The 495,890-nt window shown below is 40.9% G+C and overlaps 2 protein-coding genes and 1 long non-coding RNA gene across 11 annotated transcripts; 2 read left to right on the top strand and 1 right to left on the bottom strand.

Annotated features, from left to right (window-relative positions):
- The first annotated feature begins 12,032 nt into the window (after positions 1 to 12,032).
- Positions 12,033 to 52,504, top strand: TMEM229B (transmembrane protein 229B). 5 transcript variants are annotated; one of them, XM_074824411.1, is made up of 5 exons: positions 12,033 to 12,324; positions 20,471 to 20,581; positions 23,231 to 23,401; positions 24,991 to 25,239; positions 48,779 to 52,504. In XM_074824411.1, exon 5 carries the CDS (start codon positions 48,806 to 48,808, stop codon positions 49,307 to 49,309), a length of 504 nt encoding a protein of 167 aa, XP_074680512.1. In that variant the 5' UTR covers positions 12,033 to 12,324; positions 20,471 to 20,581; positions 23,231 to 23,401; positions 24,991 to 25,239; positions 48,779 to 48,805; the 3' UTR covers positions 49,310 to 52,504. The 5 variants fall into 5 exon arrangements, with proteins under 5 accessions (XP_074680512.1, XP_074680511.1, XP_074680509.1 ...); XM_074824410.1 differs by lacking the exon at positions 24,991 to 25,239 and having other exon boundaries at positions 23,235 to 23,401; XM_074824408.1 differs by lacking the exon at positions 24,991 to 25,239.
- A 16,577-nt stretch (positions 52,505 to 69,081) lies between these two features.
- On the top strand, positions 69,082 to 477,358 carry RAD51B (RAD51 paralog B). Of its 5 annotated transcripts, XR_012623272.1 has the most exons (12): positions 69,095 to 69,177; positions 70,879 to 70,972; positions 71,816 to 71,929; positions 73,989 to 74,105; positions 80,723 to 80,859; positions 85,728 to 85,847; positions 86,810 to 86,993; positions 255,649 to 255,745; positions 321,557 to 321,675; positions 322,078 to 322,188; positions 348,024 to 348,102; positions 369,774 to 369,795. XR_012623272.1 is itself a non-coding variant. In XM_074824407.1 (11 exons), exons 2-11 carry the CDS (start codon positions 70,889 to 70,891, stop codon positions 477,130 to 477,132), a joined length of 1,203 nt encoding a protein of 400 aa, XP_074680508.1. In that variant the 5' UTR covers positions 69,082 to 69,177; positions 70,879 to 70,888; the 3' UTR covers positions 477,133 to 477,358. The 5 variants fall into 5 exon arrangements, 4 of the variants coding, with proteins under 4 accessions (XP_074680508.1, XP_074680505.1, XP_074680507.1 ...); XM_074824407.1 differs by lacking the exons at positions 322,078 to 322,188; positions 369,774 to 369,795 and adding an exon at positions 476,981 to 477,358 and having other exon boundaries at positions 69,082 to 69,177; XM_074824404.1 differs by lacking the exons at positions 322,078 to 322,188; positions 369,774 to 369,795 and adding an exon at positions 358,184 to 358,296.
- On the bottom strand, positions 199,423 to 203,180 carry LOC141923368 (uncharacterized). The gene is made up of 2 exons (XR_012623273.1): positions 201,571 to 203,180; positions 199,423 to 200,162 (listed from the first exon to the last, which is right to left on the bottom strand). It is a non-coding gene; the product is annotated as an uncharacterized LOC141923368 (long non-coding RNA).
- Positions 477,359 to 495,890: the final 18,532 nt, after the last annotated feature.

The following is a 495,890-nucleotide window of genomic DNA, read 5'->3' as shown; positions in this document are numbered from 1 at the left end:
ACCTGCATCTTTTCACTTGTTTCATCAGTTATTTCTGTGAACACAGCTTCTCGGGACATCCAGAAGACATTGTTCTGCTATGCCAGAAATGCCCTAAAAAAAGATTAGCACAAGTCTAGTAAAGTTTCTCTGCCATAAAGTGTTAACTTGACTGCTGAGCTGCCCACTTGATAATGAACTTTGGTCATTTTTCCTTATCCTGGTATGGGGCAAGGGCAGTGAGAATACAGGGACCATAAAAATTGGGAGAGAGACAATAGTAATGGACCTGTTATAGTGTAAGGGAGAAGTGAGGGGCAGCATAATCTGACCATGGAAGCAGGGCTTGTGAATTCCTAGTTTATCTGAATTTTATTTGTGCTGCAGTGATGTTTGCAGGTACGTAACAGCTAAATGTTCACAGAATTATGAGCACATAAATGTTTTGTAGTCAGTGCAATATAGTTAGTAGTGGTGGTTCATGTCTGGGATCATGCTAGAGAAATAGCTTAATTTGAGAAGATGTACTGTTTCTTTGTCCTCTGGTCTTATTAGGGGGTTGAGAAGAACATCAAGTGATGGTTAAGTCTGTACCTCCGAGACTGGCTAATAAAGAACCCTTAATTGCTTGTATTAGTATAGATATCCCTTAAGAAAAAAGCCTACTGAAAATGTAGCTGACTCCAAAAGGATTTTATAAGCTGATATCATCTTTGGCTGTGTTAAACTATGATAGAATATTTCTCTCTAATAGCATGCCCAATGTTACAACAAAATTTTAAATGGCTTTGAATCAAAAAGCAACTATGGCATTTTTTCTGACAAAGCAAAACTCAGTACTGGTGCTTTTACTCTCAAATTCCCCTTCTATTAACTCGCATTTTTCCTTTGGAAGGACATAAAAGAGGGATTTTAGTTCCCATTTACAAAGACAACTAAGAAAAAACTTCTGAAAGCATTTGTGTGTGTGCATAGGTGTGATAGAGGTCAAATTATGAAAGAAGTGAGATTTACTTACGCATCAGCACCTAATTTGGGCTTCTTTCTGACTCTCATTTGACCAGTTTAGGATCTGTCTCATGTAGTTAGGGTGTTATGAAACAGAAAGTACCTAGTTTGACCAACAGTCTGGGATTATTTTGCCTGACTTCAGCTACCCAAAAGTCAAGAAACAGGCCTGAACTACTCATCTGGCTCCACCTATCATCAGTGGAGGCAGAGGAACTTCCTCCATCTCCTTAGGATGGAGTGCATCAACATCCAGAAGTGTCCACCTCTCATGACTGACTAAATAGAGAATTAAAGCAGATGGAAAGCAAAGGATCACAATATTCTTGTAGGCAAAGAACAGCTAATATAGAATGAAGTTACTGGGATGTAGATGTAAATATATCACATTAAGAAATAGGGACAACTCTCCGCGTTTGGAGAACTGTTAAGTACCGGATCAGTCCACAGATGAAGTCACAACTAATGGTGCAGGTGACTCACAGCTGGGGAGCTGAAAAGTGCATCAGGACCTTTGCTCAAGTTCCAGCTCACTTCATCTTTTTTTGTGCTTATATATTTGAGGCTGATTTCTCATTACCAGCATCAGTTGTACTAGTTGTAACTGGAAGTTTTGCAGGATGACTGGGAATATTTGGTATCTGGAGCATCTTTTCTGGTCTCTTCTAGAATAGAAAATTACGGTTTCAAAGTTCACTGGGCTGGATATTGTTAATCTTGCATTTGTAGTCAGTGTAAAATATCTGATACTTAGATATTTTATATTATATGACAGAAAGTCTCATTTCTTTTGGACATGTCATGAACTAAGCATTCTTCAGGGCTATGTACTTACTTAATCCCATGAAACTCCTCACAAAAAAGTTCTCCTTAAAAACTTCACAAAACAAAAACTTACTCTTTAGACAATATCATGGCCATCCCTATGCAGTCTATGCTGGTGTAATACCTATTGATGGGGAGCTTTGCTGTATAAGATATAGATGAATATTTGATGAAGTAGTTATTTATTTAGTGCATCTGTAGAGACAGACAGCCTTTTTCATGTGACTCTTCTTAGTCATCAAAAAGGTTTGGGACCATTTGGCTTCTACCCCACCTGACCCATTGACGTTTGTTGGGATCATGTGTTTGTTGTGGGACTGCTACCAGGACAGTGACAAGATCTGAAAGGAAATGAAGGAAAGGAAAAAGCTACATTTTTAAAAAGTGCAGTAATCTCCTTGTGTATCACTTTGATGTGTTCTTCATCATATGCATAGATACAGCAGCTGAAATAGATGATGAGGTTAGGTGACTGCTCGTCCAGGCTCCAGTCCTGTGTGATGAACTTCAAACAAACTTCTCTGTGCCTGAGGCTTTCGGCTTGAATGGGAAAAATATTCATATGTAATGCATTCTGAAAGTGACATAACAAAAATAAGGTAATGATGAAATATCAGCAAAGATATTCAATGAACAGTGTAAAAGGACCCTATTTCTAGTGGAACTGTTGTGTAACTCAGCCTTATGGACAAACTGAACCAATGTCACAAAGATCAAAGAAAGGAAGAATTCTTCAGCTGCTGCTAAGAGTGGGGGTAGCAGCACAAAATCAGAGATATTCTTTGTTAAGAAGAAAATTACTTTAACCAGCATTCTGAAACCTGCTACAATTATTTATGCAGTAAAATATCTTGTTTTAATTTGCCTCCAATGAAAGAGTGAGTAAAGGAGGAGTATGGGAAGGAGACAGCGTAAGGAGGATATGCACTCTCTTAAGGACAACCATTGAGTATTCTGGAATTACTAGTAACTCAGATCCACAGGTGCTTTAATGCATAATGGCTCACTGTACTAAATAATAACAAAGCATAAGATACCATTGGGAAAGAAGAGTGTCTCAGAGACCACTGAATCAGATTAGAGAACAGGACAAAACACAGCAAAGCTGAGGAAGAGAAGCTCAGACAGAAAAATATGGAAGATAACTGGAAGCTGTTTAAGAGTCACTGGATTAAAAACAGCCTCAATTTCGTAAGTGTAATAGAGAACAATGTTGTTTAAAATGCCATCCTGGGTCAATGTATGAAGTGAAGGCAGAGTTAGAAAATAAAAAGCATACATAGAAAATGGATAAAATGGGAAATATATAGCAATCAATATAAATCAGAAGTTATATAATGTAAAAATAGACCAAAAAAAAGACAACAGCGGAAAATCATTGGCTGGCAGGCTTTAAGACAATAAAATGAGTTAAGACTATATTAAGAACAACAGAAGTCTTAACAAGGGTACATGCTGCTGCTTGATGCAGATGATGAAATGATAATGTTGCAGAAAAGACAAATATTCAATAAATATTTCTGTTCTGCATTTGGAAAGAAGAAAGATGATGCATTTATATCACATGAGCTGATGAAAAATTTTCCACTCCATTAGCGACCAGAAGGAATGTAAAGTATGTAGTGGGGGTAAATATTTTAAAATCAGCAGGTCTGGATAGGTTACAAGGGAATACTAATAGAGCTTATTTAACTGATTTCTAGCCTGCTGATATTGATATTTCATAAATCCTGTAATAGTGAGGAAATATCAGAATACTAGAGTAGTGTCTGTTCTATGCCAATATTAAAAAATGGCAAAGTCAATAATCCCAATAGATGTGCACCAGCAAGGCTAACAGCAGTTCAGGGAAAAAAATATTAACTGATAGAACTGATAGAGAATCCTCTGACAAAGAATAAGAAAATCTAGGGATGTATTTTCCAGCATCAAAACATTCTTGACCAAAAAACCAGTCAATAATAATTTAAGCATCCCTGACATGAGCTAGAAGATGACTAGAGATGCTCTTAAAGTACTTTCTAGCCCTACCTTCTGTGGTTCCATGAAGAGATGACATGTTACCAACAGAGAGTCCTCACTGGACAGAAGTGAATATATGTACAGGATGTGAATTCTGCTTGACTTAATTTCTTAAATTGTTTTCTCACTGAATTCTTCTTTGTGTATAGCATTCAGATGAGGGGCAGTGCTAGACCTTTGTACCTGGATGAATCCCATTCACTGAGAAAAACATAGGACACAGGATGGTTGAAGCATAGGGAAAACAGTCCAGATGACTTTGTCTGCTCAACATAAAGCAGAACAGAATAAAGCCATGTCATCTGTGCTCTGCAAAAGCCATGGAAATAGTGTTAGGATAAATTTTAAATTCAGTGCTAGTCAACATTTTCATCATTGCCCTAGAAGTAAATATAAACTCACTGCTTCCTAATACCTGCATAAAATATGCAGGTATTAGGAATCCTGGTGGAATGGCAATGATGAGGGGAAAGTATTTATATAGAGCAGGCTGGATCATCTAGCAGATCAGACACGTTCAAGTAAAAAGCTTTTTACTACAGCCAAATGCAAAGTTATGCATGTGGGAACCAGATAGGAGATTAGGAGATGTGTAATCAGAAACTCTATCCTGGAAAACAGCGCTCTGAAAAGGATCAGGGTCTTCAGAGTATGGAGCCGTTTCACTCCAGTGAGATACTGTGGCAAAAAGGGTGAAATCAATCCTTGAATGCGTAAACATGGGAATAGTGAGTAGAAGTACCAGGTTGCTTTTCTTCCCTTTGTGGTACCTATGAGACTAATCATATGCAGGATATTTATTTTCAAAGGTTGTTGAAAAGCTGGGGAAGGTGCAAAAGCAGATTAGTAATTATTCAAGATCTAAAGAAAATGTAGAAGACTTACAGTGCTCAACCTGTTTGACTTACTGAAAAGGAGATGACTTGATTTATGGCTTGATTATTGAATTGGTACTGTTGGAGGCATAAAACACTAGCAGGAAAGGGCTCTGAGCAGACTAAGTCATACTGAGGACTGAGTGCAGGAATTATAAAGTCAGACAAAGTGAAGAATGTGAGACAGAAAATGATTAACCACTAGAACAAGCTAATGTGGTGAATTCTTCATCTCCTTAGGTCTTCATATCAAGACTAGATGTTTTTCTTATCAGGCTACAGCCAACTACAAATTGTCAAGCATGAGTTATAGCATTTAATACTGGAATATATCCACGAAAATTAATGGTCTATGATATCAAAGAGGTCATTCTAGGTGACAGTGATCTGAGATCCATTATACTGTTGGAGAGAGATATATTTATTAATTATTATGATTATGTCAATAAGCAATAGCTAAACATGCAACTTTCCCTCTGTTCTGCCCTTTAAGTGCTGCCATTTAATGATAACAAGATGAATTAAGGTTGTCAAGATAACTAATGAAAGAAACTGGAGGACTGTAGAAGTCCACAATTGATTTTCTCTGTTTAGATATTTCAGTAGATGGTCACTTTAACAGCTGGACTGTCAGAATACATGGGAAATACAAGTTGCTGGGTGACTTCCTTTCCCCTTCTTTGTTCCTCTGTCTAGAAACTTCTTTCTTTGTCTGTGACATGCACCTATGGTATGTAAGTAACCTGGCCTCATGCGCACATCGTTATTAACAAAAACAGCCGAAGTATTTTTGGAAGACATGAAGCGGAGATGCCAAAAATAGGTTCTTACCCAGAAAAGTAAAAAAAAAAAACCACAAAACTGCCATAGGAGGCAATGTTTTTAATATTATTTTGATGCTTGAATATGAGAACCTCCTTTGCCAGAGTGATATCTGATGTTTGGATCACCAAAACAAATAGGTATGAATTGCTGCTAGTTTGATCTCGAGAATCCCTGTAGTAGTGACCTGCATATCTAGATGCCTAAATGCTTTTAAGAACTGGGCCTGTGAGACCTTTCATCCTATATAATCCCAAAGCACTTTGGAGGCCTCCATGGCTCTAGGGCAAAGCATGGGTGCTACTGATAGCGCACAGCCTTTCAAAATAACAGTTTAAGAAAGAAACTGAAGAATCTCATCACTAATGCAACTTCAGGGGAAATTCAGGGAATGAAGAAGGGCAGGGTAGATAACTTGTATTTATAGTAGAAAGCTTATCTGACAGATTTAGCCACCTCTCTTGCTGCTTCAGCACTGTTTGTGAACAGCTTTTGTTCATCTCAGATGGTTTTGTTATTCAAAAAGCTCTTGGCCTGTGGAATGTTCTCGAGCAGGTCATTGTGAATATTTGATCCATCAAAATAGAGAGTCAAACCATGATTTTTAGCTCTGAATCACTTTTATGTATTGCTTTGACTCATCCACTTTCCACATCATTTCAAATCTCAGAGGAACACTTTTTCAATTTCATTCATACTATTTAATTGCTCCCAACCTTCTTCATTTATCTTTTCTTATATTGTAACCCTTGTCTTTCCATCATTTCCCCTCATCCATTCCCCTCCTCTCTTTGATTTATTATCACTTCTTGACTGATGTTTGAGAATTGTATTATAAGTGACTTGGAGCAGACACTTGTCATTTTGCTGTTGTGCAAGCATTTTGCATACATGTTGTGTTGTATAAATAAAAACTACAGCTCCAGAAATATTTAGTCTCTCAACTATATTTTGCAGTATAATATGTACCAAAGACACTATATGAAATAGAATTATTTATTATAATTATCCCACCTCTGGTACTGACATTCAAAAGCATTTTAGGTAAATCATGTGCCTTCTCTCTTCTCTGTCTGTTTCTTAGATAGCTCAGGGTTACAAGATGTGTCAGTGAAGTGCTAGAGTTGCGTTGTTTTTCATTCTAGAAGCCCTTCAAATGTAACACCTCTTTGCTTATCCTGCTTTCTACTGCCATGTCTCAAAGTCTTCTAGCAAAGGAAATGTGTTCCCTCTTTTACAGCTGGAGAAACAGAAAACCAGAGGTGGATTTGAGGGCATTGAGAAGGCCTGAAGCATGTCTGTGGACACAGCCCAAGGCTCCAGGGCTTCAGTCTCCTGGCATTTTTAACGGGCAACGCTTCTGCACAAAACAGATTATTGGATCGAGTTGGACTGCACGTGTCCAGGTTTTTATAGTGGATACTCCCCAAAACAATTTTGTTAAACCTGGCAAAATAACCAAAACCAGAACTGCCTCCAAACCCTTCAGGATCTGTAATTTCCACATAAATGGTATTTGCTTTTCTTCTGCCCCTGAATCCAGAATAGAAACCATGAGGGATTCTTTTATTTATTTTTATTAAAAATTCAAGCAAATACAGGCTTACTTAGTCAGACATCAGTCACGCCTCTGGTAAATCTTGCCGCTGCTTGTTCTAGAAGAGGTCTCAAGCTGCTCAGTTCTGAAGGATCCATCTGGCATCTAATCCACATGAAGGCAAAGGTGACAGGAGGTAGTGGAGGACACCAGCGCTCTGCAGAGTAATTTATCTGTTAGTCCAAAGAGGTGATCCCTGAACAACATCCAAGAGGATACTCAAAAGCTTTGACAGTCTCTGTGAAAATGTCTTGCTAACATTCACTCCCATGGATACCTTGAATGGGAACTCCCCTGGACAGGGCTTTCCTAAACAGGCTACCCTGACAGTAAGAGATGCTTTACTGCATGGCACTTTGGTAGCATCTCTTGGGAGTAAAATTTCCTATCTGCTATGTTTAGTTTCAGAGTCAAGCTCTCACCAAGCCATAAGGTATGGCAGGTATCTATTACAGGAAAAAGTCTTGATTTCAGCGATCCAAGAGAGAAGGGCCAGAGTTTTCCAAAATAACTCAGGGTACCTTGTGGATCGCTGCCCAGCTTTTAATGTTTTGAGGCTGATCCCACGGACAGCACCTTACTGGCAGAGACCGGCACGTGCATGGTTAAACGAACAAATGTTTAGGGGCTTCAATTTTGGGCAGAGATACATTAAGAACCTGCACAGACCTAACTCTTGCCTCAACTCCTTTGTGAATCAAGCACTTTTGAGGAATGATTCATATGGCATTAGTGTCTGAAGCCATAAAAAGAACCTAAGTGTAGTTTGATAGAGCCTACTGGGTGAAAAAAAGTGCCCCTGCTACAAGCAAGAGAAAGAAAAGAGGAACCCATCAGACCAGGGAGTCTCCTCTAGCTTGAAGGAATCACATTTGAAAATGTCCTTCATGTTTTCTTCAGTAAACTCATCAAATGAGTGAAGGCAGTGAAAATCCATGGCTTGTATTTTCCTACCCTCACCAAAAAGAAAAAAAGACAAAGGAAGCAATGTCCATGTTATTGCATGAAGACCTATGCAAGCTGATCTGAGACAGCATGTGATTTGTGGTATTCTTCAAAATGCATTTCCTAATTCAGGGATTTAAAGATCATTTGTCACCACAGTGACTGGGGGCCCCCTCAGAAAAAAAAAAAAAAAAATTCTTTGCAAGCTTCAAGATTGCTCTTTGTTCCTCAGTTTCCTGTCAGAGAAGCCTGTGTTTTGGATGTACATCTGTGAGGCGTTTATTAAATAAACACAGAGCATCAGTCCTCTCTATTCTGTGCACCTAGGGAGATGAAATTCCCAATTCCCAGTTGCAGGACCTCCTCAGGCAAACAGGAGAAAAAAAACCAAACTTCCCCAAGGAAGGGAAAACCCTGATTTCAGCTTGGGAGATTTTAAACAATCGTGATGAAGTATTCCATGATAGGTGTCTTCAATGCACTGGCTGGCTGGAGTCAGACTGAACCAGGGCTGGGTAGAGAATGGTAAGTGTTAAAAGGTGAGATTCCCATTTCATTTGTTGCAGAACCCATTAGCATGTAGAGAGTGAGGCAGGAAGTTAAGGTAAAGGTGATTTAACAAGCCAGGTGGTTAAAGCCTGCTCTGGAAAGCTGGATCCCATTCCTCATTAGTTCTTAAGCAAGGTCAGACAATTCACTTGGACTAAACTGGTAAGACTAATGGAGGTTCCTGATTTTCCAGGTGTTCCTTTTTCTACACTGGGGCTGGATTTACAGAACTGATGAGCATTCCCAACTGGAATGTAAATATAAGGAACCATATAAAACTTAATTCTCTGGGGAAAAAGAGATGTTACAAATCTCAAATGTATGATTCCTTTTAACTGTAACATGTCTGAGCTTCAAACCCCAGCCTGCAAAGTGAGATCTTACCTCACTAGGAATGACTACACTGGTAGCAATATTTGTGACGCACTCAGATACCAGCCTAATGACCACATTAAAGAGTTCCTGAAGAAATATTTTTTTTCAGTGTAACATTTGTGCCAAAAATAAAACACAAATTACAGTAAGGGAATAAGCTCTGCCATGGATAAGTTATTGCTGCACTGCACTCCTTAATGTGCCCAGGTACAAGAGTATAGTAGTGAGCAGATATGATTATGCCACTTTCCAAGATGCTTCCATACAGGCAGGTGTGATGCTGCACCCAGATGAGTAAATCCTTCTACACCAGACAGGATGCTGCAGAGACATCTGAGCTGGCTTTGGGCACACATATAGAGGAACTAGATCAGGTGTTATATATGATCTGTGTTATTCCAGATAAAGGCAACACATGCATGATGGGATTATGAGATTATTAGTAAGATCAGCTGCATCTCCTGTGCCTATTTACAAGTGGCTGCACAGGGGCTAGAGCATACTTAGGTTACTGCAAACTCTTTTCATCTTGGAGCCAGATTCCTGCATACAAGTCTGGATGTTCTGTAGAGAATGGTGCTCCCTCCTGACACCAGGCCTTGGAGAGCTCAAACCTCCTGGTAAATGCCTGACAGAAGGGCAGTTCTAGAAATCCTCTCTTCATTGTCCCCGAGGTTTATACAACTCCTGCTTTCACTGTATTATCATCTCAACTCCATTCCTTTTTTTTTCCTTCCATTACTAGCTCAGGCTGAGAAAAAAAACAAGGCTGGACAGGAAAATAACAGCTTTTCTGGACCAGCTAATGCAGCTGGGGAGAGCTGAACAAGCTCTCAGGTGTACAGCACCACCACCAGGTGCTTGCTCTGACATTTCTCCCTCCTGCCTGTCCCCTCAGCACAGTACAGTGTTTGTCTTCATTCCCCTCACCCCTGCCTCACTGCCTCCTCCTTCCTCCCTTCTCATTCTGGGAGTCCTCTCCTTTCTCCTCACCTCCTCCTTCCTCTCTCTGCTTGCTGTGAGTAGACAGGAGAATACAGGTTTATGTACTCCCTACATGTGCTTCTCATTTTTTCCGGTCCATCTCTGGCTGTTGATTTCTCCTTCTCGTAGGTGAGTATCTCTTAGCTCTCCTCTTCCTTTCTCTTTGACCTTTCCTCTGCTCCTTGTAAGGCATTCTCTCCTCTCATGCTGTGAAATGCTCATGCTGTCTCATACTGTGAAATGATCTCTCTCACGCTCTCTCTCGACTATGTCTCTAGCAGTCCTCAGTACTTTCTAAAGGATGCTATTTCACAATAAATACATAAGCATTGCATCAGGCTGCTGTCCTCTGTAGCTGCCTAATCGGATATGGTATTTTAAAGGTGCTTCTTAGAACATCAAAGATGCCTCAGCTATCTTAGCATTTTCCTTCTCAGCTCTGTGGAAATATGTATCAAACAACTGGGTTTTTTTCATCCGGCTTGAGGTCACCAGCACATGCAGCGCCATCCTAGCTTACACAGCTCGGTTGCTGAGGTAGGGCTAGCTGTGCGTTATTCCCCATTTCCCCTTTAAAATGCTCCATCTTTCTGATACTCCAGCTCTCGCAGTGAGATTGTGCAATCAGGTGACTCGGTGACAGGCTGGTTTGCTGCATTGTGGCATCCTCGGAGCAGCCAGAGCGGTTTGTACACAGAGCTCCCCGGTGAGCGCTGACGGGGACGCCAGCCAGTAACCCGGGCACTCCTGGGTTACGCAGAGCTATGCAAAGCCACCGCGTGTTTTGAGTGTGCAGCATCTGCTGGCCCTGCAGTTTTGGGCCTGAAGGAGCCATGTCTGGAGAGATACCTGCCTTTCAGAGAGTCACTGCGGCCAGACATTTTAAGAGTCCGTTGCTATAATTGCCTCAGGGCCTGCACAGATCTGATGTTGCCTCATCATTGGGACCATTTATTATTGATATCAGAAATGCTGAGTCATTAAACAGAGGTCATAAAACCATCCTTATTCTGCTAAAGACATTAGCTCATCATTTCTGGTGCTACAGAAGGCAGGAGAGACCAGGAAACCTGGTGCCTGTGAGAAAGAAAATGCAGAGTGCATCAGAGGCTGGGAAGAGCAGAGAAGAGCCCAGAGTCGGTAGCTAATTAGGAAAGGCAGGGTGCTGCTTAAACACGGGTCTCAGGATCAATTGTGACTTCTGAGTTTGTGTCACTTGAGGTTACCATTTTACCCCACAATACTTTGATTTCTCTCCTCTGTAAAGGAACAAAACTAAAAATCTCCCTCACTCTGCCTGAAGACTGTAAGGCACTTCAGAGGTACTAACTGGCTAATCCTCACTGCAGAGAGCTGCTGTTACTTCCATCTTCAGAGGGAAGCCAGAGGTACAGAGGGATCATTTGTTTGCTTGTGAGCTCTGGTTCAGGATTGCAATCCCCTGATTTCTAATCTTAGAGAAAAGCATTTTTGTGCTGTGCTTTCATGCTGCTGAAGAGTTAATGTAGAAAGAGAAACGGTTTTAATTTATTTTACTACCGATACTTTATTTTCTTACTCCTCTTCCTCGGGCAATTTTCTGAATCTAAAGAGGTCCTTCTGGGTGGAAAAACACTTCTCGTAGAGATTATGTTTCACTATTTTAACAATGAAGCTGCAAATATTTCCTTTGATAGTTGTGCTTGATTTCCTGCACTGCAGGGATGTCCTGTCAGCATCCAGATTCAACATCAGGCGCATGGGGGTTACATCCCTTTAGCTGCTCGGGGGGTTTATTTGTTTTTGTTACGGATTTCTTTAGAAGAGTAAATACGAGGAACCCGTAGCGCGGGCTCACCAGCCAAGACGCGCTGCCACATCGTGTGCCCAGCCAGAGCAAACACCGCGGGGTTTGGGGGAGCTGCCTGCGCAGGGTGCTCCCGCCACACACCTGAGCACAGGGCCCGCTGTTCCGGGGGGGCACGTCCCGCCCCGGGGGCTGCCCCCGCCGGGTTTAGGTTCTGTTCCCCGCCCCCCGCCGGTCCCGCCAGGCCTCGGGGGGAACCACCAGCCCAGGTGCTTCCCCACCCCCCCCCCCCCCGGCTGCGGACCGACCAAACCGGCGGCACCTCCGCGGGAGGGCGCGGGGCCGGCGGCCCGGGGGGAGGCTGGCGGGGGCCGGGCCGCCGCCGCTCCGCCGGCGGGGAGGCAGTGCGGGGCAGTAGGGAAAGAGTTAAGGGAAGGTGGCGGGGCAGGCCGGCTGGCTGTCGGAAGCGAGCATGTGCAGATTGCAACCGCATCCATACTACGGGCGAGTGTCACGGGCACACTTCACCTCCCGCCGCCGGGCACCCATGGACACCGGTGAGGCGAAGAGCCACGGCGCGGCCGGGAGGGCGGGGGGGGGCCCGAGCCGTGGCACCGGCACCTGCCCGCGGCCCGCCGCCGCCCCCACGCCCGCCCCGCCGGTAGGTCCGCGGCGGCCTCCCCGCAGCCGAGCGGCGGCGGCGGGGGATGCGTCGCCCGGGGCGGAAGGCGGCGGCCGGCGCCGTTGGTTTCGCTTTCTGGCGGCAGGAGGGGCCGTGCAGCCTCCGCCGGGCTGCGGCCGCGCTTCCCGCCGGGTGGGCGTCGCGCGGGGAAGCCGGCCGGGCGCCGGCCTCGGCGAGACAAAGGGCGGGCGGCGGTTCCCCGGGCGGCGGAGCGCCAGCCTCCCTCCCTCCCTCCTTCCTTCCTTCCCTTCCCTCCCTCCCCGCCCGCCGGCCCCGCGGGGGGCCCCGGGATGGCGCGGCGGGGCCCGGTCACCGGGTGTCGCCCCCTCCCGGGGAGCGGGGTCGCGCGGCGCGGCCTGAGGGAGCGGGCGTCTGCCGGGGCGCCGCCCCCCGCCGCCCCCCTCGGCTGGGCCCCGCCGCCCCTCGGGGCGAGCGCCGGGGCGGGGGGTGTCGAGGAGGTTTTTGCTGGGGAGCTCCCGGCCCAGCGGGGAGGGGCTGGGGGCTGTGGGGGAGCAGGGTGGGAGAGTTGTTGAAATTGGAGCTGCTTTTCACTGAAAAGTGCCCCCTTTTTTGACAAAACCAAAGTGTTTTGAAACATCTTTTTGTATTGATTTCAGCAAAACTTTATTCCGGGAAAGGAGGGATAGATCTGCCGATCCCAGTGTCGGCAGGGCAGAACTGGGAGGTAGGGGCTGGCTGTGATCCTTTCAGTGACTTCTCTATAACCTTGTGAATTGCTCATGTGTGTAAAGCCCAGAGGTCAGGGACCCGGATATTACAATCATCTGAAAATGAGAGGTTTTCCCGTTTAAAAAAAATCTAAATTAGTCTCAAGATGTTTGCTCTTGTTCCATTTTTGGAATGGAAAAATATGCAAAACAGTTGAATTTTGGCAAAATGGAAAAACCTGATTCCTTCTGTCCCCCATTCTTTGCGTTAGGGTTTTGAAAATTCTCTAGGATGCTCAGGAGCAGGGATGCTGGGAGGCTGGCCCGGCCCTCTCATCTTGAGTTGGAGCGTTACACCGGGAGGGACTTCCTAGAGAGCGTTTGGCATTGCTGGCCCAAAACTACTGGGGAAGTACAAACTTGTTAAGACTCCTAATTACATACCAGAAGCAGTAAAACTCTGTCACATTAAATATTTCGTATTGTTCTCTGACATCATTTATTTGACAGGTTTGTCCTGTTTCCCTCTTAATTCTGAGGAAAAAGCAGTCCCTGCAGGAGCTGAATTTTTTCGCAGGCGAGGTGGTAACAGCTCCGTGACTGCCGGAGCTGTGTGCGTTGGGGATTTGTAAAAAGAACAGATTGCCCAAAGAGCTCTGCTCTGTGGTTTCCAGGAACGCAAATGCATTAATGTATGTACGGCATCAGTTAGAGATGGGGCTAGTTACTGTTTGGTGGTAAATAAGAAGTCCTGAAAAGAAAAAATTACCATAAAATTATTAGGAAACAGGAAAGGAAGACTTACTGACATGGAATCGTTAATGCCTGTAGCCCCTTTTGGCCAGCACTGAGGAAGAACACTGTGGGAAGTCTGTAAGACACTCTGATGCCCACAGCACATCCTGAAGGTCCTTCCTGAATCCTGGCACCCAGTCCCAGTGAGAAGGTATGACCTCTTCCATGCAGGGATGTCAGTTTTTCTGTGTGTGGTGACATCAACTCACTACTGTGGATAAATTAAGATTGTTCACTTAATTTGAAAGCAGATGTTTTCTCCCTGAGTAGCTTTGTGCATATGTCTGCAAATTTCATAGTCTGTGTTGAGGCTCCTACTGAAGAACATGGGCGTACCCCTGTTTGTAGAAGGGGAACCTGAGGTACAGAAGGGTGGTTATTTCAGAGACAGATGTCAAATTGAAACAAGAGTTAACTCCCAAATCATTTGGTTTAACAAGTAGCTATAGCAGCTTCCTAAACAAAGGTCAGCAGAAGTGTTACAAGCAATTTACTCAGTGTGAAACGTTTTAAGATCCTCTGACACAGACTTACTGAAAAAGGAAGTAGTATAGTCTGGTGGAAGGGAAATGGAGGGGCAAACAGGTGCTGTTTCTGACTGGATAACATCTCCTTGCCGAGGCTCTGGCAAGCACGGTCAGTATTGCTGTTCTCTACTGCGGGGTGATGGCGGAGGCAGAAAACGAGCTGCTTTGTTGGGAGGGTTCGAACCATGGCATCCTTGTGGCAAGATCCCATGGCAGTTTACAGAAATGGTCAAGAGGGAACTAAAACAAGAGTTGTGGATAGCTTATTGACATGTGGGTTGAGAGTAACCCAGATCTCAGCATACATATGGAAATGATACCTGATAGTGGGGACTCTGTGGTTTTGCTGACAATGTCATAACGTGATGCGGTGCCGAGCAGTGAAAGGCAAATTTAACCTTGAAGGGAGATGCAGGTTCCTGACTTTGAGTGTAAGACAGGAAGAGGTTTTTGGGTAAGGTGGCGGACTTGACAGTGTTTGGAGTCTTTAAATGGAGGTATCTTTTTACAATCTGTACTTTAATTCAGCATCTTGGAGAAGTCCGAAGGAATGAATATGTAGGGATCCCTTTGGCCTTGTAATTTGTGGATCTACTTATTCACACACATCAAGAACTCTGGAGAGGAGTTTGTTATTTTGCAGTGTCCTAAATGTGATTGTAATACCTGTCCATTTGGTTAAGACAATGACTGTACTCAGCTCAAGTGCTTCAGGGCTGCCGGCAGTCACTGTATTGTGTCCAGGAAGGGTATTTCCTCTCATGGCGTAATGAGCCAGATGAATTTAGTTTTCACTTTCCTCTGAAGCATTAGAAATGAGCCACAGTCGAGGACTGAGCATGCCAGGAAGGAGGAGGTCTGGGGGGAGTGGGGGAGAGGGAAAGGAGACTGTGCACTCTTCCCAGGGGAAAAAACCTCATCTTTTTGTTGTCATCACACGTTTTGATGGGAAGTCTTGTTTGTATCCTCAGAATCATACTTACCACAGAGACTGGAGCCAGACTTTGTAGGTTTGCTCTTTCCTCTGCAGCATGGGTTTGGTCACTGAGGATCATCTGTGTGAGACTTGTTTGAAGAGTCCTTTGCCAGTTCTGGAGTTGCCATGCTGGCTGTGGTGTGATTTCTTGTGCTCTTTGTTCGTGGTATGCAAATCTAATCTCCTTACACTAAAGGACTTCTGTCCTTATCCAAGCTACTGAGCACTGTTGCAAGAAACGGCATGAAATGTTAATAAACTGTGATATGCAGGAGGTTTGATTAGATTTTAGGCACAGAGTCCTCTCTGACAGCAGAAAGAAGTTTTTCCTCATGGAAGATGAAGGGAAAGTATCCTGAAAAAGCTCCTGAGAAAGAGAAGCCTAATATATTGAGGAGACTTAAAGGGTAGTGGCGTGAAGGAGACCTGCTTGTTCTGATGATGAAATCATGGAGGTAATGGGAAATTTTATTGTTGCCAATTCTACCTTAGGATTGTTTGTTTCTGGATTGCCTTTAATAAATGCCATGTTTAAGAAAATGAAATTAAGTTGTTGTGTTGCTTTGTTTTGTTTCTTTTTACAGTCTCAGGCAGCCTGCTATTACATGGTAGACAAGAGAGGTAACAACATGGCTAATTAAAGGGCAGCAGTGCTTCATTCCCTAGGGCTAATTATTCTGTGGAAAATGGGTCAATTACTTAGAGAAATTGTTTGCCAGCAGGAGGCAGGAAAAGCCTCTGTTCCCACTCCTCACCTTCCTTTTGTGGGAAGCGCTGCCCACCTCCATAGGCAGTTGCAGGACCTTGGTAAGCTTTCAGATGCCAGAGCCACGTCCTGCAGATGGGGAAACAGCCCCTGAGCAAACCTCTGTGTCGTCCCGTCTGTCCTGTGTGTTCCTGTATGGCTGCAAATGAAGCAGTGTCCACCCTGTTCCTGGGTTGCATCTGGAGTGAAAGACATGAAGTTGAACAATACAAGTGTGAGTTCTCTTTCAAAATAAAATCTGCTTGTTGTGAAAGGTGAAGTATGGTATTTTTCCCTACTTCTTCTGGAAGAAGATTGATCATCTAGGTAGCTAATGTTTTGCAACATGAAAGGTATTATCAGCTTGTGGCTTGCTTGGTATGGGTTTGTAAATGATCCCCTTTTACTTCTCAGGTCTGCTTCCTGTATGTGTTTTAGTATTCTCTGGTGACTTCATCACCTGACCCTGTTGCTTGCTTTTAGCTCTGCAGGCTCAGTACAGACCGGGTGGGGGAACAGAGGGCTGGTTTGCCTTGTCTGTTAGAAATAAACTGGTCTGCTTTTCACTTTTCTGTGACGGTACATGAGGCAGGAGTATCCAGATGGTGTCTGAGCTCCTAGGTGAGGTGGTTGTGCAGGCAACCAGAAAGAGTCCTGAAAGAAAGCCAGACTGGGCAAAGGCTTTGGCTCTGCAGGAACAGATTACCAACATCTGTGCCAATTGGGAGCAATGCGCTCTTTCTGGTTAGTCAGAGCGCTACATTCCTGGTTGTAAATGATACACCCAATAATGTCTAGTGTGAGCCAGAGAGTATGCACCTCGCAGTCCAGCTAAAACAAGTGTAAAAGACATGTATTTGCAGGTGTGCTCTGCTCTTAAATAAAAGCTAGGCTGCTTTAGAGATTTGTTTGTAGGCATATCTGAATGAGAATATCAGTTACTAGTTCAGAAGTGTCTAATCACTGCATAAAAGAGAGAAGTGTTTTATGTTACCCTTTCTTCTGGATTTTTATTGGTGTCAGTGCACAAGAGTTCACCACAACCTTATTTCAGAACTCCCCCACCCTCACAGGCTTCTGTCAAAGCTGGATTAAATGACTGAGGGCATCTTCCCTACCACAAATGCTGTGCTGTCTTGCTTTCATTGCATAAGATCCAAGCATTAGTAGTCATTAGATAAGTGTTGATAGCATAGAGTGGTGAAGCTGCTGTTTGACTCCTTCCTTGCTGGATCTTTGCTCTCGGGTGCACCATGTATTGAAGGTAGCCTATATGAAGGACTTCTGTGGAGCACCTTTCTGTCCTGTTCTCCTTGACTCTGCTGGGAGCATGAAGGAGACGATGAAGTATTTCTGAAGGGGGAAGCTTTGTCTTTAGCGTGGGTAGCTGTGGCATAGTGCTGTGTGTACTGCTAAGTGCCTTCTGGGGATGGGGAGTCTGTTTTGTTTTGAGTTTTTTCACCCAGAATACATGCACAGAAGATGGTCAAACTCATTTGGCTCCACCAGTCTAATCTGGCTTGAGAAATCTTGGCTGTGGCTGTGTCTATGCAGAGCTCTAGGTAGAGTGGTTCCTTGCTGCTTTTGACAGAGAGTGCCTGATAATAGTGGTGTATTTGGCTGTTTCCTCTCCTGCAACCTAGCAAAGCCAGGCTTGCTTAACCCATGGGACACTGGTCCTTTATGTCAGCAGAGGTTTATGGTAAGGATGCTTGTGGTAAGTTCTAGAGGAAGAGTTACTTCTTTTTGTGATTTCTGGTGTTTTCAAGATGTGTATATAGTTTCCCCTAGTGGCATGATAGATGCCATGTGATCTGGTTTATTTTGATCCAGCAGTTCTTTCCAAGGCAGATCTCACAATTAAGCTTTTAATTGGAAGTGGACTTGCACAACAGCTGCAGGATGTAGGGCACAGTTTATAAAAATGCTTCCATGTCTACTAGGAAGAGAAGAGCTGCTGTGAAGGTAATGTAATGATTCCTTAGCAATATAGAGCTTGACTGTTGTTGCTTTTGGTTTGCTTTTGCTGCTTAATACTTTACCATGGAGATGAGATACTGAGTTTCCAAAACATCAGCTTCAGTCACTTGAGCTGACAGAGGCTAGCATGGTATCTGCAGCGCCCTGGGCAGCTAAGCCATTCCCATTTTGTGCAATGGTAGACTCAGGTGTATATATAAAGTATGCAGTTTACTATGTTATACTGTATTGGCATATAACTTGTAGATGTGCAAAAAGTCAATTTCTAGAATCCAAGACTTCCTGTTAGATAATTATATCCTTTTGGAAACAATGCCTCAGTTTGGTGTTTATATTATGAGGTATTATTGCTCATCATAAAGGCAACTAAATGCTTAATTCTTTCATAGATTAGCTAGAGTGTAATTAGTTTTTCAAAGATCAGATCAATAAGTAGAGCATGTTGATTTCTAAAAATGTCATGTATACACATGTTCTGATTCACCTCTGATTTTCATGGCACAATCTCCAAGAGCTGTGATAACGCTTAGTACTCCAGCTTCAAGTTGGGGTCTGCTACCTTGTGTGTGGGGCGGTGGGAGTAGCTTTTTTGTTTTCTTTTATCTTTTCCCAGCTATGTATCAGACATAGATGACAGGAAGGTGTCACATTTTGATGGCAGAAATGTAGTTTTCTTGGTTTGAGATCCTTGTTTGAGAAACAAGGACTGGACAATGTCATGACAATGATTAAAATTTGCTATGCTTTGGACCAGGGCTTAGCAACGTTCGGAGTACTAAAAAGCTGTAAGTGCTAACACCAGCACTTCAACGTCTGAGAATCTCTCTATTCTTAATGAATTTTCAGTGTGTCTCTGTGAGGCTGGTATTATTAGTGTCATTTTGCAGACAAGTAGATAAAATAAAATGCTTGTATAAGCACATTCAGCAAGCCAGAAAAAGGCAGGAATAAAATTCAGGAATACTAATGTTTCAACCTGTTTATGACCCACTATCTTATACTTTCTCTTTTGCTAGAAAAGAGACTACAGGCATTAATTTGGGTAGCTCCCTCCCCCCCCCCCTTTTTTTTTTTTCAGTTGGGTTAGGCAGCATAAAAGTGAGACATTATTATGCAACATATCTAAGTGTGCATGTGATACTTGAAAAAATGGTAATCAGATAAGTTGCTAAGCAACAGTACCCTGCCTTCAATTACCAAAAAGCCAGTGAATTTGCTTTCATGATGTAACATGTGTTCTGTACTTCTTCATAAAGCAAGTGTAGGTGGAGTTTTGTAAGAGTTGCTCCTTTTTAACTCACCTCCTGATTAACTTGCCATATTGCGAGGTCAAATTTGATCCCAGTTTTAGAGAGAAGTATTCACAGAACCTGAAATCAACAGAAAAAAACGTTAGATGAGCTCTTAAAGATAGTCAGGCGCATGTAAGTATATATGAGTAAATAACCATTCCCTCTCATGGATCTGTCGGTTTTTGATGCTTCAACAGCTTACATAAAGTAGTCTGTAGCTCATCCTTCGGAACATGAAAAATAAGCAAATGGGGAAGAGATTTATGTTAAAAGGTAGATGGCAGGGATACATGGCAAGCTGTGAGAAGTCTTAAAACACTCAGTGACCCATTGGCCCAAAAATGTTGAGAGCTGCAGTAAAGCATGAAAACCTGAATGTAAACCCATCTGGTTAATTTTCATTGCCTTAGCAGGAACAGAATAGAAGGAACATAAGCAGGGATGGGTGTACACAGAGAAAAAAGTAAGCGAGAGTCTAATAATGTAAGACAGATCTAGCAGCACAAGGACATTTGATTGTGTGTTTGTTTGAAACCTAAGTTTCTTTTTTTTTTTTTTTTAAACAGATTGCAGGATAACAGCAACAAGACTCTTGGCAGTTACTCTAAATGCATTTCTGCTTTTGGTGATAAATAGCCACAGAAGCATTTGTGGATACTGTAGTTGTGTGGGGGTAGCCTCTTCAGCTATTGGGTGGTGGCGTGGCTTTTGAAAGAAATCTGAAAGTCTGGAGGTCTAATGTGCTTCTCAAGGCTTTGCCAGAAGTTTTCAGTAGATAGGACCCACCTGGAGGTATCTGGGAAAGGATGCACCTAACCTTGGGATATCAAGTGTTTTCCTCGGGTAACTGCAAGTTGTTGCTTTACAGAGTTGTTTTTCCAATTACTTTGTTGTTGTTGTTCCAGAGGAGAGACGTTTCCTTTTCCGGAGCTGGGGAGTCTGTAGCAATGCATGCCCTGGGTATCTCTCTGAGATAATTTGGTCCTTTTGGGAAGGAAATTCAGCCAAACCTACCATGTTTTGTGCTCTGTCTACCAGTCTAGGTTCAGAGATGTTCAGATTCCAGCTGATCTATGTGCAGGTTCAAAAGTCCTCATCAAAAGGCGTGTTGGGACTTCAGTTGAAAGTGAAATCCGCATCACCCTCAGGGTAAGTCTTGCCAGAGCAGGGTGAGTTTCTGAGAAGACAGATACTCGCTTTCTGTTTCCAAATTTAGCACTTTCTTCCCAGGACAATCCCAGATAAGACATGGAGGAGTGTTGTGACTTGGTTTCTCTGTTGGACAGTTTATCACTAAGTTGTTGGATGGACCTGAGCTTTCTTTTTTGGAGCACTTGGCAAATGATGAAGTGTAAACACTAAAATAGACAGTTGAAGGAACACACAAGTAACCACTTCCCAATCAGGAATTGGCTTTCCTTTTTGTTTGCTTGTTCTTTGTATTTACATTTGATGAGCACTACTGCTAAATTATGCTAATATGAGGTCCCAACCTGCTGATGCCAGGTGTCTGTGTCAGAGGAACAGTCAGAGCATGGGCAAGGGCTGTTTTGGGAGGCCTGAATCTGGCCTAGTATTGGATTTTAGATTTTAACTATTTCTGTATATGCAATTGAATGGTCACACCACTGTTTGTTTTTTCCCTACTACAGACCTTATGCATTTTTAATCATTAGTATTTCAACACAGAAAGTTCATTTATATACAAAAGAAAAAACAAATCCCCTTTTCTGTACAGCTTAAGCATTGTACTAATCATGTGAGCTTTAAGGTCGAACCTTTATCTTCAGCTCCACCTCTTTGCTCATGTCTGTTATGACTTAGTCTTTGCTAATGAAAGAAAATAATAATTGAAGAAACTCTTCAAGTGTAGATACATATGTAATAAAGGTATGGTTTCTCCAGCACTTTGAGTTCATAGAAATGAAGTTTTTGTGAAAAAGGAACTTCTGCTGGGCAGTGGCCTGTGAGCCAGATCTGAGAGGTGATAGAGCTGAGAGCTAACAGGCTTTAGGGTAGCATGGGGGTAGCATTCAAAGGGCTGATGAGTTCCTTGGTCTGGCTCCTGGTGAAACCCCATGGGTAGTCTGAGTGCCGGTGCCAGGGAAGGGGCTGAATTGAGTGGGACTGTGTTGTCCTAAAGTTAGATTGGCTTGAAGCCTTGTGTAATGTTCATATTTCTGCACTGAAGGAGTTGGGAGTGTGTTGCAGTTGCTTATTTTGTATGATTTTGTTCTTTATTATTGTACAAATCAAATTACAGACAAATAGATCTGACTACGTAAAAAGCATTCTCAGTGTTCTTGCGATTCTAGGGAAATGCTTTTTAAAATTTTGTTTGCATGTGTCTGATAAATAGTTCAGTAGAAACTTATCTCCAACTGTGACAAAATATGTATAATAAAAATAGAAGACGTGCAAATAATTTTTAGGAACATCAACTTTAGAACAATTTATACCAGATTTAGCTAACAACCAAGTTCTTCCCCAGTTTGATGTACAAATACCTAGCTGTTAAAATAGCAACTATATCTCATGATAAGAGAGACTCCAAAGTAGATGTAAGCCTCAGTGCATAGACAGAAGGTGCTAAATGTGTTTCTATAATACCCATGTTACATTGATTTAATTAGTGGTTTTATGCTATTCATTGCTCCGATAATCTTGATGGGAAGGTTTTGTTGGGGGAGGATTAGTTATTTAATCTGCATTTTTAATTGGAGTGTTTTTGTAGTTCAGTGTTATCTAAATAAAAACAGTGTAGGTTTTTTGTTCATTTTTTAAGAAAAATGTTTCTCTTGAATTCCTGTTGGATTTTGATGCTCAAAAACTCGGATATTTGTTAGGAAAATGTGAAGATCCCATTTGTTACACAGTCTGATACATAAATGTCCTTGCTCTAACTTCTTCACATGCAATTAATCCAGAAAAATGCTATGTATAGACAAGCCCTTGGAGTGTAAGATCTGTGAGGGTGACGCGAATATGATGTTAGATACTTGTGTGTTGGAGCTGGCACCTCGAGGCATGACTTCTGTGAAAATCGTGAGTGTGGCATCCTAAATGTCAGCGCTCGAAGAGAAGGAGAAGTACAGCCCCAGCTCATGGGCTCCGCTTGCTCGGGTCATGCAGCTGTGCTGCCTGAGCCCAACACAGAGGTGAAAGGCAGTTGGGTCACTGGAGCGGGGGGGAATAGGCAGCGCTGGTGCCCCCAGGAACAGGCTGGAGTAGGAGGTGGGTGGCAGTAACAAGGGCCTGCTTACATGAAGTCCGTGCTCTATCCCAGAGTGGGGAAGGGAGAAGAAGAAAAGTGTGATGATTGGAGAAGTGAGGAGGAGGGGAAGATAGGGAGGCAACGTTAGGAGAGGGAGGATGGGGATGAAAAGGAGTCAGCAGTGAGGCTTACTTCAAAAATTGGGGGATTGGCTGGGAAAATAGAGATAAAGCACTTTGTGGTAGACACTTCAAGGGTTAACCGGGGCCTTGGCTGAGATGGTAGCAGTGAGGAACCTTTGGTTACTAGTACCAGTGAAGTTGCTCTGTGTGTTTGCTGTGGCTGGGATCCAGAAGGACAGGGGAGAGTCGAAAGGCTCAGCGTCACCAGAGGAGAGGCAGCTGCCAGGGAGCCACCCTGGGCAAGGGGCAGGTACAGGTGCCCTGCCTGGGGCTCTGAAGAAGTCAGGTCTTCCAAGGCCCAATGTACCAGAGCTAAGCTATCCATACACATAGCCCTTTCAGTGTTTAAATCCTCTCTTGCACTGTGTTTCATTAAGACTAAACTGTACCTCTTTGGTTTAGGAAGGCTGACTGTTTGGTGTATTAGCTGTCAGTCACACACACCTGGTCCAAAAACGGCTGGCATCTGAAACAGCTCAAGACTTGCTGGAGGCAACCTGGTCGACCCACGGATGCTGTGAACCAGGAGCTGACCAAAAAGTGGGAAAGCTCCAGGATTCCTCCCCGGAAAAGGTAAGGGCTGGAGGGTAAAACCGGTGGGAGTGCACTCGTAGACCAGAAAACCAGAGCAGTTCTCCTAGTACAGAGCTGACTGTGTTGTAGATGGGACCTTTGAAATTTAAATATGTAGAGTGCATAAAGGATGGTAAAAATGTGAAGTTATTTCAGTTGGTTCAAACTGCAAGTTGCTTTCTGGAAGTGTAAGATTGCCATTTGCATACGTCACCCTTGATTTTTGTCTGCTTTGAGTCACATCTTCTGATTGCTTGTAATTTATATTGCCAAACTTATTTCAGTGTTATTGTCTCTTTAAAATCTCACACTCGGATAGCCTTAGGCAGTTAAAACAATCAGGACAGTGGAGCAGCATCTCTGAGCTAAACCAGAGCAGTAGGTAAAGAGCAGAGGGTTGTTCTCTCTGGTGGTAAAAGCACAGGTGTGAGTCGGATGATGAGGAATCTATTCCTGGCCCTAACAAGCAGTGCAGTCTCTGCACCTGATTCACCAGTGTGTTACTCTACTAATCCTTTTAGGCTCATCTCGCCACTCGCCTGTATCTGTGGCAGTCTGTTGCACAGAGTGGATGTAAACTGCTATCAAATTTGGAAGGGTGATTTATATCCTGGAGCGAAATGTTATATTGATCCTGGTAGATGGGCTGGACATTGTGGAACCAGAATGACAATCTCCAGACCCTGCAGCATTTTCAGAGTGCTCTGTGTGTCTGCAGTCTGCCGCGTGGTGCCCTAACAGGAGGTTAAGCACAGGTGCTCTGATACAACTTGCAGCAGTTCAGGCTACAGTATTGTTTTCCCTATTGTGGATAAGGTTTCATGGATAGGTCATGCACAGTGCTTTATCTCTAACTGGGAACTCACTTTGAATATGTAGGTGCTACATACATAAAATTCAGATTCATGTAGCACCACCCTCCCTCAGCCTATCTTGTCTTGGGTGTCTCATTACCCTCTCTTAGTGGTAGTGCCCAAGAGATTCTGTGCTAGAGTATTCTGTTGTCCCACCCTTGTAGGTGTTCTTGCTCTGATAGACCACTGTCCCTCTCTGAGACGGGAGCAGACCCTGTCAGATGCTGAAGGGAAGCAGTAGACTTAATGCTAACAGTGTGGATAAGCAGGGTCAGCTGCTGCCTCGAGCTCCGACTGTGATCTTGCTGCCCATTGTGTAGCTGAATACAGGGCTTCAGTTGGTCGAAAAGTGTCATCTACTGAGCAGTAAAGTCCAGACCCGTGCTGCAAGGGTATGACAAAGCAAGTGTTAGCAGCTTCCTGGGAAGGCTGCTGGTGATGGACCGAGCTTTGGAATGAGTCCAGCTGTTTTGTCAGTGATGCAGCCATGAGTACTTCTGAAGAAAGCTGTGTCTGGCAAGCGCTCTGGTGTATGGTACTATTGCTGTGAGTAGAGCAAAAGCTGCTTATCGCCTGCCCTCAAGAACCATCAAAGGAAGCGCAGACTTCTCCTATTACTGTTAAAACAAAAACTGAGTGCCGTACGGGCACAAGAAAACATAGATCCATTGGCAGCAGAACAAGACTATGAATTATTAATTCCTTCATTGCCTCCTGTATGTTCCATCCACTCAGGCTGTTCAGGATGCTGTCTGCTGGAGATGCAGACAGATCTGCTTCCAAAGCCATGGGGACACGACCCTGCTGACTCTGATCACCACTCCGCTCAGCTTGTCCTCCGTGAAACTGGCTTGTGCATTGTTGTGAGATCCTTGAGGACACAGAAGTTACCTTTGATCATCCTGTGGGCTGTTGGTAGGAACTCTTGTAACACCAACGAAACTGGGACGCATCTGGTAATGCCAGCCTGGAATTGGCTGTGAGGTGAGGGCAGTGAGTTAGAACCGAGATGGAAGCACTGACTGCTCTGGCCCATTTTGCAAAAGGGAGGTGGGGGGCTGCATCTTTTGTGTAGTGTTGCTTTGGTTTTTGTAAGAGAATTTATACTATGACAGTTTATTCCTAGCTCTATCTTGCTGAGAAGCTGAAGAGTCATCTGCTAAAAGTTCCCTGAGCTGAGCACAGGCAGGATTTTTCTCTCCATGCAGAATGCTTTAATGGAGAGGAGTGTATTTAAATGGCTGTTTGGGAACATTTGTGACATAGCTAGTTTTTCTCAACTTGTTTACTAGTGGGCATTTGTCTGTGTAATGGTTGTCAGTTGGCAGCTGAAGTTGAGAGGGACTGAGGACTTATGGAGCTGCAGAGACTAAATTCCCCTCCTATGGGGAACCTCTCTGAGCTCAGATAAGAGGTGCCCGGTGTGAGAGAAGGCGTTGCTGAAGGTTTGTTTGGAAGCTGTTCCTCAGCATAAAATGCACGTAGTTAGATGTGGAGGGGTTTTTACTCTTTTTTTGCTTTTTCCCTCCTGCTGGTTGGTATTAAGATTCCTTCAGCCATTTCACATACCCAGGCTGCACCATGCCATACTGAGCATTTTCCCCATTTTCCTTCTGCATCTTCCAGAATTGCTCTTGGCTATTAGGCTTTTGCTGAGAGATCCTCAGACTTTTAGTGTGGGAAAAGCTATCTGTAACTAGCAACTACTGTAGAAATTATGGACTTCTGAAAGCAAAAGTTTAACCCTTGCATTTACAGCTGTCTTGTAATGTGCCCTACCCCATTTTGAGACCACTTCAAATGTTCTTAAAGAGCTTTGAGGAAAGTAAGTAAATGATACTTCAGTCAAAACAAGACACTATTAAGTGTCCAGAACAGTTTTCAGCTTCTTATTATGCCAGCTAGATGTATTTGCCCTAGAGTGAGTCACCTCTGGAGTTGTTGGAAGCTGTGGAGGCTAAGATAGAATCCCAGACTGCATTTGAAGAGTCCTCACTGAAGTGATGGAAGCATCCTGGGAGGAAGATTGCTCAAATGGGTTTGGGAGGTGGGTTAGGTTTCACAAAAAGGGCTCTCAAGGAAGGAGTGGTTGGTCCTGAAGCAGGTAAAATGTGTTTGTCCTCCTGTGGTCTTGACAGAAGTGAGAAGATGATGAACTGGAAGAATACTTTACTTTTTTTTTTTAATCAGCGAAAGAAGTAGACTAACAGAACAGGCGGTGAATTTGTGGTTTCCATAGTGATGTAGCTGGGGAAGCTTCTGTACGGCTGAGCTTCGCCCTCACTGCAATCACACTTGAAGAGTATGAGTATTCAGCTTTCCTGCCAGGGAAATGTAAATATGCATCAAACACGGAAATGGCTGAAAATGCAACTGCATGTTCATGATTTGTTATGTTTGCTGTTACCTGAATATGTGGATGTTGGGAAGCTCAGCTCCATCATGTCTTACTTCTCCTTTATCTGTTGTCTTGCACTGAAACAGTGCATCAAACTGTTGTCATACCACAGTTCTTGCTGCACCAGGCAGTGATATTTAACCTGTATCCTTTGCTTTCTCTCAGCCATACATACACACACATCCCACAACACTGATGTTTGTGACACTCTGCTCACCCACACTGATTTCAAACATGTAGTGATCAAGAAACATACACCTAACTCTTTCAGGGCATGTTAACTGCTCAGAGCACCACCCTGTGAAACTTGGAGAGGTGTGCTTCATGCTGTTCATAGCCATCACCTCACTTGTTCCTGTGGGCCGTAGAAATGGGCTGCATGTGAGATTAAATCATGGTTTATTTTAATGGGCATTTTGAGAGTGTTTTAATAGTCAAAACATATGACCTTTGGGGAATTTTTGCATATGGAGAGAGCTGTTTGTGACTGAATAGTTGAATTTGACAGCCTTTAAATCTGGCTTTCAAAATAAGTTGAGTATCATAAGTTTTCAGCATCTCAGCTGTTACTTTTTCAGTGGCTCATAGAGGTAGAGGAAGGAAAATTCTCAGTGTGATTCCTGGATGTACACATCAGACCGTTAGGCACGTACCAGTCCTGCACACCCACTTGCATAGTCCAGTCTTTGTGAGTCATGGGCATTTGTGCCCATCTTCTTCCTTTTCACTGGTACTGCTGCTGGATGCTTCTCTTGCTTGTCTCCCTGAACAAATCTCCCGTACCTTCAGCATTTGTTTTGCTTGTCTGATGGATGTAATGGGTCATCTGTTCCCATTATAGAAAGGAATGTTAATTATTTTCAGAAGGCTAATTAGGTTGCTAATGAGAAGCTCTACTGCACTAATATTTCCTTTAATTACTCACTCTTAAGTGCTGTACAGAGAAGCTTATTGAATATGCTGTTAAATACAAATGCTTGTGTCTGGCTTAGAGATGCACCTTCAGGCTCCCTGAAAGAAATGCTTTGGTAAACTTGGGAATCCGTGTGACACAGATGACTAGGCAAATGAGACCAGTGCTGAGAGCCGCCTACTTGTGCAGCCTTTTTGACTCTGTGTGAATTCAGTGCTTCTGCAAGTGACTGGCCACAGTTGCTCTCTGTATTCCAGTTTTGCTTGACGGCTTTTGGCAGTATCGGTAACCAATTGTGCTACCTGCTAAACTAATCTATAGTTAGATGCAGCTCTCACACCAGATAGTTTAGTCTAATTAGTCAGATGGCAGCCAGAGGCACAGAGAGGTGGAGTGACTCATCCAAGGTCATGTCGCAGATCATGGCAAACCTGGTAGTAAAGCACATGTTTTGTCAGTTCTGTGTTAGTGCGCTGCACTGTTTGGCCCCTTGTGCCTTTCTTAGGGCCAGCACAGCTCACCACAAGACTTGCATCAGTTTGCATATTGCTTTGTGAGGCCACACAGCTGCTCAACAACCTCATCCATGTTATCCACCTTGGCACTGACTTAGGAAGGTCCTTTTGCTTCTCCATCCCAGTCCTGGCTGCTACTTTCACCTTTTGTTGTAGAAATCTCAGTGCCTTTTAGAATTGCTCTGAGAGAGCTGCTGTATTCTAGATGATATTTTAATTTCAGTACTCACAGGAATGAGAGGTGTTGGGGTGGATCTCCAGCATCCCCTGCTTCTTGAGTGCTGAGCCTTCGTGCAGCTCTGCAAAAGAGCTTCACTTTTTGGCAGCATCCTCTGATGTCCAGTCCAATTCCTGAGTCTGCTCTTAGCCAGACTCTTGGAATTCTTTACATACCGTAGCTCTACCTGGGAAGATGGTGAGGGAAGGCTGCTGAATGGGGACCACTTCCAGGCGTCAGAAGATGCTCCCTATATGGGAAGATGCTTATATACTGATCATCATAGACCAGTTGAAGAAGGGAGGAAGATCTGTCAGTGTTGTGGATGCAGTGCAAAACTTCTTATGTTGTATTGTGCTGTCAAAGTATCTAAGTGCAGGTGACTGAAGAGTGAGTTAGGCATAAGAAATACCCAAGAGAGGCATGTCTGAGAGACAATGAAGGTATAGTGAAGCAAGTTGGTTAGCTGCATATGTTCTAAGTGAGTACGAGCCTGTGCACAAAGAGCACGCTTGAAAACTGTCAAGGGATCTATTTTGAACACCTTGGTGTTGCTAGGAACTGTTGTGCAAAGTGGTGAAAATCGTGCTGTTTAGCATAGGTGTGCCAGGTTTGTTGTTGCATGTATCAAGACTAATTATATAATGGAAGCATATTTAGGTTGTTTCATTCATGGTGGGAGATAAAAACTTAAATTCTTACTCAACCTACCAACAGTGTATTGCTTACTACCAAGTGATTGTCATAAAAGTCCTTACATGCTGCAGGTTTGTTTAACTCTAGAAAGGAATGGACAAGCTGACCAGAATGTGTGCCTCCAGCACTGTCAATAGTAGATGCATGTTTCAGGCATGAAAATGACAGCTCTTAAGCATTTTATGTAAGCAGGGACAAGATAACATATGGTGCCTCTCTGGATCCATTTGCTATGGGTCACCTGGTGCTCTGTTTGTTGAGCAGATTTTAAAGATGGTTTAAAAAGAATTTAGGGTTTGGGGTTTTTGGAGAGGATTTTTTTTTGGTGGCCAGTGTGAGCAGTATGAAACCGTTTTACTTAAAACTGAGGAATTCTTTTCTAGTCTTATCACGAGACAGTTCCCAACACACAGATGAGAACTGGCATCTTTGTTCAGCTGCCTCCTTGCCCAGAGGTGTGAGGTACCTGTTGTTACCCGGAAGAGGAACAAGATAAAGAAAAAATCTCATTTGATAACACCTGAAATTAGCCTATGTAACCTCTTATTTCACTGAGGTGGATAAATCAGTGCTGTATATGCTTTAAGCATCTGTAAATAGGTACTGGAAAGATGCAGGAATGATAGCATCAGGAATGCTCAAAGTCCACTTTTGTCTCCAGGATGTGCCCATCTCTAGCTGCCTTCACAGGCTCTAGTAACTACAAATGGGAGCCTGCGGAGACAAAGCTTGTAATGAAGGTACCTTTGTTAAGTGCCTGAAATTCATGAATGAATTTGGGTCTCTGTGTGTGTGTGGTGGAAATGTTTATATGAAATTCAGAAGCTGGTAAAACTGTGTCATGCAAATAATTAATTTGTTTGAATGGTATCATGTTGCAGTAATGGTGTAAGGCAGATTACTGAAGGCTGAATCTCGAAGAACAAGTGGCTGCCAGAGGTGTGTTTCAGTCAATAAGAGCTCAGTGCCTGCACAAAGGAGGGATCAGCTCCTCAGTGCTTAACTAACAACTGTGCCTCCTAACATAACAAGCAGTTGTTTACAGTGTATCTTTAACCTTTTATCTTCAAGAGATGGCAAAATAAAAGCTGAAAACGTAGTCAGGAGTTAAGGGCACCACAAATGAAGAGCTGGGCAGAAAGTGCCTGGCAGAAAATAGTGTGACCCTGGGAAAGCCCTGCCCTGTTTGGGAGCTCTGTGGCCAGTCGTTAATGGGGCAGGACACTCTCCTCACCCCTGGCCAAGGCCATTTGTCTAAATACAGAAGAACAATTACATGGTAGCTGGGTAAAGCCTTAGGTTACAGTTCAGTGGAAAGAAGCCAGTTGAATTGTTATTCCATTAATGATCCTCTACTGCTGCATGAGTCTCCAGGATGGCAGGCTTGCCTTTGTGCTGCAAAGGATGGCACAGCTGTGGTTGTTTTGTTTCCTAGTTGTGCTTGCCAGGCCCCATGGGTAAACTGGGTTCTTCCAGCCAGATGCAGAGCGCAGTAAGCTTCCTCTGACAAGTTGACAGAAATTGGTGGAGTCTTGGTGCTTAACAGAAAGAAAAACTAATTATGGGAGGTGTTGAGAACGAGCTGAACTTAATGGATGGGAAGTCGTGGTCTTACCACTTCCTCTTACACGTTCCTGTCTGGTGTAAATGGCTCTGTAGCACATAGCCTGGTAGATAGCATCTCTTTCAGTGTTTCAGCTGAGAGCGTTCTGTTCTGCGTTTCATAGGATTTGGCCGCTAGGCTGCCATGAGACTTCAAAAATAAGCCTCTTCTGGGAACCAGGTGAAGTATGTTCAGCTCAGTATTCCCTTCTCTTCAAAGATCAAGAGCAATATGTTTTTTTAAGAAGAGGTAGTATGTTTTACTGGGTGAACTAATATTGCAAGGGGGTGGAGGGGGCAATAAGTTGCAGATATTCGGGCTGTCTTTGGGCTTGAAGCTGTTTGAAAATGAGTATCAGGTTTCTGTCTCTGATCTGACCAAAGTAGTAAGATTGAAGTTACTAAAACCACAGTCTGGGTCTGCAGTAGCTAATTCTCCCTGGCATGAGTATTTTGCTTGTGGAGCCCAGCAGTAGGGAAAGATTGTGCACATCACAACCCCAGCTGGACAGAGCCACTGACTCGTCCTCTTCAGCACTTGTGTCCCCACATGTTCCTGAGGCCCTTGTATGACCATCATGAACACTTTTGTAAGGGGAATTAAGAGTTGGTGAAGGGTATTGTCTGGACTGTCCAGAGGGACATCTGTCTTTTTGTAAATGAAAGAGAAGCTCTGGCAGTGAGAACATGAGCTTTCTGTGTTGTGCATCAACATGAGTTATCTGTTCTGGAAAGAGCAGCTTCCAGAGGCAAGTAAAAGAATCCAGAGTCACTTGGTGTCTCTTCTAAGATGGGCAAGGATCTGGGCCAACTAGTGCTTGTGTTTGGATTATGAGGATATTTTGTCAATTATTGGGAATTAAGCAAATATATATGAGAAAAAAGCAAGGGCTATGTGTGTTTTGGAACATTTCTTCTTGAAGCCTGAAAACCAGAATAAATAGGATTCTGGTTTCTAGATCTGCAGCAACAGCGAATAAGAAAGATGACAGGGTATGACACGTTGTTTGAGGAACAGGCTGTCTTTTCATGTGTGTTTGTACAGACCTTGATTTACTGACACCTGGCTGCTCCTTCTGGTAGTAATATTAAGGGAATATATGTCTTACTGTGAAGTATTCTGACACAACCGAAGATGCAAGTTCAGTTGTCTTAAACTTCTACTTTAGGAAGGTAGGATGTTCGGTTTCATCTATAGTGTTACCATCTGGTACAGGCAGATGCCTTCAGCCAGTGATGTGTGCTCCTGGCCCAGGGCTGAGACTGCTGGAGATCATATGCAAGAGCCCCTTCCTGCTGCTGATCATTCTCTCAGAGTGCTAGTCAAATGGTAGCCATGCCCCACTGCAGTGCCAGGCTAGTGGAGACAGGTTTTGAAATAGTTACCATCCCTTTTTTGTAAGGGCAGAACGGGTCAGTGCACGTAGTCTGGCTATATTGAGTCGTTCTCTTTCTGCATGCAGCAGCTGCTTGGCTTCAGACAGAAGGGAGTGCTGAACTAGAGAAGCACAGTGAACTCCTGCCTGCAGAGCAGAGTAGAATTTACTTCTACTAAAACTAAAATTGTGTCTTACATCAAGAGAAGTTGTTACTAATATAGCCTTCTAAGCAGAGTCATCTGAGACAAGAGACTGGTAGAGAAGCAGTCCTGACTTACTTTGTCAAGAATTGTTGGGGTTTTGTCAGCTGTTTGACAGAACATGCAGTCAAAAGTCATAATCTTAACTTTTCTTCCAGTGTTGTCAAGATTAGTTTTCGTCCCGGAGCAGCCTTCGGGTTCATATCCCGCCATGTTCCTCTTCCTCTCATCCATTCTTCTGTATTCCAGCAACTCAGCTTCCAAGCAAGACTCACAAAGAGCACATCTCTCCTACGCCAAGCATGGATCTGTACTGCCAGTTTAACTTTGCCACTGAGAAAAACTCCAATTCTTTGTTCCAGATGCACTGATTCTACAAGCACTGGTGCAGGAAGATGATGTGGCTAAAGTGCTCTGATGTAACATCTCTTCTGACTTCAGATGTCTTGTCTGTACCTGAGTGCTGCCTCTTCTCAGCCATTGCTCAGCAGCTCGACAACAGCAGGAAAATAGCCTCACTTTTCCAGGCCATTTTCCAGCCCCATTAAGGTTCCCAGCCAGACTAGTTTGAAGGATTCTGTTAACTTGGGGTTGGTAGCCAGAAGAATGGAACATGTATCCAAATTTTATCTTGTCACTGTAGTAGCTTTGGAAATCCATGGATCTTCATTATCTGCTTAGGTGAAGTTAACGATTAGGAAACAGTGATGAGTTTACTTCCCTGACATCTGCCCCCTACAAGGCTTCAGCTAATAAATACACTTACAATTTCACTTGTGCGTTCTTCCTTGTTTCCCTCTATTCTACAAAGACTCCAGGGTCTTTTCATCCTACTTCTTTTAGATCCATCTTCTGTTTTCAATGCAAGGTTCTTGCAAGGCTTTCCCCAGATTAATTCTTACCAGCTTCTCCTCTCTTTCTGTGCTTTGGCTCACTGGGTCCTAGAGAAGGCAATGCAAATATGGTAGTAACTTTAAAAACAAGCAAGAAAATTGCTCTGCTTTCTGCTACGGCAGCTGTGTGTGTGGACTCAAATTCAAGTCTCCTTTTATCATTGTGCTTTGACCTTTTGCAACTGTGACAACTTTCTGCAGCTGAGAGTGGAAAATGTCTTCTGTGCAGATTGACAGCTGATAGGAGTGAAGACATGAGTAGTATTTTTACCTCATTGCTGAGTTTAGGATTACAGTTATCAGTTCTTAAGGATTTTATTTTCTAAGGTGGAAGCTTAATTCTTTTTCAGGTGTTTCGCAAGTGGGTGGTATTAACATGATGCAGTTAAATTCCACGAGTCCTGAAGCAGATGCATGTTAGCTGCTATTCACAAGAGATGGTTTAGAATTTTTCAGAAGACTGAATGTGTAGATAAGATCTGGGAAAAGGGATGATTGTGAGTAGGGTCTCAGCATGTACCACAGCCATAAACCGCTAGACCTTCAAAGCAGTCTGAAGCTATGGTATTGCTTTATTTCATGATCTGGGCTACCTGGTGCTAAGAAGGATGAATTCCTGGACCCAGGTATTCGGAAGCATCTGAAATATCCCTGTGCACATACAATACAGACTTTTCTGTCTTAAGAAACCTAAAGTCTTACACTTATGTCGACTAATAAACATAGGCAAGTTTTGAAAATGCATTCCTGTATTGGAGCAATGGATATGTTGGTTTTATTGGGGAGACTGTTCAATAGAGCATGGTCATTTGGACATGCTGCAGTCACAAAAGGAAATGTGGAAAAGGGTATAAACATAGTATTAAATTGATCTACTTTCAGAGGGGCTGTGTAAAGGCTGAAACTGAGCATGCCCTGTGGAGCCGTGATAAATGATGAGCAGGCTGCAGGTAGGAATCCTGAATCCAATAGTAGTGTTTGTAAAAGGTCACCTCAGCATAAAAATGAACACAGTTGGAAAAAGCAATTATAGGAAAAAAAAAAATCTGTCTCCTTCAAGTAGAGGGGAGAAGAAGGCAAATAAGCAAATCAATAAGGACAACATATAAATGTGTCTGTGTATCTTCATATACCTATACATCTGAAGATAGAATTAAAAATTATGTAGGCATAGTGAGTTGATTTGCCTTTGTTGAAGATATCTGTGGTCCAGTCCACATTAGAGTGTGAGAGAACAGTCCAGCTCTGTGATTGGAAGAGAGGCAGTAAGAAGCTCAGAAAGACTTGGAAAAGAACCAAGGTGACATCAGCTGTAGTCAGAGGAGATGTGGGGCATCCTTATGACCCAGCTCCCTGGCTCATGAGCTGGAGTGTGTGAAGCTGCAGCTGGGAGCACATGTTTAGGTTGGAAGAACAGCGCTGGGAAACACCCCTGGGACTGTACCTTCATAAGCTGACTGATTGGAAAAGGAGAGAGCTGTAGGATGCAGCAGTAAAAGCTTACGGACAAATGCTGAGTTAAGAAATTGATGGCTGAAGAGGTACTATGCTTCCTTGAATGGCACGCAGAAGTAGCCTGGCAATACCAGTTCTGCGTGGGGCACAAATGTTGAGATATTGCTTTATTTAAAAGAGCTTTTGAGTGTTCAGCTTACCACCTTTCAGAAGGCTGAGAGTTTCAGTCGTAGTCGGCTGTGGGAAAGCTCTGGTGCTGCCTTCTTGGGACACACAGCACATCATCAGATGAGTAAACACACCAGCGGTCGCTCGCCGGGGGGACCAGCTCCAGTGTAGGTAAGCCCGCACCGGCAGGAGGGAATCGCGGCAAAAGGGACCGGCAAGGAGCTCTTTTCGGGGGCTTTTGAATTTTTTTGGAGCCAAGAAGGCGGCTGGCGGCTCTAAGGGGGCTGGCAAGCCGCTGGGCGGGCAGCTGAGGCGGCGGGCGGAGCCAAGTGCCGGCGGCGCCTGTTCTGAACGAGCTGTAACCGCGCCACCGGGCTTACCGCCCCCCCGCCCCCCCCACCTCGGAAACGAGCTGGGTGGGCTCTGCCGGGATAGCGGGGCGGAACCAGCACCACCCACCGTGGTCAGGTGATAAGAACCCTGTGGGAGGGCAGCGACTAATGCCGACAGAGCTCAGGGTGACCCAACAGTACCTGACTCTGAGTGCCCCGGGGCAGCTTGTAGGGCAGGGCTGAGGCTCTGCCACGGCACAAGGTACGGTCGGTCGCTGTAAGCGATTGTCCAGTGCCGGAGAGAGGGGAGGGAAAGAACAGCACTTCAGGGACGTGAGAGCACAGCGTGTGGGAAACAGCACCTAGGGGTTGGTTCCCTCCCGGCCAGAGAGAAGACCATGGTCACAACACGGCCAAGAGGCAGAGTGATGAGGAATGTGGGGACCCAGACAGAGGTCCTGCACAAGCAGGCGGCTGTGCAGGTCTCTGCCTGGCGAGAGTGCCTGAGCCCGGCACTTGAACCGGAGGGAGTCAGAGACACTGTTTGTGTGTGGTGTGATCAAGTTAAGTGATCTGCTCAGGCAGGTGGTTGAACTGAGGGAGGAGGTAGAAAGTTTGAGAACGATCGAAGAGTGTGAAAGCGATATTGGCTGGTGGAGCCGTGCTCTGAGGCAAAGGCAGCAGGTAGAGGCTCTACAAGAAATGCAGGACCCCCTCCCTTTCTGTCACCAGGCAGAAGGAGGGCATGTGGAGAACAGGGGGGAATGGAGAGAGGTCCTTGGAAAGGCAAGCAAAAACCTTCTCGGCCCCCCTCACCTTCCCAGTTGTCATTGTACAACAGGTATGAGGCTTTGGAACTAGACAGCTAGCCAAATGAAGATGGAAATGAGGATTCATCTGGTCAGTCACCCACAGCTTGCCCCCACACCCTCAGCCCCGTGACTTGCAACTTCTTCAAGTAAGAAGGAAAGGAGGGTAATTGTAGTGGGTGCCTCTATTCTGAGGGGTATGGAGGGGCCCATATGTCCACCAGACCCATATCATAGGGAGGTCTGCTGCCTCCCTGGGGCTCGGGTTACAGATATTAAAAGGAAGGTCACTGCTCTGGTGCAGCCCTCTGATTACTACCTTTTGTTGGTTATCCAGGCAGGTAATGATGAGGTGGTAGAGAGAAGTCTAAAGTCACTCAAAAAGGACTTCAAGGCACTGGGGTGGCTAGTTGAAGGCTTGGGAGCTCAGGTGGTGTTTTCATCAATCCCTCAAATGGAAGGGAAGAACACTGACAGAGGGTGGAAAACACATCTGATTAACACGTGGCTCAGAGACTGGTGCCACCATCGGAATTTTGGGTACTTTGATCCTGGCGAGGTTTATAAGGCACCTGGTCTGCTGGTGACAAATGGGACAGGTGGGATGCAACTGTCCTAGAGGGGGAAAAGGATTCTGGGGCAGGAGTTAGCAGGGCTTATTGACAGGACTTTAAACTAGATATGAGGGTGGAGGGGGAGATAACTGGGCCTGTTAGGAATAAGCTCAAGGGAAGCATGCCAAGGCTTGAAGGATGGTGGACTAATGAGGACTCTCCCTCTGCCATTTCATTTGAGAGAAGGGATAGATGTTTAGAAATCATGGAAGCACCTGAGAAGGGTCTGGTAGGAAATGGGGCCCACACTCACAAAGAGGTGTTGGATTCATGAGCTCATGTCAAGTGCATCTATACCAATGCACGCAGTATGAGCAACAAACAAGGGGAGCTTGAAGTCATGATGCAACACGAGACCTGTGACATAGTAGCTATCACAGAAATGTGGTGGGATGCCTCACATGACTGGAATGCCACAATCGATGGCTACAAGCTCTTCAGGAGGGATAGACAGGGAAGGAGAGGCAGAGGAGTGGCCCTGTATGTTAGAGAATGCTATGAGAGCTCAGAAATCAAGTATAGTGATGTCGGGGTTGAGAGTGTTTGGATTAGGTTAAGGGCCAATAAAGGAGATCTTGCTGTGGGAGTCTGCTATAGACCTCCCAACCAAAGCAGTGAGGTGGATGAAGCTTTCTACAAACAGTTGGGAGAAATCTCGCGGTCACTTGCTGTTGTTCTTGTGGGGGACTTTAACCTCCCAGGTATCTGCTGGGATCACAACACAGCAGAGAGGGAACAATCCAGGAGGTTCCTGGAATGTGTGGAGGATAACTTCCTCACACAGCTGGTGAGTGAGCCGACCAGGGAAGGTGCCCTCCTGGACCTGCTTCTTGTGAACAGGGAAGAGCTTGTGGGGGAAGTAAAGGTTGGAGGCCGTCTAGGGTGCAGTGACCATGAGATGACTGAGTTTTCGATCCTTGGAAAAACAAAGAGAGGGGTTAGTAAAACTGCCACCTTAGACTTCCAGAGGGCAAACTTTGACCTGTTCAAAAGACTGATTGACAAAATCCCTTGGAAGGCTGCCCTGAAGGATATGGGAGTCCAGGAAGGCTGGACATACTTCAAGAGAGGAGTCTTAAAGGCACAGGAGCAGGCTGTTCCCGTGTGCCGAAAAACAAGCAGTGGGGAAAGAGACCGGCCTGGCTAAACAGGGACCTTTGGCTGGATCTCAAGAACAAGAGGAGAATCTATGACCTTTGGAAGAGGGGGCAGGTCTCTCATGAAGACTGTAAAGATGTAGTGAAGCTATGCAGGGAGAACATTAGGAGAGCCAAAGTGCAACCAGAACTCAACCTGGCTACAGCTGTTAAAGATAATAAAAAATGTTTCTGTAAATTCATTAGCAACGAAAGGAGGATTAGGGAAAATCTCCCTCCTTTATTGGATGCAGAGGGAAACATAGTAACAAAGGATGAGGAAAAGGCTGAGGTGCTCAACACCTACTTTGCCTCAGTCTTTAGCAGTGGAACTGGCTGTTCCCTGGACACCCAGCCTCATGAGCTGGGAGATTGGGAGGGGAAGCAGAATGAGGTCGTCACAATTAAAGAGGAAGTGGTCAGAGACCTGCTACACCACTTGGATGCACACAAGTCTGTAGGACCAGATGGGTTACACCCAAGGGTGCGGAAAGAGTTGGCAGATGTGCTCGCCAAGCCCCTTTCCATGATTTACCTGAAGTCATGGCTAACTGGGGAGGTCCCATTGGACTGGAGGGTGGCAAATGTGACACCCATCTACAAGAGAGGCAGAAGGGAGGATCCAGGAAACTATAGACCTGTCAGTGTGACCTTGGTCCCAGGGAAGGTCATGGAGCAGATCATCTTGAGTGCCATTAAAAGTCATATAATGGACAGCCAGGGGATCAGGCCTAGTCAGCATGGGTTTATGAAAGGCAGGTCCTGCCTGACAAACCTGTTCTCCTTCTATGACAAGATGACTCGACTATTGGATGAGGGAAAGGCTGTGGATATTGTCTGCCTGGATTTTCGAAAAGCATTTGACACAGTTCCCCATAGAATTTTCATAGAAAAACTGGCTGCTCATGGTCTGGATGAGCATATGGTCTGCTGGGTCAAGCACTGGCTGGCTGGACGGTCCCAGAGAGCGGTGGTCAAAGGAGTTAAATCCAGCTGGCAGCCGGTCACAAGTGGTGTTCCTCATGGCTCGGTGTTGGGACCATTTCTGTTCAACATCTTTACTGATGATCTTGATAAGGACGTAGAGGGTATCATCAGTAAGTTTGCAGATGACACCAAGTTAAGCGGGAGTGTCGATCTGCATGAAGATAGGGAGGCTCTACAGAGAGACTTGGATAGATTGGATCGGTGGGCCAACGTCAACAGGATGAGCTTCAACGAGGCCAAGTGCCAGGTCCTGCACTTGGGCCACAACAACCCCATGCATTGCTTGGGGAGGTGTGGCTGGAGAGCTGTGTGGAAGGGAAGGATCTGGGGGTTCTAATTGACAAACAGCTGAACATGAGCCAACAGTGTGCCCAGGTGGCCAAGAAAGCCAACGGCATCCTGACTTGTATTAGAAATAGTGTGACCAGTAGAAGCAGGAAGGTGATAGTCCCCCTGTACTCTGCACTGGTGAGGCCACACCTGGAGTATTTTGTCCAGTCTTGGGCACCTCAATACGAGAGAGATATCGAGGTGCTGGAGTGAGTGCAGAGGAGGGCAACGTAGCTGGTGAAGGGCCTGGAGAATAAATCCTCTGAGGAGCGATTGAAGGAGCTGGGACTGTTTAGTTTGACGAGAAGGCTACTCTCTACAGCTACTTGAAAGGACATTGTAGAGAGGTTGGTGCTGGTCTCTTCTCACGGGTAATTAGTGACAGAACAAGGGGGAACAGCTTTAAACTGCAACAGGGGAGGTTTAGACTGGACATTAGGAAAAAATTTTTCACAGAAAGAGTGGTCAGACAGTGGAATAGGCTGCCCAGGGAGGTGGTGGAGTCACCATCCCTGGATGTGTTTAAGGGTCGCTTAGATGTGATGTTGGGGGATATGGTATAGGGGAGAACTTTGTAGAGTAGGGCTGATGGTTGGACTCGATGATCTCAAGGGTCTTTTCCAACCTGAATGATTCTGTGATTCTCTGAATGAGTCTGACCTGAAGGGGAGTCATGAACTGCTAAACATTAGAGGTTTTTGGTGGATCTGGTGCTTCATGTTAACAAAAGAGAAGAATGGCAGGTGTGCATAAAACATGAAGATGGTGTGTTTGTAGTTGTAACCCAAATGCTAAGTTTCCTGATTCCTTGAGGAAATAGCAGCACTAAAAATGTAAGCCTTCTTTTGCAAAGATGCAAATAGCAACAAAGTACCCAACACAGTGGAGGGGTATGTCTGCTGTGCAGGAACTAGGCCCTAAAACCTAAGTTTTTGTTGACTTGTAATTTAGGTCAGAAATTTGACTGATGTACAAAGACAGATTTACCTGAGTGATGTGCTTACAGGCTGCTGCTTGTTTTTTCTGACTTGAAATAAACCTGAACAATAGAGTATGAAACTCACCACTAATTTATTTGCCCGTACAATATGTTTCCACTGCTGATGACATACTTTGCAAGCCAGTGATGGCATGATTAATCCCCATGGTACACTAATTGGTGGGCAGTAATGGGAGAAACTCTGGGGAAACTGGTCAGAGGAGCTGCCTTTCCCAACTGTAGTCATGGTTGCCTACTTGAGGATCTTGTCAGACATGGTGAGGTAGTCAGTAGGATTCTGAGAGTTATCCTCTTCTGCCCTTCCTTTCCAGTATGTTTCTACCTCTGAGGACCTGTGTGAACTTGAAATTAAGATGATGAGGTAGCCACCATCTTGGAGTCTCCGCAAGGATTCCTTCGGTTAAAAAGAGTAATTTAGCAATCTGAGATGGCTCAAGTTTTCTCCACCAGGGATGTTAGGAGGCAACTTGAGCAATCACAGCCTGGCAAATAGCAGATAGCGCTTGGAAGACCTGGTTCTTTCACATCTCAGCAGTAGTTTAATATTAGGAAGGAAAAAATATATGTTGAGGAGGAAAAACTATTTTCTGTAGAATTGCCATCAAGAGACTTCCAAAAGTGGAAAGAGAGAAGAAAACAGCCCAAGACTGTCATAAAATGTGTTTCTGAATGTGCTTAGAAGTGTGTTCCCTCCTGTCTCATCTGTCTTTATGCAGTGCCTTCTGCTTGCGAGGTTTAAACCTAACTCAGTTTAGACCAAGATGATAGGTTTCTGTGTGGTCTGCAGCAGTTCTGTTCCTCCTAAATGAAGAGTGGCTGTAGCTGCTAGCTGCAGGTGTTCTTACTATCCAGTTACCTACTATCAGTTGAATGCTGGGAGCTTATAAGGGCTTGTGCACTGGTGAAGAGTAATACAAGGAGAGGGAAATAGGTCTTTTCAGTTGTGTATATGCAGCAACAATTTCCAGTAAAAGAAACAGCTAACTTTCTGAAATGCTGCTTTGAGCTTTACCTGCAGCAAACTAGGAGAGACTGCCTTGGATCTGTCAACAGCTCTAATTTTTCTGTTGTCTTTTACACACATTGCTGTTCTTCACAGATATAAGTGACGTGGATTGTGTCAGGGTATATTAGCAGGCTAGGATTTTAGATACTCTTACTTCACTGCCTTGATCATAATGTTTTTCTCTGCCAAGCTTAATTTTCAATGTGAAATGTGTTTAGATATTTTTTTTTGTAATTTTTTTTGCCAAACCTGGCTTTCCTCCATTTCACGCTGATTCTGGCTGGTTTCTGCAGATTGTTCAGAAGAGCTGGGCTAAGCATATTTATTTGTTACTGATACTGACCTCTGTGAGTTGTCCAAGTCAATTTATTATTGTAGTGTAGTAGTGGACTGGTGTATTTGCTTTTCATTTTGCTTTGGAAAGAAGATGGGGGAATTTGCTAGGAAGAGAAAAAAATTTCAGAAAAGAACTGTCTGAATTTCCAAACAGCTTTAATAAATCATGTAAGATGGGTGACACATAATGTCTTGAACTTAATGTTGTCTCTTTACATCTGTTGCCTCTCTAGTGACAGTGAAGAGGATATTTGCTATAGCAAAATCTTGTAAACTCTCAGTATGTTATCAGGATAAATTCTCTCTCTCCATTCATCACTCCATTTTGGATTGCTTTTTCATGGTGAGCCACGATGTGCATTATGGTCTTTGAATGTCACATTTGCCTCAGTCAGCTAATACAGCATGTTAAGCTCAAGCTTTCAAAAACAGCCATGAATTTTGATTGCCACTCTACTCAAATGCAGGGTTTGACATGAAGGGGCTCAGCTCCCAGGAGCTTACAAGTCAGGCAGTTGCCCATCAGGGAACTATGAGTGCTCAGACTCAGGCCTGAAGTAATGGGCTATAAACTTGTGGCAGCTTTTGCAAAAATGGGTTCTAGGAGCTCAATTCTGCTCTCACTGCAGAGAATTAAGTCAACTGCATAGAATTAAGTCAACCTTGACTTACTGTCCAGGTTAAGATAATGGTAAACCCAGCAATTGAGCACCCAAAACTGAAGGATGACTGATACGTATTCTCAGGGGAGGTTGTGCCCCCCTGGACATGCCCTCTTGGGGGCAGGCCTTCCATAGTGCTGGCCCCCTCCTTGGCAGTGTTAGTGGGAAGCTCTGCCCGCTCCTACAGCAGGGTCCTGGCTTCAAAGTCTCTGCTTTGTGCTGGGGCCACTTCAGGGCCACTTGAGTCCTTGCTGGACACTTGCCTGTTTGAGAGCTGTAGTATCAGCAAATGCTGGGGATGCAGGGCAGCTTTTCCAAACAGGGGAGGGCAGCAGGTAAGGCACAGGAGTCTTCTAGCAACAAGCTTGGAGAAGGACGTGACCTTACCTGAAAGAGATGCTGGGAGATTCAGGGATAATACTTCTAGATGCTGAGTTTGGACTCAGTCATTTTTCACAGATTTGTCTTGCAAGTCTGCTGCTTGCTTGAGTCTCGAGGGGTCTTCTGTCAGGAACATAGGAAACATCCCTCTTGGTCACTGTAAGTAAAGAGCTGCTGCCTTAATTTGTACTCTGTTTGGAGTGGTCACTGTGGGCTAAGGTGTGTTTGAGTAACATGATGCTGTGTGTGAGGCAGGGCACGGGAAATCTCAGCTTTCTGCCTTCTGCTACCATTCATGAGATCCATTAGTCAGAAAACTATTCTTTAAACTAACAATGTCTTCATGTTTTTTCTCTTCGTTCTCTGAAAAAGCCCTCCTGCTACACTCCCTCCCAAGAAAACCCTACCTTTCTCTTTCCCATTGTGAAATGGTGCCTTCTGGGCAGCCCACACACAGGCATTACCAGTAAGAACTACACTTCCCCATCCCTTTGGCTTGGTCTGGTAATTGGATTCATTTAATCTCCTTTTGTCGTCATTCTTTTTTACTGCATCCCAGTTCTCTTTGGAACAGATTTGAAAGATAGGCAGGGATCAGAGGCTGTCAGCAGGTACAGAGTGAACTGGGCAAGGGAACGAGTGGCAGAGAAATGATGTGCCTTCTAAGGGAAAGGAGCTAGAGACAAAAATGAGGGGGAAATGCCCATTGGGAATGGGCTGTGCTTTCTTATTTGCAGTACATGGCAGTGTGGGTAGAACTCTGAGGAGGGGAGGCAACATGCATCCTGATGGAGGTGGAGTCCAGAGAGAGATGCAGCAAAACCAGATGATTAATACATTCAGAACTGACCGGAATCCCAAGGCTCCAGATCCATCCTGAAAGTGCTAAGAGTAAGGAATGGACATCAAGTCTGAGGAGACATCAGTCTGTGGCATGCTTTTAGCTTCTTTGCAGGGCTTGATTAATCAATCTGCTGGAACTATTCCACAGTTCAATACCGAAATTCTATTTTCTGAGCCACAGTTAATTGAGGCTCTTGGTTACCTGAAGGATGAATATCTCCTTGGAGTTATGACTTCAGCACATAAGTACCGCTAAGACTTTACTGCATAAATCTTTAAACACTGATGAACTAATGTCTTGGGGCCAAATCCAGCACCAGTGTTCTGTAAATCGTTACTCCTAATGGTTTGTGTGAGATTTATATGAAGATGTTGAAGCCAAATTTGCAGCACATTAATTGAATGTTGTCCTTGGATGCAAAGGCATGCTCATTTGATGTTTACTCACAGGGAAAATGCAAAATAAGAGATGAAGAATTACCTTAAAAAAATCATGTCAATTTTCATCAACACATCCTTGTATCTACTCTTTGTTAAAGCAGAAAAGCAGATACACGTCTGATTCACCCAGTCTTAAGGAAGAACGCAGTAGCTACAGTGATGTGCCAATGAAAGTAATTAAAAAAGTAATCATAAACAATTACTTTAGTGTGAGTACTCTTTGGGTAAGAAGGAGAATATCATAAGCAGTAGAGCTTATGGTCAGGGAGTGGCAGGTGCCCTCTGCTCCAGAGTTGTCTGCTGCTCACAGTCCTGTTGTTTGGAGGGAGTGAAATATCCTACTATGTACGTGCCGCCTCTGCAAGTACTCTTTCAAATTAAAAAGTAATTATGACACATAACATAGGGTTATAGATGTACCTAAGGCCTTTCTTAGAAAAATGAGCATGCATGTTATAAAATTAAATATTAGTAAATACTTCAAATATGAATTTGTAAAATAACACTATGTCCTCATTTTTTAACTGGCAGAAACAACTGGGCACTAAGAGTAAGGAACTTACTGCAGTAGTTCAAGTTCACCTGCGGTGAATCAAGTAGCTGACAGAATTTGTAGCCTCAGGCCATGGCTAAGCAGGGAAATTGTCTCATGGAGGTTTTTTGATTGTGATTTTCTTTTATTAGCGCTTCAGAGTTAATTCAGAGTATCTTGACGAGGTCTCGTTATACCCATCCAGAGGCTGTGAGTCTCAATAATTCTGCTGTAGTAGAGGGAATAGAGACAATCTGTGAGAGATTTTTTTGAAGGAGTTTGGCTTAGTAGCAGGGAAACAGGCAGAAAGCCACTGCAAAGGAGAGCTTTAAAAAAATGAACTAGGCAGTGCTCAAGAACTTAATCAGGCATGAATATGACATGCACTTCATGTCTCCCCTGCAGTGTCTGTGTGACAAATGTGCCATTATTTCTTGGTCTACCATCAACCCATTTTCTGATCGCTTGCCTCTTGCCTACCCGGGCTGTGTGACCTGCAAAACTGAATGCAAGTATGGAAGTGCTCCTCTTGCGCAGAAGGGTCTTGCACATGAAGCATGGGAGTCTGGGATTTATGGCCTTTCTCCTTACTTGGCCTCGTGCATCAGGTTTATCTGTATCTTACCACAACCTAGGGGATGATTAATAGCCATTTCAGAGTTGATATTCTAAAATATAAAAGTATAATCTTTGTGTTGTTAAAATATTATTTTCTTGCAGCCCTAAGTCAGAGTCACGCCCCAATCTTCTGAACCAGATTTGTGTAGAGAAACAGTCCTTCATATACTATCCCCTGTTAGGCCTGTACTTGTTTGCTGTAGGTGCGGGGCTCTTGGCCTCTTCATTGCCAGCAGCATTATCCGCACAGGCCGGGCAGCCAGGAAGAGGACTGTGCATTCCTCCGAGGCCCATGTGTGGTTTCCATAGACTTGCCTTTTTTCTTATATTAGCAAGCTGGAAAAGAAGGTCCTACTGGAGAAAGAGGGAAAATTTCTGTGCTTGTTTAGCTCAGGCTTCCTAATAGCATTGTATTGGAGGAACTATTTCTACTTTAGCTGCTTAAAATATAATTTGCTGATGACGGAAAACATTTTCATAGCTTTGAATTTAGAAGTTCCTTGTTTTCCACAACACAACACAGTGTGAGCAGCCTCAGTACAACCATGGCTGTCCATGCGCAGTCTCCATGATTTGTTTGCTCTCTGCCGAGACAACTGCGTAGGTGGCAGCTGTGTTTCTGGTTTTCAGGAAGTCGCTGCCCATCCCACTGTAACTACCTCAGTGATGAATGTCATTTGTTTTCCTCAGGAGACTGAAGCTATCATACGTTCAGAGCTTTTTGGTCTGTGTTACTGTCACTCCATTAAAAGTCTTGCCATCATCAAGTTCAATTATCTACTTGAGGCTTTTCACAGATCTGCATCTCTTACTGAATCCAGGCGTGGCCTTCTGTTTGGATTCTTCTCCCACTAATGTCCTGTAACTACTTTTCAGCTTGATCCTTTTATCATGAATTGTTGCTCAATAAAACACTGCTTTTCTCCTTCATTTCCCTCTTGAGACCTTCTTGTGCTGTATTGCCTACCAGGCACCAGCCAATTTGCAATTTTAATTGTTTTGTAAATGCTCAAGTGACTTGTAACCATTACACTGTACAGTCCTCAACTTGTGCAATGATGTGCTGTAGCCTGTTGTAGTCTCCCTAGGTATCCTCCATTCCCTTCTATGTCTTACTGTGTGCTTTTTGTTTATTTTGAATGAAATATTTTAAAGAAGGAGCTGTGATTTATGGATTTGCATAGTGCCTAGCACAGTGGTACCAGTTTATGTTTGGGCTACCACAGTTTGGCATCTGCCTTGTCTTGGGATGCTCTTTATCAGCAGGCAGCCTGTGAGGACTCTTTCAAGCATATTGTAAGAAGGAAGTTCCCATCAAGGTTGGGCTGACTGGGCACGTGACAGTAGAAGGCAAATATTGAGAGAGTGTGTTGAGACTGCTTGTCTCCTTGTAGTTGAGGATTCAAAAAAAGTCAGTAGTGGTCTTTGCAGGGGGTTAACTTGTATTGTATTGTAGATGTTGTCCCAGACCTGGTCTAGATTTGGTTATTAGACTTCTAGTGGAATGACTAGGTATTTTGCAAAGTGTAAAAAGGAAATAGAGAATAAATAGATAATTATTAAGTACATGGTATAGAACCAGAAGAAAGAAGTCTTCATTGAACAGAGAAAATAGTGTGGGGTAGAACAGGATGTGGCTTGTTGCCTATGTTTCTGTGAGTCTTTGGCTTTGGTGGGCAGGAGGGAGTGAGAGGGAAGGACCTTCTGCGCATTTCATTTATGTGATCATTTGTGAAGAGATTTTCAAAATTAGAAGGAAAATCTTAAGATAGTACTGCATGCTGTGGATGCTCCCAGCTAACAGTTCAAATACATTTCATGTAAAGCTGTAGAGAGAAGTGCAAGGAGTAAGGACCACAAGTGGAAAAGCTTAGGAAGGCATATTGAAAAGAGAGGAAAACCATACAATCCCTTGGCATCTTAGTAAAAACTTTACAATCATTTTCTGCCCTGGAGAATGACATTCCGTATTTCCTCAGTGCCTTACCTAGCAACAGGTATGACTTTTAAGACCTCTGCATCTTTTGATGTCTGTCTCCTCAGATATAATAAACTTCTCCCTTCCTGCTGCAGTCATATATCCCCATTCTGACAAGAGATATCTACAGTCCATTTCCTTCTCACTGCTTTCCCTTACTCCCGTACCTCTGACTATGGATTTGTTCTTGAAATTATGTGAGAATGGAGGAATGATTTGAGGATTCAAACTCCTAAGCTTATCAGCTGTGCTGGCAAACTAACCAAGTAACATTGCATTGACTAACTCTCATTCGCCTCAGAGAGAAAGTTCGTGGTACCCTTGCCACATCAGCTTCCTGTGGACTGTGTGCAGATACACCCCCCGCATATTTCTCATGTGTCACCTCCACTGCTGTCTTGCAGGATCTCTTGGGACTGAACCGTTAGGAGACATGAGGGGATTCCTAGTGACTCTTCAGTCTTTCATCCACAAGCTCAGAATGTGCTGTTGACCCAGATCTGTAGCACCTGATGATAGTTCAGTGTCCCGTGTAAAATAGATTGTGCCGTTAGGAAAAGGGTCTTTGTTCAAGCACTGACATCATATGAACTGCCAAAACTTTGGTTGTTTGGGTGTCAAGAGAAGAGTGAACAGGTCACGGATACAGCTCTTTCAATATTCCCTTGGGAATATTCTGTGTATTGTCTTTATGTTCATTATTATAGTTCATTTTTCCTTGTAAAGGTTTCTCTTCTCTCGTCTCCTATCAGAATTTCCGTCATACTGCATGTTAATAGTTTGTTCAGAGAGGCACTGTGTTTACAGGGCAGGTCAGGAACAGTCTCTTTCTAGATGGCATTGGAATGGCTGCACGTAAGGTTAGTGTGGTTCTTTCCTAGCACCTTGTACCACAGAACTGACAAGTCCAGAGCAAGCAAGTTAAATAGTGCCTGATGAAGAGTCAAGAGAAACCCAACTTGAAAGAGTAAGTTCCTCAGAATGAAGGAGGTCAAATTCACCCTGTAGTGTAAATCTGTAAGGCTTCAGTAAAGTTATGCTTAAAATCAGCTGGGCTGGCGACTGTAGTGTGGCAGAGCAATGCTTAGGACCTTGTACATCTCTGCAAAAAGTGTAAAAAAAATAATTTTGCTGAAACAGTTCGGTGCTAAGCAAATTGCGCCCTTTCAAAACCTTCACCAAGTTTCTTCCTGTAAAGACAATTAGAGTTTGTTCTCGTTTCCTATTTATCATGACTAACCACCTCTTTCTGTGCTCAGCTGTTCCTTTTTATTCTCCTCCTTTGTGTTTTGCTGTCCTGAAGCCAAATCTGAATGGATTTCAATGGCTCTGTTGTGCTTTTTGACTTGGTATCAGGCAGTCTTACACCATAAGAAAATTATGTTTCAAATCCTAGCCATACAGTGCATGAGTTCTTTAACAGAAGAAATGACAGTTCAGCTGAATAATGGGTGTAAGGTGTGGTGTCTGCAAGTGTAAAACCTCAGAAATTTTCTTCTCCGGCTCCCTTTCTGTAGCTCCAACCAAAGCTCAGTTTTTCACTACAGTAAACATTTTGGGTATAGAGACTGTAGGTGACAGCTGGAAGGGCCCAGGCTTTCAGTGCTGTGTTCATCTAATCTCTTCCATATTAGATTCAGAAAAGTAGGGGATAGTGCTGTTTCTTGAAAAGAGCAAAACAGTGATGTGCGGTCCTTGTGAGATGACTACTTTTCTACTGACTAGCAACCAGTAAGTTCTTTGGAAGCCTCACCCCTGGCAAAGCCTTTGTACCTGTCAGCTCCCTCCTTATGACCAGTGAATACCAGCTGCATCCCGCTTCTCAGGCAGAGCAGTATATGTTGCCTGGGCCCATTCTGAGACTTGGAGCCCAGTAACGTGCCACCTTTCCACAGGACTTAAAATTTGCTGTGGTAAAAATGAGACAATTTAAATTTCACTTCTTTCTCAGATTTGCCCTCCGTGGATGTTACGAGTTTGTGTGTGTTGCCATCTGGGGGATAAGGACTTGTGATATCCTTGTTGACTCCTCTCTCTCTCTTTCTCTCTCTCTGTGTCTCTCTCTCCCTCCCTCCATTTCAGAGTGCCTGCTGGGGTGTGCGCAGAAGGATGGCTGCGGCAGAACCTCTGACCGCTTTCTCCCGATGGTACCTCTACGCCATTCACGGCTATTTCTGTGAGGTGATGTTCACAGCTGCCTGGGAGTTCGTGGTCAACTTTAACTGGAAGTTCCCAGGTGTAACCAGTGTGTGGGCACTCTTCATCTATGGCACCTCCATCCTCATTGTGGAGAAGATGTATCTATATCTCAAAGACAAGTGTAACATTTTAGTGCGCTGCTTCATTTACACACTTTGGACATACCTCTGGGAGTTCACCACCGGCCTCATCCTACGCCAGTTCAATGCCTGCCCATGGGACTATTCCCAGTTTGATTTTGACTTCATGGGCCTGATCACCCTGGAGTATGCCATCCCTTGGTTTTGTGCTTCTTTCATCATGGAGCAGCTGGTGATCAGAAACACCCTGCGCTTGCGATTTGATGAGACTGCTGAGCCGGGGGCCCCCACCATCCCCGTTGCCTTGGCTAATGGCCATGTGAAGACTGATTGAGCAGTGACTCAGAACCACACTTAGCAATCTGAGAGAGCCCAGACCTCTCCCGTGGACTGTCAGCTCTGGCTCTGAGGTACTGCTCCTTGCTGTATGATAAGATTCATAAACCCCATTTTTCTAATGGGGATGTGCATGGGATATACCAGAAAAAAAAATGGAACCAATAGATTTTCTATGGATTTTACTCTTTGGGCTCCAAGGACCAATATCAGTTACTTGTTAGTTAGGTCATTTCTGATTTTAACTTATTACAGATGAAAGCAGTCCTTTTGCTTATACTTTTATGTGGAGAAAGAAGAAAAAGAAATGCTACAGCAGAAATGCATTCAAAAAGGAAAAAAATCCTAATTAGCGGATGGGCATGGAAACGCCAGCTAAGTTAGTGATTGGCTTATTCCATTAGGCAATATTCAGGTGCTTGCTTGCAACCAATACCTCCCGTGGGACCTGAGATGCTGCAGGAACAAGGAAAAATCCATCTGCTGTTGAGAAGAACCTAAGACTGGCAGTCTGCTGGGGAGGTAGATGGTGTTCCCCTCATGAGGTCCCACTGGCCTCTCCCCAGGTTCTTTGTTGCACCACGAAATAATCCGGTGCTGGACATCTTGCTGAATTTATACAGATCTTGTACTTTTTGAAATCTCAGTCCTGATACTCACTAGAAATTTTTCCTTTGTTTTCTTTTTTCTTCTTTTTTTTGTTAATAAAGGCCTTTTTTGCCGAGTGAATTTTACCCTAATCTGTGCAATCTAAATCTTGGCAAAAGGCGCAAGAAATAGTATAAGTCTTCCCACCTCCTCTGTCCCCCCAAAGCAGACCTCGCCTGAGGGTCTGCTGCAGATTGCAGCTCCCATCTCAGCCATGCAACCTTGTAGAGACTGTACGGGCCACAAGAGTTTTCTGCCTTCCTTCCCAGGGATTCCTCTGTTTCTGGTGATGTTGATGACTTACTCTGGCTGCAACCCATTGTATTTGAAGGTCAAAACCTTCATGTGTCTGATGTGGTATCCAGGATTTGGTCCTCTGGCGCTGACTCTCGCCTTCTTTCAGCACTGGCAGGTCCTGGCTCAGTTCTGCCTGGTGTTCCCCTCAGTGCATCACGAGGATTTGCTTTTTCTGCCCAAATTCTGCTTTAAATAACCACAACCATATTGTCATGACAATAATTGGAGGCAGCAAGAGATATGCCATGCTGCCTGATACGTTATTAAAAAACCCAAATTACTAAAGCAAAAAAGCCCTCTCTGAAGAGCACTTCTGAGTGAGGCTTTGAGTTAAGGTGCGAGAGCAGCAGTAGAAGGGTGGAGTGGGACAGAGTGCTGTGGCTCAGTTGTAGAACTAGCTGCACTGTGGACAGTTTGAAATTTAACCTACTGGGGACGTTTGAGGAATACGGGGAAAGTTGCAATGCAGGGAAAGTGCTTGACAGTGGCAGCCACAGGTTCATAATTCGCTCTGGCAAGTCTTGGCTTTTGAAATTAGCAACAAATATGAGGCTTCCAGCTGTCAGATGTATCTCACTCCTAACTGGTTTATGGGGAAGGTTTGCTGTAGTTGCCCTGTAGGGCCAGATCAATTTTAGGTGTTCTTCCAACATAGTCAACAGAGCTGCACCAGGGATCAGTTTGGCTTGAAATGCAAATGTGTTGTAGGATTCCACTCTTGCGTTGGAAATGGCTAGGCTATTTCTGTGTGGGTTCCCTGTCTCTGGTAGGGACTGCTCAGCTGTGAACCTGCTCCTTGCCCTGGGGCATCCATTCCTGAGGGGAAAAGCACTCCTGGCCCTGTGAGGGGAATTGTTTGTTGGTTCTGCACTTATTAAGGCAGTGTTAATCCTTTTTTGTATCACACAGAGTGCTATTATTTTACTCCTCCTCTCGCCCTTCTCAGGTGGCATCCATTGCTGGCAATGGACACACGAAAACACTGGTGGCAAGGAGCTAATCAAATGTGCCCTGGGGTATGCAGTGTCTCCTGAAGCACCCAGAATACTTTAGTGGGAATTTAGAGTTGCCTGTTTTATTGTTCATTAAATTAAAAGAGAACAAACACTGAACAGCTTTTTTTTTCTTTCATGCTGTGATGACAGTATTATGAAATCAGAGGAACAGTATGTAGTTTATCAGCCTTGATGGTCTCAGGTGAAATAGTCACCTCACACTGTACCTGGGAAAAAAAAAAAGGATGAGATTTGTACACAGGATAATGTAGATGAGCTCTGCTGGACCAGAACAAGGACTGCAAGGTGCAGGTAAGAGTTGGGATCTCCTCATTTTGGCCCTGGTTCTGTCACGGTCACTAAACACAGTGTGTAAAGCTGGGTTGTCCTCTCACAGCATAGATTAAGTGCGGTGTTGTGCTGCCTCCTACACCACCCCTGCATCATCTGAAACCCTTGGCTTCATAGAAACATCCTTAGGATCCATGTGTTTTCCTTAGCTGTTATAAAACTCTTTAAAAAAGGAGTTAGTAACGTGGTTTGGTGACTCCCAGCTGCAGCTGGGACTGGGGGAGGAGGAGGAGTGGCTGTCCACAGAGCTAACCTGGTGCACAGTAACAGTCACGTGTCTGGACTTTAGAAGGTCCCCACGAAATGACACTGATTTTGCTCAGTGATGTAATATTTAGATGCTCAAACTACGGAGGGGTTTCCCAGCAGCATCTAGTATCTTATTTCATTATCCTTATTGCCTGTGCCATTGTAACAGCTATTGTAGTCTGCTTTCCACTGGTGTACCACCCAGCTATTGCATCCTTGTAGAGTGTAATTTATACCCAGAAGTGCACTTTACTTGCAGCTTGCACACCAGAAACAGAAAGGGACCCGGCAAATTCTTAAATCAATTCAAATAATTATACATAATACTCTGTACCTAACGCAGCAGGATTAGCCAGACTTTGCCTTTCTGAGCAACATGGCTGCAGTCAGAGCTTCGTCTTTTCTGCAAAATCTCCCTTTTTAATACATGTGATGCTTCTTATAACATCTTACAGAAGTGCCCAGAGCACATTATCGGGATCTCAGTGGCAGCTCAGCGAGAGCTCAGGAGCTGGACTGAAGTTGTAGAGACATTTACATTGAGAAGAAGAAAAACGCACAAGGCCTAACATTTGTTTGTACGTGTATGTTCCTCGGTAGATTAAAGTTGCCTGTTTTGAGTTCACCAGCAATAAAAAAAACCTTGTGATTTATCTACCTTGTCCTAACTGCAGCAAGGAGAGAGTGGCCCGTCATTGCTTTTCTTTTCTGGTGGGTGGTGGGATATGGACTCCGATTACCCTAGGGTTCCAATTTTGCCTCCCTTCTCTTGCTTACCTCTTGCGTGGTCCACCCTAAAGGATCTCAAAGTACATGGTGAAATACAGAGTCTGGTGTCCTGCGCACAAGAGGCAGTTCAGGCATTACTGAGATAACTGTTCATACTCCAAAGATCTTGCCAGAGGGAAATGGTTGATTTGCGACAGAACCAGGCTGCATTTTGGTCTTTGGTGTTACAGTTGAGACAGATGTGTATATATGTACCAGGTACTCTGTTGCACCTTTGGTCTGAGTGCATTTTGTAATTAAAGCAGAATAATCCAGTCAAGGTTTTGCTTGACTAGTCCTGTGACTATAAAAGGTAAAAAAAGACTGCAGGGCTTTAACTGCTTTGAGAATTAGGAAGTAGGTGACTGAAGTCCTCCTGAATTCAACAGCATTGCTCTGCTGCTGACTGGGTTTCTGAAACCTGCACAGAAAGAAAGGGGATTTCTTCGTTCATGGGAACTTCTGCCCTTTCTGTACTATGAATAAAACATGAGCCACCACTATGATGTGAACTGAAACCAAATTTTTTTCTATTTTGGTTTATCCTGGGCCCTGAATGCATGCAATATGCCCTGTAGTCAAGGGGGAGGCTTGCAGACCTGAGTTCTTTGCTTCAGTTCTTCTGCCTGCAAACTGCAGCTGAACCATCTGAGAAGGAGACTACCCTCTTCCCCTGCCTTCCTGCACATCAGCAGCTACCAAATACTGCGATCCATCCCTTGTTGTAGAAGGAAATCTCTGGTGCAGGCCCGCCTAAACCAGAAGCTGTTGCCACTGTGCCTCCCCTTGCCCAGCTGCTTTGGCACCTAGTGACCGGGTATGGTCACAGAGCTGGGGAGACCTCAGGAGGGTTGTCCCTGTTTGGCAAATGGTCTCTACTCGCACGTGTCTTCCCTGCTCCCCTCTGAGTGTCCTGAGCCAGACCCTGGGGAAGGGACCTTCCCTTCCGTCCACCTCTTGCCCCAGGGAATGGAGCAAGCTCTGCTGCTGCCCGGGAGCCTCGGCACCATGCAAGGTTTTAAGCTAAGAGAGGTTGGTCTCCACTTGGGCAGGGGAACCTTGATTTTAAGAGCTGTAAGGCCCTGAGCTTCAGGCTCGTTACTAGGAAGTCATCCACAGGCATGACAGTGAATTTGTATCATTGTGGAATGGCTTATTTCTTCTAGGATGGCAAGGGTTTGCTCCATCAAGGGTTTGCCCACTCGGTTCACAGCATTGTGAACAAGAGGGAAGTTATGGAAGCAGGTGGTGCCCCCAGTATCTGCTCTACTTTTGGCCCCTGGGCAGCTAGCACAGATGCCAAAGGAAAAAGTGCTGTCTTGACAGAAGTCCTAGGGAGCGGCTGGGGATGCACTGGTTAGTTTGTGTCCAAAGGCACCGCTTCTTCAAATACAAAGCTGCGCTCCCCTGCTGAGGGCTTTACTACCTGCAGCAATGCAGAAGTTGTGTGCTTGCTCCAAAGTATGATTGCCTGAACTTCCTCTGAAGTAGAAGGGATGTTTAAAATCTCTAGTCCTCTTTTTCCCTAGGAGATTCCTGACTTAATCTCGAAAAATACATCACCTAGAGATATGCAAGCTAGTGCTCATTAAGCCAGTATAGGTACTGAAAACCATACAGTGCTGTGCTCCATACTGCTAAGTTAATGGTGTTGAAAAGCAGAATACCTTGGCCCACAGAGCATGCTGCCATGTGGCTATACCACTTCATCACCTGAATTAGTACAAACGCCTACTCAGGAATGCATTTTGCCTTACAAAATGTACTCTTAATTCCATGGGTGCCAGTGGAAATGTTTGTCATGCTTTAAGAGGGAGAAAGACTGAGATCCTATATAAGCTTCATCACTGCTTAAGATCTTATTTGAAAACATCTTATTTAAAGTTTCAGCTATTTAACCGACACCTTAGAGACCAAATGTGTCACAGCCTTGGAGAAGTTCACTAGCATCGCACAACTGCAGATGCGTTGCACGTGGTGTGCTGTGCAGCTCCAGTGCGCAGCCAGGCCGAGCTTCCACCGTACAAGGACTGTGAGGAGTGGAGGGGGTGATATGACCGCTGCTGGTAACGGTGGCAGAGCGAGGACTGGTGGTGACATCTGCATTCCCAAATCTTCAAGGGCTGGACAGGTTGGAAGCAGCTCTTCCATGTTCTCTGTATTTGGGACTTCTCGCAGGTCTAAGGCAAACTGGCAGGTTTTTTATTCTAAGAGAAGCAGACTCCTTACTCTGGAGTCTGGTGGCTCACTCCTCCTTTTGTAGCCACTGGATTTTCTGATGTGAATGGCCTTCATCAGTGTCTCAGAAAACAGCGATTTTTAAATGGTAATCCCAAATGCTTGACGTCAGTTTGTATTTATGCTTTAGTCAATTTAGGAGCTAAAGACCCTTAAGTATCTGGTGCTGCTGTTTTTTCTATGCTGTTGTGTGGCATGCTGTCCTGCTTTGATGCTATAATGAAGAAGAAAGAGAAGCAAATACAAGCAATTTGCTCTTTAATAAAAATCAATAAACATATGCAGTTGAGACAATATTTATTAAATATGTGAGCTGAGATACTCATAGTGCTTGTAGATCTCTGCCCTTTCAAATATGGGACAGTTTCCAATGCAGAATTTCTCTCCTCTCTGGTTAATCCACTTTGCAACATATCTATATTGCTACTTCAGTATGGTTCTTTACCTAGTATTTTGGGGATGAGAATAACAGTATTTGCCTTTCTTTTTCAGTCTTCACCGAAGGATCTCTTAAGTGCTTTTCACAAACTAGTGAAATAATTCTCCCTTCAGGCCTTGAAGTAGGTCAGGATTAACCCCAAATAGCACAGATCAGGAGCTGATGAAGATGTCCTGACAGCTCCCAGGTCATTTCAGACCCGGGAAAGGGAGTTTAACATTTTACCAGTTCACCAAGTCTCCAGATTTGAGGAGTGAGTTAATAAAGTTCCAAGAAAGTTGGGGAACCAGGAAAGTGCTACCCAGTTTCCACCATCTGAAGCTGTCCCAGAAATGGTTTGTACATCACATTGCTCCAGCTGCCCAAGTCAAAGCTGGGACATGAAGGGACTGTCAAAGCTCATAGGCAGCACGGTTCTGTCTTGTACAAAATAGGACTGATTTCCCTCTGTTCGCTACATAATCCCATCTCCATCAGTAGTGTACTTTTGGGTAAATATTCTAGGGGCAACAAGTCATGTCAGAGGCTAAACTGAGGTGACCATCTGCTCTGTCAGCTCGTGTTGTTGCAGTTACTGAAGAGTTTACCTGTGTTGCTGTTTCTGTTGTCAGACCACTCATCTGGTACCACAGCTCTTCCTATTGCTCCTGTTTCTCTATCAGCTCCTTTGGTAACTTGTCCCTTTCCATGTCTTACTTCCACTGCAAGTCCATGCTGCAGTCACAGGTACCCTAAGCCTCCTGTCTGAACCCCACCTTTGGCAATTTAAGACAAATGGGCTGATTGCTGACGAGCTGTAGCTTCCATTAAAGCCCACAACTGCTGCAGTTATCAGTGCTTTGGAAGGCAGAAAACATTTTACACACTTGCTGTCAGGTACAAGTATAGCAGCAAGTTTGCAATTATTGTTCAGTGCTTTCGCTATAACATCCACACAATGGTGCCTATTAGGCTTTCAGGGCTGAATTCAGCAAAAAGCTTCTCTGGTCAATCTCTTCGAGTTTCAGTGTATGTGGAATAATTCATAATTTCAACTGATCCTTCATATAAATTCATATACACATAGTGAGCATGTGTGTTTAGATGCATAAAAATAGCTGATGGCCTCCACGCTGCACCACTGACTGCATCCTAAGTTCTACTGGCAAAGAAAAGCCATCACCTGCTTAGCTGCCAACAGCAGCCTGGGCCCACTCACTGCCACCTTCCTGAGCATATGAGATCCAGAGAAGATCCAGAATGAATCTCTGCATACACATGAAGCAGGTTAAGATCTGAGTTGACGGCTTTTGACCTTACAAGCTGCATGTCTGTGTGCTATGGTCAATGGGAAGGCCTCAGTTTGATCTGGCAGAGGGTTAAAGCCTCTTACTGATGAGCACCCAGCTCAGAGAGGTGGGTTAGGCCCATGTTTTTCAAACGTGTTTTACATAAGGCTTTTAAATCAGATTAATGTCTATGGCAAACATGCCATACTATCCTGCTCCATCTTTAAAGGGGAGTTATCACCTTGGGAACCTTCTGACGTCTTTGCTATGGTTTGTCTTACCTTCTGTGCACTCTTATTGCTAACGAGAGCGCTGTGTACTCCGCCTGAGTCAGACCCATCCACTCTTCCTCAGCGAAGGCATCGACTGAAAGTACTCCCACCCAGGCTGCTGTGCTGATCCTCAGCATCCTTCTGTTCTGCTGCTGCTCCACTGGTGCCTACCTGCCATCTCCAATCTCAGTCACGTTGCAATTTCTCCAGGCCAGGACTTATCCTTTTGTTGTAACATTGATGCGAGCCTGTCCCCAACAGGATATGTAAATGCTGTGTATCATAGTAAGCATTAAAAAAGTCTCTTTAAGGATAAGAGTAAACATCCCAGGTCTGTTCCACTAATAAAACAGCTTGGCCAAAATGTCCACGAGGTACCTCTGTTGCCCCTTTCCATCCAGCCTTATCTCCCTGCGTCACATAGGAAGGCAAATCCCTGCTGATGACTCGAGCGTGGCAGTGGTGCCAGCGGAGGGGAGCACGGCTGGTGGTACCCTAGGAGCCTCCTCCCTGGGACTCCTCTGCAGGTGACACACGGGTGTCCACATTAGACGGATGCTGGCATGCTCTAGCAAAACAGATTTTTAATGTTATTGGACAGTCATCTGGCTCTTCAGCAGAGGCTGATTGGAGTTAGCGTGGTAATTATATTTTTGTTGACAAACGTGATGACAAAGCACAGCTGCCCTTTGATCTCACAGTAAAGGCAGCGTGGCCCCCGGCAGCGTGCTTATGGAGGGGCTTTGTGCTATGTGACTGCTGAAAGCAGCACAGACATCTCCAAATGCCAGCATAGACTACTGTTGTCCTGGCCACTGGTCTCTGGGCAAGAGCCAGCCACACACCCAGCATGATGCTGGTGGTGAAAGTGGTGTTGTCACTACACCGTGTCCCAGCAAGGCTGCCTGTGACCTTACGGCTGCCTGCAAAGCCAGCGGGAAGCCTGGCCTTGCCTGCTGCCATGTATGGTCCATTAAACCCTATTTCTCTGCTTTATCTTCCATCGCCTCAGTCCTGTCCTTCCTCTCCGCCTCACCAACTGCCTCCTGGCAAGGTCTTACCTCATGTTAGGCCTTTGGTGTTCGTCTCAACTTCCTGGTTTGGATCTGCTGACTTAATCCTTGCCACTTGACAACTTTTCCTTGGCCTGGGCTCCAGAGCACTATCATCTCCAGTTCTTCATTGTCACCTTCTCATAGCCTCTCTGTTGTCTCTCCTCCTCGGGGATCCCTGCTCAGCTTAGCTGTGTCCCCCACCTGGGTGCCCCCATCTAGTTACACAGCTTTTACTGCCATCTCCTCCTCACGTCTCAGACCTCTGCCTCCCTCCTAGCTTGCCACCACCTCTCTACACCTGCATTTTTATCAGCTCCTCTAGCACCTCTCTCCAAATGAGCTACCAGCAACTCAAACAGCCTGTAGCCAGAGCAGACTTCTGCACCTCTTTTGCTTCTCACGTTCCCCGGTCTTGTCCTTTCTCCCTGGCAGACACATAACAAACAGGGGAAGCAGAGACATCTTCGACCTTCTCTTCTGCTCTTTCTTATTTGCCTGGCCTTTATGTCTTACCATCTCATCCCCATCCCCTGAGGTCTCCCTGCTGGGCTGGTGTTCTGTATGCCTGTTTCCCATTACTCATCCCGTACACAAGATGTTTTCTTCAGATCACCTGCTAGAACATACCCTTCTCCCTGTGCCAATCTGTCTCGCTAGCCCTACAAAACCCAGCAAATTAAATCATCTGCATATCTATTTCACATATTTCTGAGTGAGATACTAATCCCTGCATAGTGAAAGGGTCATATGTACAAAAGGGGAAATGGGGACACTAGCATTAAAGGGAGAAGTAAGGCGAGGGGAGACTGAGAGCAAGGGCAGGGCGCATGTCAAGGAGGCAAGTTTACAGTGTTGCAAAAAAAATGCAGAAAACCGAAACAACATCAGATCAGAGCATAACTGACAAGCCACATCTATGCTCTTTCCTTGACAGTTCTGCATTTAAGCTCTCACTTTTTCCTGCTCCTTGCACCTGTGTCTTCAGAGCAGACCAAGTCCTCCAACTGGCTCAGAAAAATGTATAAAGAAATAAAAACACAGCAGACGTCCCTTTTCTCTGTGGTTTCTGTGATAACAGACACCTCCCCTTCCCTTTCACCCCAGTGGTAAAGCTGATGTGTCGGCCAGCCCCGCTTGCGAAGGCAGCCCTGCCAGGCCTCCTCACTGAATGCTCCATCTGAGCTTCTGCCCCTGGGTGAGCAGGAAAGCTCGCTCCGGCTTCCCCAGCACAGCTCATGTACCAGGCAGGTCCCAGCGGGCGAAGGATTTGCGTGTGACGCCATTACAGTGACCTCCCGAAACTCGGCTCCATTTCCCATCTGCTGTGTGCTACTACTTTCCCAGGACACAAAAGCAGGTGAAATGTCTGTGGGATGCCACAGAAACCTCTTGGGCTGCAGCCGTGGTAAAATAACCCTCCTTAAAGCAATAGAGAGAGATCCTTTTGTGTGCAAGAGCTCCTTTCAGATTGGGTTGGGGTTTTTTATTGCCCTGCAAAGGATTCTGCTATGAGTGAGCTGGAGATTAGACAGTTGCATCCCAGTCATATTTTAACACAACGCAGACAGCAGATGCTTCAAGAAGATTATATTTCTTCATGTACATTGGGTCTCCAGGGAGATTACACATTCAGGGTCAAGGGCTTTAGGGGGCTGGCTCTATGGCCCTGCAGGAGGATTTTTATGTTTCCAGCAAAAAATATGTGTAAAGCACAGGGTGTTCTGCCAAGCCTGCTATATGGAGTCAGCAGGAAATGCTGCTCCCGAGAGAGATTTTACCTACAGCTCTGTCAGGGATAGCTTTTATTATAATAATAGCAGTTGATCAAATAGCCCCCTGTGCTGCAACACCTTGCAGCCTGAGTATCGGGGCTGAGCCTGAGCAGAGAAGCAGCGCTTACTCATTGGACTGTAAAAAGGTTATTTATGTGGGGGAAAAGTGTCTGCCTCTGTGAAGGCAGGCAGAAGTGGGCACTTTGTAACAGTATGGTGTTTTTGAAATGCAGGTATCTTGGCCAACGCAATCGTCAGCTGGCCAGCACAGAAGACCTTGCAAGGGAGAGAATTATGTCCAAAGATGCAACAAAAGCCCTCACGGGATCCCCATGGTGATGATCTAAATTTTAAAGAGGTTTTACAAAGAAGGTGCTTCCTCCTACTCCCAATCCTGCACAACTGTTAATTTATATGTTTTGTACATTGAAGGATTAAGACTCAGCAAGCCCTGCTAGAATCTGAATTTCCAGTTCCACAAGAATCCAAACCTTGACACCAGCCCCTCTAAAATCCAGGTTTGAGAATATCAGTAACTATCGGTAAAATTAAAGTACAGATATAGGCACTCCAGGGCACCAGCTCAGAGCCGTGGTGCTCAGAAGCCATTGGAGCCCCCATCCAGCACCACCCTGGCCCAGTGCAGGCAGCTGGTGAAACTGGACTGTCCCAACAGGGAGTGCCTGTGCAGCCCAGCCGCTTGCAAGGCAAAACCATACACCAGCACAGACCTGGGTCTTCCCATGCCAGTTTCTGAAAAAAGGAAAAGGTAGAGTCCTTGGTCCAGACTAATTTCTCTGTGGTTCTGTGTCTCATGCAGTCACTCACAGCTCAAAGGCTCAGTGTAAAATGCTACTAAATCACAAAGGGTATGTTGTATGCTCACTGGATGCTGAAATAAATAACAGCACTGGATGAGAACCAAGCGGAACATGGACCTCACTTACTACTAAATTCCACCTCAGACAAAGCTGCTTTGAATTTTCATGAGTGTTTTCCTAAGGAAGGAGCATCCATTAACCAAGGAAGCCAGGATTTACCTGAAGTGCTGAAACCTGCAGGGCAGAAAGTAGCTGGTTTTAGCAGGTGCCCTCCAAAGCCTGAAGAGCCATATGGGGCTTCCATTTGGCTGTGCATTGTGACTGGCCTTCAAACGTGAACTGTCCCACCATGTTCCCCTCACCCTCATGCACAGAGTTTAATGGTGCCAGACATGGTAAATGTCAGGAAGCATTTGTGCGGTGGAATGTAGAAACTATGGTTAGATAAAACAGTGGTCACAAGAGAGGCTGCGTATATATTAAAGCGCCCTTAAATAGATGTCACAAATAGCCCTGATTTCTCTCTTTGCAAACAGCTGCCATGTGCTATAGTCCCCTTGTAGGGGAGTAAATCTAGCAATGAAAAAGGGATGGTTCAGGATGCCTGTCAGAATGTGCTTTCCTGGCACCTAGCCCATCCCCTTACTAGGGATCAGCCTTGGGGGACCAGGGGGTCAGGACATCCCTGCGACATCTCCTAAAGGAACAGGGGGTCTGTGGTAGTTCTCTGAGCTCCCCCAGTCAGCAAACCAGAGGGAAACTGCACGTTTGGCTATGACCTTTGGATCTAGATCTCACCTTTTTCAGGCTTGGGAGTAAACAAGTTTCTGAGGGGTAAGCCTGGAGCACAGTTATTCAGAAGCAATGCGATAATAAATTTAATTTACTCAAGTCATCAGTCCTCCTGCCTTGGTGTATATAAACAATGTCTTGCTCTTCTTGGAGTCCTTCAATATCCACAGTTTTGTGGCTAAAGTGGTGGCAGCAATTTCCTTCTTCCTCCATGTTTTAAACAGGCAGAGGGAGGAATGGAGGCACTGGTAAGCAGGGGAGGTTAGCAGTGGGGGAGAGACTGAGGGAATTCATGCCCATCCCAACCTATTTTTTCCATGTCTTTTAAAATATGTAGTTTTGATGTTATGTATTGACTTCGGTTGTTGACAGACTGCATGAAAAGAGCCAATGTGCTACTCCAGGCATTTTTGGCACATGCGAAGGAAAGCTATCCAGTTAAGATCAGCAGCTAACCCACAACAAAGCTTAATCTCCAGCCAAAAGCTTAATCCAACAGAAACCAAACATCTGCCCTTCTTGGGCACTCTGGGATGGAGACAGAGGTCTTGGTTTCTGGGGTGGCTCCAGAATTGTTCATCTCTGCCTCCTCCCAGATGGCAAAGCAGTGCATGTGCACTCGCTGTGTGGTTTAGGTAAGAGACTGCGGTGTGGGGTGGCAGATGCCAGGCTCTCAGAATTACAGCTACGAAACCTCAGACTCAACCATACGTAGTTCTAGTACAAATAACAGTATCCCTCCCTTGCTCTGTAAAACCTTCTGCTATTTCTGGCCTTTCTCTCCCAGTGTCTCTTTTCATACACAGCAGATTGAGACCATTATCCCTGGAATAAAGAGTGTGCACAGTGCTTTTTTTTTCACTGTATCTCATTCCTGACCTCTGCTGCTTTTTTACTATTCTAGTCCTGGTTTATAATAGGAAATTGAAAGCCCAAAGATTTTCTTCACATCTGACATTCATTCATCTTCTGAGCTTCTTTTTTTTCCCTGTCAGTTTAAAGGCAGAGAGAAGGAAACAGCCAAAACTGTGTGTTTAGGGTCCATATTTTTAATACCCAAACCCCTGATTCTGTTCTTAGTCTTGCTTTGTGTAACTTTATTTATTTCACTGACCTTATTCTGGATCCTCACCAATGTAAAAAGGAAGTCAGATGATATATTTAAAGAGTATTTGTTTTAAACATAACATTGAGAATTAAGACAAACAAGCCTCATGCTCATCTGCCCACTTCCCAGCCCTGATGACTTGTCTACATTCCTGATCTTATCATTCAAGCCCAGATATTCGAAAAGTAACCACAGATTTAGAGTGACTCAAGTTTTACCAGTCTGGGACATCTTTATCCTGATTTTCTTCAGATGGCTCCAGTTAAAAGTATGACATCTCTGCACCCCTGGGGCTGAAAGTATTTCAAGCTGGAAGCCCTAAAATCAAGCCAGCTCAAATCAGAGGCTTTTAAAAATCATTTGGCCTTTGTATGCAAATTGGTGAGTGCCTGCTGAGAGGTGATGGAAACATGCAGCTCCCAGTGGAAGCTGAATGACAGCCAGTTGAATTAAACCTTTGGTACCATAAGGCTGTTGAGTCACACAGCCCAGGATGCACCGGTCCCTGCTAATGCCATGACAGCACAGCTATGATGAAAGTCAGTGACGAATGCGGGATGGCTCCATCTTCTGTCAGCTCAGTGGCACCTTCCCTTATGGTGCACTTTATTTTGCGAGTCTGGGAGTGTTCTCGTTTCATGCCTTTTCCCTCTTGAGTGTGAAAACTCCTGAGGTTTGGGGAAACATGCCTTCAATGACTGGATTGGATTGGACTGTGATGCTTCTTGCAGATTTATAAGCCTATATCCTAAAGACCACTGAAACAAAAGTTTAGTTATCGGACAATTAATAGGACCCCAGTTCAACAAAACAGCTAATCAAGCATTCAGCTTCTTGCTGTACAAATGTCCTATTTCACTTCAATTAAGTACAGGCTTAATTTGCTGCATAGTTCATTTAATATAATTTTCTGTAGTGATTTAGAAAATAGCTATGACTCTGTAAAATCAATTTGTCATGGGTAGTCAATGTAGGGTGAGGATAATGTGATCATAGCTATGGCATCATGCCCAAGCAGCGAATGGCAAACATACTTGCCTGGATACTCTCTATAGTAATTGAGTTTGTGGTAGTGGAGTCCTGGGGTGATATCTGAATATATTACTGCTGTGCACTCATCCCAGTAAAATGGATAAGAAGCACCATGCTTCAAGGTAAAAAATATTCACCTCAAATTAATTTGATGTCTTCTTTCCTTTGTAGGTAAGTTCTTCTATAATTATCCACTGAGAGATCTCTCACATCTGTTAGCCAACACTGCTAAGACACAGGACACTGGGTCTCTGGTTTGATCTTGTTTGAGACTGCCGAGTTGCTCGTAGGTGGTGTGTGGGAGTGAGTAACATTCAGTTGCAGGGCATGAAGCTGTCTCATTCTTTCAGGGCCAGGCAGAAAACTGTGAGGCACAAGCACTGTGGGAGTGGAGACCTTCCTCTGCTTTCTCTGCCCAGGTTTGGTGGTTTCTCTTCCCTGCCACTCAGCCACCTCTGGAAACAGTTCAGCAACATCTTCTGGGAGGATGGTGAGGACATCTGGAGCAGTTTCGTTTGTAGTCCCAGCCATAGGGATCTCATTCATCACTTCAAAAAGAAGTAGAATGAAAAGCATGCAAGAGCCAAAGGCCCCAGACTGAAACAATTCATGGAATGAAATGTTCCAGCTTTGTTTGCTTGCTGGTTTGTGTGTTTGTTGTTTGAAATAAGAGCCATTGGGCTCAGTTCAGCTGCTGGGTTATCAGAGTGATTAATCTGTAACATCACAACGTGAAGACTTCTTTTCCAAAAAACAAAGCACTTTCACTGCCATTACTGATTTGGAACATGATCCTTGGGTGGTGAGCTGAACAAAAATAGTCACATCAGGGGTTTTTTTGACATTATACATGAATAAGCCTGCCTTTTTTTCAGGGGCACCCCCATTCCTGGCAACCGCACAGAGATGAGTGTCTGGGATCTACCCTTCTCTGCTGGTGTTGTCCAAGCAAAAAAGCCCATCTCTCAATAAAGTCCACCAGCTCCCGTCGTCTCTTTTCTCCACTGAAGAACTCCGCAGATGGAGCGAGGGCTGTACCTGAAAGCAACAGATGCCCTACTGTAACTGCTAAAACCAGGCACCAGCAGCACTAATTTCGTGGAGTCTGTCTCTGTGTGTGATGACAAGGGGTACACAGTGCACTTTCTCTGCTGGTCGCTGCAAGGTGCTTGGATTTTTCTAGTCTAATTGTGACTTCTCCATAGAGGCTGGCTGCTGTGAAGGATCACAGGGTGACATGCTGGATGCGCACGTCCCTAGAGAACCAGGCTGATCAAAGGGGAGCCACTGAACTGCTGAGTTTGCTTTCATAGTTAGTCACAGTGAAACAGATCAGCTTCATAGGACAAAAGTCTAAATATAGCTCAAGTTTCTCTGAGTAATAGGATATGTTACAGCTTTTACATGCTTTAGCAACAAAAAGCTGCAGTGGGGACCTAAGGGTTACCTTAGATATTATCTGCTTTGCGCAACGCTCCTAAAAGCCTACTGCTGTGATATTTGCCATTTCTTGATCTATCTCAGCATCCCAGGGAAAGCTGCAGAAAATTTTGTGGTGAGAGTGGCAAGGCCTGGTGATTGCAGACATCACTACTGGGACAACCCCAGCACCTCAGTAAACAGAAATTCAAGACAAGGCAGTAAAAAAGGCGTGCTGGTAGGGCACAGGCGAAAGGCAGGAGGAGGCCAGATTTGGTTTATGTAGGGTAAATTGAGTTTAGCATGTACAGGTAAAGATCTGCTCTGGTAACAACAACGCCACACTGATTATTATGCTCCTGCTCTACCAGTTCATGCCGTTCTCATCTAACAGAAACTTAACAGGTAAATGTGAAAAGCCCAAAGACTTGAATGACTCCTGCTGTCCCTTTAAACAGAAAAAGCTAAATGAAGTATGAAGCTGATCTTGGAGGGCAATCTGCTTAGATGAGTACGGGCTAAAAGTGGAATAATCCCTGAGGTCTCTCATTTTGTTTGCTGTAGTTTGGGCAGAAAGCAAATGCAGCTGAATTTTTCAAAGCTGTAATGTGCAGGTGGGTCTGTCCTTCTGCTTGCAATAGCAGCGAAGGTGGCTAGTCTGCTGTTCTGTAGAAAGGGTAGGAGGTACAGATGCTCTCTTTCAAAAACTCTGCATTGCTGCTGAATATTTCTGAAATGGTTTTGGGGGTGATGGATAATTCTGAATCCATAGTGGCACATGTGAAGAGGTGGAAAACAGGCCTTCTGCCTATCCTGAGAAAAAAGCTTCTTTTTCCTGGGTGTAAATGTGTGTGGTCAGACAGGTCCTCACTAATACCTGAGGAGGACTCTTTATAATTGGGTTTAATCCCTCCTGAGCAGAAGGAAAAAGGTTAATTGCCTGGGGAGAAGCCTTTATCTGGTCCATACACTGTTCAGAGGACTAGGAGAGGGGGAGAATCAGTCAGAATGAGAAGATGGGCTTTTCACAGGTCTGTTGTTCTTGATCTGTTTATTATAGCCAATGATAACAGCGAGGTTGTGCTGAGCAGCTTGTAGAAACAACAGAAGGATGGTTTCCTTTCTCTCTACCCCATCCCTGGAGCAGATGCAGCTGGGAAAGTCTCAAGTGAAGTAGCTTTGCTAAAGCTGTGCTGGTATGGATGGCATGAAAAATAAAGCATTTTTAACCAGGGTACAGGCCTCCTTGTGAGATCCTTTAAATTCCCTTTTTTGAGATGGGGGATCCTCAAAGGGTTGGAAGTAAATCTCCATCTCCTTTGGGGAGACAGCAAGGGAGAGAATACTTCATTGGAGGTTCCTTTGTGTATTGTTATTGAGCAACCTCTTGGGACCTTAACCCCAGGAAAGCATGGGCTGGTCTATAATCGCTTTCCAGTCTCATGAGCACATGGGTGGCTTTTCTTTAAAGAATGTGGTAGGCATCAAGGAATAAGAATATATTAGACTAATTAGACACTAGTCAGCAAGCATAAGGTGGGGAAATGCTCTGAGTATCTGGATTACCCTTGTGAGTTAGAATTGTTGCTGTGTTCTTATAGAGTCAACTCTTTTGGGGAGACACTTTCCTTTCACAGGGTAGGGGAACACTGCTAATTTTAAGACAAGAATTGATAGTTGGAAAATAGTAATAAAGCTGAGGACTGTAGTCAGTATCAGTGAGCTGATGCTGTGTTAGTAATTAAGTGAATGATCTGAAATGTTCCAGAATGCAAAACTATTATCTGAAGATGCACACAAAAGGCTGTCTTGGGTTTGAGGAAGAAACTTTTCTGTGGTTTCTGTTCCAGAATGGAAAAATTTTGCCATTATCTTTTCAATTCTGGAGCCTTGCAGAATTACTTAACTGCTGAGTATTTGGTTAAGAACTGATAAGCATTTAATTCAGTGCCCTTCAAATCAGACTCTGTCCCTTTTGGTTTGCCCATTAGCAAGCTAATAACCATTCCCTTTTTCATTGTAATTGATGTGTTTGATCTCAGAACACTCAGCTTCTATGAGACTTGGTTTGTTGTTGCTGTTATACTTTGCCTTTCTGTAAGTCTTCCTCCAGTGTTGCCAGTTTAAAGGATCTTCTTAAATTAATGTGGTGAAGCTCAGTTCTTGTAATTATCTCTTTATTAATCCATTCTGAGTTCCAGGGGCAGCTAAAGGCTTAGACTAGAGCAGCTCTCTGCTGTATCATGCCCGACACATAAGTCTATTGAGCTGGCACTACTTACTCTGTTTACAGTCTAAATAGGTAAAACCAAACCAGAAGGAAAACAGATACCCTATCATTAAGGGCCTTGACCGAGGTCACAGAGCAGAGCTGTTTGCAGAGTGCCCTGATTCCCTAGTGACTACTCTTCTAGTCAAACATATGGAAGCTGTGGAGCTGCCTGCTGTGTTGCTGCTCGAGAATGTTGATGGTGACAAGGCATATGGGAACACTTCTCTGATTATCCTCTGGATATATAATATTAACTTTCACGAGTTACACTGAGAAGATGATGGATGATTATTTGCCACTAGGTTGAAGGGTGTATCTGCCTATCTGAGAAGTAGAGAGTGGAACAGTCATGACTCTACTGAGAAATGAGATGCAAAGAACTTGCAGGAGAGGCACTAGGGTATATTGGTTTTGCTCACAAATCTTCTAACCTACCTGGCTGGTAAGATTTGCTTGCCTCGCTCAACATCCCAAAACAGTTCTCTGGTTTAATACAGGCATTCTGTTTTTTTAGAAGATGGGGAGGAGGCGTGTTGACCTGGAAGTGAAGGGGAAGGAAGCCCTGCTGCATTTGTGGGAGGGAAAAAAGTCATCAAGGCAATGTTACTTTTTCCTGCACCTCTGGTGGGAAAGTAGGGCTCCTGCTACCCCCTGTACCAAGCAGGAAATAGCAGTCCATGACAGTTACACTATGGTCATGCCCTCCTGTTTCCACTGAAACTAAACTGCAGCAACAGACAGCCTTTCCCTTCCTTTAGACAGCTTTTGTGAATCGTGACTTAGGTTTTTCAAGTCAACTTTCAAAGGCCAACTACACTAGGAGGAGCTCTTCCTCCATTTCAACTATTCCCTCCCTGTTCAGCTACCTCTTCACTAAAGCTCTGAGTTGCTTTTGTGTGGGCAGCTTACTCCCTGTCCAGCTTCTTAAATCCTCTGGACTTCTTTGGGCACATAAGGTCCCTTCAGAGTATGAATGAAACACTAATTCCACTGACCCTTTTTGATACTACGGTTGTTGGGCACATCATGATAGTCAGCTTCCTGGTTTCTCCTGTTTGCTAGTTTGGAAAAGTGGCTGAAGTGTTCTGTATTTCACAGCTTCACTGTAGCATTTCTTTTTCAGTGCAGACAAAACCCCAGTCATGCAGTTCTCAATGCACGGCTTCAGTCCCAGGTAATATTGGCCTGTTTTTTTCCCAGTTAGGTTAATTTCTAGAACTGCAAAGATTATGCAAACAACATATATACAATACTAACTTCAGTACTTTCTAGTATAAGCTAGAATGAGTTGGAAAACTCATTCTACAGACATTAGTAAAGTCATGTCAGTTACATTTGAGGACTGATTCTCCCTGTTGCACTCATATTACAGGGCAGTAGCTTCTTCAGTCAGAAGGCATTTCTCCCAGAGCTGGCAGCAGACCAGACATTTGTAAGCCTTCAATTTGAAGACAAGAATCAGCATTCCACTATTCTTTACTAACAAATGAATGTATGCATAGCCCTCTTCATGCTGAAGCTTTCAAGTTTTGTAGATGCTTTATGTGCAGAGGACAGTACGCATTTCCAGGGAAAAGCATAGGCGCACTGTGAGAGGCAACCCCCACGGGTGCCCGCATGGTTTCCGTGCCTGGAGCACACTTACTACTCCACCTCAACAGCCTGGCCCGGCGGCTCCCGCCTCTGGGGAGGCGCTCACGTTCACGAGTGGGGATAAACCCCCAACACCCCCTCAGCCCCTCCTTCCCCCCAGAGCTGCGTCCCTTCCGCGGGAGCGGGTGCAGGAGGGGCGCTACCCCGGCCGGTGGCGGCGGCGGCCGCAGAGCCCTCACCGGGCCGCAGCCCAAGGGCCGAGTACAGCTGCTGCCGCGGCCATCCCAAGCCACAGGGCGGCGCGCGCTCCCGCCTTCCCGCCCGCGGGAAGCACCGCTCCCGGCATGCCCTGCGCGCCCCCGGCTCTCACGGGCGCGGGGGGATTGGTGAGAGCGCGGCCAATCGCGCGCGCGGGCCTTGCCCGGCGGCCCCGCCTCCTCGCGCCCGCCGCGGGGAGCCTTTGAAAAAAGTTCTCAGGTGCGCGGGGGCTCTCTTCTCCCCGGGTGGGCGGGGCGGGCTGGGCCCGGCGGGAGACCCCGGAGCCGCGGGGACGAGGCTGGTTTGCGGCGGGAGCGAGGTTTCGGGTGCCTGCGACGCTGCTGCCGGCGGCGAAGCGGGGCCGGGGCCAGGCCAGGGTTCCGGCGGCGGGCGCAGCCGCGGGTTCCCCGACCGATGGGGTCGGGCGGGCGCCTGAGTCGCCTGGGTTGGGCGGCGGGAGGGTGAGCCCGGTGCGGCCGCAGCGCAGCCGCTCCTCGCCTTCAGGCGATGGCGTCGTAGGTTCATTTTCTCGTCGCAGATGAAGTGATAATGTCAGGCTCTCCGGCAGCACCCGTGTCACCCGGTGTGAGTCCGTGCCGATAGATGTGTTTTTCCCCCTCACGGGTGTGTAGTCTGTGTGATAGATGGATACTAATGCAGCTGGTAACTCGGAGAGCACTCCCGAAACTTCGAACGTTCGGGTTTCCTCCTGTCTAAGGAGAATTGTCGAGGGGGCAATAAGGCTTCCATCTTGTGAAGTTCTGGAGGCCTGTGCATCTGCAAAAGTTCAGCTATTTCTCATTATTTAAAAGCCTTTTTATTTTGCCTAAACTTCTGACTAAATAAATAACACAAATACTGCCTAAATAATATGTGTGGAAACAGCGATGTGCTCAAGCAGACATACAGGTTAGGAAAACATCTGTGCTTTAGGTTGTACTGAGCTGAATACCATCCTGTGGAGCTTTGTTCAGTAGAATGGAATAACAAAAAAAGGGGCAAATGCAAATAGCTGAGGGCTAAGAATGGGAGAAGGGTTTGTAGTGGCAGTGTAATGTTACCTGCTGTGTAAAATAGTCTTAAGGCTTATCTGAAATAGTCAGTCTTTATGCAGGAATCTCAATAAATACAATTTGCTCGAGTGACTGAATATACCACAGTTGCTGCCTTGGTATTTCTGTTCACAAAAATGGTATTTTCGTTCACTTCTAGAATAAATTAATATTTACATTGTAGTTCCCATCCTCATCTGCTTAGCTTTGGCCTCTGGTTTCTGTCACACAGTGGCTAAATTAAAGAACTCTTTATTGTTTGTTCCATAAATTGTTACCCAGAACGTTCTGAGATGGGTTTGACTAGCTGGACCATCTTGAGTCTCACATGCTAAAGTATGTTTCCAGCCCTGCAGTCTTTCTGTTGTGTCCTTTCCGGGTCCTTCCTGTTCTTTCAACATCTGTCACGAATCCTGGGTCACCAGAACTGAGCATTGTGTTCTAGCAGTATAGTGTTTGGGGCTAAATACTTACTGTGATTACTATTTGTGTTTAGGCATCCAGAGATAACCTTATTTCATTCCAGTGCAGTATAGCATGAGGAGTTCTTGTTTGGTTCACCACTGAGTAATTTCCAGCTTTCTTATGTCCCAGAAATATCTGTCCTATAAACATGGCTGACTGTTCTTAACTGACATGATCTCATACATGTAAAATATGAAATATAATTTAACATAACTGCTTTCAGAGTGGTAATATAATTTAATGTTGCATAGACTTATATGGGAAGTCTACAACATTAAATTTTATATATATGTGCATGCGCATGTGTGCACATTTTCCTGTTCTTTAGCAAGGAGTGAGTATAATTGTCTGCATAGTCATATTCCAAGCATCTTTCAAAATTTTCTTTTTGTTTGCGCTGTAGCTTGGAGAGCATGGCTGCTAAGAAACTAAGAAGAGCGAGGTTGTCTGAAGAGCTGTGTGAAAGGCTGAGTCGGTATCAGATAACTACGTGTCAGGTGAAAGGGTTATTTTATGTTTGTGGGGGGTAGTTTTTTGGGGTTGGTGTGTTGTGGGGTTTTTTTTGCGTGTGTGGGTGTTGTGTTTTAATGCATGTGCTGTTTGCTTTTTTGTGGTTTAATTTACAGAGAGCTTTCTATGAAGTAGGGGGCATTTCAGACTCTCTGGCCTGCTACATTGTTAAAATGTAGCTTTAAAACAATAGATGCCTAACTAAAACATTTAAACTTGTATGTTTGTACTAACTTCACTTCTGAAGAACCTGAATATGCTTTGTTTTAGCCGGGGTGTGTAGCTACTACTTGTATGGAGTAAGACATCCATTTGTGAACACTTCAGAGAAACACATGTATACTACATAATCTAGCATGTGAATGTGCTGTGATGTTACACTGTCAGTTATGGGTTGATTCAGCAGTACGTTCTGAAGTTGTTCTTGCGAATGCTCACCTAAAGAGAGTCAAGAGGCCCTATATGTTTCAGTAGTATGCATCATAAATGTAGGATCTAGCATTAGGACTGCACTCTAGAAGACATGATATATTTTTAATGTTTTTCAGGTAGATGTGAGACTTTTGTGGGCAAAAAGGTGTTTGTTGCAGTTCCATTGCACAGTTCTTGAATGTTTGGTCCTTTGAGCTCACATATCCTTTAAAATATAAGTACAATTTCTTTTAATATACTGGTCTTGGAGAAAGGTAGGAGAAGTATAGCATAATAGTACATAACATGGCACAGTTGGTAAACCTGTGGAATGTATACTAGTTTTGTATAAATTGCATCAGTTTAGTCCCATCTTGATTTCTAGGTTGCGCGCTCTGAACTGTTCTATCATCTTTCAGGACTTTTTATGTCTTTCGCTCTTGGAGCTAATGAAAGTGACAGGACAGAGCTACTATGATGTGCAGAAGCTTCTTTGTAAAGTCAGCCGAGCTTGTGCTCCCAAAATGCAGACAGTAAGTATGCTTGTCTTGATTCTGGTTTTGATACAGTGTCTGGGAAAATGCTTAACAGTGTCACTCATCTTTTTACCTGGGAGGTTTGTGACGTCTCAGTTTGATTGCACAGTGAAATAATACTTTTATTTTTAAATTTAGATCTCTGAGGCACTTCAGTTTGACGCAGTGACTTTTATTAAGCATTATAGCCTCAAGAGATTGTTCAGGCTTGCAGAATCTGTTCTGACTGCAGTAGGAAAATATGGGACTCTCTCTTGCAATCCAGCATATAAAAGTTGCTTCCAGTTTGGACCCTGCAACTAAAAAAAAAAAAAGCATTGTTTAATACAAGCAAAGAATAAGAATTTCAGTATAAATTGATTTTAGACATAAAATTGGTGCCAAGAAGTGAAGTGATCCTGAGAATAACTTCTTGAGGATTTTTTCCATCCATGACAATGAACTGTAGTGTGGTTTAGACTACAGGTAGCCTAACTGGGGAGAGTGCAAGAAGAAAACAGATGTTAGTTGCAATGCAGTGGCTGGATTTTGTTTTCTTTTTTGAATTCAGGTGAAAAAGTGTCAAAAATTATGTCTTTTTCAAACAGAGAGGATGTGGACAGTTCTGACCTGTGTCAATGCAGCCTGCTTTTTTTCCTGAAAGAAAAAAAAAAAGCCATGTCAAAGTTTATTATGTGTAGTTGGCGTAGTAATTGCAGCAGTAACTCTATGAAACTTTAAATTCACAAGTATAATGCATTAAAGTTAGTGATATGCACAATTAGTATGACTTCTACTGAATGGATTAAAAGCTAGCTAATTACTAGTTTTCCATCAGTAACTGTTAATAATAAATTGAAGACAGGTGGAAGTTTTACATAGAGTTCTAGCATTTTCTTTTGCCTGTCATCCCCACATCACTATTCAATCAAATTTCTTTGCTGAGAAGCTTGATAGATATTGAGGTTTGTCAGACAGTGGTTGTCAAGGACTGTTCTACAGAGCCAGCTGATAGATGACCAGCTATGTAAGTGCATATAATACAGAGCTGTACTTCCAGAAACAGAGAATGTTATTTTTAAATGATGTGGATTGAATCTTTGCAAACACGGGATTTCAGATGGACTTCAGCTCAGAGTGACTGATGTAGCATCATGACTGAAAGCAAGAAGGTTTGACAATATCTTTGAGTAAATAAATAAATGAATTAGATAATAGGAGTTATAAATAAGGGGAAAATACTGTCCAGATAAAACATTGGAAGCACTGGCAACAAAACTTGAGAGTATGCCAAGATATAGAGTAAAATGGAAAACTTGCCTCGCAGTATGAAGTACAGAGTGAAGCCTACTGAACTCATCAGAGAGGAAGTTAGTTAAGGGGTGACTTGATCACATTATATGCTGAGTAGAAAAAGTTAATTATATTAGAAGTCTCTAGACTCTAGCTGAACAAAAAGCTGAACAAGATCCAGTGGCTGGAAGACAAATTAAAAAATACGTCCCTGAAATGGGAAGTTAAAAGCAAATATTTAGAAACTAACATGAGTTACATTGGAAAAAGTTGGGTAAGGATGTGGTAATTTTTCATTCACCTGGACTCCTGATTTAACAACTGAATTATTATACAGTCTGGTTCAACCCTAATTTTGTGGGTTAAATACAGAAATCACTGGGTTCTTGGTTTCATGTGAGGGTTCTGCACTGGTCACTAATCATACACTAGTGTTTACTTACTTAAAAGTTGGAGTTTCACAAGTTGAAAGCAAGCCTTGTTGAATAGGAGCAGAGAAAACCTTTGACACATTGTTATTAAAGGCTTATTATTTTATGTTGTGGTGAGGGAGATACAACAAACTTAAATTTACTCTATGAGCTATAAATAGTATATAAATGCAAGGAAGCACCCTAAGAGAGGACTATAGCTGAAGATAGGAATAGTTTGCTCATTACCAAGTGTTAAGTCATTCCAGGTTGATGAAAGCAAATGCAAGAAGTTTGCTATTTCATTAAACGAAAAAAAAAAGCATTTTCTGATTTTTGTGTTTTCTTTTGCTTTTTTTTCCTTCCTATTGTAGGCTTATGAAATGAAACTGAGGAAGTCTGTCAATCCCTCTTCAGCCTTCTTATCTACCACACTGCATAGTTTGGATAAAGTCTTGCATGGTGGAGTGCCTTGTGGATCCCTCACAGAGGTAACTTGTTTAATGTATTTTTCTGCAGTTGCATATCACACCTAGAAGTCAAAACTCACAGGCAGGTTGGACTGTCTTGTGTCAGGTGTTTTAAACGTAAAATACAGAAAAATTTTGCATGAGAAGTGATTTTTTTTTTTTTAAAATTGGTAGAGGCTGCACTTTTTTTTGTATGTTGTTTTTTTTTTTTTCCTCCAACATGTCAGGTAAGTAAGAAAATGAAGGAATTAAAAAAATTGGTGACCCTATATTCCTTTAAAAAAGTGAAAATTTTCCCAGGAAATCTGGGAGAATTGTTGGATGGATTTTACAGTGGGAAAGTTGCAGTGTAGTTTTGTGGTTAGAGCACAAGGTGGGAAATCAGGAGTCTGTCCTTTTAATACTGACTCACTCTAAGTCATTAGTTTTTTCCTAATTGCTTATTGTACCTTCATAAAAAGTGTGAAACATATAAGCATGAGAATGTCTTTATAGAGCTTTTATATATAACTAATTTATGCAATAAATATGTAATGCATTATTTTTAAAAAGGTTGTAATTAAGGCCTGTATTATATGCGCATGCATTGCAACACTACGAATTGCATATCTGTCTATATCACTTTCTGGACTTTGGATGCAGTGCTACTTTGTTGCTTAGAATTTTCTTTCAAGAACAAGGAAGCACTTCATCTTCTAGTACCTGGATTTCTCTATTGCCTTGCAGAAGGTGAATAATACCTTCCATAGTTTCAATACTCTGGAAAGAGGATTTGTGTAGATGCTTATGGGATTCATTGAGTATTATAAAAATACAAAGATGCAATCTCTGGCTTAGGAATTTGCTGAGGTACAGTTGGAGATGGAAAAACATATATGTTGGAGGGTGTATCAATATATGTGTGCCCTGTTCTTATGTTATTCCCCTAGCCATCTGTTGTAGGCCCTTGGTAGAGATAGAATCCAGAGCTAGAGGGACATTGGCTTTATGCATTGTGGCCATACTGGCCTTCTTAAAGTTCTGAACTTGGCTGTGTGCTTGAAATTAAGTGGAAAAATATATATTGTGTGCCTCATGCTCTGAATTTAGACAGGTTGAAACCATTTTTTTTCCTTGAACACTTTAACAGTCCTTACTAAGTGCTTTTCTTTGTTTACTTTGGCAAATTGCCACAGTGGACAAGTAGAAGAGAGAAGTTATGAAAATCTTACTATGAGGAAAATACATTTTTTCCACACCCTACAATCCAACTAGATTGATTTTTGATCTCAGAAATAACTTATGAAATCCAGTAGTGACTTAAAACATATTAGTGTTTAAGCAACACTGAGTTTAGACGATAACAGTTCTGCTCTAGTAGACTCTCACGTAATGAGGGGATATTACTTTTTAAAGCTTCGGAGTATTTCTTTCTGTACATGATATATAGGAATATACACCATTCAGGCCTTCATAAAAATGTTTAAGAACGCATCCACAAACTTAGTGTAATCTGTCAGAATTAATATTTTTTTTCGTTATTTAGGCCTAGCTTTGTTACCAATTTACGATAAGAAAATCTGGTCGGAAGAACTTAATCTTAAGATGAATACTGCAAGTCTTTAAATTCTGGGAGAAAAGACTTGCTCAATTCTTTTTCATTGAAGAAGAAAGAGCTGTTCTTATAAGTAGCGGTGGGACATTCAGGGTCCTGAGATTGTAACTGTGCTGCTGTTGAGGATAGTGCCTTCAGCAGGAGATGAGTTTTTGGTTCCTAAAAATATTTTTCAGAAAAGCAGTGGCCACACTAGGTGTAGTTTTGACTCCTTTTCTTTTGGATTATTGTTCATGCAGTCAGCTGATGGAATAGCACAGCCTGTGTTTGAAAAGAAATGATGCTCACTTGTGGCTAGGATCTGTCTTTCCGGGATTTCTGTCTGGTCCGCTACCTTTTCCTCAGTGGAGGCAGAGAATGGCTGTTCACATGCTTATGCTGCTTAAACTTCTGAATTGTGCTTCTTTAGCTGAAATGTAGAGCCACTGCTGTACAGGTAGGAGAAGGGAGTAGAATAGAGATGTATCTTTCCTGTGATATGCCGACTTGTCCTTGAGCCTGTGGCTGGCTCGTGAGTGGTGCCCAAATCAAGGATGTCATCCTTCTATAGGTCAACCCAGATAACCCTGTCTGTTTTGCCTGCCTTCCTGTGGCTTGGCAGTTTTGAGTAAAAGATGGCCATGTAAAAGTTTGCATTAAAGGATCCTGGAATATTTTTTTCCTAATTAAAAAAATAAGTGGATATGATCCTTTTGGGTTGGAAGAGCCACACAATTAATTTACAAGGCTGCTGATAAAAAGATCATGAATATTTGTCTTTTTTCTTAATCCTAATTGTAGCTATCATTCATCTATCAGTGCAGTCTATCTGATATGTTCTTGCCTAAAGGCCCAGTAGAATGGCTCTGGAGCTTGCTGAGTGCCATGTTCTTGACATTGCTCCAGAGGGAGATCCGGGAAAAGCAGTGGTTGATATGTTGGGAGTTCTACTGGAGTTTAGCTAACCTTTGACTTCTAAAGTTTTTTTTCTTTGTTGTGTTTTTTTTTTTTTTAATTTGAAAGTAAGTTCTGCAAGCCGTTGATCTCAAAACATGGATGTCAAATATCTTTTTCAGAGATGGTATAAAATAATGCTCTTCAGGAAGTAAATACAAATGCTTAATTTTCCAGAGCTATGTATTTTGTAATACTTCTGAGCTTAGTTGATTGTCACAATACTAAATTCTTAATTTTGTTTTCCAGTGTTTCCTTAAAACATTTATTTCTTCAGATACGAGAAAATCTCTGAAACTGTTGCTAAACTCTATTTTAAGAATGGTCATACTCTGTGTCTATCAATATATGTAAAGGTAGTTGGGGGAAATGAAGATATTCAGAGATAGGCTGAACTTTCATCTGATTGTAAATGAAAAGCACTGTGCGAGGAAGGGTGTTGCACTTTAAGTTTTCTTCTGAAAAAAACTTTTGAATGTTAAGTTTTTTGTATTCTAACATATTTTGGTTAAAAATTAGAGAAACCTGCCTAATGCAGTTATCTTCAGTAGGTGATCTCGCTGAGTGACTTGAGATGTTGAAGTCTGTACAAGACATCTAGTGGATGAGACCAGAGCTGCGAGCACTACGTCCTTCCACGGGTAGCTTGGTCTTGTCCCTCTGGCATGAGGGTGCAACCAATACTGCTGCATAATAACTATTTAATCAGAAATATTATAGAGAGAACTAGGTGGACTCCAGAAATTAGATGACTAATTTAAGAGATCAGAGTTGTTTGGAAAAAAAAAAAAGTGTTTTGGTTTTTATTTGCCTTTTAGGTACTAAATATGGAGAGCAATTTAGGGCACGTATTGGGGGTTTCTCAGCAAACATAAAGGCAGAGAACAATTAACTATGCAGAAACAGCTTCTCATTCAAAGCCTGGTTCTGGAGATTTTTAAAAGCGTTTTTGCAGGAGTCATGAGATCTGAAGTAGTTTCAAAGGTTGGCAGCACTGCAAGTGTTCTTCAGCATGATTGTTAGATGAAATTTTAGTAGCAACCTATCAAGTGTCTGCTGCTGCTGCTTTGGTGCTTTATTGCAGCTTGTGTACATTTTCAGGTGATGTTCTTTTTGAATTCAAGTGATTCTGAAACTTAATAATTTTAATTTGCTCTTTTGCAACTTAGTGGGGCATAGCTGACCAGCAGATTGCCCTTTGGTGTTTTTGTTATTAGGCAGATATTCAAAGTCTGAGAGAAGTACTCTTCAAAAGTATGTTGTGTGCAGCATTAACTTCCTGACTGGTGTGGCTAAATCGTTGTCTTCCTGTTACTTTACCCAGCAGTGAGGGTGGTTGGAAACTTGGAATTTGAGTACATGAACCACAGGGTTAAGACTTGTGGTGGTATCTTCTACAGCTGCTTGATTTTTGAGTGCCAGAGGGATTTGATTTGTGTTGCGCTGTCTCAGACCATTTTTTCCCAAACCACTATTAGGTTTTAAGTTGGAAATTAAATCACAGCTGAAATTCTGTGGTCAGATGTCAGAGCTTTTGGCCAACTCCTCTGAGGAAAAATGAAAGTAATGACTTTGTGAATATTGAAGAGTTTAATCCCCTGGTAGCTGAGGAAGAATTAGCTCCTTGTGACTTCATCCAAACCCTACAGATGTGCCAGAGAAGACAATATATAGCTTATTGAAAAATAAAAGTATATTTTATTAGGCAGAGATAAATTAAAAACTGTTGTAGTCTTCACATTTCTATCTGGGTGGACTTGACTTTTTTTTTTTTGAGCAAATTTAGAGTAAAACAAACTAAGCAAACTTTTTGCAGACATTTGATTTAAATTATATTAGTGGAATTTTAGGTTGTTTTTTTTAACTATGATTGTATTGTTCAAAACACTTGCTGAACCAGTGGTAGCTACAATAAAATGTAGTTCTTTAAAATTGTTCACGGTGGATTATTTAAAATCCCATTTTAACGCCCTCTAGAGGAATGCTGATAAAAGATGAAGTAGTGTTGTCTTTGGGAATAGGAATTCTGTCCTGCTCCACTGGATTGCTTCCTTGTACTAGCTTGTACTGCAAGATTCACTGTCTTTCTCTGATACGATGCTCATATCTTCAGACATTTTTACAGCATCTCTGCTGAATTAGCTCCTGCATCAGCCACTGAAATAAATGTTGATTCCAGTGCACCTCCCAGGCAAGGCTGAAACTACAAACGTTTTTATGAGGTCTCCTCACAGTTGTCCAAACATTTTAATTTAACAACTGGATTGATGCCCTTCCCTCACTCATTTCAAGTCAGCTTTTTAACTAGAAACAGCTGGTGAGGTTCCTTGGCTATCACAGTCTAAGAAATATGTATTGCCTCTGAAATTTTTTATATATGCTTTGGGTTCATATCGAAATGTGGCAGCTATTGTTGATACGACATTTTGTAATTTAAGTACGCTGGATGCAGGACAGATAACTGCATAAATATGACTGATTCCTGATCTGTAATTCATAAAATGCAGTGTGTGCTTCTAAACAAAAATCATCTAATGCTTCTTGTGCATTAAAGCTTCAAGTAGATTGACTGATATGGCTTGGTTTTCAGGCCTTGTTTATAGACAGAAGTGATTCAAGGGATTTTAACCAACTGTGTAACTGTAGCTAATGCAGTCCCTCAGTGTTTCCCCGTGAATTTTCTGTACTTCAAGTCATGCTGCCGCTGCTTAAAACAAAACCATAGCAATACTGTAGTATCTTGTGGTGAAAGAGTGTTTGTACTTAGTGTTGTGCATTCAGGCTCAAAAATCAGTTTGATTTTGAGTGTGTCTATTCGTAAGGTTTCATTTTTAATTTAAAACATCAGCTCTGTATTTAAGCCTTTCTTTTGGCAGTACTAGGTGTTTTGAGGAGATATGCTTCATTTTGCAGTTTGACTTCCCTGGAGAGGCTTACTTTTATCTTACATTATTATTTAGTCCCTACTAACATCAGAATGAACTCATCACTCTCTGTTTTTAGTGTCTAAAGTCACTTCAACTTTGTATTTGCTGTTTTTCAGCACTCTTAGTATTTAAGATGGCATCATCTCCCTTCCCAGAAGCAGTGATAATGTGATGTTGTATTTAAAGACCTAGTGTAGTAGTAATGAACAATTATCTGAACACAGAGCTCAGCATTCATTTACAATCTCTGCAAGATCTGCAGCGGATAAAGAACAGCATACTGCTATCCCTAGTAGAAGAATCTTGTGCTTAGAAACTGGGGATCTCATCAATGTATTCTTTTGATCCTTGTGGTTTTTCTCTTGGATTGAAATCATACCAGAACCATTTCACACAAGTCAAGTGTGCTCCTTTTGAATAATGCTGAACTGTAGTAGGCTTTCAGTAAGGGCAGGTGAAAGCTTAAAATTGGCAAACTGGTCTGGATCCTGAAATGGTGCTCATGTTGAAATATGGTAATAGGGAGTTACCAGCAATGACAAAACACATGCTGCATAGTAGTCGCCAGGGCAGACAAAATCTGTCTTATGTATTTATGTGGTTCATATTGAATGTTCAGTTCAGTCTTTATAGGGTATAAGTGATTCTCCTTGTGATTTCCCAGGGAGACCTGGTTGTAACCAAGGTAATGATGATTCCTAAGCAGTCATTTACCTCTGTGAACTCATTAGCTCTGGACTTTGTTTTCAGCAATAAAGGCCATTGATGTCATGTGAATGTCAACGGTGAATCTTCTAATTCTGCTCTACTTTAGAAGGTAGCACAGAGAAGGAGAGAGAAGAGACCTAGGTGTAGCTCTAGGGAAGATCTTGTAAGAGGAGGGGGAGAGTAGGGGACCTCAAATATGAGAGGTAATAAAGGATGTCAGATAAAGTACCAGCATAATGCTGTGTCTGAAGAAGTGTGTATTCTTCAGTGGATGAGTTTGACTGCAAGGCACAGATCCAAGAGTAACTGCAAGTTGCTCTTTGTGGGCTGCATTCTATCTTTTTGTGGCTGTCTCCTCCTTTGGTAACTGGAAGAGCAGAATTTGAGTTCTGGCTGATAGGTCTTAGTTAAAAGTAGAATTAGGGTGAAATGAATGTGACAACCCTTGTTTATGTTACTAATCTTTTTTCTTCCAGATAACTAGCCCACCAGGTTGTGGCAAAACTCAATTTTGTATTATGGTGAGTGTTCTGGCTACGCTGCCTGTAAGCATGGGAGGACTAGATGGGGCTGTTATATACATTGACACAGAGTCTGCGTTCAGTGCTGAAAGGTAAGATTCAAAATTCTAAAATACACACTTGCAACTTCTTTAGTGCCTTTTATCTTGGAGCCTTCAATTATTTTCTGAGCAAAGTATTTACAAAGTAAATACCTATGGTAGTTTTTAAGCATTTCTGTGATATATGTAGTTATTTCATAGATGACGAAATTAATTTAATAGAATGGTTTGCTCACCTTCCTAATTTGTATGATTTTGCAAATTCCGACTGTGGTATGACGAGGTAGATGGCACGCTCTCTAATTTATAAATGGTCTTAACAGTCCTGTACCTGAAATCTTTCTTTGCAGTTTAGTTTGTGTAGTTAGCAGGAAGGTTTTGAGGATGTAAAGGCCGAGTGTTTTGAGTACAAAGGAAATGGAGGTTCTTCTGTGAACAGTAGGACACAGAAGTAGTTTTCCTTCAGATTTCTGTCCTATTTCTGCTGAGTGGGGCCCCCTGCCCTTCTTCGGCACTTCTGATTTCCATGTGCAGTAACCTCTCATCTCTCCTATGTCCTTAGTGGCCATGCAGTACTACATTCCCTTACCTCTATAACATCTCTGCTTCTTCTAATATCTCCTGCTTCACCCATGTGACTGAAACTGCTCCACTGTTCACTTATGGTACCTTCTAACTGCTGAATGGACAGGAGACCCAGAGAGTTACAGGTGTATGCACTTGTTGGTTACCACTCTTTCCATGTTAACTGACCGATTAACTGTTGAAATAATTCTGCAGTATTTAATTAAAGGTAGCTCTAATTTACTTTACTTAGCTAAACCATGAGGATTTTATGTTTTTGAGATGTCTGTTTCTTTGTCACTGTTGTTTGGAATTAGTGAGTTCAAAAGTTATTAAGAGTCTGGGGAAGGACAAGAAGTACAGTAGTCTCATCCTTGTCTGTGTAGAAAAGTGGGCAGAAAAAGGTTCATTGAAATAATTTATATATTTCAGATGACTTAGTAGTTATATCCATTGCCTGAATTGGGAGTATCCAAAGCAAATGTATTTGTATTGTTTGATCATTTGAAGTTATCATGGATAAGAAAGTGGGATTTCTGACACTGTTTTTGTCAAGTTAATTTCACAGAAGTTTGAATAACTTTAAACTGGAAGTGTAATATGTCAAAGAAAAGAGCTTCAAGTAATGGCTCTGCAAAGTATGGTGCTTGCTTCTTATATACCACTTAATTTTTATTTCAGGTCCCTGAAATGCAGATAGCAAAAAAAAGGGTAGGATTTAATGGGTGAATTAAGACTTGTTGCTTAGAAGCAAATGCTAGAGAAAAGGAAAACAGGTGAATGTGAAAATGAAACTGCTGAAAATAGAGTAGGATGTAGAAAGGAAATGTGGTAAAAATAACATTATTACTAAGGGTGAGAATATTTATGTATTAAATCATATTTAGTATTGCTCAGTTGGAAATGATAGCTAAACACAGTTTCAGCAAACAAGATATATTTTATATTTTCTGTGTTGCGTCCTCTAAGGAGCAGCACCAGCAGAGTGAGGGAGGTGCTTTTCCCTTTCTACTTGTTACCTGTTAGACTACATCTGGATCCTGTGTCCAGTTTTGGGTTCTTGGTATGAGAAAGACGTGACAAACTGCAGGGAGTTCAGCAGGGGACTACCAAGATGGTCGGGAACTCCCTTTGTGGGGAGACTGAGGGCTTGCTCAGTCTAGAGGAGGGAAGGCTTTGGGGGGGAACTAACAGCAGTCTTCCCCTACCAGTGGGAAGGCCATCAGAAAGATGGCACAGGGGTGCATGACAAGGAGACAGCAAGCATATGTTGAAATCTGTTTCTGTGCTGATATATGGAGAAGTTCTTTCACCATAAGGACAGTCAGGAATTGGAAAAAGCTTACCAGAGGGATTATGCTGCCTCTGTTCTTGGAGGCTTCCAAAGTATGACTAGATAAAGCCTAAAGTAACTTGTTCTGACTTCATAGCTGGCACTAACTACTTTGAACAGGATGTTGGCCTGGAGATCTGAGTTCTCCTAACCTGAATTTTCTTAGGATTACAGAATCATGCATTATTAATAGATGGGAAGTAGAAGAGATTTTGGTTTTGTTGTTCTAAACACTTAAGAGGGCAAATACCCATTTGGTAGCAACTTATTTTAAAAGGGTTAATGGAGACATTGAGCTGGCACTATTTTTATGTAAAACTTGGAAAGTCTCTACAGGAAGCCTGAGAAGAGTGTTTGTATCCCTGCTGCTTTTTAGGGCTGAGAGTTGTGAAGTTGTAGTTGTCATACTGCTGTGCTGCTTCTAGAAAGATACTGCATAAAGCTGGCTAATTTTATTTCTTTTCTGAAAAGGCACTTCTTTTTTGTCATTCTACATGGCAGGTCTCCGGGGTGGGGAGGTTTTTGCTTTCACAAATTTTCGTAGTCTTATTCTTGAACATGACAGTTTAATTCAACCTAACAGCAAAGCTGAGAAGAGTGATCAGAATTGAAGCTGGTCTTTTAAGATATGCCACTGGTTTCTGTAATTTATATATTTTCTGTTGTGTAAGAGAAAACTGTAACAGTGCAGATGGTGTCTGTCATTCAGCTTTGTCGGAACACAGACTCTAGGACAGGTAAATGGCATTCCCATGGTAAGTCCAGAAATTAAAATTATTGTAATCAGTTTTGTAGCAATTCAATTGACCTCTAGCCAGCTATTAACTGAAAACATACCAGATTTATTTAGAAAGTCTGATAATAATTTGTTTGGTTTGCTTTTCTCTTTAGCCATACTTAGTGCTTGTGAAAAACATTAGATACAAATTTCTGTGAACCCAAGCTGAGAACAAGTGGATTTTCCACCCCATGACTGCAGAGAACATGTTCTGTGCAGTTTTTGGTCTCATTGTGACAAACACGATGTAGATCTTAAAGAACTTTGAACCTGCATGGAGCTCTGTGAATAGTACTGCAATCTCGGCAAGATTTTGGTGTGTCATTTTAAGTCAGTCTGTGTAATGATCATTGTGTTATGCATGTTCATTAGGAAGTGTACTGAAATCTCATTTCATGAACAGCATTGAATGACAGATCACTGTTGCCCAAATGGTCTGCATGATTAATTATGCAAATGGAAAGACAAGATTCTGTACCTGGAAGTTCTGCAGGATAAGTTTAGATGTAATAAGTAATGTATCTAATGAATGAGATTCAGGCTATTGAGTGAAATTGCTTGCTCAGGATAGGTATACTAACATTCAAGCTTAGTGTTTCTATTTTTAAACCAAATAAAACTGATTTAAAAGAATTTTCTAAAATAGCTTTAACGTTTTGTTTCTTGATGAAAGGGGCCTAAATAAAAAGCATCAAGATAACCAGTAAGTTGTGCCCACAGGTATCATCCACTAGATGCCACTCTTCTCAAGCTGTAGGTGGTGGGATATGTCTGCTTAAAATACAAACAATTAAGTATTTTCTGTTATTAAAAAATAAAATCTTCATCGTGGAAAAAAATTATGAGTTTCTAAGTTATTTTATTTGATCATTTATTTAAGGACCTAGATAAAATTGCCTTGTATTCAGAGGGGTGGAACTTATTTCCACTGATTTCTGAGGAGTTTGCAGGCAGTCAGCATTTCTAAAACGTATACCATTTAGTGTCCTCAATGATTTTATGTATAAAATCTCATTTAACTGAAAATGTTGGCTTCTCATCAGTACATTGTTTAGTTTTACATCTGTGCAAGAGGTTTTTTTCAAAGCATGGTTTCTGAATCTAAAAGTATTTTGACAACAAATAATAAAGATCCAACTTCCTCTGACTTCTTTTAGTGTTATCACCAGTTATCTGATACACTTAGTCTACTCCGATAATAAACAGTGGTATGCTTAACAATTGTAATTCGAGGTTTTGAAGGGTCATGAATTTGCTAATAAGGTAATGGAGACCATTTAATCATGGAATCCCTCATTCAGTTCTATCAGTGAAGCAGACACTTAAACTGTTCAGTCATTTCATTATATCAAGTCCTGCCCATTGTATCTGTGCTATCTGAATGGATGGATGTTCAGTTGTAGCTGCCTGGCAGCTGGAGCCTTGGTCACTTTGTGACACAATGCTGATAGTATTTTTTTTTTTTTGCTATGTTCTAAAAAGTATGTTTTCTTAAGATTTTATAAGCCCTTTGTAAAAATAGGTAAATGTCACAATGGAAATGGTTTCAGTAAAAAAATCTCCCAGCCAGATGACCTTGTTCTTGTTTTTAAGGAGAGATTATCTGTGAAAAGATTTTCCCTTTGGCTGGCATACTTGCTATACACGTGCTGCTTGTATAAGTACGCGCAGGTGAACTGGGCTCTGTTCTTTGCAGTCCTGCTTCCACGTTAGCTGTACATTGTAAGGGATTTTGTTTGTTATCAGCTTGTTAAATTTCTGTGGTGACACAAGGTCTGCTTTATGATTTCATTGCAAGATAAAGGTGGAGGGGAAGGTGGTTTGAGTTGGAGAGTAACTTTGTTTAAATGAAAATAGTATTTAGATGTAATAATTAAAATAGGAGAGTGCTTGGCCATTGAGTGGAACCTCTTGTACAAAACTCAAAGAACTTTGCATTCAGTAACTATAAACTTTGCAGCTTCCTTTTACAGGAGATAGGCTGTTCCTTTGCGTACAGACACATTATGTCTTTCCCTAGTGCACCGCTGACTTCAGCATCACTGGGAAGAGAACCTAACTGTTCTGACTTCCAGTATTTCAGTCTGACTGCAAAAGTATGCTGCTCCTTTGAAGAAGATTTCCAGTATTACTTGGTATCTGCTTATCATTCAGAGGCTTGCTTTGTTTTCTTTGTGAATACTCAATGCTTTATTACCCCACGTTATTCCTTTTGCAGTGTTATGCTTTCTGTTTTTTTGATAGGTTGGTTGAGGTAGCAGGAAGCAGATTCCCTACTTATTTTGACTCAGATGAAAAGCTGTTCTGCATGACCCGTAGCATTCACCTGTATCGAGAGCTGACTTGTGGCACTGTACTGAAGAGGTACTCTTTTCCAGAGTTTAAAAAGAACAAAGACCATTTTGACTGGATTGTCTATAGCAATATTTGTTTTGTATCAAAGTTTTATGAAGAGTAATTCACTTACTTGAGGCCTTTTCATGTTGATAACAGCATGGTCTCCCACAAAGTAAAACTAGTACAGAAAGACTGACATTGTTCTTCTCGTTTCATAGCATGTGACTAATCCAGTTGATGTTATCTAATTTCTGATAGACAATTTCTATATTACCTGATCCCTGTAAGCCTTTAAAGGGAAGCGTTCATGTGACAGGTCTTGTCTTGTCTTGGATTGTGGAGTGACCATACTGTAAGAGTTACGTTTTCCATGAAATAGGAGTTTGCTCCTCCAAAGCACAGTTTACTTCCAGGAAGACTGGGACCACTCCAGCAGTGGGAGAGAGGAATCTTCTAACAGTCCTTAACCTGAATGCTGTTGTTGGCAGTGTTGTATTGTCATGTTGTTACCTTATGTTAATTTGTGAACACATTTTGCAATGCAAATGAATTAAGTTGTATTTTCGCATCATATTGTGTATTTTATATCAGTGGAAGAATTCTAAGACTAGTTTCTTCTTCTAGTGCAGCTTTATGAGAGAACAGCTAGTAGCGTATTATGAACAGATTAGGTTTGGCATACTGTCTTTGGCGATATATGGAAACGAATTTGACCTGCATATATAGACATAAAGGACTCTGGTGTTGGACCTCTTTTGGAGAGGTCTTGCCTTGGGTTATGTGGCCCACTGGAGCCTCAGATGCCTTTCCAAATCTCTTCAGTACATGCAGATGTTAGTGGAGGTGGTGTGTGAGGGGGGAAAAAGACGGACTGACTTTCAGCTTATTAAAGTAAGCCTTTTATTTAAATAATTTCAGGGTTATAAAATGGTTCTATTGTGTAAATGATGTTATCAGTGACTGGGTTGTTTTTGTTTTTTCTTTTTTAGGATTATGTCTTTGGAAGAAGAAATTATTTCAAAGAAAGTTAAACTCATAATAATTGACTCTGTTGCTTCAGTTGTCAGAAAGGAGTTTGACACAAAACTCCAAGGCAACCTGGCAGAGAGAAGTAACTTTTTGGCAAGGGGAGCGTCGGTGTTGAAGTATTTGGCAGAGGAGTTCTCAATACCAGTAAGTTCTTCCTCCTTTCTTAAGTTTTTGCCTTACAGTATCAAGTAATAAAATCTGAGAAGAATGAAAATGGCAGGCAGATGAAAACCAGAAAAAGCTTCTAGCAGGAATCTTCAGGCAGGTACCCGTTGGGGAACAGGGGAACAGTAACTGTTCTGCTTGGTGGTTTTTGCTAGTTTTTCTAATTTTATTTTTTTTATTTAGGACTTCAAATAAGGATTTACAGGATTCTCTAACTGTATTTCAGTGCTTTGTTTTCTATTTTTTTTTCTTGAATCTTTTATTTTGCTGCCATTAAATATTGCTTACTCTGGTGGTTCCGTTCTAATGCAGTGCTTATTTAACTAGTGCATACTCTGATTAGGTGAAGATCTTTTTCTGCCTCTGTCCCTTCTACTTAAGTTTATAGAATCTCAAAAGGCCTTATGCTCTGGAGCAGTACAAATTCCTTTTGTGACTGATAATGTATGCTAATTAATGCAGAAAGGAAGATAACAGCTCAGCAAATCACTGTCTGTGGACTTGCCCCTAAAATACAAAGGAAGACACAGACACTCAGTGCATGGACTGGGTGGAACTGATCGAAAAGTGTTTCAGAAGATTTAAGCTTCATAAATGTGTGTGTGTGTGTGTTCCTTCATTATATGATCAGTGGAGGATCATAACTCAAAAGATGTCATTGAGACTCAACACTTGGAAGTATTTCCTAGTATGGGTAACTTACGCATCACTCCAGTATAAGAGAGAAACTGTGTCAAGAACTTAAGTAAGACCAGTGAGGCCTTTTCTCTCTGACACTCCTGAGGTCACAGCAACTATCATACCAGAAATATGCATGTCAGAGGTGTGGAACTGGTTGACTTAAGAGAAATGGATTTCATTCTCCCGTGTAACTTCTAAAGATAGAGAAAATGAAACCCTGTATAAGTGCCTTCAAAGTTCAGCTACAAAAGATAGCATCCTAGTTAGTGTGCCCAATGTTTATAGTGCTTTAAAAAGCCAGGAAAGAATTGTGTGGAAGTATGTATGCTCTCATATTTTGGGAAAATGTCATGCAGCCCTTTGAGAAAGGGAAGAAGTTTTATGGGAAGATACTGTTCTTCTCTATTTTCTTCTCCTTTAGACACACCCCCTGCTCCCCCCTTCACCTTCATTAAAATGGTGAAGCTGAGCTGAATTGGAGCCTCTGACAGTTCAGACTGCTGCCCTGCTTGTAGTCAGAGGGACAGTGTCGATATTCACAGAAGTCTTAGAGTTGCACAATATGAAGTAACCTAAGATCATGATCCTAATTCATCCTACGTAGGAAGAAAATAAAGCTCGAACGTTTAAAGGTTTTCATTACGTTAAAGCTAACCTGTTTGCTTTGAGGCATCTGCGATACCTGGTGTGCTGGTCTGTCCTTCTTTCTCACTGAACACTTTGGTAAGGAGTTCTGGGATTTTGGGCAGGAACTTGTGCTGTGGTCACAGCTCTGTCTTTTTCAGTTGGTCCATGAGATATCTTACCTTTTAAATAAAATCTTTAAAGATCTCTGTAATTACATGTAAACACACAGATTGAAAGCTTGTATATTTTTAAAGCACCTATTGATTAGGTTTATCAATTTATTCAATGGAAATACAACTGCATTTTCATTTATTGACATCTTTAAGCACATTGCTTCTCTGTTCATTCTGGAGTATTTTTAAAGATTTGTTAAATTTTATGTTACAAAATAAACTGTTGGGGGGCGTTGGCTAGAGATTTGGCTTCTTGTAAACATGGATTCCTAGGCAAGGCTGCATATGAGTAACATGCAAAATCCAGCATCAGTGTGTTATGCATCTGCACATGTTGGTGCATACTAGAGATAAGGCTGCTGTAGCTTACATTGCATTAACCCCTCGTACTTGAGGTTACAGAGTACCTAGGGTTCTCATTGTAAATCACTGTGTTGGAATTATTTCAGATGTTTTACTTACCTAAATAATCATAAATATAAATTTGGGACTAAAAGAACATTAGTAAGGTTGCAAAGATCACTAATAAATTTGACACATGAAACAATATGTAACACTTAGTTGTACTGATTCTGCCATGAAATAAGTACTGAGTTGTGCAACAAGTAGGGGTACTCAGTCTGAGACTGAAAAAGATTTGGAGTTGATGACTGATAGGTGTTGAACTTGAAGTCAATCCTTTTGGCTGTAGCTAAAAGGTCTGGTGAGAAACTTCGAGTAGTTGAGCAAGGGAATTGGAAATAAGGAGGTTGTGACCTATATATTTAGCTATAACTGTTACTGGAGCAGTACATCTGGTGTTAATAGTCCGGGGAGGATAGTGGAAAATCAACTTCCAGAGAATAGCCTTGAAAATGACTGGGAGAAGGGGGAGCAGTCTTAGTAATTAAGATGTAAGGTGCTTGCTGTGTTTAGCTTAGCTAAGGAAATGTTAAAGGTTTCTTCATGAGTCAATATGTACCTACCTGAGGAAGAGGTGTTTGATAAAAGCAACCTTCTCTTCAGCTGACAAAGGTACACCACAGTTCTGTGGTTGGAAACTGAATTAAGCAAGTTCAGACTTCAAATAAGGGGTGTGTTCTTACTGGACTAATTAATCATTGGAATGCATCACTAAACATAAATAGCTTCTTGTCACTGCGTATTTTTAAATGGGCTTTTTCCCCCATTTCCTATAAAGGAAATGGGTTCAAATAGGATTAAATCTGGGGAAACCCTGTACTACCATGTTATGCTGCAGTTCAAATGAGTTTAGCACAGTTCCTCTGTTGGCGTTATAAACTCTCTAGCTGTTTATAATTGTGTGTTCAGGGTGTCAGGATATCGAGTTTGATGTACAAAAGTGATTAGCGTTCAAAGCTTTTCCCGAACTCAAGGGGAACTGTTTCAAACCCAAGTAACTCTATGTGGTATGAAGTATTCAGGGAAAAAAGCTGACCTTACCTGCCTTGAAACTGATGGTCATTGTTCAGTAACCTCTCTGCACCTCTATTTTCAGTTTGTAAAATGGGAATGACAGAGCTGTTAGTTGTGAGGCTAGGGTCATTATTGTTAAGAAAGCACTCGTCCTGTGTCTGTGAACAACGTGTAGATGCTCATTGGAAAGTAACACTTGCCATCCTCACTGTAAAATTTAAATAATGTGTAGTAAATGAAACCTTAATCCATCTTTTGAGATGAGAAAAAAATATTAAACATATTCATTAAATGGCACCATCTTAGCCACTGAATGAAGTGAAGGTTGTGTGATTGTAAATTTTTGCTTGACTTAATTGTTTTTGATTTTTTTTTTTGTTTGTAAAGTACAGAGAAACAGGAAGCTTTTTTTTTTCTTATGTGTAGACATTAGTAAAACATACGTTGTTTCTCAAAAAGTGAAACATGATACGTGATTTTCCGTTTGATCCCTTCTTCCACCGAACTTAGTAGTAAGCCCGGTTCCATCCTAGGCTCTTTAAATTATGCCAGGGCAAGAGGCAGCACAGGGTTTGGATTGCTTCTGGTCTATTGACAGGCCACCTGGTAGCCATACTGATGGCTCAACAGTCACTGAAGCTTTTTCCTCCATGGACTACTATGTAGCAGTGTCCCTTTTTCCCCCTCCCTGCACACAGCGTGACCAAAACCTACTTTTTTCTGCTAGATTTGATTGAAACTACCGAGTCAGATCAAAAGCAATTGCTAGAAACTGTTTGACTATAAATAAAACAAAAAACCCTTTATTCTGGAAATCCAGTGAATATGTAAAGTTACTTGAAAAGTTTACATTACATTTATATGTTTTAGAGCATGTTGTACCTGAGAGCATTTGGATCTGAGTTTTCTGTTATGTGTGTTGATGCTGTCTACCAGATTACATACATATTTATGCATCAGTAATCACTCCTATATGGTTCCTGTCTAGTTTCCTCTCTTAGCCTTCTTAAAAAGAATAGAAACCAAAATACACTTTAGATTTTCTTTCTTCTCTTCTTCCATATTCATAGGAATCTATTTATTGTTAGTGAGTGGTATTCAGTAAAAGTAGTTCAGTGTTCATGCTGGTTGAGAGAGAAATGATGTCTCCATTTCAGTGAAGATGTTACCGTAAAAGAGCTGAAACTAAAACCCAATATGACTAGAATTGTTCTTGAGATTTACGTGTTTAGCTTATAAAAATTGTTATTTATAGAACCTGGTCTTCTAGTTGTTAATACTTGAGAAAATGTGTGAAGCTGGCTAGACATCTCCATGGAAAAGCACTCTAAAAGTGGCAGTTGCAAAACGAGCTTTAAGTGTTCTTTTAAATGTCAAATTGAGACTGAAGATGAAATTTGCTTTGTAAATCCCCAAGGCTAATCAAATTACAACTCTGTCTGTCCTTTATACTTTTGTCTAGGTTGTGTTCTTAGATCTGTGAAGTGAACCTTTGTTATTTATGATAAGCATGCTGGTTATCGTTACTACCAGCAAATGTATAATAGTAGCGTTCATTCTTTTTTTTTTATTGTTCTTTCTGAGAATATGAGGAGAGATATTAGGAGGAGAGACTTTCATCTCTCACTTGTGATTTATAGTGCAAATGAAAGACAAACCTTATGTAACTAATCTCTAATGTTTTTATTTGCTATGCTAAATAAATTAACAGTAGTCAAGAAGCCTGTAATTTCCACAGGTAATATTTTTTCCCCTTTAGATGCCACATGCTCTATTTAAAAAGTAAAAATTTGCTTTATCGGTATTGATACTATGACAGCAATTAAAGCTGTCATAGTCAATTTTCTTTTTACACTCCGCTCTCACATTTTTTCAGTGCTTCATACTCACTTATGCATTCTGCTCTGTAAACTTTATACTCAAGATTTTAATTTTCTTTGGAAAGCCAAATGTTTGGCTAAATATATATTTGTTTTTATGTTGTGTAAGTTTTTTTTCTTCTTGAAATCAATTTATATGCACAGATTACTTGACATCTGCAGTGCATTTTCTGCTGTCTTTGGTTAAGTGTGTTTAATTGTATCATCTCAGCTTCCTGCAGTAAAGTGTCTCAAGATTGAAGTGCTTCTTGGCAAAGAGAGAATATTCAAACTGTTAATTTTCTCTTTCTTTATAAGCAAGTATTTCCATTTGGCCTCATGCTTGCTTCTGTTTTATTCTGTTTCCACATAGATGGTTGCTTGTCAGCTCCTCTGCACCTTTCCTGTTGCTATTCTCATATTTGAAAATACTAGTTTATGGAGAGCTAAACAAATTCCAAAATGGAAGATTTCTGAGGAAAAGTTGTTTAAATGCTAGTTCCCTTTGAATTGGTAATAAATACATAGAAAGTTTGGAAAAAATGGATAGTTGATTTGTTGTTACAGTATATAACAACACGGTATGCTGGCTTTTTCAGAACTATGGAGATACATTAGACTTCCAGGTGAATTTGTCTGTATCTGGACTGTAAGATGCTGAAATGCAGACTTTGTTTTAATACTTTGGTATTAAAAAGTATTTTTAATAGTAGTGTTACAGAAACAGTAATTGAATCATCTTTAGTAGTTGTTTAAACCTAGAATAAAAAAAACTTCCAAAACTTAGAGAACTGGTTCCATTTTGAAGTTTTCTAGAAAGAGAAATATCTTATATGTTATGCCACATCAAAACTTGTGTTTCTTTAATGAGGAGCTAACCTTATCAGAAGAAAACATTTTGGAACTGAGTTATCAGCATTTTACTAGCCATATTTAGGCCAGATGTGGTTCAAACAGTTTCTAATGATGAGAATTCAGTGGAAAGTATGGGTCCTCTTCTGTTGAGCTGCGGATATTTACGTAAAGTATCTTGTCGCTAAAGTTTCAAGCATATTTTGTGTTTGTGTATGTATGTCAACTTGAATACCCTTCCCAACTGTTAATAGAAGGATCTTTATATTTCTATGTAATCACACTGAACTCCTGGCCATCTGCTTGCAGCGAAACTTTGAGGTTTACCTAATAATGTAATTCTCCTTTCAGTGTGGGGCTGCTACTTGCTTTGTGTTTCTCCCTCTCTGCCTCTCTTCCCCTCCTTCCCCTGCTCCCTTCTGTAGGAGTAGCTTTGGTGCTTTTGGCATTAAGTCTGTGTATTTCTATAGGGAGCAGCGTGAAAGTTAAAACAATTGGTGACTCTTTGCTTAGAAGACACAGAATAGTGCTTCTGAACCTGCACAATTTTATTAAGATAATTCACCAACTTCTTGGAGAAACTGAGTTGTCCTTCTATGAACTCAATAGGATGAAACGATACTAGTGTCTGATGCTAATCATATTGTGAACGTTATCCACAGAAGCATAAATACTTAGAATAACAAAGGAATTGTAGAATTTGCTGACTTTTATTATTCTGTATGAATTAAAGAAACATTGAGTAGTCCTCACTTTGTTTTGAACCATGGAAAACAGTAATTTGTTTCCTTTTCCTAAATCAGGAAAATTACTTCCAAAACAAACTTTCTTCTAGTAAAGAACAATTCTTGTTCTCTTAAAGATGTTTCACTCCCCCTGCACCAAAATTCAAGTTGGTGTTCATGTCCTCATTAAATGAACTGAGCAGCATTAGAAAATTATGTTTGTGCTAGCTATATCAGAACTTTTGGTTTCAAACATAGTTTCTTCTGGTGTAAAGAGGAATACCTAACCTTGTTCAGTTTAGGTAATAAATAGTTTGTGAAACAAAACATTTTATGTTAAGATTTCTTCCCATGTTATACTTACAAGTATTTTCATGCCCAGAACTGAGTCTATAGCTTTGGTTTTTTTTTTAATTAAATATTCTAGTGTTACCCTTTGTTTTCTTACAAAAACCTGCTTAAAAAACAAGTGTCAGAATTTCACGTACATATGATCAATGCTGTTTGTAAAGTGTAGTTTGGAATTAATTTTAATTTATGTTATTGTTTAATTAGGGAAATAGTTAAAGGGGACTTACCAGAGTTCATTCTTTGCCCTTGCTAAAACTTCATAAACCCAGTTTTTGTTGGCAGATTGTTTGTTTCAATTATCCCTCTGCTCCACAGTACTAAGCAAAAATTAGTTCTGATAAAAGGGAGTTAATTCAACTGCTAAGTGTTGTGACAGTGGCAAGGTTAGATGGTTTTGTCTTCTTGTGTGACTTAAAAATTATTCTCAGAAGGCACAACTTTGTTTTAGTTCAAAATGTCTGGTTAAAATGTAATTATAACTATCTTCAGTACTGCTGCCATCTGTGTACTTTTTTTATATGTGTCTGGAGAATATACATTTCTGCAGTTTATGGCCCAACACAGTGTTCCTTTTGGACTGTCTGTGCTCATAAAATGTTTAATACTGCTGAGGAAAAGGAATGAGAACTGGTAGAGCAGTGTTTCCTATTTTCATGTGGTGGTGAAGTATAGAAAAGGAGGTAGTTTAAAGCTATATGATACTGGAATTCAGTTTTCTTTTAAAGTATTCCCTCCATGGCTTTTTCCATTTTATAGTGCAAGTGTCTTTGCCAAAAGCTATCATTCTGCACAATTGCACATATGAAATTATGTAGAAGGAAGGCACCAGTATTAATGTATAGGAGAGAGAGTTGAGAGGAATGAGATTTTATTACCAGATTTGGTTTTGATCTGCTATGCTATCATGGACAATGCTTTCTATAAAGGAGGACAGATACTTTCCCTGATATCTGCCTTGACTTGAATTTCTGAAAGACTTTGTCCAAAATAAATCAGGAGTTTCTAGCCTAACCCTCATTCTTGTTACACTTCTCTGAGTTCCCTTCAGCTGATTTACATCATCTTGAAAGTGAGGTGTCCAAAACTGAGACAGTATTCCAGATGAATCTCTACCAATGTTTAGGTATGGAGAAGGATTTCTTCTCATGCCTTGTGGGACATCCTCTTGTTTATGCATCATAATACACTGTTTGCTTTCTTTGCAACAGCCTGATGTCATTTACTTACCATTCATTAAAACCCTGCATCTGCTGACTGTTACTTAGCTGGTTGCTTCTCCTTCTCATGTGTTATTTTTCCTGACTTGTCAAGATGGTTTTGAATTCTGATCTTATATTCTAGTGTGCTTGCAGTCTCTTCCCTGCTTTCCTGTTTTTGCAAGGAAAATGATCATTCCTTCTATTACAGATTCTTTGTGTAACTTGGATAGAACCAGACTTCAAGCAGACTATACCATTTTGTTCAATGGGAGACCTTTAAACACTGGTAACTGCTACATGTCATTTTCCAATAAACTTTGCATCTACCCTGCAATAGGTTCATCTAGGTTATATTTCTCGAAGTAAAATACCTATATAAGATGTTGTACTGCTGAAATAAAAATACAGGTGGCTTGGGGTTTTTTTCTGCCTTGTCATGTTGTTAATTTGTATGTGCTGTAGAAAACAACAGTAATTGTACTGAAGAGCTTTTATGCCTTTTATTGGGCGTTGAGCATTTGGCAAGATGCACTGTTTTGACTGTGTGAAAAATTGCCTGAACCTTTAGGCCAATAATCTATTTGTGACTCTGCAGAGAAGTACTTATGTTTTGAATATTTCGTTCTTTTCGCATATTCCCTTGTGCCTCCTTCCTGTCCTTTGATTTTATTTAAACTGTAGGTTCTCTAGGAATATTTCTGCTTTTGCATAATGTGTAACTGAAAGTGATTCTAGTCTCTAGACAGGATAGCAATACAAAGAGTAGCTGACCAGATTACAAGTTGTTGGACAAATCTTACCTGTATGAGCTCAGTATAGACTAATTAGTGGTTTGATTTCCAGATTCTCTAGCGTTTGTTTGCTTTATGGTTATTCAGCCCCAGGGCTTCTGGGAATAAAGAGGACCTGCTGTGCAATTGTTACTCCTAAATAATATTGTACCAGCCCCCTGAGGCGTAAAGGGATGGGGATAAGAGGAAATTAAGATTGGGTAATGCATATGTCTGTTACAATACAAATGTGCCCAGAGATCAAAAGTAAAATCTTACTTGCTTGGAAGCTGGTAGTAGTAGAGATGATTGTATCGCTTCCCTCTTTGTGTCTACAGGACTGCTTTGTGAGAATATTGCAATTGTGTGGAACCAGGTGCACTGCTGGGGCTGCTTGTTCATGAAGTATGACCTGGAAGCTTCATGACACAGTGTACTTGCTGCTGTTAACTGGAGAACCTGCCTTTTTAGTCTTTTAGTCTGCAAACTTTCTTCTTCCACACGTGGTTGAATGGTAATAACAGACAACCAGACCAAACTATTGCAGCTAGGTGGTTGATGATCCTGTGCTGCCTTGAAAATAGAAGTATCTAGGTTTGCAGGACAGGCTTTTTCAGTGTGCGCTTTTTCTTCTACTGTTGACCCTCTTGTGCATTAGAAGAGCTGTGGGTTTTGCTCTGCTTTCCCTCCTCTGTTTTGCTTGGAATTGGAATCTAAGAGCTGTAACATAGGGTCTCCTGAGCAACTTCATTCTGATTTTTCTATAAGAAGACTTCATCTTCTTTACTGAGAACATGTATGTTTTGTATCTTTGTTCATTGAAGTTGCAGCTATTTGTGTTGATTTATTCACTCAAATTTTCTATTTAAAGAAGGAAACCCATCATTTTAACAACAAGCATTTTAATTCATTTGGCAGAAGTTCAGTATAATCAAACTGAGGGAGACTCATTCCAAATATGGATTTCAATGAGAATCTATGTGATTTTGGTAACCTCATCAAAACTGTCGTGTTGCCTCTTGCTAAACTGCATAGCTATAACTTGTTTGAGAATATAGTACATTTGTTGTAATATTCTAGGTAAACAAAATTAGATTTAGAGGTTTTTATAAAAATAAGACTGAGCAGTCATCCGCAGAATTTTGATTGTACAGGAATGAATGAGATGCTGTTTTTTGTTGGTGAGACTACGTCTGAATTTCAGTAAGACATTCTCCCCCCCCAATACTCTGTTAACATTTTTGATACTCTGTTTTGGATGAGCTCCATTGCCCACCCCAGAATACAAATAAGTTCTGTTGTCTTTAGATTCCAGTATTTTCCATACTTTACTTTTGTATTTATTGTATCTCATACTTTTGACCTGGGGCAGAGAGTGCTTTGTTCTTCGATGATATTTGAGGTCTTGACTGGATTCTTGGCAGATTCTTGCAGTATTATATTTTTCATGATGTACTGATTAGCAAAATCACCTCTAATACATGAACTAAACACTACTTTTTCATGGAACTGAAACCCTTAGTTCTTGTAAAGGAAAATTGCTTTAAAAGTGCTTACTGCTTAGATGCTTTTTGTAACTTCATAAAGGTCCTCCCTGGGGAAAAGGGGGGCTTGCTTAAGGCTGCAGGCACATACTGGTGCTCCAGGTACATTATTTCTCAAGAACATTAGTTTAAGCAAACTGGCTTCCCATGTTGGCAGTCTTTGAAATACCAAGCTGAAGCTATTTGTCTGTAAAGCCTATGAACAATACTAGCAAGCTACAACTGGATAACTGGAAGTTTGATGTAGGGCTCTGTGTCTGTTTCTCTATCAGTCTTAAATTTTTGCATCACCAAATGTATGTTGAGTGTTTTTTTTTTCTTCCAGAGAAGAAGCAGTGAAAGGTAAGCTAGGTATGAAATACTAAGATGACTTTTTGAATTCAGACACTTGTCTTATGTTATCTTCTGTGATTTCCTTAAACAATGATTTCCTTAAACAATTCTATCAAACCTCAGGTCTGCCCTGAGAGGTTTGGAATAACATCTAAGAACTGGTCCCTTCTGTCTTTAGCAAATTCTCTCAGTTCTTCAGGAACAGTCCAGGAGCCTGCTTCTCACCTTTTTAGTGGTGTGTCCTTTTCTGTGTCATTTTCTAGCTAGATAATAAAGAGCTTCTTTGGAAGAGGAATTGACTGATAAAACATACAAGGCTTGCTTGTGTCAAAAATTGTTTTGGGGGAAAATTCTTAACCCAAAAAATCTTCTGAATATGTGCTGTCATAGGATTTCCTGGGTGGGTATATACATCCAGCTGCCTAAGGCTGGCATGTGTTGGGCTTGTACAATTTTCTCTGGTTGCACGGAAAAGCTCCATGTCACGGCCCTTCCTGGCATTGTAATGGAAACAGTTGCACCTGGGCTGTGAGTACAAAGTTTCTGAGGAGGCCTGGGTATAGAGCATATGCACGGAACTACTATACTGCGTATTAGGATAGATACACTCTGCTTCTGCGATGCTCCTAAAACGGAGCTACTAGAAGCAGACAGATGCTACTGAAACAATTTGTGAAGCCTGCTCCTGCTTGTCATTTTTTTGAGGAGCATATTTGCAACACTAAAGGAGATTGTTGCTGGCTTGAGATACTGTTTTGGGCTTGGCAGCAATGCTTACTGCTGTGCCTCCTCTTTCAGTTGGCTTACAGGAGCCACAAAAGAGGGAAAGAACTACCAAAGTGGTGAAGCTGCTGCCTGGAAATCCACTGCCCTGCAGCCCATTCTGAAGTTGTCCCTAGGAAAGAAGGCCACCACATACAAGCTGCAAGCAGAATAAATCGTCTGTGCAAATCACAAGTGGCATGTGGGTAGCAGGTTAACTGAGCCTGCATTACAGAAAGTTTGAGTAGTCCAAAATCAAGAGGTGGTCAACCAATGTCAGAGATTAAACAGCAACAAGAGGACAATACATGTTTTTTCCTTCCTACCTGCATTGTAATTCATTTCAGTATAGAGCTTGCAACTGGTTCATACTTGCTGATGAGCCCAAACAAGGATGTAAACCAGCTGAAAAGCAACCCAGGAAAAAAAATGTAGTGGGCAATTGTGCAGCTGAACAGGCACTAATGTAGACAGAAAGGAGGGGCAGGAATGTGTGGTTTCTGGCAGCAGCACAGATTTTGAATGTAAAACTGCATCTTCAGTAAAAAGGGTATGAGTAAAAATACTAACCAGGTTATTACTCAGAACAAGCAAAAAAAGAGTGTTAGGTGCTTGGAACATCCTTTAAACTTTTAACAGCTCTAGGAAGGATTCTGTTGCATACCATTATTATGATGCTTTGTACTTTGACTAAAGGTGAGGAAATGACTGGCTGCCTTACATTGCTTAGGGCTTTTGCGCATTATTAGGTCAGTGTCCTGGTTTTAGTCTGCATCATAATATGCTGTATTTGGAGTTGTAATATACCCATGCATAATGAATTATAGTTGAGGTCAGAAGCTATGCTGAATAGTAGATTTTCAAACCACAGTATTTCTTCCTATGCTAAAATTCAGAATGAAATGTATAACAATCCATAAAATAGCTGGTACAGTTCATAACATGCTTGCATTCTTTCATTATTAATAGTTTCATATCCATCTGTCAGCATGCTGTGGCTAAACCATTAGCCAAGTTTTTGCAGCTGCTGCTTTACAAGTTTGTAGAATGTAGTTATCTCCAGCTCCTGTTTTTTGTCTACTAGTAAGAGGAAATTTTACAGAGAACTTACTAAATTGTCCAAGATTAGAAGTTCAGTTCTAGGTGAAAGTCTGTGATCTTGATTTAACTTACTTGGCCCGTGGTGCTTTTCCTGTTCTCTCCTTCTTTGAACTACATTGGTTGCAGCAGTTGTTTCAAGTAATAGTGGTTTGTTTAATCTCATTAGAAGTTCTGCACATAGTTGTAGTCCAGTATTTTTATAGCTCTATTTTTAAGAACATTTTGTGCAAATTATAGTTGCTGATTTGATCTGAAGATAGAGCCCCTAGAGAGGTCTGTTTTGAGATGAATGGGTCTGTGGGTAGTATGTGTGGGGTTTTTTGTTTTGACTCCCTCCATTAAAACGTGGATGAAGATAAATACTGTTTGGAGCTAAGATAGCTATTGATGTAGAAAAAGTAGTATGTATGTAGACTGCCAAACTACTTTCTGCGTGATACTGAACAGTTCCTGGAGAATAACAGTTAAGATTATTGCTAAATCAAAATAGTTTTGTACTAGTTACTTGGAGATACAAAGTTTCTGGAAATATTTGTGTGGTCCAGTATCTCTCTGTATGTGTGTGTGCATTTTAAAATTCCAATACCATCAAATTCCAAAGGCCACAATTTGTAAATCATGATAGATACCTGCTTTTCTCCCATTTTTGATGCCAGATAAAATCTAATGTAAGTATGACATTTCTAAATGATAAAGTAATAATTGTGTATATTTACAAGGTTCTGATAGAATAACATTATTTATGCTGACAGGATGTAATGAAATATTTGCCATCTTATAAAACCCAGTGCTAGGAATAAATTGAATTTTGCATACTTGACTGTCACACCTGCATTCAGTCCAGTCATTCACCTTTGACTGGACCACTAATATGTCAAACCTCTCACCAGTTTAATACGGTGGCTGTTGAAATACATACCAAGTTATGTTTCCATTCATTTCCAAAGCCTTAAACTTGTTATTTTCGTGCCAAGAGCCAACTATTACCAGACATTATTATAGAGTGGTAGTAGATCCGGCTGTTACTAGACTTGTATTTCAGTTGCCTTAATGTCTCGTTTGCTTGTTTTTTCTGATGTTGGAGTGTTCCTCAATGGGGTTAGTTTGAAAGAATATCTGTCTTCTATTTGGTTATTTTAATACTCATTTTTATTTCAAGTGCTCTACTTGCCCTTAAACACTGCTGGTTTTAATATTGTTTGAAACTGGCTTTGCAGTTCCTTCTGAAGGAAGTCAATAAGTGCAGAAGCCTGCACTGTTTCTTCTTGGTCACTACAGTTGAGTCCTCTGGATGCTAGAGGTAAGGTTTGCATCTGGTGAATGTGTCATGAGTTGTTGGTACAATGACCTGCTGCTTTTCTTTTCATAGAGCCTCCCAAATGTGAGGAGGTACTAAACAGAGATCTGTGAATAGCCAGGAAATGAGAGCTTGTATAGCAATACCGTTTACTCAACTTGATTTGCTCTTTGGAACTAATGATGCAGCCTGAATGCTAGGTGCTGCTTAAAATCGTGAACCTGGCCCTAATATATCTGTAGAGCCTTCTGGAGTTCTGAGCAGAAAACACAAGAATTTGTAGCCAGGTCTGAAGCATATGCACGTCATGCCGACACTGTAACTTATCCTATTAAATATAGCTTTAGTATTTATTTAAGTTTGGGGTTTTGTAACTGTAATGTTCCTCAGATACTGAGAATGTAGAAATGCTGGTAATTAAGAACAATCAGTCACCCCAGTTCATGTGAAGATGAGAGATAATGTTGACTCTTTTGGCATAGCAAACTGCCTTCTTGCTATTATTTGAATGCCTGACACTTAAGATTCTGTTGTTTAAGAAATCATATAAGTAATTGGCATTTTTTAGGCAAAACGTGATTTAGATTTGGTCCATAAATTTTGCTATATGTGAAGAGAAAAACGCAAGAACGCCTTGTTCATGATACTGTGGTAGAAGTGATAAAAGTCATATAGGTTGTATTCCTGAGCTCTAAAAATACACACGATTACTGTCATGTGCTTCTGTCAGAAACTATAGATAGAATTACAATGTTATTTTTTTTATCAATGCCATGTACAGACCTCAGAATATTTTAATTACTACAGTGTTCTTCTCACCTTCAGTAAATCTGCTTCCTAGTTCAGAGCTGTAACTGATGAGGTAAGGGTAGAGTGCAGAAAGATTGATAGGGAGTGGTGTGAAAGTTGTGGTTTTTTTTTTTTTTTTTTTTTTTTAATTAGCTCTATTGATACAGTCAGGGGAAGGGAGAGTTTTCACTAGCAATCTGAAGAGGGGCTTGGGAAAACCTGCCTGTCAGTTAGTCTAGTAAAGGAGAATATTTCTGCCTGTAAACTTTCCCTCATCTAGTTTAGACTCTGTAGAGTTACTGATGAGTAGAGACATTAAGCTTTCCTAGCTTTTCTGTCTCACTTAACCTGAAAATTTCTTTTATATTTAAATTGCAGTTTTGTAATGTACTGTAAGACACCAAATGCTTGTGCATCCCTTTGTATGTGAGTCATGTAGTACAGTAAGTAGTACTGTTATGCTTAATCATTTCGCATTAATGAATTTTTTGGAGGGATCCGCTCTCTGGTGTAGGCATGTGGAAGTTCTGACAGAAGAATAAAGACAACAGAATTTTCTGTTAAATAAAAATACTTGTAAGACATTTTGTAGAGCAGGCAGCTTATAGTTTTTGATGGTACTGAAATGGAAGCAGAAAGCTGACACTCCTCCCCCTTCCTGCACCAAAATTTAAAGCAGTTGGAAGTGAAAATTGACACTGTTCAAACCTCTCATGAGTTTTTGCCATCATCACTATGGTTGATATGTATCCTTGGTGTTTTATCTATTGTATGTAGCAGCTGAGAACATCTGTCTTACTCCTAAAGGTTTTCTTTTTCATTTGCTTCAGTATATACTTCAGAAAGGTATCTCCAAATGGAGTCCTGATTGGAGGTGATTAGCTTTCACAGGTTTGTTTCTTTCTCTATCCCCTCTAAACAGGTGATAAGAATCCAGTTTAAAGACACCTTAAAATCTACCATCTTGTTATACCAGTCACGATATAAAATCTAATTTCAATATCAGGAGTGAGTTTTCCTTGGAAATGGTGAAGAAAGTGACAGCATAAATTAAAGTTGCACCTCTTTGTGTTAATTTCTCACTAGTCATCTTTTTTTTCCAATCCCCTCTTGTATATTCTTCATTTTATCTGTTCAAGGCTGAAGAGATGTTACCCACATTCTTTACAACAGCAGTCAATTTACAGTGCCTATTTAGTCACTGTTGAATTTGTTGTATTTTATGTTTTCTGAAACAAACAGAACCATGTCTCGGTCAGGTAGGATGAAAATGTGTGTGGCTGACAAATTCAGAGTGTACTCATCAGACTTACACTCAGTAATATTTTTATATTTGTGATTGAAGGTGAAATTTCACTGGTAACTTTTGACAATGCTGTGGGCTTACATATATATATATATTTATACACACATAGATATACACCTTACGTTACCTTTCTTGTTCTTACAGAAGCATTTGTGCAGCCATATAGGGAATTGGAGTGGGGAACTGATCCAGCTGAAAAGTGGTCTTTCAGGTTTTTTTCCTGAACAACTCTTCACCTGAATGCAGTATTGCTGCATCTTGTTCACTTGTATTCCACTATAGTCCTTGCATCCTTTTGTAAAAACCCTGTGTTGCTAACTGGTCTTTATTTTTAAACTTGGTTATCCTTGTAGCAGCTTGTGCTTTGTGCTTTCTTGAATTGCATCTCCTCCTGCCCCTGCCTTTTTAAAAATTTATTTTTGCAGGTATTTGTCCAGTCTTTTGAGACCTTGAAGGCTAATCCTGTCCTGTCATAGTTGGTTCCTTCCATTTATGTTGCTGATGCACAAACATTTTGCTGGAGTGGTGCAGGGGACTTCAGTGCTGGTACTCAACATTGTGCTGTGGTTTATCTGTTCCTGTCACTAGAATGTACTAATTGGATAACAGATGTGTTTTTCAGCTGTATGGGTTAAGACTAAACTTAAATTCTTCTCAGGCTTATTTTCTGTATTAATATAATGAAACATAGGGATGGCAGGTGATTTGCAAGAAAGTAATTTCATCCAGGGTCTCTAATTATACTGAAACTATAGACACTGACTTTTGAGTCATCAGAACTTGAAGACAGAATTAATTCCCAGTGCTATAAGTCATTGCAATCCATTTTTTCTTAATAATTTTAGACATTGAAATATTACCATTTAGATAAAAATGCTAACTACAGAAACATTTTCAGGAACTGCAAGCAGATTTTATATTCTTGTGGGTTTTTTGGTTGCTCATTCTGTGTAAATTGCATAAATGATCTGGCAATGTTGGTGGAATATAGAGACAATATATAAAGGAGTTGACTAGCTTTTAAAAGAGGAATCGCAGGCATATTCTGCTTTTCATACTTTCCAAATACCTAATATATAGAAATTCTAAAGTGTATTCTCTTACTCATTTTGAATTTCATCAGCCCATTGTCATTAATTTTCTGTTCCATTAATTGCTTTCAGAACGTGTTTATGGTCTTTTGATAGGAAGATATGTTTTCTAGTAGCTAATATTGAACTAGGAGTTGTTTGGATTATGTTTTAAGCAGCGTTGTTGGGTATCTCCCCTGGCCCAAGTTTGACACGCAAAGGAAAAAGAAGTTTTAATGTAAAGGCCTGTGGATGAAGGGTATTTGTGGCAAATATTGTTTGCTCAGCAACTGAAGTAAGTACAGTGTTCTTATTCTAACTTCCAACATACTGTCCTGTACCAATTTTGTATGTTTTATTTCAGACAAAGGTAGTGGCTGTGTATTTTGCACAGTGCCTGATTAAATTTGCTTTTGACTGTGACTGCTATGTGACTATTGCTTATGGAAGAATGATATTATTTTTAAATGCAAATCAGTTATGTTAATTTAGATCCTTGCAATAAGTGTCTAATCAGTGCTTGCTGGAGAAATAATAAATATAGCTGGGTTAGTGGAGAAGCTTATTGTTGCATGTTACAAGGTAAGTTCCTCCCCTTGTTAAGATTTTGCATAGTTGATTTACCTTATGAACTTCAGTATTCGCTTTGAGATTAAATATAACGAAGCCTTAATTACCCATTTTAGTTAGGCAGAATGCTTTGTTAGCTGAAATATGCTCTTCTATTTGTTATTTAGTGGTAATTTTTTCATTATACAGGCCTTTGATGCTCCCGTGGACAGAGCTGGGAGTTGGCTGTACTGGTGCAGCCTTTCTCCTGCAGTAGCATCCACCAGGTGGTGCCTTTTCATCACCCGAGAGGGAGCGGAGCTTGGCGTTACAACGTGCGGGCTGGCTTTCAGCCTGTTGCTTGGCAGAAATGGGAAGCTCACATACTGAGGTGAGAGTATAAAGTGAACACTATCGTTCTCCGTTCTTTCCAGCCTTCGTGGTTGGAAACTGACTGCGATGCTCCGAAGTTCAGAACTAGAAGAGAAAGGTAGTGGCTCGGAAATCAAAATTGAGCCATCTTGGCAGAATCATGGAAGGCTTGGCCCTGGAATACTGAAGTTGTGCAGACCAGGGAGGATATATACTGCCAGAGCATCTTGTGAAATCAAACCTAGAATTGCAACAACTTTTTTATGTCAGGCTCAGGCCATCTTGGTGGAACTATGCAGGAGCCTGAAAGTGGAAGAATGAGAAGCATGTTAGGCAAGTGCTGTGCAGCTTGGGGGGTGGGTGAAAGGGAACTGGCATAGCATTGGCAGCACTCTTTTAGTTACATCATAGTTTATCTTTGAAAGGTGAATTCCGTTGAAGATGAGGCAGTTGGAAAACATTCTGATATATTACTCTCTATTGCAGAATAAGACCTGAGAACAGAAATACTATAAAGAAAGAGTTTTTCACATGACCTATATGTAATTCCCAGCTGTGAACCCTCTGGCAACGAGCATGAAATCCAAAACACAGCTGATAGGGGAAAGGGCTGTTGTCAGCCCAGACTGAACACTTGAGTATTCATAGCATGATGCTTTTAAAAACAGACAGTGGAGTACATCAGAATAATTTGGTTTTGAGATCTGTGTAGGAACCTCCTCCTAGCTGTGTGTGCTTTCGGATACAGTGGCAATCAGTGCTGAAGGAGAACCAGGTGTGTACCATATTGTACCAGTTCTCCTCCAGAATAGCAAGCCTTGGCCCCCTCCCCCCCTTACACCTCTCTGCCAAATTTCCTGCTGTAAATTGGTCTTATGTTTGCCTTTACGTACCTTGTGACCCCTTCAGAATATTTGTGGTATTTTAAACCCTGCATTGTGTGCATGACACAGTGTTTAGTTTGGAAACAAAGTTTAATTTAATCACACATGCTGATTGTGGTGTTTATTTTGGAACCAGTAAGTAGGAGGCAACCTTTTATATTTTATTAGTCTGGATGAATTCTCTCTGTTACTTGATAGCCATGTATAAGATTGAACTAAAAAACCTGAATTTCAGAGGAATGCTGAAACACGGATGGCACTTGAATATGGCCTCTCATCTACTCTGGGCTTGGATTGTGTTGGACACCTAAACTCTTTGGGTGTTTGTGGTTCACCGTGGTGATAGTGATAGAGTGGCTGCTTTGTTTTTAAAGGATTGTGTATCATTCCTCTTTATGTGCCAGTGGAGCTGGAGAGGGACCTGTTTTGGAAAGATCAACATTCCCATTAGAGGAGAGGCTTTTTCTGTTGGTTTCTTCCACCTATTACAAATGAAGTGAGCTGTGTTTGCAGAGGGAGGTTATAGCTCTGTGGCCCTGGCCTTGTTTCGTTTGCTTCCCACACGTCTGCATTTACAGCAGAATAAGCAAGTGTTAGAAGCTGATTTGCTCCTCACAAAATGCCCTCTACCCCTACGATCCCAGCAAAACTGCTCCCATGGTCTGCAGTTAATGCATGTGGTGGTAATTCTAGCCCCAAATCTTATCTTTCTCTGAGTGCTGAGGGGCTTGGGGAGAAAAAGGGGGTGAGTTTCCATGAGCCCGGGTGATGGAAAAGGATGTAACAGAAAGCTGAAAGCACTCCACCAGCAAACTAATGCAGCATTGCAAGGACACCTGTGTTCAGTACTTTGACTGCTGAAGTGAAGCAATTTTGATGCAAAGTTCTGTATGTCATGAAATACCAGATATTGTATAAGATAGCTAAAGCTGTGTGTTGTAAGAAGTAACTCCAAGCTGTATTTTTCCTGTAATAATCTACTTGTGGTGTTCTTCTATAAGAAGCTTTCCTTCAAGAGAAGCGTTGGAACTCTCCCCTAATAAAGCAATGCACTTAAAAGGCAAGATTTGATAATCCAGGGATTTTTGAGATCCATGTGTTTTCTATTACAGACCCCTGTGCAGCAAATGCAGTGTTATTTCTATTACAGTTATCTGGTGGCTCTTGGTAAATGCTGTTTTTCTGGTGTTTGCTGTAAGGTTTTTTCCATATCTGATTTCCTTGATCTTCTGAAAGAAAACAGGATGTTATGATAACAGCATAATCAAGATGAGAGGAAAAACAGGCCAATTCTTTGTTGTGGTTGGTTTTTTTGTTGTTTTGTTTTTAAATGAAATTGAAAAATCTGAAGATCTGCTTTAGACCATTATATTGGATTCCATACCTCAAAGGTGACTGTCTAGTCTTCTGAGCGTAGCACGTGTGTTAATCTGCATGGAGGACAATACTTGATGGTATGGTATCAAATTTGGCATAAAATTGATGAGTTATTTCTGTATGATGTTTTTGTCACTGTCTTCCATTTGTTGTCTGTAGAAATACTGCACTTGAGTGTAGACACAGTAGATGGCACTTGAGTCATTAATTTTATGGTGTAGGAAAGAAAGCCAAACTTGGTTATGGAGTTAGCTGATTGTAGCAATAGGCACAATTTATTGAAAGAGCAGCTTCAAAGCTTTTGCTTTCAGTTCAGTAGTCCTAGAAGAAAGTAAAACATGCACAAATTCTTTTTCCGTTTAAGCAGGCCCTCTCCAAGTCCTTGAATTTGTAAAAGAGACAAATGAGCAGGACATGATCAGCCTGAATCATAAATACATAGTGCCAGATTCCCTTTAAACACGTTGCCAGTGTTTGGTTTTGTAATCTGTTGTTTACAGCATATTCTCTAATGTAGTTTCTTATTTTTTTCTAGTCTTGCTTACTCCATCAGACCATTTGTGATGTGACCTCTGATAGCAGGTGAAGGATAAAAATCTGCTAACAAAGTGGATTTCTAACTGTAGTCTTGTTATCAGAACAGTTTGAGAGAAGTTATCAGAACAGCTAAGTCTTGACAACCAAAGCTAAGAGTATGCCGGCAGTTTTGCTAGTCAAACTGTAAACATATGATTTAGGGTATTTCAAAATGGTTACCTTATGCTATGTTCGGCGCTGTGCCCTTGGACAGTACTGTGTGGTCATTTGTTTATTCTCAACATTTTCAATACCAGCATTAGGTAGTAGATTGACAGTCCTGAAAGCTGAAGTAGCAGTACAGACCTCCCCAATAATATCCTATCACTATGATTCAGCACTGATGTTTATTGCTGAGTTAAGGAGGTGTAGTCAGTTCATGATTCATTCTTTGGCCTTTCTGCTGATGCTCTTACAATACTTATTTTAATGAGGATGCTATCAGACTTGAACCCAGGAGCTAGCTTCATTTATGTTGTTCTTCCCAGGTTGTTTTATCACTCTGCCAATTCCAGATTTTAGAGTTGTTAAAAAAATTTGAAGGACAAAACAGGATGTTTATTTACTAGAGGACAGAGTTCTAACTGTATCTTTCATTTTGTTTAACCGATGTTTGTAAAATAGGTAGAGATATTTATGTATGCTTTATTGATATTGTGATTGTTACTACATTTGGAAAAAAATCCTGCACGTTGGACAGGTGTTACCTGACACTGAGTTTGACCAGTGTGACCAGGGAGCTTACCCTTTTGTTTGTTTTGCTTTGAGTGTCATCTCTCAGTACAGCCCTTTCTGACTGGTTATCTGGATGGACAGAAACTAAGAAAAAAATGTAGGGAACTTTGTTTGAGGGTGTAAACGATTATAGCTGCCTACTAGCATGATTAGGACAAGTCCTCTGGTGTAGCTGCATCTGTCCCTAATTCAGGATACTCCATTCAGGTTAGAGAGTAATTAAATCCTTTTAGCAGCTAGTCAGTTTTGTGAATGTTTTTTCCTTCCAAAAAGCCAGCTTTTTCCTCTTTGATTGAGACTCCCCAGCAGGAGGTACCTTTTTGCTTTGCCAGTTGGAGAAAGCCCACATCCACTTACAAAGACTATACTGGAACTCCCAGGCATTTCATTTTAATTCTAGGCAGCCATCCCTTTGCTGCTGCCTTTGGAACAGCTCAGCTGTGGAAGAAGTGAGCTAATCTGGAAATTTGAAAGTAAAGTACTTAGTGAAGCCCTGGGGTTTACGGTTGGAGTAATTAAGGAGAGGAATTGCACACCCTGTACTTGATTTTTGTTTTAATTAGTCTTCCTTTGATCTAGTCTCTCAATTTAAATTTTAAGATTTGAATCAACAACCTGCCACAGCACATTGCTTAACTCTTCTCTTTCCCAGTCTGTAGAGGAGATGTAGAATATTGTTTATCCTTTCTGTTTTGTATTTTGTTGGGGAAGGTTTTGGCTGTCACTCCTGCTTCCTATTTTCTACTGGGATTCTTTCCGTCTCTCTCACCCTCTCTTTTCCTCCATTCTCCCCTCTCCCTTCCCAATCTACTTTCTTTATTCCCAAACATCTTCACCAAGTTTCCATTCACTTTAGGATGTAGTTGAGAATTGTTGTAATGAAATCTGCCTCAGGCATCTTTGTAGATCATTCCTTCACTGTGAATCAGTCCCACTCCATGTGACTTCTCCTTTATTGGAAGAGCTGTCTTTGTCACTGTTGCCAATTGGAAGAGGCTTCCTGCACTTCTCTGCCTTGCTGGATGAACCAGCTAATTTTAGTTCTTATTTGAAAAATCCTTTTTTATTTCTACCTTGGCATCTGAATTCTGCTTTCCTATGTTAATATATTCTGTCTCAGTTTATCACCATGTTGCTTTTGTGATATAGCACAAGGGTATTTTCACATACACTGTATCTGCAACTTGGATGTTGAAGCATGCTCAAGTCTACTGTGATCATATTAATGATGAATATTCTTTGTTTTTCTAGCAGGTTTTGATAAGTATAGTGTATGGTTGTTGTGCAGGGCCCTCTTTGATGGAAAGAAACTACCAGCTTTAGAAAGAGAATGGCAATTTAAGTCAGAGGCATCAGGCCAACCGTGATTTTTTTGAAGTAATGAAAACATTAGTATCAACATAAAACAAATAAGACTTTAGTTTTTGAAGTCTTATCCAAAAACTTTTCCTGCCAAAAAGCTGCTGGGCAAATATGGTAAATGGCATAAGAACCTGGTCTATCTGCTTTCAAAAAATAAAACTTTATATTGACATTACCAAGATTTGAACTTTGCTTCTAGGAGTTGGATATTTTAATCTAAGCTATGTTACTATTAAACTTGTGTTATCTCTGAGTGGATATGTGCCCTTTTATATTTTATAAATAAGCAAAATATTTGGAGCTTCTGATACAGTTCAGTGCACAAAAATGCTTATGGATACACGTTGTAGTTCTGATTTCTTTTTGGCAACCAGTCAGTCTTTTTTTTTTTTCCCCAAGTGAAGGAGACCATGCTACTGATTTTTCCATGATAATTTGCCTGATTGATGATACAACTACCTATATTTTTCTTCCTACTCTAATGTATGTATTCCTGCTAGATTTTAAATGTTCCCTCCTTCGTGTTTCCTGTTTTGTTACGGTCCCTGGGAATCAACAGTGCAGCTGCCCTGTGGCCAGCACAGTTGCTGGTAGGTGGATGGAAGGAGACCTTGTCTAGTGCTTTGCCTTATTTGTGAATTTTAGCTAGTTGCTATTTATGTTAATAGGAGCGTTACAAGGTTAAAATTAGTTTTGTGGGTTTCTTTAAAGTAATTTGGTTATCTAGTTGCATCTGTTGCATTTTGAGTTAAAAAATAGGAAGGGCTTTTGTAGAAATTCTTCTGCAATGTAGTGGAATCTGACTTTCATAATTGGTTCTTACTCTCTGATATTATGCATCTCAGCTTTGATAATTACAATGAAAAGCCTAATCAGTTCTAGGCTTATGTGACTTCATGGTATAGCAGGATGTTAAGTTGAAATATGCTGGGTATATTTTTCTCCTCCAAACGATGAAACTTCAAGTTTTTATAGCCCTTAAGCATGCAAACAAAACATAATGAAGATGTACCTGAGCAGCACATGGGGAGAGCCAAGTATCCACTATTTTAAAAATACAAGTATGTACCTTAAATAGTATAACCTTTTTATGCTCCTTGTCTTTGATTAAGGTTGGGGTTTTTTTGAGAGATTTTTCTTTTCTTCTTGTAGTTAGGACAGAGTTTCCAGTGGTAAAAGTGATCTTTCTTGAGATTTTGAACAGCAGCAATGAAATAGGTGATAATTACCAAGAATACTAGCTTGGCATTTTTAGGTTTCATACCCTGTGGTATTTTTCACAAATGCTAGGCCACATCAGATTTTCCATAAAACTGTTGTTTGTGATGTCTACCAAACAGAATAAATGCATTTATTTCAACAGTTCTGGTGATTACTCTTAACTGCTTAAGCTGGGATTTGTCATTCACATGGAAACTACTCTTATGGTAGTGGCTCACAACAGTTGACATGGAGGTAAAATTTTAGAATGTGGTTCCAAATCAAATAAAATCATATTTGAAAAGCTCTAAGATAAGCGTAAAATTGCATCTTTCCACATCTTGCATATGGAAATGACTGTTGGTTTATGACAGAATTGAGGAATCTGTAGGTAGTGACACTTTGCTGCTGCTATTGAAGAATTTCAGTCCTGCAGGAAAACTTAGAGGGAAGTAACTAAATCTTTCTGGGCTGAGGCTTTCCCATTATCTCTGGTAATCTGAAATACAGATGATAGCGTGAATAGTGAGTAGCTGATCATATGTGATAGTGTCAGAGAACTGAGTGGGGTAAGGCTTAAGACAGGAGGAAGATAAGAGTGGGAGTCCTCCCAGTTTTTCATGGTGCAAGAAATTTCTACTCTTGTCTTGCCTTATACCTTATCGTTTGAATAAAAGCTGATTAGATGAAATATAGTTGTGGCAACCTTTCTCAAGAAAACTGCATAGAAACACATCCCCTTAGGCCAGAGATATTTGAACACAGCACTGAAGAAGAGGATAAGATATGCCCAGATTGCATTGGCTCTATTTTAACTTGAAATTAAGAAGTAAAGATAATAGTCAGATGAGCAAGTTCAGCCCCGACACAGGAATAAGTATTTTGTACTGTTGTCCATTCTATCACAGTAGGTAATTAAAAAATAAGAAAAGCCTCCATCTGAAAGGTGGTTTTCCAGTTGCTCACTAATCCATTGATTCTGCTTTTGATTATTACAGTTACCCATCTGTGTAGTGATGTGAGTTTGTTAGACATATTACTATAAAGCTTTGTAGTCTATAAGAATTCTATTCATAGTTTCTCTTTTGATCTTGCAGTCTGCCATAGGTTTGACCTCAAGTACTCGAAGGACCTACGGTTTCTTTGAGTATGGTTTTGACTGTCTTACAAGCTTTCTAGAAGGAAGCAATGAGATAAGAGGCTTGCAAGCAGAATGTGGGGACTTGAAAAGGAGTTTCACCAAAGACTTTCAGTTCTGCGAGAAATAAGAACGGTTAAACAATTATTTTCACAAAGATGCAAATACAAAATACATTTTGACTGCTTGGCTTTTGTAATTACATGCACAGTTCCATATTCTAAGCATGAAAAGCAAAACAAAAACCCCATGAACCTGTAAATAAAATTAATTATTCCAGCATATTGGTAATGGCAAAAGCAAGAAAAAATTGCTGCTGTTTTACATCTGAGAAAGTTGATGATGTACTGCATTGTGAATTGCACATCGTTATCTTGATTACTTGAGATTTGGGGGTTTTTTAAGACATGCAGGGTAGTATTTTTCTGGCAATAACCTTTAAATTAAAGTTCATAGTATTGCAACACTGAGTGAGTCAACTTCATTCTAGGTTTTGAAAAAGCAAGGATAAGGAGTGGTTACCTTGTTATTTTGGTTTGCCTTGAAGAGAAATCCCTTTAATATAACACAGAAGTCTGAACTGAATTCTGAGTGGTTATGGAGATTCACCAAAATACCAGAAATGGAGATTTTTCCAAAATACAGGGAAATTTCAAGTTGTTTGGGTAAAGTGATCAATCTCTCATACATGGCATGTATAAATTTCTGTGTTCTTTGTTGGATCCATTATGGAATAAATGAGAAGGAAATAAGAAAATGTAAACTACTTATTTAAGGAATAAGCTGTTTCCCCAGTAATCTGTCTGTCTAATCTTGGAGACCTATTACTTTGTTTCATGAATATGCTGCAGTATAGGATTCTATGGACAAGTACAGCTTAAAAAAAAGACATGGGAGTTTTTTAATAACATGACATGGAATTTTGAAGATTGTATTAACAAATCATTTTTTTTTTTCTAAATCATTTGAAGACAGCCTCCCTTTTCTGGCTGCTGAGAACAATACCCATATGTTACTTTTCATATGAGATCAATAGTTTTTAGAGCACTCTGTTTTAGAACCAATGACTGACAGTTTAGCTTTCATAGCTTTTCTTAACTCTGCAATAAGTGCCAAGCTTGTTTAATTCATGGAGGACACAGCAGTGGATTTGGAGGGGATGAGGGGAGGAGATGATTCAGAATTGAGACAAGCAAAACCTTAAACAGACCTTTAAACCCATATAAGATGAATAATTTTAAGATTGAGGGGATGGGAAAAAGCCTCTTCAGCAGAAATTTTGGGTGAGTTGATGTGAGGAAGCAGGACTTGCTCAGTGGTTCCCTTCTCATGGCAGCAAAGCCATGGTGTGTTGTGGGTGATTTGGTTTTGGTCTTTTTCTTGTGCTCTTTCCCAGTCCTGGTTCTGTCCCATGCTATTAGCACACCTTTCTATACTTTGCTTTTGCTGGGTCTGGCCACTCTGGAATGAATCCTGTGCTATTCAACAAAATTTATTAGCTTAGGTTTTGCAATACACTTTCCCTTTGTAAGGTGGTATGTATTACTAGTGAAGTTGTTTTGGTGGGGAACTAGTTGTCTATGTGAATTTCTAGAAACTTAATATTTATGGAAAGGGAGTCCTGTTTGTTCTGTTTAATAAGTGCATAGTGTCTTTGAATGGATTTATGTTGTGCTACAGCAGTAGAAATACTGGCTGTGTCAAATAGATCGCACTTATTTCTGTCATGCTGGCTTTATCAAGCCTAGTGTGGGTACCTCAGTAAGTGTCATTAAAGGAGGAACTTTTCTACTAATGAAAGATGCTGTTAAGTTAGGTGCTTGTCTTCACTAGGTTATGAATGTTATTAACTTGTTGAAGTTAATTGGCAAAAATAATTGGATTTTTTTCCACCCATTTGATTTTAGCTACAAATATATGGATTAGCTTATACGCATACTGTACAGTTACATTAGTGCAATCATATCTCTAAGATGAGACAGCAGTGAAATAACGTGCACAGAAACATGACCAATGATTTGGCCACATCTGTTGGTTTCATTAGAAATGCCATGGTATTGTTGTCCAGTCAGTTGAGGAAACTTAAGTTTTTAAAGCCTCATCTGAAAGATCTTCAGATGATAAACTCTACTTGCTTTTATCTGCATCCTGCTGCAGATTGAAGCAGGTTCCAGAGAGTCTAAGTATTTGAAACCTGAGGCAGAGAGATGCAGGTCATTCTCTGTAGCGTTTAATGGAATGACAACATTTTGCTTGTAAATCTAGTTAGATATCAGCTAGTTAATGGAGGAGGAATGAAAGACAATGGAAATGCTGTTTTCATTTTGAAGTATCATATACTCTTCTTGTTTTGAAATGCAAATACTGAAGGGAGATTTAAGAACAATAACAGAAAGGCACTATATTTCCCCCCTCCCCCTGCCACCTTTTCCGTTACAAAGCAGACCTTTTAGTATTTTGTCAAGTTCCCTGAGCCTTTCATATTCAAGCCATAAAGACTGGCTGACTGGAAGGTTTGGGGAGGATAGGTAAAGGGGTGGGAAACAAAAGGGGTGTGTGTATTTACTTGTCAAAGATGTGGAATTTACAGATATTAAAGCAGAATTGGCCAAGGATTAAAACCTAAAGGAATGAAAAAAAAGTTGTGCTGCTTTGGGTAGATGCTATTTTCCCTGTAGGCATTTGAATATGAGCGAGCTTGTTTTTATATAGCTAAAGATGATTTATCATTTCAACATGCCCAGTGGGCTAAACCCTGAAAATGTTTCATAACAAAGATAACGAGAATCCATGGTATATGGATTCTGTATTCGTTTGAAGGTGAACCTCAAAGTACACATCACTGGTTTCCCGAATGTTTGAGTGGTACTTTGCTATGTTTTTACTAATGGGTTTTATGAGTTTGAGAATTTGAAATAGCAGGATGGATTTCATAGAGGCTAACACTGAGTGAAAAAGTGGTATGTGCAGCGAGATTTCTTTTAATGTAACTTTATCTCAGCCATGTAAGTTACAAAAAGGTTGTAAGTGCTCAACATGCAAGAAAATCAAATCTCTTTAATATTTAAAATGTGTATTTGGATGGTTCACATCAGTGTTTAATTTCTTAAAAATACTGTTCTGTTTGAGAGATAGCCCACATAGGTGGTGGTTGTTTCTTTTTTAAAATACACACTGATTTTAAGACTGTAAGAATGGGGAAAAAAAAATACGTACAAGACAAATGTGTGGCCTTTAGCTTATATAAAGGTAGGGTATTCAGAAATAAAATTACTGTTGAATGGAGTTTGGAATGGGGGAGAGGGCTTAAGTATTGGGACCTGGCCTGAAGTTACAGGGAAAGTAGTTTCTCTTCAGCTCTGAGTACAGCTTGCACCTTTTAGCAGCAAAGCAAAAGAGCAAGAATATTAAGGTTTTAGTGTAGATGGTACCAGAGCTGTTAACTTCTTTGATTGTTGAAAATGATTTATCTTGTTTGCTAAAATAGCATCACCTGATAACTTGACCCTGAAGCTTAGGTTGTAGTGATTGTGCTTTACATTGAAATGCTTGCTTGATCGTAATCTGTTTGATCTCTTTTATTTATTGCAACGAGTGTATATTCAACTGCCATTGGTATATTTTAATGAGTGCTGAAGTAAAGGAAGGCTATTTTTAAACTCATAAATCTAATGTGGGTAGTCTGGTTACAAGGTACACATCAGTTTTGAGATTATGAAGATAACAAATGTCTTGTTGACCCCTCAGCACCTTAGATTCAAGTCCTGACAGTATTGCAAATAAGCTCCAAATGTTACTTACTACTGATGCATCTGTGAAAGTATTGTAATTATGCTGGTGAATCTTTTTTCAAAATGTTTCTCTTCCCTTTTTTTTTTTTTTTTTTTAAAAAAGGCTGTCAGCCAGAACAACAGTATCATAGAGAACCCTTCTGTTATGATAGGGTTTTGGTTGACCTGAGTTTTGCTGAGTGCTGAGTTTTGCCAGTTCAGATACCATTCCTTGCTTTAAACTCCACTGAAGCGTGGTTATGATGAGTGGCTCTTTCCTTTCATCCTTCTGTGACTGTATGCACTGCATATAGTTTATGAAAGAGATTGGGATAGTTCTTTTGTATCAGGGACTCATTGGGACTACTGAAATTTCGAATTAGAATAAGGTGCCTGGTGGAGAATTAGAAACATGAATTCCTTTAAGGTTATTTATGCTGAAATCTGAAAGCAGCCCAGGCAACCGAAGAAGTAGGATGGGAGGACTAGAAGGGTGGTGTGAGTAGTTTACCGCATGCTTAGTTTGCTAGAATTTGCTCTTAGTGAATGGCTCTTAAAGCAAGCTTTGCATGCCCTTGCACACACACTTCTTCTACAACGCAGAACTTACTAGCTAGCTGCACAGAACCTGCTGGGCTTGTTTAGGAATCAAAGCAACAAAATGATTATGTGGTGCTGTGCAGCACTGTTAACCCTTGGGCATTTTTTGTGTATGCTGTGCTGTGTGGGGTGTGATATGCTGTATGTACCAATAGTTGTATGTATGCATTGAAGGAAAGGCGTTTCCTTGCTTCCAAAGTCTGTCTGATTGGAGATACCATTGGCTGGGTGTGCTGTCTGTCAGTGAAACAGGTATATTGGTGTTAATAGGAACTGTACCTTAGTCATCTCTAGCTGGGAATAAACAGATGTGTACAATATGGTCTGCCTCACTGTGGTGCTAAGGTTTTTCTTATGACTCTTCCATGCAAAATACTGTAAATATGCAAACCGTTTACTGCAATTTTCATCCCAGAATAATCTGAACTATCTTTACAAACCATGAAATTGGCTCCTAATTCCTACCTCAGCAAACTGTTATCATCCCATTTCATACAGAAGAAAACCACATACAATGTTAAATATATTTCAGAGGATTTGTAGAGATGTTGGTTGACCAGGAACTCCCTCTGATTTTGATTTATCTGTGCTCAGTACACATAGACACGAAGACTAAAGTAGGTGGTGAATGCCTTGGATTAAATTAGCAGGATGAAAATGAATGATGTGCAGTAAATGCATCCATAAACATTTTTAAGTAGATGAGGCTAGTAGCAGCAGGGATCCCAGTTATAACTGAGAAGTTGAGCAGCAACAGGTCTCTAGTTTGCAGTCTGTTTGCAGTCTGTAGAGGAATGAACATAAGTGGAAAGCTATTTAATTGCCAAATAGTGCTAGAGTAACACGAACAGGTAGCATCAGGCCCATCTGGCAGTTGAAAGTCTCTGACTTCTGTTTCTTACAAGTATACTGTCCTTTATTCAGTAATATGAAGTTAGGAGCTACTACAAGATTTGTACTTGTTTACTGCAAGTACAAGGTCACCCTGACCGCCTGGTTTCGCTCACCATTGTTAAATTTTGTTTTTCAAGTTTTATTCTTACATAAAACTTCTCAGTTTTGCCTCAATGCTTTTCAGCATCGTTTGTTTGCATCTAGCTTTGCTTTTCTTGGATTTGTTTTCACAGAAAGAAAATTAAAGTTCAGGTAACAAATGTTTTGATGGTGCAAGGGGGACCTGAGAGGCTGATTTTCTTTCACTCTGCACTGTCAGAAATCTTCTAGTGTTTCTCTTTTCTCTCTCTTCCCCCCACCCCCTGGCCCCAACTATTTCTTTACCACTCTATAACATGTTAATACCTAGAAATGGATGCAAGATAACCTTCTTTTAGTTTCTGGATTAATCAGTTTGTGGCCCATTTAAACCAACAGGTTGTCTTATCTATTTCAGAATAGATAATGCAGATGAATGCAGTGCCATGGAAAGCTGGTAGTAGTTTATAATGCTGTTCAGCATTAGTTACATTGCTGTTCTGGCATCTGCATGCTAAATACAGGGTATGTAAATAAAAGTGTGATCTGCATAAACACGATCAAGACAGGGTTTGGAGTTTGCTATTAATATCTTAATAACTAACCAGCTTAATATTCTGTCTTTCCACGTATGTCTAAAAATAAGCATGTTGTATTTTTACTGATGGTTCTAATGAGAGCATTGCCCATTTCTGCATGTTTTGGAATGTGATGGTGGTGCTTGTTTTTCTATCTTGTTTTTTTGTTTGTTCTAAGCTTTATTCCATGGCATGAGTGTTGAGCAAACAATAAAGCACCACAAGCAGTATCTTTCTGGACAGTTATCCTTTGTCTGCAAGACTTGGCATTACATTCTCACTGAACGGGGTGAGGGGAAATATGTGTGGTGTGGATGGAGCTGAAACGGGCCTGATGCTATTGGCAACCAGTTGTGAAATATATATATATATATACACAAATATATAACAAAAGTGTGTTTGCACTTCTAAAGCATAACTCCTAAACTTTAAAGAAACTTCTCATAAGAAATCAGTTAATAACCAGCTTAATGGGAAAAGAATGCTTGCTTTTCTTGAGTATTATACTGAAAAAAGAGCTGCATCTTGACTTGCTGCTGCACTGTGATTTAGTCTGTTCTGATTGTGGTATAAATGCATTTGTTTGGGTGCGTATTTTTTCCGTAGTTATCAGCCTCATGTCCAACAAGAGGGAGATATTTTTACCACTGTTTTGGCAGAGAAGTTGCCTACCTTAATTTTGGTTTTCTGGAAAACTTGCCGTGTTTTGTTGTTTTGGTAGATCACAGGCGTGTTGAATGCTTTGTTTTTATTAAACAAGTATGTGTAACTGGGTATCTATAACAAAGCAGGTTTCCAGCTTCTTTGGTAAGAAATGTAATAAAATATATTTCTATTTTGTCTTGTCTGGTTCAGGAACTTAAATACATTTGTTTTTTGGCCTCGCTGACCCTAAGTACATCAAATTAATGTTTCAGAAGTTACTATTGTCCTTTTCATTGCTATAAAACTCCATACAGGCTAGAACTGCATCTTTTTGCAGTTACTCAACCGGATATATAGGTAAGTAGATGATAGTGACCTGGTAAAAGGAAAATGTTATAGACCAGTAAATATCTTTGTTAAAAAGCCTTCAGGTAAATGAAGTATATGTAATATTAATCTCTTACAGATGTGTGTTTTTTCCATGATCACAAATGAGGATGAACTTAGTCCCCGGAGGAAATCTGGGAGCTGTATTTAGTTGTCTCAGTGAGGAGTAATGCCATATGAAATGATTTATTCCAGAAATGTTCCCTCCAGCAAGTTCACGGGACTGGCTCTAAGCCTGTAGCTTAGAAAGCAGAAAGTGTCAGAGGGTCCCAAAGCGTAAAGGTGGTAAATAATGAGCAGTTCATGTGGTGTGATCCCTTCAGTGCTGCAGAGTTATGCTTGTAGCCAGTTCAGCAAAAGCAGAAGGATATGGAAGATACGTCTATATTTTAGATAGGTGAGGAGTTTAGCAGGCCTCATATCTTTGCATGGTTCAACATCTTAGTATGTGTAACTGAAAAACTGTTTTAATTAACTGTCACTTTGGAAATGAACACAGGGAAATACATTCCAATTTAGGGTTCTCATAGCTCACAATTTTGACTAACTTTTAAAAGTTATGTAACTTTATTATTGAACTGCATATGATACAATGCAGGTTTTTTTCTGGAAAACGTTTGTATATACACACACACAGGTATATATGGCCAGGTTATGATTTCTGCTCTATTAATAACTTGACGTTTTTTGGATTTTGATGTGGACTTTAGTAACTTTCCTTAGTTATTGAGTAGTAGTGCTTTTGAATATTCTCTATTAAAAGTGGTTACGTTATTGGTGAATGTAAGGCTCCTTTCAGTTGTTTAGAGATTCTGCTAGAAGACCTGTATATAAAAAAATCACTAATTTCATGGTATATTCTTAGATAGTTCATCTGTTAACTTCTGAGAAAAATAAGGACAGCTGTCAAAATCTTTACTGAAGAGCAAAGGCTCCAAGGAAGGAAAAATAAAAGATGCCTTGTGCTTGTGCCTGTATTATTTGGTGTACTTAAAACCTGAACTTTTGAATGGATAAATGTCCGGCTTCTGTGGCCCATACATGCCTTGGGTGTCACTTTCCAAAGAGTATGCTATCATTATATTAAATAAGAATTTAAAATATATTCTGTTGCTCTTTCCATCAGGAGCTGTTTTTCTGAGATGGATGCATTTTGGTCATCTGGTCACCCCTTGTTAAGGGGATGCAGTCAAGATAAAGATCATGGTTGTTGATCTCTACCCTGGCTGAGTTGTGGAATAGCTTAGGCAGGCACACCTCACCTTACTGGTGAGGCACTGGTTATATACAATATGATTTAGAATTTGTATCCGTTGCAAAAAGAGGATAAGATCCCAGAACATGGCAGCAGACAATTATTTATATGAGATGCAATTTTCAGTAATGACTTTTCTTCATATTTGGTTTCCTTCTAAACTTGGAGGACAACTAATGAGTCAGTGCAAATATCTTATACTAATTCACAATCCATATTAGTTTTTTTAATTAAAACCATAAGACTATAGGTACCAAAAAAGAATCATTCACTTTCCATTGAAATGGAAACTAGGAGGCAGAAAAATTTGAAAATAATGAGACAGGAGTTTAAAATGTATGTCAATTTTTAATTGACCCATACATCTATGTCAGACCAGCTCAGCATCATCTGATCATGTTTTGAAGATATGGTGCTATTTGTTACATTTAAGTGTGCTGGGAATTTACTTGAGATTTATGTTGGTTTGAAAATTCTTTTGGTGATGCTCTGCCAGCAGATGTACTAATCTAAGTGCAATGCCAACTTAGTAACAGAAACCACAATCTTTTTATCAAAAGGCATTCAAACTTTTCAGACTTCCTAGTTAGTAGAAATGTTGATAAATGTGTTAGGTTTTGGAGCTGGGATAGCTCTGCTTGTCATATCTTCTTATAATATCAGGAATCTCAGAAATGAGAGATTCTTTTCAAAATTTGTTTTGTTCTTGGCTGCTATGTTATATTTAAATATAAATCAGAAAGGTTATCAAAAAGATGCAGAATTTGACATCTGCCTACTTGTTCAGAAAAATGCTTGGTATTTAAAATGCAGAGTTGAGACAGAAGATTCCTGTTCTGTTTACTAAAAAGAAAAGACATCTGTCAGATAGTAATGTGCTTTGTTTAGAGGATACAGAAGCAGCTCTGAAAGAATTTGACTTTTTACAGGTGAAATTTTTCTTCTAATGAGGGAAAATAATGAGTAACTTTAACAAACAGCTTAATAAAAAGCTCCTTTTTGTAGATGTTCCTTTACCCAACCACTATCTCAAGCAAGGTATGGTTATTTTCATGAGTCTGAAGTTAAACACTCTACTGGTTTCATTTATTTAGACCTAAATAAAAAAACAGTGGTTAAATATGTTAAATATATTTGTTGGACTTTCTCGGGAACAATAGTTTGATTATTTGGCAAAAATGCCGTGGCAGCATGGTAGAGCTGTAAGAAAGCAAAATTTGATACTTCTAGTGCTTTGGGTTCTCAGGCAGCTAGGAAATGTTTTTGATGCATTTATCTTTTAGGTAACTTAGGAGCATTTGTTACCTTGGACTTGGTGCCATGTTGTGATCAGCTTGCATTGTGGTTAGAACAAGGCTGGTGTCTGTTAAAGGCACAGCCTTGTCATCTGCCTGCAAAAGGTTATACAGACATATGTTGTTTCAGTCCAATACAGTTTGCTTATTCTCTTTCTTGCTAGCAGCCTGCCTGAAAGGTATTCTTTGTCCTAAAATAGTGTTTCAAGTTCAATGGGATTCGAGTATTACCTCACAAGTGCTAAGGCTGTTTCAGGAAATGATGAGACTCTTGGATCCCCTACTGTGTTGGATAACTTAACATCCGAGGAAGATGTTTGCAAGTCCTTAATCCGTGAAATGTGTAAAGAACCCTGCTTAATGCATCTCCTAATTTCCCAGAAGAAGAAGGTGAGCTCATTCTCAGATGTTTAGCGCCAACAAAATCATGGAATAAAATGCTGTTCACAGTAAAAGCTAGGAGACAGTTTAGGGGAAAGGCTCCCCTTTAACAACATCCTCTGCAATGTCTACTTTGTTTTGCCCCTGTGATCTTTATGGCTTGGAGGAATTAATCCAATTAAAATATATTTATACTAGCATAAGATGGGATATCTGCCTGGGGTCTTACTGCCTTGTTAGCATGGTTAGCTTCTTGAGTTGGTGTCCCTGTGTGTTGCCTTCTGCAATCATCAGGGAGTATGGCCTTCTTCACTATTGTCACCTCAGGTAAGGGGGGGTGGGAAAGATGCCAGTTCTGATAGCAGACCTCCCTTAGGCATTTTCCGCCTTGAGAAAATAACCTTAATGATAAACTCCAGGTGTCTTAAATACAAAAATGGAATTTGAGAAACAAATTTTCTCATCTTAACCAAAACTTTAATTCACCTGAGGTTTCATGTGCCCTTGCTGAAGGCATGTTCTGTTCTTTTTCTTGTAAGTGGCTGAATCACTATCTTGGCTTGTCACAGGTACAGTGAGTGGAGTGAAGGCTCTTGTAATCTCTCACCAAAGGCTTTCTGAACCAGTCTGTGGTGGCATGAGTGTGAATTAAGACATAGTCGTGTTTTACTACAATGTTGCATGTATCTGTTCCTTTTAAGGTGCTTCCCCCTCTACCCCCCTCTCCTGCCCACACACAAAGTTCAAACGCTGGCAATATCCTGAACATCTGTAACACGGCTGTCTGGAACTCCTTGCATCCTCCCAAGGTGACATTATGCAATTTCTGGGGCCTCCAGAAAATGCTTTCAGTTTGTTCTTTTGAGACCTTTTATGTCTTAATTCCAAATGAAGTGGTGACTACCTCGGAGCTTCTCACAGAGGCATGTGTGACACAGACAATAACTTGGAGGAGATGGCGGCATGTGTCTCAGTTGCTGGGGTTCTTTTGAGTTGTGGTGCCGTGTATCCAGTCCTGAGTGTAATCTCTCTGTTTTCTGCCTAGCTGTGTATAGAGGGTGGTAGCTGAGCAGAAACCTATCTCCTCTCTCTCGTCATAAAGACAAAGAAGGCATATGCACATCATTTGCCTACCTCAGTCCAAAAACAAATCCCAGCACTCCCATGCACTCCCAGCACTCCAAATTACATGTTTGTGAATGAGGTTGGTCTTGTTGAACTTTACGAGGTTTGCATGGGCCCACCTCTCCAGCCTGTCCAGGTCTCTCTGGATGGAACATCCCTTCCCTGCAGCATGTTGACCGCACCACACAGCTTGGTGTCATCAGCAAACCTGCTGAGGGTGCACTCAATCCCACTGTCTGTGTCACCAACAAAGATGTTAAACAGCGCTGGTCCCAACACCAACTCCTGAGGAACGCCACTCATCATTGTTCTCCACTTGGACATCAAGCCATTGACTACAACCCTTGGAGTGTGACCATCCAGCCAATTCCTTATCCACCGAGTGCTCCATCTGTCAAACCCATGTCTTTCCAACTTAGAGACAAGGATGTTGTGCAGGAGAGTGTCAAATGCTTTGCACAAGTTGAGGCAGATGACGTCAGTTGCTCTTCCCTTATCCACCAGTGCTCTAAACCTGTCGTTGAAGGCCACCAAATCTGTCAAGCACGATTTGCTCTTACTGAAGCCATATTGGGTGTGTTTCCCTCTGTCTTTTTGGTCACTTTTTATTTTTTGTGGATTGTGTAGAGTTGTGTGCTTTAATGTTCTTATGTGTGGGGTTTTTTTGTTGTTGTTTTTCAATGGATGTAAACCATGTTGGAAAAGGAATCACTGACATCTAATTCCTGTGACTGGAAAGAAAAATTAAGTTATTCTAAAAATAGTAGTTTGTGGTGAAGCTGCTTCTTTAGGACTCCGGATTTCCCAGACAGTTGTCATTTTATTTCATAGACTTAATATCAATTAAATGTAGCTTGTTTGATATTTTAGTTGTATTTTTAATAAAGAGGGGAAAAAATGTATAAGAGGTCTTTAAAATACTAACTTGTATTCAGGAAATGAAGTGTTTTGGCTTCTTAATTAAATATGATGTTTGGCCATTTATGTAACAAAAAATAGTGGTTGCTTTTTGCCAGATAGTCAGAAAGAACTCTGAAGGAAAATACTCGGTCCCCAAGAAACTGGTTAATCTGTGTATATCTCATGTCTTGGATGTTGGCCCATTGTAATGGATCTGAAACTTGTTGGGGGCACTGTCTTAGAAGGCCGGATCTTGGTCTGTCACATTGTGCTGTGGTTCCTATTTCTGAATTACACCCACATCTTCTCCCTTGGGATCCTGCCTTCTGTCTGTATCCCCAAGTGTTCCATAAGAAAACCACATGAAGTGGGGAGAAGATGGCTAGGATCAGTAATTTCTAAAATTGAAGAAATCCTGGAGTGACTCTTAATAGATAGAAGTAAATGATAGAGGGAAAGGAGATTGTTAGCAAAATACTAGTGGTGACCTGGGAATGTTGGAAAGTTAACTCTCAGTGCAGAACAAAAGTCTTAATAAGTACTAGAAAAAAAAGAAAGGGCCTTTAGTCTGCAAAAGTGTGGGGAAAGGAGTGATGGATGGACTTGGTGCATCTCTTAAGACAGAGGGGAGAATTTGAGTTTGTTTCCTAGGTTTACCTACTTCAGTCTGGATCGAAACAGTATCTTGATTAATTTGTCTTTAGGTTTTGTGGACTACAGAAAAATCTCAATTCTGATACACAAAGAGCAAGGTGTTATAGGCTTATTTTTTTATTTCAAAACTGTCTGCTTTATTAACAATAACACTTGTAAAATGTGATGTTTTGCAAACAGTATCCAGAATAACTAAACATTTAGCATTAACAAGACTGTAGAAATTATGTAGAAAATAAAAATTACGATGGTGTGGGTTTTTTTGGTGGCTGTTCATAGTTCCGTTGAAATCTCTGCAGATGTTCAGGGGTGATATTTTTTGACAACAGACTGTATCTTCAGATTCTTTAACTGGCCTTCTTTAACCCAGTAATTTTAGTACTTTTCCAGGGGGATTACTCTTGATTTCCTGTTCTCTGTTAAGCCTTGCTCCTTGTGTGTTGTTTTAAATACTGATCCATTTAAGTGTTTTTTATCAGATTGTTTGCATTCTTACTAGACTAATGATCTATAAGGCTTATATTTCTATTAATTTGAGAAGCAATTTCTAGGTCTCAGATAGGTAGCACTGTCAGACCTTGTCTGAGAGTAGATTAAATCCTTGTAAAACAGGGAGTTTGAGTAAGTGTGCAAATCTAGTTTAAATTTACAGACAAAAAATATATTTTTTTTTTAGCCAAATCCATGGATTCTTGCAGATTGATACACACATGAGGAGAAACTGAGACACATGTATTTTTTTTTTGATGTTCACCTGCTTATTTGAGTGGTGTACCAAGTTTTTCTTGTCTCGGTGCCAGAAGAATCAGACAGACAGTTTCTTTGACGGACAGTAGCTCCAAAATATGAGCAATCCTTCACCCAAAAATTCTTTCTCTAGCAGTTTCAAACTTTCTCTGGAACTTCCTTTTCTATTTATTTCTATCTGCTGTTTTCCTCCACATGAGTACATACCATATGAATACATATGGTATATGTATATATCCATATGAGTACCTACCTGTTCAAAAGAACTATCAGCAAGTCATTTGAATTCTTTCCTGGATTCTCATAAACCTTTAGTTTTGAGCAGCATTTATCAGCCTTTGATTGGTTTTAAACTTCCTGTGCATAAAACCTAAAACCTGCATCTTTATAATGGCTTGAACACAGAATATATGCCAAACATGAGTGCCATTTGATTAATTGATTACAATGAAACTAGTATTTCACAAGGTTTTTTGGTGATTGTTGGGCAGATGTGTCCACCTAAGAAGCTGAAGGATTTTTTTTTTTTCTTCGTCAAAGTAGTGCTGTAGCTGTAGACTCTGAACAGACACCTAGATTTCATTTCCTCTCACCTAGCAGGTAACAGTCTGCCTTCAAAAAGCAGATCAAGGGAGTCACATATTTATGTGCAAACTAGAATAGTGTCCATGCCACTTTCCCAAACCTGACTAACTGCAACTGCAGTGTTTAAAAGAACACATTTGTAACAGGATGATTTGCAGGCAAAAATAACACATCTTCATAGTTATTCTGAAAAGGTGTGGAACAGGATTTTTCTTACCTTAAACAGTTACAAAAATTAATAGTTTTTAAACTGCTATATCAGGAAAAATTTGCACTTGAAATAGCTCTATTAACAAGGTCCATTTTGACATTTGTGTTGTTCAGAATTCACATTCTGCTTTCGTAGTTCTCTGGGAAAGCAGGAAAAGTGTTGTAAAAAATTTACTTAGAAAATGTAATCAGGTTAGGCTCTGCATAAAACCAATACTTTTTTGGTTTTTTGATGTGAATATGCAGTGCAAACCAAAATTTCTCTCTGCATATGGACTTCTGTTCTGTGAACTTTGGGTTCTAGAGGACCTGGTGTATAACCTGTCAATATTTAGCTGAACCAGCTTTGAGTCAGTCTTGGAAGCAATGCAGTGAGGATAGTTATCTGTATGTGAATAATTATTCAGGGTCTTCATAATCAGCAAGAAGACTTGTTTCTTAGCCTTGTAAGGTCACTAGAAGGCAAAATGTGGTGTTTCTCAGACACTGATGTACTAATAAAATGTCTTTTGTGCCTTTTCCTGATGCCATTCTGTGGTGTGTTGACCCAGCCCAGCAGCTAAGCACCCACTGGCTGTTTGCTTCCTTCGCCTCAGTGGATGGGGGAAGAGAACTAGAAGAGCAAAACTGGGAAAAACGCATGGGTCAAGATGAAGACAGTTTAAGTGAAGGGTGGAGGAAAAAAAAAAAAAAGAAAAAAGTGATGCAAAGGCAGTCACTCACCACCTCTCATCAGCAGATCACTGCGCAGCCAGCATCCAAGCAACAGCCAGACCCAGTATACACACTGAAAATCTGAATGACCTTACTGGAGTGTTAGGAAGGATACCTTGCTTCTCTGGTAGTAGTGTGTACAAATAATTAGAGCTAAGATCAGTCAGACTGAGATGTAGTGTTTGAGGCAGTTTGATGTTTTAATAATATTACTGTACTGTCAAGCTTTAATTTTTATCTGTGTGGGACTTTGGAGGAAGAGTTATCAGCACAGGACTCTACAGCCAAAGTTGAAAGGGTGAAATGGAGAGGAATTGACTTGTAGGCTGTTAATTTAAAAGCAGATGTGATAGGTAGAAATTAATGTGTTTTGCTATTTGAGTGTTGGGTCATTACAATATTTTGGGTAAGTTTCAGATTAATTTCTTTGTGGTTAGCATTCACACCACAGAAGTTTTTCAGCTTACATTAAGAAGGAAACTTGTTGATTAACTGAAGCAAAGTTGAGTTCCTCTGGGCATTTTAAGTTTCATCTGAGGTATGTTAGTGGGACACCTATCTTGAAGTCTGTGTTTTGCTTTTGCAAAATATTATTTGGAGGTGTTGGTCTTGAGTTTGTAAGCACTTTAAGACTGGCATTTTCAAATCTAAATATTTAAGGTCAGTTACTGAATTAAGAGGCTGAGTTAGTGCATGACTTGAAGTTTGTGTTCTCTGCTCAGAAAATCAAGATGCTGACATTTACGTATCCACTCCTTGTTTTTTTGGTAACCTGACTTTTAACATATGAAAATACTAGCCAGTTTTCACAGAAACTTCAAGGCAGTAGGGTACTGTATTTTTATTAAACTGTTGTTTTGTTCCATAAAATATTTTGCAAAGTAAGCTAACACCCTAACAGTAATTCCTGTTTTGCTAAACTATTTTACCTTGGGATCTCAAAATGTTTTACAAATGCTGATGAATAAAACCTCCTTTCACTTCTGTGAAGCACATGGTGGTATTCCCATTTAATGTATGGAATGGAACCCAGATGTATTAACTTAGTCCTGTGCCATAAGCAGCAAATCATCTCCTCCCCTCTGTTTTTACATGAATCGTCTCTGCTTTCCAACTCTTCACTTTATGAGACTTTTAAGTGCACAGTGCAGTGATTTACTGTTGATCACTTTTCTAACATTTTTTTCTAAATGAAACAGCCCTGCAGGTTATGAGTTGCTGAATGACGGAAAACAGAAGCTCCCCCAAGTTCAAGCTGTTTTAAAGTCTAAAGATTTACAATAAAGAAAATAATTAAGTGAATGGTGTCAGAGAGGCCTGGGTTTTACTGTTAAGCTGTCACCGACTCAGCTGTTAACATCTTCGTATTGGCAAGTTTGCGGTTGCTCACTTTTAAAAAAAATCCCACTGTACTCCATCAGTGTTAACTTGCAACTAATGTGAAGGCCTGTCCTTTTTGGTTTTGTTTAATCTCTCTTTTTCCCTGTCGCAATGCCTAGTGGTATGGCCGTTTTCTGTCTGATAGTTGTGGCATTGTTTCAGAACTGCTGACTCCATAGGTTTGAATAAACTCAACACATCTGTGATGTCCTTTAAAGCTGTAAGTAGGAGACAAATAGCTGTTGCTGCAGTTGTTGTTCTTGCTGTGTGCTAAAGACACTTTAAAAAAACCCCAATGCATCAGAGATTGAGGTAACTGTACTCCATCAAAGGTTCTTGTAGAAAGCTCTTCTACTGGTGACACTGAGCTGAGTGCCTGCTTGTCTCGAGTTTGGAGAGGTGCAGGCGTTTTGGGAGATTCATCCTTGATCTACAGAAACAACAGATGTACATGGATATAATTTGATCAGTTGATCTCTGTATAGTGCCTCACTTCTCTAAGGAAATTGTGTAGCATATACAGTTTTGCATAATTTTAAAACAGTAGTTTGAAAGTCCTTAGCACTAGAGTATTGAAAGAAGTTGTAGGTGCATCATCAAGCCCAAATCGCATTACATCCTGGTGTACTCTTGAAGTACCTCAGCTATCTTAAACTGATGCCAAAAGGAGACTAAGAGCTCTCTTTCTCAGGTATGTAGACTTGTTTCTTCTTCCAAGGAATGGATTTTAAAATTAATCTTTTTGTTAAATGAACATATGCAAGGCTGGAGTGGAGAATTACTTCTGCAAAGCATTTGTTAAATGTAATACTGTTACAAAAAGGCCTTCCCTCCTCCCCAACACTAGGAAGCAACTGTACTTTTTCCAGAATAAAGAGTCAGGAAGACTGAGGAAAGAACACACTTTTTTTTTGCTTTTTAAATCTCCGTGTAAATGAATGACTGCAAGTGCTGGACAGTGGGGTTTTGTGCAGAAAGAATGAGAAAGGAAAAGTCAAAAGGTAAGTCGGGGCTGAAAAGAAAAACTTTTCTGTAAAGACAACACTTGAAAAGAAAGAGGGCGCTTATTTGTGTATTTGCTCTGGAAATCAGTCTTTGAACAACCATCTCTCTATAGCTGAGATTATCTTCAGAGTTTTCAAACTTGGTTGCTTCTAGAACAACAGGTCCATGGTACTAAAATTAATGTGTTGTCAGGATTTTTGTACACCAGGAAGTCTCACCAGTCTGAGTAGAAGCCGTGAAGATTAGGATGCTTACCCGAATGCTTATATCAGAGTTACGAGCTTCACATTTTCATGGTGGTATTAATACGACTGATGTCAAACGTTGCTATGTGCGTGCCAGTGTAACAGGATAATTTTGAAAGAAGGGGGAGGGAGTGAGCATTTGGCTAGTAACTTGTATTTTTTATCAAAAAAGCTTCTAATTTTTAATTCTTGAGAAAAGTTGGAAGAAGAGAAACAATATAGCAGGGAAATTGGGATTTTTCTGATGAAAACTAATTTTTTATCTACACAAGTTCAGTTGATAGATCATTCTCTCTTAAGTTCCCTGACAGTTCTTTAAGACACGTTTAAAGATAAACTATGACACCAAAGTTGCATAAGCAATTTAAATTGATTCCTCTAGATTTTTCTGAAAAGAATGTGTAAAAGTGACTTGGTGATGAAAATACTCTAAACATTGTCTGTATTTAAAGGAAGACCTTATGCGTTTTAAGTAGGCTTTGTAACTACTACTTCCATTCCTGGCACATTGATAATACAGTGTGGTGATGACAGCACTGAGGCTCTTTTGTAAATTAAATTATAAATTATGTAGCTGGTCATGTATATGGATTGTCTGACTCTGAGTAAACCTGTCCATCAACAGTTTAAGCTTGAAGACTTTTCGCACCTAGACAGTGTTCATGTTCCTTATCTCTTTTGATTTGCATGGGTGACCTAAGGGCAGCCAATTCTTCACACTCCCCAGCTCATCTTAACTTCCTGAATTCAAGATTCAAATTTTAATTCAAGAGTTTCCGCAGTCTGCTCTAATTTGTTTGGTTAACAACAACTAACAATCTAAAACCTGTTGTTCTTTTTCCTTCTTGGTTTTTAAACTCTCCAGTTGTTTCTTATTCAAATGTACTTATCTTCTTGAGGGTTAGTTTTTGTTGTGTCATAGGAAGACTTGAGATTTCCTTGACTTAGGCTACATGACTGTTCAAGCCATCTGAGGCTTCGTTTTCACTGCACTTTGGTCAGGCCTTTGGCACTTGATATCAAGGTTTGTCCCTTCTGTTAAGAGCTATGCCAATCAAAGATGGGCAAAACATATGAAACGACTACTCCTGGGGATCTTAAGTTGCTGGGATATGTTGTGCTTGGAAATTGCTGAGTTTCTGATGAGGAAAAGCTAGTGGTTTTGCTAATTGTAGAGGCAAACCCATGTTTTCACTGATTTTCACTTTTTTATCCTAGTAGGCACAAGACATACTACAGAATCTGAACTAGAGAATGTTAGATTGTTACAACTCTGATGGTAACAGCCTAGCTCTGACTGCAGGTTTGGACTTAGCTCCAAGGAAGATATATATGTGTCCTCACAGAAACAGAAAGTTACAGAATTGTGAGTAAGCTCAAATAAGATAAAGCATGGCTGAGGAACAGGTATGGCCAGTGTGCAAAATCATTAGCGGTAGGACATTTGAAATCTGAATATGTTTGATGAACAACTCACTTTTGCTTTAAAATAAACACAGTGGACAGTAGATTTAACTGTTGTGGTCAACAGCAGTTGCTCAGGGTATGCAAGTAATGTGAGAATGTAAAATACAGTAATATACAAATATGCTAATTATATGCTACAAAATTACCTCATTTTACAAGAGGGAGGAGAGAAATTTGTGAGGTACAATACTCAAAAATACTAACTGTTCCTAAAGAATTTTTTTTTTTTTAATTTAAGGAGAAGGACAGGTGATATGTTGGGAAAAAAGCTGTATTGATGGACTGTCACATTTGAGTTGTGTACATGCAAGAGCATTGTGTGTATAGAAGGGGAAAATACTAACAGGAATGAAAATGACCAAGGTGGTCTTAAACTCTAGCAGGTCCAGAGCTGAACTATCCAGTTTGAATGTACAATTTCATGGGCCACCCATTCTGAGGAAAACTGCCCATTATAATGATGAACACACCAAAGCACAGTAATTGTGATAGAAGGTATCTTAGTTCCTGGTCACAGAAGTGTCAAGATGAATGATCCATGAGTGAGTAGTTACATAGCACTTGCTTCCTATTTATGATAGATGACTTTGTAAATAAGGCTGCCTTCTTTTTCAGAATTGTTTTCTCCTTTGCACTTGCATATTTAAATCCCCAAATACTTCTAGGTCTCCCTTACTTTTAATGTGCTTTTTCACTTTATTTCCCCCCTCATGGAAGCAGGATCTAGCCATTCAGTTCTATGCCTGCTTGCAGAAAATTAGTGGTTATGTATAATGGGCTTTGTACCCGCTGAATCTGATGATCTGAAGTAAAAATTCAGGTGATTGGAGTTAGAGGAAATGCGTTTGAAGTAATGGTTGTTTTGCAGTTTGTCTGTAGACAAGCCAACCTATGTTCTGGCCACGTTTTCAGAGTCATGTTTATCCTTATAGCTTATTCAAAATAAATAGAAGGGAAAATTACTATTTTTATGTTAAATCAAGAATTAGCTTAGAAAGATGAGATACTGATAACATTTGTATCATAGCCAGGGTGATTCTAGATTCAGGGTTTGGATGTGTGTCATAACTATTTTAACCTATAGAAGACCTCAGAAGACTGCTCCAGACTTCCCCTTTAAGTTGTACCAGATGTTTATTATTTTACTCAACATGGTTACCTTGTTCCAGTGTCAGTGATGGATGTCTCCTTTGGTGCTTTGGAATGTTGCATAAATTCTGTCACTAAATACTTTTGACACTATCTCCAGCTTTGGAGCAGAAAACAGTGACAGGGTTGCATCCTTCTCATCACCTTAGTCAGACTGGCTCTGTAAACTGGCCTGTCACATATGATGGGAAGAACTCATCAGAAATCTCATTGGAATGTGTACTTTTTCTTCTGATGTATATAAACATGGACTGATGTGACACTGAAGAGCTAGTGTGACTTGTAAGAAAAAGGCAACGTGGCAATTTCAAAGGCAGAATGTCCTTGCAGCTGTCTAGCAGCAGCAGTATTGCACATCTGTTTTTCAACAAATTTGAAATTTTTAAGGGTTCACAAAACAGAAAGTAAAAAAGAGAGATCTTTGTTTTAAAGATCCCAGCCGTATGGTTTTTTAAACTGTGTATTCTTCAGAGAGAGTCTTTAGGTCATGTGGCTCTTAATGACCATTATGATTAACCATCACTCACATTTCAAGGAACTTGCACCCTGCTAAGATGTTGCAGTTGTTCTCTCTGTTGTCATTCAATATATTTGCTTAATTTCTGAGTGCATCACAAACATGTTCTGAAAGAAAGATTTGTCTCTTGGTGAAATAGCACAAAGGAAGGGTGCTTCTTAGACGGGAGCACCTTCCGCAAGGAATGGACAAGTGGCTTCAGGAAAACTGGGAAGAATGTAAAATAGGGAGAATATAAAGTCTATAAATGCTTACTAGGGATTGGGAAAGCTCAGTCTGAGGTGTGATGGGGAACTTTGTGCATATGCTTTAGGGAGGAGTGGGGGAAGGAAGCTAAAGACAGTATCAGAAAAGCAGGTTTGAAAGGATGTACCACTGAAGACAGTCAAACAGTAAAAATGGTCTACAAGAATGTACTGCAGGACTCTCAGTACTTCATATCCCTCTAATCTACCTTTATAGGGAAAACTGTAAATAAACACCTTCAGAACTTTGTAAAAGTTACTTTCCTTGTCCAGCCAGTAGTACTTATTTAATTGCTAATAATCAATCATTGGGAATGCACATTAAATGAATCAGGCTGTTGGCTGGGAGTTGGACTACATTTGTAGTTCTGCCACTGGTCTGGTGTGACCTCAGAGGTCATAGCAGATGACCTGATAATGCAGATGTGTCATTCCACCTCTTGCGCTGGCCCAATCCCTTACCTTTTCTGTATGTTTAATTTCAGTATTGGGGTTACTAAGAGGGTTACTGTTTTTACTTCGCTAGGCACTGATTAAGAATCCAGTAGGCCCAAGGTTTTCTTCTGCTTCTATGTAGTACTGAAATGCACATTGTTAGTTGTTTGGGGTTTTTTTAAAGTAGAATAGTTAATATATTTTTTTTCCCATAAAGATGAAGCTTCTTGTTGCTAAGAATATCTTGTGTTTACAACCTTTGGGTATTCCTCAGTGACTGATGGTGTCACAGATGAGGTCAGTTTTCAACAATATAGTTAGTGACAGCAGAGAGCTCGGTGATGCCACCATCAGTCAGAAACCTTTTAAGGTCCCTGTTAAAAATGTTGAAATTCTTGCCAATCAGAGGATGCCTTTTCATATGTATTTCTTCAGGGATTTGAAGGAAAAAGCCTTGAAAGCATTTTTCTCTACAGATCATATAAAATTCCATTTTTAATCCCAGATCCTGGTAAATTCCAGGTGTTTCAATATTTTTGCACCAGCTTGTTTGTAATTCTAGTTGATGTGAAATAATGAATGCAATGTAGAAAGCAAACAGTAACACAGAGTACACTCCTATGCACCCACCTTGTATGTAGTCTGAAACAACCAAGTGAAACTAACTGGACAAATGATGCAGGCCTCAAGCAAAAGTCATAAAATGTTAAGAAATTTTCACAGGCAAGTTTGTTCCTCTCCCTTTTTTTGAAAGACGGGGTGGAGGTTGCAGGCAATGAGAAATGCAAATAACAGAAAGTGAAACCTCTGAAATAATCCTAAGCGACTTGCTGAAATAACATCCTTTATAAAGATGTTTTGTGTACTATGACTATGCAGTGTATTCTGGTAAGGTTACAGTAATTACCTCAAGTTTTGCTGAAAGTATTTTAAACGTGTTCCACCCACCTGAGCCCAATTAGTTGGCCCTAAATGAGGGGAAGTGTATTTCTCCTGAGATCAGGAAGCCTGAACTGCAGCTGTTGTCCATGCTGTGTATGTGAGCAAAGCTGAGCAACCTCCTCTGCCCTTGTGCTTACACAGTCTTAAAGTCAGAGGAAAGCAGTTTTCCCGTAACCTACACTTGATTGTACTTCTTTTGATGGTTAACTTCATTATTTATGCTTTTTCTGTACCAAGTCCAATTAAAACAATTGGACTCTGAACCAGCTTCTGTCTTGATTAAGAAATGTATTTATATGGGGTAGCATATGGAAGCACAACCTGTTAACAGCTGCAAATTTTGTTGATTAAACTAGGTGCAGACAAATTTACAAGAGAAACTGTTCCGTGAAAAATTCCAGTTCACTGACATACAAAGGTATCCTGACTGTTTTTTTACCACTTTCCACAGTTTCTTGCCAAGTATAATACAAGGTTTCTTGCTAAGTGTTGACACTGGAGTTTTTAAATGCTAAATGTTTTATCAGTCATTTTGAGTTGTCTTGAATCTCTGTAAACAAACATACGTATCTATGCAGACACCTGGAAATACTCTTAGCCCTTGAAGACCACATTCTTTTCAAGCAAGTTTTCAGATCCTTGTGTGGCCATAGCAAAGTTTGTTTGCATCATCTGTTGAGATGCACCACAAGGTAATGGAAGTTACAGGACAGTGTGGCTTATTTTTTGTTCCTTACAGAGTTTAGTGAAATTTAGGCATAATAATACTTGCAACTCATTTGGACAGGAAGACCATATGAGCTTGACCTTGTCAAGCAAGGCTTTAAACATTCTGAAAGCTTAAGATATTTTATCTTAGTCTCAATGCATATTGCAAATAAATGTTCCTCTAAAACTCTGTTTGATATAAAGTAAATTAATCTATGGATAGTTAGCTAAAGCATGGAGAGTATGAATGACTACTTCAAAGGTTACTACGTCAGCGACAGACCCATCATTGATGAAATGGTTGGGAATGTCAGATTTAATTCTCAGGTTAACAGTGAGACCAAATGCAATATGAAGTGATAGTGTCAAATACGTAATGTTTAAAATGAGACCAACTTTTTCACTTGTGCATAAATGTCTGTACTCATCTGTCATTATTTGTTTTTTGGCTTGAAGACAAATACATAAAACTTTCCTGAATTGCTGCTAGGAGCTTCATAATCGGCTTTGATGGCCTGAAGTGTGTTTGCAGTGCTCATAAGTGAATAAAGTCAAGTGCTGCATCTGCAGCTTTGGACTCATAAATCAGCCTTCAGGAAGAATCTCTGTTGAAGTACAGTGGTATGAATGGAAACAAAAATTTTTATGGATTGAAGTTTTTAATTCTCAAGGTGTGATTATATATGTAGAAGCTTAAAAACATTCCATACTGTCAAGAATCTATTGAAGTATTTGATACTAATTAAAGTAATTATGTCTATACATATAAAGAACAAGGCTATACTGGAGCTGAGGTAATAAAATTTTGAGTGAAATGTCAAACAAATGTAATTCTTACGTAAATGTTCTTTTTTGTGAATTACAGATGGAATTTCTGTTATATGGTGTGTCAGAAAGCAATACGCTCCAGTATTACAGAAGAAACAAGGGTGCTTTACAAGGACATTATTTCCTTTTCTGCTTGACTTTTTGTCTAATATCTTGCAGCAGATGTGTATACATCTTTTTTTCCAAGACAGTAACTTTAGATAGCAAGAAGGCACCTTTTTTTTTTTTTTTTAAAAGCAGAGAATAATATAACTGATACACACCATATTTGCTGATTGACAGATTTTTAAAGGAGAATATATTTAAATATAGAGAGCACCATAGATACACTATGAAAAGAGCTCCCAGACTAAAGTGGTCTTCTGGTTGCTGATTAAGGAATATTGAGCTTTCCACCTGAAAGTCAGCTATTCATACTTAGACCATGAGCTCAAATGAATCAGAATAATGGATAATCTTTAATAATTTTGCTAGAACCCATGTGAAAACAAATAAAAAACTGGTTTAAAAATATCAAAACATTATTGAGGATAGTATGATGGAGAGTCAAGAATTAGAGAATTGGATATTAATTTTTTGTATACAGCCTTAATTCTTCTCTTTTGGTATTATGAGATAATCTAATCTTACTGTTGTGTATTTTACATGATATCTCTGCCTCAGTCTGTTCAGCGAATGGGTCTGCAGTGAAGGAGACTGTAAGATCATTGCCTTACTGGTTGCGAAAGTTGATTTTCTGAACTGAGTAAGACCTAATCAAGACAGCTGAATTCTTTCTGGAGAATCAGATATGCCTTTGGTTATATAAACGTATATAAGTATACTTAAGGATGACTAAATCGTTATAAACAGATTTTTCACAGCTGATCATTAGTAGTACATCTCATTTTCTGGATGCTTCATTTGTGAGATTAGAAGTGAAGTGTTTACTTCTACAACTACATTCAGTAGAGGCTGTTCTTTTAAGAAACAAAATGTTACAGCATGCCATATTAAACTGAACAATCAAGTCCTGAGTGGCTCAAAGCAGGCACCCAAAACTCTTCACATTAATCTGTCTGTGGCTTCATTCCCTATCTGTAAATGGGATTAATCTGCTTCTCAGGACAGAGGTATTCTGAAGGCAAAGCAGCTGTGAAGCACTTCACATAGGTTTCAGTCACCAAAGAAGAGTAATTTGATGTTCAGACAGAACTTTAGCAGTGTGCAGTAAGTGAGGACTTGGATTACAAGATTCAGAATGAAAAGAAAGAAAAATTAGTAATTTCTTGCCGAGAGCCATCCTACACACATGTAATTGGCTTTTTAAAGTCTGTTTTAAGTCTGATCCTGGAAAACTGAAACAAAATAGGTCAAGTTCAATAATGTTCTATGAGACTGAAAACGAATTATAGTGGGAAGTGCTAGATAGTAAAGGGGGCTGACAGCCCCATCTGCAACAATTTACAGATATAGTATCCTAATACATATTGTCCCTGAGACAGCATTTTCCTAAGTGGAAGCCTTGTGGCATAAAGCAGTCTTGTAATTCTGGCATCTTGCTTGACTGACAGAAAAAGGAATTAAAGTAAGCTTCTTCCTTTCTGAAAATTTTATGCATATAATGCATTTTGTGACAGAAGGTGGTTAGAACTGTTTATTTAGCAGCCTCCCATTGCATCAAGTGTAACCTAGTGGTATTTTCTAGTAGTTGTTATTGTTGGATGAGGTTTGTAGGAAGAGTTAGCAACTTCCATTAAACTAGGACAGACAAAACACTGTAATGTTGGGGGCAGGAGAACTTGTTTTAGATGGAAATGCTGGTGAAATGCAGCTCAAATGACTGTGTCTCTGCCTTCTGCAGCACATAGGGTAAACTGTTTTTAGGACTGCAAAAGAAATTAATATGCTACTTAACATCTTTTCTGAGTAGTCTAGTATTTTTTCAGTTCTGCTCTGTGCTGCTTGTGAAGCCTGGTGTTGAGACCATTTTGATTCTCTTGTGCTTGAATCCTTAAAAGATTTAAAAATTGCTGTTTGAGTTTTTTATTCAGGAGGTGAGGGAGACATCATAAGGTGAATGGAAATGGAGACTAGAAACTATGCAATTTGTGACTTTGCCTTGGGAACAAGAGAGAGGTGGAACAGAGTTGTTCTTGCCTCTAGAAATAGCACTGCCCCCCATGGAACTTCGCATGTCCCTTGGCAAGAATATCTTAAGCTTTTGTAGATTATGTCACAGGTGATTCATTACCTCAAAGTGCAGATTAAAAAATAAAAATAAAAACATCCCACAATAGCTTTATTTTTAATTATTCATTGTTAACCCTCAGTTGAGGAAAAGCATGGGAGAGCTTCTTAAAACAGATTTCTGTTTGGGTTTGGGTTTTGTCACTTTGTTCTGTTGTGGAACGCAGAAGCTTTTAATTTTGCTAATATTTGTGCAATATGAAATAAATATCCTTTCTGAGCGCATTACACCAGTCCTATAATGTAACTTAAAGCTGAGGCTTGCAGTGCACTTAAAGCAAGAATTTTGCTTCCTTATATATGAGAATTGGAGTGCATGTCTTCTAAGACAAAATATTTTTACAATACAAGTTGGTGTATTGAAAGCTTTTACAAATTAGTTATTTTCCCCAGATGATAGTGATATTAAAATAATGTAGGCCCTTCTCATTAAAGTTCTTTGAAATAACATGAGGCTGTTGTAAACTATGCTGCTGTCGACCTAAATTTATTACTGATTTTGTCTACATCTTATGAGTTATCCTAAACTCATCCTGATGTATTCTTCTCTGCCCATATTGATACCTGCATTAACGAAGGCCAAATGCTGTGGCAGTCTGACTCCTATGCTTACTTCAGGCCTGACAAGAGTATTTTGGGGAGAACTGAAATTTTTAGGTCTGAATTGTTCTATGAATTGTTTTGCAGTGTAATGGGGGGAAAACATTCCAGACAATTCTGAGCCTTACATAGAACTTCACCAATCTGCCAAGTTTATAAATAAAAATATTTTTGAGTGAGGTGTGTGCTCACTTTTGGCTGTGCTTGCTCTTCTGGTTAGAATAGTAAATCATACGGACTATAGCATACACACTTAGTAAACCACGGAACAATGACTCTTCTTTCTGAAATAGTTCTTTTGGAAAGTTGAGGATCCAGGATAGGAGATGTGATATTTTGTAGTGGCATGCATACTGTATGTATACATTTTAGTGTAGTGGAAGTAGATTCAAGTTTCAGTAGTAATTGTATTTCTGTAGGGATAGATCTGACAGATCTCATATACTGGATGGTGGGACCACATCATGCAGATACTGGATGACTGGAAATTTCCTGTGTTTGGAGATGTCATCTATCATGGAGCTGCCCAAACAGCTTGCTGTGATTTTTGTGAGTTTTTTTTGGTTTTTTTTCATGTCAGGCTGGTACAAGTAAGACAAGGGCTGTACAAAAACAGCCTTCTAGGGCCATCTGGAATCTGGCTACTCCCAGCTGCTGCAGGTCAGAGACTGACTGGTCTTGTGCTGGCAGGTTAAATGTAACATGGTCCTGTGTTGGCAGGTTAAATGTAACATGGTGGTCTAAGAGGAAATCATTCCTTTTGTTTGATCTTCCTGTACTTGTTTCACAAGCTTTCATATATCACTCGCTAATCAAGAATGAAGTTAAGTGCTAAGAGAAAGGAAGTAGTCCAGCTGCTATTTCAGTAATCAAAGTATACTAAGAATTCATAATCAGCTGTATAAATAGACTTCACAATAAAACCAATCAGGGTAGTGTTACATGAAGTGGAATTGTATACCATCTGTATTCTTGTTCTTCCCTCTGAGCACACAGGGTAGTGTTGTTAAATCTATTTGAGCATCTTAGCACCACAGAAGTGTGAGCTATGTGGAGGGAAGTCCACCTGAGATTGCAGGTTCTGGTATCTGATGCCTTCTGTCCATCGGTCTTAAGTACCTGCTGGAACAGTTAATTTTGATCCTGTTGATCCAACTCAGTAGGTTTTGCAGAATACTCGTCAATTCATCTACTCTTTTTCTTTCTTCTTCCCTGTTCTGCTTTAACACATCAGGAGGTCACTTGTACTCAAAGGCTTTTTGTGTGTTCTCTAACAAGTTGTACTCCTTGTCCCCCTCCCTGTCTTGGTGTTTCAGAGAAGAAATGTCAAGCAATGGAAGATCATATTTTGCTCTAAAGGAAGAAAAACTTGATGTTCTATTATCACAGCAGAGGGAAAAGTTGCATATTTTTTCGCCTTGTACACCTATGTTCTGCCTCGATGTTGTCTGTCTTAACTGATTCTGGAGTTACCAGGCCACCAAATGGAGCTCTAATTACTTTGGTTATTGCATTATAATTACTATGTTTACTATCTATTAAGATCCTCAGGGTAATAGGGTTGGGTGGTTAGGACATAATCTGTGGATCTTTTGTTTTGGTGATCTTATTGTTGTTTTAGGCAGCCAGGGCATTGAAAGATTTCAACTTGCCTAACTCCAAACTGGAAGAGGTTGAAACTTGTGTTGGTTGGCCCTCTGACAGGAAACCTTTTTACTTGTGACTGACTTGCTAACAAATTTAAGGTGTGAAGTTCTGCTAGCTAGGAAAACATTAACTTGGTGACAATACTTAAACTTTTATTTTATGTCAGCCTGGATTTTTTTCTTTTCTTCTTTTTTTTCTTCTAGCTGCTTTTTTCTGTTCTTAGGCATTTTCTCAAATACCTTTTTGAGATGCAACAGCTAATTGCTAAATCATGTCTCCTTTCTATAATCTATATGAATGAAGTGCCATTTCTTACAATTATGTGCAATTTGCTCTGCAATGTACTCTTTAACAAAGTTCACAGCTTTTAGTTTTTTTTCTTTTTTTAACTAAGCTATGGTTTTAAGGCCAGTTAATAATTTCAAATTCCATTAATGAGTTCTTTTCCACTATTGCTTGTCATCTTGATCTTAATCCTGCTGGTGGTCATGGAGCTGCTATAAGTTGAAATAACATTATTTTATCTATTATTATCTTCTGAACTGCTACTCTTTCCAACCCAACCAATATCTTTGTAGGGAATGTGAGTCATACAGTTATACTCTGTGTCATCAACAAACTATGGTTTTAACTTCACTAGGTATACTTCTTGATAGAGCTACTTTTTTCCTTGGTGACAGTGTTGTAGGCTGTGTTCTGGACATTGTTGATGGTGCTTATGATCTGTTTATGCTTTGAAGTTACACTCATAGAGAAAATTAAGAAAAAATACTAGTGTATTTAGAACCTCATTTACACTATTATTTTTTAATTTGTGTGTATGCTTTTTCATGCAGTCTAAGAGCTCTTCTAGGAAACGTTTCAGATTGCAACTCAGTCTCATAACTTCGTATCTGAACAGCTTTCAGTGCTTCATTTGAAACCTGTATAGAAAACCTAGCCTGCTTTGTTGGGTAAATGTTAATACTCTTGATGTCAGTAAAGGCTTCAGATCTTTCAACTTTTTTCTTTTGTCCTTCATACTCTTCGTTCTTCAGAGGTCTTGCTCTGTGGTGGGGTGTTTCACTTGCAGAATTGCCTCTCAAGTTATAGAAAGACTCCCTAGAGAAAGACAAGCAGAGATTTTATACTACTTCAGAGCCTCTGTGTGTTATTGGGTTTGCTCAATTCTTACAAATGGTCTAGCCTAATTTAGGTAGGCTTTGTAGGGAATGTGTTCTTTTGCAGCCAACTTGTCTCTGTCCTCAAGAAGCAACTCTTTCATAATCATATCTGAAAAAAAGTGATGAATCAATTGGTACCCAGTTGTGTCTCCCTGGTTGTGACAAGGATTCTCGTTTATGTAAATTGAAGGCTACAGCTATTACTTTCCTTATAGCAAAAGCTTTTCTTTGTTGGATGGCTGTATAGCTCAGTGTCAAAATCAATTATCTGGAGGTTATTGATCTCATCCTTGTCCTTCCATGCTCTGTATTTTCCTTCTACTTTACTTTCTTTTGGTGTTCTTTTTCACTCAGATATATGCTCATTTTGTATTTGCATGTAGACTGTTCATAAATAACTTAATACTCAGTGAATTAATGACTTCAGGTTAGCATTTTTCAATGCTTGCATGAAAAGGGTTTCTCCTTTGTAAATGAAATATGTATATCTGCATTCATAATGTATTATTCTGCTTTTTGTAATATAAATATGAAATACTTGGGTCTTTATGGTGCCCTGTATCTTTGCTTGAGTTCTGGATTCTTTTATATTTATGTTAGTGCCACATCATGGGGTATGGGTCTTGGTGGGTTTTTTATGTCTCTGGTTTTTAAACTTTATCTCTTTATTCCCTCCATGTTTATCTCCTCCATGTTTATTTTTACTTAACTATGCTGTTTTTCAAAGTTTGTTGTCTTTTCTAAGGCTTTTGTTTGTGTTTGCATTATGCCCTGCTGGTTGGCATATGAATGCCTCTGTAATCTTGTGGTGTGCATTGCTGAGTATTTGTTCACATGTATTTTTGTTAGTGTTCAAGTTAATAATATGTTTAGATTTACTGGAATCTGATTCCATATCTAGAATATACTTCTCCTAGGAATGTAACAATAACCAAGTTTTTCTTTGTTAATTCAAAGATCTCATTCTCTTCTCCTCAGCAACATGGAATGCATGGCGCTTGCAGCGGCCTTATGCACCACCTATCACCAGCTGCAGGACAGATTTTCTGTTTACCCTGTTTTTACTTGTCCCCATGCAAACTACTTAAAGTTGAAATTGGTGCTTGAACTTTTTCCAGATTGAACTGGCAGATACATTTGTTGCAATTGGAAAAGCCTCACAATGTGCATGTTCCTTTTACTTTTTACCCTGTTTGTAGACAGATAGTGCTTTGATCAAGTATTTGCAATCTAGTAGTTGCTCTCCTGGGTTTACATGTAGTCTGTGGCTTGCCTTCTGATGCTGTCTATGTTTCAGTGATTACTTAAGCTGTCCTAAAACTTGTGCGAGTAATGGTGCAAAATTCCACAAATACAATGCTGACTTCTATAATCTAATCATACCAGGCTGTGGTCTTTTTTTTTCATTCTCTGCAGCAGGTTCTTGCCACTCTGAGTGAAAGTCAGAAGAGAGAGTATAAATCTGCCTTTAAAGTTGGATCTCTTAATGTTAAAAGCTGCTTCATAGCATCTGGGTCTCTCTCAAGTTTATACCACACAGTTCTGTCAAAGTAGCCTGTTACAGTCATCAATAGTTGGCACCTTCAGTGATAGCTTCTGGAGTTCAGAAAATAAGTAAAAATATATTTCACTATATAATCTGAACACTTTTTTGTTTCTTTTACCCTGTAAAGGTGGTTCTCTTAGGCAATGTGGAGACAGTGAGGGCAAGATTAAGTAGCTTTAATTAAAATTGCCTGTTGTTTGAGATCCTTTGTACGTACAAATTCACCTCCAGGAATGTCAGGCAACTGAATTGTCTCTTGCTAAAAAAAAAAAGTTCAACTGAAAACCTTGTGTGAACTTTTGATGTAATCCTAGCACTGGATCTGACATATAAAGGTGGTAAAAGTGTAGTGTAACAACTACAAAAATACCTGAGGAAGGCATGGGAGTAATGTAAAGCACATCTTCCTTGGGTCACATTTTAAAATTTTTAATCAAATTTAGTATTTTTTTTCATAAATGATGTGAACCACAGCTGTAAAAAAAGGAGGAGAGCAGATGTAGTTTCCATCTTTTGAAATAGGCATTTGTTCCTGACAGAATATGAAGTAAGTTTTGGAAGTTCTAGCTCGTTGTAACACCATGATCACATCAGTCACCACTAACACACCATCAGAGAACGTGTCCGTAATAGGTTTATAGTGCAAAATTATGTTACTTCAATAGAGCGGTGCTCGGAAAGAGTGAGAACTTGAAGTGTGCTGCTTGCTGCTGGTGCTCAGACCTGCAGAAAGCTAACGGGAGCGAGCAATAGGCTGAAATCAGAGGGGAGTTATTTTGGTTTATGCTCCTGTTTACCTGCTTGGGCACTATCACCCTGACATAGAATTAGAGTGGGAATTTGCTTGTAGTTAAACATATGAACATCTTTTATCTTTTTGTTCTCTGTACACTTTCATATGGAAAGGAAGATCTTAAGATATCCATAGGTAGATATTTTTGTTACATCTGTTTGAACGTTTTTCATGAAAACAAGACATATGTTGGTTTTTATTACATCAGTTCTCATTTTTTCCAGAAAACAGCAGTCTATTTGGATGATGCAGTTTTATATAGCTGGTTGTCATAGAAATATGATTATCGACTGTGTTTCTGAAGTTTTTGTTATGTCTATTTCAAAGAGCATCCTGGATTTTAAATACAAAGAATCACCTCTGATTTTAGGTGTTTCAGTTTCAAGTTGCTGCTTCTGTGATGCTTAAGCAAACAAGAATAGATTATATTGACTATCTTCAAATATTTTTGCCCGTAAGGTTATCTCCATGATTGTGTTTACTGCCTCATCTTGTTGTCCCTCCTTTTCTGTTTTTTCTTTTCTTTCCTCTCTGCTGCCTTTTTACATTTAAACAGTAGATTTTTTTTTTTTACACAGTAGGTATGGTGTCTCTAGTGTGGCTAAGAAAATTGTGTTTTAGTGGGGTAAAACTCGCATTTTTAGGAATACAACCATCTGCGTGCCTGCCTTTGTTTCATCTTGCTTTTAATTTGGCTTGAGTAATGAAAATAAACTGACCTGTTTCAATTTTCCCTATAGTCAAATTCCTTTAACTTTGCTTGTTATGTGCCTCTCTGCTGTTGTACATAAGGTCACAAAATTAAAACCAAGCATTTAAGTTAAAAATAATAAAGGCATCCTTCTATTCATAATTTTCACAGGAGCAATTGTGACCATCTTGCACACTCTTATTAACTAGAATAAACTTGAACTTTGAAGTCCTTCCATCTTGCTCCTATTGCAAATGTATTTTAAATGGTTTCCTGCGAATCTAATATTATCAAACTGTGGTGTTTTATTTAGTCTCGTTTATTCATGCTTTTATATGTTAAAAACCTCATCAATTTAAGTAATCCTTTAGGCAATGTTTTGCCTTGCTTGTTTGTTGTTTTTTAGTTTTGGTTATCCCTGAAAATTTGTAACTAGAAACAAATATTTTCCAGAAATACTGTGGAGCATTTGGAAAAGTACTTTATCATAAATTTCTGTTGGGAATATTTTCTGATATAAATTACCATTTTCATACAAAATTGTCTGCCAGTATAATGTAGATTGGCATAACTGCGTTAATACTTAAGATAAAAAGTTGTTATATACTTATGTAATTTTTAGGGTTTTTTTTAATCTAAAGATGCTGAATAAGAAGGAAATTTGTAGTCCTGGGAGAGTAAGTCTGGTTGTTAGGGTGAATTTGGGGCATCTTGAGGAGATGGCTAAAGTAGAGTTTGACTGGTTTGATGCTACACTTCCACTTGTCTAAGGACATAACTCAGATTGTGTGAGTTTATAAATTATATAATAACTTATATTTATGATCTCAGCTATAATGACTGACAGATATCTAAGTTCCAGGATGATGTGCAGAATGGGTTTTCTCATTTTGTAAATGAGAAAACACACACAGCTGTGCAAATTCGGTTTGTTAAAAGATTATTTTCCAGACATTGGAGAAGGGACTAGATTGTCCGTAATCCTTTAACTAACATTACCTTGTTTCATGGAAACAATTTTACATTTTGAAGTGCTGTGAATGTGTCATATACCTTTCAAAAGCACATAATCTGTATGTTTTGTTTTTCAAATAGAACAGCTGAAAGCTAGGCTGACACAATCAACCATCTTGACACCTCCTGTGAAAAACAGCTTAGTTTGCAGAACTTGCATTAATCTGTGGTTGATTGTTTCTTTTTTCAAAATAATTAGTAGTCAGTAGTATGTAAGCATTGGACTTTTCTCTCCCACACCTTTTATATTACTATCTTTTATTCCTGCAGCTGAAGCAATCTATTGTGCTGAGTATAAAAAAGTAAATTGGGTGTGGTAAGGTAAAAGATGCTGGAGAACTCATGCATACTCTAATATTCTAAAAACTGATAAATATATTAATGTATATTTATGCAAAATCCATGATATGTAATGTTCTAAGCTACCTGGACACATGTTTTGTTCACTGTCATATGAACCCATGAGTCATGAATTATACAGTAGGATGAAAATAACAGCAAGTTAAATTTTACACAGTTGGCTTCTTTATGTTAACACAATCTTTTTCATCAGTGTGCATAAGCAGGTGATATTCTTTAGAGGTCAGTGTTCCATAAAACGTAAAGACATTTTAGTCTAGTCTGTTTTTAAAGAATGAGAGTCATTCAAATTCCAGTTTAATTTCTTTTATCGTCTATGGTTGTATACATGTGCTGTGGAGATTTTGCTCTTGCTCTGACATCTGTTTTCATGAGAGCGTTGCTCTACTTTATGAATTGAGTAAACATTTTAATAAGCATGACTTTGTTCTTCTCTTGGGGAAACTCAGACTTATCAGCATGGGTCTATTGAGAAAGGTAAGCAAAGGTCCTCTGGGTGTGCCAAGTCAGCAGTCTGTGCATGCCGGGGCCAAGAAATGCTTTAAAGAGACTGCAAGTTTAACAAGTCAGTTTTCACTATTTCCATATTTATCAAACATGTCAAGGAATGTGATCACAAGGCCTTCCAGGGATTAACTGCTCTAGTCTTTTGATTGTTTTGATTTTTTTTTAACTGTGACAAAAGCCAAGTTCTCAATGTGCAGCAGTGCTTTTATATCTATGAATTGAAGAATGACTGGCTGATCTTGGAGATCTGCTCTGAAGGGCAGGCAGCGTTCTCTAAATGTTTCACACCCTGCAACTGATGGGGACTTATGCTTTGGGAGATGACTAGTATTTTGGCATGTTTCCCATGACCAAAAGCCTGGAATGAATTTTTTTGTAGTGTCTGTAAATATACTTCTGTAGATCTACCAGTAAATAATACTTTGAAACACACATGTGATCTGAGCAGTGAATTTAATCTCTTTAGGCTTGCAAGTATTAGGAAAGCATTTTGAATACACCGCCTTAGCAGTGAGCGCAAGATTTTGAAAATTGGAATGGACAGGTTCTCTTTCTACCAATACTGAGAACTAACCAGAAAAGGAGAACAAGAAATGACGGAACCCAACCACATTAGACACACCTGTAGATAGAGGTCTGTTTGCCAAATGGGTTTGATTTCATGACTAGCTTGCTGAAACCTAACTGTAGGGATTATTTAATAGATTGATCTGCCCCACTTACTGGTTCTGTGTACTTTTGTTGTGTCAAAATTATGAACAGGATGATGGTAAATTAAGTGAAAGTTGTATATCAATTATGTAAAGATGAAAAATACAGATAAGCATTGGAATGGGTGGAAGGGTTTTCACTATTTTTAATACCTTTTTGTTTTCCAAGAGTTATGTTCCCTAAACTTCAACTTCATAGTTTGAACTCATGTTCCTGTAGTCAAAGACACAGGATCACATGCATGCGTGTGTATGTGCTTGTGAATATACGTGTAAAATTGCCTTTGAACTTCTGGCCATTTTCATCCAGATTTGACAGAAGCTTAAAAAAAAAAAAAGTTCTTATAAATGTGGTGAAAGTAGATGACCAGCTTAAGAAGGTAAAGAAAAACTGTAGGTGCCCCTAACCTTGAGAGAAGATTCAGCAGGTCCTCAAAGTTCTTAACCTATTGCGAACAAACAAGCAAAATACTCCAAGTGTGGTATAGCCTGTTTTGGCTTTAAAACCTATGGAAGAAGAATGATGACTTCTGTTTTAAGAATTGATTTTATGCTTCAGGAAAAAACCTCTGAAATAACTGGAGCCTTTGCAATTAATGTAGGAATATTGATCAAATATAGAAAGAGACCATAAAAGAGTCCTTTTGATGTTAGTGAGTCTAGAAAATTGTTGCATCTTGTTTTCATTCACAGTGGTTAAAAAATCAGTTATGTTTTTTGCCATAGGTTTATTGTAATGAAATAGAGATTTGATGCAAGCTGTTATTTGTTTTGCTACGGTGCCTTACTTTTTTTTTTTTCCTTGTCATCTTTTCCTTGTTATTTTGTCATTTTGAGGAGTGGGGATTTTTCTTCAAATACTTGTATTTATGTATTTATGTGTTCCAGCTGGTAGTTCACGGGCTAGATCCATGGAACACTTTGTGTACTGCTGTCTTTTCCTTGACGAAGAATGGACCACATATGAAGGCAGAACTTGCAACCCATGCTGATTCCTGCCTGTGGACAGCAGTGTAGCCCAAGTCACTCGCGTGTCAGTGTATAAGAATAAGGTGGAGGTGAACCTCCTGGTCATGCATTTGTCTTTGCTCTTTCAGCTGCTTGCTTCTGGTGCAAGGTTGGGTAGAGAAGAAGGTATTTTCTGCATAAGTCATTGTCTAGAAAGCTGTGTAACAGTATGTGTGAACAGTGAGTGTGAAGATACTGTTTGGATGCTTCTTGGTAAAGATTAGGGTTTTCTGCAGCAGTTTTGAAAAAGAGCAGATTTGGTCAATGTTGGTCAGAACTCTATTAATGAAATCATCAAATATGATGTAATATTTATTAATGTCCAGAAAGTGCTAATGTAGCTTTCCAGGTTAAGGTAGGAAAGAGAACTTAAGCATGCTCTAGGTTAGCTTGTCTGTTGATAGGATTGATTTAAAAAAATAAGAGTTCATATACAGTGAAGTCTGTCTGCACTGGGTAAGTACTTTAGCATCTCCTGATCCCAACCTGTAGCTATATATGGTTTTTGCTGAGACAGATCTCTAGTATATACCAGACATGAGGGTGAAAGAAATATTTAATATTAAAATGTGTTAGAGAAATGAAAATAGCAATAATGCTGTTGCGCTCTTATGTAGCACCTTTCATCTAAAGATTTCAAAGCACTTTAATACCATTTAATTAAGCTTTAAAATGTCCCTCTGTTATAGATTGATTATATTCCTTGTTTACAGATGGGAGAAATATAGCTAAGTCCAGTACAAAACATTGCAAAGGGAGCTCTGAATAAGAGTCAGGAATAAAACCCCAGGAATCTTAAATCCCAGTTTTCTGCTTTAGGCTTAGATCCAGCAAACACTTCTGCAGGTGTTTTAATTCGTGCACTGCTCGCATGCTTAAAGTTAAATACCTGAATAATTACTTGTAGGAATGGGGATGTAGCAATTAGGAGTTTTGCCTTTTTCGATCGGAGAAATGTAAAATGCCAAACATATTTCAAGCTGGTCTTGGGCTTTGTGTGCTAAAATATATATTAATAAATAATTCTGTGGGAAATTATGCTAGGTAGGTGATTGTTTTCTGTTTTAAAAATAATCAGCTTCTTACCTCCTGCAAACTAAATTGCAGAAATTTTAAATATATCCTAAAAATGCAGTTCTATACAATTTGGGTTTGGAGTGGCTTTGGAGTGGCTTAGTTTGAAAGTAGTTTGGAGTAGCTTGGAGTAGTTTGAAAGTTCCTCCTTTTGTATTGTCAGATATCCATACAGAGGAGGAGTGAAGCATGCGAAAGGATTTGAATCCCTCCAAGATTGGCAAGAGAATATGTTATTGAACAGCATCATTAGTAGTGTAAGGTCATGCACTTATGTCCTAATAACGGAAGCTTATTTTGCGAAGTGGTGGTATGTCATCATTTGGAAACAGGAAAATAGTGTTGTGTAGGCTAGTCTCTTGGAGAGGAATGAGACATCCACGGGTAAAATGAGAAAGTGATTTTAGAAGAGGTACACCTTACACATAAGGAGTGATCTGAATGTCATCTTATAAGGCACTCTTGAGATCTTGTGTAGAATTTGGTGGGAAATCAAGTGTTTAGAATATAAGAAGAATTTAGTTTAAAGAAGAGCTACAACTGTTGTCAGGAACACCAAGCCTCTCATTTGGGAGGAGTCTTAAATACCTTTGCTTGTTTACTGTACAAAGTTAGAGATACAAAGAGATCAGAACATAGGAGTTTTCCCTGTGCAGGAGAGGTGAAGTGTAAGCTGAACTCTGACAGTACAAAAACCCCACTAAGTTGAAAAGTAACTTATGCTTATTGTGGAAATTGGAATTGGTTATGTCATCAGTTAGCAGTGTAGCTGTAAATCTGCCCACAGTAGTGACTTTCAAATGGGCTTTGGTCAGCTTGAGGAAAGTACTATATTTTGTTGCAGCTCTGATAGCAGGAGACTAGACTTGATGTCCTGAGAAACCTCCTTCTTGTGCATTAATTTTATAAATATAATATAAATGTTCCATAAAGTCTGAAGAAATTTTGGGAATAATGTAATACCATAGGGCTAAGTTCTGATACATCGTCGCCGCTTTTTCAGATACTGCTTCTTCAGTCTAAATTTCTGCCGTGTGTTCACCTTGCCCCAGTAGCCTTAACATATGTTTTCAGACAGCTGAGAAGCATTAGCAGCGTGCTTTACTGGGATTGTGCAAAAGTGTGTTTTAGCCCTTCCTATGCTTCCTGGGTTCTCACTGAGCTGCTGCCTGGTGTGATTCAGAGCCACAGGAGGACTGTTGGAAAAAGCTGCCATTTGCTCTGTGGGGTTATTTTAGCAGCTGGCTTTGCCATTCTGTGTTGCAGTGAAGAAATGTGATGGTGAAGGAGCAGGCAAGGGGCCTACAGGATCCCCCTGATAGGAGGAAATTTTTCAGTGGCGGTAATACCGACAGACAGGGCAGGTTGACATCATGGTGGAGGTACTAAGCTGTTGCGGAATAATTTAAAAAAAGAGAAAAAGTGATCAGCTGTCTTTCACCCAGTCCACTTGTCACAACAATGCTAGCTGATTTGAACACAGTGAACTCTGTTTTAACTGCACCTAATGTTAAATTAGTGAAATAATAACTAAAAATATGTCAGCAAAGTGTTTTGCAGGTGATGCACCTTTTAATTGTCTGAATATTAATGTCAAAACAGACAATGATATTTTTACATTTCTTCAGTTGCAGAGAAGTTGTATGCTTTTTAAAATAGTTACACTGTGGTGTGAGAAAGGGAGGAAAAACTTGTTTAAAAACTTTTGTTAAGTTTATGAAAAAGCAAAAATTTATTGTGTAATTATTTAACCATTGTCTATTTGGTGATCCTACTACAAGTAGTTTATTCCCAGTTGAGCTGATAGTTAAAAATGCAGTAGTGAAGAATGACAGGCTCCCTGCCCAGGCAAAAGGGGTGCTGTAGTCATGAGAGAAATAATGCAGAACCATTTACAACACATTCGTGTTTAAGTAATTTTTCTGCTTTTGTTACTGCATATAGGCATTCAGACACAGCAGTGCATATGATGCCGCTTGTAAGCTAAAAGCATAGAAGTCTGTCTTCCTCTTATTTTGTGAGATGTCAGGTAAAAAAATATATTTGACAAAACATTAGTTTTCCTCTGCTACTGGTGACCACTTACAGTGAAATATTGTTTAAATATTTAAAACAATTTTATCTGCATACTACTTTCTTGAGCTCTTCTCAGTTTGGTCAATGGAAACGTGTTTTAGCAACTTTTAATAGGTTTTACTTGCAGACTAGTACACAGAAACAAACATCTGTGATGTTTGGATTGCTTATAGTGCAGGGTTAAACTTTACTCATACGTCATACACATCACACAGAAGCACCATATTCTACTTCTGCCCTTTGGCTAGGATCTCAAGTGCCTGATAAGATGGCAAAGGCAGTTTTTCCTTGAAAATGCTCTTTGATGGTAGGTGTTAAGGTACCAGATACGAAAGCATCCAGATTTTTTTTGTACATCTGTGTTTGTAACCTTCAGGCATACTTTACAGCATGAAAGAGGAAGAAGAAATTAAAGGTGCACCCACTCCAGGTAGGGTTGTGTGGCAGTAAGGAACATGGAATGGTATGATGGCCTTATTATTTCCCTGACTGAGGATCACGTTAGTGTGACAGTAGTGCTAGTAGTACCTACCTGTGCTAGTGAGATGTAAGCACGAGTTATGTACTGTGTTTCTGGGTCTTGCAGTTTGGAGGCACCAAATGTTTTGAAGACTCTCCTCCTTTTGTCACTTCTGCCCAATGAGTTACACACCATTTATTTACGTGCATAACTTTAAATACACAGGTGTGGTCACTATTCAATGTCAGATGTATTTTCAACTCCTTATTTCTCCTTTTCTGTTGTCAGTTTAAAAATGAGGGGCTATTGAATTTGCATCACTTCAGTAAATTTGGGGATGTGCCTCTGATGTTTGGAGGTTGTGACGAATTGGGGACAGAAGCTGAATCTTGTGGTATGATGGGACAGAAAGAGAATGTAGCTGATGGAATAGGGTGCAGGCATACCAAGCAGGGCCCCAGAGGTGCACCAAACTTTTTTTGAAATTCACTTCAACACCCTTGTCCCCACAATGTGTCCCTTCTGTACAGAAAATTTCATGCAGATTCCCACATTTAATTTTAGTTTTCTTTGGCTGTAACTGGTTCATGCCACATCTTCTGAGAAATTCAGAGAATAAAGTACTGTCTCCCTAATACCTGTGTTTGAAAGAAATACTGATTACTCACCACTGATGAGAAATAGAACACACAGAGTTACACTGTAGTGGGCAGGTGTGCATGCAGTGTTTTTTATAAAAGCTGTTCTTAGGTTTTTTGTTTTGTTAAAAAAGAATGAACAATGAGGACAATTATTCATCTTGCCAAACTTGTGTTCTGAGCCAAAATTGACTTTATTAAGCTATAATAGGGCCAACAATTTGAATAGCAGCAGCATTCTCCCCACCATGTGACTTGGTGAGAAAACATGGATGTAGTTGGAATGAGGGAATGAGAGACCATGGCGTTAAGCAGGGGAGGGAAAAAATTATGTGTTTTCCACTTGGGTTGTATCCAACAGAAAAAATTCTATTCTCTTCTCTGGGGTAACATGATGGGAAGCATAAGCTACAGAAAGATGGACAAGTATAGAGAAGAAAGGTACAAAGATGGTTAGCTGTTTTGACCATGTCTGTAGTCATTTGTGCAATCAAGTCAGTCACAGGTTCCCCTGCCTCACCCCTTCCTTTGTCCTGATCTTCACTTGCTGATGGAGACAGATTTCTTTGCTCCTTTGAGAGTTGTGTTTGCAGAAGCAGCAGCAGCCACCTCCCTGTTCAACACCAGCACCTCCCTGATTCTGTGGGAGATCTTCCAGGAAGCTGACAGCAGATCTGTTTACCAGCAGCAACTGGGGACAGAGTAAATTGAAGCAAGATTTTTTTTTTTTTTTTTTCCCTTTTGTCTGAATGAGTGAATGAAGTGTTGAGATGGGACCTCATCCAGAGGAAATTGTAAACCATATGACTTTGTCTTGGTTGTGCTGTATTGAAAGTTGCGTTGTTTTCTTTTTTAAAATGGTGTGTTTTGTGTTATTTAAAATGATGTGTGTGTTCGAAAATAATTTGTCTTCAAAAAAATAAGTCATGCCAAGTAGGCTGACTATACTTAATTTTATATTTAAATTTCTTTACACCAGGAGTATGTAGGATGGTAGAATGTGACTGAGGCTGGGAACCCATTAGGCTAATGTGTGTACAGTACACATGCACAAGATGAGGTGATTTGGGCCACAAAATACTTACAGTCAAAATGAGCATTGAAATTTGGCCTTGTTTTGAAATCCTAGCTCAATCAGAGAAGGAAAAAATACTTGGTTAAAAATAGTCAGTATTAGAATGTAGAAAACCTTAACAGATGGGTATATGTGTTTCAGGACACGTGCTCTTAACTTTCATTTCTTTAACAAGAGATTCGCATGCTGAATTGATTATTCCGTAGCTGTTTCCTGCATAATTTCCTACCTTCTTTTGCTGAAGCATCCTGTACAAGCTGTTGTAGAGACAGTACACTACACTTGGTCAGAGAGAGTAGCTGGGTTTAGTAAGGTTCTCTTCTCCTGTTTGTGGTCTGTTGGAATCCCTCCTTTGGGCTGGCTCTGACTTACAACATGAGAGGTGTAACCCTCATAGCGCTTCAGACTGCCTACCGTCAGTCTCCATTTTACTTCAGCCCATTTTTCCCTGTCCCTGTACCAAGGTCAAGCTTTCTGTCTGGGGTAAGGGTCCTATTAATGTTTTGCAAATATTCAGAAAGTGAATGTAGAGCTTCTACATGAAATAGTAAGACATAATTGCTAAAGCTTTCTAGAATATTTTAGTCAAGATTAGATTTAGTTTCTTAGGCCAATTTTTTTTTTCAGACAAACTTAAAGCAGTGCTGGAAATGCTTATATGGTGATAGAGATGGGAGACAGTTTAAAAAAAAAATCTCGTAAGTTTCCATTTGAGTGGAAATCAACTGGGAAAAAAGTTTCATTACCTGCTGAGTGATTGCAAAAAGGCCTTTAGAATATTGACCTTATCTATAGATGTTTCACATACCACTTCATTAACATTTCATCTTGATGAGTCTTTCTATTTGTGACTTCCAGAGCTGGAATTTCTAGGGATGAGACAGCAGCTATCAAAAATACAATTAGATCTAATTGTTGTGAAATAAGTATTTTATTGGCACAGATGACAAGAGTTGAGAAATACACACTATCTTTCATCTGTGCATTTCAAATCACTTTCCAGATGGAGCTAATTAGGCCTTCTAGATAATTAGATGTAACTTAAAAATAAATAATGGGAAGTGACTTGCCTAGTATCACATAGCAAATCAAAAGCTGCCTAAAACGAAACCTGGGAGACCTGGCTCCAAATTTCCTGCCGTCAGCACACAGTCAGTCTGTAGTTCCTGTTGTTGCATCTAAGTAAGACGTATTTGCACAAGACCATGAAAAGTTGAGGGCTTGAATTTTCAGATCTCTGCTGCAGCTCGTACTTCATTGTACAGTATTTCACAGGGTTGTTGTGGAGGAAGAGCAGAGCTCCTTCTGTGCTGAATGAAGTAATGCTTATTTAAAAGGGCAGGCTATGGTGAATGTGTGGGGAATGCCAGTATATTCCTGTAACAAGGTGGAAGCTTTGACTTTGTTAAATTGAATCCTGCTTTGGTAACAGTTTCTAGGTTAGATAAACAGTAGTTTGATGTTCCCCTAACACAAAGGATTGCTTTATTTGAGACACTGCATGTGCTTGAATTTTTTTTGTTGCTTTTTGTTGTTTATTTGTTGTTTTTTTGTTGTTTTTAAAACCAAAGATCATATTGATCCTGAAATTTTAGTGTTCGTTTTTTCTGCCAGTGTGGTAACATAATCTCTTTATATTGGTGAAAGAATGAACTGGTATTTTGTCAGTAGACTAACCCCTTTTGGTTGCTCCTCTTGAGAACTCAAGTCTAAACTATTATTCTCGGAATATTGATGATATCGATAACTTTCTGTTTATGCTGTCTCTAGTGAAGAATGATGTATCCCTTTGGATCTGTATGCATTAAACCTGTGAACTAAGGAGGGCTCAAGTACTTCATGTGTAACAAATTAGGGTGCCTGTAGCTCTTGTCTCAGAGCGTCTAGTGTGAAAAGCATGCTACTGACCATACAAAATTCACTGGTGTACTGGAGTGTGTAGTGACACTCAAAAGCAGTAGGTATTAACTGTATCTTTGCTTATATTTGAAATGAACCTTTTCAAGACCTAAACCAAAAGTTCTTTGCCTAGCTCCTTAGTTGTTTGCTTTGGTGCATGTGCTTTTGGGACTCTCTGGAAGTACCCACATACAGTGAGCAGGGTAACATGCTGTATCGAGCCCCCCTGCAAACAAGAGGTGTTTGGAGTCCAGAAAAAGACTTCCAACTTGCAAAATTTTATCCAGTTTGTAAAGATCTGGGGAGAAGGTTCAGGAAATTGCGTACACTTCTGTTCAGAATCAGGGAGTCTAGGTCCTTACAGAAGGACAGAATTCATGTTTTGATGTTACAGAGCTCTCAGAAAAAAATTAAGATGGCATTTTTCATGTAACTAAACCGAGAACTTCATAACCGTGGAAACATAGACTGGTTTGGATTGGAATGGAACTTAAAGACCATCTAGTTCCAACCCCCTTGCCATGGACTGAGACACCTTCCACTAGCCCAGGTTGCTCAAAGCCCCGTCCAACCTGGCCTTGAATGCTTCCAGGGAGGGGGCAGCCACAGCTTGTCTGGGCAGCCTGTTCCAGTGCCTCACCACCCTCACAGTGAATCTTCTTAATATCTGATTTAAATCTACTCTCCTTCAGTTTAAAGCCATTACCCCTTGTCCTATCACTACACTCCCTGATCAAGAGCCCCTCCCCATCTTTTCTGTAGCCCCCTTTAAGTACTGGAAGGCTGCTATAAGGTCTCCCCAGAGTCTTCTCTTCTCCAGGCTGAACAACCCCAACTCTCTCAGCCTGTCCTCACAGGGGAGGTGCTCCAGGCCCCTGATCTTCTTCGTGGCCTCCTCTGGCCCTGCTCAAGCAGGTTGATGTCCTCCTTATGTTGCGGGCCCCAGAGCTGGACACAGCATTGCAGGTGGGGTCTCACAAGAGCAGAATAGAGGAGGAGAATCCCCTCCCTTGACCTGCTGGCCACACTTCTCTTGATGCAGCCCAGGACACAGTTGGCTTTCTGGGCTGTGGTTGCACATTGCTGGCTCATAGTCAGTTTTCCATCCACTGATACCCCCAAGTCCTTCTCCGCAGGGCTGTTCCCAATCCACCCATCACCCAGCCTGTATCTGTGCTTGGGATTGCCCCAACCTATGTGCAGGACCTTACACTTGGCCTTGTTGAACTTCATGAGGTTTGCACAGTCCCACCTCTCCAGCCTGTCCAGGTCCCTCCCTTCCCTCCAGTGTGTCAACCACACCACACAGCTTGGTGTCATGAGCAAATTTGCTGAGGGTGCACTCGATCCCACTGTCTGTGTCTCCAACAAAGATGTTAAACAGCGCTGGTCCCAACACTGACCCTTGAGGAACACCACTCATCACAGCTCTCCACTTGGACATTGAGCCGTTGACTACAACTCTTGGAGTGCCACCATCCAGCCAATTCCTCATCCCCTGAGTGGTCCATCTGTCAAATCCATGGCTCTCCAATGTAGAGACAAGGATGTCATGCAGGACAGTTGATATTTGTGAGGATAATATTTTTGGCATAGCCTGATCTTGTTATGCAAGGAATAACCATACAAGTTCTCTCTTTGAATAACAATACACCTTTTTGGTATATTTTTTTTCCTTTCCCTCGAATTAAATAATAGCATGAGAGACTTTCAAATCATACTGCAGCATTGATAACTTTTTTTAATTAATAGGAGTTATGTGTTTTTGCATACATAAGCATAAACGTTACTTGGCAAGAATTACTTCTTACCACATTGTTCTTAAGGTACAAGTAGAAAGGCAAATCAATTTCTCATGGGAAAAGTGATCTTGACGAAAGTATGCAGCAAATCAGGGTATTAATTTAAATCATGTGCTGTTAACCAAACTGAGTGACGAGGCAACATGAACCATGATGAACAATGATAAATTAGTTTATCCTGAAGACAAATACATTATAATTAAGTTACAGACACTGTAAGAGAAATGGTGCTCAAAATAGCTGCAGATTACCAAGCAACTCTGCCTTGCATGCATTCTCTATATGAAGACGCTTTGATTCTATGATTCTGTGACTTACATAGAGAAGATTAGATAGCAGTCTTATTAGAGAGAGGTTACTGTTGAATCCACATTTTATAGTGAGACCAGGTTCTACTACCTTTCCATAAAAAGATACCATGTTCTGAAAACAGTTCTATCAGCTTCACTGGTGCTACTGAAAAAAATTGCTGCTTAACATGAGTAAGGATTGCAGATAACAAATATACGGCATTCTTCTTACATTGACAGAACCCATACAGTTGCAAGAATCTCTAGCTGCTAGTGTTCTGATACAGGATGGAATCCTTTTGGGTAACAAAGTACATTAATAGCTTAATAACTCATTATGAAAGTTACATTTTCTGTGATGTTCATGAGAGATAAAAGATCAGATCTGAAGAGACAGCCAAGCCAAATTAGCATTGTGTTGCTTCTGGGAGTAGTCCTGCTTCTTTTTCCTCCCTCGCTTGTTCTAATGTTCATCTGATCCCTTGGTAAGTTGATTGAGGTTACCAACTTGCAGAATGCTCGTTCTGGATAGATTAGCTTTCTGCCAGTGAATTGACTCACTGAAGGATCACATGAATATCAGAGCTGATACAAGGAAAGCATCAGGAATGTGGGACTGGAAAAGGGAATGATAAGAGGAGGAGGGAGTACGGGACCTGGTTTTGGCAGCAGTTGATCTGGTACATCAACTCAGCAGAGTTCCTCTTATTGCACCTTAGCATCTGACTGATTTAAGTTGGTCTAGTTTTCAAAATGCCAGTCTGTAAATTAACCGGTATATTCAGAGAGGTGAGGCTACCTGAGAAAAGTAGTGACTAGAAAATAATTCAGTCCTACCAACAATGAATTACTCTGTCAGCTGGGAGTAATGGACTTTCTGCTGGTGTGGTGAATGACTTGGACTTTTTGAAAGAAGTCTTGTTGGTAAACAGGAGAAACTATTACTTTCAAAGCTTGTATTTCTCATTTGCTAGTATTCCACCATTCTGTAAAACTAATTCAGTTGTTTCAGTCAGTGATATTGTGGATATTGTGTTGCAGCACAAAACCGATGTGTGTGCTGGGGTGCTGGCCCTTGCAGAGTCATTCACGCTGCAGTCCTTCCTGGACTGGGATAAATAGCAAAGTGCTGCTACATGTGCTCTAACTGTACCAAAGAAATATGCAATGTCTGTCTCCTTAGGTGATCTAGAATTCTTTGATCATCTGCAGGCACAGGCTTTTTATGCTTTCAGAAGAAAATATATATGCTTAGGATCATTTAAAATATGCTGTTGGGTACCTTGTGTTTATCCTAAAGCTCTTGAGCTGGAACTAAAAAGTGCAGAAAGCCTCAGAGGCTTGCTGTTCTTTAGTGCATCTGAATAACAGGTGTTCTCAGTGCTGCTGATTCCTTTTGCAGTGTGCCAGAGGAGTACTTCAGTTCCTGCTGCCAGGCTTAGCTTTTTCTTTTTATTCCAAGGCAGGACACAAAAGGATCAAGAGAGTCTGCGTTTTACTGACCTTCTAATTGTCTGTGGACAGGCAAGAAATTGCATATTTTCTTTTTAAGGTTGCAAAAATGGCCTTGTATACTGTCTTAAGACAGTATTGTAACATATTCCTCTGCCTTTATAGTTCAGGCGCCATGCCTGCATAATACTGGATTGTAGCCTTGCTGCTGTGACCCTGCCTTTTCGTTACCACGTTACTGGATTTTTGTATGTCCCAAGTACAGAGGACTTCCGTACTCCAGTTATGTGCTTCTCAATAAGCATTTGCACAAATGAGAAGGCATGATAAATAGTCTTTTGAGGTGAGTATTTCAATTTAACAGGTTTATGTATGTGATTATAAACATAAGCATATGAAATTAGCCTTTGTGTATGACTTCTATCAAAAGCTTCCTTCAAAAAGCCCAAACAAGTCACAGGTTTGTTAAAGTACCACAGAACTGGATCAATAATGAGTACTATAGTGGTAATCATGTATGTCAGCAGTGCAATGTTATCTCTTCCTGCGGTGGCTATCCTGTTGATACCCAGTTAGAGAAACTGTGGATCATAGTTTGCTAAAGCTTTTCTATAAGACTGTTCGTATTTCCTGCCTACACGTCCTACAAACAAACACCCTGTGAAGTCTCTCTTAGTTCCTTGAATCTTTGATTAGAGGTAAATTCAGGTATCATTGCAGAACAGCAATTTTGGGGAGATTCCACAGGTAATACCTGTATTTACAGTGAGTAGAGGAAGCCCTGTGGTGACAGTCTAAGTAGAAATCACAAGGTCTGAAATCTGTTCCTGCTTTTGTCTTAGACTTAGTTCTTTATATAGACAAGTTACAGCATGTCTCTGCTGTGAAACAGTGATTATACCTACCTACTTATCAACAATGCAAGTTTGCTGCCCTCTCTAAAGAAAGAAGGTTGTCAAAGAGCAGCAAAGTGCCATTTCAACTCTGTTTGCATTTAATTTGAACTCTGGATTTCCAGGATGAAGGAAAATGAGTATTTGTTTTATTGTCTAAGACCCCTTTGGATCCAAAGTACTGCAGCTGGGAAAAGACTTTTTTGTTTCTCACCCAAAGCTTCCAATTTTTTTTCTTCCTACTCATGTGTTTTGAAAGTGTTCTCATGTTGCTTCATCTGCCTCTGTCAGTTATGCCAATAAACTGTTTGCATGCTGGCACTTCTGAATTTTTGTCTAATATAAAAATTTTTCAGTTTCTGATATGATTTAATTTCTTTAGAGTTGAGCCTTTAGCTGCTTTGCACATGCAGCCATAGAAGCCATGGGGGCATCTAAAACCATGAACCATTTGACTAATGGCAACTGGCTTTTTGTTGTTCCTAATTAAAATATGGAAATGTGAGAGATATCCATGTTAGTGTCACTTTTCTCTTTGTATTTCTGCTCAGTGGTGACCTTTGACTCTACAGGTTGAAATGTTTTGTTGCTTTATACTGTTTTTGCTATTGGTATAGAGACTTTGAAGCCAGCAGATTGTTTTTTTTAAATAGAAATAATCCTTGGTTTGGCTTTTACAAACTTTCCCACCCAACCTCTGTTTTATTCAGTGCTTCAGTGCTGCTTTGCTTTGCTCTTTGTATGGGTTAGGAAGTGAAGACAACAAGTAAGATAGTGTTCAAAACATGGAAGTGTTGGTTGTACCTATGTTTGTCTGTTGGAAACGTGTAACCTCTGTATTTATAATGGCCTGGATTGAAGGCTAGCACCTTCCTGTGGGTACCACTGCCTATTTTTACCGGGCATTCTTCCTTGCATTGAAGACTTAAAACTTCATACTTTGAGATTAACAGATAAATCAGTTAACAAGGCTTCAAACAGCCTCTTAATGGAACAAACCTGTTCAGACACCTTTACATAGTGTTAGTAAATTGCTGGAAGTTTGCTTCTCTGCTTTATTTTTTCTACTTTCTTTGGACTATCTTGACAAGTTACCTGTTTCTGGAGTAACAGACAGATTAACAAATTACATAAATACAAAAAATAGCACGTTGCTCCTTTTTTTGTAGCTTGGGGTGCCTGGTAGGAGTTTAAAATAACAAACATCCATCAATGTTGTTTTCCTGGTTCGAATGGCAACTGTTTGAAACATCTGCTGTCTAGTAGTGTGTGGATAATATACTTTATTAGAAATCACATGTCTGGAGAGTTGTATTTGAGCCAGTGTGTTTACATTTTTTTTTTTCTTTACAACAAGCTATGCTGCTAATCTTTGCTCAAAAACTAGGCTTTTGGCTGATGTTCCTCAACCTCAAAGCATGTAATTTGGCTAAGGGAGGTATTTTATTCTTCAACATTTGTGAAGCCTATAGGTATGTGAAGAGCAATGAACTCTGGCATAAGCAGCCTGTCATATTACTCAGTCATTTTTGAGCTATTACTCAGTCATTTTTGAGCTAAGCTTATTGTTATTGATCTTACAAAGCACTCCTAGATCTTGGCTCTATGGCTGCCTTTAGAAACAGAGGTCAGCATGAGTTAAATACATATTTTGATCTGGTTTCTAACAGGTTTGTTTATGCTTATTTGTTTCTACCTCCTCTGTTGGTATAGTAGTATAAATTGCTATTACTTGCTTGAAGAAAATGGACTAATGCTGAGTAACAGCTGCTAAGGTTTCGGACCTTATTTTTTTTCTAATGTGTCTGCTTTAGACACCAAAAGACCTCATTGTATGAGAGAGAGAGAATGTTTAAGCATCTAGTTTAGCATTTTAAAGGAAGGGAATAACAACATTCAGAAACAGACTTTTTTCTTACTTCTTCTGAGCCAACCTCAACAGTAGATCCAATGTTTAAAAGTTTGATGTAGCAAATGGTGAGCTGTATACTGTCAAGATTTCAGTTTACGTAGTTGCACTAATTGAACTGTTAAGGAGTGAAAAGTCTGTCTAATAAATTTTCACAAAGGTTTTAGTTGTGAAGAGACAAATATAAATATTTGTGGTTGTGAGTGACTTTGTACACATCAGTGGCGTAAAATGGAATAATACAGTCTTTTGTTTGTCGCTTTCAGTGGTTTTGAAGAACCACAGAAATGTAAGTATTCACCATAATTTAACAAAAGGCAATATCTTAGTTTTCTACCTAAGTCCAGATCCTACAGTCAGAATGAGTTGTATTCAGAGGAGGAGAAGGATTAATGGGGAGGATGGTTTTCAGCTGCCGTTATGTTGCCTAGGGCTGTTTTTGTTTGTTTTCTCAGTGTGTGATATTGCAGCAATCTTTAGCCTCTACCCAAGAGGTGATTGTGATGCTCAGAGATCATCTTTCCACTTCACTGACAATACACTTCATCTCCCTTCAGCTTCCCCTTGAGCATCAGAAGGCAGTAACACCCTGATGGTGAAGTGTCTCACAGACAGATTGCCACTAGTTTTCTGTACAGCAGAACCTTTCCAGGTGATTGCTGCTTTGGTGAGTTTGCCAATATAATTCACCCTTGCCCCTTAAGCCTGTGCCTTCTGTTTCTTGTCAGCTACTTCTGTGGCTGCGAAGGAAGAGTGATGAGCTGAAATTAATTCAACATTCAGCCCTTGTCTTGATGTCTGTGGAGGCACTGGCATTATATATACCTATAGATTAAAGAATAATCTACAGGATTGTTAATGCACGTTCATTTTCATGGGGTGTCACCTCTCCATTTTGTCTGCAACATATAACAGCTACCTCAGCACTTGGAGTGTTTGCCTCTCAGTTGGCCACTGAGCTCTCTAGCTTGTAGGATGACAGACTCTGTTACATTGAGAGGCTTGTGACAGCATTGCTGTCAACTGTCTTTGGAGAAATACTTCGGTTTACATTGAGAGCTAAGTTCGTGAGACTAACAGGTGTAGTAGGCATGGCAAGCACTTTTTTTCACAAAAAAGTTTTCCCACAGAGCCCTGAGAATCCTTCTCCTGGGTTGTTAAGAGGCTCCAGTTTGTAGTGATTCCTCCTTTGGCAGAAACTTCAATTTTGGGCTAACCAGGGGAATTGGTAGAAAGAGAAGTGCTCACTCCACTGCAACTCTATCAAGTTAGGCTTTACAATGTTGCTAGCAGAAGCCGTATATTGGACATCTCTAGAACAGCATTGCCTTTAGATTATACTGCTTTCGTGTTTTGAATGCGTATCGATAACGTAATCCTGTGCATAACTCAGAAGTGATATTTTTGAGATAATGTCATTTGTACTTGCTGTGTGTTAAAGATGTTCAATGACAGAATAATATTTTGCCCAGTGAAAGACAGCTGATTAATTTTGCTACATCAGGACTCTTCTATCCTCCCCAGTATTATGTGTAGACTTCAGAGCTGAAGTGTGCTTCAGCTTTCCTTCTTTTTCAGGATAGGTCACGTTAGTGCCATTTACCAAATCATTTTAGGCAGCACTATTTCCTTCTGCCATTTTGTGCAGAGTATAAAGCTACAAAGCCGTAACCTGTGCTACCAGTGCTGTATGTCATCTATCACCTTCTGTGCTCAGTGTTCTAGGTTTCCCTCCCATTAAGGTTGTTCCCCCATTACTGACTCTGTACCTTAATGACAAGCCTAGAGGAGGACTCTGTGGTCAGACTGTCCAGTGGGAGGCTGGGAAGGAATTGGGATTGAAGCTCCTTGCAGAGCAGGTGTATAGACCCAGCTGTGTGTTAGGATTGTGCATGGCGCTGTCCTGGTTGAAGGTGGGACTTGTAGAGCCACAGTTCTGCTTTATTACTTATAAAGGTACTTGTCCACCAGGATATCCAAGATATTAGTAATAGCCTTTGTGTACAGTTTTCAGGAGAGAAAGTACCTTTGAAGGCTAATTGTATGCTTCTTCCACTAGTGTGGTGGATTGACCCCAGCTAGCAGCTTCCTCACTCCTTCTGCAGAGTGATGGGCGAGAGAATTAAAAGGGCAAAAGCAAGAAAAAAAATGTGGGTCAAGATAGAGACCATTTAAGTGAAAGGGGGGGACACCACAACAAAAACACCCCCACACCCTCCCCCCCAACAAGTGATGCAAGGGCAGTCAGCACCAGCAGACAGATGCCCAGCCAGTATCCGAGCAACAGCTACTTTGGAAAAACTCACACCCCTGCCCTCCTCACCAGACCCCCACCCTGTTTTATGGCTGAGCATAATCTTAGGAGGTATGGAATAGCTCTTTTATTGATTCAAGTCAGCTGCCCCAGCTGTGTCCCCTCCCAACCTAACAAAGGTGGCAGAGTGAGAAACAGAGGTCTTGATGCTATGTAAGCAGTGTTCAGCAGTGGCTAAAACACTGGCGTGTCAGCAACAGTGTTTTGGTCACCAGTCTAAAACACAGCACCATATGGGCTGCTATGAAGAAAACAAAGTCCATCCTGGCCAGACCTAGTACAACTCTGTAATGCTACTGACTGTGAAGCTGTTTTAGTGTAGAACTTCCCCTGTATCAGATGCATGACTACATATTGCTGGTCAATAAAGGTTCAAGCACTGCTCAGACATTGTAGTGTATTCTGTTCAGTAGCTGAAATCAGACCAAATTCTTGGATTAAACTGCAGTTGGCTTCTGGCATAGTCTGTGCAGTAGCAAGGATCTGAAAACTAGGATTCTTAAGTTCAATGTTTTGCTTGTAGCTTAGTCATTATTCAAACCTGACCGAAAGATACATACTTTTAGTTTCAGTATCCTCGACTATGAAATTATCATCTTGATAACACTGACTGAATTCTTAAGTGTGTGGTAGTAGAAAGGTAGTAATGCTAAAGGTAGAAGTGTTTTTAAGGATCCTTTATTTCTTAGGAATACCAATACCAAAACAAACAAAAAAAGCACTGTGTTGTTATTATTCTTGCTGCTTTTTTTTTTTTCTGAATAAGAAAATATTCTTGGGAGATCTCCATGAATTCCTAAGTTTGTCTTCCTCTTGAGACATTTGACAGCAATGCCAAATAACACTGGACCTATTGTTAGAAGGGAACCTGATACTGTTATTGTTCCACTTAAATGAAGTTGTGTGAGGAAATGCCAGCTCTCCTATTGAGGGAACTCAATCAAGTGGAAGAGTTTTTGGTTTCTTGTGTTACTAGCTGCCAAATGAGTGAGAACTGATTTAATCCAAGTATGGCAGCTTACTCAACAAGCATTGGAAGGAGCAAAATGTAAATGAATTGTCCTTTGCAGGAGAGATTTCTGGAATGTAAATCACAAGTGGGAAACATCAGTTTTGAGCTGGTAGATTTTGTATACATAGACAAAAGCCTATACCTTTTGAAAGATGATTAAATTAATGTAGAGTGAGGCAATACATCTCACTTAAAGTATTAAGAAAGAGGAAGAGCTGTCAATATAGATAAACTGTGTTTTGTGGATTTCAAAAGGAATTTTATTCTATTACAGAAACTTTTCACTGTTCCTTTAACCACATCTTTTACTCACACATATGCTGGGTAGATAGTATATGGCTTAATTCACTCACAAAATCAGAGCAATTAGAAACTTCGATTGACTTGAGTGACAAAATATATTGACACCGAACTGCTTTTTAAAATTTGTGTTTCTTAGAACTGTTAGCTTGACTTGTATCATTCAGTTACTTTAATTGAATTTAATTTTTGAGCCAGGGACTTAAAGCAAAACAAAAAAAGGGAAAGAAAATGGTGTGTTGTGGTTTAACCCCAGCTGGCAACTAAGCACCACACAGCTGCTTGCTTACTCCCCCCGGTGGGATGGAGGACAGGATTGGAAGAGTAAAAGTTAGCAAACTTATAGGTTGAGATAAAGACAGTTTCATAGGTAAAGCAAAAGCTGCACACACAAGCAAAGCAAAACAAGGAATTAATTCACCACTTCCCATTGGCAGGCAGGTGCTCAGCCATCTCCAGGAAAGCAGGGCTCCATCACATGTAACAGTTACTTGGGAAGACAAACGCCATCACTCCAAAGATCCTCCCCTTCCTCCTTCTTCCCCCAGCTGTATATGCTGAGCATGAAGCCATACGCTGTGGTATATCCCTTGGATCAGTTGGGGTCAGCTGTCCCAGCTGTGTCCCCTCCCAAACTCTTGTGCACCCCCAGCCTACTCGCTGGTGGGGTGGGGTGAGAAGCAGAAAAGGCCTTGACTCTGCGTAAGCACTGCTCAACGGTAACTAAAACATCCCTGTGTTATCAACAGTGTTTTCAGCACAAATCCAAAACATAGCCCCACACTAGCTACTATGAAGAAAATTAACTCTACCCCAGCCAAAACCAGCACATGATATTAATGAAAACTGAGAGGGAGTCACTACTTAAATTTAGATGGTAGAAATTCACATAGACAGATCTGTCTGTAGGTTTTGAAGATTCACTAGAGTTGGGTAACATTAACTACCTCCTGTTTAAGTCATACTAGCACAATTTTTAGACATGTTTCTGTTTAATTCTATGGCAGATATCAGATATTTACAACTTAAAAGTAAATAAAGAACCCAGGAATACTTTTGTAAAATCAGCAGTGTTTAAGATCTTGGTACTTTGTACAGGTTTTAGCTCTTCACATTCCCTCTTCAGCTTAGTTAGGTGTAATATGAAGCTCTATATCCTAAAGTACAGTATAGAGCTTCTTGTAAACAAATAGCTTTGGGATGCATTGGTATGACAAATATTATGGACTTAAAGGTAGCATTGTAAACCAGTGCTTGGCTGATGTTGAATACAGCTGACAGTAAGTTTCACTACATTTCGTGTATGCTAACTAGACATAGTGTAGCAACAAAACAAATATAAATTTTATAATATAAATTGATTGTTAATTTTGTAACAGCAGTCACTTGACTGTAGCAAATTTCCTGAGGATTAAGAACCAGCTGGGGTTGATTGGCTCCTCCCAGTCAGTCACTAATGTTCAGGGAGTTGGTTTCAGTGCTTATGCTTAATTTCATAGGTTTCAGTGAATTTGTATTCTGCATAGAGGGAGGAAGGAAGAACACGGTTTTGGCAAGATTTCAGTAATATCAGTGATTATCTCCAAATCTCTGTGCTCCAACATCAGCAACTAATTAAACGAACTCTGCTGTGTACCTTTCTCCCATAGTAGACATGAATTGCATGTTGTGGTATGACTGTGTTTCTCTGCAAATGGAGTGTCTCACATAGGGAAAGTGGTTTCTGCTTGTGGCTATTATAATTTATCATGTATTTCCAGAAATGTGAACTGCAGATTCCACTGTGTGCCCCTTTCTGCTGCCAGCACTACAGAATAGATTCCTCACCCAACCTGTCTTAAAACAGAATGAGCTGGGCAAGGCTTCCAGACTACCTGGTACATCACATGCTCATTGGACAACCAATTCATTAAAACTGGGGCAAGTGTTCCATTGGAACTGAGACAAGTCCCAGAAACACAAGCCAATGACGTCAGCTGAATGAGTCCATGCAATTTTTAGTTGGTATTTTTAAGGTCAAGAAGTGTAGAAGTTCCAGTATTTCTTGCCAGGAACCATTTAAAGGGCAATTTCTATTTCTGTATGAATGGAAGTTCTGGTCGATCAGCAGTCTTCAGTAGTAGACAGTGAGAGCTTTGGGCCAATTGTATTTCTTTGATAAACTGGTTGAAAGGAGGGAATTTCACCCATGGAAAACTTGGGTTTATAGTTTCTTTGTAATCCTAACTGTGGTCATCTTTAAAACAGATAATTATATAGTTGTGGCACTGAAAATGTGCTAAGTGTTTTGAAGTCCTTACTATGAAAAATAACTCAGATATGTGAAAGGTAGAGGAAATATAAATATGTAGTGAGTATGATGATAGTAAGAAAAATTAAAAAAAAAAACCAAACTTGATAAGTAGGTAACTGCATGAGGTGAAGCAGGTTTTATTGTTTTCTTGGGTTTGGGTTTTTGATTGGTTTTTTGTATATGAGAATGGCCAGACTGGGGAGAAACTTCAGGAATATCGACAAAAGAAATAGGAGTTTTAAATGAGGCTAGGAGTGATAAAGATGAAGAAGGGAGTTCAAGGGAAGAGGACTCTGTGAATGGCTGATTCTGTAAGGAGGACTGGCAGAGGAAATGTGCTTGGCTGGTTTGTGATCACTTCCCCTCTGTTTTCCTCTTCCTTTTCTAGTCAGCAGTGATTTTCCTTCAGTCTTGTTGATACCTCACAGTGCCTGAAAAGATGCCAGTAAACAGGCAGAAAGCTGCCTACTTTTTGCCTGGCAGTTGTCTTTAGCACTGAGTTTTTCTGGGCTCCCAATAAGGATGCTGTTGTTGTCCAAGTAAGAACCAGGGCTTGGCAGGCTCCAGAGCTGTCATGGAAGATTCCTAGCAGGAGGGGAGTGCAGGGAGGGTGTGAATCTCTTCAGGATTTCTGGCCCCAGAAGCTACTTGTTTGATGGAAGTAATTCTTCTAAAGCTTTTCATCTTTTCTTTATGGGCAGAATTTGCAAGTGACTTAACATATTTTGAAATATTTCATTTTTCAGACAAAACAGGAACTGTTTTATCTCTAGATAATATCACTGTTGACATCAGAGACAAGCTTCATTGCTGGTACAAGCAGGTGCAACTGTATTGACTTGAGAGAAGTTGCACACATATTTGCCAGAGGTGAACGTCTCCTGTTTCCACCCACATAACAGTTGGGTAAATAACGATGCACACAGTTCTCATAAGGGGATTATAGCAAAGCCACAATGGGGTTTATTCAGTTTTGATAGAATCAAGTGACTTCACTTTGTAGGCTGATAATATGATTTACTACCATACCAAGGATTCAGGTCTGAACCAGATACAACTCGTTTCACTTGTGCATACAAAGCATTTAAGTGAGTTTGAGATACACGTTTTCTGTCAGCTCATTTATGAGTTATTTGATGCAAGCATGTTTAGCATCAACTATCCAAGGTCCTCCTATGTCTAAAAGGGGCTAAATTAAGAGCTTGTGATGCAGCAGTTTTTACTGGCATGGAATATATACAGGGGTGAAAATAAAATAAACTTTCCTGCAAGCATGTCTTAAGTCATATTGGTGTGTTTATTTGGGACTCTGTATGAGGGGGTAAGCAGGGGGGCTTGTCTTTCCCAGGCTCTGTACACACTTCATTAGGGTTACTTTATTTATATTACAAGGTCAAATGTGATCTTGGTGCACAGGCCTCCGACTTAAACAGAAATTCCCTTGATTGTTAGTGAGGGTTTTTTTTTTTCCTCCCAAGTCACTTTCTGACGTCTGGCCTGATTGAAAACAGGCAGAAACTGGCACGGAACAATATTATGTCATCCTTTGCTTATATTTCCTACCCACTCATTCTTTATTTTAATGTTATATGAGGTCTTCAGCAGAGTGTGACATATTGTTATAATTACATCATTTGGAAATGTGTTTATCCCCAAGAGCTGTAATTTGATTTAGGAACTGTTTTCCCTGCTTTCAGTCTGTTATTCATAGCATGGCATGACCATCAGGCTTCTGCAGCAGGACTTGACACACCACTTTAAATATTTGCAAACCAAAACACAAGAGTCCATTGATGCATGTGGGGAGGAAAGAAGGAAGGGGACATGATTTAAGATTCGATAAAATTCTTGCAGGTTGAATAAACTCTAATAATATTGTGGTAGTTTCTGTGTAGAGTATTAATTCATTCATATCTCTTTGCCACATAAACAAATGCATTTTTATGAGTGTTTTTATATGTTTCTGTAGGGTGCTTGTAATGGAACTGCACGTCTGGCCCATGGCCTTGTGCATTGGGAAGCAATAGGTCTTGAGCATGTTTGTTAAGAAAATTGCTGTGACTTTTAGCCATGGTTTTTGATGCCTGCAGAAAAACATACTTAATTAAAACACAGAAGGTAAGGAAACATTTCAAGATCTGCCCTATGAATTGAACAGCTGTGTGTAAATGTGGGAAACTGCCGTTTTTATGATGACAAGAAGCAGAGTCCCATGATGTTCATCGGGTGTGGAAGAGCTGCCACCAGAGGTATCAAGACCCCCCAGAGATGTGAAGTTCAGACTCAGTCCATGTTTTTGAGGGTTGCTGTTACACAAAACATATATATCATGAGAATACATCTAAAGACCAGAAAAAAAGTATGAGGTGTGCCTTTAGGAAGAGTGAACTAGAGCTGTTCCCACAGCATTATTTTGCCGTCTCTGGTGATCGTTAAAGATCAAAAACTCTGCTTTTAAACTTCCTGCCTAATAAATTGTTGTTTTTTATATTTATATATATTAAAAAATGAGAGCGAGAACATTAAAAAAGTTAATTAAGGCCTAGTAATCTCATCTTTTGTAACTAGTTTGAGATTACTCATGATAGGAACTTTGTAGGGCCATACCCAGGACTGTGTTTTGTTTTGTACCAGATTATTAGAGAATTATATATATATTTCATTTACGTTCTCCTTCAAGGAAGAAACATTTACCGCATTTCAATGAAAACTTAGAGTTCATACATGGAAGAAAAGAGTATGGCTTAACTTTTCCTGCACTCGATTCTGAACTGTACTGGAATACATTCATCTCAGTACTGAGCCTGAGCAGATTGCAGGTGGCAGCTCCTGACTTCCTGTTTCTTAAAGACACCTGGCCTGATGTAAAGAATAGTCATCTAGGAACTCTGCAGAGTCTTCTTAAACACATACATCTCTCATGGAGAGTTTTGGCTGTTCTGCTGGCCTGACTGCTATGAGCCTGCGCAACTGTCACTGAGAGTCCGTCTCTGTTCACAAAAAAGTATTCCTTAAGTCTAAGAGTAAGAGTTGTTGCTTTACACAAAAAGCAATGTTATGACTGATTGCTGCCCTTGTCCCATTATCCTCAAGGAACAGTAGTGTTTATTGGGGTCTAAAGAATGGGCCCCTCGGAGAGAGATAAAGGTCACATTCGTGCTTTAGATCTGGATTTCCTCCTTGTGAGTGCTAATTTTAGTCATGGACTTGGGGTGTTGAAGGGAATGCAGCTGGTTTGGTGTACTTGCACCACCCTTTCTAGCTCCCCAGCTGCCCTGTGTTCAGAGTCAGGGAGGGAGGGAGACTAGTTTCAGCAGACCTTGCTGTTGCAATCTAAACTGCTGAATCCCATGAGCATAAAAGCATACACGTTGGATAACTTTAGGTCAATAATCTTAGTTTCTGATACTTTTCAGTTTTTTAACCTATTAACAAATTGTATAAATGTATTTTTTTTATATTCTGCTTAGCAGTCACTTTGAATTTGTTTGATCGTCTTCTGAATTGCTGGATTCTTCATCAACTCAAGCACACATTAAACAACTTCTTACACTATGTCAAACTCCTTTTAATAGGGTATGCTTTTGCAGCTTGAATTGTTTTGTGCCTAACAGAGGAAGCAAATTCAGGGACTTTTGTTATCTCATTTGTTTTTCAGTGTAGTCTTGCTCACACTGCTTTTGCAGTGAATTTCAGAATTTTGCTGGAGATACTCATTCGCAAGATTTCCAAGTCATAAACCAATTCACCGAAGAACTTCGTCCCATATCTGCATAGAGAAACCCCACACAGAATCCTGTTTTTCTTCTGTCAGAGCCTTGCAGTCCAGATGCATGTTTATGAATGGGCTTTGCTTTTGTGATTCTTGGAAAATGTACAAAAGGTGTTAGGGTAATAATTTTGGTTTTATTGTACCGATTGCTTCTAGATACTTTCTGCATTCTGGAAAAAATTCCTCTTGCCCTGTAGTCTTAGGTTTCTTCTCTGGCCTTTGTGTGATTCTGTGATTCTTCACTGTCAGTTCAAACCGGTGCTGTAAATTACCTCTCTCTCTCAAACTAGCATTTTGCTTTTTTATTTTTCACTTGGGAGATCGGTGTGAAAAAGGCAACCAGTTTCAGACTGAAGCTTGACATGCTTGTATTAAATCTTGACTATATCTCTAAAGCCAGAGAGAATTAGTTATTCACAGTCATTCTCACAGGGAGAACTTGAAATGATTTTGAGAGTTATGTAACAATGAAGTGCAGCACAGCTGCTGGAAAAGAGCTGGCTGGAGGCTGGCATTAATAATACGGATGTTATGCTGGGTGGGAACAAGTGCGATGCTTAATCAAGAAGTCTGTTTTGACACTGTGGAATAACATCAGTGGATATGAATGTTAAAGAGAAGTTGTCAAAATTAAGTGTAGGTATCTTGAAATAAGTTGTTTTACAATGGCAAATAATTAAATTGAAAATTAGTATCAGTGTCATTGAAACTAACAGAATCCTAATATATTTGAGTTTCTTATGTGAAAAAGGAACCTTTTTGTAAACAACCCCCTGCTCCTCCCAAACTCTTGAATAGGTTTTCTTCTCTGGCTTTCTAACCACACCTATTTTAAAGGGATAAATATTCAGGATTAATGTAGTGATCTTTTAAGTATTCTGATGTTTAAAAGAGATATCTCAGTGTTGTTTGATTAATGACTGACTGCCACATGAAAGTTATAGTAGCTCAGATCCTTGAGCTTAAACTCTCCCTCAAAAGTTTTGTTTACAGGCTAAGGGGCCATGAGCAAATGGTTTATTTGAGGGTCCTTTTTGTCTTGGGTATAATGGGACTGGCATCCTCTTAAAAAAACCCTGCACTATTAAATAGCTATTAGCTAAATGTACTCTGTAATGCGATAGTACATTTGCTATGAGGCCATCAAACTTTTCTTGCTCCTTTGCATATCAATGTGAAGTTCATTCTGCTCAGATCTTAAATCTGCCAAAAATGTGTTTCATCTCAAAATATTTTTTCTAAATTATTTTCTTCTATGAAGTGGTGGTTTGTATTAACATATGTAGAATTTGTCATTGTCACCTCATTTCTGCTGTGCTTACTTGTGATAGAATATTTTAAAATTACTTGCTGGGGATGTTTAATGAATTTCATGGTCAGACTGGGTCAGTGCAGTGTGGGGCTTTTTTATTTTTTTTTTCTTGTCTCTGATTTCTGGAGTTAGAGTCATGTTTATAGGTTGTAAAGTTGTAGCAAGTAATGATAGATAATATATGGTTATGGGAAAAGATTAAGAAGAATGTGAAGAAATGTTCAAGTCACAGAATGAGTTACAGATCTCACTTCTTCCTTTTGACATAGATGCAGATACTCTTTTGCTATAGTCAGCTTGTATGTATTGACCAAATTAATCTCTTGTGAAACAGTTCAGTAAAATAAGTTGGGGTTATGAAACTTAATTTGATCTCCTGAGTCTAGTTAATAACTGCATACCTCTGAGCAGAAAGGTTGCATAAAATCAATAAACCTTTCTTTTAAAAAAAAGTATCTTAAAGTGAACCTTTATCTCTTCATCTCAACATATTTTCCATGTTTTGCATTAAGGCAGTGTATTTATTAGGTAGCAAAAGGGGGGATGTTAGCTGCTTTCTGTTCATGAGTTACTTAAGAAACCTGTAGTTTTAAAAAATGAAACAACTAGCCACTAGAAACTGAATTTCAATACTTTTCAAAATTAAGCCTAAGGCTTCCTTCAGCTTCAGATTATCTCTTTTCATGTACATACCTACTTCACATTGAAGTGTTCTGGTATTTGCAAAGGTTTTTTTGAGAACGATATTTCAAAAGCTCTGAGGAAGAGCAAAGCATTCATGTTGTCCTGAGATGTTTACCTCATGGAAGAATGCACTGAAGTGGAATATGTCCAAGCCCCCAAGCTTTTCAGCCTTGTGTTTATTGTCTTCCTCAGGCTCTTGGCTAATTTCTAATTGTGTGTAATGTCTCAAATCCAGGGCTCTAATTCAGAGGTAATTATCATATGATCAAGCTGTAGTTGTTATTTTAGTGCAGATTTGGGAAATAAAAGCTGACAGCTGTGTTCCAGCTGCATTTCAGCTGCACTCCATTAAAAAAATAGACTGGAGAAGCAGCAGCAGCTTTGCAATTTTTTCCATCATTGCTGAGCTTGATGAAGTTGCCTTATCTGGTTGCCCTGTGAAATATTTGCCATGTGTCTCTGGAGCCTAAATAAATAAAACATGAAAAGACGGTTCAGTAAATAGATGGAAGGATTGTAAGTAGTAGACTGAACATGCAAACACATGTATGTGCATTTGGCTCTGCTGAATATGTAAGAGATCAGCTATTAATTCCTGCCAGACTTTTGTGCAGGGTGGATCAGAGGTTATTAGAGAGGTCAGTTCCTTAAATAAACTAAGTTCAGGGTACATTCAGTGACTTCCCTGTCGTGCCTTCTTAAAAACTATCATATATCTGGTATATAGAAAACAGTTTTAAAACTTTTGCTGGGCTGTGATTTTTCTAAAAGGACAGTATCAGTTAGGTCATTAATTGCTAAAGCCAGAAACCCTATTCCTTAAGCATGAATGAAGTTCTCTACTGGTTGCCACACATATGTGCATATTTATATGCCCTTAATACAGAGTCCTCAGAGAAACAGATTGTGTAAAAAACAGTAAAAACAAAGCTGAAAGTTGGAGCTGTAACTGATTGCTCTGTAAAAGCACAGAATGTACAAGCTCTGCAGATGAAAGCTGAGATACACTGACGATTTGGGCTTCCATTCTAAAATCCAAATTTTTCTTCCATTTAGAAGTATTTGATCATCTTAAGGGTAATATTTTTGAAAAGTTGCCGACTGATTCAGGAGCTACTGGTGTTAAGGCAGTGTCCCGTAGGCTGTAATTATTTTGATGCAAAATTTTCTAGTGTTCTCTTGTTTGGTTTGCTGAACTTTTATTGAGGATGCTTAAAGGTCTCTCAGCATATATTTGTGTTTTAATTGAAAAAAAACCCAACCACCAGTGGTCATGCCCTCTCAATCCACCACTCGAATCTGAATTCATGCTAATGGTGCAGTTGAAATCTCTGTTCCTTTGATAACTGGATGAAGAGTTTATGGTTTGGGTATTTGAGGGGAAAGTATCAGATGTTTGTTTCTAGAGTTATGAGTTGAAGTACTTGTGAGCTGATACTAGAGACCTGCTGTTTCTCAATTTTCTCTCTGATCTCTCCAGTGCAAAAAAATCTGTTCTAGAGGAAATAAAGATGACACTCCTTTGGGCTGCTCTCACATGAGAGCAAGCAGTCCAGAAGAAGGAGCACAGTGGCTCAGCTTTGGAAAGATGTCTGATGAATGATTGTGCATCTCACGTTTCTTATTGGTATCCTGTAAATTATCATCAAAACTGTAGAATACTGAGGCTTGAATCAATGAAAGATATAATAATTCTTCTAGTCATCCTCTAGTGCCATCTTTAACTGATGTACTTCTGCATTATGTGAGCACAGGACTTTAAAAGAAATGCTGCTTATTGAAATCCAGGAACAGTGACGTTCCCTAACCTGATGGCACTTGCTCTCAAGTGAACCGTGTTGATAGTATGTGGTTGACACTTGAGCAACTTTGAACTTTGAGTGAGCTTGATGAATAATGTCTACAAGTAACATGTCCATTAATAGTGTGACTGGGGTTCCTGGCAGCTGAATGGCTGCCTCTGCATCGTTCTTTGCTGAAGATTGCAAGATGCATCTGCAGTGGTGCTAATGGGTGAAAAAAAGTGGTATATCTTAAGTTAGCCCTTTCATTTCCTTGTTAAGCACTCCTAACTTGTGCCTGTTAACACAGAAAAATGTGGCACCTTTGAAACTTGCCTGGTTTAAAAACAAAAGTAATTTATTAAAACAAAGACACTTTTCACAGAATTTAAACTGACTGGTTCCACAGTACATGAAGCTCCCTTTTTTGAGAATTGTTGCATCTTTTTCAGGAAATTGTTGCATTTTTTTCATAATTTGTAGCTTGAATTGCTACAATGAATCTTAAGGGACTCACAATTAGCTTTTTTTTCTATGTAAATCCTAGAGTTCTTCTGTAATGTGTTTCATAGTTAACAAATGGTAACTATATTTTTCTGATGAACATGTTTAGTCTCAAGCAAGAGAAGCATTGGGGTGATCCCATCTTCTGAGTTAGATTTGTGATTGACCTATTTGTCTTTCTCATGCTCATTATTTCCTGCTTAAAAGACTATTTAACTTCTGATAGACAACGTCATACTGAAGTCTAGTTTATTTATTTCAACAAAAACTGAGATTTAGCTCTGTGTTGACGAATATTTTACTGGGGGATTATTTATTTATATATATTTTTAGCAACGGCCATTTTACTGCGGGAGAATAGCATTGGTTTGTGTCGGGGAGCAATGCCATGCCTGTTCTTCTTTATAAACTGTCTTTTGAATGCCACCCAGAGGACAGAGTTAGTGATTAGAAAATTGACAGAGGGGATTGTGCCCATCAAACTGAAGAATTAAAGAGCATACACATGGCTTTCTGTACAGAACTGTACATGCACCAGCATGATAAAGTTTGTGCTTCCATAAAAACATGTGAAAACATAGACTTTAGAGGTGGAAAAAGGCTTAATTCAGTTCTACTTTTCTCCTTTCCAATCTCAGTCAGTCCAAGACTACTCCCAAAATTGTGCTGCAAACCAAAATATCAATCAGACGTTTATACAGATTGTAATGGAATCCTAGCTAACTTTGTAGCCATTTTGGAAAACTTTCAAGAAAAGATAGATTTCAGAAGTGAGACAAAATGGTTGTAGTTGAAAGGTTAGAGCCAGCTAGACTCAGTGCATTTGGGTGGAGGCAAAATGCATACTTGGATGGGAGACTCCCTACATGCTGTGGAAAAATACCAAAAAGGATAGCTGCAGATTTCTTAAAGTAATTGGATGCTCTGTTTTTTGACAGCCTGGCCTAGATATCAAAAGTGATTCAGTTCAGAAACTTCAAATCTTTTAAGTCAGTGAGATGTTGCAAATTAAATACCTCAGCCACTTTTTAAGAGAGTTGAATTCTTCAGCCATTTATGGCCTTGTGTTGCTGAGTAGAGCAATGTCTGTAACCTCGAGAAAGTCTGTACTGAAAAGCCTGGCAACTTAGGCTGAGTCTATCAAGTATAGAATCCAGTCTTGCACAGTCCATTAGTGGCAAGCCAATATTGGAGTTCCTGTGCAGCCCTCAAACTCCACACTGAAGTTCATAGTTGATGGATGCTATGTTTCTTTGAACCTTTTGTCATCTACAGCGGTTTCTCCTTTTGAAGACTTAAGCATATTTCATGGTAGGTTAGCTGAAAAGCGGGAGCAGCCTGTCTGACCTGAAAGAACACATCTTGTTGTGTTGGGATTTTAATGAATATGTTGCAGAACGTACTCCAGCTGTTGCCCTTGAGAGGAAAATTATCAGGGTCTGTTAAGAAGGCAGAATTATTTTCTAAACCACCAAACTATGTGTTCTGATACCAAGCAGATAAGTAAAGCAGATAAGTAAAGAGCTTATGTGTGAATCTTAACAGAAAAAATTGCAATATGACAGATTTGCAATCAGAAGGTGGAAAATTCCTTAAATTTGTTTAGATCTGATGTGACAGGACAGCTCTTGTGGAGTAGAAAGATAGAGTTTCTTATGACTTTCTTGACATTTATCATGATTTCACTACAGCTTTGGGGAATGTATGTGATGATCAAGTCAGTCAGTACAAGTGTTGGCAATATTTTCGTCTGCTCATTGGATACTGCAGCACTTCTGTGGGTAAAATCCTTGATGCACAATCTAAGGACTTATCCATGTAGCCTTGTCAACATACTTCATCCTACTTTTCCATCTTGCTCCATGTTGTCTGTTATGCTTATTTATTGTGTTTCATTTCTAATTAGACTGTAAACTCATTGTAGATGACTCCTCATTTATATAGATGTTTAGATAACAACATAAATCAGTCTTGTTCCTTGTCAAGTCCCTTTACTCATGTGTAATGTAGATACTGCATTCTGCTTTTCAGATCACCTAAGTTCCAATATAGTTTTCAATTTTATGGACAGGGGCCTCCAAAACTGTTCTTTGATATCAGCATCTGTAACAAATGGAGTGTAAGAATCTACCTTCAAGAACCACAAGGTCAGTCAGGAAGCCAGCTCTTAGAAGATTGTTTCTTCTTACCATGTGACAAGGTGCTGCTGCTGTTTGTTTTATGAAAGTGCATAGAAGCCTGAAGATTGGGATATTTTTGTGCTTGGAATGAATGAGCACTCACCTCAAAAGAAAATACAGTTTAAGTAGTCAAGATAGGCAACGTGGAAGAATGGCAGAGCTACATGTACTATGTAACAACCTAATATAACTAAAGCAGCTGATTTTGCTCATAAAAGGCCTTGTCACTTTGCAGTTTTTACCAGGATATAGCTGATGTTGCTGCTATTGTTGGAGAGTTAAGATGAGGTCTAAGCAGTCTGTTTGCGTAGCTTAATTATTTGGTTCAGTGCTGATTCAGTTTAAAAGATAATTAAAATATTTATGTGTGGGTGAGTGGACATTGATAGCTAATGGAGATTATTTGGTGTTGCCAATGTTAGGCAATCTTTAAAGTCAATACAGCCTAAATTCCAAAGTCAAATTGTCAAAGAGATTGGTGGTGGGCTGGAATGATTTTGACACAGTGATGTGAGGACTGAGACTAGAATTAAGGAATATTTAGACTTTCTGTGCAGAATCAGCATGTCAGGATACTGTTCTATAGAAAATATGTATGTCAGCATAGGGCTGATCCATGACTTGATTTAAAAGCAGAGCTGGGCTTAGCGAATGTTTGAAGACAGAATACGAAGGAGCAAGCATCACTAGAGTATTTTTTTGGGCATTAATTTAGGAAAAGGGATTTTTGAGTCTAGTTTGACAGAGCTAGGCAGTAGAAAGGTTCAGAATAGAGAAATAGATACAGATATTTCTGTCTACTATAGTCTTTTTCATACCTTATATATTTCATCTCTCCACTGCTGTTTAAAAACATCAGAGAAACCCCTAGATAATTACTTGTGAAGGGCTTTTTCCTTCTAATATTTGCAAGCTAGGTGACATGGTATCTTAGAGAGAGCAGTGCTTTTTCTTTAGGTGCAGATGAATCATAGTAATTAAAAGGAAAGATTATTTTCAAAAAACCTGCTTTAAGCTGCAGTATGTCAAATAACTAGTGAAGAATTAGAAAGATTTCAGTCAAGGTAATGTTTTCCATTTCACTGGCTTTCTTAACATCTTTTTAAAATGTGAGAGACTCCATTAGCACAGGAGTTGAAAATAAAACTGTCAATGCTTTGGATAGCAGATGAGATAAAATGAGTTGCTTTGTAAATTTTCTTGAAAAATTATGAGAGCAGTGGATATATGACTAAGGAAGAGTGGTTTAAGCTTTCTGTGAGTGTTGCTTAGCTAAATTTGCAGTAATACTGCATTTGTGGGAGAGGAACCTGATACACATCACCACCCCCTAGGTGGGGAAAAAGGTGGTTGTATCACGTAGCATTCAGGTTTGCTCAGGTTGCAAACATTGCACAGTGTCAACACAACTTTTTGTCCTACTGAAAAGGACCGAGGAGGGAAACTGGAGTGGTTTCACTAGAAATCTTTGGTCATCTCTTTACTTTAAAGCTCTCAGGACATTGTACAACTATGGATAATAAAGTATAACGAACTGAATACCAAAAACACTTCATAGAAGCAGACTGGATTTCTACAAGGTGGGGGAAGTGGTCCAGTAACGCTTTTTTGAGATGGTTCAAAGCAGCAGAGTTCCCTGGCTGCTTTTACATAGTCCATGAATAGCTCTCCACTTGCCTGCTTTTCTGAGGAGTTGAATTGGAAGGGACTCTGGCTCTCCTGTTTTTATGCTTTTTGAAAGTATTATGTCAAAGGTTTGGGTGTAAGCTGCTGTTTACCCAGATCTCATCCTGTGAAGCATTGTAGCTTTCCTTAGTCACTGTGTTTCCCTTATCTTCTGTTTGTTTCTGTGAGATCTTGATGGCATGAGCAGATTGTTGCTGCATATTTAGCTGGAACAGTGCAAGAAATTACCCCCATATTGCTTGTTATTATCACCCAGTTGGCAAACAGATTGCATAAATACCCTTTGGACCATTCATCAGAAAGTAATCTGGGTTGGCTTAAATGGCTAATACATGAGAGTTTGCACTGAAGCAGATGCAGAGAACTTGCATCACCTGATCTGTTAAATCAGCTGTAGAGGTGTAACAGACACTGACAGAGGTTAAGCTGCTTCCCTTTTTCCAAAAGATGGGATTTGTCTTTGTGCTAATCTGACACTGACTTGTGCTTCCTCAGCTATCCCTGACTTGTGAATGGAGTGTAGAGTAGCACAGTGGAAACTAACTTTGCTGTCATTCACTTCTCTGTACCCTGTTGGAGTGTGCCCATCTTATAAAGGGGAAGATTTGTTGGACAACTCTTATATAATAAAATAGCATAGAAATAATTCCCAGATTGGAGTTTATCCTGAGTATTGAGAGCCATGTTATATTTTTAATTACAGACAGTGTTTTTATGGATCAATAGTATTTAAAAGGCACAGTTTGTTTGTCAGTACATGGAAGAAATATTATTGCTTATGCAGCTGAAGTTAAACTATGATCTGCTCTGGGGAGAATTTGAGTACAAACCAAAGATTTCCTGGGATTTTGTAAGAAGAGACAGGGATGACCTCAGCCTGTTGCTCAGGATAAGTTTTACTGTGCCAGGTAATGTTAGTGATTGCTGTTCACAGAGCTGCTGCTGTGTGTGTTTGGAGTATTTACACAATGTCATCCATCCCATTTAACAGACGGGTTTGACAACGTGTAGGGAAATAAAAGGATTATTTCTTTTATTGCCACTTGCTTTGTTCTTTGATACGTTGTATGGTGCAGTTTGTTTTCTTAAATTAATGATGAGGCTGTATGCTCCTGTAGAGTTTGGTAACAAGCTTTTTTCTTTTGACTATTTGTTCTGAAGTGCACAATTAAAATAAAATTGCATTTAAAGAATTCAAGTTATTTTTCATACTCATGTGCCTAGCAGTGGCTCAGCGATAGTTAACAGCTTATTACTGCTTTTCCCCTTTGCATCTTTTTTCTTGCCAGCTATCCTTTCTCATGCTGAAAGAATAGTGAACTGGTGATGATTAGCTTTCAAAATTTGTTTCATTTGGAAGAAAGGATGCAATGGAAAGGACAGTGGTCATTTCTTAGCTGGTAAAAGAAAAATTCTGTTAGAGCTTATGATATGAGGAAATTACAATTTGAAGAATTTTCAGCACTCAGTCTTAACTTTGTGTTAACTTACAAATATGCTTCCTTCAATATATTGAAAAGACACTTGGATTGAATGTTAATGTTATGGGCCTCACAGACCATCCACATGAGACCTGCTGCAGAACTCTTCCAAGAACTTTTCTCCATCCTCCCTCTTTAGTACTTGTTAAAAATGTTCTCCTCTCACATTTAGATTGCTATGTGTTGTAGCAATGAGCCTGGAAGGGTCTCATTCTGTATTTTTTTATTTTTTCCTTGGGCTGTTATCTTTGGTTCTATCTTCTTGTATTATGTATTCATGTCCTTCAAGGCTCTACCCTTGCCACTGTCCATTTTGTGTTCCTGTGATATCTTCCCATTTGAATTTAACTGGTGTCTCCAGGCTGACAGCTTTTATGTCTGTCATGTGGTATTTTATCTTGAATCTGAAACTGTTCCTGGACCTTGTACCACAACTCAGACTCAGTTCAGTGTTGAAATCCTTGAGAATCTTGACCTGTCTCCTTTGCAGCATTACAGCTGTGCCAACGTGACATCTCCAAGAGACCTGAATGAATCTGGGAAACCAAATAGCTACAAAATAGTTAACCTTTGTCATTTTTTTTGATCTGAAGTCTAGGGCTGTAGAGCTGCTCTGGAGCACCCCCCCTGCTCTTGAATGTGATGTTGCTCTTGGTTGCCTTTAGCCACTTCTTTCCATATGAGATTCAACATAATTTTCATTCCTAGAGGGGCTTACTCCCAACTATAAGCATATTTTTCTGAAAGACATGCTAAAATAAAATATAGTTTTACTATACTTACATATATTTTACTATACCTATACTTACATACTTACAGTTATGTGTTGCTTCTGAAAAGGCCCATGTTGTTGTCCAGTTTGACTGCAACAGCGCAATGATTTGTGTTTCAGAAAGTGATTTGCAAGCATTTTGTCTGTCAGAGAACCTTCAAAAAGTGTTTTCTTTGTTTCTTTCTTTTCAAGAGTCAGGGAAAAATTGACATAATAAATAATTACCTGCTGGTCATTTCTCAGCTTCATGTACTCTTTTCCAGAAGCCTTCCCTTGGGAGTATCATATTATAGTTTTGGCTTTTAATAGCAGAACATTATAACAGTTTTTCCCTGTCAACTGATATGGTTGTTTATACTACGGAATACATGTACATGACAGGTTTTGGTGAAATTTTTAGGCCCTTATTGTGGCTGAGTGTGTGATCTTAGCTCTCAGTAATTTAATATCTGGGATTCAGTTACTATTTTGTACGTTCCTCTCCTACTTCCATGCATGTCCACTTTAAAAGTTATACTTTCAAGTAGACATTTTATGTGCAGACATCAGTAATTCATGTTTTGCTAGGACTGTTTTAAATCTACTTTTTTTTTCTCCCATTATTTTGCTTCGTTCTGCTTTACTTATTGTTGTGACCCGTTTCTGCTTTGTTTAGTATCATTCTAAACCACTGCAAAGTTTGTATTGCTCCGACCCTGAGGTTTCTGAATTCTGTCAGGATTTAAGAATGAGATTTTCCTAAGGTCTTGGTAAGGGAGTGCAGAAATGTATGGGGAAAAACAGCCAGAGTCTGAACCTTGTATTATCCTAACTATAGGAGGGAGTAAGAAGAAGTTGCACGCAGCTGTATTCTTTTCACTTTTTACCCAGACTGTTGTGTGCTGTTACTCTGAGCTGCAGAAGAGCTTCTGTGTTCAACCCCAGAGGTGTGTGTTTTCACATCACTAGACATGAAAGGCATGGCAGAAACAAAAGTTTATATTCTTAATTTCACCATCTGTATAATTAATTTTTCTTCAGGGAAGTAGAGCAAGATAAGAATATGGTTTGACCTCAACAGAATTGAGGCACAGGAACATATGTCCCACTGGTCAGCAATACTCCAAACACAAATATTTGAAGGTGGAGGGAGAAGAGCAATAGCAAATGAACTGTGTGCCATTCTGTCATCCTCTGCTTGAGAGCAAACCGTGTGTTTATTGAAGGAAATGGTTCTGCTGAACTAGTCCTGATGCTGTTCCAAGCCAATTGGTGATTACCTTTTCCATGGGGATTGAAATGAATGTGTTATATTTTAAAATAAGCTTTTAAACTGCTGCTGCTATTCAGAATTTCTGTCTGTTAGTTGTTTGTTCAGCTGGACTTGACAGCTTCTGTCTTAACTGTGCAGAGAGGCACTAGCTCAGCTTTAGTTTGGCTTAGGTGTCCCTCCTCTTTTTCCTCTCACATTAGTGTGCTTATTTTCTTTCTGATCTTCAGAACTGTAATGTACAATGAAGGATGTCTATAAATACTAAACTGAAGTATAAAATGAATCGACATTTCTTCTGCATGGCTGTAAAAGAAACAATGCACTGATTTATTGTGATCTGGGAAGTTTTTCTGAATTTCTGATTATTTAGCCCAATCATCAAAAAAGTTGCTGGGCTACAGCCAGCTAGTGTGTAATCTGGAGAGGAGAGGAAGGGAGGAAAAAGGAGGAGAAGATCAAAAAGGTGAAGTCACACTTCTTGAATGTTACTTCATCTACAAGGTCGAAATCGCCCAAGTTGGATCTGGAATCTGATCAAAATCTGAGTTTCCTCAAACTATGAGGGAAATGGTGATCTAAGATTCCCTTTCAAGCAAACAGGCTTGGACACCTGAAGGAGACTTGTAAGGTCTGAAATGAGAAATTGAAATCTGATTTCAAATCTGAAATCAGAAATACACCTTAAATATTAGGAAAGTTAACTTCTACATTTTAGTTGGTGTGTATCTCGTATTATCAAATAGTGCAACAGATTAATAATAATAAATGCGAACATCCACTCTGTGTTCCAGATTGTTTGAGCTGTGCTGAAGTGGGCTGTGAATACAGGTAATTTTGTCAAAGAACTGCATGTATAAGTATGTGGCATATTTTGTTCATGCTCCATGGAGGAAAAATTGCTGTCTATAGTGATGAGTAAACTGCTGTCAGTTGTTTATTGAAGTGGTCTCTCTATACAAGATTATTTTCTTTGTTTTCCTGACTGGTTAATTATCCTTATTTGTAAGGGAATGGACAACCTTTGTGGAAAATTTTGATTAGGTAATAATCTTTTCTTTTATCCAATGTCATCAATTCATTCTGCTGTGTCTTTGTTGAAGCTTAGACATAAATGTTGTTTTCATTTCCATAATCTAGGCAACACAGCAGACTTCTGGCCGGGCATATGCAACGTTTAAAAGGTACTGCAGTGGTTAATTTTTTTTTTAGGTAAGTATTTTTGGTTTGAGTGGTAGCTGAGGCATCAAAACTCATAATGAATAATGCTGTAGGTAGGGATTTAGGTATTCAGCCAGTATGTTTCTTCTAGCTTTCTGTTACTCTCCTCTGGTTTCAAAGGATAGGATTCTTTAGTGACTGTGTACGGTGAATAAATCGTCTGGTGGAAGAATGGTAAAGCTCTGAAGTATACGCAAACTAGTTCTAGTTCCAGTTTAAAATAAAGTTGTATCTCTCTAAATACCCAGTGTAAACAAAATAAAGGAGATACAATGTGAATTGTTGCTTTCTGAACATACAGCAGAGAACATGACAAGATAATAAAAATTCTGATTAAAGAAATGTTACAATATAAGTGTCTCATTATCATATGGTCTTGGGTACTGCATTGGGGATATGTTTCTGAAGGAAATAATGAATGAGCATCTCATTGCTGCTAGACTCTCAGCAGATGATCGTGGTCATGTTTGTTTTCCAGACCTAAAGATTTGTGTTTCTGGTAAATGTACATCTTTTCTCAAACTACATAAATTGGTAGTATTAGGAACAACAGAAGAGTAGGAATTCCTTCATTTTATAATGTATGCAGTAGATTCCTTAGAGGATGGCTTTCTCAGGTAGGGTTGCATTTTGGTGGTGAATCAGAGTTCATGAAGGTTATGTATCAAGGTGTGAAAAAATAGAAGGAATGACTCTAATTACATTTTATGGATCATATGGTAGTTTCTTGTTTGTGTACTGTGGTAGGGCCTAAGAGTCCTGAGCACTAAGATATGAATATTGGTAAGTTGTCACACCCCAGAATCTTTCCATTTGTTTAAAAGTTAACACAGCATATCTTAGACACAATGTTAAAAATTATGATAAAGTTCATAAATAACAATAGAAATAATGACAGCATTGTTTGTGCAAACTCAACTTGGCTTCTCTAATCCTTGTAGTAAATATACACACGTCTTCATGTTAGACACAAGACTAGTTCGATGTCCTGTTGTTTTTCAGTGTTAGAGCTTTATTCTTCACTGTGATCGTGAACTGATTTATGAAGAGACTGAATGCCTGTGAAAATTGAATTGCATATAAATTACAGTATGTGAAAAAAAATGCTAGTAACACAACAGGGCTTTTAATGGCACTCAGTAACAAAAAATGTACATCCATTTAATGTAATAAAACAATATAAAAAAGCATTAAAGGTATCAAATATAATATTGACCTTGAATATTACATCTCACATAAATAATTTGATAATGATTAGTCTTTGTAAATGTCTTAGTAGGCTTGTATTCTGTAAAGGGGACCTTCTCATCACAGCAAATGTATCAGTCAGTTGCTGGAGGCGGTAAAGCTGAGCTACACTAGATAAGCCTGTGGGATGTCTATCCCCTGTACAGTTAAAGCTTCACAAGATTTTGAGATAAGCTGTGGTCAAATATCCCTGGAATTTAACACAAACAGTGACAACACTTATGTTCCTGACAGAAGTTCATGGAAGTCTTTGCGCACAGTGATACACTTCTTTCATTTGTTTCCCACACACTGACTTGCAAAAGGTGTATATTTAATCACTAGTACTATTTCCTTCATCATCAGAAATCTGAATTTACAGCAGATTCATGGCCGCAGATAGCTTTCATCATCCCTGATCGCTGCAGTATGAAGCTCTGTGCTTAGTGGTGTGGGAACCTGGAGCATACCTTTGTGAAGAGTGGTTCATGATCTTTAGGTCACATAGGGCCCCTGCCCTGCAGAGGTCAGTTAAATTTAGTTTGAGCAGCACAAAGGAGTGCAATGGTAGCACTGGCCAGAACGTAATGGGTTGCTGACACCTCTAAGCTCTCTGTTTTATGCAGGTAAAGCAGGTCTTACCCTTAGTAGTTAAAGTAATTAAGGTGAAGAAAACCAAGTCTGGCTCCCTAATATTTGTAACAAATGTCTTTCTGAACTGCTAGAGTACACCCTGCTTTCTATTAACACAAGTCTGGAAGGCCTTAAGCACATAATGCAAATTGATATCTCTTAAACGTAATTGTTGTTCTCTCTGATGTGCTAACTGGCAAAATTGGAACCGTTTACAGTTTCCACATTCATAGTATTTTGGTTGGAGTGAGCATACTTCCTTTAGGAAATAAGTGCTGCTCCACCTAAGGTTCTGGGGACACAACTGTATGCAAGAGTATAAAATGAAGATGATAGCAATTTTTAGACTGGATTTCTTAAAAAAAGAAAAAAAAAAAAAGGCAAAAAAATCTCTACCTGATTTCATACGGTAAGTTCTATTAAGAACATATGATATGGAGCTAAAGCAGTACTCTTCAGTGTATTTCACTCTTCATGAACTTTAAAACCTTTTTTTAATAGAGAGTATAAAAAAAACCCAAAACAATTCAGTCTCAATCATGTGACATGCACAAAGATTGCAAGAGTAATGATGGTAGTATTTAGAAGATATATTGCAACATATGTGCCTCAGTATTTAAGGGTGATCTTCCCCGAATATTTGGACTACATAACTGCAATTCACGTGGAGAGAGGAATTCGTCAAGCCTGCTCCGAAGACATTGATTTGGTAGTTTGCACATTTTTGGCATTTTCATTTTGTAAAAAGTTGGCTGATGGATGCATATATTGTTTCTCTGTCTCCTCCATATTATCATGCAGCAAGGCCCCTGGGTTGGAAGCAGAGACTGTGGCTGGGATTTGTCAGTAAGTTCCTAGCTATTCTGGAGCACAAAATGGAGTCTGCACTTTCTTGGCATCCTGCTTCCTTCCTCTGCACTACTGCAGAGGTCTGCATTCCTTCCAGTTCTGCTGGAGATATTTGCAGGTTCATGTCTTTGAGTCAGGATTTATCCCACACTTACTACATTCCTCTAAACTTCTGAGAGATGAGGTTACAGCCCTGTCTGAGCTCTTGCTTACTGACAATTATCTGGCTGTAATAATATCACTTGCTGCGTCTTAGAAGAGCTTAAAGGTTGTCACTATATTCTGTCCTTTCAGATAGATGCTACAGTTGTAGGACCTGTGGCTTAGCTGCTCTTTTGGCCGTGTTGGGAAAAACTAGTGCAGAGTTATGGTACCTAAGGGATGAGGGAGGATAACATTGTGAAGGTAGAGACACCTAGCATTAAAAAGAAGACAGTCCAAAAGAAAACAGGAAGTCAAATCAAAAGGGAAGTTGATGACCCTCTAAAACCCTGCAAATTGAAGGACACTGAGAAAGACTGAGTGGACTTTTGGAAGTGGTGAGGAAATTAGTGATTTGTACACAAATATTTCCTGGTTTTCCATGCAACAGCTCTCAGTGCCTGTGTTCTCAGTACTGATGGCCAAGTACTCCCCTTTTTTCTTGCCTTCCAGAAAGTGTAATTTTGCAGAACTACCATGTCCTGATCACACAGGTAGAGATTGCATAAACTCAACTGTTTGATAATTATTACAAAAATATTATTACTCTGTCCTTCACCCATTTTAATAGTTAAGGAAACAAAGATGGAGAGAACAATCTTTGTTTAGAGCATGTGCTGACTGAAAACCAAAATCAGAGAAACATAACAACAGGTGAAAGTGTTGCTAGTGAGAGAATTGGTTTTGACTGGAGAATAATGATTTACATAAGTATGTAGCAGTTGTTGGCACAATTCTTCAACCTAAGAATGTCTGTTATAAATAATTTTGTCAATAAGGCACTTTTTCCCCCCCAAATTAACCTCCTTCTCTATAGTGAAGGTCTTTGAGATTTTCTTTGTGTTTTGCATATTACTAGTTGTAGTAGGCTTCTATCAGCAAAGAAGAGAACTCAGTAAAGGAAGCTGTTTTAAATTTTTGGCCTAACAATCCTCTCTGTATGGATGTTCTGATGTGAATAGAGCTGAGTTGATTGATTTCAAATTCTTTTCCCATTGATGACAAAATAATAATCTCTATTGAGTTATCTTGTAAGAAAGTTTTCTGCTTTGTGGCGCTTCTGAATAAGAACTTGGAAGTAGTCCTATGTAGTGTCAGGAACTGGTGCGTGTTTAGTGCAAACATTCCCACACTTTTCATCGAATACTAGCTTTTTTCTTTGCACTAGGAATTATCTGCACTAGTAGTGTGATAACATGCTATTCAGGAAAATGTGATATCCAGCATTAATAAAGAAAAAGGAAAGTTGTTTTCCTTCTGTGTGTTGTCTGAGCCCTTCTTTTTTGTAGCCTTCAGTCTGGTATCAATTATGATGTTTTTGGATTTTGGACCTCATGTTCAAATAAACCCACGTGGATAGCTGCTCGTTGTATAACAGGGTTGTCTGGGTGTGTTGGGTTTGCGTGGCAAGGTTTTGGTAGCTGGGGTGGGCTGCAGGGGTAGCCTCTCCAAGTAGAGACCAGGGGCTGCCCATGTGTCAGACAGATAATTAATATGATCTGTAGCGTACACAGAACTTGAAAGAGAGTCCAAAAGTCTTCTACTACTTTGCTGGTAGATACACTTTGCTAAATGGTTCCATGGGTGTCATTTACATGCTTTAATGCTGTCCACGTAGAGGATAACATCTACCACTGCTATAGCATTCTGGTTTTTCCTCAGTGTTCAGGGTGTAGCTCCATACTTGTATTTCCTACAAACAGTGTGACGTCTACTCTGAAGGTTGGTTGTGTCTTCATGGGATTTTACTCAAGACTGTAGGATCTGTATGTTTCATAAACAGTTGTCTTTTCATGGTACTCAACTGGAATGGAATATTTTTGTCACTGTTTTAGAAAAAGAAACCGATGAGAGACATGTAAGGCAGGTAAGATACTAATTTTGGAAAATTTGTGCACCTTGTTTTGAAATACCTTTGACCTGTTTGATTTGACTTTCTGTGGAGTGTGTTATGCTTCTGACAAACTAAAACATGGGGTCTGAAGTCAAGCAGTTAGTTGAATGAGGAGCAACAATTAGCAGATACTCAAAGTTTGGTCCAAACAACTTTCAACAACAGATTTGAGGAACAAAAATAATAATTTCTCATTTACTAGGAACTAAGTCAGAAATTCCAGTTGAATTCTTCTGTTTTTTCATTTTACTCAGCTGGTCTGCAGGTGTAGAGGATTTTTGGCCAAGGTTTCAGTACTTGGAGACTACAGTCATTACTAAAACTCCTGGGCACACATTTCTGTTGAAATGCAGCTGATGTCATGGAAAAACAGGACCTTCGTGGTAACCCCTAACAACCAGAAGTATAGTAAACAGTAAATGTTACCTCCACCAAGATAACTTGATTTTAAAGAGACTTGTTAGGATGGTGCCTGTGTGCCAAGAAATATAAACTTTTACTGATTTAACTACAGTTTTCCTAAAAGCACCAGCCTGCTGCTGGGGTTTAGCCATGATTTTGATATGCCTAATAAAACCAGAAACAGTTCTGTTTAAATCTTCAAATACCCAGAATTTACTGTTCTTTCCACCACCTAACATTTTTATGATCTTTCACATCAGAAATCAGTGATGGTATGTTAGTTACAAGGGAAATAGCACTGTAATTTTCATGATTTGCAAAACACAGTTTCTTTCCAAGGTATATTTTCCTTCTAATTAAATGAGTGAACTGATTTTTTTTTTCTCTTGTAGAGTTGTGCAGAAATGTAGAACTGTACAATTCCGGTTTTTGATTGGGGTTTTTTTGTTTAGTTTTTGAGAAGTCCATTCTCAGCTTCAAGCTGTGCATACTGTTTTGCTTTCATAGGGTTAGTAACGACTTCCAAGACAATTTAGAGATTTGTCATCCAGGGGCATTCATTCCCTTACATGACTTGTATGGTTTCTTTTTTTTTTCCTCTGATGATAGAAATACAGATACCACACCTGTGAAAGGCCCGCCACTTCAACCTTGCAATATAAAGCTTTACTTTCCTTTGTAAGCAGGCAGTAATAGGGCAGAAGGTTGAACAGTCTAACATACAGCCCCACACTGTCTTTTTGAGAGCACTAGTATAGCTCCTAGCACACTTTTTATGACCAAGTTGACCATTAGATACTGTATACGTTTGGTATTCTTTGGCTTAAATTTTGAGGTGGTTGTCAGTTGCTTTGTGCTTCTGAAGGACAAATGTACCTATCTATAATACTGCTGTCATTAAAAGATACTTTTGGAAGGATAGAACTAGTGCTTTTTTGCTGGCATCTCTTTAAGCCATGCTTTCCTTGGGCTTAGAATGAGGACCTAAGCCAACTTCCTGTATAGTGACAGTGGTATAGGACAAGCTTTGTTACTGCATACTTCAAAAACTTAATTTGCCATAGACTTGACATCCCTTAGGATAACTGTGAATTGGACTGTAGAAGTATGAACAGTAGGTTTTAAAAAAAAAAAAAAAAAAAAAGTAGGTGAAACGTTTGGAAAATATATGGCTATTGTACCTAGGACTTGAATGTGTCTGTGGAATATTAGAAGAATTGAGGGGTTTCTTCTGTGGTTCCCTGTGAGTTTCTTCATTTCCACTCAAGTGTCCAGCTTTTTGCCTTTTTTTCTTTTTTCTTTTTTTTTTTTTTTTGAGAGGTAGCATAAATTGAGGTGTTATTGTGCATCCACCGATATCTTAAGCTGACTCAGAAAACTGACATTATGTTTACCAACATTTATCCAGCAAAATCATGGGAGTTGATCAGTGGTCTATGATGAAGACAAAATAATACTGATTTAGTGATCTGATACCTTGAGTCTACCCATCATCTTGGAAGAAAATGTTCTACATTCCACTGCAGAGCTGTGGGCCTCCTCTTTTTTTAGATTTAAAATATCTGTTTCCACTTGTGACTAATTAAAATGTCTGTTGCTAGTTGTTGTGACTTACCAGAACATGAAGAAATCCATTCTGTAACTTCTGCGGGTTTTTGTCACTACTGGGTGTTCTCATACCTTATAGGAACATCATTTCCCCTGCTTTCCCTGTTGGAATTTAAAGCACAACGATTTTTGAAATTAAGAAAATACTTATAATCTTTATAGTATTTATGGGCAGGGAAAGGAGGATGGGGGGGAACCATTTTTGGTAAATTTGACTTCTTTTACATAGTAGCTGTTCAGGTTGTTTAGAAGTTAGAAATATTAGAAACAGGCCTAATAGTATTGAGCAGACTACAAGCAGGACAGTGAAATTCTATACATAAATGCAAAACCACATGAGTTTCAAATAGCAATGTTTCTTTGCATAATTAAAATATCAAAATGAATTGCTGTTTTATTCTTTAATGTTGTAAACTCCACACCATGTTAACCTTTCCTCTCCCACTTGCATGGGCCTGAGGTGTACCGTCATGTTCAGTTTTGGATCAGAGACAAATGTTATGATCTCGAAGAGAGAGAGAAACATGGTTTAAATCTTCTGGTTATCTTAAAAACATTCTTCTGTTAAACAACTGGGGTGAAGGAGAGCAGGGAGTCCAGGGGAAAGCCTAAGAGTCAGCTTGACTTTCGAAAGGGTTTCTCTGTATCTTAACTGTGGCAGATGTGAAATTGCAGGTCCTTAAAATTTTTTTTCTGAAGTTCAGACACTTTATGGGCAGCCTTTGGGACTTTCTGGGTAATATATCCTTACCATTTTTGCTTGCTTACATACCTGTAAAGGACTATGTGTTCATCTGTATAATAATTGGTTACCAGTGGCTATAAAACTTACAAAAGCCCCTAAACCTCTTGATTTAGAGACGTGGGAGTTGTACTGAAGGCACTTCTCTTAACTATGAAAGGTTTGAAAATACCTGCAAGTGGACAGCAGTTACAACAAAAAAAAAAAGAAAATAGAAAAAAATGAAAATAGAGCAAACTAGCTTCAGCTCTCCTGACCAGGTCTTGCCAAAGCCTCTACAAAAAAATTGTTTCATTCAGTAAAATTCATTCAGTAAAATTTGAAGTGTGGAAGGGGCATGTCGTGTGGATGTTCCAGAGTTATGTTCTGCTGGAGCACTGTTTCGCTGAAGTGGTCTTTTCTGACCAGGGAATGACTCCTCTGTGGCATCTTGCCAGCCTGTGCTCCTATTGGAAAGCACACACGTTTTAAAGGTTACTGAAAAGAGATACATAGACAGATCTACAAGGATCATCAACTCCAGTACAATTCCCTCATCACCTTCCCAAAAAATCATTGCTGACAAAATGTCTGTTTTCCCTGTTAAGAGCATGGATATCCTTCCCCTCTTCCCCCCACCCCTCCCCTGCTCCAAGTTCAGAGGAAGCTGAGCTGGTTCTAAAATACAATTTTAAATACTTAAATTTGTTTGCTGTGCAAAATCAAAGTATGGCAGAAGCCTTGTGAGAATATTTCACGTATGTTTTTCTCATTTCCTCATTCTACCAAATTTATAAAATTTGCTTTTGTCTTTTTGTAAGGAGCTGAGGGACTGCTGCTGACAAAGAATGGGAGTTTTTTCAGACATACAGTATCCAGAGGCAAAATAAACTGGAGTGGGTCAGAAGTTTGAGCAGTTTATGTTTTTCTTGATTTTCGTCTCGCTCAATAAAGTGTACGCCTTAAAAATAACAAATTGCTATGGGTGTTGGAAACTGATCTGTCCTCAATAGTGAGAATAACTACCAGTTATATTAAAAATGAGGTCAGTTGGTTCCAGTAGATCTTACGTTTTCTCAAAATTGGGAGCTGGTTATCACTATGCTCTGATGTACCCAGTGCTTTATGGAAAATAAACTGTTCTACCCCGATATAGCTTTAAACAAAGCCTGTTGTTTACACATTAGTGAAAATTTCTCTTATTTAAGCAATTTACAGAGGTTCTGACAAGGAAATTCCCAAAATAAGATATTTAAAAGCTCTACTAAATCGGTCTTTGGAAGGATGGTGCAGCAGTGTCTGTGGTTGCCAGTTGCTTTCTCCAGTATTAAATAAGCGATGTAAGAGACTTAATGGTTGTGGACTAATGGTTGTGAGATTTCTCTTAGCACTACATTTACATTGCCCTTCACTGTAAATCATCTCTTAGGTCTTTGCTATACTTCTAAGTAGCACAAGATTGCAAGTCTTAAGCATTCAGAAGCTGAGGCAGGAACCTTAAAAAGTAATAATTGCTTAAAAGCGATTTTAAAACTGTTGGCTTATTCTCAGATTTTTTATATTGCCATCTTTTTGTGGGTTTTTAGGTATTCATGTTTTCTGTCTTTTACTTGTGCGTTTGAGGTAAAAAATGCTGAAAATTACAGTCCTTATGTTATTAGTGTTATGATTCAAGCAGGATTCAATTATCAAGAAAAGTACCAAGCATCAAAGGCTCAAGATTAAATGAGAAGAACTGACAGGATGATTTATAAGCTGAATAATTTCTTTCCTTAATGACAGCATGTTCCAGTTGCTTACAGGTGTTTATATATGACCATACTTTGTTAATATTTTCTAATAAACATTTAGCATTTCTATTCTCTCTAGTTCCAGCATCATTTTTCACCACTCCTTTCAGAAATCTTTGACTTTCTTTTTCCCCACTTAGTGTTTGACATACTCACTAAACAAAAAATTTCTGTTTTTATTCTGCTGGTTGTTGGTTTTTGCTCTGTGATCTTGCTGCCTAGATGCTAACAAGTTGTACTGGCCTTATCTTCTCCAGACACAGTTTTAAAAAAGGAATTAATAGATTATATAAATCATGGGAGAGCAGCAATTAAAATATACAGTTCTTCAATTTGAGATTTTCAGTTACTTCCCAGCCAGCCAATGTACTTAGAACTAGGACTGACAGCATTTATCCTGAATTTTCCTCCTACTCCCCTTTATGCAGAAGAATTGCTCTCTGCTTTCTAAATATTATTAGAAATGAACATTGTTTTAGAAAATTATAGGGCCAGAAAATAAGGTCATGTGCATTTTCTTATGGTGGATTTTGAATAAAATGCAGGTATTTAGTCAAAATACTTGTTTATTAGTACCTGGTGCAAAAAAAAAAAACCAACCCCAAACCTCACCAATGAAGTGATAGCCTCACATCTCCTTCAAAATCAGAACAGCTCTTAAAATTGGAGTTCAGCTAAAAGCTGTTATGGAGAAGTGGGAGGTAGAAGAGAAGTCAGTTTTTTCTCTCATGATTGTGTGTTCTTCAGTCTAAATATTTTAACAATTCTGATTATGAAGATAACAGGGAACGTGACTAAATGAAGAAGGTGCTGTTCTCACTGTCATTTTTCAGCTTGTAACTACATACAGTTACATGCCATACAGTTTTCTCTTATACTACTTGCTAAATGCAAGTAAAATGTAAAAAGAATAAATGTTAGTTTACTCTCTGTAAATATTTCTTACTTGAGCTGTATCTCAAGAAACAGTGCTATTCTCCTGGATTTCTTTTAGTTTGTTTTCTTTGTTCAAACAGCAGTGTCATTGTTTTTTTTGCTGATAACCCAAAGTGAAGTAGTTCTGCTCTGTGCTGTCCCTCTAGTTCATGCTACCTGTAATCGGGATAAATCATATGAATTATTTTAATATAATGGGAGCTTCAAATGAAATTATGCCTTTAAATTGTAGTCTGTACAAGATCGAAGTATATAGGTGACTACATAACGCAACAGAAAAATTTTAAACAAATACTGGTTGATTAATGTATTGGTATCCAAGTGAAGACCAGTCAAAATATTCTGTTGAAAGTAATTAAGATAAACTTAGATGTTCTACTAAGGTCTGTGTTTTCAAATATATTCAAATACGGTCGAATTGTTGCATGTTTGCTAGTGTTTTTCAGGTTTGTTTCAGCTAATGACTTCCCTAATGAAGTTGGATCCAAGAGATAGGCAGTTTAGAGTTCAAGGTGGCTTTGATGTGTCTGAACTAGAGGAAGATGTTTTCACAGTCTTCTCTGGTCTCCTGGTCTCTTTTGGCTGAAGTTATCCATGAAGGAATTCACACTTCTGCAGAATTTGAGCTTAGATTTCTGGCAGTGGTTATGTAATCGGTAGTTTTCCTATTGCTGCCTGAAGTGTTTCTTTTCTGATTCCAGTGTAGGTCCCTTCCATATTTGCGCTGTTTTAACCTGTAATTGTAGTTGCCAGAATCTCAGTACTTCATGTTCATTTTCCGAAATGTTAGTTGCTTTCGACTGAAATGATTGAGCGCCTTTTGAAATCTTGTCCTTTCTGGACTTTTGTATTTCTAGCCTCTTGTAGTTGTCCTTTTACCTCTTTATCTTTTTTCTTTTAGCATGTCACTTGGAGTATTTTTCTCCTTACTCTCTCTAGCATTTTGTGAGAAGTCCTGATAGCTTGATCCTTGATTCCTTTTCCTTCTCTGGATAATATTTCTTCAATTTCTGTTCCTATACAGGCAATGGCAAGATCTTCCACTTTTCCTAAGACTTATTCTCTTTGTCCAGAGTAAAGTTACAGCCTTTCTTGATGATATTTTGCAAGCTAATTTCTGGGTTAAAAAGTTCAAAAGATTCCCTATCTTCTCAGTCTTCAGTCATCCATCCATCTTTAGCTGCTATGGACAAAACCATTTTCTTGTTGTTTGGACCTAGTTGCACCTTTGTTAGAGATTTTTTCACAAATCCTCATTATTTCGGACGCATGTGAGTCTCACAGTTATTTGTTCTGCACAATTAATCATAAACGCTGCCAAGAAAAACCCCTCTTGCCTAAAGAGCTCCTTTACCATGACACCTGCTAATTGCATAGTACAGTCCAGCTGTAGACAGATTATATTTTGACCATGTCTACTGCTTGCTTTGTGTTCATCTGTCTTTTACTTAAGAATTGAAGCACTTTTGGGGTAACTCTGGCTTTGCTGTATATTTGTGCAGCACTTAACACAGTGATATCCTGTGCCATGAACAGGAGTTCTTGTTATTGAGGTGATAAAAATAATAGATAACAGTAAGTAAATGTATTGCACAGAAGACTAGAGTTGGGGTGGGATACAAGGAGCCTCCAGTATAGTCCACATGCATGGTCTAAAGAGGCAAAAAGAAAAGCGGGGGGGATGTTCCTGTAGCATTTTCCTTACAGATTGGTGGATTGCCCATTAAAAGTATGAGTAACTTCACAAACAGTAGATGAATAATGAATAAATGATGCCTAAATGGAGGACGCAACTGATAAGAGTTCTTGCAGTGGTGATACTGACTTGATGAAGAGTGAATGATCTGAGCACTCTTCTCACACTATATGCTTTTAGCACACAAAATTGGACCATGCGCCATCTCTTAGTCAGTATAAAATGAAAGCTAAGATCAAGTAATGAGATTCTGAATGAGATCCAAATTTTAAACATCCCAAGAGTCAGTGAGCTTATGGTCCTATCATTTTAGGCTGAATGCACCTTTGGATGTACGTTTCACAATCCAGATTGCGTCCTGAGGACAATGTGAAGGTGACAGTAGTGGCTGGAGACAGGTTTGCAGTAGTATTTGTAAGAACAGGTTTCTGATGTGATAGTTAAATTGTTTGCAGATCTGTTAAGTACCTTCCAGCCAGTCTAATTTTGTTACTGGTAAACACTGACCAAAGCTCCCATGTTCATTTGTCAGAATTATGGCTGCTTCCATGTTACCAATAAATAAAACATAGCACTCCTTTAGATTTCCTTGCCCAGGGCCAGATACAATATTTCAGACACTTAATGTATTTGTCTTGGGTAAATCAGAAGAAGTAAACAAAACTGGCAGATCAACTTCATACATTCCATGGTTAAGTTTAGATTACATTGCAAAAACTGAATGAATTATATCTCATGTTAAACAATTTGTATAAGGTAAACATTTTATTTGTTGGTTTAGGATGCTTCTTAAGCTCTTCCAGCAGTTTGGGTAGCAGCTTTCTTTCTGGTCAATTTTTGGAGCAAAACTATTATTTGAAAAGTAACACCAGCATTTAGGCAGAGAGTGTGTGTATGTGAGCTGGCAGATTTTAAAATGCAGGTGATGCATCTTGGTCTTTAGCATTTCTGCTCTGGTTAGCGTTATAGGGACCACCTCAGGGTGAAAAGTTGTGAGGCTGCCATTGCAGTCATCAGCTTTTGCCATAACCGAGTGTACGTACTCGAGAGAGATATCGAGGTGCTAGAGTGAGTGCAGAGGAGGGCAACGAAGCTGGTGAAGGGCCTGGAGAATAAATCCTATGAGGAGCGATTGAAGGAGCTGGGACTGTTCAGTTTGAGGAAGAGAAGGCTGAGGGGAGACCTCATCACTCTCTACAACTACCTGAAATGACATTGTAGGGAGGTTGGTGCTGGTCTCTTCTCACAGGTGATTAGTGACAGAACAAGGGAGAACGGCTTTAAACTGCAACAGGGGAGGTTTAGACTGGACATTAGGAAAAAATTTTTCACAGAAGGAGTGGTCAGAAGTGGAATAGGCTGCCCAGGGAGGTGGTGGAGTCACCATCCCTGGATGTGTTTAAGGGTTGCTTAGATGAGGTGTTGGGGGATATGGTGTAGGGGAGAACTTTGTAGAGTAGGGCTGATGGTTGGACTTGGTGATCCCAAGGGTCTTTTCCAAGATAATTACAGATTCTGTGATTCTGTAATTATCAAGCAGATCTCCTGTAATCTGAAGTGTGTAGGAAGCTGACGCTCTAATTGGCTGTGCTGCCCATATTCTGCCCCAGCATCCCTGAGAGTGAGCATGTGTGTGTGCGTGTGTGTTGTTAGGGGGCTGCTGTAAAGCATACTGCAAATAAAGATAATAGCCCACCCTGTTCTATCTGAGTTTTCCTGACTCATGCAGGTGCCTTCCACATACTCCTCCTTCCTGTAAAGTCTTTGATGTTTATCACTAGAATGTTTCTCTTAAATTTCTGTTAGGTCAGACAAAGGTCAAAGTGCCCTGCCTGAAAACCTGTTGTACACACCTCTGGCAGTTTAATAAAAGACTTGTGTTGTTACATGACGTTTTGCTCTTGCAGAGTTATGTGACAGGCCAGGTAAGACTGAAATGCATACTTGTTTTGTCACTTGAATTAACTTCTGTGCACAATAGTTGAGTAGATGTGTTGTTCTTCCCCATTCCGGGGGCTATTTATATGTTTTGCTTACTAGCAGTCAGGATATTATTAATGACAGTTGTGAACATGACTACAGGCAGAACCGCTGCTTCAGTGCCTCATAAAACTGAGTAACTGGTATGAGATTGCTTTAGACTTCCAACACCACAAGTACTACAAGTAATGTTTTCTGAGTTCACAATGAATGAATGAGTGTTCTCAGATATGACTTAAATATCTGGTGAGATTTTATCTGAATATTACTGGGTAATTCTAGGAACATATATAGAACTATTTCTAAATCTGTATCATGGTGATTGAAGCGAATTATAACTCAAATCTCAAGTGGAGAGAAGGCCAGTGCTTAAGATGTGTACCAGTATCTTCTGAAAGATTATTACCAAAACTGTGTAAGATTTTGTAACTAAGGAATTAATGAAGGCAACTGTGGCTCAAAATGTCTGATCTACACTGACTACCTATAGCAGACTGGTTTAAATTAAAATATTATGTTGTGTGTGTTGGGGAGCAGATGGGCTAATTCTTCATTTGGCTGCTATGGGTCCTAAAAAAGGAACGAAGGTAACTGTGAAAACTCTCATCACCCAGCAGGTTGCAAAGTACTAGCATAGGACTGTCAAACTCAATGTCTGTGCATACAACACTGCATAAGAGGTCGTAGGTTACAGCGAACTTTCTGTCCTTCTAGTGAAGGTTCGGGTATTGGTAATCGCTAGAAGCAAGACCACAGATTAGGTGGTCAGTGGCCTTGGTTATCCTGTTTCCATGGTGATGAGGGTCATGAAGAAATATTAATCAGCCAAGGAAGCCAAAAGTTGTCACTGCTTTACAGGTCAAATTTTGGTATGCATCTGTTTTTATTTGACTTCCTGAGCATCTGTGCTGTCTTCAATATGCAGTTTGGAAGCTGGAATTTAGATGATGCAAGGCAGCAGGTTTTAATTTCTCATGGTTTTTGCTTCTTTTTAAAACCCAGAACAATTGTATTTCAAGTTTAGATCCCCTTTCCTGCATTGTTTGCTGGGGACTGAATAGAATGTTGCTACATACCAGCAGAGGAATTCACATCAAACAACATTCATTTTCAAACTCTTCACACAGAATTGTGTGGGCTGGAAAGGACTACTTGAGATCATCTAGTCCAACCCTAGACTTTTACTGCATCATCCAAACATTAAGCTATGAATAGACTGATGTGGGCCAAATCTATCAGCAGTCAGTGCTGTATGCTTTTTCTTTACACCAGGCTTTTCAACAGACACACAGTAAAAGAAGCTATAATTGTAATAATCACAAGAGTTTTTAGAAATTATTTTTTGAGGTGAATCACATCTACTTGAGCAGGGTTTTATTTGATGTACTTTCCCAAATATACTTAGATTGATTTAAGAAAAAAACAAGACAGGTGGCAAGCAGCTAGTACAAAGCATTTTGTACAGTGAATTTGATGTTCACAAGGCCATTTTTTCCTGCTAAATTGTGACAGCATATTAGATTTTTTACATGTGCAAAACCCTCATATTTCAGTCCTGGGTTCTTTGCTGGTGAGCCTCAGTCTATTTCTGCTTTGTTAAATACCTTTCTCTTACAATACTGGTCCAAAACATGCTTTAGGAGATCAATGACATAAATTGGATGTAAGTTTTATTTTAATATTGAAGTTTCCAGCACCTCTTTATCCATGCTGACTCCTTTCTTGTGGATTTGAAATTCTCGGTAGCAATCTTGGGAAACTTCAGTCTGCCCAGTTGAGTATATGCATCATGAATGCTTTTCCTGCAGCGTGGTGATGTATTAGATGCATCACTTCTGGCTTGTGTGCAGGGTTAGGTTACGGTCTTTGGTCATCAGGTTAAGTAGAGAGCTTACAGATTTTTGGAATTGAAGCCTTTTACTGGAGAGGATTTTTCAGTCCACCATTTGCTGTAAATCTCTTTGTAGTAGTGTTATTTGTCATCCATGTCACTGGTTGGCTACCTGACAGCTGACACGAAGGAGGACCTGGTAATGTAAATAGCAGGGGAAGTAAGTGGCTGCTCCTTTTGACCAATTTAGAAACTACACCCAAACACAAACACTTGCAGTCAAGCAAAAAGCTGCTTCTATGGAAGTAAAGGCAAAAGTAAATGGATGTGACTTAAGCAGTAGTGCTCTCTGCCACTCCCTGACTAGATAATTTGTTGCTGGTGAAAGATACGGGCTTTGCACTACAGGCTTCTTCCACCAGTACCTTTCGGTAGGTAGATGGAGTTTATACAGTGTGCAGTACTTTCACCCTTGCATTTAGTCTAACTGGAATTATCTGCTGGAGATTTGCTGCTTTATTGCAGACAGTGCTTATGATTGCAGACATGATTCCTGGTCCGTTGGGAGAGAATAAGAGAATACTTGGTTTACACATAAGGAGTGATCATTCACCAGCTGTACTGACGAATCCAGCTGCAATGTTGTTAGTGATCAGTATAGGCAATACAATTGCAAGAAAGCATGTAAAGAAGTCTGTGTTATAATCAGGCAGCTTTTAAGATAGCATTACAACTAATGTTCAAAGATTAACCACAGACTTTGTGTTCCAGCAGTTGATCACTTCCTGTGATAGTTTATGTTTTAATGTGTGTTAAACAATACCAATAGCAGTGGTTTCCACCACAAGAACACTGTGAACTCTTAGACTTTCTTACAGGCCATCCAAAAGAAGCAAACTTAGCATTTTCTTTTAATGGTGGTTCCTGGCACTGGTTGCCAAATGCTGCTAATTTCCAGACCATAGTTTAGCAATCAACACCACAGAAAGTAGAAAAATGTTACAAAGATAGTGAGTCTAAGTCTGTCATATGGAAAGAAGAAAACAAATACAGTCCTTGGGGTGTTTGACCTAGAGAGGGATTCTGTGTGGTTGAAGATCATAGGTGTGTTACTAGATGGCCAGATGCATCAGCCCCCAGCTGCTCTGCTGATCTGGGTGCTGCCCTGGTCTTGCAAATTTGACAGCTGTAAGACTATACTGTGTAATTAGCAGCTTCCCTATATGCGAATGAGCTGATCTGTTTCTCCAAGCCCAAGGAGGGCTCTGAAATACCCATTGCATTTGTTCTGTTTTGGAGTGAAGTGGAATCCTTTGGCAGAAACCCAGTGGAAGTGTCAGAGATGGTCACCACCTGCATTGCCACCGGTGTATGCTCCTGGGGCTTTTTTCCTGCAGGTTGTGATTTCAGAATCTGATACAAGAAGCTTTTTCTTCCCTCCTGCACTGCCTGATTCTCTCATGGAGTCTTCTAGGAAATGCCTGGTGCTTTGCAGGATGGGTTGGCTTTACACCTCAAACCTTCCTATTCCTAGTTACATGCTCTCAAAAAGGTGGATGAGAAGGGGAGAGGGTGAGCAAAATTACATGTGTGTTCATACCTACCCTTTTGTAGAGCTGGGCTCAGGCTAAGATGAAGGGCTTGGGACGTTTGAGACCTCATGGATGCTTCCTGGATTCTTTTCCCACTGTGCCATTTCCTTTCAGTGATGTCTGGTCCTTCAAGGCACCTGGGTGTGTTCATAGGTAGCCAGACCTGCATTGTGAAAGAGAAATTAGACACTTAACCTTGGCAATAATTAACTCCCATAGCCTTGTTTGCTACCTCTTTGTCATGTGTTTATTGTTCTTTGTTTGCTCACTTCTAAGGAAATTCTTTTTGGCATTTTATCAGGTTTTTATGAATCTGATCAAGTGAAGAATTAAACTGTGAGGCTCAGGTGCAGAGGAAGGGTTGGTTTCATTCTTTCTTTCCTTGGCAATTCACCTGTATAAACATGTATCAGAGATGGGTGGAACTCAGCGGCAATGATAGTGGCGTGGAAACATAATAAACAGGTTTTGCACAGTGTTTCTTGCTAAGACCCTGCTTGAGAAACCCCTAGTTGTGTCTTCCAGACCGATAACCTTGTTCTCAGCAGGGTGAGAAGGACTGGGTGAATTGCTCTGTTCTTTGTGTAGTGTGTGCTGAGCCCTGCAAAAATGTAACTGGAATTATTCCCTTGCCAATACTGACATGTCAGGGCAAATAACCACAACAAAGACAAGCCTGGCTATTTAACTGTTGTGTTCCCTAACAGAAAATGGTGGGAAGCCATCATCTTGAATGCTCGTCATTAAAAAGAGTGTCTTTTCCAAGGCAACTTTTTAACTTGGGCCTCTTGCTTTTTATGTTGAAAGAGCTCAAACAAATGAATTCATGACAGTCCTTGATTAGGACTAAACTGTGATACATGAAAGCTTTGCTTGTGTTTTGCTTCATTTATAATTTTGTTCCCCAAGACTCCCTGTTTCCCTAGGCCTCTGTCTGTCTAGGTAAGATTAAGATGCTCGTTAGGCTTCCTATGTAAATCACTGATAACAGAGACTCAAGACCTTCAGTGGACACTTGGACAGTTCCTGGAATGTGCAAACTAAGATAGGAGGGACTCAAACGAATACAGAGACCCTGTAATGAGGAGGATGATTTGTGCTGATTTAGGAAGAAGACACCTGGACTTTACTTCACAGCACATGCTCTGGAAAGAAGGTCAACTAGCGAACACTGTGAGGAAGACTACTTACTTCTTCCCTAGACCACCAAAGACCCCCAACAGAACTTAGGACACATCCTCAAAGGGGTGTCAACTTACGTAAATTGATTCCAAGAACTCATTATCATAAGACATCCCTTCCCAGGAAATCTAATGAATATGTATGATTTCTATGTATGTAAACTGATGTCCCTTACTAACTCGGGGGAGCCCTTATGGTGGAGAATCCCCAGGGCGACCCCAGCCTGCTAATAAAGAATACCTGCTTAACAGTAAAAAACTTTACTGTTGAGTCAATTTCTTTGTTTCAGTGTCTTTTCTGTGTACACACAGTGCTTTGCAAAACATTGGTGCCTGCTTAGCAAAGCATTGCTTGCCAGCTAATAAAAAGGAGCAAGTCACAGCTGTTGAGGGATACTTACTTAACTCTATGAGAGTGAGGCTTGATCTTTGTGATTTTAAAAAAAAAAAAAAAAAAAGTGGAATGTCATCTATGTCTAGCTCTTTTGTGTACACAATAATACTTTTTTTGTCTATTTTGCCTTGGGGACTTGGGTCTGTGTTGAAGTCCAAATTGACTTTCCTCTACAGTCAAGTTCTCCTTATCTAATGCTGCATGTGCACCAGTGCATTGCTTCTATGTAGTTTTCCATAAAAACGTTTCAGGAGATCTCAGATGTACTTAGGCTGTGGTTTCAAGGAGCAAAGTGAGCTGAAGTATTAGTCCTTTCACCTAGCACTTTGCTGCTGTGACATATGTTGCTCTAGTTTCTGTGTTCACTGTGGCCAGCAAAAAAAAAAAAATAAAATCCCTGGGCAGTTTTCTCATGTTCTTCATTTGCACTTGCTTTGGGGCTTATCTGGTCCTCTGCTGAGCTATTGCACATACTAACACAGAAGAAAGTACATGCAACAAAACAAATGGTTGACTTTCTGCAGGGTTAGCATGCTGAAAGGGCTCAGTGCAGGGATCAGTGAACAGAGAAGTTAATACGAGCAAGTGGAAACACTTGAGTAGGAATCATGGGAGGAAGACATCCCACATTTAGAGCACCTGCAAAATTGAAATTGGTGTGCCTGTTGATGCTGCTATCAAAGATGCTATTTTGAGATTTCATTTTGCTGTGTGAACTTAGTGGACTTACTGAAACTGCAGTCTAGCAGTTGTATCCTGTTTTGCAATGCATATTACTCCAGATGGTATCTTATTGATGTCTTGCATAATAGTATTTTAATTTCATTCTTGCTGACTTTTTCAGACACTGTCAGAGAATTTGAATGACTTGCAGTGGTAACCTTCAAGATTAATAAATCCACCCAACTTATTGTACTGGAGAAAAGATAATACTGACTTGCTTTTAATCCAACTAGTTACCTTTTTTTGTTTCTGCACTTGTCTTATACTTGTGTCTCCTTTCACATTAGTGTATACTGTTTAGGTTTATGTTATGTTCCCCAGCAAATGGGGTATTTTGCTTCTGAAATTTCCTGAAATGAATCCTGAATGAAAAGACTCACATTCTTGTCGTTGATTTGAGATGGTAGCAGGTGATCTGACTGGAACGTATGTCAGCACAGTACATACTGTAGGATTCTTACCATAATGATCAGTGGACTAATTGAATCATTCCATGTTTTCTGTGATGTTTTCTCCCTATTGACATTATCACAGGAGAAGTGATTTTGGAGCTTTCAAATGCTTTTCTTATTATAGAAGTGAGATTAATTTTTTTCAAAATTTTGTTTTCTACCTTTATTCTCATCCTGTACCTGTAAAGAGAGAATGTTGTTCTTAATATAAATTTGAGCTAACTGAAGAAGGGCTTGCTAGAAAGGTTTTTTGGATTTGTACTAACTACACTAGTTGGTGTAGCAAAACCAGAATTGCTGTTTTCTACAAACTCTTCTTGCTTAAAGTATTGGTGAAAGGTGAACATTTTCTTTTATTCATGCATTTGACTTAACATGTTGAGAGGTGAATATGGCTTTTGAGTCTGGGTTTAAAAATAAAAAACAAACTACCTCCAAACTGAACTTTGAAATTGGAATTAGATCTATGGACTTTAATGTATCTATTTAAGCTTCTTGCTAAACTGCAGTCATGAGATGTATCTACAGGTCGTTCTGGTATTTGTTGTGGTGCCAATTAAAAAGGTGGATATTAGCTCCCTTCCCTGTGCTGTGCTTCACAGCCCCTTCAATGCCAGCCTAAGGGTTTATGGTGTCATGCAGTGAAATAGTTCACTGAAATAATCCATGCTAAAAATAACCTACTGAAAAAATGTGGCATGAGACGATAATGAGTAGCTGAAGGTAAGCAAGGTTGGCAATTTTCCAAGCCTGCTTTGCTGCTGAAGCAGAAGTACCATGTAACTGCCCCCGCACTGATCATTCCCATCCATGAGCAGTGCAGAAATGGCTGTGGCAGTCTTTGTGATGTCTTCAGCCAGTGCTTACTGGTGTCCTCTAAAAGGTCACTTCTCTGATGCACTTCTCCCCTTCTGTGACCAGTTAGATTGGTACAACTCTTTCGGAGGCCACCCGTGAACTCGGTCAAGAAACATAAATGAATTTTAAACAACTGTATAAAAAGGAAAAAAAGGTGGGGTTAGTTTAAATTTTGACCAGTTCTCTAGCTTCATATGCAGTGCTGCAGAAATAGTGCTGATGTGAGCTGCTCAGGTTGTCAGTGCTGCCCAGGGAAACATCTGTGGAAGCACTGCCTGAGCCAGTGGGGTGTTTGATAAATGAGAAGGTCCTAAATTGCTGGAAGTGTAAGTTAAAACTTTCAAATATTAAAAGCATACATGTTAGAAATGGCAAATTTGATTGTATTTCTGCCATCTATTGCATATAATGTATAAAGGAAGATTTTCTGGCAGCCAAAATGCTGTACACCCAGTTTTACTTAGGAGTCTAGTATAAGCTCTCTGTTTAAGAATGTTTAAGTATGATGATGTGGACACACAGAGTAACTGTAAAGTGTCCAGCAAATCACATCTTAATCTGTAATGCGCAGCTCAGGCTCTAATGTTTTATATCTCCATTCAATATGGACGTTCACTTAACTTCAGACTTTGTGCATACTGGACACAGGAAGAATGAGTAGTGAACTTCGTAGATCAGAAACAAAAAAGCCAACACATGTGTGGTAAAGAAATTGAAGTCTTTCAATTGTTAGGGTGGAAAAACAGATTTTCACTTAAAACTCTCCACATCTGAAAAGTAATTATTTCTAATTGATTTTTTTAGTAAAAAACATGTTTCCTTAAGTGCTGTAATTACTCTGTGTGCAAATTCTGCACTGGGCAAAAGTTTCATATCCCATGAGAATGGGTGTTAATTGTCTTACATGCGTGTCTTTGTACGCATTGCCTGCTGCATTTGCTCGGAGTTTCGTGTGTTTGCAGCATCCTGCCCGAAACTGTGCTTTGGTGTTTATGACTGTAAATATGCAGTGCATTGGCTTCAGCTTTGTTACATGACCATTTCTATGAATTTATGTTTGTTTAAAATAATAAAGATTGACTCAACATATTACTCTGAAAGTTATTAATGGTTTGTCTGTAGGCCATTACATCATGAAGAAACCAAAGCATGCTTTGAGAACATTTACTTTTTTCTCTCAGGATTGCTGAAATACAAAATACAGCTGTTCAGTAGTGTACATAGTATTTGCTAGCAGTACCAAACAAGAACAAACAGTACAGGAGAAATGCAATACTGAGAAAAGCTTCAATTTTCTTTTTAATAGAAAAAAAGCTATTTGCATCTCTGAATACAGATTTTAGTAAAAATTAATGGTATTAGAATGGGATAAAGCTGTGCATCAGAATTTCTTGAACTGCTCATAACCTGTCAGTATTGCTGTTTTCTAGTATTTTCCATGTAATAATTATTAATATTTTGTGTGTCTGATTCTTGAGTCAGTGTATGCCACCAAATACCTGTACTTAATACTTCATTTATATATTTGAATGTGCAGTGCCCAGTTGATGCATATAGGATGCATAAAATGGAAATGTTGATTCGATATTCATTGCAAATTGTATTGCTTTTTCCATTGCTTTTCGTTCCCACATCAGCTCCTTCTGCATCTAGTTTAGATAAGCACATGGTGGGATGGTGAATGTAGGAGCTGCTTTTGCAGTTGGTATCTTGCATGCCTCTTTGTGAGTAAATATAGAAACCAAAATTGCTTTTGTCCAGATTAATTTTTAGAGACATCTATGAATAAGTCAATGGCAAACGATGTCATTTAATTGTAATTAAAGTAATTAAAAATACCTTAAGCCACCAGAAGCTGAGCTTTTTTGAGAGGATTGCCTTTATTACTATTCCAGGTCCAGTTGAATCAGCTGTGTTGTGCATTTGTTCTGAGTAAATGTCTCTTGTAGAGCAAGGTCTATTATTATAAATCAAATTATTCTCTACTACACTAAATGAATTGCTGCTTTCTGCTTGCCAGAGGCACTGCTTCAAATCCAAACCAAACCAACCCACAGGGAGTTAAAATATTTTTGTCCTAAGTCGTCATGTCTGGCCGAGGAGTGACCTCAACCTTCTGCTCTGAATCATTGTTGAGAACCGGGCTTGAAATAGACTGAGGTAGGTTTCAGTGCCAGAAACTGTTTGTCTTTACATGTGTTGTGGACGGCTAAATGAGTACAACCTTGACATTGTTAGAAAGGGCGCAGCTACGCCCAGTCACTGTAGGTGTAGTAGCAGATTAACCACTCTAACTACTTTCATGTGTGTAATCTTTCTAATCTTGATCAGGTGGCCATTTTGCATTTGTCCTGTGGCACGTAGGCAGAGTTTGACTGTGGTTTTAATCCTGAAGCTGTTTTTACAGTGGTAGGTGCAGTCAAAAAAAAAAATATTTCAAGGAGTTGAGGTATTGCATACAATGTTACGTTGAGAAGGGTATGCTGCATTTATGTGAAAACCCCCAAACAATATATTTGAATTAAGGGAAGTTATTAAAGTGATCTTTCAAGAAATATCTGAGAGCAGTGCTTTTCATACTTAACAAATTCTGTGAACTGAAATTAGCATAAGCCATGGTGTAGTCAGTCTGACAAAACCAGCACAGTTTCTGGCCGTAGTCAAATTAATACTTCAGAGAGAGAAGAGATGCTAGAAGCAAAGAAATTCTTTCCTGACTCTTGTATTCTTGCATTTATGATCAAAACCATAAGTTGCACAATTACAAAACTTACTGGTGAAAAAGCTGTTAACACTATCCCTTACTGTCACCCATTAGGGTATGAGTGAGAACTTGCTTTCTTTTAAAAGCAGAGAGGAGAGCTGGTCTCTCCTGGTACTTGTGAATTACAGTAATTCTAGTTAGGCTGTTTCAGCTTTGTAAAGTGTGTGTATTTTGGGTTTTACTAGTTTTTTCTGTTTCGGCAGCAAAGAAGAAGAGCTTGAGAAATTAATTGGTACCTTCTTTGTAGCTTCCAGCTTTTTCTTTTCTTCTACAGGTTTGTGATACTCTGGCCTAAGTTTCATTATCTCTGAAAGAGAAGAACAGTTACTTGAACAGCTTTGTTTCCTTTAGATAGCTTTCTTGAGCTTATGGTTTCTTCTAATGGGGCTTTCCTCTACTCTCCCTCACTTAGTACTTTCACTCACTTCATGACCTCAATCCAAAACATATCCAGGACCTCAAAGATACAGTCTAGCCAGCAGTGCCAGGGTCTAGTGAAGGAGTATGTTGTGGTATAACATGAATATATTAACTGAGTAGCTCTGTACTGTGTTAAGTATGGCAATAAAGCTATAGTTATGTCATGCTTGTAATTTAGAAGAATAAACAAGAAGCCTTCAATTTAGAAAAAAACAGTGAGATCAAATACAGTAGCAGTTGCCATTGGAGCTGCTTCCATAAGCTGCTTCTGTCATGTGGAACAGCTACCTTATTATGCTCTTCTGCTTTATATAGGTCTTTGTACTTTTTTTATCCTTGTGATATCTGAGCATTAAGTGATGTTAATGTCAGTAAGCTCTTAAATGCTGTTACTAACACCTGTTTCATGTGACTTACTCTCTTCCATATGTCGTGCACAAAAAGGTGTTTTCCAGTTTATTTTTTTTTCCTAATAGACATAATCTATTTGGAAATAATCTAATATACTTTTTGTATTAGCTGATGTCTAGGAGATACCCCTCAAACATTTTTAAGTGTAAGACATTCCTAAGCCTGAAATTGTAGAAGAAATTTCCATAAGAGCTGTAATCATACTGTGGCTCTCGTGTCTCAAATCCCTGTTACCGCAATCAAATGTACAGTAAGGAACGATAGAGGGAAGTGGAAACACATCAGGATAGAAGGTATCAGTGTATAAGCATACCCTTTTGCTCAGCAGGGCCTGAGAGACTGCAGTGCTGGCCAGCCGAACGGCTGTGGTACAGAAGCTCCTGTGGTAGCAGAAGCTCCCGATGCCCTCTGACAGTCTGGCAGCACAATATATTTGCAGTGTGGAGTGGGTATTTCTGGGAAGGGAGTCTGCATTAAAGTGCAGTAACGTGGATTATAAGACATTTTCGCTGAGTCTCCCATAACCAAATCAAACATGGTATTCAGTGTCAGAGATAGTAAAGAGAAAAGCTTTATGTGTATAAATAAAAGATCTGGCTTTATCTTGTGCTTTTGGAAGGTAATCATTGTGATTAACATTTAAGAACACTGTACTGTACATTTAGTCTGTTAAATAAGAGAGCACTGGGAGCAGAGGCGCTGGAGCAGGCTGATAGGTAAAATTCTGTCTGGTTTGCTTCTCAAATAGCAGATCTCTAATGCAGTCCATGTGTTCAGCCTTGCTTGCCTTAAGGTGGTAGAGTTTTCATGCTGGGGGAGGTAATCATTTGCAAATAACTATTATTTTGCAATTCCGTACTAAGATGTATGTGTAGAGTTAGATAGAAAGGACTCCTTGCCTTTACACAGGGAACAGAAACCTCTATGTAATTTTGGCTGTTACTATTTGGTCTGATTTCAGTGCTCTCATTCACTCAATGACACAAACACCCTCTTTGTATATACAGTGCATGAATGGAAATGTGAGCAGGACCAGAAGCAGGTGTTTGTGTAACAGGGGGGAATGTTACAACAATATTTGTAGGCTATTCATTTATTATTTAAGTTATTTGAAGTTGTTGCATAAGATAGAAGTTGAAGTAGAAAACAGCGTAGTCCGGTTTTATCTAGGGGACTTATGTCAGCCCTGCTGCAAACCTGCTCAGTTAAATAGATGTTCACAGGAGATGAATTATTTCTTTCTCACTTATTTTTAGCTTATTTGGACTCTGATTCTGCCCCTTCCATAGTGCCTCATTCACGTGTTAAAACTAACTGTGGGTACTCTCCATAAGCTTGTATGTAATGGAACTATTCAGCATGCAAAATACTCCACAGGATTGTGGAATTGGGTCCTTTGGTGTTGTGAAAGATGAATCATGCAGATCACAGACTTCTGCCTGTAAATGTTAGCAATGGATGAGCATGGCTAGCCAGTAAATGGATTTGATGTCTTTGCTTGTCCTGTGCTAAGTGTCCTGTATGGAAATACATGGGACGGGTGGTACTTTGGTTTGTTCTTTGTTGTTTGTAACACTTCTTCAGCTTGTTTAGTGAATGTATGTGCCAGAGTGAACCTCTTGAGCTGATGATAAAGTGGGAAATAGATGAGTAAAATTTTGACAGATACATATGGGTACAACGTGGATAGAAACTAGACTAATACTAGTCTTTTTCAACTAACAACATAAATTCCTTTTTTCTCCCCCCCCCCCCCCCCCCCCCCTTCTCTTCCTGGAAGGGGATGTATTTAAAATGTTGGTTTGGTCAGAAAATTGATGAAAATTTATATCAGTTTATATATCACATTGAAAATCAGATATGCTCATTTTAGTTACAGAAATAAGATTTCTTGTGGATTGGTGAAGGAGGACATGCACAACTTCAAGAAAACAATAAAGACAGACTGTGTTCTCTTTCATGAATTAATGTTTAATTTTCAAGTGAAAAATTGTTTCATTACTGGTGTGATGTCAGAGACGTGACTCCATGTAGAATTTACAGCCTGGTAGTATTTAGAAAGGCCACCTGACCACATGGATTTGTAAACTGAGTATGTTAGGCAGGAATCACCAAGGAAGAAAAGCTATGGAGCCTCCGCATATCACCCATTTGGTTTTCTGGCAGAAACAGTAGTTTTAAGATACAGCTAGGTTGAAGAGGAGAAGAATTAGACATCTTTCTCAAGAAGTAGCTTTTAAATTCTGGGATTTACTTTACTTAAAGATGTGAAGAGAGGATTTATTATAATTCTATATATTTAATATAACTGCCCGGTATAAAATTACTTTTAAGGGTTTGTTTGGAAAGCTGGTTAGCAGTACAGCATGTAATTTTTTAAAATCCTGTTCCTATGTGCTCTGTTTTCCATGACACCATTCTTTAGGGACAGCACATTTGTTATAGGAGGCTGAATTGTTTCCTTTTGCAAAGCCTTACATGCTCTGAATCTCCCACTGGCTGCTGTCCAGAAAGAAAGATTTGTGGGTTCTGCCCAGTGTCTGCAAATGTGTGATGATATTTATATCCATTGAGTTGTTTTCACTGTAGCTAGATCTGGTAAAACACTTGTGGCTTTACCACAAGTAAAAGACTTGTGGTAAAGACTGAGAACTTTGAAATCAAGTTCTGTGCTTGAAGACATGTTCTGACTTCCATCGCATCCCTGGTTACTGGGTGGGAAGGAGGATTATCCTAGTTATACATCAGCCCTCTCAGTGGGGGAGAAAGTCAGCAAACCTTTAAGGAAAGAAGTAAAACTTCAGTTTTTGAAGGCATAATACTGTTTTAAGCAGGGACAAAAATCAGAATATTGGCTCGACTGAGACTTCAGAGGTGATTCACAATACTTTTTATTGGTAGAGTCCTTAAAACTCAGTTCGCTCTGCACAGCTGTACAGTTGTGTCGACCCAAAAGTCTTTCACAGCTGAGAATTCTCAAAGAAAAAGCTGCCATTTTCTTATATTTTTCTAAACTGGTGACAACAAAGAGAAGGGCAGACATTTCACTCCCATGTGTACTTTCATGTCTTATTTCTCTTTTCCTCTGTGAGAAGCTTCCACTAAGAAGGGGAAAACAAATAAGGCCAGTGACAAAACCTCCTTGTTCTGAGAAGCATTTCCAAGCATGAAAACAATACCAATGTAATGCTTTCGTAGAACAAATTTTGCTTAAATTGACAATGATTCACTTGATCTTCACCTGAAATCTTCAACTATTTACCACTTCCTCCAGATATGGTTTAATAGAATGGTTCTCTCAAATTTTTCCATGTAGTGTTCCTTTTTTTTTTTAAGGAGGTAAAGTTTTGGCTCTGGGCTTGATATATCATAAAGAAAGGATGGTCATGGCCCCTTGAAACCTGTTTGCCACCTTTGAGCTTGAAAATCCACCAGTCTAATTGGTAGATAAGGGTACTGTGCAGGTTTGGCCCTGTTCCTGGGTAAAAGTAATGACAGTGGTCAGTCTGCCTGCAGGTTTACTAATTTCCAATTCCGAAACAAGACATATGGCTACCTTAATAGCTCCTGATTTCCATTTTTATTTGAAGTCAGTAAAGACTGACTTAGAGATCCTTAGAAAGATGTTTGTATGTAGAAGTAATTTTCTTTGAATGTTCTCTTCTACCTTATACTTTTCAAACGGCTTTATGGTATTAGGTCTAGAAATAATTTGTATTGGATGAAGCATACATATCATAAAACTTCTTGGCTCAGTTCTGTACATGTGACTGTAACTGGCTGAAGATCCAAATACCAGTGAAAGGATGTGGTGAATTTTCCTTGAAGCTGGCTAAAGTTCCTGTATTTGGAACTTTTAAAACCAGACTAGGCTAATATACTGGAAAATATACTGCAGAGAAGACAGTGCTTTATTGGTAAGAAAAAAGGCTGGGTATTCCTATAGGCCTCTCTGTGTACAGCTGATGAAGTTGTAAATGATAGTCATTTTAATTCTCCTTCGTTTTCCTGATTTTGCTAGATGTGGCCTGCAGCACAACTGAAGCGCTCAGTCTCATGCCAATGAAAATGGCAATTGACATTTCCTTGTTTAGTTTCTCTTGTTAAGTGCAGAGTGAAACTTCAAGGGTGTAGCAAAGAAAATATTGAATTTTTTTTTTTTTTCTTCCAGATGAAAACTTGCAGGTATTTGCCCAGTAGGGCGGAGTAGAAAAGTTATCTTGATTGTGTAACTCCAGTCTTTGGCTCTGCAGCCCTGAGAACACTTGAGCAATAGATGACTGCCGTTGGCTAGATGATGTTTTTGTTTCTAGGTTGTGGACTGTAGACTGACTTTCACACAAGCCAATGGCATGGGGCTTTCCCACACTTGCAACATTACTGGGTTTCCGGCAGTACGACATGTCTGGTGTACAGAAGTTGAATTTCAACTGAAACACCTTCTGCTCAGGTCAGCCATCAGTTGGGCAAAGCCATGCTCGTTGCCCAGGTCAGCAGTGCCTGTCAGCATGAGTGTGCAGTGCACAACAAAATAATTTTGAAATACTACACCACAGGGTTATGGCTGTTACCTTCTTTTAGCTGCAGATTCATAACCTGTTCCTCTCCTGCTTGAGTTTCTGGGACATCTTCCGCAGCAGGAGCAGGCTGAGGTGACATCTAGGAGCTAGAGGAACTGGGAGCCTGACCTAGTCTGCAGAAAGGATTTCAGTGGACTTGGGTCAGATGCATGAAAATGGTCAGGCATATGGGTGCAGACGGACACAGTTGTTGGGATGGTATCTGGACTACATGGATGTTTGTGCTTTAAAACCCTTGGTCTGAGAAAATGCTGAGGTGCCTGCTTCTGCCTGTGTACACATGTGGTGTTTGCAGTGAGGTGTTTGGAGCCTGTGGTTTTGTTTGACTCTGAAGCTGGAGGGGTTTTTTCTTCATTTGCAGTCCCTCACCCTTAGAAATGGCAGATACAAGTCTTGAGGCTTTGATGATGTAGAAATTGATTTAATCCAATTAAAACTCCTAGGAGGTTTATCCTGTGGTTAAAGCTACTTTCTTTTGCTTGATAGCATTAAATTAAGTGCTTTGGAAGGAGTGGAATTTAAGGTCTGATCTGTTGACCACTGACGTTTTCTGTTGTGCTAGCCTAGGAGAACATTTCCAGTACAATAGCTGAGATTTTAAGTCTCAGTCTAGTTTTGTATTTTTTAGGGTTTTATGTAAGAATAGATGTTCAGCAAAGCGTTTCTACTTTTGTCAAACTCATGTAATACAGGATCAGTTCATATTACTAATATTTGTTTTGACCTGAGAGGAAGCGGACAAGTAAAATGAATAGTAGAATACTTCACAGCTGTTTTCTTGACATAATTTGGTGGTATTTGCAGTTGTTGGGGGACCCTAGGTCTTGCTGCAGTCTGTACTGTACCAGAAACAAAGATGAAAGCTGATTAAACAGCTTCATTATTATTTGAAGTAGCATGAATTAAAATTGAGTTAAGTAGAATGAATTTATAATACATATGCCTATGTAGGTATGGTTACAAAGGGGTAGAAGATAAAGGAAAAAATACTATGAGTTGATGTTTTCAGCACAGAGGCGGGAGCAGAGCTGTGCCCCCATGAAGGGTGGTCTGGATCTGTTGTACTTCTCTCCTGCTGTTGTTGTAGTGCTGTCTCACTAAGTCCCAGCTCTCCAGACCTCATTTCATGTAAATAATGCCTTTTGGGTAGTGATTGCATTATGTCAAGTTTTGTATGCCCATCCTGCCAAGAGATCAGAAAGTTCACTGGTCATTTTTTACCTGCAGCTTTGGAAAATATCCTGGTGTCCCAGAAGGCAATAATGCCACTCTTTGATGTTTATACTAGCTGCTTTCCCTTTTTAATAATCAGAGCAGGAGGAAATGTGTTGAATTAGCTGCATGACAGAAGCAGAGGAATTCATTAAAGAAAGTAAAATGAATTCTACTCAAATTTCAGGCTTCTGGGTTGGAGTCACAAAGCAATAATCATCTTCTAGTTGTTTTTAATGGTTTCTTTTGTGGCACTTCCCTTATCCATGAAACCGATATTTACTGTAGTAGAGCCTGAGAAAATGAGCAATGTCATTGAGGCTTTGAGCAGTGTAAACATTTAACAAGTACCTTTCTGTCATAGTCTGTTTGTCAAGACCAAGGGAGAGAGAGTGGATGAATCAGGACGTTACGTTGGGACTATGCAGTCTTCACCTGTAATTTATCATTTCAAATACAGCCCAGCTTGGTAGCAACTGTAGTGCATGGCAGTTTTCTGTAGTAGGTGATATAAATGAGTAGATGTTTGACTTTATGCAAGGCTTTAGAGAAACCCCATGAGTCTTAGAGCAACATTAAGCTGTGGGTCCCTTCTTTTATCTGATTAAAAGTTAGAGCAGGTCACTCAATCTGTGTCTATAGACCGTGGCATCACACACAGACAGTCTGTCTCATCTGTGGCTGATTTACCTGCCAGCTTAAGGTCTGTGTGGCACTTTTAATGTCAAACTTTACATACACTGCACAGCACATACATACATGTTAACCCCTGATGTCTCTGTAGCTCCCAAGAAATAACGTTCCTTTGCATCTATTTCCCCATAACTCTAAAGGAATCCTGAGAAGGGAAGGATCCCAAACCTACGCTGTTCACTTAGCTACTGAGGTGAGGTGAATCTAAGCTTTGCCCTCCCCATAGTTTGGTCCCTATCTACAAGGGGGTAGTAATGTTTTATAACTATATAGGAATGGATGGCTCATTACTTAAGATGGGTGGCATTTATGTAGTTGTTCTTTAACACAACATGTGTATACCTAAGGCTGATGAATAATGGGCCTGGCTTGAAAAGGCAGATGTGCAAAAATGTCAACATGCATTAGCTGAGTATACCAAACATGCATCTGAGCCATGGATTCACCAGGATGACTACAGACCCCTTATTACTGCTGCAGAGTGTGGTGTCTGTAGTCTGGGTTACTGATGTAGAAATAGTACACTGTGTATTAAAGTCTGCGTGTCTACATATTGGGTTTTTGTTTCTCCTCTGGAAATAATGACACTTTGTTGTGTAGATCCACTTCTGATTTTATTGAATTAAGCAAGTACCAAAGCCACAGTAAGATATAGCAGCTGAGCCTTAGGGCTAACTTGTCTCATATCAGCTTTTCTGGCTTAGCTATATTCATCCCAGCATCCATCTCTGTAAGAACTTCAGCCACTCAAGGAATGCCTTACATCTGATGTTCAGTAGCTCCTTTATCTTATTACAGATGAAGATTCTATGTGCGAGTATGTGTTAAACTAAAGAATTGGACAAATGGTGTCTTACCCAAGAGTAGCTTGGAAAACTGCAAATATCGGAGTCTCCAAGTAGAGGAAGATTTGTGTTACTGATGGCTGAAGAGTGTGTTTCTGATAATTCCAAAAGCAACTGTCAGAATAATTTTAAAATCAGATTTTTCTTTCCATTATTGAAAGTGAAAAAAGCCTAAGGAGAACCCATCCAGAAATCAGGTGGTGCAAATGAGATCAGGCAAATTCATTAACACGTGTCATAAACAGATTCTAAAGGAAATAGCTAGAGGTGTGCTCTCTAACATTCCTAATTTAATGACTGTAGTTGCTAAGGAAGTTCAAGAGGAACGGCTCAGCCACTTCCTGAAGAACAGTGCACACTCCTGTTGCAACTATCAGGGACCAGGTACTGGATTAGATAAACCATTGATCTGACCCCACAGTGAAGGGAGACTACTTCTGTATCCGCTGCATGCAGTAAATGCAATTGCATTGGAGCTATCTGCATAATTGTTCACTGAAGGTCTTTCAGAGCAGGATAGGTGGGTTGAGTGGTTGAGTATGGTGTCAGTATATTCATCTGGGGTTGTACAGTGCAGGATGTACAGCACAGTCTTGATCTGTGAATAGAGTTTATGGGTGCTAATGTAATGCAAATGATAATGGTGGTCTACAGATCTAGACACTGGACTCCTGTGGGGGCTAGTGTGGCAGGAGCAGGGTGTATTGCAGGCATAAGGCATGATTCTTCAGACCTGGGAGAGAACAGTGAAGACTCTGATTTTAATCTGGTAGAGCACTGTTTTGAAATAACAGACCTAGATCCTGCTCAGAGTGATATTCTGTGCAAATGGATATTTTTATAATAAACATCTATATATAGGCTGGTGCTTGGGCAAGAGGACTACCATCCTGACTGTATTACAGAGACAGGATTCATTTTTGCATAGTCTTCAGCACTAAGAATTTTCCCCGTTTATTTTTTTGCTCTGCAGAGGCCAAAGATGAACAGAGGGCATGGAGAGTCTGGGTTTCAGCTTAAATCACAGTTTGACTGGGAGAACCATTTTCTTTTTGAAGTGAGAGTTGTAAGTTTGAATCTACCTAATATAGGCAGATGCTTGTAATCAGCTTCTGGGACAGACATCTGCCTTCTGGGCTGCACATGTGGATCCGTACCTGCTGCTGGATCAGGATTATTTGACTAAGATCCACAGGGGCTTAGCAGCAGCCTGAACATTAATCCACAAACCACAGCCTCTCATTCTGCATACTGTTCTCATGTTAGATTTGATAACAGTGTTGTTGCTGCATTTGTGTATTATGCAAGCAGTTATTAAAAAATTGTAAATGAATCATATATTGTGTTACTAGACAGATACTGATATGAACTGAAGTATTGCAGAAGGTGATCTTTTCCAAAGTTTTCCTGAAGGCTTCAGTGATTCTGCACGTTTGGCAGTTCTGAGAGCAGTTGATTTTAACAGTTCCTGTAGCTGTACCAGAAGAATGCCTTATATTTGCTACCAGTCACCTCCTAGCAATTGAATATGCCTTCCTTATGGCTGGTGTTGAACTACAACAATATCTTAAGCATAAAGTATGTTACAGTTTACATGAACTCTAGATGTTAAGAAAGTTTGCTTTTTCAAAGTTGAAAGATCTAGGAGCAACTATCAATGTTTTTTCATTAGTGCCCTCACAGAAAATGTGATTAAAAAGCAGCAAGGAAAACATTTTAACCGCTACTAAATATTTCTCCTTCCTATTAGCTTCCAAAATTCCAGTCAGGCTTTTTTATAATGTGATATAATTTGCTCTTAAGAAGGGTATGTCAACATGTGCAGTATAGCATTGTTATAGAGAGAATGCTTATGTAGTCTATGCATTACATTTTAAATCCTGTTTTTCTAGAAACACTAACTCAAATCCTGGCAGGGTTAACTTAGCCTTCTGTCCTTCCATAGTAGGTCTGAGTTGTCCCGTGATCTAAACATCTGCTGGTCTTCCTCTACTGTTTATTTTCCTTCAGTGTTTTTCTTCACCTTGATACTCCATTATCATGATGTTTGCTTTGTTTCTTTTTTTTTAAAAAATCCATTTTGTAAACTTCATTCAGGCAAAGAGAATGAATTTTGGTTTGGGGCAGTTTTCTTTGGGGTAAATATAAATGATGAAATAAATCCCCTCCAAAGTACAATTCATTGGAGAAGGATAAATAATTTCTCTGTTGATAATGGTGGTTTTTTACAGACTTACTGTCTAATGTCCCTCCTCTTATGCTTTGAGTTGTTATTTAAAGGAGCTACGCACTTAATTCTTTAAATCTTTCCTTAATCTCTTCAGTCATTAAACCAGTCATTTTCCCCTCTTTTGAAATTTTCTCCTAACTGTCACTAATGTTTTCAGAACTGACTGGGACCAGGTGTGCTGTCTGTTTAAAAGCAGCTTTCTCTGTGCTACAGTCAGTCTGAAGTGCTGGCATTGCCAGGTATCAGGTTATGAGTTTGCCAAATAGTCCAGGAGAGATAGAATGGGGCTGGGTCAGTGTTTGGAAGAGCAGTCTCCACAGAAACGCTTGGTGGGTAGGACATCCACTTTATGGTGGGAGAGTAGATCTTAGAATATTGTTTTGGAGAATCCTGAATGGTTTAAAGGCACCTTTTATGAAGAAGCGTGAAGTCAAGGCCCAGACTAGTTGCTATGGTTAAATTATTTCTCTGGTTTTTCACACAAATTGTTACTTGCTAAATTGGTGTTATATCACAGAATCACAGAATCATCTAGGTTGGAAAAGACTTTGAAGATCATCCAGTCCAACCATCAACCCAACAATAACAGTTCCCAACTACACCATATCCCTCAGCGCTATGTTGACCCTACTCTTAAACACCTCCAGGGATGGGGACTCCACCACCTCCCTGGGCAGCCCATTCCAACGCCTAACAACCTGTTCTGTAAAGAAATGCTTCCTAATATCCAGTCTAAACCTTCCCTGGCACAACTTGAGGCCATTCCCTCTTGTCCTATCGCTTGTTACTTCATTAAAGAGACTCATCCCCAGTTCTCTGCAACCTCCTTTCAGGTAGTTGTAGAGGGTGATGAGGTCTCCCCTCAGCCTCCTCTTCTCTAGACCAAACAAACCCAGTTCCCTCAGCCGCTCCTCGTACGACATGTGCTCCAGACCCTTCACCAGCTTCGTTGCCCTTCTTTGGACACGCCCGAGTAATTCAATGTCCTTTTTGTAGTGAGGGGCCCAAAACTGAAAACAGTAATCAAGGTGCGGCCTCACCAGTGCAAAGTACAGGGGTAAGATCCCTTCCCTGTCCCTGCTGGCCACGCTATTTCTGATGCAAGCCAGGATGCCATTGGCCTTCTTGGCCACCTGGGCACACTGCTGGCTCCTGTTCAGCCGGCTGTCAATCAACACCCCCAGGTCCCTCTCTGACTGGCAGCTCTCCAGCCACTCCTCCCCAAGCCTGTAGCGCTGCTGGGGGTTGTTGTGGCCCAAGTGCAGCACCCGTCATTTGGCCTTATTGAAGCTCCTACAGTTGGCCTTAGCCCATCGCTCCAGCCTGTCCAGATCTCTCTGCAGAGCCTCCCTACCCTCGAGCAGATCAGCACTCCCACCCAACTTGGTGTCGTCAGCAAACTTACTGACGGTGCATTCGATCCCCTCGTCTAGATCATCAATAAAGATATTAAAGAGGAGAGGGCCCAAAACCGAGCCCTGGGGGACACCACTCGTGACCGGCCGCCAGCCGGATTTAACTCCATTCACCACAACTCTTTGGGTCCGGCCATCCAGCCAGTTTTTTATCCAGCAAAGTGTGTGCCCATCCAAGCCGTGAGTAGTCAGTTTCGCCAGGAGAATGCTGTGGGAAACGGTGTCAAAGGCCCTTACTAAAGTCAAGGTAGGCAACATCCACAGCCTTTCCCTCATCCAATAAGCAGGTCACCCTGTCGTAGGAGGAGATCAGGCCTGTCAAGCAGGACCTGCCTTTCATAAACCCATGCTGACTGGGCCTGATCATCTGTTTGTCCCGCATGTGTTGTATGATGGTACTCAGGATGAGCTGCTCCATCAGCTTCCCGGGCACCGAAGTCAAGCTGACAGGGTTGTAATTTCCCAGATCATCCTTCCAACCCTTCTTATATATGGGCGTCACATTGGCCAATTTCCAATCTGTCGGGACCTCCCCGGTCAGCCAGGACCGCTGGTAAATGATAGAAAGGGGCTTGGTGAGCACCCCAGCCAGCTCCTTCAGCACCCTTGGGTGTATCCCATCCGGTCCCATAGACTTGTGTATGTCTGTGTGATGCAGTAGGTCACTGACTAACTCCTCCTGGAATGCGGAGGGGGTCGTTCTCCCAGTCTCTGTCTTCTGGCTGAGGAGGCTGGATTCCCTCAGTACAACTAGTCTTGCTATTAAAGACTGAGGCAAAGAAGGCATCAAGCACCTCAGTCTTTTCCTCATCACTTGTTACGATGTTCTCTCCTGCATCTAGCAGGGGATGGAGGCTCTCCCTGGTCTTTCTTTTGCTGCTCACATACTTATAGAAACATTTCTTGTTGTCCTTGATTGCTGAAGCCAGATTAATTTCCAGCTGGGCTTTAGACCTCCTGATTTCTGCCCTGCATAGCCTCACAGCATCTTTGTAATCATTGTGAGTCGCTAGCCCCTTCTTCCAAAAGCTGTAAACTCTTCTTTTCTCCCTGAGTTGCAGCCAAAGCTCCCTGTTTAGCCAAGGTGATCTTCTCTGTCGCCGGCTTCTCTTACAGCACCTGGGGACTGCCTATTCCTGAGCCATTGATGCTTCCTTCTTAAAGAGTGTCCAGCCTTCCTGGACCCCTATACCCTTCAGGACCATCTCCCAAGGGATTCTGTCAAGCAGGTGCCCAAACCAAAGTCAGCCCTTTGGAAGTCCAGGATGGCAGTTCTGCTTCCCCCTCTCCTGGCCTCTCTAAGAATAGAGAACTCTATTATTTCATGATCGCTGTGCCCTAGTCAGCCTCCAACCACCACATCATCAACCAGTCCTTCTCTGTTCACAATGAGGAGATCCAGCAGGGCTCCTGTGGTCGGTTCACTCACCAGCTGCGTCAGGAAGTTATCTGCCACACATTCCAGGAATCTCCGGGACTGGTCCTGCTCTGCTGTGTTGTATTTCCAGCAGATGTCTGGGAAGTTAAAGTCTCCCACAAGAACAAGGGCAAGCGATCGTGAGATTTATTTCATCCACCTCTCTGTCCTGGGTGGGTGGCCCATAGTAGACTCCTATTACAACATCTGCCCTGTTGGCCTTCCCCCTGATTCTAACGCAGAGACACTCCACCCTGTCTTCACTATATATATTTTATATAGTTATAGTTAAGTTGCTGAATTTTCCTTACTTATATTGTCCTTGCTATAAAAATTATGGCTTTTGGCTTTTTGTGAAAAACAGTTGGGTAACATGTATGCTGTTGAAAAGCAGCTTTCTTCCAACCTCTCAGGTGTTGCTACACTTCAGTGACATTACAGAACTTAAACGTTTACACACAGGAGTCAACATATAGCATCCAGGTGTTAAAAATTATAAAATGTCTGTATTTTGCACACTTTCTTGAGGTTGTGATTCCATAATGTCTTTAAGTGGACAGCTTTACTGGAAAAATCAGTGCCATCCTCTCTTTCCACAAACTGCTCGTGTTCTCTCTGCCTCTCTCTGCCTTCAGGGGAATACTGCTGTTGACCTATCTAATACAGATTAAAATGGGAATCTTCCATTTGGCATCAGCGTCACATTACACTCATATAAACTGTTAGTGGAAACTTAACCTACAAGAAGCCTAGGGAACTAGATCTGTATAGTTTCCTATGGGATGAAAGACCTGTAGAAATTAAGATATCAGTGTAACAGCTCTTGGCATGCTATGTGTTTTAATCCAAAGCAGTTTCCTTAACTACTATATGGGCAACTTTAGATAATGAAATAGTTTTTGAAAGTGCTTTCTTTGCAGCTGGTGACAGTGATTACCCTGGACTTACCCTCTTTGGAACAACCACAGGTAATATGGGTGGTTTGTTAAAGTCAAGAAATACCCATCCTTAATTTATGCACATGTGCCTTAAGGGAAGAACAAGCCCCACAGCAGAGAACAGTTCAGTGACCTTTCTTTACCCGTCTTTCACTGAGCACTGATAGATGTATATACTGGCAAGAGATTCAACAGCTTGGTCTTGCTGGGGTTTTGGTTTTTCGGGTTGTTGGTGGTTTGTTTTTTTTTTTTTCCTGTTCTTCAGAACCTCATCACGTTTTATAATAATTGTGCTCTGCTTCTGCTTTGCCCACTGGTTAAAAATTGTATACCAGCTAAGTCTGATGACTTCAGAAAAGCTGTATGTGCTGTAGCAAATTGAATTCTATAGCATTCCATTATAAATTTTGTTACTTACTGAATATTTAGGCTCATGGTTGACCAATCAGTCATGAAATCTTCTAATCTTGTCCAAGTTTTGGAGGAATTATTTTTGTAAGCAGGAGAAAAAGTGCAAATGTGAATGCTGTTTTTTCCTTGTTGATTTCAAATAAATATCTCTCGGGACATAGCAATATATTTTTCATCTCTCCTTTAGAATTAATAGCTTCAAAGGAAAAACTGCTGCTTTTGAAACATGTGACCCTGACAGATTGATTGGCTGATCAGTACATTTATGGTATGTCTACAATACTGCTGCAGGCATAGCTGCAGCGTGCATAGGCATACCTGAACCAGCAGCCCGCCTAAGTTCCCAGTGTTCCCAGCAAGCCTAAGCAGCATGCCCTCCAGCCTCTGCCACTCTTGCACTCCTCTGCTGTTGCTGGAGTAAAGCTAGTACCAGCGTGTCTGCTTGTGCTGCAGTCTGATGACAGTGAAGATACAGCTTTAGAATTTAATGATGTATATGTGTTGTGTTTGTCATTCCTTGTTTCTCTTTGGGAAGTTTGTTTCTGAAAAGGACTTGGAGGGAAATGTAAGTTACGGTCTTCTTGCTGCTGGTCAGGCCTAGACAGGTTTTGACCAGCTTTGCCAGGGCTTCTAGTTGTCTGCTATTGCTAGACTAACATAGGTTAAGAATAGTATTGTTAAAATGTCAACATATTTTAAGCACCTAGAAATATGGCATGTCCTCTGAAAGGCTTCATCATTGATATGTGTCATCAGATGAAAGAGGTTTCCTGTTGATTCAAGACTGTATACTGCTATGCTGAAACAAAAGAAAGCATAGCTAAGCAAACCACAGTAATTTTAGCTTAACGCATCCTTGTCTTTGCTAATTTTTCATTAAAGGATAGTCAAGTGTGTATTTGTACATTATATTTCTCTGTAGATTTAACTGTTCTGCTGTGCTAGTAACCTTATAACATGCAGAATTCTTCAGTACACGTTTACTGTGATGACTTTAAATGTGTGGCTGTATACTGAAAAGTGATCATAAAAAATCATGATCTCCCATACACATGACCTTCTGTGTCAAATACACATAGTCAGCAAGTCTGAAAATGCCTTTTTTTTCCTGCTGGTATTACAAGCTTCCCCTGGGATCCTGAGAAGCCAGGTGTATCCCTGAAAACTGGGTATGTGGAGGGGGACCATAAAAAAAATCCTAACTTTGGTCTGTAAATGTTTATTCCATAGTCCTTGCAAATAATATCTAAGATTAAAATGTTAAAGAGATTATAGAAAAAAATGCTTTTCTTTGTTTTATTAATCTTACAGTATTTTTGTCTGGATACTCACACGGCATTCCCATGTAAGTTTTGGTTTGTGAAAGGAAAGCTATTGAGAACTCACAAGATTAATTGTTTAAATCCTTTATTTCAAAATTATAAGCTACTAAAGCAAATCCTTAAAAATAAATAAATAAATACTATTTCAATATTCATTCCCTGATGCTAGAAACAGAATACATTCCAGCTTCCCTTTTTGTAGCTGCTTTGATGCTATTTGAGCAAACAGGAGTTAGGGTTTGCTTTTGTTACTCAACCACAACAGCTGAAGTATGATTTAAAGTTGCTCAGTGAGTTGGTATATCGAATTAAAAATACCTAATGGAGCCATTTCACACTATCACCATATGCTAAATGAGTGTTGCTCTTTGAAATAAAAGGAATGTTGTACATATCCAGTCTTGAATCCTTTTTAACTTGAAGTTCAGGACGAAAGCATTCCAGGTTGTTAAGGAAAAGCAAGTCTGCCGTTACCATATGGTTTCCTTTAAAGGTATTTGTGTTTGAAAAGTCTGCATTGTATTAAATTTGAAACAACGTAAATGCTGTAGTATTTGGCTCTTTTTCAGCAGGATAACCTTTGAAACATAATTCCGTAATGTAGAAGACCTGCTGTTAAGCATTGTTGTTCATCTATAAATAAAGTTCTATAAAAGAGCTTTCACTTTCCACAGCTGTTATTAAAACAAATTTAAGGCTGGCAACAGTGCCCCAGCTTGTGTCCTGCATGTAGTTGTTTACCCATCCCACTGTTGAACCTATTGTGCTAAGACAATTTTTTTTTTTTCAGATAATAACCCTCTATAATGTCAGATTAAGATTTTAGGATCAGATCTACTCAGAAAAAGAGATCAGAGCTGTAAATTTCATGTGCCTTTCATGGCTCCAAAGTTGATGTTCATAGAAGGGTGAATTATCAGAGCAGGGAAAGTAAAGTCACTGGTTGTTCTAAGGGCTGAAATCTCTGCTTTCTTTATCCCAAATAGAATGATGGAGCCAGAAGCCTTGCAAACTTTCCTTCTCTTATACAAGTTTGCTTTTACCTCCTCCTGAAATGGTGACCAGTTCTGTAGGAGGGAGAGGTTTAGCCTTCAGTTTTGTTTGGTCCTTTGCCTGTTGAAAGCAGCTAACAAGAGCAGCGGTTGGTGCCAATTGCAATGTTTTGTTTTGTTTTTCCGTGATCCCAAAAAATGTCTAGTACAAACCGGACCATGACCACCCACTCATTTCACATGAGCCACGGATCACTTGCCAGATGGCAAAGACTAAGGAACATAAGATTTACTACAGCAGATCTGTCTGTCTGTCTTTTGCATTCTGTTTAGCTCAGAATAAGGCACCACCTCCTCTCCTGCCTTACCCTGTCCTTGCAGTGGAGTCGTGAGTGGGGATATACTCCCATGATGACTGTAGCAACTGTTTATATTCTGAGGTATGAGATTTCGTTGTCCTTGACTGAGTTTGCATAAATATGGCATTGGTTTTGGTTACAGTTAATCAGCTCTTTTCCTAAAGGAACACTGCATTATAATTTTGTCCCAAACTGAGTTCTAGCAAGTAAAAATCCCCAAGAACCCCTCAAAAAAACCTTTGCAGGCCTCAAGTGAAAAGAAATATTTCTGTTGCTCTACAAAAGCTCTATTGCAAAAGGTGGTTTTGAGTAATGCACCTTGATAGTTTGCCACACAAATGTCATTTTATTAGTGATAACATATGAAGGCGAACTGACTAGAAATACATACAAATTCATTGAAGTACAGCTGTCCACTCTGCTTTTGTCCAAGCTGAATGAAATGCTTAAGGTAAGGCTGAAATCTAAGTTAAAATGGAAACTTTAATATGTTGGATAAGATCTTTTCAGTAGACTACAGTGCTGATCCAGGAAGACTCACACTTTGAATTCAGTGAGCCTTAACATATGTTCAAAGTCTATGCTTTAGATCTTTTTAAATCATACTCTCTGGCAAGACATTAGTATTTTTGCTTCATATCTAGAAAACTTAGAGAAGCAGAGTTAACCCAAAACTAGTGCATTATAAACTTTATACATTTCAAACACCTTAGTTTTTTCCAGTTCACATTTGTTAGGGAAGAGTTGAGTACGTTTTTCTAATCTGCTTATACTTGCCAAAAACAGATAAAAAAGAAAAAAGGAAAATTTTGAAATTATTCCAAAGATTTGTATTTACTACTGTTTTAACTATTGTAAATGAAGTATTTTAGTTTGTTGAAAGAATGAGAGAGTAGCGTGTGTGATAAGCTCACACTGACCTGAGATTTGTGTCCAGAGGCCCTCTGCAAAGAATAGTGTGTCCTTTTTCCTTACCTATATTGGAGCTTCATAATTTGTAACAAATACTCTGAAGATGCCTGCGTCTCAGTGATCATGTAGAGTATTACAGACTTGAAAGCAAAGCTTTGAAATGCTCCACAGAGGAGGAAGTAGAGTGTGTGGTACATTCATGTGGTGAGTTTTTGCTAGTCTCTCTTACCTTACAGACAGGCCATTTGATAATTATAGTTGCTATATGAGTCTCACTTTCACTGCTAAATAGAAGGAACTTGGGTGGTGTCCCCTGGAGCTGTTTAAAATGCAGACAAAAATTGAAACATCTTTGCCTGATAGGAATAGTTACAGTAAAAATTGCCTTTAATCAGTTGAGAGTACAGTTGCAGTTGATAAACCTGGAATAGGTGTTGAATCCAGCCAAGCTTGGAAGGAATCCTTTACATTGATTTGAGGGAAGGAACCCCTGGTAAAAGGTGAAATTAGCCTTTTGGCTAGCTGTTCCTTCTTGTACGTGTTGCCTTTGTTAAGATCTGATCTAAAGCTGGCTTTCATTTGTGTCTGGGAGGATTACGTGATACTAAACAGAAGATGCAAGGCACACAGGACACCCTGCAACTTCTCCTGTGGGTCTTGTGAATAAGTCTGGAAGAGACCACAGGAGTCATATCACTCGGCTCTCCCAAATACAAGTCACATATGTGCATACTTATATCCAAGCGCTAATGGGGAGAGGAGATGGTGGTGTGCTTTGCTGAATTTAGGGTCATCTTGGAAGAAGAGAAATTTCCTGCTGTGATTCTGTCTGAGCAGCTTGCAAGGGAAGTGAGAGCCAGTAAAGCAGTGCAGAATTCATCCTTCCAGGTCCTCTGCACTGATCTCAATCACTTCGTAATTTGAGGTGATGAAAACTGCCAGGAGCTCTTACATTATAAATTCAGCCTTCCTTAAAGTCTCTAAGGAGACTCTTTCATCAAGGTCAGCCATTAAAGAGAAGGATATAGGCCCAGTTTAAGTAAAATAATCACCACTGGTTTCTTACTGATTTATTTTCCCACTGGTAGATCACTTGATAAAGTCATGAGCACTGAGTATCCCTTTCTTTAGGTGTGACCACATTGACCAGTGTTGTGGATGGTAGGTTCCATACTCCAAAACACATCTTGATATTCTCAATCTACTTTTGAGCCTGAGTTTCTTACCTTTTGTCAGCTGTGAAGAGGGAGACTACAAAGTCTGTAGGAGGTACAATTTTGTATCTGTTTATGATGATGATCCCTGGCCATTTCAAATGTAATTGCAGAGATTTGCTGAGTAAAGAGGACTACTGTAACTCAGTTTAGCTAATATGAGGGACCCAAGGAGGAAGCAAAGAAGGAGAGGGCAAGGAAAACATTTTCCTAAGTTTAAATCAAGAGTCCAATCTTATCAATGACTGTTCACTCAGCCAAAATGTAGTAAAATATACTCCTCTGGATCACTGGTTATTGCCAGGTGATAGGTGCCCAGAAATTACTGTCATCTAGTTGTTCTTTCATATTCATGTGAAATGTGTTGGAGATCTCAGACCTTGGCAAAAGTTACAAATGCCATCATTTATTCAGCACTTGAAGATTTAATGTTTACAGACAAGGAACTCGGCCAGAGGTAGTTTAGCAGCTCTGTGATAAAATAACATGGAAAAGATTATTTTGCCCTGTCCCTGCTGTAATTAATCTCTGTGGTGAAACTCTCATTGTCTAAGGCTATAACAATGGTAGCATTTGGAAACAATTCATTTCCTTAAAAACTGGAAGGAATTTCATATGTAAAGCATATGTGTGTGTATATATACATAAATGTTTTTTAACATTACATGCATATTACAAAATAAATAAATATGCAACAGATAAAATGAGGGGAATTTTAAGAGCTCTCACCACTACAAACATACTGTAGCAAAGGAAATGTTTTTTAATTGAGGGACAGCAAATACTTTTGAGTTGTGTTTACTTGTGCCTAAGTGTGTTGCTTTGTTTCATCCATATTTTCACTGTGGAGTAGTGGAATGCCAGCCCTCAAAACTATTGACTTTGCCTCTTTCTCTTCCCTTTAAATAATGCAATGCTCCACAGCACCTTTGCAGTTTAAGACACCAGCTGTAAAATCTACCATCATTTCAGTGCCAGGCCTGTCTTAGAGCATTAATGCTTATAATACTGCCATGTGATTTGCATGGATGAGCACTAGAATGACGACTAGCATCCTTTTTAAATGGTATTGGCTAATTCTGTGCTTTAATTACTTTGAGGCTCCAGAAGGCACGGGAGTCAGAGGTACCAGCACCTTCCCTGGCTGTTTGGTTTTCTTGTCAGCTTGGCAGTGGAAGCTGGTGCAAAGTACCTTTTTATTGTAGCAAATCTGTCTCACTGCATTTACATGCTGTTTTCCTCCATGCCATGTCAGTATGGAGGGTCAGATGTGGGTTTGCTTTGCTTCTGCTTTGAACCCTGACAAGACGCACTGTGTGTTACCTTGGTCTTGGCGTGGCACTAACATATTTTCCGTTCTTCTTGGACCACAGGCACAGCAAGATTGTATTTGCCTTCAAAAGGTTGTATAGCTGTACCCCGTAGATCTCTCAGACTGGATGTAGGATCAGAGATGAATAGCCATTGCCTATCTGTCTACCGCTCTTATCGCGGTATGTTGAGAAAGAAATAGCAAAACATCCCAGTGCTATCAGACTGTGGAAAGCCCCGACTTTCCAAATGCTGCAATCCTTGCTTTACAGAGGCTTTACTTAGAGCAGTTTTCTCACAGCTTTTAAACCTTTTCATGTTGATTAATCATTTTCATGTCCTGACTCATTCGATCTTAAGGAAATAGCTTCAGGTCCTGGCCACATTGCACTATAGATCAGGCAAGCTGGATAATAAATAGGCTTGTTGTTGATGTGTAGAGGAATGGAAGCACTGCCAGAAGCGTCTGAGCATGCTGGGCTGAGATGTTGGCTGACTGTTGCCAGGGGCTGCTATGGATCAGTCATGTATTCAAAACAGGATGTTAATTGAAAAGCCTTTTTATATGTATTATGAAATGTTTGTTTGTTTTCACATTTTCCAGGCCCTGCAAGATGTATTCATTAATGGGTTACTCCATGTACTCTTTCTTTAATGAAAGGTACATAATTTACAAGTTACATAGCTACACCACCGCAGGCTGTGATTTTTGTCACAATTCGCAAATTAAATGAGGTTGAGTCTGGACAGTAAATGGATGGGCAGCTGCTCCCCTGTGAAGGATGGGTGTGTGGGTAACAGACCTGTGCTCCAGGAGCTGTTGCTGACTGGTTAGAGGTGTTCTTCCCTCTGAGTAAGGTCCAAGCCCATGTCCTCGAGTAAAAAACATTACTGCTGGAAAGGGTATGTGATCAATGAGATGCAAACCCATGGTTTCAAGATCTTGTGCTCACCAAAGCACTCTGTGTTTTTTGCATGGAGATCTAGGTGTTCCAGGTAAATTCCAAAAGAGCATCTCTGTTTTCTTTGCTAAAATAGTCTTCAAATTTGACTTGACAGAAGGATTTTTGCTTTCCCCTTCATATCTATTGCACAGTATTGTAGTTTAACAACTCAGTCACAGAGGTGCATGGAGTTCGGTGGTGGTGTAAATAATTTCTTGACAGTGTACAGTAGCTAATACAGCATAATGCAATTTGTCAGTATATGAGAAATTATACAATAGATTTGATACGGTCTTTGGATACTTTTGAATGCACTGGACATTAGCATTTCTGCTACTCCATCTTCATTAAGATCTCTTAGTGTATATGTATAAATGAATAAACTAATGGGTAAGAGATCTTAAGAGAAGCGTTTCTTCTGGACTTAGAAGCTGGTAGCTCCAGCACAGGCAAATCAAAGGGGAGGTGGAGGAATCGTGATTTTCTTCCTGATGTGGCTATGTTATGGATTATTTTACTGGACTCAGAACTGGACAGCTGGATTGCTGGATTCCTTTTGTATTGCTTCTGGCGGTCTTTTGTTAACACTTAGTTGAAATGAGGACTGTGTCAAAGATGCCTTTGCTCTTATCTTATAAGAGTCTGTCATGTGTAACTTCTGTCACTATCAAATGCAAGATAATTAACATTTGAAATTGGGGGCGGGGAGGTGTGTGTGTGTCAGTCCAGCCACAGTAGATTTCTGAGATGTCATATGCTTGACCTCTCTTTTTATCCACAGTTCAGGTGTGTTTCCTTCCAAAACTGAAGTCCCAAGTGTGACTAAAAACAGGTCAGAGAACAAATTAATCAAATCATAGGGTGTGGCCTTGGTAGTACATCTTGTTTTATCAATAGATGATCTGGCTTCAGGGGAAAAGTATCTAATTATCTGTCTTGTTGAAAGGGGCAAGAATTATGTGAACAGGGCACTGCAAGGAATAACATTCCTTATGGGAATTCCTATGGGAAAATACCTTATGGGGGAAAACCCCCAAATTCATCATGTTAAAATGCAACAAGAGAGGCTGTAAGTAATGCTAGTTGGCTTCCATCTATTGCACAGACAAGGAAATCAGCTTACTGTAAAACTAAAACATCTGCATAAATTCTTAATGTAACAACAGCATATACACATGCTGCAAAGGATAACAAAATTCAGGAGCAGAAAAAATATTGAGTTTGTACAGGATGACCTTCCATTTTAGTACAGAAAACAGAACTCTGAAACCAGATCTAGTAAAAACACCTTTTTTAAAAATTGATTTTTATGCATGCATGTGCTTTTTTTGCAAGTTTATTTAGTATTGATTACAAAGGAAGAACAAGCCAAGATCTGTATTAGGATCTAGGTCTGCTACAGATTTTCTTTGCCTGTCTTTCAATGACTTTTGCTATTCTGCTTCAAAATAAAAGGCTAATAATACTTAGCACATATAAATTATATGATACAGGTGGAGGTCAAAGTCGATGGGTACATATAAATGCCTCAAGATCCAGTTAAAATCTCCTTGCCATGGTATGCAAATTAGAAATAGAATTTAATTTTGAAATGAAAAGCAGTAATTAATGTTGCAGGTCTGCTCGCTGGGTTCAGCAATGAGACAAATCTACTAGAAATCAAGGAAGCAAGAGGCAAAAATACTGCTGAGCTCACCTAACTCAGTCAACAAGTCCTTCCCCCCTTTCCCACTGTAGCAGAGAGAGCGCAGCTATGTGGGGCTCCCTGCAGTGGATGAGATGCTCTTTCATTCGGGGAGCTGCTGGAACACTGCCCTGAGAAGCACCAGTGGTGGGGTGTAGAGCTGTTGTCTTGAGAACTAAGTTCTGTACTTGACCAAGAGGGAAATCAAAAATTGCTGGGAGGCTTCATTTCAGAGAGTGTGAAGCTGCTATGCATGTGCTGCTTGGCAAAAAGGGGGTGTATGCCTGTCTAATGTATAACAGGCAATAGGATATCAAAGGGCTGAACAGCCTGAAGGAACAACTGAATATTCATTCTAAATGGCAGTGGGCAGCTGCCAAACTTTGCAAGGTGGAACAAGCTTTTAGTAGTGCTTTAAATGAAGAGTAGACCGAATATGTCTGTTTAATACAAAGAGTGGTTAACCATGCTGTCTTGTCTTGTGATCCCCTCTGGTCTCGTGACCTAACCAAGTTTAGTCCAATACTGTTTGGATGATAGTCCACCCATGGCTCTCTCGGCCCGCTAATATGCGGAAACCTTTGCAGGGCAGGGTAGGGGATGGAGCGGACTGTTGCATAGATGTTTGTTTTGTGGAGTCAGGGTTTCCTTCTCCTGGAAGAGCTTTTTCTGTCTTGTAGTTTGGGTAACATTTAGAGTGGTATTTCTCATGAATTACAACAATCAAAAATCTGAAGGCATTTTTCAAGTGAGTGGATCGTCTTTCAACGAGTCGCTCTCCTGCCCCTGACTTTCCTCTAGAGTTTTATTGGGCGTCCCATTTGTTTTCAGTCTTTGCCCTGAACTCTTCTGATTACTACTGCTACCTGTCCATGCTGGAGACAAATATTTAAGAGTGTGCAAAGTGATGAGCAACAAAAGGACACCATATCATGTAGCCACCCTAGTTCTGCGAGAAGGTGTTGTACATGCGCTGAGATGAGGGGGTGGCACTTGTCATTGCTTTCTTGAAAATGAGTGGTGTCTGCTGGCGGCTGGCAGGCATGGAGTGCAGCAGCAAGGCTGGGATGGCCACCTTGCTGTCGCTGCCTTGTTGGAAAAGGACTTTGCCAAATTTACTAAATCCTCAGCTGTATTACTGCTAGAACTGAAGGTGTGAGAGGAGGTACTTTTTCAATACCACTTGTTATATTTTCATTTTCCCCCACTCAGACAGTGAAAGTAGACTGGTGAATTTCAGTATTTCTTTTAATCTGTTCTGTGTTTGTGATCACAATTTTCAGACTAAAAGGCTTTTAGACAGTTTTTCCTGTGTGAATTTTAGAAGATTCATGAAAATACTTTGTTTTATGAGATTTTATGATTTTCATTTTTTTTGTTAAACCAACAGGCTTTGCTCTTGCATCAGGCTGTCCTTCTCACACCCGGCCCCCTCCATCTTGGTGATAAGCATCTTTCAGGTCACATACCTGATAAGTCAACAACAGAAAAAGATTGTAATATATTCATGGTTTATAGTTAATAATCAGATTTTTTTTAAATAAGGAAGTATCCTCCTTTTTTATTAATTTTTTTTTAATTGAAAAGATTTGCATTAAAATATCTAGTATATCCATAAAAGCAACAGCAGGTGGCAGAATAACTTCACTGGAAGTTTGTTTCTTGGCATGCTCAACTTGTTTCAATGAATTTAGAGAAAAACAGATGCATCTATGTGAGATGTGACCAATTGCTACTCTAGATAGTTGTCTTAACAGAGAATGTAACAGGCAATTCCCAAACACATGCTACAAGGTTTTCTTCAGTTTTTAATGTGATTGTTTGCTTTTTACTTCTGTAGAATAGTTAAATGCTTATTAAGAAAGTTACTGAAGAGTTTCTACATGGTGCCTTGCTGTTGCAGAACAGGCACGCATTGTTAGTCACTAGCTGAAGTGTAGCAAATGGTATTTTTAGAGGAAGTGTATCTATATAAATACTTCATACATATAATCCTTTTCCTTTAGAGAAGAGCATTTATGTAAACATATTGCCATGGAATGTATTGTTCTGAAGAGCAGTTTTGCTGTCGTCTTTGAAGAAATAAGCTCCCTGGGAAATTGCTGGTAAATCTTGACTAGGGTTCTTCAACAGTCAAAGATTGTCTGAAAGATGTATCTTGTGGGTTGGGGAATGGGGAGGGTGCAGCTGTGAATTGCATTTGATGTCTCATGGTCTGTTTAGCAACTCCTTGGCTTTCTCCTTTGCATCTCCTTGGGAAAAGTTACAGCGTTCAAAGTCATGAACACCTCCAAAAATACCATTTAAAATAAACAGGACAAATAGACAACTGATTAGGTAACGGCTTCCTTAACCTTTCTCAAGCAGTATGATAGTTTGAGGTATACATTGGGCTATAGCCAGTTCTTCAGTCATGGCTGGCTGATCTAAAATTTTGAGAACTACTAGGACCAGAAACAAAGATGTAATGTAATGGTATTTTCCCTCATTGTAGCAATGGAAAAGACCCTAACATAAGGGCAATTGCAATTTTTGTTCTTCTTTAAAGGTCTGAGATCATAGTAGTGGTGGGATATTATCCTCTTAGTTTTGGTGCCAACAGCACCCCTGCATTAGGGCAGACTCTTTCATCCTGCAATTCTGCAAACATTGTACACGTGCAGTGACATAGCATAGCTGCTGAAAAGAGTCGTCCTATCCTCCCTCCACCCAGCCTGGGGAACTGCCTCAGTCCTTTAGTCCAGTTCAATTTATGACCACACAAACATTTTTCTGCATGGAACAGGCAGCACTTCAGGGATAAAAATGAGAGACAGGAGAGGTCAGGATAGCTTCTTCTCATTTCAGTGTCATTTTACACCATTTAAAACATATGTGAAACTACAGTCTCATATAGTGATTGTTCTGTGTAGAAAAGATACTAGAAATCATAAAGATTAGAGTTGTGGGATTTTTTTCTGTAATGGATACCTATAAAGATGTTCCCAAGGGAACACAGGAACACTAGTTGTGCCAATAGTGTGTTTTCTTATTTTTGAAACGTGTCTAAAATGTTTTTTATGGAAAAATTACTTCCTATTCAGATTGCATTTGACACTATCTGCAGTGGCTGGAAATGACCTACATACACAAATAGCAAAACCTGAAAGGTTAATACAGCTGTCTCAAACTTATACAAATTATCTTTATTATGCAGTGCATGTATTTAAATGTATATATAAATGTAATAATACACTATACAAATCGAAAACAGTTAACTCCCAGGTACCTGGGATCTGATATCTAGGTCTCAGTGACATCACATTGTTCATTTGGTGTGTCGGATGGTGAGTTTGTGGAGTTCTAGCAAGGCCTGAGAATAGGGGAGTTGCAGATGGGTATTTTAGGCCAATGCATATGAGGGAATTTTATTTTGTGCTGTGAAAACCAGTAATGGTTCAGAGAGTAAGTGTACAGATGGGCAAAAATATGGTGCTTGTATAGAGTGAGAAGAGGAACTTGGGTGTATTCTGTGTGTGTTGTGATGCAGCTGTTTACAGTGGATTTTTAAGGAGTTCATCTACTTGAATGTGAGCTTTGTGAGAAATCTTAGGTGTCTTCCAGGCAATCCTGTTGATGCGTTTCTCTTTAACTTGCCACTTCAGTATCTTTTTGATCCCCTCATTCCTGGCAATGCCTTGTCTCTGTTATTTGAAAATAGCTGTGGGATCAGGATAATTATTTGTGTAAGGTTTTTTCATTGAGATCTTATTTAACACAATCATATCGTTTCTCTAAGTGGACCTTATCCCCCTTCTCTTTTTTCTTCCCAGCACATTCTTTGTTTACTTGCTTTAGACATGCTTCAGGAATTTGTTTTTATGTCTTTGTTTGTTTGTTTTTCCAATTCCATCATAGCTCTCTAGATTTCATTTTTATATATTGACTGCTGTACTTTATTTTCCTCTCCATCAGCTGTATTAGTCTGAATGTTCATTTTCTATGGTCTAGTTGTGTATTGAAAATCATGTTTAAATCTTTCAGTCTATTATTAGGGCTGTCTGCTTTCTGAGATGTAGGCCTCCTGTAAAAGCTGGAGGCTTTTAAATTTACTTTTGAGCTGAAATGCTTTTAACTCCATCTCTCTTTTCTGAATTTATCATCACTAGGCTAGCTTCTGAAGTTTTCAAACTGTGGGCACTAGTATCAGTTATATGCTTGTGATATTTCCTGGATATGCCAGGTATCTCTAAAATGCTCAATGCTGACCCTTGATTACAGTTTGTAACTAAGAATCTTAACAGATTTAATTACCTTTAGTAGTAGAAGTATTGGTGTTACTAGTCTCAACTTTGTATGTTCAGTGTCCTTCTCCTGAAGTGTGGAAGAGAAATATAGCTCTACTTGTAATCTCATTATATTCTAATGGTTTAGGTTTGTATTCATGAAGATTTAACAAAATAGTATATTCTCTGCTATTCTTTCAGTATAACATTACTTTGATCTACCCGAAACAGAGTTCCTCCTCTGTGGCCAGACACTGATTTCTGTTCAATAATCTTTTTTCAGCTGTTCTGGCCTGTTCTTTGGCTCTGGTGGTGGACCTCCTTCCCCAGATTCAAGAGAGCCCGGTGAAGGATTTGCTGAGGTTGGGTGATTAGATATCTCTTACTTATGAGGTCAGGACTTCCTTGGCTAAAATCCTGCTCTGTTGCTACATCCTCTAGTTTGACACCATTTCCTTTAAGCTCTTAATACTGGTATGGTACATTTATACTTATTTTTGAAAATGTGCATATTTAAAATATTTGCTTGCTTGAAACTTGCTTGAAAACACCTTGTTTCTCTGATCTCAACCTGTCCCATCTTCCAGTTCAGCCATAATTTCCGTACTGAGTTTTGTGACTGTATGCAATTCAGTAGCGCAGTAGCCAGGCTAGTTGCAACTTACGCTTAGAAGAACATGCAGCCTCTGCCTCATACAGCATTTTGTCTTTTAATAACCCTTTGGCATTGCAATATTAAGTAGAACTCTATGAATGCTGTCAAATTTTTTCCATTAACATCTGATTGAATTCTTTGGCCTCAACTCAGGAAAGCACTTAAACATATTTTAATTATTGTTTTAAGTATATACTTAAAATGGAGTACATGCTTAAGTGCTGCCTTGAGTAGAATACTTTTTCAGATTTTTCTTTGGTTTTGTCCCTCTTCCTTCTGATGTTTTATTATCCACAAATACGTGTAAATGCTGTACTATTAACTATTCCTGGGCCTGAGTTTTTACCATCTCCAAAGAACTGAGAAGGAAAGTTTGTGATTAGACACTTTCTTTACAGTCTTCTGTTGCTTTTAGTGAACATCGTCCTAACCTTCTCTTTCAAAACTGAAAGACTACCTTGATGTTTCTGAAGGGAGGTAGCCTTTGTACGGTTATGTTAAAAGACTACTTCCAGTCCTGGTTGTGTGTTCTGAAATGATTGGTCTTTGTTTCAGTAATGTTTCTGAAAGTAGGTGTAGTCAAAAGAATGATTGATGGGAAACAAAAGTCTATAAGGGCCAAAATGGCAGTGGCAGCATGTATGAGTGCAAAAATGTGAGGAGAAGAAGGAAAGACAGACAGATACATCCCTTTTGGAGTACAGCTCTTGGAGCATTTATTACTATTCCCTGATCAATGGTTATCCTGGCAGTGTTTAACTTAAACTTAGTTTGATCCAAAGATACATAGAAAATTAGAATAACTTTCTAGTTTTGCCTATCAGCTTGTTCCAGTATCTTCACTGTCCAGTCGGAGGCAGGTAAAATGCAGTTGGGAGAGGAGATGTGCAAAATCTCTGCAGGAATGTGATCTATCTGGGTTTTCCCCAATGTGTCCTCTTTTTCTGACTTAAATGCTCTTAACTCTGAGGGAAAGAGAGAAATTGGGACATGCAGGATGTCTTAGCTGCCTAACTTCCAAATAAATAGGCACTGCATATGCCAGACTATGTAGTGCATGTCCAATGTCCTAGACATGTCAGATTTGCTGTTTATGTACTGTAGAGCACATGTTCATACTTTTTGCCTATTAAGCATGATTTGTAGGTCCACTGTCTGCCTCTGGTGGTGTTGCTTTGTCTCTGTTCAGCCCCATATGCACTGTTTTCCTTGAGCAGCTGGAAGTGTTAAGATAGACCTGTCCTACCATAATTTCAAGGTATCTATAAAGTATTTCCATGGTATTAACACCCTGTTTATTATCCATTTGGATTGTATGAATTGCCTCTCGGTGTTCCTTCCTTGCAACAATAAACAAAAAAAGGTGAATCTGAACCCGCCTCTCTTTGTGAAAAACTGATGTAGACTGTAACAGTGTCTATAACCCTGCTTGTTTTTTTCCCAGTCTGCAGTTGCTTTTTTAAAGCTGTTTGACACTGAGCATTGTCACATGGCTTCTAATAGAGAATTATTTCAGAGATTAGTCAGCTACAAAAGTTCTGTGTGGATAAACTAAATCATGAAAGCATAGAAGTCATTCTTTAGCCAGAGCCATCATTTGTTCTTTCACTTCATTATGTGAAAACACTACTCGAAAAGTTCTTTTTGAAGGTTTAAATAAGAGTATACTGTGTTCTGCCTGGTCTTTTTGGTAAATGAATGTGTTCTTCAGAAGTACTTCCTTTTCTGCACTGCCACATAGTCTCAAATTTGATGCTGTTAGACAACAGCCTGAATAATTTAGGTCAGTCTGACTCTGAACAATTTCCTCTGAAAATTCTTGTTCTTTGAATTCTAAAGCCATCAGCTAAAACACCTTCCTCCAGCATATTTTCCACTTTCTGTTGTGTAGTTTCTTATTTTCTTTCTAGAAAAGAGAAGGTAATGGCAAACCAGAGCTTTGTGCTTTATAAAGCTCAAATATTTTAGATCAGTGGGCACTTTGTAAAAACCTTTTGTTTCAATCCTCTGGATTTGATTTGAGTTCCATGTTCAGACAAAATTAGAAAGCTTAGTAAAGCCTAGGCAGAGCTAAGAGGTTTTGTTTTGTGCTATGCTGAAATAAAGGTTTTGGGTTGTTTTAGAAAAAAATGTTTATGTTTGCAGTTCCTCCAAACTCTTTAACACTTTAGGCTTTACTACAAGTTTTTGGAGTGATGAGCTTCTGTCTTTCACCTTGCATTCTGGGAGACAGATAAGAGTCTCCTTCCATCTTGTGAGGCATTTTGAGGGAGGGTGCATGGATGTTAGGAAATGATGTACTCGTAGCTCTTTCAGTTCCCTGTAAAATACCCCATCGCTATCAGACAACGTATCCCCGCGGTTGTTGTTCCGTTTAACCATTCTTCGGTTCTTCAGACTTGCTGCCTTTTTATTGCCATTTATAAAGACCTGTCAAATATTGATGTCCTTTAGTGCTGGCAAGGTCTCTCAAACTCCTGTCTCTGTTTTCTCATCTGTAAAATGAATGGAATCATTCCTGTCTTTTTTTGAGATTCAGGATCTGACTGTTTGTAGGGTTTTGAGAGCATCTTCTGAAAAATATCATACAAGGGCACTTTTTCATCATGTTCATTTTTTTTGTTTTGAGAAGCTGTCATATATATGTGTGTGTTTGTTGTGTATCTCATATATATGGTTTGAATAACTGTTTGTATGAATATATAGATTACATTCAGTTATTACCATCCCGCATTACTCAAAGGTATTGAGATGTTAATATTATTGAGTACACATTCAGTCTGAAGGTAGTTTCTGCTTCAATTAATTCTTTCTCCATTTTTTGCACAGCCAGTTTTAGATGCAGGTAAAGAAAGCAGCTGTCCAGGAAGGCAGAGTGGCAGGGCTAGCAAAACACTTTCGGTAATGGACAAACATAACTCTGCTGCATTCTTCTGCCTGTGTCTTAATGTCATGCCCCTGGTTTGAGGGGGAAGATGGAAGGAATAGTTATGCTAGCATGGAGCTGAGTTGCATTCCCCTTCTTCAGCCTAAACTGCCACTGCGAGGCAGGTTTTTTGAGTTCTGGCTTGGCCTGGGACAGAGGAGGTGGGGAGGGAGTGATCTGAAGTAGGGTGCCTGGACTGTTCTTCTGACATGATCCAGATCCGGGACAAAGAGCACCGTGCCTGTACATACTGCGTGTACATGTGTATGTATAAAATGATGGTCATAGGCTTCAAAACTGAGCTGTGTCATGGCTAGACTTCTTGGTAAATTGTATTTGTAGTGGAAACACACCTATTGCTGTTAATTAACTTCTTACTTTGTGTTACAAGTTCTCCAGATTTTATTATGAATCTAACAGTAGTGGGAGGTTTTTCATGTGCTCCTGTTACTTTAGTTATTTCAGTATTACAGTGGCCTAATTAAAAACTTTAATCTTCAAGGTTGGAGAGAATCTGAATCCTTATGACACAAAACAGAAAGCAACTAAGAATATAGTCCTATGTAATGGCTTTTTAACCGTTTCTTTATATCCTCAAAGTGCTACAAGTTCTAAGGAGAATGAAGAATGGACATTGTTTGGCCTTGCTCATTTGCCTAAAACGTCTTTCTGGTTTTCTGGTCCCCAAAAGATAATGGTGCACACCGGCAAGGTGGAATTGGCAACTGTCTATATCTAGATTATTTTCGTATTACCTGAATCTGATGCCATCCCCACAGGACATCAGAAATACTTTTCACAAAAGCTTGTAGTTTAGTGCTGTCTGTGGACTTTGGGCTACCATGATCTCTTCAGGTACTGTTGAATAGACAGGCTTACACCATAAAGTTCAGATCCAGCCTTTTCTCCAACTGAGAAGCGTTTAGGTCTTTGAGTTTGCAGTGAGTCTTCATTTGTTCTTGAGGCTGACTTGCTGTTTGTAATCAGAATAGAAACCCTGACAAAATGAATGATGGATCTTTCTAGTGATGGTCATTGCAGATATACGTAATGGTTTGTACTGCACGAGAGGCATAGCTTCTTGCGCAGTGACAGGGACTCTTCTATTTATGGCCTTGTTCCTTCAAGTATAATGAAACTTCAAGTATTTCACCTCCAAAGCAGCAGTTTCCAGGGCTCTGTGCCCTGCCATGTTCTAGATGTGCCCATTCTGTTCCTCCCATTTATAGTTGCTGTTGGTATTCCAGGAAGTTTGCATTCCTGCAGGAAGTTTTGTATTTGTAAATCATACCTTCTCTGTAGTTATTTGTGCCTCTTCCCCTTTCTGTTTGAAACTCCAGTGCAGGCTCAGCTCTTGGTGAAGCCATTGCAGGCTGCAGTTTCCTCAGTAACAATTCTTTTCTTGCTCAGAAGCCTAAAGAGCTGTTGAGATGGAGTTTGGATGAATATCTAGGTAATCTGTGACGTTTCATCCAGCCTATTAAGGAGGTCAGCTTTTACATCTGAGATGGAGTTTCTTATTTAAGCACTCACCTGCTCTTTTTGAGTATCTATGTGTGTCTCTCTCACCCTGTGCTTTTGCACAGGGGAGTGGAGTATTTTTTCATGCTCATATCAATATATCCAGCTCCTTACTGAGCTTCATATTTTAAAAGTAGTGCAAGATCTGCATCTGTTGGTCTTGTAACACCCTGAAGAATAGCTGATACTTGCCTTTTACTGCCACAGAAAGATCTGAGTTATTCAATTCAGAAAATAAATGAATACAGGCCTCATTTGAAGCAGTGCTGCATTGCTGTTATTTTGTTGTCTTTGCTGCAGTGGAACTGTTCAGTACTCCTGCTCTGTAAAACAGCTCTTTGAAACACCCTCAGTAAGCTCAAGAGAGATCAGAAGTTGTTCACAAGGATAGAGTCCCAGCTAACATTTAAATAATAAGCTGGCATCTATTTCTTTCTTTCCTTCTGTTTTAAATACAGTGCTAATACTTTGCAGAATGTTGTACAACATACCAAAAGTTGAGCCATGAGTAATTTTTCAGATTTACCCTTCTCAAACTTGCGCTGCAAACCAGTGATAACTTTCAGTCCATTACCTAACTCAGGCAAAGGGGAAGGATTTAAGGAAAAAAAAACCTAACAAAAAACCCCACAAAAAGCTCATAGGTTTTCTGGGAGAAAATTTTAGAATTTTGTTACAAGACCTACAACCCCATACATAGAATGTATAGTGGTCAACTATTACTGATAAATTGTATCTAGACATGGCCCAGCTGTACGGTTGGAAAACTCTGAAAACACTTGGTGGTTTTAATCACCCTTCATGCAGTGAGTTCAAAGCATTACGAAAGCAAAATAATGAATCCCACAACACTCTTATGGGGTAGGCATTATGCCTGATAATGGGGCACAAAGAATTTATTATATCAGTAAGCAGTTGCAGCTACTTAGCATCAGAACCAGGATTAGAAAACATGAGACTGGACTTCTGCTGCCTCCTGTTCTCTCTTGAGAATTAATTGAGCTGAAGAGTTAATGGTAAAAGAAAAACTCTGAACTGGTTGTTTCTCTGCAAATGTATTTGGGGACAAAAGGATGAAGATGGAAAGAGACAAGTCCATGGTCATGTTTCACTTCAGTGTAACTCCTTTAGGGTCAGTAAAACCAGACCTACATTAAATCTTAGTCTGGAACAAAAACTGAGTCATATTAATAAAATTTAAAATAAGAACTTACCTTGTCAGGCTAGAAGTCGATATCTAATATTCTGGAAGAAGTAGAGGACACAAGTCTGAGGCAGCTGGAGTATAAGCCGGATATCCATTAGATGGTACTCATTTCATACATGGAATTGTAAGGCTTGGTACGGCAGATAAGGGTTATTTAAAAAAATTTTTTTTTGAGGAGCAATTTATTGTAAAGCAAGCCATAGTCAGTTATCCTTAATTAGACCTAAGGAGTAGCCAATGGCAAAAGAATTTTATTGAATTAATAGTACTACTGATGAAAACCCTTTTGTAGTTGATACATGTTTTGATGATTGTAGGAAGCAGACAACATAACTAAAGGGGTATATGCCATAACTACCATTCTGCCTGCAGAAGCTGTACATCTCCACACCACACAGGGCATTTTGCAAAGTAGCATCCATCTAAACATGAAAGAGTTTTTACGAAGATTTGGATATAGTTGAGCAATTATCTTCAACCTGTCACACACTCTGCTCTGCTACTGCACCTTGCTTTGAAGTCTAAGCACCTTGCTCTGAATTATTTTTATCTTTATTTTAGGAGCTCTATGAATACATCCTATCCTTCCCTGAGAAAGTCTCTGCTGGGCCCATGTTCCAACTGCAGTATGTCAGTCCTGGCGTGTAGCATCCAATAGCTCCTACCCTCCTGCCCCATGCCTAGATCTGAAGATGCACTTCCAGCCTGACCTGAACCAGCTTTTTTGCTCCTGATTTCCCACAACATTTGCTCATACACCTTAATCCTATCCAGAAACACTTTTCTAATCTAGGTTCCCCATATATTTGCCCATGTATCTCACTCCTCACAGGAAGAAGATATTCCAGTCATGGGGCTGCAGAAAGCCTACTGGCACACATCTGTTCTCTTGACTAAAGCATGATTTGTTCCTCCTCAGTTTTCCTCTGAATTAAATTAATGAAAATCATTCCTAACATTACTATCTTTGCAATTTATTACTGAACTCCACAGTGGAGACTTGGTTGTGGTTTCTTGAGAAAGACTTTGGACAAAGCAGTTATGATGGAGTCCAAGGAAAATGCATGATCCTGTGAATTTTAATAGCAAGTCTAGGAGATGATATAAAAAAATTGCTAGCTGCAATGAACAATTAATCTAGGCTGCTGCAAAATTTCAGTTGGTTGTCCAGAAGACATTAGCTGTTTTTCTTTGCTGCCTGTATATGTAGTTTGTAGGATGCACAGCAAATCTCAAAAGATTTGACCGAACTGCATTCACTTGGGTTAATTTGAATGAGGTGCAAAAGTTATTTAGCTCTGTTAAGTTTAATTCTTAAAGAGTAGATGCTTTCTACTTAGGAAATATCTGAAATCTTGTACCATTCACAAGGTTTTCCTAAAGTTTAATATCGCTGAAGGTGTCACATCTCATGACGTCAACTCTCAACATTTCTGTAGTTCTAGTAAGAGTTGTAAATATGTGTACCCAAATAGCTGAATAACTTCTTCTTCCCTTCTCTAGTTTTTTTGAAATGTTTACAGATATTTACATAAAAACTGAGGTACCAACGACAAAGAACAGTAACGCTGGTAGACCCAGTGTCATTTCCAGTGACACCAGTGGAGCTTTTCTCAGTCACCACCAATGTCCCAAACAAATTGATACCAAATTTTAAAAGGAAAAGGAACACCTTTGGGTTTGAACTGATTCGCTTTTGCAGGAATTTCACTGTTATCAGTCTCTTAGTTTGATTTGTCTTAGATTTGGGAAAAGGTTTGCCAAAATAACCCTGCAGGACTGATCCTCCCTGCAACACAGAAGAGATAACGTGCTTCTACAGTGCTGCCTTTTGCACAAATTTAAGCAGTGACCTTGAGGACAGGGTTGTTATCCCAAGAAGTGAGAAATTAGCTTGAGTATAGTTTCATGGGTCTGTGATTTTGTTTGGACAATCTCAAATACTATTTTTCTGTATTAGACAAAGCCAAAGGGGGATGTGTCGTGCTGCGGTCTCAGCACAAAAATGACTCCTTGCATTTTTCTGAGTTCATTTTCCATCTTGAGTCCTAACTTTCAAAGAGGTTTCTAATGATTCATGTTTCCAAGGAAAGTGCACTCCAATTTAAGCAAGTTAGGTAGGTAAATAGAAATTTGTCATTTTAAAATGTGACATAAATGCCAATTTTATTGTGGAAATACTGACTAACTATATTTCCTAGTGAAAGGATTTAGAAGGAGTAGGATACGGAGGCCGAGACAATGCCACTGAAATTCCAGAATATCTTGAGCTACAAGATTATTTATTTTTTTTCCTCCCAAATTTGAAGAGAAGGAAGTTGGCTGATTTATGTACCCTACCCTCTTCTTTCCTCTGGGTAATATCAGATCAGACATGTTTGGCAAGCAATCATGCACACACATGTAATTTTTTTTCTGTTTTATTATGGACTTTTTATCTGTAGCTCGTAGACAATTTTTTAAATGTACTTTTGTGGAAGAAGCACATGGGATAATCCAACTACTGAGTAGCAAGGCTTCCTAAAATGCTATAGCAGTTTTCAAAAAGTAGTAATAAAACTTCATAACACAGTGCATCATCATGCATTTTGTATAGGTTGCATTTTTTTTAGGAAAAATTTCTTCAGAATATCTTCATTTATAAAAATGTTTTGAACATTGTAAGTGGAAGGACGTTAAAGGTTAAAGCTCTTACCATCTAACTTTGCAGGTTTAGGAGACAGATGAGATATACCCAAGCAATTTTTCTTTGCATAAAAAATATTGCACTGTGTTAGAGGTATGGTGATATATTACAGATCTCAAAAGCTAGATGGTAAAACTTCCACTTTCTGGCCAATCAGACTAAAAGATGTTGACTATTAAAACAGTCACTGGTACAGCAGAAAAATTTACCCAGCATTCCAACTGGTGTGCTTAGCTATACCTAGTTTATTTTGTATGCTTGTTGCATTTTAAGGGAGGCTGAAGCTACCCACGATTTCAAAATATTATAAATATTTCTGGTAGAAATAGATTACTGGCTAAATTGCAGGTTAGCCTGAAAATGGTGCAAATGCAATTCAGTATATGAAAATGCCTAAAATGTAATGATAATATATACCTATAGCTTCTAGTACATATAATTCACAGCTGTTCATTCTCAGTTGTTCTTTCATACATTTCTGAGCCCTGGGTCACAGGGAAGTGAAACTGATGGTGACTTGAGAGGCTGTTTGTTTCAGCAGCTGGGTGTTTTGTTTTCTGGATGATTTCTACTCTTTTTTACAGCCATTGCAGCTATAGAGGATAACTGAATTTTGTTCATAAGAACACTTTGAAATCACCAGGGACACAGTGTTAACTAAATGGGCCTTGGTTGCACTAAATAATACTGTCAGTGCCTAGTTTGTTCCGGCTTTCTTAATAGCCTTCTCCTCATTTTGTAAAAATTACTGGTATATTGCTTTGATTGTCAGGCTTCTGTGCAATATCAGTTACTACCCTAATAATCTACAGACCTGTTAAATTGCCTTGGGCAAATTTGGAGGATGGAGGTATATATTGAAATTCCCTGTTACCCTGTACTCAAAATCTACTGACCGTTATATGCACGGAAATAAAGCCATATGATTATCTTAAGGATGGCTTTTATAGAGAAGTTTAAAAATACTTCTAGTCTAAAATGTGTTCAGTGAAAGGCAGCAGCTACCATAACACAGTAAGAAAAGAAAACTTCTCTAATAAAATTTTGTAAAGCATGCTGTGATCTCTAACATCACTGTAGGCCTGAAAAGATTAGCTCCGCTTCGGTGATGCTGATAGAGTATGTTGAGTATAAAACAACGTAAACCATGCGATGCCGTCTGGTGGTGATGTTAGTAGCTACCCGCCTGTAAAGGTTAAATGAATAGACAAGGGGGAGCAAATAGTCGTGTAGTCCTCTCTTGCTTGCCTAAAAAGTAAACAGAAAGGCTCCAGTGCTGCAGGGCAGGCAAGGAAGTATGGTTTGCAGGGGAATTGAACAGAGAAGTGTTGATGGGATTTCTAGCACATCCTAAAACTGTTTTCTGCTGCTTCCACGAGGCACCGAGGAGCAGTCTGAACTAACACTGTCCTCCCTCTAAAAATGTTGGCATAGGGTCACAATGTGGGATAAGGTGGAGCTAGGGAGAGTGTTTTAAAAACTGTTCAGCAAAGCTGTAAATTACAGTAGCCCATTGAACTGTTCCAGTTTACATCCAAGACCCAGCGAGCCTCCTGTGACCCACTGCCTTGAAGGCTTGAAGGAATTAATTGGAAGGAATCTGAAGAATTAATGGAATTAATGACATTGAGATTGAGTTGTGCATTATATGCTATACCTCTCCAGACCTACATGTGTATATTACTATAAACAGTCTTTCTGATGGGCTTTTCAAAACATCAGAATCAAATAAAAATGCTGGTACGCTAACTATCAGCTTGAAATAGGCTATGAGCCCTAAATAGGCCTTTGTTAGAAGTATTTCATTAGTTTAGTTCATATTCCTATTTAGTTGTTAGGAAAAAACTAAATATAGACAGGTGTAGAAAAACTAGATAAAATAAACCCCAAATATATAAAGAATTATAAATATATAAAGAGTTATAAATATATAATTTGCTGGATAGATATTAGATTGTTCTCAGATATCCTAGAGTGCTCAGATGAGTGAGTCCTTCCAACTCTGTTCTTGAAATCAGGGTTTAGGAGTGGTAGTAAAGATTTGTGGTACCTTTAGTCATTTTGCTTAGTGTCTGAGCATCTATCTCTACAATAGGGGTAACAATACATTTATTCCATCAGAAAGTAGTGAGATTTAATGTCACAGAATTTGCGTAGATCTGGGTAAATGTGAAGTGCTAGACGAAGCAGGGTAGGTGCGTGGCAGAAGGTCTGAACTCAGCAAGTGAAAGGAAGGAGCCTTCAGTCTGCTTTCTGCTCTGCTAATGAAAGCTAACAAGTGCCGATAAACTAAATGAGGTTTTTCATGGAGAAAAATCTAAGCATGAATTTTGACTTCCTTGCAATCCTATTAAAGAGTAGGAGACATACTCAGCTCTCCTCTCATCCTGGAGCATGCCAGAGCAGAACTGAAGTTTTGTACTACCTTGCTGATGTTCCAGACAACCCAGGTTCTTCCCTGTCCTTCAAAACCAAACAAATTAAACCAGCCAAAAGCTCTGTTGCTGAGAACAGCGTGTGATCTAAGAGCTAACTGTAAATTCATAATTTTATTTTATTTTTTTACAAGACAATTTGGCATTCGTCAGAAAACTCCCTTTTAAGCGGTGGTGTTTGCCACTTTGAGAGTGCAGCAGGTTTGACTGTAAAAGTTACCTGTGGATTACAGTGATTTCCTGCAAGGTACTCCGCGTTGGCTCAGCCCGTATCAGACCAGTCTCTTACTGTGGTACATCACAAGCTATGCATAGGAGTAAGCTCAATTCGGAAAGCCATCCTTATGCAGAGGCTGGAAGGGAGGGTGGAGGAGAGGGAAGGTCTGCTGAGAACTAACCTGGAGCTCTGGCAGAGTATGAAGGCGGGTGGCAATCCCTCTGAGGGGGTGTCTTACGCACATCGCTGTGAATGGGTCTGTGCAGGCTGCTGGATGTGAAGGCCTTCCAGGCACACAAACCTTTCTCACTGAGCAGCACAGCACGAGGGTGCTGCAGCGTGGATTTTGAAGGTTACGTTTGTGTTGGCTGCTTTCCTTGTTCACAGAGGAGGAAAGGCTAAAGACCTCAGGCTATCGCTGGGTGGTAGCCATTTCAACTTGAAGACGTGTAGCTGCCTGAGAACAGCATGCTTTTGTTTTGTTTTGCTTCTTTTTTTCTTCTGGTGGAAATTTTATTAATTCATTGTGATTATTTTTAAGCAGTTGGCAGACATGTGAATAGATGCTTTACTTCTCCAGAAGGCTTATGGAATAGAATTGCATAACTTTGTACTTTTCCTATGCAAAGCAGAATAAATTGGATGTAAATACAGTGGCCAGTCTCTGAAAGATTCCTTGGTTTCTTCTGACTCCTATTTATACCCGGTGAAATCCAGTGACTATAAAATGACCTCTGCTGCTATGAATTGCCTCACTGAGGGAGGAAATAGAAGCTTGGGTAGAGATACCGTGGCAAAGCAGGAGCTGGAAGTCCTGTCCTCAGAGCTCTAATAAGGTTGCAGCTAGCAGCACTGTGTCCTGAACAACAGGTCTCTAATCATTTAAAAGGTGCTTGTGAGCCTTCCAGAGAATCTACTTACTTTTTTCTATGCAGTTAGACTGTTTAATTGCCCTTTCCTTTTTCCTGGATGTGGTGAAAATAGGTACAGCTGAAAATAAGTACAGATGAAATTCCTCTGAGGCAAGGCCAACACTTGTTGCTAGATTGCTTATAGGATTAGGAAGTGTTTCTCAATAGGTTTCCAGTGGTTTGAGTATATATATCTGTTATTCAGGGAATTATGCCAGATTCTGGTGACGTTGGTTGAGATGTGAATTCTAACTGCTCTTGGCACAGGGGCCCCTTCTTTGCCTTCAGTCAGGGTAGCTGCTATGCCTTTGTGTCTGAAAACATCCATCTACTTCCCTCTAACATGAGCATCACCGTTACAGCACCATTACAGCCTATGCCTCTGTCATGTATAAACAAGCTGGTTGTAAGAGGTACTTTTTCTTTCAACCGATATGGATTAGCAACAGTTGTTAAACGTGGGCACTTGTCTATTGCTTATGCCTGCAGTGAAGGAGCTTTGTGCTACCGTTTTAGTACAACATGTAAAAGTTCTTTCGAGTATCTTTGTTAGTTAGGCCTTGATTGAACACCAGAAGTGGTGTATGACTTTGGTCATGGGAATTTATTATCAGACTTTTTGCTTGTGATGGCTGGGATCTGTAGAGTACTTGACATTATTTTCGTTCTTCCCTGCAGAAATCCGAGATGCTGGGGCTAGTGGCCGCTCAGCTTGGGAGCATGGGACACCCACTGGGATGAGTGCTGGGTGTGGGTGGTGATTTGCTGGGACTTGAGATGATAAACTGTTGGGTTTTCTCTTCTGTATTTGGTTTGTATGAGCCAAAATAGCTTACATTTTCTAAGAATGAAGATATGTGTATATATTTAATCTCCTATCATAGTAATAGTTGTGATATAAATATGTTTGGTTTGGTCCTGGAGCCCAGAACAGCTCGGTTGTGCTTTTCAATGGAGAAGCCTGCTCTCCTGCGAGGTGAGCCCCTGCGGAACATTGCTGCAGTAGCCAGCTTCAAGTGCCCGGTAGCTGTGGGCACCTGAAATTCTCTCTTTAAAAACTCTTGTTTTGTTTAGGAGCTCTCAGTATTGCAGTTCAGATTTTTCCTTTTTCTGTCTGTAACTCCCTGATTTCACTGAAAAAGCTCAGGTTTAAAGGAAGTTTTCTTGCTTGCGAATGTTAGGTACAAGTCCTGCTGAGGTCCTTGACAACTTTTGACAGCTTTTCTGGTAAATGGCTACTGATGCTGAATAAAAACTCCCTGAAGAAACAGAAGTTGAAGAAAAAGCTAATTTAGTACGTAGCTTAGATGATGATCGCAAATACCCTGTTACTAAGACAGGTGGTGGTAATTTAAGGTTCTTCCTTGAGCAGACCAATGCCAGTATCAAGGAGCTGTTCTCACAGCTCTTTGAAGCGTGCTGCTTCACCCCAGTTTTCTCACTGTTCCCTTCTGTTTCCAGGTTTGCTGCCTGCCCCATCTGGCTTTGTGGTATTGCTGGTGCACTTGCCTCGACAGTAGTCACCATTGTTTTGACCTGTTATTGACTGCTTGAGTGCCTCGTTAAAAGCTCTGTGCTTCAGGGAAGGGGAGAGGTGCCTCCTCAGGGACCAGTATGAAGAATGGCTGAGGATCAGTAAAACTTTTCCTTCTCCTCCAGCATGCTGAGTCAGCATCCCAGCCCCGCTGACTGTCACTTGTACTTGGTGCTCTCTAGTGACATTGCCTGAATACAGTGAAAACCACAAAATACATGGACTAATAAGGGTGGAGTAATTTGGGATTATTGCAAATGTCCTTGTACTTGCTCTCCCAGCTCAATAGGAAGCCTTTAATAAGAGTTTTCCTAAATAGTGTTGCATGCAAAATGGGGAATTCTGCTCTGTTCTTATAACAAACAGCTATTTCATGAGAGAGTTGGGGTTTTTTACCTTTTGGTACATTCCAGAAGACTTTATACCTTTGCTGGTTACTGATTGATAGTTCTGTGCTGAGCTCCCTTTAATTTTGCAATAAACTAACAAGGAGGCTGAGACCACAAGTTTACAGAAAATGACTTATTTACTCAACTGGATTTACAAGGATGACAAAGTCAGATTTAGTAGTTTCAGTGTGGTCCTAGGAAGGGCAGGAGGAGTACTTGAAAAATGGTACTGTATAAATAACCAAACAAAAAATAGTTTGCTTATTCTTCTGTGTAAAGCAGTCATATTTCAGTTTTTAGGCCAGCTCTCTCCCAGGACCTGCAGGGGCTTTCCACATATGCAGGAACTGTGCTATTCCCGACAAATGGGGCTGTTGGGAGTTTAGGCACCTTAAATAAGTATTTTTACTTTTCTACTGTGCTTCCAGAAAACTGGCATCTGCTGTAGTCACATCAGTGGAAGGAGATTCTATTTTCGCAACAACATGTAAAGATTTCAAGAGAATATTAACAGCAGTGTTGACTTCTGGATTAATTTTAGAAGTAGCAATGACCTGTCTAGAACATGAATGCTATTTTCCTTGAGAATTTCTTGTTTCCATTTTTTTTGCAGGTATCAGCACATATAAAAATTGGGGAAGTGATCAGAAGAGTAGGTATTTTTTAAAGATATCTAAAATTAGGAACTTGAAAATGTGTTCCCACTGTCTCCTTGTGTTTATCTCCAGGTTTTCTAACTGTAAGGAAAAGGATTCTTCTTTCTGTCATAACACTTCTAATGGTTAGAAGGGGTTACTTTACAATCTAAGGTTGCTATGCTGAAGTAAAAATCTTCATAAGATTGGGAAATTGTGTGGTCAGTCAATTGTGTGGTATTTTAAGTAGTAGACTTTTTCCCAGAAATGATTTGGAAATTTGAATCTGAGTGAATTTCTACAGTGTTTGTAATTCTGTCAGAATTGGAAAGCTGAGGACTGTAAATTTTCACTTGTTAAATAGCTAGCTTGACCAGTTGCAAGTGAATAGGCTGAAAGGTTAAAGGCAATGGTTCATTGAACTCCATAGGAGACTGCGTGGGGCAAGTTTCCAGTGTTACTGAGCTGTCTAGCTGACCTTTTCATATTTTTTTTTCCTCTTCTTTTAGCAATGGAGGGTGTTTTCCATTCATGCACAGTCACTGGCTGAAGGAGCCCTACACTCTCTGTTCATCACAAAGTAGAAACAGTAAGCAGTAACACAACCTCCTTACCTGTTGCACATGTCAGGACACAATTGGGTGTGGAGAGGTGTAATTTTTTTGTGACTCTTACTCACAAAGTGGTAATGGAAATACTTTGTTCCATTAGTTGATGCTGAAAATAGGAGCTCCTCTTAAAATACTGGGTATTCCATAAAGCATGATGTATTTTAAAATACTATGTATTACAATATGATAACATTAAAATATCATGTAGCAATATTCTCATTGTCAAGTGTTCTGCCAGAAGATAATAAACTCTTGACTGGCATTGAAGCTCTTAAGTGGAAGCTATGCTTGGCTGGTAATGATGTCCAGTATCTGTCGAAAGGAACCACAACAGAGGCAACCTTTCCTTACCTACTTAGTCTGAGGACTTGGCAGGTCTCCTGTACTGAACAGGGTAAATCTGATCTGTATGTTAATGGCAGATCTCCAATGAAAAGTTGAGGAAGCGCTATTGCTAATTCAGTGCAAGGCAGTCTTTCTAGTGAGGCTGCTTGGACTTGTGACCCCAGCCTGTTTCCAGGCGCTGTTTAGCAGTGAGAGGCGGTTTCTTTCAAGTGTGGCAACCTAGCAGATCAAAGGGAGGTACTCTAACCTTCTTGTTGGTGATTTGTAAGATATGGCATCATTAAGATCAGAACTAGCATTATATTCTGTGCACACACATATGAAGCAATGTGTGAGACTCAGCTGATTCTGTCCATGCACAAATGTGATTACTTATCAGAAAGCCATGGAGCTGTTTCACTCCAGATCTCCTTTGTCTGCCTGTATGTTCTCTCCACATTAGAGTCAGGCTTAACCATTCCCTCAGACACCTATTTGCAACTCTCTCAATACGTTGAACTATTTCAAAGGACAGCATAATGGAGTGTAACCATGTCTTTCAGGTTAGTGAAGGAGACTTCAGGGAAAAGTTAATACATTCTTTAGATGTGACACTGAAATGGTGTTGTATCAACAATCAGGACTTCAATTTGAACATCTGTAGGTTTGGGGAATGCTGAAAATATAAGGCCTTGTATGAATGGCACTATTCACTGCCAAAGTATTCATGACCAAAGTTTTACTTTGGGAAAAAAAGCACTTTCCAGTAAGGGCATGTGGTTGAAGTTTTGAAGATAGATGTGTATATTCAGAGGAGTTCTCTAAATCAGATTGCCTTAACTTTTTTCTTCGGAATTGGAGCTGAGTAAGGGCCAGCTTTTTTCCTTTTGTTAGCAACCTGTAGTTTGTTTGAGCCAGTCAGAGTTTGGAGCACTCTGTACACCTGCAGAGTGAGGTTCAAACTGTATTATGGTAGGTGCACAGAGATGAATATTGGTTGGTTGATAATAGGAGTACTTATACCTGATGCAGTAAGTGAGGCTGCAGAAGTGTGACAGAATTTGATGCCAAATTTAGTGCTTAGCTAACAGCCTCTTGGCTTGTACTTATGGGAGAATCGAATCTCTGTGTTGGCTCTGCAGGCTTGCAGAAATGAAGAATAATTTTCAGTTAATTCCAAAATAAGCATTCTGTACATGCATATGGCTTCATCTCAGAGGAAGTGTGCTTATTCAAGATAGTATTTAAACATGTATTTAAGCAAATGTTTAACTATCAGTGAAGTCATGGAACTAAGAATACACTCAACTCCCATCCTCAGAGCAAGCCAGAGAGGAACATTTACTTGGGTAGGACTCCGCGTTTTTAAACTGATTTTTTAAACAGTATAACAGGGTGTCTAGGATATTGTTCATACTGAATAGTTATTGAAGGACACATCAGAAATTGAAATCTAAGTTTAGAGGCGTAGCTTGAGTTAAACATAAAGGGTGAAGAAGATTTTCAGTCCTACAGCTAACAGTGCTGTGGAGTTCCTGGTTAGAGGAGGCCAAAAATCTGAAAGATAAAAAAATGCAGTTGCATTATTCTTGTTCATTTTTCTTTTGATTTTTGAAGCCTTTAAAGTTAGTTTCCTTTGAAGGAGAGCAATATGAAATACGGTGTTCTTAGGTCTTTTTTTTCTTTCAAAAAAGATACTTAAGCACAGTAGCTTTTCTTTAAAATGTAGTGCATAAATAATAAAATACATGATGGCACAGTACAAAGATTATCTTGGCACAGGTCTGGGATGACTGAATTGCTTACAGAGCTTTTGACACTTGTGAATAGTGTGATCATTGCAAAAGTGCGCCAATGAAAACTTCATACCCCAGCAGTACGTGTGTGTGTATAAGTTAGTGTGTTCTAATTCGGCACATTTTCTAGTACCGGATTGAGGAAGAGCTTCAGTGTTGTGCCATGTTGTTGGTGTATCTTATGCCTGGTTGCCAGAGTAGCCTCTATGGATAAGCAAGGCTGTGGGCTTTGTGACACAGTGAAAACGAAGTGAAGAGAGTGTTAAAAAGTAAAGGTCTCGCATCCCATTCCTTATCCCTCCTGACTCTTGGCTGCCTACTCCTTTCATTTGCCTTGAACCAGTTTTGCTGTTCATCGTATCACAAGGATAAACTCACTCACTAAAATGGAAGATAAGTAAGTACCCTGGCAAGAAGAAAGGAAAAAGTGACGTTCTTTCTTCTTTGTTGTTTTTATTAAATATTTAAATAAATTATCTTCTTTGTTATTAAATTGAATCATCTTACCTTATAATCAGATGAACAGGACAGCCATCAGTGGCTTCAAGGGGTTGTGTGTGCCAGGCCTTTTCCTGTCTGCTTTTGGGTGCTTAAAGGTGCACGCAGCAGCTCTGGGGTGTGATGCATTTCTTGTGTGTTTGCCAACTGTTGTTGGTAGTAATGCAAGTTGTACCTTAAGAACCTTACACCTTAGCCTAGGTGTAAGACCAAACAAGGCTGTTATCTTCCATGTCTGTGTTCACTGCAGTGATCATAAATGCCCAGTCCCAAAAGGTGCACCCTATGGTTAAACTGGGCAGGGTGGTGATAGCCAGCTGGCGTTTGTCTGGAGCTTGCAGTCAGTAGCAGAAGAGCATGAGGGACATTGCTGTGGAGCTTTGAAGGTCTTGAACTCCTGTTGAGCACGTGAAGATTTGACTTGCAGACTTTTCAGTTTAGTCCTGTTGATACCGTCCATAAAACTGTCAGGCACCACCTTGCCTGTTTACAAGCACAGAGATGGGTGGGCTGACATGAGCAGGGAGGAAGAGTTGTGGTCTTGGTAAAGGTTGCAGGCCCCATCACATTGTTGGTAGCTCGTGTCATGCTGCCTGAAGAAGATGCAGTGCCCCACAGCACCACCGCTGCAGTTATGACTGTGATCTGATACAGCATATGTGGAGTCTTGAAACAGAAAAATAAAATGGAGACTGTGTTGTGTCATACTACTGAAAATGTTAGAAAGCAGGAGGAAGCCGTGATCAGAGGGAGGGAAGAGCAGTGGAGGGAAGAGCAGAGAAATTCCTCTTCCTTTTAGCAATGGCAAGCTGTTAATTTGTTCCAGTAGCATCATGAAACCGCATCAGCAGAGTACCATGTAGGATTCCTTTCTCCCTTCCTCATGTGTCAAATACAGCTGAAGACAGGCCATTAATTTCAAAGAGAGTTTGGAGTGGCGTCTGTTCTCAGTGCAAATAGAAGGATCATTTTGGTTCTTTTAAAAAAAAAAACCAAAAACCTGAAGTTTTTGTCAGTCTGTGAAGTGGAGACCTGTAATTGTGGAAAGTGCAGCTGCTTAGAGATCCAAACCATTAGGAGCTAATTGTGTTTATTCCTATGCTCTTCTCTCTATGGTGTTCACAGTGTTTGCCTTAATGTTTTATGTTACTAGAAAAAAGTATGTGTTCAAAGGTGCGAGGAACTGTTCATCTCTTGCAAGCAAGACCAGTGCTCGTGTTGTCAGAGGAGAGCACTGTGTGGGTAGTACAGTCTGTTGTTTATCAGAGCCTTGCGATCCTGAAAAACACTGAAAAAATAATTTTGTCTAGAGATAGCCCTGTGAAATTTAGTACTCTTGTGCTTCAGATAAGTGAGGATGTATCCTTACAGCACCTTTCTCCATGGCACTGTGTTTCAGCCGAAGGAAAGAAGTGTATAAGTTGCGTGGAAATTACTGCAAAAATAGATTTCCTATTTGCCTATGAAGAAAATGATGCTTTTGGTAAGGGGCGTCAAATTGTTCGCTGGAGAATGAAGCTCTTCAGAACAGTAGTTTCATTTTAGGTATGTATCAACATACTGTTGTTTAGTATTTCACCTTTTTAACAATATCCCTTTTCCTGCACTTCTTGCAATTATCTCTTTCAGTTTCTGCAGGCAGTTCGAAATTTTCTGAGTGTTGAATTTGCTGAAGGTCAAAGGAGAGGGTTGCCTGGATGCTGTGCCTGGAGGATTCCACTCCATGCCTGGGCTGTTCTCTGCCTTCCAGTAGCTATAAAAATTCATTTCCCTTCCCCCGCTCCCTGTCTGTTTGCAGGTTATCTTGACGAATCAGATTACCACATCGTTGAGCAATGGCCTTGCCATCCAGGCAGACCTGGTGTCTCCAGCTGATGATTTGTCCCTGTCTGAAGGTAAGAGATCCCTTCTATCAGAACTGAAACTCTACACTGACACAAATCCACATTGTAACTCGCAGTCTTCTGTTGATATACAGGGGTCTGTGAGAGTCGAGTTATCAAGTCTAACATAAAACAGTCTGGGAACAAAATTATATTTCAGTTTCTCTGAAAGTCCATTTATAAATTAAAAGAAAGTAAGTGTATTAACTCAAAGGATCTGACACTTTCTAAGGGCTGAGAATGAATTTTCGAGCCATGTCAGTTCTATAATGTGTTCCTCATCATTGGACTTTCATTCACATGCATTTAGATCATTGTTTTCTCAGTCTTCTGAAGCTGCTGCAGAGTTAATACACAGGCAAGTCTACAAATTTGATCTTATCTAATGATTATTAGTCATTCCAGAGAGGAACTGCTGGTCACAAATGAAGGAGAGCAAATACTCAGTCCTGTCCCTTGTCTCATGCTTGTCTGGTTTTCAAATACAGTGCCTCAAACTGCAGCTCTCAATATTGCATGAATGTAATATGAGGTTTTGTGTGACACCATATCCTACTTTACATCTTCATGTTTCTTTTTTCTGCACACAATTAGAGACAAGCACACATATTTGGGGTAATAGTGAGGACTTACTGTGCTAAGAAGAAAAGATAATTCTGAATCAAGGTTTGCAAAGTAATATCATAATTTCAGCATTCCCTACTTGCAAAGAATAGTCAGAGTATCCTCAGTCAGGGACACATGCAGAGGAGTTTGCTATTTAGAGTTCAATTCATGCATAGACCCAAATGTATGATGTAAAGCAATGCTCACCTTTCCTGCAAAGACATGAATATCGCGTGTAGACTTCCTACTTTGTATAATATGGGTATTTCCCCTTTATCTTGCCTTGTTGCACTTTCTGGTAGTTCTGGTCAGCTTATCTTTGTTCTGGTTGATCACAAGCAGCCCTCTCAAGCTTGTCTGACTTAACACAAGAACAGCTTGGTGGCAAAAAACAACTAAGCAGTGGTTAAAACTGACATTATATCTGCAACTCATTTCAATGCACAAGAGAAGGAGGTTGAAGATAGATTAAACTGAATGTCAGAGAGCAGCAAATAACTTTACTGTAATGCCTTAACACTGATTGATGTGTTTACTTCATAATTTTGCCAGTAGGAACTTGGGCAAAGCACAGCCCATTAAATCATTTTGGAATTGTGCTTGTGGCTTTTGTTGGCTCCATCCATTGCCAAAGTATCTCTGAAGTTCATTGCTTGAATATCGCTCCCTACCTCTGTCAGAAAGAGTTGAAGTTTGGTAACTAGATTTGGCATCATTTTTCATCTTTATGATTTCCTTCTTGGCATGAAGTTGTTGCACATTGTCTCACTAAATGCTCTTGATCACAGTACTTGTGCTTTTCTTTGTCCTTCAGAATTGGTCTGTATGAGCTTCTTCTGAAAAGAAAGGCATAGCTGACTCTGAAGTGAAAGTAATAACAAAATATGTTCTCAGTATAAGATTTTTTTTTTTCTTGTGGTTAAAATATTTGAAAAGTCTTTGGAAAAAAGCATGGAATAGTTGTAATATTTCTAAATTTTCCTGCAAATATAAAAGATTCTCAGTACTGTGTATGAGCTGTAGTTCAATAGTATTCTGAAGTCAGGACTTTGTAACAGTAACAGCTTGTTAATGAAGCTATCATGTTGTGTCTAAACTCTACCGCCATTATTTTTCACCTTTTAACCCAAGAATGAGTTAAAATGTGTTGGTGCTCTGTGTGTGTGTTGTTTTCCTTTGTTTCTCTCATTCCTTGTTTTTAATTAAGGGTCTGAAGTGGTAAAATGTGCCAGCATGACACTTGTTGAAAATGCAAACCTTTGTTTAGCCTCAGAACAAGAACGGTACAGACAGCAGCAGTGCAGGCTCCTTCAGTAATTCAAGTTTTGTCAAGGGATGCAGGAGTGATAAAGTTCTTTCCTTCTCTCCCTTCCCTCTCCTGTCAACTACCATTGACATGGCATTTATATGCTGGGACAGCACAGTGCATCTCCACACTACATGGTTTTCTCCTTCTGTTTTTCTTATCTATAATATGTCTCTTTCTGTATTTCTAGTTTGCTTCAGTATTAACCCATGCTGTCTACCTGTGAAGAAAAGCGGGATTCCAGGCCCATTCAGCATTTGATTTCCGTGTTTATCTTACTATCAAAAGATACAGGTGTGGCCAGTGTTTGGGGTTTTTTTTAACATCGAGATGTTGACCTGACCTGAAAAAGTTCCCTGCTAATTTATTTCATGTTAGCTGTTGAACAGCCTGAAAGTAGCAATACTGTATTCTTCTGACAATCTTGGGTACTTTTAAGAGTCCTTAATATATTAGTTGTAGGATTAGTGTGATATTCGTAATACTGCTATTTTGCAACTGTAGAATTTGCAGGAAAGAGTAGTTAGGAGATGAGCCCAAGTGCACAAAGTGGTTACGTTGCAGAGGCAGGAATAGAGGCCAGATTCATGACTGGGTTCTTACCTCATTCTTCCTTTTCACTCATCACCAACTAAAGCTGAATTTGAACCAGTGACCTAGATGTGAAAGGACCCATAAGACATTATTAGTCCTGTAAGCAACTCTGACACCTTGGTTTGTGTATGTTGTTTTAATCCTATCTGAAATCAGAGTTCTGTCACTGTAAATGGTTTGCTAAAAGGGTAATCTTTCTTGGACAGAGGCAGAAATTAAAATTTCAAACTGCATGTGCTATTAGAAAGAAGTTGAATGTTACAGTGGCTTTTGTTTTTTGCTTCTGATTGTGCTTTAGAAGAGAATTGCTTGGGTTATGTTCTATTAGGCAAGAAACCAAAGAAGCTGTTCATCTGATGGGTGACAGAAAGGTAATCTGATGAACAAACTGAAAGGACATTGTCAAGCTGTTTCAGGCTCAAACCTTGCCTTCTGTAAAATTGTAATCTAGTGCATGAAAACTTGTGTCCTAAAAATATGTTAGATTTTTATGAGAACATTAAAGGCTTTATAAAAGCAGTGCTGGATGTAAAATCCCACCATTTATGTAGCAGTGTAAGAATTATTGAACTATTTATTGATATTTCTTGTAGGAAGTGGTTATGTCCAGCTAAATTCCCAGATCTGTACATACTTCTGCTTCAAGACAGAAAAAAAAAATGCTTAGTTTGATAGAAATTAAAGTGCTGTATAAAATACAAAAGTTTCTCTACCTGTGGGCTGAGTCCTTGCATTCATTTGGCCTTTACATATTTGCCAGATTATCATCTGAAAGAGTTAAGGCTAATAATGCTTTTCTTCAGCTCTGAAATTCTCAGGCACATAAGGCTGTCACTTGTTCCCTAGGAACCAAACTCAGTTTTTACCTGTGCCTGCAACATTCTTAGCCATCTTGCAAATGCTGTCATTGGAGGTTATAGACTGGAGGATGATGTGAATACTGCTATTTCATTTTCATCCTTGCTTTATGGAATAGCCTCTGTTTAGCTCTTCCAGTAAAGGACAACTTTAAGAAGCCTTAAAGTTATTTTAGATTGCAGAGATGGTCAGACGAGCCCAGGACTATCACTAGGCTTCAAGATGTAGCTTGAAGAATTAATGATTTATTATTTAAACATATAAAAAGTAGCTCTTACCCCAGTTAAAATAATTTATCTAATAATTAAAAAATAGATTTAAGCTGCATTAGGGTAAATGAACAGTAGAAATGGAGTGCAAATGACCACAACAAAATACTTTGTATGACTGTTAATGAAAGTTTTACAACAAGTTTTCTGTGGCTGTGACTGAACTATTTTTGTTATTTTTTCAAAGTTCACATGACTGGATTTTACCTAATGCAGGGAGTTGTTAGAAATTAATTCTAAGCCTGTGTGTGTGAGCACTAGCTTGGACGGTGATATTTGTGTGTTTCATTTGTCTTCTGCGAAGAGATAGGACAGTATGACCTACTTAAGGTCCATTCTAGTCCACCAGTGCCTATCCTATTAATGTATCTGCCAGCTGCAAGCTCTGACTTCCTCTTGCAGACATCAAAGCCAAACTCCATCTTTCTTGGAAAAATTTCAGGGGCGTGTTGGTATGAGCAAGAACAGCATCCCCCTCCCAGCGTGCACAAAGCATCAAGCAAAAAAGGAAAGCTGTCTCAGGCTTCTTCAGTCTCAGCTAGCACTTTCAAATATTTGTTTGGAAAAGTCAGAATTATTTTGTGTTTAAAATTGTCTGTAAACTTGTGCTAGCTCTGGGGAGGCCAGTGTTCAATCTTCTGCCATTTGTGTTCATCAAACAGGTTGTCATAGCATTGTATATTTTTAGTGCATGGTGTGAGCAATGAGCTTAGTCTGACCTTTTTGTCTTTGTTGCTGTGATCTTGAATTCTTTTAAGCTGTTGAGCAGAAGTAGGCTTTCGTGTTGTGGAGACTGGAGAAAACTAAGCTACCATAATATCTCCCACCCACAGGATTTTCCTACTTTAGGGGCAGAAGATTTGAAGCTGGAATCTTTCGCTTCTCTTCTTTGCTTTGCCCATGATCTCCTATCAGATTGTGTTAAATAATTTTATTCTTCAAGCCTCAATTTACCATTTTTTTAATATGGGGATATATTTTTATTTTGCAACTTCTTTTTCTTTCTTAATATTTCACGATATTCCTATGGGGAAAATAATGAGTTGGCCTGCTGTTCACCCCAGAGGAAGACCAGTTCTGTAGTTTATTACTTCTCTCCCTTCAAATCCCTTTTTTCAGTCCTGGTGCCAAATGGAGAGAAAACACTGAAGGAATTACCAAGAGAACTGAGGGGCCCCCAGAGATCAGATGCTGTTGTTTGGTTTTGGTTGGTTTATTTATTGATTTATGTATACAGTTATGCTTAAGGTTGGACCTGTAGGTGACTTCATAAAAACAAAAAAGAATATTCTGTGAGAACACAAACATACCTGTTTGCACGAACTGTGAATTTATGAATGAAGCAGCTGTCAAACAAGTTTCTTAAATGCTTCCTCCTTGTAGTTCTAAAGGTAATGCAGAATAATGCATGTCCTAGTGAAGTGCTCCAGCATGATAAGAATTTAAATAGATTAGAAAGTATTATAACACTTTGGCACATTTTAGGCATTTAGTATTTTAGCTGAATGCTCTGTGAACCTATTGCAGGCTTGAAAGAGGAGATAGTTTGTCTTGGATCATTGAAACAGTGGTGTTAATTATAATAGTTTTTTAAATAGGACAATTAATAAACTAATAGCCTATCTTTTTAATATGAGCCTACTCTGAATTTCTGAGACTCAAATATTTGGAAATAGTTACCAACCCCCTTTTTTTTGTTACCATTATGGAATAATCTGTATAGAGATTACTAGGCCTGTTTATGAAACTCAAGAACCACATGGCATGGTGTAAGAAAGATATTTTGACTGTGACCCCTTATGTAGACCCTGTGAAGGTTGGTGAATTTTAGATGTGCAAAAAGACAATGAATGCAAATAACACTAGTGGTGTTGCAGTTTATTTGGAAGGTGAATTTCAACAATTAATCCATATCCATGCATACTGAAGAGTAAATTTCCCAACTGAGACTGGTGTGCAGGTGTGAACGCTGAAGACTAAAACTGAAAAGGTAATGGAGTTCTCTTCTTGTTTTTATTGAGATAGTGAAGTGCTATAATATTATTTTTTGCCCTCTACAGTCATGATAATACAGGGAAATGTAGTGAGATTTGCTTCTGTTTTTACTCTGATATGAATTGCTACTTCTCACCTGATGGTTTGGTTGCCACTCAGGCCCAAGGCCAACTACCCTCCCATGATGGGACAGGAGAACTCGGTGAGCCACAGGATTGTGCCTCCAGGTCTGAACCCTGGGTATCTCTGACTTTAGTGTAGGAGTTGATAGAGTTACTCAGCTTGTTCACGTGAGATGTAATGGAACAGCTGGAGTTGTTTCTTTCTGATACTTTATTTTGCTGTTGGACTTCATGTCTCAGCTGTCTTTTAAGAAACTACCCCAGCATAGAGCCTGCTAACCGTGCTGTGGGAAGCCTTTTGCTCCCTCAGTCTGTTCTGTCTTTGAATTACTTCTCCCGCTTCAGACCCTTCATGAAGAAGATTGTTAGGCCCACATACAGTGAAAGGTGAGAAAGGAGCTCATCTTCCTTAACCTGCTATAAGTCAGGATAGTATGTTGCACATCCACTTAAGGTAAGCAGTGGGCACCAAAAAAAAGGAGGGATCTTTTTTTTGGACTCACTAGTACATGTTGGAGGGAAAAATGAGCCTACTCAAAATGGGATTTTGTTCTTGTGCTTGCACTGTGTTTGTGTTTCTGGTAACTGTGCTCCTAGCAACAGTGGAGTACGCACCCCAATGCTTCTGTGGAAGGAATAAAGTCCTTCTGGCTGTTGAGAATGCCTGAAGGAAGTGCACCATCATTACAGGGCCTGGAACAAATGATATTAACCATGAGGGGAAATGATACTGTGATTGTTTCTGCATGATGCAGGGTTGCGGTGGTGTATGGAGCAGTTAGATTTCATGATAACAGTGGTCATGTCAGCCTGTACTAATTTTGATGCTATATTTCAACAAGTGGGAAGTAGTGACATAATAACATCCAGCCAAATTTTAACGGCTTTTTAATCAGAAGATAAATCTCTCAGTAAAACAGTGTTACAGAGGCTGTACATGTCTATGGAAGTTTCAAGCTGAATGACATGCATAATCACTTGATCTAGACTATGAAAGGGTTGAAAACTGTCAGCAGAAGCATTCAAAGGCCTCTAATGTATCAGTTTAAGAGAATCTCCATTCCTCATTTCCTAATTGCCGTGATGATAGAATACAAAGTTTTACTGCTTTGTTGTGGTTTCTTTCTGAAGACGTGATATGACTTACAATCATTAATCAACAATTTGTAATCCAAAAACCCTTCAGGTACATTCGCTGGGAATCACTCATCTATATAATCAGAGGCATGATAACAGAAGTGCTTACAGTCATAGTTGAGTGGTTAGGAGTTACCACCTCTCAGCTGCTAAGTAACTTACCTCAGCTGAGAAAAAGTGCGACCGAGCATGTGTTGCACCTTCTAATGCAAAGTAAAATGGGTTTGCATGAAGCCTGCTACCCACACTAGTTTATTACTCTTTTCCTTTAACTGCAGTAAGCTGAGAGCATGCACGGGTTAGTCACCGAATTTCAGTTGATGGTACATAGCTGTAAAGCATTGTAACAAGATTGCGATTGGTCATCTCCTTATGCCCTAAATGTGTTTAAAAACAAGATGTTCTCATATATTTTAGTGTGGGTGAATATAGAAACTGTGTTCTCTTATACATTGGAATTTAGACTTTTGTTTATACCTTAAAAGTAGCATTAAGAGACATGGTTATTTAATGGTAGTTATTCCTTCTCCTTTACCCTTTCTTCGCATCCTGTGCAGAATAGAAAAGATCAACCTGCATTTTTACTGTGGTCCTGCAAATCAGTGGTTTAAATCAGAAACATGAGACATGTTTGGCTCTAAATTCCTTCTGCGGCCTTACATTGTACCCCAGTGTTGTGGAACTGCTCCAAACTAACTTATCTTTCAAATTACATTGTAAAAAATGAATTCAGGGATAGGAAAGAGCTAAACACCATTTCTTCCCATGCACGATGACCAATTAAATTCTTTCTTAACTTACTGTGGGTTATCCTTAAATCTGTACAAACAGAGGCTGAGGAAAAAAATACTAATTGAATCTTCATCATTCATTAGCATTCAGTCCCATTTCTTGTGGAGGTTTATAGCACCAGCAGTGGATCTCTCTTCTGGTGGAACTGGGAGGGATCAGAAGGATTTCTATACATGGGAAAACATCACTGTGGGAATTATATTTGGCTTGTGGCACTGCATGAAGCATATGGCTCACCTGCAGAACCTGAACCAGTTAAGAGTGACCCTAGGTGCAGTTGTTATGCCAAAAGGGAAGGCAAGGATGAGGGGACAGAGGATGATTTCAGAGTCTGATGACTCTGTTCTAGTTGCAGTTCCAGCTGGGTTTCCTCTGGGTTTGCTACAGGATGTTTGAAAAAGTGGCTCCTTGTTAAGCTCAGGCAGCCTTTATGATTGATGATTCCCCTTAATCGTAAAAAGAGCACATTGGTGTTTCTGCTTGATTTGTGCGTATTTCCTGCTTTATTATTGTAATAATGATTTATTGTCTTAAATGATGGAAGTTTTATAACCTGTTAGCCTTTTTTGGAGGTTGAAGCTGGGTGCTCTGGCATGTGAATGAACTTCTTCACAGTGATGGTTTGCTCCTAAAATGTTACATTCAAACCCAAACATATCATGATAATAAAAAGACAGTATATGGTTGGTGTGTTATCTCTTTATTTAGTGAAAATAGGCAGGTTGAGTATAAGCAGATTTTGCATGCTCGACATGGGCAAAATTAATCTAATCCGGATTCTGCTTGTCTTCTCATAATATCAATTATACTAAAAAAATAAAAATAAAGGAGCATTCAGAGAAAAGCAATCCAAGTGGTCACAGTGCTGTACAGAAATATGGGTGAAGAAATGGTAGAAAGAGGAAATGCTTGGAGCTTAACTAAAGCAAGGCTTTGTTTATACTAATTTCCACTCTCCTAAAATGTCCTGCTGTTGCTCCAGTTTCCCAGGCAAGCTGCCGTCTACAGAAGATTCCTGCCTGAGCTGGTGCTTAACTAGGTACATTTCTCTTCTGAGGAAGGGTAGAAAAGACAGTGGCTCAAGTATGAATAGCTCCACTGTTAATAATGGAAAATTTGTCAGGAAAAAGCAAACCCCAAAGCAGATGCTACTACTGAGTAAGCAGCCATGATTCTTTGGGTGTAATTTGAGCCAGTCTGATACCTGGCAGGGGAGCTGTTGTTTCAGGCTGGCACATGGATACATAAGGGAGTAGTTTGGGCACATTTTAGCTGAACATCAAGAAGTTGTTTCTGAGCGTGAAATCTGTTAGACCAGCTGTTCCCACATGGTTTCTGTTTGTGCCTATGTTTCTGGTGGTGAACTCACCCCAGCCAAGCTTGCGACCCTAAATACTAACATAAACAATCACATCTCTGTCAGGCTTGCGACCCCACTCTGTGCGGCTGTGACCCTGCTGGAGGTTACAACCCTTGGTTTGGGAATCGCTGGGATAGACTCTCAGATAGTTCTGCTGGGGAAGCGTTGATATGCCCCATCCAGGCCAGGATCATCACAACAAATGCCTTCAGATCTCTCAGTAATTTGTAGGCCCCTGCCACCAGTTCGAAAGTGCAGCCTATTAGAGCTGACATGTCACTTTGGTACATCAGGAACATCTCGGAGATCAAAAGGTCATAGTCCTCCCACGCTGCCGCAGCCTTTCTTCATGGACTCGCCTCTTCGTCTTACTTCCCCATCAGTTGGCTGGCAGCAAGCCCCAGCTCCCTTGCGGCGCGGCTGATTCGGCCACGGCTGCTGGATGTGTAGCAGCTGCAACTCCTGCCCCACCACCTCTCCGTCTTGCTGCTTCTCCCAAAACACCCTTTCCAAAATGGCTCTCCTGAATACTCCTTGCTTTAATGCAGGGATTGATAACTGTCCTTCTCTTCTGGAATAACTAAAAGTTATATTCAAAGTAATGAAAAGCTTTATAGGGCAGTGCTAATGGAGGTGGGCTGTCTTCCCCTCTATTTTGTAAAACTAATTCTGTTATTCATATACCTGTAGATACAAGCACAATCTTACAGATGTGGGATGCTGATGGAGAAATAAACAGAAAGTGGCCTCGTGATTGCTGCTGTGGTCTGCAAAGCCTAGGGTCTTTGATAAATCTTGCAGACAGTCTTTTTAATATAAAACACCAAGTTACAGATGTCCAAATTAGAGATCTGATTTTTAAGCTTTGTTCTGCCATAATTTTAAATGGGAGTTTATAAACAACAAAAAAAATAGATTTAAAATTTGTTTTTTGAAAACACCCATCACTGTAGTGTAAAATAGTAACTTTTTAATAGCTAACTGGGTTGATAGTCCAAGGCCCTTGACTTCATAATTTACAGTCATGGAAGTTTGACTGTGGCATCACTGCATGAATCTGACAAGGGAGGAGCCTGCAACAGATAATTTATTTTTATTTATTCTTTTGTCAATAGATCCTGGTAATTGCCAATGACAGCAGGAGGGAGAGAGGAGGAGATGGTGCAGAAAAATATGACAAGTGCATATTATTTGGATAAAAAAACTCTGTTGCATAAAATTAGCCTGAATTCAGTCTGTGCAAGTCTTGTTTCAGAGCTCTGTGTGGAGCACTTTGTTTAGAGATGTTGCTGGACTGGTTTTCTGTCAGGCAGGTGTGTAGAGAGCATTCAACTGAAACTGAGAACAGCAAAGTCAAATTGTGGAGCATGTAAGCCACACAAGGAAATAAAGTCAGAAAATCTTATGTTATAGTCTGGTTACTATACACGCCACTCCCAAATGAAAAAATTGCTCAAAACTTTGCATTTGTAACTTGATCATCCCTTAAAAACTAATTACATGTCAGAAAATGGAGCATAAAGTCTCCTCCATCTGTTGAATATGGTGCACAAAGGAGCATATCCGATTCATAGTACCTTTTAGGTAATCAGATTAATATCTCCTGAACTGAATTTACCCTTTTGATACTGAGTCTTTCATATGCCATGTTTCACATATCACAGTCTGTTGAAGCTCTGTGGCTTTTCAGTAATTTCCTTGAAATCTATATGTGGTATGTCTGCACTCTTTTGAGCTGTTCTTGGGACACGCATCAATTAAATATGTTTCTGGCACTCTCTTAATGGCATAGTTTCCCTGGAGTCAAAAACTGCTCCAAAACCTGAGATCATTTGTTTAATTTAAAAGCAAAAGGGTATGGAACTGCAATTTCAGGCTTCAACAGCTATGCCCCTGTAGCGTTGAAGGAAGGGAAAAAAAATCTTGATGTTTTACACACAAATAAATTCTTGAGCTCTTAAAATACCTGTTTTCATCCAGTTTTTTGCTTCCCTTGCTTATTTTTTCATTTTAATTCCTTTTCTATATGGTAGATTTTCAAATTCTTATCAAATGTCATTGTTTGTTGGTTTTGCTTAACGAACCAGTGGGCTGGATTTTGCCATCTGGGTCTAAGGAAGAACTGTAAATGATGCAGGATGGTTCTTAATTAAAATTACTGATAACCAGTCTGAATCCAGAATTGTATTTTAAGTGGTTGAAGCTTTTGGCTCAGGATATTCTGGGAATATATAGTGTATAGGAGTTGACTGCTGTTTTTTCAAATACACTGAGAGTAGAGGTACATAAATCCCCATATTCTACCAGATCCCTCCAGTAAGATTTATTCTGTGCCTCAAATACCTCTTATCCTGCATCTGCAGTGCTGTTTTCATTGAGATCATCAGTAGCGTGGTTTTGAAGCAAGTCCTTAATCATCTTTGCTTGTTGCATGCTTACTCATTCTGTGGAGTGGTTTTGATGTGCACCAACTAGAGAACTTTTGTGGGAAATTAAACCAGAAGGTCAGGTGTGCTCAAAACCATCATGGAGGCAGAAGGATCTAAGCCGATGGCTGGTCTTCAAGCCACAGCCAGAGCAGGGATGTTCTCACCAGGGAGCCAGAGCAGGTGAGTTTGAACCAGAACAATGATGCACATGCAGGGTAGCTGTAGGGGGATCAACATCAACCTTTCTGACTGGCTGACACTGTTGTGCCAAATTATTCATTAATGTAAAACCTTAACCTGCTTCTTAAAGAAACACATGAAATGTTTTCTCTTGCATGTTTTTATGTAAGTCAGGCAATACAGACCACTTCCAAAGATCAGTAGGAAGAGTTAGTAGTAAGCTGTAATGCCTGTTACCGGACTGTGGTAACTTGTGGTTACTGAGCTCAGGTAATGCTTGATCACAAGAAACAACAGTACGAATTTCAGCAGGATACCAGCTCAAATCCTAGCTGGTAGGATTTGACAAGGTCATTTCTGCTGAAGCCTGAGCTGTGATGTCTTTCATTTACTGTTGTTTGTGCTATGAAATATGACATTCTGCCTGCCCTTGGCCTATAGTGACATCTCAGCTGCAGTAAGCATAGGCCCTGAGTACCAAATTCCTGGGTCCAGTCATCCTCAACATCTGCTGCTGAATGATCTTTCATAAGTCCTATCCAACTCCCTTTTTCCTTGCTGTTCCCTCTGTTTTTAAACTGATAATGTTGATGTTCTAAGAGTCGAAACAGTGGCTGTCACATTTGAGAGTTAGTTAATGTTAAATTGCTACCCGCTGAAAACTGCTAGCAGCTGAAAGACAAGTGACTAAGAAGATGAGCCTTTTTTTGACGATTTAGAAGTCTGTAAACCTTTTCCTGTTAGTGTTCAGTAGGAATGAAGTTTAGGATAAACTTCAGTGCTTTCAAGCTAGTATAGTGCCTGGCAGTGACTGAATCTGAATCTCAAGAGGAAAAGTTCATAGTGGATTCAGGTTAAATGCCAAAAACCTCATGATCCTTGGAGCCTCTAGTTTGTTCTGTTGACTGTTCAACCAGAATAACACAAACTAGCAAAGACTGGTCACAGTATTTTCCTCCAGATTAGCATGAGGTAACTCCAAACAGCATGGGATCAACATGTCAAGTGCTTTATGTCCCTGGAGTTCATTGTCTTGGCTTATGGTCAACAGCTGCCCAGTTCTCTTTTTCCTGAGGGTGCATCTGCTTCTTAGTCACCACTGTGACGGTCATGTGAGCTAGCATGAAATGAGCTGTGGGGATCCAGAGGGTTCCAGCAGCAGATGAGTCACAGAGGCAGAGAGGTCAGCACAGGCTAACCTTTCTAGTATTTACCATGCACGGTGTAGGTATATCCTGAGATGAACCTGCCTTCTGTTAAAATGAAGTGTCTTTTGTCTGGTTGGGAAGGTCCTATGGGTGAGAGGAGGCTGTATCACCTTCATGCCATTCTGACTGTGTAAAGGACTTGGAAAACTTATTTCAATGAGCTGTGGGTTTCCCTTAGGTAGGGGTACCTTGCTTTCCTCACTTGTTATAACAAGGTATTTGTGTCCAGCAGACTGAATCGTAATTGTGAGCAAGTCAAATGGCTCGTAATAGGGCAGCTCAGCCCATGCAATTTAGGGCAATATTGAGTTTATTATAGCTTCAGCTCAGGATTTGGTAGTTGTTCTTTTGCATCAGTATTTAAGGTGGTAGAAATTCGCCTGCAGTTTGGTGCAGTGCAGTTTTGAATCATATGTGTTTCAAATAAGTAAATACAACTTGCTGTGTCTGTAATACTGTGGATTTTCAATGGACTTCAACATGATAAAGTATTTCTTATTTTAATTGTGCTGAAAATTTTTGTGACAACTGTGGTTTCAATGAAAAAATAAGTTTTATCAGAAGTGACATGTTCTGTGGAGATCTGCTTGTGCTGATAAAATAAAAATCTTGAAGACAAGAGAGGAGACGAGGCTGAGGTTCCTGATCAGAACTAGAGACATTGTACACAAAATAACATCTGGGTTATTGTCTGAGTGTTTCTTTTTTTTCTCTCTCTCTCACCATTCTTGCACCCTCCCACCCAAAAAATGTTGTTTTGCAGGGTCTTGCTTTTGCTAAACCAATGAAGAATAAAACAAAAATAAAACTGTTTACCAGTCAGCCCTACTTCTTAGCTTCATATGAAATTATGTGGTGTTTGTCTTGCCTTTTGCACAGGTACCTGTGGTGGTGGCATGCCATATTCTAATCGCTCTGATAAACAATTGCCTGCCAGTGGTCGCCTTGCACGTAGTGGTGAGCAATCCCTACACTCAAAGGTGCCATTGAAAATGTTTGAGAGCTTGCTGCCCAGTTTCAGCATTTTAATTGCTAATGATGTGTTATTGCTTCAGAATTTAATAGCTGTTTCTGGTTATGATAAAGTTCGTTTAAACCTGTAAGCTTTTTAAAACTGAATTTGTTGCTTCCTCTTTGCAGTGTGGTTTCCTCCTTTGGTACCTTCAAAACATTGTGGTCCAGGGTGTTGGGTGAGGTGACATGTCCTATTTACACTTGGTTGGAAAAGACTGCGTCACGGGCACTTGAAGCTCTGTGGGGTTTTCTTAGTTCAGACACTCAGATGTGGCTTCCTGTCATCACCTGATCGCTTGCTTTGAAAGCTAAAATGATCTTGCTAACTTTGGTATTGTTGTCTTAAACTTAAAAGGAAGATGGGCGTAGATTTTGATGTTACCTCTGTGTTCTGCCTGTTGTGGAGTGAGCAGAGTGATGATCAAAATATTACATGGTATATTCCCTCATAGTTAACCTCAGAAGAAAGCTGCTTCTTTGTCTCCTTGGCTGGCTCTGCTGCCTTTCCAGTCTTCTCTCCATCTCTAGGGACACAATTCCATATTGATTGAATTATTGAAGCAATCACACTCTTATTGACACACAGGCCTTTCAAACATTAGATCAAGGCCTAGCAATACCGACCTATGTCAGTAAAAAAAGGCAGGAGGGCCTAAAACAAAAAATCTTTTTTACCCCTTAGTCTTGTATAATCATGTGGTGCCCCGACTGGTGGTCATCAGTATAAACTCTTCAGGTCAGGGACTTGTTCCTTCACTGTCTAAGCTTTTATACCCTGAATGTCCTGTTACTATTAGCTAATAAACCAAATGATGATAATTTTGTTCATCCATTTTTATCTTCGTCTCGCTTGACTGTGTAGTGGCAACAGAGTGGATATTAATACAATATCCTTCCTCTGCTCTGTCTCCGACAACATTAGAGATGTCCTGTGCTCAGAGTTTCTGCAGTCAGAATGATCACACCGGAATAAATAGGCCAGGAAACAAAACTTAAAATGTTTATCCAAATCTCTTAATCCACCAGCCACTAAAAATGTCCCTGCCGTGCTTTCCTGCCATTTCCCAAATCCTTGCAAGGGAAAGCATTAAAGTAGCCATGTGGTAATGTGTTTAGTTAGAGGGCTCTCAGTCAGCTTCTTATTTGATGGAACTGTGGAGTTCAGCATACAAAATAGTGTCATTCATTGTTTATACTCAAATTTTTAGCCGAAATGTATTAAATACTGCTCAACAGACTTGACTGCAGACTACCTGTTTGAAAGTGGCTGGTAATTTTAGTTACCTCAGGTTCTGGAGTTGATGTTGAGATGACTTAAAGGCCATAAAGGTTTTCTGTTATGTTTCAGTTTTGCATTGTGTTGGAGTTTTTTATAAAATCAAGCCTTTAAGAATCAGACCTTTCACATTAGACTTCTGGATAATTTAAAGTACTAAAAAATGTTTTCCTGTACTTTTTTCTTCTTTTTAGAAGAACTTTACTTTCTTCCATTATCCTTTCTTTTTCTCTCCATGACAGTCATTAATACCACTTCTAGATTCTTTTGTTTCCTTTTGCATTTTTCTGTCTGCCTGTTTCTTTCTTTTCATCTGCTCTCTGAACACTACAGATTGCCCAGAGCAGTTGTGCTGTCTATATCATCAGTGGCTTTCAAAACCTGGCTGGATAGAGACCTGAGTAACCTGGTCTGATGTAGCTGTCCCAGCTTTGGGCAGGAGGTAGGACTAGAGACCTCCTGAGGTCCCTTCCAGCTTGAAATATCCTGTGAGCCTGTGATGCAACTTTTTTCATCTGTTTTGTACTTTTTCTTTCTCACTATCATTTTCTATATATACTCTTCTCTATTATGCCACGTTTGTTATACCTGTTTATTAATCTATATACAAGATTGCATGTTTTGATGAATCTCTAATATGCTTAATCTATTAACTGGGGCCTCTTTCAAAAGACAGGGGTCTTACTCAATAGCTACTTCCTTATTATAAATCTACTTACTTTGTTGCTGTTAAATGTGCTGATGGATTGAAGATTATCTTTTCCGCCAGCTCAGGTTAGTAAATACTTAATAAATTTTGAGATGGACTAGTCCTGCCTGAAGGCAGGAGAAAAATATTTTCTCTTCTGGAGCCCTCTGGCTGATTTTAGATTGTTTTGAACAGAACTTGAAGAAACTCTGCTTTTTCCCAAAATCTGAACTCTGCAGATAGGATAATTCTGTTCCTCTTGAAATGAGCAATGAATTTTCTAATGGAAAAACTACTTTTGTTGGTATGCCTCAGCTAGTGATTAATAACATACATACAGACCCAGGACATCCCAAATTTTGGCCTAATGAGAACCCTGGCCTGCCAAATCTCTTGCAGTACACATCCCCTCATAACTCACAGCCCACTTCTCTCCTCTCATATTAATCCCAGGATAACATTAAACTACCAGTAAGTCATAGCCCTTAAATGTTGACATTCCTTCAAAAAGTAACTGGGTGTAACGTCAGTGATGGACTTACTGTAACTAACCAGATGTAACCAAGGTGTGTTTAAAGAGAGTGTTTTAAATCCCTCCTCATGGTCAACATTAATGTTTTCCTAACACCTAATACAGGCCAGATGAAAAGAATTTTGGTGCTTTCAGAGTATTGACATAAACAGCTGTGCCTTCGACTTGCATCTGTAGTTAGGAAAATATTTGCTAAAAACAGACTGTATTTTTTAATAGATTTCGGTGTTACTGTAAGGCACCAAGCCAAGAGCTCGGCACACCATAGTCTCTTTCCTCTCATCCTTGGACTGTCGAACACAAGCAGTAGGGGCACAAGCTGTTCTTCTGGCTTATCGTTGTACTTCAGCTTTGATCTGGAGACTCCACATCCAGTCAATCAGCATGGAAGCTCAGGTTCTCATTTTGTCCTTCGCTGAATTTCTAAAGCTGTTGTGAAGGTCATCGATGATGTAGATACTGCAGTATGTAGTGAAACTGGTAAGTTGGCAAATTCATTTTGCATCAGACTGTAAACAAGTGTCTGATGGTGATGACATTCAGCTACTACTGACCTGTACTGGATCCAAACCAGTGACCTAAAGGTGAAACATAATTTCTCCTAGAGCCAGTCAGTTTCTTGACTTGGGCCAAACTAGTGGCCCAGCAATGAAAACTGTATCTTATTTCATGGCCAAAGGCTGAGTCAGAGGCTCCAAGTTGATAGTTGATAGACCTCAGTTTCTGAGCTTTAATGCGCTTGGACAGAAAATGCTTGAAGAAGTTGCAGCCAACAACTGGCAGATAGGCCTGATTTTCTGACCATCTCTTACTAATAGTTCCTACCTGCAGGTTCCCTGTGATTCTAGACTTAAGGCCCTGTGTATGGTATGTGTATAGGTATGTGTGTGGATGTGTTTATACCAAGCTATTCTGTTACTTCTGTTAGTTTGAGTTATTTCCTTGTTAGTAAAGAAGGAACGTGTATGTAACCACATACTTTTGCTCTCTGTCCAGACAGTTCTCCCAGCAGCCTTACTGATAGGGTAATCCAGTGTCAATTGGTCAGTGATGATGCCGGGGAACCTGGTTCTGGCCACTGAATAAATCTTGGAGGAGACAGGTCTGTGATAAGGGAAAATCGCACTGTTTACACTTTCAGGCTTGTGCAACCAACGTTGTAAAAGGAAACAAATAAAAGATAATGTAACATAGTTTTTAAAGTATATTTGTCCTTTGGCCTTTACAGATAAATATCTGATGGACCATAGGTGGACAGGGTAGGGCCATATGTTACACTCCTCCTGACTGTGTTTTCATTTTCAAGATACAATCTGTTCCCCTAAAATGAAAGTTCTGATCTGTACTGAAGATGACTGTAAATGCTTGTGACTAAAAACAATTAATAAAATGGATGTGTATATTCCCCAAAATGTCCAAATTAGTTAAACTGTTTGTGCATGCAAAATGCTGGGATGCTGGAATGAAGGGACACTTTCCCTCTAAGTACGAGCAGCAACAAGTAACTTTTTTGAAGATTAATACTCACTTGTGAATTTAGTGCTGTGGAATGGTGCCAGACCCGTTCCATTGATGTGATCATTTCCCAGACAATTTCCAAGATAGACGGGGGGACTGAAGGCTTTCCCCATTTTGATTTAACAGCATACTTGCACACAACTTTTATGGGACATCTTCATGGCTTAATGGGTTATTCTGTTTATCTCCTTGTCTGGTTTTTAGCCCCTTTTTAAAGATTAGCCATACTCCTGTGTAGTTCTACTACAGCCAAATAAAGGCAATGTAAATGAGAGGAAAGAATGCGAGTTTGTGCATACAGCATAAGAAACAGACTTAAACCGTGATCCAGAGATTATCCTGGGTGGGAAAGTAGTTGAAACTTCCTCAGCAGAAGCTGTCTTGCTAATCAGCTCTGGCAAAGAGCCTCTCGATGGGATCCTGGTACGCTTTAGCAGGATTGTCAAGTAGAACAGAGGAATGCTGTTTATTACTGTACTCAGGACTGGTAAACTCCTGCTGGAATTTGTGTCCAATTCTGATTCCCAGAGTTTGGGGAAGATATGGAAATACTGGAGGAGAGTTCAGAAGAGGACCACAAAAAACAGTCCATGTTGTAGAAAGGCTTTTCCATGTAAGGCTTCAGGAGTTTGGTGGGAATGTGAGATTGCAGAGGTACTTAATGCTTGGAATTGCTATTTGACAATTCAGTCTTCTCAGTTATGTGGGAAAATGTGTAAGTGTGCGCAGTGACTGGAAAAAAAAGTGGTAAACTTCAGCCTTAGAGGATACATCTTACTGTATCTAGCAGATACTAGCAGTATGGGTGACAACTTTGGGGCAGCTCATCTGTGAAGCTTGTATGCTAGTTATTGATAAATTTAAGACCAATGAAACATCTGTATAGAAACAATCTTTAACTCAGCTTCTTGGGGTGCAGACCAGGGTAGATGCTCATAGGAAAATCTTCTGGCTGTGTGTACTGCCATGATTTTACTGTATGGGAAAATGAGACTGGAAAATGAAAGGCCAGCTAAATGCAGTCCATTTGGTATATTTTATAGATGAAGGCACAAAACTGGTTTTGCACTGTAATCATTGGGTTTCTGAACAGCCTTGTCAGAACCTGGCAAAGTAGTGCATCTGTGGAATAAATTAAGATCTGAAGTCATCTTAAGGCATGAGAGAAACTGCATACTTATAACTCTGCGCTTCACTAACAATATTTATATGAGTTTTTCTAGATGTTTTCTCGGAAAACTCTTCTTTCATTTTTCTAGGCAGTATGCCTAAGAAATAACTTAATCATGCTCACTCATAGCATGTGCATATCCTGTTAGTTTCTGCAGGCAGTGACATGCAAGCTTGGTGAGGTGCACAAACCAGCCTTGTGTGCCTATGCTTTCTTTTGAAACATGCCCTCACGAAACTTCTGGGATTTTGAGAACAGGGATGGATGGATGCAAATTACGGTTTCCAAAATATATAAAGCAGAATTCTCATAGAAATAGTTTTGTACTATGTTGTGGAAGAGCTTACCTTCCTTTTTTACTGACTACAGGCAGAAGTTTTCATAGCTTCTCACTGGATGCAGCTTTTCCTGGCCACATGCTGCTCAGTCCTTTGCGTTTGTAGTGGAGATCAAAAGCATAGAAAAGCTCCTTTGAGCTGTGGCCAGTAATATTTACAAAAAAAAAGCAATCATTCATTGAGACACTGGATGGCTCAGGAAGCTCTGCATGTTTGTCAGTGTGCTGGATGCAGAGGGCTCAGATGAAGACTACAGGTCAGATTTAAAGATGTGGGGTAAAGTGTGACTGCTGCCCTGTTCTTATGGCGCATATTCAAATTGTTGATTGCTGTCAGTGTCATTATGCATGTTGTTCACTTGTGATTTATAGGCATCAAAAATATGTCAAAAGTAATACCTGCCCCCAGCTGAGTGGAATTTCTGAATTGTGCTAAGGCCATCAGTGGCTTCCACAACTATCAGTAGATGTGTTAACTGTTGCTCTCTGGTTCTGTATAGGTTGATGGACTTAGATCATTGGTGCAAAATGCACTGATCTAGTACAGAACAAGGTCCTGATGAGATTAGCTACTTACATAAAGTAGGATTTTATTCCTTTCTGGTTATGTGACTATCAGTGGGTTATAAAAAGTAACTTTTTTTGAGGGCCAAGTTCAGTTATCTTTTAAGCACAGGCATAGTTGAAATGGAATAAACCTTTGAAAGAGTGAAGATAGGATGGCACTGTCTTCAAAATCTTTAAATGCTGACACTATGAATTTACTATATGTGACTGCCTTGCTGTATCCTGGTGAGGAGGGAACGTGAGGAAGAGAAGAAGCTATAATATTATAATAGATTTAGGTTACTTGATCCTTGGGAAGTGCTGAGATACATGAGGAAAGCCTCTTAAGCCTCGTGCATTTATGGTTTTATTTTCAGACTTGGGAGTTTGAGAATGTAAGTATGTGGAGGTCTCTGAATGGTGCCCAGAGACTGATGCATGCCCTTCAGAGGTTCAGGGTTTTTGAAGAACATGACAATAGAACAGTGCGTTCAGTGAACAGAGGGACCTGCTCAGGTAGAGAGGAGTGAAACCAGAAAGTTTATACTACTGATTTGCCAAAGAGATCCTGCAGGACACATTTGTCAGCATTGCAAGCAGGATGCTGTTACACATGTTACAACATGTTGGTAAATATTATGTGAATAATGAGCATCACCCAACATCTCTTATAAGTCTCAAGAGCCTTATCAGTTACAGGAGAAGGAAGACAAAGAATGAGTGGTCTGGGTTTTGCTATAGAATGCTTCAGATTTTTCTCCTTTGCAGAAATGGTGGCCACTATAAATACCTTGACAATAAGAGCAGTGATGATGAACACTGCTGGTAACCATGACTCTTGAAATATCTAATATGTGAGTTCCCAGTGCCCTAGTACAGTTGACTGGCAGCCTAGAACCAGCAGGACTGTGCTGACAGCCTCGAATGTGATCTTCAGGGAAAAAGCGATTCATTTTTTAACATAGTAAAGTAGTATCCAGCTTGTAATGGACAGAGGATAGAATGAAGAAATGTTGAGACAGGAACAGTGGTTCATGGAAGTGCCTGTGTAGGCCAAGCTTTCTCAATGGGCTACAGAGTAACTACACTGTAAACTGGTAAAGAAGGGACAGCAGCTGGGGCAGTAGTAGGTTCCCAAAGACAGTAGGTTCCCAGCTTATTAAAGTTAAGAGCTTTAGGACTGGATGAAGACCTTCTAGTCAAAGAACATGGCCCAAATGCAGAAACATCTTTCAGAACAGGTAAACTCTGGTTTACACCTATAGATGAACATGTTATGATACAATTCACAAATTGACATATTCCTTGAAATCTCCATTTAGGAGTTGGCTCTGGTTATTTGAAAGTAGAACGTTAGGTTGGTTTTTGGATGAAGACATTTGACAAAATTTGGAGGTGTATGGTAGAAATCTGTGTATTGTCCCATATTATGTCATGTCACGTTAGGATGAGGAACTATTATGGAACTACCATTGAAGGCAACAGAAATGAGCCTTGAATTCTGCTTGCCAGCTGACTAAGTACTCAGGATCTCACTTGGCGATCCGTGGATCGTATAAAGACATTTGGTAAGACTATTTACAGAAGTGGAACCTTTTCAAATGAAGCACTGAGTCATTAAATCGAAAGATGGCAAGCGTAAACCACGGGAGAGACCCTCTGGATTTGTCTTTCCTTTGGGTGACCAAATTTCATGTGTTTTGGATTAATGAGATGAAGCCTAAGGGAAGGTACTAAAAGAGGGAGGAAATTTTTGAAGTCGCTTCACCCAGTTCACTCTCAGAAAGCACAGCACAGTCCTTATAGTTTCTGCACAAGTGTTTATGCATTCTGACTTGTGTAAGAAGAGCTTTCTGCTTGAGTATTGTTTTACTTTCTGAATCAAAATTAAATACCAGCTACAATGTTGTTAACTTTTAAAAGGTTCTGTGAATGAAAATGTATGTTTTGGGGAGGCAAGTTTCTTATTCATCAAACATTGTTGTATTGTGGAGTTTTTTTCCAGTAAGTACCTTATAATAAAAGACAGATCAAGTTTACTCAGCAGGAGGAAGTGAACGATCACAAATGAGAAGAGATGAAGGCATCCTCCTCTGTCCACTCAAGAGGAACTGGGTACTTCTTTCTCAACATTTCTTTCCCAACATGCCCAAGCCCCGCTATGTTTGGAAATGGGATTCAGATTAAAAGTGACCTTTCTCTATGATTTTTGTGCCTTCAGAAGGAAGAAGTTATCTGTCTTGTAAATGGCATGTTCTTGCTACATCTGGCAAGAAGGCGGGAGAGTCAGCAAACAGTGGCTGTCGCTTGTGTCTTACTGTGAATTAGCATCTCATTTTTGGATTTGGTTTCCTGTTATCTGTCAAAACTCTGTTGTGTAACTTCAGTTTCTTCAGAAATAACTGTCTCTCCTGAGTATCTCATGGTGAAATGGTGGTTTCAACTTCTTTTTGACTGAGTTCCAACTTAAAGGATAATGGATCTTTCTGTTCCCTTTGGTTGCTGCTCTCCCTGCTCATCTTCATAATCTTTTATTACTGAAATTGCAGAAACTGGCTTTATTTCCCAATGTATGCAATGGTCTCCTCCATGTCTGGGAGGATAGTTTCAAATGTTTAGTTGCTAGCTTGACCGTGTTACAGACTGCATTCAATGCAAGTGCTGTCCAGTTCTATTATTATTTCATCATTTATACCTGATCATGCTGTAAACACTTCCGTATAGAAATACATCATCATCATCCTTGTCCTGAGCGATCTTGTCAGGTCAAGTTGCAGATGATGAAGCCATGCAGAATGCTGTATCTATATACTGTTGGAGAACATGCTTAGTACAGGTAGTTTCTCCAAATATGAATTTTTTGTGTCTTGGGCTGTTGAAAATTAAAAAAAAAAATCAAGAAAGTTATTTAGTAAGATTAAAGCAAAGTCTCAGCTTACATTTGTAAAGCCCTTTTACTTAGCTGCTGCAGCTGATGTAAAAACATTTTAAATCCCATTTCCATATTGCTTAAGTTAGATTTCTTCAAAAGACAGGAGTATTAAATTCTAACACACAGTTTCCTTTTGGAGTACATATTCTCTGGGAGATGAATGTATGAAACAGCTGTAATATTTACATTCCAGCTACCTCTCGTAAATAAACACAAAGACGATTCAGTATATAATAGGAGAGATAGATATCTATGTGCCTGTGCATATATGTATACATGTAGATGGATTTATTGATAACCCCTTACTCAGAAGTCTTTTACAATTCAGCTATCGGGGCAACTCGGATGAATGGTCATTTCCTTTATGTTTTTCTTTGGAGTTGTTATGATTGTCAGATCTTTTTTCATCTAATAGTGAAATACTTTACTTTGGGAAATTGTAGATTAGTCTTTGGTCAGTGGTTCATTGAAGAATTTATTTTTAAAAAAACCCAAACTGGGTACCAGTAGCTTTATGTGCTTTTGCCCAGGGAAGAATTTGACACTAGTCATAGTTCTGAGAGAATATGGGTACAAAATTTTGCATATGTAAGTGTTAGCAACATGGAAATTTCATGAATTATCCATTGTTATTTAGCTGAACACATCAGCCAGTTCACATCTTGCTTCTTGTAATATTTGCAGTCCTAGCATTAAAACGTAAAGCTTTTTGTAAAAAAACTTCTTAGGCCAATGACTCCTATGTAACGGTCTCTCAAAAAGTGTAATGACTTCAAAATTTCTTTTATGGATTAAATGTCAGAAACAGCATCCTTCTAAACCACAACACAGTAACAGATTGGGGTGGGGGTTGGTGGTAAATTATGTATGGTAAATGTTGCTGAAGGAGTGACTTGTATATCCTAAAGAATATGAGAGCAATGAATGATTTCCCTTATTGTATGAGGCCTGGGGAAGAACCTTTAAAAGATAAATAATATTAGAAGATAGACCAATCAAAATAACTATCCCTAGGAATTTCCTAATGTGATTAGGGCTGTTTTTTAACTAGCCTGTATAGTATCAGGACTAGTGACAAAGCTAGGATAACATCAGCACACAACTATTGGAGTATGAGATATAAAGCTGCATCTCATACAGACATTTATCACTGTAACAGAATTAGTCCTTTGTACATGCAGGCTATTGTTTTGCTTTGTTGGATTATAAATTTTGGTAATGATAGCCCTTCTGCCACTTCACAGTGCGTAATACTTGCATACAGATGTTAGCTTGTATAAGCATCCCTCTTTTCTTCCCGGAGTTGCCATTTTTGTCTTTTTTTTTCCTGCCTGCTCTTTGTTTAATTTTGTATCATTAAATTTGTTCATTACAGAGAATATTTAAATACAGATTGTTTCTATTTAAACTCCATGGTCTGAAACCATAGACCTCAGATGATGGAGAACATTTTTGTTCTCTACTAGTATAACAGACTTAATGTGTCCAATCACAAAAAACACCATATCATCTTCAAACAGATAATTCATCTGTTCTTTTAGGGCACTGATTCAGCATTGAATGTTAGCAATGTTTAAAAACAGTGTCTCTGCTGAAAAGACAAACCAACAAAAGTGACTAACTTTTAGGGGTCTAAACTTCAGTTTTGAAATAAGTCAATATCGTGTTGTGCAAAATGGCAGGAAGTTTTCTGTTGAACTTAGATCTGGTATTGTGTTTTTATGAAAGGTGATGAGGTCAAACCAATATAATGTCTTCATAGGTATATTTGTCAGAGTACTAAGAAGTCAGAGGGTAAAAATATTAGAGTTCATAACTACAGGTTTTGCTAGCACTGGCATTGGATTTCTCTCTGTAAAACAGTTTTCTCTCTGACTCTTCTTGGCATCTCATCAAATACAAAATCAGGCCTGATATACATTAATCCTGAGAAAGAAAAAAACCGATTCTCCATACTGGAGTTATTATGCCTTATCTTTTTCTTTTTTCCTTGCAGTTTAAGAATTTCAAATTAGCTAATAAGTTAGCCAAAATTCTAGAATCTTCTGAAAAAGTAAGGGATTATTTAACATGCTGACAGTCAGATGCTGGTAATGACTCCAGTGCTGCTTACGATTAACCCATCATAACGACTGTAGATTCTGCATCCCAGCCAGAGTTGTTATGTGAGGGGAAAAATGAGACAAAACCCATTAAGGTCTCAAAAAGTTAAAAAGTGACTTCTTTAATGTACGTGGTCTTCTGAGCACAAAGGGCAGAAAAGTCAGCAGAAAAGAGTATATATATTGTGAACTGGAAAGAAATTGGTGCCTTTGAAATTGTATCCCGTGCTTTACCCTAAATCTGACTGCAGCTTTTAGCTTCCACCACATGTTTACATTGGAAATCTCTCTTTGTGCATATAGAGTTTGTTCTCTTATGAAATTATGTCTCAGGGGAAGGATAATTTAAAGCCATTTCCATTTGTTATGTCTGCACTGAACCAGGCTATTAGGGGCCGTTAATGCTGGATAAACTCAAAACCTACAACTACCTTCATCTGTGGATTAGAGAATCTGTCCAACAAATTGCATGCTGATATTACCAGAATAAGGAACTATGGGGAGTTTCATGTTGTAGCCAGGACTGGGATCATTTCATAGTATAGCCAACATCAGGGTAGTGCTGATAATCGCAGATGTGCATCTGACTTCACTTCAGGAAGACTGAGTTTTTAAAGGTTAAGTCTGATGATAGCCAATGTAATTTTAGGTTTCTAGGTTAGGAGCTCTTGTTGGACAGCCTTTGAGAAAACGTGGATTGTGGTTTTTGTAATTCTAGACCTAGCATCATCCTATTTTACATAATTATAAGTTCAAGAACAGCCTGAAGCAGGGGACAAGTTGTAAACTGTGCTTGAAGAGTAGTCACAGATAGGAGGCACATCACTAAGCTGAAGTTTTTCTTTCTTCTATGCTTCGGCAGGAGAATGGTCATGTAACAGTGTAACATTGGCTTATTTTAGCTATGAATTACCATTCCTTCATTGCTTCAAACAATAGCTTAATGAATTGTATGGCTAGGAGCCAAGAATCAACCCATTCATCTTTACCTGCTCCTCATTCACTCTCTGACCAACAGCTTCTATTGTAGTGGTAAGCCTGATTGACCACGCTTATGCTGGTATCCAAGATGTAGGGGCTGGTGGTAAAGACACTCATTCCTGTCTGTGAATGTGTAATCCTAGCCAGTTGTACCATTATTCTTATCGAGACTGATAAGTTTAGATACCAATTATCTGCCGTTTATAATTACAGGATACATTCAGAAGATTTCTAGGTTTGTTGCAGATGAATGCTTTTGTAAGCGGAAGCTTGTTTTAATCTTGTATCTAAAATATTAAGCTGCAAACATCGTAAGAACTTGTTTTCTGGAGGAAGTCTTCAGTGGGAGATGAAAAACCAAATCACTCCTTTGGTATGTCCCAGATGACTCCAATGGTGTGGATGCATAAGGGTGAAAAAGAATAGGACAAAGTTATAATTCACAGACAGTATAAAATCTGTATTGTTTAAAATTTCACTGTCACACTCATACCCTAATTTTCTTAAAGCAATGGTTTTGCATCACTGGGTTTCTGACTGTCTTAAAAGGCCTTGGAAGTTTTGGCTTATTATGAATAACCAGGACTAGAAGAAATGAAATAGCCTTCACAGTGGTTATTAATTATGGAAGTTTTAGAAGCTTGCATAGTTTTTAAGGCACTCCAATTCTAGCTTATCCAAATAGAGGTCAGAAGTTGCTTGACTCATTCACAGATACTACCTGTGAGTAAAGCATGTAAAATCTGGTGTTTGTTTTTGTGATTCCAGAAATATCCTGTATGTAAAATACAGTAGACAAGAAGAAGGGACTAGTAGCTTCATGTGCATAACAAGTTTTTTTGTCACAGTGATGGGGGAAAAAGAAATCTACCAATTTTCAATCCGTGCTAAGCCAGTGATTACAACTGATAATGGAGAACTGATTTTTGTCTGCCAGGTACAGCTGTTGAATCTTCACTAAATGCTATTTGTAATACATGTTGGCTGTGTTGTTTGCTGTGGCGTGCTCTTTCACCTCAGACAACTCTGTCCTAACCTTCACCTGAATGTCCACAAGAGAAATAGGGAGGTGCTCAGAAAGTCAGGGTGGCTCCAGTGGGGCAGCTGCAGGGTTTCACAGTGAGCAAGTGTACCAAGAGGACCAGGAAGCATAAATTCAGGTACTTCTCTAGCTGTCAGCCACAAGCATTTGATGAGATAAAGAAGTGAGTGAAGTCACATATGTCTCCATCAGAACAAGGAGAAAACTAGTTGGGAACTGTGATAGTGAGTCTCAGTTTCCTCAGCTGCTCAATGACAAAAACCACTATACACTGTGCAGATATTATCTAGGCCTTCATGTCATGAGGTGGATGCTTTTTATTAAAATATCTGTAAGTTCTCCCAAGACCTGTACTTCATATTCATTCTGTGCTTTACTCCTTCTAATTTTGAGCGTATCCTTTCAATAACATTCAAAGAAGGACTGACTTGATTATCTCAGCTATGCTACATTTGTGTTTCTTGTTTGTAGATGTTAGTTTAACAAGACTTCGAGCAAAATTCTTGAAGAATTTGCATCTTAGTAATTTTGAAAATACAGCTTCACAAATCCATTTGGTTTTGTGTTGTTTTATTAATTTTCTTTTGGTTAATTTATAATCACAGCATGATTAAATTTGCCTCATATTGTTTGAATTTCTTCCTTTGTTGAAGGTAAAGGCAATTTTGATAGTAAAGTTCAGTGTTGAATCTACTGAGGCCCGGTCATGAGGAATTGGCATGCATTCCTTATATGACATCAGTAACAATGGCAACATTCACTTCAACAGAAATGGGGTCTTTTAATTATTTGGAAATTCCATATTAAACCTTTTTGAGTTGGATTACATGAAATGTAGAAATCGGTATGAACCGGTATGTTTTCCTGTAAAAGACATTTGAAAAACTCATGGAAGGCAGGGATTTAAAATTAAATAGAAATTGTACATAAAGTTCAGCTGGAAAGGACTATTTAGTCCAATTGCCTTACTCATTACTGGTCATTTGTAAGTTTTGAAAATAATTACATATTCAACTTCTGAAAGTGTGTCTTTTTAGGAAGCAAAATTACATAAAGAACGCTCTGTTCTTAGATTCTTTTCTTTAGAGTCATTGTTTTCGTTTGCTGTTTTTTTAATCAATCCAATACAAATAGTGTGGTATGTCTGTATAAACTTACACACTTAACTTTTGGCGTTCCTCTGTGTAATAAACTGCATTTGCCGAGGAAGGATAACCTAGGTTATGAAATCCAGGGACCACTTTTTGTAATAAGGATGCTGTGTGCAATTTTGAACTTGTGTTCGAGGTAAAAGACTCAAGAAGTTAATTAATCTTCCCTCATGCTCACTGGATAGAGATCACAGACTTTAGGTTTTGAGGAGACAGAATAAAAAAGATCTTCGCTGCCAGTGGCCATAGGGCTGAAATGCTTTTATTCTCTAGAGAGTCAGAACTCATCTGCAGCTTCCCCTCATTTAAACTTAAGACACTTCAGTTTCCTGTTTAGTTTGTATCTAAGTGGATTTTTCTTTTAGATTGTAGATAGTTGTTTGTGTATTCTTTGCTAAGGGTTATTATTTTTTCCTTTCGCTGCTGGCTTGGGAATTGCCTGAATAGTGTTCCTTTATTGAAAAGGATTATGTACTACCTTGGCTAGGGAATCCCAGAGGAAGCAGATACCATATAAAATCAAAATACAGTGTCTCCAGGTTGCCACTCATTGAGTCTTTTAGCAGTGATCTACTTGAAATAACTTCATGGGAAAACAAATTTTTAGTGGTTCTTAATGTCTGCAGCCGCACTCGCAATGACAGAACATGGGGAATCTGTTCCTTTTAGTGGGACAATCATAGTGAATCTTTGAGTCTGACACCCACCTGCTGCTGGTGATACAATTATTATTTTTTATTCATTGGATTGATGTCCTTCATCAGTCTGTAGATCAGCTCAAGTGAGTGTTTACATTCCCTTTGTGGCCTTCATCAGCTTTTTGTTACTTCAGTGAAGCATCTGTGAGACTATCTAAAATTTTTCTGACGACATAAGTCTTCAAATTTGCTCTGAAATTCCTAGTGGAATGAGGAAGAGAGCATTAACTAAACTAGCTCATGTTACTTGGCTGTGAGAAGAGAGACTGTGCTCCTTTCAAGTCAAGTTAAAGCCTCCCATGCCTGCTGCTGGGTCACTTCTAGTGGATTTTTCTAGTGTATTAGCTCTTCTAAGCTCTGTGTTTCTCTTCTAGAAGAGAAAAAAACATCCTGATAGAATCCTGTTTTCATAGCTCACGTAGCCATTTCTTAGGGAGGCTTTGTGGATAGGAACAGCAAGAGGAGGATTAGAGAAAATCTCCCTCCCCTACTGGATGCAGAGGGAAACATGGTAACTAAGAATGAGGAAAAGGCTGAGGTGCTCAACGCCTACTTTGCCTCAGTCTTTAGCAGTGGAACTGGCTGTTCCCTGGACACCCTGCCTCATGAGCTGGGAGATGGGGAGGGGAAGCAGACTGATGTCAGCACAGTTGAAGAGGAGGTGGTCAGAGACCTGCTACACCACTTGCATGCACACAAGTCTGTGGGACCGGATGGGTTACACCCAAGGGTGTGGAAAGAGTTGGCAGATGTGCTCGCCAAGCCCCTTTCCATGATTTACCTGAAATCATGGCTAACTGGGGAGGTCCCATTGGACTGGAGGGTGGCAAATGTGACACCCATCTACAAGAAAGGCAGGAAGGAGGATCCAGGAAACTATAGACTTGTCAGTGTGACCTCGGTGCCAGGGAAGGTCATGGAGCAGGTCATCTTGAGTGCCATTAAAAGTCATATAATGGACAATCAGGGGATCAGGCCTAGTCAGCATGGGTTTATGAAAGGCAGGTCCTGCTTGACAAACCTGATCTCCTGCTACGACAGGGTGACCTGCTTATTGGATGAGGGAAAGGCTGTGGATGTTGTCTACCTTGACTTTAGTAAGGCCTTTGACACTGTTTCCCACAGCATTCTCCTGGCGAAACTGACTACTCGCAGCTTGGATGGGCACACACTTTGCTGGGTAAAAAACTGGCTGGATGGCCGGACCCAAAGAGTTGTGGTGAATGGAGTTAAATCCGGTTGGCGGCCGGTCACGAGTGGTGTCCCACAGGGCTCGGTTTTGGGGCCACTCCTCTTTAATATCTTTATTGATGATCTAAACGAGGGGATCAAATGCACCGTCAGTAAGTTTGCAGATGACACCAAGTTGGGTGGGAGTGTTGATCGGCTCGAGGGTAGGGAGGCTCTGCAGAGAGATCTGGACAGGCTGGAGCGATGGGCTAAGGCCAACTGTAGGAGTTTCAATAAGGCCAAATGCCGGGTGCTGCACTTGGGCCACAACAACCCCCAGCAGCACTACAGGCTTGGGGAGGAGTGGCTGGAGAGCTGCCAGTCAGAGAGGGACCTCAGGGTGTTGATTGACAGCCGGCTGAACATGAGCCAGCAGTGTGCCCAGGTGGCCAAGAAGGCCAATGGCATCCTGGCTTGCATCAGAAATAGCGTGGCCAGCAGGGACAGGGAAGTGATCCTGCCCCTGTACTTGGCACTGGTGAGGCTGCACCTCGATTACTGTGTTCAGTTTTGGGCCCCTCACTACAAAAAGGACATTGAATTACTCGAGCGTGTCCAAAGAAGGGCAACGAAGCTGGTGAAGGGTCTGGAGCACATGTCGTACGAGGAGCGGCTGAGGGAACTGGGGTTGTTTGGTCTAGAGAAGAGGAGGCTGAGGGGAGACCTCATCACCCTCTACAGCTACCTGAAAGGAGGTTGCAGAGAACTGGGGATGAGTCTCTGTAGCCAAGTAACAAGTGATAGGACAAGAGGGAATGGCCTCAAGTTGCGCCAGGGAAGGTTTAGACTAGATGTCAGGAAGTATTTCTTTACAGAAAGGGTTGTTGGGCGTTGGAATGGGCTGTCCAGGGAGGTGGTGGAGTCCCCATCCCTGGAGGCGTTTAAGAGTAGGGTCGACATAGCGCTGAGGGATATGGTGTAGTTGGGAACTGTCAGTGTTAGGTTAATGGTTGGACTGGATGATCTTCAAAGTCTTTTCCAACCTAGACAATTCTGTGATTCTGTGAAGATTGCCAAGTGTATTGTAACTGTTTCTTTCCAAAAAGGAAAGAAGCCAAAGGAATGGCTCCAAGGTCCATGTTTCAAAATACAACAGGTAAGTATACTGTCATTACTAGGCTGTGATCAGGAGGAGGAGGAACTAGGCAGTTGCTTCTCACTGAGATACACTTTTTTGCCTTTTCAAGTCTAGAGCTGCAGCATTTAAGCTTACCTGCTCCTTCTTTGCTAGCTGGTCCACATACTGGTGCAAGAACACAGAAATCTTGGCCAGTATACATTTCAGTTTGACTCCTTATGAGGCACACCATTGATATTTCAGTGTTTAATTCACTTCTAGAGAAACAAGCAACTGGTCTCGTTCTTGTGACAAACTAATATTTGCATGTATTATTGTACCATACACACCTTGTAATTGTCATCAACAGCTTCAAGCAGGCCAGAAGTAGGGAAAGGTCTCTGCAAAGCTAAAGTGAAATATGGAGCAGAGCTCACACAGTCTGTTTGACCTCTAACCAAGTGCTGTCACACAAGTGTTCATATGGGAAAAATGTTCCTCTATTCATAAGTAAGGTACTCTATTGCTAGGAAAAAATTGCCATCCCTCTTGGATTGCCTAACTTTGTTTTATAGTAGATCTGAACTAACATTTTATTGTGTATCTGCATATGCAGTGGGGAAAAAAAGATAGAGAATGTAGACACATGAGGCAGAAAGAACAGGATTTGTAGAGAGAAGAAGAAAGAAAACTGACCCAGGCCCTGTTGAGAGTTTGAAGTTTGCTACTGAGCCCAGTATATTGACCCAGCATGGAGAGCGCTGCAGACTATAAACCTGGCTTCTCAAAAAACATGCCTCTCTAATCCCCTGCATCCGCTGAGGGCCTCTTAGTATTGTTGTAAAAGGTCTGTTTTCCAGAGCGTTTTGATTCCCATAGCCATGGGCAAAGGCACCCAAGCAGCTCTTGTTTGATTAAAAAGCTGAATTGTTTGCTGGTGACTGTAAACACAAACAGCTGCTTTCTGAAACCACACAAAAATGAGAGCCAGATTGGTACTTCTGCTGCAGGACAGAGTTTAAACAACTCACTAGCTGTCTGGGAATATTTTCTTTGGGAAAATAATTGAGATGGATGTTAATAAATGCAGAGTAAAATGTGTGTGTATTTAGCTCACCTTCACTCTGTCCTGATTATTTTTGATGCAGGCTCATCCTCCAGTCTTAAAGCAGAATAAAAGCAACTTAGCTTGCTTCAGGTAGTGATATTTACAGGGATTTGAAAATGCAACCAAAAAGAACCACCTTACAGGGTCGGTCAACGCTGCCTGTTTTCTGTTTCGTGGTGACCTTCTGTGCATTTGTCCATGGAAAGAGAGAAGGTGTGTTGGGGACTCATCTTACTGCACTGAATTGATTCTGCTTAGACTGGTTTTGTGGGGTTTTTATGATCATGCTTTTCTACCTGCAGAGTACATGGAACTGTATAACTGTGCTCAGGGATGCGGTCTCCTGTGTTTCAGTGTTTATATTTAATCTATTTTATTGTTCTTTGCAACTAGGTATTCTGAAGGTTAGAAACTGCCTTTCCTGTGTCACTGCATAGCTACTGTCTTTAGCAAATACTATTTCATAGCTTGTGCAATCATTTTCATTAACTTTGTCATGTGTAGGTGCTTATTGAAAGGACCATCAGCAAAATAAATAGAAAACATTACAAAATTCCCTGCCTGAGACTACTAAAACGAAAAGGTTGTGAACAATCCTGTTTACTAGTTTACTACTTTCTGTTCATGTGGTTTGTTTTTCATTTCACTCTGAATGGACAGTGAAAACCAGTTGTGTAATTATTGTTTGCCAAGAACAGGGAACATGAAAAGCATTATGTAAAGCCAAGTTTTATTATAGAAGTTTAACTCCCCATTTCTCAGATGCTAACTCAGACCACTTTACTGTGGTTGGGTTCTCAAGCTTTCAGATACAGTCCATGTATGTAGTGACACTTAAGCATTTATTATATATAGATATTGCTTACATATGCACACAAGTCTTTTCAGAAGTATTCTGAAATTACAGGACTAGGCATCTGGAGACCTGTCCTCTGTACATGGCTTTACTATCAACTTCCTGAAGGACTTAAGCAAAGTTGGAAAGTTTTTTTTACACAATTACGTTGGACAGTACATAATCCTGTTCTGGGGAATAACAAATGTCAGTACAAATCTGTGCTGCATTGTGGATTCTGCTCTCCCCTGATGGACTGTGAGAGTTAGGACTGTTGAGGGCTCTTCCAGCTTTTTCCTTCCTTGCTACTTGACTCTGTGTCCTGGGAAGCATTTTGCTACTTTAATTCAAGTTTTGTTGACTTGAATGTGTTTAGCCCTTGACCAGCTATAAGGGCAGTGCTTCTCTCCCCATCTCCATTTTTCACTTTACAGTGTAACCTGTGGGTTATAACTGCCCCAAAGCTGTCTTTCTGCTGATTCCCCTTTTATGTGCACTGTGGATAATGCAGCTTTTCTAGAGAGACCACAAGACTTGATTCATTGATGTTGTAAGAACTGTCAAAATCTTGTGACAGAAGTGGAAAATTTTGTTGACATTGGAAAGAGAGGTGGCTAGAGCTGTAGTCTGGGTTCCAGCTGTAGGGGTATTTCTGTTAACTAAAAAGGGATTCAGAACCTTATACTGAGCTGTTTTTATAAACTTAAAGTAATTGAGAACAGTTTTTGTTTAGCTCTGGGTATTTCCTGAATGCATTTGCAAGTCAGACAGTGTAGTGCTGCGTTTTAAAAGCCTGGCTCCAGCTTGAGATGTATTAAACAAAATAGGCAAGGAGAATTTATCATGGAAAGGTATATTAACTTTGGAAAATTTCTGTGTTACAATTAGTGTTGCTGTTAGTAATACAGCTATATACTTTTTCATTAAAAATATCATGTATTTTAGAGTTGTCTAAGGAAAAAAAATCCTTAGTCTGCATATGCAATTATCTCCATGCACTGTCAAAGTTGCTGACCATCTCCTAAATATTTAAATACAAGACAATGATAGTGATAGTACTCCTTTCTTTTTCAGCCTGTAAAGAAGATAGTTCAAAGTTTTGTTTGCTGCATGAACTTTCTGGTGTCATGGTTAGAGGTTTTGAAGAAATTCAGGGAAAGCTGAGTTGAATGTCACCTATAGTTTTGAACGGAGTTATAACCGTGCTGTTCTCTTTTGGTCCAGGAAAGAGTTCCCTTCCTGGTGCAGCCAGGAACATCCTCATTAGTTCTGGCAGCTGGTCTGACTGTAGGCACTGCAGGGAGATGTTTACTCACATAGTGTTGACTGACCTCCAAATATCAAGGCAGAAATCTTGAACCAGATGCCGAGTGGGAAACGCAGTTTTATGTCAATGAGTTAAGAGAAATTTATATTCCTGAACCAAGGGACTTTAGAAAAATGCTAGACTTCACTTCTTGGTAGAATCAGTAATTTAGCCTGGAGGTCACAAATAGCAGTATTGCTCTCCAGAGCAGTGTTGAACATAATAGAAGATCATCTTCAATTTAGGTGAGAAAGACTAAAGATTGATCAAATGACTGAAACAAAGATAATGAGGAGAAAGCAAAAAATAAGACAGGACCATAAAGAATAAATGAGGGTGTTTTGTATTCAAAGTAGCTTAGCAGGTTTTGGGAAGTGCATGTGCTTGGGTACTGTTTAACTCACCTTTGTTCCTCCCAGCATCTCTCATAACCAGAAGCTCAGTAATGGACACGGGATAAGCATCAGCTATAGATACTTTTTCCTGTGTGTGCTAAACCCATCCTTCTTTCTCTCCCTTTTTCTCAGTGTTTCATTTACTTCTTGTTGGTTTCTCTGTTGTTTGATCCCTGTCTACCCTTCTTCCAAGTGAAGCAGGATTTTCTGTTCCTTATTAATGTTATGAAAAAGTACAAATCAAAGCAGTGGGTCTGGAGCATACCTTCAACCATTAAGCTTGCGTAACCAGCCGGGCAACCAGGTGGGAAAACCCCTTTGTGCTGGTGGGGAAGGGTGTCTTGCTCTCCCTGCTGAGATTCCAGTTTTGTTGCTGACTGGGGTGCAGCAGGAGCTGGATGCACAAGAAGCACCTCCGTGCTATGCACAGGGATGGCATGGTGGGGATGTTGCTGGAAGACGGGACAGCGAGGACAAAACTGCTTTCCCCTCCCCCTTCCTTTTCTTTTGCAGTTGCACACAGCGCTGTGGCTTGGAGGTCATTTGTTTCCCACAGCTTCACAGACCACTGTAGCAGAAAGGGAGACAATGGTCCCTTACAAGGGGCAATGTGAGGCCTTCTTTCATCTCTAATAAGCCCCTTCACTTGCACTGTGAAGCCTGTTGTGTGTGTGCGTGCACAGTTCCAGTGTGAACCACTCTGCAGCTTCCATTGATGTAAAGCATCCAGTTTTTTTGTTTTGTTTTTCAAACGGGCAACTCTTGGCATGTTCCAGCCTGAGGTGGGTTTTCTGTTCAGTGCAAGCACATCAGGAGACCTCCCTTCTCCTTTTCACATAGCTATTAAAATCTAGGGCCCATCTGGTCAACGTCGGTTAGCAGAAAGACCTAACTCAGAAAGCAAGGAGAGGAGGGGGGCAACTATCTTTAACTCCCCTGTGTCAAAGAGAGACTCTGCTGTTGCTGTGCTTGGGCATGGTTGCTGACTGAGCGTGTCAGGAGAACTCTGTGAGAGCAACCACCCTGGCAAAACAACTGACTGCCCTGTCACAGAATTTGCAAGCAGAGGTGAAATTTGAAAACTTTTTCTTCTTCATTACCCTGCTATAATGAGCAGAAAAGGAAATGGAGTGAACGGTAAGATGAAATTTTAAAGTGCAGGGGTTTGGAGCAGTGGTCCTTCTAGTCTTGGGATACCATTTTTACCAGTGTCTTCTGCCTGATCCTTTGAAATCCCACTCCTTGAGCCGCCTTCTAAGTCTGGAGAACCTTCCTTCCTACATGAAATAGGAAATGTTTACCTGCCTTCTCTGCAGCCGTTAGTTTGTGCTCCAAGGTAGGAAGCTGGTTCTCCCCTGTCTTGGTATGCTCAGAGTAAGAATGTAGGTTGATGATGGTCATGAAGTTTTTCCTACTCTCTGCTGCCTTTCAAAGCCCCTGTTTGGCTTGGACTGCCTCTTGCTACAGTGGTTTCAAATGGCTCACTGTGAGACACTCTTCAAGCTCAGTGCAGGCTTATCTTAGGAAATGGCTTTGGTAGTCCAGGTCCACTAGGGCTTTGTGCCTTTCTCCCTCACTACTGTATCCCGTTCCTTTCATACACAGTATTACTTCAGCAAGGAAAAGAAAATCTATCTTTTCACTTGTGTGGGTGGCTGTTGCTGTTCTCGGCTACTTAGCATTGTGCAGCCTCATGTTTAACTCTAGCATCTCTGGATGTTGTAATGGTCCTAGCATGAACCTTCTGCTTAACCTTGAGACCTGGCCTCACTTTCTTTAGCTTGCACAGGTTATCCATTTAACATACCGCAGACTGCAAAAGACATTAAAGTACATTAAGAAATGGTTATGCAAAATTGAGAGACTCAGATATCAGCTATACTCTATTGCATGTTTTTCGCCATAGAATAAATATTCTTCTACCTGTTGGAAATGTTACACTGCAATGGGCATTTCACTGACTCTGCCTCTGACTGAGCAATTTTGAGCAAAGGTAGGAGACCATTTTCTCAATAATGTGAGACAAAAAAACTGAGCAGTCAATCAGACGATTCCAGGCAATGCAGCTGGAGAGTTAGAGATTTCTTGGCATTAAGAAGCTGGCCAACTGTGGGACCAGTATACAAACCCATTTTCTAGCACTATTCAGATAAGAATGAACCACTTTTTTTGAACTTTCAAATACATGAGATAGAGCAAGCAAGTGTTAATTACCCTCAGAACAATGTTTAGTTGATTTTATTGGCCCATGCATTGCTTTGGCAACTGGCAGACACTCCACAGTGATACAGCATTTTGGTTTGTGAGAGACTGGGAATTTTAGGGAAAAATACAGCTTTAAACTTCACTGAAAAGGAGGAAATGGACAGTCTTTGGGGAAAGGGTGTCTTCCTGCCATCTTATAAAAATGAATGTCCATCATTAGTAGTTACTTTCAGGCAGGTACAGAACACTGATTGATGGACAGATGAAGGTAGCATACATAAGTGCAAATATGTTTGTCTTCAGTTTTGGTAGATGTGGGATGAGAGATAATGTGCAACAGCTGAATGTGTTTGAACTGGAGGGGGGGTGGTATCTCTAAGACAAATGGCATTTTTCAGAGTTCTGCAAACATTTACATTTTCAGCTTTCCTGGACTTGCAAGTAAGATGCCACAGTAATTGGATTGTGACTTGTCTAGTTTCCCTGTGATATCTGTAAATATCTCCCTTTCTTCTGCTCAAATGCTGTTGCATAACTTCTTGCAGCAAGTATTGTCTCATGGAATATATCACTTGACCTTTTTGCTTGCCTGAGCAGAAGAACACCAAATGCACTTTTTTTCAGATGATAGAAATACAGTAACTTCATTAAGTGATGCTGCCATGGCAAGTGTCTAGTTATTTCACAGTTAAACTGTTTGTGAGCATGAAACACATACCTCTTTAACGGGAGTAGAGAGAAGGGAAACAAAAGGACAATAAACCCCAATTCTTTTAAATCCATTGATTGCTGGGGTTACAGAGCTCAGCTAATAAGGATTTTAAATTGCTATGGCTATGCCGTCTTTCTTTCAATGTAGAGACCCAGCAAGTCTTGTGCAGGCTGAGCCTGCCTGGACTTTCTGAAGTATCTAGTGTTGCCTCCACTAAATAGGAATCTAAATGGATCCCCTCTTGATTTTGGCAGATATTGACCTCTTCCATGGCCTTGTTAGAGTGATATAGAGTCATTGGTAGAACAGCATTTTATGGCCACAAACTTGTGTAAAAGGGCAATTCTCAGGGCTGGGTAATTAAATCATCATTTTAACTATTCTGTGGCTTATTAAAAGTATGTAAGAAGAGGATTAATAAAATCAGGGTGTAAGCGGACCTCAGGCAGCCTCTAGCTAACGTTTGTCTTTATGGAAAGGTATTTAGTGACGATGTACTAGGGTTTCCAATTGTTCTCCACATCCCTGTTAAAGCACAAAAAGATCCCTCTCCAGGATTCAGAGCAGATAAAAAACCTCCACAGTAGATTTTACAGTACATGATCAACGCAGTATAATAAAAAATTGTCAGAAACTTATTAAAAAGCTAGTGTCGTTTATGGAGTACAGGTGCAGTACATAAACAGGTAACTGCTCTTTGCTCTGTGGAGTTTCAAGCACACCTGTTGTGTGCTTCAGCTGGCATGCTAGCATCTTTTCCCCAGAAGGAAACCATAAGAGTTGCTTAGATCTGTCTATAAATTATGCAGTCTCACCTGAAAGACCGTTGGACTTTTCTTTGAGCAGATTAGAGGTAAGAGATGTGACGCTTTGTGGATCAGTTACTCGCTTCATTTTGCAGTATTATTATTCTATCCCAGTCCAATTTTCAAAATATTTAAAATGTACTATTATAATGGCACTATAAAGTCTATCCTGTGGCTTCCTTACACAACCCAGAGTGCAGCATGCTCATTGCTTTATGCTGTCCTGTCTTCTTCTCATGATGCTTTGCCAGCTCCAGCCAGTTTGCTGTCCCCTGCTGCTGTGGAGCTCAGCTCCCCCACCCTGCTCTGTTTCCTGCCTCTGACCCCATTTCAGTCTTGGCTCACCTCTCCAATTTTTTCCTCTCTCATCCCCTTCCTTGCCATTGGTGTATCTTCTTCCTTAAGCCATCCAAAAATAAAGTAAGTGGATGTTTGTGCAAAATACGCATTCCTGGGTAGTAACTGGCTATACCATGGAAAGCAATGAGATGTTCACAGTGCAAAGATAAATGGTAATCTGAATACTTTAAAAACTTAATTACAAAGGGAAAAAAAACAAACCTGTTTTTAGTGAGAGGGCTTGAGAGATACTTGGGACAACAGTTTAATCACAGAGCAGCGGCTTAATTTCTTTTTTTCTTTTTATGCATTGGGCTGACATCTACAGACAAGCGAAATGCTCCAGTTAGGGTGTTTTCCATCTAATCCATCCAACAGTCCCCTTCACTGAGGACATGTTTATTCTGAGCAGGGTGCATGATTCATCACCCTTGGGAGATGAGGCAAGGTTTGGTGCTGATCTCGGACAATTTATTCCATGCCCCCCCACATGCATGAAGCAGTTTTGTACTAGGAATTACATCACTGATAAAATCTTTTAAGAGGAACATCCGCCATGTTATGGCACAGAAAGTAATAGAGGATTTTTGCTGTTGGGTAATGGTGAAGTCAATTTATTAGAAGCTAGTTTGGGCAAGGCAGCAGGCACAGTAGATGCTGGGAAGTATTACTTTGGTGTGGAACCTCACTGAAGCTAATAAAACATAGTCTTGTCCTGGGTGGGAGTGGGAGAGCTGCAGAAGAAAAGTGAAGATACTACTACAAGCATCTGAAAATTCAGTCACACTTCAGATTCCTTGAGACTGTGGTTTCTTTACCTCTGTGAACCAGCTACATAAGAAGCATCTAAATTGTCATTTTTGAAAGAAATGTCGCTCTTTAGGTTGCAGAGAGTGGATGTAGTTTTTTTGCTGGGAAAATGAACACACACAACAGATTTCCCTACTGTACTGGAACAGGTGGAACTTACAAGTCCCACACGTGTATATTTGGTGTGATGTTAATCAATTAAATGAGGCATATAAAAAGAACGAATCGTGAAGTCATTAACATTCCTGTCCGTTGTCCAGCACTGTCCAGTATGAAAGGGAAATAGTTATAGCTGAGTTGATAAATATTTATTTCAGTGGTTTACTCAAATGGAGAACATGTGCATCCCAAGCAACGCATTCTTCCAAGCCAATGCTGAAATGGTGCGTGTCCTCCCCAGTGAGCCACTGCTGCTAGATACACCAGCTTTAACGTATAAAGCAGAACTAAGATACAAGAACTTTTAAAATCATTTAAGAACTCGTGATAGCAAAAGAAAAACAACATGTTAATTCCATTAATGTGGCATTACAATATGGGTAATAACCAAGACTGTGTGATATGTTTGCCAGAAAACCAAAAGGTACACAGAATTTATTTGTTTCTTGGAATTCATTGCGAACTCAGTTAATCTGAAAGCTCATTATAGTGTACTTAGAGCAGTCTCTGATTTTATGGCTTTATTTGGTTGTGATTCTACTTGGATGAAACTCTGTATCTTTCAAAAGAACTTTGGTTCAGTTTTTAGGATTTTTTGCATCTATAACTTGAAAAGATAAATCCAGAAACAGCAGCAACATAGCGCCAAGTGCCTGCCTTAGGTACACACTTTAAAATAAAAAAAAAAAAAAAAAAAGAAAAACCCTCAAACACCCCAAGCCAAATCTAACCCACCCTCCAAACTTCTGACTTACTGTTGTAAATGTGTTGCTATAACCAAGTTTTTTGCTGATTTTTAGGGTAGGTACTCAATATAACAAGTCACCCTTGGGACAGAGTTCACTGGGTTGTTCTGCATAAATATATTCTGTTTTTTCTGCTGGGCAGATATGAGTTGTTGAATACAGTTTAATTCACTTCTTCCCTCAAGCTGCTAAACAGTACAGCTGTAGAGCTGCTGAGCAGATATTGCATTTTGGCCTCAAGTACAATTGTGTGCTATAGAGAGTGTGTAAAGGAACTTTATGCATGAACGCTATAGCAGATGTGGTCAGTTTTGCTTTATGTTCATTATTCTTGTTTTCAAATAAACTTTGAGTCAGAATACATAAAATCTGATATATTTGTTTATCTGCTTACAGATGAGATTAAAGATAGAGCTGTGAAAAATTGATTTGAAAAAAAATCATAATATTTAAAGCAGTAAAATATAGCACAGTTACAGAGAATCATAGTTACTAGCTGATTGTTTTTAGAAAATAATTACTAAAATTCATGAACACTGATGTGAATACCAGTGCTATGTTGTGGGAGCAAACAAGATTTGATATTTTCCATGGATGCATCTCATTTATGTCAGTGGTGTTGAAGTTGACACCAAATTTAGGATGGAAAGGAACTGGTTTCTTTCATTCTGAAGTCATTATCCACATCAATATAAATATTAACACTAACTGATGTGTTTTGAGTTTGATATGTTGCTGTGTTTGGCCCAGAAAGCACTCATTTTTACAAGAGAATGAGTACGTTTCTGTATATATCTCACTGCAGAATTCTGTGCAGTAAATGAACTCATATTTCTCCTTTTTTGTTCCTGAAGGTGGTGAACTCACAGTTGTAGACAGTGAAACAACGACCTGAGTGCACTAGGGTTCTGCTAGAAACACACTGGCTATTTGTTTCCTTTCTTTTTTCCATAGATTTTTTTTCTCTGAGGAAGAAAAAATCAGACTGTATAATGGCTAGAATAAGAACAATTCGACTCTTCTGCAGTCAATACATACCTTAGTCTCTAACATGATATTCCAAATTGATTCATACACTACATGTATTTTGCTTTGGATATGACAAAATACTTCTGGTCTGGCAAAGTCCTTTACAGTACCTTATTTACTCTTCACTCTGTTTGAACTGAGAAAATACCATACAGCTAAGTTAGCCAAACTGAGCACATTGTTATAAGTGGTCAAGGGGAAGACTAAAGTTGGCGTACGTTGTAGTAATGGCAGTGTCCTGATACAAGGCTGCATCAGCTACCTGCCTTTACGCTTAGGATGTAGGAGATGCAGATGAACACTGACCATGGCTTTCATACCAATCTCCATTCTGTAAACAAGAGTCTAACAGTGACTGTGCACTTATAAGCCCAAAGCAAAATACATGGTATTATTATAGGTTTAAGTCCACAGTAATGCTTTGGAGACCTTACTAATACAATTAAATGTATTTCTGTCATTTGAAAACTGTAACTTCTCTAATTTCATCAAAGTTGCAATGGTTATTGCTTAAATAAGTCACTACATCTGGGGAGAAAATCTAGAGAAGCCACTGGAGAATGACATAATTTCAATTTTTCATGAGTGTGTTCTTGCTATAGTTAGCTGTAAGTGCTAACAGACAAATGTCCATGGTGCCTCTGGCTCTAATCTTGCTGTATCCTGTAAATAAATTAGGATTGGGCTGAAACCAGCATGATAAACATTTGTTGGGCACAGAATAGCGTTGGTTGTTCAGTAAGCATCTTATTTCCTGCTAGGTTAACATTGAGACAGTCACTGGGAGTGACATAAAGAGGCCCTGTTTTTGTCTTTCACATGAAGCACAAGTCCGTTATTTTCACCATTTGAACTCATTGAAATTCCTATGCCAATTCTCATGAGAGATAGGATATAACATATCTTGACTAAATTCAAAAAGCTGATCATACAAGCCCAGCCTTTATTTTAGCATAGGTCAAGTAATCTATTTTTCTTTGTCAGTGCTTGCCTTTAAGATAAGGATTATATAAACCTTGCCTGGTGAGATCCCAGGAAAAGTTCTAGATGTGGTGAAGTTTGTTAGTATCCTTACAGAATTTGGGTAGCTCTTCCTAGGCATTATGTTGTCTTTGCCACCGTAACCTTTGAATGGCAACTAATATGTTTGAGCCATAGCTGTCCCTATATCGCATGTGCAGAATATGTCCACATTTAGGGTCAAGTACTGTGGGAATATTCGTAAATACCAGTTCTTTCTAAGGTACTCTAGAGGTACATTATGTCTTTACATAAGCAAAGGTAAGGATTGATAAATTTGTCAGAGATGCAATACCGGTGTTCAACTTCTGTCAGACCTTTGATAACGTAAATTGGTTTTGCAAAATGCCTCTTCCTTCTTGAAAGTTATTTGGTGATGGTGTTGGAGGCCTTTGTGCACTGTCCCAGCCAATGATGATCAGATGTTAAGAGTAGGGAGACTGGTCAGATCACCTGGAGGACAGTTATGGGATATTTCCCAAACTAAAAGGTACGACACGACTCCAGGTAAGAATGAAAATTTCATAATGGGGAGAAGGGAGGGCAAAGGAAAGCGCAATTGAGAGGCAGTTGATTGGCTTTCCAGTAAAGGATTAAGCGTGTGGTTCTTTGTAATAGGAGTGGCCGGTAAATTATATTTCTGTTGTGCAATAATTCCTGAGTTTTCAGAAAATCTCTCTAATTGGAATGGAAAGACAGAAATTGAAGCGTCTGCTCAGAGTTGCAACATATTGTTTGAAAAAATGTGAATGTGGATGCCCTCCCCCATTCTTACGTCTCCTCAGCTGTTCCCTCGGAAGTCCTGGGTCCTCGGTCCAAAGCCGTCCTTCAGACAGGCTGCCAGACGGTGAGCTGGAAAGCGGCAGGGTTCTGCAGGAAATCTGCTTGGCAGGTATCAACGTGGCCTGTGTCTGTCAGAAGATTTACTGGCATGTACCTGTTTTAACAAAACACTAGGTCTTTAGAAGATTTATTTATTTATTTTAAAAATCAGGTTTGGGTTTTTTTACTAGCTTTGGTTGGGAAATATTATCAGCATAGCCAGTGTTGGAGTGCAAAGTATACAGGTTATTCATTTGATTCAGTGTGTATGACTGTAGGTTAGCCATGGCTGCAAGCTGTTGATATGCTTCTGTTCACCAGAAACAGCTGGAAATTACAGATGTAAAACTGTTTAAGTGACTAGACCCAAATCTGCCACCAAAGATGTCCCTACAAATCCTCCTGCCTGCTGGAACAGATGGGTGCATGTACCGGTCCACAGGTGGAAATTAGAAAGCTGTAATACAAGTCTGCAGTTAGCACCAAAGCTTCGAATCCAAATACCCCACTTTGGTAAAGTGAGCAAGTACAAGAGAGTGTTTTCATTTTCTGGCTTTTGGTGCACGAGCTGTTGCTTTAACAACAAATTGTGTTTAATTAAGTTGGAAAAGTGAATTTCTTGAGCTCTTACCAAATTCTGCTCTGTGTTTCTATAGTAGCTTGATATTGTTTGACTGTGTGACTTGGGAAGTGCATGGTAAAATAGTTACATTGCCTCATTTTTGAGCTGACCACATATTATGAACTTTATTTTACCTATGTTGATGATACTTGCAAAGTCAAAATTTAAACCTGCTTATTTATTGTTCCAAATTAAATTATGGAAATCCTATTACTCATTTGCATAACCAGTTATTTAATTTCATATGATTAATTTTCATTTAATATTTTTTATGAATTGTGTTTAGGATTAGTCTTCCTCCTTAAAAAAAACCATTAGAACAGTCCATTCTGATTATCTAGTTCGAGCAATTATAAATCTCTTCTAGTAGTTTCTTTGGTGGGGAGAGTTGAAGCTCGTCCGTTAGAATCAACATGAAAGACTTTGAAGAATCATTGGCCTGTGGTAGGTACCAGATACCTGGACATTCCTCATTTCTGGCTGAAGGCTTTGATTGTCTAAATAGATACTAACATGCAAAAAGATTTGCATCATGTGCACCTCCACTGACAGTGATGGAGATTATAGAATGTTGTAATGATCAGTAGCCAGGAGGCACCTTCCTACCTACTACTTCATAAACAGTTTTCTTTTAATCATGTTTATAACATGATAATTAAATAATGTTGTTTAATTTAGAATTATGGTAGATGTATATTTCTAGAGCATATTTATTTATGTGTATGTGTAGAGCACATTCACTTCGTATCTGAATGAATCAAACTAGCTTCCTTAAACTATCACTAACCTGAGGTCCAGCATCTATAAAATGTTCACAGGCATTGCCTTTTAGGAAAAATGCTTGTTTTCTTCAGTGTTGTTATTTCAGAAACCCCACACAGTGTCACTGCTGCTAGACTCTGTGCTTTCCGGGTGTCCTGTGGCTTGGTGGCAGGTTAGTTGTCTTACTTCATGCAGCATTCTCAAAGAGCAATTCTGCCTATGCTTTTGTATTTTTCCTGTGTTGAAAGCATGCAGATAATAAATATATCTTTCCGCTTCCCCATACCCTGTTTTAGAGGGGAAATTAGTCTTTTCACATTATTCAGGCCTTCAGCTTTTTGTTGACACTTTACTTCATGCATGAGATTGGATGTAAGCTTCTGTGAGATGGCTCTGCGCTATTGTAGATTAGCGCCAAATCTCACATTCAGTTCACCTAGGCCACCTGTCAGTCTTGAAGTTACAGAAACTTTCTATCAGTGTAGAACTTTTCTGAGAGCTTATGTAAGGGCAAAATTCGGTTTCACAAGGAAGAAATCAAGTTGTTTAGCCACATTTACTAAGACACTACTTAGTCCATATTTAGTCCTTTCTGATGCATGTCAAGCTGATATTATCTTCAATCATACTGCTATTTGGTAACAAAGTTAATACCATAATTGTTCTACTTTTTAATCAGTGTTCTTGTTCATTTGCTTTTCAAAGGCAAGGGCTCAGATCCCTGGTACAAACTCTGCTTGAGAAGCATACATGGAATTCCCCAGGGATTGTACGCCATCAGAGCGCTCAAGTTATTTGATTTACATACTCCTAACCTGAGTGTGAAGAAATTTGAATTGTTTCAAAGTGTAATATAATCAAATCTTAGCGTTTATGCCTAAGGTAGGATAGATAGCTCCAGAAGAGGTGGGAAAGCAGCAGCTCCCTGTTTTTGCTATGTGAGATAGATGGTCTTCCCATTGTACTTTGCTTTTGTCACATCAGGCAGAATGAACTTCCCCTGGTGTTGCTTTCCAGAAGCAGAAGTCAGGTGGCTTCACTGATGCCAAGATAGGTAGAGAAGTTACAGTGCTGCTTTTTGGAGAGAGAGAGTTAAATGTATGTATAAAGTAGGAATGCCTGGAATTACGTCATTGATCAATGACTACATTTGCATTTCTTTCTGGTGATTACATTATCCTGGAGAACTGCCACGTGCCTCAGACCATTGGATGTGCAGCTTAGCCAATCACCTCTACTTCTGTTGTTGAATCTTCCGAAGTTCCAGTGCAATGCTAGTATAGAAAGGGTAGAGATATGTCATGACCTAGGGACATATTTAATATGTGTCATATAGTACTGTTTATTACCAAGTTAGGATGGTGTGACATAGTACTTTCTGCAAATCTTTTTCACTATCTTTCATTTACAAGAACACAGCTACTTTTCAACCCAAGTTGCAGCTTTTCAAGATTTTGTCTGACGTTTATTGTAGGACCAGACCAGCTCCCAGTTGTGTGTTAGATAGCATTTGTGTTTTGCAACTTACTGTTTCTTCCCTTTTTCCACAAAAGAACGACTGTGTGTACAGTGTGGAACCTACCTATGGTGAGGTTTTGATGTAAATGTACACACTGCTGGCTATCTACATTAAAAAGTGTTTCTGTCCAAAGCAATGTTCTTTGCATTTGACCTAGAAGGTGGTGAAACTGTAAAATCCAGGGGTTAATTTTGCAGTCTCGAAGTCAAGAAGGATGAAGTTGCACAGATGAACTTTAGTACAGGAGGCTATATCTTACTTCTGGAGTGGGGCTGTTAACCAGTGTCTTCATTCTGGATGTCAGAAGGTGTTCAGACACACTGGATTATGGATATAGGCCTGCTTGAAAACAAGGACAAAGAACATAAATGTTTACTGGAAGGCCAATGCAGCGAGTGGGGAAGCTGTCAGCAGGCTGCACCGCTGGGGAGAAGTGCTGCAGGACTGTGTGCATCCAGTGACTTACCACCCACCTATACTGCATTGCTGCCAGCTGGGCAGAAAGTGGCAAAGACTAGTATTACAATCTCTTGGGGAACTGAGCCCAGCAGAAATGAGGAAGGTAATATATGTAGAGCCTGCTCTTGGAGGCTAAGCATCAGTGAAATCTAAATGCGTTCCTAACCTGTGGATAGCACAAAGGAAAGCACAATTCTGCTTCGTAGAGTTGGGACAAACACTGTAGACAAATGGGCTGTTAGTGCCTCCAGCTCAGAACTGTGTGATCATTTAAGCTTCTGTCATATTTATTTACAGAATCACAGAATCAACCAGGTTGGAAAGGACCTTGAAGATCATCCAGTCCAACCGTTGACCTAACACTGCCAGTTCCCATCTACACCATATCCCTCAGCGCTATGTCGACCCGACTCTTAAACACCTCCAGGGATGGGGACTCCACCACCTCCCTGGGCAATCCATTCCACTGCCTAATAACCCATTCTGTAAAGAAATGCTTCCTGACATCTAGTCTAAACCTTCCCTGGCGCAACTTGAGGCCATTCCCTCTTGTCCTATCGCTTATTACTTGGTTAAAAAGGCTCATCCCCAGCTCTCTGCAACCTCCTTTCAGACAGCTGTAGAGGGCGATGAGGTCTCCCCTCAGCCTCCTCCTCTCCAGACTAAACAATTTAGAAAAGTCTTTCTCATTCAGCAAAGAACTGGAGGGGCAGATCGCCCTGTTTGAGGAGGTGGCATTTTAAGTCCAGGATTCACTTTAGTAGAGCACTGGCAATAACATCTGAATTGGGGAGCATGCTCTGTTAGTGGCAGGACTTGCTGACTTCTGTCCCTTCCTCTCTGGAGTCAGGTATATCTCTCAGAGGTCCCTCCTGCTGCCCTGCAGGCGCTGTTGCTAGAAGTGAGCGATGAGAATGCCGTTGAAACTCCAGAGGACATTATGTAAGTCCTTAAAATAACATTTTAGACTGAGAGTGCTATCCTTGTACTAGGAAAAGCCATTCTCCTCTGTGTTATTCTGAGTGATGGTGTGAAGACTTAATCCTTTTTACTCAGTGCCTTCATTGTCCAATTTTTACGTGGGGTTGGAAAATTCAAAATAATTGCTATAGCTTAGGGTTTCTGTGACTCTTCTCTCCATGCTTTTTTTTTAAAGGAGAGGCCTCTAGTGAAATGTAGGAGATTCTGAGCATTGCAGACCGTATTATTAGGTATAAGAAAGTCTAAATCCTCACCAAAACATCATATGCAGTTTGTCACATCATTTGTTGCATCTGCCAGTGCCAGGAACTGACCTAAGCATGGAAACTCAATCCCATTACAGCTCCTGAGTGTCTTCAGAGGCTACAAAATGCTTGGCAGGATGAGCAGAAGGAAACCTGCATCAGAGCTGCCTGCTTAACATCTGGACCTGTGTATAAAAAGTACTTAGTGTCTCAATGCAAAGCCAATTTTCTGGCACATGAGAGTGCAGAAATTTGCACACCTGATCATCACTCTCAATCTTGCTATGCCTCCCAAGCATTGGTTTGGGTTTTTTTAAAAAAAATACACTATTCAGAGAGAAAGGGATGAATAAGCTTATACAGTTAATTCCCATGGAAAATCCATGAATGCATCAAGAGGATTGCTGAAGGAGAATAATCATGTGGTTTTCTCCTGTACTGTATGGACAGTCAGTTCAATCCACTGATCTACCCAGTCATCCTAAACACCCTCATAATATTCTCAGTTTTGAAGTAAACTTACTCATAACAAGCTGTTGATTTTTCTTCTTGTTTCTTTTTTTAAAAAATACTATGTCTACAGCTTTCTATTTTACTTTCAAATATTGCCAATTCGTGCTTGAAAGGTAGGGACTGACATTATTCAGTTAAGCATCTGTCAAACCTATCATCATTTTAAACAAATCTTTAAGTTTAGCTGGAGTATAGGTGAGGTTTTTTTTCTTTCATTCTGTGATAAGACACCAAATCCACAGAATTCTTTTGGAATTAATACTAGAACAGGTAATCTCATCGAAGATTTCCAGTCATGTGGAGGTATGAAGGTGACTGGAAACAGCCAGCCTGGATTTACCAAAGGCAAATTGTGCCTCACCAGTCTGATTGTCTTGTATGATGAGATGACTTGCCTGGTGGATGTGCACAGAGCAGCTGATGTGGTTTGATCTTCCATTTAGCAAGTCTTTTTAACATGGTCTGCTGTAGTCTCCTTGTAGTGAAATTAGAGAGAAGTAGACTGGAAGGGTGAACTACGAGGTAGTGGAAAACTAGGAGGACCACTGAGGTCAGAGCATAGCTGTCATTCATTCATATTCCACCTGGCAGCTGGTGGCCTTCCTCAGTGGTCACTACTGGGGCCAATACTGTTTCACATTTTCCTTAAAGATCTGGGTTAAGGGACAGAGTATCAGACTAAGTTGGTTGAAGGTACTGTAGACCCCAGACCAAAACATCTTACATGAATAACAATCTGTTTGTATGCTAAAAAAATGGGAGAAATTATCCTTAATATTTGTAGACGCCATTTGTCTTTCCAGAGATAGCGTCAGGAAAGAACTTAGTAAACTTACTATAGGAGATGATGTCTGCCTTCAGTTTTGAGAAACCATATAGAAATTAAAATTGTAAGCACGTTGACAGGTCATTCTAGACTTGCAGGAAGTTGATGAATTTATGTCTTGGCTATTTTTACAGCTGCTTATTGTCATACTTCTACACTACAAGAATACATTTTTTAAGTCCTGTAAGTTTCTAGCATGAGGAATAAGACAAAAGCATGGAGTGCTCTGCCTGGTGTTATCTGTGGCCTTACATGGTCTCAGCTGAAACATACAGAAAACACAAGGTTTACAGGAATTCATTGCAGATAAAGAGGATTTGTGTATCTGTTGTACTGCAGCTAGACAGACACAAAATACATAGCAACCTCATATGACTACTTATAGTCAAATGATAATTCATGCAACATTCATATCATATATTATAAATTGAAATAGCAAAATAAGTTTGACAAATCTAGTACCTGAAGTTGCTATAGCTGCATCAATATTGCCAGACTTGAATATTAGGAATTGGCCTTCCATATTAGACTCAGAAAATTGAGTTTTAGAAGATATATATTTGGGAGAGCTGTTTATTTGCCTCTTGACTCCTGAACTTTGGGGATGCAATCATGACCTTTTTCAAGCCACTCAAAGTTGTCATGACAGAGAAATGGGTATATGCTGGGTGCAAGAGAGAGAAGGCTGCATAGGAAACCATGGGGTTTTTCCATAATCACCTGACTCCAGAAACTGAAGTTTTAAAAATACCACATATTGCAAGGTGTGATTGAGTAATGACAGTGTGTGATGTTTTGAAGCGTATTTGTACAGCTTAGATATTTTCTCATATAGTTTCTTTGGCATGTTCTGGAGATTGCCAGGACTGCAGAGCAAATCTGAGAGGCAAACCCTGTCCAGTTCCTTCTCCGTCTCCCCCCACTGTTCAGATTCCAGTTTAACACTCTTGATGTTGCTATGGGATCATCAGTGACTTAAAATATTTTCTTTTATCTCATATGAAATAACATCACTGTGGCAGCATGGTGCAAAGAAAACAGGATCAACCCTAGTTTTCTGAGGAAAGACTGTCCCTTGTATAGTAACCACTGATGCTCTCTCCACTACTTGGGCTTTTCAGCAGAGTTTGTCATGGAAGTGAAAAACATAACTGATTGAACATGGAAGAGCTAATGAAGCCCTAGCCAGAAGGTGAGACCATCCAAAAGTTTGTGAGGGAACCCAGCTGATTTCTCAGGTATCACAAATGACTTATCTGTGCTAGGTGAATTCCCCTTGCTCCGAAGCCAGCTTGAGCTTACCTGTGAAGCACTGCACTGTTCATTGGAGAATATCCACATTTACAATAATCATGTAATTGCGTACAAATGCTTTCTGCCCAAGTGGTTGGTAGACTATCTGAAGCAGTTACAGTCTAAAGAGATCCCCAAATTTTTTTTTTTTGTATGGACTGCAGAGAGAATAGGGCAGTTTGAGGGGCTAGTGTATGCCTCTGAAGCTTTTCTGTTTGTGTAAGACCATCCTCTGATACGTGCATACTGGAATGTAGTTCAGTCCTTTCCAGATTCTGGAGAGAACAAGCTCCAAAAGGATATTTTCTCTCCTGTAATACCAGTGAAAATATATTAACCTTTACTTGATTATTTTTTGTTTAGAAGATTTCAGTATAATTTAAAAGTTTAGAAAGTGTATTCACAAGTACAAGGCCATGTTAGCAGGCATTTCACTGAAATGCACTGTATGAGTTCCTTTGGACATGCTGAATTTTTTTCTGAAATTATCCTCTTCGTTGGTGAAATTCCACACAAAAATGAAAAATGAATCTTTGTACATAATTATGAGTAATTTTTATTCTATCTTTTCAGTGATCTTTCAGCCTTTGGCAGCCTCTTGCTTTGCAGAGTTAAGCATGCTAAAATCTGTGCTTCAGAGTTGTTTTTAGAAAGGTAGGATTTGCAGGTCAAGTGAAACTCCACAATTCTCATCTCTCAGGCTCCTGCCGGGGTGCCCACTGATGCACTTCAGCATGGCTGTCCGTGTTTCCTCTCTCTTCTGTCCACTTCTTGATGTAATACAAGGGTGTCAGAGGCTTCTTGGAGTTTATGATAAGAGGAATGAGTTTTGTGCTAGTAAAAAGAAAGTTAAAATCCTCCTTTCATGAGTCTGTCCCACTATATATCCAATTGTGTTTTCGCTGGAGATGTCTACATCTTCATTCATATCCAGCATCATGTTGCCATTATGCACTGATGAGACACTGTGCCTTGCAGTCAGCATTGTTTTAGGGCTGGACAAAGGTAGTTGTCTTCCAAAATTAATTGAGGCAAATTTGCTTAAATGCCCAAGTTTCAGTCCTGGTCCCGTGGGAAGTACTGAGACATTTGCTGCATGTTTTAGCAGTACTTTGTTTGAACACAGTCACACAGTGGCATCATTTTCCCTGAGGCATAGTCTTGAGTCTGTAACATAGAGATCCTGCATAACATTTCTCTGTAGCTCAGAACAGAGGGTTTCCTTTTCATTTAAAAAATAAACCAACCAAAAAAAAAAAAAGACTGTGCATTTGTTTATATTGCATAGCTATGGAGATCACATTTGTACTGCTAATATCTCATATGATGAGGCATCAGCTCTCTTAGCTGAAGTGTGTTGTCACACTGACAAACTACTTGAAGGAATGCCATTATGTGGTTGGAAATGACATTGGTCATGCAGCAGGGGACAGTCTCCTGTCACAGTCCATAACAAGTCAGTGCCCAGTGGAGCTGCAGCGCTGGTAAAGCAAGACATGCCAGCTTCTGCACTGAGATACAAACCAGAATCCCAACCGCTTGGAGCTGCTGCCATCTCGGAACACTTTCAGCAACAGCAGAAATGCTAACCCTCACCACTATCCCAATTACAGCCTGGACAGTCATTTTCTGCCTAATAGTAGCTTAATAGTTGAGATGCAATTAGTGCTTTTAATTTCCTGGTCTCAGATCTCAAACAGTGGCTTTGTTTCATCACTGAGAATTACTTGGAGTCATATGTTTTTAAAGTACATCTGATCAGTCAGGTTCATTCATGTAGTGCAAAAAAAAAAAGAAAAAATTCAAAGCATTGTTTCTCTAGCTGCTGTGGGCCAACACTGACCACTTCTAAAAATCCCACCCCGATTGTTTATACATACATGGGAGGTGTTTTGATTTTAAGCAGATAGAGTGGTTTGTATGGTCAGAAATTGTGTAAATCACCTTCATTCTTTAATTTTTAAAATTTCTCATAGATCAGCAGACACTGTAAAAAAAAAAAAAAGCACATCCACACTCAGGTTTATCATCTGGGCTATTACAGCTGTCATAAGTTAATTCTCAAATTATCTTCTCTGCAAGAATTTCTAATAGCTATATAGTATAACAAATGAAGATTGAGCTCTTTTTTGAAATTTATCATCTCGTTGAAATGACAGAGAGCTCATGTGGCATAAAAGGTCAGTTACTACGTTATATATAACTTTTTGTTTTCATCTCCTACAGTTCTTGCAGGGAACTAAAAATGTTTTAGACAACAGATGTGTAACACTTAAAATATTTGGAATGTGTGGGAATATGCTGAGGGACCACCTGTCCTGCATCGCAAAAGACAGAATCGGCTTGTGAGTGCTGGCGGTGAACAGGAGGAGTTGTACACTAAAAGTAAAGCAGAATGAAAACTACAGGGTAACTATACTAGGTTGAGTTTACTCAAGGAAACATAGCGAAGAAAGGCGAATCAACAAGTTCAATGCTTATTAATACTTAGCCAATAATCTGCATTTGAGATTCCCTTAATAAGTATAGCCTGGAGCAGTTAGTCCGTCTCAGGAAGCTCATGATTAAGAAGAAAAGAAACAGGCTTTATCTGATTTAACCTAAATAAGGTATTTTATTTATTGTTTGACTACTTCTACTAGTCAGATCCTATCTGTTTAGTTACAAATTAACAATTATGGCTAGTAATGACATTGGCTATCCTTTGTGAAAACAACAAAAAAATCCCAAACCATTTACATATTGTAGAAAACCAAGGTTTTGATAATAATGTTGATTCCTTTAGAGCCTGAGGATGTCGAGGTGATTTGTTGCTGGTGTCTGTTTTTCTCCGCATTTACTATTTATTGACTAAAGTTAGCAAATGTTGTTTCACAGATGAGGGAACAAAGGCGCAGATAGGATCAGTATGTAGCATTTGCATTTCTTCATTTGGAGTTCTGGCATGTGAGCACCCACAATTCTTTATTATCTTTTTCCTTCAATGATTTTTAGAAAGGAGGATATTAAAATTGGGATGATAGCTACTTCCCCGCCTCAGGGAATGACTGTGAAGATAGTTAATGTTTGTACCAGTTGCCCCCTCTTGTCCTCCCTGCAACTGTTGTGTGAAGCTACCATTGCTCTGGTCTGGGTTACAGCACAAAGGGAAGGTACTGCTCACTGCTTCTGCCCATAGGCAAGCGTCGACTGGGAAAATAGCACATCAGGCTCTGCCCTAAAAAATGAAAATGGTGCATAAATCAGAAACAAATTCAGAAACTCACATTCATCCCTCACTCTATGGACTTTGGAAACTGAAGTCTAGTTACACTTAACGGTTTATGTCTCTCTCTAAGTTTTGGGTATGGATGTGAAGCTGCCCTTCAAAACTGAAATCTCTATCTGATAGTGCATGCCCAGAGTTGGTGAATGAAACAGCTGTTGATGCACTCTCTTGATTAGGAATGATAGAAAAAGTCAGGACACACATTAGCAGTGTTTCCCACAGCGAGTACAATTCTGCTTGCCCTTGGATATAATGGCTCACTGCTGTATACTATGCAAACAAATTACACGTACTGTGGGAGCCACAACTTTAAATTTCTCAACCTTTTTGCATGCAAAAATCCAGCATTAATTATGCTTTTTTACATTTAGAGTTGTTCTTCGTTAGCTGGAGGGAGGTCTTTGTGATTAAAGGAAGCAGATTTCATTGAACCAGACTAGCTCTGCTCTGTCCTCTTTTTCACCTCCCCTCAGGGCAAAGACCAACAGCTTGAGGGTGACCCCTTAGAGAAGTTTCACTGAAAAGGAAGATGAGAAAGGCTGGACAGGCTCTTTCTAATGCTCTGCGCTGGAGCCAGGAAAAGGCAGCTGTTTCTAGCCTTTCTAATTTTTTTTTCCTTGGGTGGTTTTTTTTTTTTTTTTTAATTTCCCCCCCTTTTCTGGTGGCTGAGATCTGGGCTTGCTGCCATATCTGTTTGTCTGTCTGTCTCATGTTGTTTTTCTCAGAGAGCTTCAGAGGCCAGTTGCCCATAGTCAGTTGCTGGGAACAGAGGTTGTTCCTTGTATCGTCTTAACTCTCCATGCCAGAGTGTTCATGCTTGAATAGGAAACAGCAAGATCTGTCAAAATAGCCCTTTTCTTTAGGGCTTTGAGGCTGCATTCTCCATGGCCATCTGTTCCCTTTCACCCTTTTGGACAATGTTGCTATTTGAAACCAACCACTCTTTGCTCTCTCCCTTTCCCCTTGCCCTCCCCCCTGCCCCCCCAAATCTGGGAAAAAAAGTTGTTTCTGGCCCTCACTGGCCTCTAGAGGATTCAACCATTTTGTAGTCCAAGGATTAAAAGTGATATTTTGCAATTTTTTATTTTTCACTGACTTTAAAAAATTTAATACATCTCAGGAGAGAAGAGTCAGTACAGTCAAAAGATCATTTTGTATTTATGCATTACTCTCCACAGAGCACTTCAGTGTCCTGTCGCTGCCTGATGCAGACTACAGTGAAAACTTGGCACATCTTGGAATATTTTGCATTATAGCAGGAACGGAAGGAACCTCCTATAGTTAAGGCTGTATAACTGTTTCCCTTCTAACCCTCTGTCTTCAGTCAAAAAAGCTTATCGCGATGAAATTTTCCAGTCTTGGTGGTTGTCCAAAATTGAATTTATTTGCTTAGTTACAGATAAAGTGAGTCATTCCTTTTTGAGAATGAGGGGAAGAAAAAAGCATATACCTCCTCTGCTCCAGGATGGGCAACTGTGCTGTGAAGAGGGGGACTGACTTGCTGAGAACCTCCTGGAAAGTCTGTGTCAGAGTGTGAAGCCAGACCCCTGTAATCCTCGGTCATTTTAACATCTTCCATGTTATATACTACCTGTGTGTGTGTGCCTAGGTACATAAACATATATGTATTTTCAGCTTTGTAAATGAGTCGGTTCTGAACAGTGAACCACTGTGGTATCTGCATGTACTAAAATGTTTTATCATTCATCTTATAATGAGAGGGAAGACATTTTATATATGTGGGTATATTGGCTGTGCAATTTAAAAAAAAAAAAAAAAAGTGGAAGTGCCCAAAGGCACTTCTTCAGAGAAGAGGTTGCATCCTTCAGCTTGTGTCACAGGCCCCTCTGCACTGAGAAATAGATACAGCCAGTGAGACCTGTATTGGCAAATGCAGACTTGTGGTTAAATACCAGTTAAGAAATGTCACAGTCAACCCTGATGATATCCGTTGTGAGAAATAATTGAGTCCCTTGTTCTGCGTTTGATAAGCAGAGTTAAAGTCACTTATAGCATCTTTTACATTTAATGTTTCCTAACTTTTATGTTCCTAATCATACAACCAAAACATTCTTTCAGTTTAGTTTTTGTGATGGATAGTATTAAGAGTTTGGCCAAATCTGAACTCCAGATGTGAACAGCTGTAATTTGCAAACATTCATCTCTAGCCCCCAAATGTTTGGCTGACCCCTGTTTCCATGTTACAGGCTGAAAGAGAATAGTTTCATCCTGGAATTTCAGTTTTGATAACTCTGCCTCATGATCCAAGCTTTACAGCTCTAAGATTGTTGTTTTTATTTACACCTAGAGGGAATTGTTGTAACTGTAATCCATGGAATCAGCGTTAAGAACACTGAAGGCTAAATTTTCAAAGAAATGACGATGGTCATCATACAAAGTAAAGCAGTTTGCTCCGTTTGCATACAAAAAAATTCTCAACTTGAAGTACAATTTAGCATTGATTATTAAAGATAGTACTTGTGGTTAACATCCCCACCCTGGAATCTTAATTATTGCATATTTCAACCCTCTGTATCGAGAAATCGTTGCTCACTAAATTTGAAATTGATCCGGAAAGAGGACCACTACTGAAATATTCCTGTGCTCAGGAGTGAAAAGGACAGGTAACTTAATTCACTAGTTCAAATCCATGGAACTAGGCTGTGATCAGAAGTTGTTTGCTAAGGCTTTTTATGCTGAATATATCAAGAAAGGTCCACTGTGGTGTAGGCTGAATGTCAGTTCTAGTGTTAATTGAGCGAACTCAGGTGCTGGCAGTGGCCTGGCTTTAGCAGCACAAAGCTCTCTGTGGCTTCTCAGCAGAATATATTTACCAAGGCAGACCTTAGTGCTCATTTAAAACTAGCTTGCATACACCTACTGTCCTTTCTGTCTGCCATGTAGGCTTACCATCAGCCTGCTCCCTGGGAAATGGACAGCCATCTCAGAAACACCCTGGGTATGTTAGCACTAATTGGTGCTTTTATTGGCCACTTCGATGGAGAACTCAATGTGTGACAGAAACTCAACTCTCTCCCTCCTACCCCCGTCACCCTTCTGCGCCCTGACTCTCAAATGTAATTTAAGGTTCATTTGCAGAATGGCTCCTACCTCGCCTGGAGTACTGCTGTTTTTGCCTGCACTGTGTCAGTTTTCTGGGTACAAGAGCTAAGCTGCCAAGATAGTTTCTTTACCAGAATATATTTTATGGAAAAAAAGATGTAGGCTGTGGGAATACATCTGTGTTTCAGACTGCAGCATCCTAACATGACTCTGAAACTCACTGCAGTTTCAGAGCTACATCTCCCTCTCCTCCCCCCAGATGTATTAGTTTTTGTTCTGCCTTGCAGGGATTCAGCCATTTAGGCTTCCAGACTTCAGAATGTTATGCTGGGGCTTTTTTTTGTCCCTGTCAAGGAGGAGTGTGACAGCTGGCTTATTTGGTTCTAGCCTGGAAAGTTCGGAAGTGGCAAATCCAGATGAAGGGTAAACACTAGCAGAGACTGATGAAGTTTAGCAGCTGAGATTAACCATCCTGGGAAAATCAGATACGATAATGCCATGGCTGTGTAGGTCAGAGGGCTGAGGCTTGCGGCATGCAAGGCTTCAGTTGCTCTGACAGCGGGATTCTAAATCTCGGTTCTTTATTCAAGCCTTAAGGGACTTACACACGTGTAATTCTAGCATTCAACCCCCTCCCTCCTACGTGCCTTCTGATTAATATCATGATCTGTTTAATTCCCTGAGGGAACTTAACCAAAAAAAATACAGCAATAACTTGTAGCATGATTGGTGAGGTGATAATTAAAAGCATTTTCTGGTTCACAGGGCCCTAGCATTGCCAGATGCCATGATTGGGCAAGCTTTGTTTTTCAACCTATGCATCCTTTATATGTGCAGGCAGGCAAAATTCCAGATCTGGGTTGTGTGTGGGGTTTTTTTCCCCCACTTAGGTCAATGGTTTGGGATTTTATTTTCTAGACTTGGAGAGACAGGAAGAAGTGACTGCATATGAGAGGTTAGATGGAAGAAGCTGCTTTAAGCTTTAGTGGTGAGCAATGTGAGAAAGGACTCTGGATACGAAGAGACTGGTATAAATTAGTACAATTCTAGATTTTAGAAAAGGAGGGAATTTCTCAAAAAGCACCATTAGAAAGTGAAGGAGGGTGAACTGAGGGGTAAGAGTTTATCCTTGGTTACAGAAAGGAATTGACTTAACCACTGTCTTCTACTTGGTCTTCACCATCTTTCCCACCAAAGCACTACTCAGTTGATCATTCCCTCTAGCAGTGTACCAGTGATAGAGTGCCGGAAACTCATCACTTTGTGGTATGTTGTCAGGCCACAGAGGCAGAAGATTTACACCAGTAAAAAGAAAGTATCTGTTCCCAAGGATCTCCACTTCACAATTCCCTGATTTGGGCCCTGTTTCAGGTGCTGTAAACCACCAGCTGTCTTCCCACCTCCACAGATCTCCCGAGACCTGACCATTTTGGTCATGGCTGGTAGATTGTCTGGCAAAAAATCAGACCAGCTGGATTTTCTCGTTTCTTAATGTCAATTCCTTTTTTAGGTCAGCAGACAGGAGTCTCAGTACTATCATGTGTATGCTTCTTTCTGTCTGTCTGTCTCTTTCTCAACTCAAAACAGAACCAACATGAACTCACTATGTCAGGGAATGAGATCCTCTGGTGCAAAACACACTGGTTACAGTGGGCATCCTGGTGTGGGATTAAAAACAAACCAGCATCTGTCCAATTCTCTGGAGGACCCTTCCTACATCTTGACCTGGATAGAGGTCCCAGCTGATTTTTTGGGGGTAGAATAATGGTTAATATTACTTATTTGAAAAAGCTTCTAATGTTTCATGGAGAATACTGAAAGTCCCTATTTATATATAGATTTGCTGGCCTGTCACATATTCTGGTTTATTTTCCCTCACCCCTTAGGGAAGATTCCTTGTAAGTGGGGAATAATCAGCAGCAGCTAAGAGACTGCAGTTCTCATAAAAACAAGGTCTTTAGGTCAGGGACTATCTTTTTGTTCTCTGTTTGTGTAGTGGTTTGCATATTGCAGATCAGTGCTCTAGGAGTTGTCACAATAGAAATAGTGAACGGCTGGAAAAAAGACAGCAGACCTTATTCTTGATCTAATATCAGGTTAACACTGTAAAAATCACTCAGAATGTGTACACAGATACACATAAATATAATGATAAACAAATAAGTGTGAAAACTCACCTGTTTGAGGCATATGAGATACACAGTGTTGTCTAAAACGAGAAGTGAACTCATTTGCTTTCTGTCACATTCACTGCTGTCTCCATCAGAATTTTGCAGCTGGAGTCTATAAGTGACAATTTTTGGTCTCTTGATGATAACTGAATCGGAACAGTCTTTTCAGTGTAATCTCTAGTAGGTGCTTCAGTGCTGCAGCAGTAGCATAGCTACGAACTAGGGGTGGTCAAAAAAATTTCCATTGAAACTTGTTTTTTTTTTTTAACTGGGAATTAGTAGAGGTTTGCACATAATTGCTTCATTTGCTAAGTATGTTTTGATGGCTATTTTTTTTTAAAGGAAAACTAAATTGCACATTATTGATTGCTAAACAATTCCAGCTTTCAGCTAAAATCTTTTTGCTTAAAATTAGAGGTAAGCTGAAATAATCAAGGTGGGGGGGGGTTGCACAGATTTAGAACTAGGTATTTTGGGGAGGTAAAATTGCCAGATTCCCTCTCTTTATAAAAGGAGGAGAATAAGCATTTCAAAAGTTTGAATTTTTACATGGCTCATTGTGCGGCCAAGCTTAATTTCTTACAGCAGCAACTGGTTTTCCTGCCATATGTCCTAAATAATAAAAGACTGTATGAAGGCAGTACTGTGCTCTGGGAAGTTTTGATTTTTCTCCTAAGATGAACCAGACTCTGCTGTTGATATGCCTGTGTAACCCATTAGCTGAAACAGATCTGTACCGTTGGAATGGGGAGCAACGTTTGCTTTAGTGTCTGTTCCTACAAATCAGTAATTTGTGTTTGGTAATTACCTGGGTGTATGTGTATATGTGTTTTGGTCTGTGCCTTGTCTCACAAATGGTGGTCTAAGTAGCTGTCTACTGCTAGGGCCATGGCTTTAATGTAAGGGACCTGATTCTTTTCATCTTCACTCATTTTCTGTTTATTTTGTGAAGGTAGGGTATATGACAGCAAGAGTTTGGGACATACCTTGGCTGACCAGTGCAGAGAGTGAAATGGTCACCACTGTAGGATAAGAGAATCAGAGTCACCTTTTGCTGAAAGAAAAAGCTGTGGAGAAGGGCTGAAAATGGCAGAAGTCAGCATGTGGGAGTTTGAAGGGCACTGTGGTTAGTTACTTCACAGATGAGTTTGTCCTGTGGGTTGTTTTTTACTGTGTGATGGGTTTTTCCACCACTGGATATTTTTATACTTGTACTTTCTGAGTAGGTGAAGATGGAAAAATAGATTGGGGGGTGAGGGTTTTTTCTTTTCTTTTTTTTTCTCTCCCTTGTGGTGTCATTGTTAGAGATCTGCACCAAAAATACAGACTAAATGCAATGCAGGTGAAAAGCAGTGATCTTTATGAGCTCTGCCAGTGAACCAGAAAGCTGCACAGCCTGAGCAAGAGGGAAAGTACTTTCATTCTTATTGCATGGTGTGCTGGTTTTGTTGAGCTTAGTAGTTTAATTCTTTATAAATATTTTCTCTGTACCTTTGGAGAGTTTTTTCCTCCTTTTTGATAAATCAGGCTTTTATCAAGATGATTCGATGTTAATGTTTGAAAGATTCGAGGACTGTTTGCTTCTGTATTTTGTTATTTCACTGTTGTATTGTGCATCGATCTCTTTTTGCATTTGATGAGAAAAGATGTTTGCATTACCAAAATGACAGAGATTGCAAAGGGGCCCAGTGGTGGGGATGAACCTGCCAGGCAATGACTCTTTCATCTGGAAAGAGAAAAATCTATATGAGAATGTGGAAGGGGTGGAATTCATTGCTCTATGCAGTTATACCAACAAGGAACAGGTTATTTTTAAAAATCAAGATGACAGTCACATTCTGTCTATAAGACTTATTGCATTTAAAAAATGTTGGTTTAAGAAGTCTGTTTCATTTGATTCAAGACACTGGTCTAGTTATCCTAATTTTCATAGGATGAGACACTGATGAAACTGAAATTCCATTATGATTAAATCCCCTTTAACCATGTTTGCCACAATTGGGACTTGGTTACGAGGATTTAGTCTTTAAAATGGTGCCTCCTTATATGTAGAGGACAAGAAAATCTTTGAGACCATGTCTATACTTGTAATTCTCTGGCTGGACATAATAGAATAATCCCAGAATCAGTATTGAGCTGAAAAACTTTAATCCTAATGTTCACTCCAGTGAAAAATGGAAGGTGGAATAAACCCACTTTTCCCAACCTGCCTATATGTGGCATTCATCTCTAGTGATAAGAAAGGTGCTTATGGAAGGTTTGTTCTAATTGCATTGATGGGGGGAAACAAAATTAATCTAGCCCCTGTGTAGAAGTAGGGCCAAGTGTTGTTGCCCAGTTCTACCAACAACTCCTTCCAGGGCACTGAAGCCCAGTGTGAGCCTTTTCTTCTGCTTGGAAGCAGCGCTGCAGGCCTCAGTTGAAGAATCACCCTTTCTTCTTTGGTTCATTTTTTCCCTTGTTGTGCAGAGGCATTTACTTTGCATTTGACTCAGACCACAAGAAGCTTTATTTTCACTTGTGACAGCTGTTCAGCGAGAGTGAAGCAGCCAGTTCCTCCTTTATGCTTGCGATCCAGAACAGATACAGTCTCTGCTGGTGTCTCTGCCGGTGCCCTGAAGAGCTCAATTTCACAGGAGACGGTAGAACAGGTACCTCGTGCACTCATTGGCCTGTCTGTTGATGTGCCCTTTGAAGATCAGTTTAATGCTAGTTCTTTTTGTGTGAGGAAGGAAGGAGTGTTTACAGGAATTGAAGTTACCACTTCGTTTTACTTGAGCTGGATCTGAATATGTAAAGCAGGGGGTTGTTTGGAGGCATTCTCCCACCCTTCTAGCATGCACCTTCTCCTCCCCATGCTAGGATCCCATCTCTGTGCTTCTGGACACCCACTCCCTTTTCCCACATACTGCATCCATAAACTGATATCTGCCACCTTTCTCTCATCTGTCTGTCAGCCTCGTTTTCTTACTCTCCCTAGTCCCTGTGCTCCCTGTATCACCTGTGTCCTGAGCAGAAGCCATCACGCTGGCAGTGACTGGAGCGAGAGCTGTGCTCTGAGCAGGCTGGAGAGATGGGAACTGCTGCCTGTCAGCTGATTGCACATCACTGGCTCTGTGGAAGCATGCACCCCACAGCATGGATAAGCACCATCATGGCACAGCTCAGAGCTGTTGCTCCATACCACTCTGAAGTGGTTCAGTTGGACAGTTTGGGGACCTCTGAGCAGAGACTGAAGTCCCTTATGAGCCTGTTTTCTTCTTGGGACAAGGTTGGTCTGACACTCCCATGTCCCCAGTATGAAAATATCAGGGTTTGGAAGAACAAGGCAATGTGTACTGAAAAATACCACTCTCTCTTTGAACAGTATTATTTATCCACTTCCTTTGTCCAGTTCATTAATTACTAAGTAGTGGTTGAAATAACAGAAAAGATAAGTCCGAGGTTTTTCTAAGGCCATGTTTGAATATAAATCTGTTTTCTTAACATATCCTCTTTCCTTCCTCTGAGACATTTACTATCTTTTTGTGTTTAGAGCAAGGAGAAGGAATGAAACTTGTGCTGTCACTGCCCTTGAACTTCTTTGCAAAGCTGGCGCTGTTTCCCTCTCAGTTTACTTCACTTCTTGTTGGTCTGCCTCTCTGTCTGCCTAATGCATCAGCTTGCAGGAGGATCCCTTATAAAATGGAAACCTTTCCTGTGAGGCATTCCTTTCCACCCTGTAAAAAGTCTTCACTGTAAATTTGCTCCAGGCTTACTAACCACTTTGCACTGGAGTCATAAATTTGAATTAACTTCACAGAAGAGGATTTGCCTGAAAGTGGATCACACAAGCAGCCCTCTTCAGACAGGGGCTGACACCGTATGGTACAGTGGGCTTTCTCCTGCATAATAAAATAAAATAAATGACAGCAATTAGCTTGCTCATTCTACCACAAGCCTTACACCTCTAGCACTTCTGCTCACTTTGGGACAGGTTTTAGGCCTGGAAGGAATGCAGAATTAGGAACTGCTATGGAGTGATATCTCCATAATATCAGCAGGCTTCAGATGTTTAACTGCTTAAATGCCCAGCTCAGGATTGCAACAGCAAGATGTTGCTTCTTCTGTTACCTAATAGCAGAGACACATAATTTGAGGGAAGTTTGTAGTAGTTACTACAGTAGCTACTTCTGGAATGTCTGGGCTTTTTGTCTGTAGTCAGAGGCCCCCAGGTAGTGGTGGGTGAATTGCTTCTCGGTGGTGTGGAGTGGTGGCTTCCAGCTATATAGAGGGGTGCAGTTACACCAGCTGTGAGGGTAAGACCTCCACACCCACCAGAACTCACACTTAGCTGCCTCACTTTTGAATTTTGAATTTTGAATTTTGTGATTCCTACCCATTTCTAGCAGGTGGGAAAGAAGGACAGTGTTGACTACAGGAGGAACTTGCAACTTATTCCACATGACAAAGAGAGGATCGCAAAACTTTAAAGCTGCTTCACTATCTTTTATTCGCCCTTAGCTTGTTTGTACAGTAATGACATATTACTTTTGTGGTCTTAGCACAAAACCAAAAGTTTGTAGAACTTAATGAACTTAATTAAGTAACTTGGTTTAAGTAATTTTAAGGGAATGGAATACAGACCTCCCAGCACCCTGCTTTAACACTTGAACCTGTTCTCTCCTCCAGCTGGCAAATTAAATCCAAAATGTAGATGAAGAGAAATTATTATTGTCAGCACATCCACCTTCGCAATAGAGATGGGTTAGACTAATTAACAGAAGAGCATTCCTAATACTGAAACTTCCAGTTAGGTGATCCTGTGGTGAGTTATTCAGGTGGAAGTTTGATGCTTATTGAGATACTAATACCTTTGTTTTGAGGAAAGAAAAGCAGCCATCCCTACTGGATGGCACAACTGTAGCCTGTTTTCAGACGAGAACAGATGTTGTTCTGGAGAAGCAAATATTGTGCATGTCACAGTGAGTTTTCATGACGTGGGAAGTAATTCGGACAAGTACAGAGTCCACACTCTTGTCAAACTATTGGCTTGAACCTGGTGCTGCACTCATTTCTTTTGTAGACCTTAAACATTTAAAGACCTAATTCAAATCCAGTTGATGTTAATTGAACCTTATATTACTCTGGGGAGGAGTTTGAGCTCTTCAGCTGAGTCCTGTAGCGCACTGCAATCATTGCAGGACCTTCTCTCCAGCCTGCTGCTCTCCTCTGCCTAATGCAGTCTAATAAGGTATCCTTCTCATGGGTTGCAGGCTACCACCAGTGATACAAATAATGATTATTACTGCATGCCAACACTTTTGGTCTTGCCCTTTACTGGATATTTTTCCAAAATAAAAGTTTTAGTGATTAAAGAAATTATGTTTTTGCTCTGAATAGTTGGGAGGAAAAAGTAACAAAACCCACAACCTTGCAAATGTAAAATCAATGAAGAGTTTTAAACCCAAATCTTCCAGAAGCTCTGCTGGGCCATGTGATGACTTTGTCATCTCATTACAATATTGCTTCCAAAACCTACTACTTATAATTTAAGTTTCAACATTAACCGTTGTATTATTGATTGTTTTGATAGAAACATAAGGCTGCTCTAAAGTTTGTATTGCAGAGTAAGTCTCTGGTCTAACTTTAACTGACTTAGTTGACAAGAATTTCATGACTGTCCTGGGGAAGCAATTTTGTTTGTTGCCTGATAGATGACAGGAAGTTCCCTGACTTCAAATCCAACTTTCTCTCATTCACTTATAGCTTTTTAGCAGTACGGACTGTCTGCCTCAGTTCAATTTTCAGCTTGTACATGATCATTTATACTCACATAACAACTGGGATTTGTTTCTGAATTTCTTTGGTTTGTCTGGCTTGCTCTGTTCTTGAAGTGTCATTTGAAGTACAAATAAGTCACCCATCTGCCTGTTCATCTTACACAGAACTTGTGGTAAACAGAGATGAAGGTCTCGGACACCTACCTGCCTGTGTATGTGTGTATGTATGGGTCTCTGGTTTCAATACAAGAAAGCTCAGGTGCAATGGCAGTTCAGCAAGCTGGATCATGTGGCATTATTGGAAACACTTCTTTATGTTGTCATTGCTGATTGCAGCAAAGTGCATTTCCTTCAGGTCATATAAAGTTCATATGATTTCAGAGACACGAGAATGACTCCCTTATTTGCAAATCTTAGAAAATGTATAGGATGCCTGGTGGCATGAAGCAGTATTCTCATTTTTGGATCAGGGTATTGTGGCACCACATTCTGCTCCTTTAGCTTCCCTTTTTGTTATGTCATTATACGCTGTCACTCTGCTTCCCTCTCCTCTGTGCTCATAGAAAGCTGGTTTGCTTGGGGGCAGAATATCTAAAGAGGAAAAGACAAGTGTCCCCCATGCATGGTGCACCTCCAGATACCTAGACAATGTACCAGTCTCTCCAAGAAGGTAGGTACAATTTTGCAACATATCCTTAATTCTTGGCACTTTGTCTAGGTATCAGAGGGTGAGATGGAGAACTCACGCTGCAGTTGTGTAAATAAATCAGGTAGGAAATGAATGCGATAGTGCCATCTATTAAGTACCAGTTGTGATTACCTAGTTTAGGAAATGATCTGAGATGACTGATTGGAGTTTCCATGCTGAACCCTTCTCTGTTGCGCAATCCTCATGCAGTTTCATATTTATCTTCAGGAGCTTCTGGAAGTGGGAAGAGGGAATCAGGTTATGTGACAGCAGCGCTTGGCAACACATGGAGTCACAGCGTCAACACCAGGCTTATACTACAATATCATGACTTGCTGACAAGACAGGTGAGAACAACAAAGAGAATTTAAATAAAGCTACACCAGCAGTGCTCGGTCAGATGGGCTAACTGTGTCCTTCAGCCTCTGTGGTTATGCCACGTGTGTTGAGAACCTGGCACTCTACAGCCAATTTCTTATTTGGGGTGGGGGGCAGTTAGTGTCCTTTGCTTTTCAGGGATAGCCAGTCCTCTGGTGCTTTCCAGTGTTAGGATGGGCTTAATCCAAGTCATAGGGCCTAGCATTGGCCTGTTGGCACATGCATACAAGTTTTTTGAGTTTTTAGTGCATTTTATGTTGTGGAGATGAAGGGTAATCCTTACAGTGCTTTCCTGCGCAGGGATTTTGGGGCAGGGGTAGGAGGCTAGTCCTTTCACTGCCATGATTGTTTTGCTGTCATCCCTTCCACAGTTTGTGCCAAATTTTGTCTGTGACACTTAGGACAGGGAGCACTCTGTCTTCTGCAGTTACTGTTTGCAAGTGGAAGCTTGCTGCCTGCACCAGCAACCTTAACTTTGAGCAGTAAGTATGGTACCAATTTTCCAGAAATATGCCTGCAAAAAGGAGAAAGCTTACCCTTTTCACTAAGAGACTTCATGCTTTTGAGTGAAATACAGTAGCATTTTTGACTGCAGTCTTCACCTCTTAATTTAAAAAAACTGAGAAAAACTAGGACGCAAGACATTTGGGGTTTGATTGAGGGAGTAACTTTTTTTTTGTTTTTAAAAACATCATAACCCATGATTTCATCTGTCCCTTGGGATATCTGTGGTTATAATCTCTTTTGGCTTTGTCTATTCTGTTTTTGCATTGATGTAACTCTTTCCAAAGGCTGTGACCCTCAGTCTTAATGTTATTGATTTTCCGCCCATTAAAGTAGAGAGTTGTCAGAAAAATTGCTATGCAAAATTTGTGCCATCTTACTCCTATAGCATTACAACTCATGTGCGTTCAAACTGGTGCTCCTGGTTTTACTGCCATAACACAAGGTTTCTCACTTTTAGGTTGTGTTCCTTAGAGCCAGAGAAGAGGAAGCCATCCTGTTTTATTCTGCTCATTAGAAGGAAAATTGTATTGATGGCAATTCTGTTGCTGTGAGTAGTGGGCACTGTGTAGCAGTGGTAGTCCTCTGGACTCCCAGGTAGCAGGTTGAGTGTGTCAAATGCAGGTAGAAAAGGCATCTTTTGGACTTGTATAGAAACATACTGCTGCTGCTCTTATAAGTTCTCTATGTTCTGCTTCTTATTCTGGTCTGTAATGAGTTCTCCTTTTCTACATGTGTGTGCAAAATACAAAGCTGTTCACAAATTTCCTGGATCACTTTGGAGGTACATGAGAGGTGGAGTTGGCAAAGGGAAAAGGGCAGAAACTGGGCTCTGTGCTACTTCATGATGCACAAAGTTGGCTAAAAAGGATTAAGAACATTCATCTGGTGGTGGAAAGAGAGAGCAGTTTTCCTAAAGAACATTCAGATATTAAATGTGTTTTTTTCTGATTTTGTTTGAGAAGTAATAGATTGCAAGTGTATGAAATGTTGTTTTCAAGAGTTTAAAATTCTGTTATAAAAATTATATTATGATCTACTTTAAAAAAAAGCAGAGTTTTACTCTGTTCCTAGCTGGGTTTATCAGGTGCACCACCTTGCTTGCATGTGAAGCCACGGGCTCATTCTGGTTTGGTTAAGCAGAAGAATTAAATATACAGAGAGGAAAAACAACCTTAAAGTAAATGTTAGTATATTTTATTAAAAGCGAAGTAATTTGAAACAGAAGTGTGATATAAATAGTGATATGTCTGTGAAGTTCATGAATGAAATGGGATATGTCCATGATGTCCTGTGAGTATTTTCCTGTTGCTGATATCTGTGTCCCTTTTTTAGATAAATTCTCTTTTCTTAAAGTTATAGAAATCTTTCTGCTAAACATGCAGTTTCCAGTTAGAGGAAAGCATCTAGAATTACCCTACCTGTAGCAGCACTGTACTGATTAAATTACTGTAGTTTTACACACATATGTTGTTTCATAATTGCTTTATACCCACTTTCAGAAATGAATTGTGAATAAAGGTGCCTCAGTTCTTGAGATGCCATTTCAGTCATCGTAAGGTGGTTCTGCCAGGAGGTATTGAATATCAGTGCTTTGAAAATCAGCACTTTTTAAGGAAGCTTAACTTGGAGGTCCAAAAATTCCCAAGTCAGTAATCACTTTTACAAATTCTCATATTACTGTATTTAAAAAAAAAAAAAAAAAAGTGCCTGTGATTACCTGTGTAGTCTTGGTTTTAAAGTGAAATTCTGCTCCAGGAAATTACTGAAAGCACACAGTTGTTCCAGAGATGGGTGAAAAGTAGTGCAAAACCACGTTTTGCCTGCTTTTCACAATTTGTAACCCTGCAGAATCAATACTGTTCAAAAGATTGGCTGAATGGTCGCAGTCAAAGAGTTGTGGTCAGTGGCTCGATGTCCGAGTGGAGAACAGCGATGAGCGGTGTTCCTCAGGGGTTGGTGTTGGGACCAGCACTGTTTAACATCTTTGTTGGTGACACTGGGATGAAGTGAACCCTCAGCAAGTTTGCTGATGACACCAAGCTGTGTGGTGTGGTCGACACACTGGAGGGAAGAGATGGGCCATCCAGAGGGACCTGGACAGGCTGGAGAGGTGGGCCCGTGCGAACCTCATGAAGTTCAACCAGGCCAGCTGCAAGGTCCTGCACATGGGTTGGGGCAATCCCAAGCACAGATACAGGCTGGGTGATGGGTGGATTGGGAGCAGCCTGGTGGAGATGGACTTGAGGGTATTAACAGATGGAAAACTGACTATGAGCCAGCAATGTGCACTCACAGCCCAGAAAGCCAACCATGTCCTGGGCTGCATCCAGAGAAGTGTGGCCAGCAGGTCGAGGGAGGGGGTTCTTCCCCTCTACTCTGCTCTCGTGAGACCCCCCCCTGCAGTGCTCTGTCCAGCTCTGGGGTCCCCAACATAAGAATGACTTGGACCTGCTCAAGCAAGTCCAGAGGAGGCCATGAAGATGATCAGTGGGCTGGAGCACCTCCCCTGTGAGGACAGGCTGAGAGAGTTGGGGTTGTTCAGCCTGGAGAAGAGAAGGCTCCAGGGAGACCTTACAGCAGCCTTCCAGTACTTAAAGGAGGCTACAGGAAAGCTGCGGAGGGACTCTTGATCAAGGAGTGATAGGATGAGGGGTAAGGGTTTTAAACTGAAAGAGGGTAGAATTAGAGTAGATATGAGGAAGAAATTCTTTCCTGTGAGGGTGGTGAGACACTGGAACAGGTTGCCCAGAGAAGCTGTGGCTGCCCCCTCCCTGGCAGTGTTCAAGGACAGGCTGGATGGGGCTTTGAACAACCTGATGTAGTGGAAGGTATCCCTGCCTGTGGCAGGGAGGTTAGAACTAAATGATCCTTAAGGTCCCTTCCAACCCAAACCATTCTATGATTTGTTTTGTTCTGAACTTCATTCTTTCTTCAGTCATTTGACCTCCTGAAGATGCTCTTCCTGGCTCTACTTTCTCTTCTTCCCCTGGAGGATCTGGGGCAGTGGTGACAGTCTGAAGGATCTTCCCTTACATCTGACTTCTATGGTAGTAGAGCCAGTGTGCTAATCCTCACTGGGAGATTCTACCTATCAAGAGAGAAAACACCTCTTGAGATGCACTGGGCCATGAGGCCCAAGGGTGTTATTCTTCAAAACATGAAGTGATAATGTAATCGTTAAGGAGGATTCAAGCAAGCAGTTTTCCAGAATCATAGCATCTTCTGGACAGGACAGGCTACAGGGCTGCTAGATGCTTGTTAGTCATGCAGTATTCATTTCTGGGAAAGCTCGGGGATGTAGTTCTTGTTCCTGAAACTTTGAGGAATGCCAGGGCAGCAGGTGGCAGAACGAGTATGCAACAAACCTAGGGAAATTAAGCACAGAATTCCTACACAGGATTTTAGAAATATATTCAGTAAAAGATTCCTTCATTTTGTTTGTCCAGCAGACATTTTTTCAGCCAACTATCCCTTTTTCCACCCCACCCTCCGTATGTCTGGTGAACATTAATAAAACAGCAGCCAATTCAGCAAAGTAATGAAATTTCTGGGACATTCTGCCTGCCTTAAAATCAATTAGGTTTGCTTTATTGCTTGGATAGGAACAGGTTTCTGAACAAACAGATGAACTTTCCTCTTTTGCCCTCTTCTAGAAGCCAGTGTTCTGTTTTTTGTTTCTTCCAGGACAGAAGCAACACCCCTGAGGGAGGGCAGAAGGAGGTTTCTAGTCTGCATTTAAATTCATTATGCCACCAAAACCCATAAACATGGACAACAGTAGGAGTCTTTAGCTGCTGAAGTGGGGCTGAGCTGCATGACTTCCACAGCGGCATGGTGGCATAAGAGCTTGGGAGAATGCAGGGAAAAGTTTATTGTTTCTCACAAATGGGTTCATGAAGGGAATTTGCTATTATCGTTACAGATATTGATACTTGGTTCTCCCTAAGCACTCTTGTAAGTAGTTAACCATGACATTTGTTTTCCTGAAATCCATACATAAACATGCAGACCCTTTGAGTTTGGGCCAAAACCAACGGGGCTGCACTAGAAACTGTCAGACACCTCGGTTACCCCTATGTGTATAATTATCCTTGTTTCCTGAAGTGGAGTCAGCAGACTCCAAGGTTACTTTTTCATGTGTGCTCAGCTGTCTTTGGGGGACAGCATGGTAGGGTTTAATACGTTGACATGCTATATTTAACGTTTTATTCTTGTCTGTTGGACAGAATGCTGGATTAAGTGAGGCACTGGACAGATCTGGCATGGCAACTTCTATGGGCCTGGTTTATTTTATAGTTTTCAAGGGATTTGTGAGACTCATAGTACTGTGTTAATGTCTGTAACGTGTTTTGAAATTCTCAGATGGAAAGTGCACATAGAAGTGTTATTTCATAACAAATCGGTGTTTTCCTGTGGTATTTTCAAGAAAGAGCATTTAGAATCATAGAATCATTCAGGTTGGAAAGGACTTTTAAGATCATTGAGTTCAAGCATTAACCAAACACTGCCAAATCCACCACTAAACCATGTCCCGAAGTGCCACATCTGCACGTTTTTTAAATGCCTCCAGGGATGGTGACTCAACCACTTCCCTGGGCAGCCTGTTGCAATGCTTGACAACCCTTTCGGTGAAGAAATTTTTCCTGATACTCAATCTAAACCTCCCCTGGCGCAACTTGAGGCCATTTCCACTTGTCCTATTGCTTGTTGCCTGGGAGAAGAGACCGACACCCACCTTGCTACAACCTCCTTTCATGTAGTTGTAGAGGGAGATAAGGTCTCCCTTTAGCCTTCTTTTCTCCAGGCTAAACAACCCCAGTTCCCTCAGCCACTTCTCATAAGACTTGTGCTGTAGACCCTTCACCAGCTTCATTACCCTTCTCTGGACACACTCCAGCACCTCAATGTTTTTCTTGTAGCGAGGGACCCAAAACTGAACACAGTATTCGAGGTGCGGCCTCACCAGGACAATCACTTCCCTGGTGCTGCTGGCCACACTATTTCTGATACAAGCCAGGATGCTATTGGCCTTCTTGGCCACCTGGGCACACTGCTGGCTCATATTCATCCAGCTGTTGACCAACATTCCCTGGTCCTTTTCTGCCAGGCAGCTTTCCAGCCACTCTTCCCCAAGCCTGTAGCGTTGCATGGCGTTGTTGTGACCCAAATGCAGGACCCGTCACTGAGCCTTGTTGAACCTCATACAGCTGGTCTTGGCCCATCCATCCAGCGTGTCCAGATCCCCCTGTAGACCCTTCCTACCCTCAAACAGATCAACACTCCTGCCCAACGTGGTGTCATCTGCAAACTTACTGAGGGTGCACTTGATCCCCATGTCCAGATCATTGATAAAGATATTAAACAGAACTGGGCCCAATACTGAGCCCCAGAGAGCACCATTTGTGACAGGCTGCCAACTGGATTTAACTCCATTTGCTACAATTCTTTGGGTGCAGCCATCCAACCAGTTTTTCAACCCAGCAAAGAGTACACCTGTCGAAGCCAGCCAGTTTCTCCAGGAGAATGCTGTGGGAAATGGTGTCAAAGGCTTTACTAAATTCCAGACAACATCCACAGCCTTTCCCTCATCTGCTGAGTGGTTCATCTTGTCATAGAAGGAGATCAGGTTTGTCAAGCAGGACCTGCCTTTCATAAACACGTGCTGACTGGGCCTGATCACTTGGTTGTCCTGTACATGCTATGTGATGACACTCAAGATGATCTGCTCCATAACCTTCCCTGGCACCGAGGTCAGACTGAGAGGCCTGCAGTTCCCTGGATCCTCCTTCCGGCCCTTCTTGTAGATGGGTGTCACATTTGCTAACCTCCAGTCAACTGGGACATCCCTGATTAGCCAGGACTGCTGATAAATGATGGAAAGTGGCTTGGTGAGCACTTCTGACAGCTCCCTTGAGTGGATCCTATCCAGCCCCATAGACTGGTGTGTGTCTAAGTGCTGTAGCAGGTTGCGAACCATTTCCCCTTGGATTATGGGGGCTTCATTCTGCTCCTTGTCCCTGTCTTCCAGCTCAAGGGGCTGGGTACCCAGAGACAACTGATTTTAGGATTGAGATATGGGCTAGAGCTTTCAAGCTGTGCCAGGTGAGCTGTTGTGCAGCAATTTTCCTGCTTCAGGTAGTGTTTCAAATGCATAAGTATATGGTGACTCATTCTTAAAAAGCAAAACAAAAAGCCCTCCTCTCATTCAGACTAATGCCAGACATAACTTTTGGTGTGTCCTTGGTTACAGACCAGCTGTTTTGTCTTGCTCTGCTTACTGTCATATGAATAAGCCCTGAATAAGCATTCCAAAACTGCGATGGTGAAGTAACCATGGTACTTGCTGGCATGGAGAAGGTCTGGGAGAGAGCCAAGGAGAATGGGGATGAAGTTTTACATTTATGTGACTTGCTAAGGCCAACTGCCATGATTCTTTACCTTAAATTTGTTATAATTTTAGTGAAGCAGTTCTTTCAAATTGTACAGATGTTTGGCTGTAACTCTACCAGTCGTTGAGAAAATATATTAAAAATAGAAATAATGTAACTTGTTGCAGTCATAATGGTTTCAGAGCATAAGTGAGACCAGATTTATCTCTCCCTGTAAAACATTAAAGGTAGTTGTTATGTGAACTCTGTAGCTGTTGAATAGCTGTTCTGCTTTAAAGATAACACCTGGTGAGGTTTTCATCCATAAAAAAGGGAAGCAAATAAACCACAGAAAATAAACCTATTTCAAACAAAGCAAGTAGGCTGCAGAGAAAAAACATACACCAAGTACTGCTGTCTGGGGTTAACACTGTCTAAATTTTGCCTTAATAATCTGGAGGATAGCAAGTACAGTAATGAAGTTTGGAAATGTCATCCAAATTTTATGTGTCAAAACATGATGGAAGATTGTAGCCTCATACTATAAAGGGTTCTAATTACTTTAGTGAGGTGGTAATGTTTGCTGGGGAGAAAGAAGAGGCAATGAAATGTAATCAGACAGAACATGTACTGAAATCACTCTGAGATGGAGGGAATAAGGTATAATACAAGTAAAATACAGAGAGCATAGGTGTGTTTTCTTCTATTAACGCTGTAAAAGTTTTAGCTACCTACTAAATGGAGAAGAAAATGCAATGAAAAAAATATTTTTAATAGTCTTAAACATAGTTTTGGAGTCAGGTGAGGAGAATGGAGATGGCCACTAGTGTTGAGAAATGCAGACAGAAAGCTTTTCACCTATTTCAGTGGGAGCAGACGAGAAGCTAGTTCAGTCTTTGTCACAGTGGGGCAAGAAAGAGCCCGTAGAGAACTGGGCAGTGAAATCAGTGTTTGACCAAAGGAGGTGACTGAGGATGAGTGAAGGTTGCCCATTGTTATGTGTGAGGCAAAAAGTATTGCTCTTTACATTGTATTCTGCTGAGCTAGAATTTGGGGAGCCTCAGAAAAAGATGTCCCAGTACCCTAAACAAGTACAGAAGAAAGCTCTGTGTGGGGGTTTTTAGCAGAAGTATTAGACAAATGAAGTGTCATTCAGCAGCTGTGATCCGTGTTGGGAAAACCTGTCTCTATACGCTACATAAATCATGTGCATTGTACAGTAATGCAGATTATGTACATAGTACAATACTTTTTTTTTCAAGTGTTTAGACGTGAGAAAATCTGCAGATGGCAGTGGATAACGAGGTCCAGTAAGCAGTGATAGAAAAGGGATGTGGCTGTTGGGTTGTTTTAAAATGGAAATAGTGAAAAGTGTGTATCTGTTCTAAGCCATCTTATTATATAATGTGCTTATCATATGGAAAATCATCTCTGTGAAAACACAAAGAGATTTTTTAAAACATTTTTTTTGAAGATAACAATGATGGTATGGAGTCATGCAAGAGAGAGGTAATTTCTAGAAAAGCAGATTTTTTTCAGGTGAGATTAATTTTTTATGGGCCTCCGTTATGGAGTGTGCTGCTCTTGAAGAAATAGCTGTGGAAAAACTGCAGGAGCAAATACTTGAATTTGAATTCTGCAAACCCTTTCATTTCAAGAAGTGCTGTTTTTTCTAGGATACACTGTTTACTTCAGAAACTTCTGCCTCATTTCTGCTATTGTTCAAGTATTTTGAATCAAGACGCAATGAAAGGTTGTTATGGCCTCAAATTGACATGCATGTGTACAAACCGCATCCTTTAAAATACATAAATAAGAAGTTTATGGTTTTTTTTCTGATTAAAAAGGCTCTAGACTGATAACCCTTATGACAGAAATCTTTTGCTTATCCACAGATCATATACAAGCATAAGCAGCAGTATGAACTTAAGTTGTATGTGAACAGGATGAAACTGGACACAATGCACAACTGTAGCATAAACAGATGATTATCAACACAGTATGATACTGACTTAATCCAGCAAAAGTGCTGAATGAAAGGATGCTATAAAAATAGAGGAGGTTCATTAACAAGTATTTGGAGCTCAAACATCACTAGGTCACTTTCTTTCCTGACTTGTGTGTTTGTTCATGTCTCTGTTTGCAGTAAGCTTCCTTCTTAATGGACTTGTGGGGGATGGTCATACAATATAAACATCACCATAGCCCTGTCTACATTAAATGGGACTGGATTTATGGCCCTCTCCTCTTAACAGGACATTTTATATAGAGAAAAACGTTTCCATCGTTCTTGAACAAGAATTCATTTACTCAGGTGCTTATATAACGCTAATCAATTTGTTATCTAAGAATCTAAATAGAAATTAAAGGAAACAGAAGAAAACCTTTAAATAGTTCATCTCTTTCTCTGTCCTCTTTTTAATAAGCATTGCAAGTTTTCTTAATAAAGATTATTCTAATGTCAGACTGACAAAATATAGCAGCAGCTGTGCAAACTTCAGACTCATAGATCTGAGTTCAAAGCATCCTAAACAGAGAAGCAGGAACCTCTCTGAGGCAGAGAGGCAAACCCAGTCATTAAGTTATACCCAGTCTTCTTGCCAAAGCTGGTGGCAGAGGCGGGTACTTTCTGTTAGGTAGCTTTGATAGGCCAGTCAGCTCTCAGAGACTCCTCTTTGGTTGCTGCTAACCTACACCAGTTACGAGTTAACCATCTCATATTATATTATATTTTTTAATTACTATGCAAGCATTTGCTGTGCTGCCTGATCTCTGCAATGCCCATGCCAGGTGTTCATAACTGAGGAAACTGAGTCATAAGTAACTGGCCAGAGTAAATCCTTTGCAGCTGGGAGCAGAGCTGGAGCCTCTTCAGTGCCACTTATGTGCTACTAAGTTTGATCTTGCTCAGCCTTTACTGCCTCTGTTTCAGGCACTTAAGAAGTCTTTGTACCTCCTTGTAATATGTACTTTCTCAGCTGTGAAGGTACTCCTTCTGCTTCCCTCTCCAGTTTTCTATGTAGATTAACTCACCCACTGAACTAGTTTTAACTGTGGTCACTGACTTCTCTCCTGAATCTTATTCCTTAGCATGCAATAAACTTTTCTTCATCAGTATTCACCGTTAATATAAGGTTAATGAAACCTGGACTGTAGCTTGAGCTTTATGGCAAAACTCTCTCTCTGCTTCCTTGTTTCCAGTTTCTGTTGATACCATAGATGATTTTTCTAAGCCTCTGCTCTAGAAGTCACCTTGCATTCCTATGTCTCTCTTCTTTGCAGACATCAACACTGTTTCAAGTTGCAAGTTCCCAACAAAGTGAGTAGCTAGCACTTAAATTTTTAGACAATTAAAATGCTTGTCTAGCCTCTTACCTTCCATATTGGTTAATGCAACATCTTCATTTCTACTATTACCAACCCTATTTTTTTTCTCCTCTTCCAAACATACCACAGAAAATAGAATTGTTACCTTGGTGAGACCTACCTAGTCACAGTGATATTATTGTTTTAATTTTTACATATTTTCTCAGTTCCGTAACTGGGAAAATGCCTTTTGCCTTGATCTAATTGATAATTGTGCACCTTCATGTTAATCAACAAATTCTCAGGAATTGGGGCTATGTCTCCTGTTCTTTATTGGGAGCCACTTAAAGGTCAGGCTAGGAGGGGTAAGATTACTATAACAAAATCTGTTCTGAATATAAACAGAGAACTTCAGTCTGTGACGCTGTTAATCCAACGCCCCTTTACAAACAGTGTATTTACAGTTCACTAAAACAGCCTAAAAATGGGAGAGAGAAAGAACCAGATATGACTTTCAGGCTCTGGTCTGAATTGTCTGAAGAATGCTCTGTTTGTAAGCTTAAGCCCCTTTGCAGAGAGGGAATGAACACAAATTCCCATCCTGTTTATACAGAATCACTTTTCTGATTTTGATTGGACTTCAGTATGAGTTTTCCCCACAAAACAGGGTGGAATTAACCTAGGGCAGATTCTCTCATCAATATCTGAAGTGTCGTTTCTCCTAACATCAGAGTGGCATGACCAGAGTTGATTATCCTTGAAATGCCATGGCAAATCCCTCTGCCTCATGCCTTCTACCAGATCCTCCTTTTTTTTTTTTTTCTTTTTTTTTTTTTCTTTTTTTGTAATTAAAACAAGCAAACTAAAATGCCTAACTCAAATGTAAGTGTTTGTTATTCAGAAAAGTTCTGCTAAGTCTGTCTTGGAGTATAGTATATTTAAAGCTTGGAGGCATAGTGACTTCGGTGGGAAAAATGCATCACATCTTCTGTGAAAAGGTAGGGATCAGACATGATACCCATGTTCAGGCACTACAACTTTTTATGATGCTCTGAACATGTTAAAGGAGAATCATCTCAGGAGTTTGTATATCTAGAATATTATACTCTGAACTTGAATTTTTCTTGTTTTATGAATCTAATGTAATTGAAGTGTTCTAGATTGACAACACAGGAGAATGACAGCCAGTGAGTGGCATTCAGAATCTGCTGTACAGAAGACAGTGTGTTTTCTTTGGTTCAGCCTTATCAGTATATCTACCCTGGGTAGGATCAATTAATCTGGAGGGGTTTGTTCTACGTAAACTTTTTGATCTTTGATCTCTGTAATTCCTGTCTATGGTATCAGTGCCCTTAGCTGTGATCTAAAAACAGGCCAAAAAAGAAGAAACCTTCTTAACTGCTTAGAAACTGAATACAGACTACTGACCCACTTTAAGGAATAAAGACAATTTTGACATGAGACTGCCTGAGATGGACTGCACCTTAAAACAGAGGGGGTTTTGATGGTCTCCAATGTTGATGACCTGTTGGGAGCTGCCTGGCCAATTTTATCACATCTACCCATCATATTGTGTCAAGAAGATAGTAAAATACGTAATTGTCACAATATTACCTTCCCCTGGACTGATTGTTGTAACCGTTGGAAAAATATGATGGGATTTTAGGACATCTGCTCAATCAGGAATGGAAAGGATGGTAATGTATTATACCCACATTGTGGAAACATTGGAAGATACTTGTGACTAAAAGGTAAAAGGCAATATAAATAACTACCTGAGCCACCCTGCTTCCAGCTCTCCCATACAGTATTTATGCTGTACTTTGATTAGGGAGAGGTATGTCCTTTGGATACATATTAACAGAAAACAGTAAATTCTTCAATCCATGTTGAAGTTCAGTGTCTCTGACAGACTCATGATTGATGGATAACTTCAACTTTTCAGATGCGGGTAGGAAGTACTGTAAAGTGAAGCTTGGTGAATGAATGGTTTCTTCCTTGAGTAATCATATTGGAGCAACACTAAACTGGAAATAACTAACCAGGTCGCTTGTCAATAAATGCCCCTGTCTCATCAAAAAAAGTGACAGACCTAGGTTACAATACCAAGGTTGTTCACTGGAAAGAGCTCATTTGATTTATCTTGGGCTTGCAAGGCCCTTTCACATTTGCATCACAGTGATGGTTCATGGTCTCCCTTATCAGCCATTTCCTACAAGTGAGCCCTGAGTCTCTGGCAGAAGTTCTTGCACTAGTCCTGAGTGAACAGTCAACCTTGGCTTTTTCTGTCATTTGACTTAATTTGGCTGTGCAGATGTCTCTGCAGTTCAGGGTGTTTAATGCTCCACAGCACCAGACTGGAAGCTATGGAGTTTAGGTTGCAAAGACACCTGAATTGGCCTTGTACAGAGCTGACAGCGGTCCAGGAGGTTTTGCTTGGAGTCTGAGCCAATAAAGCCTTGTCTAAAGCTGGCCTGCGCCAGCACTGCTGTTTTACTCAGCAAATTGATGTTTCTGGTCCAGATTGTGTGTTTGTTCTTCACTGTATGTCAGCAAAGTTCTTTCTGTTATTGTCACTATTTATTTATCTGTCTAATAATAATATAAAACTCTGTACCCATAGTCATCTCAAGATACTGACAGAAAGTCACCTAATCCCCTCTTAACTTGTGTTGATGTTTCCAGCTGGATGTGGTACATCTCGTATCAAAAACAATAAACTACTTTTTCCCTCTTTTTTCATACATTTTGTCTTACTTCTCACTTGTGATCTTATAATGGCCATCTCAGTCTTCATTTGAAATCACCAAGCAAGCTAAAAAGATAAAATAAAAGTGTAAATTAGCACAAAAAAATTCAAGGAGTTTCTTACTCATCTAAATTAATGTTATTAAATGTAGAACAAAAAGCCAAACAAATTCCTGTAAGAAATGTAATAGAGGTTGGCATTTGGGTGCTGCTGCAGGAAAGAAGAGGTGGTGAGATTTTTTTCACTATTTTTCCTAGAGTTGTTCATTTTCTTTGCTATGGCTACATTCTCGCCCTTTGAACATAACAAAGTAATTTTTCTAAAGTTCACATGTAGTTAAGATCCCTAGTGCACATAGACCAATCTGAATTTCTTAAGCATAATCTCCATGCAAGAGAATATCTAAGAGCCGTAAATGCTGCTCCCCGTAATTTTGTGAAAAGAATGACCATGTCTGATCTTTGCTTCTGTTTCTTCTCTAACATAAAAAGGTTTATTAACCTGCTGATGGTTATTTGAGGTGTGTTGTCATCAAAAATTTCAGATCTGATGGTTATAAAGCAATGTTTCAGGTTCTGAAGGTCTGTCCAGCCTTTAGTGCATCTATGCCATGCGCTGGAACAAGCATGTTTGCCTTTACTTGGTGGGGATTGGTGGGGATCCGCTACCCTCTAGAAATATAAATGAAGTCTCCTGAAACATTTTATGTCTGTTAGGGAAAAGTTTCTCTAGGACTCTCTTATTCAACTGTTGTACATTCAACAATACAGATGATGTTGGCCATTAAGCTTTCTTTGAACACATTGTTTTCCACCTCCTTGGTAAAATCTCTCCTAATAATGTTCTTGCTAGAGAAAATCTGAGTCTTGTAGAAAGTTTGAAATTACATTTTAAGTTAAATCTATCATCTTTTCTTAACACCTGTAAAGCATGACAGTACTCGAAAAGCACACGCATTGCATCTGTATGTACTAGCTCACAGGTCTGTTAGCATTTTCTTGTTCTTGTCCTTCTTGCGTGATGCCCAGTGGACTCTAAAATATACTATACTGAGGCTTTACATAAGATAATATTGCTGTCTCTTGCATGTTAATTTAGCACTGTTGTGTTAGCTTGTCTCCAGGGGCTTTATTTTTAGGAACAGAACAAAGGGAACACACGAAAAAAGTTGGAAAGGGTTTTTATTTGTTTCATGTCAAAAGCATTTTGCAGCCACTATTGTGGGTGAAAAATATTTATGCTGTGGTCTAGGCCTTGGTTGAATCCCAGTCTTTTTGGCCCGGCCCAAGTCTTGGAATTTAGGATTATGCCTTTACATCAACGAAGTATGAAGGACACTGTTATTTTTACTGATGCCCAAAACCAGTGAATGCAGGATGGGGAGAACACACTTGTGATGCTCTTTTACAATGGATTAATTTTCTTTCAATTTATAAACAATAATGTTGAGCTTTTTCACCATTTAGAAAGCCAAAAGAAAGTGAAAGAAGGAATGAGTATGAGCTAAATAAAGATTTGAGACGCATTAGAAATGGGCTTTGGGGTTGAATTTGCAGCGGATACTTTTTTATCTGTAGAAGATAAATATGTTACTGAAACTATCATAAAGAATTATAGAATCATAGACTGGTTTGGGTTAGAAGTGCCATGGGCAGGGACACCTTCCACTAGATCAGGTTGCTCAAAGCCCCGTCCAACCTGGCCTTGAACACTTTCAGGGAAGGTTCATAGAGCTCTGAAGAATAATAAAAGTAGTAAATCATGATGGCAGTACTTAAGAATGTGTGTTCCTTATGTTGTGCTGGTGAATTACACCAAGCTGATCTACTCTGTGCAGTGCTGGGGGCTGGATGGTGTTTGGATCCCTGCCTCTGCAGCCACATGGGCAGTGGAGCCCACGACATCTCTGTCTGGGCATGTGCTTCTGTGGAGGAGAAAGTGCGCAGCTGCTGGGCTTCCATTCTGTCCTTCCTGCTGGTCCCCTCTCTTCCAGGCAAATCTGGCAGGCTGGGTGGAAGCAGCCATGTATTCTGAGGAGAACTACTCTGGTGCTATTGTACTGGTACTCCCATAGGAGTCCTTCCTGATTGGGGATGCATGATCCCAGGGATAAGGCAGTGTTCCAATATGTGTCATAAATAAGAATTGTATCCTCAGCCCTTTTCTTATTTCCAGAACCAAAGTCACACAGAACAGTGTGGAAGACTCTGAAAAGCTAAATAAACTTTATTTTCTGTTCTTCTCACTAACAGTGTGCTATAAGTCTGATGAGTGACCACAAGATGCCACATAGGAGAATTCCCCTAGGAGGCTGTTTTTATGCTACCCGACTACTTTATCCAGCCACAGCACCATCCTCAGATCCCTTTTCTTGGTACTTTCATTGTGGTAACCAGGACATGCTGGCTGGCTGGCTGCTTTCCTGCTTAGTAAAAGCTACAAGCATTTTCTCCTGAATTACCCTTCTCATTGGACAATTACCAGGGCTTTGGGCCTCAAAAGTGTTATAGCATAGGAAATCATCATGGCCAAGCTCTTGTGAAGTTTCCTGGCCTCTAGAGGACTCTCCACTGGGAAAATTAGGAGAGACTCGGTAACAGGAAAGACGACAAAATTCATTTTACAAAATAGGGAATAAGGTACATGGCAGGGAGACAGAAAGCGCTTCTGGGAAGAGGAATTTCACAGGGTCTGGTGTTACATGAGCAGAAGGGAGCCGACTGGCCCTGCATAGCCCATATTTCACGCTGGGGAGCTTGCACCAGAAGTCTGGCTTCAGTGGAAGTATACTGGAGGCAGCCTGTTTTTGTGCAGTTCTCTGGCCAGGTTGCTGCAGTTCAGACACAATTTGGATAAACATCTGGGATTGCATTTGCTTTTCCAATTGAAACTTGAAGTCGCCCAGTGATTGCCTGGGCAGTGCAGTTCCCTGCCACTGAAGTTTTTGTTATGTTAAGGTACTTGGTTAGAGGGTTCAGGGATCTGCTTGCAGTCTGGGAGAGGACAGCTAAGCAAAAGCAGTGTTAGACTTGACTTAACTGCATTCAGGACAGTCATTGCTCTGGAGCACATCAGGGCAGTTCACCTTGGAAAGTTTTGCTTTTGTTGTCTGTGATTGATACTCATTTGAGGTTTTGATGGTTTCCTTCCACTGAAGTTATGTTTGCTTAGTCCAAGGATGTTCAGAGCTCCTCATTATAGTGCCTGAAGCTAAACCCACGTCCGAATGGCAGTACATGTTACATGCTGAGCTCTCTCACTTGAAATCCACAACAAGGACTGAAACAATTTGCAGACTGGTCATCTGATGCTAGCAACTGCCTCCATAGGCACAGCCAAAACACGTGCCTTTGTTCTGGTTTTATGAGAAGAGAAGGAATTGACCCCACTGAATATTTGAGAAGACAGATAGCAGAGCTGTTGCTTATTGATCTTCTGCTGTAACCACTGGGTAGGGGAAAGCAGGGTACCTCTGCAGCTGTGCCTACCTGGCAGAGAAGTAGTACAGTGAAGTTGCTGTAGATGTCTATCTCCATGCCTGATTTTGGACTGAAGCAAAGGAATGCTACATGATTTTCATATAATTGCTCAAAAAAACAGTGGCAAAGTTAGGAAGAAAACTCATGAATCCTGATTCTCAGGTCCTGGCATTATGCACTATGAAAAAGTCCTTTATACATGTATTGCTTTTCATAAGCAAGATCTGAAGCCAGTCAGGTATAGCAGGGCTTGAGATTTGGAGAGTTTCCTTTTTCCTGGACTCATCCACTCCTCTGTTTCTCCTCTATTCTTAAAAGACTCTTGGTTTTCATTTCTATCTCCTCCTTTTGTTTGTTTTCCTTCCATTTCTTTCCTTTGCAAGTATTGAATGTCTCCTCTGGGAGTAAGCCTAGCCACATGTGTGTGCAGTGATGGTTTATTTTTATTGGAGTCATTGCCTGTGACTGTTATTCATTACTATAGGAAGAACTGCACTAACAAACTGCTCTGAGAGCTTTTTTTTTTCTGTTGTAAAAAGTCCTGTTTTGTCCATAGCCGTTGAGAGCATCTACTGCCATCACTAAGACACTGAGAGTTTGGAGCTCTGACACTAGTACTGCCTCCTGAATGTCCTGTTGTGTCTGGTGTTGCAAAGCAGAATCTTAGCATCTCTTGGCTTCCTTGTATCTTGTCTCTTTAGGTCAGCTTTTTGGCCATCTGTCCACCTCTCTGCTACCTAAGCAACTTAGTTGTCCTCTGCTTGGGGAAGAATTTGTGGCTGCACAAAGCTAGTGCAGTCACTGACTACTGTTATAGCCTCTTATAAAGGGTATAGCCAGAACACCACCAAACAAGGCTTGCCTGAGGTGAAATGGCTGATTCAGAAAAGGCAAGTCAATAGTAGTATAAAATGCTTTTATCTCACTTGCACTTCTAGTCTTGACAGTGGATAAGTAATCAGCAGCCTTATTTCATTATTTAATTTTATTCTCAAGTTACCACACATTTCTGTGTCACCATGGGCAAGATCACCATCTCCTATCTTTAAGGTCATGTAAGGAATTCCTGGTCCTTCTTTAAGATGAATCTGTAGCATAAATAACAAAATTATTGACAGTTAAATTAGGAGCATATGCTTAGCATAAATGTAAGTCAGAGCTCAGAGATGTAAGCAGCCTAAATAATTTCACATAAGAAATACAGCAATGTAAAATCAATGAGTATTAATTAACTACTTCCGAGGTCAGAGTGGACCACAGTGAGCAAAGGTGAGTGATCTGCCCAGGCTTACCCAAAAGGACATAGGACCTTACCCTAAAAGTTAATGCTAGGATAAAAAAAACAGGCAAGAAGTGATTGATCTGAACTTTGACTAATATCGCATAGGTTCCTGATTTCTAGGGATTTGTTTTAAATATTTCAGAATGTCTGCTTCCCAGTAGCACTGACTCTTAAAATCAAAGGTAATCTGTCAGAATTTGGCTGAAGAGGTTTGATCTCTTTGATATTAATTTACATTTATTAATATAAGTGTCATGTTGATATTTCAGGATTGAGATTTCTTTGAATTCTTTATGCCATGCTGAATCCATCTCATATTTTCCCTCAGGCTTGTGAAGACTTTCCCTTCATTAATTTTCTTACTCAAATCAGTGTCCTCTGTTGCTGTTTCCCCCGCAAAACTGTCTTAAATGCATCTGCATTTCTCCCTCCCTCCCTTTTTCCTAATATGAAAGACAGCGAGTTCTTGGCTTTGCAGTCTTAGCAATGTTTTTTAATGTATGGAATTTGTATGCATTACACTAAAAGAAAGTAAACAGATATGCTGCTACATTTTGGGGGGTGAGACAACAGCAGGATGGTCAGCTGCCTTTTGAGTCTGTTCATTTTGCTGTTGTTTCCAGATGTGTGCTAATGGACATTTTTAGAATGTACACACAAACTCTGCTTGCCTACTTTTCTGCACTAATTGGTTTGGATTTATGGAATGCTTCTCATAAAGTGTCTCTAGCTGCCATTGTTGCTTTTCTATAAAGTAGTAGAAAGGAAACTCATTCCTCAACAGTTTCCTCTGGACAGGATTTTCTTGTGGGGGAAGGAGAGATACAATCCATTTAAATTGCTCTATAAAGAGTTTTACTGAGTTGTGGCCCATTAACCTGGCCTTGATGAAAGCCTTTTCAAACAACTGGACTTCAGGCAACCACGTCTCTCAGGTGCTGTGCATGGCACAAATGAAATGATAGTTTCCTAAGAAATCATTTTAATCCCCAGTGTGACTAGTGTGATTTTTTTTTTTTCTTTTTACTTGTACAAAGGTACATCCACATCTACTCCCAGTACTGGAGCATGTTTGTAGCCCCACCTCATTGCTCTCTAGTGCTCAAGACATCTTAAGCTTTCCCTGTGTCAATCCACCAAGTTTGTTTTTACCAGGGAGGATATATGTGTGGGGTCTAGATGATTAGAAAGGCTGAAGGATGACTGCATATATCTCTTTTCCCTCAACCTGTCCGTTTTTCCTCTTTATTCCCAATCACTGCGCAGCCTGCCCAGCCTGTGGCCTTTTCTACTGACAACAAACATACAGGTGCAGACAGTACTGCTGGGGTGGCTGAGCTTTCTCCTTCTTGAAAGGGAAAAATCTGCTTTTCCTTGCAATGGGATTTGGAGGAAGATACAAAGCAGGGGATAATCACTTCCATAAGAAAACACAAGTCCCTGATAAAGTCAAACTCTACAGTGATTTTCTTGTGAAGGCAATGTGATTTGATAACATCTTATGCAGATTTCGGTATTGGTAACAGCTATACAATCTTTTGGATTGTATTTAATTTCTGAACTTCAATTTACCCAAATGCATAATGGGGTTATTTTTTCTTCACTCTGTAAGACCTTTTTAAAATCTCCAGATTAAGTACCATATGCAAGCAAAATGCTGTTATCCTAAGAATCATTTGCGGTGGGAGATCAGTAAATTGTTTATAGGTATATCCTGTGAGCTTAGTAAATGATTGCAGGATACCTAAACTACATTTTTGTCACAAGAACTCTGGAAACATACTAGGGTCACTTTCTGTTTCTGAAACAAGGAGCCATTATCTCCCAAGGTAAATCAGAACCCCTTGTGAGACTGAAGCCTCAGAGAGCTCCAAGGTCTAACGAGTACTACTGTTTGGTGAGGCTTGGCAGAAAGCGCAACCATTTTTTCTCCTACCTTGTAAAAAGCAATCCCATTGCCCTGAAGGATGCTTCAATTTGAAGAGGGAGCAGGGAACAACCAGTAAGTATACTGCTGTGTGAAGCTTTGATGCCATTGCAGTGTTAGTGCCTGTTAGGGAACTCTTGGTTCTCTCCTCAGGCACCTTCCCGGTGGGCTGGAGCCAGCGAGACCTGTGACACTGGGAAAGAGAGCTGGCCCTGGGAACTGGGTCACAGCTCCTGCTCAAAAGTAAATGATCTGCAGAATAAGGACTGTCGCTTTTGTTTCTAGAATATATAAAATTCCTGCACACAGAGCCCAAGAAGAACCAGAAGGGAGGGCAGAAAAAACAGTTATGAGGTCTGCTGGGATATCTGATGCAAAATCAACTTTGTTGTTTTCCTTACTGGCTTTTTCCTGGGCTCTGTTGCAGCTGAAAAAACAACCCTTCTAATCTACAATAAGAAGGGAAATTCTGGCATGAAGATTGTCCACCCAGACAATTTGGCACAATCAGGGGAAAGATTTGTTTAGCTTAGCACTGGTTTTATTAGTACGTGAGTCTAACTGAATCTTGAGAGATAGTCTTTTTCCCTGTTGAATGACACTGTCAGTGGTGTAGGTTTCCTTCTCAGTTCTCAGCTACACTCTTCTAAGCGAACATGGTGTAGCTGAAGAGTTCTTCTGAAATGCGCCGTTAGCAACGATTGTTTACTGCAATAGGACAACACTATGAATTAGCAAAAAATTCCAGCAAGCCAGCGTTGTTTCACTAAGGGCAGCAAGCTTAGTGAGAGCTAGACTCCTTTCACAGATCTCACGTATTTGGTCAGTAGATCTGAATTCCAAAATATGTATTGGCTGTAAATGTGGTTTTGTTATTCATTCGGTCCTTAGTGCACGTATACACATTTTGTCAGTACAAAAGATGAGATAAGGTAAATCTAGCAGAAAAGGAAATCTAAGGAAAAACTTAACACAGAGCAAAATAGAAAGAGAAGAATCTGTTCACTGATAAGCAGCTGACATACTTTGAAAGAGGCTTCAAATGGTTTCACTTGTGTTCCTCAGTCATTGCTAAGAATCAATTTCTTGTAATAGTCTCAGTAAAAAAATGGGGAAGAAACTGGGTCTTTCCAGTCTAAACAGAAATGATGTATTATTACATGTTAATACAGCTGATTTTCTCAAATATTAATTGAAATATCTTAGTCCATTACTTCTGTTAAACTCATTAGTTTAATATTAATTAAACAGTACTGTTTCATCATTTTTCTATGTCTATTTTCTATTCATTTCACCATTTAAAAATTCATTTTTATAATCTAAATGCCTGTTAACTTCTTCAGACTGTTACTTACCATAACTGTTTACTCATCTCAAAATGTGTACTCCTTTTGGTGCAACTTTGACTGCACTGAAGTGTCAATAGGAAAAAATTTCTGGTGAGGCCTAGATTTCATCTTTGATTCCTTGATTAAATAGTGCTTATTATAAATGGTGTGTCTTTCACTTATCTGGTTAGGAAACATAGCAATAAATTCCTTTACATGCATCAAGAACATTAGTGGAGTTGTATTTTCCTTTCTTTTCCTGAAGCAAAAAAGGAACCAAGGAAATCTTTTATGTTGGACTGAAAATTTTGGTTCTTAAGTTTGGGAAAGTAAGAAGTGTGGAAAGAGGTTTCTGTTTCAGCCTGCTAATAAAGAATTCTGATTCAGATCCAGGTTCAGATAATAAACCCTTTTGTATTCTCTCCAGTTTTTGTCCAGGAGTGATTCAGAATTGGAACAAGACATACAGTTAAATATAAGTGAGTCTTAGAAATGCCTGTTCTGCCTGAACTATCTGCTTCTGAGTTATCCTGGAAGACCCCTTGTGTTCTCCACATCCTCAGGTGGCTGCTTAGAATCTTAGGGAGAAAAGCAGATGCTCACCAGAAGATAGAGATGAAAAGACTTTAAATTATACATACTGTATTTGAAAAACAGAAACTTTTTCTTGGTTTATTGACCATAAAGATCCTTAGTTGCATATGGACAATCAAGGGACATTGTTAGAATGTATTGTTCCAACTCTGTCAGTTCTATCAGCATAAAAAATGGGTTGGCAGGGCTTCATTTCTTCTCAGGATGCCCACAGGACTTGAAGCAACTTCATAGGTCATGGAGTGCATCCCAGGTACTGCTTTATATCCCTTTCATAAATATTTTAATCTGAATCTTAAAAAAAAAAAAAGGATTATTTTTTAGCTTTGCCTCTTTGAGTTGAAGGCGCTTCCAGAATCTCCCTTTACTGATGGTTACAAACTTCAAAATTTCCAGCCAAAATGTCTTTGTGGCTGCTTTGATATTGTGCCAGTGTTGTCAGTTTGAGAAGCAATTCTCCTTCCTCCTGCTCCATTCTCTCGTTTTCCCTCTCCCGATTCACTTACACACATAGGCAACAGTCAACCTTCATTTTTGCTAGATTCATTGAGCTACATTTTTCTAGTGGCCTCTCAGATGAGCACTCCATTCTCCTCACCAGCATACAGCCCAGCTCTTGCAGTTTGAGTTCATGAGTGACCTATACTGTACATGGTATTCCAGACTAAAGCTTGCTAGTGACTTGTACAGAAACACTGTATCCCTGGTTTTGCCAGTTGTTCGTGGTGGTGCGCTGTACAGTGGGATCTGCCGTTGTCCTGGCTACATCACCTTGTGGATCAGTAATCTTGTGAGGTACTAATATATCTGGGAAGTGTTTTCTTTTCAATAACTGACTGTTTCCCCTTTTGTCTTACAGCTTCTGTGCTTATCCTTCTTTTCTTCATTATTGTTTTCCATTTAGCAGTGTTAAAAGCTTTAAAGAGTTACAAATAGATGAGGTCAGATTTATTTTGGATGTCTAAAAAATTCAAAGGAGGATGTCAGGTGTGTCTGGCATGACATCCATGTTTCATTTTATCCCATTTGCCAAGTCTTTAGATATTCTTCCCTTGAAAATTTCTTCTCAAGACCTGCATGATACTGAAATCAGATTACAGGTCTCAACTCATCAATTTACATTTTTTTTCCTCTTCCCCTTGAGGACTATGTTTGCTGCTTCTCAGTTATGTTGCATCATCTTAAATTTCATAGATGTATGACAAATACTAGCTATCAGACCTAAATTCACATGCTGATTCTTACAGTGTTTTTTCGATAGAAATTATCTGTTTTCTACTGAATGCACTAAGCTCCTGAAGTTTTCTTGCCACTCGGTTGTTATTTCTATATCTATATGATATAGTTAATTCCCATTATCTGCCTTTTTCAGCATGGTCCTGCTTGTTGAAAACTGATTATTTCTTCACTCATATCTAGAATATATCCCAACGTCATTTCATTATAACCCCCATTTTTTATTTCCTTTTTCATATTGTTAATAATCTCTCAAGGGTCAACATTACCTTGATTTTTGGTAATCCTTGATTTACACTTCCACTTCTTGGCCTCCAAAACATAATTTTCTTTTTTTGATATGTATTTCCTTCTATGTTTTCTAAGTTCCTTGTGTATACATAAGAACCTACTCTGTGTTCGCTATTCCAACCAGGGGATGGTTTGCACTGACCTTTTACAGTTTTTTCTCTTTGGTTGAAACACAAATCTAAATACATACTTACTTTTTTTAAAAGTGATGTTAATGTAAAGTTTGGTGTTATAGAAAAGAATTCTGTGTACTCTATTGTGAAACACACAATCATACTTTAAAGGTTATTTTTCTCAGTAAGCAAACATACAAAATAAAGCAATACCTTTGAATATTCTGAGCTGTTCCTTTTTCATTAAAAAGAAAGCTAATTCTGAGCCTCATATGTAACTGTGCAGCAGCAGCCTTTCAGAGGGGCCCTGTGATGTGCTGCTGAAAGGATGTGATTTATTATATTTTTTCATTGCTATACTTAGTTATACACATATTGTAACTGCATAAAAATGCAGTAACAGAATGTACATAGGGTTATTTGAATGTCTATCCATTTACACGTACAACTGTGCCTAGTGCACATGAATATATAGGTTAGTATTTATGTGCACAGTACTGCACAGAATGCCAAAAATTTGACCTTAGACATCAGATTTGTAACTGTTTCATTTCGGGCCTTTCTGATTAAACATCCAGCTGTTGTGGGAGACTCTGTAGCTGAACGTTTGCACAGTTTTTGCACCCCATCCTCTCCCTCATGTTCTCAGAGCTGAGGGGGTGTGGGAAGCACCAGGAGACACTGCTTTCCTCCTGGCAGAGTCCCCCTCCTGCCGTGTCAGTGGGAAGTGCTGGCTCTGGGGATAATGACGGGCAAGGGAATTTGGGTTTTGTCAAGGTGCGTCATGGATGCGGGATGTGACGTGCCCCTCCTTTCTCCAGAAGTTCATTCCAGACAGAAGGGTAATTAACATGGAAGAGGGGAAAGTGCTACCACAGCAGTTTTCCTACTTGGAGTAGTTCACAAAGGTTGTATCGCATCCTGAGGTGGTTTTGCCAGCTTCATATGACTGAAAGGAAAACGTTGACATTTGGACTGGTCTGATGTTCTCTGGCTGTATTTGTGGTCTTTATGTGCCTGCCTTTATTTTTTACTGTCTGAAGAAGGGAGACCATGTTTGGTTTAAATTCTGAAAACCATAAAGATGTTAGCTAGCTGTGGTTAATAATGGTTATGTCTGAAGAACTAGATATGAGGATTTTGTTTCTTCAGCCTGTATCAGAATCAGATGAGAAAGAGTTGCAGGACATCTAAGCATGGTCCTGTCTGCAAACTACATACAAATACAAATGAAACCTACCTACTATACAGACACTCCTAGCATTTAAATTACTTTGATTCTGCAGCAGAATTTGCTGCCAAAACCTCTGGTTACATAAGGACACCGCAGAGCTCAAACTTCTAGTGCTTGATATTGTTACTCTTACACTTAGGAATAAATGTCCCAGTCCTGTGTGTCTATGAGGTGATTCAATACTGTCTGACTTTTCAGTGAAATGTGAGCAGTTTTGGTGAGCGTGAACTTCCTTGTTTTTCTGTAGTCTCTCTTGGCTTTTATAAAACCTGCTCACTGTTTCCCTGTTGATCATTAGGCACCACCAAACGAAATTCATATGCAGTGACCCTTACAAGTGCTTGAATGTTTGGCAGAATTAGAGCATGACCTTTGGAAATAATGGGGATTTTTTTACTCCATTTGAAATCAGCAGGATCTGTCGTGCCCCACACCTCTAAAAATAAGATTATTACTGTCTGAAATTCTAAGAAATCTGCATTTGGCTGTATCTGACAGAGTGCTGCCTATCTTGGGCTGAGAAGGTGTAATGTCTGACAGGGCTTTGGAAATTTAGGCACGAGGTGCGTGATGGTTCCATAGCCTCACAGATGGGGTGGATGAAATCAGTGCATTGAAGGAAAGGAAGCCGGCGGGCCTGCTCTGTGTCCAAGGCAGCCACAGCTTGGGCTCTGTGATACTGCTCTGCTTGGAGCAGGTCCCTGCAGAGCAGCGGCATGGGCTGCCCAAACCCTGTCCTCGGGGGCCAGGAAGGTGGGAAGGCTTGTCCTGGGTGTGTGGCCACTGCCAGGAGTGCTGGTTTCCAGTTCCTGGCCTTTTCTGACTGTTGAAGAGGTGAGCGGAGGTTTCAGCTTTGTTCAGTAGCTCTGTGCTGGAGGCAGAGCAGCAGCACAGTCTCTGCTTCAGCCACTGCTGTCGGTGTCTTCTCCAGGGCCCACATGGGGACCATTAGATCACCATTTGTGCTGATTACACTCTGTGCAGAGCTTATTAAATTTATCATTAAAACGTCACCTTCATGTAGGTGACAGAATAGGGGTTATTTTGAGGCAAGCTGTGAGGGAGCAGTCCTCGACAATGAGCAAAAATCAAACAGCCAAGCAATAAAGCCTGGCACATTGGTGTGAGTTTGCCACTGCAGGTCCCACATCCCCTACAGTGCCAGTAAGCCCATTTCTTTGTCTCCAGAGCTCTGCTGCAGCTCATCTTCCACAGAGGATGGTTCCTCCATAGTAGAGCCAGCAAGCTTTGCTTCTGACCATGGAGAGCCAGCACACCCAAATGCTGAGCTAAATTCAATTGCACTGTAGACCCTGAGGGAATTCGAGTTCCTATTTTGATACTCCAGGGACAAGATCCTTGAATAAAGCTTGACTCAGTCATTACCCCTTTTGCAAAAGAGGACATCCAGACACTTGCAGTGGTGATCATGGTGACCCATGGGTGGACCATGCTGCATCCAGGGACCGGAGGAAGAAAACGGATGGAGTTCTTGGAGAAGACAAGGGGGGCACATCTGTGGAACAGCTGATGGCAATTAAAATTGTGTTACACAGTGGCAGTTGCAGTTTTGCTCAAAATTGCCTATTTGAGTGCAACTACCTGAACCAGCGGGAATGATTAAGTTTAACAGGATGCCAATAAGACAAGCAAAACTTGCTGCTTTCATGACAGTGTTTTTTTTAGGACCTGTGAATCCTTTTAAAATTGCAGCGTGATCTATACATGCGTGTGAGAAGACCTCAACTACTGAAGTGACAGGGCTGGATCAATAACTACCTTGTTATTTCTGCAGTATGCTTTACTACTGAAAGTAAAATCCAGTGAGATTATTCTACAGATTTGAGCTCTGATCAGTATGTTATAAAGATGTGCACTTACGTATTACTTGTTTGGTTTGCAGCTCCTGGTTGCTAAATCCCCTGTTGCTCCATTCTCCTCTTTTTTCTACACCATTGAGAAATCAGGCTTGGTTCTTCAAGGTAAGACCAGACCATTGTTTGTTTTGCCTTTTCAATTAGTATTTTAAGCAGGCTGAATGTAGCTAACAGCAGCTATTGTTGAAAATGGTGCTGTTTATACCTAATTAAAAACCCACACATTTAAACAGTCTGGTTGACCAGGGCAGCCTTCTGCTGTGTTCACTGTTTTGTCTTGGATTATACAAAATTAGTTGTTGCATATTCCCATGGATCTAAGAATGGGCCCTGAAATTATTAATCAAGGCTCCCTGTTTTCCTTCAAGGTGAAGTAGAATGGTTCTGGCAACATTGCTCCTGTGGGATAGATTTCTCCAGGAGAAACATAACCATCTATTATTAATAAATGGTTCTTCTTTAGTAAATGGTTTGACATCAATAAAAACACAGGAAATTAATACCTGTTCTTCATTTTTGTGATCATTTTTGTGCTAATGCCCCAAGGTCTTAAATAATCCTCAGATTCTCTACAATATGAGGTAGTGTACTGAAAAGCTAGATATTACTACCATTGTGGCAGGGAACTAGGGTTCCTTGTGGCTATGTCCTAAATCATGTACTTTCAGACCACAGCAAAAGGGAAGGTCAGCTCTTCACTTCTTTTCCCCGTTTATCCCAATAAATCTTCCTTTAATGTCTTTACTTTTTTACAGACATTCATAGATCAATTTTGTTGAGTTGATGTCTGTTGATACGCAGCCTGGCTCCTGATTGCTGCGTCAGTTTAGCAGACTAAATAAAACTTTTTGTTCAGATAATACACTCTGATATGCAGTCATGACATTAAGAAAAGTGAGTATTGCTGTGTCTCAGGTTCCTAGTGATTGAGAATCACTGATCCCGTAAAGCACTATGAACATTTTAAGCTATGTGAACAGTTCTCTTCCTCTGATTGCCCATTTCTCACCTTCAAACAAGCTATCCCAGACCAATAACAAATTTATGTTTACTGATGACTAAATGCGCTTACATCTCTGGTGATACATAATGTAGGAAAACAAAAGGAACAAAAATGATTTATGGTGCATTTTTGCTGCCATTTGATACATCTACATAATGATAATGTGGGAGTCCATCTGGTGTTTCCTAAGCCTTTGGATACTATAGGCAGTGTATTCTTAGATGGCATTTTGGGAATTTGATCTGCTTTATTTGGTACCAGCAATTTTAGAAAGACTACAGGAACTAGAAACAGTTTTTATTAGTTTAAACTAGATGGCTTGCAGAAGTTGAGACACCAATTTGGATTTCTCTAAGTAAATGCTGTCTCGATATCAGGCATTCTTTGTACATTTTGGAAGGCTGCTTGAAGCTCTTCTTTGTGTAAGCCTTTTCTTATTTTCTGACTACACCATTATGTTTCCATTTTAGATATTTTTCTCCAAGATGGATAGTAAGGAAGGGCATGGTTCCCCTGGTAATGTGCCCCAGACTATATTACAGAGACTTGTAAGCATTTACATGCGAGCCATCTCACTGAGTTGTACAAAGTAAATATTGCATGTTCTTGTCCCACATTTCAATGATCATTATTTCTGTGGAAAGAGGAAGTGAGCAAATCACCCAGAAGTGGCTGTTTCAGATAAGATGCAGAAATTGGCACCAGGCTGCCTTATGCAAGAGAGGCTAGAGTTTTTATGAGAGTTGTAGCTGGTGCTTCTTTCCAAAAGGAAGCTGGATGCAAGGTAAGATGTCAGTAAGGCAACTGTCCATGGGTCAGCCAGTGAGGGAGTGGCCCTGCGTTGCTGCGTGAGGGACATGGTGTAGCGCTAACAAGTGGAATCTGTCCCGCAGCCTGATTGCAAAGGCAGCTTTCCCATTCAGGCTTTGTTGTTTAATTCAGTTGGTGTCAGGAGGTGAGCACATTCAGGGTGGCTGATGGGAACAAGTGGATGGGTGTGGGAACTGGCGAGAAGCAGCAGCTGGCTGAAGTGCCCAGGATTCTTTCTTTTTACTCAGGGGGTCCCATCCCGGGACCATTAACCAATAGGCCATAAACAAATTGATATCGGAAAATGTGACTGGAAACTCCTTGATTAGCGAGGGTGAATGGGGAATGAAAGACAAAGTGAAAGTGTGATTTAACAGTTCCACAAGCAATTTCCATTGCCACCTCTGAGGGATTAGGATCTGTGGAATAGGCTAAAAATGAGGAGGAGCTCCCCCCCTTTTGTTCTGTGGGCCGGAGGATAATAAAACGGCAGGAGAGGCAGTGCGGCTAGTTAGGGATTTCACAGGCTGCTATTTGATGCAGTTTAAGGAGCCCTTCTGCTATTGTTGCAGTTAAAATGGGAAGCGGAACTGTTCTCCATTCGCAAAAATCTCCAGCGTCCTCAGGAAGAGGGCTGAGAGCAAAAGGCTATTAAGATGGTAATGCTGCCCCATTTGGAGGAGTGTATCAAAATCCTCTTTGTCAATGTAAATCGCTGCTCTGTTTCCCTGGTATCTTTGCATCTCATGGCCTCAGTGCAAGAACAGAAGTGTTCGGAGGAGACCCTAGTGAAGGCAGAACTGCTTCTCTTTTATTGTCAGAGGAGAGCTCCAGGCTGCCCAAGGGTGCCACGGAGAAAACTTCTTTGCTTTTATAAACTTGAAGTGTTCAGGGATGAAAAGAATCCATTTATTCACTCATTCTTTTATTTCCACTTGCAGACTAGAGAAATGAAATTTGATGATTGGAAAGCAAGATTGGCCAGTCACAGATTTAGCATGGGAAGTCAGTCTCCTTTCATTGCTTCAGTATGCTCTGTGCTGTGGAGGGGGTGGAGTGCAAACCCAAAAAAAGCCTCAGTTGCCTTTACACTGCAATACAATGTCATGTAATGTACTGCCATGCTGTACAGTGTGACTCTGTGATGAACCTGAATTGTGAGTGCAAAGGCCAGTCTGACAGCGAATCTTTATTTTGTAGAGATCTTAAACAGAGAGCAGAAGCCTCAATCTAAGCTCTGCAAAATATTGGGAGTTTTATTGTCTGCTTGTGTGTTCTGTTTAAGGACTTGCTGTTGCTTCCCTAATTCAATATACTGGTTAAAGTGATGAAGAATAACAGTAAAAAATCTACTTGATTAAGGGTGCAAGTCACAAGATTATTTTTCTCACTGGCAGTGATATAATTTCTGGTTTGGATTGGAAATTGTTAGCTGGTAATTCTGTTCCTGGTGTATCAGTCAGAACAGATTCTGGGCTGTTCTTGTCTAGGTGTACTTTCATTGAAGCTGAATGTAGCACATACTGGGTTAGGTCACCTGAACTAGAAGATGCCACTTAGCCATGCACACACATATGCAAAAAGAAGATCGGCTGACTAAGCTGATGTCGGTTTTACACTGTATTCTGTGGACAATTGTCTGAGTCTAGCTTTAGAAGCAGCAGCATTCTGAGGCATAAACACAAGCTAGCAACAGAGCCTAGCTATTAGCAACTGATAGCTCAGCTGTTTGTGGAAGCAAGTCTCATTCCATCTCACCTAAGTAAATGCCCTCTGTTACCAAGAGGATGGTGCTGCAAAAGAAGACAGGGAACATGGTGGCCGGTTGCCAACTGGAGAGTCTGTTGGGACTGTTCATTGAATGCTTTAACCAAGTGATTAACGTTGCTCTTCACTGAAAGAACTCAGAAGCACTAAAAACATAAGGCAAATACTACTAGTGAGCTAGGGCTTGCTCTTGAGTAATGATTTATTTTCAGTTTCAGGTTTAAAGATGGGTGGAATCAGCAGTTTATCCAAATTGATCTCCCATATATCATACGTGTTTCGTTCAGGTACCTGGTAACTTACGTTATGCTGAATCATGTCTTCTAGAAAAGGCATTCACTTTTTTCGAAGACATCAAGAAATGTGAGTTCCTGGTTTGCCTTGACAGTGTTTTCAAGTTTTAGCTTCCTTGCTACTAAATACTTGTTGTGTATTTCAGATTAGAATTTGTCTGCCTTCAGCTTTTGGCCTCAGTTCTTGTTATGACCTTCAGTGCTAAATAAAGCACTGTTGCTGTTAAGTGGTTGCCGTTTTGCATGAGTGTACTTGACATTAAGATTTATCCTGCTATGTTTTATTCTTCCTTTGAAAGAAAGTTGTATCTGCAAATTTAACCTCAAAACTTTCATGTCTCATGCTGACTGTCTCCCCTCACTACCAAAAGAAAGGACAGAATACCTTGTATTGCTAAAGGGAAGAGTTTAATTTCTGTGCCAGCAGGACTGGATGATTATTTAGTAGATTAATCCACCCTTTCTCCCACCCTCCTTTTCACTGCACATGTATCTGTGTGTGCACAACCACTCCCACCTTGCCTGTAATGTCTTATTGGGCAGGTAACCTCTGATAAGTAGAAATAAAAGATACATGGCACTTGGAAGAGAGTGTCTTAGGTTTTAAGTTTCACAGTACTAAGAGGGAAAAGATCTAGGAACAACCAAATCTAGGGAAACCTTGGTACATTATGTTTCATTTGTTACTATTGTAGTGAAAGAGGCTCTCAAAATAGCATAGGGTCTGGGTTGTAGTGCAGCATAGGAAACTGTCTCCAAAGTGCTATAACTAATTTATATGGCTGAAGCAAGTGAAAAGTGCCTCATTTTATTTTGTAAAGAAATGAGTAGTGAGGTAGAAAGGGAATGCTGAAAGAAAGGGCAGCATTATTTGTATTGTATTGTGTGAGTTTGAACAGTGAGAGACAATGATTTACTGCATCAAAAGCTTTTATTCAGCTGAAGAACTGTAACTATAAAGTGACCTTTGTCTGGAGCAACATGGATATAATCTGTAAAATGAAGCATGGTTGTACTTGATGCGTGAATGGATGGAAGACAGATTAATGGGAATAAGGTTGTACATTGCTATTGAGATGGTAACAGATTTGCAGTGCCACTGGTGATTTCCAGCCCTATTGGAAGGATAAAGATGAACTGAAGATTGTTAAGATCTCTGTGGGGTGGAACCATTTTTGCTGTATTCCCCACAGGACACTGAAAGCCTCATGCTATTTCTAACAGGTTTGTAATAATGAGAGCAAAAAAGCATGATTGGTTTGTAGGCTAGGTCTATCCTGGCAGTAAGTAATGTGAAAAAAGTAAGACTCCCATCATCCCAATGCCAGCAAAATCACCCGTACAGATGTAGCTGACATCAACAAAAATGTCCTTTTGTTCAGCCATTTCATGGCATTTTGGGGAATGGATTACTAAACCTGACCTAGGAATGGCATTAGCTTGGGTGACAGTGTCCTCACTAGGTGGCTTTGTGGGAATCTCTCTACTGCTCTGCAGCAGCACTGGCAAAGCCTCGCTGGAGTAGCTGAACTCTATGGCTGTCAAATGAGGAGTCCAGAGGAACAAAGCACAGATGCAAAACCAACAAAAAATAATAATGAAGAGAGGTGGAAGGAAAATATTTTAATTGTGAAGGAAGGCAAGGCATCTTAAGTTTAGATCCAGTAGAAACAAAATAAACTTTGTCATTTCAATAAAATTAGATGCTTCTGTCTACCAACACAATCTTTCTAGTGGCATAGTAGGTAGACAACAGATTGATAAAGTTTCTGGCCATACTTTTTGCTGTGAGCTTAACTTGTAGGATGATATTATGCTGGATAAATCCAGTTTAGCACAAAGTATTGAATTACCTGCTTATTCTGAACACATATATAAAGATACTGAAGAGACAGTACTACTTTCTTGCACTGAAAGCCAAACACATCCCTAAATGCTTTCCTAGATTGCAACTGAGGTGCCAGCATTTATTTTTTCTTACCTTTACTAAATGTAATATGAAAAATCTTAGTGCAAGCAGTTTGCCAAATCTGTTCACGTTTACACAAGTGTGAATCAAATTTTTTTTTAATCCAGTGTTGTTAAAACAATGAACTGAAGAGTATAAGTCTGTATTTGCAAAGATGTTCCCCTCTTTTCAAGTCTGGCGTAGGCTTCCTGGGATAAAATCGTCTCACTTCAGATAAATCTTCTCTTTACCAGTCTCCCTGTAATGAATTCCTGATCAAAGTGGGCTGCTCCCCTGTGTTTTCAGCACAGTGCTAAAGCAAATGGCCTTTTTTCCAAAAGGCTTTTAGCATAAGGAGTGAAGTTGTCTGTTGATTAGAGGTAGTATCTGTGATTTGTGACAGTATATTGTTCTGGGAACTGAACGTTGTCGTAGAAGACCAAGACTCTACTTTTTGGATTTAACATAGAAGATGTTATATCTTTCAAGCTACAGATCTGTAGAATAAGGTCAAATGTACCTAAAACAGACTTAATGTTCTTAAGTGAACGCAGTCATGAGTAGGAAGACAAAAAAAGTCTGTCAAAAAACATGTTTTTCAGCCAGAGTAAAGTCTCATGTTTTTGTGTGCAGTTTATGAAAGTAAAAGGCAGTTAAGTCTCACTGCGATATATCCCTTTCTCAAAGGTTATGTCTGCCATCCTCAAAGGTTATGTCTGTTCTGGTGTCACCAGTAGCACGTTTGGTGAAGCCATCACTACTGTAATTTTATCTTGTAAAACTGTAGTTAGCAATAGAGGGCTATAACCCAAATGACATAACCTTGGTAGTACATTCAAGTTTTCTTTAGCTGTAGGACTTTATGTATTCTCCATGTTAAAATCTTGTAAAATCTCTGAGCGTACAGCCTGGTTGACAAAGAGAAATGCTGGATGCTTTATTGTTCCCTGTGCTGGGGAGGGGAGAGTGGTGCGGATACCCAACAGTTAGCTACAGTCTAAATCTGGAATTCTCCAGAGTGCAATCCTGTGTAGATAGACACATTTGAATAGCACTTCATCTAAACTAAAAAACTTTGCCTGAGGCGGGGCTTATTAGCACAGGGATAATGCTTTGCAAATAGAGTTCCCGCTGCTTTGTCCCCAGTTTTTCTTTGAAACTTTCTCTGTTTCCAGAATTGACACACCTAGAACAACCTCAGGTATCTCTGCATCTGATGTGTAGGCTTGCCCTGTCTTTAAAACTGGACTAACCACAAATTTAAATGATCTTATCACATATGCTTAAATCTGTCTTGATAAGATGGAACAGGAATGTATATCACTTTCATAGAAACAGACACACATGATAAACCCTCCCAACAAACAGGTTTTTATTTCAAAATTTTTCTCATTAGAGTCATTCCCTAAAATTAATAACATTGGGCTGTTACTGTATTTTCTATAATGTTCATTTGAAATGTTAACATAGTGTTAATGATTGTTGTAACACTTCTCATTGTTTATGTTGTAATGAAGCTGGAATCTGGTCCTTTGTCATTCAGTTATGTGAAGACCACTGAAAAATTTGTGAGATAAATTTCAGGGCCAGATTGAGTTAACCAAGGGTTATAGAGATGAGAGGCAACAAATTTAGTCAGCAGTTTGTTAGAGCATGGTGTATCAGCCCCGGCTGTTCCTTGGTTTGCCACCTGAATAACCCTAGAGGGTATGCCTTAGGGCTCAGCTGAGGCAAGGCAGTGCACACATGACTGCATGGGTGAAGAGAAAGCACAGGCAGATGATGCTACATTTAAACAGTTTAACAAGAGACATTGTTGCTGAAAAGATTCTACTTTACTGTTCACTAAATCTCATTTTCATTTAAACTTTCTAGCTTGTCCATCACAGAAACAATCGCCCATATAGTCCAGGGCCCTGTGAAGGTGCACTCTCCAGAAGCAGCAGCAGCAGAGGTGTGGAGTGACATTTCTAGAAAATGTTGTGGGACTGTCAGAGTGCTATCAAGCAGTCTGCAATAGGGTGATTTCTCAGAGTGCTGTGTGCTGTTGTGGAGACCTCAGCAGAGATGTGCCTTACTATTGAGTGAATAAGCTTAGAATAAGCAGGCTGATGTCCTGAGTCATCCACACCAAGCATTGCAATCCTGAGTGAGCTTAGGGATGAGACTCTTTTGCTTAGCAGCATATAGAAAACATCACATCCCTCCTTCAGGCTGCGTGTGTTTGATGAAGGACTTCAGTCTTGAGACATGTCAGGTGGGAACTGCACACTACACCTTTTAATTTCTTCATGCCGTATTTATGCTGTGAGTGAATTACCCTGAATGAGGTGTTGGGCAGCCAGACACATACACTGCAGCTGCGAGTCTGTAGACTGTATCCTGTCTGCCATGGCCATTTGCTGAAGTTCACAGAGGAGCAGAACATCCTGTTTGCTTAGTTTTCTTTTGTCTGCCCCATACCAGCACAGGGAGAATTATTCCTATATATCTTTTCTTTTCTGCTCTGAAATTGGATCACAGTACTCATGATTGTGTTCAATAGCTGGAAATGCTGAGGATATCCGATTGCTGAGGTCTCTTATTTTAAACACCACATGCCAGGAAAAGTATGTGGGATCCCACCAGCTTAGCACTGGAGGGTGCAGGATGCATCAACAGGAAAACCAAACAAAACATGAAGTGAAATTCATTTGAAAAGGGAAGGGACTCATATACCACCCATCAGCAGTGTTTAAACTCTTCGTATCCACACAATAGGCCTTTTATTTTCCTTCAGTTCTTCTCAATATGCAAACTTATCTTAAATTGATTTTTAGAGCTGCAGCTGTCACTAAAGTCAGTGGGAGCTGTAGGTGCTTGTTACCTTTGAAAATCAAGCCAATGTATTCTAATGTAGTAGCAAAAGCCAAAACCTCTAAATTAGGGTGGTTAAAGCATAACTCTGATAGCTCTGTAATGTGATCCCAGCCACCTTCATATTTGATACAGAGGCAGGGCCTCATGCTGTGCACACCAGAGCTCAAAGGTATGTTGTTTCTTCTTTGCCTTTCAGCCCTCCTTCCCCTACAACTTTTGGCCTTGCTTCATCACTACAGTCCTTCCAGCTGAGTAATACTGAAAGGGACTCTATTGGAGTTTAACAGAACTAACGTTTATTCATCCATAATACTTTCTTTTCCTTGAGAGACAGGTTTGCTCTCCCTTTTTCTCTCGAATGTGCATTAGGCTGGACTGGGGAATGAGTGGTCACACAACTGACCCGTAGCCTCCCACCTATTGTAGCAGCAGCGTGGACAAGCAGCCACCTGAGGCACTGATTTTCATTTGGAAGATTTGTTGTGCCCTAGGAAAGGTTCCTAAGCAGTGGCCAGCAGTCAGAGCAAGTCCAGATTTCTCCAGTGTAGAATGAACTAAATTCCACTGTCGTGTCTGAACGTGAGGGAAGAAAGGTGTCCGTCCAGCTGGTCCCAGCTGCCTGGGCTTGGGAAGGACACCACTTACTGCTGTATCACTCAAGGGCACATGAAACTTCAACACACAAACTGAGTCTGCAAACTCGAGTCCTCTTCTGGCAGAGGGGCTAAATGAGCTGGCCTGACAGTGTGGTGCTAATTGAGGCCGACTTGCTTCACACTCTGTTCAAGAATGTATCTTTCATGGACAGATCCTTGCAGAAAAAGAGTCTTGGCTGAGGATGAAGCTGTCTGCCCCGCTTTGCTCCCCTTCACAGTCGCCACTGGGATAACTGCATGTGCTGACACCTGTTTTCAGTGTAGCCTCTTGACTATGCCTAGGTTGATGGTCCAAAGAGGACTGCACAATTGTCATTAAATTTGTTCACCTGTCCTTCCCATAGTGTAAAAAGTGAGCGATAATTTAGTAACTTGTCCAAAACAATTACTTGTCCGAGAAGAGTAAAAGTCTGCAGGAATGTGCAAGTGGTAAGTCTGTGGTAAATCAGGTTTGCCACCTGCCTGTTATGGATCAGAGGATATGGATTTTGTTGAATGACTAAAGGCCTTTCTGTTCATAAAGTAGGAGATGTGACAGGGAGGGGTCTGATGCTGATTTTGATTTCAGGAAGTGTGGTCAGATGCCTGGATGTTTTCAAATAAAGTATATTCCAAGCCTAAACTCTGTTCCTCATGTGCACTTCCTTCAATAGTTGCCAAGGATTAAGTTGTTTTGGCTTTCTTTGGTTTTGGTTTTGTTGTTGGTTTTTTTTTTTTCCCCTAATGCTCAGAATCAGTAGCTTAACTTGTTCAGAGAAAGATAGTTTAAATGTCCTTCTGTTATTGCTTGCCTCTTAGACAGGTAGTTTTCTCAGTTTGTTGATTCTGTGTCTTCTTTTTTTTTTCATAGTGCCACATATTATTGGTAAAATAAAGAGACTTTAAAACAGAGGAAGTAGAGGTAATGTTGATCTAGAAACACCAGCAATTGAAAGGACCATTCACAGTTTCCTTCAAAACAAAACCAAGCGGTAAGATAATGCTAACTAGGGCTGGGTGCCCAGGAGAGCATCATAATGAAGCATCCACTCTTATTGTTCAACTCGGTGTTTGTTCTTCATGTGAACAAAAGGAAGGAAGAACTCTGCTATCAGGCTAGAGAGGAAGGAGTCTTTGTTGCCCTTGGCTACCCTAACTGTAAATGTGAGGAAGCACAGGGCACTGCAACATAACGTTTCTACAATATTAGACAGGGGAAATTGGTAGTTCAGGAGGTTAAGGGCGGACACTGTTTATCTAAAGACTAGGCTTCCCTTGCATGACAGCCCCAAATCAGGTTTGTCAGTGCTAGTATTTATGTAGGTCATGTGAAGTTTTAAAACCCTGGTTTTAAACCCTGGTTCTTCTGCTTTGCTGTTTCTCTGCCATTTGATTTCTCCTCTGCATTGTTGTTCACCATCAGGAACAGTAAGAGATGCCATTTCCTTATTGAGTGTGACAGGCACCTGGTGTCCTGAGTGTAAAGTTCAGTTGTGTTGCTGAAGCATCAGGAGTGTATCTGAGTCAGGCTTACTGTACTTTTCTGCTCCTGCTCCACCCATAGAGTTGTCTGCTGAAGTGGCAGAATCTCTGCCGTACTCTCCGCATCCTTCAAGTCACAAAGCTGACACACTGTCAGATCAATGACAAAGTCTACCATGCTTAGAGTCATTGTTTCAGGCTTTCAAATGACTCAGACAATGATTGTGTCATCAGCTAAGATCAGGTTATGATTTAAAGATATTTCTTGCAATCATGAAAGTTTGCTTAGACTGCCTTTGCGTTAGTCTTACTCTGGCTTTGTCTAGTCCATGTACCAACTCTATGTATCAAGAGACACTGAAGAAACAGATTTACACCCCATTAGAGGCAATGCTGGGGTGTTGGGGTGTTTGAAAAAAGTGGGTGTGTATTTTGATTCTGATATAAAGAGTTCATTCCTTGTATATGATGCTTTGAAATTTCTGGACACAAAATGAAAGCAGACCAAAAATTCTTACCAGCTTTGTCTTCACATTCAAGGTGCACCTCTGCATTGATTTCTTGTTAATTCACAGGTTACTGTGATGCGTGACATACAAAATGACGCTTTCACACATTTCACACAGTCTATTTCCATAATTCCAGAATCAAATTGCAGTCACAACTGTACTGGTTAGCTCAGATAAGGGATTTGTTTTTTCCAGCGAGTAAGACACAAGTTTCAGAAGACTGCTTGCAAACTTTTTATAATACAGTGGTTTCATAGATTACATGTTTTGTGAAGACTCTACCGACATCACTGTGGATAGAGCAAGAACTTTAATTAGAGAAAATAGCCTTGTTTTGTTTAATGCAGGTGTTCTGAGAGCATGTTGATTTGGCAGAGTAAAAGCATTTGGTAAGAATACAAAGAGAATAGGGAGAATCCCATCAAACTACTGAGAGGGTCAAGTGTGAGGAATATTCTTCAAGGGGTCATCATATGTCAACTATATACAGAACTGATGAAGGCAGGAGAATTAGGTCCAAGCTCAAATTAGATATGCTTCTTGTGGTTCTGGAGGTGATCAGCTTGTGTGTAAAACCATGCTGGATACAGGAAGCAATAAACCAAATACTCCATATTCTGTTACTGGTATTGTGGCTCTGTAAAACCACTAAGTTCAACACAGAAAATGGAAAGAAAACTCTGAATGTCCTGGAGAATAAAATTAAGAACTAGAATGAACTCAGACCACCCACCAAAGTAGCCTTCTGGAAACAGATTGATCTTTACTTCACATAGTAGATGTGAAAGCGCAGTAAAATGCTGAAAACCCAGATGGAGCAGTGGGGGAATGACTCTGCTCATGCTTAGGTTTTTTATGTTACTAGCATCTTAAAGTGTGGTGGTTCTTTGAAGAAAAAAAATCCAAGATTACATTTAGCACATACTAGTCAAGCCACAACAAGTATACTCAGTTTACAAATACAAATGTTTTGGGTTTGCTTTGTTTTCCTAATTGCTAACCCTAGGAAATACTTGTTTCCTAAAAGCTAAAAGGGCTTCTTTCCTTCTCACATATCATCATGAGTGGTTTTAATGGAATAAATTGTGTCTTCCATGCCAGCTAAAACAGTTGTCTTCAGTTATGCACATCATGAAGGTTTACATATGCAGTTACAGTTCCCCTACTTGGGTGTTAAAACAAAACTGAAGAGGCACAGAAAAAATTGAATTTACTTAGGTTTTCGATGGCCCATTTGCTGAACAGAACTAGCAAGGCTGACTAACTTACATTCATTAGTGCAACTGAAGACAATAGATGAGCTTCTGAGTACTGTCAGGGAACAATTATCTTGAATAAAAGTAGGTGTTGGTTTGATACATCTGTAATTAAAGCTGCCAGGCACTGTGAAAGGGGTTTCCTTTCCCTCCCAGAGCTAGAGGGCTTGGCAAAAACTCCTTTGAGATGAGACTTTAGAAAGACTTCTTGGGAAAATGACAATCCTATGACTTTCTTTATAGAAACTGTTTTTGTGACCATGTGTCTGTCTGTCTGTCTGTCTGTCTATCTATCTATCTATCTATCTATCTATCATTATTTCAACTTACACAGGACATAAAAGACCGTGTAGCAGATACCAGAGGATTGGAAGTCTGGTATCAAAGCCATGCCTAATGGAATTGCTTCCTGGTGGTGGAGTATCTCTGACAGACTTGAGCAGAGGTTTTAATTGAGTGGGGGTCCCACTATAATAGATATGAGGAGTGGGGGTGAATATGGCCATGGTCTAGCTAGAAAGAAGAGAGGGAGGACTGTGGGGAGCACAGCTGTGTGTTGCGCTGCAACAGCACGTGTCTTGTGGGCCGTTCATGGATGAGGCTAGACTAAGCCCTTGAAGCATTCCTCTTCCCACTGCCTCATTCTTCTACCTGCTTGGAAGGAGAAGGCTATTTCAATACCATTTTACAATACAAATCAAAAGACATCTCTTTAATATAAGGAAATTGAGTGTGATTTACTCCTTTTCCCTGGATAGAGGCTTACCAGAGCTCACAGGGAGCTACCCTGGACACCAGGAGAAAGATAGAGTCTTCATGTGGCTCCTCTAATAGAGTTTCTAATCAATGGACTGGACTTGATAACAGAATCATCTGCTGTGGGAGATAGCCAAAATCTGCCTGCAGACAGGTAGAAGCCTTTTACAAAAGAATCCTGGTAAAAAGACTAAACCTGTTACCAGGAGGAAGCTTTCTCAAGTGAACTGATCCGACAAAAGAAACAAGAATAAATGAAGCAGTGTTACTACAAAACAGTGTTTCTTAATGAAGCAAAAATGTTTTGGTTCCACAAACTAGAAAGAGGGATATTGGTTGGTACAGCAGGAATCTAATGGCATCAGATTCACCAACCTGGCTGTTTACTTGTAGGGATACGTTCACTGAACACTTCAAGCACTCCAGGAAGAAAGGCGAGACTGAGGACTTCATTATGTTTTATTAACATTCTCTTTCCAACACAAATCACACTGAAGAAGACAACAGATAAATCCTAATTTCACTTTATTATTAGTTGAGATATGCATTTATTACAAGAAATGGGAAACAGATCACACCGGCAAACACATCTGGCTTCAGACTGGCCTCCAAGTCATCCAAAAAGAAGCACAAAATATGGCGTTGTTTACTGCCAAGCACTTACAATCCTGCACAGCTGCAGGGGTGAGAGGCAGCAGAATAAACTCTCAAGACAAGCTGACAACAGCTCCACTGCTGGGGTGCCCCTTTTGCAGACGAGACAACAACAGATGAAGAAATCTTGAGAATGACCCAGAGCAGTGCTCATTAGTGAATGAAGCGCAGGCAGGAAATGGGACAAGATTCCTTTTGTCATAGTTTTTCACCCAGCTGTCCACCCGTCCCACAGCCACCCACATGCAATCAAATATAGTCATAGTCAAACTCCAGAAAAGTTATACAAATAAAACCTCCAGTGATTGCATACAGACCCCTTCAAAGTTACATTTGCCCCATTAACAAGGAATGAAAAATTGCTGGGTTTAACCCAAGCACGTTTATTATTGCAGTTGAGACTTACTACGAGGGGTTGTATTCAGGTAAAGCTGATAGGATTGTGTAATTCCTCTTACTCATGTCTGTCTGTCCATTTCTCTGCATATGTACTGTTTATTACTGATTACTAGCAATTTTACTATGTCTGTTGTATTTCCTTCTTCTGGCAAAGCTGTGATTTTTACTTTATGCAGGTATATACTCTCTTTGTTTGTGTAAATTGTAAATGTGTGCGATTCCCAAAATGACAGCATTAGCAAGCAGAGGAAAATATTTCTGGACTTCTGAAATGGATTCTCTGAGGAACCAAATTCTAATTTGAGATTTTTAAGTTATCATAATGACATTGAGACTCCAGCTTCTTGGAATCTTTTGTTCATGAGTAGAGCTCACTTAAAATCTTGCTCATAGGTTATTAAACCCCCTTTTTTTTTCCCTTGTGGATTGAAAGCAGTTTTTTACCTGTATTTTTCAGCTGGAGTTAACAAAAGTCTGTTACAGACAACTCTGTAACTCTCCTTCTTCCAAATGGCTGCCATCCTGCTGCTCTCCACCAGGACTGTGACTGCAGGGTGCTGTGAGTAGTTACACTCACTTGCCGTTTATGGACCCTTCAAGTTTTGCTTTGTTCCTCAGTGGCAGTGGCCATTTTCAAACATAGCAGTTGTGTATGAGCTGTTCATGAGATTCCTTTAAAGGGAAACTTCTAATGCATCAGCACGGAGGTTGAGCATCAAGAAAAATGAGTGTCACATTTGCAAGTTATTGCAATTATTTTAAAAATCATGGATTCATGCAGTCTTGAGCCATCCGGTATCCTATGACTGTGTGTAGAGTTCCAGAGTGACATAAAGCAGACAGAGAATTCAAGCTGTCATAAAAACCCCCCAAAAGTCCAGCCCCTTCCCACCCAAAATTAAATAATTTAAGATTGACATTCCCATTCCCAATGTTCAGATCCTTAGCAGTATCATATGATACCATTTTCTAAGTGTTTAAAAGTGTTATTTTAAAAAATCAGGGCACAAGGAAATTAATAAAGAAAACTGATGCTGGGAGATCTGGGACTGAGAGCACATAACATTAACTTAGAGTGAAGTACACTAATAGCATACTGTACTAAGAGGTGAACAGGAGTAAGTCTGGGTAATTCAGAAAGTTGAAGAAGAGATTGCCCTTTCTGAGTCAGGGGAGGATTATGGCATTCAGCTCTCCTTCCTTCTGTGAGACAGGAGGAGAAGAAACAAAGATGTCTACATGGAGTGGTTTGATACCAATAAGACAAAAGCATTTTGACCATAATTGTATTAGTACTGGTGTATAGCAGTACTGACAGGCTTGTTGACAGTCATCTACAACTGCAGTCACGAGAAACAGCACTGCAGGGAAGTGATTTTCTTCTGTCATCCTTTACCATGGTGAGAAGACTGTTGTGTTAAAGCCTCTGAGCTCTTGTATCATACCAAAAATAATTCTCCCTTTTGTAGCAGACTAGTTTGCCTTTTCTTTTTCATACTTGTTAGAGCTAATCTAGAGTAGGTTTTCTGGACAAAAGGAGAAATAATTTCGCATTATATTGGCATGGGTTTTGTTTTTCTTTCACTTGCCCTGAGGAACCCAGAACTGGTTGTTTAAAGGACAACATACCCATACGCCTTCTTTATCGCTTGTTCTCCCAAAGTGCCTCAGCACTGCTCTGAGGCAACTCTCTCTAGGTTCAGCACCCCTTTTTAGGAATCCCACTTGAACCAGTCCATGTGGGTATCATGGTATTCTTTTATACTCACAAATACCTACAAGGAGCTATAAGACCAACTTTTTCCACCTTACCTACCAGAGAGACATGAGATACAAAGAGGTCATAGTTTCTAATCAAAATGATTTTAAGTTTAACTGGGAAGGGGTGCTGCAAACTATCAGAACCATCTTTGAGGCATCTGGTTTGCTGCTTTTGGATTCTCATTAATATCTCTTCTGTGTTGTTACAATGGTAATGGTAGCTATCAGACATTACTGCATCTCCTCTTACCAGTGTGTCTGGGTGCAGTATCACTAGAGCTTTTAGTTGTGTATTTTTCCCCCCGCAACTCTCATTTCTCATCTTTATTTGAATCACAGGCTTGTTCAGCAGGTCAGCTAATGGAGAGCAGATTTTTTACTCATTCTGGTTCTTTTTTTCCCTTTTCCCTCTATTTATATAACACACAATTTGTAATCTTTTTAAAACCAAAGAAGAGAGAAGTCTTGAGTTCATCTAGATTAAAATCAGCTGCAGCCTATTAATGGACTCAGCCCAAGACTGAGACTTTAGGAAACAAAAACACTGGACTAAATTAGACTGAACTGGCCTCTGTCTCCTGGTGAGGGGATTCATATAGCAAAAGGAAAGGGGAAAAGGGGGGTAAAGGGAGAGGATCTCCATGTGGTTTTAATTCATTTTGATTCTCTTCCTGAAGCTAATTTACCCAACACAAAGGCTCTGTAGTGGGCAGCCAGCTTTTTAGAAGTTTGGCTTTCACTGATAAACAACTCAATTCCTGTTCTGAAGGTCTGAGATAGCTCAGACCTGTGTGTAATCAGCCAAGGTTTAATGTGAGTATTTTGGTACAGGGTATTTCAATTACATATTAGAGTCCTTTCATCATCTGTCAGAGTGTATCCTGAAGACTCTCAGATAATTGATCTAACTCCTCCATTCATTCTCTCCCCAGAAACAGACAGTGAATTGTCTCATTGAAGAATCAGATCAGCAGACACATGGGCATGTGGAGCCAAAAGTACTTCCACTGGCACAGCACTCTCAGAAGGCAGTTCTTAGCTGCTTCTGGGCATAGGAGCCTTTGCCACCGAAGTAGCAATGATCTGTTTTCTGCTGAAGGGAAAATACTCGAGTGTTCTATTCATCCCCTTTGCCATTAAATCTTTTTTATTGCATTCTTAGCCCCATTGGTGTGTGTAGTCCTCTAGCAACATTCAAGAAATTATGTCTTTGCCCTAAAAAAGCCAGACAGTGGGTGGAAAAGTGAAGCAAACAGTAAATCATTAGCTGGAAATTATCTGAGTGATTATGTTAGGCACAGACAGTCTTTGGTTACAGTTTCCATGTAGTTAGTGATGATAACTTGTAATCTAAGCAAAACTAAAAGGCAAATGGGGAGATTAATGGCAGGACTGAGATGGAGGAGGGAGTAGAACCGGGCCTTGAAAGGAAGGGTTGACTGAGACAGTATCTATGGGTGTATGGTTTCCCAGTGCTTCAGTCCCATGTGCAAATATTTGTTATGGTAAATGAGTATATGCAGGGCACATATCTATCGCTGACTGGCTAATGAGCCACAACAATCAGTATCAGTTGTTCACTGCTCTTTTAAATGTGCCCTAGGAATGAGTAATATTAAAGGAAACATGGTTTTAAGATTGAGGTCTGAAGATACCTGACTACAGCTTTGTTTTGTGTAATAGTGGACAAAAGAATTTCGCCATGTCCTTTTCTAATTTACAAAGATATTGAAATGTTCAGCATTATATGTAGGATGCTCCATTTCTACAGTGTTAAAGGCCATGTATACATACCAGATAATCCAGGTATTGCACAGTTATCCAGAAAGCCTTATATATCCTTGTCTGGGCCTATTTTTCCAATGTGAATTTTGCATTTTCATGGTTTTCCCACTCTATGAGTCATTTCAAGTAAAGGTTTAAATACACACGAAATCCCTTATACTTTGCTTGATTTAAATAATTTCTCACATTTATAAAAGGTCATCTGGAGACCAGTTTGAGCAGGACATGGTTTTTCCATGGGATTTTCATGTAGTCCTTCCTTCTCCTAAATACATGCTGTACCTCCTCCTCAGCACCTAATCCACATCCTGTGTGCCACAGTGCCCTGAAAACAGGCCAGAGATGCTGCAGAGCTTTTGGGAATTAGTCTGGTTTTTTTAAGGATAAATCAAGTTTGATTTGATGTACTGGTGCTGTGAGAAAGACTATTTGAATATTGAGGTGAAGGACTAGAAATCTTCTTCACATTTCCTGCCCATATTTCTTCTTGACAAAACTTAGGGCATGATACAGCTGAAATAAAGTGTCCCAATGGCTTCTGGATACTGTTAGTAGTCCCAGTTTCTTCTAGGCTTTCCTCAAATGCTGCTATAAGCGAATTGGTCTACTGTCTTTTTCAGTTACTTTGTTTTGTTCTTTCACTTTTATTCTGTCAGTAGGTCTTATTATTTGTCTAACACTCAGGCAGATTACTTCCTCTCCTCTCTCCAACACGTTAGATACTGATGACTCCAACAGAGGTGGTTAAATCTTTATTCAGAAATAACAGAAAGTAATTAGCCATCTAGGACTTGGCCAAGGGTAAGGTGTGGTTAAAGGATGAAATTGAAGTCTTTTTCACCTGCTTAATAGGTTTCAAAGATTTAGTTTAAGGCTTAAAGTAACCTATCAGTATTCTGAGAGAGTAAGCTAGTTTTGGATGGCTTTGAAAGGCTTTCTTTAAGAACAAACCTGTTCCTGGTATGCTTTCCTGCCCCCCAAAATAGACAGTTTTATGTTTTCTCTGTTCAACATGCTTTGAGTGACATCTAGCAAAATACCAAAGAAATAATTACAGTAGTTTGATGCAGTAAAAATTGTGTACTTAACATTGGCTTACAGTAAGCTTCACATGTTAGGATCTGCTTCATATGTTAACAAAGATACCATATTCATCCCCAACACTTACAGGAGCAGAGCTGCACTACTCATAGCCCAGATCTCCACATTTGGGGCATCTGTTCCCGTGCTTCCCTTTGTCTTGTGAGGTCCAGACCCTGTGCAGCCTGTGGTTTTTTGCAGTCTTTTGTTTTTAGCAATTACTAAACAAAGAAGTATTTAACTGTAGCCTTATTTAGCTTGAAAGGAAATTCAGTGCTAGATCTACCAGTTTCAATAGGTTTTAACCTAAGACACAACAAAAAACCGCAATCTTTTTCTGCCATTGATTCAAACCTGAAGAAACCAGATATGTTCAAACAAAAAACTCTGGGGAGAAGGATGGGGTTCAGACAGTCCTTTCAAGGCACCAAGCTATGATGTGGAAGTTATTTTTGAGAAACCTGTTTTAGTGTGTTTGCAAGCTTGGGCAACTTACTATATTGCTTACTCTCAGTTCACAATGTAAAAGTTGTCTTTACAACCATAAAGCTAGAAATATGCTTTTAAAAGTGAGAAAAGATTTGAGAGCACAATATTCAGTTACATGAAAGTTTTATCTTGATATTCTACCCTGACCCTGTCCAGTTTGATCCTTCCCTGTCATTCAAAATGGTGTAGCACTAAGGTCTTGATCCTGGAGATTCCCAGGGATGTGACACAGCAGAGGGGGATGTATCACCTCTGAGTACCTATACCAGGCTGAGCTCTAGTTACCCATGCACTATTAAGGGCCCACAACACTTGCTCACATTTTACCTGTAGAGAGGAAAAAGCTCACAGTTTTTTTACTACGTAAAATTCTCTGCAGAAAGGAAGAAAATGGAGGGAGAGACATCCTGCTTGCATGTTCTTCTCGTGGTCCTGTAGCTGGCCACACAAGAGTGTGTGCAGCCACACGTGCCTAGGCACCCAGAGCTTAGTGCTCTTGAGCACACGTGCTTTGATGTGACTCAGAGTAAGTTGCACTCCTCTGGTCTGGTGGCTGTTAACAGAACAGGAAGCAGGGCCTGTTGGGAGGATTTATTTTAAGAAGCTCTTGTACAATTTTGGTTCCTTTAGGCTGCAGTGTTCATTGTCAGCATATGGCTGCTCTCTTAGGGATGCTCTGAGTGAGTTGTACAGTCGTCATGGTTGTTTCTCATGTGCCTTGCTGTGCTCCAAACTTGGTGTGGTTTCAGAGTGCTCTGCTGATGTGTCTGGTCAAGCTTCTTGGGTGCCTCTTCTCAGATGGTAAGCAGCAGTAGTTCACCCTGGCTGCTGCCAAACCTGTTCAACTTTCTTTAGAACTATTTCTGCTAGCGTAACAGTCTAACAGTATTTTACCATGAAACATATGCTTCAGAGAGCTCCAGCATGTACGATGCTCTGGGGAAACTATGGGCAGAAGCCGCTGTACAAGGTGCACATTTGCTTATAGTCTGAAACTAGGTTTAAGAATAAAAGACAGAATGATATAGAAGAGCATCCTGTAATATGATATGTTTTTTACAGAAATACCATTAGGAGGATCTTTATAGTCATTGCAATACTTTACCTGTGATGCTTCTTAACACTTTCTGAAATAAGAGGGATTTATTATTTAGAGAGATCCAAGCAGTAAAATTGTCCTTAGCCTGGGAGTTTTGCTGCTGGTTTCTCTAGCAACTGTTGGGGAACAGGCCATGAGTTCTTCCTTATCGCCACTGCCTGGTGGGTGGAGAATGCATTTGGAGTTATTTTGGTTTGCTTTTAGCCTGTTGGTGAACATTGGCATAAAGCCTGAAGCAAAATGGTGGAGGAAGAATTAAGTCATCAGCTTCAGTCATCACCAATTTTCAAGGAAACTAAGATTGCTCATTCTGGTGCATTTCCAGGAGTTGGATGTATTGTGCATTGCTCTCAAGATTTTCATGCTGAGCATTGCTTACTTTGTGGATCTTTTGTATCCACAGGCTCCCAAGCAATATAGGCTTCCCAGTGTGGGTCAAATTCACTTACACTCTCTGTCTTGCTTGCAGCACTTAGTTATTTGTTTCTATTCCTTAATTACTAGTTCTAAAAATCTGTCTCGTACCATTCGGAGAGAAACAGGCTAGTCAATAAAGGCAGAAACCAAAGAACAGTTGGCTGTGTTAGCAGAGCTCTGAGAATCCAGTCATGCTGGTTTTCTGAGTGTACTTAGCATTTCACTTTGATGCTGTGAGTCCTGTACAGTGAAGGGTGAATACAAAAGTAGAATGTTGATACTAGTCCAAAACTTCAGATGTTTATCATTCGTTATCTGAATTTCACATACCTGCAAAACCGGGCTTGAGGTTCCACAAGAGAAGTTTTCTTTTGAGGTTTTTGCTTTGATTTGGGTTGGATCTATCCAGAAAATGTCTTATGACATATTATTTGAATTTTTTGCAGTTTTTTCTCCATCAAGAAATAAAGTTCCTGAAGTTCTGAGCCAGAGGAAGAAGGTGAAATAAGATAGATGATGCTTGTGTAGACAATTTCACACATGTTCAGAGGTTTAGTCTTCAAATTTTTGCCAAGTTTTGTATAAAAGTTTGGTCTGGCTCTGATGTCATCCAAAGTGATTCATCTGCTTCTCACTGTCTCCCAAGTGGGTGAATCACTCTGTATATCTCCAAGATGCACTATCAACATACACAGAAAGAGGTATGCTAGAAAACATACTGTCCTGAGGTCACACCCTTTCCATGTAAATGACAATCCTTTTCTGGTTTTCTAGGTAGTCCACTTTTGAGTCCCTCTGCCTAGAAAAAGGTGAGCTGAGAAGAAGGCCAGCTTGCCCATCAGAAGAATAAGTTTCTTTCCTGATATCAAGCACCATAGTTGGGAAGATTATTTTCTCCTTCCTGCTAAGTCCACTGGCAATTCTGTTTTTTCCTCAAATATTGCTTCCTCTGGAAGAGATGGTCTTGTTTGGGACAAAACCTCATTTATTTCCCCCTACCCCCACTTTCAATTTTTTTGTACTAGATAAGAAAACTGCATCATTTGAGGGACAAAAATTTGGTTTCTATTTCTACATTTGCTTTTCTCCCCAACCTTTTATCTGTTGACTGATTTGCAGCCCTTCCTTCCCCCCCTTGCTGCTAACTAATGGACTTTGGTATTAAGCCAGCCTTTCAGTGCACACACCACCATGCCAACGAGAGTGTGTGCAGCTATTCTGTCTGCTTTGGAAGGCTACAGATGCAGCCAGAGCTAGAACAATTCCCGTATTGATCCTGCACTTGTCAGTTAATCCGTCATAAGGCATGGGAATCCTAGCCCCTTCCACATCTGCCTGCATAACTGCAGGGGGAAAACCAATTCTCTGAAGCTCTCACCAGGGAACAAGAAAGCAAAGAGAAATGGGAGCTCGCTGGGAGAGAGGGCTGTAAGCTGCTGGGCCGGAGGGCCGTGAGATCGCCTACCTGCTCCACCCTTTCCCCCCGGCTCCTTTTCATCCTCCTGCAGGTCAGCAGGATCAGGTTTATGTTAGCGAACCATGAAGCTTATCAAATAAATGCTGCAGCAGCAGGTGTTTGGCTGTCTCCACAGGCCAACTCTAACAAGGTTGATATTGTGTCTGTGGCCAAAGTAATGCAGTAATTACTTTTCTGGGCTTGGAACCCCCAAGAGGTTTCTGGGAACCAGTTAGAAAAACAAACCTTGCTAAGAGCAGGGGATTTTTAAAAAGGAACAGTGGTGCTCTCTGTGCCAGAAGGAGAGGACAGGCATTTCGAGTGCAGCATCCAGTGTGCTGCCCCATCCCCCTGTAGCTCACTCACATTACAGGGGCCCAGAACAGAAGCAAAATGCTTGAGTCTGGTTGCTCTCGTTGGGACGGGCAGCTTATTTTGGCCCATGCTGGCATGTGGAAAGGCAGCTGCCTTCTTTAAAGACGTTAATGTGGTACTGCAAGAAGAGCAAACCCGGGGTTAGGGGTGCCCTTGAGTGTTTGCAATTCCACCTATATAATTCAATTTGACGTACAAATCAGGACTTGCATAGCATAGCATTCCCACTGCTGTCTGCTTCTTGCTTTTGAGCATTTCTCTTGTAAGCTATGAGCATAGAAACTGAGTTACAGACCATGACACAGCCTAATTACACCAAAGGAAGAATGAGATCTCAGAGCTGTGCCCCTTTATCTCAGGTAGTCCCCTCCAGGCTACGGAAGGGAAAGTTAGAACAGGTCTGTACAGTGATGGCATTATGAGGCAGCAATCTTCATCATTCTTTTTGAAAGAATATTGATCATTTAGACCAAAGATTTTTCCCTGTAGCTGATTATTCCACGTGATAATGCCTATTACTGTAAGGTCATTTAAACGAGGTTTAGTAATTGCAGAAATGTCCTGAACTACTGGAAATTTCTTCTGTTGCTCTATGGTTGTCCAGGAGACCAGAATTTGAAAGTGAGAAGAGGAAGAAAGCAAAACTGATTAGACATTCATAGGATTGCACATTAGATTTGAGCCTCATATGTTTGAAAAAATACTTTTTTTATAAAGAAAAAGAAAATTCTTGCTACCTATAAGGAATTCTTTAAGCATCCCTCTCTGCTGTTGTATCAAGCTACAAAGCAATGGCTTTGTAGTGATGAATGAATTTTCCCAAGCTAGGAAAGTTAGCATTTCATTAATGTCTGGCAACGCTTTCCTATTTGTACTGTTAAGCTATATTTTTGCATATTACCTTGTATTATGAGGACCTGGTGCTTTGGTGACAGTCCAAAGATACCATGCCATTCACTCAGTGTTCTTAAGTGTTTCTTGCTAAAGTGTTTTGTTCTCAGTATGTTGTTGTGCCGAACATACTGTAACTGAGTGTGCTGTAAAGCCCCACTGTGAATGCCAAGGCATGGTAGTCCCTAGTGTTTAATCTTGTGCTAGGAATACTGTGCACTTGGAGGCAAGTGCTATGGGTAGGTCAGACACTTGCTTCTTCAAGGCATTCTGTGACTTTCCATAAACACAGCCTGAGTGCAGAAAGTAGTGAAGAACTCCTGTACTAGGACTGCTGGGAGCGAAGATACTGTGATTTGCCTCGGCATTATTTCTTTAAAGTCTAGCCTTAGTCTGCTCTTGAAAAATGGTGCTGGGGTTGCTTCCACAGCAATTTCCCCATGCTGTAAACACAATACAGATCAACCAAAAATCAGGCAGGATATGTACCTCCTGAGATGGGTAAGATGCTTATAGAGCTTACTACTTTAGGACACAGCTGCACAATATAGACAGTTTTGTTTAATGTGGTACTTTGATTTTTTAATATATATTGTTGAATCACTTGTGCAACGTTTAGAAGGACACAGAAAACAGCTTAACGAGGACAGATTTTTTTCATCATGTATTTTGCAAATATTCAGGAATGATGTCTGAAAGTTATCATTTGGAGGAAGCTTGCTGCAGAATTTGGCATACTTGGCTATCTGTACTGAAGTCTCAGATTCTGGGGGGAGATGAAGGCCCATATGTTTATTTTTCTGTAAAAAGCAATGGCCAACTATGGCCAACTATAATAAGTCATGTCTATATTAATACTGGAGAGGAGAGGATCAGCAAGAAGCTGTTCAGGACTGATCTGTATGGCAATGTTAAAAAGAGGCTGAGGCATGTTAGGATTGGTGTTGCAGTGACAGAGCTGCGTATGAGAACCTCACACATGACTTATCAGTGTTCACCTGAGTGTAACCAGACATGAACCAGAATATATTTGCTATTAATATTGCAGCTGTGATTTTTTTTTTATTTTTTTAACTTTTGTGATTAGAAGAATGCGTCAGCTTGAGCGTGTGTGTGTGTGTGTTCTGGCAGTGGAAGGATGAAAGTGCTTACAGTTTCCATATGAAAGCAAGAGCATACCTTCTTTAGCCCCAAAGCAGTTACAAAAGTACTTCATAAAGCTGAAGAAATAATGGCAAGGAGGAAAACAAGTGGCAGTGGATTAGACCAAGGTATTTTATGTACTGTGATGTTTTGTGTAGTCGTCTGGAAAGAAACAGAAGAGACCTTTTGAAGATCGTTGATTGGAAACAATCTTTATTACTGATCAAGTTCACCTTTGTCAAAAAGATTATAATTTTCTTTTACTCCCATGGCACAAAACTGATTCAAAGACTTGACCTGATAGATCAACTGGTAAATGGCTCATTAGATTAGATAAGGGAGCTGGAATGTATTTGATGTTAATATTACATCCCTACATACCATATGAAATCTCTCTTCATCTATCGTCTAGTGAAATATATTACCTGAGTATAGGATGTCATCTGCATGTTGTGTAGTTTCTGAAGGTTGGGAATTGGCTTAGATATTACTTTTGCTTTTACTACTTTTTATCCCCAGTAGGAAAGAATGTTGGTATTGGCTATAAAGATGCGAAAACATGCTGAAGTTTTCAGGAATTGGTAATGGACAACAGAGTTCTCACCTAATAGTCAGTTTAGATTAAAATCTGGGCTATATCAGAAAGAGGAAAAAGGAACTATGCTAACCAGCCTGAAGAGAGTGGATCTCATTCCATTCTTTAATGGAGCAAGCTGGCCTTTTAACATAGAGATTGCCAGCATGAATGGAGTCACATGAACCCCTGCAAAGACTCTCCTCTAATATAAAGTACCTAATATTGTCATTTCTCGTCAGTTTCCCAAAACAAGGTGTGATCTACTTGACAGGATGCTAAAAGCACATCTATCACTTAAATTGACTCACTCTTATTTTCCTTGATTAAGAAGTTCTATTATTCTGTGGCCCAGATTCATCAAACTTTGTTTTTCTGTAGCCCATTTCCATTCATGGCTTATGGTCAAAACAGGAGTTTAAATCTCCAGAATTAATCTTAAGCCCTTAATATACCATGTGATTTCTGACCCAGCAAGAACTTGGATCTCACAGTAACATATAGAGCAAGAAAGTGATCTCAGTCTTCCCATTTCTTGTCTGACCCTGCCGAGAAGCACTATGGAAACACATCAGAGCAAGAGTGATGCAGTTGCTGAAGATGCCATCAGTGTTTCCAATGGGACTCCTAAAAAAACAAATCAAACCAAAACAAAGCCTTCTTTCTTGAACTATTGATAAATTGACCATGAGAGTTAACATATTTTAGATGTAATTTAGCTTTTCACAATATTTTCTAAGTAACAATAGTCATTGATCAGTTACTAGCATGGTATATGCATATATTTTGTATTTGGGAGCCAGTCTTGATGTGGCTGTGAAGTTTGCATAGAGGTTGCCTAAGCAGAGTTTCCCTTCCTGTGGGCAGCATTATGTATTGAGCATCATTTAAGCATCATTTGAACTCTTGGTGTTGCTTGAATGACTTGTCATATCCCTCCCAAATGCTTTTGTATTCTCAACATGGACAAATTTTATTTTAGTGACCTGTTTTCAATTTAAAAGTGATAAAATGCCCTTGACAAGATTATCATGAACTAATTTCAAGTGCTCATATATTCCGAAAAGTGAGTCTGAGGCAATGGTTGGAGGCTCTTACTAAAATATGCAGATATGAACTCTTAGAAGAATTCACTGGGGAGGCTCTCTTGAACAACTGCCTGTGCAGAATTCTTCTTGTCATCCCCAAGACAACTGGTTACCACTCTGATTTAAAATCTCTGGAGATAGTGAGACAATTTTTAGGAAACATTTTCAGCAGAAAATAAATACTACTCGGGCCTTTACGTAGGTTAGTCTGATTAGCCTTAGGAACGCATACAAAACAATACGGTGCTTACTGTGAACAGTGTGAGACTCAGTCTGACTTTGAATTTTAAAAATTAAAAAAAAATTTCAGAAAGTTCTAGCTGGAATGCTGAAAATTTCCCTGTTGACTTTTTAGAGTGTGAGCCATCTTATAAATGGTTCATGCTGTTAGTGCTAAATAAATAGGAGGTCTGAGGTCCATCGTATGGGAAACATATGAAGTCTGTAGTATTAAAAGGAATACCTGTGTTTCTGGAAATCACAGACTCAAAATTTTTTTGTTATGCTATTGAATTTGTCTATTTTCCTCTCTTTCTGAAGTTGTCTTGCTTAAAAGTCACACTTTAGTCCATTTTTCCTTACATGTGTCTTTTCTGTGCTAGTTTTTGAGGAAGTGTCAAGAGTATTGAAATATATGTACGTATGTATGTATGTATGTATCTATCTATCTGTATTAGTAAGACACAGGTAAATAAAAAATTCCTTATGTTTTTTGGAATAGTGTCTTAGGCCACCTTTAAGATTCCTGTTTCCCAATTATTTAATACATTGGAAGTTTAATCAAGGGGTATCAAAGGATATGCCTTTGGCCAGGGGAAAATAGTTTGGCAAATAAAAGGTAGGTATGGTAGAGATAGGAGGTCTTTTAATATGTTTCCATGGGATGGGATAGAAAGGAAGCGAATGGAAGAGAAGAGAAGAGAAGAGAAGAGAAGAGAAGAGAAGAGAAGAGAAGAGAAGAGAAGAGAAGAGAAGAGAAGAGAAGAGAAGAGAAGAGAAGAGAAGAGAAGAGAAGAGAAGAGAAGAGAAGAGAAGAGAAGAGAAGAGAAGAGAAGAGAAGAGAAGAGAAGGGGAGGGGAGGGGAGGGGAGGGGAGGGGAGGGGAGGGGAGGGGAGGGGAGGGGAGGGGAGGGGAGGGGAACCATAAGGGAGAAAAAATTAAAGGACTGTACCCAAACTGAAAAGCCACTGGGGAGAGAGAATCATCTGAGAAACTCCAAAGGGTGGGGAATGGAAAACTGGAATTAGGAGGGGACCTTAAAAAAAGTCAAGCCTAAAGCTTTGTCCATGCTGCCAAAAAATCTATTTTGCTCGGTTTTGGCTAAGCAAGATAAACATTTTTTCTGGCGTGTATAGGTGGTGGCCCAAATTTGTTTGTTACAAGTAGGTTGAAAAAAACCTTCCAAAATGCTTTTGCCTAGTCTGGTGAATTGTGCTAAATCATATTTTTACTCTGAGTCAAAAAAATTTGGCCCCACAGAGGCCGGCCAAACAGCAAGGCAGATCAGACACAGTTGGATTTCACAGCTGTTTTTAAATTCTGTGGTTTTAGCTGTGTGGATGTGGCTTAACTGCAACATCCCGCCAGAGCTCTCAGGGAATGAGCACCCCGAGGTAGCATTGTCCTGCTCTGCCAAACATCAGGAACAGCATAAGCAAGAGAGATTCAGCACTCAGTGGTCTTGATGTCTGTCGTGTAAAATCACGACAAAATGCCTGGAGCAGACTGTCACACAAAGAAACCAAGGACACAGACAGTGTGAGTGTACTTGTTCTACAACAGCATGCCGCGTGCTTGGCTCCGTTTTGTACAACTGCAGTGTGGCTGGGGCCTGAGGTGGATCAGAGACCTGCTTGGAGAGGGGGGAAAAGTGGCTGAATATTGTCTTTGTCTTTGGTTTCACGATGGTTTGTTACTCACTTGGAGTTGGCCTAGATGGCACTGCCTGGTGTGTCTTCTCATGGAGCCATTCTGCTGGGTGAGGATCACCAGGTGCAAACATTGGGCTGTGGCCACACAAGACCATAGCCAGGTTTCAGGCTGTAGTAATGCTGATCTCTCCACTCATGGTCACCAGCAGGTGGCCTACCAAAGGCCAACTTCTGCGTCAGTTCTGGTGCTCATCAAACCCCTCCATGAGTTGTCTCAGGGAGCTTAGAAATCTGTTCACTTTGTACTTGTGGGGTAGCCCTTTGCCACTTCTGCTCCCTGAACTGACTTCTTGTGGAGTAAGATGAGCACTAGCAGAAAAGAATCAGCAAAGCTGGATGAAAGAGAGATGGAGGACAGCATGGGACCATGTCTTTTGCTAGCCATTCATAGTTACAGTGATTTGGCTCCAGTGCCAAACCATGTTTCAGGATGGCAAACCCTCATCTGCAGGTGTTGCAGTGGTGGAAAAGACTGGTAGCGCAGTCTCAACAAAAGCTGTCTGTTCCCACTTTTTCCTGTGAAACAGACAACTTCAGGGTTTTTTGGAAGCTCTGACAAACCTGTCAGTGTAGTAAACTAATAAAATGTGGCTTGGTACAGATCTGTACCTTGTGGTTGGTTGACTGTATCTACAGGTTTTTCCTGCAGTTGGCATACTTAGAAGTTCTCTATGGATTTCATGGAATCTAATAATGGGTAACTTAGTAAGCCAACCAGGGACATTTACAGGAGCTCTCTCCTCTACTTGGCCATCTCTTTTAAGTAAATTTCTGTAACCTCACTTGTGTTTGAGAATCTCTATCGTTTGTCAGACTTGGTTGCAAAAGTTATACATTGGGATACAGAATGTGATTACAAAAGTGTTGTCTGTGTAGAAAACCAGACTATAAAAGAACTGATAAACAGTATTAGGAGGAAAATGACACCACTGTATTGTTTGACTTTAGTGATTGCAAACATGATTTTAGCATTTCTTCCTTCAAGCAATGTCTAATGTCCTACTGCTTCTATTCAACAGAACGTTGCAACTTGAACCTGTTTGTTTTAGTTGAGTTGAGAAAAGACTGGGCTTGTCAATGCTAATCTAACTCTTTTTATGTCAGTTCCAGTGCATGCAGAAGAGCCAGTAAGGATCTGTTAAACTGATTCCGGCTGTTAGAAATATGGTCTGTATCCCTGGTCCTTAGACAGCTTTTGAGGCTCACAGTGCTCCATGGGATGTAGGGCATTAGTTTTGGGCAGCTAGCTAAAGACATCTTCATCTTATTCAGCACCATTTTCTCTGGCGTGCCTCCATTGAAAGATAATTGGAGGAACAATGGTGAATTGAACCACTCAGCCTGATTTTTCTGACAGTCTGAGTACCTAAAGATCCTTGTGCTGTTACTGGTTGTTTTGTGATAGCATCTGTGACCCCTATTCAGTATCCAGAGCTCCACAATGTAAGGCACTGTGTACACACAAATAAAAAGATGGCCCTTGCCCTTGCTGACTTCAAGTAAGGTTTATGGTTCATCCAGCAACTCGGTATGTCAAACTAAACACCAAAACTCATGGCCAACAAAATCATAAACCATTTGCAAACAGACTCAACTTAAAAAGACCACATGAATCACCATGTAAATGTTGTACACTGGAATCATTTCTGACTTCTGATTGGCATGTTGATAAATTCCTGCAACCAACATCATGTGACAAAAGGGCTAACCCAACATCCAGCGTTTCCTAAGTGGTCATAAATGGGATCACACTTCTTTATGAGCTCTCAGAAAGGGAAAATGTATTTTTAAATTGCTGTATTGGCAAATAGGAAGGGCGGATGGGGAAAACCAAGAGCAACATATTTAGTTGCAGTAAGTGCCCAAAACCATAGGACGAACACCAGAAAGTGCTGCAAACAATTTGAGCAGTCCATTTTTCTTACAGAATTATCTAGCTATAAGCCATTCCCAGTAGATGAACAGTGCCCACCAGTCTTTGCCAGCCGAAAAGGAGAAAAAAAATTGCACTGAAGTTGCTGTGGTCCTTTTTGGACTTACAGTAGTTTTGCAAAGCAGTATTCACAGTCATTCATTCTGTTTTCAGCGGTGTCCTTGACCGTATCCCCTGCCAGTAACAGGACCTTTAAGTCCGAGAGAGAGCGAAACAACTTTTTTTTCTTTTTTTTTTTTTTTTAACCAACTAGCAGAGGATGTGCTGAGCCAAAATAGAAATAGCAATAGCAAGGTCAGGTCAGGGCAAGGCCCTGCATTTCATTAGCCAGGCCTGGCTAGGAGTGATTAAATATGTACAAGAGGCTTTGAATAGATCCAGGGAGGAGGGATCACATTGTGGAATACAGAAAAATCATTATTTGGTGCTGTCAACTGACTAAATACAGGATGGTACTTAATTAGAGAGATAAAAGGAATTTATTTTAACTATTTTAATTTTGTGGAAGAGGAGGATTTTTTTTATTTTCTGTTGAGTGTTTTGTAAGAGGGGGAGAGGTGGGTCTGGACAAAAAGCGTGAGCCTGGCTTAACAGAACCCAGATAGCCTCAAGGTATGTGTTGTCCTAGCCTGCAGTTCTCATGAGTATAACTTGATGAAGACCCAGTAGAAAGGACAAAATTATATTGGCAATGGAATCAAGGCCCTGTTAAATTTTGGAGGCGCTCCGGTTAGAAACTGATGACCTTCTGTGCACGTTGCACTGTCTATTTCCTTAGACGTGTTTGAGAGAGAATTTGAAAAGAATGGAGCTTTGAAGCCAAATAAAGTACTGTGTCAAGTGGTGCTTTGGCTGCCCAGCTTGAATTTGCTATTGGGGCTGCCTAACTTAACTGACATTTTATAGCTGTATTGTAATTCTTCTATGACAATCGCATTGTTGCTTAGGCACCTAGGCACTGAATGCCCACAGTTTGTAGACCTTTTCCATAGAAACTAGCAGCCCAGCTGGTCGAAACTAGAATACATTTACATTTGTCCAGAGCACTAAGAATAATGCCTTTGCAAAATTTCTAGGGGCTATTTTCTTAAACCAGCCCATAGGAATTTGGATCTCAACTTTTGAAAGATGATTCCTGCAGCAGCATAGCGCTCCTTAGTGTCATGTTGGAAGGTCAATTCAGAATCAGCTGGGGATTTCTGTATACTCATTTTTGCATGATTCTAACTTAAAACATTGTGAAAGCCTAGATGTTGTTACAGTAGTGCAATCTCTGTGTCTAGACACTAGTGTATTTACACTGGTATCATACTGGTATCTCACTGGTTCTTGTTACCTAAATACTGTATTTTTCCTTCTGGTCCAGTATGTCTCGATGACCTAAGAATCATTTTCTTGATCTTCTTTGCTCTATTACAGTAAATATAAAGCTTATAAAAAATCTTTTGCTCTTCTGAAAGTCATTTGACAGTGGAGCTGACATTAATGGTCAGTTCACTGGCAGAGCAATACAGTTTGATTTATATGTTTTCTTGCTAAGATGTCAGATTGACAGCCCTGGGAACAGAAATACTCAGCAAATTGCCCAAACATGCAGCACACTGCAAACTTTGCCAACCTTTCACAGCGATAGTATCTTGATCCTTGAGCGTGAGAGCATATCTAAGCCTTCAGAGGGTATTCAGTGCTGAACCCGATAGGGCCTAAGAAGTACTTTTTGTTAGATCTCTTCATGATTCACTAAGGTAAACAATGACCATGAGTTTCTTTTGTGTAAAGCAATTGAACAGCCAGCCTGGCAATAACATCTCTGAGTCAGAATTAACAAGGGCTACGTTTCAAGCTATGGTAACTTTACCCTGAAAGGTTGCAGATCCCACTTCCATGCCATGAGTGAACACTTGCCCCCTGTCATTGTATCTCTCCCTGCTGTTTCACTACCAGGAATGACCAGTTGTGGGTCTGCAAGTTTAGGTCGCACATTCTTCGAGATTCTAAACTAGGACTAGTGCAAATTTAGACTCTGAGGGTTGGTCAGAAGCAGTATTGGTCAATAGATGGTTGCTGAATCAACACTGCTGTTCCCATGTACCCGTCACAGCAAGTCCTAACTGCTGACTGATTGTGAAACCCCTCGTTCTTTCCCTGACCCTTCCCACATCTGCTCTTCTCCTCCTTTTCAGGTTTTCCCGCCCCAACTTCTCTCATCCATGCCCTTCCTCATTTCCCTTCACCTTCTCCCCATCCACTACTTTTCAATTTTTTTCCCTGCTCTTCTCAATACCAGTCCTCCTGCATGTCCCCATTCCTGCTGCTTCCCCTTTCTCACACTACATTTTTTTCTTCATCTGTCCCTACATTTTTTTCATGTATTCATCTTCCTGCTACTGCCTATCTCCCCCTCCTCATTGTCACATGGAATAAGCAGCAGTGTTATGAAGAGGGGGATGCTATTGGCAGCATTGTATTAATCTGTCCTGCATCTGTTTTGTCCTCATAGTTTCTTGTTACCAGTTGCCTTAATAGTGACGTAGTTAATATATCAGATTTTATTCTTTTTCTTCCTTTTCATTAGAAATCTAGGAGAAGGAGAGGAGGCGATAGGGATGTGCTTATTTGTCCTTTTCTGCTCTCATGAAGCCAGGGCGGTTCGACTGGCCTTTTCTGTGCATAAGAAGGGGTAGAGGCCCTGCTTTGAAAAACTTGGCTTTTTCTTCCCTTTAGGTTTTTTTTCCAGACCCTTTTTTAAGTGAATGGAGAGGAGTGATTTTCTTGTATTGCCGGCATTCTTTTCTTTCTCTCCTCCCCTCAGCACAGTCACGTCCCTAATTAATTGAATTCCCTACTAGACCTTTTGTGAGTCATTTCAATTACCCATTAGTGAAGCAGCCTGGGATTTCTGCTGTGTTTTCACTCATCTTCCTGGAATTTCTCTTCTCCTCCCTCCCCCCCCTTCCCCTTTTAGTCACTCTGGTCTGTGAAAAGCATTAGATGGACTTCAGCGCCGAGTGCCTATATTGTTTGCAGGCCCAGCTGCATACTTCCACACTCTGCCTTGTGCGTCACAGCTATTCATCTTGTTTTGTACTTGGCTCTGCTACAGATGCTGTAAATATGGTAATTTTAGATTCCCTGATTGGAAAGGGTTGCAGGGCGGGTCTAAGTGGTAAGAGCACTGTTTGATTTACACTAGTTCATTCTAGCTTCACAGAGTTTGGGGTTTTAAGGATACAGCTGAAATGAAACATGGTTTTAAGGGCAGTTTCTGTTTTAGGGTTAGGAGAGGGATAAATGTGAGGTTAGCTTTGTGTACTGACATGCAAAAGTGCTGCCCCAGAAACTCTAGGGAGACTGTAAAGAAATAAAACACGAGCAGGAGGTACCTCCTCAGATTATTATGTAGGATGCCTTCACACATGGGTAGCTGCAAAATGTGGATGGATCTGAAAACTGCAAAAATGGAAAAAGTCCAAGACAAAGAACTGTGAAAGGCAAATCTGGAATTTGACAGAAATGCTATCAATACTGAAGTGCTGTAAAGTTATGGCAATCCCTGAAGAAAAAAAATCAATGAGCAGCTTATTTCTAGACATTTTTTTGTGGAGGACTGCAACAGGTAACATGCATTATATTTCTGAGGAGAACAGGGCAGTGATAAAGCCAGCTTGCTAAAATTATGATGGATGCAGTGAGTGCCTGAAATCTGATGTCTGGAGAATCACTTTTCTATTCTGAAATTAAATTTGTACAGCACATGAATCTTTCAGGCTCAGGGTAATTCTCAAGTGATACAGAGATGCAAACAGCATCACTGGGAACCAGCGTGCCGGAAATGTGCCCCACATGTCCCAAGTTACAAAAGTAATTTACAGTGCTCAAGCTATTATGATACTTTCATATTATTGCAATACTTGTTCCTGCGAGGTTAGAGTATTTCATGAGAGAACTGACTTCTGATAATCAGGCTGTTTTGAGAAGTCTCTCACGGCCTCCCAGGGGGGACTTATTTGTTGGATTGACGGGAAGTGAATTTATGAGGGTTCCCTGCACATCGGTATTCATGGGTACCTTTTTTTCGTCCTAGCTCTTTATCCAGTCAGAGGAAGGGAACAGTGTGAAAATACCACTCAGTACAGACACATTAAGATGTTTGTAGGAGACCTACTGGGAATTATTTTACATTTTATGTCTTGAAATCTTGCCCCCCTGGTAAGCAGAAGTGGATTTCAGAGGTTCATTCTGACTGGATATGCAGCAGACTGGAGTTCTGCTACTTAACAGAGTGACATTATTCCAAGTCAAAACTGAGACACTGTAAAAGAGAGAAAGGAGCTAGTGAAGAGTTGCATATATGATCCCCTTTTTCTTCATGGGGCGTGCAGCAGCAGGGCCTGTATCATTTTATCTGAAGTTATCAGGTCATGGCAACACCTTTTTTTAGCTGTCTGTGGTGGTGTTGTCTTTTCTTGCACACACACTGTTGCTAGTATCATGTTACAAGGTTTTGTGACTTGGCAGGTCTTACACATTTTTATTTCTTACATATCCTCTTAGGTTAAGTCTTCAATTGCAGAGTTAGCCTGGTAAGGACTGCTACCCAACTTCTGGGCTGAGAGGCATCAGCGTCTGAAATGGAGCCTTGGTCCTGCTGTCACTTTGCCTGATAAGGTGTCCAGCATGTGCCGGAGGATACCAGCTGTGCCAGGGATACTGATTGAATTGCCCAAGCTCTGGGTGGCTTTCTGCACCTTTCCAGAGTAACTCTTTTCCTTAGAGTTCTCAGCAGGACAGAGGATTTCTCCTGCACTAGACTGAGGAAAGAAGCCATTTGCCACAGCACAGAGCTGGCTTCTGTAGCACTGGGAACATAGCACATATACTCTTAAGTGAAAACCCTGTTAGCCCTTCCATGCCAAAATATATCTGAAGTTCATTTACCTTACGTGGGATCTAAATTCTCCTCCTGTAATGTAGATTTCTTTATCTGATTTTTGCCGCTGCATAACACTGCTTGGCTCCTACAAATTACTGCTGTGTTTTACTCCAGAGCTGTTTGCGTCTTAGTAGCAGATAAAAACCTGACACCAACTTAAATAATGTAGTTCAGTTGGTTAGTAAAGGAGCTGCAGAAATTTAAGTTTATTGTATTCCTAACCTCTCTTGGAGTGTTCACAGATAGGCCTGTATATGTAAATAAATCCACAACTTCTAGAAAATATGGTCCATTGTGGAGCTATTTTGGACTTCCAGGGTTCTGGGCTGTAAAATGCACTAGAGCTTGATAGGTTCTCAATTACAGGCTATTTTCATTACTTCAACTTTTCTGAGAGAGCAACAAGAAAAGCGTTGATTTCTCGAACAACTGAACAGTGTCAGAGTTTTCTGTTATTACTTTTGATACACAAAAACTAGATTTATAATATGTCTGCTGAATCCCTCTACACTGCAAAAAGCGAATGATAAAGGTTATTTTAATTCCCCTTGTCTCAGGACTATCCAAGGGACTGGTTCAATTGCTGTACACGTAACACATGCTAGTGGTTGCTCCAGTATATGCCCATTTATAGCAGTTCCCTAACAGCACCTTCTCCCTCAACTATCTATCACTGCTTGTGCTCTAGATGAGGTGCGCTGTTGGGAAGGGGAGTGTAACATGGGCAACATGAGAATCACAGTGTGCCAACACAGCTTTCAAGGAGCTTTAGTGGTTATCAAAGTTATGGCTATCTAATATTTAGGTTATGGAAGTGCACCCATAAGATTAAATAGATAATTAAATATCATCTGCCCAATCTTTTCCATTGCATGCTGGCAAATTACTTGCTGATTTTGAGGGAGAAATGGTCCTTTGGATCGGATTTGCCAGGAGAAAGGGAAGGATACCCGTGTGTGCAGCCATAAGGTTTGTAATTTATCTGTGCTCTGTGCAAGTGGTTGGTTACTCTTCAGAGCTGTAGAACTGAGGTCAGGATAGCCCCATGGTAAGTGAGTAAGTATGCAGGGAAAAGATGTGTAGGGTTAGCAAAGGATGTAAGGGAGATCAAAGAGAAAAATGGGACATTCTAGGAAAGAAATTACAATGTAATGATGGGGAAGATAAAACCATAATAGATGTATTATTCTTTGGAAGAAGGAGAAGGCATCAGATTAGGATAATCACAGAGATCATGGAGGAGAAGATGGTTAGTAAGGACCAAGCATTTAAGCATGACTCTTCAGGTGGTCTGCTGCCAGGTTTGAGATCTAATGAGGTTGGATATATTATCAAATTAAGTGAGCACATACATGTAAAATACATGTTAAAAAATACTTTGCAGAGCTGGACTCAATACTGTGTAGTGCAGAGAATTCTCAACTCTTCCTGACCTCCCTAGCACCTTTCAGGAACTGCTCAAGACTTTGTTTTGTTCCCAGATTCATTTTGCTTGAGCTCTACCCTCAGCCCCACTGGCAGCTCTTCCGAGGTCCGAGTTACTTAGTACACATGGCAGCTTTCAGGGGTTCAGGCTTCATTCACATGCCACTTGGAAGTAGCCTTGCATGTAACTTCACAAGGTGAGCCCATTGCTAATTCGTCCTTCCCCTACCTGTTGCTGCATTGCTGTTTGAAAAGTGTCTCTTACGCAGTGTCCTTAACTGGGTTAGTATTAGTGTGGGTTAGTATTTGAGCCAGTTTAATCCAAAATTTCCTAAGTCCCAGTTCTTCTACAGAACAGATGTCTAATCTAGACCAGTCCATCTGTTGGGTTGCAAATGGCAGGTTACATGCGTGAAACACAGTGCATTTAACAGGGCATGCAGTTTACAGGGAGAAGATGGGGAAAAATCTCCTTTGAATTTATTCCCTTCCTCGCAAATAACTTGTAAACAAATTATTTCTTTTGAAAAATAAAGTATTAATTGCATCACCTTTTTTTAATCTATCTAAGCAGCTTGGTAGCAAAGGTATGGCCTAGTCATCCATTTCTGCATTCCACAAACACTCGGCACTTGGAGAGGGTCAGTTTGCATTCCCCTCTCTCTCCATTATGTTGTGTGCTTAGAGGGGTTTGTGTGGGCTATCGTGCTTGGCTCCCATGAGATCCCACATCTGGTAAAGGATAGAGTGTATGACCCCACTCCCAGCCTCTTCCTTACCTCCAGCCTCCCCCCAACATCTGAGAAGGTTAAACTAAAAGCAACATCTATGATGGCAAAGGTCCAAGTTTGAAATGTGTCCATTGTATGTGTTCAGTTCAAAAACAACATATCAAGGCGAGTGCAGTCCTTACAAGTAGCACCCCTGGGCCTTCTTTTATTCCAAAGCAGAGATATTTACCCAAGGAAAAGAGGGAAGTGACGGGGTAACAGAGTACACATGTTGTGAAAATATGCAGGCAGAGACTGAAGAAAAAATAACATTCTGCCACAAGTAGCTGCCTTGTTCCTCAACTTTTTTTTTTCCTTCAGATTAGAACCAGCCATTTCTTGTGCTCTTTCAAGCACCTTCTGTGGTTTCCTGACAGCTGGCTGGAGAGGATTGAGATCTGGCTTGAAAAATGGGCCATGGGTCATGTTATTTTCAAGAGAGGAGAAGCAAAAATTCCCATAATGGTCAAAATTCACAGGTTTTAGTTTTGGTGAGCTTTTTTCTAGAAAATCAGTGGTGGATATTTTAATATATAACTTCGGTTTTAAATTATTAATAAGGAACAACTACAGAATCAGCTCTTCACTTCGCTTTGATTGATTTATAATGGCAAGCAATATTTTGTGTGGAGTTGCAGCTTGTCCTTTCACTCTGGAGTGTGAGAGGGAAATGTTAAGCTTCATAAAACAGTATGCTGGGGTTTTCTGGAAGTATTTTGTTGGGTTTTTTAATGATGTGATAACACTTCTCTTGCAAAAACTGTTTCATTAACAGAAAGATAAATCTGAGCAACAGCCTGCAGGCTGGTATTCTTGCTTCTGGCTCTCCTGAGCCTGAATTGAAAATACCAATACATTCCCAGCTTTATGTTCAAGCAGATGGTTTCTGTTAGGAGTTATAAACCTTTCTGGTCTTTTGTTCTTTGGTGAACAAGTTCCCTTTTTTAAATATTTTAAAAAGAGAATACTTAGTTCACAGAAGTGCTAACTTACTTGACCTGAATTTTAGGGCATGAGTCTTCCTCTCGGGAACAGAGTTCACTACCCCTGCAGCCAAAGGCCACAGCCCAGAAAGGTAGTGCTGTCAACTGCGTTTAAGGAAAGAAAGGAAAGAAGGCAGGAACAGGGCGAGAGATAGAACAATGTCAGCAAGAGGCAGCAAGTAGAGAAATTCAACTATCATGCCCTGCTATATGGGGAGAGCCAAGAAATCCAGCAGAAGTCCTACTGTCTGTGGGGCATGAGGGAGGTGAAGGTGCTGACTGACTCTTGACTTTTGAACAGATGGATGAAGAAACAACCCCAGGCAGTGACAGAGCCTTCCTGGGGCAGGTACAGCAGCACTGGGAGTGGAGGGACTGCATGAGTGAAGAACTGGGACCATATCACCTGACCAAGGCATGCTCCACATCAGCAACTCTGTCCTTCAGGATGTCTTCCAGAGCATCTCTCTTCTCTTTGCTTTAATAATGTGTTACAGTCCCTTCTGTAGAAGAACTAGAACGGAGTCAAAGGAGAGTCTTGTCAGTATGGTCCAGTCCATCCATAACATTTCTAGGGACTCATTTAATGGTAATTTTAATGAGTGTTTTTTTTCTTTTGCGATATGAAGACATTCTCTTAAGAATTGCAATGGAAGCCCATTCCATACAGTTCACTGAATAGAGGAGGGGTTTTTAATGGGTAACTCAGATAAAAATAGTCATCTGTTCTTAATCACAGTTAACTCCTTTAGAATGAAAATAAGAAGCATAGTCTAATGGGTTGGTGGAAACTTAGGAGCTCTTTAGTTCTAATGCTGGCTCAGCTCTGGACTTGCTGAGTGACAATGGATAACATGGGTAAACACTTTCAGCTAGTAGTTAATAATATTGAACTACTTTGTGAAAATGTGTGGGCTAATTAGTTAGCATCTGCAAAATGTTTGGAAGATATCAATTTCCATATTTCTGCTAATTATTTGTGACAGTGCATCATACTGTGTGCTGTAAAAGAGATCTGTTAAATTAACTACACAGATGAGTGCATCTCTTTGGATCCCCTCATGTCCATGCTACCAATGATAAAAGCCCACCGATAAAAGCTTAAACTGATTGAGTCCAATTTTCTCATCACATCACTGAGTTGCACTGATTTATATGAAGCTATGCCCTTCATTAATGATTTGGCTTACTGTGTCCAATGTATTTATAAACAAAATCTATAAATACAAAATTTATCAAGTGAGAGGGTCTGCTGTCATAACCTATGTCTATTTTCATTAGGGATTTCTTCACCAGAGGTACAAAAATCATTGTGAAAGGGTATGTTTTATAGTCTTCAGCTGTAGAATGCGTCCTTTCAGTGGTATTAACTCTCCCACATTCACACCAGAAAGTTGACTTGGCTTCTGGAAGTAGTATTGAGTGCCAAAACAGATTACTCCTACTGTGTAACCAGTTTTCACCTGTTTTTGTGTACTAAGGCATTAATGAAAGAATACTTCTTGGAATGGTTTAATGGTTAGAGGAAGGTAGTGCAATTGAAGGCTTTGCTAGGCAATAGCTTAGGTACTCTCAGGGACTGTTTGCAAACCACAGCAAACCACTTTAACTACCTGTAAAGCACCTTCTCTGTCAGAAAAATGGGTGTAAGAATATTACCACTTTGCAGTCTTTGTTACTCATAAGCTGTTTGCAGAGACTTAATGCTCTGAATCACTAGCTATTCTTATTGTAGTATGATTTTTTTTAATGTCTCTTTTTATCCTAGTTTTGGTATGATTGGCTATCATAGCAATAGCCCTGTTTTTCATATGACATACTGTACTCACTATTGTTTGAAATTGCCATTAGAACACTTGACAATAACGTTTTCTTTCCAAACTGGCTTGTATTTTTTCCAGAACTGATTTTTTTTCTTTTCCTTTCCTGTTTATCTAAAGTAGCTGAAGGAAAAGGACACATTGCGTCAAGGCTGATAGGACAAGAATTAGACCTACTGTATGTGCTGGTTGTATTCAGGCCTACAAGCACTTCCTTTCTCCTCCCCATACCCAAAGCCAGCTCTGCTCCATTCTTTGGGGTGGACAGGATATTGAGATTTACAAGACTTCTACCCTTTGAAGTACTGGGAGACCACGCTTCTTTCACATTTCTTTACAAAGCCTGAGGAAAATACGTACAGGGATCGTGAGGATGGAAAGCTTAATATTGCCTGCATTTCAGGTAGTGTGTTTGCCCTGGGAGTAATAGCAGAGGAATACAAGATTTCCTGTGATTCAGGGCTTGGGATCAGTTACAATTTAAAACTTGGTCTGGGCTTAGTGCAGAGCCAGATTCTGAAGTGATTTAGTCCTCCTGCATCCATGTTTACTCCTGTGTGAGTATGGACATAATGGGAGAATTTTCCCTTGTGAAGCTGCAAAGGATTTGTAAACACATGGAAATCCCACCAGTTTAAGATTTACTGAAACTGGTGCCGCACCCATGTTCCTCGTCTGTTTCAGCTACATTTCAGTAAGTGCTTACACAAGGGTTTGCAATAGTTTAAGTAAATTGGATATAAACTGTACATTTACTTAAAGCACTGTAATTTTCCTACATAAACAAGAACGAAGTCAAACCCCATGGACAACCCCCTTCCTCTGGACCCATCTGGAAGGCGTCACGGAACCCAGTTACTTAGCAGGGTTCTCTGTCAGCCGCCTCCAACCACTCAGCCATGGACAGGGTTTGTGTGTACACTCCCCAGTATGTTTCAGGGTGGAGGGTAAAGGTGCATTAGCTCAAACCACTTGTTTCAACTGATGTGACAAATCCTGCCTGAAGTGTATTAGGGAGCACTCACACCAGCGGCTCTGCCAACTGCTGAGCCGGGTGGCAGTTAGAGGCAGCTGGAGGGCAGCAATATCTCAGACTAGGACAGCTGTTTGCAGAGTGAGCATCTGCCCATCGCCTAACTTGCACACAGGCTAGGTTCCCTTCAACCAGCTTATTCACACTTTACTCCTTACTAAAGAATTCAAAGTTGATTTAATTTACAAGTCAAGGAGCATCAACTTCTATCCACTACTGTGCCAATATTCAGTCTGTCACATGTCAGGAGATTTGTCTACTGTAAATTATTTCCATTTCCCAATTAGTGCAGAATATTGAAGAGAACAGGTTTCAGTTCAAAATCCAGAGGGACTCCACTTTCCATTTCTCTTCAGGGTAGTTTACTCTCTGTAATTCTAATTCTGGAATACCATCGCACAACTACTTTTCAGTTTCACTCTTCGTTTGGTTTTGCTTTGTTTGCCATTGCTGACCAAAAGCCTGTTTTCTTTCCACTGCCTTCAGTGGAAGTAAGTGGGGCAGAGTCCAGTTGCCTTTTTCGTAACCAGGGAAGATCTTTTATAAATATCTGTAGGAGCTCATGGGCTACATTCAGTAGCAACTGAAAAGTGGACCAAATAGTTCTTTCTGCATTTCCCCAGGGTTCAGCTCCATAGCAGTTTAAACTGCTCAGTCTCTGTGCTCTTAATCCTTCAGCTCCCAGCTGTGTCCCCCCTTCTCCTTCTCTTGCACTGGCACTTTCCTGACCTGAATAGTTGCATGAACTGGCTTAAACTGGCTGAAAAACAATCCGGGGGGATTTTTTTTTAGGCCACTTAGCTGAGACTGGTTGAAGGTGCCATGGAACTGCATCTTTAGGTAATCGTTCATCAGTTCCTCTAAGCTTTCCCGTTACATAAGGGAGCACTGGCTGGTGCTGTTTCCAGGACACTTTCTGAATTTGGTGGCCTGTGTTTCACATCTGACTTACAAATGCAATTCTCCATACAGCTAGGACCTTCCATAAAGACAAAGCAGTATACATTCTTAAAACCACTTTAAAGAGTGTCCTAAGTTAATTGCTGTATAGGCTGTTTAACAGCATGATGAAGGGTTTGATTTTGGTGGGATAGTACAATTCTTCAGACTTATGTTAGGCATTTTGCTCTGTAAGTTTGGGCCTACTTTGTCTCTAACAGTTACTAACAGTAAACTAACAGTTTGAAGGCATTTGCCTTTCAGAGGAAGTCTGTTGCAAGAGCAGGGGTTAGAGCTCTGTTTGCTGTAGCCCGTTTGTTTCACCTCCCAGCAGAGAACTGTTGAGCACTTTGATTGCTTCTCCATAACAGATCCTCACTCCATATTGACATACAGGATTGCAGAGCAGCGTACACATCCAGGATGGGACCTAGAACTTTACTCCTGGTTCTCATCTTTAGTCTTTCTAATAAGTCAGTGGTCCTCCTTGCAATTAAGTAGGGAAAGGCTACGGTCAGGCCTGGAAGCTTCGTCACTGGTGTCAGCAGAGGAGTCGCAGACTGAACGGTCAGAGCCCATACACCATTCCTGTCCTTAGCCTTCATCTGCCTGGTTCAGTGGCCATGCACTAGCAAACAGTGGGGAAGCTTGTGCTGGTGGTCATCCATCATGTGTGTTTTGTAGTTAGAGAGCTCCTAATCCCAGCATTCTTAGGGCTTTTTATTTTTTAGCAACACTAAACTAATTTGCAGGCAGAATAGAATGAGAAAGCTTTGATCAGGCAATCCTGGTTTGTTTTAGCTATGTTTTCTCCATCTGTTGAGTAATCCCTGGCAAAAGGAGGGTGATAAGGAGTTAGTGGATGGCTGTGTTCGTAAGCACGGAAGCACGTATCACTACACCTGCAATACCAGAAAGCATTTACAACAAAGGCATTGTAGACACATCAAAGCCCACGCAGTGACCTCCAAATAAAGCCCACAAGTTAAGACCAGTGCAGATACAGGCATAGAATTGCCCCTGTTATCCAGGGAGCAGGAAGCATCTGGGTGTATTGATGTGTCCTAAGTGATCTGTTAAGGAGTTTAAGGTTCTTGTGGACATGCTGGGTCATTCGGGCATATTGGAATTGCTGTCACCTTATTGTTGATGGACAGGCAGCCATGATTGTTGCAGTTGTCTTATAGAAAAGGCTTTTTCTAGCCTTTAGGAACTGTTCAGTCACTGTAAGGCAGTACCAGGGAACGGGAAGTTAAGCTGTATCCCCTGTTTCACAGTACTGCTCTGGGCATCTTGAAGGAACAAAAATGGGAAGCAGCAAGGAGTAGAACCATGACAGTGATGGACTGGGAAACTGTTGAAGCAGAGGAGTGTGGGAGTGCCAGCCACAGTGAGGTTTAAGATTGGGGTGGGATAAGGAGATCCACATAGGAAGATACAGCTTAAAGCGACTCGTCTCCAGACCTTAAATGTACACCAAGGTTTTTTAATCTTGCTGTTTCACCATTACGTAGCAATTGGCTGACAAGATACTTGCTTCATTCCTCTCCTGTCTTTAGAAAGAACAGTGTGGTACCTATTTGTGCAAGCAGTTAAAAGTATACATCTTAGACCTAAAGCTATCTGAACTCTGAAAATACCAGCATTTTCCTGTGATGGAAAGTTGGGGGGGGTAATGCAATTTGACATTTTAAATGAATCAGTGTTTGACAACACTAAACCAAAACCTGGTATTTTGGCTCTAGGATTTTCCATCTAATACAGCTGGAACTCAGTAAATTTTGCAAAAAATGCCACGTATGGCAACAACTCCAAATCTTGATGTCTTTTCACTGATGGGCCTATTCTGTAGAAACATTAAGGGCATCTCATTTATGAATCCTCTGAAAAAAGCAGTTCAGTAGTTCAACCCAGAGCAAGAGGGACTTCTGGTGAACTATAAGGCAAGCATTCTATCTAAATAACAATTTAAATTTTAAAGGTCCCTTTGGTAAAGTTGTATCTACTTCTTCAGTACAAATGAGTTCATGGTAAGGGCATCTTTTTACTTTCATAATAACTACATTTGTTTCTTTCCCCAAGTTTCTTTAAACTTTTGGAGTACTCGTGTATGTAATTTGAGTTTGACCTATTTCTAGCAATCACAGAACTTGCTTCAGACTGGCTATTCTGAAATGCTCTGTTTTGATATTGGCAGCACTGAAACCCTTCTCATCTTTCCCCTAAAACTGGAAACTGTCTCTTGATTTGTGAGGGGTAAGGAGTGGCCTGAAATGATAAAATCGTCTTAGGAGACTATAAAATTTATCATGAGACGGAGATCTATTAGCATGTAAAATTTTCTTTGGCTTGATTGCATCTCAAAGTTTACCAGAACATACACAAATAGTTTCTAGTTCTAAGAAGTGTGTAGACCTCAGTTTTGCATATGGCTGTCTCCCCAAACCACAAGTCACTAAAGAATGTCAGTGTGATGTTTGGCTGGTTAAAGGAGGGCAGCACTCCTAAAGCAGGCTTGTGGTTTTATCCCTGCAGTAAGAAGACTCAAACGTTAGAGAGATTATTTTCTTTTACATGTATTATAATTTTTTTTCCACAGTCTGAAGTAGCAGCACCTGTGTAACCTTATTTAACTGCCTTCACACATTTTCTTTCCCTCACCTAATATTCTGCCAATGTGACAAACTTTCCTCTCTTTGAACTGCAGAACACCGTGAAAGCTGGTATTTCTCAGCCTTGTCCAATAAGGTGACTGTCTTCTATGTGCAGTTTATTGGGAGCTGTCATTTTACTAATACTGTAAGAACATGACTACTATCAAACAAGAATAAATCTTACAGGGAAGCTGTTACAACTTGTTAAAAAAGGTTGATGTTTATAAGGATCTATTGTTTGCTCAGCCTGAGCCTTTCCCAAGCATGGATCATTACAGATAATTTGCTGCTGCTCTTTGATTAAGAATTTTTTCTCCAGTAGAGGCTGTGAGGAACATATATATATCCATACACTTGAATTCAGTGTTAATGAGCGGAACCTGCAGTTATGTTTCCTTACCTTTATATTGACAAAAGTGAAAAATAGTATGTTTTACAACCTTTAAGTCCTTTCCCATCCTCTGAAGGCCTGAGGAACATTCATTCAGGTTTTGGCTTCTCAGGTCATTCTGCTAAGGAGAATGCCAGTTAGGCTGGGGTATTTGAAACCTGCATATAAGTTCACCAAGGACTACACAGGACTGAGACTTGTCACATACTTAACTTCTATTCACTGTGATGCTACAGAAAAATTATGATAATCACAGTTTGCACCCCAACCAAGGAATCTTGCCTCCATTCCAGTTTATATTCCACTCATAAGAATATATCCTTTTCCATCTCTACAATGATGGTAGTTCACAGCAAATGATCTGCCATGTGGGTAAGTGGCATTCAGTTCCTCACTGGCTGCTCTCTACCATCTGGCACAATTGCTTTGCTTTCTGTTACTTCTTACCCAGCCGAACAGAGCTGACTGTCCCTGGAATGGCCTAGAATTGATTTCAAAGAAATGCAGGTCTGTGAAAAGATAGGTGCAAGTTCCTAGCAAGAGGAGGCAATTCATAGCTGAATTCAGTCTTCTTTTGAGTCCAAAATACCTGCCTTCCAGTGACCAGAAAGTCTTATTTTTACAGTGAACAGCCCTTTTGTTAGAGCTCTTAGTAACACAGGGAAGGGAATTTGTTAAAATACTAATTTTATTACCACACTATCACTTTAAACATGAGCCAACTCTATGTTTTCCTGAGAACCAATGAGGCTTGAGATTTTTTTTTAATTAAAAACCAGCAAAGGTGGGGTTTGTATTTCCTTTCCCGTAGAATGCATTTGAAGCACCTCTGTCTCCAGCTGGCTATGGGACCAGAGCCAGCCCATAATGGTTTCAAGCCCAGTGTGTGCATAGGGAAAAGGGTTTTCACCTGATTGATGACTCTGAAAGCATTTGCAGTGCAGACTGCTGAAGCTGGTAGCACCGAAGTTGTTTAGAAGAGAGAGGAGGTGGATGTGTTTTTCAAAACCTGGCAATTCTTCCCTGACAAGTACAGTAAATGGTGCATGAAGGGTCTCATTTCATCTGCTTGTGGGCACTCTGCTCCATGAAACCTTTTGAAGTGGTTGCCAGAGGATGTAGCTGAGATTGGTTGAACTTCCTCGAAGTCCTTTTCCCTGGCCCTACAGGCATTCTTTCAGCTCAGCTGTCAAAAGTTGTGTTATTGTGACCATCCATTAGGACTTTGTAGGAGTAGTCCTGAAAATGAATTGTTCACCCTGATACTGCTTAAGAATGCAAAGCAGTGTAACATTGAAACATCTTCCACAGTCTCGTATCCTTTCCAACTTTGCATAACATTTACTGCTTCCCAGGTATCATATTGCTCCAGTTTTAATCTGGATTTTTTAGGAAATTCATAGTATCTCTACCTGATCTGTTATACAATAGGCCCATTGTAATTTCCTTAGGTATGATAACAACAATATTGTCCAGAGTGACTTAATCTTTGCTTTAGGACCTGTGATCTTGCAGTCATCTTTATAGCACCTCGCTAATGGGAATGCTTCCAGCATTATGCTGGAGAGGGGAAAAGGAAACATCTTTGTAAAGGAGTCTGCTCTCAGTCATCACGTGTGGGTAGGAGTGAGGTGTATTATGTTCAAGGTTCACAGGTTCAAGGAGCAGGAAATAGGATAGGGTGTTAAGCAGAATGTGAAATGGCCCCCAGGATTGCACTTTGGAGGAGTTGATTTCTTTTTGAGTGGGGAGGAGAAGGCATCCTGTAGAGCACTTAAAAATATGAAAAAGGTAGAAATATGGAGACCAGAAAGGGGGGAAGGAGACTGAGGAAAGAACAAAGGGCAAGGTGGTGCAGACCTTGCTCACTGGGATGTGTGTCTGTAAAAATGGGTCTGGGTATCTGAAAATATGCTTTTCTGCAGGTTTTCAGGTTCCTGCTTCTCACCATCTCAGAAGTTGCATGCATGGCCTGTTTCATGATAGATTAGTGTTTCCATGTGGAACTGTAAAGCGCAGACATGCTTGAAGATGGGCAGGTGGCAAGAGAAATTATCTGAGCTTTATCAAAAGCCAAAAATTCAGGGAGTCAGACATTTGGTTTCAGTTTTGGGCAGATGCTCAGGTCAAGTCTTATTTTGTCCAAACCACTTCCCCTACCCTTAGGCGTGATATTTTCAGAGTGAAAGGACGGGCAAAGCCTGGGGAGATTCCAGAGCACAGCTTGTTTTGCAGCTGGCTGGACATGGAATTCATCAGCGACAAAGCAAGACTCACTCTTCTCCTGCGGATATAGCGAGAGCTTGGACTTGTGCACGCACACAGAAGCATGCACATGCATGCATGCGCACACACCAGAACAAACCAGTTCTCTCCTGTCTGCTGGGGAGGCTTCAGTTACAGTATCTGAAGCCAGAGATTTCATTTAAGCCATTCAGACTCTGAGTGCTGTAGCCCTGCCTGCCTCCTTCCTCCCTCAGCACCCAGCCAGAAAAATCCTCCCCCTTGCCTCCCTCCCTTTCCAGCATGCACAACACAAAAAGCAAAAACCAACCCAAGCTTGCCTTTGCAGCTGGGACTTATCAGCCAGAACACACACGTGTAGGTCATCCATGGGAACTCGGTGAAGTGCTGGATCAACGAGAGCACAGGGCTGGGGGGGGGGGGGGGGTGGCAGGGCAGCAGGAGGAGCAGGGCCGGATTCTTTTTTTATCGTTATTATTATTATTGTCTGCTCTTTTAGAAAGGAAAAGGAAGAAAGATTACAGCAGCTTTTCTATTAAATGAAAAGATTAGCATGCCGTGGATGCTTTGCTGGGGCGTGATGAGATTTGCAGCAGATGAGTTGGTTGCTAGGCAATGCTAATGAAAAGCAGGCTTTCAAAACTTCTGTGCTGTGTGGGCCCAAAAGTTATCTAGCCTCCCTTCTGCAGCGCCCTCCGCCCCATGCAACCTCCCAAATATTTATAAAATCCTCACCAGGAACAAGAAAGCCAGATGCTGGGCTGGGCTTTTGACAACTCGCTCTTCCTGAGCTGCCTGGGAGACACACATGCACACGTGCATGCACATACACACACCCACACACAAAACTTTGCTGATTTTCTTTTCCTCCTTATAAAGGAAGAGGTAATTGAAAACAAAACAACAAACTTTAAAAATAATTAAAAAAAAAAAAAAAAAAAGAGAAGAAGGAAAGTGAGCAGTGACTCCCAAACCAGCTCGGTCTCCGATTTCGGAGTTCAGTCAGAGTTTAGGGCTTGCATGTGTGCGCGTGTGCATGTTTGGGGGTAGGTACGTGTTTGTTTTCAATTTCTCTCCATGCGTTTTCAAGCTGGGCTCTAGCTCTTCCCCTCCTCCCATCCTGCTGCAAGCCTCCTTTCCCTTTCAAGGCCTTCCGACACAATGAGCTTATTTTCCCATGCTCCCTGTGAAAGCTGGGGTATGTGCGTGAAAGCTGCAGCCTCGGAGGTCCCTTTTAAATACAGAAATTGAACGTTGCTGAACTTGCAGACAGGGTTTCTGCTATTTTTACAAATGACCCATGTCTTGCTCCCCTTCTCAGAAGTATCAGCATTCTTAGATATCTTACCATCTGTCTCAATTGGTTTTTTTTAAGTGAATTTAATGTTGGTATGACAGCCTTGAAGACTGGTGTTTGCTGCTTGTTCCATACTGTCCTTATTGCTCTGGCTAGCGTGCCTCAATCCTAAAGCAAAGTCCTTTCATATCAGCAAAAAAGGATATTTCCATAGTCAGTTATTGGCTAAAACTGCCGAAGAGGGAGCATTTAACAAGGTCTAATTCAAAATAATGTAATCAAGTCATATAGCCCTGTCAAGAAAAAGCAACACTTTGAAGTTATTGAGCTACCCTGGGCCTCTAGGCTGGGCAGGTGAACCTACAGAAGCAGTCCCTCACTGCACTGCCCACTTCAAGATTCAGCCATCCCCTGCCCCAGTATATCACGTTGGATGTGAAGGGCTGTAGTCTCCCTTTAATGCCAGTGTGTATTTTTCATGAATGCTTTTGGGGAGGTAAGAGGTTAGCATGAATTAGAAACAGAATTTAAAATTATTGTGAAGAGCAAATACAAGTCTCATATGGTGGTCCCATAAAGGTAGGCCAAGTTTGACCATTAACGATCTTGGTTGAGGTCTGCAGAAGCCAGTAGCACTTGGCTTAGTGAAAACAAGAGCCTGTGGGGGTTTTGTGGGATTTCTTGTTTTGTTTTGTTTTAAGACACACTGGAGCAGCTCTGTTTTTCCTGGACTCTTTCTCACTGATGCCAGTATGAATTGTTAATCAGTAAGAAATTTCTTGGGCAGACAGATTTTGTGGAGCTGCTGCAGTGACCTCTTTACACTGTATTTCAGATGGCAGAGGCCTGTATGTTCTTTTTTTTTCCTTTTCTCCTTCTTTTTACCATCAGCACTGTTTTAGTCAGTACTACATGTACATGTATAGATGAGATATTAAACCAAGGTCCTGATTGTGTGTGGTCATTAAAAATCTCAAGGCATTCCCTCCAGAAGTTAATCTTTCAATTATCAGTTAGGGGAATTCAATTTTGCTTCCATAAATTCTCCTGCTGTTTCAATTAAATAGGGATGGCCAATTTCTAAATGCTTGGGAATACAGCCAGCTGCTGTGCACAGACTGTGGGATGACTATTCAGGTAACGCTCCATTATTTGAAATAAGAACTTTGGTCCTGCAGGACACGTTACAGGATGTGTTAGGGAGTCCGGTAGGGGCAAAGCGAACACATGCCCCCCTCCTGTCCTTTGTCAGGCCAAGCAAAATGCCTGGAAGACTTCACGTTTTTGAAGCCTGGCTCCAGGCATTCCAAGGCTGCACAGACATGCCTGCAAGATATTGTTGACCATTATAAAGGGAAACTTATTTTTCACCTTTTTCCTAAGCTGTTGTGTACTATTGTCCAGGGTGGCCAACTGCAGCCCCCGGCTTCATTTCAGTCATGGATATGGGCATTCCTTTGTGTAGCTTGGTCTTTACTTTGATATTTTCTAGAAGAAAAATGATGTACAAATGCAATATAGGGGCATGTCTGGAAATCAACATTATCTGATGTTCTATACTCTGATATCAAAACCCAGTATATGCCATTCCCACATGGTTTTGCTTCCACCAGAGTGGTGTCCCGAAAGCCTTACATGTGCATGCCCACTGGAGTCACTCCTTGTACTGTATGTCTTTGCAAGCAACCAAAGTGCCACAAAAATACTTTGGTTTGTGATGTTAACAGAATTAGGTGATAAATGTAAAACATGACCAGTTTTCATTCACATGCAACTACGTTTTTCACTTTTGCACTAGCAAGTACTGAATTTTGACCAGTCAGGTCTTACCAACATGCTGGTCAATAGGAAACCCATTTGATGGTCACCTCTTGTGACCTCTGTGCATGCTATATCTTGTATTCACATATACAAGAATTCATAAAGGAAGTGCTAACCCCTCCAGGAAAAAGGAGCCATACCTTGTGATTTATCTACATTTACTTGTGGGAGATAAAGTTGGGATAAATCTGGTGAAGCATATTCTCCTGTAGGCTTCAAGGTGTTTGATTTGTTTAAAAAGTAGCTGAACATTTCAAGTGTGCAACTGAAAGCAGTCCTGATAGCAAACTTTCCTTCATATAAGGCTTGCCTGTGTGCCCGCTAGAGTCAGTGGACTTTCTAGGGAGTACGATAGAGTTCATTAAGGATTTGGGGCTAAGTGCTAGCAGATCTATGCAAGCAGAGCGGTATTTGCTGACCAGGAGATAGCAAAATGTTTAATTTTGCCCTACAAGAAATGCTGTGTAACTGAAATTTGCTTTGCTGGATTTCTGGTTCCACGACTGCTACTACCATCCCTACTGATTGTTTGGAGAAGGTCCTCTGCAGATTCACACACACTCAATTGATCATGAATGAAGCTAAGAGCAGTTATTAATCTTACTGCCTGGTTGCACTCTAAACCGCCTTCTAATCCTGCCTCTGTTCTCTTAGACAATGAATGCAGTGAGATGAAGGCAGGATCAATGCCAGCATGGAGCTGCCCTTTTTAGTAGTTGTCGTGGCAGAGTTTTATACATCAGCAACAGTGAGTCGTTCTCAGTGTACTGGGGGGAGAAGGGAGTGAAGATGAATTAAAAGGGTCAGACATCGTGCTCCTGAAGGGATGGCAGGGAGTCCCATCCCAACTCTTGGTCTCTGGTGAATTTTTGGGTTCCTTGTATTTAATGACTGACCTAACGAGACATTACAACCCTACTGCCCTTTGGAGATCCATGAAGAGCTCAACACAAGCTAAGAAAGGGTGCATTGTGTCTTTGATCCACTGGGCAGTATTTCACAGGCTGGCAGATTTAATAAAATCTCAGAGGAACCTCAGCTCATTTTTTAAGAGGCTTAACATTGAGTTAAAAGTTCCCTTTACTCCTGCATTGTTGGAGACCATTCCCTTCTTGTGTGCTGCCAGAGGACCTGCAGGGAATTGGGGCTTCATGAGCCCAGATTGGATGTAGGCAGCTGGTTGAGACTGGTTAGAAATCTGCAGGAGGAATAGCGGTACACAAGAAGCTTCCTAAGCCTTTTTGTGTTTCTCAGTCTTTGAAGTCATCCGGTGCCTCACATGCAGTGTAAAAACTTTGCTCCACACCTGAAAGGAAAACCAAGCTACTGAAAAGGCCTTTTGGTCAGTCATTTTGAGCTGCATGATGTGAAAAAGCTATGTCTAGTACCACTACTTCTAGTAATGTTATTTGTACCACCATCAACATTAAGTTAGGATAACTGACTCCACAACTAGAAACATGAACAAGTTCGCTATCAAGAAGACCTTCCCTGATACCATGTTTATAGAGATAGCCAGAAAGCAAGTGTGAAGGTGGAGAAGATCTTACCAAGATTGATAAATGGATCTTTGGAGCTTCAGATAATGCCATAGTTTCTTGTTCAAAGCTGCTAATCTAATGGAAAAAGCAAAAGGTGGGGAAGAAGAACAGAGCGCCAGGCAGGCTGGAAGAGATCCACTCGAGCAGCAAGCTGTCTTTGATGTTCAGTGCTGAGGACTGGCAGCATTTGGGCCAGGAAGCAAATCACTATGTGCCATTTTGGAGTGCAGACCTAGAGCAGGTCAGAGTTTGAAAACTGATGAATACTGAAAACTGCAGAGTTTGTTTTTGAACATCTGATCACTTTAACCACTACTCTGCTCACTTCTGTTATTGTTATGGAGGTGCTGGTTGTAGACTGCATGGATAATTTCACAGCAAGAGTTCCAATCTAAGCCATATGTTGACCCTTCAGTCTAACTTTATATAGAACTATTTCTAGGAAAATGTTAGTGATTAGTTTAAGGGAGGGGAAGGATTTTGCTTCGATTTTCAAAAGTGCAGGGTAAATACTTTTGAAGTCCCAAGCACTCAAATATTACCCTTTTTTGAGAAATAAAGTACAGTTCTCATGGTATTTCAGTCACCACTAACTCCAAAATAGAATCCTTTACAAACTCAGAAATTCACTGCTAGGTTGCTGCCCACTCCCATGGATAATGCAAGATGCTGAAGTTTTGGATTTGAAACAAAAATGGAATCTCCACCCAAGGACTAGTAGTTAAAATTTTTATTGTCATCGACTGAAGTTTGGCTTTCTTGGTAGATAAAGGTTTAACATACTTTAAGAAGCTTCAACATGAACAATTAGTCAAAACTGGCACCTGAAATGACTGGAAATGGGGAAGGGAAGCCTCCAAACACTGCTTTATAAGAACTTTTGCCAATTTATACTTCTCTTGTAACATAGCAGCTGAGGCCCTCCTTTCATTGATCCTTGTAAGATCCAGCAGAACTGTGCTCCCTTCCTGCTGGCAGATGCAGATCCTGCAGAGATGAACAAAATACAACCTCCACAGATATTTTTAAGATAACTCCCTTCTTGAGAGAAGACAGCAGAGGGGAACAAATGCTTTCAGGAAGAAGAAATTGCTGTTTGGAACTGATATGTCTAGGGGAACTGTTGAATATCAAGAAAAAACAAAAGAAAATTAAATGAACTATCACAAAGGAAGAGACAGTCATGTAAAAGGCAAAGATGATTTGTGAGATTTTGCAATAGCCTCCTGAGGGGAGAAAAGCCTTTTGCTTGAGACATTTAAAATTAGACTGGACAGAGCAATGGAAATTCAGCGTATGGTCCCCCTTGGGACGGAGTGGATAAGCCACTGGGTCTCCCTTTGCATGTTCCCTTACTCTTTTGTAACTCTTCCTGAATACCTCCATTCCAAATAATCATTTGTCTTCCCTGGGCACCCATCCTGGCTTTCTGTTCGTCCCCTTTTCCCCTTTAAGAAAGGAGCCGTGTTTGATTCATGGTGTCAGTTGTCTTCCAAGCTCTGCACTGATCCCAGGGGTAGGAGCTCATGGGGCTGATGAGGGTAGGAGTGATCAACTGCAGGCTTTCCTGTTGCTGAGCTTGCTGCAGGCCTGACCGTTTTTAAGACTTCAACAGATGTTTCTGCTTAGAAACTATTGGCATCTTTATGGACTGTTTTTTCCATTCTTCCCTCCCGGGCCATGTCCCAGCAGCAATGAATTATGTAAGACTACATTCTAGCCTTTTCTTTATTAATATTTCTGTAGACACATCTCTACGAAGTACATCTAGAGTTCTCTCTCATAGTTTTAGATGCGTCGGCTTTCTCTTTGACCAAAACACCCACCTACCCTTAAAAACACTTACCTGCCTTTTCATCCTCTTGTAGATACAGATGCCAAAAATACAAACACTAGAATCCCAGCTCCTGGCTTCAGATTCAAGACATCTTTCACTGTTCATACTGTGGTCTTAATCGATTATTTCTTGTGCTGTGGAGCTGCCTTTATTTGTCTCTTACTGCTGGTGCTTAACAAACAGTAATTAATAATAAGTAATGAAAGGAGATTTAGAAACTGCTGCTAGAGTTCAAAACGGCTCCAACAAGCATCATCCCCACCTGGCTTAGTGGTTTAGCTGACAGTTACTAGAAATGAACAAGTTTCAGACAGTCTTGAGTGGAATAAATGCACTGGGCGGGTTTATTTGCACTGTTGATAAGCACGTGTAATCCCACAAATTACTCAGTGTAAATTGTGCAGGGCACCTGATGCAGTCTGGGTAGACTTAACCCTTTTACATTTTACAGCAAAACTTCAAAGCTGAAAACTGGCTAGATTAAGTTTGTTAAAAAGATGATGTAAGTAATATGTGCAAGACCACATGCAGATTACTTTAACTCAGGAGACAGAGAAACTTTCTGCATTGGAAAATTTGGCATGGTACCACCAGACTACTACTTGATTTCAGACGTACTGTAGTAGCAGAAAGAAGCTGTTTCCTTCTTTGGGAACACACTACTAGAAGGAGACAGAGTAGTCACAGCCAGTGTGCCACAGCCAACTGTGGGATTTTCATGCAGGCCTATGTCTAGGTATTACAGCAAAGGGTTGCTGTAAATCCTCTTGATGCACTTAGCAGCTGAATTCCCACTGGAAGAAAAGCACATCTTTGCCAATATAATACTCTCATTGTTCACCACCTGAAACTCTTTTCGTGACTGTGCTGCTCTGACAAGGCACAATGTCATTGCAAGTGATCCTCTTGGCATTTTACCCTTTCATGAATTTAGTGCTGATATAAAGTTGCTGAGTAGATTACTTCCTTTTATTTACAGTGTATGTATAGTTCTCCAGTAACAGCCAAGCAAGTCCATGTTGCCCTACCCAGGTGCCTCTGCACTGGGTTTGCAGGACTGTGAGGGCTAGAGAAAGACTCAGTCCTTTCCACTCAAGCTCTGTGCTCTAATGTCTTCAGAGAGCTTGACACTGCACAAACATCTTCGATGTACATCCTCACTGCTCTCTGGTTTTGCTGTTACTGTTATTTTTAAGACCTAGTGCTCTACTGGTGAAGAGAGTCACATAGCAAAATGCAGAGACAAGATCTGAACTGAGGAATTCCTGTGCTTGCTCCTTTAGACCGTGCTGTTTTTCTTAGGAGAGTTTAATTCACTTTAGGATCCAGGAGAGCTACGAGCCAAGCTATGAGCCATTATCCACTAACAAAAATCTGCAATAATGGCAAATGGAGCATGTAAGCTGCCTTGCCAAGGAACTTGATGCTCTCTTTTCTCAGAGGTCTCTGTGTTGAAGGTCTCCCCAGATCTCTCCCTGTTAAATATGAAATCTCGTAGCTCCCCGGGGCCCATGACTGACCCCCTGGCTAATGGCTTTTTGCCAGTCCTGTTTTGTATGGTTATATTGTTGGCTGACACTGCATTTTCACAGTTCAGTTTTGTTTCTCATAGTCTTAGAAATGGCCATTTTCATTGTCAATAAATACATCTCTTTGCCCAGTACACAGTATTCTCCTGGCAGCTTGGTGCTCACAGACTATAGGGAGCTGTAAACAACACTGTTTATACTTTCTGCTGATACCAGAACATTAGCATATAAATAGGGGAGAGATTTAAACAGGCTAAAACAACCCCAGCCTGGCCTATTGGGAAGGGCAGACGAGCTGCTTTTCACTCTCCTTGCCAAGGATGTCAACTTTTCTGTGGGACTATTGCAAGAATGAAGGACTTAAAGAGATGGGAAGCTTTTATCTAACAAAAGAAAGGTCGATGAGCCTTAGAAATGCAGAAATGGACTGAATAACAGTCTGCCTGTTGGGATTTCCTTGTGAGCCCTGTTGGTGTTAGTGTGGGGATGTGGAGGGAGGGAAGTTACTTAAAAATAGCCATTGAACTGTTGGATAAGATCTTCCTTTAAAGTGGGACTTACAGTAAGTGTTAAAAATAAGATAATTGCACCTGGAATGAGCATATTGCTTTAGAAAAAGTTATTTCATTTACCTAAAGAAACATATCATGTGACCTTTAGCATTTTTTTAGCTGCACAGTATTTCAGAAACATGGTACAGCCAAATACTAAATTAAATAACCTCCTCTATCTTATCTATCTATTGAATTACTAAAATTCCTCTCACCTTTGGCACCAGTGAGAGATAGGCATGAATGCTGCAGTTGCCGTCAAGTGGCTTGGGTCCTTTTCTCAAGTTTGATTTTATTTTTTGTAATAGAATATGTAAAGCAGGGTTAACAGAAGCCTAGAGGCAAGGGAGAAAAGAGGTTCTCAGTTAACAATCCTTTGGAAACCAGAGACCAAGACAAGGAGAAATAAAAGCCAGAGGTGATGTTTCCAGGTGAAAAAGGGGTATTGTGGGATTTTAAGGAAATCTGTCATATGAAGAGTGGGGGTGAAACTGTGAAACAGAACTTATCTGCGTTTGGGATTTGTTGTGGGCTTTGCAGATGTGCCTCAGTGGCACATAGAGCTTTGGAGATACTTCCATTTCAGGGCTGGAGAGCTTTGGGTGGAGCAGCCTCTTGGCCAATGCTCCTTCCCTCTGCTGGGAGGGGGAATGTTTGTGATGTTGGTTTTCCTTTTCAGAAGCAATGAAATTTTGTGCCAAAACAAGAAATTCCCATGATTGTATTGTACCATCCCCTTTCTGCTGTCTCTGGAAAAAAACAGTTTCAAAGTTACATTCCCAAAACTGGAATAAGCCCATATGATTTTCACAGTGTTTACTACACAAAGGTTGCTGCAGGAGTGTCTTGCATAGCCACCTAAGTGTGGCAGTGAGAGGGGCACATGAAAAAGAGCAGGAGATGGAAACTGAACCCGCTTTTACTCTAGGCCTTTTCCTAGACCACTTCCTTTGCCACATCTGCATTTTGTCCTCCCAGTGCCTTGACTCATGGGCCAAAACGAAGCTCAAGTCCTGGAATAACTGGTAGTGGTGGTAAAACACAAGTTAAAAGGCACTTTACAAAACAAACTGCAGTGTGCATGCAAGCTTGTACCTCTGCGGTCAAGAGCTAGTGCAAGCAGGAGGCTTGGAGTGCAGGTTGCCAGCAGATAAGCCTTTGTGGGGCTAGGAATGTGCGACTGCATACTGGTGGGATGGCTCTGTGAGAAAAGGAGACATCTCTGCACTGGGAGGCAGTGGATATCCCAGAAGGGGAGAGGCATTAGGGGTCAAGGGCTGCAGAAGACTCCAGTATTTCAGAAAAGGCCTTGATCACAGAGCCACCATGTTCTCCCACAGGATTAGTTGCCTTTAGATTAACCTCATTAGCAGTAGTTATAAAGTCTGACACATTTCCCTGTCATTATCTCCCCTGTATCATGCCATAGGACGTCGTCCTCGTGTTTCTGTCTTTTTATCTATCTGGTAGATTAGAGACCAGAGTTTTTTCACTGTTATCTCTCAAGCTTTTTTCCTGCAATGTAAACTGGCCAGTTATAGCACAAGATACATTGCAGTGATCGAAGTTTAGTATCTCGCTTTTGTCAGGCAAATGTGAGACGAAAAGGACAGCTAGTTATTGTTCAGATAGTAACCTTAATACCACTGGAGATAAAACTGTGCTTTGTATTTGGGTTGGGAGTCCAGTCCCATGGGCTTTTCCCAGTCTTCAGGGAGCATGGGCCTGGCAAAGTGCTCTCCATCTTGTGGAATTCCTGGGCCTCTGTTGGGAAGGAGATGGCAAAAGCACCACTGTCCTGGTGGCTGAGGGAAAGGTTAATAAAATACTGAGGGGCCTGTGTTCAAGGCAGGATGGTCAACCAAAGACTGAGAAGGAGAGAGGAACTAGGAAGTGTATATACAGCTCTCAAAGTTAGTTTATTTAAAGGATGTGTGTGCCCAAAGGATAGAGGAAGGATTCTGTTCAAACCTGGCAAATGTGGAAACTAGCTCTTTGCTAGTGTGGATCTCTAACACTGGAACAAGAGTGAAAACGAAGCAGGGGTTGTAGTAGTGGGACTAAGAGAGCTGCTTGGCCATGCAGTCCCCATGCTGTATTTAAATGTCATCTGTATCACAGTGGGCATTCTTTCTCCTTGCACCCAAAGATCAAGAAGTGGAGATAAACCAGAGCACCACTGTAGGCATTAAAAGCCCAGGATGGAGAGATGGTATCTGGAGTTGAACTATATTAAATGTTCCCTCCTGCTCCATACACTCATTTTATGTTATACGCAACAAGATTAACTGGAAGTTTGCTCTTCCTCAGTTTAGTCCCATTTGGTCTCCCTCAAAACCAAAAATGTTGATAGGCCCTGTTGTATATACTCCTCTCACCAGAGGGCAATGAAGTCAAGTTTCTTAATATAGGACCGTCTGGTATCACAGAAGCGATGCTCCCTGTCTGCTGAAGCCCAAAGAACACCACCTGACTCGGTATTTGAATAGAAAGGTGGCACTGGGTCAGGGTGACTCCAGCACAACAGGTGGCACACAGATAACCAGGCTCCCCCAATTGTCCACAGAACAGCATGGGATACCAGTGGGAGGACTTGGCAACAGTCACTGCAGGAGGAACTGGCATTCACACCTACTTTGTGGCAAATAAACTTATCTGCATCTCAGTAAATCTGCTTCCAAAGTGGCTTTAATAGCCTGCATTAATAAGCCAGATGCATTGCAAAAACAATGGGGTTTGGAGGCAAGACACTTCAATTCAAAGCAATTGAAGTCAACTTGCAGCACAGCTCAAGTGCAGAAAAGCTGTGACGGACAGAAGGCCTGAAGGAAGCAAAACGGGAAGAGAGTTGAGCATGAGCTGCTGCCAGTCCTTGGAGGATTTTAAAGAGAGCCGATCTGAATTGATTAAATCAAAAGTGAATGGGAGAGGCTAACTGATGCAAAGAACTGCATTTGTAATGTCTTCATTTTTCTGTTACCTTTCCTTATTCTCTCTAGAGCACTGCTATTGCATCTCACAGCAATAAGCAGCTCAGCCAAGGACTGTCATTTGGTATTCCAGTCTGACCCAGTATTTTGCAGGGTGCCAAACAGCCACAATGTAGATGCCTCAACCCTCCCCCCAACCCCAACACACAGAGAAGCATCTATGCAAAGCCTTACAAAGCCTTTCAAATGCCCTGCAAGTGGGACAAAGATAGGAGGAAATGAGATCTCTTCTCAGATTTCAAGAGTCCGTTTAAAAATTCTACTGTGTGGGTGAACTGGGGTTCTCACCAGCAGGCTTTGGGAAATGAAACTTTTGCTTTTGGGTACTAGCTTGGCTTCTTGACTTTGATCCAGGAGGCCCATCACAGCTACTATTTAACATTTGACTCCGAGTCTGTTGAAGCAGAGAGTGTTTGGAGGGTGCTTCGAGGGACAGTGACTTTCTGTGAAGTCCTGTGGCCAGGTTGCAGATAAATCCCAGTCTGTTCAAACAGGTGGTCCCATTTCTGATCAGATAGGGCTGAGGGCAGGATAGGCTATGGAGGATCAGCTCCCACTCCCTCCTGGAGCAACTGAGCGGTGTGCCGCCTCACCGCTCTTGCTCATACCTATGCTGCGATAAAGGATTTCAGACTCTGGAGCTATCAGCCCCTCACTATGCATGAACACAAAAAGTGTATTTGCTACAAGAGTGCTGGCCTGGGAAGATGGTGGCTTGGCCAGGCTGGGCTTGGGTGCACCCGCTGTGCCTTCCCTCCCTCACCACTTGATAAATACCCCACTCCTTCCCCCACCCTCCTGCCCATTTTCCACAGCAGAGAGCAGACACAAGGGGACCCTTTCATCTTGGCACATCCCCTTGCTGATTAATGTGATGCAATGTTCCCACAACAACAACACTATGCCGGCCATGTAATTAGACAGGAGATAATGAATGCTTCAGAGACTATTCAGGCAGCAGTGCCCGCCTCCCCGCCGAACAAGCTCCTTTCTCAGCAGTGAAGCCAAGTGGAAGGAGAGGCAGCAGAAATGCCATTGGTGCTGCGCTTAATTGTGCAGGAATTGGGGCTCTCGCAGTAGAAAAGAGAGTAAGGGCCGGTGTGGGAGAGATGGGCAAGTGGGTCTACTCTGGTATCTCGGGGCCAAACTTTTTGTTGTGTCTTTTCATGTGTTTGACCTTGTGGCGGGAGAAGCCTTAAATGTGCACATCTCTGGCTTTGTATGTGTGTGCCTTTTTTGTTTCAAATCATTAGAGAAAGCCATCATTTAATAAGCATAAGAGTCTGTCTTCTCAGTAACCCAGAGGCAAAGATGCTGGTGCTACTCAGTGGCCTTTGAAATGTGGGAAACACACTGGGGACACAATAGGCTTATTCTCTTTTAGGGGGCTTTACAGTTAAGCTGCCATTGTCTGGCTAGCATTAGCAAGAAAGATACTCCCCTTTCTCCCCGACCCCTTTGTAGACTCTGAGAAAACAACCAATTGGTTTAAAATGCACTATCCAAAAAACTTTAAAAACTTTTTAAACTTCATACCTGACTATACCATGTACTAAATGTAGGCAGTGCAGCCTGGTGTAAGCAACTGGTAAAACTCATTGTAAACTGACTTCAGTAGTTATAAAAATCAAAAGGTAACTGCAGTTTTGCATTAGGTGCAAATAAGCAGAAAACAGCTCCTGGTGATAGCAATGAAGCAGGGAAGCTTAGTTTGTGTGTGGATTGGGTTAATTTCTGAGCAAAAGGTCACTGGAGGGTGGAGTATATCAGAAAGAGGAACTTGCAAGTTATAAAATAGAACAATTCATATGCACATTCATATTGAAGCCTGCTTCACTCCAACAAGCTCTAAAGCCATAATAAGTACGTTCCCAGGCAGACTCACTGATCACCCTACTGACAGACTCTTTTGTGCATCCCTTCTTGAATGGCAAATGGATGCAAGTTATATTACTCTATTGCTTAAACCCATTTTCTAATTAGTTTAGTATATCACTGCTGCACATTTTGACTTTGCATCAGATGGTACACAGAAAATTCTTAAGCTTTCCTAGTATTTACAGTGTCAAAAACCAGATTTCACTGAGAAGCTTTTCATGTTGCAAAGTAATAGCAGAGTTGTGACCAAAAAAAAGAAGAATTCTGGCAGGGAGAACAGCTTTTACAAAAGAAAATCAGTTCCACTGACATCTTCACAGAGCTACCCAGTGGTATGCATAGTCATGTGCCTCCGTGTCATACAAACACAGTGCATTCGTTTGTGCCATACCATTGCGTCCCAAAGCAGATGCACGTAGTCTCACTGTAACCCTCAGATCATGTGTCAGCTATTTCCCCTCCTTCTGTCACATGCACAAACACGGCCTACAGGCTCTATGTGTGAAACAGAGAAGGGAAATAGATGACACGTGATGTGAGGGTTATTAGTGCTTCTGAAATTGATGGTCAGCATTTTATTGGTGTCAGGGACTCAAAGGTTAAGAGGCAAAAAAAGTTATATTGGAACTAAGGACCCCAGTTGTTACTGCCCCAAACTGAGAAAGAACTCTGTCCTGAAAGGAGATTCAAATGTTTTCCTTCTTTCTACACTGTTTGCTGTCAAGGAATGCTCTAGCACAGACTTAGGTTAGGACTTCTCTCAGTAGCATGATGTCCTCCAGAGGAACATAAAGTCAGCACCGGCACTGATTCTGATTTGTAAACCATACCTATATTGATGAGTGCCATTCCTATAAATCAGCCAGGCTGAGGTAAAGGCATTTGATTATCTCACTGACAGCTTGAGGCAGCATTGTGTAGCAGCAAACATGTTCAACGGGTTCAAGAGGAATGAGCACAAGCACAACTCATGCAGGATCTACGAGACCAGCTTGCTTTCATAAAGTAGGGTATCTCCTTGTGATCTCTTTTTCCCCTCTGCCTAATCTGATAGCAAAGCAAGTTGCATCAAACTCCAGCATGCACTGCACATCTGGGAGCGGATTTTCCAGTACAAAAGCCATTCAGTCACCAAGAGTTCAGTGACATGACCTTTCTCAGGGCAACCCGCAAAGAGATTGGCACTTCTAGAATTATGTGATGTTGACAACATCTGGAGTTCAGTTGTCTCCGGTAAGAAAACAGATGTTTTGCTTCTGCTGGTCACAAATTTCTCCCCATGTTCACCCTTCTAATTTCTGTTTAAAGTTGGATTCAGCCAAGAAATGAACATAAATTTGCTTGGAAACTGTCCCAAAGAATCTGCCATCTGAACTTCAGAATGTTTTGCTGCTTTACTTGCTCTTGACAGGCTCTGAAACCCATCCAGATCTCTAGTTGGAATGGAATTTCTTTTGCATCTTTTCTATTGGCCCAAGTGGTGTGAGGACCATCCCAGTAAAACCCTGATACTGTAGTAGCAAGGAGCAAGGTAAGGAAAGAGACTGTCTATATGTCCCTTGCTGCTACTATAACAAGGAAAGAGTAAATGCAGCCACCTGTGCTCCAAAATTATGCTAAACCTGGACCATATTTTGGTCTCTTGTGGCTGTTGCAGAATAAAACAAAGGAAAAGTTAGGTAAGAAAGTATGCTGAGTAGCACCAAGATCACAGAGCCTTTGCTGACCAGTTGACTTGTCTTTTCATAACTCGTGCTGCAGCTTGTGTAGACTGATAGGCTCCTGCAGACAGAATACAGAGTGCTATGAAGTCAGTAGGGTCCATATTCACTTTTTTTTGCTGTGCAAGCCCTTTACCTTTAGCTGTTCTGGCAGAGCAAAAGGAGTTGACCCACAGTTTCTGAACTGTTTCAGCATTGAGGAATCCCAAGACTGGCACAAGAAATCAAGCCAGGAGAAGGAGGCACGGTAGTTCTCTTCTCCAGCAAACCTCAGTGGCTAGGACAGTCTTTCCGCACAGCTCATGAGCAGGTGTGGGAACATGTGCCATTTGTGCCAGGCATGCAACCCTGGAGTGCTGTGGCTGTAGGATGACAACTTTGCTGGGAAATGGGAGGGAGAAGGGGGAGCAGCAGAGGTGCTGAGGCCTGGCACGGTGCTGAGCTCAGTCCTGACTGCACACAGCTCTGGCATCGGTATAGTCCTGGCTCTGTGCTCTCTGCCCTCCCATGCCCAGCATAATACTGGCCACATGTGAAACTGCTGCTGACTCACACCCATGGCCTTGGCTTTGCCTGTGTTTAGTTCCCTGTACAGCACAGAGTGGTCATGCTTTCGTACAAAATCCTCTCTGCTAAGTGTCACTGTCTGTTGCTGTCCTAGCTTTGCATGCATGCCTGTTCCCCAGCTGAAAAATGTATTTCTGGCCCACCTACTACTAACTTCTTCCCAGTACAAAACTTGCCAGTATAAAACTGTCCCACTTTAAAAACGAGTTGGAGTACCCTGGACCAGGAAGAGGGCTGTGGGAAAACAACACAGTGGCTTTAGATAAGCAACCAAGTAACCAGCTCTAGGGGAGGGTACAAAAGGGGGAGGAAAGCAAGCCTATAGCCTGCCTCTGTGCTTGCAGCCACAACAGGCAGCTGTTTTGCCAGTGCTGACAGCTCAAGAATAAGGGAACACTAAAGAGTTAAAAAGGTTTTCAGGGAAGGCAGGCTGGTGAGAAAAGGGGGAAAAGAGGAGGAGCAATCTTCTTGTGCACAGACTTCCCAGAGCCTCCAGAGATCATTAAGTGCCAGGGAACCACAGGCCTATGCATAGGATGCTTATTTTTTTTTAGATGTGTTTTAATTTAGATGGTTGGGATCTAAGTAGATAATGATTTATCCTAAAATTGATGTATGGTGACAGGATATAACTTGTCATAGCAAACAGAACTGCAAGGAATGACCAAAATTCAATCCTCAGATTCAGCCTAAAATTCAGCCTGATAGCGAGCGGATCTTACAGTCATATTTGAAGGCAGTTGTTTGCTGTGGGTCATTAAAATATTTGAGATCTGAGAAGGTACTAAAATAGCTCAGACATGCACCTATATTTTACCCACATCTTACTGGTCCCTGGTAGCTGGCCTTTCTCCGGTTTAATTTCTTCTCATTACCCAAAGATATGCCCCTTGTGCATTTACTTTGTTAATGAAATGCTGGTTCTATTGGAATATCAACTCTGTAGAGGTTGCCAGGATATATAAAAAAAAAAAACAGCTATAAACTATGTTCATTATTATTGCAGTGTAATGCCAGGTCTAGTACTGCTTCCAGAAAACAGGAGAGAGAGAACAGAACTTAACATGTCCCTGACCTGTCCAGAGGGACAAAACAGAGAGCTTTTATTTTATTTGTTTCTACAGTGACTCAGTCTGTAGTAACTGGGTTAAAGTCCACTTAGAAACGAATAGAACAAAAGGCCTCCTGTTAGTGCTGGACATTTTCCCTCTTAAGATATCACCAGAAGGATTTAAAAAAAAAAAAAAAGAAAAAAGAAAAAAGCCCTCCAGCAGAATGCAGGAAACCACCAGCTTATGGGAATGTAGCAGCACTTTGGAAAGGAAAACACTGCCTCAGACTTTCATCTGCAGGGCTTGCTTTTTTTTTTTTTCCCCTCCATTTTTTCCTTACCTTCTTTTCATCTCCTTACAGCTAGAAACATTTGCCAAGTCAACACAGAGCCTGGAGAAAAGGCTGGTGGGGAGAGCAGTTAGGTTGCTGGAGGTCATTGCCAGATCCCAGACAGAGAGAAAAAAAATTGGCTTGTGCAGCTCACTGTAGTCTGCAAGGGAGCTCCAGCACAGAGGGAGCGAGCTTTGGTGCAGCTGGAGCTTGCAACTTCAAGTCCCATAGTTGCTTGCCAGACTGAGGGTCTTAGTGGGGTCAGAACCCTGGATCCTACAGGCCGTACTACAGGGGAAAAAAACCCGGCATTTTCGTAACTTTTATTTGATATGTCTGGTCTTTTTTTTTTTTTTTTTTTTTTGTAAATATGGCTTAATGACATCTAAGTAACAAATTAAGATATAAAAAGTATCCAAAATGCTTTCTGTCTTCCATTCTAAGTATTGTCATGGAATGCCTGTATTTTCATTATAAAGCAAACATTTTCCATCAAGCATTCACTGAATTTCATTAATTTTCACTTCAACTTTTTCCTAAGGAATGTGAACTGACGGTAACAGAAAAAGCATGTTGAAATTATATTTTGCATGTAAGAATGAGCACTTTATTGAATTTTCCAAAACATCCCCTTCCCCTCTCAAAAACCAAAAAGCAACCCAAAAACCTGAGGAAAATTGCAGCCATCTGAAATGAAATGGAAAAGTGGAGTTAAATGTTTCTTCTTACCTATTGCTTTAGCTATTATTGTGATCCTGGTTTCTACAAAAGGATGTGTTACTTTCTGTTAGGTGAGCTTTATGTTGACCTAGATCAGGGAACAGCTTGGTGAATGGTGTAATGAGCAATGTGTTGGGTGTAAGGGAGGAATGGGAATGCATAGCCAGAGCTGGACCACATAAGCCAACTGTTAGTTTAATTTAGACTGGTGCAGAACCATAATCTCAAGTGGTAAGGTTTTGAGTGACTTGACCAAGACCGCATAGCACATAAGTAGTTACTTTATTTAGTTAGATGACTGATTCCATACTGAGTTACAGAAGTTTGTCTTTTGTGTGGTCAAAATAAACAGGTAAACAGAGTCGACCTTGCCATGCCTGTTTCACTGAGAACTGATGACACCATGCAGAAAATTCCATCTTTAAAATTTCTGTCCTTAATACTGAGTGAATCAGTTGCTTGTAGTAGTTGGTACCGTGTGCCATATACAGTGTCACCTCTCTAGGTCATTGGGGCCTATTTCCATTTCAGATAGGGATGAGAATCAAAAATCAAATGGCTGTTTTTCACTCATGTGAAATGAGTTATTCCAGATCCTAGTGGACAAATTACCTTCTGCAAAACCTCTAAATTTGGCTTCTTTATCACCATTCATATTAAAATAATCAAGTTCTAATACTCTATCTTCTTATACAAAGTCTCTTGCCTTAGCCTTCTCTCAGCTGAAGAATTTGAGTTCTCCCAGTCTCTCTTCATATGTCACCTGCTCCAGCCCCTAGCCATTTTAGGGTCCTTCCACTGGACTTCACTTCAGCTTGCTAATGGCTGTCTTGCACTGTATGCCTTAAGACTGGACACAGTATTCCAGTATTCATTAACTAACACATGGTTAAAGGCTATTTTGTCCTTAGTGTGATCACAGCTAGTCACAGTTGAAAGCATGTTTTAAAACCCTGTCCAGAGCTAGAAAGTTAAGCCCGACTAGCCAGGATGTTTTAAAACCCAGTTGGGACTACTTACACCGAAAAACTCCAACATCTTACAACATGTGCTAAGTAGCACACTGTTTGGCACTCAGAGTAGATAAGAAGGGTGACTGTTCGTACCTGGATAGTTTTAAATCCAGATCTTAGAAGTTAGCTGTCTTCAGACATAATTTTCCATGTTAAATTTAACACTGTCCCAGTAAACAGATGTTCTAACACAAAACCATCTTCTAGTGTAAATGTGCTGACTTAGAGCATGTTAGCTAGTGCAGTTTACTACATGGTGCACTTTGATCTCATCCTTACGCATCAACCATCCAGATGGAAATGGAAATACGCTGCTGGTTCATAAGGGAGAAGGCTTGCACAGCTCTGGCTAATGGGGGATAACTGGAGCACGTCAGTCCTGCCATGTCACTGTAAAAGCATTTCATAGCTACATACAGAAAGGCACATTCATTTATTTTTAAGGTCCAAACCATCCTTGATAACCAGCACTGCCGATACCAGCATTCACAGGGAATGGAGAACATTCTCTGAAATTTGTTTCAGGTTCAGAGCTTCTAACTCCACCTTTCTGAGCCTCGAGAGAGAAGCGTTTTTCCTCCACTCCATCTGGTACAGCGCTCTGGAAAACTTCAGCTTGGCCCACGCCCTCCTCAGCCCCTGAACTTTGTAATTTTTCAGCTGCCAGAATCACTAACTGCCCAGTTTTATGTAACTCCAAATATCTGCAGTGGAGCTTGAGAATACACACATGAAGGAAGTTTTGTGGCTTGTAAGCTATGCCCAGAAGTTTGATTTACTTTTTTTTTGGTGGGAGGGGGAAGAGGAGGAATGTGGGGGGGTATACACAGGACTTTTCAAAATAGAACGGAAATTCTGTCTGCTGCGAGGATAGGTGTAGGTTTGCTTTTGAAATCTCCCTCTTTTTGGAAGGGGCCTAAAACACATTTTTTTGAGGGAGGGTGTGTGCTGTTATATTTGATAAGTGTAAATACATCAATAATTTTTACAGTACAACAATAATTTTTAGAGGTTTTGAATTCTTTGTGTTTGTTGCCTGTTGCTCTAGGGAGCCAAATCTAACTTGTAACAGCTATTGCCAATGTCTGTATAGCCAAAAGGGACCAGTGGTTTTCCCCAACCCCAGCTAACAGCTTCCCAGATGAATATGCTGTGCCTGGGCTTCTGCAGCCAAGCAAAGCAAACGGACATGCAGCTTTTGTGGCATTTGAAGCTTTATATTCCAGTACCACAGAAAAAATGGCAAACACTCAGAGAAGTCAGGCTGGGCAGGGAGGCTGGCATTTTCAGAGCCTGTAACCCCCTTTTCTCTCATTCCCTTTCAAATTGTTTGCAAAGCCCAAGTCAATTTTTCTGTTTGCCGTTTCAAAATAAATAAGTTGTGGTGGTTTGTGTGTGTGTTTGAAAGAGAGCAAACTGGAAGAATGAGGCTTAAGCACTGTAATAACAAAACAGCAAACAGCATATCAAGCCAGGGACAACCCTGCAATAAACTAGCGTATCCAGACCTGTAATCACAAGTGACCTAGCAATAACAAATCAGTGCATGCCTATGGGTGTGGGAGAGCGATGAGCAGAAGTGAGAGAGAGACATTCCCAGAAGAGTACAGAAAGAGAACAGAAAAATTGAGGTGTGGAAGAAATAAACAGGAGGAGCATGCACTTTGAGTGTGTTGTTTGTGCATGTACATCTTAAGCAGTTGAAGTTAAAACTTTCTTCCTGTTTCCTACAACATGTGGAATTTCATGCTTTTGCCAAATGTTAAAACAGGAGCAAAAACCAGCATTAGTTCCTCTTGAAACAAAATTAAAACTGCATGAAAACAGCAAACTGTTAACACAGCATCCAAGTCAGAGTTGTTATCTGCAGGCCAGTTGAGCCAGTGGTCTGTAGCTGGAGGAGCCAGAGGTAGGAGCCACCAGTCACAGGGGGATGAAACTAAATGAATAGCAAAATGGAAGCTTACAGAAGCAAGCTGTCAGTAAGGTTAGTTTTAAAGGGATGTGGTTAAAGATAAATATCAAAATGTGCATAGCAGAGCTATGTTAATGAATTGCAGTCTTTCCAGTGACAGAATCAGAGTCCTTACTCAAGTCAGATTATAGATGTGGAGGTATGATGCGCTTGCCTTATAACTGAAAGGTGTCAGTCTTCTCCCAGGTTGCAAGAGTACCTTCTTGGATGTGAATAAAATGGAACTTTTGGTTAGGACAGCTAAGTCTCTCCTATGGATGAGGAGTGGCTGAAACATCAAGAGAAGAGTGGACATGCTTACAAATGCAGTCAGTCGTGACTGTGTGTATCCTCTGTCCATGGGAGAGACAAATATGTCAGTGCAAACAGAATTACTGCTTCACAGTCCTTAGTGAGATTTTTTTTTTCTGCAACCCCTTTGGGAGCCTGTTGATGCACAGCCTGTGTGCTGCAGGCTGAATTGGTTTCTGAGTTCATTTAGTATTTAAAGACATTAATAATTTAGGGCTGTCTGCCATAGCTTCATTTGATGTGATTGGAGCTTCTGACCTCTCCAGGCTCTAATTCCCAAAAAGCAAGGGACTGGGGCACAGGCACAGAGAGCACCCAGCTATGGAACACCTTGTGCGTCGGGGTATGACCATGGACTCCAGGGAGAGCCTTCCAAAGGGACTGAGATGAATGCTGGGCAAGGACAGGAGTTATTTTACCAAAGTCCCACCTTTTTATCAGATGCCTTCACCATGTTGATACTGTAGAGCCAGAGAGGTTAGGGGTCTGAAGAACAGTGTTGTTACTGCAGCAGTCCTGCTTGCTTCCCATATCTTTTCCTGACTTTGATGAGTTGTTGAGTCTCTGTATGTAACCAGAGCCCCTCACTCAGTGCTGTTTGATGCGTCCTTAGCCAGTGCCAGGCTCAGAGGGCTCAGACCAGACTCAGGAGGCTCTAGTGGAGGTAACGACAATGCCGGAGTTTACAGCCAAGGTCAGGGACAAGAGAGCAGCCCATCTTTGGGGGAGGCCATAAATGATTGTCAAGTTCAGATTGGGGAAAGCAGCAAACGGACATGTCTAGTTTTTTCTTTTCTTCCAGGGCTGACTTGGGACATTGAGTGACTGAAGTCTGACCATACATTGAACCTTGAACATTCCAGCCTGGTCACTGATCAAAGCTGGCCAGAGACATTGGTCCTGTGGAAATAGGAGGTGGTGCCCTGTGTGTGTTGTCACATTACAGGCTTTCTTCTCTCAAATCAAATTTGGGCTGTGCATTGGCGTAGGAATCCTTCCCTCTCCACCCTGCCCAGGCCAGCTGGCTCAAGGCTCTAGAGCTTGGCAGATATGTTTTTGGGCTGGGTACATATCAGCAGTGTCCTCCCCCTCTTGAAATTCTTAGTTTTACTTGAACTGCTGTTGACAGAGTGGAGTTATTTGTGCAGAGGATGAGGAGAACTGAAAAGAAAGAGGAGGTCAAGATGTGTGGCTTTGAGCACACATTCAGAGCTACTCCATGGGGGGTGGCTGGAATGACAGAAATGACAAGGGTGGCAGGCCTGTCTCGTGGTGCTGCTAAGGGACAGAGGGCCAGAGCCCTTGACTCTCCCTGAAATTATGCAGGAGAGACGAGCCCAGGCTCGCTCTTGCCCTCCAGAGTGGGATGGCTGTGCAAGCATGGAAAGGTGGGTCCCAGTGAGGCACATCGTTACCCTGTACTTTTGAGGCCGAAGTTGCCCCGTGTCCCCTGTCACTGGGGAGAGGTGTCTGCAGTGATTCTTCCCAGCATGGTGGAGGGTACTCCATGTGCCATCGCAGCCTGCACCCAAAGGGTCCTGGCTTTCACTAACTGCCAAGTGGATGGAGCCAAAATCGGCTTTGCTTTATGGTGCCAGGCCCCAGCTCAGAGGATGTGCATATATTTTTCTAAGCTACACAAATTGAAACAGCAAATAGTCCCAGCATGAGAGGAAAAGGTAAAACACTGTGACCTCATTTCAACAAAACTCATCCATCATGCAGAGAAGTAATTAAAAAGCATGGTGATTAAATACATGCCAGCAAATATCTTCAAATCCTAAGTCTCTCATACCCAAAATAAGCAGTGCCTGCATACATTTGGAGGAAAAGGTAGTGCTCTGTGTTTTCCTCTTTCAGCCTGTGCAGCCTCCGAGGCCTGTGCCGCCAACTTGCTTCTTTGGGCTTCCTTGTCGGAGGCAAAAGCTTGATTTCAGGGAAAAGGAGAAGTCCCCTCTCTGGATGGTAGAAATGATACGGAAAAATCACAGTGTGCTTGGCTGTAGTGGGAATAAAGTTCTTGTGTCCCAGCTTTGCATCCTGGAAATCAGCACTTTCATAACCAGGACCTGTAGTATCTTAAGTGGAGAGGTGATATTCCAAAACTGTGGCTAGCACATTCTTGTGAAATTTAGCAACTGCCCTCAGGAAGGTGTTCTATAAATTTTCTTTTTTATTCCCCTCTCCTTATTTTGATTTGGTTTCTGTTTCTCTTTCTGCTAAAGATGAAACAACAGATTCAGAGCTCTAACTTTTGGGAGAGTCAGACATCTATTCAGATTTTTAATTGGATTTATATAGCATAATAATGGGTTAAATCAAAACACACACGAAACCAAACATCCCTGTGTTCTAAGAAAGTTTGGTTCCAGATCCAAACATCATATCTAAATTAAATTCTTGTTTCCCCGCTACTAGCCAGAAACCATGGTGAGATAAGTGAGATCAGATGGGGGAAAAAAGGAGGCTCAAATTTATGGCAGAAAAGTTCTCAATGTAATAGCATATCTTTGGCTGCCCTGTCGAGGAAGGAAAGAGAGGAATATTTCTGTCTGCTCCCACTTTACAACTGGCTAGGTACACTAACGTTTTTTGCTTTCTTCTGAATGAGTTGACTTTTGCTGGAAGCAGAGTACTGGCATAATCTGGTATGAGAAGCCTGTGTTCCCGCTGCCTGGCCTCTCCTACTGGGTAGATCAAACATGGCTTCCAGATAAAATGCTGCTTGCCTTCTCTGTTTTGTTCTCAGTTACTAGCAATGGTGGCCTTGTGTAGGAGCTGTTAGGAAGATCTTGAGTCCTACCGTGACCAAAGTCTCACGCAGTTGTGGGAAGCGGACTGTATGACAGGGTATACAACAAGGCCAAACAACAGGCCTGATGGCAGGGGAGAGCGAGAATGAATCTATGTGCTTGGCCTGCGCAAACTCATGTAACCACAACCAGGAAAGTTCAATTCCAGAGTTATTTGTGTTTAAGTTAAAAGGAAAGAGAAAATCCAGTGGCAGAGAGGGAAGAGTACCACACATCAGACTGGAGTTGAAAGGAATACACAGGAGATTCCTGTCTGAGGCCTTGGTATGTGTATGGGGTGTTACGAAGCCCTCTGACCCTCAGTTCCCCCAGTGCCTTCTCAGGGTCACAACACGCCTGAAGGAATGCCAGGAGTGCACCTTCAGCCGGAGTGGACATATGTGGTGGTCTTTATCCCCGTCACAGGAACAGCAAGACCAAGACCTGGAGTTGCGTGGTGGGTCTGGTTGTCTCGTGACGGTTGTACAGGGATGCAACTCCATTAACTGCAGAAGATCCGCTCTGACTTGTGACTATGTGTGAAAGAGGAATTAAACTGAGTAAGCCCATGGTGGAGAGGAGCACACAGCTGAGGACTTCTGATGGCCTGGCACAACTTTGTGTTGTGGCTTTGCATTGTTTCTTTCATCTGTATTGGAAAAGGTGCATACAAGTGTTGCATCAAGCAAAAACTTAAGTGTTTTCACTTCCCTTGCACTGCTTCAGCTGACATCTCCTCTCTCTTTATCTGAGCACAGCTTCTCCTTGCACAAGAAACCACAACCACGTTGCAGCTGCGCTGTCGCAAGCAGAACAGCACACAGCCGCGTCAGTGGGTACGAAGCGTGAAGCCCTCTCCTCCCCCTGCTCCTGCTCCTGGAACAGACGCTGTCAGCTGTCCGTTACTCCAGGTTACCATGAGCCCCGTCCCTGGGTCTCCCAAAGTGCGTCTTAAGTTTCTGGCATGAGAGCTTGGGGGACCCAGAAACAGACCTTCTGCCCACTCCAGCAGCTCCATGTTGTGCCTGCCTAGAGCTGACCTTCCCTGCCCTTCGGCCTCTGCCCTTTCCTCCCGACCTTGTGGGATTATTCCTGCTGTGCCTTCTCCAGGAGAAGGCCCCTCAGCTGCTGCTTTAGTGTCGGGGGTGACCATGAGAGGAAAGAAGAAACCCCCCCTCTGATGACTTGCTTTTATGGAGGGCAGTAATCAATACACTGGGCACCCTGCTGAAGTGCCAGTGGAAAAGCACATTAATCCTCTGTGCGCTAACCTCCCCCAGGCCACCATCTTCCCCCCACAGCACACTCAGTTGCCCTCATTTCCAGCCAGGAGGGCCCTTCTCTGTCCTTAAGATTCCAAATCATGGCTGTCCTGCCCTATTTTTTAGTTTCGGCCTGAAGAACAAGATGGGAGGTGGGATTTTTGCTGGAGTTTATTCTTGTCCTACTCTAGTCTGCTTGAAAGTTGGCTGCAGGTAATGGGAAGAGCGGCTTCCTTGGTTACTGCACCACAGGCAACGGGTGTTGGAAGGGCGAAGCAGGGGGGGATTTTTTGTTTGTTTGCTTTTCCCTGAACCATGAAGCTCTGGGCAGTGCTGAAGGCAGGATACCAGACGTGAAGGACAGGATCTGGTTCTGCACATTCTCCCTCCCCTCTCCTGGAGGAGCGGGGCTTGTGGCCCCAGCAGCCTTTGCAGCCCCTGCCAGCGGGGGAGTGAGAACTAGGCCCACAGATTGCATCAGGGCTCTTTTCCTGGTCATGCTGGTTGGTTATAATGAGAAAATACTCCAAATTCCTAGTGAAAAATCCTTTCTTCCTTTCATTATTAGTGGGCCAGACAAGCTAAGCTAGCACAGGAGCACTGAATGGCGGCTGGCTAGCAGTACACGCAGCAGTGCCAGGGTGGGAGGCAGGACTCCTGAATCCTCACCCCAGCTTTGCTCTGTGGTGTTTTATATAAACCTCAAAGAATCAGTTAACTTGCTGTACATTCTGTCTGAACGTATCTGGGCATGAAACAGGTTCGGTGATACAACCCCAAATGTTGTTTAAAAGCTCAGTTAGCTAACATGAGTAAAAAAGATCTTGCAGTGAAAGATACTGAAATGCAAAGTTGTGGGACTGTCTCAGACTTGATTTCTGAGCAAAGCTGCTTTCAGATGCATTAGGAGGTACCTTAAAAATGCGCTTCATTTGCAGAAATTTAACATATGTTCTGAACAGTAGGTTGGATCCAAAACAGATGAAGACTTCCAATTCGAGGTGCCTTGCCTCATCACTGAGGCATTAGCAGCAAGGTGTGACTGGAGGTAGTCAGCAATGCAGGTTGTTGTGGAGAATATACTAGTTAAATCTTATTGGTGGACTGTGAAATATAAATTAATTAATATTTAGAAAACATTTTATGATTTTTCAGCTGCAAACTCGAATATATGTTCAGTGGTTAACAGACCAGTGATTGAAACATGAAGACACCCCGTCAAGTCCTCACAGTCTCTGAACTGGGAAGATGTATTTTGGTTTATGTCTGAGTTGATTTCTCTTTGCTTCTTTCTCAGAGCTTTTTTTCCTTTTTTTTTTTTTTTTTTTTTTTTTTGTGATTTGGATCATTGCTTTTACTCCTGGGAACTCTGAGAAGCACATTTTCTCTTTTCTTGGGAGATGGACACTAAATGTCTTAGAGAATTTATTTGATCAATGTGAAATCAACAGGGAAATTAAAGCACTCATTCTCACTATAGGTGCACTCCATGTGTGGGGATTTTACTTCAGAGTAGAATGAAGAATAGGAGAAGTTTGAGGAGTCAAGATTTGTGTATATCCTACTTTGTCAGTCTCTGTCCTGTTATGTGGAGATAACCTTCAATTCCTTCCCTGTATGTTTCCCACTTCCCCTTTTATTTTAATTTGGATTTCAAATCACAGTTTCCCATGCTTCTCTTTAGCCTTCTTTAAATATTTTAAAAATATTCATTAGCCTCATAGTAGTCTTCTAGATAAGTAAATGTCTTCTAACAATAAAATGTTTTACAGGTGGGAAAACTGAAGTACAGAGTATTAAATAATATAATTGCTTAATGAATTAAAAATATTTCAAAAATTGTAAGTTTCTTTCCTTGTCAGCCTATATTTTATACTTTAATATCACTTCTTTCAGCATTCTTTAAATGAAAAACATTAATTGTGTGATGGTGAACAAGGAGCAGATAGTGAACATAGTCATTTTGGAGGAAATCCTTGGGAATTCCAAGTACCCATCATATCTCCAGATGGCCTGAAGGCCATGTTTTATATTGCAATATTTCCATTGGTTTTTGAAATAGTTTTGAGACATTTCCAGATGTCTTGATTGGAAAGGGTGCTAAAGGTTGAGGCCCAGATTACCACTATAAAGGTGTAAGAATGTAATGGAAAAAAATCCTACCCTGTTTATATAGCCCCTATCAGCATAGTATCTGAGCATCTTGTATGTATTTAAAAATAGAAATAAGAATAACAAACCCTCTGTCTCTCTTTCTTCCCAGCCTGTAAGTGAAATAGCTTGATTTGTTCAAAGGACTTTTTCCTTGTGGGTTCTAAATATTTAGCTGTGGTTTTGAACAGTTTATCTACTGTTCCATTACTCCACTGAGAGGGGGAAAAAAAGATGCCATTTCCATTATTTCGTAGAACTCAAAAAGCCACAGTGTTACGTGTTCCCTCTACTGATTCCCATGTAGAGCTTAACCAACACCATTCCCAGAGCTGTGCATTCATTGCTTTATTGATGCACAACCAGGGGTGTTTTGGCAGGATTCGGTGTTGTGTAAGCCATGTGTGATGATAAAGGAAGGCTGCTACATACGTTAAATGCAGCCATTCACAGGACGGGTGTGGAGTTTTGATACTTGCTTATAGAATATGTTTGAGAAATCACATTCCCTTATTAATACCCTGTGAACTTGATAAAGTAACATTATGTTAAATGAGGATCATTTTTCTCTTTTTTGTCTTTTTGACCTCCATATAAAGCACACTGATTGTTTTAATAATCAGCTTGATTTCTTCTGCTTTCTCCTTTGAGATAAGAATGTGTACAGCTCTGTGATCTCCACATTAATTATTGTTTAAAAAGCGCTGTACAGGATTGCAAAGGAGTTTCCTGAAGACACTGAAATTTATGACCAGTTAGCCCTTTTCCTAAGGGAGTTCTGAAGATTCATCCCTTTCACATGTCAAATTTCTTGTATTTATCTCCCTGAAAAGATCTGAAGGCCTTAAACTGAGCCAGGTAATCTGTACAGTCACTTGTGCTAGGGGAGGTGGCTTGTTATTTAGTAAGCAAGACACTGCATGGAAAGTGAACTCAAACCTCTTCAAATCATCCCAAATGCAATGACTACTGAAAGTAGAGCTTGAGGCCATAAAGATGCACATCACACTGTGATCCCGGTCTGCAGAGCTGGACGCTTATGTGTCCATTGCCTTGGACATCAGAATGGGGCCATGTTCCTTAAGAGTCACTGTCTAAATCAGCTATTCTTGGCTGTCATAGTTGTTTGCATATCCTACATCAGGGAGGCATGCAGACCTTGATGCTCTGTGCCACTGTGACAGCAGTCTGTTCTTTCCATAAAGCATGATAATTGCTAGTGTGTCTAAAATTTCACCTCTTCTGCCAGCATCACCTCTATTTTTCTGGGTTTGACTAAGCAGCGGGGTTTTTCTTTGGCTTTTATTTGAGCTGAGGAATTCAGATGGCTGGAAAACAGTGCTATCAGTTTGTAAAGTGAAGGCAGTATACAGTTAGGCGTCATAAATGCTCTCCCGGCATCCAAGGGTGCTGTCTCTCACGCATTTATACATGTCTAATGGTGTGGGGAAGATAACCAAGTCATGTGGGCCTCTGTGATTGCATAAATGTCTCTGTGTATCATGACCCTTTGGGGGGAGAAGGAATGTGAGACGAGTCTTGGTCTTTTACATTCACATGCAGCAGAGTGTTAAACTGAGGCAGCAGCATTTTGTGATCGTTAGAGCTAAAGACTGCTGAGAAGTGCTATCATCTGAGTACTTCCTGCCCCTTTCCTCACAGTACAAAATAAATTTCCATAATAGAAAATACCTCTCTTTCAGAAGTGTCACATCATTTCCAAGTTACACAATCTAACAGTAGGAAAAAGTAGTAATACAGTTCCAGAAACAGGACACAGATACTTGCCTGAATGTATCATCTGCAGTATGGTTTATGAAACATCTGACTTTTCCGTAAGAACCTCTGTGACGCTTCCAGATCATTTATACCATTAGAAACATAACATTCTGTTGTCCAAAGGAGGATCTCACAGCTAATAATAATTTTAAAGAGCTATCAGTGTTTAAGTGAAAATTTCAAAAAGTGCTTTCCTTTTATAAGTTAGTTCTGTCAATATGAAATTTTCTGTCATTCTTTACTGTAGATACCATTAGTTTGGAAAAAGGATATCTGCTGCATCTTTTCTTTTGGTTAACCTCCTTGTGATATCTAGTCATGCAATTTCTGGTTTGGAAAATGATTCTCCTTCTTTTTTACAAACTCAAGCACATGCAAATATTCTAGCAAGAATCCGCCTGCTCATGTGTACAAAAATGCAGAACTACTCCCATTGCTGTTCTCCTAAATTCTTTATGTACACCCATCCATTTTGGGACCTGTTTTGAAATCACTCTCACTATGGTAAGAACCTCTGAGTGACTTGTGGAAGCTTAGGTCAGTGGCTTGGTTTGCCTTTATTCTGTCCCACTCCTCACTCATCTTGCACCAGCTTTCTTTGCCCATGTGTACTCTTTTCCACCTTTGCAATAACCTTCCCCTTCCTTTACCTTCCTTTCTCTCTGTCTGTCTGATTCCAGACACCAGCCCCAAACACTTCCTCTCTACCTACAAGGCAAACTGCTTTGTTAAGTACTTGCAGTATGGGAGTAGGAACCTCCTGAATTACACTGCTAACTCTGACACCCAAATGTTGGGCAAGGTGCTTTAACTTTCATCTACTGATTGTTTCCCTGGGTGGCTAAGCAGGAAAATAATTCCTAGTTAAATGCTTTGCAGAGGTTCTGTGGGCTTAATTAGATGTTGGTCTATGAGCTACCAACATTAAAAATACAGGCAACAGTATGGGTGCTGAGGAGTTTAACCACAAAAAACTCTTTCAGTGAGTGTCTTATTCTTTTAACTTAATTAACAGAAGTTAATCTTCTAACTTTATAACTTAATAGTTTTACAGCTTAGAGTTTATGAAAGGCACCACAGCAGATCTTCTGAAAATGTAATTGTGTATTATTATAATTATGGCTAAGAAACTTACTTTGTGCGGAACAGGAAAGTAAGAATACTTTGCTGTTCTCAAGTACTGGGCACTAAAGCACCCCAGCCCCTACAATGTAAGCCTTGATCCTGCACTCCATCGATATGTCTCACAGTGTACGAATGAGAGGTCCTTTTGCCTGGATGCACGGAGCATTGCCTGGTTACAGACAACACATTTTAGCCATAGATCTCAAAGAACTTCACCAAGAAGGACACGTACGATTAGTCTCATTTTACAGTAGAAACCATGTAATCTAATACATGGTAGAATGTGGCACTAGCCGACAGGCAGTTCCTGGGTCCCTTCTCCCTGGTCTAACAAGTGGGAGCTGTAATAGCAGTCTCTGCATCCTTCATTTTACAGTATGGAGAGAGAATGATAGTGGTCCTTTAAACAAGCCTCTTTATACTCACTGCTTAAATCAAGGGGGATGCAGAAAACTCTAGCATGAGTAAGGAGTGAATTAGTTTTCTAATTTTTTCATGCTTAATTCTGCTGTTTCTAGCAACATAGATAAGAGTACTTTTAACACACTCATCCACATCCAATTGCCCACAGCACATGTTCAGCCTTTCGTGACTGAAGTTGCATGCATGTACAAGCAGCAGAAATGAAACCACTGTGAGTCTCTCCAAGATTTATAAATGGAGGAGGACTGAAAGGGTTAAGAAAAACCCGCTGCATATACCTGGTATATAAAACTGTCATGTAATCAAATGAGAGGAATGCACTCCACTGTGTACATTAGCAAACACTCCATGCAAGCTGGCTGGCAGAGGCTCAGGGTTTTCAGTGCTGCCTTGCACTACAAAGCCCTTCTTTGTTCTCTCAGCTCTGTTTTAAATATCTGATGACTATTCCACACCATGTCAGTGCCAAATCCCCAGCTTCACTGCAAACTCTTTACAACAGCACATTGTGGGCAGATCGGATGGGGATGGGCTGGTAGAGTGTGGGTATCTCCCCTTTCTTTGCTTCTCAGGCAGGTCCTCTCACCAGCTCTGCCATCTCCCTGTAATTTCTGTAGCCCCTTGTGCAGCCACCTGGATAGTGTTCAAAGCCAGAAGGAGTAACTTGGGAGTGCAGAAATTGAACTTGGATCCTGACATGGCAACGGCACTCCGCAAGTGTGCATCAGGATGGGTGTAGTCGAGGTTCAGCCAAGGAAGGGCAAATGAATCAAAGAGTGTTCTTGCAACAAATATTTTTGTTGAAACTTGTTGTGCCTATACTGTTGTTGGCTGGATCTTGCCTGAGCTTGCTAGCCAAGTGGGATTGGGCTTTGAAAAAAATTAGATGAAAGATTTCCTATGAACATGCACACAGAAAGGCAGGAAGTGATGCTGATGACTCAGGAGATGGTGATGTTCCTTCTCGATATGAAATTAAAGTACTTCCCTGGAAGGATATTAACACAGCAGCACACATCTCGGCTTCTGTCAGATGAGGTGTTAAACCAGGGTCTCATCTCCTCATGCTCTTTAAGGATGCTTTTTCATATGATTTCTGTATTTTAGTTAGAAAGGTGATGTTCTAGCTTTCTGTACAAAGCACTTGTGTGGTATTGCCTTATCTGCTACATTGATGCTCATTCTGTGCAAGAGTTGTTTTTTCATTCCAGGAGAAAAACATTGCTTGAGTACATGAAGACTTACCATAATAACATGGCATCTTCTTCTTGGTCCTAAACCTACTAGTTCTGTTCATGAAGAATACTTCTGTTTTTCTGGATAAACATAGTTAATGTTGTTTCCTGCAATGTTTTTCCGTGCATAGACACTGAGGTAGGAAATAAACAGTAAGCTTTCTGAGTTATGAGAAGATCTGATACAATATTATTTCAGTGGTGCTGCCCACTTTTGGCGATTAATGTGAAAAGAAGCTAAGCTGCTCAGTTTCCCATTCTATTTCTTGTTTCCCTTCCTGAAGCTCCTTGGCATCTAGTACTGGTGTGCTGGAAACTCAGCCTGCAGTGGGTGGCTGCAGCGCCTTCTAAAATAAACAAACCTGTTTTCATTCAAATTTCTTCATTTCAGATGCAAATATTTCTTGGTAGACTCAGTAAGAAACCCTTTCTAAAGTAAAACCTATTTATTAAGGGCCACTTGAAGGTGCATTGTAACACTTTTGCTTAATCATTTAAAATCCATGAAAGCAAAAATCATTGAAAGCAAGGTTTACAGCACTGCAGAAGCTTGTGCAAGGCCATATTTGCCACTAAAGCTCTTTGGCTTAAATAATCCTATTCAGTGCACGCTCTGTATAATTGATTGTATATCAGAATCCTTCAGGGGACTTGCAATGGCTGTTTAGGCTATGCAAGTGCAGGCACTCCTGTCTTTGCTATGTTTGCTTCCCTAGTACAGGACTGACTACAAATAGAAATAGATTTCTCTATGGTAAAGTATTAATACGTGGTGAGGAGGTATTATTGTCATTTTACTCAGAAGGGATATAACAAAAGGGACTCTCTTAGTGGTATATAGAAATCTGTACCAGAGTCAGAAATTGAATCCACGTGTTGTGTGATCCAGTCCAATGTCTTATTCGTTAAATTATTGGCTCTCATTTTGTATAGTACTTCCCATCACATACAGAGTCTCAGGAAAGTTCACAAACAAGACCCTGTCCCATTAGGCAGAGAGTGACCAACCAGTGACTGTCTCAGTTCTAGCCCTGTAGCAGGGACTATGAACAGTGTACAGGTCCCTTTTAAAAAAGAAGAAAATACCATGGGGCATTTTTAATGTTCTCCCAGAGTTTGGTGGAAACCAGTTTAATGACTAGTATTTTCCCAAAGGGAAATCAGTTAGCCTTTTTATGATACCTTCAAGAGATTCCGCCTTCCTTTCCTTGCCCCAGCCTCTTCGCTGTCACCCTGCAGAGACAGTCCTTGGACAGAGTGTAGCCATCCACTTGGTCAGTTCACCACAGATGAATGAGCAAGAGCTCCAAAAAGGATTGACACTAGAGAAATCTTTTCCTTCATACACCAGATTCTTTTTTCAAGATTTTCCAGACCTTTTCCTCCCTCTTCCCCTATCTTTACACATCACTAACTGCTTCCTCTTAGCCTCCTGCTTCAAAGCCCTTGCATATACCTAGCGCCCACACTGTTTGCATACGGGTGCTCTAGCAGAGGGACACACACTTCTGGCAGGGAGGTAAGAACGTGTTTTGGATTTTTAAGTCAATTATCAGTGTATCTACATGGCAACTTTGACTGTCTTAGCACAGCAAGGTAGTTATCTTGCTCTTCCAGCTTTATCATTCACTGGAAGAAATTACAGAAAATCAGGTTTTTGAGAGACAAAGCTAAGACCAGTACCTTGTCTTGCCTGTGTCTTTTTGTGCAGGCTGCCAGGAAAAAAGGTAAAGTCAGAAGTGGAAGGACTCAGGAAATGCTCCAGCTATAAAATGGTCCAAATCTAAAACTATTTGTTTCTCGTAAGAAGCAAGTTGATCTTTGGGGGAGAAATGCAGCTGGAATAAACCAAGGGAATCTACAAAGGTCTGCACCATAGAAGAACAGTTAGACTAAGTAAAAAGAAGGCCGTTGTTAAACTGCTAACCATATTTTGTTAGGAATGACTAAAGTAAGCTGTTTTCCTGGCAGTCATTGTTTGGTGGAGCTGAAAGAATGAGCCAGGTATTATGCCATTACTTTGAGGTGGAGCATTTGGGAGAAATTAAATAAATTTACTCACTCCCAAAATACTTCTGGGCCTTAACTCAAGAGTAGGGAGTTCAGCAATGAATGCAGAGCCAGAGCAACCAGGAAGGTCAAGAGAGATTCATGATTCAAGATGATTCAAGCTGAGCAAGGGGTGATCACTTCATGCAGAAGATGTCTTTTTACTGTTAGTGAGGACTCTACACTCCTGTGTCCCACCACAAGTGTGCAGGTCCCATTTTCTGTCAGGCAGGTTGACTGTCATGTGGGTTTTGCTTCCCTCTCTGATTCAGTTGTGTCTGCAAACAGCTTCTTGTTGCCATTCATAGGAAGATGCAGTCCTGATGAAATCCAGCTGTATCTGTTCAGCACCATACTGATCATGTAGTGTCATCTGCTTCCTTCCAAACCAGAACCTCCCTCTTTGCTTCCAGACTTTACCTGTCACAGTGGCAGATGCTCTTGTAACTACATATCTCAGCTTCCAAACTTTCTGGCACCTAACTCCTTTGGCTTTCCTTTGAGCTAGCGAATCTTTGGGCCTAATCCTTCAGTCCCATGAGTTCCCACATAAGTCAGTCATTGCATAGCATAAGCACAGCCAGGGTCTCTCTTGCCTCTTCTCCAAACACCGAGTGCAGATCTTTTATAAACTGGTAGAAGTTGAACTGTGGATTGGAAGAAGAGCAAATGAATCAAAAATTCCCAGTATGTACATGTAATGGAAGGGCACCTCAGTGCAATCCCAACAAAGAGCCCCAGATGACCACAGAAGAAAAAACTCACTGGACTATTGAAAGTGGCAACATCCTTCCCTTCTTTCCAGTGTAAAATACATGCTTGCTAGTATGTGGACGGTGTTGGGGAGATGTACTCTGTGAAGATCCATTCTTTTTGACAGTATGACCATACCACGCTGAAGAAGAAAAAGATTTCAAGTAGCCTTTCTCCACTTTGTTGACAAGTCAGCCACTGTATCTCCCAGGATAACAGGAGTGCCTGATACACTGAGCAGATGAGCCTTGAAGGATGTGAGGAAAGCTACTATACTGGGATCAATAGCATACTTTTTCCTTCTGTAGCATGTAAGCATTTGACCTGATAAATACTAGAACTTCCTCATCTGCTTCTTCCTTTTTACTTTAAAGAACACCTAAATCCCCATACCTATATATGCTTATGGAGAAGTCCATCTGTATGTTTCCTCGGGAAGTCCTGTCTATGTTTGCTTGGGAAATCAGAGAGAAATTTAGATGTAAGAGTGCTGGCAGATGTTTTACATTGATTCCAATCACATTTAGCTGAAATACACTGAATTAGATTACCTGCTGCAGTCAGAAGAAATAGAGTTTTACCCGTACCAGTGACACGTGTTGCAGTATGCTCCAGGCTACGTTGAGGGGACCTCAGCTCATTAACAGAATATTTTTAATGGGTTTTTAGTGTTTTGAGGGGCTCTTACAGAGTAACTTTTCCAACAACAATCTCTGTTTAAATGTTTTGCTCTCTGAGGTGTGCGTATTCACAGAGAATGAGTGGGGGAATGTATTCAGTTGTTTCTTATTTTAGATAGGAATGCTTGTAATTTGGTCAAAATTGGAAGGAAGCATCACTTGACAAATGAATCTATAAGGCTGCTCTTTTTCAGAAGAGCTAATGTTTTGTTCCTGAGACATACTCTGCGTATGTACTGCTAATGCAGTGCTGAGTCAAACAACATCCATCTGTAGGAGCAGCAGAGCTGAAGGTCAAGGAACAGACTCTGCAGGTGTCTTCCCCCAGGGAACTTTTCATACCTGCTGTTTGGTGCAACCTAACCTATTACATAAGTGAGAGATTTGCTCTTCTGACGAATGTTAATGATTCTCAAGGATCATATTATGTTGGCAGTGATGATTTAGAAGGATTCAGAGTGAATGTGAGAGGCAAAAGGCAGCCTTCATCCACTGCAATATGTTGGATGGTGCTGTTTGACTATGAAGGTGTCTGATCCTTCTCCAGAACATCAGTGATGCAACTGCTCTCCAGTATTAATAGATAAATCATCAAGGAATACATATTTTCTTTTCCCTTTTGTGCCTATTTTTAAGTCGATTTGAACCTGATGAAAAGTACTGGAGTAACAGCCTTGGTGATTTCACTCTACTATTCCAAAACCAAGATGAGTAGAAACCATGGGAGTGCAGACTGCGCTGACATGGGGGGAAGGACATGCCTTTTCAGATGGCTGGTACCCACGCAGACATGGTCTGGAGCAGACCTGGCTTATGGTTTGCTTTTCTGTCACTGGGAACAAGAGAAGGGAGGGAAAGACTGTGCTGTTGTTCTTGGCAGCGGGACAGCACACCAGCCTTTGAAGAACTGACTGCAGCTACATAAAGAACTGCATAAGATGATTGTATGGTATCTTTTTTCATCTTCTCTCAGTAATGCTAAAGAGTCAAAACACACAGTAAGTGAAGTCCGCTATTAGCCTGGAATGATTTGGACACATGAGGGCTCATGGTATTGAAAGAATAACTGCACTCTGTTGTAGGGACAAACTCATTGTGGGGAGCCTGAAATTCATGAAGTTTCAGCCAGAACTAATTTGGCCCTTGCCTTTGAGTCAGCTCATACAGTCACACGGTCTATTATATATTTAGAAAACATTTTGCTCTACCAGAGATCCCTCAGGATCTGTCAGTGAGTATTTCTAATGTCTGCTTTACCTGTTCCTGCTAAGAACAAAGCACTGTACTGCTGGCAACTCAGTACATCCCCTATCCAGTATTTTCAACCTTTTTTTTTTTTGGTGTTGCTGGAACAGCATCATACAGAACCTATCTTTCTGGTGTAGAGAGGTAGTGCTGACCTTCTGACCCAGAAACCCACCCCAGTCTTACAATAGTCTATAAAAGGGTGCTGTAGATGGCCCCAGAGTGAACACAAGGCATTAATTCACTGGAGCAGTTGCGCTGACATCCTGGACCGTGAGAGCGCAGCTGGGCCAGTTTAAGAGCAGCAGTCAGGTTCCAAGAGGGAAGCCAAGCTTTTATTATTCACACTACAGTCACCTATTGTTTTGCTTCTTGTTTTTCTCAAGATATTTAGACATGTCTGGTGGGCAGGAAAGTGAAAGACTGGGAGTGCCAGCTCTAGACAGCTGCAGCACTCCCAGGTACTCTGCAAACTTCCTCCTTGCAGCTCTGTTCCTGCCATTTCACAACGAAGCTGTAGCTCCTGCTTGCGCATTTGTTCTTGAATCTCACAACCAAAGCACCTCCAGCCTGGCCTGCACACGTTTGGCTAATTTCAGTGTGTAATCCCACACAACGCTGCCAAATCATCTCAAGTTTAGTCAAGAGCAGCCAGGCCAGGATGTGTTTTAAAATGCAACTGCAAATAGGGCTTAATTATACAATCTTCTGTAATGATTTTATGATAGCAGCTGAAGGGCTGGCATGATCCTTTTTACTTTCATTTCAGCTGGGATCTTGGACAGAAGTGAATACATAAGTCATTAAATGACTCTTCACAGCTTCAAAAGGATACTATTAATGAAACCAGAATACTTATTATTTGTTAGCTGAATAAACCCCAACAATTCTGATTCTCTGGTCTGTTAAGCCATGTGAAAGTATAAAATGGCCTTAGAGCAGTCAGCTACCCAGCAGAGAATTCCTCCTGCTTAGGGTTTCACTGATGAGAACAACCAGCTGCCCGTTCCCTTCCCTGTAAATGTGTATAAGAAAAAAAATTGAAATAAATCTGGGTGTACTTTATCTTCTGCTGGATTAATTCTTTGGGGTAGTCCTCTCCTGTTACTAATGAGAGCTTGACACGTCAGGGCCACATATCTGCAACAGGCTTCTGTCTCTGTGCCCTAACTTCTCCTCCAAGCCACTGTCAGAGAGAGTGAAGAGACAACTTTTACCATATTAAAAACATGTGAATCATTTCTTCTATCACAGAACTCATGCCAGTTCCACCAAGATCCAAAAGCTGATATTAATGCTATCATAGAAGTCTTGGGACCCCTTTCTTCGCTGGTATAATCCACAGGGAGGAATTTGGGCTGTAGCATGGATTATGTTTTAGAGAATCTGATTACTGTCTGGATTCATGTGCCAAAAATTCCTTTTATAGCACTCAGGGTGACACCTTTCTTCCAGGTTCCAGACTGCCCTGAGCAGATTGTTTGTATAGAGTTAAACGTATGTACTCAGTTTCCCATGCTAAATAAAGGTAATCTAATGGTAAATAATAAACCCGCCTGACATTGGAAGTGGGGGTTATCTGGTGTTTACATACGGGACACAGATAGAGGAAGAAAGTTTTGTTTTGCTTTTTGGAAGCATTCGAGATTGGTATCTCCAGCTTTCTGAATACAGCCTGCAGTCGGAGGCCTCTCTGCAGCCTCACTGAGTCCAGGCCCCTAATTGCGCCTTGCTTCTTCCTATGCAAAACCACTGTGATACGTTTTTATTTGGGAATTTACTGGAATCGTTGGAGCGATTCATGCAAACTGCTCTGTGCAACAACATGGGTAAATGTATTTCTCCTTTCTGCTGCTAGTTATGATCTTCCCCTCCATGTAATAGGATTTTGTGGGGCTGGTAGTGACCAGCAGAGTCACAGTACAGTTAAAAAAGGTCATATCTCTGCAAGGATAAATACTGTCCTTTTTTATGCATCCACACCTTCTCCATGTTAGCTGGTTGCTGCTGTTGGAGAGTGGCAATGGGTGTAGATGAGCTACTGGTGAAAAGGGTTTCCATTCAAGGGCAGTTTTGCACTACTCAGAAACCAGATGCAGAATTCTGCAAGGCTGGAGCAAAATCGCATCTGGTGCCAGCACGTGCTATCAGCATCCCATAACAACAGAGGGTATGCTTCCTTATGTGCAGAAGGTCTCAGCAATGCCAAAGCAAAGGTGCTCCAGTCCTGCTTTTCTGCCAGTCACTATCGGTACTATAAATAGATGCTTTGGGAGTTTGTTTCTGGGAATATCTTGCAGTTAGAACATGCCACATTAATAAAACCTGGGATTAAAGTTTGTAGCCACAGACTAAGACCAGGATTTCAGGATACATTTTAGTCAGTGGAAAGTTACTGCTGTGCTACCTACTCCTCCGCCTGTTCGTGTTGCTGTGTAAGCTGTGACTGTAAGCTCTGACTGTGTGATCGTGATGTTAGCCACATCAGGGAACATGAGCATTTTGGATGGTTTTTGTCTAATCAAACTATCCGTAAATCAGTTTGTTTCCTTTATTTAGCTCATGCCATAGCTGCACAGGGAGTTGTGGTGCACCAAGAGTGGGGAGGTGCACTATGCATGAATGTGTCAATTTTGATGTTTTTTTTTAAAAAAGCATATAAAAGAATTAATGTAAAAAGCCTTGACTCCCCGAGCTACTCACATTTCATCCCCTCTATCATGAGAGCTAGTTGCAAAGGTACATTTCTGGTTTGAAAATTTAGTAACATGCCAGTGCTAACACACTGGAGATTCATGGGCAATGTGTTGAATTCCCAGGACTGCTGGTGCTGACTCTTAGCAAAACCAGTGGGAGTTTTTAGGTACAGTGAATATACTTAATGTTATAGGAATACTTATAAATACTTGTATTTATTATTCCATTTTTGGAGAATCGTGAACAACGAAACAACCAAATGCTCTTCACCGAAGAGAATTGTTTTAAAATGTGTGGGGGTTCACGTTGTACTCACTTCTTTCTATCCTTTTCACGTCATTGCTGGTTTACAAAGATACTGCTCATGGATGAGGGATGCTTTTAGCTTCCTGCATGCCAGTATCTCTGTCATGAATTCAGGTGACATGTTGATGAGGCAATTACATTTTTATTCCTAGCTAAATAATACCAAACCTAAAAGTGAATATCGAATTACCTTGCTAATAAAGAGCCTGATGGAGTTAGATGAGTTGAGCTGGAAATGTTTTACCTCCATTTTTCTCTAAGTACAGGTTGTAGTCAGTGCCTGGATAAGCTGATCCTGCGGTGTTTTGGCCAGTTCAGTCTTACATGCCCAAAGCAACAGTCCTTTTGCCTTTTCCTCTGCAAAGAGTTTATGCTTTTTGAGCTCTTGCTGTGCATACTGTCTGTGGGAAGTGTCTGCTCACACCTGGGGGAAATACACAAAACAAAGTGCCTTTAATTGCTTCTGGAACAGTACAGAGAATTGTTTAGACTAGATTTACTTTTCTGATTTGTGCTTAGAGACAGAACTGACCTCTGCCAGAACTACAAAGAGCACCCAGCTGAGGCTGTTAACATCTCTTAGGAAACAGTTCAGGAACGAGCCTAGCTCACTGCCCAGTGCTGTAGTGATTACAGTAAATCCTCATCTTCTGCTGACTTCAGCAGGGTGTTTGCAGACAGCAGTTCTGATTCGAACGGGACCTTAGAGCTCAAAGAATGTAAAACACGTATCAAAATATAGTCACTCGCAATAGCAGTTTTCTTTAGCGCTTTCATTTGTAATACCTCAAAGTGATATGTTTTTCTTTTTAAACAGGACATGTGTGAGTGCTCTGCTTGAGGGGAGTGTGAGGGATAAAAAGCTCTGTGTCACCTTTAATGACAGCAGCAGCATCTTGTCTTTCGTCTTAGGCACTGTAATCTCACAGTGGGACAAGTCAGATCCCACCACAGAGCTCTGCTCCAGTCTCTGTACTTTCCTAGTTAAGTGTTGTTATTTTCCCAGTCCTTATATCAACTTAAGGATTGATACAATGATTTACATGACTGTTTCTAACATCACCCTTGCACACTGCATCATAGGCATTGCTACAGCTTCTGTTGTTGTTTGTTAAGTCTCTGTAGGTGCTATCTCAATCTCCGCCTCATTTGATTTGGCATCCTTGTTTCCTGGTTCTGTGAATCCTGTACGTTGCCCTGTTTCCTCTCTGCTCCCCAGGTAGCAAAGGCACCTACTGCCCATCCTTTCTGTTGCTCAATAGATATGGCTCTAAAAAGAGACAATGCTTCTGTCACTTTTTGTTCTGTGTTGAAAAAATGTCCTTAAGTTACGCACATTTATTGTACTAATGGTGAAGAGCATGTGAGCACACTGCAAAATGGGTACCTCAGTTACATCTCTGCATCTTCTGTGGGTAGGTTTGGTCTTTCTCCAGTTCATATACATGTATATCACAAATGCTGGTACATTAGTTGGCAGAGTCTAGCCTAAAAACTACATATTTAATACAGCAAGGAACAAGATCTCTCCTTTCACCCTTAGGGACAGCCCTGTAGGACACATGAGTAATACAGCTGTCTAATATATAGAGAGCCAGTGAAAGTGCATCTCAGAAGCAGCCTCTACCCGTAAATGAGAGCACTAATTTAGAGCCACAACTTGAAGTTTACAAATAAGAAGATACACAGGTCCCTACAAATGTTAGCTGATGTTGAAGCCAGATGGAAAATGGCTGCTGGTTTTTCACTTCCTCCCAAACTGCCTGTTTCAGAAAGACATCTTTATTTTTTTGTCTGTCATTTGTAAATACAAGCAAAGACTGATGGCTAAATCAGCCAAATCTTAGAAGCACTCCCTGCTTCTTCTCAAAATGGCTGCTGCTCTGCTCTGTGCTTCAGAGGTGATGGGCTGCTCTTCACCTGACACTGCAGGCAGGACCCAGCTTCTCCTCCCGACTCCCAGGTCCTGAATCTCTGCTGTCTTTCACCAAGTTGAGGGACTTGGTGCCTGTGCAGAGGTAGCACTTTCTGCTCACTTTTTTAAATCTCTTGGCAGCATACTGCTGCCTAGAAGCTGAAAGCTAGACTAATTTGAACATCAGAAAATTCTGGCATTTGTGGCTATGCCCATCTTTCTACTGTTTGCCAGTAATACTGTTTACTTTCATCTTAGTTATCCTTTAAACAGCATCAGTGTGCCTGAGATCAGTGCCTTAGCTTTAATGAAAATAGGTTTCATTTGTTATTTGAGATGTCCTTTAAAGTGCTGAAGGTGTAGGCTCTGAGGTCCTGGGATCTCAGGTTTGAGAAACTGCCTGAAACAAAGAGTGACACCAAAGAGCCGATGAAATGTTTAAATCAAGTGAAGGGGAGAACAAAAACTGTGTAAGCGATGGAAGGGGAACTTGATTTTTCAACACCTTGTTCTTATAACAGCAGTAAGGAATTTAGAAAGTATTACACCATTTTCATTTTGAATGTACCACATCTATAAAAGGTAGCCTTTTACTTGGTGCTTGTTCTGTTTAAAAGTAGGTATAGGAGAATGCACAATAACCTACACGTGCTCTGCAAAGAGTTCGTAACACATTCATAACCAAGAACAGTTACACCATGGAGTACCCTTAGAGATGCAGTTACCTTATGGAAAAAGTTTCCCATGCCTAACCAAGGAACATATTTAGGCCATTTCAGCCACATAAAGGAAATGAATGTACAGCAGAGGTCAATGCCCTAACTGTTCTGTGCCAGAAATTCTTTGAGGTGGTATTTATACTGAAGTATGCATTATCTGTAGCATGTTTATAAATATGTCTGCTAACTGCATTTCTGCTTGTAGAAGCTCTTATAATAACATATACCCCAGGGTTTCATTTATCCTTCTCCCAGCCTGATTGCTCTTTTTTCTTTATAATTCATTTAATTGCCTAACACTGGCAACTTAAGTTTTGTTCTTTTTTTCTTGCTCTTTTTTGTCCCTTTCTTTTTCTCCTCTCACAAATTATTGCAAGTCATTGTGCACTAAATATAGTTCTGCTTTCTGCTTTCCAGATGCTGAGAGCTTGGCTTACATCCTTATGGCATTCCAGCCTCACTCATTCTCTCTCTCTCTGTCACACACATACAACTATTGAAAGCAAGTTTATTGAGTTCAATGCATCAAGAAAATCTTGATAGTTCTCTTTAGAATGGAGATCAAGTTTTAGTGAAACTTGCTCATCTTAAATTTTTGCCGGCTTTATGCCTAATTGCTGTACTCCATATTCATTGTTGTGATGGCCCAATATATGGTTCTTGCTGACTTACATATTTCATAAAAGATCTCATCTCTGCCCACATCTCACTGTGCATTTTAATTATTTAGGTCTCAAGTTTTACAGTGTGATCTAGCGTGGCAAATTTCACTTCTGGTGCAACTGGAGTACACTGGAATATCACGGCCAGCTTCAGGGATGTTTCAGCTCAAAATGTGGAAGTTCCACAGCAAAAGTCAGTAGAGTGGAAAAGTATATACACATTTGAGCCACAGCTGCAGAGTCAGTTTGGATGTGATTAGAAACTTATTACAGTTATCCAAAGCAACACTAATTTTCAGGAAAATTAACTTTCTGCTCTATTTCTTTTGTGAGCTGGTGCTGGTATCCTCATAAGAGCTGTCCACTAGGCAAGTAACTGTTTTGGTAACGATCAAATAGTTCCTATATAGGGCATGTAATATTCCTGGCTTATAAAGCAATTTGGACTAGCAAAAGGTACAGAACAAATCCATAGTTTTCATTTATCAACAATTACTAATGGCCAACACCAGTGCAGTATTTTTTTAATTGGAAGTATCCCAATTTAAGATCCATATTTATGCTGAAATTTGCTAGAACCAGTGTATTTGAATCCTTTATCCACTATTGAAATGCAGCTGTGGTACAATATGGCAGCCATTTAGGGCAGGAAGCAAGGAAAATGTTGTGTCTAATCAAAATTGCAGTGGGAATTGATTGGCAGAACATATTTACCCTGAAGATGGGGCTGTACCGCCAAACACAGTGGGTAATCCTGATTGGGGCTTTGGCACGCTACTTTAATACAAATGCAAAGAGCTGTTAGTTTTGAGACTTGGTTAATGCACCAGGATTAAATTTCTCTGCAGTCTTTTGTAAACTGCCTCAAATCTGTGTTGGCCATGGCCTCTTCTCCCTCCAGACAGCACTCTTTTTCTCCTCAGAATATTGCCTGGGAGAAGACCGAGCCCTGTCCCAGCACTAACTCCCTTCCTGCAGGATCTGCTCTTGAGAATTGCAACAGCCTAGCTAGCTGTGAGATGGGCTGGGAAAAAACGGAGGACTCTGGCTCTGTGCCATTGCTTAATTTCCATAATGCTTACTTAATGTCATAAACGTACAAAGCCTACAAAACATCGGCGAAGATGTGAGGCCAGATAAAATCTGGTTCCTGGGACGGATCTGTGCAATGCACGGAGTGCTCCGTGGCGCTGATGAGAACCAGCTTCCCGGGAGGTTTCCAGCCCTTGAGATTCCAGAGGAACTGTGGTCCCAGGTGCTGCTGCCGGGGCTGCCCCATAGCTACTTGCACATAAATATTAGTATCAACCCGTGGCTTGCTATGCATCCACTTCCAAAGAGGCTGCAGCAACCCCCACCCAAAGTCTCTCACAACACAAGGAGCGTGTCATTCAAAACAGAAAATAGCTGTAGTTCAGCACAGGGTTGGCAAGAACGGATCATGCAGGGCATGTTACAGAAGCCCTCCTGACATTCTGCTCTCCTGAAAACTGGCTGGGGAAGGGGCGGGGGGGCTGAAGGCAATGGCCATTCTTGGAGGCTAACAAGGGACCACATTGTTCCTGGGCCTATCGGTTGGTTTCTGATTCACCCGCAGCCAACGTGCCATGATCAGATCACAGCTGGCCCTAGGATACGCTTTCCAGTGCGTTTAGTGCTTGGAACAGCCCCAGGTTTCGGGAACACATGGTGAGGAGGAGGGGACAGCTGTGAGACAGAGGAGGGAGCTGATTTTTGCCTTCCCTCAAGATGAGCTTTTCTTTCATAATTTGATTATATTAGCAGCATTCCAGGTTGTAAAATTAATTTGGAGCCTATCTAGATCTGGGCGAAGGGCAGACAGAGGGAAAGAAGGGTGGAACAGGCCGTGGGTGCATGTGTGGCTGTGTGCCCCCGCTGGCAGTGCCCTCTCTCGCTGGTCGGCTGTGCAACTGCTTGTGACAGATCATACATGGATCCCGAGCACTCAGCCTGTGTCTTCTTTCAGCTCAGAGCTTTAAGATAGCTTTGTTTGTCTCTAACCTGGGCGTTATGTAGCTGCTACTTCCCAGTGGGGTGTAGCTGGCAGTAGCTGAGCTTCCTTGTACGTGAGCAGTGACTGGCTTCATGGCAAGAGAGGGGAATGTCCTGAGTGTGACTGGGGACAGAGCTGGACTTGGTTCCAGGCGGATCATTTCATTTTTGCAGCACGGTGCTTCTGAGTGATTCCCGACTTTTTTGTTCCAATTTCCTGTTAAACAATAACACACCATTCCTCACCTTCTATCCTAAGCTTCCCTGTGTTTTGTAAACAGTTTTGCTGTTTCACCTAGGAGTGGCTGCAATTCAGGGAGGAATGAAGAGGTGCCTGCCTGTTTGCAGGTCCTTAAAGCAAATCTGGAATCTCCCTGAGTCCTTCACTTCTCAGCAGGAATTTTCATCTCCTCTTTCTTCCAGAGCTGGCCTCAGAAAGGCATCTGCGAGTACCCTGTGCTGCCATCAGCTTCTCTGCTCTGCAGAGCACCAGTAATAAACTATGGCTTGTCAGGGAAATCTGCAGTTCCCTACCTATGGCCTATACTTTGTAGGCCTATAAAATACTTCAATGCTTGAGAAAGTCAATCTGTTAATCGACAAAGGTAATAAGCTAACTTTTCTCTCTTTCCCCCTACAGGGCCCCAATTCTATAAGGAACCATAGAAGTTAAACACTGAAAAAGACCTATAGTGTAATTGAGTCCATCTCCTAGCAGTGTGGGGGTGTTCTCTATTACAGATTTTTATTGTTATGTCAGCCTGGTTTTAAACGATCTCTCCAGCATGATTTATACATTCTCTTGAAATATTATGCTCAGCCTAACATATCCCAACATCTTGAAGATTTTCCTGATACAATTATCTAAATGGTTCCTCTAAAAATTGATCCAGTTTCTCTCCGTTAAACCTTTCCGATTCTGCAACATGGTTCATTCTACTGAAAAAACAATTCCCTTTTCCTTTAAAGGGGCTAGTGGGACAGCCAGTCTGCTATTTGGCCTGACTGCAGTCGGATCTCATTTCTCAACCCCACCCTTCCCCTTCTCTGAGGAGGAGGGGCAGTCTTCATATTTTCCCTTTAAGCTGAGCTATGAAAAGTAACTGTTTGCCAAAATCTTTCACCTTGGCCATATAACCTCGCAGATGTTTTCTACAGCATAAACAAAGCAGCAAAGAATGTTGGGGCACGGGGGAGGCATGGTAGTTGGGACGGGGGAGAGATCAGGCTGGAGAATTACAGCTCCAGCCGCTCGGCTGTAGTCTGCCTTTCAGAAATGCACAAGAGCTGCTCCCACTGCTCAAGGAGCAGAGCCAGCTGTAAAATCATCTGCAGCTTGATATAACATGAGCATTCAGCCATGCAGTCTAAGCATATGTAATGCACACGTCACCATAGCATGTGTGCAAATTAAGAATAGTGATAAATCTGGCTGGTAAAACCAGGTCCTCAGCTGTTCTTCAGCCATCTCCCTGCGCAAAGAGAGGTGGTTCCAGCCATTGCAATTGGGAGAATAGGAGGAATTGCGGGAAAAATTGAGCTATGTATCATGCCCTCCAAATGTCAAAATCTGGCTTCACACCCCAGGGCAGAAGTTGTACTGCTAGTAGTGTCCAGAATTTAAGAGTTTTCTTCATGGGTTTTGCCAGCTCCAATGTCTATTGACTACAGTTGTGTCAAGGAATCGGTGTATAGGTCTTGAGTACCACAACTTCATGGCATAAGAGAATTTGCTGAAGCAAGTGAAACATCCTGAATTTTGTTGGGGCACAATGTCACCTTGTCTATTCTGCTACATTTTGGTCCAAATAAAATGTCCAGATGACTGTGAAGTAGGTTCCAGCTGCTGATTTTGAAGGGAAATGATGTGGAGGAAAGGACAGCAGGAACCATAGGGACTGACAACTTACGTGAAAAGAAGGAGGTGCTCTTTCTAAAAAAACTATTTCTAACTGTTGCTGCTGATTGAACTCAGGTCATAGCCATGAGTCCAGTAAGGTCCTGATGAGATTCTGACAGCAGGAGATGGTGGCAGTGATGCGGTTGTTCACCTAAGCCTCTGTGTTGTCTCAGAATACTGCTTTGGCCCAGTAGAAAAGTTTTTACTGTAAACAAAGTCAGTTCTTGTTCAGGAACCTTGAAAGGAAATTCATAATGACCAGTGTAAACCACCTGGTGCAGATGAAACAGGTCAGAAATCTGGGCAACACTTAAGCAATTTGAGGCTTGGGAGGGAACCTCAAAATCTCTCCTATCATCGCATATGAATCACAAAGAACATATTGGTCGTTTTTGATTATATTCCAGAGGATCAGTTTGTGAGCCCTCCTGCATATGCTGGTGGATTGAGAAGCACTGAAACAAAGGGACCATGGTTGGAAAGATTTGCATATTAAGGAAAAGAATGTGGAATGTATGTATTATGTGTAGTAAGAGTGTGGAACTAATGGCTTATGACAGGGATACAACTATGGAATTAATGTGATTTGGCAGCCAGGCATTAATACGGAATGGACAGTTTTGGAGGAAGCAGAACAGGAGCGCCTAAGACTGTAGTTGAAGCTAGTCCCTTGCATAGGAGCTGTATCAAGAGAAGGTTTCTTATACACATATATGCAAGACTGGACAGAGTTTATCCCTATGTCGTTATTAGGAAGTAGATAAAGATCTGTATTTGTATTTGTAGGGTGTGAGAAGCTTTTACTCTCTATTGAGTTGACATGAAGAATCCTTTTGAGCATACATCCTGCTGTTTTGTGTGGTTATGATTTAACTGCCATCATAGTTTCATTGTTTAGGGCTCCATTAAATGTATTTAGGCTTCTCTATGGAGAAAACGGAGATGAATATATTTATGACTATCAAACATATGTTGTGTTGGAGATAAATATAACAATTGTGTATAGCAGAGCACAAGATCTACTGCCCTAAATACCCTCAAATATCCTTGCCAGCTTAGAGTGTGATGAAGTTCATGCTTCATGGTGGTCCTAGGAAGTGGTGCTAGTACTGGTACTAGGGTTCTTCCTGAGAAACGGCCCCTGTTAAAAACATCACAGCATTTTCCAAAATTAGCTCATTCTTTCAATATTTTTCTGTGCCTATGTAAGGTGTCATGTTCAGACTCTCACCAAAGCATTCTCAGCTGCTCAATATTTGTTCAAGCTAATAAACAAGAGAAAATAATCTCTGAAATCTTGTTTGTAGTCATTTGGAAGACCATATCAGTACATGTCACACTGACGTATGCCGTGGTTAGGGCTCTGTTCAAGGAAAAGATTTCCTATAGCACATTGGTAGCTCCAAGTGATACGCTGTGGTCATTAGACTGAGCTCCATTTGTTCACTGTGAGTTGAGCCATACTCCTGGCAGTTTTCAGAGAACATAATTTGTTCAAAGATGTGTTCGCATCTCGAGTTTGCTAATGGACAAATTCTTGCCTGAGGCCAGCTCTCTTCTGGCTCTCCCTATGTCTAACTAGTACATGTGCTTCTCAGGTCCCATCATCTCTGCTTGACATCTCCGTGCTGAAAGAGGAGAATGTATTGGGGTTATGAGAGGGATTAAAGGAATGGCAGAGATGAGGGTGTTGCAGCAGTGTGCAAGCTGGCTCTGAATTGGGGAGAGAAACGGGTGTGCCAGGAACGAACCATCAAAGAGCTATGGATGAGCAAAGTGTGGCAGAACCGTGCAAAGGGTGTTTTTGTGGAAAGGATTTTGTCTGTTCTGTGCGTATTTCTACCATGTCTGTCAGCTTGAATAGAAGTGTCCCCACTGAACTATCAGCTTTTTCATGACTCCAGCACCTTCCTGCAGCTAGTCCAGTCTGGGATCTGTCTGTCTATACGGTGGCAAGAATGCAGTCTCTTCTGGTCCCTTTAATGTGGGAAGCAGCTAAATTTAATTGTCTTAAAACCTGGAAAGAAAAAGTTAGGGTATATGCCAGCCTGTAACTCAGCCATAAGCCTGCCCTCTTTGAGCAATGCCTCAGCATGCCGGTAACAAGAATCACAGAATCGTCTAGGTTGGAAAAGACCTTGAAGATCACCTAGTCCAACCATTAACCTAACACTGACAGTTCCCAACTACACCATATCCCTCAGCGCTATGTCAGCCCTACTCTTAAACACCTCCAGGGATGGGGACTCCACCACCTCCCTGGGCAGCCCATTCCAACGCCCAACAACCCTTTCTGTAAAGAAATGCTTCCTAATATCTAGTCTAAACCTTCCCTGGTGCAACTTGAGGCCATTCCCTCTTGTCCTATCGTTTATTACTTCATTAAAGAGACTCATCCCCAGTTCTCTGCAACCTCCTTTCAGGTAGCTGTAGAGGGCGATGAGGTCTCCCCTCAGCCTCCTCTTCTCCAGACTAAACACCCCCAGTTCCCTCAGCCGCTCCTCGTACGACATGTGCTCCAGACCCTTCACCAGCTTCGTTGCCCTTCTTTGGACACGCTCGAGTAATTCAATGTCCTTTTTGTAGTGAGGGGCCCAAAACTGAACACAGTAATCGAGCTGCGGCCTCACCAGTGCCGAGTACAGGGGTAAGATCACTTCCCTGTCCCTGCTGGCCATGCTATTTCTGATGCAAGCCAGGATACCATTGGCCTTTTTGGCCCCCTGGGCACACTGCTGGCTCATGTTCAGCCACATGCTAGTGCTATTGCTCTCACCACTGCTACAAAAGAGTGTCACAAGAGCACTGCAGAAGGCTAACACCTTTTCTTTGCTGAAGCCTTGGTTGCATAAGAGAATTGAGCAGTGTCACCGTTCCATAAGTACTGCTACCTCATAAGCAGTATCTCACAATACCTTTGCCATTCAGTCTCTGTTCAAGAGGAGGCATTACACGTAGGTGTAGGAGGCCTCCACTCAGACACTTAGTTTGCTCCACATAAACCATTTCAACCATTCCAGACTTGGTAGATGTTACCAGCCATGGCCTCTCACCCTACAGAGTCCTTTCAAAATGTGACTTGTCAGCCCAACTCTGGGATCCGAGAGACACATAGCATCATAGAAATGTTGGTTAGAAGGGACCTCTGGAGGTCTCTAGTCCAGCATCCTCCTCAAAGCAGAACTGTTGCCAGCACTTAACAGATCAGCTGTGACTTTGTCTAGCCAAGTCATGGAAACATCGAAGAATGGAGATTGCACAACCTCTCTGGCTAACCCCTTCCAGTACTGTACTACCCTCCCAGTGAAAAGTTTTTTTCCAATGTTCAACGCAAACCTTAATAGGAGATCCTACATGCTTATACTGACATATCTGAAAGACCCAGAGGTGAAATGAGACATACCTGATCCTCTGAAGTTTACATCCATCTGCCACCTTGCTTCTGTTGTTGCTTCTACCAGTCATTACAGCTATGTGTCACATAGCAAACAGACCTGTGACACAGGCAACTAAAAGCTGGAGCTGAAAGCTGACGAGCGCTATCCAGATAGTAGCTTGTTCACTTGTACATTTTTTGCATCTACTGATTGTAGAGTCACATTATCCAAAAGACCCACTACAGAACCAAGGATGACCTGTGTAACACTGACCACAGGCTCTTCTCTGGTCATTCTGCCTTAAGTATAATGCCTTATACCTGACCAAGCCAATTCCCACGAAGCTGTGATTTGAAGATGTCAAGAAATGGAGAACATGAGAGTACTTTGGCATTGCATTACTTTAACTTGGCAGCAGCCTTTCTGGGGAGCCAGATGCAGTGTTGGGATGGGGCAGGATTCATAGTGCTTGTGGCTGCTGTGAACCTTATCTTGTAATTTTATGGCTTTGGGGGAAAGGTGTTAAACTTCAGCCACTCCTCACAGTACAGAATGGCACAAGCAGCACTGCATAGCCCTAGGGGTATACTACTGAAGGTTTGCCTGTCTAATAAAAAAACCAGCAATGACTCTGTTTCATTCCTCTGATTGCATGTGTAGACATTGATTGAAGTCACTCCTGTTTGCAGTGTGAAGTTTGCAGGAAGCTGTGCTGAAATTTCAAAATTATTTCCCTTGAAGTTTTAGTTTCTTACTAAGATTGTCTTGAGAGCTGTTAATAGCAACTGGAAGTGGTTTTGCCTTCTTGTCACCTCTCTCACTCACTGCACTGTTAGACACTATAAGCTGTTGTCATAAAATTTATGACAAATGAATCAGTTGCTTCTCTACTTTCTAAATAAAGACTCCTTCCCACTTTCATTTTTCTACCAGAAAGTTTTCCCTTTCTGTACTCTTAGAAATAAGATCACTTTCCTTTCACATCCAAAACTTATTTCTGAAGAAACAACTTAAGAAATGTTTTCAAGATGATCCCTGGTTGAATCACCAGCACCGCGTCCTGCTTCACCCTCCACCCTCCCTGGAGTTCTCTCTGTCACATACCTGACCTGAACCTAATTAGTTTGTGAGAACTAGAAAGTTTGCCGCCCGTGGTATGGCTGTGGGCCAGGCAGGCAGAGTTCTCTGTGCCTGGTACTGTAATTGTGAAATCTTGCTTGATGGACAGGAGGTTATTCTGTTGTTTGGGATTTTTTTTCAACAAATGTCCTGGAAATGTGCAGGAGCACATTCTGGAGCTCAGAGAGTTGACTCTATAGAGGCCGTGGTGCCACAAAGATCCCCATGTCCTTAACATTGCTGAGAGCCAAAGAGATCAAGAGCACTTTCATTTCAAATAATATTTTTAAAAAACCTTAACACATTTTGTCCTGCTTTTACAAAAGCAGGTCTGTTTGTAAGTTCTGTTTATGACTCTTGTCACACACTGGAGCCTTTATGAGGTCCTCAGGAGTAATGTCTGTATTACTAGAACAATAGGACTTGTAGATTTTCCAAAGGACATACTGCTCAACAGTAAATGTCTCCACTTGTTTGCATGGATATTGTGGTGGTGTAATCTTCCCTCCCTCCTGAATCATCAGTTTCAATATCATTCTACATTTTTGTTGGGGCAATGCAGCACTCTGAAAGTGAGGGCCTGGCAGGCATGTAAGAGCCAGGCATTGTGTGGACAGGCTCTATGCAGCATCCACAGTGTAATTCCACCAGTTCATCTCAGACCTAGCTAGTCTCGCTCTTATAGTCTAGGGCTCTCAGCTCTGCTGTTAACGTACCCCGGTCCCAACTTGCAGTATACTTGTTATTCCAGTCCTTGTGCTCTATCAAGCTGGTACCAAGTCCACACTCTCTCCTGAATCCACTGGTGCCTAGTCCTTGTTTCTAGTTCTAAAAATCTGCCAGAATCTCCATGCAATTTACTCTGCCAGACTGTCAAATCTTTCATCAGTCAACCCCTTACCTGAGGCTCTAAAAATATCCCATGAATTTCACAACGACTTGTACTGACTTCTGATCTGGAAGTTCTGCTTTGGAAATTGAATCTTTAAAGAACTGAGGCTGAAAACAGCTTTTTGTAAGTCATGCCCATATGTTTTTAACAAACATTGCCCACAGATAGCTGTAGTTACAGTTCCACATCCATTCCAGCCAACCTGAATCATGGCTGCTATTGCCCAGCCATGCTCCCGTGTTTCCTCAACACAAAAAATGGTGTGTATCTGACCCTGGAATAGCATACTTCAGGGAGCTAAACTGTCTGAGAATTAACACTAAAAAAAAATTAGTTTTCACCATCCCCTGGACCAATTTATTGCAAGGCCAGATGAGCACCAGTGCAGGTACAAGGAAGGAGATGGGGATTGTGATCAGGGACTATAGGAGGCAGAGCTGATACAGCCACAGTTTAGGTCAGGTTATACTGTTGTGGAATCACACCCTTTCTCCTTGGTTTTTACCCATGTCTGTTCTCAGTGTAAGAAGCACTAAAAGCACATCAAGATTTGGTTGTAAGCAAGTAATCAGATGATCAGATTATTTCCTATAAGGAATCTCAAACACAACCAGAATTAGAAGTTGTACTTATGAGCTGCATGTATGCCATGATTGAATTTTAAAGATCAAGAGTTCAGTGCTGATCCAAGTTTTTAATCCAGTTTACTGGTAAAATTAAAATCCAGAAGAAATTAGCATAATTCCTAGGGAGCCAGGGGGAGTTATTTCCACTACTGAGCTGAATGTAGTCCTAAGGGTTTTCTGGACTTTGGGAAAGCTAACAAACAGTTTTGATTATATTTGGTTAAATCCTAGCTCTGTTTTCAGCATAAGAGAGTGTGAATAGCTAACATTAAAACCACTATATCAGTAATTTTCATCCCATTGTCCGTGGATCCATTAGGGTCCAGTGACTTGTAAGGAGTCTGAAAAAGATAAATGAAAACAGCAAAAACAGTCAGGAGACTTAAATTCACAACATAGTGGTCAGGCACTCCTTTGGAAAATGGCCCCCATTCCAGGTAATTTCTGCTAATGAGTAGAGACCTGAACAGCAGGGAAGAAACGATCAGGTGCAGGATCACTATCGTGTGTCCAACCTCAGGCTGTTAGGGATGTATGGGAATCATTCCCATCTGATAGCAATTTAGGCATCATTATAAATGAGTTGGTTTTGTCAAGGTCCTTGAGAATGGATGGCTGCATCACAAAAACCAGCTTTACATTCTGGATTAAATGGATTGATGATGGTAATCCCAACAGAAGAAGAATAAGAGGAGAACTGTAATGGGAGCTCAGCAAGCCTCTCAGCTCTGGAATTGATCCACTGGTTGTGAGAGTGGTAGGAGAGGTTTGAACTGGTCCTGAGCTTTCTGTGTAAGGAGTATCCAACTTAACTTTTTATCAACATTTACTTTTGTTAAAAGAGGAAGGCTACAAAAGTTAGTTGCTTTAAAAGGTCTCCAGTTCTAGAAATGTGCTCCTACCTTTTCTCTTATCTTTGGAAATTCTTGTTTATCCAGCATAAAAAATTCATGGACAAATTTTGCCTTCAAGATCTATAAACTTGATCAGTGCTTTAAAGCCCTTGGAAGCAATGGCTTTGTTTATCTCCAGAAGTCCAACAATAAGCTGATTTTGCTATTTTTAATCTATCCGGAAATATGCAAAGAAGAGAGCTTAATTACAAACAGACCAAACCTTATATAGGAAATGGGTATGTCCCTTGGGGGCACCTAAAAAGTGAATGTCTGAAATTAAATTCATATACTCTTCTCCCTTGCTCCCTGAAGCACGTATTCTTGCAATGAAAGGGAAGGCTGTGGGCTAGCATCATATCCCAGTAGTTTCTATACATTATAACACTCTGGCTATCTTAATATTCAATAACAGATGTTTCTCAACATGTATGAGCTCGAGGTGACTAGTTGTAGATGTTTGTAATTAAACCATTAAAGAAAACAGAGAAAAATTAGAAAAATAATGGCTCCATTGCTAGGATCTTAATTTGATTACCAGATAAAAATGAAGCAGAAGTATTGTGATTCCGAAATTTCACCCACACTTTTCTCAAAAGAGTGCTACCACACCCAGCCAACAAACAACAGTGAAACCTCGCGTCATGAAAGCAGTTCCCGTCACCTGCCCGGTGATTCTGAAATCAGAGTTGTCTTTTTCTCAACTTCCAATTATTACACACTGTAATGGGTAACATACAAGGTCCTAAGGTGGGCCAGGTGCATTTAGCTTAACTAAAAATCTCCCCACCCATGGAATAAAGGGAATGGCATTGGTTTTGTATAGGCACAGCAGCAGACTCTGACTGCCAGTGATGTTTTATTGTTAGCTCTTCCACTAGTCATTGCATGACCATTGAGCACATCACACATTCTCTCTGTATGTGCCCTATGCTACGACATGGAGCTTGGATAGAGCACTGGCCCAAAACTGTGTGTTCCTGCAAGTCTGGAAGCAAGCCCATCCTAAAGCCCCTCAGGCATCTGCACTGATCACATCTATCAGTCGAGCATGTTTTGCTGTACTCCCACAAATGGCAGTGGCACGGCTGGGCTTCCTCGATTATCCCACAGTCTTGCAACTGCAGCCCTTGCCCCACCACATCAGGCAGTGCTGCTCACCAGGAGCAAACTGCTGCTAACTTCCACGCTAACTCTCTGGCCACCTGACGAGTGTACCACACTGCTCCTGCATGGTGCCTGCTTGCCTTCAGTGGGGAGACCTTTGCCATGCCCCATGCTATCAGTAGCCTCTGCTGTGCTCTCTGGGCCACAGCGTCTCTTGAATTTGAATCCTAGCCTCCATGTTCTTCATATGGTCTAATAGCCGAAATGGTCTGGGTAACATCCTAAATGCTGAGCGGCCTGCCGGCAAGAGTGCACACAGGGGACCCAAGAGCTGTAGATTTATTGCTTGTAAACCAAAAAGTATATTAAAAAAAGAAGAGATAAAAATAGATGGGGAGCTTGGGGACCGGAAAGGCAGCCAGTGGAGATTAGATGCACTGCTGGTTGACTCATCCAGCTTGTTTTATTGTAGCACAGTTCCATAACGGCTGTATTATTTCAGCTTTTGTGCAGTGAGCAGACATTTGTTTTGCATTGAAGCTTTTTCACATAAATGTGCTCCATTTTTCATTTCTTCTTGCATTTCCCAGCGTTTCTACTGGCAATTACGAATGGGAGAGGTGGTGGCTCCAAAAGAATATTAGCCAACTTCTCAGCTGGTATAAATCAGCAACACCCCCTGGTATTTAGTAGAGCTATGCAGCTTTATACCAGTTGAATCTGCACCAACTGTTCTTTTAAAATGTGTCCCACCTTATAAAGAGCTGTGTTTTCTTCAGTGGTGGATTCTGAAATTAATGAGAAGTATTGGACCAACTGCTTCACAGAGCGTGTGCAGCACACATCTTGGCAGGATCCATTTCCTAACGTGTGGCCCTGTTCAATCTGAGGGATTTCTTTGCGGCGGCCACCAAAGAACAACAGCCATTTTGTCCTGTCTGCTGGACCTGGGATGTGATCTGCCGCCTTGCCGAAGGCCTGCACGCAGGCCATGCGCTGCCTGCTAGCTCAGTGTCTCGAAGGGCTTTTAGCCCCTTCCTCACAGCAATTCATTCATTCTGTGCCTGTGCGTAAGTGGCTGTGAGGAGAAGTTACAGCGAAAATATGTAGAACGTGTGTTGGGCTTTGTTAGCTGTTCGCAGCTTGCTTCACAGCTTGGAAAGTGCTGCCCTGCCAACTTGGGCTCCATTCAGAGGCAGAGGAGGTCTGTAGAAATGGTTTTGGAAATAACCACAGGGAAGGAGGAGAAGCAGGATTTACCTTAAATGAGATGAGATCAGGTGGATCTACATGTGTGGTGGAGGCCGTGCATTTGTTACAGGATAGTGGTGGTTTGCAGCTTCTAGAGTGTGTGTGGACTGAAGGAACGCTTTGGGTTCTGTGCAGCTTTTCAGAAAAGACCATTTAAAGGTGATTTCATGAGGCAGAACCTGGTGATCACCGATGTTCCTATGCCTCTTATTATCAGCCCTCGAGCAAGCCAGCCTCTGCCATGTTGACAAGTGAGGACTAGATAGCTGTATATTTTTATTGAGATTTTGCTGCGGTTTTAGTTGAGATGTTTATTTGCATGTTGTCTTCATTGGTTTCTCTACACAAATTACACAGAGTAAGTGCTATGGACTGTGTAGCTGTGCTAACTAGAAAAAATGCCTTTATCTCTTCCATTTTTTTCTTAGCAGCATGGAAGTGGGAGGGAGAATCTGCCAAAATGTGACTGTTTCATCAGTGGAAGCTGTTTGATAAGAGGCTTTTTCACGGCCATCTTGTGAGCAGTGTGTGTAGCTTGCAAGCCATCCCTACCATGGACATGCACATATCCTTTAAAAAAACACAATTAAAATCCCAGTTTTGAGACTCAGGCAGCTGTATATCCAAAAAGATGATCTAAGTTGATCCACAGTCCATTTCTATAAGCACATATGAATAAAGTTACTTTATAAGTACATGAAGTGTCATCAACTATTTTCTACAATACAAAAAATGGCTCTTTTTTCTTTTTTCGTAAACTTTTCAAGCTCATGAATTTCTGATGACAGTCACTTACAGGAATAAATGGTGAGGTAACAGCAGCTTTGTGTAGGATTGAGATAAATTTGGGTCCGAAATAAATTAAGACCTCCGTAAGAGGTAGAGTTAGGAAATAAGTGTGTGGGAAAATTGGAGTGAGTGAGAAGGCAGCAGGGAAAAGGAAGCCACAGTACAAATTAAAGATTGCAAGTAACAGGGCTGGGTGCCAAGAGCCTCAGAAAAGAAAAGAAAAAAAAAATCCTTGATTAGCTAAACTGTTTGCTTTACTATATAAAAACTGACCTCCTTGAGGAGCCCTGAGCCCTGGCCTCCTGGGAGTCTGAGTACGTGCGGGCGAGCTGCTGCCCTGCTGATGGCAACACAAATGCTCCAGTGCCAATCTTCTGCCCTGTGGATTTCCAGGTGCAAATGCTTCATCTGGCAGGAGTTCTGCCCGCATCAAGCTGACAGCGCCTTAACATTTTAGCCAGCCTGGCAATATATATTTTCCTTCTTCTCCAAACCACTCCAGTAATCCCAGTTCATTAGCTACGTGTGAGCATGTGTGTTGAAGGGAACCGCAGTCTCTCTAAGCAGCTGTAATGGGTAGGCCAGGCATGACTTTTGAGGGGACAGATGAAGGACAGAGCTGGCGTGACAAGCCTGTGTCTCCAGCCAAGTTCAAGCTACAGCAGCCAGTGGGGCTCCCCAGCTGCCCACAGCCCTCCTGGATACAGATCACTGTCTGATGTACATTGTCATCATTGTGAGTCCCCGCTCCTCAAGGAATATCCCCATCCTCCTGCCTCAAGGTCTCTGCCCTGCATAGGAGATGCTCTAGCACAGAGATCATTACAGAAAACCACTGACCAGACCTGACACACGCCATCTTAATGCCAATGCTCATTAATGTCACCCTTTGCATTACCTGCTGTTCTTGATATTGATATTACTGTCTTTCTTCCCCTGATCCATTCACAGTGCCATCACCAAGTTGGATCATTGCTGCAGAGGGGGAAATTCAAGAGCTACAGGGAATGTGCTTGAGCACCTAACACTTGTGTGGGCGTGCTTTTCATGCCTGCTGATAATTTTTGAATGTGAGTTGTTCTGTCCTAGACACAATGTGAAAGAGGAGCTATCACAGACAGAGCTGATGAGAGCACAGGCGGGGTGAGTTAAATATGGAAGCCTTTTGTCAGCAATTCCCTCATATTTACTCACAAAATTGTTACTTGCTGTTAAACACCCATCTTCCTACACTCAATAACTGCAAAAAGCCATAAGGGAGGTTAGCTCATGAAACTACCTTGTACAATTTAATTAAGTAATATAAAGACTGCAAGAGAGAGTTATTTTTTAACAGCAGAGAATGGGAGAATTGCAGGACTTCTTTGTAATGGAACAAGATCAAAACAACTGGTATTTAACATTTGTAAAAACTTCTAGAAATTAACTTTTCTGTTTTAGGAGAGTATTATAATCCTAGTTTTACAGATGGGGAAACAAAGATGTTGTTGTATTCACAAGGCCTCTAGAAGGCACGTAGACATAGAGCTCAGTTCCTGGAGTGGAAATGTGTATCCAGGCTTGGGATAGCTCTTCACTATCAAGAGCTCAGAAGTTCTGCTTTTTCTTGTAAAACTTCAATCACATGGGCATCTAGGTGCAGGTTTTTTCTATAAACCAAAGCTTCTCATCTGTGCAAAATCATTTGCTATGTCAGAGAATGCTCTGTCTGGCCTTCAAAATGCATGGGGCTGCAAGGTGTGCAAAACATGCATGTATTAACCTTGTTTGAGTACATTAAGAAAGGTGAGGAAGGTCAGATGGAAGCAGTTTACAGGGGCCTTGACTGCAAAGTTTCTGGACATATGAGATTTGCTGTGCGTAAAGGTGTATTCCAGCATCCTCTCTGAGGAAGGAAACAAAGATTTTAAGCCCAAGTGAAATCAAATCCCTCAAGCAAGCTTAACTCAGGAACGTGAGAGCACAATACCAACGGCAGAGGGATGTCACTAAAAAAAGAAGAGACAGTATCAACTAGTTTCTGTTCATATTGCACTGTTCGTCCAAGAATCTCCAAAGTTCTCAGAAATGCCAATGGACTCTCAATACACCCCACTGGATGCCTGAGTGTTTCTGTTTGCATGTTACAGATGAAGAAACAAAGGCACAGGAGGCCATGTGGCTGTTGTGCAACACAGTGGCATCAGATTTTGGGTGAAGCTACCTCATGCAGTCAGCAGATGCCTAATTTAGACCTCATCTGACATCTAGTTTCAGTAATACTGCCCGGGCCAAAGGCAGTCCAGGGCTTCTGATCTCACTATTTAACTATTGGGTTACACACTCCTTTTAGTTCTCTTCACAGCATTCAACAAAGCAAATCAACAAATTGTCCCAGAATTTGAAACTGTTGATATGTGGGTTGGTTGTTTCTGCTGATGAGGTGAGATGTTCCAGAGTCAGAGCAGGAAGTGAAGAGAGACGGTAGCCCCAGTGCAAGGCAACCATCATGCAACAGAACATAGTGCCTAGGACATGCTATTAACAGGTAAAATACACCCAGAATTCAACACCATATTAATGCCATCAAATTAATGGAAGCCACTTGTTAACCAGACAGAGAGAAATGGAACATGAACAATTTCTGACCATGAGCAGGTTGCATGCACAGGAACAATTTCCATCACAAGTTTTTTTATTCTGCTGGCTTTTTTGAATGTAGTGAACTGCAGTTCCAGCACCGAGTGAAGACAGCAGGAACGGCAGTGTGATTGACGTAGCAAACCCAGGAAAACAATAACATGAAGTGAGAGTTTGTCACATAAGTGGAGTGAATTAAACTGATCCTGTATAGTGTTTTCATCCCAAAGTGCTTGAGAAGTTTGTTTATAAATGGATTACTTCCCTGTGGCTCAAATGTAGCCACCTCTCAGCTGAAATGCAGTTGTCTTCATTGCGCATCCAGCACTTAGGCTGCTTGTGAAAGATATGCTTTATTATGCTTCTGGTTTCATCCAGCTGTTCATAATAAAATGAGAACTTTGCAGCACCTCGTTCAGATTCTCAGACTGGAAAGGGCAGTTGTTAATGCCAGAGGTCCTAAAGTCACTAAGTTTTCCAAGACAAAATTCAGAGAAGTTGTGCTAATACGCAATTGCAAATAGTTACAACCAGCATCACATAAACTGTGCTCAGTGAATCCCGAGGCCTGGGCAGTGTTGCTTACGTCTCTGGAAGTGGAACATCACAGCCACAGTTGTCAGGGTGGCAGGTCATGTTATTCTGAGTTTTTTGTGTCTTGACGTTGTTTCTTTATTCTCCTTCAAGACCCCCATGATTCTGATGACACCCTTGAAGATGGCAGGGAATTGAAAGACTGCATGAATGAAAATATTTCAATTTTTTTTTTTCTCAAGCAAAATGTCACTTACTTCCTTCATGAGTTCTACCTTAATATAACAGACCTAAAATCAGATCACAGACTAATTCCGCACTTTTTCTGAGTAGTAACCAATTTGTTCTGGCACTATTTCGTACCAACCCGTTGATTAGGAATAATGGAGCTAGAGTGGTAGAGCTAAATCTGTATTTTACTGAAGACATTTTGCATCTATTCTTGCGACATTGTCAGACCTTGTTTACCTTAGCAGGTAAGGATATGTAGTAGTGATAACCTTGATATACCCTGCCACCTGTTTAGTTGTACTACCTTAGAGTAAGCTTACCTCAGGGAAGTAGAAATAACAATCAAGAGAGGTTATATCATTTTTCCTAGCCAGTATACGCTAGTCATACTTCACCAGAAGTCAGCAACAAGGCTCAGCATATTCTAAGGTGCTAGGCGCATATACTTTCCACTGGGTCTTACCCCATCGTAAGCAAAATTTTTAAGCAAATCATCACATACAAAATCTAGCTCTGGACTCTGCATCATTGCTTTTTCATCAAATGCTCTAGGGATTAAGTTAGAAACCACCAAATCCTTCCCAATCTGCAAATCATAAATTCATAACTGAAAAAGAAAATGCTGGTATTCTTGAGGAGAGGGGGCTTTGCCGGGCCATTTTGGCAATTACAGCAAGTGGGTTATGGTCAGTTTTCTAACACTGGCTTCTCGTTTAAAAAAAAAAAGACAGGAAACTTTTTAATTCATGGACAAATGCCAAATCCTTCCTCTCTGTCTGAATGCACTGACACTCGGCTTTTGTTAGCATTCATTGCACAGAAATTACTGACCTCCAGTTTTGACCATATAGCTGCAAGAGGATTAGACTAGTTCTCTTCCAGGGACAACTCTGTCTCATGTGTAGTGTTAAGATACCTCAGGACCGCATCCTCTTTAACGACCTCTTTCAGTCTCGGGAATTGTTGAGCTTTGTATTCGAAGTCTACTGCCTGTCTTTTTATAGCGGTGCCCTGGAGTTGACAGGTCACGCAGCCAGGTTACATGCACAGAGCTCCCATTCCAATGAGTCCTTGTGCCCACCACTTCTGCACCCAGTCCAGGTCCTCTGTAACCTTGCTGTATAACTTGCTATGATAATGTCTCTCCCCAGCATTTTATAGCTGTTGTGAGAAATTAACATTTTTGTCTGTCTAGCCCAGCTTATTTTTTTCAGGACGGCTCTGAAGCCTTTTACTGTGTTATTCTGTTGTTTTTTTTCTGCTGATCTTAACATCATCTGATCTGTGTAAATGCTGAAAACTTGGTACATCATCAAACATCTGCTGTATTTTTGGAGAAATGTCTCAAATTTGGTGAAGCAATCCAAATCACCAGAAATTGTGATTCTCAATTTGCACAAAATGCATGTTCTGTTTTTTAAGGGCTTCTGCCAGACCCTGCTGACACATGAAGCATAAGAAAATATTTGGCATCAGCCACTTCCCCAGAGATTTTTCCTCTTGTAGGTAGTGGAAAATGATCTCTCTGTACACATGTATTCAATTCTTTTAGGTCTATTCATAAGCAAAGGTTTCATCTCTTTTTTTAGCACACCCATTCTGATGGTTCCTCTGTGCAGTTTATGGTAATGAATATATTCACCTCCTTTTTTAGCCTCTCTAGAGGGCACAGGGAACTGCCAGTGTTGCAGATTGTGGAGCAGCCCTCGAACACTTTTTCAATTACTTGATCCCCCAGCTTTCCAAAGAGAAGAGCCTCTTGAGAAGGCTGAAGAATGGCTCCGACATCTCTTAGATTATGATTTTAGAGGCTACTCTTTACCTGTCTGACTGAGTTGCTAACCCCCTTGCAGGAATAAACCCTCCACTATTAGTCCGGAGTTCTTCCTGTTTCCTCTGTGGCACAGCTGGTGCTGGCACTGCTGCTGGCAGCACACAGGCTCTCGTGCCAGTGCCCACCTTCAGGCCAGTAAATGTCATGTTTGCTTTATCAAGCACGTAGTGTTGGGAGCCCTTCCCAGCTCAGATGCCTCCGTTAGCCCACTGTGCCCCTCCACAGGGCTCAGTACTGCTCTCCTTCAGGGTATGTATCTCCTGTTGACACCCTCCAAAGGATGACAAGACCCTGCTTGTTTAGATACTCTATCCAACCACCATGCCCAACACCCCGTGTTACTGAGAGGGAACTCAGAGTTTCATTGTGCTGAGTTATAGGGCTAAGGGCCTGCCATGGAGCTTGGATGCATGGTTCCTCTTTCCTTCCAGTTCAGGGGAGGTTCAGGTCCTGGCCTATCTGCCATTACCTAGGAAGCTCAACAAAGCAGACTTAAAAAGCAGGCCAAATGCAAACAGCATTTAAAGCTCCATGGCCCCTTACTAATGGGACTATGCTGTGTCAGATCTCAATCGCTCACACTTAACAGCCATGTCATTATGGAGTATGGGCACACAACTGCTGTTTAAAAAGAGAGAGAGCGAGGAAAAATAATAAAAAAAGACAAAATGCAAGAGGCTTAGGAGGCCCCTGGTTTCCTTAATGGAATTAGTCCTTCCTTTATGAATTCCAGGGTTAGATGCTGTAAATGTGATTCGTGTACTCCCTCCCCTCACCAAAGCAGCAAGATCTGCTAGACACATGTTCGGAGCGGAGCAGGGGAAGATATGACGTGACTCAAGAGCCTGGAAGGCTAAAAGGAGTAGATGGGGGAAGAGCTCTGCAGCCCTTGATCTTTGTAAGATTTACTGCCTTTGCCTCTTGCAAAGATCTTTTTTTTTCCTGGAAAATTGCTAGCTTCTAGCAATTTAAAAAAAAAAAAATTTGGCTGGGGCAGTAAACAAGATCTTTGAAGGGGGAAGGAAGCCAAGAGAAAGTCAGGCCCATTAGTCACGCAGCTGCATTTCCTGTCACAAAGGACCCCAGTTGAGTAATCACTCAAAATATGCTTGTTATTTTTTCCTATTTTATTTCAACTTTCAGCCTGCCAATATCTACTGTAAGAAAAAATTAAAACAAGAAAAAGAAAAAGTCTTTTAGCCTCGGAGGGGAAAACAATGTAGAATCAGACATTGATTTACATTATTTTCCTTTTCTTTAACTTTCATAGCCTAAAAACACTTCAGTCATATGAGAGGAATGTTGGTAGTGCAGAGTGGGTCTGAGACAGTCCTGGTGTTTTCAGGCCATGTAATTTCAGCAGGAGTGTGGGTGTCAAAGTTCCTAGACTACACTTCAAGCTCCTACCATTAATTCACTGTACAACCTTGATCGAGTCATGTATTCATTTATCTGTAAAAAAGTAAAGATGATAATAGCTTCTGCATAATTGTTTTGTCAGGCTTCATTAATGGTGCTTATAAGTAATATTGGGTCTTCTGATGAAAGCTTTGTAGAAGTATGTGTCTAAAGGAAAATACAGTCAAGACTGAAGAGAAGTAAACTTGTAATTTAAGGCAGAACATTCTTATTAATAGATTTTAAAAGAAATTATAAAAAGGTGAACATAGGAACAAGACTAGGAAATAGAAGAAGGCAAATCTTGCTGACACTTTCTTGAGACACTCAGAGGAAGAAAATTAAGCAAACCTGTCATAGGGAACAACCCCCTTTGTAATGTTGGAAGAGACCGTATGAGTGATTGACTATATCACCTCCCCTCTTCTATATCTTGAATTATAAAATGCTGGCTCTGGTCAATCTGGTACCAATGTCAGAAAGAAGCCACAGATATATGATGAAAGTAACAGATTGCTGCAAAGAAAATACCTCTTTTACCAACAAACACAACTCCAAAATACAAACCCCCACCTTTTATTTACTCAAAAGTAATGAGTATGGTGACCAGGCCACCTATAAAGAATGGTCATAAGCATGCTTCAGGACACGTAACAGTTTGTAACTTACATTCCTGACTGGGCTACCTGACTATATGGCTATGTGAAAATGGTTGCAAAGGGATTGCAAATCCCTGTTTGGATTGCTATCTAAGTAGAGAGTAGATGATTGTAGTTTATGCTACATAATAACATGACTTCAAATACTGCACAAAAAATGAAGCTTACATTTGCATGTAAGTGACTGGTAATGTCATACAATTCTCTAATTTGCACACATTTGATACCACAGATGTGCAATGTTTTCAAACCACAGCTTATGAGCAGATGTGATTTACACAACAATGTAAATCACAGCTTCCTAAACCTAGTTGAAAGGTGGAAACTCAAACAAATGTGAGATTTACCCCAATTTGGTTTAAGAGAGACTTTGAAAAGCTGTTTACATATATTTTTAAAAGCTATTCAGAATGATTGTTTATGCATATTTACACTGAATGGAAGAGTAAGAATCTTGTGAGTCATGACTCAAATATGAAAAATTCTGCTCTGGATTATCATTATGAATTATGTTCACCCTTTGTCTTTCCAAATGGCAGGCGAGGCAAGCTGTGCTCCTCAACAGGCACACAAGTGTACACTCCCTGGTTTGTGGTCAGAGCTAGCAGTGGGTCATAGGGGCTGTCTGCTACTCTCACACCAGAGAACTTTCACTGCTACATTCTATGCAATAACTATAGTTTTATGTACCTAAAACTAGCTCTGCTGTGATGTGTGTTTATAAAGGCCATTTCCAATGATTATTTATATCTACACAGCTTTGAAATCATATACTGGTATGTATGAATAAATGGAAATTATTTGTTTACAAGAGCAATATAAACTTTGTGCATTTACTTTTATGAGTACCACAGTATGTGATAATATTTCCTATGCTAGTGTTGTAGAGATGTATTAGTAAAAATCACACCAGTATCTAATACATCAGACTATATAATAAATAATAATGACCTATAGAATGAATTATATCTGACAAGTATTAGGGTAACAACTAATATTTCTCTATTTACCTACCTGGTTATCCTAGGAATTTGTATGGCTCTGTAGCCATGGTATCTGAGTATTTCCAAACCTCTGAACCTTTGATGTACCTGTTCTGTCCACGCATATTAGTACAATTATCCCTGTATAGGTGTGCCACTAAAGCCCTAAGATGAATGACTAACCTAGAATAACCTCAGAAGTCTATGACCTCTTGATTCACCTGTTGGCTGTGAAGAATTACTCTCTCTCTTGCATAGATGGGAAGCTGAGTCATAAAAAACTAAGTTACGTGCCCATAAACACATAGATAGCAACAGAGACGGAACCAGAACTCATGGAGTACAGATCCTTAGTCCCTGACTAGGCGCGTTAAGTTACTCTCGCCTGTCTTCAGTAAACTGATCATATTTGGTAAAATAGCTAGCAGTTGTTGCTCTTTGCAGTGCAGTGCTTCTGTGATGCGTGTGAAGGGGACTTAGCAAATAATTGCTTGTCAAAAAGCTGAAATAAGCGGGGAACAGAGCAGCTGCTCAGTATATTGGCAGCTGAATTTATCAGCCCTTCTACTAAACCACTGCATGAATTTGGGCAATTACTTCACATCCACATGCTGCCATTTTTCTAATTTAATATAGGGATAATAACACACTTGGAGGTCCAGGCACAAAAGTCACTGTATAGTGCTGCTCCACTTCTCATTTAAGACAGTGGAATGAGAGAGAAGAGGGAAGGAACAGGAAGAATAACAAATTTTCCCTTTTAGTTGAATGAAGTTTCTATGATACAGCTCAAAAATCTCATTCTTGAAGCAAGAGTGGCTGGTAAAGCATTTTAATTTTAAGGTTTATGTTGCCAGTGGTTATGTTGTTGCAGGGCTGTTGTGCTAGGGAGGGTGTAGACTTTGCAGCTGTGGTTTAGGGGTTCTGCACCCCTTGCCAGTCAGCACTGGGTCTGTCTCAGAGCTGGTTTTCCTTTCCTCCAAATACAGTGTAGGACTGTGGGATTGGGTTATATATAGCAGACATATAACTTCACCTTCAGAGCAAAAACTGTCTATGAAAGGGTTAATCTAACTAATGGCAACACTTCAGTAAAGTTGAGGGAGGTGGAACTTAAGTCCCAAGTCTTAATAAAATGCAGGTGTTTTATTGTTAGGTTAAAAACTCCTCCTCTTAAGACTCCAGCAAGCATTTAAAAACAAGGGAAAAATGTGCTATTGAATAAGAAACTTGGAAAGGCAACAACAGGCCATGCAAGGCATTTACAGAGAATGCAGCATTCACTGGCTAAGGTCTACCTTAGAGTTCACAGAGCAAAACCAAAACATAAATATTAGATGAACGACACCTCTTACAACATGCATCTGGCCTCTGAGGTATTACACCTGGAATTAAATTTTGACATTCTCCTTCCTACCATGTGATTTTGCTGTTTTACCAGCTCCCTGCAGAGTATACTCTCATTTTTCAACTTTCCTGTCTTCTTGTTTCCTAGTCTGTTTGGGGACTCGACGCAGTGACAGGCAGCATGAATATTGCAGTTGCAGTGCACACATACTTGCAGCTGCTTTTCTGTCTTTTCTGACTTTTCTTTCTTTAGAACTAGATAGTAAAAAGAAGTTGTAAAGAAATAACTAATCACTGTTTTCTCCTCTTTCACTTCCCCTCCTTATCCCAAGGAAGCAGAAAATTTGGGGGAGGATTTTTCAGTAAATTGCACTGTTTAGGTCACAGAGTTAAGGGGTTGCACTGAACTTTGAGCTTTAGCTTCAAGTTCCTCATGTATTTGGAGAATAAAAGTGGTTACAATTTACTAAAGGGACTAAAGGGAAGTGGAACATGAAGAACCAGAGAAGTCTAAATGTACTTATGGTTGCCCAGGGCCTAAGATTACTGCATCATCATCCTCACGAGCCATAGTTAGTGTCGTGGAGATAGACTGGTATTTTTGGTACCTGTATAGTGAAAATAGTTAACTAACCGCCATCCATAAGAACTCATCCCCCTGGGAGAAAGTCAGGCATCGATTTTCCTGTCTTTAGCCTTGGTGATATAAATCAGCTGTCACTACTAGAGGAAAAGGACAGAAATAGTCCATGGAGTACCTGCTAGGATGGGAAGCAAAAGAGTAACCTGGGTTTTGATGCAAGAGTTTCACAACTGCAATTTAGTAGAAGACAGAGAAACAGCAGTGAAGATGGTCAATCTGCCAGTCATTTAATTTAGAAGACTGACAGGTGAGATACGAACAATACTAAGCAAAAAAATATAAACGACATACAGGAAAGTCTAAGACAATGAATAAAAATTAAACTGATGGAGCTGTTGAGCTCAGAAACATGAGTACCTGACAGCTGTCATTTACATGGAGCAGAGTGCTCAGGACAGCTTAAGTAAATAATTCAGAAAACCAAAGAACAAAAATCAAAGCCCTCTGTAATCAGAGCAGGAAACCCAAAAACGCCCAGGCTGCATGCCCTCTGCGCACCATTGCACTGCATCCTTGCTACAGTCACTGTACTGGGCCATCGGAACTGATGGGCTGGAATACAAGCATTAGTCAGACATGGCAAAGGTGAAGGAGAAGGGCGACATGTAGATCCAACTTCTTCTTCACACACCTCTGAGAATAAACCTTCCTGACTCCCAGCCATCACCAAAACCAGGTGTATTTTTAAGAAGCATCTTGTGAAGATGCAGTGGAAATGCAGACTGCAGATTAAGAGAGTGCCCAAGAGTAAAAATTTTCATTAAAACTATCTTAAAAATCCTTGTTGGAATCTTTATGTTGGCCTGAATGTGTCCAGGATCAGGACTTTGAGGAAAGAAGAAGAGACGTCTCTATAAACATTTGTTAGCTGCTCCCAATTTTAGATCTTCCCTGGCTTTCTCCTTTCCTCCTTCGCTTTGTAAGACTGCTTTTCATCCCACTCCTACTCTCCTTTGCAGCTGCCAGTTCCTGTTACTAGTGTCAGCAGTTCTCAGTCTTCTCAGACAACCCTGCTGTCGTTTGTGCCTTGCTACGTGAGGGAAACAACCCATGCTTTCTGTTCCTGCCTGAAAAGTCACTGTGGCTCAATCTCTAGCAAAGCTAGGCCAGCCCGTGCTCAGCGCAACCCCTGCCCAAATCCAGCGTGTCAGACTGCAAAAATTGGCAATGTCTCTGGTCTCAGCGCAGAGAAGTAGCCAAGATCAAAGTTAGAAGCATGGTTTCTTTATTCTCTCATCAAACTGGACTTTAGTTTTTCTTTCCAGTCTTACAATTACTCTTATCTTTTCTGATGTATGTTATCTCTGGGAGTCACTGAGAACAAGTGGTTGGATTTGCAGTAAAATATGTACAGCCAGGCCAAAGTGTTTTCAAATTAGCTTGTGTCAACTTTGAAATAATAATGTCAGTCATTGAAAAACTCAAGACAAGTATTTTATACTAGGATTAGGTATTAGCAAAAATCACTAGTGTTAGGCCTCATGGTTATCCTTGCAGATACTGTTAACTCTTCTGTATCATACAAAAGAGACAAAGATTCAAGGCTCTTCCTCCAAACAAATTCACTATTTTGTGCTGTAAAATTGTCATGTATTTGACTTAAAGAACTGACTGATAACCTTTGCGCCCTGTTTCTTATTTCTCCAACTTTGCATGATGAAAGTTCCCCTTCCAAATTTAATTTCCCTCATGTATATTTATTTTAAATGGCTGAAATGAAAACACAAATCCTTTGCAGCTTTCTTCTGTACATATAAAATGATGTAGTTAACTACTTGTAAAAGAAGCAAAGATCCCCACTTAAAAGAATAGGTAACTCATTGCGGATGGGGCACCAAGACCGAGATTGTGCCAGAAAAGATTAATTTCAGAATATTGAAGAAGATCAAAACCTTTGCTTTTATGCTACTCTCCCTATATCATCTTAGTATATTTTAAGAAATGGTTAAGGATATTTTTAACTTATTCTCCACTTTTGTACGTGGAGTAAAGAATGTCTACCCTAATTTAATTTTTATTTCTTCTAGCCCAGCCTGAAAGGTTTCAGCATTGTACCTTTCACAGGTGATCTGTAGCTTTTTTAATGGGAGTGAAATGCCTGAAGTGCTTACATGCAGAGCTGCAGGACCCAATGGCCTTGATTTCACAATAGGTTAGAAATGGGCTTAAAGGGCAGTGGTGCAGATGCCTCCACCCAAGCCAGAGCTCAGAAGGGATAGGTACAAGTGAGTACAAAACTGTTTGCTTTCCCTTTCCCTTGCATTACAGTGGGATACTCACAAACATTTAATTAAAGCTATTGTATGCATGCTTAACTTGGAGATATCTGTGGTTCCTTGAAACCACTACACAGGAGCACCAAAGAAAATACAAGGGAGTCACTGAAGGAAAATACAAATGAATTAGAAAAGCATAGCAACCGGAGAATACATTTCCCATAATACAACAGTCAAAGGTCATGAGATCACAGATGCTCAGTTGCTCATGCATATCTTCTATTCTCTCCACTTGCATGCTTGCTCCGGAGAGGGCAAAGATTTAATGAGGATGGGGCTAGCTTTAGCAGTTCTCACCCTTCCTCACACCCTACATCTGAAAGAGCATTGAAAGCCTCTTTGAAGTTGGAATAGACACACATTGAACTGTCCCAGTGCACACATACAATCTGGGGTTTTCTCATCAGGTACAAAAATACAAGGTGACTGCTCTCTTCCGGCTGCCCTGGATGTGAACAAAGCTGTTGAATCAAAGACTTGTTGAATTTGGGGGTGGAAAGAAGTTTCTCCATTGCATCTGTCTTTTCAACCTGCAGTAGTGGCCCTTCTCAGAGTCTCACAGTTCCTGTTAGTCAGTTCATTTTTTCTAGCTCCTTAAGAAGAAATCCTGTTCAGACAAAACAGCACACTATTTACAGGAAGCTTGGCAGGGTCAAAAAGTGACTGTAAATCTGATCTGTTGTTAAAACACACACTGTATCTGCTCTGATGTAGATACTATTAGAAGTCAGCAATCTCTGATTTGCTATCAAGGCCTTGAAGGTGATTTCAGAGTCAGATTTGTTAAACTTGGTGACATTGTAAGTGTTATCACTTGTCATAAGCAGAGCTAACTTAGTTGCTCCAAGTCCCACTTAATCTATCCAGCTCACTACCCACAGCTTCTGACCTACTTAGTCACTTCCTGTCTTTGATTTTCGCCTTAAGGCCTCTTTTCTGTGTTGGCCTGTGACTGCCATTTAATCTTAATCAAACTTCCTTGGACTTCCATTACTGTCAAGTACAACTCCTCTCACTCTAATACCCACCCTTCTGAGTGCAAGAAAACTGATTTACAGCCAACGGTCTGCCTCTTATGCTCTAAGTTCATCTTTGCTTTGTTTTTCTTCCTGTATGAGTCACTCCTTCCCCCTCTCTGAGACATCGTGCTACAGTTTTTGTTCCTCTCGGTCTGTCAGTGGCTGAGAAGCTGCCGTGCACGCCTTTACTGCAGAGATCTGGTAAGTAATTATCGCGTGTGCCCAGCTACCATGTGCAGATTCGGAAAAAGCTGAGCATGAAGAAATTGAGTTGGCCACAGGCTGCTACAGAAAGTCAGCTAGTTTAACATGCTTTTGCCTCTGACCAGAAATGATGACCTACTCTGTTCCCTTATGCCTTTCTTAAGAGCTACTTACGCAAAGCACAGCTGTTAGTCTACACCTCCCAAACCTAGTGTCTCCCCTGCTACTACAGGGCACCTGTTAACTACACAGATGCTATAAGGTGGGTACCAGCTTAAGGACTGTCCCAGTTCTCACCACGTCACTCATGCTACAGTAACATGTCTTTGAAATAGACTTCTTCAGCCAGTTTTCTTCTATGACCAGAATCCAATTTAGAGATGTTAATCCAGTACCATGGTGACTTTTGCCTGCACAGGGGCACTCCCGAGCTGGTGAGGTCTGTTGTTTTTCGAGTTTCTTTCACCAGCACAGATAAGTTCAAAGATGTGGCCAGATACAAAACATTTGTGGCAATAACAGCTGTGTGTAACATGTAGGAGAGATTTGTTCAGTCTCTCCTTACATGTATGCTCTCTCCCAGCTCTTTTATCAATATACCCAGTTCTGTTTTTCCCTCTTCCACCTACTTCTGCGATCATCAGCACTTATACTCTTGGGTTTTGTTGTTGTTAACATATGGGGGTTTATATGAGCCATCACTGAGTGCAGCCTTGTCCTCTTAATAAGCAGAAAATGCCATACATTTTGGAAGGAGTTAGCTACAGGCCATTTTCATTAAGCCTCTCCTTCAACTTATCTCAGCTTAAATTGTATTTTTGAACTGCAGTCACTGTGCGGCATTGTAAGTTGAAAACAACCACTTGAGCCCTTTCCAGTGAGGCTTTGAGTGGCCCTGATACTAGGCATGGAGGAGAGATAAGCAGCACATTGAAGTTGTAGTATCGCTGTAGCTGAGGGCAAGGAGTGAATGGAAACATACCCTCCCTCTGGCACTGCCTGGCTCTGGACGAGGGGAGAGGAACGAGCCGAGCAGCTCGGGTTCACACACGCGGTGGGAGCCAGCGGCCTCTCAGCTGATGACAGATTAGACTCAGGGCCTGGTTAGTGGGAAGGCTGTGATTAGACCTCAGCGGCATTTGTCTCTAGCACTAAAGGAATTACTGCTGCAGGCTGCGATTTTCTCAGCAAACTGTAATTACACCAGGAACCTCATTCCTGCCGTTTTTCTCGACAACTTAAGTGCAAAAAAAATGTGGGTGAGGGTGCAAGGAAGCAGAAACTGTGAAAAGAGCAGGAAAGAGACACCTGTTTATTTTTGTTCAGCTCATTCCAATTATTTTCTCTCAGTTTCTTAGATTCATATGAATCACAGGCCATGTTTTCCCAAAGGTCAGTGCCAAGGTTTAACTCCCTGAGCTGTCCTGCCATCCACCTGAAGTTGATAGACATATCCTCTCAGTGCACTTCCACCCCGTGGCATCTTAGATGAGTGTGATGGCACTTGCAGAAGGGGCTGCACCAACCTCTGCCCTGGCAGTACCCCCTCCCTCCTCCAATGGGAGCAGCGGTGCAGGGTGCCAGACTCTGATCATGACTGTTCTCGGGACACCCCTGGGAAGGGAAAGTATGGCCTGGGCAGACATGTGGGATATTGGAGACTGGGCACAGTGAGTTTGAATGTTACTCTCAAAGGCCCTATCTAGAGTAGGATTTAAGAGTTTGAACTTAAAAAGTGTTAGGCTGTGTACAGTAACTCTTTGTTTTAAAAGATGTAGAAAAGGCAGCATAAGTTTGAACTCCCAATACCACATGATAAGTTTTGCCAAAATAGCAATGTCAAAAAAGAGCAAGATTTCTTTGTGAGATTTCTTTACCAGAAAAACCTTTTGTTTGTGCAGTTGTAACTCCATAGAAGCCCATTTACCATTAGTGTTTTCTTTGCACAGAATGTAAGAAGAAACAGATTTTTTTTCAATTTAAATCTAGGAGAGCAGGAGAAATACCTAAGAGTAGAGTTCACCAACATAGCTTTACCATCTAATACTTAAAATGTCGACAAGGTTGAAATAATTCAAACTAATCTATGTGCTCCTTTCTTAGCTTTCCTTGGGGCTTTAATGTGACTGTTTAGTATGCTTTGAAGGCAAGAGTGTCTTGTCTATGTTAAACAATTTTACATCAACGCTATACTCATCTAGAAGAAAGCAGAATTGTTTCTTACCAGCATGTCTGCCCTCCATCCCACAGCATGTCTGGCAGCACAGCCAGGGATGAGAGTGTGGCAGCAGGAACTCGACCCTTGGGGCTGAAAGCACCGGGAGGCAGTATATTGGCAAGCAGATCCCTGTCTCCAGAGCCAAGTCTCTGCAGATACTGGTGGGAAAGACACACATCTGGAGTTGTCTGGAATTGGCACAAATTGCTGTGGACAAAGAGGAGAGAAAGGAAGGGTTAGAAGGAAAGTGGAAAGAATGCTTCTTGCACATTTCGCTTTCTTTTCCATCTGCTTGTGTGATGTTGCTGTGAGCTATTAAACAGCTGCAGCGCTCTGCCCCAGAAGGGACTGTGTTTCAGTAGAATGGAGAATGATTCCTACAGCTAAGCACTTTGGGAGCCCCCTAGAATGAAAGGGGCGATAAGAATAATGTTTCTCCAATTGCCTATTATGCTAAATACACTTGGGACCGCAGCACCTGGGGCAGTAGCCAGAGACACTCTTCTGGCTCCTCAGACCTGGCAGGCACTGGGTACTGCTGGGTACTTCTGGCTCATCCTTTGCAGTAGGTGAGTCCTTCCTGTCTTTTGCCTTCCAGGCAGAACCTCCCAAGTCTCCCGTGCTGGTTCCCAGATTCAAGGAGAGCAGATTACTCAAACAAAAGGTGTTTGCAGACTGCAAGACTTTGTACCTTGGGGAGATAAGGGTAGCAAAGGAGGACCAGGAGAAGGAGGAGCGGGCGTATTGCGACTGCCAAGGACTGAGCAGAAGAGCATTTTTTTTGCATCCATTCAGACGCTCAGCTATTTCCTGCGTTGTTCCTGCAGTCAGCATGCTCCACCTGCTTTTACTTAACCATTTCCTGTTTACGGCTTCCAAAAACTTTTTGGTGAAATCACTAATCTGCCACAGGATCGGCCTTTACAGTCCCTTTTGGACAGGCTTCACTAATTTTTTTTCTCTCTCCTTGGTTCACAGACCTTTCAGACTGAGGAGCTGTGTGCTGTGTGTGCATGTCTGCATGCGTGTGTATGTGCATGCAGTCGGTAGGTCAGGAAAGCATGTGCTCACTCAGTAGTTCTTTCTGTCTCCATACACCCCTTTTTTTCTTCTCCTAGTACTTGCTGCTTTTTGCAAACTTGAGCAAAGAAACAAGCAGTAGCACTGAAGGCAGGTTCCCCTTTCTGTAGAGTAGAGGGCTCCAGATATCTAGAGGAAAGACTTTTCCCATTACTTTCAAGCATCTGAGAGCTCTCCCACAAATGAGGGATTTGTTCCCTGGATAGCTTGCCCAAACTTCAAATTATTTTCTAGCTTTGAAAACAGCGAAGCAATTCCTTCTAGTCTGCTATTCAGTTTCTCAAATGTGAAAGGGAAGGTGTGAGGAGCAGGAAGGATCAACCAAAGAAAAATAAATCTTTCTTACAGTATAGATAGCTCCCACGAGTCCCCATCTCACACTTAGTCACACATCTTGTAGAAATCACTAGAAAAGCATGCATACTTCAAGTCTGCTCTCCTTAGCCATACTATAGATAACACTGCAGCCATCACTAAAATCTAATTTATTTGTCACTGCTTTTGCTGTTTGTTTACTTTTTGTATTCCTCTTCTGGAGCAGTGAAAATAGATTCTTCAGTTTCCTCTCCAATTCTCATGCTCTTACACAGCGCTGCAATGTTTGGGTTGTGGTGAGCACTGCAGGGGAATGTTCCCTTCTTAAAATAAATCATGGAAACATTTCTGTTGGAATCGGGTCTTATAGAAGTTTGTTTTTTTTTTTAATAAAAAGAATGTCGGGCCAACTTTGACCTGACACCATATCCCTTCAAAGGGAACAGGCTTGTGATGCATGTCAGTGTATATATACTGACATATGTATACGTATGTGTGTATGTATGTGTGTATATATATATATGCCAGTATACATGCCAGTTATACTGGTGTAACTGAGCACTGAAATCATCCCCTAAGAATGCTGAACATGTTGGCCCTGTCTCCATCAGACAGATCTGCAAATTCCTTAACTAGCCCTACTGCAAGTTAGGGTAAGCCAAGATGCTTAGTCTGCTGACTTAGGCATAGAAGGTCTATAAACACGCACCAACACTGTCACTGAGCTGTTTCGCACTTCTGTAGTTATGCTGATGGGCTCACACTCACACACATTTCTGAATATTTTAAGAAGAACCTTAAGAACGTAAGAAGAATGTCTTTACTGTAATGTAAATATGCACAGGTGGCACTTCTATATGGACTAGGAGGTATGGTCTGGGCATCGCTGATGTCCAGGCAGCTGTCTGCTGTAGGCATAGCACAACCCTGCTTAGATCAGAGGTTGCTTGAAGTATCCTTCAAGCTGTCTGTGAGCAGCTTTTAAACTTTCTTTTCAATCAGGAAAAGGAAGCAGTTGTTTTCTGCACAGAAGTGTCTTTCAGATTGGCCCAAGTATGTAAAATGGTTACTTTGGTTCCCATCCAGCCCAGTTCATTCAATAGTTTGTATCAGGGTACTTGTCATCAGTGGCATTTGCCCAGGGTGAGTCACAGCCACCCGGGCAATGATCTGAGAGACCCTTCAAATCTTTTTCATCTTCATTTTACAGGGTATGGCCCTGGTAAATTCATGACCATATTGTACCACACAGCTCTTCTACAGCAGCTCCTTTTCTTCTAACCAGCTTTCAGCCCAAGAGGCAGCTACTTCCAAAAGAGAGTCTCTGGTTCAGTGCCTGTCTTTGTCTTCCAGATGTTTCTTTCACCACGCCACTTTCTGGTTACACTGCAAATTTGGGTGCACTCAGGATATTTTTGCCTCCCTCCTCCACCCCAAAACTGGAGGAAAGGTGAAACATATGAAAATGTAGTGAGAATGAGACCCTCGAGGAAAATGGCAGGGAGGTGTAGAGGACCGCACAGGACTCTTTCCAGGAAATCGGTAGAAGGTTCATCACATGAGTCACTGAAACCTTAGATGACTAAATTCTTGAAGAATAAACTGTCAGGAATATGATACTGGACAGGACAGTTGTGGGGGGAGAAAAAAACTTCTTAAATAGCTCTTGTTTGTTTTTTTTTTCGTGATTCATTCCTGAGGAAATTGCTGCATCTCTGGCCAGGGACGGGGGCAGTGTGCGGGCAGTGCCAGCCCTCCTGCGCAGAGGCAGCAGGCAAGGCGTGCTGGGGTGCTGGGGTGCACAGTCCTGCTGCTCCAGGCCCCAGCGCTCCTGCCTGAGGGGCTGAGAGGGGATCAGGAGCACTCCATGCCCGTCCTGCCCAAGCGAATAAAGTAAGACAGGGTCACTAGTGCACATATGCCATCTGAATCAATCCACCTCTTTTTTGCTATACCAGCAGGTATGAGACCAAGAGGAAATGAAGATATTAAAACTCTAATTCTAAGTTCCTTTTAAAAATTTTTCTTCCTCTACCTGCTCCAACCAGTAAACAAAGTTGTATCAATAAAATTGGCCCAAAGCTCTGAATTTGGATTTCAGAGAAGGTCTTAAGATTTTAAGTGCCAGTAACAACAGAAGCAGTCAGACTCCCTCCACAGCTACCTCCAGAGGAGCTGAACCAGCATTAGCAGCAGCGGGAAATGTTTGCAGTACTATCTGAGTGTGGAGAAACCCCAATGTTCCAGCACACCACTGCCAGTTCCCATTTTGGTGAGTTTGACCCAGAGCATTTAACGTTTCAACATTAGTTCTGTGTCTCATAATGCCATTTACGTAATGATCGCTCATTTGGTTCCCATTAAAATCATGGTATTTCTTCTGCAAACCACTGCTTGTAAAACTCAAGCCACCCAGTTTTTCATTAGAGTGCAATACAGGAAATAAATGGTCTGTCTGTAGGATGCACACTGTAATTCTCAAACACAGAATAGGGGGCTTTTTTTCCCCTCTTGGACATACAAAGTTCAGATCTCAGAAGTAGGAACATGAAAGATCTGTTAAAGGATGCTGAATCTATCTCCTGCAAAAACACAATGTAGTTACTCCCCAGTAGATGTTCCCCAGATACTATACTGATAAAAAGAGAGTCTACAGCTCTGGCAAGAATCCGCTTAAAACTGTAGAAGTGGTAGGTGTAGCTCTTGCAGGTCATCCCAGTGCAACTACCTTTCGAGGCAGTGCAGAACAGTTCCTTGTATTATATATACCAGTACTTTGAAGAATTCAGTTTCAAGTGTCTCAAACAATGGGGGTTTCAGCGCTTCCTGTGGGAGCCTGCTCTTCAGCCTAACTCATTTCACCATCTGGAGCGTTTTCCTGAGTGTCTGCCTGCTTTTAACTTTCTTTAAATTGTGCACCCACTATTTCTTCTTCAAGATGGCTCACCAAAAGTTTCTGTTGTGTGAAATCCACGTTATGTGGTGCTTTTTGGTTTTTTATGAGGATCAAGAAAACCCTGAAAGATTGATGGCTTCTTCTCTTTGCTTTTTCTTCCTCAGAAATAATAATAAGTAATTAATAATGTATTACTGCTTTTCTAGCTATTCATCTTAGCAATTTACAAGAAAGGTCAACATTGTTGTACTCTTTTTCAGATAGGAAAAACTGAAGGACAGAGCAGGAAACAACTTGCCCAGGATCGTTCAATGAGCCCATGGCAGGACTTGGATTTTTAACCAGGTCTCCACAATAGTGCCCTACTTTTTTTACTTTTTTTTTTTTTTTTTTGCTCCAGTCCAGTTCCCTTTGGCTTTGTTGGAGTACCTAGGAAGGACAAGCTTTTCATGAACTTTATTCAGCATTGTCATATTGTAACTGAAAGGTCAGCTTGTTGAATATTTAACAGGTACTATCTTCCCAATGTGTTGGTTAAGCATCCTAATTAAGTACTGATAAATAAGACCAAGGAAGCATTTTAACAGACTGATTCAGTCCCTAGGGCCTCCGAGCTGAATTTCCTTCAGCTAGCCTGTGTTTTCCCAGTTGCAGATTGTCCAGATTGAGCACAGTATATATCAAGTGTACTCTTATCAGTGCACTGCAGAGAGGTTTCCTTCCTCCTCAGTGCCACCATGCTTACTTCACCTGTCATATTTCCCTTAGCTGTGGTTTTCAGTAAGCATGTTTCTCAGAATCTGGATAGTTGCTGAATTATAAATCTTCCGATTTGGAACAATAACAGCGCAATCTGTACAGCACGATGCACTGGGTAGAGAGCGATCCCCATCCTAGCACTGAACAGGCTCACCTGGGTATCAGAAGCAGTCTGGCCATAGCAGCACAGAGCTCTCTGTGGGCTGCTAGAAAGCAGGGTGTTTCTCCTGTCTGCCTTAAATCTTCTGCCTGTCTGGCCTGTCGTTTCAGTGAGTATCTTTACTGGGACTAGATCCACCTGAGCACATGGTAAGACAAGTTTTGTTCCTCACCTCCCTGTGGGAATGGCCGGGGAAGGCAGCCACAGCCGTGTGCGTGCAGTTCAATCTGCAGGGGTCTGGTAACTGCCCCACACTGAACTGACAGCACACATACGCGTGAGGTGCAGCACTCTGAACTGATCAAGAAATGTAAAATTAGAGCTCTGGGTAGGCCAGAGTTATATCCGAGGGACAGCACATAGATCATCTTCCTGACTGCTGACCTCTTTCAAAGCAACCCAATCAGCGAAGTCCTTACCATCTGAGTTATTCCCCACACTGCTCCTTCAGGCCTCCTTTATTCCAGATATCATTGAGCCAGCATCTGAGGATTTACCAAAAGCTGCAAGACTGCTGTAAGTCATTGAGCACATTGTCTTCGCTTTCAGATTGAGTTTGAGAAATTACCAGCAGTGTCATGCTTATGCCTCCTGGCCATGTGAATAGAGGAACCTAAGAAGCAACAATGGATTACATAAAGCAGGGAAATCCCCCTCAAACTTCTCCCAGACTATCTCAAACTGAAGTTGATTTGCCTACATACACTACAAATAACTTCGCAATGCCTTCTACCCCCATGAAAGGGTTACATGTGCTTGCCTATAATATTTAGGCCAGTTCCACCAGCTGAATTACTCAGAGAAAATAAAAAAGACTGAATCAGACCCTCTATAGAAATCTAAGTAGTTTTATGTAGCATCAGCCTACTTCAGGTAAGGATACAATTGGGTAATGCTATTCCGCAGAACATCAATGGGAAATGTTCAATACCTATTAATAACTAGCAGTTACTCTAGAAAAACAGTACTAAAAATCTATGTTAAGCTTCATAATTTGTGATTATGGATGGGTGGTATCATTCTTCAGCTAAACTTGCAACTAAGATTCCTATACAAACTCTGGTTGGTGGAAAATGAACCATACTGAAAGACCAGAAAAAAGCTATAGTATCCTGGAGTTGAAATGTATGGCCAGCTGCTTTACAAAATCTGAGACTTATTAGGCCTGGAATTCCTGAGTGATGCTGCTCAAAAAGCAGTGGTGTTAAACAGACTTCCAAAATTCCTGTGATTTTTTTCAAACATCATGGTTTAACAGAAACAAACAAGTGAGCAAAAAGAGATAGCATATTGAAAATGGGTTATCTCGGGCTCAGGAATGTAGTTGGCTAATATGACACTATGAAAATCTTTTACATTATCTTTGTTGCATTAAGAATTACAATGTTTATAAGCCTAGTACATCATGACTATGGAATGCCTAAATTCTTCTTGAAGACAGATGGTGTTTTCTGTTCCCTTGCTGAGAAACTGGGCTTTTGGGGTTGGGGCGGGGGGGAGGGTGATATTTGTTATTTGTTTGTTTCTTTCTTTTAATAGGATAAGAATATAAAGTTCCCAAAGGCTTGCTAAGAGCTGTTTCTTTGGAAGAATGTGCTCACCTACTCCCTTTCCTAGCTTTCTGTTGAAACAAGTCTCAGATACATTTCTTGCCAGCCCTCTCCCAAAGCTAGACAAAGGGTAGAGAACTGCACTGATTCTTTAGGCTCTCCCAGTAAGTTCACAGAAGGGTTTTCTGTACATTTCCTGGGTTGTCAAGACAGCTCTACATGAAAATTAAATATAGTTGGGTAGGGATATAATTTTAAACAAGGCTGTAGATGTCTTGCAGTAAATACCAAAGTTGTTTTAAACTTAGAGGTGCTTTTGTCGGTATAGCGTATTTCCCTTGAGGAATTCATCAAAGGTGTATTGGCAAAAGTGGGGTTTGTTCTACCTGCATTAGGGTTATCATCACTGTCAGTATAGTTATACCAGAACAGCTCTATGAGCAACTCTCTTCTAGCGTAGTTGCTTTTCATAGTTAACAAAAGAGCTAGAGGGGAGGAGAACTGAGTCACAGCTTCCCTTGACAACCTGTGTAAGCCTTGTGTTTCTTCTGCAGTATCACTTTCGTTAATATTAATAATGTCATGACCTGTTGCAGTGCAATACCTTGCCTTTCACCCTCCTCCTTTCAGCTTTATTGACTTTCTTCAACTACAATAGGAGTTGGCCCAGGTATGAACTGGCTGTTCTGCAGAGTCCTTCTGGCAGCTGAGGTCTCCCTCAGCTACCTCAGCCTCAGCTATGGTGCTATGATGGAGCTTCTCTCAGTGGGTCAGCTGTAGAGATCGGAAGGGGAGAAGTACATATTTGAATAGGCCTGGGACACCTCGCAACGCAGTTAATAGCAGCAAACATGAGGACATCGACATGATCTAACTGATGATTCATTAGTACTTTGGATATTTTGGTCCTGATAACTCTGTGTGTTTCTTCGGTTTGTGTTCTTTTCATCAGCTTGTGGGTTGATTAGGAAGGCTTTCATTTTGTTTTTTAAGATCTCCTCTCACAAACAACAGTCCATTTTTTACATAAGGTGTCTAATCACGGTGATGTAATATCCTGTATCTACATAGAAAACTTCATCCCAAAGCACTTTACAGCCTGGCACTGACATGGGACTGAGATTAGAAGAGGAGCAGCTCATACTGGTTAGGAAGCACGCTCTGCTCTCAGTTTAGGTATTTGTAAAGCACATAGGGTGGAGCCATAATATTTTCTCTGAATCCAAGGCAATTTGCTCATAGTTGGAAAATATATTGGTAGAAGCTGTGATCTGTTTAACTCTAAGAAATGTGTTTTGAACTGTAGAAAATAAGCTGTGGTAGAGAATGTCAGGCTTCTTGCACATCTCATTCTCTGTTCGTAGGCACTGGCTACCAAAAACCAGTTTTATTGGAAAATTAGGGTGATGCAAAGGTCCTCAACAAGTATACGCTGGCCTTTGGAGAGCTCTGCCAAAGGATGGTAGAGGGGCCTAGACTAGTCTAAGGTTTGGCTCCAGAGTATGAGAGTAACATCAGAAGCTTTGCCAGCTGGAATGAGAAGGAAAGTCTGGACACCAGTAACTAGAAGGACTAGTGGAACTAGAACTAGAAGATAACTAGCAGAAAGAGGATCGTTACATATAAGTCAATCCATTTTCAGCAAATATGTGAAATTAGTTCATACTGAACTAATTACCTTGATTTGTTTTGTGGATTAAACAGGTTTCCAAATGGTTGCTCGCTGGAGGAAATGGTAACTTTGTGATCTCATTCTGACACATTGGCATTGAGGTGTCTGTCTTTATTGTGTGTTTCAGATGGAAAGGATCAAACAAATTTAACCTGGGAAGGAACCAATCCTGCCCTGCAGACCATACGAGTGAGGAACACTGCCTTGAAAGATACTTTACTTGATGCTGCTTTACCCAGCATCACTGGTGAGACTCCGAGCAATACGTCCAATCTCTAGAAGGGACAAATGAAACCTTCACTAAGAAATGAATGAATGACAACCTTGGTTTTCAAAAATCTGGTGGAGCAGATAGTGAGCATTCTTTGTCTCTTTAAGGACTAACTTTAAAACCAAGTGCTGTTCTTTGTATATGTGGGGCCATATTTAAATCTGAATTTATGCAAATCCTGTATTTTGTTCAGCTTAATTTAAGTGTCATAGTAATAAAAGCCTTTGAACAACACACATGCTGCTGAAGAAGCATAGGCCACACGTGCCTTCCTAATTCATGCCGTCACCTCACCAATCTGGAGGAACCAACAGTCAAACACACGAGTGCTTGGTGTCCACAGCCCATAATATAGTGAAATGTTCGCTTCTACTTTTTAAGAGAAACCATAAACCCACTCATTGGCTTGATTAAGAAGCAATAGTTCAGTGAGCTCTTATTCCTGTAACTCACCTGAAAGTCATCAGAGATGATGTAACAGAGTTGCTAACAGCCGGGTTCTGACAGTTCAGAACGGAAGGAGAGCAGGTATCAATCCAAAAGGTGGGAAGGTTGGTGTGTATTACAGCTGCTTAGCTTCCTCTGTCTTCAAAGCACCTTTAAAGTATTCACAACATGACTGCAAACCACAGAACTATTTACTCACCTTCCAGACTTAGAGAATGTATGACTTGCTCAAGGCCGCTGAAGGTATCGCTGGCTGCTGTGATCAGGATCAGGTTGTTCCCAGCTCTCAAGCCTCACATCCCTAAGGGAGAGCCATGGGTTCAGTCAGTGCCAACTGCTGATGCACAGTCACCATTGGCCTGAGAGGCTGGTTCTGTCCTCTGCAGCCCCAGGGAAAGCCTCCCTTGAGCAACCTCTTGAGAAGCAAGAGTAACCTGTGCAGAAATATGGGAGGTCTGTGGTACTGCCGAAATGGCTGTAGGTAACCCAGCGAGGAAGTGGGCTGCAGTGAGGCCATCTATGGCAGTGAGGCAAGCAGGTTGCCATCTCCAGTTTGCTAGGCAGGCTTTGGGTGACAAGAGAGTTCCCAGGGAGCACACAGCCCCTCGTACTGCACACCCTTACCATGGCAGTGCAAGAGACTGATGGGATGGGATGGCTGATGGGATGTGGCAGCTGATGTCGCGTCTCTCCCAGCCACCAAACGGGAAGGCATGGAGAGGGCTACTCTGCAGCTATCTATTTACATGCCCACTCACGCAGCTCTGGGCTGTCCTTTAGCAAGGAAGTTTCCATCACAACAAGGAAGCTACTCCATTTCAATAAGCTACTTTTAAAAGCTAATATGTTTCACCCTGGGGAAGAGCAATTCTCCAGCTTCAGTGTTACCGGTTTTGTGCTTTGAAGAGACCTTTGTAAAATTTAATTTTGATTTTGTTTTAACTAAAGTTTAGATTTTCCTCTTGACAGTGCAGCACTACCGACCATTCAGTCAAACCCTGCTGAACTTGCTTGTAGCCATTTTATCTGGGTATCTTGTAAATATTTGGTAGAGCACTCAGACACAGAAGTCTTTTTTGCTCTTACAGTCACATGCCTGGTTCCAGGATCTTTCAGAAGCACAAAAGGCTGAAGGCAGGGAAAATTCCACTGAGATGCATTTGAGTCTCCAGGGAGCAACTGCACTCTGTTAAGACTAAAATTTCTCGTTGCTGCCTCTCCTTTTTTAAAAAACATGTAAGGATAGAGAGGGAAGGCTGGAGGGTAGGTTTTTATTATTATAAACACCGAAATGCAAGCACTGTTTCACTCATTTCTCTCATATTGCAGGACCATTTGCAGTTGAAGAGGGAGATAAGCTTTTTAATGCTCTCTGCACTACCTGGGAAATTTCCATCCAAGTTCTAAAATGTTTTACAAACATTCATGAATTAAAGCTTAATCCCCTTCTTCTCAGCCCCATGAAGCAAGTACTAAATACACTTTAAAGACAGGGCTAATGAGGCTAAAAATGTTGGGCCTTGCCTGAAGTCATATGGGCAATGTGGCAACAGGACTCGGGTCTTGAGACCCAGCTTTCTACCTTACACCACAGACGACACACATTCCCTCCCTTTTCAAGGCTTGCTGTACTTCCCCTTCTGGGATATAATGGAAACATGCTGGCATCACACCTTGGGATAACCTTGTTTTTTCCCCCTTGGAACAGAGAGACTACTCACAGCTCCTGTCTCATGGGTTAAGATGTTGAAAGATCAGAGAGGGATGAGAGGTGCGGAGTCGGCGGGTGAAGCAAGTCACTGCTCTGTCTGCCTTGGGCATGTTCTGCCTCCACTGCTGCCAGTGGACTTGGTGTACTATCAGGAGCAACCTCAAACATTTTTGTATGTGCTTCCATATAATATTCAGGCAGGACTGTGGTAAAAATGCCATAATCAAAGAGATAACTTGTCTGACAAGAAAATTGGACAGATGAGCCAATAAGTCACTCCTATATTGAATATATGTGATTTCATTATACTTCTGTATGTGACCTGCATGTCTTACTGCTTCTTATTATCAGAATCCTATAACTACTGCTGCTGCCATCTCTTCCACCTTTTCAGAAGAGAGGGATAATCAATCAGCCAGTTCCTCTCCAGTGGTGTGAGTCAGGTTTTTACCACGGGGATTAATAGTCAGTTGAAGAGAGTTGTTCCCAACAGGGCTGAGCAAAAAGCAACGTGCACATGAGTCATGAAGTGGAAGAGAAGGAAACAAATCTATAGATTTAAAGGTTTTGAGTTATTTCTTTTCCCTTAGCTTCCCTTGTCCACACCGATCGATAACCAGATGTGCAAAAGCTGGAAGTGTATTGCCAGTTGCTGGCGTAAGCGGGACTGAGAGCTTCTCCCACTGTGCAAACAAACCTGAAGTCAGTCAGCCCCCAAAACTAGATCAGTGTGTACCAGCTATTCCAGCCCTTGTAGGTGAGAGATGCTGGGAGAAAAATCAAATCACAGTGCAGCAGCCTCTTCCTGTCTCTCCTGTGACCCTGTGGTGTACCCCGGCACTGGTGCCTTTGGCCTCTTCACGCTGTTACCTTCTATGACAAGGCCCCAGCGCTGGTCCCTGGGCACACTTCTTCTGCAGCACCCTTCCCTGCAGAGGATCCACTGCACAGTGCTTAGTTCATTCCCTGCTGAAAGGCAGCCAGGCCTGAGGTGGAACATGGCAAGCACTTCGCTGTGCCTGGCAACTCCACACGGCTGCTGAAAACAACCAGGGGAGAAAGCAGTGTACAAACGCAGGGGAATTTTCACATAGGCAGGATGTAATTAGCAGAGCTGGAATTTGGCCAGGACTCTGGGATTAAAACACTGGCTTGCAGGTAACACACTGGGATCTTTCATAATTCAAACACTCAGGATCTCCCGTTTCCATCTTAACCTGGAAGATGTCAGATGACCGTTCCCTATTTAATGTTCCTGGGCAGCTCTCGAACTTCTGACAAAAAGGAAAAAGCATCTAATGGTGCTGCACCTGCAGTGCTTCTCCACCAGCAACTGCCCACCATGAACAGCAGCTGAAAGGATCACATCCTGACAGAGCTACAGCTGCATTGTGGTAAAACACCACAGCTGCCTCCATACCTTGGGGTTCACTTCACCCTTAACTCTCTTTACTCAGAAAGAAAAGATGATGAAATTAGGGCAGCCCCTCACTTGTAAAACACAAGAGAGAGAATATTACCATTAGGTGCTACTTCAACCTTATGCTTTGCCACTTGAAATAGTACCAAATCAGTATCAGACAGCAGAATTAGATGAAGCACTTCTCCCCAGTGCAGATGAGTGAGCTTTTCCAACTGCCTTGCTGGTAATACAGAGAGCATTAAGAGCTCATGCCTCCTCCTTTCTTCCAGCAGAGAAATCACATTCAAAACAGCAAAACATTTTTTTTCCCTTCATGATCTCACTTTCCGTATAAGCAATCTTTGTGTTTACTATGAGGATGTTGAATGTCCAGAAAAGGTCAGGGAAGTCATTCACGAACCTCATGTGTGGAAGGTCCACATGATGTTTCTACTACGATGTGGCCCACAAGCTGAAATATAAATAATTGCAAACCTTTAATTCCTCATCCGTCAGACCTGCAGACTGTGTACAGTTTGAAGAGCTGACTTCCTCCCTGTGGTGCAGTGCGTGCAAGCAAAACAAGAGGCAATCCTGCCATCTGAGAAAGCATAATCTCTGCATCAGTAAGTCATAAAAAAGGGATCTCTCCTATGCCTGTGAGGGCTCCCCTGTATCAGCTTTTGATTTGTTTGGGTTTTTTGTATGTCCAGGCTGCCATGCAAGTCCCCCTCTTTGTCGAGTGTTGCTTATTACAATCACCAACCAAACTTGCTGAGAGCACCTCAGTCAGTGGGATAACAAACCTACAGACTGACTTGAACAGTAGAGTGAGCTGGAGAGAGTAAAGTACAGCTGCAGGCAACAGGAAATCCAGCACTAATAAATAAAACGTCTTACAGCCAGAAAGGGGAAATAAACAGCAGCAGCAGCAGCAGCACAAACTGCGAGGACAGAAGAGAGGAACACAGCATAACTGTGGTGCGGGGATCACTGCATTACAGTGAGCTTATTTTTACAGAACGTTGTCCCAGTTTGTTATGTGTTCAGACTGCAAAAATAAAGTGGGGGAGTGGGAGGACTGCTCAAAGAGAGGGTCTCTATCACAAGAAGTTGTCAACAACCACTGTAATTAAGGAAGCAGCCAGAGCACACACAACCTGAGCTGCCGCCAAAGTGAAATGAAAGCATTTTTTGTTTGCAGCCGTAGCCCTGAAGGATAATAAAAGATGGTTCTACCATGCCAAGTGAGGAGCTGCAGGGACACCGTTTCTAGGCGGCAAATGCCCTGCTCCCATCTTTCCAAAATTACATGCTGTGGGGAGGCAACAAGTTACTCTTCCTACGTGCACTTTCGAAGCATGTGCCCGCAAACCCCATCTGATGGCAGCAGCTGCCTCAGGGGGGCCAGACACCAGGCAGGTGACCCCCCAGCCACTGTGGTGACGATGGAGGTGGCACTGCCTGAGCTCTGCCCCTCAGACGATGAGCTGTTCTGGTGCTGCTTGGTCCAGACTGCCAGATCAGCAACGCTTGATTTTACCTCTCGCACTCAGCCATGGGTACACCACGGCCTCATGGCATTGCCACCACCAGTGGGAGCTGCCGCATTCAGAAGAGCCACACCCCACTCTCTTTCAGAGGGTGGCCACGTTTAGGAGGCTCGGTGGTGCCTTGGGAAGGAGCTTTGTGCACCACATGCCGAAACGGCACTCTGCTTGCTGCTGGTAGCATCTTTCACCTGGGACGGCTGCATGGCCTGCGCCCATGCGGCGGTGGGTCCTGGGGAGTGGCGGGTGGGCTGGTGGAGCCGAGGGGGTCAGCATGGACCTTCTCAGCCATGGGATAGTGTCGTGGGGCTTCCACCGGTGGCTGTACAAACTTGTGTGCAGGTTCAGCGAAGGGAAAGAAATCATTCACAAATTGCATGCGTATTTCTGAATTCATTCATTGAGTGGCGTTTGCCTTTCATCCTCCCCCCCGAGCCCTGTGCGCATTGCTGGCATTCTCTCCCAATCCCATATAATAATTCCCAGGTCTCCGCAAGCCACTGCCTGCCAATGGAGCCCACGGTCACTGAACCGCCAGCCCAGTCACATGAAAAGTTACATGCAAAGGTTTAACACTTTCTCCTGACCCCAGCCCCGTTCCCGTGAATCCCCTGCAGTGTTTTCCTAATCAGGTGCCAGGGAAGCTTTGCACGGGCAGGGTGCTAAGAAGGTGGCTATTTAGCTGCAGCATTTCCAGAGTCTTTGAGCTCTCTCCTGAGCTGTAAATACAAGCAGTGGAGCCAGGTGAATGTCTGACAAGGCTGCCATTTAGACCTGAATTAAGAAAAGAACTGCTGCTTTCCAACCAAATGCATATTGCTGTTGCCCCACTTTCTCTAGCCCAACAGCCCTGCTACTGGTTAATTGCTTCAGCAGTGTATGGAAATCACTTCTTAAAGCCTGCATACAGGGTACACAGCTACGATCCAGTGTAAGTTTAACCTTGACTGGACATTGTCAATATGTTTATTACTAGGGAATCAAAAAGAAAATACAGCCCTGTCCGTAAAGCCTTCCATTACCAAATTCTAGGTGATAGTGCTGGTATTTAATACATCACACAACCTGTGAAAGTACCAAACTATTTTATTTCGCATCCCTCCTACCTGGGAGACATCAGAGAAAAAACATGCTTTTGGAGAATCTCAAATTGAATTGATTTTTTATTAAATATAGATGAAAAGCAGAAATGTTCAAAAGCTGTTTCTGATATATAGACAGTGATAGTCATTTCCTTGCTATCACTGTAACGTGAGGAAGTACAGGAATCTCCTGCAAAAAGAGTTCTTATTCTCCACCTGATGCTTCCACATAGGATTTCACGCATGTGACAGTGTATGATTCGTGAATTGCAGCTCAGCTTTGGAAAGCATGGGAATTGTGTCTGGCTCTCAGGGCCCACTGGTCACCTGGGTTTCACATGGCCCACAGAAAGACGTGCCACTTGCACCTTCCAGCCAACAGTTGGATAATCAAACAGCATTTAGTTTCAGTTTTGGGGGTTTTTTTGGAGGGGAGGGGGCAGGCTGGTTATGAACTCCAACCTATACATGCATTTTTGTGGGTTTAAGTGAAAGTTTTAAGTTTTAAGTTACAGTCTATTGTTCTGTTTTAGGCTCCATCATTACCAACATAACTTGCAAAAAAACAACAACAAAATTGACAGTATTTTTCAAATTCTGTGTTTTTCTGATGCATTCAAAAGTGTAAGCCTCTTCTGCATGACTGGCTGGCTATTTGACTGTTGCTTTATATTTTATTAGATTGTTTAATTCTGAATTGTAAGCCTCCAAGATCATAAAATCTGAGTTCTAGTCTCAGTCTCTACACTCAAATGTAACTACTGAAAAGTGGCTTGTCTAACTCTTTAGTATATATGGCGATTAACATACTCTGCTTAAATTGGATATTTCCAACTCAATCCAAACAGGACACCTGAGAAATCCTGCTTCTCCGAGATGAGAGCATACCTGAATAATATAGGAATTACTTTTCTCACTGAAAAGAATTAACAAAGTACATGCATAAATACTGGGGTTTAATCAGCCAGTGCTGCCTGTTCATTGAAAGGAAAAATGTATTTAACCCTTCAGGAAGGATTCAAACTACCGGTGAGAATGGAGATAGGTCTGAGCACCCAAATGGTAACACGTCTGTAGAAGAAGATACAAGTCGGTGATGTTTGTGCCTGTGATATGCTGGCATTGCCCAGCCTGCCACATGACAGCCAGGAGACCGGTGAGGAGGGTTTTCCATTTCTGGAAAGTGCAGTGAAACGGAGGAGCCCAGTGATCACCGAATTCTCTTTCCTTCTAAGAAGTATTGTCCCTAAGATACTGCTTGACATTCATTCAGTCAAATATTTTGACAGTTTGAACAAACAAGCAGAAAATGGTTTTGATTTTTGGCCCCAGTGGGCCATCTGTGAAGAAGAATAAGTAGTGCAGCATGTGCCATGTCTCTTAAATGTCCTTCCTTGCCAGAAACATATGTGGCATGTCTCCCAGACTGTGGAAGGGGTTATCATTTCCAGCCCATCAAGTTACCCTTCTCTCCCCACACACCCCTCACCATCTCCAATCCCGCATCAGGCTGGCATGAAAGGAAACATCACTCTGAATTACTGTATTGTTACCTCTCAGGGGTGGAGGGCATATGTGCACATAACGCATTATTTTGTGCACGTTTCTGAGAAGTATTGCATTTGCAGTCACTACAGTGGCACAAAAGAGAAGTAGCAAGCCAAGGCGGTGCATAGGCAGGCCCGTAAGAGCCAAACCTGCACGCCTCTGTGCCGTGCTCTGCAGAGCCGTGCCTGTTCGTGCTGGCATGATGCTGCAGCAAACCTTCGGAGGGGCCTTGGGCCGGGGCGCACGCGGCTGGGGAGATGCCAGCAGAGCTTTTGTCTGCACTTTCACTGTGGGTTTAAGAAGGCCGATTAGCATTTGGGTCAGAGCACATGGAGCAGCCCCGGCTGGGGTGGGAGAAGTCACACTGCGAGGCCACACTTGAACGTGGCCACTTTACTGTACCGCCCCGGGTACAAAGCCTACTTGTGTGGGGCATGTCCCGTCGTGCGTCATGCTTTGGTTGTCAGCGGTAGTCATGGGTTCCTGGGGGGTGACACAATAACGTCTTTATGTTTAAGAGAATAACAGGGGAATTGCGGGAGGCCATTGGAAACGTAGCGGCGAAGAAGTGGCTTGGCTTTTGTCTGTCCCTCAAGGTAAGGTGCCCGGGCGGTCGCTGAGCTGCCCGATGTGCTGGGAGGAGCCCGCCCATAAAGCAGCAGCGAAGGTGAATGAGGCCTTTGGGTATCTGCATGGGAGAGGCATTAGGGATAACACCCGGGGAAGACCCCGTGTTACCTTTGTGGTGACAACACGGTAAAACTGCTTATTTAGGGTAGAGTTTTACAGCAGCTCACTCTAAAGTCTGGGCTGCCACAGTCTTGTTGCCCCCACTGCCTTCAACACTAGTGCAGCCATGCAGGGGATCTACTCAAAGAGCTGATCTGGCTGGAAATTAAACTGTTTCTTTTTATTTAAAAAAAAGAAAAGGTTTTCTTTACTAGAATGTCTCAAAATTTCATTGAAAGAGACCCGGATAAATACAAATACAAGGAACTGAAAGGGGCCAAAACAGATAGAAATTTGAAAAAATGCTAATACATACTACTTTAAAATAAAAGCTAGTTAAATCTTTCTTACTGTATTCATCACTGTCTCCTTTGCCAGTCCCTCAGCCATCCACTCTACAAAGCAGTAAGCAATTCAGATATGCTAAGCAAAGCTACTCTGAATATGGCTTCTAGCCTAATAAGTCAAAGCTTTATCCAGTTCCCATGAAAAGCATCAGGAAAGTTTCCTCCAACACTAATAGACATAAGATTGGATTGCAGAACAACCATGTAACTTTTGACCAAAAAGTGAAGTGAAGTTTTTCTAAAGCACTGATAAAAGACTCATGCAGAAGAGCATGGAAACTCTGACTGGAGCAGTCACATTGTTAAATATGTTTCAAGCGAACATAACAATTTTTGGAGCCACACTCATTCTCACTAGTGATGTGTGCTCTAAGGGGAAAATACAAACCAAACATTTTTTTAAAGGAAAAAAGCATTTATAATTTCTTTATTATGGATGTGCAAAAAGACTCCCCCTCTGCTGCTGGGAAAACCAGTTCCTGCTCCATAAGCATTAAAGCATATCCTAATTTTTAGAAAGCATTTGTTAGGCAAAACAGGTTATTTTTTTACAATGCTTTCTTTTTTTGCAATTGGAGTCTTTCTGTTGATGCCAACTGCTTTAGTTGTAGGTATCTTCTGGGAGGTGGTGTCTGTCAGTAAGTCCCACGTGGGTGTCCCCTTGGCTATCTCTCATAGCCGCCCTTCTATAAATCACAGCATATTAAAAAAAAGGGGATAACACTGACATGTGAACTAATCCCCACATCAAAGAGAGCAACAGTCCCTCCCCTAAACACCCGCCCCCCTCTTTTGCTGGGAAAAGTCTAATGCCTAGAAGGTGATTTACACAAAACTTCATCCCAGTTGTTAGGAAACTTGCAGTGCCGCTTACTCGCCAACTGCAAAAGAAACCTGGGAATCAGGGTAACCACAATAGCTAGCCTGCGGCTTCCAGCATTTGGCAATTCAGGAGAGAAAAAAAACCAATTGGCTTGTTGCAGCAAACTTGTGTGTATGTTGATTGCATGGCAGGATAAGCATGTATATAGACAGATGTAAACGTGACTGGTAACGTGGGTCTGTATGGGCACATACATCTCTGCGTGTGTCTACAAGTACTTGTATAGGCACAGGAGTACCTGTCCTAACACATACACGAACACACACAGATGCACACACAAATACCTCTCTCTCTATCTGCTAGGAGCAAAGAGGGACAGCAGGAAATATGTATGAAAAACATAAGCCCATATGGGCATACAACTGTGCATTGGGTGTCCTAGACATGGAGAGGGCTAGATCTCTGTAGCATATGCTCTCTTAAAGTATTCATTTCTGCTGTAGGCCTGGTTTTGAGCTAATGGTTCAAATACTAGGAATATATGAATAAGGGGAATACTTCTATATAAGACAGTGTTAAAACATAAACTCACTCCTGCCCTTGCCTTTGAAAATGCTCCCTGTGCACTGACTAAGCACACAAGATACTTCCAAATAATTGCCTCTGGAATGCAACTGAAGGAAGGAAAAAATACCTCTGTCTGGCTAGGTAACTTTTTCCAAATCAGCACTGATTCTGTGTCTGTGCTGGGCACACTCCTTCAGATGTACCAACAAAGTGTACGTAGCATGGACAAAAATTATACTGGTAGCTCTGTATTCATAATCAAGAAGCAAAAATACCCACCCCATGTGAAATTAGCTGTATTAAAGTGCAGTTTTATGGGTATATAAATGCATGTAAACTAGATACCTCAACCGGCATCACTGCTCTTCATTGATTAATTCATCTGTGCTTGCTGCTCTCCTCTCCTGCCACCCACACAGGGAGGCAGGGATGCCCTGGGGCCATCATGCCCCCCCCCCAAACCCCCCACCTCCAGGTCATCCCTTGCCCCAGGCCAGAGGGTCATGAACACCTTGTCACTGCCAAAAGATTCACGTGGGGATCACTCCTAATGCAAGAGAGTGAACTGGAATGGGGAACAGAGCTGGGTTTAAAGAAAGCTTCCTTTTTGTAGTCGTCAGTTGGTTGTAGTCCAGCTGCGTTCATGATGCACTTGGGTGTGATTGCACAAGAGCTGACGGGTGGAAGCAAGTGGCCGGGGGCAGTGAGACACCAAGGCAGCTCCCTTTGGTGGCAAGCGCTGGCTTAAAGCATTCATGAAAGTGCAGCCTGGGGCAGAGCACCAGGCATGCCAGGAGTCCCACATCTCCCACTCCACCGACAAGGAGAGCACGGACCAGGAAAGGCAGACTCCAAAGCTTTTGTTGTTCCAGTTACACACTCCCTCCACGTAGATGTGCAGCTCTGCATGTGTCCATGCCTTTACCCCACACTGTGTCAAGTGGAGAGGATGTGAAAGAAACCCCAGTGTGGTTGCACCTTCACCTCCAGTACATGGAAAAACAAACAGCCGTTCTCTTGTTTGTTGATTTAGTGCAGGGTGCTCCTTCCATTACAAAACCATTTCGCTGTAGGCAACAGGCTAAAACCTATTTGCTTATTATTCTGCGAAAGAAAATGAGAGTTTCAGGATGGATGCAACCTTCAAGCATCTCTTCTGTTGATAGAGAGATTGGAAGAGCCCTCCCAGATACCTCTCAGCAAATGTGTCATGCTTCCTTGTTGGGCATAACTTTTCATGTTTTCTAGCTCGGAAACACATGCCACATGTATCTCTCTTTCTCCTCATCCTGAAATACAAATCTTAGTATGGGAGGGCTCTGTGCTTAGAAAGTTAAGCAAGTGCTTCATGACAGGTATTCTATAGAGATGGCTCTGACCTCTGAAAGCTGCATCCAGAGCTGTAATTCGTAGACACCCCCTACTGCCCCCGCATTTATAATTTCCAGAGCCAACACCCCAGAGATGAACACTTCTGACCAAGGTTTTCTCCTGCTGCTCAGGATGATGGCTGCCGCAGCTCTCATTTAAGACAGTGTAAACACCAAGTTGACTTTTTGGTGTTGGACTCTGGGTGGGACGTACATCCTTGTTCAAAGGAAACACATAGGAAACATATCACAAGTCTCTCCTAGCCTGTTTTTATTTATGAGGTGCACCCGGCGGCAGTTCCTGGTGCTGACTGGGACAAGTCTGGATGAAAACTGCAAGAAGAACAGCAAAGTTTATCTAGAGCTGGCACCAGTTTTGGTACTTGGCTGAATTAGCTGTTTCTACTGAGTCCAGAGTTCTTTGTTTGTGCCAACACCACCCCCCGCAAAATAATCAAACTACTCTCAACACCTTTTTTAGTCAGTTAAAACCATCTCTCTGCCAACTGGTCTTTTAGATGGCAACTCTTCTGGCTGGCCTTTTAGGTGGCTGGCACTTTACCCTCATCCCAAATCCAAATCAACTGCATTAAAAAGGAATGAATTTACATTGCAGGGAGGAGGGTACCCCAGACAACGTCAAAGGAAAAGCAGATCAAAAAGATCTGCTAGTATTGGCTATGTGGGCTGTCCTTTCAGCTGCTTCAGGCAATGTCCTTTCAGCACAAGAAAAGCTCAAAAGAATTTGGTTAATCTGTTGTTAAACAGAGAGTCTGTGATGGGAGACAGGTCTGTCGTGGTGGGGCAGGGAACTGAGCCTGTCTGTAATGGCTGCGAGCTCCTTTGCCCTTTCCCAGTGTTTCATATCCATAGTGAGAGTAAGTTCATGGCCTTGCACCTTGCTGGCTGGGCACTGACAGGATCTCTCAGCCCTGTGACACCAGGGCCCCTTCCCTCTTCCCTCTGGCTGCTCTTGGGGGAGGCAGCAGCAGCACACGGTGCGAGTGCTGCCATAGCAGAGCACACCCAAAGGCTCCCACTGCCAGAAATCTCTCTCCATAACTCACCTGTGCCAGGTGCTTCAGACAAGCATGGAAGTGCCTTGCAGGGCACTGGCGATGGTCAACCCGCTGCTGGTGGTGATTTCAAAGAGTTAGGAGGTCAGCTTGAGTCTTGAAGCAAGAACTTCAGCATGACTTCCAGTTATAAGTTTGAATATAGACATATAAGAGCAGCCTGACCCACATGAAGGTGTGGGGCCCCCATGACTTCCCTCAGACTGCCCACAGCCTCACTGCTCAGCACTACAGCACAATTCTGAATATCAAATGGAAACAGTAAGTAGCCCATAGGCCTGCTACCGAGATACCACAACATCAGAAATAGCTACGGCAGGTTGAGAGGTTAACAGTACGTCTATAGATTGTAGGAAACATAGGAGTGGTTAAATTTAGCAAAATGTAGTTACGCAAGTTTGAACAAAGCCAAAAGGTAAGCAATAATGCTCTGCATTGGGCAGCCTGCAAGGTTGTGAATTGTGAGGACCTCGGATGGACGCAACATGACAACTCCCATCAGAGCCATTCCTCCCTTCTCTGAATCAGCCGTAGACATTCGTACTAGCAGGGAGGGATTGCTGCCACAAGAGCACCACAGCGTGCTCAGGGAGTTGGGGTTCTTGAAGTCTCCCACCTAATCTTTTTTTCTACATTCTGTTCTACTATGGCTATAACATCCTGCTTAGAATTGTGCAGCACATGCTTTGTTTGCAACAGCTTACTGTTTCTTTCTTTGCCGTAGAGGGTGTGCATGTATATATGTGTGTATATGTGTGTATACGTATGTGTATATTTCTAATTTTAAAAAAAAGACATCTTCACCTGATGAAAATTTCTGATTCTGTATATTTTTATTTCATTGCCTTTCTTCTCCACTGCTTTTCGGCTTAGCACGCTGGCAGCATGCTCTAAGTAACGGGTTAATTCCCCTCTCCGTGACTCATTTCTAAGGTCTCCCAGGCAGGATTCAGTATGATGGTGTCAGCGACTGCCGCAAGAGCTGTTTAAATGTCTCCGCACGTACCAGGGAGCAAAGCGCTGATTCCGGGCAGCAGCGCTAGGAATGTCAGGGTTTGTTTAACATTCGCTGGGGATCTTCCTAAAAAGTCAATGTGCCTCCCTAAGGTTTTGTGGACTGGCTGAGCATTACCATGCAGTTGGTTCAGCTTTTATTTTAGTGCATGAGGAGCATTGTCCTGTGAAAGAGAACCTTCTGGTTTTGGTTTAATGGCAGACTGTGTCACTGTAATTTGATTTTAAATTATCTACTGTCGAGCCTTTCACAAGTGAATCCAACACACATGCATTTTCTCCATAACAAATTTGACTGTCTGGAGAAACAAAGGTTGATAATTAAGCTCACAGCAGTTTATCAGGATGGGGCCTATGCACGGCCTAAAACCTCAACAAGTTAGTGCCTTAATTTCTGGATACTTACCAAAAACAAACCTTCAACTTGGTGCAGCTTGCCCGTTCTGGATAATCTGGCTTTCTGAGTCCCCGGGTAGGCTGCTGGGCTCTACTGTGGCAAGGCAGCACCTCGGTACGTGAGGAAGGAATGCCGAACGAGCAGACACCACTCCGGGGTAACCAGCCATGCCAAGTCAAATGCATAATTCAGCAAGATTATGGTTAAATCGGGGAGATATCTTTCTCTCCAGCCAATGCGTGAGATCCCAGCACCTTTTGTACTTTGAAATACTGTTAATTAATATTTATCAGATGTAAAATACAACACTTGCTACTTCGTGTAGTATGCCTCTAAGCATCGTATTACTATTCCTTTTTAAGCACACGCTACAGCCAGGCAGACTGAGGCAGGTGATTGCAAATGTCACCAACAGCAAATGTCCCTCAGCTGGAGACCAGCTTTTAAAATCATTCCAGGCTTCAAGTGGGCCATTAGCAGGAGGCCTGGGACAACCACCTCACCCATGGCTGCTTACACAGTCACGTGGTTTAAGAACAAAAATAATCACATAGTGATTTTTTCAGATGGCACCTTTGCTCCCAACTTGCAGGGGAGTTTGGAAAGCACCTGTGCTCCTCTCTCTCCACCATGGCCTGCTTTCACGCTAGTGCTCAGCCACCCGTGAGGAGGTGTGCCACGGCAGGCGAGCCAAGCTGAGCCATGCTGTGACCAGGGAGTGTGGGCACCCTCACTCCTCACTGCTGGGGTGTGTGTGGGGCACCCCACACTGACCCCCAACTGCACTCACTCTGTCACCGAGAGGCATATTGGTTTGAACCCCCGCTGGGGTGCGGTGGGGGGTTAAGTCCAACGTGTTTGACAGCATTGGTACCTTGAGACCACCATGGCAGGGGCTTCCCAGCGGTTTGGCTCCTGAGGCCACAGCCTCTGGATAACTTCCACCCCAAATGTATGTCACATTTCCTTCTAGCGAAAGCAAAATATTTACATTAAGCCAGGGTCACCCATCGGCCACTCCGCTATCGCAAGCTGGAAGCGGCTGCGATACTGTAAACCAAGGGGCGCAAGGGCAGAGGGGATTACTGTGGGCCTCCAAAATAAACGATGCGGCTGGCTGGCGGCCACTGCTGGGAGTGGTGGGCACCGGGGAGGTGGGTGCCAGTTGGGTTCTCTCGTGGTGGAACAAGGACGGGCTGGCAGCAGGGCTGGAGGCTGCCCAGCCAGGCCAAGAGCTCAGGGAGAGTGGGCCGGGGTGGCGATGGCGGAGCACAGCCCGTGCCAGGGATGAGGGAAGGCAGATTTGCAGAGCCCTGACAGACATGTCCAGTGTCCCCACCAGCCACCCTTCCCACCAGTCCCTGCGCAGCCCAGCACGGTCAGTACCCAAGGCTATGGGCACAACAACCTCACTTCTTTACCTGCCTTCAGGGAATTGTTGGAAATACTCCTCCTGTTCCGCAGGAGTGTTTTGGGCACAGTTAAACCATCCTGGAAGTTACTGGCCTAGACTTGCCCTATGAAAATGCACTGAATTCAGTGATTTAAACCTGTAAGCTTGAACTACAGGACTTGCAGCCCCTGTATTCCCAGACACCCGAGAGAAAGGGTGGCAGTTTCCCATTTAATATATTGCACACAAAGGATCTTCCTGAGACAGCTCTTCCCTCCTCCTCACAGCCTGAATCTCTCCCATTTGCTGTCAAAATTTTTTTCTTTATCCCATATTGCATTGCTGATTAGTACCTGAAACCTCTGCTGCATACTGCAACACATGCATATGAGTCACAATGAGGTGGCTGGCAACTCCAGGCCACCATCAGATACCACCAACTTCTCCTCAGCTCTCGCTGTCACTTTCCCTTCCACTCATTTGCCTGAAGTGGTGACCCATGGCTGGGTTTCATGTGTGACTGGCACATGTGGACAACAGAAAGGCTTCTTCAGGCGGTAAGCAAAATGGTGCTTATCTTGTATGCCTTGAACCCACTGCGGGGGCATGAGGACACTGAGCCTGCCAGCACCTGGGCTACTTCAGAAAGTCTTCACTCACCTGCTGAGATACATGTGAATGTCAGGTCTGAGCCACAGTGGAGATGGAGATGGTTCCACCTCCACCCCCTCTGATCAAACCAGCCCATAAGGAGCAGCAGGTGGGCTTGAATGATCCCACATCCTCTTCTGCTTTTGTTACACTGCTGCCACTCTCCCAGGAAGCGTTGTGTGAAAGCATGTGGACTAACCAAAATATTAACAAGACGTTCCAGTTATTCTTGGCTGTCTAAGGGAGAGGGAACTGCACTGTTTGCATCCAATCATTTGCCACTGTCACTTCTCATAATGATTAGCCCAGTGTCAATATCCGAGATGTCAGTATGGGGCCAAATCTGAAGAGGGTGGCATTTGGCCACTCTCTACCACTTGGTTTTCCCCAGCTTTGCAGAGAAGTTGCTTTATGCTGATTACTAAGCTATTAGGTATGCAAGGCATAACTATAGCAGAAGGGGATTTCTGTGTGGGAGGAACAGTATGATTCAGATTGTCTCATCAGCCTTGCGAAACAAAATGTCCAGTCAACAGAATACACTTTTGCAATGTAGCCACTCATTTCTCCGCCTTTGTTTTGTACACTTAGCCATAACCCCAGTGCACTGGGACCTGGGAATCAGCCTAGCAAGCTACAGGAGGATCGGTCAAGAAAAGGGTAGTTTACAGAAGCACTGAGATGACCTAATACTCTAATAGCATTTTCTTCATTGGGAGAAATGTCCAGAGCATGGTGAGGGGAAGGAGGGAGCAAAAGCTGTCCTCGAGCACCTGATTACCACCTCTTGTAACAGCTTCTTGAGACAGCTGGCATGGGAAAGTGGTAACAGGAATGCTATCCCAGCTTTGGAGACCTGCCTGCTTCACAACCAACCCCGTATCTGGAGCACAGACACGTGGCTGAAAATTGCTCGCATAAGCACCTACTGCTTGCATTGGTTGTTTAAAGGGATTCATTAACGCAGCTGAGGTAAGAAGTTGGTCATTGCTGAATGCTTATTTTAGCGCAGCCCTCAGGAACTTATCACCCCACATTTTCTGAGGTTGCAAAGGAGGAAAGAGGAAAAGCACTGATTTCAAGAAAAGATATTCAAAGCTGAAGATCTACCTGAGAGTGTCAATTGCTATCTTACGGGTAAAAATACTTCTTGGAACACTGCACTTATGCTTTAAAAATAAAATTATATCAGGAACTTTTTCCTCACTAGAAAACTCGAATTTAAGGTAAATCAAAAGAATTCCTGATATTTTAAGGTATGGAAGTTCACACTGTTGGTACCAGCCTGCCCTTCCCAGTGATGCCCCTGAGAAAAATCCAAGCCATCCATAACAGACAGTTCTACTTTATCAGGGACCACAAAAAGCAGAATGCCTTAATCTCACTCACATGGGACCAGGCCAACTGCAGACGTCACTACAAGTATACAGCAATTTGGTTTTAGCACATTCCTGACAAGACAAATGGCACACAGGAGGCAAACGCTCTTCAGCCTCCTTCTTAAAGGCTGGCTCGGAAAGCCAGAAGCTTGTGCACTACAGTGTGGTGTGCCAGCCTCGTATCTTAGTATCATTAAACACAGAACTAGTATGAGTCTTTGCATACTTTCCTAGGCTTCACACATTCTTCTCACATGTGTTACTAACATAAAAATTACACTATTGTAGATATGTTTTTATGAAGCCAGCTAAAAGGTGGTGTGCATGTGTCATATTTTCAGTACTTTAGCCACCCTCAAGAAAGGAGGGAGGAAGAGGGCAGGCTGCAGCTTGCTTTCTTAATAACATGCAAAACCTTTAAAGCTCAAGTTACAATAAGTATTTTGGCTCTAAGCTCCAGCTATGAAGCAAATAGCCCAAAGACTCTCCCCAGAACTGTACTGGCAAACTCAATAACGTCTGAAGTGCAATGATGAGGGGCATCCGTGCCAAAAGAACCTGCTGGCTATAAGATACCAAAAAGAATGCTTTTTAAATATGAATTTTAAGATCTCCTATCTCAAAAGCAATGTCACCAGCATGCATCACCTCACCTTCTTCTGGGAGTGCCTTGGGGCTGAGACTTACCCCGGTCTCTCAGTTACAGCATACAGGTCCTACCTGATCATGGTTTTTGTGCTACCCTCTCCCACTCGCTGGCTCTGTGTGACAGGCTGGCTCCAGTACAAGCTGGGCTTTTGGAAAGTCTTCTACCAAGCCCTGCAGCCCAAGGGAGTGCTTTATGGAAGACCAGACTGACCAGTTCTGGGGTCTGACCCAGTACAGTATGAGAAATACCTTGTAATGTCTTAACAAAGGGACTGAACTCTTGCAAAAGACCATGAAAAATGTACTCCCAAGGAAACATCAGAACATATATGATAAGCCCAAAAAAACAAGTCTGAGGACATCAAGGTTTTTTCAGCTGAGTTTCATAAGGAGTGCAATTAGGCCTTATATAGCCTGTCCTTGGCCATGCTGCAAGTGGTTTAAGGAGCAATCCAGTAAATAGAGAAATTAAATTATGCCAGCATGAAGAGGCCATCCTCTTCAGAGCCCCTAAACTCTCCTCCAAATGGCAGCACTTCCTTTTTCCAGATCTATACACAACATGATGGTTCAGTGCCTTCCTAGAAATGAAAAGGCCCATTCTTCCTCACCTCCCTCTTTCAGTGAAAACA

Source organism: Strix aluco, chromosome 4 (genome assembly GCF_031877795.1).
Source record: "Strix aluco isolate bStrAlu1 chromosome 4, bStrAlu1.hap1, whole genome shotgun sequence".
NCBI lineage: Eukaryota > Metazoa > Chordata > Aves > Strigiformes > Strigidae > Strix > Strix aluco.
Note: the sequence above shows the minus strand (reverse complement) of the source record. Positions and strands in the feature narration are given on the sequence as shown.

What these genes read in the sequence shown, in the direction of transcription:
- TMEM229B (XM_074824412.1), top strand. Translation starts at nt 48,806, where the DNA reads ATGGCTGCGGCAGAACCTCTGACCGCTTTCTCCCGATGGTACCTCTAC.
- RAD51B (XM_074824407.1), top strand. Translation starts at nt 70,889, where the DNA reads ATGGCTGCTAAGAAACTAAGAAGAGCGAGGTTGTCTGAAGAGCTGTGT. An exon ending in TCTGCGTTCAGTGCTGAAAG is followed by an intron (nt 80,860 to 85,727) that starts GTAAGATTCAAA and finishes TTTTTTTGATAG; the next exon opens with GTTGGTTGAGGTAGCAGGAA. An exon ending in CAGAGGAGTTCTCAATACCA is followed by an intron (nt 86,994 to 255,648) that starts GTAAGTTCTTCC and finishes GTCTGTTTGCAG; the next exon opens with GTTATCTTGACGAATCAGAT.